This window comes from Ambystoma mexicanum, chromosome 10 (genome assembly GCF_040938575.1).
Source record: "Ambystoma mexicanum isolate Mex_15411 chromosome 10, UKY_AmexF1_1, whole genome shotgun sequence".
Taxonomy (NCBI): Eukaryota; Metazoa; Chordata; class Amphibia; order Caudata; family Ambystomatidae; genus Ambystoma; species Ambystoma mexicanum.
Genome location: NC_090932.1, coordinates 690,169,957 through 690,746,672, shown reverse-complemented (window position 1 = coordinate 690,746,672; position 576,716 = coordinate 690,169,957). Strand labels below are relative to the sequence as shown.

Below are 576,716 nucleotides of genomic sequence, written 5' to 3'. Positions count from 1 at the left end.
CTACCCTGACAAACAATCACCAAGAGTAGCTTTCCCATGCTAGTTTGTACTGCCATGTATAAGTGATCTGTTTGCCTCACAATGTTCTTTTTTTACATGAGAAATCATTTCTCCCAAACAATAAAAACATCTGGAACCAGTGAGGATCACATCTCATGCACAAGGTTATTTGCTCTTCAAAACCACCTAAAGTGCAGGTAAAGGAAAAAAGCATACAAACAGTGATAATTTTCTTCACCCTCATCATCGACTACTGCGCTTCCTGCTCTACTAGTAGGACAAATGTTTGTTCCGCATGGAGGTCTTCATCAGAAATGAAGCTCTGATTACCATCATCACCCATCCTGTGGAACAGTAAGGTGCCGTATACCAGATAATACAAAAGATATTGTGAAGATGATCAGATCATTTCACTAATTCAGCTGTCACACATGAGCCAATAAGAGACTGTGCATGAATTTTATTGGTCCATATTTGATCAAAATCTTGATTTAATAGATAAACTATTGTATGCTCTTTATCATAAACTATTGTATGTTCTTTATCAGGTTGTAGCCTTATGAATAAGAAATCTATTCATCCTCATCGTTAAGTTTATTTTGAAATATTAACATTCACAAAATTTACCAACATTACAAAAGTTGTCAATAAATACAGGTAAGATAAAAGAAAAAGAAAAACATCTGTAATACAAGTTAATATTTCCTAGTGTACATAGTTTTACTTACATGCAACAGGTGGAGTACAAATTTCAACAATAGATAACATCATGCAAAGTGAACAATCAAAGTGCAAGTAAGTATTTCCTCCTATTAATGGCCTGGCCAAGATACGATAGTAGAGACCACCAAATCCTCGGGGTATCTTCACTCAATAAATATAGTAATGCTGGCCAGCACTGAGAAAAGCCTGCATCTCTTAGAATAGTCATCAGAGTGTTCTCCCTCTAACCTTTAAGAAGGTCAGGCAAAAAACATGAAGTGCATTAAATATTCCTCCTTTGCCTGACACAGTAAATATTTTCATCAGCTGGTCTGCCCATAGTGCAGTGACAGATCTAAGATGGAGACAATTAAATCTGGCTCTAGTCACTATGTTTCTCTCTTAAGCATGAATTATCCATATTAGATCGCTTTGAAAGGTGCCAAATGATAGGATAATAACCTTTGATTGAAGGATTTTCCAATTCAATGGCCTCACTGAATGCCTGTGCGAAGGAAAATAGCTCTTCTTTTATTGACTCCGCCATGTGCCGTTTTAAAGTGCTTATGGCACAAAAGTGACTATGTACATGGATTTTCTCAAAAGATGTTTTTACATGCCGAATTTAAGGAATGGAGGATGCTCTAGTTTTACATAACACTGCCCTTAATATAGACTGGGTTCATTCGGCTTTTTGGTTAGAACAGGTATGCAACCAATGCAGGATAGGTTGGAGGAACAGGCCACAAGCTAGTAAATAGAGACCCAGTTCTTGGTGGGCAGAACAATTGGAGGCAGAGTGTGGCAACCCAATAATCATTCTCTTCTGTTTGCAAAGCTGCTATATCTGAGAACCCCCATAACAAGGCCCCATATTTTGAAACTGCACTAGCTTTGCAATTATATACTTTCAGAATCTTAATCAGTGGTTGGGCATTGCTCATCTTCATAAATTGCTCAAAACACCCCCAAGTGCTTGCTTCATCCGTATTGCTTGCTTGGAATTATGACAACCCCCAGATGATCTATGGGAAAAACAAAAATCTAAATAATCAAATCCCCAAATTTGTGGTATAACTTATTATTATTTATTATAGTATTATGATGAGGCACTAAATATGTTTTGGTTGCTAAGTATTATGGGTATGCAAATATCCCAGTAAGTATTGCACTGCTACAATCTCTCATGTTTTACCTCTCATGTTGTGCCCTGTCAACTAGTATTGGAGGCGAGCAAAGGAGCCGGAAAGGGGTATGGCAGAAAGGGCACAGGAGAACACTCCTTGCGGTTGAAGAACAAACAAGTAACTTTTAAAAAACAAGTCCGTTGTTTCGGCAGTACCGTACAGTGTAGAAAATGTTTGTTTGCTGACTGTTGTATCCCCCTGCATCTTGTTTAACTGATAACAGTGCATTTCAGAGGAATCCCTAGTTGCAGAACAAGGCTCTCAAGGTGTTGTACCTCTGAGAATTGATGCTGTTACCCCACAAGGCATAAATATGTGATTTACTTCAACAGGGCTCTATAAGAAAATTCAAAGTCTCTTGTTTCATTTTGTCTAGGCTGTGGTGAAGAACGGTGGGCAAAACTATAGGCTGTATTAGGTGCCCTGTCATTTTACTTCCTACATCAGAGTTACAAGCAAGGCTCTGATAAGAATTTGCTTCCTACTTAGAGTCAAATGATGCTTCAGCGATTAAAAAAAGTAATTGGCTTTAACAGTGATACTTTATGCTTATTAAAAAGATGTTCTTTGCCCTTGTCTTGAGATCACTCTGAAATATTATTAACGTTCCTTCCTATGCCACTGCTCTGCTGGTCACTGATTCGAAAAGATGTCAACTGAGCTTTGTGGGCAGACGCCAGGGGTTGGTTCCTATGTGGTCATTGTTTGCCATTTTTATTGGGCACATTTTTTTGTTTTTAGGGGTTAAACATGGATGATGTATATGACTCTTAGCTGTAAGGCTGGTTTTAGTAATTCACAGGACAACAAAATGTGGATAGTCAGCAGAAGTCAGGGAATTTTGATCATCATATTCTATGATGCAGTTATTCTGATGAAGTTATCATCTTTACACAAATTAGGAGAGGCATGTTCTCCTGGCCCTTTAGATACTTCATTGAAGTGGCTCATGAACTCCTTTTGGCATGTTTTCCGATACATTCCTTTTAGTTGCCTTCATTCCATCTGCCCTTTATTGTATCTGGTCTGATTTTTGATTGCCACATCAGTTATGAAAAGCAATATAAGTTTTATTGTAATACAAATGAGTGTTTTTCCAGTGATATGATATTTTATTTATATCGCGCTGACACACATGTGTTTCAGAGCGCGACCAAGCAAAGGGAGGGGAACAGGGAAGAACAAAATACGATTTTACTAGGCCCAGTGACATTAAGAACGTGCAAGTGCATGGAAAAGGGAAGAGGGGGGAAAGTGCGAGGAGGGGGCATAAAGCACACATTTTTCTCTGCTGAGGAGTACTTTTGTTAGCTGCTGGGGCATATCTTGAGGTCTTGAACTGGTTGATGAGTTTGCTTTATAATCACATATAAAATATCAGTTTTTTTAGCCTATGTGTTTGAAAAAAGTATCATAAAATGCACAGTGTATGCAGATTTGTAAAGAATTGCTATGGTTTGGAAGGGGCATATCCTTTCCAAACTCTCTTCAGAGATGCTAGATCACTCACTACACATGCTCACAAAGTTGCTTACCTCGTTAGTCAGTTGAGCACATGGAAAATAAAGTGTGCACGAAAAGTAACCAGTTCTGCACTTAGAGAAAAATAATTAGAGGGAACATTGGTGCTGGGAAACACTAGAACGCTCACTAGGTTCACAGTTTCTCTTGCTCCACATTGCTTGAGCCTTCCTCTTCTTCCTCTTCCTCATCTCAGTATTTTGTGAATTCTGGGAACAGAAGTCCGTTGTAAATGGTATCTTGTGATTGCAACTAATGCCATTCCATCGAATGTCAGTCCATCTAATTTTTTCCATCTAAAAAATGTGCATCGAAAGCATGTTTTTGGGGGTAAAGGGTTAATTTTTGTTCAGGTGGATTGGAAAGGATAAAAAACAGGGTTTCGGGGAGGGGGGCCTCCAAAGAATGTTTTCGATGGAAAGAATTCCATGCAAATGCATTTAGATGCAAGGAATTCGATGTAATCACCATAAACCATTTTAATTGTTTGACTCATGGAACTTGGATGAGCATTTCCAAACAGCCTTGATGGTAAGTAATCTTTGATAGATTGATGAGTGAATGGAAAAAGGTAATTCCATCAGATTGGCAAGGGTGGTTTACAGATTTACCAAGAGGGTTTTCCCTGTTCTTCATGGGAAAAGGAGTGGAAACATGGTAATAAGCCATGAGGGTCTCAGACACAGGAAGGTTATTCTCAAGGGAAAATGGGGGGTCTCCCCAGAGTCCACCTCCTCCCATGTGACCCTCCCTCAAATTGCCACCCCCAGGTTCAGGATCAGGTAGCAGCTGCTATTCCCATACCCGTTGAGAGGAGGTTACGCCAGGATTTCTATGATTACTTCACCGGATTCATCACAACAGTGTATGGAATGTGAACTTTATGACATATTTCTAATATCATGAACTTACTGTCAACATGAGGCAATCTGTAGATCTTGAATATACCAATGTGTTAGAAAATGCCCACGTCGGAGTGTTGAATGATGGTCCACATAAGGCCTTGCAAACTAGATTAATTTCCAAAATATACCACAAAGGATGTATTGCTTCTTAGGTTATGTTGGATTTATGACAAGGGAATGTAAAGGAGTTTCTTTATTGTATACTTTTGCAGAATATGAGTGATTTAATTATGTAATGATTGCAAATGAGAATATAGTCTATAGATGTTTTGGATAGCCAAGCAATGCCATTAGAATTAAATAGGAAAGCGAAGCCACATCTGCTTGACTCGGAAAAGTTTATTTCACAAATGGCACGGTTAGAATCAACTTTAAAATTTAGTGTCAAATACTGAGTTATGTTAAGACATAACTTAAATTGATAGATTCAACTTGTTATTGGGGCAATAGAAAGAGTAGTTGGTTTTGTGCCTTATTCCCAGAGTATTTCAGTGTACTTTGACCACATTAAAGAACCACAGTTGGTAGCAAGAAGCACTGCGCGATTTCAACTTTTTAACCCCTTAACTGCTTAATCAAGTCTATGGAAAACGTTAAAGACCTGTATTCCATTACTGTTCACAACCATACATGTTAAGTTTAGATTCTGCATTGCTCGTTGTTAGACCCATTGTCTTTAAGGAAGGCATGTTTCATGTGTCATTGTCTCATGTAAGAATGTTTAATGCATTTGAGGGGTCTAAAGTTGCTGATGATGTGGAATGTGTTGTAGAAAATACCCGTCTACATTTAAAGTATGCTCATCAGTTTGGTGCACTGTCAGTACTAGCTGGTGAGCTAGTTTTAAAATAAAGAGGACAAGTGCTGTTACTGAAGGCAAAGGGAGAACATTATCCCTTCTAAAAAAAAGCAAATATTACTGGAGGAACAGAACAGAAGTGTTTGTTTCCATGATTCCACTGAATTTGCATATAGTAAAATGAAAGGTATTGCATGCTATTACAACTCAACATTGACTTTGCAGATTGCAATGTAAATGGAAACTGTAACCAATACACTTTGCGGTCAATTCAATTAACCACTCTCCAAACACTGGTTAAGGCAGCTCCAGAGGGTTCCATGTAATAATGTCGCCACAAAAATCTCGCCATGCAAAAATATCGCTGAAAAATTGCCGTTTTTTTTGTGGCAACATTATTGCATGGAACATGCGGGGGACACCCCCGCAACCCAAAACTTTTTTTTTCATTCTTTATTATTTTTTTTTAATATTTTTTTTTTGCCCCTGTCCCCATATATATGCTCACCCAAATAATATTGCCACAACATTTTCCCGGCAATATTATTTACGGCGACCATATATATGGGGATATTATTACCTGATACCCTCCAGAGGCAGTGCATTGTGCATCTTCAATTCCTCATGTGGTTGCAGCTTGTAGTGGACGTCCCTATTTTGCTGAAACCTCTCAAAAAGATGCATCTGAGTCTCCTATATCCATCTTTGAGGTTTTAGAAAATGAACATGTTCCATTGGATTCTTTTGTTGGTTTGCCATATTAGTGGTAACATGTTCACTCAGATTCTCATCAACAAATTGTGGACCAAGAATCTTTGAAGTGGTTTGTGTACCTGTCACTACCAGAGTGAGACAGAATTTCATGTTGTGATCTGGTTAGCAACGCTTACTGGAACATTGTCTATGGTCTGTCTATGGTCTATGGACAATGTGGTGCTTACTACTACTCGACATTAAGAAATTACTGCTTTTGATGCAATAATAGAGAGAGGATGGTTCAAACATTAATACCAACATTTTGAAGTTTGTACACAGTCAGGTTTCTATGTCACAAAAATACCTTAACCTGGTGTGACTGCAGGATGCTACCTCCAGCCTCTGTGAGGTGGTTCCCTGCAGATTTTGATGACCATTGCAGCTAAGAGCCAAATTTGATCAAACATTTATTTTAGCGCAATGTCTATTGGTTTGAATTTAATGGTGTTTTTTTACTGGTGGTTTTTGTCATCACAGGCCAGACATTGCCCTGATGAAGGACCCTGCGAGATCTGAAATGCATTGGAATCTGCCTGATTTTAAAGTTTGAAAACAATGTCCACCATTATTATTGTCACATCACTTTATTGTGAAAACACTTGGAATACTTCACCAACAAATTACAGATTTATTTCCTTTAAGAGTGCATCCATCACTGGGGGAGCAGTTACATTGTCTATAGTTTACATTCACACGTACCAATCCAGTGTTTTATTGGCTAGCAACTTCAAATTATATTTACTGTAGCAAATATGGTGTATACCTTGCCCACTCCTCCCTAATGTCTCTTCTACATCGCAAAAAACATTTAAAACTGATGGAATTATATTCCTTGAAGTTGTAAGTATTCACAATGGCCATTTTACAAGGTGGCTGTGATGAGATCTTTATTGATTATTTGGTTTCTTACAAGCCTAGATTGTCTAGACATATTAAGAATGCTTGTTTACTTTTACTGAAACTGAAATGTACAATGTTATTTGGGTTTCAAATAAAGATGCATTTAATATATTCAACACCATTGTTTTAAACATTAATCAGTGTTTTTGCATAATCTGTAAGTATTTTTAGATGCTAATGTAATTAGGCAGTTGAAAGTATGCATATGGCCAAACATGGATATACAGTTTAATTTGATTTAAAAATGTAAATAGTTGATAGTTATGACTGTTTTACTATAAATATTGGTAATTGAAATTACTAGAGACCGTAAAAGCATTCTGCAATCTTTGTTTATCGTTTTTATGTAAAACGGGGTCTACAAATCCATATTTGTATTAATGTTTTCTACTGATAAATTGTGGAAAAATATCCTTGCTACATTATCTCTGGTGATACTGCAATTCTTATCATAGCTAACTATTAAGTTGGGGTAGTAGGAAAAGAGGCCAGGGATGATGTTTTTAGATTAAACTGCAATGGGAGTTCAACCTAATGGACACACATGATGGTCATGTTACCTTACATTTTATTGAATGTGACGAATCTGAGGATGTCATCCCTTCTCCTCTAGGGGGAGATCTTTCTCATGGGGCCAGGGTGGTGCATCCACAGTACAAAAGTCCCCCTGGTGGCGGTGCACCGAGGGAGGATCGCCCAGGGAAGGAAGCCCACCATGGCATTGGCAATGACTATTCTTATGGAACGTGGTATGCCCCTGCTTCAATACATCCAATCTCTTTTCGAACACCAAATCCTCCTTACCCCTCTCTAGATAGAGCCAATATGTTCTGTTGTCAAGTCAGTCAACCTAATATACTTGACAAGACTAAAATACCAAAGAACACCAAGTAAGTTGCATCTGGTTTTAAAATAAGTACTGTGAAGAAGATGACAGAGAGTCTGAGGATCACTCTGGTGAACCAGAATGAACGGTCTAGCTTCTCATAGGAGCTGGTTGGCCTGAACGAATACAACAATCCAGTGCAGAAGTTCAAAAGGAACTCATCTGGGATGCTACAGGAGAACTGTCCTCTGAGGAGGAACTACGGTAGCCGTGCACCGAGTGAGAAGACGAGAGCCGAAAGGGAAGCTGTGATCAGAGGAGAAGGAGAAACCTTGGTCCAGGATAGGACTACTCAGGCCACTGCCGACATTTACCTCTGGGCACCCCAGAACCCGGCAAAGCACCTGAGCCTGAGGACATGCAGCCAGGCAGAGTCAGACGTCTGCAGAGCCTCTGCAGACCCTGCCGACAACCTGAACGCTACCGGAGCCTTGAGAAGCAACGCAGCTGCTCGGGAAATGCTGGTGGCTGCAAGAAAGAAAGAAACAGGTATGTGGGTTACCCAAAAGTCATTAGAGGTCAGGGGAAGCAAGGGGGTGAAAGCAGAACCTGGAACAAGAAGGTCTGGGACCCTAGGATGAGATTGCGAGTCTGGGACCCGCACCCCTATGAAAGACTTGGTATAAGAGGGTCTCGGACCCTAAGAACAGCCAAGATAGAGGAAGCGGAATCGTATGTTTGGCAGGAGAGTGAACCAAACAGATATGATAACGGATTGCAAGTCTCGGATCCCTGCACTCATATGAGAAACTGATAATAAGAGGGTCTGAGTCCCAAATTGTAAAAGAAGGAAACAAGGAAGAGTTAAATGCTTGGCAGGGGCGTAAACCAAGTGGATATAATGCTACATTGCAAGTCTGGGTCCCGCACCCACATGAGAGTTTGGGAACTAATGGGTGAAGAACCCTGGAACTTAAAAGGACTAATTAGAAGGATATAATCCTACACTTCCCAAGTTGGTGGGATAAAGAACTGTGAATCTGAGAAGTCTATCCTTGTGAATTGCCAAGTGACATTTACCTAAAAAGCATACAGGGCTCAGAAGCCCAAAGGGAAGGACAGTAGAATAAGAAGAAGTCTAGGGGAAAGGAGCACATCCCTAGCCTTGGAATCCTATATTTATGTACATCGTTTAGTTCATCCGTTTTGATTACCTGAGAGACTGGGAGCTTTTCTGTTGGTTGGAGCCACCATGAACACTTCACTTTGAGAAGAGATCATCCTTGCACAGTTTGTTTAAGTTATAAGTGTTAGGGACAGAGGTAGGCTTTTGAGACACAACATTGACAGACTTTTTGGTTTTGGACATCCTGACAATTTCACTAGTTTTCTTTGAGGCAGGGAAACCCTTCTCAGCTTTAGGGATAGAGAGCATTTTCCAACCCTTTCTTGATTAATAAAGGTCTGTACCCAAAAATATGCCACCATTCTGTCTGTGCCTTACTTCTGCACCCTGACATGAAACACACATTTATAATGGGAGAGACTAGTTTTCAATGTGTGAATGTGGCCCATCTGTTGATGCACACAATAGCAAATCAGTGATTTTGTACCTTTTTATCATTGCACATTTGTGTAGGTGACTCCTTGGTTTGTGAACTTTAATTTGTCAATTAGAGTTCTGTTAGAAAATATAGTGGTAGTGCACGTTCTTTGTTGTCAAATATGTTGCTAGGTTATTGTAGACATGCAAAATATGTACAGTTATATTATTAGCAGTATTATATATTTGTATATAACGCATACTATTTGCTTTTGCATTCTACTATTGGTATTGGGTATTTGCTAGGTAGTTTTATAAAGCTCACTATCACTGTAATGGGTATCTTAGCACAGTCTTTGCAATCCCATATGAGCCAAGCAGAGAAGTTGACTTAAGTAGATTGAACAAGTTTGTTTTCAAAAACATCTGGAAAGTTAATAGATCAGGCTCCATCCGAAGCGGACGGGGTAGAATGTGCTATCTTTTTGCTGCCTGGACTGAAAATGTTCAGCCTCCCATTCGTTCGCTGTGATATTTAGGAACAACTACCAATTTGTTGAGAGCCGATGTTAAAATTCCTACAGGTATATGTAGTTTTGGTTTACTGGAGATAGGGCCTAAAGAGAGCTGCTGGGAGCTCCTGTACACAATACAAAGGCTGTTGCATTTGATAAGTCGATGCAGTGGTAACCAGTGCGATATACGTAATGCAGGGAAAATATAATCAAATCTTTTCTTTTTCAGAAGAATTCTTGCCATTGTGTTCTGAACATGGTCTTGCCGCTGGATAGAGACTTTTGGGAGGCCCTGATAGATACTATTGCCAAAGTCGAGACTCGAGGAGACCAAAGCATTCACCACCATAACCTGAGGTGAGAATGTTAGGTTGGGCAATATAGGTCTCTGTTTCCTTATCACAAATAAGCAGGTGGAGATCGCCTTTGAAATCTGCCTCTCCAATGAGAGTTTATTATTAAAGATGATTCCCAGGTTTTTATCTCTTGTCTGGGGCTTGGACATGTTCCAAAGATATCTGGCCGGCTCAGAGAAGAACAGTGTTGTGTAAATAATTCCAGAAATAAATGTAGTAGGCTGTGTTGGCTATCTAGAATTCCGTAAAAAGTATGACGCAATTTAATTCAAGTGCCAGAGTTTGGATAATGATTAAACAATGTAACTCCTTGCATCTCTAACATTTTCAGGAAATGATTTGTATATAGTACTAAAACAGTTTCTATATTGTTTTTCAAATTAATATTTGAATTTTTATTTTGTCTATGTTTGTACAGTAGTGATTATATCCACATTAATATTGATATAAATATTAAATGTAACAATACTGTATTGAATAATGATGAATAAATATTCAAAATAATACTTAAAGTAGAAATGCATATTACTTTAATAAATTAAAAATAATATTTGCTTTTAATTTAAATTGCAGATTTTGGAGTGAAGAATATACACAAGTGTAATCAATATCTAAGTTATCATGTCACTTTTAAATGCTCTGTTACTTGATGTACCCTGTATTTTACTATATTAATGTATACTCTTTTTTAAAAGTTACTCTTTACTAACAATGTTATGTTAAATATTCACAAATCATTTTAATTAAATTACACATAATGTTACATTATTTGTAGCATGTACATTAAAATATAAAAGATACATTGGTATGTGGAGGTTTTCTACTCTCCATTGAGTTGTTTTTTTCCTCCACTACCCATATGATTATATTACCCAAACTTGGGTGGTTGTACAAGAAACATACTTTCCTTTGTTTCTTTACTGATATGATGGGCAGAAATGGAAAGTCCATGGGGGTCATTACGACCCAGGCGCTAATTGCGCCAACTTTACCACCATGGTGTAAACTATGTTTAAACCATGGTGGATGGCGGATTTACCGCCCCATTCCAAGGTGAGTGGGGCGGTAAATCCCCATTTCCCATTTTCCCTTCCCCATTCCCATTTTTGCCCCATAGGGCATAATGGGAGTGGGGAAGGCGCTAATTACGCCACCGTAAATTACGGTGGCGTAATTAGCATCATGGCAGGTTAGCGCCATCGATTTTAACGGCTGCTAAAAGCAGCCGTTAAAATCAGAATAGGCGTTAAGGGTTAACGATGGCAGTAACCCTTAACGCCTGGGTCGTAATGAGGCCCCATTTATGTTTATATTGGTTACATATTATGTTTTAATATTGATATACTTTTTTGTTGTTTCTTTTCTCAGAAACAATTTTGAATGCCAGTCATTATTTTACTTTCTGAGAAGGGTGAGTAGTGAACTCCCAGAGGTAAGATTTTTCCCCTATCACTGTTTATATGATATATTACCTTGTACTAGAAATGTTGAATATTGAGTTAAAATGACACTTCCAGAAAAAAACGTGTGGCATATCTCAGACACAGAGATTCTAACGTATACAAGGTGGGATTTGTGATGTTAGGCGTAAAAGTATTAGAATTACAAGTACTGGAAGGAATGGCATAACAAAACCCTTGAAATTCAGTGAAAAACTTTAGTTGAAGCACTGTTAAGGTGATTGTAAAGCACTCTGTTACTTCCTGAAGCCAGGTATGTGCTTCAATAGTACTATATCTGATATGAGAACACCCTTGTGGTGTTTCCATGCATGTGATTGGTCAATCTGCGGCAGTGGTCGAAGTGTACGAAAAGAAGTAGTGGAACTATGTTCCCTACTGACCTGCCCCAGCTTCTCAAAAAGCCCATTGCCACGCGCCCTCCCACGCACAATACAAACCCCCAAACACATATACCTGCTGTTTAAGAGAACGTTCAGTGCAGTGCACTGAAAGTACACGTTTCAACTGCTTCCTACACTTGTATTTTAAAACAAATCCATTCCGGAACGGTTTTGTTTTAAAATACATGCATAGGAACAGTAAAACATAATAAAAAGAAGTAGAGGAGCACCGCTCCAACCGCTCCCGCTCACTTTGACCACTGATCTGCGGGCTATACAGAGTGATATAGCCCGCAGATTGAATATGCCCTGAAGATAATTACTTTGCTTACCACCGCCACTGGTGGCAGCCTGGAAAAAAGCTGCCCTGCACTTCTATTCCACCCGCGTCCCATTCAGCACCTGAAACCATTGACCTAATAAGTTGCTCTGCTAACGCAGGAGCGTGCCTCATGTGGCCCCAACCCCTCAAGGAAGCTCTGTGAAGGAAAGCTCATTGCTAGACATTGAAGCTCCTGCAAACAAGTGAAGTGGCATTGCCGTGTGAGCATAAGTAACGTAGTTCATTGGATACACTTTAAACATGATTCATGGATTATTTGCGCCGAAAAAAACGGGATTTGTGCGCCATTCTGCCTGCAAATCCCTGTTTAACAAATGAGGATTTGCGGGAAGAATGGCGCACAAATCCCATTTTTTTCGGCGCAAATAATCCATGAATCAGGGCCTTTATCTGCCGTTTTGCCGTGGGAGTATACACAACATAGCTCAGCACCCTCACGAAAGCTAACAATATTAAAGTTTCCTTATTAACTCAGCCAACATTTTATATACAGCATTGCCATGCCAGCATATTTGACGTGTCCCACCCCCTCAAATAAATTATGTAAAGGAAACCTTTATTTTGCTCTCCAGAACAGTGTAATACAAACGCTGCAAACAAGGAAATGGCAAAATCAGCAAACAAAAGTAAGGAATCATTATGTAGCGCCCACCAACTGAAAGTTAAAAATACATTTGTGTTTGTGGTTGAAATAATTCAATATTATTTTTACTTTTAACACAAGCAACTTTACCCCTGCATTTCCCTGCCTGAGAAAGAAAAAACTCACACCTGCAGTTGCTTTCCATAATTAACCCCCCCCTTAAATGCTAACTCTTTTTCCAATAAAAATGTATTTCTGCAGCAATTATGTGTCATTGGCCTTTTTTCTAATTTAATTAAACACTGAGGGTGTTCTTATAGCTTTGTAGACCTGCAGTGAGGGCCGTACTGGGCGTTATGGTCCCTCATACCTCGTTAAAGGCCCTTGCTTCGCTCAGCCCATTAACTCGGTCTTCAGGGCCATAACACCCGGTACGGCCCTCGCTGCAGGTCTATAAAGCTATAACATTGATAACAAAACAAGAAACTGTTCCTTCTCATGTATTTTGTATTCTTTGCTGGGCTGGTGCAAAGTCATAATTGTACTTCCCAAATGTCTACTTTGCATAGGTGACTGTTTTTGAATGGCGTGCTAAAGGTACTACAGTATCTCATCATGGTAAATTCTCATTCAATATAAAGTAACTCTGGTGTGTCAGAGTACCCTGCTTATAAATGGACAGTATTATAAATACAAATTTCATTCAAGCTTTACCCTTGAATCCACATTTATGTACAGAAACACACTTTCCATATGTTGTATGTATCTTAATTGCACGCGTGATTTGCTGTTCCAGTGGTGACACTGATAATGCCTTAAATGATCTTACAGATGATGACATCAGTGATGTCAACAGTGTGCTTAGGGACTTCACACTGGGAGCCTTACAATCATGGTGGAGTCACTTCCAATACCTCTGAATTTCAGGTTTTTTGTTGAATTAAATCGGCACTTTAACAGCACTTGAACTAAAGCTTTTTGCACTGAATGTCATGGGTTTTGCTGCATCAGATTGTTCCACCTTAACAGTGCTTCGACTAAAGTTTTTCCACTGAATATAATTACATCTAATGATTACACTCCGGCACCCTTCCATCCAATGCATTAGGAAAATGTCTCAGCTGCTTCATTTCCGATCACAAAAAACACTTAAGTGAATACGAGAAGATGCAAATGTGATAAACAACAGTTTATCACATTTATCAGAGCATCTGTCTCTTCATTGTGGTTTATCATCTGACGAATAAAACAGGCTCTGTATCAGAGAGTTCCAGGCTGACAACATATCAACCATGTTCCCTTTCTGCTCATATATTAGTGTGAATAAAGTGCTTGTTTATGCCTTAGCCCATCTTTTCAAGTCTGCCACCCACGGTACTAAATGTAGACGGCTCTTATCTCTCCAAGTCATTCCAATTCTTATTTATTTATTTATTGTTGTGTTTCAAAGCGCCCACATGGCAACAGGGAGGGAACATGGGATTGAAAAACAATGTATATACTAAAGGAAAAACGACGAACCTACTATGCCTTGTGAGTATTCAGAACATGCAAGTGCAGAGAGAGAAGGGGGGAAGAGGGATGGAGGGGGGAAGTGCTGGAGTAACTGTGTAAAGAATACTGAGGTGTTAACTAACAATGCTGTTTGCTTTTGCTTTTGTGACCCTCTTTTTAGTGTTTGAGTTTGTGAGTTGGATCCGAGAGCTTCATAAGAAGCCTTCTTAGTTGTTGTAATGTTTATTTGTGTATGCAAAACCAATAAAATGTTTTATGAAAAAAAACAATCAAGTGTCAGGGCCACAATGATAGACAGTATAGTGGGGCAGTCAAACAATATGGCTCACAATCAGGAAGTTGCAAACCCCCTTAATAATACGGTCTGTGTAAGATTTTCAGGGGTACCATTTGCCGGTTTCTGGCCCAGGTTAGGTCTCGTATTGTGACACTCAGAGAAGCAACTCCTTATCATTATTGTGTTGATATGTATCTCCGAGATCATGAGAAATATTATTACCCAGTTATTCAAAAGAGAGTTTAACAGCAGACTATTGTAAAGAAGGCATGGTATCAAACAATGAAGACCGACACAAGTAATTACAGTTCAAGGGTGTTTATTGAAATTCAAATGGGTTGGTTGAACGCCTATCTAAACCTAAATCTAAGGATCGGAGCAAGCTACGACCATCAAATAATAATAACGCAGTCCTAGTCAAGTCTCTGTCAAATAAATGGGCCTATACTTATAAAGCTATTGCCAATCCTTACTTCTAAATACAAAAGTCTGTGGGACAATGGTGTATGCAAAAAGAAAAGTGTTTAAGAAATAATATGTCAAGACGGTTGAGCAGTTGGCTTCCCTTTCCCACGTTTTCAGCATGGGGCAAGGCGGCACGTTGGAGCTTCGCACTCACTCTGGCTTCTTGGCCACGAGGATACGATTCAAAGCTCAGACATCAAGGCCTTCTGCCAAAGCCTCTTTTCCAATAACAGTCTCTTACTGCAGAGGGTCTGTAGTAGCAATCAAATCTCAAAGTTCCATTCCTATCAGGTTTTTCACATCCACATCGGCTGCTGCTGTTCTTCCCCGCCTTGGTCAGTTACATGGAAGGGCTTTCGGTTTCTCTGTCAGTCTGGTTTCCTGGCCTTATGGTTCCTTCCTCAAAGGTTTCTTGAAAGTAACAGCGTCTTGTCGGAAATGTCAAGGGTAATTTCCTTCTTACGGACCCTTCTTGGTTCGCCGTCTTTCTCCCCTCCTTCAGCTGTCGACTCGAAACTGCTGTTCGTTCGTGTACTTTGCCTCGCTCAGAGTGTGCTCTTGTGCACTGCATTTTATCTGTGTCGGGAAGTTTAATGGAAGTCAGGTGTGAGTGATTGTCAGTAATTGCCTGACCTCGCCTAACCATAGTAGCGGGACATGTCACATACACTACTCTGTTTCTCCCAGAGCGGGCTGTCCGTGTGAAAGTGTTGGAGAAGGGAAAGGGGCAGGGAGTAAGGTTCCCACATGTCCTACCCGATAGGATGGGGTGAAGGTGTTACAGGGTAAGGGATACTGCGTCTTGCCATCCGGCGTCCCACTCCCTGAAGACCCCTCATCAAAGTGATCCTCCCGCACGGGTCCACCGCCAGGGTCTGGATCCAAAGGCAATAGCCGTGCCCCGGCCACCTGAGAGAGAGATCTGCGGGGACTAGCGGGTGAGACACCTTCTAGTTTCTCACACTATGTACATCTGGATCAGGAGTTCCAGCCATTCATGGCTAGAGAGAATATTCAGGATGTATTCAAATGTATTTGAAGGCCTAAGAGTCTACCGAAATTCTCAAACAGCTCAAATATAAATGGGAAGCTTGTCTCAGAATCTTTCAAGTACAAAAGGATGTCATCATCATAGATGGAAATTAGATGCCTTGTTCTCCCAATTGGTAGTGCAGCACATGCTAAATCTTCCCCTCAGTAAACAAACCAGGGGTTCAACCGCCAATGGAAAAAAAGATTCTGGAAAAGGGCCATTCTTGATTTGTCTTGCCTTTGAATTTGTGGCCCTATCAACTGGCTCCTTGTATAATAATTGCATCCCCTGCATAAAGTTATACCTTATTCCAAATGTACACAATGCTGCAAACATCCAGTCCCAATTGATTGAGTCAAATGTTTTAATGGCATCAAGAGATGCAACAGCATATTTATCTGCAGATGTGTGAGTTTGGGATAGAATATGGTGCAACACAGATTATTTAAAGTTCTCCTGCCTGACATTGACATACTTTTCTGAACATGACTTTGCATGAATACTTGACACCCCTCCATGAGCAGTGAAACATGGGTAGATAAAACATGTTAAGACGTGTGCATATTAGATAGAAGAGACAGAAAGGGCAATGGCTTCATTGTAAAAAAGAACATTTTAATGTCTTCCATCAAGTACCGTCACACCACTTACCTGTCCAAATGCGCGGCATCTATGCAGAGTCCCGTCCGGGTGCCTGTACCTGCGCTGGCGGTTTCCTCGCGTTGGTGCCCGGCGGGGTCCCGTCTCTCCGGGCGCTGCCATTGTGTCCTCACTGAGCATGCACGGACGTCCGTGTTTGGCGTTTCGCACATGAGCATTCCTGCGAGCAACACGGTTGCTTCCACTCGCACATCAGGCCTCACTTTCACCCCTTAGCCCGACTTAAGGATCAGAGACGCCTTCTCTAGTGCGTCTCAAAGAGGATTTCGGCTTGTTAGTTTTTGCGCGCCGTCGCTTCTTTGATCCTTTGATCCTTGCTTAGCTACTAGTCCTGTCCTGTCCTGCTCTCTCTCCCTCTGGTGCCTTGTTTCAGGCCTGTCCTTGTTCTCTCCTGCCTTGCATTCCTGTGGGTCAGTTCCTTTGGCCAGCCTTCCTCTGTCCTCCTTCTCCCTGCCTTTCCTCTCCCTGCCAACTCCCTGTTTGAGGACCCTGGTCCTTCCTGACTGCCTGACCTTCATATTACCCTCTGCTCTGTCTCACCTGCCACTGTTTGGAGTCTTGACTACTAACCTACCTGGACTACTACCTTGCTTGGTTTCATCACCTGCCATGATTCCTGTGGAGCCCTTCCTGGTGGTATCCATTTTGTGTTCAGTTCCACCCAGAGACCTTTCGCCAGAACACCATCGGACTCTAAGTGGCCTAACAGGGCGTCTAGGTAATCAGGCAAGTGCCGTCTCGTGGTGTTGGGAGCCAGCCCAACACTGACCCCTGTTTCCAGATCAGAGGCGGCAGTTGGGTTGGTTCCCTGCACTACATCACCACCTCTACAGTTCAATTGATAGTCTGGCTTCGAGAGCCCCGGCGAAAAGCGTGGCGCCCAGTATAACAGGTGCACAGGAAAACATGCAGGAGTGTCACTACTTTGGATCCTTCAATGTAAGAGCACACAAGGTTTACAGAATCAGTTGGCTGGTGGGTAAAACACATGCAGAGGTCATCATTCAAGTCCCTGGTCCAAATAATTCAGATAATTGTCCAGTCAATCGATTCTAGAAAAGTCAAAGCATTGTTTCGAATGACTGAGCATTTCCAGGCAGCATGTGCAGTGGGGTATAGTGGCTACTAATAGACACTCATTTGCAAGGAACCAGCCTATCGGGTGAATGTTCATCGCTTAGGTTTCCTTCATGCACGATTGAAAATATCACCTTACTCTGGTACATATCTGCCCCATGATCAGTGGATCGCACCACTAGTGTTTTGCTCTACAGAAGGCACACAATGGGACAGTTGAAGATCAAAGGTAAGTAGCTCATGTGTTACTGAAGTCTCTGCACTCCCATAACTAGCTGCAGCCTTTGTCAAGTCGAGTTGAGAAGAAGAAGTTCAGCCTATTCCCACTGTAACTTTTTTGTGTGAGTACAGCAGATGGAATGGAAAGGAAGGATAACAAATCTTTAAAGATATGGCAACCCGCCTATTAGCAGAATTGCCTTGTCCTTTTCAACTCCAAGTTGTATTCACTGTTGTGCAGCAGCCATGTTTTCTGTTGTTTTTAGTGTTTAGAGAAATATGATGAAAATCAGGATTACTTTAGCTACAATGATGTACAACAAAGGTGAAATTCCAGTGGCCACTCTTGAACAGCAATCCATGCCAGAGCCTATGTTGAAGACAATGGGCTTCATTACAAGTCTGCCAACAGTTCTAGTGGAAAAGCCATACTAGTAATGAGTCCCTATGTGTGTTGCCCAGTTGCCCAGTTGGCACCTTTTGCAAGAACCAAAGTAATTCCGGACAGGTTTGAGCTTTTAAAGTGTGTTCTCCTGCAATCGTACCATTCGGCTGTGCTTTTTTTTATTTGGCCATGTACATTACCTTGTATGATGTAAAGTGTAATGTCTGACTTGTGCGTGCAATGACTATTTCCAAGTTCTGGATCTATGCCAACCTCAAAGAAAACAGCAGGTTTACTGGTTCAGCATAAAGTGATTGAAGAATGATTCCACAGCATGTAACCAAATGGTGCAGTGACCAGGCTGACCATTTCCACTGGCACACCACCGTGTATAGTATTAAAAGGGATGATATAGAACTCATTGGGTCCCAGGTCAAATCTGCTCATGTAAATTCAAATGCTCACATCACTCTTAATGTAGACTGTAGAATTTAAAGACAATTCGCAGGACTGTATTTTTTAAATCTCTTGGCACTTGCTTGACGAGTGCCGGGCAGTCTTTGGGGTCATACTAGCAGGCAGATAAGATGTCATGGTTTACACAGGCACGTGTGGAAGGGACCTCCTAGGAAGGCTTTAGCACTGTTGTTCCAGCTGGTGTAGGGTATACCAGGATTGCAGAGCTTGTCTGTTTAAAGTTGGTCTACTAGGCACTGGAATGTTAAGGATCCCATGGATTGTCCAGGATTTTACATCTTTATTTCAAGCTGATGGTGAGCAAATGCATTTACTCAACATGTTTAATAGTGTGTATGTATTTTCTGAAAGAACCTGCCTTCGAGCTTGTGTCATTATGTTGCCTTTACCTATAGGCCAGGTCTTTAAATTCAGTCTGGAACCCATTGCGACAATTTATCTAGCAAAGAAGTCACTTTTGAAAATTGGCAGGTGCCCGATGGGCATTTCTAATTATAAAAAAGATGGTTTTGCACAACAAGGCAGTGAAAATTGCTAAATCATTTTATTTTGATTAGAAATCAACATATATGGGTAGAAAATGTGTATATCCTTATTTTATTTCAAGGTCCGCACAATACAAGTGACCCCTGTGCAACAATAGAAGCATGCGACCCTTGCCTCAGCGCTAGAGTGATGATGAGTGGATGCCTTAGTTGGACATGTTACAAACACTGCTGCCCTGGCAAATTCAACAGGATTTCCCACTAGGGCCTTGCAAATACTTAACACCCTCTAAACTATCGGCAGAGAATTTAAATGGAATATTCCTTATTAGGTATACCCCACTGGAGTAACAGTTTTTTCTGATAAGTGTTCTCTTCACATTTCCTTCACATAATATGCAGTAGCAATAAGCATGATTGCATTAGACATTGACTACAAGAAGGTGACCTTATCATACAGTACTTTTTGTTGTGTTCCAAGTCTTGAACATTTCCAAAACTCTGAGTATATTTATTTACATCCTGGAAACTCAGCGCATACCCCATCCGCACCCCGCCAAATCACGTGGAAACTCAGTGCGTACCCCGTCTGCACCCCAGCCAAATCACGTGGAAACTCATCGCGTAGTAGCCCACGATACATGCACAAATCCACTGGAAGCAGATCCCTCCTGACGGGACAGCCACATCCCAACCCCATCACCCGTGACCACATGCTGCAGGCAGCCCACACGACAAGGGACCCCCTATCCCCCATCACCCGTGACCACACCCCTGAGGCATCCCACAGCACATGGGATCCCCTCCATCACACGTGGCCACACCCTGCAGGCAGCCCACACCACATCGGACACCCCCATCACCCGTGACCACACCCCGCAGGCAGCCCCCACCACAAGGGATCACCCGTGACCACACCCCGCAGGCAACTCACACCACAAGGGACCCCCCCATCACCCATGACCACACCCGCAGGCAGCCCACACCACATGGGACCCCCCATCACCTGTGACCACACCCCGCAGGCAGCCCACACCACATAGGACACCCCATCACCTGTGACCACACCCCGCAGGCAGCCCACACCACAAGGGACCCCCCCAGCCCATATCACCCATCACAGCAACCTGCAGGCAGGCCCCATGTCATGGGACAACCCCATCACCCGTCACGCCAACCTGCAGGCAGGCCCTGTATACTGGACACCACCTTTCCTTCAAGGATGATGACATAGTGACACAAGTACACTCCATCGATGGCGTGTCTGTGAACTTGCATGCCGTGTATTGACACCACCCTCAACCTCCTGTCCACAAAACATACAGCAAACAACAAAAAAGCCATACACCTGGCCAACATGCAGCAGTGTCCTAGCTGATCACACGCAATTGCTGACTGCAATCACATCCCAACATACACATCACAAAAGTGTATGCCAAAGAGCGACCCTTCATGCCATGTGACAAAGTAATGTAAAAAAAAACACATGTACAAATACACACACCATGACAGAATTCAAAGCACCCTCGATTTGTGTCACGTTAAGAGAAATGAGCCTCAGTGAGCACACATCACATGGACCTATTACCCCAGAAACACACGAGTGGCCCTCCCATGTGTGAGGGACATGACATGACATCCAATCAAATCACATGTCATTTGCAATGTACATGTACACAAGTGTGCAAAGGGCCAAAGAGTCCCGGGAGGGGGAACTGAGGAAGACAGACACTAGAAATGTGTCTGGGCAGGTGACATTGAGACAGTGCCCGTGCCTGGGAAGTGTTGATAGATGAAATGTGGTTGCGTAGGTGGCAGTTCTGCACATGTGAAGGACACCTCAAGAAAAACACCCAAACGACAACAAAGTTAATCTGGCCAGCTGGTGTCAATTCTGATCCCAAGTGAAAACAGGAGTTGCAAACTTTCGGTAGGTGTCTGTTGGCATACATAAAAACAGTCTAAAGATTGTGCATGCCTGTGAGCTAGTGCCGGTGTGCAAGGGGCGTGCGAGGGGACCTTATGACAAGTTCAGAGGGAACACAGTTGACCATAGCAGATTTCCACACATCCTCATCAGTACCAAAAGCACAAGCACAGAGGAATGACTCAAGTCATGATTGTGGACATGGCAAACATTCCGTTACCTAACAACATATAATACAGCATTGGTCTGTCCGTGTGTCAAACCCTAGCAATAGGAAAATAGGAATAGCAAAGCAGGATGTCCAATTACATGAGATACAATTAAATTAGCACAAAGACATGATTGTGAAGGCACTTACACTGCATCAAGCAAACGTGTTCCAAAAATTTCAAAATTACACACTCCATCACACTGAGGACCGAGACACAAATATGCTGCACTTGTGAAATCAAAGGCCACCACACGGTGCACACTCCGAATCCCATCCACTGGTCATGCACACCAGGACATGCCCCATGCGAATGGATGTCAAACACGACACATGCATGCTTGTGTGCACACACATGAACCACATTGGTCATCATCAGGGACACAGACAAGAGTAAGGAAGCGTCAAACTTGCACAAAATCTGAAACCAAACACCACTAGTAGTAAAAACAAGAAAATATATTAAAACAAATATGAAATTCACAATCATTTCCTGAAAATAAATAAAATGTGCATGAAATCAACCAAAAAAGTAAGCATGTCCTAATGAAAAAACAGAGGTCACAAAAAAATATATGTCAAACTCAAAAATGCAGTCCATGTCCTTAAATGACTCTCGAAATTAAAACCAAAATGAAAAGAAATCCATTCCATCATGGTGAACACAAATGGATCCAAAAGGATGAAAACTATGGACAAGTGTAAGACGTCCATTGTCCCAAATGCATAACAAAAACATCAAAAAACAATCCACAAAATGACACACCAAAAAAACAACTATATACAAAAAGTGGAGCCCAGTCTAATAACTCCAAAAAAAATGAACCAAAAAATGAAACTTACACCTAATTAACTATATAAAATGGCAGTGTGCAAGTCCTTCTCATCATGTTCCCTCATAGTCTCGGCCAGGGCATCATAGAACACTGCGTCCACTTCCCCTAGGCGGGCCTCTGCTTCCCCATCGAGTGCTTGCAGGGACTTCAACATGCTCCTCTCAAACTCCCTGCAAGTCTCCTCAAGGACCTCTGTCTGCCTCTTTGTCCGACGCAGTGAATTCTCTGCCCTAGCCATGGTGAGTCTTGCCTCCCGTGCCAGCCGCCGCTCTGCCTCGATCTGCTGGCCCAAACGCTCCCACATGGAAGACATTCTGCTTGTAAGGTGTACGTTTGCCTCCTGCCTGATGGCCGATACCTGCCTCCCTGCGATTGAATGCCCCGAATCCTGTAGTCTCCTACTCCGAGCCTGCTACTGCCAAATAGCCCGGTGCCTGTGCCTCAAGGACAGCCTCCAGGATGATGAAAACCCCCGGGGCTGTCGTGCACGTGCCCTGCTCCTTGGCGCCTGCTCTTCCTCCATTGCCACAGCTCCTGTCGCCGGCTGGATCTGCATGGTGACCACGTTGGCTGATCCAACTTCGACTCCCGACTCTGGCAGGGACGTGATCTCCACCAGACTGGCTGCCGGGGTTGGGACAGGTACACAGGGGTCCCTGGTGACATCTGGGCTGGAAGACGACAGGGAGGACAACTGGCGCACAGAAGGGGAAGATGAGGAGGGAGGGTCACATAAGTGGCCAGCCCACGCACCCAAATCGAGACCAGGAAATGTGCTAGCCAATTCACGAGACACACAACCTCCTTGTGATTACGTGCAAGCCCCAGATTGGAATCCTGCACATCATCATCACAAATGGTGCCTGTCCGCCTAATGATACCGGCTAGCACTGGTTCCACATGGTCCCGAATGGCAACATCCGCAGGTATTGATGTTTCCGTTTGGGTGGAAACATCCGCCACCTGCGGAAGAGTCCAGTCTGGGGCATACCCGCAGGTGAATACTGGTGCAGTCGCAGACCCAGGGGCAGGATCAGTAACAGGCCCCTCCACGGCGACCTGTACTGCCTCCTGCCCCAGAGTCTGGACTGCACCAGTCACACCCATGGGCTGGGCTGATGCAGCCTCCTCCTCCACCTCCGACAACCTGGATGCTTCCTCACCGTCTTCTGCATCCGATTGCCCCTGTGCTATCTTACTTGTCCCTCCCACTGCCGAGGAGCCCACGACCGACTTCATCCTCTTGGGCCTCCCATCAGCAGCTGCGGCCATTGTGTTGGACGCGGCACCACTCTCCTCGCTCCCTGAAGATGATATGAGCTGGGAGGGTGACTGGGCCTTGCGTCTGTGCCTGGTGGAGGCATCCCTGCTGCCCTGCTCCACAGTGCCTTCTCTGCCCTTTTTCTTCCATCATCGCTGTGGATAGGGAGACATAGAACACAAACATCAGGGTACTGAACATATGTCTGTTTTTCACAAAGCAAATGTACATGAGTGGCACTGTCAAAGGTCACAACCATCATCACCGTCCACAACACACAGGTTAGTGCAATTAACACACATACACAATAATGTCTGGCATTCTCAACAGACAATCACATCCTTGGACAAGGCTCTGTCAGCACCTCAAAATTGTGCATTCACCTCACATGTACCATGGAACATATTGTCACACCTCTCAGAAAGCGCTGGTCTTTGTGGCACCGTTGGATCCGGAGAAGTACGGCGGCCATTTTTACACCCAAGATGGCCGCTGCTACGGTCAGCTGCGGTCTAGCGGCCTGGTTTCAACATGGCCACTCGGCTCCTTCCTCCCGGCCGGGCACTGTATATCAACATCGGAGCACAACAGACGGATGCTTTGCTACTCCTAGCTACCAACGCTGGGTGAGTTCGGATCTAGGGTTTGTTCTTACCTGTCCTTGCCACATCCTGTACTTCTAACTTACCTTCTGTCTCCTTTATTACCAGCTCCCGCTCATTCCCAGGAAATACACAGTCTGCAGTGCGCCTACCTTCCCGCTCAGTGCTCGTTTCCTCTCACTCCCGAGGAAAACAACCAGACCGCCGCGGTAGTTCTTTCACAGTCGTCCTTCAGCCTCAACTGAGGTACCCAGGCCGGACTGACTGTTCCTTATTCTCATTCCACTTATAGGTCATTCTGACGTTGTTTCTCCCTATCTTGCAGACAGTCTTACTCTTCCGTCTATCCACGGAACCTCCGTCTAATCCTCAGTTTAGCGGGCAGACAATTCTTACCTCAGGTACCTCTTGAGCATTCTATCCCGTTTCCCATTTATTCTTTTGAATCTTTACTAACCCCCTTCTCTCATCTTAGAGCTGTCCCCCGAGGTTCCCGAGAAACAGAGACTCCGGCATCTCTTACCTCTATCTCCCAGTTCGCAACAAGGTGCTTACTGATACCTCTTATCTTACTTGTTCTAACACTACCAAACAATATTACTTATTGTTTTCTGTCTACTTCCTTGTAGCCTATGGTAGGAGATAACCTTATCCGGAATCTTCTCCCTCCTCAAGAATTCAGAAGCAGACGATCGACTGAGACGCAGGGTTATCTTCCCCCTGAGGGTTTCCCTGGATTCTCTCTCCGTCCCTGGGGCTTGGCCCCGGGGAGGAAGGGGGGGATCAGTGGAATCTACATCAGCATCGCTACTCCTGATCTCCGGCCTCAAGTGATACTAGCCTCCATCACTGCTGGTGAGTTTGTCCTGGATTCTCTCCCTGTCATTTCCACTGTTTAAACTTATCGAATGGTAATATACATAACACATATAGATCTCCTTCACACACATCAACTGACAGTCATGAAGCAGGGCATGGAACTATCATGTCAGAGTGCACTAGAGATCAATTTGGCAGCATGAGTCAATAACACAATCTAATGCTCAAGTGACACCCCAGAGTGTTGGCCAGTCACACACTCACTCTTCAGACACATGCACATATGCACCATACATATCCATCATGTTTCGCCGAAAGCACCCATGTGTGACACCTCTCACATGGCCAGGTCCAGACACATGAAATCAACCATGGGCACGTCATTACATGCTGCCGCGTATCACACATTGCTACACAAACACTGTTGATGTGACACATTCTTGAATGGACTCACATGCAGCACTGTCTGGGACATGCACACAGACATCTGTACAAGAGGCATATCAGACATAAGGCCAAGGTGCACACTCCAACCATACATCAACATGCACATGCACTATGGTGGACAGGTACACTCATGCCAGCCTTGAGGAAGCACTGGGCCTTGTTGTGGGCCCTGGCTTTGAAGTCCTCCCAGCACTTGTGGACATGGTGGTAGTCGCGGGGTGCCACCCCCTCCGTGTTGATGGCGCCCACAATGTCTGCCTAGATCTTCCTCCATCCTTCCTTGCCGACTTGCGATGGTCCGTGGAAGAGGGCATCATAAAGCACCAGGACTTGCTCCACCAGGATGTCAACTTCCCTGGCTGAGAAGCTGACAGCCCTCTGCTTCGCTGCTGTGGGGTTGGCACTTGCCTCTGATGATGTTGCTTCAGAAATGGCAACCGCAGAGGCAGGTGTGGGTGGGCAAGGTGGTCCTGGTGGTAGGCTGTGGAGCGGTGGACTGGCACGTCAGGAGTCTTCTGGATCAGCACAGGTGGTCACAGGTCCAACAACAGGAGCACTGGCAATGGCTGTACAGCAGGCACCAAAATTGCAGGGTACGTGGGCAGCAGGCACACACAGTGGGCAGGCAGCAGCAGGTGGCTCGTAGGAGGCAGCTCAGGGCACTTGGAGGCAGGTATATTTGCTTGCAGGCAGGAGCCTGGGCAGCCGGAAACAGAGTGACACTGCATGTGTTGAAAGCACACGTCAGCGTGGAATCAGAGGAAAGGGCTTAAGCGTGTAAGTTACGTGACACTGCGTGCAAGCCTCTTGTTTTGGTGGGGGATTGCCTCCGCGCACACGCACATGTACTTTTGAGGCTGATGGTGAGCTGCATATGCATTTTTCATTCTGTGAGTGCCCCTTTGTGACACGTAACCCCTTATTTAACATCACTGTAGCTTACATGTCCTTCGCCTACGTATTTTTTGTGTTGCTGGGTGCCACAGTGTACTGCATTAGGTTTTTCCTTTAAACGTGGGCTGCCAAGGGGTCGCGTACACATATTTTTCATATTTGGGGTGCCTGTGCATTACACGGCCCATTTATTTTTTCCCCAGGGGTTACATTGAGCTTTGCTGGGGCACACTGGTACATTTGACATCATATACACTGCCCCCTCACTCAAATTGCCGAGGACAATCGATAGCTGCACCTCCCATTGCACTTTTCCATCTGTGCCATGACTGGGTGGGCAACTAGTGGGAAGGGGGGCAAAGGTGGCCGGGGTGGCGGAGGTGACCGAGGTGGCAGAGGTGGCTGAGGTGTCCGGGCCCTTGCAGGATGTGGGATGTTTTTACCCACGCATCCAAGCCCTATCACAGAACTGTGGATTACTGGCATTGAAAACATCATGATGGCCAGAAATCACTGGAAAATGCACAGGGAAAACATGAAAAATAGGTTGCCATCCATTTTTGCCTCTGTCAATGTTAATACAAGAGACCATTGCCAGGCCCTATCCTGTGGCTGCACACAGAGCAAAAGCAGTGCAAAGGAATATGGTGCTGTTCAAAATCCGTTTTAATTGATGTTAAAAATTGCTAAAATCATGGGCACAAAATTATTCTATTGCAAAATCCACATCAATACAATGTTAGCAAGGATCATATGCCATCAAGTAAAATCCCCTTTTTGGAAATGCATTAATTCAAGACAGCTGCCAAAAAAATGGGTGCAGTACCGGTGCTTGACACTAACCGGTGCTAGCGATCTAAACTCTGACAGGAGACCGGTATTTCAGGAGCTGAAAAGGAACCTAAGCCAGCTGGGACTTCAAAGCCTTGCTGGTTAATGAGAATTCTTAACACCTACTGTTCCAGGGCCCTATACTAGAAGGCAGTCTGATTTAATTAAAAGTTAAAGAGGCCTTCTGTCCATGGGAAGCCTTCACACCGCAGAACTCCGCACAAGAAGGCAGGAAATCACAGGTTTCGGTTAACCAAATGCAGAGTGGCACCCTGGCCTGATGCCCTGCTAGCAGGAAAAACCAGACAAAGGATGCCTTCAGCTGAATGGGATATGCTGATTTGAAGTGTAATTGTCAACAGTTGCTCTGGGGAAGGCAAGACACATGATCTCTGAGTCAAGCCAAGTTCCCGGGGGCGGGGGCAAACAAATGGGTGTACTGAATTGAGAGCAAATGTATGTTTATTAAATTGCTTATAAAATATTGTATTAAGCTGACAGAAATGTACAATTTGGGGATTCTTAATATGAGAAATGTACCCACAATTTGAGACTAAGCTCAACTCTGTGTGATGTTCTGAGACCGAACCCCGCGATTATTAATGTTACAGACACTGTGGTTATCTCAGAAAATTGAAAACTTATTGTAATGTGCCCAGAGAGGGGATGTACCTCCGGGGAAGATTTGATGCCGAACCGACCAGGGCTAAACCCACTAAAAGTGCAAAATGTTGTCGTTTCTGAAACCAAGCTCACAGGAACATGGGGCTTGTCACAGAGACCTGTCTTAATTCATCTGTGATGTGTATATGTATTATGAACCACGTGTGTATCTGGGAAAGCTGTTTGTTGTGAAAAATTAATTTTCTAAGTGAAACCAAAGGGGTGTTTCTTCAATAGATTGTAAAATGGTAGCATCACTCTGACTCACAACTCAGTTATCCAGTTAAAGGACAGAAAATCCTCTAGCCTATCAGGATCCTTAGTGGGTTGGGCATAGAAAGTTAGCCTTCCCACCCATTTCCAAAAGACATATAAAGAGCCACTGAGACCTAGGTGAGGACTGCTCTTTCCACTTTCTTGCGAAGCACTTTGACGGACGACTTCAAATTCAGGCAATATCCAGAGACCAGAACTTAGAAAATCAGTGTTACTCACCACTCCAAATAGGCCGAAGATGCAGAGAAAATGACTTTGGAGATGTTGGTGGTATAGGATTCCGAATTCAGCCTTCCATCCCAGCTCCCTTGAGTACAAGACTCAGCTTCCTCAAAGAGGGGCTCTTTTCCACAATGTACCTCTCTGCTATTTCAGTTAGAACAGACAGAGATGTCAATTGAATAAAAGAGCGGGGAGAACGCACACCGCCAATACCAATGCTGCAAAAAGAATACCAAGATATTAGACAGAGTTGATATTATACAGGTGATTTGAAAAGTTGAAATGATTGGACAACTACCTAGATAGATATTGGAGTGGAGTTGAGTTTCCCCGGGATGATCTACAAAGAATAACACAAATGAGCGGAATTGAACTAAATCAGTATTGGTTCCCACTGTAGCTATAGAGTTGATAACAACTGACCTGAGTAAAGATAAATGGAGTAAGAGGAGTCCAGGATTATGAAGACAACGACAGAAGAAAATAACAAACAGAGAAGTTAGTATAGGTAAGTAACCCCGAACGGCACGAGGGACGCACTAGTGCCGGGTTGGTGCAGTTCAGGAGAGCGTTCATATGCACTTAAGAGCAATCTCACAGGAAAGTCACTCAATGTCCCAGAATCCAACAGAAGACAATATCCATGGAAGACAATAGGTATGTACTTGAGTACACGAGTATAGTTGAGTAGCTGTTGAGATGATCCGGAATGTAGACAGCAAATTGATGTGCAAAGTGGCAACCAGGAAAGAACCGCAAGACACAGAAGAGAGCTGTATCCAGTAGCGTTCCGAGTCCAACAACCAGACGAGCACGACAAGAATAAAGGAGGGGACGAAGCAATCCAAAAGTCAGGCAAAAGGTCAAAACCAGGAGTTCAGATAAGGATTCGTGTAGGGAGACACGAGTAGGCAGACGGGTCCCATGGATGAAAGGCTTGATCATGGAGATGTGAAAGACTGGATCTATGTGCCATGATAGCGGCAGAGAAAGCTTAACTGCCACAGGATTGATGACATCAGTAATGACATAGGGTCCCACAAATTTGGGCAGAAGCGAGCGTTTGCCTGCAATTCGCAAATTGCGGGACGATAACCACACCTTCATGCCAGTGCGATAGGCTGGAGCAGGTGATCAATGCACATCAGCATACTTCTTGGCACGATCTTGAGCTCGGAGTAAATGGCAGCGTACATCCCGATGAATCTTATCGAGATCTCTGATGCAATCTTTTGCTGCAGGATTAATGGCCGGTAATACCGGATCAAGTGGAAGTGCCCTAGGATGACCACCATACAGGGCAAAAAAGAGAGAAACTCCAGTTGATGTATGCATAGAGTTGTTGTATGCAAATTCTGCATAAGGTAAAGAAGTAAAGCAAGAGTGTTGGTACTGAAGGCATAAACAGCGTAGATACTGTTCGATGGTAGCATTAGTTCTCTCAGTCTGCCCATCCGTTTGAGGATGGTAAACCGAGGAATACCTGTCCTCAATACCCAGAGAAGCTGTAAGAGCCTTCCAGAATCGTGACGTAAATTTTGTGTCACGATCGGAAACAATAACCGAGGGTAAACCAAAGAAATGAAACACATTCATCAAGAACAGTTTCGCCAATTCTGGAGCTGCAGGCAAACCAGAACAAGGTATGAACAATGCATATTTAGTGAAGTAATCAACGATTACCCAAATAGTGTCATAGCCCTGAACATCAGGAAGTTCCACAATGAAATCCATTGACAGCATCTGCCAAGGTTTGTACGGCACAGGAAGAGGTTGTAACAATCCAACTGGTTTGGCTCTGAAAGTTTTACACTGAGTGCATATGGAACAAGTCAAAATGTAATCCTTTACATCACGAACCATCGAAGGCCACCAAGCCCAACGCCGTAAGGCTTCAAGAGTTTTTTGACTTCCTGGATGTGCAGCAATCAAAGAATCGTGAGACCACTGAAGAGCTAAATCTCTAGCTTGACCTGAGGGTATAAAGACGCGCCCTTGAATGAATGGCATACCCTGAATGATTTCCAGATTGAGGTCAGTGATCTCTTTTGGATGTTTTGAAACCCAATCAAGGATGATTGAACGCAAAGAAGGCTGAACCGAACAACCATAAACAACCTTGTTTGGTAGAAGAGGAAGAGCTTCGATCTGTTGAGACTGACCATCCGCATGTAAGCGCGAGAGAGTGTCAGCCGGAACTTGAGCCTTAGCAGGACGGTATGTGATAACTAATTGGTATTGTGAAAAGAATAAATGCCACCGCGCCTGTCTAGCCATAAGACATTTCATAGATTTGAAGGCTAATAGACTGCGGTGATCAGAGTATACAAATACAAGGTGTTTGGTTCCCAAAAGATGATGCCTCCATTCCAAGAATGCGTCTCTGATGGCTAAAAGTTCGCGTTCTGTGATGGAATAATTATTTTCGTAAGCTGTCAATTTACGAGAGAAATAGGCAACAGGATGAATCTCTCCCGAATGCGGACAGATTTGAGACAATACCGCTCCAATGGCATAACCTGAAGCATCAGCTTCAACAAAAAAAGGAAGCCCGGGATCAGGATGTTTGAGGACAGGAGCGGAAGTGAAGGCTGATTTTAATTGATCAAAGGCTCTCTGAGCTTCTGAAGACCATACAAATGGTACTTTGGCACTTGTCAGAGAGGTAAGTGGTGCAGATATTTCAGAAAACCCATTGATGAAGCGTCTATAAAAGTTTGCAAATCCCAGGAATGATTGTAATGATTTGACTGAATTAGGCACAGGCCATTCCAGGATCGCACTCATTTTGGATTGACTCATGCGCACACCATTGTTAGTAAGGTCATATCCCAAAAATTCCACCTCTGAGGCATGAAATATGCACTTTTCGGCTTTAACAAACAATCTATGTTCCCTCAGACGTTGGAGTACTGTCTTGACATGTTTTTCGTGGTCTTCCTGGTTTTGAGAGTAAATCAAAATGTCATCCAGGTAGACAACAACAAATTGATCAAGAATGTCATAAAACAGATCGTTCATGAAACCTTGAAAAGTGACCGGGGCATTACATAACCCAAAAGGCATGACAAGATACTCAAATAGACCGTAACGTGTTTTAAATGCAGTCTTCCATTCGTCCCACTCTCTCATGCGGACGAGATTGTAAGCTCCTCTGAGATCAAGCTTAGTGAATATTTTGGAAGAACCCAATTGATCAAGAAGGACAGAAATCAGAGGAAGAGGATACAGGTTTTTTATGGTTGCTGCATTCAAAGCACGATAATCAATACAAGGACGTAGATCCCCTTCCTTCTTAGGGACAAAGAAAAGTGGTGATGAAATAGGTGATTTGGAAGGACAAATAAATCCCATGGTCAAAGCCTTGTCTATGTAATCTTTAAGAACTTCGTCTTCTTTGAGAGTGAGGGAGTACACTCTGCCGGATGGTATTTTTACTCCCGGAATTAGGTCTATTGGACAATCATAAGCTCTATGTGGGGGTAGAGTCTCCGCCATCCCTTTGTCAAAGACGTCTGTATAATCTGCATATTGAGAAGGTATCACAGAGGTAAGGTTTTTAGAGACAGCTCCGATATGCATCGTAGGTGAAACTAGCGCCTTGACTGGACTATCATGGGTAATACCGAGTAATGTAGTACATCGAGTATTGCACATATTGGAAGGGAACTGAATCTGAGCTGTCGACCAGTCAATGGCAGGATTATGAAGTTTCAACCATGGAATGCCCAGAATGACTTTGTAAGCTGGTGCTTTAATGATATCAAATGATATGTCTTCAGTATGGCCTTCATCAGTACTCATATGTAGTGGAACTGTTTGGTGAGTGACCATTCCTGAGACAAGAAGTGAACCATCCACTGCATTCACTGTTTCAGGTATAGCTTTGCGAACCAGTGGCATTCTTGACATGGTTGCAAAACATTGATCAACATAATTACCTGTTGCACCTGAATCAATCACGGCTGTTGTCTGGAATGAAACACCATGATCTAAAGAAAATGTAACAGGTAGGCAGACTAAATGACTCGGATTCTGTAATGTAGACTCCAAGGGTGAGTTTCCCGACATAGGAACTCTGTCTACTGTCGGGATTTGGCGTTTTCCGCCTTTCTTTTAGGTTTTTTGGTACACTCAGGTAATAAGTGATCAGAGGCCCCACAATACATGCAGAGATTGTGTGATCGACGATATTCACGTTGAGCAGGGTTAAGTGGTCCCCTAACCACCCCAATCTGCATAGGTTCAGGCGCAGGGGATGACGAAGACGAGACCTCTGCTGAAACCATGCTGAACAATGCTGCTTTCTTTTCGCCGCGTCTTTCGGACTTACGAGCATCAATCTGAAGGACTAAATCTAGCAGTTCCCCAAATGCCGCGGGAACTACAGGAACAGTGGAGAGGATGTCCTTTAATTCATCTGAAAGGCCTTGATAGAAGACAGCTGTCTTCTTTTCTTCAGGCCAGTCAGTTTCTGCTGCCAACTGATTGAATCGTGCCAAATAAACCAATAAATAATTGTTTCCTTGTCGATGTTTTAAGAGTTCCAGATCAGTAGCTTGAGTAGTATAACGTGTATCAAATACTTTACTCATCATAGCAAGAAGGGCATCACAATTGTAAAGAACACGACTATTAGATTCCAACAATGGGTTAGCCCATGCAGCTGCAGTGCCTCCCAAATGAGACAAAACAAAAGCCGCTTTGGTTGTAGATGTGGGAAATGAGGCGGGGCGACACAGAAAATGCAATTTGCATTGATTAATGAAGGTTCGGTATTGTTTGGGGTCGCCTAGGAAGCGTTCAGGAGGAGCTAACGGGAACTGGGTTGTAAGCATGATCGGGTTCGGTTCCTGCTGTGGAGGTGGAAACCCTGAACCTGATGCTGTAGCTCCAGCACCAGCCATCTGTGACGCTGGCGTGGTAACCAAAGACTGAATGGCGTCCATGCGTTGGCGCAGTGCTTCTTGTGCATTGGTCAAGTCGGTACGTAGATCCGTGACCATTTGCACGATTTGATTCAAAGCATCACTGGCCTCTGTGGACATTTTTTTTAAGGCTGCTAATTCTGTTACTCACCACTCCGAATAGGCCGAAGATGCAGAGAAAATGACTCTGGAGATGTTGGTGGTACAGGATTCCGAATTCAGCCTTCCATCCCAGCTCCCCTGAGTACAAGACTCAGGCTTCCTCAAAGAGGGGCTCTTTTCCACAATGTACCTCTCTGCTATTTCAGTTAGAACAGACAGAGATGTCAATTGAATTAAAGAGCGGGGAGAACGCACACCGCCAATACCAATGCTGCAAAAAGAATACCAAGATATTAGACAGAGTTGATATTATACAGGTGATTAGAACAGTTGAAATGATTGGACAACTACCTAGATAGATATTGGAGTAGAGTTGAGTTTCCCCCGGGATGATCTAGAAAGAATAACACAAATGAGTGGAATTGAACTAAATCAGTATTGGTTCCCACTATAGCTATAGAGTTGATAACAACTGACCTGAGTAAAGATAAATGGAGTAAGAGGAGTCCAGGATTATGAAGACAACGACAGGAGAAAATAACAAACAGGGAAGTTAGTATAGGTAAGTAACCCTGAACGGCACGAGGGACGCACTAATGCCGGGTTGGTGCAGTTCAGGAGAGCGTTCATATGCACTTAAGAGCAATCTCACAGGAAAGTCATTCAATGTCCCAGAATCCAACAGAAGACAATATCCATGGAAGACAATAGGTATGTACCTGAGTACACGAGCGTAGTTGAGTAGCTGTTGAGATGATCCGGAATGTAGACAGCAAATTGATGTGCAGAGCGGCAACCAGGAAAGAACCGCAAGACACAGAAGAGAGCCGTATCCAGTAGCGTTCCGAGTCCAACAACCAGACGTGCACAACAAGAATAAAGGAGAAGACAAAGCAATCCAAAAGTCAGGCAAAAGGTCAAAACCAGGAGTTCAGATAAGGATTCATGTAGGGAGACACGAAGAGGAAACGGATGAGACCGCGTGTAGCTGGTAACGCTAATTAGCAGCAACGAGCCCCTTGGAAGACGGTGGTTTTATAGTCGTAAGAGGGGCGTGACTTGCTGTATGTCTTCCACGTACAAGACGTGTCAGGTGACCTGGAGTGCGTCAACATTTGTACAGACGCCATGGAATGCGTCGACATTTGTACAGACGCCATGGTAGCTTGTACCTGGACAATAGAGGAGCCTGTAAAGAAGTTGTATTCTGCAAAGATGCCCGCGGGGAAGCCTGAGGTGTAACAACCAGACTCCAGATTCCAGAACTTTGAAGCAGAAGGCCTACTGCAAGCTAAAAGTATTCTCAGCTGGCCTTACAATTTTGCAAACTGATTTACCCCAGACTTCCAAGGGGCACATCAGAATAAAACAGCCAGGCTGTGCTGTTTGAATCTAGCCAAGAACTTTTGCCAGAATCAGACCCAGAGAGCAGTGCTGTATCCAGAACCGCAGACCAGACCGCTGTGCAGTGCCAAGAACCTTTGCCAGAACCAGAGATCCAGACCAGCAGAGCAGAGAGAACCGCAGCTAAACCTGTTGACCAGATCTGTTACAAGGCCCATTCCTTCCAAAGTTAGGAGTGAGTATCCAGCCAGAGCTGTGCAAAACCAATGGGAAGCCTTCACACCTCAGAACTCCACACAAGAAGGCAGGAAATCACAAGTTTCTGTTACCAAATGCAGAGTGGCACCCGGGACTGATGCCCTGCTAGCAGGAAAAACCAGACAAAGGATGCCTTCAGCTGAATGGGATAAGCTGATTTGAGGTGTAATTGTCAACAGTTGCTCTGGGGAAGGCAAGACACATGATCTCTGAGTCAAGCCCAGTTCCCGGGGGCGGGGGCAAACAAATGGGTGTACTGAATTGAGAGCAAATGTATGTTTTATTAAATTGCTTATAAAATATTGTATTAAGCTGACAGAAATATACAATTTGGGGATTCTTAATATGAGAAATGTACCCACAATTTGAGACTAAGCTCAACTCTGTGTGATGTTCTGAGACCGAACCCCACAATTATTAATATTACAGACACTGTGGTTATCTCTGAAAATTGAAAACTTATTGTAATGTGCCCAGAGAGGGGGTGTACCTCCGGGGAAGATTTGATGCCGAACTGACCAGGGCAAAACCCACGAAAAGTGCAAAATGTTGTCGTTTCTGAACCCAAGCTCACAGGAACATGGGGCTTGAGCAGTGCTGTATCCAGAACCGCAGACCAGACCAGACCGCTGTGCAGTGCCAAGAACTTTTGCCAGAACCAGAGATCCAGACCAGCAGAGCAGAGAGAACTGCAGCTAAACCTGTTGACCAGATCTGTGACGAGGCCCATTCCTTCCAAAGTTAGGAGTGAGTATCCAGCCAGAGCTGTGCAAAACCAATCTCTTAGTTTAAAATAACCTAATTCAAACCATTTCCACCTATTTAGAACTGCATAGAAATCGTGTGTCTATTCTGTGATTTCAAACCTGTGAAAGTGTTATTTGTCATTTGAATCTTACTTTATTTCTGAGAATCTACCTCCACTAAATTGTCAGTATATTTTGAACCGCACGTCCTAGAAGCGAGATTTAACTTTCATTTTAAAGCTATGAACCTAAGCTTTCCAACAAGCCCAAGACTTTCTATTCCTTATAGTTATTCCATAATCGCGATCGACGCACCTGGAAAAAGTGCATTTCTCCACCTGTCAAAAAAAGCTGTCTTTTGCTTGAAACTGCTGAAATTCGTTTTCAACCTGACAATCCCTCATGACTCACTGATAGTGTTGACCTGAACCAATCTTAATTAGCTGTCACCTACCCTGAATCCCCTGAATCTCCTAGAGGGGATTAAAATCAGTTTTAGCATATTTTTCACTTCATTGCAAATCACATTTAAAAGTATTTCTGCCTGTTTTAAAGCATACCGGTTGCTCTAAGCTTGCTAGGGGGGGACTGGAATTTGTATTGCATTTGATTGTATTCCTGAAAACTGTGTGCTCTCCTTCCATCTCCTTATATTGCATAGGGGGGAGTGAATTGTCAAAAGAAAAAGTGATCATATTATCTCTTGTTGAAACCATATCAGTTTATTTCTGTGCTGCATTCTTTCCATCATTGATTTTCCTTGAAATCATACAAGTATTCTCTGCTACCTTATCCTTTCTATACTAACTCCTCACTGATTGAAAAGAGTGTGCAATTGTAACATTACCCATTGTTGATCAACATTATATTCATAAGTGTGCTATCAAATATTCATTTATTCATAAAAGTGTGATATATATATATATTGTTTAATTTTTCAAATAAATCTTTTAATTTGCAAAACAAACCTACTTCTTGGCTCAGTGAGGTCAGGGGGATTCAAAGAGAGGGGCGTTATACAAGGGTTTATCATCCAGATCTATGAACTTGTCATAAAAATATATAAATAAGGGCTTCCCTTGTGCATCCCAGACTAGGCATTGACTTAGTTGGAGTGACTTTCTATTCCTTATACTTATTCCGTAATCGTGATCGACGCACTCGGAAAAAACGTTCGAATTTGGTCTACATGCCTACCCAATTCGATGCCACACACGCCAATGAAGTAATCAGAAGATTGCCATAATGTGAAGGGTCAACCAATGAAACTTTTTCGACATCAAAATTTTAGTGTCACCATTTAACGTCCTGAAGACGGGTTCAGCACACATCTAATAGCGGTTTAATTTGGCTATAGAGTGCTTTATAAAAAATGTTGCTAGTTCCCAGGAACACATTTCTCGGTGTCAAAAGAGCCAAGGATAAGTTATAAGAATTAGGGACATATGAAACAGCCAAGTTTCCACCACACACCCTTACTAACCTCACAATATTGTTGGAATATGGGAATTGTGGTAGCTTTGATTCATTGCAATCAGTGACTTTCACAGAATGTTGTTTTATGTGATATCTTGTGTAAACAAAATGCATTTTTGCCTTTTTTATATGGAAATTGTTCCGAGTGTTTTTATATTCATTGATTAAAAAATGTTCATCTCTATTGTTCCTGTCTTGATCCATTGATTGACATGATTGGTAGCACCGTTTGCAACTAGAAACACCTAGTGCGTGTGTAGGTGGGTAGCTGTTCAGTGGCATTTCTTGTTGTATATGCCTGTATTTGGTCCTCAGCCACACAGCCCGCTAAAAAAGAGGAGCCCCTAGCTCTAATTGCTTGTATTTCTTGCAGAAGGAGTACCAAGAAGGTTTGGATTCCCTACTGCAGAGCCAGAAAAAGCTGGAGCAACAACTGGACTTCAATAGGGCATGCGCAGAGCAGGTAGTCACCCTGCAAAGCCACCTAGATAGGGAGAAAGCAGAGAGCAACAAACTGATTCTGAAAGACCTGGATACCCAGACAGAATTTGAGGAAGAGCGCCAGAAAGCTGGTGCCCTTCAAAGGCAGAGGGACTACCTGACGGCACAGAGGTAGGCTCTAAATCAGGAAAGGGACACCTTAGGCCAGGAAGTCTGGCACTTAAAAAGAAAAATGGAAGAAAATCACATGGCCCTCCAGGGACTGGGTGACCTCCAAAAAGAGCATCAAAATTTGTTAGAGCACACCAGGAGGATGGAAGATGCTCTGGCAAGAAAGGAGCAGGCCAGTAGGGATGGGACTCAGGAGGCAACCCTCCTGCAGCAAAGACTAGCCCAGTATTCCAGGACAAACCAGGAAGCACAGAGAGAGAATGAGGCTCTCTGTCAGCACAATGATAGGCACCAGCAACAGGTAGCCATGCAGGAGAGACTGATTGAGTCTAGTAAGGCCTTGGTTGAAGAACTGAAAACACAGGCTCTTGCATTGCAACAGGGAGCAGGGGCTGATAGAGATGAGGTTCGCTCGGAAAGGGAAACACCTGAGCATAACCTCAGGAGCCCTAGTACCAGAGGCCTTCACCTCTCCCAGTCCCTGGACTCTGCCACCCCCATGTCCCCTGGTGCACATGAGCACAGGGCCACAGGGATGGCAGATTACTATCCAGCCAAAAGTATGGGGCTCATAGGCCAGTACCACCCAGGAATGGATGGGCGGGCATCCCGGTATGGGCACCTAAGTACAGTCCAATTAATGGGGAACCCCAGGAGAGTAGGCCCACTAAGGGCATCCTGAAAACCTCTGCCCAGTTAGGTCAGTGGGGGGGTACCCATCAAATCCTGGCAGCAAGGAGGAATCTGAAGACTCCTCTGAACGTCACTGGACACAGGAGACCGGATTCTGCCAGCCATTCCCAGGCTCGCAGAATCCGGGAAAACATGGAAGATCAGACGGGCACCTCTGGGAGCAATGCGTCTGAGTCAGAGGATGAATGGACCAGGGTTGCCGAACCAAAAAGGCCAATAAGGCAAAAAGGGCCTTGCTTAAGGACCCCTTCAAAACAGATTAAGGCAATAAGGAGTGTCATCACCCATTATCACAAGAACGCCAAGTATTCTGTTTGGGAACACTTGGAGCTTTACGAGCAAATGATTGAGACTTTCCATTTGAAAGACAGCAGTAGCTGCATTCAGTACATCAAATGGACATTCTCCCCAGAATGCTCCAGTTTCTTTGTGGGGCTGGAGGACCAAAATCATGCAAGATGGTCCACCTACAGGGAGGCCATCTTAAAGCACTTCTCTGTTCACCGGAATCCCCAAGAGGCTCGCAAGGCAGCCTACAATTTGCAATGTGGGGAGGATCAAGCCCCACAAGAATTTGTGCAGGAATTGAAGCGTGCCTTTGCGCAGACTACCAGAAGGGTGCCCACGGACAGTAAAGAATTTGTTAACACTTTTTTTCCATGCCTTGCCCAAATACATCATGACCCAGCTAGTGAGAGATTTTCATGAGAAAAGGTCACTAGACTGGGTCATTGAACAGGCTACCCTGATCTATGAGGTGCAGAAGCCCACAGAAAATAAAAATAATGCCCAGAAAAGCCCCAAATCAACCAGAACCCCTGCTAAGTTGGCAGAGGTAAAGGTTGCCCCCATTTTAGATTTGGAGATGGGGGGCCCTAAAAACTTGCCTGCGCAGAATAACTCTAAGCTCAGAAGGCCCTCGGGCCAGTCACAAACAGGGAGTCATGGAGGAAGTCCCACAAATGGGATCCCTCATTCCCTTGATTATGTAAGTCCCCGTTACAAGGGAAACCGACCCATCCTGGGTTATGTGTGGACTCCTCCGGCCCAAGGGGGGGGATCCAGCCAAGCACCTAACCCAGGGAACTCCCCTCCTAACTTCCCACAGGAGGGCAGAAATTCACCAAATACTGGGAAGAACTTTTTTCCCAGGTATCCACCCAATTTCCAACCCCAAAATCATCCATCCTTCTTTGCCCAATTCCCTGAGCCCAGACCACTTAATCCAAAGAGGGGAGGCCAAGGGTGGAGGGGTACCCAAATCTTCCCAACCCGGGGTACTACCAGAGAAGGGATAGCTACTCTTCCCGGGATCAGCCCAGGGGAGAAAACCGAACCCCGTATCAGCCTGAGCGGGTTTCACAGTTAGAGCGCCAGGTCCAAAATATGGCACAGGATCTGGGTCACATGCTGAGGGCTCAACAGAACCCTCAGATGAGCATGCCAGCGCAGAATGCGCCAAACTCTGGGCCTGGTGCTCCAGAACAATGACAGGGGCAGCACCCCGATAACCCACCGGTTCCCAAGGGGGGTGTAAAGCCTTGGAGGAAGCTTCCTTCCCCACTTGTAAACAGCCCCTGGAAACCCAGGAACCAGAAACAAAATCTCCTACCCCTGAAAGTCTGCCACCCAAGGAGCAGAGAGGAGGTAGGAGAAACAAAGGACCCAAACAGACCCATTTTGTGGAGGAGGTATAGATCTTCCAATTTGAGGGAGAGGGATCCTCAGAGGATCCTGGGAAAAGGATCTTCTCCTTCAGAGATGGGGGAACTCCTCCCAAAGAAAAATGGGTCCCAAGGGATCCAAATCCAGACTGGGTAGATGTGGGGACTGAGCTAGCGCCGCCCATCATCTCATCCCAGAACCAACAGCATCAAAATCCCCTGGTTCAAAGGGGGGGGGGGGCGGCCCAGAACCGGAACCAGGGGAACCCACAACAGCTCTGATTTCCAGTTGCCAACTTTTTCTTGCAGATTCCCATGACTCTCCACAGAATTCTGCCCAGATCTCTTCTCTCGCAATGTCCAAAACTAAAAGATTAGCCCACCAGTTGTCCAAAAATGTGCATTTTCTGTGCCCCTTTGAGGAGAAGGAGGGGAGATACTATTCCCCGGTACAAGTACAGGGGCAGGGTACAATTTTGGCACTGGTGGACACTGGACCCAAGCTACCCTTTTGTCCAAAAGGGCCTTTGATGAACTAAATGCAGGAAGGGGGGAGAATTACCGTATTCCTCTCACCTCTGTTCCTGGACAATTTCAGAATTTTGACGGGAAGGAAATTCCCGTCGAGGAGACTGCAGATTTGGACATCAAAATTGGGCGACACAAGGTGAAACACCCGGTCATAGTAGTGACTCCCTTGTTTACTAGGGAATGACCTCCTGAGAAGGTTGTCACCCCTAATAAACTGCGTAATTGTTTACGTTAGTCTGGACCCAGACTAGCAGACCAATAAAATTAAAACAGAGTGTCAACCATGTTAGTTTAAACGGCACATGCCACATGGTTGAACAAAAATCTGACCAAGTAGAATTTCACTTCCAGAACAACCAAATTCCAGACGTGACAGTAATAGCAGTAGGACAACAGACTGGTGACGGGGGGTCCTCTCTATTTCAGAAAATCAACCTTCCTTCCAGTTTAAGGTGGTATTCCACACTGGAAGGAAACACTCTGAAATTCTTTACTAATCCACAATCAGACATTCCCACTCCAATAGTCCAGAAAGATGTGAAATCAGCTCAGAGCATGGCTGATATTCAGCAAATTGGAGAGCAGTTGTTCATCTCTGTTCAGTTAAATGATGGGAAGGACTCGGTTCTCGCCCGAGTGTGTGTGAACAACGGTAAGAGCTTCATCAGCGAAGCCATGTTCTGCCAACTCCCAAAAGATCCAGCCATTCCCACATTCAAATTGATAGACAAATGGGAAATGGATCTGGAAACACCCAATTCCAAACATCTCCTGCCAAGCAGGTGTATGCTCAAAATCTCCATTGGCAACAAGAGCATAGTCCATAATTGTTGGGTCGTGCGAGACGTCACTGCCCTTTTACTTAGGCAGTGATTTTACTTAGGTAGTGACATTCTCAATCGCTTTGCCATTAGTTTGGGCCTAATAAACTTCAAAGCGTGGTCCAGATTAGCGGATAATCCTATGGGCTTTGATGATCCAGAAAAAGCATTTAGGTCAGCTCAATTGCTACCTTATGGAGTTGAAATTCAGATTAAAGAGGAAGTCACCATCACAGAAAGGACCCGACAATTCTCCCTGGAAGTGAAAGTTAAAAGAGGACAAAAATTGAAAAACCCTGATGCTTATATTCATCTATATGCTTCTCTCCAACAGCAAGGGTTGGGGGTAAACCCAACAACATTAGTCAACATAGAACATGACACCATTCCAATAGAAGTGGATAACAGCAACTTAAAGAGTATTACTCTAGCCGCAGGCACCATTATTGGAATGGCGGTTGGTGACCAACATTTTTCCATTGATTTAGGAAATTAACTGTTAGGACCAATCCCCAAGGACTGTTTTGACAGTGACAGTGATGTCAATACAACACCAGACAGGATATTTACCCGGCATGGGGGGAACTTCCTGGTGTACACTTCCTGCCCTTATGTTAAGGACAATGTGACTTGTGACTTCAGAAGGGATGAGGTGATTTTCCAGGTCCATGAGGGCTGTCTTTCCCACCTGAAGCCTCCAGTCCAAATCAGCACCCTGACCAGGGACTTCTCCACCCAGCTGGAAGAGGCCGCTGAGATAGCAAAACCAGAAGTCTTTCCAGGCTTCAGGCAGATGGTGGAAGAGAGAGTCAACCTAGCTGATGCCTGCGTGACTCTGGAACAGAAGCAAAAGTTGAAACAAGTTTTCTTGGATTTCCAAGATCTTTTTGCGGTAGACTCATATGACTGTGGTCGCACCGACATCCACACAACAACAATTCCCACGGACCCTGGCATGACTCCAGTGTTTGTGAAGCAATATCGCTTGCCTCTCACATCCACGGAGTCCCTTACTGAATAATTAAGAACCTTGAGTCCCGGGGAATAATCCGTCCAGTACACAGCACCTTCAATAATCGGGTGCTGGGAATATTGAAGCCAAACGGCCAGTGGATACTGTGCGCTGACCTTAGGGAGCTCAACAACGGGTCCATACTTCCCGATGGCCTCTTCCCTACATTGACCAAAGGCTAGCCCAGATCCAGGGGTCACAGGTATTCACTGCAATAGACCTGACCAATGGATACTGGACCGTGCCTGTCAGTAGGGAGGACCAATACAATCTGGCTTTTACCTTTGGGGGCCAGCAGTACACATGGACCCGGACTCCCTTCCGATACCTCAACTTCGGCAATGAATTCAACATTTTCCTACATAAGGCCATGCCCGACTTGGGTGCGAGGGGTAACCTGGCCTATATAGATGATGTCCTCATCAAAAGTTCATCTGTGGAAGAACACATAGCGGGGATCCGTTATGTTCTGACACAGTTAAGGGCCGCCGGAGCAAAACTTTCCTTTCAGAAAGCACAGTGGTGTAGAACCTGTGTTAATTTCTTGGGGCATGTGATTACTCCTCTGGGTCTCTGTCCCCAGGAAAAGAAAGTGGAAGCACTTCAGAAACTAAAAGACCCCACAACTCTGCGGGAACTAAGGAGCTTCCTTGGACTGACTAATTACAGCAGAAAGATCATTGAGGGTTACGCAGAAATCACCAGACCCCTGATTCATCTCTTGAAGGGGGGGTCAAGTGGGAATGGGGTCCAGAACAATCCGAGGCAGTAAGACAGCTCAAAAGAAGCCTCTCACAAGCGCCTTGCCTAGCTTACCCTGTCAGAAACAAGGAGTTTTTCTTGGAGACAGGGTTCTCTAATACATGCTTGCCTGCAGTATTATATCAAAAACATGACAAGGTCAATAAAGTAATCTCCTATGCGAGCAAAACCTTATCCTCTGTGGAGGAAAAATTCAACGATTGTGAGAAGGCACTCCTGGCAACGGTGTGGGCATTGAAGAATTACTGCCCGTTTATCCAGGGGGAACACATCATAGTGGAGACTCCACACCAGCCTCTGCAATATCTCCAAAGTGACAGAATCAGGGCCAGAGATGTGAGTAATTCCCGAATTACTTGCTGGAATCTACGAATGCAAGGCTTTCCTGTGGAGGTCAGATATGGCCAAAACAAGAAGAGTCCCCTCGCAAGGTCTGGCTGACTTGCATGATTGTACCAGAGAAAACTGTCTCGAGGACGAAAGTCTAAAAATCAAGGACAACATGGAGGCATACCTTAATTCCCCACACAAAGTCTTTGAAGAAGACAAGTGTGAGGGAATGCCCACTGTCTATGTGGATGGATGCTCTTACCATGTTGACAACAATGGGGAAAAAGAACTTGTGGCCAGCGTAGGGAATGCATGGGTGAATGAGTCCCCAGAACTCTCCGCTTGGTACAAAATTGGTCCCCGAAGTAGTCAGGTGGCAGAGTTGATGGCTGTGCATCAAGCCATCCTCACTGCTGTCCAACATCAACTCCACAAACTGGTCATAATCACAGATTCAGACTATGTACGGAACGGGTTTGTGGAGCACCTGGTTAATTGGAAAACCAGAGGCATGTTATGTGCTAATAACAAACCCTTGAAAGATGGGAAGTTAATTCAAAACATTGAAGATCTGGTCACCTTGAATGGGATGACCATCTACTGGAAGAAGATCAAGGGTCATTCCAAAGTAGAGGGACCAGACAAAACTGGAAATGACTTAGCTGACCAGCTGGCCAAAACTGGGGCCATCCAAGGGGATCTAATACAGATTGAGTCCCTGTTGTGGGAAATCCAGGTCACTGCTATCACTAGGTCCCACACGAATGCTCACAATGATCTTTCAACTGCACAATGGAGTAAGGAGACCCCAGATGCTGATTTGATTGCGGCTCAGAAAGGGGATCCAATAATAATTTTACCAACACATTGAGGACCCTGAGAACCTTCCCCTGACGGATACTGATTACATTGGGAAAGAGGACCTCACAGCGTTGATTAAATGTCCAAAAATGTTCCGAATCCAAGACAGTTTGTTGGTAAGGAAATCCCAAGCTGGCCATGATCAGTGGTTGGTCCCTACCTCATTCCGAAGCCTGTTGTTAAGTCATGCCCATGATGCGGCCACCGCCGGTCATAGGGGGTTTCATACAACACTTGAGATCTTAAGAGAGGTTGCATACTGGCCACACATAGGGCAGGATCTCGACCAATACTTGAAGGGGTGTCTCGTGTGTGCACAATTTCAGCCAACATCCCTCACACACCGTGCGCCTCTTCAAAAGAGGGGGATGACACTGCCATGGTCAGATTTGCAAGTCAACTACATAGGGCCCGTGATTCGCTCCTCTAGGGGGAATAAGTACATGTTGACGGTGACATGCTTATTTACTAAATGGGTGGAATCTTTCCCGGACCCAAACTGCAAGGCAGAAACAGCAGCTGCCCTGATGATCAACCACATCTTTTCCCGTTTTGGTCTACCCCAAAGGATTGAGTCAGACAATGGTAGCCATTTCACCAGCAAAGTAATGACAAAGATGTGGGCGATACTGAGGGTTAAAAGGAAGCTACACATTGCTTACCGACCGGCTTCTTCTTGGGCAGTAGAATGTTACAACCAAACCATTGTGAGCATCTTAAAAAAGTTTGTGGCAGATTCTGGGCCAAGTTGAGATATCCGTTTGCCTCTTGTCCTAATGGCCATCAGATCTACCCCTTCATCTGCGACTAAAATGTCACAGTTTGAGCTGATGACTGGACGCAGGATGGTGCTTCCCTAGGATTTGCTCTACAGGACCCAAGAGCAAACATTGATCAATGCCTCCACGACTCATGAGATGGTTGAAAGTTTAAGGAAACACCTTCAACATGCTTTTGCCTATGCTCAGCGAAACCTAGAAAGATCAGCGGATAGCATGAAGACTCATTATGATTTGAAGACTACTAGGAAAGAATGGGAGACCGGGTCTATCAATACAATTTCCAAAGGAACCAGGCCAAACAGCGGAAATTTCTGCCTACATGGAAGGGACCTTTTGAAATTGTAGACAAGATCTCACCAGTCGCCTACAAGATCCGCATCCCCAAAGGCAGTTTGGCGGAAGGGGAAGACAAGTGGGTCCGTATTAATCAGCTAAAGTGTTGCCATCCCAGACACACTTTGCTGCAACTGGAGGAATCCTCTGCAATCCCAGAGGGGGCCGCCCCAGATTAATACATTTCCAACTCCAAAATATTCCACATATAGCCTATAAAATTCTATGATTCTTGTATGCAAATGTCTCCTGATGAAAAATGTTTATGTTCGCCCCACCATTAATAGTGGTGGGGAAATGTTTACGAATATGTTTCTGCCGCTTTGCTTTGTCATCTAGGAGAGATAAACCATGGAGACTGACCAAGGAGGATGACCCAGGGACCGGGAGCAAAGATCCGAGGGGCCCGGGGTACCGCCCAATACTCCCATCAGGACCGGCAAGGAGAACCGATCGATCCACCCTGATGGAGGAAAAGATGCGACATTTTGCCATCGGCGGAATCAGAAGAAGATGAGGCGAACATCCCAGATCTTGCGAGTTCCTTCAGTGAAAGATCAGAATGGCCATCGCAAGAGGGGGGGCTTGTGGGATGTTTTTACCCACGCATCCAAGCCCTACCACAGAACTGTGCATTACTGCATTGAAAACATCATGATGGCCAGAAATCACCGGAAAATGCACAGGGAAAACATGAAAAATAGGTTGCCATCCATTTTTGCCTCTGTCAATGTTAATACAAGAGACCATTGCCAGGCCCTATCCTGTGGCTGCACACAGAGCAAAATCAGTGCAAAGGAATATGGTGCTGTTCAAAATCCGTTTTAATTGATGTCAAAAATTGCTAAAATCATGAGCACAAACTTATTCTACTGCAAAATCCACATCAATACAATATTAGCAAGGATCATATGCTATCAAGTAAAATCCCCTTTTTGGAAATGCATTAATTCAAGACAGCTGCCAAAAAAATGGGTGCAGTGCCGGCGTTTACACTAACCGGCGCTAGCGATCTAAACTCTGACAGGAGACCGGTATTTCAGGAGCTGAAAAGGAACCTAAGCCAGCTGGGACTTCAAAGCCTTGCTGGTTAACACTTACTGTTCCCGGGCCCTATACTAGAAGGCAGTCTGATTTAATTAAAAGTTCAAGAGGCCTTCTGTCCATGGGAAGCCTTCACACCTTAGAACTCCACACAAGAAGGCAGGAAATCACAGGTATCTGTTAACCAAATGCAGAGTGGCACCCTGGACTGATGCCCTGCTAGCAGGAAAAACCAGACAAAGGATGCCTTCAGCTGAATGGGATATGCTGATTTGAGGTGTAATTGTCAGCAATTGCTCTGGGGAAGGCAAGACACATGATCTCTGAGTCAAGCCAAGTTCCCGGGGGCGGGGGCAAACAATTGAGTGTACTGAATTGAGAGCAAATGTATGTTTTATTAAATTGCTTATAAAATATTGTATTAAGCTAACAGAAATGTACAATTTGGGGTTTCTTAATATGAGAAATGTACCCACAATTTGAGACTAAGCTCAACTCTGTGTGATGTTCTGAGACCGAACCCCGCGATTATTAATATTACAGACACCGTGGTTATCTCAGAAAATTGAAAAATTATTTTAATGTGCCCAGAGAGGGGGTGTACCTCCGAGGAAGATTTGAAGCCGAACCGACCAGGGCAAAACCCACTAAAAGTGCAAAATGTTGTCGTTTCTGAACCCAAGCTCACAGGAACATGGGGCTTGAACAGACACCTGTCTTAATTCATCTGTGATGTGTATATGTATTATGAACCACGTGTGTATCTGGGAAACCTGGTTGTTGTGAAAAATTCATTTTCTAAGTGAAACCAAAGGGGCGTTTCTTCAATAGATTGTCAAATGTTAGCATCACTCTGACTCACAACTCAGTTATCCAGTTAAAGGACAGAAAATCCTCTAGCCTATCAGGATCCTTAGTGGGTTGGGCATAGAAAGTTAGCCTTCCCACCCATTTCCAAAAGACATAAAAAGAGCCACTGAGACCTAGGTGGGGACTGCTCTTTCCACTTTCTTGCGAAGCACTTTGACGGACGACTTCAAATTCAGGCAATATCCAGAGACCAGAACTTAGAAAACCAGACTCCAGATTCCAGAACTTTGAAGCAGAAGGCCTACTGCAAGCTAAAAGTATTCTCAGCTGGCCTTACAATTTTGCAAACGGATTTACCGCAGACTTCCAAGAGGCACATCAGAATAAAACAGCCGGGGTGTGCTGTTTGATTATAGCCAAGAACTTTTGCCAGAACCAGACCCAGAGAGCAGTGCTGTATCCAGAACCGCAGACCAGACCAGACCGCTGTGCAGTGCCAAGAACTTTTGCCAGAACCAGAGATTCAGACCAGCAGAGCAGAGAGAACCGCAGCTAAACCTGTTGACCAGAATGTGACGAGGCCCATTTCTTCCAAAGTTAGGAGTGAGTATCCAGCCGGAGCTGTGCAAAACCAATCTCTTAGTTTAAAATAATCTAATTCAAACCATTTCCAGCTATTTAGAACTGCATAGAAATCGTGTGTCCATTCTGTGATTTGAAACCTGTGAAAGTGTCATTTGTCATTTGAATCTTACTTTATTTCTGAGAATCTACCTCCACTAAATTGTCCGTATCTTTTGAACCGCACGTCCTAGAAGCGAGATTTAACTTTCATTTTAAAGCTATGAACCTTCTATTCCTTATACTTATTCCATAATCGCGATCGACGCACTCGGAAAAAGTGCAGCAAATTGCAATTTGACTCAATTTCTCCACCTGTCAAAAATAACTGTCTTTTGCTTGCAACTGCTGAAATTTGATTTTAACCTGACAATCCCTCATGAATCACTGATTGTGTTTTGACCTGAACCAATCTAAAGTAGCTATCACTTACCCTGAATCTCCTATAGGGAATTAAAATCATTTTTAGCATATTTTTCACTTCATTGCAAATCACATTTAAAAGTATTTCTGCCTGTTTTAAAGCATACCGGTTGCTCCAAGATTGCTAGAGGGGAACTGGAATTTGTATTGCATTTGATTGTATTCATGAAAACTGTGTGCTCTCCTTCCATCTCCTTATATTGCATAGGGGGGAGTGAATTGTCAGAAGAAAAAGTGATCATATTATCTTTTGTTGAAACCATATCAGTTTATTTCTGTGCTGCATTCTTTCCATCATTGCTTTTCCTTGAAACCATAAAAGTATTTTCTGCTACCTTATCCTTTCTATACTAACTCCTCACTGATTGAAAAGAGTGTGCAATTGTAACATTACCCATTTTTGATCAACATTATATTCATACGTGTGCTATCAAATATTAATTTATTCATAAAAGTGTGATATATATATATTGTTTAATTTTTCAAATAAATCTTTTAATTTGCAAAACAAACCTACTTCTTGGCTCAGTGAGGTCAGGGGGATTCAAAGAGAGGGGCGTTATACAAGGGTTTATCATTCAGATCTATGAACTTGTCATAAAAATATATAAACAAGGGCTTCCCTTGGGCATCCCAGACTAGGCATTGACTTAGTTGGAGTGCTGAATTGAAGTCACTTAACAAAGTGAGTGCTCGATCCAGGACGTCTGGATTAGATCTACCACTTGTGCAGCTTAATACAGTGTGCTAACTGACAGGATACATAAATCCTGTTGGATCACCACGCTGTGTTACACTATAAAAGCACCCCTCAAAAGAAGGACGCTCTAAGGAGACGGTCTGTTTTGCAAAATAAAATACTAACTTCTGTAAGTCAGGAAGGAAAACAATTTCCAGAATGACGACCTTGGTAGATATCAAAATAGCCCGGGAGCACCTCTTACATAAGCTATTTGTGAGAGGTGAATGGACGGAACAGGACCAGGCGGTGTGGTTGCAGGCAATCGCACCCCAGATCACTGCAACAGGGTCAGACATATGCAGAGATCAGGGTCCATTACATGTGGCCCTGAGTGAACTATATATGGCCCCTAAAGCCAAAGATGAGCACGACAAGATTGTCAGGATAGAGGCATATTTATATTTATATATATGGGAGCCATACAGGACAAATGTGCTGAAGGCCAAGATCTGGCAAATAGGTAACAGATGGCATTAGAGAAGGCCCAATCTGACCTGGTCTCTTCTGAGCAGAGGCTGCAGAGGAGCCAGGAGTCAGAAAATGAGAGTAGACAGTATCTCATTAAAATCAAAGAGGATATGGGTATCCTGCAACAGGAAAAGTCTGACCAGGATACCAGATTTCTGGCCTTGCAGAAGGTGTATACAACAAGAAATGCCACTGAACAGCTACCCACCTACACACGCACTAGGTGTGTCTAGTTGCAAACGGTGCTACCAATCATGTCAATCAATTGATCAAGACAGGAACAATAGAGATGAACATTTTTTAATCAATGAGTATAAAAACACTCGGAACAATTTCCATATGAAAAAGACAAAAATGCATTTTGTTTACACAACATATCACATAAAACAACATTCTGTGAAAGTCACTGATTGCAATGAATCAAAGCTACCACAATTCCCATATTCTAACAATATTGTGGGGTTAGTAAGGGTGTGTGGTGGACATTTGGCTGTTTCATATGTCCCTAATTCTTATAACTTGTCCTTGGCTCTGTCGACACAGAGAAATATGTTTCTGGAAACTAGCAACAATTTTTTATAAAGCATTCTATAGCCAACTTAAACCGCTATTAGATGTGTGCTGAACACGTCTTCAGGACGTTAAATGGTGACACCAAAAATTTGATGTCGAAAAAGGTTCATTGGTTGACCCTTCACATTATGGCAATCTTCTGATTACTTCATTGGCGTGTGTGGCATCGAATTGGGTAGGCATGTAGACCAAATTCGAATGTTAAGGCTGTGGATTCTCACAGTCGTTGGAACTTCAGCGAATGGAGATAATTCCTCCGGTGACCTCACTAGCCGCGGAATGCACATGTTGTGCCCAGCATTAGAAAAGATTGCCTTGGATTCGATTTCTTCTTTGTATATCTTTGTTGGTTTGGTTGCCACACTGTCCGTTTTCGCAGTAGTTCCTAATTGAAACAACCGGATATAACTCCACAGATGTGTTGTGAATCTTGACCGGAATCTTAAGTAGCTATCACCTACCCTGAATCTCCTATAGGGAATTAAAATCATTTTTAGCATATTTTTCACTTCATTGTAATTCACATTTAAAAGTATTTCTGCCTGTTTTAAAGCATACCGGTTGCTCTAAGCTTGCTAGGGGGGAACTGGAATGTGTATTGCATTTGATTGTATTCCTGAAAACTGTGTGCTCTCCTTCCATCCCCTTATATTGCATAGGGGGAGTGAATTGGCAAAAGAAAAAGTGATCATATTATCTCTTGTTGAAACCATATCAGTTTATTTCTGTGCTGCATTCTTTCCATCATTGCTTTTCCTTGAAACCATAAAAGTATTCTCTGCTACCTTATCCTTTCTATACTAACTCCTCACTGATTGAAAAGAGTGTGCAATTGTAACATTACCGTTGTTGATCAACATTATATTCATGAGTGTGCTATCGAATATTAATTTATTCATAAAAGTGTGATATATATATATTGTTACATTTTTCTAATAAATCTTTTAATTTGCAAAACAAACCTACTTCTTGTCTCAGTGAGGTCAGGGGGATTCAAAGAGAGGGGCGTTATACAAGGGTTTATCATCCAGATCTATGAACTTGTCATAAAAATATATAATTAAGGACTTCCCTTGGGCATCCCAGACTAGGCATTGACTTAGTTGGAGTGCTGAATTGAAGTCACTTAACAAGGGAGAGCTGTGCCCCTGCCCAATAGGGTCAGGAAGCTGCAGGGGCAGCTGCAGCAACCACCACCCAGCCTCCGGGTCACCCAGCCAGGCCTGTAGTGCTCCCCACCCTGGTCCACAGAGACGCAGGGGCAGATGCTATCCTTGCATCAAAGGGGAAGGGACATGCTGTGCAGCATCCTGGCACCGGCACCCAGGCTCCAGGTGCAGCAATGTCAACTGCTGTACACACCCGCCAGGGTCAGGTAGCTGCAGGGGCAGCTGCAGACCTCACCACCCAGCCTCCGGGTCACCCAGCCAGACGTGTGGTGCTCCCCACCCTGGTCCACAGAGACACAGGGGCAGATGCTATCCGTGCATCAAAGGGGAAAGGACATGCTGTGCAGCATCCTGGCACCGGCACCCAGGTACAGCCACCTGCAAGGGCACCTACTATCAAACCATCAGTGTGTGATGCCACAGCCCAGGCCATCACTGCTCCAGCCCCTACTCACCAAAGTGGTTGCAGCCACTCAGGGTCTGCATGACCTTGCAAGAAGGCAACGTGTGCAGTAGGCAAACAGGCTAAGTCTGAAGGCACGGCACAGGAACCCACACATCAAGGAAGAGGAGCTTTAGTGATCAGGAATTCCAGATCCACGTGGACTACGTGCAGGAACACAAAAACAACATGCTTTTACGCCTTGGGCCATTAGTGGCGCTCAGCTTCTGATGCAATGAAGCATTTGTATGACCTCCTGCGCCGAGCGAAAGATAAGCTGGGTGCCAACTATGCCTCTACTCAGGCGACAGGAGATGGGTCACCACAAGAGGACGAAGAACTCACTCCACATGAGAGGATCATAGGTGTTATGATTGATGTGGAGCAGATCCAAGGCGTGGGAGACATGCCAATTTATGAGGAAATGTCTGCTGAGTGGTGATGTGTGTGTGTATGTTGCATGGATGAAGTGTAATGATTGTCTGGCAGTTTGCCTGCATTTACATGACTGCCATGGGTGAACCATGTCATGGTGGACTGACACGTGCTTGTTGTCCTACAGACTGCAAGCGCACAATATGCTGTACACTGTGACAAACCCCATCAATACCCCTGCTCTCTCCTTCCATGTCACTCTCTGTCTAGACTCTCTTGGCCCTCTTCCTGCTCCAACCTGTGATGGCGGATAGCCTGTGAGAATCTTGCACTCCACACTCGCCTTCTCTCTGCACATCTCTGACGTCTCTGAGAAGTCACCCTTCCAGCTGCACCTCCTCAGGGGCATTTTCCTTTCCTCTCATTCTCCCAGTAGCTCACTGTCTCCAGGCGACTGGTCATACCTATGGTGGGGTACTGCAACTGCCTCTACCAAGATTTCTGTGCCTCTTTTCTCTTCGCTATCCAACTCAACCCAACCTTGGACTGTTGGGATTGTCATTTTCTCTTGGTGCCAGGTATTGTATCTCTCTAGGACTGTGATGAAAGCACTGGCTCCCAGTGGCTACAAAAGTTAATTTCCAATCGCTGTGTCTTGTTCACTGGGCCTTATGGGTCCTGGTGCTGCAGTTCCTTCAACTCCATCTTCCCAATTCTCTTCCTTCTCTTGGTCTTTGATCATCCCTTTTCTACTCCCTCAGGGTCAGTTACTTCTCATAGCAATTAGTTGGTGGTTAATGTCTATCTTTGGCTGGGGCCTCCCTCTGGTACAGTCTCCCTGCCTCAATGGAACTGGAGGTGAACCTTCTCCGGGTCTGGAGGCACTTCTGATGCTTCCTCATGTGTTGTGCTTTCTCAACCTCCTCTCCCCGGCTGGAGTCCTGGAAGTCTGAGAGAATGCACTAGTCACCTGCCCACACTCTGATCTCCATCACAGGCCTCTGAGCCAGCAGCTGTACCCATATACTGCCTCCCTGCCATCCCCAACACTTGGTGGCTGTTTACTGTATCCCTACAACCCTCTAACAGCAATTGACACCTGATGTCAGCACTTACACTTCCACCAGCCCGCCGCATTTCCATTGATGATTATGTAGTTGCATTTAGTTGGTATGCCATTTCCATGTACTGCATTGGCCACTCCCAGGTCTCACCTTCACCATGCCTATTCACTCGCGTAATGTCAATGTGACCTGGCCTCATGCGATGGGTGTGTCTGGCTTCACTCTATTCCACCACCCTTGCATCGTAGCACAGTGTGACACTTGTGTGTATTGAGTTTCTGATGTACATGTCATGTCACATCCATTGTACATGGCTCTGCGACAGTAGTCAGCAAGTTCCATCTCATGCAGTATTACCGTTCAGGCATGGCTATGCTACATGGCATATGTGTTTTTGCATCAGTGATGTTGGTGAATGAACTATGCCAGTCAGGTGCTCATGTGTGTAGCTACATGTACTACATGTTGTATGTAGCCCTTCCACACACGTCCATGGCTGCTTTCATGCTACCCTCCACTTGCATTGACACTGCGTACGTGCAGGAGTTTGTGACATGGCAGGTTGATGTGTTGCATGACTACATTGTGATGCCTATGTGTGTGGGCTATGCTATTTACATGGCTCTTAATGTAATTTTCTGTCCATATGCAGGTGATGGGGCACTGGATGCAGAGGAGGAGGTGGAGTAGGAACAGGATACTGAGCCATGACCAAACACCAGTGGAGGACCTGGTGTGGTAGCCCATGAAGATCCACTGGTGCTACAGGCCATCCTGGCCCTGACTCAGTCTGAGTCCACCTCAGAGGAAGCCTTTGGCTCTGATGGTGAAACGGATATGGATACCACTGTGCTGTCGCAGGTGAGTGCATCGACTGTGGGTGCTGTTGTATCCCAAACATCTGAAGGGGTGGGGGACCCCTCATAGGTCCAGTCAGTGTTGGTACTTCCGTCTGTGGTGGTTATGGCTGCAGGGTCACACTCCACAGTATTGACTCCTGTTCCTGGGACAGCTGCTCAAGGGAGAGATGCAGTCCTGCAGCCACAGACAGCACCACCACATCAAGGGCCAGGTTGCCTTGGCCCACGCAGGCGTGGGGTCTGCCAACACGGTGGCTGTGTGTTAGCTGGAGATACTGTGTGGGAGCAGTCCATGTATGCTGTTGCACAACAACAGGCTGCTTCATATGAGATGTTGGCTCAGTGCATGGATAGGGTGGACAATTTCATGATACCCCAAGCAAGACAGGTTGAGCACCAGCAGCAGGCATTGCGGTACACATGCCGCTCACACAGGCTGAACATGGTGGCCAGCAACAGGAGCTGACGAGCAGAACTGAGGGCTCTGCGCGCATCCATGGCTGCAGAGGGTCAGGCCCACAGGGAAGCCCTGAGGTTAGAGTATAGGTCCCTCAGGACTGCACTGGCTGCAATCGAGGCATCCAGCAGTAGATGGTCTGAACAGCAGATGCAACTAATGACTCGTACCATCACGGAAGAACTGCGTGCATCCCGTGAGGTGTTGCATGGAGACCTCCCAGCCATCATGTTGCAGATGCAAGCATCTCAGTCCTGCATGGCCACTGCCATGGAGGACCAGACCAGGCCTATATGTGGTGATCCTCCCTTACCACTACGATATTGTGATGCAACACCAGAGGGTGGCGACAGCAGCGACAGGTCTCCCGATCCATGATAGCTGTGCGGCCCATTAACCAATGGAGTTTTTTTTTTAACATCCACAATGTGGGTGTTGATGTACACCCTGCACCTCCTCCCTCCTGGGTGGGCCCCCCGGCCCCCATGGGCATTTTTGATTTTTTTAAACTTGTTTTTTGTCTATTGTGCATTTATGTGACAGTGTGTTTCTTTGTGTGGCAGCTGAGGGCATCCACTGTAGCTTCCAGCTGGACCCATGCAGACTTGTCTCGTGTTGGTACCCTCCTTGTTTGTGCCTTAGGGTCCAGACATATATGTCAGTCATGCTTCCCTTTTCCATGGGCTTGCAAAAAGTGCAGCGTGTAAAAGTAACTTACACAGAGGCATTGGGCTTCCATTATATCTGTTGGCAGTCTTAGGTCCGACCTGTGTATACACCCCTAGTGGGATTCATGATTGTTTGTCCAGTGCACAGTTAGCATCTCTTTTTGTTTGTACATTGAGATCCATCCTTTGTTCATGTTCCATTTTCATGCATTGGCTTGACTCCATTATTGTTAGCCTTCCTGCTGTATGCGCTCCCTGCCCCCTTTGGTTAGCAGTGCCACACGAATATGCAAGGGTGCCATGTGCAAGTCACGACACATTGAGGCACATGTGCAATTATGTATGGTCACAGTCAGACAGATTCACTCTTGGGTTCTGTGTTTCTGGTATGTTGTACTGGCCAATTGATGTTCCTGTATACATTATTAGATTGATGAGTGAGAGTGAGTTATTTCTGAACGTGTTCCATTGATTGTTGAGCGCTTTGTGACAGTGGTGTTATGTGTTGGCCATTTGTTTCTCAGTTTGGACATTGCATGCCATGGCATGTCAACCAGGTGACTTGAAGTATGGGAGGGTTTAGGTGACATACCGGCATTTAGATGTGTATGTTGGCATGGTGTTAGTGGCATACTCCATCTTCCATGTGTTCCTTTTGTGCACACATGATTGAGATACTTTTAGTACTAAGCGATGCACACAATGTAGCACTTCCAAGGACACATTCTCAGGGTGTTAAGGTTGGGGCAGATGATTGTCCTTTGTTATCATTGATTGTCACCTGGAATGTTCAGAGGCTGTGTGCACTCCGCAGGGGTTGGATTTTAGGTGAAAAATTGTGCCACAAGGTGGGTACGGGCAGCCTCACCGCATGCCCATTCCCCTCCCATGTGCAGCCGCCGTACATGTGGTTGGGGATAAGGGGGAACCACCATGTCTACCGGTATGCCACGCCGTGTTGCAACGTTGTGCGGGACACATGCTGCCACAATGATCCTGCACACTACTGGTGGTGCATATAGTAGCTCACCACCAGAGTGGTCAAGGGAGCGGAAGCGTGACTTTAACACTCCGAATGTGCGCTCCACTATGGCCCAAGTTGCAATATGGGCTGCGTTGTATTTTACCTGGGGTGGTGTGGTGGGGTTCTGTATTAGCGTCATCAAGTAGGTGCTCAGAGGGTAGGCACTGTCCCCTGAGGAGGTGAGATGTGCTTTCAGTGGTGTGGTTATGTCTGTGTGAGGGCCATTTGTACTCACCAATGAGCCATGTGTTGCTATGCCTCCCAGCTTCCAGGGCCACGTGTAGGGTTCGACATTCTGAATATGAAACTATCATGGGTGGACCCTGGATCGTTTGCATATACAGAGGTAATGATTCCCTTGGCATCACATACAACCTGCAGGTCGATGGAATGCCAGTGCTTGCGTTTGCGATAGATGTGCTCGGTGGCCCTGGGGTGGATGTAGGACCGCATGGGTGCAATCGATGGCACCACGCACTTTAGTGAAGTGCGCCACCCCGTAAAAGTCCTGGACCATGGCCTGCCTTTCTGCGGGTGTTCTGGGCATGTATATGTGCCTGCAGACTGAGGGGCGTGCAGTCATGATTGCCAACACCTGGTGTAGGCTGCGTGACTGCGTGGCCTATTAAATGCTCGTGATTATGGCACTTGTCTGCTGAAATTACCAAGTGGCCAAAAAATGCAGTACATTGAGCAACTTTTCCAAGCGGCTCAGTGCTTAGGAGCACAGGCTGTGTGATGTGTGGTCATCTTCCCACTCCGTGACCAAGTCTAATATGATAAGAGGTGGAAACCTATACCTGCCAGATACCTGGTCATAAAGCATCCCAAAAAGGCTGGTCCTGGGTAATACAATGCGTGCCCTGGCTATCCTCCTCCTACGTTGTCCCACGATCACTGCTACGAAAAATGTGACATTCATCGTAGCTGTATACGTGGATTGATTTTTCGCATGCACTTTTTATGCATTTTTTTAGTGTGCGGTGGCGCTTACGCCTGCTTTCTCGTGGTGGACGTGTTTCCGGATTAGCGCGTCTTTTTCCACGCACCGGTGAGCCCTGTTTGATTCCATGAATACGTGTTGTTACCGCGCGTGTGGGCGTTGTGAGTATTTTAATGCAGTACATCCCACATAACGCCCACATTTACACTTGTTGTTCCCCATTCCACGTGTTCCGCCCCCTTTTTAGGTGACTGCACAAGACGGTATGTGCCTTCGATATGCGTCTCACGCAAGGCGTTCGTGGTGTCGCAGTGATGTGTTGGACCCGCAGGGATTCGGCGCAAGTCGCTGGTAAGCCCTGCGCATTGTGTTCCATGAATTGGCGAGGGGGCGCTTGCGCACATTTTCCATGAATGCGCCCCTTTTTCTGCGCAATTTTATTCTATTAATCGGGCCCTAAGAGTATTTTGTGAGTGACCCAAGTATCTGAAGTATTCTATAGACCTGCGTTTTTATGTAACCAGGGTGGAAAAGAACCCAAGAAGGAAAACTGTACATGTTGTTGGGTTAAAGAGTTTGAGATCTGAGTTCTCCTAAACCAACCGCTGTTTTCAATTTGTGTGAAAAGTGAATTGTCAGGAAAGAAAAGTATTTGGGCCACGGAGTGAGGTTGCGTGTCTTGTGATTTTGTGCAAATATTCATTGTACATATTGATTAATAAATATATATTCTTTCTACACACCGGCCTGGTTCTTGGTTTACCTATTGCTAAAGGGGCGGAATCTACGTTGTATGATATGGTTCATAGACAGGGCTAGATTGAATTATACCAACTGGAATATTGGTGTGGCACTTTTGATTGGGGGAACAAACTCCCTGCATTCATTGTTGCTCTATAAATATACACACTAGGCCGCCTAGTGGTCTCACTACCTTGTCACTTGTGTTCTCAGAAAGCAGAAAGCCACAAAGAAGATACCTTTTAAAATATTTATTTGCAATTTTATATAAAGTGTTAGTATGTTGTTCAAACATAAGTAATCATCATTGCCAAAAATAAAGTGCTAGGGCATTGTCTCAATGTGTCGATCTCCAACATGAAGAAAGATGCAATGGGTTTCCTAATCACAAACTCTAAAGAATACAAGTCGCCACTATTGTGGCAAATGGTGTCTTCATAACCATGTCCCTCAAGCCCAGGGACTGTATCTCTCCACTGTCTCCCGGTGGCTGCAAGGATCAAGTTCAATACCCTCTGGATCATCCACATGGCTTTCTGAGGCCGGAGCCCGCACTACATTCAACACTCTCTTCCTAAATACCTTCCTGCTTGAGCCCTTTGCTTTGCTGCCTCCAACTGTCTGAGGGTCAGATGCTTCTCCATGCAGAGAAAAGAGGGTAGATCACTTTCCTCGGCAGGTGCCTCCCTCTGAAACAGCCTAATTGACCCTCTCAAACTAGAGCGGTACCACCTAAAGTTCCAGAATATGCTCAACACCTTCCTTTAATCCTCTGCTTTCTCTCCCTCCCTCCCCTGCCTCGACCTACCTGTCTGCTGTGCCGACTGGTTGCTTGGTTACCCTCAGAGTCTCACTGGATATCTGGTTCCTCTTGGTTGGTCTCCCCCACACTGCCTCCTAGCCTGTCACACACTAGGGGCTGTAACTGTAACCTTTACAGTCCCCAGCCTCCTTGCACTTACTCAGAGCTGCGTCGTCCTGGCTGCCCCGATTGCACCTTACCCTCCCCCTTACACTTCTCCCCTCCCCTTCCACGGCCCTTGGCATTACTGCACTTGCACGATCTGAATGACCCAAGGCCTAGAAAGATTGTTGTGTCCTCCCTCCGTACCTTCCCTTGTCTTGTCGCACATAGAAACACATGGATACCGCACGTTATAAATGGCTTATCATATCATATCAAGTCGTGTCCAAATGGTCCAACACAAAATCATCAAAGTCTGTAGTAAAAAAATAACAAATTGCAATAAGAATCCTCCAGTATCCAAATAAAAATATTCTACAAAAGTCATTGAAGGATGCCATTCCCTTTTCTGCTCCTGTAGACGGAACCAGGATGGTGTGTGCCTCCAGCTCTCATCTTGCCTCTTGGATTGCTCTCTGCCACTGTCCCATAGCTTTTGTGCAGACTGATGCTTCAGAGGTCTGCCAGACCTTTGCCCCCTAGCTGCTCACCCAGTAACTTGCTCGGGCTATTGCTTGCCAGGAAATCTGCTGGCTCTGGTTAGGTTTCATAGAGAACCATGGCCCTGCGCCTAACTGCCTACTTCATCCCTTGATAACTCCTCACAGGCCTACCTTTCTTCTCCCATCACTTCCTACTCTTTCCTTCCTACTCACCAACCTAATGTTGCTGTCTCAATTCTTTTGCACATACAAAAGTGCCCACAGTCTGTGGGACAGTTGCGTCCCATACACACCTATAACAACTGGATAACAGTCAACACTTCAGTTTCGAAATGAAGAAATTGAATAAGTGTTCCCCAAAAAAAAAGGGAATCCCAAATCTTTCTAACAGTCAATTAAAGTCTATCTTGAAAGCATATTTCATAATGATTTAAAGAATCACACCCACTCTGCTTTAGCAACAGAATGGGGTAAGAGTCTGTTCGCCTTATTACGACTTTGGAGGTAGCCATGGCGCTATTGGCGCCATGGCTGCCTCCAAAATCGGGTCCGGGGTCCCTGAATGGGGTATTACCGGGCCATTCCAAGTTTGGAGGGCCCGTTAATTCCTCCTTCAGGGAACCCGGGCCCGGACCTTCCCCATTCCTTATAGGGCTCAAATGGGAATAGGTGCGGGAGCTAACAACGGGCCGATTACGACTGGCCCGTTGTTAGCTCCCTGGTCCCCTCGCGGGACCCGCTCTGGTCGTCCACATCGGGTCCCACGAGGGAACCTCGTAATATTGCGGAATGGGTTTAACGGGGCAGCCACCATTAGCGGCGCCCGTTAACCCATTGTGCAATACTTATAATGAGGCCCTGTATATTTAATTGCTTATGCAGCATATTAAAGTGTTCAAACATATAGTAACATTGTCACAGACAATAAATCAATGAACATCGTCCAATTCTCAAAAGCTTAATGCATTTCGGGGAGAATCCCCTTCCTTCAGTCATCAATACTCTTCCTATTGTAATAGTATCTGTAAAACATTTTTACATCATATTAGAATCTTTCTTAATTTTTTACCATCAGTGTATTGTGCTATTCATACAGGTATAAAATCTGTCATGATTCGTATGGTACTCATTTACCTGGTGAGGGTCCTGGACTGTAGGTATGTTGGTATTCAATGTATACACCGCTCGAGAAAATCCCATATCGGGGAACTGGTACCCTGCCAAATTTAAAATGGCTGTGATCAAAATCTGACATACATGCCAAAAGGATAAAAGCGTCAAAATCATAACAGGACTGTGACTGGAGTCCACAGAATCCTACCTTATTTTAATCTATGCTGGCATTATCTAAATGGGCACACTTCAGGTATTCAAAGATTCCGGTCAGTAAGGAGCGTTCGCTAGCCTTAATCTTCGAGCACCACGTGGCTCTAAAATGTAATTACATATTGAAGGAGTTTGGTTAGCGCAAAAGACACACTTTGCGTGCAACTAGTTTTGCTTATCTAAAGTTTGCACCAGGACTCATTTTGAGGGTCTCAAGAGTTACCTGCTAGGCGTACTTCTAGCCGTACTGTTAATTCCGTCTGCAGGCGTCATTCGCAAAGCTGCGTGATGGTCGTTTTACTACTCCGGGCACGCACGCTCACCGATGACCTCAATTATAAACAAAGCAGGTTGCCTGCAGTCTCTTGTTGGTACTCTGAAGTAACCCACATGCCGAGCGTAAGCGTTCAGGGATGATCTCATTGGTAAACAATGCATGTAACATTCAAGCATCTTTACTGAAAGGTATCATACACAGATGTATTTGCTTACCACTCAAAGCAAGCAGTATTCACTGGAACTCATATTCTGTCTGACTCTCAGAAATACGTATGGTTGCGTCCTCCTAAGTGGACAAGAGGATTACAAAGTTACAATGGTGTATGGATTTGTAGATGTAACATTAGTTGAGTTTACATCTATGTTGAATACAGATTACGCAATCGTGTTCAGAACATTAATGCACCCGCATCTACAGGGTACATCTATAACATGGTAAGGAGGAGTAACCATACTGTATTTGATGAATCTGAGGATATGACTAAAAAGAGGTTAGCTGACTGATCTACAATTCATAGTATGACATCCATAGTAATTAACCAAAAGTCTAGTGGCTACAGCTAGGATCCCAAGTGGAAATCCTCATTCATTCCATTTGGGGTAAGGCTGTCCAGTTTCTCTGTCCAGCAGAGCTCTCTGGTTTAATTTGATGTTGGCAAGAAATTAAACCAGAGAGAGCTCTCCTGGATAGAGATACTGCAATTGGTTGAACGAATGAGGCTCTCCAGCTGGAATCCCTTTATGTAACTGCTAGACTTTACCGATTACTACTCTGGATGTAATATTATGATCTTTTAGACATTGTTACTGAGCTTTGTGAGTGGACACCACCTATTGCAATTATTCTTCATATAGTACAAGTTCAAACTTGATTTGGTCAAGTTGATTTGTGTTTGTGGGGTGAAGCCCACTATTGGTGACACCGTGCTTGGCACTTGAGATAACTAGAAAGTAGAAGAGACCTAGGCTAATTAACCTTCGGTGTGCTCTGCACACTCTATTTCACACAATGGGTTTGCTTGATGGGATTGAGCTTATGAGAATTGGACTATGTTCATTGATTTATTTGTGTACAATGTCACTATATGTTTAAACACTTCCCCCATGTTGTTGCTAAAGCAGAGTGGGTGTGATTCTTTAAGTCTTTATGAAATATGTTTTCATGATAGACTTTCATTGACTGTTGTTATACAAATTTGGGATTCCCATTTTTAGGGGGGGTCACTTATTCAATTTCTTCATTTAGAAACTGAAGTGTTGACTGGTACCCAGTTGTTATAGGTGTGCATGGTACGCGAGTGTCCCACAGACTGTGGGAACCTTTGTATGTTCATGTTGTGCTCAACCCAGTGCCAGGGTTGTTTTTCCCCCTTGCACCCTTCACCACTTGAAACATCGGACTAACATATCTACTACAGGTGTGCTCTCCACCATTTTGGATTTTGAAGTCTTAATTCTTTTCCCACTTCTTCCCTCTGATGCCGCCTGATTCTCTGTGTGTGCTTTGGTAAAGCCAGTGTGTGTGTTTCTGAAGAGAGGTAGATGTAGTGTCCACAAGAGCGGGGCGCAGGCATCAGTTATGAAAATGACATAGTAATATAAGAGTCACGTGTAGGATGATGTCATGACGCACAAACATTAATCCTAGAGTGCCACATGACAGGGATTAAGGTGCAGCGCAAAGAAATATACGTGCGAAAACACACAATGAAGATGCATAGGTATGAAGGGGTGTGAGAGCACAGTGATTGCGAAGAATAATCAACCGTGTAGCAATAATGGAGTTTTGTTTTCATTTTTTAGAGCATATGTGTGCATGGATTGTTTGCACATGTGCACATAGGGTTTTACTTATTGTTTATTTTATGAGTATAGGTGAAGCATAATTAGGGCTTTTAGTTAGAGGGAATGGTAGCAGTGAAAGTTCTGGGGTTAAGTACCTGCTGAGTCCAGAATCTTCTATCTGGAGAAACTCAGCAGTGTGTTTTAATAATCATACCGTCTCGCGGCCATCTTGGCAATCTGCAGGTATCTGGTGTTTGGGACAAGTGCACAATGTGGTTTCAATGCTCTTGTTTGATTTCCTCAAATTTAAATATAAGTTGTGCATGTCAGTAGATTATCGGTACCGAATCCTCTGCAAGGTGTTCACAGATCTGCTTGAACCTTTAAACGCCTCGTCCCATAGCATCCCTCTGATACTGCAGCTATCAAAGAGTATACCTCTGTCGACTTCTACCCTGTACAAGCCTCTTACGCAGGTGGCCGTGATATACCTTCTGAGCAGAGTAGGGCAACTTGTGCCCTGCATATGGGATCTGAGTTGTCTGAGGAAGTATGGAAAGGAGTCTGTGCAGGACCAGGCAGGTATAAAGTTGACCAATACTTGAGGTTTAGCCAGCAGCGAATTGTGCATTGCATCTATTGGACACCTTCTAAAATGAAGCATTGTAAACTAGTGCAGGATGACACATGTTGGAATTGTAAGTCTGATGTGGGTACAGGATTGAACATGATTTGGTCCTGTGCGAAAGTTAGGACCTTTTGGGATGATGTTCTGCAACGCGTGGCCCTTGTCTTGGATCTGTCGCTCCCCACATCTCTTTGCTATGTGAAATGGGCTTGTTCCCGGTAGATCTTCAGCTTTCTGCGGGTCAGGTTTTTTGGTCTTATAGGGCACTTTTGGTGTCTAAAAAGCAAATCTTGAAATATTGGAAAAAGTAATGCAAGGCCCTCAGTCGATGGTTGGCTGCAGGACTTAGCCATTCTATCAGGTAGTGAGAAAGTTATTTACTAGAGACTGAAAAAATTGACACATATTTATCCATATGTAACGGTTTTAATGAATTGTACAATCGAATAATTTTTCTCTAGTATTGTATTGTTTTATGTATTTGTTGAGTTTAAAAAAAGTATTTTCTTCTCCTTCCCTCTCTTCGCTTCAACTCTTTTTACTCCTCTTTCCTTTCCTTCTTCCCTCTTACTATCTTCTCCTTCTTTTCTTTTCCTAAGTGCTAACCTTTTTCTCTCCTTCTTCTCTAGCTCTTTCTTTCCTTTTTTGTATTAAATGCTGCCTGTAGACGTCGTGTAAATATGCAATTATGTTGTTTATAAGATGTTTATTTGTAGAAATATGATATTGTGGTTTGTCTTTTGTATGTTATAAACATTTCAATAAAGAAATTAAAAAAATAGAAGCATCATTTCTTTTTATTTTTGTATGGTTATAAAATAACATTTAACAAATCACAATATCATCAAATACAATAAACGTAATTCACAATATAACCACATTAAAATCACAATTTTAACATACAGGAATCATTTCATTAAAAAATTACATTCACATACAATCAATGAGGAAATTAACAATTAACCTAAAAGAAAACAGATACTAGACCGATAGCAAGTAATATATCCAAAGTGCCTTGTGCTTCCAATTATGACAAGTTAAATAAAGAAGCATAATAAGGATTAGTGTTTTGAGTATTAATTAAGCAATATGCCCCGAGCGGCGGGGGCATTACTGACTCAGGTAATGCCCCGAGGTCCATAGTTATAGGCCCCGAGCCCAAATAAACTGCGGTGTTTCGGGAAGAAAAACAAAGACGTCAAAGAAAATGGCCACCATGGAAAGGGAAAACGGAGTCCGTTTTCCCTTTCCATGGCGGCCATCGGGAGCAGACGCACTGGAAACAGAAGCGTTTCCAGCGGGTCCGCTCCCGAAAAAAAAGAAGGTAAGTGGGGTTGGGAGGGTGGAAGAGAGGGGAAAGGGAAAAAAAAGAAAAAAACATACCTGGGTCCCCGGCGGGGGAAGATGGAAGTCTCCAGCCGTGTGGAGGCTCGGAGCGGGGATGGCTCCGCTCCGAGTCTTCACACGGCTGGAGGCTTTCATCGTCCCCCGCCGGGGACCAAGGCATAGAAGGTAAGTGGGGTGGGAAGGGCAGGGAGGAGGGAGGGGGGAGGAGGGAGTGAAGGGAAAAAAAAGCCTTACCTCTGTCCCCGGCGGGGGGTGAAGGTAGCCTCTCAGCCTTGGGGAGGCTCGGAGCGGGGATGGCCCTGCTTCGAGCCTCCTCATTGGCTGAGGGGCTGCCACGCCCCCCGCCGGGGACAAAGGCCATGGAATCCCGACGGAGGGATTCCTGGTCTGGTAACGACTCGGCGAGGGCCAATCAGAATGGCTCTTTCATTCTGATTGCGCCCTCGCCGGGTACTAATGAATCATAGTGCATCCATTTTGAAGCAGGCCTAGGGCATACTTGATAGAAGCTATTATTATATTTTAGTTAAGAGACCAGAGCACACAGTAAAATTGAGTTTCTGCTGACACGATGAAACATTGGAGATCAGCTCACCTAGGTCGTGGCACATGGAGTAGCTCATTCATTGTTGCCAACTTTCCTCCTTCCTCTCTGAGTGGGCTGACCTCTCCTCCTCACTCCTGTCCTCTACCACTCAACTCCTCTTTTTTGGTGACTTCAACATCCACCTGGATGCCTCCTGTCCCCCCACTGGACTCTTTTGTGACCTCTGCGACTCTCTCTCACTCTCTATTCTCCCGTCTGGGCCTACTCATTCTGCAGGGCACACTCTTGATGCTCTGATCTCTTCTGACCTTCCCCTCTCTGTCCCTCTCTCCACTCCTCTCTCCTGGAGTGATCACTTTCTCCTATCCTCCCACCTCACCCTCCCTACCCCACAGGCAAAGCCACCCTCATCATTGCCACCCACCTTCTCGGTCATTCGACCCATGAAGTGCGTGTCAGTTGCGGCTTTCGCTGCCACCTTCTCGCCCCCCTCCCCCTTCGGCTGACTCCCACCCTGACACAGCCCTCTCCTTGCTCCACTCTGCTATATCTGATACTCTTGATATCCTTGCCCCTGTCATGAAAATCCGCCTGAAGCCCAAAGCCAAATGTAACTCCTGGTATGATTCAGATCTCGTCACCCTAAAACGCAAGTGCAGGGTGGCAGAGAGGAAATGGCGTGCATCATGTTCATCCTCTGACAAACTGGCCTGCCGCCTGCTCCAAAGGCAACACCGTCTCTCTGTTCTCACCAAGAAGAGAGCCCTTATCCCAGGCCGCATCTCTGCGGCATCTAACAACTCGGCTGAGCTCTTTAAAATCTGCAAGGAGCTTGCCAACCCTGCTGCAGTGTCTACCTCTCCTGTCCCCTCCCAGGCCCTCTGCACTGCACTGGCCTCCCACTTCATCTCTAAAACTCAGGACATCCTGTCCTCACTCTCCTCCTATCACCTCCCCCCCTCTCTTCCCTGCTCCTCCTCTGGCCCTTCTGCAGCCACCCCTCCTCCCTCCTTCTCTGCCTTTCCCCTTTTTTCTGCTGACGAGGTTTCCAGACAAGTCCGATCTATGAAAGTCTCGTCTAAACAGATTCACCCCTGTTCCTCCAAAACTATCAAGGACCACATCGACTCCCTGGCTCCTGCCCTGGCTGACTTTTGCAACCACTCCTTCGCCTCTGGAGTCTTCCCATCCCCCCTCAAGCACTCCCTTGTGCACCCTCTCCTTAAGAAACCCTCTGCCGACCCCGCCTGTCCGGCTAACTATCGCCCAATCTCCATCACTCCCTTCCTGGGCAAGCTCCTGGAGAAACTGGCCATCTCCCAGCTTAACCTCCATGCTGAAGCTGTTGACAGTCTCCATGAGCATCAATCTGGCTTCAGAGCGGCCAGAAGCACGGAAACTGCTCTCCTGAACATCTGTGAGGATCTGCTCTTAAACCTCGACTCCAACACTCCGTGTGTTCTCATTCTGCTCGATCTCTCTTCTGCCTTTGACACTGTCAACCATGCCATCCTGCTCAACCGTCTCCGTGATAACCTGAGTATCACTGGTCAGGCTCTGGCGTGGCTGACCTCTTTCCTTTCCAATCGACCCTCCCAGGTCCAACTTGGGTCCTTCCTCTCTGACATCTTTTTCTCCACCTGTGGCGTTCCCCAGCGATCTAATCTCTCTCCCTGGCTGTTCAACCAGTATCTGGCACTCCTTGCCCACCGCATCGCCGCCCTCTGCCGCAACTTTCAGTGCTATGCGGATGATACCCAGCTCATTTTCAGGCTACCCTCGGCCTCCTCCTCTCCCTCCCTCATCTCTGACTGTCTGTCTGCTATCCAGGATTGGTGTGCTGCCAATGACCTCTGCCTTAATGCTAGTAAGACTGAGATCCTACTCATCGGCACACCCACTCCCTCCTTCCCTGCAGCTCTCTGGCCGGCCTCTCTTGGCCCTCTTCCTGCTCCTACCTGCAAGGCAAAAAACCTCGGGGTCATCTTCGACTCCACACTCTCCTTCTCTCCTCATATATCTGACGTTTCTAAGAAGTCACATTACCAGCTGCACCTCCTCAGAGGTATTCTTCCCTTCCTCTCCTTCCCCCAGAAGCTCACTGTCTCCCGAGCCCTGGTTCTCTCGAAGCTGGACTACTGTAACAGCCTCTATCTTAATCTGCCTGCCTCCACTCTCCGCCCTCTGCAACTCATCCAGAACAGAACTGCGAGACTTGTCCTTGGCCTCAAGCCCAGGGACCGTATCTCTCCAGGACTGAAATCTCTACACTGGCTCCCAGTGGCTGCGAGGATTAAGTTCAAAACCCTCTGCATTGTCCACAAGGCCTTCTGGGGCCTGTGGCCTAAATACCTTCAACTCTCTCTTCCTAAATATCTTCCTTCCCGAGCCCTACGCTCATCCGTCTCCAACTCCTTCAGGGTCAGCCGCTTCTCGAAGCAATGAGCTGGGGGTAGATCTCTCTCCGCGGCAGGTGCCTCCCTCTGGAACAGCCTTCCTGCCTCCCTGAAACTTGAGGAGAACCATCTCCGGTTCCGGAAGCACCTCAAAACCTTCCTCTTCGCTTCTGCTTTCTCTCTCCCTCTCCCCTGCTAAATTCTTCACCAAAACTGCACTGATCCTGCAACTGGGCCACTCTCACCGACCTCGGTCCTGGACCCAGTCACTCTTCACTTGCACTGCCTCCCTGGCAACCCCTGCACTGCGGGACTGTCTCTGTATCACTACAGCCCCCCCACCCCCTCCCCAGCACTTGTCTGCACTTACCTTGCACTTGCCACCAGCTGGCCCTATTTATTTATTATTTTATTTCTATTCTACTATTTGTATTGCACTCCCCCGTCCCCCTTCCCCTTGCATTTTTCCCTTCCCCCTACCCCTGCACTTGCGCGGTCTGAATGACACCTGGCCTAGTAGGATCGTTGTCTGTCTTCCCTTTGTTCCCCCCTCCCTGCCTTGTCGCGCCTTGAAACACTTGTGTATAGGCGCGTTACAAATGCCATATCATATCATATCATATCATAAAGGAAAGGTTTCCCATGGGAGGAGGGCCTCACAGAAGCCTAAGCCAGACACCAGCTGCAGTTTCACACAATACGTTTCAGGAGCTCTGGCAGTGAATGGAATAGCGATTGAGAATAAAATAGCAGGAATTACTTTCCAGCAAGGGTGGTGCATGAGTTTTTTCTAAGCAGAGCTGCCACCAGCTGTGCGTAGGGAGATGAGAGTAGGAGCTTGAAAGAGGAAGGGAACCTATCAGAGAGCTGGGACAAATGTTTTTGACCTTGGCACTGCTCTGTTGGAGCTTGTGTTATCTCCAACCAATAAAATCCAGTTCAAGCTGCAGCTGCACAGCTAGTTTTGTATGAGGACTATGCCAGCCAATTAAAGCAAAGAGTGCTTCTGCTGGTCAGCATATGGTGAGGTCATTGAGGGTTGGGAGATTTCAGGATTGTGATGTCAGAAGTGGGTGGTGTGAGTTTTGTTTCAAGAAATGTCTGTCCAATAGAGGTGCCACGATCTATGGAATGATATAGGGACCAAATAATGTTTCACCAATCCCCTTCTTTTGACTTGCCCTAAAATGTAATGTGGATTATGTTATTGTGTGACTAAATTGTATAAATATTGTAGCCTGTCATGGGCGGTGTTCAAAACCTTTTCAACCAGTTCAGCTGGCAGGGCTGTTTTGAAATCCTGTCTCCCAGCTGTGGCGGTTTAATAAATATGTGTTTATTCCTGCAGTTTCTACTTATTTATGGAGTATTTATCAGGTTATATCTGCTCAAAGCAACCAGAGACAGCTTGGGTGTTATTGCTAAATAACACAGAGGGCACAACCCGATAGTGCACGAAGGAAATGGCTTCCAGCTGCCCTATTTATCAAAACAGCTGCCTGGTATTTTAGCCTTTCAAGACGTGGAGTGGGATGAAGGCCTTTTTATGGGAGAGAGTCAGCTTCATAATATATGTGAGTATGTACCGTGCAGAAAATAAGCAATGTAGATAATGTGTTATTTGTTGTTATGTTGGTTTAAGGTTAAATAAGACATGTGTAAAGAGATTGAATACCTTTGGCAAGGGCCTCAGAAGACGACGTAGTAAGCCTCTTGATGGGGCGGTAGATGAAGAGACTGAATACCTTTGGCAAGGGCCATAAAAGACTACGTAGTTGATTCAGAAGAAAATAATGAGTGAATATACATTATGTAAGCAAACAAAGTTATTTATTTGTATATCTGTTAGCTTTTGTGGAATGTCTACAGCACCTTAGGGAGAAATTAAATGAAGCATTTCAGACATAACACAGCAGTATGGCTTGCATGGCCCTTCCCACAGACAATCTTACTGAGAAATGTTATTGTCCCAATCGATCAGGCATGTGTTTTCGATCGTATATCGATCCATCTTAAGAAAATGTCCTATGCACCTTACCTTAGTTTTCCTCACTTTTATACCACCGAAAACACATGCCTGGACACTGCCATCTTGTGGAAATCGGATCCGTTGATCCATTGCCCTAAGTTAAAGTGCCCTTGCAGCACTAAATCATATCACCCGCCCCTCAAGCTAACATCACTATACGCCCATGTTCACAATACCAATGCATGTCTCATGTGAATGTCCTCTGTGTGCCATCTATTGGCGTGTCTCCATGGAAATGCCAAGAAGCCACTTTCCTCCCAAATGTAAACAAAGTCTTTCTGATCACCCAGGGTTGGAGTTTCTTTCGTGTCCGTGCATTTCTTTTTGGGTCTCCCTGATTTCTTTGAGCTCTGTTCAGCTACCTGCCAAGTACTCGACACGTTTACAGCAGTTACTTATGTTGCCATAAAATAATTAACTCATTATTCACTTTTTATTTAGTCACCTTATATTATGTACAAATTTTTTTACCAAAATATATTTTTATTATACTCTAACATGGCATGTTCTTTACATGTGTCCTTGCAAATTTTTAAATGTTTTCCCGATTAATCTTGTCTTTGCAGAATTTTTCTAACATGGCTGTTTTTTTGCTTGTTTTTCGTTAACATTGAATTTTCATGTGAAACCTCAGTAGGTTTATGTATACAAACCAAAACATTTCTATTTATCTCACTGTTGATTCTGTACTTTTTAAATATTCAGGACCTATGGCCAATATTCGGCCCTACATGTACGAGCTTGAATTTTCAGAGGATGAAGTCAATGAAAGAGAAAAAAGTTGAGACCATGGGGAATCAGATGCCATTTTTAACGGTCAATCACCAGAGCCTGAACCCAGTCGCCTGGAGGATGTTGCTACCTGGTGCCTCCCTCTGGAACAGCTTCGCTGCCTCCCTTAAACTCGAGGAGAAACATCTCCGGTTTCGGAAACACCTCAAAACATTTCTCTTTACCTCTTCTTTCTCTCCTCCTCTCCTATGCTAACCTCGTGGCTGAGAGGGAGAATTGGATACTGCACTGGCTACCTGGACTCCCTCTGATCCCTGGCCCAGATCCCTCTCCCGCCAGCGCAACACACCTGCACTGCCCACCTGGCTACCCCTGCACCTGGGACTGTTCTGTGTCCCTACAGTCCCCCTACCAGACCTCGATAGCCAATGTCCGCACTTACCCATGCACTTACCACTTGCTGGCTGTTACTTATTGTTATTATATATTCCCATGTACTGCACTTTCCCTTCCTCCCTTCCCATGCACTTGCGTGATCTGACTGACACCTGGCCTAGTAGGATCGTTGTCCGTCTCTTTTTCCCCTCCCTTGCCTCGTTGCGCCCTGAAACACTTGTGTATAGGCGCATTATAAATGCCATATCATATGATATCATACCTGGTGTACCTGCTATCGTTGTGAGGTTATGCCAAGTGTGTTGGAAAACTCTTGTTGCTGAGAAAACTCTGTCTGCTTGGCATACATTGCCGAAAAAGACACACCACCACTATGGGTTACCGAGCAGCATGAGTTCAGGGTAGCCTGCCTTACAAGATCCATGTTGCGAATGCTAATGGTCCTTATGCACGAACTTTGATCTACAGTTCGCCCGCGTAATCCAAATAACATGTTTGTTAACTCAATATATGGTGTGTGTTTGATAACCGAGATGGATAACATTTCATGTTGTTCTCCTACATCATTGTAACTTCTACATTTTTTTCTAATCTCAAACCCTAATATTCAGCTTTAACATCTACGTCCAAACAATTACCTTTCTTTCTCTTGGAAGTAAAACAAAATGTGCCACCATGTCCCAAACTGTTTTTATTGAATGGGTGTTCACAATTTCAATTGATTCCAACTTGAGATCCCAGGTGCCATTAGTGCTTTCAACGAAAATGTACTTTTTTCTGGCTTACAATAGCCTAGATTTAAAAAGGTATTTACAACATAATACATGCAATTATTGGGTTCATTCAAGTAAACCTTTTCTGTAGCTCTTTCACAGGTGGTACAGGCTTGTGGCCTACTGTGCATTTACATGGTTGATTCATGGAAGACTGGCATTCCGTGTTCGACGAGTGATACCTGCCTGTGTGGTTTGCGCCATTAGTGAAAAATTCCCTAGTGACTAGGGACAATAATGCGGATATATGCATACAGTACCTAGACCGCAGCAGAACAATTTGTAGTTTGATATTGAAACCACTTTAAAAAACATATAAAAAAAATATAATTAGTCAATATGAAAAGTGGGTGGAAATTATTTGTAAGTGCATAACACGTACAAACATATAAGAGGATCGTGAATGATTGGTGTTCTTCAACAGGTTTACTGGCCTATTGCGCTCCCCTCATCCACATCCATCCCCCCACCGTTATCAACAGCAGTTCACACCTTTGGCAGTGCGCTCGCAAGGGGGCTGGCTGGCTGGGAAGGCTGAAGGTGCTGAATACCATGTACACCTCAAAGGGCTCTTTGGCACAGGGACCATTGACCACATGGCCTCTCCAGACCTGGTGTCTCCAGATGCCCCTTTGAAGACCCCGTCACTGCAGTCAAAATATCTCTGTGTCCTTTCAATGTGTTCCGGTCTATTGTGCTCCCCTCATCCACATCCATCCACCCTCCAGTATCAATGGCAGTTCACACCTTGGCCGTGCGCTCACAAGGAGGCTGGCTTGGTGGGTGGTCTCAAGGTGCTGAATACCATGTACACCTCAAAGGGCTCTACGGCATGGGGACCATTGACTACATGGCCTCCCCAGACCAGGTGTCAACAAACTGTCTTTGAAGACCCTGTCCCTGCAATCAACATATCTCTGTAATTTCAATGTGTTTCGGGCCTATGGCGCTCCCCTCATCCACATCCATCCACCCTCCGGTATCAACGGCAGTTTGCACCTTTGGCTGTGCGCTCACAAGGAGGCTGGCTGGGTGGGAGGGCTCAAGGTGCTGAATACCATGTACACCTCAAAGGGCTCTTTGGCATGGGGACCATTGACTACATGGCCTCCCCAGACCAGGTGTCAACAGACTCCCCTTTGAAGACCGTGTCCCTGCAATCAACATATCTCTGTGTCATTTCAATGTGTTTCGGGCCTATGGCGCTCCCCTCATCCACATCCATCCATCCTCCGGTATCAACAGAAGTTTGCACCTTTGGCCGTAAGCTTGCAAAGGGACTGGCTGGGTCAGAAGGATGAAGATGCTCGTATGGGGGCATCACTGGCGGGGTTTGTGGGGTCCAAATTTATCATAGATGCCCTGTGGGTGTGAACGAACACATCACACATTCACACACACCCACTTCTGGAAGCCTTTGTAAAAACTAGGGAAGTTACCAAGAAAACATCTCTGAAATCGACTAGGGATAGAACCATCTATCCACTTTTTTCATTGCTTGCTGTATCGGCTCATCTTCTCTTCCAACTAATGGTTAGTCAACCTTTAATATTGTTTTCCTTAATATCAAAGGTTATCTGAAACCTTCTATTGCTTTATACTCAATGTACACCATATTCTCAATTTAATATATGCAAAAATTCTACACCATTATTAAACGTCATATATACTTTTTTCTCAGCAACTAGGACATGGGCCACTTCATCTAAAGCTTCACTTCTAACTTTAAGAATTATGCGGATGACACTCAGCTCTCTTTCAGGCAATCCCCTCAGCTTCCCCTCCTCCCTCTCTCATTCCGGAGTGTCTATCCACCATTCAGGATTGTTGCACCTCAAACAATCTCTTCCTTATTACCAGTAAGACTGAGATCCTTTTCATTGCAAACCCTGCTCCCACTTTCCATCTCTCGGTCTGCCCGCCCTGCTTGGGCCCTCTACATTTGCCCTCCTTTGAAGCAAAAAACCTAGGTGTTATCTTCAACTCCACTCTCTCGTTCTATCCACACATGACAGATTGTGCCAAGAAGGGCCACTTTCAGCTGCACCTCCGCAGAGGTATTCTTCCTTTTATCACTTTACCACAGAAGCCCACTATCTCGAGAGTCCTGTTTCTCTCCAGGCTGGACTACTGCACCAGCCTCTTTCTCAATCTGCCTACCTCTACGCTTCGCCCTCTGAAACTAATCCAGAGCAGGACTGGGAGACTTATCCCTTGCCTTAAGCCCAGGCACTGTATCTCTCCGGCCCTGACATTTCTCCGCTGGTTCCTGGTGATTGCAAGAATCAAGACCCTTTGCATCATCCACAAGCATTCATGGGCTATGGCCTGCACTGCATTGAACTCTTTTATTCAATATCTTCCTTCTAGAGCCCCTCGCTCTGCTACCTCCAACTGAGGGCCAGACACTTCTCTAGACAGAGAGTGGGTGTTAGATCTCTCTCCTCTGCAGGTGCCTCTCTCTGGAATGGATTCCTTGCACGTACCCTGAGCAGCTCTGCTTTGGCTGCACTTATTATATGCCATGCTGCCCTGATCCCACTTCCCCCTACTCTCTCCCTCGCAATTCTCCCTCTCCCTTCACCATGCACTTTGCGTTGTCGCACTTGCATGATCCGAATGACACAAGCCCTTGTAGGACCCTTTGTCTCGTCTTCCCCCTATCTTCCCTCTGTTGTCTTGTGACTCCTACAAACACTTGTGTCCATGGACGTTATAATTGACATATCTTATCCTCATATCACATAACATTAATCTAATATTTCGTAGGGCATGTTCTCAGTTTATCTTTGCCATAGTACTCAGGGTCACATTATTTTGACATTGAATGTTTGTTGTTTTTATCAACAGACCATAAGGAGGGATATCAATTTACTAAAAATATGGCTGTCAAACTGCGGCTTTCCAATGTCCGTGATTGAAAGCAGAGGCAACATGTTGGGGCTTACTTGAGGGGCAATAGATTCTGTGTCTGCAGCATGCACTTCTCAGAAGAAATGTACAAACAGTCCAAGTTCGCCAAAAAGGGTCGCCCCGGACTCCATCGCAAATGAATTCCCATTGTTGTTCCTACTGAATTTGAGCACACGCTGAACCCGGTGAGTAGCTTATTGGGGCACAATTATTCTAATGTATTGCACTATTTTGTAAAATGTGTGTATATAATATTGTTTCCAAATGATCATCCAATACATATAAATAGTATGTGAAAGGGTAACATAATGAAAGATTGGTAATTGTTGATGAATACTTCTATTTATATTTTACTACATCCTTGCAGAGTGTTCTGTGGTTTATACATTTATATCTGAAGCTTACTTCGTGTATACCTTGCTTATGGCTACATTAATAGATCGGAGCAATGTGAGCCTTCTCGAAAAAGTGTTGTCTTTTACAAATTGGTCAGTGTGTTAAATGTGTTCATTAGCATCTCTGACTTTGCTTAGACTGCACCAACGGCAGTACAGACCGATACCATGGAGGAAACTATAGACATGCCAAACATCCAAATGGGGAGGTCGATTGACTGGAACATAGACTTACTTTATGCCTTTTCTAGTTGTATCATTCATAATACAAATGTACATTGTCTATTTACAAATGGTATTAATATATGTGTCAACTAAAGGATATACATTGTACATCTACCACTATTGCTGACGCTACAGCCGCCGCACTGCGCATTCAAGTATTTTTGGGAAAAATATACTTCTGATGTGACCATTGCAAATTATTTATTTGTTTCAGTGCATAGCAACCCCGAATTCTGACAAAGTGGCATGTAGGCTTACATTTAAATATTGTCCATCATGATTATTTTAACCCTTTAACTGCCATGGGTATTTCCCCCCAGTGCCAAGGCCTTTTTTGGTGATTTCAGTATGTGGCCATTCAAAGCCGCGTAACTTTTTTGTTACATGAGATATCTCGGCCAAATTTAGCTCCTTTTTTCCCCACAGGAATCCTAGGTTGCTGTAGGGGGATGAGAGAAAATAAGCAAAAAGGGCAAAAATGTTGGGTTTTTCAACAAATGCCAATAAAATGATGTACAAAGAATCCTGTGGTTTTTTCCATGTAAGAGCTAGGAACAAATGGTTTGCTGTGCTGAATTCCCCAATTTCCTGCCTTTCAAGAACAGGGTGAGTGGAAACGAAAATAAATTATTTGGATGTGGGTATCAACTGTTTTGTGAGAGGTAGGTGATTTTGGCCATTTTTGCCAATTGGACATGCATGGACGGAATGGAAGAAAAAGGTAGGAAAGCCGAATTGGAGGACAGAAAGGCATATATTTCTGAAAAGTAGACAAAATTCCAAGTTTCTGAAGGGGCGATTTGCGTAGGTCAGGCAACAACTAGGTAGGGGAAAATGCCATAGATTGGTGGAAAAGCGGGAAAATGACAAAAAAAAAGGTATGTGTTGGACATGGTTGGCTTGTAACGGCAATGGCTTCTATGAATTTTGAGAAAAGCAATGCTCCACTACATTCCCCCGACTCTTGCATTTAGGAAGCACACATTTTTTGTAGTGTTTTACAAAACAAGCAATACCACAAGCCAAACACTGAGCCATGGTACACAGGAGTTTTATACTCACGGCCTGAACAGACGCACTTAGCATGTGTAAATCGGGAAAACCAATGTGGAGAGGAACAGCATGTATACATTTTTTGAAAGAGCACAGGCAGACCTTTTCAAGGGTAGGGGACTTGTGCAAGTTACAAAAGTGTATGGTGCCTAAAGCAGCGACTAAATGTTGTTCATATTTGGGAATTTAAAGGATTGTGTGACAAAGGGCACCAGCAAATGGGTCAAAACGTTATGAAAACCACACAAACACAACAAATGTTATACCTTCCTGCGTTCCCAGATGTGTCCCGATGAAAACAGTACCTCACATGTGTGGGTGCACCTACCTGGGTACCAAGGGGAAAGCCTAAAACACAAGTAACCCCAAGTCTGTTTTCACACCTGAATTTCACACTCTCTGCAGACGGGCACATCATACAGATATGGGCCTCGGGGGTCCAAGCCACCAAGGAAAACAGGGAACCCCATGCATTCCCGAAAAAAGGACACCCGTGGGAATCCGCAGAGGTATGATTTGAGCAAATCAGCCCAGAATGTATTACCCAGACACCCCCGCAAAGTCCGAAATGTGGGAAAAAAATAACATTTTTCACATATTTCACTCGGCTCACCCATCGAAACACACTGCCAACAACACATGGCCTACCGTCCCACGTTCCCACAGGTGTCCAGATGAAAACAGTACCTCACATGTGTGGGTGCACCAACCTGGGCGCCAAGAGGAAAGCCTAAAACACAAGTAACCCCAAGCCTGTTTTCACACCTGAATTGCACACTCTCACATCATACAGATATGGGGCTCGGGTGTCCAAGCCACCAAGGAAAACAGTGAACCCCATGCATTTCTGAAAAAAGGACACCCGTGGAAATCTGCAGAGGTATGATTTGCGCAAATTGGCCCATAATTTATTACCCAGACACCCCTGCAAAATCCGAAATGTGGGAAAGAAAACACATTTTCCGCATATTTCACTCGACTCACCCATCGAAACAGGCCACCAACAACACATGGCCTACTGTCCCGCGTTCCCACAGGTGTCCCGATGAAAACGGTACCTCACATGTGTGGGTGCACCTACCTGGGCGCCAAGGGGAAAGCCTAACACACAAGTAACCCCAAGTCTGTTTTCACACCTGAATTTTACACTCTCTCCAGACAAGCGCAACATACAGATATGGGCCTCGGGTGTCCAAGCCACCAAGGAAAACAGGGAACCCCATGCATTTCTGAAAAGAGGACACCGGTGGGAATCCGCAGAGCTATGATTTGCGCAAATCGGCCCAGAATTTATTACCCAGACACCCCCGCAAAGTCCGAAATGTGGGAAAAAAAACACATTTTCCACATATTTCACTCGGCTCACCCATCGAAACACACCGCCAACAACACATGGCCTACCGTCCTACGTTCCCACAGGTGTCCCGATGAAAACGGTACCTCACATGTGTGGGTGCACCAACCTGGGCGCCAAGGGGAAAGCCTAAAACACAAGTAACCCCAAGTCTGTTTTCACACCTGAATTGCACACTCTCACATCATACCGATATGGGTCTCGGATGTCCAAGCCACCAAGGAAAACAGGAAACCCCATGCATTTCTCAAAAAAGGACACCCGTGGAAATCTGCAGAGGTATGCTTTGCGCAAATTGGCTCATAATTTATTACCCAGACACCCCTGCAAAGTCTGAAATGTGGGGGAAAAAACACATTTTCCGCACATTTAACTCAGCTCACCCATTGAAACACGCCGCCAACAACACATGGCCTACCGTCCCGTGTTCCCACAGGTGTCCCGATGAAAACGGAACCTCACATGTGTGGGTGCACCTACCTGGGCGCCAAGGGGAAAGCCTAAAACACATGTAACTCCAAGTCTGTTTCGACACCTGAATTTGACACTTTCTCCAGACAAGCACAACATACAGATATGGGCCTCGGGTGTCCAAGCCACCAAGGAAAACAGGGAACCCCATGCATTTCTGAAAAGAGGGCACCCGTGGGAATCCGCAGTGGTATGATTTGCACAAATCGGCCCAGAATGTATTACCCAGACACCCCCGCCAAGTCCGAAATGTGGGGAAAAAAACGCATTTTCCGCACATTTCACTCGGCGCAACCATTGAAACACACCGCCAACAACACATAGCCTACCGTCCCGCATTCCCACAGGTGTCTTGATGAAAACGGTACCTCACATGTGTGGGTGCACCTACCTGGGCGCCAAGGGGAAAGCCTAAAACACAGGTAACCCCAAGTCTGTTTCGACACCTGAATTTGACACTTTCTCCAGACAGCCACAACATACACATATGGGCCTCGGGTGTCCAAGCCACCAAGGAAAACAGGGATCCCCATGCATTTCCGAAAAGAGGACACCCGTGGGAATCAGCAGAGCTATGATTTGTGCAAATCGACCCAGAATGTATTACCCAGACACCCCTGCAAAATCCGAAAATGTGGGGGAAAAAATGCATTTTCTGCATATTTCACTCGGCACACCCATTGAAACACGCCGCCAACAACACATGGCCTACTGTCCCGCGTTCCCACAGGTGTCCCGGTGAAGACGGTACCTCACATGTGTGGGTGCACCTACCTGGGCGCCAAGGGGAAAGCCTAAAACACAAGTAACCCTGAGTCTGTTTTCACACCTGAATTTCACACTCTCACATCATACAGATATGGGCCTCGTGTGCCCAAGCCACCAAGGAAAACAGGGAACCCCATGCATTTCCGAAAAGAGGACACCCGTGGGAATCAGCAGAGGTATGATTTGAGCAAATCGGCCCAGAATTTATTACCCAGACACCCCTGCAAAATCCGAAATGTGGGAAAGAAAACACATTTTCCGCATATTTCACTCAGCTCACCCATCGAAACAGGCCGCCAACAACACATGGCCTACTGTCCCACGTTCCCACAGGTGTCCCGATGAAAACGGTACCTCACATGTGTGGGTGCACCTACCTGGGTGCCAAAGGGAAAGCCTAAAACACACGTAACCCCAAGTCTGTTTCGACACCTGAATTTGACACTTTCTCCAGACAAGCACAACATACAGATATGGGCCTCGGGTGTCCAAGCCACCAAGGAAAACAGGGAACCCCATGCATTTCTGAAAAGAGGGCACCCGTGGGAATCCGCAGTGGTATGATTTGCACAAATCAGCCCAGAATTTATTACCAAGACACCGCCGCAAAGTCAGAAATGTGGGGAAAAAAAACGAATTTTCCGCACATTTCACTCGACGCACCCATCGAAACACGCCGCCAACAACACATGGCCGACTGTCCCGCATTCCCACAGGTGTCCCGATAAAAATGGTACCTCACATGTGTGGGTGCACCAACCTGGGCGCCAAGGGGAAAGCCTAAAACACACGTAACCCCAAGTCTGTTTCGACACCTGAATTTGACACTTGCTCCAGACAAGCACAACATACAGATATGGGCCTCGGGTGTCCAAGCCAACAACGAAAACAGGGAACCCCCTCCATTTCCGAAAAGAGGACACCCGCGGGAATCCGCAGAGCTATGATTTGCGCAAATCGGCCCAGAATTTATTACCCAGACACCCCCGCAAAGTCCAAAATGTGGGGGGAAAAACGCATTTTCCGCACATTTCACTCTGCGCAGCCATCGAAACACGCCGGCAACAACACATGTACTACCGTCCCGCGTTCCCACATGCGTTCCAATGAAAATGGTACCTCACATGTGTGGGGGCACCTACCTGGGCGCCAAGATGAAAGCCTAAAACACAGGTAACCCCAAGTCTGTTTCGACACCTGAATTTGACACTTTCTCCAGACAAGCACAACATACAGATATGGGCCTCGGGTGTCGAAGCCACCAAGGAAAACAGGGAACCCCATGCATTTCTGAAAAGAGGGCACCCGTGGGAATCCGCAGTGGTACGATTTGCGCAAATCGGCCCAGAATGTATTACCCAGACACCACTGCCAAGTCCGAAATGTGGGGAAAAAAACGCATTTTCCGCACATTTCACTCAGCGCAACCATTGAAACACACCGCCAACAACACATGACCTACCGTCCCGCATTCCCACAGGTGTCTTGATGAAAACGGTACCTCACATGTGTGGATGCACCTACCTGGGCGCCAAGGGGAAAGCCTAAAACACAGGTAACACCAAGTCTGTTTCGACACCTGAATTTGACACTTTCTCCAGACAAGCACAACATACAGATATGGGCCTCGGGTGTCCAAGCCACCAAGGAAAACAGGGAACCCCATGCATTTCTGAAAAGAGGACACCCGTGGGAATCCGCAGAGCTATGATTTGCACAAATCGGCCCAGAATTTATTACCCAGACACCCCTGCAAAGTCCGATAATGTGGGGGAAAAAACACATTTTCCGCATATTTCACTCGGCACACCCATTGAAACACGCCACAAACAACATATGGCCTACTGTCCTGCGTTCCCACAGGTGTCCCGATGAAGACGGTACCTAACATGTGTGGGTGCACCTACCTGGGCGCCAAGGGGAAAGCCTAAAACACAGGTAACCCCAAGTCTGTTTCGACACCTGAATTTGACACTTTCTCCAGACAAGCACAACATACAGGTATGGGCCTCGGGTGTCCAAGCCACCAAGGAAAACAGGGAACCCCATACATTTCCAAAAAGAGGACACCCGTGGGAATCCGCAGAGGTATGATTTGCGCAAATCGGCCAAGAATTTATTACCCATACATCCCGGCAAAGTCCGAAATGCGGGAAGAAAAACCCATTTTCCGCACATTTCACTTGGCACACCCATTGAAACACGCCGCCAACAACACATGGCCTACTGTCCTGCGTTCCCACAGGTGTCCCGATGAAAACGGTACCTCACATATGTGGGTGCACCTACCTGGGCGCCAAGTGGAAAGCCTAAAACACAGGTAACCCCAAGTCTGTTTCGACACCTGACTTTGACACTTTCTCCAGACAAGCACAACATACAGATATGGGCCTCGGGTGTCCAAGCCACCAAGGAAAACAGGGAACCCCATGCATTTCCGAAAAGAGAACACCCGTGGGAATCCGCAGAGGTATGATTTGCGCAAATCGGCCCAGAATGTATTACCCAGACACCCTGCAAAGTCCGAAATGTGGGGAAAAAAAGCATTTTCCGCACATTTCATTCGGCGCACCCATCGAAACACGCTGCCAACAATGCATGGCCTACCGTCCCGCGTTCCCACAGGTGTCCCAATGAAAATGGTACCTCACAGGTATGGGTGCACATACCTGGGCGCCAAGGGGAAAGCCTAAAACACAGGTAACCCCAAGTCTGTTTCGACACCTGAATTTGACACTTTCTCCAGACAAGCGCAACATACAGATATGGGCCTCGGGTGTCCAAGCCACTAAGGAAAACAGGGTACCCCATGCTTTTCCGAAAAGAGGACACCTCTGGGAATCCGCAGAGGTATGATTTGCGCAAATCGGCCCAAAATTTATTACCCAGACACCCCCACAAAGTCCAAAATGTGGGAATAAAACGCATTTTCCGCACATTTCACTCGGCGCACCCATCGAAACACGCCGCCAACAACGCATGGCCTACCGTCCTGTGTTTCCACAGGTGTCCCAATGAAAACGGTACCTCACATGTGTGGGTGCACCTACCTGGGCACCAAGGGGAAAGCCTAAAACACAGGTAACCCTAAGTCTGTTTCAACACCTGAATTTGACACTTTCTCCAGACAAACACAACATACAGATATGGGCCTCGGGTGTCCAAGCCACCAAGGAAAACAGGGAACCCCATGCATTTCCGAAAAGAGGACACCCGTGGGAATCCGCAGAGGTATGATTTGTGCAAATCGGCCCAGAATGTATTACCCAGACACCCTGCAAAGTCCGAAATGTGGGGAAAAAAACGCATTTTCCGCACATTTCACTCGGCGCACCCATCGAAACACACCGCCAACAACACATGGCCTACCGTCCCACATTCCCACAGCTGTCCCGATGAAAACGGTACCTCACAGGTGTGAGTGCACCTACCTGGGCGCCAAGGGGAAAGCCTAAAACACAGGTAACCCCAAGTCTGTTTCGACACCTGAATTTGACACTTTCTCCAAACAAGCACAACATACAGATATGGGCCTCGGTTCTCCAAGCCACCAAGGAAAACAGGGAACCCCATGCATTTCCGAAAAGAGGACACCCCTGGGAATCCGCAGAGGTATGATTTGCGCAAATCGGCCCAGAATGTATTACCCAGACACCCCGCAAAGTCCGAAATGTGGGAAAAAAACGCATTTTCCGCACATTACACTCGGCGCACCCATCGAAACACGCAGCCAACAACACATGGCCTACCGTCCTGCGTTCCAACAGGTGTTCCGATGAAAACGGTACCTCACATGTCTCGGTGCACCTACCTGGTCGCCAAAAGGAAAGCATAAAACACAGGTAACCCAACTCTGTTTCGACACCTGAATTTGACACTCTCTTAAAACGGGCACATCATATAGATATGGGCCTCGGGGGTCCAAGCCACCATGGAAGACAGGGAACCCCATGCATTTCCGAAAATAGGACACCCGTGGGAATCCGCAGAGGTATGATTTGCGCAAATCGGCCAAGAATATATTACCCAGAGACCCCCACAAAGTCCGAAATGTGGGGAAAAAAACACTTTTTCGGCACATTTCACTCGGCACACCCATCGAAACACGCCGCCAACAACACATGGCCTACCGTCCCAAGTTCCCACAGGTGTCCCGGTTAAAACGGTACCTCACATGTGTGGGTGCACCTGCCTGGGCGCCAAGGGGAAAGCCTAAAACACAGGTAACCCCAAGTCTGTTTCGACACCTGAATTTGACACTTTCTCCAGACAAGCACAACATACAGATATGGGCCTCGGTTCTCCAAGCCAGCAAGGAAAGCAGGAACCCCATGCATTTCCGAAAAGAGGACACCCCTGGGAATCCGCAGAGCTATGATTTGCGCAAATCGGCCAAGAATGTATTACCCAGACACCCCGCAAAGTCCGAAATGTGGGGAAAAAAACGCATTTCCGCACATTTCACTCGGCGCACCCATCGAAACACGCCGCCAACAACACATGGCATACCGTCCCGCGTTCCCACAGGTGTCCCGATGAAAACGGTACCTCACATGTGCGGGTGCACCTACCTGGGCGCCAAGGGGAAAGCCTAAAACACAACTAACCCCAAGTCTGTTTTCACACCTGAATTTCACACTCTCTGCAGACGGGCACATCATACAGATATGGGCCTCGGGTGTCCAAGCCACTAAGGAAAACAGGGAACCCCATGCTTTTCCGAAAAGAGGACACCTCTGGGAATCCGCAGAGGTATGATTTGTGCAAATCGGCCCAGAATGTATTACCCAGACACCCTGCAAAGTCCGAAATGTGGGGAAAAAAACGCATTTTCCGCACATTTCACTCGGCGCACCCATCGAAACACACCGCCAACAACACATGGCCTACCGTCCCACATTCCCACAGCTGTCCCGATGAAAACGGTACCTCACAGGTGTGAGTGCACCTACCTGGGCGCCAAGGGGAAAGCCTAAAACACAGGTAACCCCAAGTCTGTTTCGACACCTGAATTTGACACTTTCTCCAAACAAGCACAACATACAGATATGGGCCTCGGTTCTCCAAGCCACCAAGGAAAACAGGGAACCCCATGCATTTCCGAAAAGAGGACACCCCTGGGAATCCGCAGAGGTATGATTTGCGCAAATCGGCCCAGAATGTATTACCCAGACACCCCGCAAAGTCCGAAATGTGGGAAAAAAACGCATTTTCCGCACATTACACTCGGCGCACCCATCGAAACACGCAGCCAACAACACATGGCCTACCGTCCTGCGTTCCCACAGGTGTTCCGATGAAAACGGTACCTCACATGTCTCGGTGCACCTACCTGGTCGCCAAAAGGAAAGCATAAAACACAGGTAACCCAACTCTGTTTCGACACCTGAATTTGACACTCTCTTAAAACGGGCACATCATATAGATATGGGCCTCGGGGGTCCAAGCCACCATGGAAGACAGGGAACCCCATGCATTTCCGAAAATAGGACACCCGTGGGAATCCGCAGAGGTATGATTTGCGCAAATCGGCCAAGAATATATTACCCAGAGACCCCCACAAAGTCCGAAATGTGGGGAAAAAAACACTTTTTCGGCACATTTCACTCGGCACACCAATCGAAACACGCCGCCAACAACACATGGCCTACCGTCCCAAGTTCCCACAGGTGTCCCGGTTAAAACGGTACCTCACATGTGTGGGTGCACCTGCCTGGGCGCCAAGGGGAAAGCCTAAAACACAGGTAACCCCAAGTCTGTTTCGACACCTGAATTTGACACTTTCTCCAGACAAGCACAACATACAGATATGGGCCTCGGTTCTCCAAGCCAGCAAGGAAAGCAGGAACCCCATGCATTTCCGAAAAGAGGACACCCCTGGGAATCCGCAGAGCTATGATTTGCGCAAATCGGCCAAGAATGTATTACCCAGACACCCCGCAAAGTCCGAAATGTGGGGAAAAAAACGCATTTCCGCACATTTCACTCGGCGCACCCATCGAAACACGCCGCCAACAACACATGGCATACCGTCCCGCGTTCCCACAGGTGTCCCGATGAAAACGGTACCTCACATGTGCGGGTGCACCTACCTGGGCGCCAAGGGGAAAGCCTAAAACACAACTAACCCCAAGTCTGTTTTCACACCTGAATTTCACACTCTCTGCAGACGGGCACATCATACAGATATGGGCCTCGGGGGTCCAAGCCACCAAGGAAAACAGGGAACCCCATGCATTCCCGAAAAAAGGACACCCGTGGGAATCCGCAGAGGTATGATTTGAGCAAATCGGCCCAGAATTTATTACCCATTCACCCCTGCAAAGTCTGAAAAGTCTGAAATTGGCTGGAAATGTAGACAATTCTCAGACATTTCATTCTGGTCACCCATCAAAATAGGCTGCCAACAACACATGTCCTACCTTTCTGCATTCCCACAGGTGTCCCAATGAGAGGCAGACCTCTCAGGCGCGGGTGTCGTTCCTCAGTGACAATGGGAACATCATTTGTACAGTAAGATCTCTTTAGTGCGCTCAGGAAACAGTAAAGTTCTGTCAGTAAGCCATTTCACATGCACCTTTCCCCACACTTCTCATACATACCAGTCACAATGTTATTGCACATGCAAGGTGGGATTTAGCACAAGGATGAACCTCCTTGTGTAGCACAAGGCGGATCGTCGTTGTAAGCAGTGATGCCACGACAAGGCACCCACCGGATCACTGGCCATTCGTACCCCTTTCGTGTCTGCAGTCAGTGGGCATCCATTTCAGCAGTTGCACTTCTACAAAATCACTTGCGCCAGAGCAAGCATATCTACACTTGAGCATATCTACACACTTATAGCATGTGCATTTCTACTCACAATGCAACTGTGTCTCTAGCAATACATTGTACATCATTTGTCAGCAATTGCATAGAAACTGTGTCTGCATTCAATCTCTATGTGCCTGCAATGGTATGTGGACACTGATAGCAAGTGCATATTGGCTCACTTGGCTATCTGCCCTACAGGTACTGTCTCCCACACCAACTTCAAGTATGCCCTTAGCCACTCTGTTCAAACATTCATATGTTCAACCGTACCCACACAAAACACACACCCTGAAACATGGCAATCATTTCTGCAGTGCTGGGAAAGTGCATTGACAGAAATGACATCTGCATGTTCTACCTAGCTTTACCTCATTCACACACCAATCATATCCAATGTATTCCTACAGAAGACATGTCACTTACACCACACATAACATTACTTATAGTAAAATAATAATCAAGGCAGGATGTTACAAGGTATGCAAGACACTGCCACCATACAGTTTGCATCCAAGTACCACTTTCATGACACTTAGACCTCAAGGGAGGGAGCCAAAGTGGTGCGTACTATTTTCAAAAGACACCCCTTGAGTGGAGGGAACCTGAATGGTGTTCCGGTCTTCCCCAACGCACCCCTCGAGTGGAGGGAGCGGGACTGGCGTTTCTTTGCATGCCAAACCTTAGGTGGAAGGAGCCGGAATCGGGTTCCTTTCGAATGTACGCCGGAAGCAAAGGGGGCTTCCCTGACGTTTTATTTTCTACGGTAATCCTGAAGTGCAGCAAGCTGCACTAGCGTGCCTTGCCAAGACACCCCAAAGGGAAGTGACCCAGAGTTCTGTTGCCTCCTTCTCCAAGGCCCGCCTCAAGTGGAGGGAACTGGAGTGCCATTCCTTTCCAAGAAGCACCTGAAGTGGAAGGAGCCTGATTGGCGTTACTTTGCAAGTCACACCTCGCGCAGAGAGAGCTAGACTGACGTTTCCTTCTGAGGCAGAGCTGGAGTGAAAGGTACCGGGATGGAATGCCTTTCCAAGGCAGGCCTCAAGTGAAGGGAGCAGGACTAGCATTGCTTGCCAAAGCACGCCAAAGGGTACTGAGGCAGACCTGGAGTGAAAGGTACCGGGATGGAATGCCTTTCCAAGGCAGGCCTCAGGTGAAGGGAGCAGGACTAGCATTGCTTGCCAAAGCACGCCAAAGGGTACTGAACCAGAGCAGTGTTCCCTTCTTCTCCATGGCACGCCTCAAGTGGAGAGAGCTGAAGTGCCTTTCCTTTCCAAGAGGCGCCTGAAGTGGAAGGAGTCTGAATGGTGTTACTTTGCAAGTCACACCTCGCGCAGAGGGAGCTAGACTGACGTTACCTTCTGAGGCAGACCTGGAGTGAAAGGTACCGGGATGGAATGCCTTTGCAAGGCAGGCCTTAAGTGGAGGGAGCAGGACTAGCATTGCTTGCCAAAGTACACCAAAGGGCACTGAACCAGAGTGGTGTTCCCTTCTTCTCCATGGCACGCCTCAAGTGGAGGGAGCTGAAGTGCCATTCCTTTTCAAGAAGCGCCTGAAATGAAAGGAGCCTGATTGGCATTACTTTGCAAGTCCTACCTCGCGCAAAGGGAGCTAGACTGACGTTTCCTTCTGAGGCAGTCATGGAGTGAAAGGTACCGGGATGGAATGCCTTTCCAAGGCAGGCTTCAAGTAGAGGGAGCAGGACTAGCATTGCTTGCCAAAGCATACCAAAGGGGAATGAACCACAATAGAGTTCCTTTCTTGTTCATGGCACGCCTCGAGTGGAGGGATCCGTAATTAATGTTCTTTGAGAGGCAGGCCTGTAATGGACGGAGCCTGATTTGCGTTCCTTTGCAAGTCACGCCTTGAGTTGAGGGAGCTGGACTGACGTTTATTTCGTAGGCACGGCTCATGGGAAAGCTACGGCAGTGGTGTGCATTTCCAAGGCAGGCCTCAAGTAGAGGGAGCAGGACTAGCAATGCTTGTGAAAGCACGCTAAATCTAGTGAAGTGAGCTGAAATTCTGTTGTATTTTTATTGAGGGTACACCTCCAGTCCAGGGAGCAGGAGTGCCAATCTTTTATAAGACATGCACGATTTCGATGGGCATTTTCGGAAATCAGTCGATCTCCCAATATTTTTCCTTTGTATGATACAGAGGGCTGGGTGGGAAGGGCATTGGGGACAGTACACCCGAGTATCCTTCCTCTTTCCTTGGTTTGTACACAGCTTACATTTTCTGTAAGGGTGTGACTTTGTGGCTGTGGGAGGAACATAATCACCAAAGTGTCGCTCTTGCACTCTGCCCACATCTTCTACCTCTTGAAAGGAGGGAATTTGTACATCGCCCATAGTCAGAAAATTAACAACTTCTGTTTCAAAGTTCAGAAAATAAAGTTTGTTTTGTGGAGTAGCTGCCCGGTACACCACATACGCATTGTACGTTGCGATATGCACAATGCGTGTGGCCATCTTTTTGTACCAGAAGCGCGACTTGCGCTCAGCACGGTACGACTCAAGCACTTGGTCGGTTTTATATACTCCACCCATGTACTTGTTGTAGTCCAGAATGCAGTTGGGCTTCCACTCTTGCCGGGTCTGCCCGCACGGAGTGACTGCTGAAGTACTTTCATCATGAATAGTACTTAGCATGTACACATCCCTTTTGTCACAAAATTTCACTGCTAACAGTTCATCCCGCTGCAATGCCATACATTCTCCCTTGGCCAACTTCTTACACACAAGTTGTCTGGGGAAGCCTTTCCGGTTACTGCGGATTGTACCGCATGACAGTGTGCCCACATTCAACAATTCCTTGAACAGTGGAATTCCAGTGTAGAAATTGTCTACATACAAATGGTGACCCTTGTTGAGCAATGGTGTGAGAAGATCCCAAACTATCTTCTCACATGTCCCTAAATGGGCTGGGCAGCCCGGAGGGTTTAGGGTGGAGTCTTTGCCAGTGTAGACTCTCAGGCTGTTGACATACCCAGTGGTACTTTCACACAACATGTACATTTTGATCCTGTATAATGCTCTTTTGCTAGGAATGTATTGCCTGAACACTAGGCGACCTATGAACAACACCAACGATTCATCAATGGATATGTTCTGGCTAGGAACATACACCTCCGCAAATCGCTGACTGAAGTGCTCCAGAAATGGCTGGAGTTTGAAGAGTCTATCAAAGTTTGGGTCAGTTCTGGGTAATGCTGCTGAGTTGTCATTGAAATGCAACATACGGTGCAGTGCTTGAAACCGATTTCTACTCATTATAGCTGGAAAGAAGGGGCTAGAATGTGCCGCTATAGTAGACCAGTACATTGAGAGAGTCGGCTTCTGAGATATTCCCATGAGCAGGATGAGAGCCCAAAATGTTCTCAACTCAACATCGGTTGTGGGAACCCATGCATGGGCTCTGGACTGGGGTTTTAGAGTGGGGCCCCTTGACCTCAAGAACTGTGCAGCGTATAAATTGGTTTGCTCAACCACATCTGCAATAAACCCATCATCAACAAAAAGGTTGAAAAAATCAATAGGCTGAAACCCATCTGTATTCATTGTGCACCCAAATATACCAGTAAAAGGGGGCACAACAGGCTGAGCCATTGCTGGAGGCACCCACTGCGACTCTCCAGCCATGTCAGGAACTGGCACATTGCATGGATGTCCTGCACGTCCCCTCCCCCTTGCAGATCCCCTGCGTGTGGGAAGTGTGCGCAAAAGTACATGTACTCTGTCATCCTATTCGTCATCAGATGATGATGATGATGAGGAGGAGGAGACGGCGCCGGAACCTTCATCCATTGAAAACTCACTTCTCCAATCACTTTCCTGCTGACCCTCAGAAGCACTATCTGCTTCAGATTGCATATCCACCTCTGTGCCCGAAGCAGACTCCATCACTGCAGCTAAAGCCTCTTCACCAGACATTGATCGACGAAAAGCCATGAGGGCTGTTGCTATGGAACCCTTCACTGCCCAAAGACCAGATGAAGACTGAAACAATAAGTATGTGTGCTTCTCAAAGTATGGAACGTAGTACAGTTAGTGGTATTCAGTGCCACAAACCTACACCACACAAGTACACCAAAAGGTCCAGACTTTGCTCAGAAACTGTAGCAGCCCTCTGCAATATGAGGTACTCTCAACACGCTACAAGAAATGGAGTACTGCTTTGCAAACACTCACGTGAAATGCTAAGGACCAGCTGACTGCTTTCCTACAAGTGGGTCGACAGCTACAACACACCTGCACCTAAAACAAAGACAACAAAAAAGCTACGGACGATGTACTCTTGTGCTATACATTACACAAATACAAGTGTAGGGACGAAGATTGCACCCACACTACCAATGCACAAATAGCCAACGTGCGTTGCACCATGCCCTCCTCCATGGGATGCTGGTGGATGGGAAATGGAGGTGAGAAGCAACTATGCAACATATAAGTGATTGGGTGAGTTGAAAAGCCAGAGGCAATCAAGACACAGACAGGGAAGATGAGAAAATTACATGGCAGGCCCTTCGAGACAATTGCTAGCACACTTTTGACAAAAACACCTGCACATTCACATAGGGTTCTGTGTTGGAAAGGGGAAGGTCACAAAGACAAAATGAATGCAAGGGCAAGCAAGTGGAATTAGGTTGATGAAAGTGATGATGGGTAGCAAAGAAATAAGCAGCATCGACATATACAAAATACATTGACATGCCATGCACAGAAATCAATTGCAAGGAAGTCGGAGTATCGCAGTTACCATACTTACAGACATTTTTAGTCCATCAGTTACTGGCTTCCCCCACGCACAATAGCGTCTGGGCAAAGGTCAAAATGTCTTTAATGAAAAGGTCCATGCCTCTTTTTGAAAGGTGGACTCCATCTCTGTGAAACATCACTTCCCCTTTGATGAAGCCATGGTGTATAGTTCGAATTCTGTCATTCCACTTGGTCAGTCTGGCAAGCTCCCCATTGAGTTTCCTCACCGAGGAGTTGATAGTCCTTGCATTCCCTGGAGTTCTCCAATCCCTCCTGTGAATCATCTGGGACCAGGCCACCACAGTGTTTGTAAACCTCTGTGCGATACATTCCAGTTCCGCCATGAGCTGCTCCCGTACCCCCTTTTGTCCCACAGACGCCAAATCATTTCCTCCCAGGTGCACAATTATAAGGTCGGGTGGGGACATCTCCTTTGGCCTCGACATTGCTGATGGCTCCTCGGAACTGATGAAGGCGCATCCCCCTGACCCCAAACCAATGCACCGCGATGGCATCCCTTCCAGAGCCAGATGTGGTTGGCCCTTGGACAAGTCGTGAGGCCCTTTTGATGAAAGAGTGGCCGAAAATCCACACAATCCTCACTAGGAAATGGAAACAGGAACACCCCCATGAATATGGCCAGACATACAGTTTACCAATTAGCACAACAATTGCGTCAAAACATGGCTCTTGTAACAATCCCAGAAACACACTTCCCCCAATCGGACATGCACCTCTCATGTGAGATAACAGTAGGTCGATAAGTAATTGGCACATTATTTTCAGGGGAAAGAGGTGAAGAAAACAGTATGTCACCTTGTGCCAAAAACACAGTTGTGCTGGCGCAATTGTAATCAGTGAAGGTTTCTACTGCTGTGGGCCACCAACTGCACTGAACGGTGGTAAGGTGACTTGCACATGCTACACCACTATACTTTGGCAGGGTGACTACTCTGCCAGAGGAAGTCCACAGCAAGTGTGCTTTGTACGCTCTCTGAATATAGGTACCCAGACAGAATGTGCCCCATTTACCACAAATGGATGTAACTTTAGACACTTTGATTAGGAGTGCTTCGGCCACAGCTCCAGGACCACTGGTGAACTTGGGGGCACTCAACTACCAAGGCAGAGAGGCAGGCATGGTCACACACATCAACCACCCCCACACTACATCTCTGCCTGGCCAGCACTACAGCTTTCCCCTCCAGGAAGGGATGGGGACCCTGCCGGGGCACCCTGCACCCACTGCTGAATTTGGGGGACAAAATATCCACCTGGGAGACGGACGCCCAAGGCCAATGACATCACCCCCCCAATGTCCTGCCCCTCCAGCTACCCTGCGTTACAGCCTTTCCCCCTGCAAAAGGATGGGGACCCTGGTGGGGCTCACTGGAACCACTGTTAGAATTGAACAACAGAAATGGTGACCGTTGCAGTAAAAGGAATGCGCTATGTACCAAGTGTGCATAGCATGCTAAGAAAAAATTACCATCTGCATAACTACCAGAAACATTTTTGAAAGTTTGCATTCTACTTATGTCAGCCAAACTTTTCCTTCTGAAAATCAGCCACCTTCCTCAAGGCAAGGCACACCCCTCACTGGCCCCCGAACCTCCCCACTACCCTTTCCCACCCATACCACTGACACTGCAGCCACAGTTCCTCCCACAACAGTAGCCCTCCACCCCCACATTACCAAGTAATATATGTAGTACTTACATAAGTCAGCCATAGCTTTTCAGTAGCCGCAACTGCAAAGGAAACATAAAAAAATTACATTTAGTGTTTTGCCTACCAATAACACATCCAAACTGTCTGGCAGCTATCTGTATATTTTTCAGTTCCTTCCACCAGATACATGACACTTCTCAGTCATCTACCACCACGGAAGGCTGGACTGCACACTGATTGGAAATGGAAATAAGACCAGTGGGTGTATGGCATCCCCCAGCACAAAATAAACCTCCTGGAAATCATCTGGGACCAAGCCACCAGGGTTTGGAAGCCTCTGTGCAATCCATTCCAGTTCCTCCATGAGCAGCTCTTGTATCCCTTCCCCTCCCACAGATGCGAAATAATTTCCTCCCAGGTGCACCACTGTAAGGTCAGGGGGGGGGTGCATCTCCTTTTGGCTGGACATCGCTGATGGCTCCTCTGAGCTGGTGAAAGCGCTTCACCCTGACCCCAAACTAATGCACCAGGAGGTCATCCCTTTGAGAGCCAGATGTGTTTGGCCCTCGGAAAAATCATGCAGCCCTTTGGATGAAAGAGTATCCGATTATCTACACAGCCCTCATCCTCACTGGGAAAAGGAAACAAGTAAACCCCCATGAATATGGCCAGACCTACAGTTTACCAAATAGCACAACTATTGCGTCAACAAATGGCCCTTGTAACATTCCCAGACACACACTTCCCCCATTCTGACATGCACCTCTCATGTGAGATAACAGTAGGTCGATACATAAATGGCACATTCTTCTTAGAGGGAACGAGGTGCAGAACACAGTATGTCACCTTGTGCCAATGACACATTTGTACTGGCGCAATTGTCATCACAGAAGGTTCGTGCTCCTGTGGGCCACTGATTGCACTGCACAGTGGTACGGTGACTTGCACATGCGGCACCGTTACACTTCGGCAGGGTAAGTATTCTGACAAAAGAAAAGAACTCCACAGTAAGTGTGCTTTGTATGCTCTCTGAATATAGGCACCCTGACAGAATGTGCGCCATTCACCACAAATGGATGCTATTTTCAACAGTTTCATTGTGAGACCCTCGGCAACAGCTCCAGGACCACTGGTGACCTTGGGGGCACTCAACTAAAAAGGCTGAGAGGCACCCAAGGGCACACATATCAACCACAATCCTCCTATCTCTCTGCCTGGCCAGTGCTGCAGCTTTCCCCTCCAGTAAGGGATGGGGACCCTGCCGGGGCACCCTGCACCTACTGCTGAACCTGGGGGAGAAAACACCCACATGGCAGATGGGCGGCCAAAGCCAGTGACATCACCCCCCCACCCCCAACTGTCCTGCCCCTCTAGCTACCCTGTGTTACTGTTTTGCCCCTCCAAAAGAATGGGGACCCTGGCGGGGCTCACTGGGACCACTGTTGGAATTGGACCACAGAAACGGTGACCGTTGCTAAAAAAGGAATGAGCTCTGTATCAAGCGTGCATTGCATGCTCAGAAGAAATAACCGTCTGCATTACTACCAGACAAAGTTTTTGCAAAATTGTAGCTAATTATGTTTGCAAACTCTTTTTTCTGCAAAGCAGCTACCTTCCTCAATGCAAGGCACACCCATCACTGCCCCCAGGACCTCCCCACTACCCATTTCCACCCACACCACTGACACTGCAGCCACAGATGCTCCCACCACAGTAACCATCCACCCCCACATTACCATAGCTATCCACATAAGTAACATATGCAGTACTTACATAAGCCAGCAAAAGCTTTCCCGTAGCCACAACTGCAAAGGAAACAAAATAGAATTACATTCAGTACTTAGCCTACCAATAACACATTCACACTGTCTGCCGGCTATCTGTAAACTTTTCGATTCCTTCCACCAGATACATAGCATATCCGAGTCATCTACCAGCACGGAAATCTAGACTGCACACTGATAGGAAATGGGAATAAGACCAATGAGCGTATGGCAATCTCCAGCACAAACAAAAGCTAGTACGGATGGCTTAGTGGCAAACTGCCCTCCAAAAGGAACAGCACTGTTCAGCTAGTCTGGGGGGCAATTTGTGCACTACCCCGGCAAGTGTGTCCCTGGCCACCCCAATACCTCCTAGAGCACCCACTCCCGTTCACTCCACCAACGCTACAGGCTCAGTTCCCACCCACCCAGTAGCAATCTGCCCTCCGCATACTATACAATGTTGAAATAACCAAAAGTCCATACGTACGTAACAAGGGAGAAGCTTGAACTGCACAAAACCTGTAAAGGGAAGAACAAAAAAAACATAAATGATCTGTGTCAGCCCAGCCAAATACCAAACCACCCTCCATTGAATTGGGCAGTAGGTTGTAGGCACCCTGGGGCCAGATTGATATGATATGGCATTTATAACGCGCCTATACACAAGTGTTTCAAGGTGTACTGAGCCAAGGGAGGTGGAACAAAGGGAGAACAGACAACAATCCTACTAGGCCAGGTATCATTCAGATGGGCCACTAATGTGCCCATCTGCGTCAAGCGAAGTTTGGTAAACAAAGAAAACAATTGAAAATGGTAGCCTGCACTTTGGGGGGGGCCAAGGGCACCCTACACTGCCAGGTAATTTTGTGATGTAAAGGAGGGTGCCCCTCTCCACCCCCACCCCAATTGGCGGGGCGGCGCATCTCATGTTGCCCTCCCCAGGGGCAGATAAGGGGGGGCTGGACTGCACTCCTCCCAGGGCTCAGGCGTCCATTCCTAGGAGCAGATATCTGGTCCCAGGGAGGGCTGCATGACATGGCACCCACTCCATTGCGGGTGGGGGGAGGGGGTCAACGCCCCATCCCATTAGAAAATTCCCCGACCCTTTAGGGTCCCCCACAGCCCCCCCTAAAAAGCGTTCCACCATTTTCATTTTTTTCCGTTTGGTAACCCAACTCCCCTTAGTGCAGAGAGGCACATTGATGTGCCAATCTGGCCGCGGGGTGCCCAAACCTTACTACCCCACCCACTGGGGGGCGTGTCCCACCATTTTTGGGGGCCCTCTCCCCCCTCACCTCAAATGGGTGGTGGGGGCACCTCATGCAGGCCTCCCTGGGCCTCCTACAAACGGCTGCGTGAAGTACACCCCCCTCCATTTGGGGTTGGGGGGAGAGGGCCCCAAAAATGTATTCTTATTTTGTCCCCTTCCCTGGGGAAGATGATCAGCCATCTGCCCCCAGGGTTTATTAGATATGTGCCCCCATGCTTTAGGGGCCGGGGGGAGAGGGCTGCTTACTGTAAGCAGCCCCCCTCCATGTCACAAACATATACCTGCTGTCTAGTGGCCATTGCTGGTCATGGATCGAGTGCTCTGTGCCGATCCGTGACCAGCAATGCTTCAAAAATGGTGTCTTTGGAAAGGGGAGAATCTCCCCTTTCCAATGACACCATTGTTCCTACAATCCATGGTGGTCTAGTGGGCCCCAGGGCCCCAAACCCCTCCCACCTCCCTTCTAAATATTTTTTTTTATTTTTTTTATTTTCACCCCTGGGGGCAGATGATCACTGCCCCCAGGGGTCTCCACAGCCATAGCACCATGCTTTGGGGGCTGCTTGGGGGAGAGGGGGCTGCTTACCTAGTAAGCAGTCCCCCTCCCCCGCTCCCAAAACAGATCCCTGGTGGTCTAGTGCGCATTGCTGCCCACGGATCGAGCTCTGCGCCCGATCCGTGGAAGCAATGCTGTCACACAAGGTATCGTTGGAAAGTGGAGGATTTCCCCTTTCCAACGATACCTGCCTCGATCTCCGGCTTGAAATACAGCCGGAAATCAAGGCAGAGGGAGAGGAGCTCTTACCTTCTCTCTTCACCGCTTCAGCCGAAAATGGCTGCCGCAGTGAATTTACTTTCAATTTCATGTCGGCGTGCGTCACGCACGCCAATGTGAAATTGAAGATAATCCAACCCCTGGGCCATGAAGAGGGACCTAACCCTCACATAGCCCGGGAGTTGGATTACAGTTTTGTGCGAACCCTGCTTTGCAGGGATCGCACAAAACAGAGTGCCTGAAAGGACGAGCTATCTCGTCCTTGGCAACAGGGAGGTAATCCCAAGGACGAGATAGCTCGTCGTTGGCACTAATGAGGTTAAGTTTAATTTTTGTTTTATATTTTCCTTTTACATCTTTATTATTGCTATTACTTTTATATAGGTGGAGGCTGGAACTTCAACAACGTACTATACTTATGCAGAAACCGTTCTGGAGGATGAGATATGACAAGTGATCATTTATTGTTATTATCTTATTATTTAATTTTTTTATTTGCAATACCATCTGCAAATTGAAAAGCATTAGTTCAACAACCTAGATGTATTTGTCACAGAAACAAAGGCCACAATGAAATTTTAAACAATTATAAAAGTAGATTACTTTATCTATACTGAGGTCATGGATACATTGATAGTTCGGTTCCATGTAAGGCTTTGATTAAAAATGTAGATCATGTCTTTTACAATAAATTCATATTGTTCAATGTGTTCATTAGCATGTCTGTCTTTACGTAAGTGTTATCGACGGAAGTACAGACCGTTACTATGGAGTAAACCACAGACACTTCTAACATCCACATGGTGAGGACGAGTGACTTGCACATGAATCTACATTCTCTCTTTGGATGTGGTGCAGTTTATAATCCAAATGTACATTGTCCATTTAACAATGGTGATATATTATATCAGTATCAATTAAAGGATACAGATTGTACGTGTACCACTATTCTTTAGTCAACATCAATGGCACTCAACATTCAAGTAATGATCTGCTAACAATACTTCAGATGTGACTATTCAAAATATTTAATTGTTTCAGTGTATAGAAATCCTGAATTCTGTCTAAGTAGAATTTCGGCTTCAATTGAAACATTGTCCATCATTATTTTAAGTTTTTTTTTTTTTTAGATTTTACTTTTACATCTTTATTGATATTAATTTAATATAGGGTAAGACTGGAATTTAAACAAAGTAAGATTCTTATAGTGCAACCGTTCTGGAGGATGAGGTATGACAAGGGAAAATTATTTAACTAAATTAAACTTTTATTGTAGGATTTTGCATTACTGTCTGCTAATTGCAAAGCGTTATATCAACTACCTCGACGTAACCCTCAGTAAGTAATGCCACTAGTAAAGGAAACATTCCTAAAAACTTAAGTTGCTACTGAATGATAGCCACTTTCACTTACTATATGAATGGAGTATGTTTTTTCATAAACGTTATTAGCTTTTATATAGATCTAATGGCCATACAATAAATATTAAATGCATGATTTAATGAAAATGTTTTACAGGATTCTCACACACCAATTTGTATCACGTTTACAAGAGTGCAATCTGTTATTTGTACATTTGTATATATGAATCTTGCAGTTCAAAAATCAAAGAAGATGGTTGATACAATTTCTAAATGTTGGTCTTGAGGCCGGCAAATCAGAATCTAATATTCTACAGAAAATACAGAAAACTAGGGTAAATAAATAAAAAATGTTTTCAAAATGAATTGTTTACAATCTATTATTCTGAGTTTACATTTTGATGGTTTAATTGTAATATTATGTATGTCTTGAAAACAGTTAGCATGTTTCTTTTCATCCATTAGAGACCAAGGAATAAGAGGAGCACGAAGATACAGACAACAACCCAAACTAATGAAGTGGCTTGCCAAACCAATGTCAATTGGGAGCAGCTACTTTTTGATGCTCAGCATGCCCCTATCAAAGTTCATAGCCGTGATGTATATGTCCAGTGTCTGGAGTTTGAATGTTATGTCACCAGTGACCCATGTTAAGTAACCATGGATCATTGCTGCAGCAAAATAAGCCAACACAAGGATACAGAAATAACAGACCCTTTTTTTAACTTGCTTGCAGAACCGCTGATACAATCCACACCTGCTAAAAAACAAAAATCTAAGAAAGAGAAAATTATCACTCTTTCACCAATACATTTCAAAATCCTGAAACGTCACAAACCGAAATAAGTCAAGCAACTTTGCAAGTGATCGACGATTGTGCTCTTCATCAGGACTTCACTCTTCTGAGTGTTGATGACGTATCCACCACCATTGAATCACAAAACACCATAGTGCAGGATGATTGGCTGTTGTGGGAGCCAAAATACATTGTATCCGACTGCTGCCTGATTGAGATTATGAAAATGATAAGGTGTGATCATAAATTACATTGCAGGGTTTGTGGAGAGCCATTGGTGACATTTACTCATGTAGTTAAAGGCACAAACGTAAAGATCAAGGGTAGCTGTGTACAAACCCATAACACATTTGCATGGTGCATTCAACCTATAATTGGAAAAGTGCCTGCTGGAAATGTACTTTGTTCAGCTGCTTTGCTGTTAAGCAGATCAGCGTTCAGCAAAATTTAAAGTTTCTTTACATTTGTGGGACTTTCGTTCCTTAAAAGCTATCAGAAGAAATTCTTGTTCCCAGATTTGGAGGGTTCTTTGCTTTGGTCAATGCCCGGAAAGCCCACATCCACCTCCTCACCTGTCTCTGGCATTCTGAGGAGCTCTCTGTAGATATCGTCCTTCTATCTCTCCAGGTTCCTTCTTGCCTTTTTTGCAGAACTTAGGACAAACTCTTCTGGAGGCCACCTTGCCAGTTAGCAATCTGCTTGGCAGTGGAACCTCCAGGGAGTCCGCCCCCAATTCCAGGGAAAAAGGGTAGCTGAAAAAACCCTGGTTCGATGTTTCTCTGTGGTACGATAGAATGCCAGCATAAGCAGACTACAATTCCCAGAAGTCTCTTCCGGTGATCCGGACAATGCGGGATCCAGGAAATCGAAGAAGAGGAGTGAAGTAGAAGGTTGACTCCGGAATGGGAGCAGCAACAGAAGAGGAGCGGAGCCGAAGCAGGTAAGGAAACAGAACGGAGGTAAGAAATGCAGACGTTGAGGTACATGGACGGAAGCCAGACAGTCCAAGGATGTGGCAGCAGGCACGGAGAAAGAAAGCAGGAAGCAGAACAAAAGTAGGGAGGCAGAATAATTAGCAGCGGGATACTCACAAGGAAGGCACATAGGAAGAAGCACATCGTTTAGACCCGAAGCGGAAGCAAGGGTTGCAACGCGTCGGCGTTACGGACGGACGCGGAGATAAGCGTTGGTCCCCTGGGGGCGAGGCAAACAATCCAGACACTAGACTGCAGTAAACAGTTCCATTAGCATTTCTTCCATAGCGTCCACAACTTCCAGGACGGGCGCTTCATGACAGTATGATCTCTTCTCCACTGGACCCCTTTGGGTTTCCCTGGATGGTTTCTATGAAAAAGGCATAGTAGTCTGGGTGCACTGAGATTTCTTGCTGGTTCCCAAGACCTTTCAGTCCAAGGGTATCCTTTCCATAGTATGAGATATTGGAGAACACCATGTCTGTAACAAGAATCCAGGATGCGAGAGACTTCATATTCAGGGGTCTCTTCTAAGCTTGGGATGTTTTTCTTAATCTGTCTCTTATAAGGATCCTTCTTGTATTCCTTGAGAAGGGACACGGGAAATACTGGATGGATCCTTCGTAAGGAGTTGGGTAACTTAAGTCGGAAAGCTACTGTATTGATTTGTTGTTCTATGACATATGGGCCAATATACCTTGGAGTGAATTTTCCTGAATGTATCCGCCTTAGTAAGTATTTTGTGGATAACCAAACTTTTACCCCTGGCTGCCATGTCGGATTCGCTCACCGATTCCTGTCGGCCCATCTTTTATAGGACTGACGGCTGGCTGACAATGTTTCCTGAGCCCTCAAGTGGGTTTGTTTGAGGGTGTCTAGCATTTGATCCACTGTGGTATGTTGGTGGTTGGGATCGCTGACTGTGGAATATGTCGGGGTTCGTAACCGTACGTACACTTGAAAGGGCTCATTCCGATCGCCGAATGCACTGTGTTATTATAGGAGAACTCGGCTATTGGTAGAAGCTGACTCCAGTTATCCTGTATCTGGTTACAGTAACATTGGAGATATTGTTCAAGCGTGGCATTTAGACATTCTGTCTGCCCGTTATTCTCAGAATGGAATCCAGAAGATAAAGGACTTTGGATCTGTAGCTGTTTACACAACAAGGTCCAGAACTTGGAGGTAAATTGAGTCCCTTGATCCGAGACTATTGTGTGCGGTAATCCGTTTAGTTTGACTATGTCTTTCAGGAAAACTTCGGCAGTCTTAGTGGCAGATGGAGTCCCCTGGAGGGGAGAGAAATGAGCGAGCTTACTGAAGGAGTCTACGACTATCATGATGGCTGTGAATCCTTCGGATGGAGGTAATTCCATGATAAAATCCATGGATATATATTGCCAGGGACTTGCGGGTAACCTGTCTTGTTGGAGAAGGCCCAACGGTTTGGCTGTAGTGTATTTGTTTTGTGCACACGTAGGGCAGGAGGATACGTAGGCACAAGCATCTTTGACCATTGTCGGCCACCAAAAGTGTCTCCTCAGTAGATGTAACGTGGCAGACTGACCCTTGTGACCCACTGTAGGTAGGTCGTGACACCAGGCAAGAGCTTGAGACTGAAGTTCGGGGTTTGGTAAATACAACAGATCATCTTTAAACAGGTATTCTCCCTTCTTGATTAAGGGTGGCATATGTGTACTCGAGGACTTTCCTTGGGCTTCCAATACCTGCTGTAAAAAGGTGTTGACAGTTCCTATGAATCTTTTCCCCTGTAGTAACTACTCGTGATCGGAGTACAAACCCGATTCTTCCCCAAAACTCTGAGAGAGGGCATCCGCCAGGTGGTTCTCTTTTCCTGGTAAGTATGTAAGTTCGAAATCATACTGAGAAAAGAAATAGGCCCACTTGGCATGGTGAGAATTATGACATTCCATACTCTTGAGTACACTGAGATTCCTGTGATCTGTGCGAACCTGGAACGGGAAATTAGCTCCTTGTAGAAGGTGTCACCACTCTTCACAGGCCTGTCTGATGGCCAACAACTCCTTTTCTACTACAGAATAATTATTTTCGCTAGGGGTGAGTGTCCTTGAATAATAAGCTATGGGATGCTCCAATTGATCTTCCTTTCTTTGTAGGAGAGCTGCTGCAATGACTCCTTGGGAAGTGTCTGTTTCTACAATGAAGGGTAAGGCTTGATCTGGTTGCCTAAGGATTGGTGCGGAAATGAAAGCTTCCTTGAGATGCTTAAAAGCAAAATCGGACTACTGGTTCCAGCAGAATTGCATTCCTTTCTTCAACAAGGGTGTGATGGGCAGAACTATGTTGGAAAATCCCAGTATGAATTTACGATACAAATTTGCCAGCCCCAAGAACCTTTGTATATCTTTCACTGAGTTGGGAGTTGGCCAGATTTGAATGGCTAAGGTCTTGTTGGGATCCATTTCTACCCGGCCTTCTGACAAGATAAAGCCCAGGTAGGGCACAGTACCTGCCTCAAACAAACATTTTTCAGGTTTGGCCAGCAAATGATGACTTCAGAGTCTCTTGAGTACCTCCAGTGCATGCTGGCAATGTTGTTCTAAGGTCGAGGAGTATATCAAGATGTCATCCAAATAAACTACTACGGAGTTGAACTAAAGGTCGCCAAAAATCTTGTCCATAAATCTCTGGAACTGGGCTGGTGCGTTGACCAGCCCAAAGGGCATCACCTTATACTCGTAATGACCCAACGGAATCCGGAAAGCGGTCTTCCATTTGCCTCCTCTTCGTATTCACAGGAGATGATATGCTCCACTTAGATCCAACTTCGTAAACCACTTGGCTCCTTGCACTGCTTCCATGATATCCTTTATCAAGGGCATTGGGTATCTATCTCTAATGATCAAACCATTGAGACCCCGATCGTCTATACAGGGTCGGAGTTCCTTAGTACCCTTCTTGGGGATGAAAAATAAAGATGCTCCGGGCCGAAGAGGTGGATTCTTATATCAGGCCGTTTTGAATATTGGTTGCCAAGTATTCTCTTAATGCTTCCTTCTCCGGAAGAGACAACGGGAACATGTGTCCGAAAGGAACCACTGCTTCTGGTATAAGGTCAATCTTGCAATCCTCATTGCGATGTGGAGGTAGAGGTCTGGGTTGAATGTCTGCAAATACATCTATAAACTCTTGATAAGGTCTAGGTATGGTATTGATGCTTCCTACTGGTAGAGAAGTCTCTTTAGGACATATTTGTTCTTTGTTGGATAGACAAGATTGAAAACATTGTTCTGAGTGGAATTCCACAACATTGGTTGTCCAGTCAATGCCTGGATTATGCCTTCTTAGCCAAGAGATGCCGAGAATTACCGGGAAATGAGCAGCTCTTATTAAATCGAATACCATTATTTCCTGATGTGATTTCATCTTAACTCCCAGCTCCCGAGTTTCCTGCCTGATCGGACCCGAGGATAAAAGGGGTACCGTCCACACCTTCTACAGGAATCGGAAGAGGTTTCTCTCTTCTTGGAATGGCATGATCTATAGCCCATTGATCGTCCATAAAGTTCCCTGCCGCTCCACAATCCAGCATGGCCTGGCATTCTACAGAGTGGCCTTCTTTCCATTCTAGAACCACTGAAAAAACCATCAGCTGATGAGAAGTATCCGACACTTGGGATGTATAAGTGATACAGGGACCCGCCATTTGAACCCCTTCCATGTCCCTGTTCAGGGTCGGGGTCTTTCGTTTCCCGACCTCCTGGGAGGCACCTCGGGACAATCTCGCAAGAGATGTTTCTCAGAACCACAGTACATACATAGGCTTAAGTCCTTTCGTCGTTTTCTTTCAACTGCGGTCAGAGGACCCCACGCAGTTCCGATTTGCATGGCTTTTTCTGTTGGTTGCGCGGGTCTTTCCAGTGGCGTAGGTGTGTAGGAGGTTGATGAAGGTGGAATTCCAGACTTGTACTTTCTTCTTTCGGTCCGTCGCTCTGCTATGCGATATTCTATCTGAAGGGCTAAAGTAACCAGCTCCTGGAAAGAAGCTGGTCTAGCCACCCTCGAGAGTTCATCTTTGATCTCATCATGTAAACCCCGTCTGAAGAGTGTTTGTTTGGCAGAGTCCGGCCATCCGTTTTCCGCCGCAATCCTTTGAAAGGTTGACACGTACGTCTGTACGTCTTGAGGACCCTGTTTAGTATCCAAGAGATTGTCGTATGAGGTGTATAGAACTTCTGGTCTTTCAAACCTTGTGTGGAATTGTTGAACAAAGGCTCTGTAATCGGTCAGAATAGGGTCAGAGTTGGTTACTAACGGGTTTGCCCAAGCGAAAGCATTACCGCCTAGGTTGGAGATGAGAAATCCGACTCTTGCCTTGTCGGATGCGAACATCTTTGGACGAAAAGTAAAGTAGACCTGACATGCGTCAAGGAGTTCTTTAATTCTTTTAGGATTGCCTTCATACTTGCCACAGGGCAAGGGCATAGGGGGAAGGTCATCCTGTACATCCTCCCTTTGTGTGACTTGTTGGCGTAAGGCAGCATTGTCAGCCTTTAATGCATTGTTCTCGGCCTTTATTGCCTTTAGTTCAGCTGTTATCCCCTGAATGTCATTGACCAGTTCCTGGTACTGCTCCAAGCTGGCCATCGTTTGGTGTTGCAAACTCTCAGATTTGGAGGGTTCTTAGCTTTGGTCAATGCCCGGAACGCCCACCTCCTCCTCCTCACCTGTCTCTGATCCTTCTGAGGAACTCTCTCTAGATATCGTCCTTCTATCTCTCCAGGCTCCTTCTTGCCTTTTTTTACAGAGCTTAGGACAAACTCTTCTGGAGGCCACCTTGCCAGTTAGCAATCTGCTTGGCAGTGGGACCTCCAGGAAGTCCGCCCCCAATTCCAGGGAAAAAGCGTAACTGAAAAAACCCTGGTTCGATGTTTCTCTGTGGTACGATAGAATGCCAGCGGTAGGAGACTACAATTCCTAGACGTCTCTTCCAGTGATCCGGACAATGCGGGATCCAGGAAATCGAAGAAGAGGAGTGAAGTAGAAGGTTTACTCCGGAATGGGAGCAGCAACAGAAGAGGAGCGGAGCCGGAGCAGGTAAGGAAACAGAACGGAGGTAAGCAATGCAGAAGTGGAGGTACATGGACGGAAGCCAGACAGTCCAAGGAGGTGTCAGCAGGCACAGAGAAAGAAAGCAGGAAGCAGAACGAAAGTAGGGAGGCAGAATAATTAGCAGCGGGCTACTCACAAGGAAGGCACGTAGGAAGAAGCACAGCGTTTAGACCCAAAGCGGAAGCAAGGGTTGCAACGCGTCGGCATTACGGACGGACGCGGAGATAAGCGTCGGTCCCCTGGGGGCATGGCAAACAATCCAGACACTAGACTGCAGCAAACAGTTCCATTAGCATTTCTTCCATAGCGTCCACAACTTCCAGGACGACCTGGCTATTAGCCAGGCATGGACACAGGAACTAATATGTTTGGACTATGCTTTCAATAGAAAAAGGCTCAGGCTTGCGGATGATGGACAGTGTGACAGTCCTGGTTTTTTAGCTAAATACTGCACTTACCTCTTCCAAGACCTGCAAACCAAAGAAATTGTGAGTTCAGTAGTGGTGCAAGTGTCTGAATGTAGATCTTCGGTTGCAATGGCAAAATATGTCATTAAATCCATTAAGCTTCTGCAATCCAGAGGGATGCAAATAGCCCATGCGAGAGCAGTTCCCACAAATACAGCATCGGTATGATGAATGGCATGTTGCAAAATCAATATCTTAAAAAGTCACAGCTCCTGTAAAAAAAGGGCTACAGAAAACATTTTAAGTTGACCACATTCTATCAACAACCATCTTTGGTGGAGCTCAAAAACCTGTGGTGGATCAGCAGATATGCCACTCGAAAAATGGCGTTCGTTGATGCACCATTGTTCAAACAAACACTTGTGGGAAGAAAACAAACATTTCCACAAATGTGCACATGGACCATTGAGCGAGGAGCACTCGAGAAGATTGAAACGCTTTCCAGAGACCTGGGGAGACTCACCGAATTCTGACACATGGGAGATTTTCAAGTGTTCCATAACGTGTGCCTAAAAAATGCCTAAAAAGTGCCTAAAGTACAAGCCTAAAAGGTTGTATTTTTCAATAGGCTTATGGAGGCCATAACAAGACTAACTGTACTTGTACATAATGGGAACGGTGGCAGGGAACAATCAAAAACTGCCAGAACATTTGGGGATCTTAGTTTCAACAAGGAGTTTGCGAAAAGAAGCAAAAAGTGGATGGCAAAGATCTGACATTGAATGTGCTGGCCATACAAATGCATGGAATAGCTCCTGATTTTGTTCCCAGGGCCCAGTCTATGCCACAGAACATTGCCAAAGAGGTTTGCTCTCCCAAACTTGAACTTGTTGAAAGGTTGACTCCACGATTTAAATGATGTGTGTTTCTCTTCACAATTCCTTTTTTTAATGTAAATAATGCGTGTTTGAACCGTCTACACATTGTTTGGATTTTATTTTTATTCTACCAAGCTGCACAGAGTTGGGGTCAGGTCTCTCTCCTCGGATGGTGCCTCCCTTTGCAAGCACCTCCCGACCATGATCAGACTTCAGCTACACCTTTTTTAATTTCAGACACTGCTCAAAACTATTCTCTAATCTACCACATTACTTCTTTCCCTTCACTGCATATCAGCTTACTGCCGCTGTGACCAGTGGCCTGACCCCTCGGGAATGCTACATCATCCCAGGCCCTTCCTCCCAGTCAATTCCAGCACTTCTCCACCCACCACTGCAGTGCCCTGTGTTGCCTTGCTTGGTGGATCCACATCCCACCCTTATGAGTCGCCTGTACTTGCGCTTAGCCTGAGGTTCTTCACCTTGGCTCCCGTTAGCTCTTCCATCCCGTGCCTTACTCGAGCATTTGTCCACTACTGTGCTCCTTTTTTCATTCCATATTCCATCCACTGCACTACTCCTAATTGCACTTCCACATCTAAATACAACAAGATCCAGTCATGGCGCACCTCTAATGATCTCTATTTCATTGCTCGCAAGACTGAAATCATTCCCATTGGGACTCCGGTCCCCTGATTCCCCCCTGCGCCTGGGCCACTCTCAATGTTGTTATCCTCTCTCTTCTTTTTCTGAAGGCAGAAGTCTTGGGGTGTTGTTCGACTCTTCTCTTTCCTTCACTCCTCATATCTCGGGCTTGCCAAGAAGGCCCACTTTCATCTTCACCTCATGAGAGGGATTCTGATCTTTCGTCGCCTTCCCCCAGAAGCTCAATGTCTCTATAGCTCTGGTCCTCTCCAGGCTGGACTACTATAACAGCCTATTCCTTAATCTACCATCTAGAACTCTACTCCCCCTCGAACTAATCTGGAAAAGGCCTGCACGACGTATCCTTGGCCTCAAGAATCACTCCAACCCTAAAATGTCTCCACTGTCTTACGGTTACTGCAATGATCCAGTTAATATACCTCTGCATAGTAGCTAAGGCTGTCTGGGGTGTAGGACTTGTGGTCTGGGGACACAATACCTGCTACTGGCTCTTACTAAATACTCTCCCTCTATGTCCCTTGGATCCTCCAACTCCAACTCTCTGGCATTCAAACGCTTCTCCAAGTATAGAGCTGGTGTTAAATCTCTTTCCTCTACTAGCACCCTCCATTGAAACAGCCCCCCTCACCTTCTCCATCTTGAACCAGATCCCCTCAAATGTCACAAGCTTCTCAAGAATATCCTCTTCTCATCTTCTTTCTCTCTCTCCCTCATGAGCTAACGCCCCTCATTTGCTGATATTAGCGACCAGGTACCTTATTAGTCCTACCGGGTCCTGGCCTACTGCCCAATCAACTCCAGCATGCTGCCACCCATGCACTTGCCTTTGGGCCCTCTCCTGACTGTGTAGCTATACCAGGTCGTGTTTTCACTTACTGGTCTAGCGGCTGGCATCCCCTCCCTAGGCTGTCACAGCCTTGCAACTTGCATGTTGTCTCCTAAACAGGCTCCATCGCACTTCCCACATTGGGTTAATCAATTCACCCCAATGTTTATATTTTCCCTTCCTCTATGCACTTGCATGTTACAAATGTTGCGAAGAGTAGCAGGAGCATTGTTGTTTTGTTTTATTGTCAATTTCCTTCATTGTCCTGGTTGTTCCATTGCTACCTTGCCTTATTGACTTCTGGCGCTTTAAAACACTATTGTAGCTATATTAGCGCCTTAAGAATGGCCAATAAATAACTCAATAAATAGTATGACTAAGACTGTATACTTAGAGTCTTTGATATTGTTGTTCCTATTTCCCCTGTTGCCATCCCGTTTGTCCTTGTGGTGCTTTCAGTCACAATTCTGTTGTTTAAATCACCTTACAAATGATAAATAAAATATGAATACAAATATCGATGGTGGTGTAAATCCTATTTTCAGATACAGAGTCTAACTTTGATGGCAAGTAGGAATCTTGCTAAAATGCTGCTGATTGAAACAGAACAAAGGTTTATGTGTCAACTGATGTTCTCCTTCTGTACTCATTTACAGTGCTATGCTGATGACACACAGCTTTCCTTCAATCTTTCCTCTACTACCTCCTCTCCCACCTCTCTCTTTCCTGAATGTAGTTCTGCTTTTTATGCTTGGTGCGCAGCCAATTATCTGTGTCTTGATGCCAGTAAAACCGAGATCCTTCCGATTGGGGACACTGCACCATGTTTGCCTCCAGCACTCTGTCTGCCTAACTTGGGCACTCTATCATCACAATCTAGTGAGGCCAAAAGTCTTTTGGTGATCTAAGGTACCTCTCTCTCATTCACCCCTGACATGTTGGACAATTCCAAGAAGACATCATTTTAAATTTGCCTCCTTCAATGCATTCTCCCTTTCCTCATTTTCCCCCAGAAGGTCAATGTCTTCAGAGCAATGGCCCTTTCCAGGGTGGACTAGTGCAAGAGCCTCTTCCACAATCTTGCTCTTTCCTTCCTTCGCCCCAGTCAACTATTGCATAATAGGAATGTAAGACTTATCCTTGACCTGAAGCCCACGGACCGCATCTCTACCGCTATAAAATCACTCCACTGGCTCTTGGTCATCCACAGCAGCTGTAACTAGCGGCTTGGTGCTTCATGAGTCTTCCAGGCTACCAAGCCCTCTCCCCAGTCGACCCCAGCACCCACCACCATCAACACTAAACCAACCACCCAATCCCACTTCTCCAAAGTCTCTATATTAGAGGTGGAGAAAAACCGTCTAACTGCAAAGGAGACCTTTGCCCAGCACAGCTCATCAAAGATGCTGCACGAGACCTAGCACCATTCATCACAAAGTTGATTAATGCCTCCTTTACCACGGGCACCATCCCGAGCAACCTAAAAGAGTCTTGGGTGCTCCCTCTCCTTAAAAAGGCAACTTTGGACCCGGCTATACCCACTAATTATAGACCGATTACTACCGTACCGTTCCTCTTGAAGATTCTGGATAAGGTGGCATACATCCAAATGCAGAACTTCCTGGAACAAAACCAACTACTAGGCTCCCGCCAATCCGGCTTTCGTCCACTGCACAGCACAGAAACTGCATTGATTGACCTAAAAGCCCAAATAGACAAAGTACGAGAGTCTGGAAAACCAGCACTTCTCCTGCTATTAGACTTATCTGCCGCATTTGACTTAGTGGATCATAAAGTCTTGTGTAACCACTTAGATACAGCAGCACACTTCTCCACTGAGGCTATAGTGTGGAACCAATCATTCCTTAGCGACCGTACCATGAGGGTCTTTTCACCTACAGCATCTGCAGACCCCATCCCCATCACCTGCGGCGTGCCACAGGGATCTTGCGTCTCACCAACGCTATATAACATTTTCACTAAGCCCCTGTTTGATGACTTGGACCATCTGGGTATCACGTATACCAACTACGCTGATGATACCCAGATCCTCCTCCAACTCACAGGGGATTACGAAAAGGATTTAGCTCTAGTGAACAAAATTTACTGCATCGTTCAGGCATGGATGGCAACCCACGGCTTATGCCTGAATGATGATAAAACTGAGCTTCTTATCCTAGGTACCGCTTCCCTCATTAATAAACTAAGTACAAACTACTCCTCCTTCATCATCGATGAAAACTGCATACAAGTAGCCAAAGAAGTAAAAAAGTTAGGTATTTACCTTGACTCCACCTTATCATTCCCCAAACAGGTAAACTCCCTAGCCTCATCAACAGCTTACACATGTAAACTAATTAGAGCAGGAAAACAATTCTTATCACAGCACAGCTGTCTAACATTAGCCAGAGCCTTAATCATCTCCGAATTAGACTACTGTAACGCATTGTACATAGGAGCCACCAAATCCACCATTAACAAAATTCAAATACAGCAAAACAATGCCCTCCGAGCTGCATTGAACATTCCCAAGAGAGAACACATCGCAGAAACAAGAAGGAAACATAAATGGCTCTCCACCCACGAGAAAATCAGACTCAAAACCGCATCCCTCACATACAAATCACTTCATAATAAAGCCTCACATTATTTAAAGGACAGATTCACCAGAACACATTCCACAAGACAAACTAGACTAGACAACACCAACCGCCTCCAAGTACCCCGATTCAAACTTGCCACCATAGGTGGAGCTAGCTTCCCAGTCAAAGCTGCTCAAGTGTGGAATGAATTACCCATCACTGTGAGGCTAGAACAATCTTTTACCAAATTCCGCCAAAATGTGATCAACTGGTTGACAACAACAAATGTTAAATGAATGCATGAACTTGTTCCCACTTGACTGCTACCTGTCACGTGTATTACACGCCTGTAGCCAATGACCTTTGTATCCTGTAACTTGTAACCTTTGCTGTAACCTGTAACCGTGCTCTAAGCTGTACATCTTCTTACCTTTTGCGCCCTTATACTCCAGGGTCTGGTGCGCTGAATAAATACTAAACAAACAAACAAACAAACACTTGCCTCTGGTCCCCCCGCATTACTTCATGGAGGCTGGGCACCGGCGGACAAGCACCTAGCCAGTAGCCTTCTCCCATGGCACACCATGGCACTTACCATACTGGTCTGCCACCAGCACTTGCCCATACATTGGTCCACCACCCTCCACCCACCCCCCTTCCCTCTCTTCTTCACTGTGAACATCGTTTGCACGATATGAATGTGACAGGGGCTAGTGGTACAGTTGCTATTGTTTAGTTACTCCACTTGTTTACCTACCCATCTTGTTTTTGCCGCCACCATTTATTGTATAAGCGCATTCCAAATACTCATCAAATGAAAGTCAAATCGATGCAGAAATGAAGATGATTGCTATAATATATGCACACATAAGCCAAGTAAGCCATTCAAAACTGAACTCACACTACACATGCATTAGTTATATTGATGTAATATATTATTGACTTGCTCATTGCACGTATGGCCCTGGGTGCAACATTCTATACATCCTGGTGCGAAATAGCACATTTGTCCAACCTTTCCCACCCTTTGCACCCACTTACAGTTCCACTGTGTCCTGTCTGCATCTGGACTCAGCGCATCTGTGAAACAATGCGTAATCTGTCAATGTTGTGTCATCATGTGTTTTTTTACCATTAAAATGCTAGTAAATATTTTTGTATGTGGAATACTGGAAATATATCATTGTGTTTCAGCACACAGCTTCCCAGGTATATTTTTTAATTTTTGTGGGATGCATACCCGCATAATCGCTGTAAACACTGCATGAAGGGTCTCATTGCTATTTTGGCCTTCAATCCACCACACTAGCAACTTCAAGGACACAATATTGTGAATATCTGCAAAGAATTGATAGGATTCACTATATTAAAAGCAGACACAGCAAAGTTTGGTTTCTATATCTGAAACCTGTATTTTGAAGCATTTGTCTCCCGTGACTGAGAGAATGGACGCTCAAAGCACAATGTAAGCAATTATGCAAGTAAGGAAGGGAAGTGTGCTGTATGATTAACCATGTCACGTATGAATGTTCAATTTGACACAAAGAATCAACATCGTACTTGTTAACTGAACTTGCCGCTTGACCCTTCACCACCCAAGACCTGTGCTTCCCATCACGTCTCGAACATGCAGCTACCAGACTTTATTCGTGCCCAGAGAACTATCTCCTATGGTCATTATTAGCCTTCACCAACTCTGCTGGTGTAGCCCCCTGTCATATAAGGCCAGGCTTTCCGGTTTATGCTTGTTGACTCATTGCACCACCTTTCCGATGTATCTCGTAAGTGCCCTGCATGTGGGCCAACCACATATGTCTAAGGGCTGCCTACCTCCATCTGGGATCTCTCTGGTCTGTGAAGCCAGCAAACACTTTCCAACGGCTTCAGAGCAAGGCTGTGTTTGGCGCTCGAGTGTCACCATCTCCACTGTCTCTCGGTATTGACCACCTTCTGTTCTGTACTAACCAGGTTAGCCCCTTCCTCTCCACAGATGGCTTCTAGCACTGTACATGAAATCTATTTACAATACCCCTGTTTTGTTGACCTGCTTTACCTACAAATGCATAATTGATGTTGTATTTCACCTACCAGCAATTGCATGCCTGATGTAGCCAGTCTGTGTATCCCCCTTATTCGACTCATATGCCTATCTGCATGCCTGATGAAGCCCAACGTACCATGAGGTGTGACGTTGCCTGTCTTGTACTTCCACCGATTTTGACTCATATGCTTGTCTGCATGCCTGATGCAGCCACCCATTCCATGAGGTGTGGCTTTGCCAGTCCTGTACTTGCACCTATTTTGACTCAAATGCCTGTCTGCATGCCTGATGTAGGCCCCCGTACCATGAGGTGTGGCTTTGTCAGTCTAAGTACTCGCACCTATTCTGTCTGTAACCATATACATACTCATGCACTTCACTAGTGTACTATGCACTTTCTGTAACTAGCAACAAGATGCCTCTGGGCTTTATGCGCTGTAGTAAAAGCAAAAGAATAAATAAAATGAATACATAAAAATAAAGAAATAATTATAACTTGAGATCACATTTAATATATTTATTTACTGTGTATATTATAATAAAAAATGTGCATTGAGATTTTTTTTTATTCTCCATTTTACATGTCCATCGTCCCAATGTGCGCTTCCTGTGGATGGCTTTTTCAATCGGAATTAGACAATACTAGTGAACAATGCATTGTTAATTACAATTATCTGGAATGATCGCCTGACAACAATATGTCCTTTCGCTGTTGTGGTAACACGCAGCAATATGGCAGCCTATAGGTTATGAAAACATGCTGATGTGAAAGTGTTGCATTTCGAACTGAAACCACTACATCCTTCTCACTAAGGTATTGCAATGTATGTCGATTGAAAAGAACTTTCTGCGAACTATAAAAAGACTGTGATTAATCGATCGATGAAGTGAATCGGCGTTGTAAGATGTTTTCGTAGACATAATCTCCTCTTTTCAGCATTTTAACAAAAATAAAAGTACCTGAAACCATTCTGATTATCACAGTTTTATTATAAATATACATTTTTCAACCTTTTAGTGACAAGAAAGACAAGTCTCACCAACTAGGGCGATGTGTCTGTTTATGACGTTGGTAATGACAGGGTACGTTTGGCAGCGCTGACCACCAAAGTAATAAAAAGAGAGGGAGCATATCGTTATGGCAAGTGATGTCAGCTTGAGGGGCGGGTGATATGATTTAGTGCTGCAAGGGCACTTGCACTTAGGGCGATGGATCAACAATAGGATTTCCACAAGATGGTGGTACCCAGTCAGGTGTTTTTGCCGGTATAAAAGTGAGCAACGGTAAGGTGCATAGGAATTTCTTTCAAGATGGATCGATATACGATCGAAAACACATGCCCGATCGATTGGGACAGTAACATTTCTGAGCAAAATACCCCTTTAAGTGCATTGCTAGGCCCTGAAGACCCTCTCGCATGGGAACAAGGCACAATCACCATACACAAACTGATACGACAGACACGAGGTTCAATTCCCAAAATCTAGGGTTTATTGCAAAGAAAATAGTCTCAGTCGGCCGACTGGATCTCACATCTCGCAACATGTGTCACCCGGACCTCGTGAGACGCAAGATAGCGAGCTTTCTACAACAGTGTCATATATACAAAAGGACAATCATTCTATCAGTTTGTGACACTTCAAAACCGCCCATAATGTATCTTCTTGAGCTAGGGTTCGGTGATTGACAATTATGACAAATATGACACCTTCTGAGATGTTTCTTTGTTCATCTGTATTACCTGATTTAGCAACAGTTGCAGTTTGCAAGACACAGACAGGATTTTGTGCTACGGAGAACATAATGCACTTGTTTAGTGAACAAACCGAGTTCGTAGGAGAGACACATTCCAACGCATGCTATCTTCTAGTTTCTATTCGTAAACTAGGGGTGAGTCTGATCTAAGAGGGCCCAATAAGGGGGGGGCATAAGGAGAGTAAAATTCATGCCTTTAACGGCCTGTTTCTACAGTTTCAGCGAGACCAGCTGGCACTTGGCTTGGTGATTAAATGCCTCTCTGCTCACCTACAAGGACTTGAGAGGGAGGAAAACGATGTATTTCTGTACTGCTTTGGCATTTCTGTCTGGGCTGGTCTCTCAACATGTAACTTGTGACCTTGCTTTGTGCAAGAGCGGAACGAAATTAAATACATTTTTGCAAAGCGTTTGAACAGAAAGGCAAGAGAAAGCAAATGGCGGATCCTGCAGGGACAAAATGGACGCTCTATGGTTATGCTGACGATTCTTTAATTGACGATGCTGGGCATATGATGCGCTTGGTTTTCGACCAACATAATATAACATCTATGCTATGGTAGGGTATTTTCTAGACTCACAAACCCTCCTTTTGGCCGTAAGCCAAGAGCATCAACGATACATCGCATCTTCCTTTGACCATGTATCTAATTCTGAATTATAGATACTACTGTAATCGTCATCATCAATTTTAATTGGCATGAACTCTTTCATAGTTTGGGTTTCGTTGTTTGCATTCATATCCACTTTGGGAGCTCTTTTCTCTGTTGCCATATGTATGCATTCCTCAGTTATTTCAGAGCAAATAATTGGCAAATAATTGGCAGGCAGTGTATGCAACAGCAACATGTTGTCAAGATTAGGAGCTGCCTCCCCCTACTCCTCACCTGAACCTTCCGAGGTAGAACCCTTAGGGACGGTCTCGGTCTGCTTACGGTCCTTCCGCGTAGTTGGAGCCTTTTCCTTGGTTGTCCGGATCTTCCTTTCATGTAGGTAGGGTCTGGCCCCTCCGGAGGCAACCTTGGCAGAGAAGAAACCCTGTTCGCAGGGAACCCCAGGGGGCCAGCCCTAAATTCAGGGAAAAAGCACAAAGGCGAAAAAACCCTGTTTCCAGATGGGTTCAAATAGGTGTAAGTTTTTTCTTTGGCAAACCAGAAGACAGTCTATTTTCGGTACAACAAGAGAAAGTCTGTTCACGGCTCTATAGTTCCATAAGAACCAGGACAGGAGTCCGGAGAGTTGTTGGTATGGAAAAACCCAAAGTAATCAAGGCCAATAGAAAAAAAAAGAAACAGGGAAGGGTGAAATACGAAAGGCAAAGAAAGGAGAATAGAAGGAAACAACAGTCAGCGCCAAAAAGGACCGAAAGAACTGGAAGCGCCAAGCAGAGAAAGAGAAGGGAAAGGATGTAAGCACGTAAGATATAACTAGTAAAGCGGAGTAGGCAAGGCAAGATGCTTACAGAGCGGGAGACTGCTCTGTCAGCGAAAATGAGCAACAGGTGCCAGGTTGCCGTAATACGCGAGGCGCCGTAGTACATAAAAAGTTCAGGATAAACGAAGGTAAAGAAGGCAGGAATCTGGAAAGAAACCAAAAGGAGGACACAAGAAGGGTTACAGGCTGAAAGGGAGGACGAGAAGAAGGTTGACACGGAAACGAGGAAGAAGGATAGTCAGGAAGTAGATGTAACAAAAGGCAGAGCCGCCAAAAGGCGAAAGAGGAAAAAACAAGGTTGCACGAAACAAACAAGAAAGCAGAATGCAGAAGATTCCCGGGAAAAACAGCCCGCGGAGGATCACCAGGAGGGCAGAAAAATAGCTGAAGAAGGGAAAAGGCAAGCTGAATGCAAGGACGAAGCTTCCACACGAACCGTAGCGTTGGTAAACAGATACAACGCGTCGGTTTGTGGGAGGAAACAGAATATAAAGAATTGTCCGCCATCTTGGGTGAGGACTGGAACGCGCGTACGGCAATCAATGCCTCCAGCGTTTCCAGACTTTCCAATCCGAGTTCCTGACACATGTCATGAAGATTCGGAGTATTGTTCCTAAAATTGGAACTAGTTTCCATTCCCATTAGGGTAGTAACTCCCAAAACCAGGAACTTACATTCAGTTCCAAACCACCTGTCGGAGGATGAAGGTCAGAACTCAGAATGTGTAATTTCTTTATTGCCTCAAAAATCGTAGGGGAAGAGTCACTTACAAATGCGCAGCACGCTGACCCCACAATTTTGCAAATACCTGCACGGTCGGCCAAAACTATATCAAGAGCCATTCTATTCTGAAGTGTCAATAATCTAATTGCCTTCTCGTGTAGGGTCATATTATACAATATATCGGTCGTTCCATTTATCGTTTTTTCTAAAATTCGGAACAATCTTCTCATATTCCAGGAGTGTATTGCTTGGCCCCAATAGGGTATAAAAGATTTTGCTATGTCTCCCGCAATATATCCTGCTTCATCATCCCGCCGGGGCCTTGATCTGGATAATTTCGATATATCTGATGTTCGGGAAAGGAATACCCCGGGGAAGAGGATCCCTAAGTAACACGCCCCACCCCAATTTCTAGGTAACCAGGGATAAGCTTTTTCTCCACATACAAAATAAAAGGGGTCACCTACATATATTGGTTCTTCTTTTCTCTCAAGTACTGCAATATTCATGCATCTATCGAATTTCCCTACTGAATAGGAACCTTTCTTCTGTAAACAAAATGGAACAGTGCGTGGATTGTAATTTATTGTATACAAGGGGGGCACTACATCCTTATTCCCTACTGGGTTGATGTGAAACGTGATTACAGATGACGTATAAGGAACATACAGTCTGTCTACTGGTTTTATTACTATTGCTTTGTTAAATATGGTACAACCTGCAGGTTTCATTACCACTTTTTCAAACTCATCTATGTGCGTTCTATCTAACTGACCTGTATAACTCATATTCCACTGCCCATAAAAGAGTGCACTTAGTGATGCATAGCATGCAGTATTAAGGGGTAATGGCTATACATACCAACCGATTCCTTTTCCACCATACTGTGGTAAATAGGTGCAGACCCAGCAGTTAGTTTTGTTCAGGATTGAGTGAGTCATATTCATAATTAAAAGCAACGTGTTATTACCATAACCTTCCCTGTGTCTTTCTTCTATTGGAGGGAGAGTATAAGAGAGTACATGGACTGGACTGTCTGTGACAGGTGCTTTTGTGGCTGGCAAAAGAGAACTCAATGGATGCACGCTCTCCAAATACCATAATACTGGGATCATTGTACACAGAATACACAGAAGTGTTGTAATCATCAGCATTAATTTCTTACAGCAACACTTTCTAGAATTTTTTATAGTCTCTATATATATTACATCATCAGCGTTGGTGCAGGAGGGAACAGAAGCAAGTATGGGCATTGTGTGCGATTCTTCTTCTCCAACAATGGTCGTCGTCAATAGTTCTCACAACAGCACCTGTTGAAACACCAATATGTTCGTATAGGTCAGCAAAGTGTTTAGACCAGTTCTCGGCAGCCTGGATTGCTAACCGTGTGGCAAGATTGTCTTGCCTCTGCACATAGCTCAAAGACTCCAGAACAAACTTCACTGGCCTTTGTACCATATGCGCCCCGCTGGTTCGCACATGGATTTTTTTTTTCAAAGATAGCACCGGGAAGCCGCGTTCCAGAGCTCTCAAATTGATGCAGATTGGTACAGCCCCCACGCTCCACTTCCTAGGCCTCCGATTCCCAATTCATCAGTGATGGGAATAGAGGCAAAAACAAAGCATGAAGATCAGATCACTTTTGATTTTTGAGAACGTAGGTTGTACCTTATCGCTCCAGGTACTGTGTGATCAATGAACAGTGCAGATGCACTTCCAGATGCAGGCTCAGTGTCACCCTGTGATGATGCAGATTCAGCTGGGCAAAGTTGGGGCACATTTAGCCCTTTCTCCTCTTTAGCAATCTTTTCAGGCTTTCTCTCAGGCTCAGGCAGAACTTGTGGCAGTGAACTGGCAATCGTGTCTTTATAGTCAAGGGCAGCTGTTTCTTTCTTGTTGTCTCGATCAGGCAGTTCCTTCAATGGCGATGGAATTCTTTTCGTGTGGATGACATGGATCCACGCCTTATGACCATCCACACGGACTGCAGTCTGCGTTGCCAGGAGAATTTGATAAGGGCCCCGCCACCTCGCTGCAAGTGAGGATCTCCTCTCGAAATTCTTAATCAGGATCCATTCACCCAGCTGCAGACAATGCCCCGGGCCTGTGTATCCGACAGGAAGAGCCTCCTGCACCTGCTGATGAATCAAACAGAGTTTCTGGTTAACAAGTCACAATATGTACTTAGCAAAGGGTATTCAACTTCACTCAGGTGCCTAGGCTGTAGTGCGCACCAAACATTTGCTGGTCTCCCCATGACAATCTTGTATGGGGAGAGTCCAGTCCTCGCTTGCACAGACGTGCACATGCACAACAAAGCTAAGGGCAGATCGTCTTTCGAGTCAAGGGCAGCTGTTTCTTTCTTGTTGTCTCGATCAGGCAGTTCTTTCAATGGCGATGGAATTCTTTTCGTGTGGGTGACATGGATCCACGCCTTATGACCATCCACACGGACTGCAGTCTGCGTTGCCAGGAGAATTTGATAAGGGCCCCGCCACCTCGCTGCAAGTGAGGATCTCCTCTCGAAATTCTTAATCAGGATCCATTCACCCAGCTGCAGACAATGCCCCGGGCCTGTGTATCCGACAGGAAGAGCCTCCTGCACCTGCTGATGAATCAAACAGAGTTTCTGGTTAACAAGTCACAATATGTACTTAGCAAAGGGTATTCAACTTCACTCAGGCGCCTAGGCTGTGGTGCGCACCAAACATTTGCTGGTCTCCCCATGACAATCTTGTATGGGGAGAGTCCAGTCCTCGCTTGCAAAGACGTGCACATGCACAACAAAGCTAAGGGCAGATCGTCTGTCTATTTTAATTGACTCCATGAACAGATCTTACTTATCTTATTCTTTAAGATGCCGTTCTGGCGCTCAAAAAGACCGGCACTCATAGGGTGTCTGGCGGAATGGAATCGTTTATCAATCTGGAGGCCTGCACAAATCTGTAATATCACGGCGGTAACAAAATGCGGGCTGTTGTCTGACCATATGACCCGTGGCAGGCCGAACCTAGAGAAATATTCTTTTAGCATCACTTTTGCTGTGCTTATCGCTGTGCAGTCCTTAAGCGGGTATGCTTCCACCTATTTACTGAATGCACATACACCACCAAGATGTATTTTAGGTTCTGACATCTTTCCATTTCTATGAAATCAAAATGGATGACTTCAAAGGGCATACAGGGGGGCCAAAACTACCTGTCGGATTAGCTGTTCCTTTTCCAATATTATGTTGCAAACAAGTCAGACAATTCTGGACTAGTCTCTCAGCAGTTTTTCTAATGTGTGGGTTCTGCCATACTGTAACCAGATGCTGAATCATTTTCTCAGCACATATGTGTGTGGGGCTGTGGGCTATGGTGACCATTGCAGTTACATAGGAGTTGGGCAGCATCCACTTTCTACTCTCTTTTTCCACCCAGCAACCTTCTACGTCTAACTCTGCGGAACCCTCAGCCCACCCTTTTATTTCATCATCAGTTGCTTCCGCTTGCATCTCTTTGATTGTGGCCATCCCATTTTCTATCATGCAGGGCACTTCTTCTGACCTTTCAATCAACATTTTCGTGTGCAAATCAGTGGCAGTTTGTTTTGCAATTTTGTCTGCAATTGCGTTTCCTTTTCCAACGCTACGTTACTTTTTTATGCGCCTCACATTTCATTATTGCTAGCCGCTTTGGACACGCGAGTGCAGACAACAATCGTGCTATCAAAGGGCTATGTTGAATTTTAGTTCCATGTGATGTTAGGAAACCCCTCTCAGCCCAGAGTCGACCAAAATTGTGTACCACCCCAAATGCGTACTGACTGTCAGTATATATGTTTACATTCAAATCTTCAAAAAGTTCACATGCTCTTGTCAATGCTATTATCTCTGCAGCCTGCGCTGAATTGTATGGAATTCTTTTGCTCTCTACAATGCTCTTCAGTGACGTGATGGCATAGGCAGCAGTTGACGTGCCATCGGGCAATTTAAAACAGGAACTTGGATATGTGGCGCAAAAGGACATTTTTCGTATCGAGTCAATCTGGCTGATGTAAGATGTTGTGTCTGCGTTCTATTTAAAAGAATGTCTACTGTGTGAGGCACCATTAAGGTTAAGGCGTGACCCAAAACTATTCCCTCGGTTTGTTTTACTGACGCGGCAGCCGCAGCGGCAGCTCTCAAACAGCGCGGCAAAGCGCATGCAACAGGATCCAGCACGGAAGAAAAATAACCGCATGGTCTGTTTCTTCCTCCTTGTTCCTGAGTCAAAACAGCCAGCGCACAACCATCATGTTCATGCACAAATAACTTTAAATCCTTTTCATAATTTGGTGTGCCCAAAACTGGAGCTGAGCCCAACGAAACTTTGAGCAGATCAAATGCTTTCTGACATTCCTCACCCCATGGTAAAGGCAAAGCAACATCCTTCTTTGTCAATGCCACGAACGGTTTTACAATCATAGCAAAATTGGCTATCCACTGCCTGCAATATGAAGCCATGCCTATTATGGCTCTGACCTCTTTCTGTGTCTTTGGAATAGGCATACCAGAGATACTTTTTACTCTTTCCGGTGTCAGTCTCCTTCCCTCTTTCGAAAGGAGGTAGCCCAAATAGGCCACTTCCTTTCAACAATACTGGAATTTTTTTAATGACGCTTTATGTCCATTTGCTGCCAAATGTCTCAATAACTTAACTTAGCTGTTCTTTTAGTGCTCTGCTATAAACACTCGGGCTCTCAGTGTAACCTTGTGGAATTCATGTGAATGTGAAAGAACACCCTCGTAGTGTGAAATTAAATAAGTATCTGCTATCTGAATGTACTGGGATGCTAAAAAAATGCATTCTTAAGATATACGACACTAAAATGTGAAGCAGAGGCTGGAATCATTGTCAAAATGGTAGTGACATCTGGGACCAATGGAAATTGTGGATCAACTACTTTATTCAATGCGCGCAAATCAATTATGAAACGATACGGTATTTCATTACCTCCTTTCTTATAAACTGGAAGAATCGGGCTGTTGCAAGTGCTACCAGTAATTTCTTCAATCACGTTTCTTTTAACCAAATCAGAAACAATGCATTTTGATGCTCTCTCACCTTCCACCAAAATTTTATACTGAGGGATACGAGGCAATGTGACTCCCTCTTTCAAAATAATTCTCACTGGTTCTATTCTCAAACAACCAACATCGTTGTCATTCATCGCCCATATATAAGTTGGTACCTTGCTTAACTCAGTTGTTAATGGCTTAGACAAAAATTGTGATACTGGCATTTTTTGTGGTGCAATTGTCAAAAACACTCCATCAGGAGAACAATGAATAACCACACTTAATTTTTTCAACAAATTTAACCCCAATCAATTCTCGCTGCAGTTTTGTGTCAAAAGGAACGGGCAAATCTCAGTGAATGGACCTAGTGTTATAGGTACTAACTGTGACACTGAACCAATTACTGGGGTTCTGCGAACCCTACTGAAACATTGTTTTGCCTTGACAGTGGTATCTCTGGAACGAAGTGATGGTCTATTGAGCACTTCTGTGCACCTGTGTCCACTAGAAAAGTGTGATCCTTATTCCCAACTTTCATTTCTACGTAGGGTCCTTTCTGATCAACGGGAATAGACACTGGTTCCGACCCCTGTCTTGGGCTGTCCTAGTGGAACAATACATCATCCGATGTGAAGTCACCAGAATAGTGTGTATTGGACTGAGTGTCAAAAACATTTCCTTCTCCTGCACCATTCTGCTGATGTTGATTTTGGTTCTGATTCTGGTTATTATTCCCTTGATTATTCTGATTCTGTGGCATTCTAGTGTTTCTATTTTGCCCTTGTGTTCCCGGGCGACCTCTATTCTGTCTTCTCGAGGCATTTCCATTTCTATTCTGTAAATGTGGGCACTGTGCTCTCCAATGATCTTCTTCCTTACAGTATGCATATTGATTCAGTCCAATTGGACCTCTGTGCATGTTCGAGTGTATTACATTGTCTGTGTATTACCTCTGCCCCTGTTATTATTTGCTACCTGTTGCAGTAACACTCTTGTTTTTAAATTCACTCTATCCCTCACCTCTTTCTCTTTCTCTGAATTTACTCTATTCTCATAATATTGTGCCATGTGTAATACTTCACTCTGTGACTTTGCTTGCAATGCACTCTCAGACGTCATTATTAAATTTTGAATTTTCGGCACCAACCCTCTCACGTATTTGTCAACAAATAGTCTTTTCCCCGGTTCAGTGCTTAAATCTTGGCCACTGAAACCTGCAAACACTTCTTCAAATCTATTGAAATAGTTGGTAGCCAATTCATCCTTTCCTTGCACGCGTGCAGTTAATTTGTCCCAGATAATTCTCCTTTCAGGTACCAAAATCTTCAATTTCTGTATTATTCGCGCCGGTAATGCTAACATGTTTGACAATGGTTTTTCGCCAGACTTTCTGTCCGTATCCTCTTTTATCAAATGTTCCCATGCATCCCCCATCATTTCGCTATCATCTACATTCCTAATTTGCTTCCATATATCTGCTGGGAGAATTACAGGAAATAATAGGTCAATATCACTCATTGTAAAAATGAACGACTTCAAATATGACTCAATTTCTTTATAGAATCCTGCCGGATTCTTTCTCAAATCAGGGATTGTTTGTTTTATATTATTCACCTCTTGTCTAGAAAAAGGGACATGTACATATTGTGCTGTATAATGTGCTTCTGTTACTTGCGCTGGTTGTCCATTAATACCAGGAATTTCTACTTTTGGTACAAAAGTGGGAGGGACTTCTCTCATGGGAAATATCGCACTGGCCCTTCCTTCTTTCTCTCTGTTATTAAGCACTATAGAAAGATCAAGGGATAGAGCAGTCTTTCCAGTTTCAGTTAAACACGCTCTTTTGTATACTGCCATTAATTCAGAGGGACAGCAATCATTTCTCTCAACATATTTATCTTGCAAATATTCAACCATTACTTGCAATACTTTCCTTTGCATTTCTATCGTATACAGTTCAAACGTATCATACACCTCCATTATAGGAATACTAGCATCCATAATCCATCTAAGCGCCTCCCGTGTACATATTTTTATTTCTTCACTAACAGGTTTTGACGGCGGAAATAATCGCTGCACGACATATGGTGTCATCTCTTGTCTCCCTCTTTTTACCTCTTGGTGCCGAAACCCAGGAATAGAAAATATATCTGAATATAATTCATCAAGTTCATCTTTAAACTCAAATATCCTGTCTATATGCTTTTATTTCTGCCTCTCTTTCCATCATACGTGAGAATGCATTCAGATCTCGCAACTTCTGCGGCGCTACTATGCCAATTAATTGCTTCCATCTATTCATAAGATACTCTCCCATGCATTCCAGCAATACCTGTTTTTCACCGAGCTTCTTGTAGTCATACAATGAACTCAGCGTCAATCCCTTCTCATTGCTTTCAATGTACATTTCTGCCTGTTCTTTCAGTTCTCTCTTCCTCTCTCTGCTAACCGTACTACGAGTTACTCTAGTGCTTCCTCTCTGTGCAGGCCCCGCCTCTGCAGAGGTGCCTTCTCTGATAGCTGCTAATTCAAGCTCTGTAGGTGAATGGGGAAATGGGATCACATGCTCAGGGGGAGATGGTGCAGATGGAACAACTGGAAGGGGGGTGGCAACTGAGGTTGAGCAACGGGCACTGGCGTAATTGTGTCAATTTTACTTTTAGGGCGTTCTTGTCTTTTCTCATTCAAAATCTTATTTGTACATGTAACTCTTGTTGTGGATATATTTTTTGTATTCCTAATTGAATACTCCTATCCGCCCTTCTGATATCCTCATCCCATTGCTCCTCTTCCAGTTCTAGCGCTCTGTCTGCATTAGACTTGTGCCTACGTGCATGTTTCTCTCTACTTCTTAAACTGAGGCTAGATTCCTTCCTCCAGTCTTTAATGATGTCCAATGTCGCAGGGCGTGATTTCTTGCGCAGCAGTACTGATTCCAAACGTTCTATTCGAGACATCTCAAAACTACCATCTTTTGGACATTGCAAATCTTCTACATGTCTGGTTTGCCTATGCCAAATTTCATTAAACATGATCGCTCCTATCCCATACTTCACATACATCTCGAACGCTAGCGACCCTACAGGTGGCGCAGCCTGGCCAGTTTCCAAAGATTGTCTACCGCAGTGGAAAAAACCCACTACACAGGAAGACAAATTTCCCAGGCATGTTTGGTGTTATGCGTACCTTACCCTGGGCGTTTGATCTTGCAAGAGCAACTCTTAACCAATAGCAGGGCTGTTAAGAATCGGGGCACGACTCACCTGATCAATCAGCTCGTCTCTCAAGACGCAATTCATCCGTATACAGACGCAACCAAGGATCGTCATGCCCGATCGATTGGGACAGTAACATTTCTGAGCAAAATACCCCTTTAAGTGCATTGCTAGTGTCAGGTTTATCTAGGTTGGACGAACGATCCCCTCCTTCCTCCTCACCTGAATCGTCTGTGGACCTCTTTTGTAGTTCCGGTCTCTTCCCAGAACGTCTTCGGGTCTGTACTTTATCAATCCTCTTTACTTCTTTCTTTTGACGTAAGTAGGGGCGAGCTCCCTGGGATGCCACACTGTCGGGAAACTAGATAACACGAACAGCGGGAACTCCTGGGAGCCAGCCCCTGAGCAGGGAAAAAGCCCAAAGGGGCAGAAAAAACCCTGCAGGAGATGTTCTGGTGAAGGATAGAGTAGAAAGCGTAGTCCAGGAGAATATTCTTTCCGCGGAGGATGGCTTGATGGGATGGTCAAATGGAGTATCACCAGAAGGCAGACGAGACGCCAAAATATCAATTGTGATAAGTGCACCAATAGAAGCCAGGAGGGCAGCAAGAGCGAGGGAAAAACAGACTGAAAGTCAGAAGGGCAATGGAACGGAGAGAGAGAGAGACCAGTACAGCCGTACGGATCGAGACAGCAACGGGATTCCAAACGGGAGGCCAAAGGGAGACGGGAAACAGGGAAGGAACACAGGAGAAAAAACACACAGAGGAAAAGGTTCACTAGCGTTACCTTCAAGACGCAGAGTAACAGTGAAGGTGCAACGCGAGGAACGCCAGAATGAGCCGGCAGTAGTAAACGCCGGCGGCCATCTTGGAAAAACACTAGAGCGGTGCTCCCAGACGGCCGTCAGACGTGGTGGAACTGTTAATGGCGTCTCCATGAGGAAAAGAAACGCCGCCCGACTGAAGTCATGACAGTATGCCCTCTTCTACACGGGGGGCCCCCGGGCTTGCCTGGATATAGTCTGTGAAACTTTCTAATGAGTCGAGAGGCATGAATGTGTCTCACAGGCTCCCATGTCCGTTCTTCGATGGGATAACCCTTCCAGTGGACCAAATATTGTAGAATACCGTGATGGTAACGGGAATCTACCAGATGTGACACCTCATATTCAGCTGGTTCAGACGACACATCCTGGGATCGTCTCTTGGATCTTCTCTTATAAGGATCCAGAAGATAGGGCTTCAAAAGAGAGGTATGGAACACGGGATGCACCTGTTTAAGAGAGGGAGGTAACTGAAGGCGAAATGCAACAGGATTTATTTTCTTTATGATACGAAACGGTCCAATATATCTTGGTGCGAATTTCCCTATGTGTGTCCAGCGAGGTAGAAATTTAGTGGCCAACCAAACCTTATCCCCTTCCGACCAAGAAGGTGCAGCCTTCCTCTTTTTGTCAGCCCATACCTTATAGGTATGACGACTAGCGTCCAAGGTTTTACTGGCTAGTGCATGAGTGTCATTGAGTTCCTTCAGAAGGTGGTCAAGAGCGGGAATCTTTGAGGGTTGAATCTCTGCCAATGGCAGATGTTTCGGATGATAACCAAAGGTGCAAAAAAAAGGAGACATATTAATGGCTGAATGTTTGGTATTGTTATAAGTGAACTCAGCCATAGGGAGAAAGACATTCCAGTCATCTTGTTTTCTGCTACAGAAACATCGAAGATATTGCTCCAGCGTGTGATTGAGCCTTTCCGTTTGTCCGTTACTTTGAGGATGGAACCCAGATGAAAGGGCTCGTTGAATCCCTATCTGTTTGCAGAGGATACCCCAAAATTGGGAAGTGAATTGAGGACCTCGATCTGACACCACGGTTTCTGGCAGGCCATGAAGTCGCACAATCTCCTTCAGAAAGGTCTTAGCTGTTTCAAGAGCAGTAGGTAATGCTCTCAAGGGAGTGAAGTGAGCCAGTTTGCTTAGAGAATCCACAGTCACCATGATGACGGTGTTCCCTTCAGAATTAGGTAGGTCCACGATAAAGTCTGTAGACACGTGGGTCCATGGTTGTTTGGGTGCTGGTTCCTGTTGCAGAAGACCTAAGGGTTTGGATGAGTGATATTTATTGGTTGCACATATGGCACAGGTAGATACATATGAATGTACGTCTTGGTTCCAACCCGGCCACCAAAACAGTCTGGACACCAGATCCTTGGTGGCACGAATGCCCTTATGACCGGCCATGGGTGAATCATGACACCATGAAAGGGCCAGTCGTTGGTGTTTTTTGTTGGATAGGTACAAGGCTTGACCTTTGAAAAGAATCCCTTTTCTTTCTTCCAATTTAGAGGCTACTTCAGTCTTCATCGGTACACTGTATTGTTCACACTGGACTTCGCGTAAAAAAGTATTTGCCACAGTCCGAATTTCTTTGCCCGCTAACAATAATTCGTGGCTGGAACTTGCCTCATTGTCCGACCCATGACTGCGTGACAGAGCATCCGCTAGAATATTCAGTTTGCCTGGCAGATAGGTAATCACAAAGTCAAACTGAGAGAAAAAATAAGCCCAACGGGCATGTCTAGCATTGCGACATTCCATCTGTTGAAGTATTCGAAGGTTACTGTGGTCGGTACGGACTGTAAACTTATGCATGGCACCTTGAAGAAGATGACGCCATTCTTCAAAGGCGTGTTTGATAGCTAGCAACTCCCTTTCGATGACTGAGTAATTTCTTTCGCTGGGTGTCAGAGTCTTCGAATAATAAGCCACAGGATGTTCAAGTCCGTCCTTCCCTCTTTGCAAGAGAGCGGCTCCTATGGCTCCACCTGAGGCGTCCGTTTCCACAATGAAGGGAAAAAGTTGATCCGGTTGTACCAATATGGGAGCCGAGGTAAATGCTTCCTTTAAAGCTTGGAAAGCAGAATCCGCTTCCTGTGTCCAAATGAAGACAACTCCTTTCTTCAAGAGTGATGTGATAGGAAGAACCCTATTGGAGAAACCTGAGATAAACTGGCGATAGAAATTGGCCAGTCCGAGAAAACGCTGTACTTCCTTAACGTTTCTTGGAGCAGACCAATGGGTGATTGCTTGTATCTTGCAAGGATCCATACGAATACCCTCATGGGAGAGGATAAAACCCAGATAAGACACCGAACAGGCCTCGAAGACACACTTCTCAGGTTTAACCAGTAGCTTGTTTTCCCGTAGACGTTCTAGCACTTGTCTGACGAGTCTTCTATGTTCAGGAAGAGAGGAAGAGTAAATGAGGATGTCATCCAAGTATACCACCACTGAAGAGAATAGGAGATCGGCGAACAATTTATCCATAAAGCGCTGGAATATAGCAGGGGCGTTTACCAAACCAAAAGGCATGACTCGATATTCGAAATGCCCTAGTGGAGTCCTAAATGCCGTCTTCCATTCATCACCCTGTCTTATACGGAGCAGGTGGTACGCACCCCTGAGATCCAATTTTGTGAAGACAGATGCGCCTTGGACAGCTTCTAATATCTCTTTGATTAAGGGCATAGGGTAACGGTCCTTTATGGTAAGGCGATTTAGGCCCCGGTAGTCAATACAAGGACGGAGTTCCGAAGACCCCTTCTTCGGGATGAAGAATAGTGATGCTCCAGCGGGTGATCTGGACTCCTGAATAAGCCCGTTCTGTAGATTACAGTCTAGATATTCCTTAAGAGCTTTCCGCTCGGGTAAGGATAGGGGAAACATCCTTCCAAAAGGAACAGACGCATCTGGTAGGATTTCAATGGTACAGTCTTCTCTTCTGTGAGGAGGAAGGGAGTGGGGTTGCTGGTCCATAAAGACCTCTGCATACTCCTGGTAATGTTCCGGTACTTGATGGAGTGAAGCTGCCAGCATGGAGTCACACTTCTGCATGGAGTCTAGGGAGTATTTATAGTTTAGGCATTCATTAAGACAAAGTTGCGACTGAAACTGGATAGTGTTGTTTGACCAATCGATTTTCGGGTTATGTTTACGCAGCCACGGAATCCCCAGGATGATCGGGAAATGCGCTGCTTTAATGAGGTCGAATGTCATTTCCTCCTGATGTTGGAACAATTCGACCCTAAGAGGTAGGGTCTCTTGAGTAACAGGTCCTGAGGACAGAGGCTGGCCATCCACCCCTTCGACAGGAATGGGTAGATTCTTTGGGACAATGGGCACGTCATTCTCCTGAGCCCAGGATACATCGATGAAATTCCCTGCTGCCCCGCAGTCCAGCATGGCTAAAGCCTCCCAGAAGGTAGAAGAATCCCGGGACAGTTTAACCTGAAATATCATCAGACGATTATCTTCACGGGGAAGGGAAGACAAAGTGTTAGTACAGGGATTCATCTCAGCACCCCCGAACCTATCCCTGTTTAGATTCGGGGTGTATCGTTTCCCGGTCGGCGTGGAGGAACCTCTGGGCAGTTTCGGAGCAAATGTTTGCCAGAACCGCAATACATGCAGAGACCTAGTTCTCTTCTTCTCTTTTTTTCTTCGGCTGTTAAAGGTCCTCGGGTGGTACCTATTTGCATCGGTTCTTCCACAGTAGAAGAGGTTGAATGTTCCCTGGAAGGATTTGGGGAGAAGGTTAGAGGAGAAGGTCGTGGACGTCTTCTTTCTTGTCTTCTTTCTCTCAACCTATACTCAATCTGAAGAGCGAGAGATACAAGTTCCTGAAACGTTTGAGGTCGTGCAATACGTGCCAGTTCATCCTTTATTTCTTCTTGTAAGCCGCGCCGAAACAAAGTCTGTTGAGCAGTCTCGGGCCATCCGGCATCTGTGGCAAGCTGCATGAAGGAGGTAACATAAGACTGTACGTCGTGCGTACCCTGTCTGATATCGATGATTGCTTCATAAGAGGCATACTGTACCTCGGGTCGTTCAAAGCGAGACTTAAAGAGCTGTACAAACTGATCATAATGAGCGATAGCTGGATCAGCCTGTAATACCAACGGTGAAGCCCATGCCAAGGCACTTCCCGTTAAGTTAGACACCAAGAAACCCACCTTAGCCCGGGTGGTCTCATACGTACGAGGGCGGAAGGTGAAATATAACTGACAGGCATCCAAGAATACCTTTAAAGTCTTTGGATCTCCGTTGAATTTCCCGCAAGGTAAAGGGAGGGGAGGAAGATCTCCACGGGCATCCTCACGAGCTGCTACCTGTTGTCGCAGGGACTGATTTTCGGACCGGAGTGATTGCACTTCTACGGTAAGCCCCTGAATGGCTGCCACCAATTCTTGGTACTGCTCGAGAGAAGCCATGGAGGTAGTTGGGCGTTGCACTCTGTCAGGTTTATCTAGGTTGGACGAACGATCCCCTCCTTCCTCCTCACCTGAATCGTCTGTGGACCTCTCTTGTAGTTCCGGTCTCTTCCCAGAACGTCTTCGGGTCTGTACTTTATCAATCCTCTTTACTTCTTTCTTTTGACGTAAGTAGGGGCGAGCTCCCTGGGATGCCACACTGTCGGGAAACTAGATAACACGAACAGCGGGAACTCCTGGGAGCCAGCCCCTGAGCAGGGAAAAAGCCCAAAGGGGCAGAAAAAACCCTGCAGGAGATGTTCTGGTGAAGGATAGAGTAGAAAGCGTAGTCCAGGAGAATATTCTTTCCGCGGAGGATGGCTTGATGGGATGGTCAAATGGAGTATCACCAGAAGGCAGACGAGACGCCAAAATATCAATTGTGATAAGTGCACCAATAGAAGCCAGGAGGGCAGCAAGAGCGAGGGAAAAACAGACTGAAAGTCAGAAGGGCAATGGAACGGAGAGAGAGAGAGACCAGTACAGCCGTACGGATCGAGACAGCAACGGGATTCCAAACGGGAGGCCAAAGGGAGACGGGAAACAGGGAAGGAACACAGGAGAAAAAACACACAGAGGAAAAGGTTCACTAGCGTTACCTTCAAGACGCAGAGTAACAGTGAAGGTGCAACGCGAGGAACGCCAGAATGAGCCGGCAGTAGTAAACGCCGGCGGCCATCTTGGAAAAACACTAGAGCGGTGCTCCCAGACGGCCGTCAGACGTGGTGGAACTGTTAATGGCGTCTCCATGAGGAAAAGAAACGCCGCCCGACTGAAGTCATGACAGCTAGGCCCTGAAGACCCTCTCGCATGGGCACAGGCACAATCACCATACACAAACTGATACGACAGACACGAGGTTCAATTCCCAAAATCTAGGGTTTATTGCAAAGAAAATAGTCTCAGTCGGCCGACTGGATCTCACATCTCGCAACATGTGTCACCCGGACCTCGTGAGACGCAAGATAGCGAGCTTTCTACAACAGTGTCATATATACAAAAGGACAATCATTCTATCAGTTTGTGACACTTCAAAACCGCCCATAATGTATCTTCTTGAGCTAGGGTTCGGTGATTGACAATTATGACAAATATGACACCTTCTGAGATGTTTCTTTGTTCATCTGTATTACTTGATTTAGCAACAGTTGCAGTTTGCAAGACACAGACAGGATTTTGTGTTACGGAGAACATAATGCACTTGTTTAGTGAACAAACCGAGTTCGTAGGAGAGACACATTCCAACGCATGCTATCTTCTAGTTTCTATTCGTAAACTAGGGGTGAGTCTGATCTAAGAGGGCCCAATAAGGGGGGGGCATAAGGAGAGTAAAATTCATGCCTTTAACGGCCTGTTTCTACAGTTTTAGCGAGACCAGCTGGCACTTGGCTTGGTGATTAAATGCCTCTCTGCTCACCTACAAGGACTTGAGAGGGAGGAAAACGATGTATTTCTGTACTGCTTTGGCATTTCTGTCTGGGCTGGTCTCTCAACATGTAACTTGTGGCCTTGCTTTGTGCAAGAGCGGAACGAAATTAAATCGTTTTTTGCAAAGCGTTTGAACAGAAAGGCAAGAGAAAGCAAATGGCGGATCCTGCAGGGACAAAATGGACGCTCTATGGTTATGCTGACGATTCTTTAATTGACGATGCTGGGCATATGATGCGCTTGGTTTTCGACCAACATAATATAACATCTATGCTATGGTAGGGTATTTTCTAGACTCACAAACCCTCCTTTTGGCCGTAAGCCAAGAGCATCAACGATACATCGCATCTTCCTTTGACCATGTATCTAATTCTGAATTATAGATACTACTGTAATCGTCATCATCAATTTTAATTGGCATGAACTCTTTCATAGTTTGGGTTTCGTTGTTTGCATTCATATCCACTTTGGGAGCTCTTTTCTCTGTTGCCATATGTATGCATTCCTCAGTTATTTCAGAGCAAATAATTGGCAAATAATTGGCAGGCAGTGTATGCAACAGCAACATGTTGTCAAGATTAGGAGCTGCCTCCCCCTACTCCTCACCTGAACCTTCCGAGGTAGAACCCTTAGGGACGGTCTCGGTCTGCTTACGGTCCTTCCGCGTAGTTGGAGCCTTTTCCTTGGTTGTCCGGATCTTCCTTTCATGTAGGTAGGGTCTGGCCCCTCCGGAGGCAACCTTGGCAGAGAAGAAACCCTGTCCGCAGGGAACCCCAGGGGGCCAGCCCTAAATTCAGGGAAAAAGCACAAAGGCGAAAAAACCCTGTTTCCAGATGGGTTCAAATAGGTGTAAGTCTTTTCTTTGGCAAACCAGAAGACAGTCTATTTTCGGTACAACAAGAGAAAGTCTGTTCACGGCTCTATAGTTCCATAAGAACCAGGACAGGAGTCCGGAGAGTTGTTGGTATGGAAAAACCCAAAGTAATCAAGGCCAATAGAAAAAAAAAGAAACAGGGAAGGGTGAAATACGAAAGGCAAAGAAAGGAGAATAGAAGGAAACAACAGTCAGCGCCAAAAAGGACGGAAAGAACTGGAAGCGCCAAGCAGAGAAAGAGAAGGGAAAGGATGTAAGCACGTAAGATATAACTAGTAAAGCGGAGTAGGCAAGGCAAGATGCTTACAGAGCGGGAGACTGCTCTGTCAGCGAAAATGAGCAACAGGTGCCAGGTTGCCGTAATACGCGAGGCGCCGTAGTACATAAAAAGTTCAGGATAAACGAAGGTAAAGAAGGCAGGAATCTGGAAAGAAACCAAAAGGAGGACACAAGAAGGGTTACAGGCTGAAAGGGAGGACGAGAAGAAGGTTGACACGGAAACGAGGAAGAAGGATAGTTAGGAAGTAGATGTAACAAAAGGCAGAGCCGCCAAAAGGCGAAAGAGGAAAAAACAAGGTTGCACGAAACAAACAAGAAAGCAGAATGCAGAAGATTCCCGGGAAAAACAGCCTGCGGAGGATCACCAGGAGGGCAGAAAAATAGCTGAAGAAGGGAAAAGGCAAGCTGAATGCAAGGACGAAGCTTCCACACGAACCGTAGCGTTGGTAAACAGATACAACGCGTCGGTTTGTGGGAGGAAACAGAATATAAAGAATTGTCCGCCATCTTGGGTGAGGACTGGAACGCGCGTACGGCAATCAATGCCTCCAGCGTTTCCAGACTTTCCAATCCGAGTTCCTGACACATGTCATGAAGATTCGGAGTATTGTTCCTAAAATTGGAACTAGTTTCCATTCCCATGAGGGTAGTAACTCCCAAAACCAGGAACTTACATTCAGTTCCAAACCACCTGTCGGAGGATGAAGGTCAGAACTCAGAATGTGTAATTTCTTTATTGCCTCAAAAATCGTAGGGGAAGAGTCACTTACAAATGCGCAGCACGCTGACCCCACAATTTTGCAAATACCTGCACGGTCGGCCAAAACTATATCAAGAGCCATTCTATTCTGAAGTGTCAATAATCTAATTGCCTTCTCGTCTAGGGTCATATTATACAATATATCGGTCATTCCATTTATCGTTTTTTCTAAAATTCGGAACAATCTTCTCATATTCCAGGAGTGTATTGCTTGGCCCCAATAGGGTATAAAAGATTTTGCTATGTCTCCCGCAATATATCCTGCTTCATCATCCCGCCGGGGCCTTGATCTGGATAATTTCGATATATCTGATGTTCGGGAAAGGAATACCCCGGGGAAGAGGATCCCTAAGTAACACGCCCCACCCCAATTTCTAGGTAACCAGGGATAAGCTTTTTCTCCACATACAAAATAAAAGGGGTCACCTACATATATTGGTTCTTCTTTTCTCTCAAGTACTGCAATATTCATGCATCTATCGAATTTCCCTACTGAATAGGAACCTTTCTTCTGTAAACAAAATGGAACAGTGCGTGGATTGTAATTTATTGTATACAAGGGGGGCACTACATCCTTATTCCCTACTGGGTTGATGTGAAACGTGATTACAGATGACGTATAAGGAACATACAGTCTGTCTACTGGTTTTATTACTATTGCTTTGTTAAATATGGTACAACCTGCAGGTTTCATTACCACTTTTTCAAACTCATCTATGTGCGTTCTATCTAACTGACCTGTATAACTCATATTCCACTGCCCATAAAAGAGTGCACTTAGTGATGCATAGCATGCAGTATTAAGGGGTAATGGCTATACATACCAACCGATTCCTTTTCCACCATGCTGTGGTAAATAGGTGCAGACCCAGCAGTTAGTTTTGTTCAGGATTGAGTGAGTCATATTCATAATTAAAAGCAACGTGTTATTACCATAACCTTCCCTGTGTCTTTCTTCTATTGGAGGGAGAGTATAAGAGAGTACATGGACTGGACTGTCTGTGACAGGTGCTTTTGTGGCTGGCAAAAGAGAACTCAATGGATGCACGCTCTCCAAATACCATAATACTGGGATCATTGTACACAGAATACACAGAAGTGTTGTAATCATCAGCGTTAATTTCTTACAGCAACACTTTCTAGAATTTTTTATAGTCTCTATATATATTACATCATCAGCGTTGGTGCAGGAGGGAACAGAAGCAAGTATGGGCATTGTGTGCGATTCTTCTTCTCCAACAATGGTCGTCGTCAATAGTTCTCACAACAGCACCTGTTGAAACACCAATATGTTCGTATAGGTCATCAAAGTGTTTAGACCAGTTCTCGGCAGCCTGGATTGCTAACCGTGTGGCAAGATTGTCTTGCCTCTGCACATAGCTCAAAGACTCCAGAACAAACTTCACTGGCCTTTGTACCATATGCGCCCCGCTGGTTCGCACATGGATTTTTTTTTTCAAAGATAGCACCGGGAAGCCGCGTTCCAGAGCTCTCAAATTGATGCAGATTGGTACAGCCCCCATGCTCCACTTCCTAGGCCTCCGATTCCCAATTCATCAGTGATGGGAATAGAGGCAAAAACAAAGCATGAAGATCAGATCACTTTTGATTTTTGAGAACGTAGGTTGTACCTTATCGCTCCAGGTACTGTGTGATCAATGAACAGTGCAGATGCACTTCCAGATGCAGGCTCAGTGTCACCCTGTGATGATGCAGATTCAGCTGGGCAAAGTTGGGGCACATTTAGCCCTTTCTCCTCTTTAGCAATCTTTTCAGGCTTTCTCTCAGGCTCAGGCAGAACTTGTGGCAGTGAACTGGCAATCGTGTCTTTATAGTCAAGGGCAGCTGTTTCTTTCTTGTTGTCTCGATCAGGCAGTTCCTTCAATGGCGATGGAATTCTTTTCGTGTGGGTGACATGGATCCACGCCTTATGACCATCCACACGGACTGCAGTCTGCGTTGCCAGGAGAATTTGATAAGGGCCCCGCCACCTCGCTGCAAGTGAGGATCTCCTCTCGAAATTCTTAATCAGGATCCATTCACCCAGCTGCAGACAATGCCCCGGGCCTGTGTATCCGACAGGAAGAGCCTCCTGCACCTGCTGATGAATCAAACAGAGTTTCTGGTTAACAAGTCACAATATGTACTTAGCAAAGGGTATTCAACTTCACTCAGGTGCCTAGGCTGTAGTGCGCACCAAACATTTGCTGGTCTCCCCATGACAATCTTGTATGGGGAGAGTCCAGTCCTCGCTTGCACAGACGTGCACATGCACAACAAAGCTAAGGGCAGATCGTCTTTCGAGTCAAGGGCAGCTGTTTCTTTCTTGTTGTCTCGATCAGGCAGTTCTTTCAATGGCGATGGAATTCTTTTCGTGTGGGTGACATGGATCCACGCCTTATGACCATCCACACGGACTGCAGTCTGCGTTGCCAGGAGAATTTGATAAGGGCCCGCCACCTCGCTGCAAGTGAGGATCTCCTCTCGAAATTCTTAATCAGGATCCATTCACCCAGCTGCAGACAATGCCCCGGGCCTGTGTATCCGACAGGAAGAGCCTCCTGCACCTGCTGATGAATCAAACAGAGTTTCTGGTTAACAAGTCACAATATGTACTTAGCAAAGGGTATTCAACTTCACTCAGGCGCCTAGGCTGTGGTGCGCACCAAACATTTGCTGGTCTCCCCATGACAATCTTGTATGGGGAGAGTCCAGTCCTCGCTTGCACAGACGTGCACATGCACAACAAAGCTAAGGGCAGATCGTCTGTCTATTTTAATTGACTCCATGAACAGATTTTACTTATCTTATTCTTTAAGATGCCGTTCTGGCGCTCAAAAAGACCGGCACTCATAGGGTGTCTGGCGGAATGGAATCGTTTATCAATCTGGAGGCCTGCACAAATCTGTAATATCACGGCGGTAACAAAATGCGGGCTGTTGTCTGACCATATGACCCGTGGCAGGCCGAACCTAGAGAAATATTCTTTTAGCATCACTTTTGCTGTGCTTATCGCTGTGCAGTCCTTAAGCGGGTATGCTTCCACCTATTTACTGAATGCACATACACCACCAAGATGTATTTTAGGTTCTGACATCTTTCCATTTCTATGAAATCAAAATGGATGACTTCAAAGGGCATACAGGGGGGCCAAAACTACCTGTCGGATTAGCTGTTCCTTTTCCAATATTATGTTGCAAACAAGTCAGACAATTCTGGACTAGTCTCTCAGCAGTTTTTCTAATGTGTGGGTTCTGCCATACTGTAACCAGATGCTGAATCATTTTCTCAGCACATATGTGTGTGGGGCTGTGGGCTATGGTGACCATTGCAGTTACATAGGAGTTGGGCAGCATCCACTTTCTACTCTCTTTTTCCACCCAGCAACCTTCTACGTCTAACTCTGCGGAACCCTCAGCCCACCCTTTTATTTCATCATCAGTTGCTTCTGCTTGCATCTCTTTGATTGTGGCCATCCCATTTTCTATCATGCAGGGCACTTCTTCTGACCTTTCAATCAACATTTTCGTGTGCAAATCAGTGGCAGTTTGTTTTGCAATTTTGTCTGAAATTGCGTTTCCTTTTCCAACGCTACGTTACTTTTTTATGCGCCTCACATTTCATTATTGCTAGCCGCTTTGGACACGCGAGTGCAGACAACAATCGTGCTATCAAAGGGCTATGTTGAATTTTAGTTCCATGTGATGTTAGGAAACCCCTCTCAGCCCAGAGTCGACCAAAATTGTGTACCACCCCAAATGCGTACTGACTGTCAGTATATATGTTTACATTCAAATCTTCAAAAAGTTCACATGCTCTTGTCAATGCTATTATCTCTGCAGCCTGCGCTGAATTGTATGGAACTCCTTTGCTCTCTACAATACTCTTCAGTGACGTGATGGCATAGGCAGCAGTTGACGTGCCATCGGGCAATTTAAAACAGGAACCGTCACAAAACCGTTCTCCGTCTGGCTCTTTCTGTGGGGTGTCTATTAGGTCAATTCTCACTTTCGTTTCTTGTTCAGTAACCATTATACAATCATGGGTTGGCAATTTCTTCTCACCCGTATCTTCATTGGGAGGACGCAATAACTCTGCAGGATTCAAAGCACACCATCTCTGAATTTGGATATGTGGCGCAAAAGGACATTTTTCGTATCGAGTCAATCTGGCTGATGTAAGATGTTGTGTCTGCGTTCTATTTAAAAGAATGTCTACTGTGTGAGGCACCATTAAGGTTAAGGCGTGACCCAAAACTATTCCCTCGGTTTGTTTTACTGACGCGGCAGCCGCAGCGGCAGCTCTCAAACAGCGCGGCAAAGCGCATGCAACAGGATCCAGCACGGAAGAAAAATAACCGCATGGTCTGTTTCTTCCTCCTTGTTCCTGAGTCAAAACAGCCAGCGCACAACCATCATGTTCATGCACAAATAACTTTAAATCCTTTTCATAATTTGGTGTGCCCAAAATTGGAGCTGAGCACAACGAAACTTTGAGCAGATCAAATGCTTTCTGACATTCCTCACCCCATGGTAAAGGCAAAGCAACATCCTTCTTTGTCAATGCCACGAACGGTTTTACAATCATAGCAAAATTGGCTATCCACTGCCTGCAATATGAAGCCATGCCTATTATGGCTCTGACCTCTTTCTGTGTCTTTGGAATAGGCATACCAGAGATACTTTTTACTCTTTCCGGTGTCAGTCTCCTTCCCTCTTTCGAAAGGAGGTAGCCCAAATAGGCCACTTCCTTTCAACAATACTGGAATTTTTTTAATGACGCTTTATGTCCATTTGCTGCCAAATGTCTCAATAACTTAACTTAGCTGTTCTTTTAGTGCTCTGCTATAAACACTCGGGCTCTCAGTGTAACCTTGTGGAATTCATGTGAATGTGAAAGAACACCCTCGTAGTGTGAAATTAAATAAGTATCTGCTATCTGAATGTACTGGGATGCTAAAAAAATGCATTCTTAAGATCTACGACACTAAAATGTGAAGCAGAGGCTGGAATCATTGTCAAAATGGTAGTGACATCTGGGACCAATGGAAATTGTGGATCAACTACTTTATTCAATGCGCGCAAATCAATTATGAAACGATACGGTATTTCATTACCTCCTTTCTTATAAACTGGAAGAATCGGGCTGTTGCAAGTGCTACCAGTAATTTCTTCAATCATGTTTCTTTTAACCAAATCAGAAACAATGCATTTTGATGCTCTCTCACCTTCCACCAAAATTTTATACTGAGGGATACGAGGCAATGTGACTCCCTCTTTCAAAATAATTCTCACTGGTTCTATTCTCAAACAACCAACATCGCTGTCATTCATCGCCCATATATAAGTTGGTACCTTGCTTAACTCAGTTGTTAATGGCTTAGACAAAAATTGTGATACTGGCATTTTTTGTGGTGCAATTGTCAAAAACACTCCATCAGGAGAACAATGAATAACCACACTTAATTTTTTCAACAAATTTAACCCCAATCGATTCTCACTGCAGTTTTGTGTCAAAAGGAACGGGCAAATCTCAGTGAATGGACCTAGTGTTATGGGTACTAACTGTGACACTGAACTAATTACTGGGGTTCTGCGAACCCTACTGAAACATTGTTTTGCCTTGACAGTGGTATCTCTGGAACCAAGTGATGGTCTATTGAGCACTTCTGTGCACCTGTGTCCACTAGAAAAGTGTGATCCTTATTCCCAACTTTCATTTCTACGTAGGGTCCTTTCTGATCAACGGGAATAGACACTGGTTCCGACCCCTGTCTTGGGCTGTCCTAGTGGAACAATACATCATCCGATGTGAAGTCACCAGAATAGTGTGTATTGGACTGAGTGTCAAAAACATTTCCTTCTCCTGCACCATTCTGCTGATGTTGATTTTGGTTCTGATTCTGGTTATTATTCCCTTGATTATTCTGATTCTGTGGCATTCTAGTGTTTCTATTTTGCACTTGTGTTCCCGGGCGACCTCTATTCTGTCTTCTCGAGGCATTTCCATTTCTATTCTGTAAATGTGGGCACTGTGCTCTCCAATGATCTTCTTCCTTACAGTATGCATATTGATTCAGTCCAATTGGACCTCTGTGCATGTTCGAGTGTATTACATTGTCTGTGTATTACCTCTGCCCCTGTTATTATTTGCTACCTGTTGCAGTAACACTCTTGTTTTTAAATTCACTCTATCCCTCACCTCTTTCTCTTTCTCTGAATTTACTCTATTCTCATAATATTGTGCCATGTGCAATACTTCACTCTGTGACTTTGCTTGCAATGCACTCTCAGACGTCATTATTAAATTTTGAATTTTCGGCACCAACCCTCTCACGTATTTGTCAACAAATAGTCTTTTCCCCGGTTCAGTGCTTAAATCTTGGCCACTGAAACCTGCAAACACTTCTTCAAATCTATTGAAATAGTTGGTAGCCAATTCATCCTTTCCTTGCACGCGTGCAGTTAATTTGTCCCAGATAATTCTCCTTTCAGGTACCAAAATCTTCAATTTCTGTATTATTCGCGCCGGTAATGCTAACATGTTTGACAATGGTTTTTCGCCAGACTTTCTGTCCGTATCCTCTTTTATCAAATGTTCCCATGCATCCCCCATCATTTCGCTATCATCTACATTCCTAATTTGCTTCCATATATCTGCTGGGAGAATTACAGGAAATAATAGGTCAATATCACTCATTGTAAAAATGAACGACTTCAAATATGACTCAATTTCTTTATAGAATCCTGCCGGATTCTTTCTCAAATCAGGGATTGTTTGTTTTATATTATTCACCTCTTGTCTAGAAAAAGGGACATGTACATATTGTGCTGTATAATGTGCTTCTGTTACTTGCGCTGGTTGTCCATTAATACCAGGAATTTCTACTTTTGGTACAAAAGTGGGAGGGACTTCTCTCATGGGAAATATCGCACTGGCCCTTCCTTCTTTCTCTCTCTTATTAAGCACTATAGCAAGATCAAGGGATAGAGCAGTCTTTCCAGTTTCAGTTAAACACGCTCTTTTGTATACTGCCATTAATTCAGAGGGACAGCAATCATTTCTCTCAACATATTTATCTTGCAAATATTCAACCATTACTTGCAATACTTTCCTTTGCATTTCTATCGTATACAGTTCAAACGTATCATACACCTCCATTATAGGAATACTAGCATCCATAATCCATCTAAGCGCCTCCCGTGTACATATTTTTATTTCTTCACTAACAGGTTTTGACGGCGGAAATAATCGCTGCACGACATATGGTGTCATCTCTTGTCTCCCTCTTTTTACCTCTTGGTGCCGAAACCCAGGAATAGAAAATATATCTGAATATAATTCATCAAGTTCATCTTTAAACTCAAATATCCTGTCTATATGCTCTTTTATTTCTGCCTCTCTTTCCATCATACGTGAGAATGCATTCAGATCTCGCAACTTCTGCGGCGCTACTATGCCAATTAATTGCTTCCATCTATTCATAAGATACTCTCCCATGCATTCCAGCAATACCTGTTTTTTACCGAGCTTCTTGTAGTCATACAATGAACTCAGCGTCAATCCCTTCTCATTGCTTTCAATGTACATTTCTGCCTGTTCTTTCAGTTCTCTCTTCCTCTCTCTGCTAACCGTACTACGAGTTACTCTAGTGCTTCCTCTCTGTGCAGGCCCCGCCTCTGCAGAGGTGCCTTCTCTGATAGCTGCTAATTCAAGCTCTGTAGGTGAATGGGGAAATGGGATCACATGCTCAGGGGGAGATGGTGCAGATGGAACAACTGGAAGGGGGGTGGCAACTGAGGTTGAGCAACGGGCACTGGCATAATTGTGTCAATTTTACTTTTAGGGCGTTCTTGTCTTTTCTCATTCAAAATCTTATTTGTACATGTAACTCTTGTTGTGGATATATTTTTTGTATTCCTAATTGAATACTCCTATCCGCCCTTCTGATATCCTCATCCCATTGCTCCTCTTCCAGTTCTAGCGCTCTGTCTGCATTAGACTTGTGCCTACGCGCATGTTTCTCTCTACTTCTTAAACTGAGGCTAGATTCCTTCCTCCAGTCTTTAATGATGTCCAATGTCGCAGGGCGTGATTTCTTGCGCAGCAGTACTGATTCCAAACGTTCTATTCGAGACATCTCAAAACTACCATCTTTCGGACATTGCAAATCTTCTACATGTCTGGTTTGCCTATGCCAAATTTCATTAAACATGATCGCTCCTATCCCATACTTCACATACATCTCGAACGCTAGCGACCCTACAGGTGGCGCAGCCTGGCCAGTTTCCAAAGATTGTCTACCGCAGTGGAAAAAACCCACTACAAAGGAAGACAAATTTCCCAGGCATGTTTGGTGTTATGCGTACCTTACCCTGGGCGTTTGATCTTGCAAGAGCAACTCTTAACCAATAGCAGGGCTGTTAAGAATCGGGGCACGACTCACCTGATCAATCAGCTCGTCTCTCAAGACGCAATTCATCCGTATACAGACGCAACCAAGGATCGTCGTGACTGCGTATCTGGCTCAATCTGCCTCGTTTCGGGACACTTGCCTTCTTGTTCTCTGGCCGCTGCGTGTCGATCAGGGACCGGTTGTGTACAGATCTGCAAAGGAGTCTCTCATCACTTTCACAGGGGCGCCCCGAACACCTCTCGATCCCGGCTCGACGGCCTCGTCCTCAATTCATTTTTTTTTCAGCTTCTTCAAATTCAACGTACACGATGGAGCAAATGGGGGAGGGTCCCTATTCGGGCACCATTTTTTGCTAGGCCCTGAAGACCCTCGTGCATGGAAACAAGGCGCAATCACCATACACGAACTGATACGACAGACACAAGGTTCAATTCCCAAAATCTAGGGTTTATTGCAAAGCAAATAGTCTCAGTCGGCCGACTGGATCTCACGTCTCGCAACATGTGTCACCCGGACCTCGTGAGACGCAAGAGAGTGAGCATTCTACAACAGTGTCATAGATACAAAAGGACAATCATTCTATCAGTTTGTGACACATCAAAACCGCCCATAATGTATCTTCTTGAGCTAGGGTTCGGTGTTTGACAATTATGACAAATATGACACTTTCTGAGACATTTCTTTGTTAATCTATATTACTTTATTTAGCAACAGTTGCAGTTTGCAAGACACAGACAGGACTCTTTGTTACGGAGAACATAATGCACTTGTTTAGTGAACAAACCTTGTGTCAAGTTTATCTAGGTTGGACGAACGATCCCCTCCTTCCTCCTCACCTGAATCGTCTGTGGACCTCTCTTGTAGTTCCGGTCTCTTCCCAGAACGTCTTCGGGTCTGTACTTTATCAATCCTCTTTACTTCTTTCTTTTGACGTAAGTAGGGGCGAGCTCCCTGGGATGCCACACTGTCGGGAAACTAGATAACACGAACAGCGGGAACTCCTGGGAGCCAGCCCCTGAGCAGGGAAAAAGCCCAAAGGGGCAGAAAAAACCCTGCAGGAGATGTTCTGGTGAAGGATAGAGTAGAAAGCGTAGTCCAGGAGAATATTCTTTCCGCGGAGGATGGCTTGATGGGATGGTCAAATGGAGTATCACCAGAAGGCAGACGAGACGCCAAAATATCAATTGTGATAAGTGCACCAATAGAAGCCAGGAGGGCAGCAAGAGCGAGGGAAAAACAGACTGAAAGTCAGAAGGGCAATGGAACGGAGAGAGAGAGAGAGACCAGTACAGCCGTACGGATCGAGACAGCAACGGGATTCCAAACGGGAGGCCAAAGGGAGACGGGAAACAGGGAAGGAACACAGGAGAAAAAACACACAGAGGAAAAGGTTCACTAGCGTTACCTTCAAGACGCAGAGTAACAGTGAAGGTGCAACGCGAGGAACGCCAGAATGAGCCGGCAGTAGTAAACGCCGGCGGCCATCTTGGAAAAACACTAGAGCGGTGCTCCCAGACGGCCGTCAGACGTGGTGGAACTGTTAATGGCGTCTCCATGAGGAAAAGAAACGCCGCCCGACTGAAGTCATGACAGTATGCCCTCTTCTACACGGGGGGCCCCCGGGCTTGCCTGGATATAGTCTGTGAAACTTTCTAATGAGTCGAGAGGCATGAATGTGTCTCACAGGCTCCCATGTCCGTTCTTCGATGGGATAACCCTTCCAGTGGACCAAATATTGTAGAATACCGTGATGGTAACGGGAATCTACCAGATGTGACACCTCATATTCAGCTGGTTCAGACGACACATCCTGGGATCGTCTCTTGGATCTTCTCTTATAAGGATCCAGAAGATAGGGCTTCAAAAGAGAGGTATGGAACACGGGATGCACCTGTTTAAGAGAGGGAGGTAACTGAAGGCGAAATGCAACAGGATTTATTTTCTTTATGATACGAAACGGTCCAATATATCTTGGTGCGAATTTCCCTATGTGTGTCCAGCGAGGTAGAAATTTAGTGGCCAACCAAACCTTATCCCCTTCCGACCAAGAAGGTGCAGCCTTCCTCTTTTTGTCAGCCCATACCTTATAGGTATGACGACTAGCGTCCAAGGTTTTACTGGCTAGTGCATGAGTGTCATTGAGTTCCTTCAGAAGGTGGTCAAGAGCGGGAATCTTTGAGGGTTGAATCTCTGCCAATGGCAGATGTTTCGGATGATAACCAAAGGTGCAAAAAAAAGGAGACATATTAATGGCTGAATGTTTGGTATTGTTATAAGTGAACTCAGCCATAGGGAGAAAGACATTCCAGTCATCTTGTTTTCTGCTACAGAAACATCGAAGATATTGCTCCAGCGTGTGATTGAGCCTTTCCGTTTGTCCGTTACTTTGAGGATGGAACCCAGATGAAAGGGCTCGTTGAATCCCTATCTGTTTGCAGAGGATACCCCAAAATTGGGAAGTGAATTGAGGACCTCGATCTGACACCACGGTTTCTGGCAGGCCATGAAGTCGCACAATCTCCTTCAGAAAGGTCTTAGCTGTTTCAAGAGCAGTAGGTAATGCTCTCAAGGGAGTGAAGTGAGCCAGTTTGCTTAGAGAATCCACAGTCACCATGATGACGGTGTTCCCTTCAGAATTAGGTAGGTCCACGATAAAGTCTGTAGACACGTGGGTCCATGGTTGTTTGGGTGCTGGTTCCTGTTGCAGAAGACCTAAGGGTTTGGATGAGTGATATTTATTGGTTGCACATATGGCACAGGTAGATACATATGAATGTACGTCTTGGTTCCAACCCGGCCACCAAAACAGTCTGGACACCAGATCCTTGGTGGCACGAATGCCCTTATGACCGGCCATGGGTGAATCATGACACCATGAAAGGGCCAGTCGTTGGTGTTTTTTGTTGGATAGGTACAAGGCTTGACCTTTGAAAAGAATCCCTTTTCTTTCTTCCAATTTAGAGGCTACTTCAGTCTTCATCGGTACACTGTATTGTTCACACTGGACTTCGCGTAAAAAAGTATTTGCCACAGTCCGAATTTCTTTGCCCGCTAACAATAATTCGTGGCTGGAACTTGCCTCATTGTCCGACCCATGACTGCGTGACAGAGCATCCGCTAAAATATTCAGTTTGCCTGGCAGATAGGTAATCACAAAGTCAAACTGAGAGAAAAAATAAGCCCAACGGGCATGTCTAGCATTGCGACATTCCATCTGTTGAAGTATTCGAAGGTTACTGTGGTCGGTACGGACTGTAAACTTATGCATGGCACCTTGAAGAAGATGACGCCATTCTTCAAAGGCGTGTTTGATAGCTAGCAACTCCCTTTCGATGACTGAGTAATTTCTTTCGCTGGGTGTCAGAGTCTTCGAATAATAAGCCACAGGATGTTCAAGTCCGTCCTTCCCTTTTTGCAAGAGAGCGGCTCCTATGGCTCCACCTGAGGCGTCCGTTTCCACAATGAAGGGAAAAAGTTGATCCGGTTGTACCAATATGGGAGCCGAGGTAAATGCTTCCTTTAAAGCTTGGAAAGCAGAATCCGCTTCCTGTGTCCAAATGAAGACAACTCCTTTCTTCAAGAGTGATGTGATAGGAAGAACCCTATTGGAGAAACCTGAGATAAACTGGCGATAGAAATTGGCCAGTCCGAGAAAACGCTGTACTTCCTTAACGTTTCTTGGAGCAGACCAATGGGTGATTGCTTGTATCTTGCAAGGATCCATACGAATACCCTCATGGGAGAGGATAAAACCCAGATAAGACACCGAACAGGCCTCGAAGACACACTTCTCAGGTTTAACCAGTAGCTTGTTTTCCCGTAGACGTTCTAGCACTTGTCTGACGAGTCTTCTATGTTCAGGAAGAGAGGAAGAGTAAATGAGGATGTCATCCAAGTATACCACCACTGAAGAGAATAGGAGATCGGCGAACAATTTATCCATAAAGCGCTGGAATATAGCAGGGGCGTTTACCAAACCAAAAGGCATGACTCGATATTCGAAATGCCCTAGTGGAGTCCTAAATGCCGTCTTCCATTCATCACCCTGTCTTATACGGAGCAGGTGGTACGCACCCCTGAGATCCAATTTTGTGAAGACAGATGCGCCTTGGACAGCTTCTAATATCTCTTTGATTAAGGGCATAGGGTAACGGTCCTTTATGGTAAGGCGATTTAGGCCCCGGTAGTCAATACAAGGACGGAGTTCCGAAGACCCCTTCTTCGGGATGAAGAATAGTGATGCTCCAGCGGGTGATCTGGACTCCTGAATAAGCCCGTTCTGTAGATTACAGTCTAGATATTCCTTAAGAGCTTTCCGCTCGGGTAAGGATAGGGGAAACATCCTTCCAAAAGGAACAGACGCATCTGGTAGGATTTCAATGGTACAGTCTTCTCTTCTGTGAGGAGGAAGGGAGTGGGGTTGCTGGTCCATAAAGACCTCTGCATACTCCTGGTAATGTTCCGGTACTTGATGGAGTGAAGCTGCCAGCATGGAGTCACACTTCTGCATGGAGTCTAGGGAGTATTTATAGTTTAGGCATTCATTAAGACAAAGTTGCGACTGAAACTGGATAGTGTTGTTTGACCAATCGATTTTCGGGTTATGTTTACGCAGCCACGGAATCCCCAGGATGATCGGGAAATGCGCTGCTTTAATGAGGTCGAATGTCATTTCCTCCTGATGTTGGAACAATTCGACCCTAAGAGGTAGGGTCTCTTGAGTAACAGGTCCTGAGGACAGAGGCTGGCCATCCACCCCTTCGACAGGAATGGGTAGATTCTTTGGGACAATGGGCACGTCATTCTCCTGAGCCCAGGATACATCGATGAAATTCCCTGCTGCCCCGCAGTCCAGCATGGCTAAAGCCTCCCAGAAGGTAGAAGAATCCCGGGACAGTTTAACCTGAAATATCATCAGACGATTATCTTCACGGGGAAGGGAAGACAAAGTGTTAGTACAGGGATTCATCTCAGCACCCCCGAACCTATCCCTGTTTAGATTCGGGGTGTATCGTTTCCCGGTCGGCGTGGAGGAACCTCTGGGCAGTTTCGGAGCAAATGTTTGCCAGAACCGCAATACATGCAGAGACCTAGTTCTCTTCTTCTCTTTTTCTCTTCGGCTGTTAAAGGTCCTCGGGTGGTACCTATTTGCATCGGTTCTTCCACAGTAGAAGAGGTTGAATGTTCCCTGGAAGGATTTGGGGAGAAGGTTAGAGGAGAAGGTCGTGGACGTCTTCTTTCTTGTCTTCTTTCTCTCAACCTATACTCAATCTGAAGAGCGAGAGATACAAGTTCCTGAAACGTTTGAGGTCGTGCAATACGTGCCAGTTCATCCTTTATTTCTTCTTGTAAGCCGCGCCGAAACAAAGTCTGTTGAGCAGTCTCGGGCCATCCGGCATCTGTGGCAAGCTGCATGAAGGAGGTAACATAAGACTGTACGTCGTGCGTACCCTGTCTGATATCGATGATTGCTTCATAAGAGGCATACTGTACCTCGGGTCGTTCAAAGCGAGACTTAAAGAGCTGTACAAACTGATCATAATGAGCGATAGCTGGATCAGCCTGTAATACCAACGGTGAAGCCCATGCCAAGGCACTTCCCGTTAAGTTAGACACCAAGAAACCCACCTTAGCCCGGGTGGTCTCATACGTACGAGGGCGGAAGGTGAAATATAACTGACAGGCATCCAAGAATACCTTTAAAGTCTTTGGATCTCCGTTGAATTTCCCGCAAGGTAAAGGGAGGGGAGGAAGATCTCCACGGGCATCCTCACGAGCTGCTACCTGTTGTCGCAGGGACTGATTTTCGGACCGGAGTGATTGCACTTCTACGGTAAGCCCCTGAATGGCTGCCACCAATTCTTGGTACTGCTCGAGAGAAGCCATGGAGGTAGTTTGGCGTTGCACTCTGTCAAGTTTATCTAGGTTGGACGAACGATCCCCTCCTTCCTCCTCACCTGAATCGTCTGTGGACCTCTCTTGTAGTTCCGGTCTCTTCCCAGAACGTCTTCGGGTCTGTACTTTATCAATCCTCTTTACTTCTTTCTTTTGACGTAAGTAGGGGCGAGCTCCCTGGGATGCCACACTGTCGGGAAACTAGATAACACGAACAGCGGGAACTCCTGGGAGCCAGCCCCTGAGCAGGGAAAAAGCCCAAAGGGGCAGAAAAAACCCTGCAGGAGATGTTCTGGTGAAGGATAGAGTAGAAAGCGTAGTCCAGGAGAATATTCTTTCCGCGGAGGATGGCTTGATGGGATGGTCAAATGGAGTATCACCAGAAGGCAGACGAGACGCCAAAATATCAATTGTGATAAGTGCACCAATAGAAGCCAGGAGGGCAGCAAGAGCGAGGGAAAAACAGACTGAAAGTCAGAAGGGCAATGGAACGGAGAGAGAGAGAGAGACCAGTACAGCCGTACGGATCGAGACAGCAACGGGATTCCAAACGGGAGGCCAAAGGGAGACGGGAAACAGGGAAGGAACACAGGAGAAAAAACACACAGAGGAAAAGGTTCACTAGCGTTACCTTCAAGACGCAGAGTAACAGTGAAGGTGCAACGCGAGGAACGCCAGAATGAGCCGGCAGTAGTAAACGCCGGCGGCCATCTTGGAAAAACACTAGAGCGGTGCTCCCAGACGGCCGTCAGACGTGGTGGAACTGTTAATGGCGTCTCCATGAGGAAAAGAAACGCCGCCCGACTGAAGTCATGACACCTTGTTTGTAGGAGTAGGAGAGACACATTCCAATGCATGCTATCTTCTAGTTTCTATTCGTGAACTAGGGGTCAGTCTGATCTAAGAGGGCCCAAAAAGGGGTGCCGTAAGGAGAGTATAATTCATGCCTTTAACGGCCTGTTTCTATAGTTTCAGCGAGACCAGCTGGCACCTGACTTTGGTGATTAAATGCCTCACTGCTCGCCTTCAAGCACTTGTGAGGGAGGAAAACAATGTATTTCTGTACTGCTTTGGCATTTCTGTCTGGGCTGGTCTCTCAACATGTAACTTGTGGCCTTGCTTTGTGCAAGAGCAGAATGAAATTAAGTACATTTTTGCAAAGGGTTTGAACAGAAAGGCAAGAGAAAGCAAATGGCGGATCCTGTGAAGACAAAATGGACGCTCTATGGTTATACTGACAATTCTGTAATTGGCGATGCTGGGCATATGATGCGCTTGGTTTTCGGCCAACATAATAAAACATCTATGCTATGGTAGGGTATTTTCTAGACTCACAGCATGTGTAGTCCAGATGAAGGTATGTGTTTAGGGTTGTGGCTCGAGGAACACAGTGAGGTAACTTTGTGTTAGATATTACATTGGGATAGTATTACATCCCAATCAAGAAGAAGGAGTGGGTATTGACTAAAGAGAAGGGCACTGACAAGTTTTGTAAAGGTTTCAGTTGGGGCATTTAGAGGGCAGAAGAGCCTTGGTTGGAGTGATTGCCTTAGAGCGGCTGTTAGGGCTGGGATAGTGTCCGTTAAATGTTTGTGGATGGAGGTGGAACAAATAATGGGAAGTGGTTGTGTTTTTATCTGTGGAGAAAGGAAAAGGTTGTTAGTAGTGATAGTGACTTATGGAACTGTGATGCTTGTTTAATTTTGTTCTGTTTGTAAATAATTTGAACTAAAATATAAGGGAGGATATCTCAGCGGCAATATGCTCGCCATGGAAACAAGATGACATGAAGCAACATAGGTTTGATCCCGGGTCCACGCTTAGAAACCTCTGGGTATTTAGTGTGTTATAAATATGCAACTAAGAGACATATTCCTGTAACAGCGCCTCGATGTCCCCTGGCTGTGTTAGCACTTTAAAAATGCAAATAAATAAATAATAAATAATGAGAAAAGGCTGGCATGTTCAAAGAAATATTGTTCTAACGATCCGCTATACATTGAGTAACATTGAAATACAATACAAAAAAGATGCATTTTGTTTTAGTTGGCAGGTAGTGATTGTTAATGCGAATGCAAAAAGAGGAAAAGGATGGGGAGAGTATACTAAGGGATGATGGATCACTTTTTATTATTGGTGTCATCATGGGCACAAGAGGGGTCCATGGGAGGGATTGATATGGGAGACACACAGTGAAAGTAACATTATATGGAGGCATTGGCTGTAGGTTGTGAAGGTAGGGTGGCAGGTTTGAAAGACTAGTGTGGAAGGGACAGTGACGCAGAGGTGGGCTGTTGGAAAGGGTTATATCTTATAGTAGGGATTTAACAAAATATAGAGCAGTTGGCATAAGTGTATTTGTTTATAAGGTGTACCCTGTGGATGGAGAAGAGAAGAGGACTATGGTGAAGGTTGATTATAGAGTATGGATCTCTTTTATTTATGGGTTAATCTTGGGCACAAAGTGAGTACATGATAGAAATAAATTGGGAAGACATGGGATTTTAGAGTAGAGAATTAAGAAATTAGTTAGTTTATGTTTGCCATGTATTTGGTTAGTATACAGTTGGTGAATAATAGGTTTTATATTTTTATATTTATATATAGCAGTTTAAAGCTAAATATTGCATATTTTAGCAGAGTCTTTTTTTAAACTACCTGTATTAGTAGAGAGAGTATAAGGAATGGTTATAATGGTACACATTTATGAACTGATCACCAAAGCAGACCAGATACATTTATCAGAAAGGCACACTAGAGTGTGCATAGGACATTCACACAGATAGATAGGTACCTGATGAACCATTGCTGGAGTTCAGGTACATTGCAGTACAATAATTTTAAAAAGGGGAGGTGCCTTTCACAATGCTTTTTCAACACACACAGTGACACAACAATGACTGGAAGAGCTCTTGGATGTGCCAGCACATTATTATATAGTAAGCAAGGGCCTTGCTCATGATATACAGGCCCAGTTATTAAAGGCGGTAGGGATAGAGGAGAAAAAGGTAGCCTGAAATACAGATGCATATAGTTCATTTTTGCAGAATTGCAGTAGAAGAAGGAAAGAAAGTCAGCAGAAGGCAAAGAGAGAGAAGAGCGCAAAATTGGGGCAACAGAAAATAGCAAAGATTGCAGTGGAAGGGGCAGTTAGGAACAATTTGAGCAAGGATGCCAAAAGACAGGACACATTTTTCCGCTCACCTGGTCTCTGCGGGGACATTGGGGCACGTTTGGAGCCCTCCCTAGATTCGGCTCCCCTGGATCGAGTCTCAACCCCTGCTGCTGCCCAGTACACTGTTCTGGATGCTGATACTGCCCCTGGTTTATAGTGAGGGCGAGCTCTCCGTCCTGCTTCTCATCAGCAGGCGTGCTTCCTGATGACCCAGTTGCTTCACTGGTCCGTTGATGTGGTGGCCCAGACCGGCTGTGACCAAACCACTTTGAAGGTAAGAGTTTTCGTGTTGATTATTGTTCATGTGAGTATTAATTCCATGTCACATGATTTAAGTTTGTACTCTTATAATGTCTCTTTCTCTCCTACAGGTGACGGCGACCCAGCGGAGCCGTTACGCCGGTTCAGGACTTCGAAGTGTTGCCCAAGCGGATGACAAGTTGGAATCTTAAGGTAAGCGCGAGATGCAATGGCACGCAACCTTAAATAATGTCCCTATTAGGTTTCTAACATTATTTCTTCTTTTCTCCTGCAAGGATGGTCTGGCGGCGTCCTGAGAAGAGTTGCAGAGCGCGGACCTGACGGCGGTGAAAGAAGTCTGTGACCGCGATGAAGATGACCGGTGAGTTGGTGCTCAAGTCGAGAGTCAGGTAAGTGCACCCTGGTCGGTCAAGAATGGAGTCACTGCAAGCAGGTAAGAGGAGCTACAGCGATGATTCGGCTGGTTCTGATGGACAAAAAATGGGTAAGTGCGCCTCCGCAATGGTTTTGGTCTCGGCCACGCCCCCTTGCTCTGCCAGATGGTTCCACCCTGCCACTCCCAAATGCATCTGCGCGTGCGGCTTCTTGGATTCCTATGGCCACGCCCGGCCCAGATGGGAGTGGCTGATTGAGATGAAATGGAATAGCACATGCCTGGGAAAAAGGTGTGCAGAGCACACTTTGTTATGAGCCTGGCGCCAAAGGCACCAGGACTGGGTCCAGCTGGACCCTTTAGGGGATGAGGACTGGGGTTCCAATCCAGTGGCCATGACACAAATGGGATATAATACAGGGAGAGGAGAACAGGTATTATCACAAAGGAAGGGGGAACTATCAAAGAGGTTGGGGAAATGGATTTGGGCATATATGTGGAGAAGGATTTGACGGACGGAGACATAGATGTGGTGGTTACAATGTTGGACATGTAGAAAGAGAGGGAATTATCTACAAATATGAAGAAGCAGAGGGGTACCACCTTAGGGTTTTGTCACCTTATGGCCACAGAAGCGGTTTGGGGGGGTGGCAACACATGCTGTGAATATGTATCCCCCCACATTATCAGACAATATTCCTACAATGCATGCCAAATTAAGCAACAGTAACCAAATACAGTGAAGACAACATAACAGCACATGGACAGAGAGCGCATGTCACATTCATAGTGCGTTTGAATATTTTCGAAATTGTAGAGGAGGGGTTGCCAGAAATAAAATAGCACATAGTACAACATGCTATTGCCAGGGACAGAAATGAGGGGCTGTGGGCAAGGCACAGTATACAGGATAAGAGCATATCTGCCAGCACAGGGAACAATGTATGAGAGTAATAAAAGAAATATTTTATACACCAACAGAAATAGTGATTTGTATTATAGATTCCAAAATATTATGATTTTAGATGCACAAGGATTCCAATAGGGTCTTATTTGAGTATACCTTATTAATATAGTTGGAAGGAGACTAACAAGAAAAAGAGCTATTAGGGAAGGTTTAATTTCGCCAATGTCTTCTTGGAAGACAAGAAAGAAAAGTTAAGTATGTGTGGACACAAAGGGGAGGTGTGAGTTCCCCCATTGACATAGATTGGAGGAAAAAAGATGCCGGTAAAGTAATGAGGTCAGTAGAGATATTTTGATGTTAGATTAATAGCATTTTTAGCATATTGTAGCAAGTGTATAGGTGAAGTATGTTATGTCTATGTTTGACCACGTGCCATTTCAGAGGAATTCCTTTCATTTTATTCTGCTGTTTTTATGTTGAAGTATTGAATATAAATGTGTTCAATAGAATGAAAAATGTATTGTGTATTGGTTGTGTTGTAGAAAAGGGACATAACATTACTGTAGTGTAGGAATAAGTGACAGGCAAAAGCAGGTAAACATGTTCTTTTACACCTGCATGCACACAAACAGTACATGCACACAGCATAGCTTCAGGGGTAAGTGCAGAAGAGTACGGATATTTTAGGGAAGTAACAGAAATTCTTAGCTATATTTTGCCAGGACAAACAGCAGGAACGGAACAGATTGTCCTCCAGCGTCAAATGTAGAAGGGCTCCGAAGATAAGCACAGAGAAGATGTACACCAAGGTAGAAGGATGTCAAAGCAGACCTGCCATCCATTCTGCTGACACCAACGGCTCTGCTTCATTAGAGACAATGGATGTTGCACCACAGCCACCACGTACCACTCCAAGCGTAGGAATAATGCTTCACCCAGTAATGGACAAGAGCACAGATGTTACTGGCCCCATCACCTTCAGGAATTGTGCTGGGAAAAGGCAGGCGCCTTCCATGCAGAAGAAGAAAGGTGCTCCTACTAATGGGAAGTATAGGCCGTTATAGCAGTAAACCATGACTTTTTGTTCCCATTTCACCTCTACAGGAGTACAGCAAGTATTCGTCCATGGACATAGCAGGAAGGAATAGCAAGAGTTTCCCAAAAGAAGAAATGTGTTGTTTTTTTTAATTACTGTTTGTATTTTATTGTTGTTTTCCTTTTTTGTTTAAAGAAGTAAGGGGACAGTTTGCCCCCAGTAGTATTAATGGTGTAACAGGTCACAATGATTTGGAGATGGCTTTCAAGCAAGGCACAGTGCAAAGTGGGACAAAGTGTGGTGTGAGTATGTGAAGAAGTTGTGGCAGTAGAGGGCAGAATTACACATGTCACAGGAACACCCAATCACAGTGCAGGGGAACATGTGATAATAAAATAGGCAACAGAGTGCGCCAGAAGACAGGAGCAGCTATTCGCCACAGAGTACATGGTGTTATGTGTAAGAAAAGAGTAGCATGCATTGTCATGATGAACAAAGAGGCTGCAAAGGAGGATTGAAGGTTTAGTGATTAAAACAAAAAGTGGGTGGAAGGGGCCGTTAGAGAAAAAGCAAAAGTGCTAGTAGGGTTGCTGGGGATGTAGCAGTGCTCATGGCCAAATAGGGAAACTGTGGAAGTAATGATGTCAAGGCTCTGACCTGGATTGATGATAATAAGGTACTTTTACGCTTCGAGAAACCCACCCAATTTTGTTTATGTTTTAGATGGAAGGGCACAATCCACCTGGACAACAAGAGAGCATGCACAGTGTGTGACAATGAACCCAATCCTGCGAGCAGCAACTGTGGCCATCATCACAGTATAATAGGGCCTTTTTGTACTCCCGCACCCTCGTGTGCCACACTCTGACATTGTCCCCTTGACTAATGATCCTGCTCTTGAAGATACAACATTTTGAAGTGGGGACTGCACATTTACTAAGATATCCCTGAACTTGCTGCACTGGCCACAAAGCAGCAGAGTAAATAAGGAACAGTGGCATGTGTGAAGACATCATGAATCAGACACACACAACAGGTTCAGGTTCGTTTAACAAAGTTTTATTAACTCAAAAAGGCAGCATGGAGTAATGCCTAACTTGCCCTAAACTAGGAGGGGATGTTCCTACCTAAAGAAAACCAAGGATGGTGTGTATCATGAAGTCCAATGTAAATATCTGTCAGTGTTCAAAACCTATACTTGCCCTCACAACTAACTGCATACAATGTGCAGGGGTGTCAGCATCAAAATGAATAGTGTTCATAATGAAGTTCAGAGCTTCTTCTAGCTCCTGGATTTTAATCAGCTTGACCTTCCCCAAGTTCAGAATAGTTCATAAAGCACAGGGGTTCCCTTCCGCAAGAGTTCAAATCTTCCAGCGTTTCAAAACAATACAGAGGTTTCCTTCCTCAAGAGTTCAAATCTTGCCACTTTCGAAACAACACAATGTCAAAATCACCTAAACAGTTGTTACAAAACACAAACTTCTTTATAGGTGTTTCAGTGGCTTTTCCATTCAGGGGCATCGAGTCTAGGTGCAGTTGTCGGACCAAAAGGTCCACACATTACAGGTCATGCAACCAGTTCCCCTTCTTGACTGCTTTTCCATCAACACCAGTTCACTGTTTCTCCTTAACGGTGATGCTTGCTTCATTCACATGTGTCGCACTCTCCTGACACTGTACCATTGCTTGGCTGGACACCATGCACTTGTTACACTTTCTTATATTTCCTTGGCTCTTGCCAATGCTTGTTTCCTTATAACATAAAGTTCTTTGCCCTCTTTTCGCTTTGGCCAATGCTGAATTTCTCATACAGTACAGTTCTTTTCATTCAAGTGACTTTCCCAGACCTTGTGACATAAACTAAGCCTCCTTCACCAATCAGGAAAACCAGAAGGTAAGTAGTTTACATGTAGGTTTTATTCTCTTAGTTAGTAAGTAGAGAAAGCACTGGGACATCCATCTGGTCCAGTATCTTAGGTCTAACTGCCATCAGTAGAACGTTGCAATGAAACCTACACCAACATTCCACCTGGAGTCCCAGTGACATCCCCACACCAACATTCCACCTAGAATGTCAGTGACATCACCGCCCTTCACCACAACACTAATAACCATAATCAATCCCACACAGATTATGACATATGTCCTTCTCTTCAACCAATACAACACACCTAGCAATAACCCATCCCACACAGATTATGACATATATGTCCCTCTCTAAACCAACCCAATACTAATAGCCATAATCGGGCCCAGAACAGGTCATGACATATGTCTCCCTCCCTTGGACTGACACATCACAACCCCATGACATCACCCACCATGAGGATGGATGAACACCGCCAATAAATGTTCCGAACTAAATGGCTCATAACATCTCCGAACAGCTCCCAGCTGAGCCCTTGTACCACACCACACTTCTAACTTATAATCTGTAAATTTTGACAACACACAGTTGGAACCCAAAAATAAAACTTATGACCAAACATCATCTGGCTGCCCTTTAACCTAGAAACAGGCTCTGGCAGCCCCTTGAATGACCAGACAGCACCTAACTGCCCTTACCCAAAACATAGATATCATCTAAAAACCCCTTAGTACCGCCATAACAATACTAACTATTCCTAACCAGGCCCTATACAGCACCTAAATAAACCTTAAATCAACAACAGCACCTCGCTGCCCACCCGACAACCAACAGCACCTGACTGTCCCTAAAAACAACCAAACAGCACCACACTGCCTGATGGACAGCACCTCACTGCCCCCTCTACACCCAGGCAGCACCTCACTGCCCCTAAAACAACCCACAACACCTCACTATCCCCAAAACACCAGCAGCTCCTCACTGCCCCCGAAAATGACCAGACAGCACCTTACTGCCCCTAAAACAACCAGCAACCAGACAGCACCTCACTGTCCCCAGAAATGACCCAGACAGCACCTCACTGTCCCAAACATACCAACTGCACCCCACAGTCCCTTAAAACACCAGGCTGCACCTCAATAACCTAAAGCCAACACAACACCTCGCTACCCCACCTACCAGCATGTGGACAGCATAAAAAAAAAACACCTCACTGTCCCTACCAGCACTAGACAGCACCTGACTGCCCCTAAAACAACCAGACTGCATCTGACAGTCCCAACAACACCAGACAGCTCCCAACTGCCCCTACAACAACCGGACAGCACCTCACTGCCCCTAAAACAACCAAACAGCACCTGACTGTCCCTAACACACCAGAACACAACCAGACCGCACCTCCCAATCCCAACAAACACCACCTTCAGTACCCTAAAACCACCAAAACACACCAGGCACCAACCAGACAGCACCACACTGTCCCTAAAAAAAAACAAAAACAAACAGCACCTAACTGCCTGATGGACAGCACCTCACTGCCCCCAAAAATGACCCAGACAGCACCTCACTATTACAAAAACCCCCGACAGCACCTAACAGTCCCTACAAACAACCAAACAGCACCTCACTACCCCTGACAACAACCAAACAGCACCTCACTGCCCACTAGACAGCACCTCACTGCCCCCAAACATGACCCAGACAGCACCTCACTGTCCCAAACACACCAACTGCACCTCACAGTCCCTTAAAACACCAGACTGCACCTCAATAACCTAAAGCCAACACAACACCTCGCTACCCCACCTACCAGCATGTGGACAGCACCTCACTGCCCCTAAAACAACCAAACAGCACCTCACTGCCCCTAAAACACCAAACCGCGCCTAACTGCCTAATGGACAGCACCTCACTGCCCCCAACAATGACCCAGACAGCACCTCACTGCCCCAAAAACAACCAGACTGCACCGCCCAGTCCCGAACGACATCAGACAGCTCCCAACTGCCCCTACAAACGACCAGACAGCACCTCACTGCCCCCAAAACAACCAAACAGCACCTGACTGTCCCTAACACACCAGAACACAACCAGACCGCACCTCACGGTCCCAACAAACATCACCTCAGTGCCCTAAAACCCCCAAAACACACCAGGAACCAACCAGACAGCACCTCACTGCCCCCAAGGTGACCTAGGTAACACCTGACTGCCCGCTAAGTGGCACCTGACTGCCCACTAGACAGCACCTCACTGCCCCCCCTAAAATAGCCAGACAGCACGCCACTGCCGCACAAGAGCGACAACCCTCACTGCCCGCTAGACAGCACCACACTGCCCCCAAAATTGACACGGACAGCACCTCACTGCCCGCTAAACAGCACCCCACTGTCCCCAAAAACAACCAAACTCACTACCCCTACAAAGACCAGACAGCACCTCGCTGTCCTTGACAGCACCTAACTACCTTTTAAATAACCAGGCAGCCCCTCACTACCACTTTAAATACCCAGGCAGTACCTCACTACCCCTTAAAAACCCTGAGTCGCACCTCACTACCACTTTAAATTCATTCCAGGCAGCACCTCCCTACCACAAAGATTTCCAGGCAGCACCTCACTGCCCCTAAACACCAGCATCATCCACACATAACCAAGGGATATGCCCCTACAAACAACAACCCAAAAGACGTAATGGCGCCAAAGTTCTTGTCCCGTAGTGGCACCAAAGTTCTTGCACCACCCCCAAAATGTCCATGAATTGCACACATAAAAGCAAATCCTGTGTACCCTAATCCCAGAATGTGCAAGAAGTGAAAACACCTCACTGCCCCTAAAGGTACTGGCATCATCCACATATAACCAAGGGTAATGCCCCTACAAACACGACAAACAAAAACAGCAGGACAACATGTAAAACCCACAGTAAGTAGTAACCAGATCAAGTCCATGGCGCTTAAAACCCTGCGCCAACCCCAACATGTCCCTGAAATGCAAAACTCTAAATGCAAATCCTTGGCGCTGAAGTCCCTGCGCCAATCCCAAAATATCATATAATGCAAGAAAATAATTGCAAAAGTTATTGACCTGGCGCCAAAAAAATCCCTGCACCCATCAGCATACCCATGAAGTGCAGGAAAAATAAAAGCAAAAATTGACATGGCGCAAAAATTTCTGTGCCAACCCCACACCCCCATGTCCACTTCCACCCACCTGGAAGAAAAACATTGTACACATTACAAACTTTGCCAACGAACTCTACCCACAAGTCCATAGATAAAAGCCCATGGAAAATGTCCTAAACAGCAGGCCACGACATAAACACAACAGCAGTACATTAGATCACAGGCCTTACACTGCTAACATCAACCCAGGACCCAAACCACACTGTACTAAACCCAGAGGCCACCACAAAAACACAAACAGCATAAGCATTAAAACCGGCCTCCCCAATCACATACCTCTACTCAGTGACTTGTCAGATCCTTCATCACGTCACTTGTCCCCCACTGATCCGGATCCAGCGCTCTCTTCCTTGCCATCCTTCTTGACAAATCACCTGCTAATGGCATGTTCCGACCCCCAACACACACTTTGTATACGCCCAGAATTTCGGTATCGGCCACCGCACTTGCCATCATCTCCAAGAGTAAACTTCTTGTCGCAGATGTATCCTCCGCGCTCTCCCAAGATGAAAAGATTTCCATCCTGCAGTCCAATACACACGACACACTGGCTCTGTTCCTGCCAACGGCCGCGCACAGCTGCTCCCCCTGGTGGACGCAGGGGCACACGACGCTCTCCCAAGCTGGAAGTCCAATACACACGACACACTGGCTCTGTTCCTGCCAACGGCCGCGCACAGCTGCTCCCCCTGGTGGACGCAGGGGCACACGACGCTCTCCCAAGCTGGAAGTCCAATACACACGACACACTGGCTCTGTTCCTGCCAACGGCCGCGCACAGCTGCTCCCCCTGGTGGACGCAGGGGCACACGACGCTCTCCCAAGCTGGAAGTCCAATACACACGACACACTGGCTCTGTTCCTGCCAACGGCCGCGCACAGCTGCTCCCCCTGGTGGACGCAGGGACACACGACGCTCTCCCAAGCTGGAAGTCCAATCCACAGAACACACAGGCTCTCTTCCTGCCAACGGCCGCGCACAGCAGCTCCCCCTGGTGGACGCAGGGGCACACTCCTAGGAAGAACCAATTGCCGTTCCTGCCAACGGTCACGCACAAAAACCAAAATCCAGCCACGACCCTACTGCCTTACCGGCCCGGCGGAATACCAGCCCAAAGGGAAACTTCTCCCAGTCCGCTCTCCAGTCCTTAGGCTGTTAAGGAGTCACGGCAGCCCCCTCCAAACTTCCATCAAACTCTGGACCGACCACCAAAGTACACAGTGGGTGCGCAGCTCCAGGCAATGGGCCACATCGGCCCCAGCGGCACCTGGACTCTGGACCTTCCAAGGACTGGGCAACCACAGCCCCCCCCCACCGGTACACACAACAGCCTCCCCAGCAGTTGTTCCTCCGCTCCTGGCACGCTAAACTGGGCCACCTACACTCTTCAAAGCCCCAGCCTGGACTTTGAAACCTGGGCCACAGCACCGCCCAGCCCGCCAAACACCTCCGCTTCAATTGGACCTCGACCTGAACCTCCACTGCACCACCCGGCATGCAGCTTGTTCCAGTTTGATGGATATCTCACAGGAAGGCAGCGCTTCTCACCAGCTGCCCCTTCCCGGCAGCACCGATCCCATCCTCGTCGCCAGTGACATAAACTAAGCCTCCTTCACCAATCAGGAAAACCAGAAGGTAAGTAGTTTACATGTAGGTTTTATTCTCTTAGTTAGTAAGTAGAGAAAGCACTGGGACATCCATCTGGTCCAGTATCTTAGGTCTAACTGCCATCAGTAGAACGTTGCAATGAAACCTACACCAACATTCCACCTGGAGTCCCAGTGACATCCCCACACCAACATTCCACCTAGAATGTCAGTGACATCACCGCCCTTCACCACAACACTAATAACCATAATCAATCCCACACAGATTATGACACCTTGCTTCTCAGGTAACACAGGTCCATGTATTTTGGCTATTGCCAATGATTGGTTTTTCATGTAATGCAGTTCTACATTTAAAAAAAAGCACAAACTTCCCTTCAGTAATAGTCAAAATCTTCCTTTCATTTCTCTCAAGAATCAAGTGTGTTCACAACTTGCTCTTGTTTTGTTCGGTATTCAAAATGTCTTATATTAGCTTTCATTCAAATAGCAATGTGTGCTTTTGTTTAATTTAATGTCCATTACTTGCCTTCCATCACTGCCTGCCAGCCCAGTGTTTCCCCTTCATGCCTATTCCAAAAAAGACTAGACCGCTCATAACTAAAGCGGTAGTCCTGCTTTACTCTTGTTGTCCTCCTCCTCGTCTCAGTACCTGGCTGGGGTTGATATGTATCTGCATTGACAAAATGATGATGTGTTGTTATAGTAACCCTTTTCTTCGTCCCAGTAACCAAATGAGGTTGATATATGTTTGCATTAATAAAATAATGATATGTTGTTCTAGTTGTCCTCTTCTTCATCCCATGGATATACTGGTGCGTTTTGGGGAATGTTTAAGGGAAATAACGGGGAAAAGGGCTGACAAAAGCCTATAAAGGAATTAGGCAGGTAGGGTTTGTTGTGAAAGGGAAATGTGGCATACCATGTCTCACCTTCAAACGTCCTCTGCCGCTCCTCAGGTCTCCTCCACCCAGGTGATCCTCCCTCACATATCCACCCCCAGGGTTGGGGATCCAAAAGCGATGGCCTTTCCCTGACCACCCGAGAAGAGAATACCGGGGAAAAAGAAGTGAGGACGCCCTCAGGTTCGTCACACCTGACAGAAGGTCCCTGGACTTGATGCCGAGAAGAATGAGCAGTGGGATGACAGACTTGAAGGTATTATGACAGAGTTTCAGCAAGGTGACCACTGGGGTTGTTCAGCTGGCGAAGAAGATAAAGATAGGGCTAAATGGAGTGTTTCTTGTTTTGGAGGTACTGCTCAATTCCTCTGTTGCCCAGAAACTGAACTTTTCCCGTGCAAGTGTTTCTTCACTTTCCTTTGCTAAGGAGGAGCCAAAGAGTTAAAATCTCTCTCCATGATGCAGAGCATCGTGGAGTGCATGGAGTGTTTCTTGTGTTTCTTTGGGTTGCCTTTTGGAGCCCACGAGTCTAATGGCGGCTGCAGCCCCATAGAAGAACGTTGGGTCTGTTAGAAACATCCTGGAACACAGACGCCAGCTGCAGCCTCTACAAACAAGACAACTTCGGCGTGGAACTTCCACCCTACCTCTAGAGCCGCAGATGGAACCTCGGAGCGGACGACGGGAAGACTATTAAGTTAGAGAAAAACCTGCTTCTCATTCCCCCTCCAGATAACAGCGCACTGATAATAAACATGCAGCAGACTGAGAAATATGTGTCCGGCCATGTGCGCACCTCCTCTTGACCCTACATGTTACAAACACTACATATGGGATCCATAAGGGTAACTAACAGTGAAGTTGGAGATGAGAATGAAGCGTGTAAGAGCATACAATTGCCTACACTCCATTTTGCGGCGCCGTTGTTGGTGGCTGTTGGGGGGCATGTGGAATGTGTCCTGCTTGTAGACATGGAATCAGACTTTCCCGACAGCCCTTCAGCAGTCCCTCAAATGTGCGTACTGGCATGGTGCGCTGTGGACGCACCGGGGAGGGCTCCCCTGATGAACAGTGCACGCAGTAACCAAGATGAGCCCTATAAATCTGCTGCCAAACGTATTTCTAATGTCAGCACACTGTCATTCATGTTCCCAGTGACAATGGTCTCAAGTGTGGTGAAGCTGAGCTCGACATTGCTATCCCTGCTTATCCGGGGCGTAATAACTCAATATCCATACCATTCATACCATCTGTTTCCTTGCCTCAAAGCAAGGAAGAAAAAAAACAAGCATCATGGCATTCAAACAACTGCTGCCAAGTTGTCTCTAAAATAACCCAGGCGATCCCTCCAAGCTTAAGTCCGCATAGCGCAGATGCTGTGCCTTTTCCATCAGAGGCCGCGGTATTGCAGGAAAGCATGCAACAGGGCCCACTGCATGATGTTTTTGGAGATGAACAAACACATCTGTGTGCAAATTCAGTTGCGAAATACAAGGCGAATGATCATCACAGAGATGGAGTCAGCCCCAAACAACGGCAGACCTCATTGGCTGTAGCTGATAAACTCCTCCGCGACTTGACTCAATTGAACAAGGTAAGTATTAAAAGCCGTGATGGTGCCCCAAGAGAGTCACAAGTGGGCCCATCCATGTTTACCACTGAGAACTTTCAATAACTTTCTCTGGGCTTAAACTCTAGTGTTAACAAAGTTAACAGACCCCAAAAACACAGAAGAGTGGACTCTAGTTCCTCTCCCTCCATAAGCTGCTCTCAGCGTAGAACTAATTCAGCCTTCAAAACTGATGCAATCAGACTGAATAGCTCAAACAACAGTTTCAACATTAGAGAAAACTACCACAAAAGTTGTCCATGCACCCAAGGAATACAGGATAATACTGACGACTCCTCTTCTGACTCATCATTGATCGAGTGTGAATATCCAAAAATTAGAAGAACTATTTCCTCTGGTAAGTATGGGCCTCCAATTGTAAGGTCTAATACAAAAGATATCGTAGAGAAAGTGCTTCAAGAATTAAATCCCAAATTCATGTCTGCTTTGACAATTGCAATAAAACCCTTCTTAAAAATGTACGAGCAAATCAATGACAATTATAAATATCATAGCACTCTGATTGCCATGATGACCTCAAAGCTTGTTAACATTGAAGTTGGAATGAATGCAACTAAAGCACAAATAACAGACGAGAACGAAAGATCTGACCTCTCACATAAGTGCTTGATGCAGCACTTAAAAAATAACACTGAGGATAAGAGACTTCTAGCAGTCATGGATCATGGCAACCCGAATGAGAATGACGAACCATCAACTAGACCATCTACCTCGGCTAATGCAGAGGGTTTAATTGGCAATCCAATACGTTTACACACTGAATCACTGGACGTACCCAGCAAAGGTGACGGAAATTATTCGATCTTTTATTCTGGCAAATCACGAGCTGGCAAGGTCGGAGCATGCAAACTGCCGCTAGGGAAAAAGATCAAAAACCAAGCAAAAGGAAAGAGCTGCAATGCCAATAATTCTCAGAAATTCCTACGAAACATCAAGGCCTTGAATGTCACTTTTGAATCGACTAACCCGTCAAAAACATCTTTACTTACATCGAAACTGCAGTTACAACCCAACACAAAAGAGGCATTGCTAACAACTGGAACGTCGATCAACGATACAGAAGATATGTCGTTGCTATTAAATCTTTCAACTTATAACACAGATGAATAAAAGCAAGATGTCCAATCACAAAGAATTCATAGAATCTGAAGAGGAGCCAGAACAACTGTGTAGTGAAGGGTTACCCAGAGTTAATGAGCAACCTCAGCAGCGAATCTGCAAAATCATCCGACAGTCAGGAATCAGGCCCAGTAGCGAGCCTGGAAATATCACCAGCTTAATTGAGAAGCCTAGTTTTTGAACCATTGCTGTAAAGAGGGCTAAAATAGAAGCTCAGAATTGCGCAAATGATACCTTAGTGGAAAAGGGACGAACTTCCCAACTCAGAAGCTGTGCAAATGAACCCGAAGCGCACTTCCCAAGACCTTCAGATCGTGACATTATCCTTCCGCGAAGTGGTGAGTGGCACCAGGAATTTAGAAATAACACTAAGGATCCAAGGTTTGCTCATAACCAAAGAATGCAGCGATCTCTTCATGAAAACATCAGAGGAAAACAAAAAGTTCACACAAATTATTCTCTAATATTGGAGCGTATTTTACCAGCGAAAGATGGACTCATCTTAAACAGAAAAAACGTTCTTCGCTTACAACACCATGTGCCAACTTTAAGAACGATTGAATCAGTTGACATCACAATTGTGGAATTCATGGAAGAACCACTGCATGATCGGGAGCGTTTGCCTATCCACTCGAGAATGATATGCGACATGCTGCTTAGTGCAGTGCCATGTCTCATACCACTAGGGTTCGACATCTTGGAAGTAAACACGGAAACTAGAGTGCATACAAGTCATGACATTCGTAAGCTTGATGATGATCAGCACTTATATGACAATCACAGAAAAGCAAGCTGTCTAAAAGAGTACACAACACTGTCTCCAACAGAAAAGGTGCATCCACCCAAAACAGAGAAGGCATGCGCAAAAAGCATTTCAGACTCCTTTGGTGGAGACCATTTAGGTGAATGGATACGAATGACCATAGCGTGCAGCAACAAAGTGAGCACAGAAAAAAATGCTAAAAAGGATTTAGCCTCTGCAGACGAAAAAGATGATAACGGGAGTTGGATCGCAGGTGCTTTAGGCTGATGTAATCATAGCTAATGGCAACAAGATCCAAAGAAGACCATATATCACATTGGGCACATTGAACACAAGGGGATTCGTGCACCTGTTCAACAATGTATCCCATAGACTTGACTCTTTTGATATACTGTGGTTACAAGAAACCTGGCTCTCTGTAGCTCCAATCGTGGAAGGATATGCGATAGGTATAAACCCTGCCATAAGAAGAAAGAAAGGACGTCCCATGGCCGATCTGCTCACCCTGATCAATGAAACGAGAGGATGCCGTGTTATTAGTACAAATAATCTAACTCCGTACATTCATTTGACTACAATTGAATTGCCGGATTAATTTAGGATCTTTGAAACTAAAATGCATATCTTGAATGTTTATTGGCATCATCAAGCAGCTAGCACCCTTACTTTCATTGATCAGCTGTCTGAACTAATCGACAACATTAAATCTGCAGATTTGTGCCCAAATATTATACTGTGCCCTGATCTTAACATCAAGTGTTTTACCACAACTTGAGCAGGAAAGCATAAAATCGGAAAGGCCGGGCGGCACAATCAAGTGGCAGCTCAATGGTTGGAAGAAATGGAGGCTAGGGATATGTCCTTACTTGATGGTAATACCGCAGGTGACATTCCACCAGAAGCTACTTGGAAAAGGAACACGCAAGAATCAAACCTAGACTACTTTTTTGTATCTGAACGAGTAACGCAAAGTATTGCCACTCTGCAGGTTATCACTATGAATCAAAGCATTCATAATCTTGTGGAAATGGCGCTTATGATATTGAGATCCTTATAAAGAAAAGAGAGCTGAGGAAAGAAATCAAACATATCATGAATTCGTCTAATGAAAAGTATCCAGCCAAGAAAAAAAAGGCCAAACATACAAAAACTGGCTGATCTCACACAGGCACGTACTGGAACACTGCCATGAGCATTATATCACACAAGAATTCAAGAGACGTCTGGAAACTCTTAAATGATACTAGTGCCCCACAATAAGCAATCATGAGCAATATGGCCTCAGAAACACAGTTCCGTAAATCATTATAATGAGTTATACAAGAAGAAAGGTCTCATAGAAGCTCCAACCTTCCCACATCTAAATCACTGGGACATCCGTATCGAGAAAGATGGCATTCTGAAGAACATCACTCAAATTAGCTCTTCTAGTGCACCAGGCCCCGACGGCATCACAAACCTAATGTTGAAGGAAAATCCAGAGGAGTGTGCAGAATTTTGTACATCATTGTTCTCTGTAATAACGGATGAATGTGCAATTCCGGTGTGGTGGAAGCGTACAATCGTGTTGCCAATGTTTAAAAAAGGCATAAGATCGGATCCAAATAACTATCGCCTGATTGCCCTCCTTGACGTCGTGGGAAAGATCTTCGCCACCCAAATTCAACTACAATTGTCAACATGGATCAAAACTATTCTTACTTACGATCCAAGACAAACAGGTTTTGTCAAGGGCATCGGATGTGGGCTAAATGTGATATTAATCAACCTCCTAAAAATGGAAGCGATTCGGCATGGGACGAAGATTTACCTCGCATTAATCGACCTGGCACATGCCTTTGACTGTGTGGACAGGGAGCTTTTATGGACAAAATTGAAAAAATTGAATTGTCGAATAAGCTTGATCTTGGCATTAAAAGAACCGGTTACGGGTACCGAAGTAAGAATCTGCCTTGATCAAGCTGGCACCCTGTCGTCACCAATAAAGACCTTTAGAGGAGTGAAACAGGGGTGTCCATTGGCTTCTATTCTATTCAATCTGTTCATATCAGACATTTGTATGACCTTAGGAAGCGTGCCTGGGGTTCCCACCCAAAATTAATGGGAAACCACTTGCTTGGATGTTATACGCAGACAATTTAGTCCTGCTTGATGTCACCCCGATTGGATTACAATGGAAATTGTTCGCATTGGAAAAGTGTGTGGAAGTGAATGGGTTAAACAGAAACATCTTGAAATCCAAAATATTAACCCTTCAAAATTTGAAAGGAAGAAAAGGATTCTCTAACTAGAAGCCACAGTGGCATCTGGGGAAGGAAACCCTAAATTGCGTTAACCATACCAAATATCCAGGTATGTGGATCAATACTAACATTAATGATGCTCCCTGGGTTGAAAAAACCAAAGCCAAATGTAAACAACTAAAAGTGCAAGGTTCCCTGCCTGATAAACAAAAAATGTGTCAAATTCTCGCTAAAACCAACAATTGACTTCTGTATGCAAAAGGTGGTTCCCGTGCTGATTCATGGAGCAGAGCGTGCATTCGGTTGTCCCCACTCATTATGGGCCTCCTTCGAAAACACCTTTTGGCGAAAAGTGCTTTGGTTACCGAAAGGTGTTCCGACCATTTGTATCAGATATGAGTTGGGCCTCACATCAATAAATGCTAGAGTGGTATGGAACATGCTGTCTCTTAACAGGAAAATGATCATCAAAGACAGTCCAACACAATTTAACATCCTACACAACCCATGTAGTTGTAAGAACGAAACAACTTAACATCAATATGAAAACTCTACAAGTGAATCCCAACTTGGTCCAAAAAAACCTCTGGCTTCAAGATTGGATAGACACTGTAGCTCAGAGACTCCGACATAAACGGATGCAAAATGCTGCTAGTGAGGCCAAAGCCCTGGACAAGCTACCCAGCTACTTGGAGAACTTTCCAAGCAGATACCACAGGTTGCTATACATGAAATTTCGTTTAAACCTATTCCAAGCAGGTTCGTAGCATGTGGAAAAATAGCTTGATACAGGCCTACAAATGCAGATTTTTCAATGGCGTTAAGGAAACATTGAAGCATTTGACCCTTTTCTGCCCTGCCTTTAGATCCCTAAGAACCAAACAGCTGGGATCTCTTATATCAGAAAGATTGTCCATGAGTGGTGAAGAGTGGTGGTCGGTATGCTTCGATGAAACAAACAAAAAACAAACTTTTGCTCTGACGTTCTTCCTGGATCAAGTGGACAGATTGTTAGCAAAGGAAGGCATGGCTAATGAAATGCAGAAAGCAGTTGGCAAACAAAATGTTAGACAATGAAAGGAATAAATCAGCAATTCCATCCTGTGAGTGTGACGAACTTGACATCACACGGAAGAGCCAATTTGTATGACATGTGAGATTAAATTGAATGTATTTTAAAAATTTGTAAAAAACTAATTAAAATTATTTTTTTTAAAATGTTTTGGGGTCGAGTAATGGGCATTTTATTGCAGGTTCGCCACTCTTCAATATTGATGTGACTGTGATAACAGGGAGATACAAAGTCGTTACTAAGAATTTCTTTCAAATTGGTTATGCTTGGTTCCCCTCCTAATATCATTGAAAGGAAGTTCAGATTCTCGTGGTGGCAATAGTCTCTCATTTCGCATGTCAACTGGAGTTTAATTATGTAAGGGGGTGTAAACAAGATTTATTTGTTCCCTTCCTCCTTTCCCCTTGCCTTGAGGCGCTTTGAAACATTGTCTTGTTGTGTAAGCGCCACATAAATAACCAATAAATAAAATAAAAAGATACATATTTAAATTAACCTGGAGGTGGAGTCGATACAGTAGGCCAGCTGTGAGTGGCCATGGCCTGACCTCATGAACATAGTCTTTTTGCAGTTTAAAGAAGATAAAGACCTTAAGGGCAAGAATGCACGGTGTTCTTTTTTGTCAAACTTCCATGCTGATGGCATCTAGAGCAAGCGTCTGGATATGAAAGTGTACCTTACCACAAAGCTTACATCCCACCTCACACTTCTCTCTATATCATCCTCCCATCAATGCCTGCCTACTCAGCTACATTGCACTCCATCTCTGCTACCAACTTCCAGTGTCTTCTCAAGTGGCAAGAAATATAGCTTCAGAGTAAACCCCTTCACTGCCTGCTCTCTTCATGCTAATCCCCATATCCATGTTGCCAACAGATCACACTTGTGCACTCCCCAAAACCAAAGGGGGTTCGAGTTTCAAACTCATTGGAAAAGCAGTAAACCTTCAAATAAAGAAATTCACGGAAGCCATAACATTGTTGATGTTGCCCAGAGAGAAATGTAAATGCTGCAGAGCACTGAAACTAATTGCAGTGTGGAAATAATGTCTGGCCTTCTGAACATAGTTGTGTCACAGTTTGAGGGAAAGGAATACCTTTGGGACCAGAATGCACCGTTATTATTCTGCAAGAAATGGAAATGGCTTCTGGACTGGAGTTGTTTCATGAAGGAGGTTAATCAATGCCAGGATAATATAAGAATTCCATCATTGTTGGATGAAAAGATTTTGACTTCCCCTAGTTCATTCACCTAACAACATGTTCTGTCCTGTCATTTTTTTGTGAAATGTCCTTGCTGATGTCTATCAGAGAAAATCTCAGGACATGAAGGCATATTTTACTACAAAACTACATACCTTCCACTTGCCTCACCCTTCTCCCTGTGTCATTCTGCCATGAATACCTATACACTCATCTACTTTCCACCCCCATTTCTGCTACCCATTTTCATTATCTGCTCAAGCGGCAGGAAGTCTGACTTTCTAGAACCCCCTTTTATGCTCCTTCCTTTAAGGGAATCCCCAAATCCATGTTGCCGACCAATCTTACCATTGTGCTCCTCAATGCCAATGGGGACTCCATATCCAAACTCTGTGAAAGAGTCGTAGACCGGCAATTACTGAAATTCACTGAAGCCAATAACCTTGCATGTCAGGATTTTAAATGATGCAGCACCCTCAACCAACCATAATCGCCACCTTGGATGAGGTTGAGTGGCAGCCTGGCAATGCTGGTTAGCACTGCTGGAGCAGGGGCTCTCATCCCTCTCCACCTCTCTAATGCTTTTGAGGCAGAACACAATTTGACCCATCTTATCTGATTCTCCTGGATGGTCTCCAGGTACTCATGTGGCTCTGTAAGAAAAGTGATTGGTTAATGAGGGAGATAGCGGTAGGATAGAGGTTGTGTTCATCTGTTGATGCATGCAGAACCAGGAGAAACTGGTGTCTGTGTGTGAGCGCTTTTTAAGTGTGCTTTGTTATGTGCACTGGGCTTGTGGCTGTAGGGGTGGCGTCCAGTGTCTGAGTTGTTTGTTGTCTGCAGGTATTGGCTTTGTAGTAGGATTAGAGAGGGCTCTGCGGTTTGTGGTTTTGGTGGGTTGTTTCACTACCCTCTGGGTGTGTGTAATATGTGAGAGGTGTAAGGGTGTGAAAAAGAGAAGGGGCTGGCTAGTTGGTTACAGGTGATCTCTGGGTGTTGAGTAGTTTTATTGTCGGTTTTTCATTCTTTATTGTCCCTTGTTTGCTTTGGTCCAGGTGTTTGGTTTGTAGAGGCGTACGTCTAAATTAAACTTAAAACAACTAAACCAGTACAATTCTAGTGTGGCTAAATTCAAAAACAGTGGATGGCAAATCGGTACAGTTCTAGTGTGGCTAAATGCAAAAGCAGTGGCTGCCAAATCAGTACAGTTTTAGTGTGGGTAAATTCAAAAGCAGCTTTGACTAAATTAGTACAATTCTAGCATGGCCAAATGGCTAAATTCAAAAAGCAGCAGATGCCAAATCAGTATACTACTAGTGTGGCTAAATTAAAAAACAGTATTAACTTCGTACCATTCTAGTTTTGCCAAATAAAAAAGTGTCATTAACTAAATCAGTACAATTCTAGGTGGCTAAATTAAAAAAAACGGCGGGAAAAAACAAGTTAGCACAATTCTAGTGTGGCTATATTTTAAAGAGGTGTTAACTAAATCAGTACAATTCTAGTGTGGTTAAATTCAAACGCTGTGTTATCTAAATCTGTACCAATCTAGTGTGGCTAAATACAAAAGTGGCATTAACTAAATCAGTAAAATTCTAAAGCAGCGGTAAAGCAAGTTTGTACATTTATAGTGTGACTAAATTCTAAAGCAGCTGAGAAAAACCAAGTTAATACAATTCTGATGTGGCTAAATTAAAAAGCGGCGTTAACAATCTCAGTGCAAATCTAGTGTGGCTAAATTCAAAAGCAGCTGAAACCAAATCAGTTACAAATTATATTGTGATGTTCTTTACCTTCCTTTCTGTAGTGCTCTGAATAGGGGAGGCTGCAGGACAGGGCACCAGGTGAACAGGCTAACAGGAATCAGGCTGCCCTGGGAGGGTCCAGTAAGAGTGCTGGCTGTGTCACGCGAGCCACAGCACCACCAATCAGGGTATGGGGGAAGGTTTTGACAAGGTTCTCAGGATGGGGACGGGGACGGGAATCAGCAGTGGGGCCTTTTTTCCTTTTGCAGTCTATTTTTAAAGGGTTACATTTGATAAAGTTACAGAATAAGGGGTTAATTGATTAGGATTAAAGGTAGGGGGCAGTATTAATTAAACGCGGGGATGAGGGATCAGAATGACTTGATAAAATTAAGGGAAGGGGTTGAAAATGTGTCAATTAAATTAAGGGCAACAGGGGTCAGAATTATTTAATTAAAATAAGTGCAGAGGGGGCGGAATTAAATAATTAAATTAAGGGCAGGGGGTCAGTATAAATTAATTAAACTTAAGAGCATGGTTGAGGATAAAATTTAGTTAATGGGATGGGGCTTTGGTGAGGGTAGAAGCCAAAAGACGTGGACTTACCTACTGTTCAGCATGCACGGATCTCCTTGGCAAGGCCACAGGAAGCACAATGACTTCCTCTTGCCTTGTTTGTTCTTTTTTCCCCCTCGTTTTGCTGATAGGGTCACATCAGCCCCCAGCATCACCAATCAGGGGTTGAGGGGAAGTTTTGGGAAGGGCCTTGTGATGGGAATCAGGAGTGGGGTCTTTTTTTATTTTTTCTCTCTTTTTTTAAGGGTTAAATTGAATATAGTTACGGGATAAGGAGTCAATTGATTAAGATAAAGGGTGAGGGGTCACTGCTATTTCAATTAAGGGATGAGGGATTGACATTAATTAATTAAATGAACGGCAGTGGACGGAAATAATTAAATTAAAGTTAGAGAGGTCTGAATTAATTAATTAAATTAAGATCAGGGGGTCGGAATTAATTATATTAAGGGCATAAGGGGGCAGAATTAAATAATGAAATTAAAGACAGGGGGTTTGGGAAAAATGAATTCCTTTTTGAAGGCCTACAAATAATATGTCTTCTATGCTTTTTTACCGTCTCCTGTTCACTCTTTACCTGCAACCTTTTTCCCTCCTAATCTAACCATTCAAGCTGAACTGCTACAAATACACAAATTACACTAAAGTCGTCTTCAAAAGCCGCAATTCCCAATATTTAAACATTCACAACCTCAGCAAGTGGCTGCTCAAAACTGACCACAAACGGCTTCATAACCTAAAACCACAGAAAAATAGAGTGAATTGACTCTATTAGGACTGGTGCTCTCAGTTAGCCCACAAAATTCAGAATGTCCACTCTTGCAATGTATATTCATATTTTCGTGAAGATTCAAATTAGAAACTGTGCATCATTTTCTTAAAAAATATATATTTTTATTTCACATCTAATTGCTGTGAAGTCTTTCTTGAATATTCTACTTCATATTCAATGAGGCCTGGCATAAAGATATTGGCTTGAATTCTATGTACGTTTGCCAATGCATTTCGGTTATTAAAACCTTCGTCAGGGCCGTAGAATTATTTCTTTATGCCTAATCGTTCTCTATTTCAAAACAATGAATCAACATAATCATAAAATAATCAGTTGACAGTTATTCCAAAAACAAACGCATGCAATCACACATACCCCTTCCAAGATGTGTTTTTAAATGTTCCAACTGTGAGGTGGTGAATAGGAAAAACAGAGAAGAGAAATCTTTATTAGGGATCGGTTATGTTACTCGCCTTGCTTTATTCACTTAAACCGTGTGACAATTAGGTAATTAGTTAAAAGTACCTTATAGTTCAAAGGGCTCCAGATCCCGTAGAAGAATTGTCCAATCTGAGTACACCTGTTAATGTTATGTGAAAAGTTATCAGACTGAGGTATATCACTCAGCACATTCAAATGTGGAGCGCGAGACACACTCTTATCGTTACTCAACAAAATCGCTCCGTGCTGGTCAAACGCGTCTGCAGTGGCGCAAGCGCGAATGACGCAAGAAGAATTTATGAGTTGCCATGGGGATCCAAAGGCATTGCGTGCCCACACGTACGCCTTGGCTCCCACCTCTGTGCATGCACAGAAGACGGGACTGTCATCATGACTACGCTGTCCTTATTGAAGTAGTATTCGAATTGTTCCGATTTCCCGTCGGCACGGGATTTTCCAGCACTTTTCTCTGTGGCGCCGCTGGCGTCACGTTGCTAATCTCCAGGTAGTTACTCCCAAGATGGCCGCGGTTTCTCAGAGCGTTGGTCCAGAAGATCGGGAGACGGGAGAACCGACTCCGCCCATCCTCGAACTGAAAGTACTTCTGGCGCTCGACACAGAACGGCTTCGCATTGCTTCTGCTATCAGAGACTGCGCTCCGTGAGTATCGCTCCTAGGGACCTTCAATCCTTACGAACTCGCTATCCTCACAGACACACCTACTTACTTCTTTTTCTCTCTACCCCTCAGGGTTACATCCCACGCGATCGTGAATCTCTCCCCTCTCTCCCAGGATCTACGTTATCCAGCCCATTCACCTGATTCCGCTCTACTAGGTAAACACGGTACAACCCTTGTTCCCTTCCAACTATCTGCCAATCCTTGCACTCATTCAATCTGCTTTCCCTGTCTCTCAGCACTCGCCACGTCGAGTCAATATCGAACTACAACACCCAGGCAACCCTTCTTCCTGGACGCGGATTCCTCTTTCCTTCACGTCTCTCCCGTTGGACATTGAGCAAACCTGTTCGGCCTCCTACTAGCATTCCTGGGTAGAACCTCCCTCTTATTTTCGCATTTAACCTTTTTTGTGATTTCTGTCCCCATTATTAACTGTTACTTCTTGTTCTAACTACAGACTTCTGACACCCCACGGACAACTTAACAGAGAACATCACATCTCATTAGAAGTCCACAGAAGACAGCACACTTCCGATTCTTCATCACCTACATTTCGGGGTTTTCTTCCCCTAGAGGGTTTCCCCGGCATTTTCACACAGTGTCGAGTTCTATCGACGCTGTGAGAGAGCGCCGGGTGGATTACTCATATCACTTGAAAGCGAGAGTTGAAGAACAGGTAGGATTTCACTCTTTATACCTGTGTGCATATTGAGGGGGTGATTGAGACGTATCTTATCCACCAGGGGAATAGTTTTAACACAAATAAAATCATACATTTTTTGGATGTGGAGATAAAAGTTACTAACTGCGAATACCGCACCATGATCTATCACAAGAATACTGATCGCAATAATCTCTTACAAAGATTAAGTTTTCACCAACCCAGCCTGATTAAGAATCTCCCTTACAGCCAAATGCTAAGGGTGAAAAGAATAGGCAGTGACCCTATGGACTGCCAAGAATCATTGAAGGAGATGGGGAACAAATTCTTGGAAAGAGGGTATTCTCAAGAAGAAATAGACATAGCTACTGCTCGCAGAGCCACACAAAACAGAGAACTCTTGAAACCCAAAACAAAAACAGAACAATTGCCCTCACTGGTCTTTGTATCAAAATATTCAAGGCAAAGCAGTCGGATAAAATCCATAATCAAGAAAAATTGGAATACGATAACCTGTGATCAGAGAATAGAACATCTCTTCAAAGAACTCCCTACTTTCGCATATCAACGGAGCCAGAACCTGAAAGATAAGTTGGTTTATATGAAACCAATGCGCAAGAAAAGGGCAACAGAGCGGATAGGCACATTTCCGTGCCTTAACTGCAGTAACTGTAATTACATCATCAAAGGATCGAGCATTAACCACCCACACTCTGGAACTAAGATCAAGTTGAAAGACTATGCCACGAGTGACACACAGAACATTGTGTATGGAATCAAATGCCCCTGTGGGCTATTCTACGTTGGCCAGACACAACGGACTGCTAAAATTCGATGGAATGAACATCGTTCATGTATAAGGAATCACACAGCAACTTCGGCATTGGCCAGGCATTGGCAAAAAAACCACCATAATCTGCCACAGATCAGATTTGTAATCTTAGAAGTGGTCCGCAAATACAACAAATATGAGAATCTTCAAAAAAGACTCGACCAACAAAAAACATTTTGGATTGATCGACTGAGCTCTCTGACACCCAAGGGACTAAATGAAGAAATAAACTATATGTGCTACCTATGAATATCCACTTTTTGGATTAGCATAGTTGTCTTCTTCTAATCCAGTATCACTATCCCGTCATAATTTGACTTTGGCCTAACTGTATCTACAGCCCCCTTTTTTGAGTTGACCCTTACACGTGCCTTTGCAATTTTCCTATCTTGCTTACTGATCATTGACTCCCTCCCATCCTTCCAGACATGGCATCCTTGCCATAACTTCCCATTGGTTTGTAAATTATTGACTCTCTCCCACCCTCCTACACATTGAACTGGCCCCTCATTTGGTTTCAACCTCTGCCCGTATTAATACCTTTGACAACTTGTCCTAACATTGGGTCCTCTTCTAGGACCCTTTTTTTGACACCTGGGTGTAGTAGACACCCCGCTTTTAAGATGAGTATCACTTTAACTACTAAGGACCTGTTTTCACTGCATTCTCGCATTGAGCTATCAAGATGTGTACCTCTTTAACTATGCAGTATCGGTTTTCACTGCATTCTTGCAATGCACAACGTGTCTTTTCAACACACACACAGGCGTTAGACCGCCGATGAACAACATCCAGTACTACTTCAATAAGGACAGGGTAGTCACGGCGACAGTCCCGCCTTCTGTGCATGCACAGAGGTGGGACCCAAGGCGTACGTGTGGCCACGCGACGCCTTTGGATCCCCATGACAACGCATAAATTCTGCTCCCGTCACCACATCCAGTTTTACTCTAATTAGTACAGCATGGTCATGCCGACAGTCCCGCCTACTGTGCTTGCACAGGGGTGGCTCCTAAGGCGTACGTGTTCCCACGTGACGCCTTTGGATCCCCATGACAATGCATAAATTCTTCTTGCGTCATTCGCGCTTGCGCCCCTGCAGACACGTTTGACCAGCACGGAGCGATTTTGCTGAGTAACGGTAAGAGTGTGTCTCGCGCTCCACATTTGAATGTGCTGAGTGATATACCTCAGTCTGATAACTTTTCACATAACATTAACAGGTGTACTCAGATTGGACAATTCTTCTACGGGACCCAGAGCCCTTTTAACCATAAGGTACTTTAACTAATTACCTAATTGTCACACGGTTTAAGTGAATATCGCAAAGCGAGTAACATAACCGATCTCTAATAAAGATTTCTCTTCTCTGTTTTTCCTATTCACCACCTCACTGTTGGAACATTTAAAAACACATCTTGGAACGGGTATGTGTGATTGCATGCGTTTGTTTTTGGAATTACTGTCAAATGATTATTTTATGATTATGTTAATCCATTGTTTTGAAATAGAGAACGATTAGGCATAACGAAATAATTGTATGGCCCTGACGAAGGTTTTAATAACCGAAATGCATTGTCAAACGTACATAGAATTCGAGCCAATATCTTTATGCCAGGCCTCATTAAATATGAAGTGGAATATTCAAGAAAGTCTTCACAGCAATTAGATGTGAAATAAAAATATATATTTTTTTAAGAAAATGATGCACAGTTTCTAATTTAAATCTTCACGAAAAAACGAATATATATTGCAAGAGTGGACATTCCCAATTTTGTGGGCTAACTGAGAGCACCAGTCCTAATAGAGTCAATTCACTCTATTTTTCTGTGGTCATATTTTTGGGTCCTTATGCCATAGGACCTATATAGACTGGTAGCCCCAGGCTAAAACTTCAACAAGTGCAATACGATTGTATAATTAACGCACAGAAACGACACGTAGTGCCCTCCTTCAACTCCTTTGTGTTTTCATAACCTAAAACCACATGAAACTCAGTGCCAGCAAGATAGCGATCATAGCATCTGAAAATTGACTCCTATTTCTCACGCCTCCTAAAAGGGAGGACATTCTGGTAATACTTCTTGACAAAGGACTATTCCTATTACCATTGACCAATTATGTGATAACATTAAATTTCACCTGCTAAAGGTCATGAGGTGCCTCCTCCTCATCTATGCTGTGTTCCACTTCATCCAAGCCACATTTCGTGGTCCTCCCCCACCTTGACTATGCCAAAGGCCTCTACCCAGGCACTGTGTTACACATGTTTCATAAAACACACAGGGTATACTACTGAAGAGTCAGACTGCTTCTACACCGCAATACCTAGGACCACATTTTGCCGCTACTAATTTTCTTCACTGGCTAACTGTTGGCGTCATACACTTCTTCAAGACTCTCTTCCTCACCGTCGTTCACTCCTATGCATTGTCTCCATGCTCCTGCAATTGAAAATATGAGGATAGCAATTTTGGCACATACGTCGTTCTAAATCACAACAATCCCTTGGCTTTCAAAAAGCTGTCTGGGCAGGACCAAAATTGACTGTCGCTGGAATTCCCTCATTAATAGAATCTGTAGCACCAGCACCATTTTGCATTGTGGAACATCCTAAAATGGTGGCCTTGCCTCCAGCTCAACAAAGAAGCACTGCCCCAATGCAATGAGTCACAGTCACTTATAAGTGTAACTTCCGCGTGCTGATAAAGAAGCACTGACAATAAAATGGACTCTTAAAATTGAAAAAGCGTGGGTTGTCTGAAACGCCATTGTTGGCCCTCCACTAGCCAATCACAAAGAATGACACCATGTAATTTTGGGGACTGATGGCTCAGGGAGTCAACAAGCTGAATTGAAGAAATGCATGCGCTCCTCTAGTGAGAACAAATACAGACAAATAACCTTTGGCTCAGAATGCTTAACAGTCAAGTAGGTCTACAACTATATTTTAGCTCAGTGTATGTGGCCCTGCCTTGTGTATCATTGGTGTGGCTGCAGTGCTGTATCTCTATAGCCATAGTTAGCAGGGGTCAACATCTACCCATGATAATTTAGGGTGAGCTTGGTAATGGGGTGTGGCATGACCTTGATAAAAGGGGTTTGGCACAACCTTGATAACAGGGGTGTGGCACGACCTTAATCGCGTCCAATCTTGACGAAGGGGTGGGACTAATGACATATGACCTTCAGCTTTGGTGAAGGACAGACCAAAAGGGGATATGACCACCTTCACTTTATGCAAACCATGCCCCTTTTTGAGTTTGATGGAAGGTATCCCCATATACCACTCTCAGTCCAACCAATTTATTGCCGTATTGTGAGTAGGGCAAAGGAGTCCCATGGGACTCCATGGGGATTTTTGCTGATTTACCATACCAAGTATGCTGCTGTAAATATGCCACGTTTTGGAGATAAAGTGGAGGATTTACCGCCAGCTATATGCTTGAGGTATATCCTCCACTTCACTACCAATGTCAGAATTTGGGGGAGTTGTAAAAATGGTTGCAGTTCTTTAACTTCCCAAAAGTGGCAGTAACGGAATAACTGCTAAACAGTGGTGGAAGTGTCGAGAGACAAATGAATAGGTCATTCATGGTTACTGCCCCTCCCCCGTCTCTATACCGCAAAAGTGAGAAATGCTATGCACTAAGGTAGCCCTATCGGCCTTATCCCAGATCAATATAGGAAGAAGTAGACCTAATGTAACTGAAGAAGGTGAGAACAAGTGACCTCGCTGCTGACTGACATACAAGAGTACAATAGACATGTAGTAGATATACACTCACCATGAAGTAACATGAGCACTAGGTGAAACGTGCATTTAGACATGAAAAATATTGCTTGCACCATATAGACATGAAGAACATAACATAGACAATGTATATGCTGAAATGCCAAACAAACAATATGCACATATAGCTTGCTAAACGCAGAAACGTATCAGTAATGAGTGGTCATCTTGTATAAAATGGATGGCGGAATTGCATTAGAGGGAATGAGAAGCCTTGAGGCTGCAGGGACATTTGATGTGCTGAATTAGCTGAAATACAGATCTGTGCAGGCCAGACAGTGGCTGCGCAGCCCCCTTCCAAGTTTACTGTGAAATAAGGGAGGTCTGCATGGCTCCAAAGAGAACGGAAAATAATAATTCTTAACTCTTTAGCTTCAAATAAGAGATCGCCACTAAAGTTGCCACAAGGCTGCAACAAGTATTTTTCTCAATTTTACAGGAGTGCAATTTAGGCAGAGCCAAGCACACTTAACGACGCAAAATATATTTTCGAACAATGACTCATCAATTTAAATCAAGAACAGAGGAGGGTGAACATCTTTTTTCAAGATCACAACCGTCAACAGTAAACACAAACAATACAAATACATCTTCTTTAAAACAACAATTTGAAAAATTGGAGCATCTGTCAAAAGGAGAAGGCTCCAGCTGGTGGGAGGTTGCAACTTTGGAGAAATACCTTGAGGTAGACAGAATCCCAAGAGGATTGAGGATCTGTATATTCCCATCCTTTGAGGAAGATAAAGTAGAAGCACTAAAGGAATGGGAACAATTGTTAATCAACACCTCCAAAGAGATGATATGTAGGGTCATTGACCAAGCTAAGAAAGCACACAAGGAGGATGCTGTGTTAAAAATCACTAATTGAGGGGTAAAAAAATCTCCATTATAATGTGAAGTAACACTTTATATTTTCGAAACTGAAGACAAAAAATAAATAAATACTCAAGTAAAAAGTGCAGACCAAGTGATCATTCTTTAAATGGATTGCCAACACAAACCACAAACTATTGAGGCGCAAGAATATAGGTGTCTCTAATATTTAGTAATAATTCCCAAGCATAAGACTTATTTCACTTAGATTAAGTAAAGAACAAAAAACCTTTGAATGCCAGGTGCCAACTAATTGAAGGATTCATACTATGTGAAGAACAGATTGACTAAGTCTCCAGTGGCCAAAGAGGGTAGTAACACCCACATTAATATGAGTTAAAATCACAGTAAAAGCTGAGTAAACTAATTCAAAATATGGCCTTCTCGCACATGACCTATCATTGGAAGGCACTGTCCATTCATTAACTCCTGACACATGCGGCTCCTGCCTCGACTCCCCAAACATTCCCAGAACAAGAGAGACAAGGCCAAGTACAAAGCTAGATGCCCTGGCTCGTTGCCTACGAAATAAGGGTAGGTGTCTTATTTAATTGGAAGACACAGTGCCTGAGTTTCTCTCCCCCTTTGTGGGATGTTTTGACCGACTAGGCTCTGCCCTGCGGCATCACTTTGTGCTGGTGGCACCAGAACCAGCAAAATGGCCGTGAAAATCCCATGTGTGCCAAAACCTAAGGAAATTGAGCTCTACCAAGCACAAAAAGATGGCTGCCAAATCTACCATGCATGTTGTCAGTGGTGGAATGGAGACCACACTTCTGAAACATGTCATTGGGCTGTCCAACATGTAAAAATGGAGCACAGATGAAAAGCGGTGCTTGCTGAAAGAAATCCGAAATCTGCTTTTAAATCTTTTCTTGGTTGCTAAAAAATACAGAATGCTGGTCCCAAACACCCGCAAACATGCAATCTTCTTGTTGGGTGTCCCATGCTATGGAATACAAGGAATTATTGTGCATTTGCAATATACAAGAAAGTTGAACTGGTCACAAAAACATCCACAGCCAGTTTGCCTGCCTGGGAAAGCTGTCAAAATCTGGGCGCAGTACCAGCGGCCGCCTGTGACTGTTTCAAAAGCCTGTTTTAAAACTGTAAAAGTGGTACCATTAAGATCTAATGTCTCAAATCTAAGTGACTTGTTATCAAGAGCAAACTAGGTTGTCACTATTTAAACTTCATGGTTTAGAGCCTAGAATCAGTGTTCTAGATGTTTGTTTTAAATTGTAAGTTTATTTTCAACAAAGTAAAATGTAACAAATGTACTTTTAAAGTAAGCCTGATTCGGCCAAAACTACAAAGAAACTTCCCCCACTGGGAAAGACACCTCCCTTCTGCTTCCCACCAAAGGCCAGGAACTCACATTAAGGTGTTGAATAAGAGGGGAGAGGCACTGGAGCTGCTCTGGGAAGAAACAATGGGCCTTCCTGGGTTGAAAAGATATGCAGATTCTATGACAAGAAAGGAGGCTCATATTATGCATTTCAATTTTTACTCTGAAACCACAGCAGCAAAGAAAAAACTTTTACAAACAAAAAAGTTGTAACGAACAGAACTAAATAGAGTTCAATGTCAATGTAAAGGAGCTTCCCAATCCATCATGGAGGACAGGTCATGCCCTGCAGGAGACCAATGAGCAGGGACCCTTCCTTATATAAGTCCATTACTCTAAACCCAATTCCTCTTTCTTTGCTGCTGACACCACAGCTAAGTCACCCCTTTCAGTTGTGTCTTGCATGTTAGTCAGTGGTAGACCTTAATAGTACATTAAGGCCTTAAAATGTATAAATATAAATATGTTTTATGACTATAATATGTAGGTTATCTTTATTATGTGAAAGATGTTTTACTGTTTGAGGGCATTGTATCTGAGAGGCTGCGTGCGGCCTTTAGTTTATTATATGTGGTTTTTGGATAGAATGTGTTCTAACATTGGGTTTATAGGTTGGCTGCTCCCACCTGCAAGTTAAGTTTGTTATAATGGTAACAAACGTTTCAGCAATTTGTTGACATAAAGACTGATATTTGTCACGCCATTGTGCTCTTATTACTGAATATAATATTTGAGGTCTGGGAAATGAATATTGAATGTGCACTACGCTCGCGCTGCTAATTTTTGGGTTATTAGGAGCGTATTAAGTTTAAACCCATGCACGAGCTGAAACCTCTGCTCCAGACACAACGCGCACAGGTTTCTGTTTCTTTCATGTTGAGCCTCGTGATTTATGGGGCAGTTATCCTGAAAGAAGCTGCAAAGCTTCGGGCCGGCACGCAGGGGGGGGTTTGTTTGTTTTCTTTCACCTTTTTATTTCACTTCGTGCACTTTATGAGGCGGAAGTCCTTGGGCCTCCTTGTTTGTTGAATTTGGGAAGTCACTTCCAGGTATTATAGAGGGCTTGCCTGCCCTTTTATTGTTACATGCGCATTGGTCTGACAAAGCTGATAAAGCTTCAGACTCAGCGCCACGGACTTGTGTTTATTTTAGAACGCCTCACTGTGAACAGATGCCTAAGAATTCCAGGGGCTGTTGGCTGGCCTGCTCTTTATGGTCACACACGAGCTCATAGGGCGCAAAAGCTTCTGTTTCACTCCATAAACTGGTTAGCTCAATGATGAAGCTGCATGTTTCTCATGCAGGAGGACCTGGGTTTGTTCCCGTTATATCCAGTACATATTTTTCTTTTTTTTATATACATTTTAAAATATATATTTTAATTCCATATTTTAAACAATGAGGACTTTTAAAATTTTCTTTGACAATAGACTGCAAGAGGCGTTGCCAGTATGCAGTTTCTCTTAGCGCTGCATATGGCATAGGGGATTACCTTCACTATAGGTGGGCCTTAACTTGCTTGGTTTCAGGTGTTGCCTGGGTTCTACTGCGAGGTTCTACCTCATGTACTGCTGGTTGCCACACCCTGCTGGGGTGAGCAGTTTGGGGTGCACTTGCTCAGTGTTTTCCTCCCTTAAATCGGCAGCTTTGTTTAGGTGCTGCATATGGCAGAGGCCATTATCTTCCCTGGAAGGTTGCCGTCACCTGCTCAGTGGCAGGTTTTGCCTGGGTTCTAGTGTGAGGTGTACCCTCGTGTATTATGGGTTGCCACACCCTGCTAGGGTGAACAGTTTGAGGTACACCTGCTCAGTGTATGCCTCGCTTAAAGTCAGCAATTTTGTTTGTGTGCCGCATGTGGCATTGGGGATTACCTCAACTATTTGTGTGCCATAACCTGCTCGGTTTCAGGTTCTGCCTGAGTTCTAATGCGAGGTTACCCCTTGTGTACTGCTGATTATCATGCTCTGCTCGGGCGAGCAGTTGGAGGTACACTTGCCCAGTGTATTCCTCCCTTAAAGTCGGCAACTTTGTTTAGGTGCTGCATGTGGCAGTTGTCATTATCTTCCCTGCAGGTGTGCTGTCATCTGCTCGGTGGCAGGCTTGCCTGTGTTCTTCTGCGAGGTGACCCCCTCGTATACTGCTGGTTCCACACCCCACTAGGGTGAGCAGTTGAGGTGTACTGGCTCAGTGTACTCTTTTGCTAAGCAATAGGTTTAAATGAGGCCTGGAACACAGTTGCGTTTTCAGAATTGTCAGTAGGTATCAGTTTCTATAAGGGCCGGGGTTCAGACCCCTGTGTAACCCCTCTTCCTTGGATATTTTATATATTTTTTATATTATTTTATATTATTTATTTTGTACTTTAAAGAAAAGAGTGTGTGGAGGTAGTGGTAGACAGACCCATGTGGGGAGTTGTACCTTCCTCTCTGGCCATCCCTCTGGTGTTAACCTTCGTTTCAGTAAAATTCTGTCGCCCTTTACCTTAGCTAGTTTCAGGACAACTCAGTCCTTTCCTTAGGTTTTGCTTTCCCCAATAACAATTGCTCCACCCAGTACTCATGCTGATTAAGCTGCAGAATTTTTCTCTCGACATAAGGAGGAAAAAATGATACTTTCTGCCCGTATGGAGGTCTGCAGGGCTTGAGGCTCTCTTTTGTGGGGACGTGTTTTCCCTTACTATTTGTCCCATTTTGACATTCATTATACTATTGGACTATTGGTGGAGACAAGGTCAGCTCGAGGGTAACTGTTCAGTTTGGTTGCATGGAAAGTTGAGCAACCATGTCCTACTTGGATGGAGTGTTGGAAACACTTGCTGGTATCAGATGGACGAGTTGCCAAATAATAACTTTCTGGCGCCTGCCCCATGGTTTTCTTCCCAAAACTTGGCCTGTTGTGCTGTACCCTTAAGAGAGTTGTTTAACCTCTTTCGTTTTATATATATATATATATATATATATATATATATATATATATATATATATATATATATATATATATATATATATATATATATATATATATGTATATGTACATATATATATATATATATATATATTTCTTTTCTTCTACAGTGCAGCGAATTGAGTGCTGGCTTTCACATCCGTGCTGACCCTACTGATGCAGGTTCCTAATTTGGAAAGGTCTAAATCAGTCTTTCATCCTGCTGCAATCGATTAGTGAACACCTCACACCACCCACCGTTGGTAGTAGTGATGAGCAACACTTGTATGCCTGAGGGTTCGTAGCACTATATAAGTGCTATTTTGCTTTGGGCAATGTGCTTAATTTTTTCCTTCCCCTGATTCCTTTAGTGGCCAGTCAGCCTCACACGAATACAGAGATTCAGACCTCAGGGTTTGAGGGGCCAGTGGTCCCAGTATTCTTTCACAACCTTTCATTTACGGGGTACCGTAATTCTCTCATTCTCCTTCCCGCCATCCTTGGGGGAGATTGCATCATAATATTACACCTCTTAGAGTAACACCTGATGGTTTCCGTCTTTCCTTTTACAAGAGTTCTGGCTCGTGACCAGTGCAGACTTGCACTGAGCATTTCCCTCCTGTCAGTTTACTTTCCTTTGCGCTAATTTATGGTATTTCAATAAGTTAAGCAGAGCCCTCCCACGGTCAGGTGGTTGGTTAGAAGTGCAAGAGTGTAATTATTTTAAGGGTGTAAAGCGGGGCTTTAATGTGGCCCTCAGGGTAGCCGTCTTCTGGGTTGCAAGGTTTTCCTTAGATAAGTGGGGGAGGGTTCTCCTTCTTTGGGAAGGCTCAATATCCCTTGGTGGGATAGAGAGGTATGGGAGTGCAACTAACCTCCCTTCCAAGTTATTACGACCCTCTATCACAATGCGTTCCAGCGTCTCTACATTAACTATCAGAAGGTGTCTGTCAATGCGATTCCCAGAGGGCTGGGATATATTTAGTTAATGACTCGATTCTCCTAGTCACTTGCATAGCAGGTGGACCTTTGGGCTTTTCACAGTAGTTTGCTTTTGCAATAAGGTGCCAGCTCAGGGTGCTGTGAGCTTGAAGGTTCTTCCAATTGGCTAAAATAGAGGTTAGTCCTCTTCTGGTGAGCAACTTCAGTTTAACTGTTTAATGATCAGTTCTTTGCAGTTTAGAGTCTTTGTTAAGACTTTGGGATTTAGGGGTCCTCCTTCGGTTAGTTTTTAATCCTCTAGGGGAATTATCAACCATGGAGGAAGGAACAAGGTTCAAGCACAGGGCATATCTACAAGGGGGTTTAGGTATCACTATAATGGTAGCGATTGGATGTAAGATACATTTTTTTCTCCTTGCCAAGTTTGGTCTCTTAAGCGTCAGGTTTTTGTAAATATCTGTCTTTTGTCATGGTAGCAGAGTCCTTCTTCAAGAGCTCGGGAGGTCTGAAGGTCTCCGTGTTGACGGGGTGACAGGTTTAGCTTTTCAGGTGGGGCCCCTCTCTTCCATTCTGCTTCTGCCTCCAGAAGACATACTTTTCCTTAGTATAGGCATATGTCTGAAGGCAATTGTGTGTTAAGTCTATTGCTTTTCAGCTCCGCTCAGGATGGGTCGTCCTATTACAGATTAATAAAATGACCTTTTACTCCCATTTGACCTTTTATGAAGATTTGTCTTTCCCACTTGGTTCTCCAGTGTAGTTATGTGGCATGCCCTGTTTCTAATGCGATATCTTCCTTTAACGCATGGGATGGAACCTACAAAGCTTTCACCCCTAAGGGGTATTTTTTCTTTATCTCCAGGAGAGCTAAGTGCTTATCTTCTTTGGTTTGCGATCTAGGTTCCCAGAGATGGTATGAATTTAAGTGTTTTAAATGTTTTGATTGGACAACGGAGGAGTTTATTGTTCTGATGGTGTTTGCACTAACCTATTAGTATAGGAAAGCTTTGTTCAGTGTTTTCCCCCTCTTTTTAACCAGTTGGCTTTGGTGGCCTGTAAGGGACGCTGGAATTGGCACATCTTCCAGTTGTTTTTTCTTGCAGTGGATTTGGCTATGCCTTATAAGACAGTTATTCGGCCAGCCTAGTCTTGGGCAATTCTCTTGCAGTCAGCTGATTGATCTAATGAAAGCATTGAAAACGTTTTCTTCTCCTATTATTTTATTATATTATTTTATTATATTGTCTCTATTTTATTGATCATGAGCCTCCTGTCTTCTCATAGAATGGCTAATCCCCCACACTAACGTGAGATGGGGGTTTAGATTCTATTAAAGAAAAGGAGGCGATTATTATCCCACCCACCCACCCTTGATATGATATGATATGACAGTTATGACACGCATGTACACAGGTGTTTCAAGAGAGAACATTCTTTGGTTTGTTGTTCTTCCCATCCACCCACCCTTCTTGCTTGTTGTTCTTACAACTACGAGTTGAGGTTCTGATCAGGAGTGTGGCTCGCAGTTACAAGTTATGGAGTGCGTGGTACGAGAGCTTCGCTGGATTTGCCTTCATTGTTTATCATCTGATCTGTGCAGTGGACGTCTGGTTCAAGACAGCTACAGAAAGAGGAATTGGGTTTAGAGTAATGGACTTATATAAGGAAGGGTCCCTGCTCATTGGTCTCCTGCAGGGCATGATGGATTGGGAAGCTCCCTTACATTGACATTGAACTCTATTTAGTTCTGTTCGTTACAACTTTGTTGTTTGTAAAAGTTTTTTCTTTGCTGCTGTGGTTTCAGAGTAAAGATTGAAATGCATAATAATCGCCTCCTTGTATTTAATAGGATCTAAACCCCCATCTCACGTTAGTGTAGGGGATTAGCCGATAAAGTGTCAACAGTGCTCTCTGCCAGAAGGAAGTAGGTGGAGATTGCTGCTGGAGCTGTAAGAGAGCCAAGGGGGTGGGGGGATAGACAGTTTTGTTGATTCACAAATGGACTAAAAGCAGATTTCTAATAAGACTGATAATTTATTGTGGACAATTGTTAAAAATATAGAAACCCCGGACTTCAGAATTTAAAGTTTGGGGGCACATTTTAAGAGGTGCCAGAACTCTGTGCTATATTTGGGGACATAACTGTAGAAATTGTGGTTTTATAGCAAATGCATTGATGTCAGAAATATGAAACTTCACACACTTATGCCCCTATGCCATACGCACATGTGTACCAAGTTTGGATAAAATAGACATTGTATCCCGGACAAAAAATTCGAAAATCTGTCGAATCCCGACCCAAGATCCTACAGACGGGGCTTGGATGAATAATTGCTCCACAAAACATGTGATCTAGATATGCTATTGCTATCAAGTTTGTAAAATTGTAAATACATACATAGAGACAGCTGAGGGCTCACAAGGACACAACATTCACCCACCAACCGATTGCTGGCGGAGCATTTTGCAAGAGATCCATCCATATTCCAGACTCCAGATTCCATAAACTTTGAAAGCAGAAAGGCCCATTTCTAAAGCTGCACCATTCTCAGCTTGGCCTTTAAAAATCCAGAAACCAGATGTTACCCCAGACCTCTATGGGGAACCAAAGAACAGCCTGGCTGTGCTGTAGCTGCTTTCCAGCTAAGAATTATTGCCAGAATCCAAAGATCCAACCCAGTCGTCTGGTGCCGTGCTGTGCAGACCAGAGAGCCATTGGAGATCTTGCCCAGTCCTGCCTTGTGGTGTCCAGAGGGCCTTGCTGATCACTGACCCGTCCAGTCCGGTGTGCCAGCAGTCTGTCCCAGAAATCTTTGACCAGAATCCCTGACGGGTCCATTCAAAACATTGGTAGTGAGTATCTGTAGTATAGGATTGTCACTGGCCTATGTCTGGTCTATAGTCATCCCTATCCAAATCAAAGCTATCTTATATCCAGAACTGTATTGCTAGAAATCATTTTTGTCTTGCCTGAACTCTCTCTCTCTTATCCTATAGTCCTTGTGTAACAATATTGTTAAAATCATCTTTGCGCTGATATATTTTATCTGAAGAAAGGCAAGCGTCTCGGCGGGCAAAAACCTGATTGGTGACATCCTGATCTGGTGCTTGTGCTGTCGTGTAGTTTGTATCCTCATAGTTTATCCCTAGTGTAAAAAAACCTTGTTTGTACTTTTAAAAGTGCATCCTTGTTTTATATTTTGCCTCTATCTAAAAAGACGACCTCCACGAAAACCTCAATAACTTCTTCATACTTTATGCTTGAAATGATATTTAAGTGTCTACTTGAAGCTAACATCCTAGGCTTACCAATGAACCCAAAGCATCACAAGTCCTTATAGTTATTCCGCAATCGCGCTTACCGTAAATTTTCCGTTTGCCTCAAATCTATAACGTGTGAAATAGCTGTTCATTGCACCCAACCTCAAAATTAAGTTTTCTACTTGTTTATTACTCTCTACTCATTGCTACTGTTTGTCTGAAACCATACAAAGTTGCTCCCATGAGAATTTGAACAATTTCAGTAAATTAAAACCATTTTCAGTGTTTTACCCATTCATTCAAGCCAACTTTAAAACCATTTTTGACAAGTTTGCAATCATCCCTGTTTCTCTTTCTGTGTTTGCTGGAGGAAATTGGGATTGATATATCGTATTGATTTCTGCATTCCTGAAACCTGTTCTCTCTCCTTCTATTTCTTTATATTGCATATTGGGGGGATTGAGGGTGTGCAGGGGGAAATATTAACCACATTGCCATTTGATTGAAAACCCACAAAAGTATTATTTCTGTGCTGCATTATTTTTCCCATCATTACTCCTTGTGATTAAAGAGATTGTTTAGTGTGACATCACCCAATTGGTGATCATTGTATAACCATTAAAAATAGTGTGACATATATATATATATTGTGCAATACATAATAAATATTTTAACTTTGCAAACCAGCCTGCTTCCTGGTTCAGTGTGACCGGGGGGGATTCCAAGAGAGGGGTGTGATATAAGTGGTACATCATTCAGAAATAAAATACCTTATAGACACAAATAATTAATTAAGGGTTTCAGTTGTGCATCACAAGCTAGGCATTGACTTAGGTGAAGTGCCGGGTTGAGATCACTTACAAGATTGGGGGCTCGTTGCCGGGATTTCTAAATTAGACATACCACTCGTGACAGCTTAATACAGCGGGCTAACTAACAGGGTACATAAACCCTGTTGGGTTACCACACTGTGTTACACTGTGAAAAGCACCCTTCAATAGGAACGCTCTAAGGAATTGGTCTGGTTTGCAAAAATAAAATAAACTCCTGTAAGTCAGAAAGGAAATTAATATTTCCGGAATGGCGACCTTGGTAGAAATCAATATGGCAAAAGAACACCTACTGCACAAATTATTTGTCAGGGGTGAATGGACAGAGCAGGATCGGAACGTGTGGTTTCAGGGGATTAAGGAACAGGCCACTGCAACAGGATTAAATATATGGCAGGATCAGGATCCATTACATATGGCACTGAGTGAACTGTATATGGCCCCGAAGGTAAAAGAACAGCAAAGTAAGATTGCCAAAGTAGCGGCATATCTGTACCTCCACATTGGAGCAATACAGAACCAATATGCCGAAAACCTAGATCTGGTAAATAAGCAACTACAATCACTAGAAAAGGCCTAAACTGATCTGGACTCTGCAGAGCAAAGGCTACAAAAGAGCCATGAATCAGAAAATGAAACCAGACAGTACCTGTTAAAAATAAAAGAAGATATGGATATCCTGCAGCAGGAGAAGGTAGAGCAGGATACTAAAGTGCTGGCCCTGCAGAAGGAGTGCCAAGAAAGTTTGGACTCTCTACTACAAAGCCAGAAAAAGCTGGAACAGCAAATAAATTTCAATAGAGCATGCGCAGAGCAGATAGTCACCCTGCAAAACTGCCTAGACCAAGAAAAAGAAGAGAATAATAAACTAATCCTGAAAGACCTTGACACCAGACAGAATGTGATGGAGAGTGCCAGAAAGCTGGCTCCAAAGACAGAGGGATGACCTGGCTGCACAGAGGGATACTCTCATTAAGGACAGGGACACCTTAGGCCAGGAGGACAGTTATTTAAAAGATAAAATAGAAGAAAATCACCTGGCCCTCCAGGGACTGGGTGAGCTCCAAAAGGATTACATAAAACTGTTAGAGCACTCCTGGAGGATGGAAGATGCTCTGGCAAAGAGTGACTAGGTCAGTAAGGACAGGACTCAGGAGGTAACCATCCTGCAGCAAAAATTGGCCCAGTACTCTAAAATGACACAGTAAGCACAGATAGACAATGAGGCTCTCTGTGAGAAAAATGACAGGCTCCACAGACAGATAGCTATGCAAGAACAACTGATAGAGACTAGCAAGGCCTTGATAGAGGAACAGAAAGGTCAGGTTCTTGCATGGCAACAGGGAGCAGGGGTTGAGAGAGATGAGGTCCGCTGGGAAAGGGAAACACCTGAGCATAACCTCAGGAACCCTAGAACCAGAGGCTTTCATCTCTTCAACTCCATGCACGCTGCCCCCCCCCATATCCACTGGTGCACATGAGCCAAGGGCCACGGGGATGGCAGACTTCAATCCAATGAGGAATATGGGGCTCATAGATCAGCACCTCCCAGGAATGGATGGGCGGGCATCTGGATATGGGTTCCCAAGTACTAGGGCCATATTCGCTGATCAGTGAGACTCCAATGAGGGGAGGGTCAGAGAAATGGATCCTCAAACATACCATTTACCCAGAGACCAGATGGTAAAATTTAGTGGGGAACTCCATGAGAGTAGGCCCACCAAGGGCATCCTGAAAACCTCTGCCCAGCTAGGACAGTGGGGGTGCGGGGGGTACTCAGCAAATCCTGGGAGCAAGGAGGAATCAGAAGACTCCTCTGAGCGCCACAGGACTCAAGGAACTAGGCCCCCACATTCTGCCAGCCACTCCCGAGCTCGCAGAATCCAGGAGAGCCTAGATGACCAGACAGGCACCTCTGGTAGCAGTCAGAGGATGAGTGGACCAGGGTCGCCCGAACCAAAAAAGCCAACAAGATCAAAAGGGCCTTGCTCAAGGATCCCCTAAAACAAATAAAGGCCATTAGGAGTGTCATCACGCCCTATCACAAGAATGCAAAATATTTGATTTTCGAGCACCTTGAGCTCTTTGAACAAATGATGGAGACTTTCCATTTGAAGGACAGCCAAAGCTGTATTCAATATGTAAAGTGGACCTTCTCTCCCGAGTACTCCAGCTTCTTTGCAGGGCTAGAGGATCAGAATCATTCCAGATGGTCCACCTACAGGGCGGCCATCCTGAAAAACTTTTCTGTGCACAGGAATCCTCAGGAGGCTCGCAAGGCAGCCTATAACTTGCAATGTGGGGAAGATCAGGCCCCACAAGAATTTGTTCAAGATTTAAAGCGTGACTTTGCGCAGACCACCAGAAGGGTGCGCACTGACAGCAAAGAGTTTTTAAATACTTTCTTCCATGCTCTCCCCAAGTACATCATGACCCAGTTAGTGAGAGACTTTCACGAGAAAAGATCACTAGACTGGGTCATTGAACAGGCCACACGCATTTATGAGGTGCAAAAGCCCATGGAAAACAAAAATAATCCAAAAAGCCCCAAAACAACCAACACCCCTGCTACTGCCAAAGTGGCTGAGGTGAAGGTTGCCCCCATTTTAGATTTGGAGATGGGGGCCTAAAAACCTACCTGCACAGAATCAAAGCAACCCCAAGCCCAGAAGGCCCTCGGGCCAATCACAAACAGGGAGCCAGGGAGGCAACCCCACAAATGGGACCCCTAACTCCCCTGACTACATCAGCCCCTGCTACAAGGGCAATAGACCCATCCTGGGTAATGTGTGGACCCCTCCAGCTCAAGGGGGGGGTCCAATCAAACAGCAGCTAGAGGAGGCCAAGGGTGGAGGGGTACCCAAATTTTCCTAACACAGGGTATTTTGGGAGAAGGGATAGCTACCTGTCCCGGGATCAGCCCAGGGGAGACATGAGGGCCCCATACAGAGGCGTTGCTAGGGGGGCTAAGAGGGCTATAGCCCCTGGTCTTTTGGTTGTAGCACCAGATAGAATCTCAGGAGCTACAACCAAAAGGCTAGCTAGCCCCCAGTCCCGACAGTTCCGGCATTAGCTGAGCCCCGGGTCTTTTCCAGACCTAGCAACACCCCTGGCCCCGTACCAGCCTGAGTGCATGTCACAACTAGTGCGCCAGGTCCAAAACATGGCACAGGATCTGGGTCGCATGCTGAGGGCTCAACAGAACCCTCAGATGAGCATGGCGGCGCAGAACGGCGCAGAACGCCTCAAACCCAGGATGTGGTGCTCCAGAGCAATGACGGGGAAGAACCCCGACAACCCACCGGTTCCCAGGGAGGAGGCACAAGGGGAAGGGGGGTGTAAAGCCTTGGAGGAAGCTTCCTTCCCCACTTGTAGAAAGCCCCTAGAAACCCAGGGACCGGAACCAAAATCTCCTGCCCCTGAAAGTCTGCAACCCAAGAGGGGGGGTAGGAGAAATAAAAAGCCCAAAAAGACCCATTTTGAGGAGGCGGTACAAATCTTCCAGTTTGAAGGAGAGGGATCCTCAGAGTATTCTGGGAAAAGGATCTTCTCCTTCAGAGATGGGGGAACTTCTCCCAAAGAAAAATGGGTCCCAAAGGATTCAAATCCAGACTGGGTAGATGTGTGGACTGAGTTAGCACCGCCCATCATCCAACCCCAGAATCATCAGCATGAAAATCTCCTGGCTCAAACCCACCCTGGTGACTGCCTCCAAAAAGGGGGGCAGCCCAGAACCAGAACCAGGGGAACCCAAAACTTCCCCCATCTCTAGCTGTCACCTTTTTCTATTCAGATTCCCAAGACACCAACAGAATCCTGCCCAAATCAACTCTCTATCAGTCTCCAAAACCAAGAAACTAACCCACCAGTTGTCCAAAAATGTACATTATCTTTGCCCCCTTGAGGAAAAGGAGGGAAGATTTTATGCCCCAGTCCAAATACAGGGGCAGTGTGCAATTTTGGCACTGGTGGGCACAGGATCTTAAGCTACCCTTCTGTCAAAAAGGGCCTTTGATCAACTGAATTCGGAAAGGGGGGAGAAATACCAAATTCCTCTCACCCCTTTTCCCTGACAACTTCAGAACTTCGACGGGAAGGAAATTCCCGTCGAGGGGACTGTGGATTTGGACATTAAAATTGGGCGACACAAGGTGAAGCACCCGGTCATAGTTGTGACTCCATAGGGCACACCTTGTTTACTAGGGAATGACATCCTGCGTAGATTGTCACCCCTCATAGATTGTGTAAACAAGGTCTTCTGGACCCAGACTAGCAGACCAATAAAATTGAAACATAGTGTCAACCATGTTAGTTTAAACGGCACATGCCACATGGTTGAACAAAAACCTGACCAAATAGAATTTCACTTCCAGAACAACCAAATCCCAGACGTGACAGTAATGGCAGTAGGACAACAAACTGGTGATGGGGAGTCCTCTCTATTTCTGAAAATCAACCTTCCTTCCAGTCTAAGGTGGCATCCCACACTGGAAGGAAATACTCTGAAATTCTTTACAAATTCACAATCAGAAATTCCCACTCCAATAGTCCAGAAAGAGGAAATGTCAGCTCAAAGCCTGGCTGATATTGAGAAAATTGAAGAGCAGTTGTTCATCCCGATTCAGTTAAATGAAGGGAAGGACTCTGTTCTCGCCTGTGTGTGTGTGAACAACGGTAAGAGCTTCATCAGTGAAGCCATGTTCCACAAACTCCCAAAAGATCCAGCCATTCCCACATTTAAGCTGATAGACAAATGGGAAATGGACCTGGAAACACCCAATTCCAAACATCTCCTGCCTAGCAGGTGTATGCTCAGAATTTCTATAGGCAACAAGAGCACAGTCCATAATTGTTGGGTCGTGAGAGATGTCCTTGCAGCATTTTACTTAGTCAGTGACATTCTCAATCACTTTGCCATTAGTTTGGACCTAATAAACTTTAAAGCTTGGTCCCGATTAGCGGGTAATCCCATGGGCTTTGATGACCCAGAGAAAGCATTTAGGTCAGCTCAACTACTGCCTTATGCAGTTGAAATTCAGATTGGAGAGGAAGTCACCATCCCAGAAAGGACCCAACAATTCTCAATGGAAGTGAAAGTTAAAAGAGGACAGAAACTGAAAAACCCAGACACCTATATTCATCTTAATGCTCATTTGCAACAGCAAGGGTTAGGGGTAAACCCAACACCACTAGTCAACATAGAGCATGACACCATTCCAATAGAGGTGGATAACAGCGACTTAAAGAGTATCACTCTAGCCGCAGGCACCATTATTGGAATGGCGGTTGATGACCGACATTTTTCCATAGATTTAGGTAATGAACTGTTAGGACTAATCCCCAAGGACTGTTTTGACAGTGATAGCAACGATGACACAACACCAGACAGGATCTTCACCCGGCATGGGGGGAATTTCCTGGTGTACACTTCCTGCCCTTATTGTAAGGAAGATGTGACCTGTGACTTGAGGAGGGATGAGGTGATATTCCAAGTCCGCGAGGACTGCCTTCCCCACCTGAAGCCATCAGTCCATATCAGCACTCTGACCAGGGAATTCTCCACCCAGCTGGAGGAGGCCGCTGAGATAGCAAAACCGGAGGTCTTTCCAGGCTTCAGGCAGATGGTTGAAGAGAGAGTCAACCTAGCTGATGCCTGTGAGATTCTGGAGCAAAAGCAAAAATTGAAACAAGTCTTCTTAGATTTTCAGGATCTCTTTGCAGTGGACTCATATGACTGTGGTCGCACCGACATCCACACAACAACAATTCCCATGGACCCTGGCATGACTCAAGGTTTGTGAAGCAATATCGCTTGCCTCTCGCATCAATGGAGTCCCTTACTGAAATAATTAAGAACCTTGAGTCCCGTGGGATAATTCGTCCAGTCCACAGCACCTTCAATAATCCGGTGCTGGGGATTTGGAAGCCAAATGGCCAGTGGAGACTCTGTGCCGACCTTAGGGAGCTCAACAACCAGGTCCATACTTCCCGATGGCCTCTTCCCTACATTGACCAAGGGCTGGCCCAGATCCAGGGTTCACAGGTATTCACTGCAATAGACCTGACCAATGGGTACTGGACTGTACCTGTCAGTAGGGAGGACCAATACAAGCTGGCCTTTACCTTCAGGGGGCAGCAGTACACATGGACCTGGACTCCCTTCAGATACATCAACTCCGGCAATTAATTCAACATTTTTCTACACAAGGCCATGCCGACCTGGGTGAAAGGGGTAACTTGGCCTATGTAGATGATGTTTTAGTCAAAAGCTCAACTTTGGAGGAACACATAGCGGAGATCTGTTATGTTCTGACACAGTTGAGGGCTGTCGGAGCAAAACTCTCCTTTCAAAAGGCACAGTGGTGCAGAACCTGGGTCAATTTCCTGGGGCATGAGATTACTCCTCAGGGTCTCTGTCCCCAGGAAAAGAAAGTGGAAGCACTCCAGAAATTAAAAGACCCCACAACTCTGCGGGAACTAAGGAGCCTCCTTGGACTGACTAATTACAGAAGAAAGTTCATTGAGGACTATGCAAGGAGATCACAAGACCCCTGATCCATCTTTTGAAGGGGGGGTCAAGTGGAAGTGGGGTCCAGAACAAGCCTAGGCAGTATGACAACTCAAAAAAAGCCTCTCACAAGCACCTTGCCTAGCTTACCCTGTCAAAAACAAGGAGTTCTTCTTGGAGACAGGGTTCTCAAAAAAATACTTAACTGCAGTATTATATCAAAAGCATGACAAGGTCAATAAAGTAATCTCCTATGCGAGTAAAACTTTATCCTCTGTGGAGGAAAAATTCAATGATTGTGAGAAGGCACTCCTAGCAACGGTGTGGGCATTGAAGAATTACCGGCCGTTTATCCAGGGGGAACACATCATAGTGGAGACTCCACACCAGCCCCTGCAATATCTCCAAAGTGACAGAATCCAGACTGGAAATGTGAGTAATTCCCGAATTAGTTCCTGGATCCTGTCAATGCAAGGCTTTCCTGTGGAGGTCAGATATGGCCAAAACAAGAAGAGTCCCCTCGCGCAAGGTCTGGCTGACTTGCATGATTGTGCCAGAGAAAACTGTCTCGAGGACGAAAGTCTTAAAATCAAGGACAACATGAAGGCATACCTTAATTCCCCACACAAAGTCTTTGAAGAAGACAAGTGTGAGGGAATGCCCACTGTCTATGTGGATGGATGCTTCTACCATGTTGACAACAACGGGGAAAAATAACTTGTGGCTGGCGTAGGGAATGCATGGGTGAATGATGCCCCAGAACCCTCCGCTGGGTACAAGATTGGCCCCCGAAGTAGTCCAACTCCACGAACTGGTCATAATCACAGATTATGTATGGAACGGGTTCGTGGAGCACCTGGTTAACTGGAAAACCAGAGGCATGCTATGTGCTAATAATAAACCCTTGAAACATGGAAAACGAATCAAAAACATTGATGATCTGGTCACCTCGAATGGGATGACCATCTACTGGAAAAAGATCAAGGGTCATTCTAAAGTAGAGGGACCAGACAAAACTGGATATGACATAGCTGATCAGCTGGCCAAAACCGGAGCCATCCAAGGGGATCTACTTGAGATCGAGTCCCTGTTGGGGAAAATCCAGGTCACCACTATCACTAGGTCCCAGAAAAATGCTCACAATGAACTCTCAAATGCACAATGGAGTAAGGAGACCCCAGGTGCTGAGTTGATTACAGCTCAAAAAGGGGATCCAATAATTGGTAAGTTTTATCAGGACATTGAGGACCCTGAGAACTTTCCCCTGACGGATACCGATTACATTGGGAAAGAGGACCTCAGGGTGTTGATGAAATGTCCAAAAATGTTCCGAATCCTAGACGGTTTGTTGGTAAGGAGATCCCTAGCTGGCCGTGATCAGTGGGTGGTCCCTATCTCATTCCGAAGCCTGATGCTGAGTCACGCCCATGATGCGGCAATAGCCGGTCATCGGGGGTTTCATACAACACTTGAAATCTTAAGAGAGGTTGCATGCTGGCCACCCATGGGGCAGGACCTCAACCAATACTTGAAGGGGTGTCTTGTGTGTGCATAATTTCAGCCAACATCCCTCACATACCGTGCGCCTCTCCAAATGAGGGGGATGACACTGCCTTGGTCAGATTTACAAGTTGATTTTATCGGGCCCATGATTCGCTCCTCTAGGGGGAACAAGTACATGTTGACTGTGACATGCATGTTCACTAAATGGGTGGAATGTCTCCTGGCCCCAAATTGCAAGGCTGAAACAACAGCTGCCCTGATGATCAACCACATCTTCTCGCGTTTTGGACTACCCCAAAGGATCGAGTCAGACCGAGGAAGCCACTTCACTAGCGAAGTGATGACAAAGATGTGGGAGATACTTGGGGTCAAAAGGAAACTACACATTGCCTACCGGCAGTCTCTAGTGGTGCAGTGGAGAGATACAACAAGACAATTGTGAGCATATTAAAAAGGTTTGTGGCAGATTCTGGGCCAAGTTGGGACATCCAACTGCCTCTTGTCCTGATGGCCATCAGATCTACCCCTTCTTCTGCAACAAAAATGTCACCGTTTCAGCTGATGCCTGGACGAAGGATGGTGCTTCCCCAGCATCTGCTCTACAGAACCCAATAGCAGACTTTGATCAATGCCTCCACAACTCATGAGTATGTTGAAAATCTGAGAAAACACCTTCAACATGCTTTTGCCTATGCTCAGCGAAATCTAAAAAGATCTGTAGACAGTATGAAGACCCACTATGACCTTAAGACTACTAGAAAAGAAGACCAAGTAGGAGACCAGGTCTATTTATACAATTTCCAAAGGAACCGGGCCAAACAGCGCAAATTTCTGCCTAGCTGGAGGGGTCCTTTTGAAATTGTAGACAAAATCTCACCAGTCGCCTACAAAATCCATATCCCCAAAGGCAGTTTGGCAGAGGGGGAAGATAAGTGGGTCCATATCAACCAACTGAAGTGTTGCCATCCTAGGCACCTAGCCATATTCTGCAGCAACTAGAAGATTCATCTGGAAACCAAGAGGGGGACCTTCCAGACCTCTAGAATTCCAACTATAATACTATTCCACCTGTTGAAAATGAGTAACAAATTGCGAATAGAAAAGATTGTCTTAGGTGTCAAAATGTATGTATCTGCCCCACTACATGAATAGTGATGGGGAAATGTCTACAAATATGTTCTGTTTTGTCATCCTAGAATTTGAAACCATGGATCCTAAGTACAGAGGAGGACCACTCAGGGACCGGAAGGAAGATCCAAGGGGCCCGGGTTATCGCTCCATACTCTCATCTGGAACCGGCGAGGAGAACCTGTCGATCCACCACTGATGGGAGAAGCAGATTAATTTTGCCATGTGGACCAGAAAGAAAAAAACTGATCATCCCAATCTCGCGACTTCCCCTTGACGGGCGGTCAAAAGTCAAATCGCGAGGCGGGGCTTTGTGGGATGTTTTGACCCACTAGGCTCTGCCCTGCGGCATCACTGTGTGCTGGTGGCACCAGAATCAGCAAAATGGCTGCGAAAATCCCATGTGTGCTAAAACCTAAGGGAATTGCGCTCTACCAAGCACAAAAAGATGGCTGCCAAATCTACCATGCATGTTGTCAGTGGTGGAATGGAGACCGCACTTCTGAAACATGTCATTGGGCTGTCCAACATGTAAAAATGGAGCACAGATGAAAAGCAGTGCTTGCTGAAAGAAATCCGAAATCTGCTTTTAAATCTCTTCTTGGTTGCTAAAAAATACAGAACGCTGGTCCAAAACACCCGCAAACATCCAATCATCTTGTTGGGTGTCCCATGCTATGGAATACAAGGAATTATTGTGCATTTGCAATATCCAGGAAAGTTGAATTGGTCACAAAAACATCCACATCCAGTTTGCCTGCCTGGGAAAGCTGTCAAAATCTGGGCGAAGTACGAGCGGCCACCTGTGACTGTTTCAAAACCCTGTTTTAAAACTGTAAAAGTGGTACCATTAAGATCTAATGTCTCAAATCTAAGTGACTTATTATCAAGAGCAAACTAGGTTGTCACTATTTAAACTTCATGGTTTAGAGCCTAGAATCAGTGTTCTAGATGTTTGTTTTAAATTGTAAGTTTATTTTCAACAAAGAAAAATGTAACAAATTTACTTTTAAAGTAAGCCTGATTCAGCCAAAACTACAAAGAAACTTCCCCCACTGGGAAAGACACCTCCCTTCTGCTTCCCACCAAAAGGCCAGGAACTCACATTCAGGTGTTGATTAAGAGTTGAGGGGCACTGGGAAGAAACAATGGGCCTTCCAGTGTTGAAAGGATATGCAGATTAAAGTGTCAACAGTGCTCTCTGCCAGAAGGAAGTAGGCAGAGATTGCTGCTGGCGCTGTAAGAGAGCCAAGGGGGCGGAGATAGACACTTTTGTTGATTCACAAATGGACAAAAAGCAGATTTCTAATAAGACTGATAATTTATTGTGGACAATTGTTAAAAATATAGAAACCCCGGACTTCTAAATCAAAATTTTGGGGGTACATTTTAAGAGGTGCCAGAACTCTGTGCTATGTTCGGGGACATACCTGTAGAAATTGTGGTTTTATAGCAAATGAATTGATGTCAGAAATATGAAACTTCATACACGTATGCCCCTATGCCATGCGCACATGGGTACCGAGTTTGGACAAAATAGATATTGTATCCTGGACAAAAAGTGCAAAAATCTGTCGAATCCAGACCCAAGATCCTACAGAGACGGGGCTTGGATGAATACTTGCTCCACAAAATATGTGATCTAGGTATGCTATTGCTACCAAGTTTGTAAAATTGTAAATATGTATTATATGAAAAGTAGATTTCATGTGCAAAAACAAAGGGGAGGTTTTTCCTGCCTCATAAACCACCTCATCATGATGACACTCTGTTTTCTTCTCCAATCAAGGGAGAGGAAAGACCCTAGCCAATAGAATACCTAGTGGGTGTGCCTAGCATAATTCAGCATACCCATCCCTTTAGTAAAAACATAAATAGAGACAGCTGAGGGCTCACAAGGACACACACATTCACCCACCAACCGATTGCTGGCGGAGCATTTTGCAAGAGATACATCCATATTCCAGACTCCAGATTCCAGAAACTTTGAAAGCAGAAAGGCCCATTTCCAAAGCTGAACCATTCTCAGCTTGGCCTTTAAAAATCCAAAGAACCAAATAATAGCCTGGCTGTGCTGTAGCTGCTTTCCTGCTAAGAATTATTGCCTGAATCCAAATATCCAACCCAGTCGTCTGGTGCCGTGCTGTGCAGACCAGAGAGTCATTGCAGATCCTGCCCAGTCCTGCTGTCCGGTGTCCAGAGGGCCTTGCTGATCGCTGACCCGTCCAGTCCGGTGTGCCCAGCAGTCTGTCCCAGAAATCTTTGACCAGAATTCCTGACAGGTCCATTCAAAACATTGGTAGTGAGTATCCATAGTATGGGATTGTTACTGGCCTATGGCCGGTCTATAGTCATCCCTATCCAAATCAAATCTATCTTATATCCAGAACTGTATTGCTAGAAATCCTTTTTATCTTGCCTAAACTCTCTCTCTCTCTTATCCTATAGTCCTTCTGTAACAATATTGTTAAAATCATCTTTGCGCTGATATATTTTATCTGAGGAAAGGCAGCGTCTCGGCGGGCAAAAACCTAATTGGTGACATCCTGATCTGGTGCTTATGCTGTCGTGTAGTTTGTATCTTCATAGTTTATCCCTAGTGTAAAGAAACCTTGTTTGTACTTTTAAAAATGCATCCTTGTTTTACATTTTGCCTCTATCTAAAAAAAACGACCTCCACGAAAACCTCCATAACTTCTTCATACTTTATGCTAGAAACATCCTAGGCTAAGCTTTCTAATGAACCCAAAACCGCATCTCAACACCTTATAGTTATTCCGCAATCGGGCTTACCGCACGCGGAAAAGTTTGCCGCAAACTTTTCATTTGGCTCAAATCTATAGCGTGTAGCTGTTCATTGCACCCGCCCTCAAAATTAAGTTTTATACTTGCTTATTACTCTCTACTCATTGCTAGTGTTTGTCTGAAACCATACAAAGTGGCTCCCATGAGAATTTGAACAATTTCAGTGAATTAAACCCATTTTCAGTGTTTTACCCATTCATTCAAGCCAACTTAAAAAAAAAAAAAAACATTTTGACAAGTTGCAATCATTCCTGTTTCTCTCTGTGTGTGGAAATTGGGATTGATATATCGTATTGATTTCTGCATTCCTGAAACCTGTTCTCTCTCCTTCTATTTCTTTATATTGCATATTGGGGGGATTGAGGGGTGTGCAGGGGGAAATATTAACCACATTGCCATTTGATTGAAAACCCACAAAAGTATTATTTCTGTGCTGCATTATTTTTCCCATAATTACTCCTTGTGATTAAATAGATTGTTTAGTGTGACATCACCTCATTGGTGATCATTGTATAACCATTAAAAATAGTGTGATATATATTGTGCAATACATAATAAATATTTTAACTTTGCAAACCAGACTGCTTCCTGGTTCAGTGTGACCGGGGGGGGAGGGGAATTCCAAGAGAGGGGCGTGATATAAGCAGTACATCGTTCAGAAATAAAATAACTTATAGACACAAATAATTAATTGAGGGTTTCAGCTGTGCATCACATGCTAGGCATTGACTTAAGTGAAGTGTCGGGTTGAGATCACTTACACCTACCACTATTTTTGCTCATGTGCTGATGACCTGCAAAGTGCTCAAGGTTGGTAAAACAGATGCCAACCAATTAAAACTCTCAATGTGATGTCACCCAGTAACTTGCATTAGCCAATTACATGTTGCTGAGATGATGTCTTTCTTACCTTTATCGATTTAGGGGTGGTGCAGGTAGGGCCATAATATAGTTATGTCCAATGAAAAGACTAACCCCTATACATTATATGTAGACAATGCCCTTAACCAATCCCTCAACCCTGTAGGTTTTTGCAACTAAGATTGTAATATTACATCAGCGATGATGCATTTTCCATTCATAATTCATTGTCCTGTATTGAAACATTGGAGAGCTCTTGAGGCTTACTGCTGCCCCTGCATTATGTGGATTACTAATAAAGCGGGCTTTGACATTTAATCTATTTCTGTTATTGGGTATAGGATTTACAAGCCTGTCTGTTACACTTACGATAGAGTTTTCTGGTGACCCATTGCCTAAGTGTACAAAAAGAAGTAGTGGAATTATGGTTCCTGCTGGCCTGTACCCGCTCCCAATAAACTCCATAGCCACGGCCCCTCCCACGTGCCATACAAACCCCTAAAGAAATGCGCCTGCTGTTTAAGGGAACGTTCAGTGTTGTGCACCGAAGTGCACCTGTCAACTTCTTCCTACACTTTCTTTTTTAAAACAAAACCATGCTGAAACAGTTTCTTTTTAGAATAAAAGTATAGGAACAGTAAAACTTAATTAAAAAAAAGTAGAGGAGCACTGCTTCTAACCGCTCCCGCCTACTTCGACTAACACTGCTAAATATTTTCACCACTGCCGAACCATCATTGGTCCACAGAGTTTTGAAGATTTGCATTGGACAACTGCCATCTTTTGAGTACAGGGGTAGCTTGTCCGGATACCCTTACTTCCAAGGCTTCTGCTGTGCCGCCCAGTGTATCTGGATGATAGTCTTTATATAATTATTTCCTGCCACATTGAGGGATACAAATACATTTTTTCTCACATAGTAGTGGAAAGAAGGTGTACAAAGTGCCCTGTGCCCTTAGCTGTGTTAATGAGTGCTGAATCAGCAGACATATTGGTTAGGCTACAAGATTTGTGATGCCCAGGGACATCATTTGGGGGTCACCAGAGGTCGCTAGTGCGACCTCTGGGTCTGTGGCTGCGACCTCTGTGGTTCGCTTGCGACCGCTGTATTTGATTTTTTTAAAGCATTTTGTTTTTCTTTTTTTTAACGGAAACTCCAACTCCTTTTCACTGCTGGCTGGAAGTGCCTGTTGCTGCCTTCACTCGGATATTTCAGTGATCACGGCGAAGGGAGGCTGCCCTTTCTTCATCATCGAGAGGAAAAAGGAAGAAAATGCCTATTCTTCCGCGTGGTCATTCTCATTTTTCCAATTTCACAAAAGCTGTGTCTACAAGTGTCGGACTGCGGCTGCCGGGCTGGTGCCACTGAATGAGTAACCATCCCTACCCTTCCGTGACCCTGCAACAATTAAAACTCCTGAGAGGGGAGATGTGAATCTTGGTCTGTGCGCGGCTCATTTAGCTCCTCTGAGTATGTAGCAAGTTAGATATTCACAAAAGGGCCATTTAATCAAGCACGGACGGGACGGACTTGCAATGAATTTCCTTTGCATTAAGAGAGTACATGTGCACATAACGTCCAGGCAGAGCGAGGACACACGGCATGCTGCAGCAGGCATCAATAACTTGCAGACCTTCAGTAAGTACGCTAGACGTTTTATCTTTTAATACTATTAAATCAATATGTGAACTGATGCAAGGTTGTCACATCCAATACAATTGGAGGTTCTTGCGTTTTACAGCCACACGCAGACAAATGCTTCGAAAATGTATGGTATGATATGATATGATATGGCATTTATAAAACGCCTATACACAAGTGTTTCAAGGCGCGTTATAAATATATTTCTATGGATATATAAACACATTGGTGAAATGCCAGTGGCACCAAAGTGGAAGTTAGGGGTAGCAGAAGCTACCCCTTTATAACGTCGATGGTTAGCAATGCCCATTGGGGAAAAAAGGGTTTGCATTGAGTTGCGTGGGAATTTTTATAGGGGTGCAGCGGTGCATTTTTCGAGTTTTATGGAAGGGGTCCCTGCTGGTTAGGTGCAGCGATGTTACTGGTTTGATGGTAGTTGGCTACGCGCTGGCTGAGCACAAGGTAGGGTGTTAGGGGGAACTTGTATTGTTAGGTTAGTGTTCTGGCCGCCGCACCTTAAGTTAAACAGCTTTCCAATGTGGCTTGCCAACTAGTTAAACCTTGAACCGACGCCGGCATTGTTCCACTCACCTGACTGCCACGGTGCTTCAGGGCTTAGCTAGTGTTTGCAAGGTTATGCACAATGTCCGCGTAGGATGTAAGACTATGTCGTTGTTTGTAATGTTGGTGTGTAAGCTAATGGGGCCTGTAGAGAGCATTTGTGCTGGAAAGCAGTCAAGTGGGCGCTCGGGTGCTAGATCACATGTAGATTTTTAACGATGGTCGCATTCTTTGTTTGTAATGTTGGTGTGTAAGCTAATGGGGACTGTAGAGAGCATTCGTGCTGGAACCAGTACAGTGGGCGCTCGGGTGCTAGATTACATGTAGGTTTTTTAACGATGGTCGCATCGGTTTTACTGCAAGATGCCCAATACTGTTACTGCGAGGTCTCAGCTAAACACCACAGATGGAGCTTCAGGAATGAGGTTATTTGCACAGCAAGCAAGGAGAAACCTCTGCACCATCAACCACTAACCCTGCTCTCGGCGTACCATCCGTTGTGTGCCAACCATTGTGACAACACTTGTTCATCAACACATAGTCTACTCTAGTGCCTCGAATGCTGTAAAGTGTGCCTTTCAGGAGCGGGGTGGACAAATGACATCACTTCCTGTGATGTCATTAGAGGTCAAGGGTCGTGTGAGGTCACTTCCACTGCCCTTGGCATTTTGGTGAAATGACGTCCCTGGTGATGCCTGTAGTGATTTTATAATTTATTACATTTTAATTTTGCCATTTTTTATCTCTTATTAAATGTGTCGTTTGCTGCTTATGGGACTGCAGTTAATCGGATTTACCAATGTATTTGATAGGTGCTACATGTTTTGTGTTTTTGATGATGTGCTGGATTATAAAATGTGGTCAGTTGTTGAACACTATAATTTACTCTTTAATGACTTTGCCTCAGAAATTTTTTTTAAATCAACAATTTTTTGGCAAATCCAATAGTTTTTGCATTTCTATAGGCAGATATGTTTCTCCTATTCAGATATTTTTAACATGACACATTCTTTATATTACAATGTCCTACAAACTATCCCAATGAAAGTAATACGTTCTTTATCTTTTATTTACAAAACAAAATGATAAAGTCAAACTTAGTTCTTCCATTGTAAGACCTTTCTCGGTTAGCCGGTCAGATAGCAGAGCGAGTAGAGCACTCGCTTTGATATCTGTGCAGAGTCTGCTGATGCAGGTTCGAATCCCGGTCGATAAATGAGCACCACACACGGTGGGTAATAATAAGTAGTGCTATATAAATGCTAAAATATTATTATTATTCTATTGCTCAAGAAATCAAATAACTGAAGACACACTTGGTTAATACACTGTATTACACCAGGAGCTGCAATTAACCTATTCACTTCCACACAACTGTTTTTGTAAACAAAAACACGTTTTTAAAATCATATTAATGTGACAAGAATGTAGTCAAAACTGAGAATGTGCTACTGGCGTGTGTGTAACCCAGCACAAATGATGTAATAAAAGTGCCAACTACAGATATACTTTCTATACGAATAGCTTTTTCCATGAATGTGGCTATTCTCACCTCCAAGAGCCAACATTAAAATGGGCCACATGGACAATCCATGTATCAGAGAAAAGTGTCTCACAGCAGACCAACCCATAGTTCTGTTGACGTGGACTATAACTGACAAGCATAGAAGTATCCAGCCACTCAAAGGAGATGCACAGCCTTTAATGAATCTTTTATTGCATATGTTTTCATATGCCGCTGGGACAAGGGAAAAACTGCACGATCAGAGCATATCTTTGGCCGTTGGGCATGATATCTAACATTAGGACACAATCAGTCATCAACACACTCAATTACCCAAACACCAGCCTTACCTAACAGCCTTACCTACCAGCCAACATGCACCACAACCAAAAAGCATGAACAAGGTGTTGAACCCACAGGTAATTCTATGTGCTCTTGTTTATGGCACGCGTCTCACACTTTCAGCCCAGAAGAGCCTGAATATGTCACAGCGCCAACTGCACGCACCATGGTCAGATCAAATGTCGTCTTAGTGCACAAACTCTCCTACACCCCAAATAGGATGCACCGTATCCACACACTGGCTCATCCATGTACTACACAAGTCGCTGTTAGAAGACCTCATTACAAGTCCGGCGGTAGCCGTGCCGGAAAAACCGGCAGGCTGTCTCCGGACTCATGATGAATTACTGCCGCCTGATATGCCAGAATAACCGGGGCATTACAGCCCCGGCGGTCCGGTAAGTCAGGCGTTGGCAATTGTTACTCCCCATTCTCATTCGAATCCCAGAGGACTCAATGGGAATGGGGAGGACGGAAGCACTGGCACTGTGCGCAACAGTGCCGGTGCTTCCATCAAAGTCTGCTGGCGGGTGCTGTTCCACCCGCCAGGGTCAGACCTGTCAGGCGAAACGACACCCGCCAGCAGACTCGTAGTTTGCCGATCTGGAAACAACGGTGCTGGTAAGCTTACCGGCAAACGGCAAACTTGTAATGAGGCATGGTAGACGTACACTTTTCAAGTACCAATTAACATGGAAGGCTTAAAAGTCTGATCATTGCTGAGCCAAAGACAGCATTCATGTTCTTAAACACTTTGCACAAGAGCACAAGCCTGGGTTGCTCTCAAACTACTGTCATGGTGATTTGGTGCAGTATAACAATTTGATTTGCTAGCAGAACATAAAGGGCACACAAGAAAGGGCAATTATTTTTAAGGAGTTGTGTACATGGCATATTTTCATTTCGGACATACAACCCCTCCAGAATGTTGATATTAAAAGGATTTCAGGTTTTCTAGCAGAACAGATCAGCGTTTATTTTACCTGTGAGTCCATGTTGGGTCACATTCACTTCTTTTTCACAGCCATTCTCTCAATTTTGAATGGCTGGCTTTGCGGGCCCCCTCAGTGCTGATCTTTGGCGGGCAATGGTGTTCAGGTTTGCTAGCTTGTGACCTGGAAGCTTCTCTCCTTGCGTATCAGTCCTGTGAGGTGGCTTTACTGTGGCATAAAGTGCTTTGCAGAGCTTGTCAGTGCCTCACAGGAAAAACAGTATCAGGAGAGAAGCGTGCCAGTGTGCCACAGTATACATACAGCACAGAGGCTGGGCCCTCGCTCCCTAACTACTCTGTTTGGTCGCACATATACCTCTGCCTTTCATGTAGTATAACGGACACATTCTGCATAGGGAGATCAGGCTATCATTTCTCACTGTAGAAGGCTACATATTGGTATACTTAATAGCCTACTTACAAGTAAGAAAACACCCTGTTTTACTGTGTACTAAAATGAAGTCTAGCGCCTACATGACATGGCCCAAACTCTTAACACTAGCCATTTTGATGTGAAGATGCCAGGCCTTTTAAATTTGAACACTCCATTCCCTTTCTTTCATGCAGTCTATTCTTGGGTATGCCAGACTTGACTCAGGCTTGGCAGTCACAGAATTAACTTTCTGGAGCTTCACCTGGTGTGCAACATATAGAGATGCCTGGGCAAGTAAGCCATCAAACATCCAGGATTGTCCGAGCACACTCTCAGTTCTCTCATGCATCCAATATTGCATTGTTTACTAACTTACAATTCTCAAAATCTGCCTTGGAAGCACAACCCAATCATCACATCACTTTAGGACAGATGTGCTGCCTCCCTTTGCAGAACCATGGCCCACCTAACATGACTGACACCCCCCATGCTACCTAACACATGCTTCCCGTGCTGTATCCCTCCCTCCCTGCACTCCTAGCATCTGTTGCCCACTTTCCTAGATCTGGATACCCTTGATGGGGGCAAAGTGTGCCACTCCACCGACAAGAGTAGGCATTCTGACAGAGCCGGCACGAGGCATGGGCTGTCTGTGCCGTTGCCTGGGGGGCCAAGCTCTTGGGGGCCCTGCTGCTGTGAGTATTAGAAGTAACAAGAACTAGGATGCTTCCAGCCACAGGGCTTTTCTTTGTGCCTGTTTTAGCAAGGCCGTGGTGCCAGCTCCCAACCCTCTGTGCCACGCTCTTCTACAGACAAATACCTCACGCCCACCTACCCAGCAGCCCATCAGACCTGTGTGGCCGCACAGTTAGGCAGTATCACACTCTTTGTTTAAAGTAATGGTCCATTTAAGAAGCTTTATTTTGGACAAGAGGTTGAAAAGGGTCGTTTTATTCTGAAAGCACATACAGAAAAACTAGTTGGTGCCCAAATCTGTCTTAAAAATATGGTAACAAAAAAGAGTTGTGCACTGTATCGATAGGATTCATATGTCCGCATTTGGTGTGCTACATGCATAATTTTCGGGGGGGAGAATGTCACATTTCACTCGCATCATATAAAGCATGCCTCTGTCAAACGATGCAAAAGATTACTATTTCACATTATGTTTTGTTATGATCAAGTCTTGAAAGACAGCCTACAAGCCATTTTTTACAATTTGGTGGAATTACATTCTGGTATTTGTATTCTTCAAGATGGGGTGAAAATAACGCAGCATGTGCACCCTTTTCGTTTAACATATTTCTATAAGGATTCCTATTTTGCTGCAGTACTTTCATTCATAAAACAGTGCATTGTTGAAAGCCAAAAGTCGGGGTGAGGAGAGGAAAAGATCAGAGGGCAAATTTGTTGTGATGATTTACCAGGTCCATGGATGTGGGAAGAGACGTTGCTAGACTAAAGATGTTCTACCTAGCCCTAAGCTGATGCAGGGCTGTTGTGGGGGACACTTGGCTTCCATTTGGTGTGCCCTCGACTCCATCTTTGGACTAGGCCTCATTGCGATAATACGAAAAGGCTTCTCTCCCATCTGCAGCGCAGCTCACTCCGCGCCCATGGCCCCCACCTTTTCTCACTCTGTCTTAAAGCTTCACAGCTCCATTTCTCACAGATGCCCCGGGGACAATTGAAACAAATATACTAATGTAACATCTCACTCGTCCTCTGAGATCACTGTCCTGTGTGTGAATCGGCCCGAACCATGACTTGTAGCTCATCCATCTCAACAAACCTACCCGTGGCCTCTGACTCCTGCTGTTGGAAAATGACTGCCACTGTAACCCTGTGCCCCTTAAGGTATTCCCTTGATGTACCAGAGATGTGATCCTGCTGTGAAGCCCACCCCAGTGGGCCCCCTACTAAACCCAGACCTCTGACACAATATATTGCACCCTAGAACTAACAAATGTCAGCGTGCCCCATAGCTGCTTTGATGTGCACAGGCTCACCCCATGATCGGTGTTATCACACTGACCAAGACCCCTAAGCCCGGTACTCCATATAAGTCCCAATGAGTGATGTTCTGATTATATGTATGCAATTTATAGGCTCAAAAGGATTTACGTAAAGAATATACTAATGATCATTGTTTATTACATGTCTAGTGGTAGTTTTTTATGCTAGCTTAGTTAGTGTCTGCCCTGCCTCACCGAGACCTGACCCTCACCCCTCCTGGACACTGACAGCCGGAACACGTGATGCTCACCCTCCCGCCAACGGAGCAACCAATCCAGATGAAGCAACACCCATAGCTGCATATGTATCATTGTTATTCACCCAATCCCCAGCAATTGTAGTCCCATATAGAGTGATGTCAGTGATTACGCTTTGTCCCTTGATAAGTTCATGTCTTTGTACTGTTTGCCAGAGCGCTCTCCGGGCAGCAAAGTTCTCTGGATGGCAATTCTTTATAAAGAAAAAATAACTCTTGCAACCTGTTCTCTTAATCTCATTCCCCATTGGGGTGTTTCATATTTATTTGGATTTGCATGTGTAAGACGGGGAGTGAGCCTTTACATTTGGTGACCCCCTCAATGTGATTGGGACAGGTTAACCGAGGCCCCGTGCCATGCAGCCAGATCCAGGACGCCCCCAGCAAAACCATTCCCTCCGCGGTTGACCCATTCGCGCGCAAAATGAAAGGTCCCAAGGGTCCCCGTCATCTTTGCAAATACCCAACTAACTGCTCGCCAAGGCGGGTCAAGGCTTGGTTGGGGTGCGGACCAGATTGTGGATAGACTGTGAACAGCGCCTCTCGGAGCACCCTACTGAACACGTGAGTACTGGTTGTGAGACTCTCAGTGGAGAAAAGAAGAAATTGGGAAAGGGGTACAAAAACAAGAGGGACAAAATAGTGGGAAAGTAGAAACTGAGGGTGAGGTTCAGGGCCTGTGTGAATGTGACTGAGACTTTTTCTTATCTATCCTTTATATGGCCATTAGGTTGTTGTGGAAAAAGAGATAAAATGGAATACGGGATCCTAGCTCCGAAGGGGGGTAGAAGGCGGCGGAGCATAGCATTGTATCGACCAGTGCAGGGAACAAGTGGAGATAAAAAGAAAAAAGTAGGAGTCTCATATATTTAGTAGGCTCGGAGTAGTAATTTAGAATATGTTAGGCTGAACAACAAAGGGCTTTTGCCTAACATTATAACAACAGGCAATGGGCTTAAACAAGGGTGCAGACTGGCGGCTACACTCTTCAACCTCTACGTTTCGAAAGCAGGCAAGTCCCTAAATACAAGTGGTTTTATAGGACCCAAGATCGGAGGCATAACGATTAGATGGGTTGCCTATGCTGACAATTTTTTTATTAATGGATTGCACCAAAATAGGCCTTCAGAGATTAATTAATGACTTTGGCATCTTCTTAGAAGAAAGAAAACTGAAAATTATTCCCAACAAAACAATAATCTTTCAAGCGGGTGGTAAAGGTTTGACCCCCATCCTTTTCTTGCTGGAGTTGTAGTGGTGTTAAAATTAAAAGTCAAGCAGTATTACGCTATCTGGGTTATGTTTTTGCTAGCAACTCTTGTGTGCTGTTAAGAAATAATCTTATACAAAAGGCTAAGGTGGCTACAAACCAAATAAAGGCCATAGAAAGAAAATTTGGGAAACTTACATTTGTACCATGTATCCGATTCTATTGGCTAAAGGCTATCCCAAGACTTAACCTACTGGAGTGAATTTTGTTCCAGAAACTATATGACCTCTATTACGTGAACTGGAGGCTATGATCTGGCGGAACATATTATATTATATTCTGAAATGTGTTCCACTCAAACTGATCCGGTATGAACTGGGTCTTCATTCACTTAACAGCATTATGTATAACAAAAAAATGGCTCTTTTGAGAAAATGTTTGGTTGCCAAGAGTAGTTTACTATACTACTATATGAGTGTTGAAAAAAATGAAAATTTCATGTACAAACTGAAAACAGACTGTGAGAAAAAATTGTTTGATTTGGGGTTGTCAATAAAGTCCCTGCTCAGGAACCCAGTAAAGGTTAAGGAGACAGTCAATGCTTATGACTGGCTGGAAAACAATGTAGTCTTGTTGAACTCTAAACTTTCCTATGAAAGTGTGTCCTATTGGAAATTTCTCCCATATCCAGAAGAATATTTGATGAAATACCCATCAAGGGAATTTAGAAATTCATTGTGGGAATCAGGACAGTAGCCAAAGTGGAGCTTTGTAGACCTTTATTACACAATGTCTTAACCAAGGTAGTTGGACTCCAGGTTGACCCCACAGTTACTTCACTGTGAGGGAAAGGCACCAGGAATTCCTCTTCTCTTTAAGTTTCTAGTGCTCTCACGGACCCGGATAGGCCCACCTGTTGCTCTCACTCTCCTCTCCTTCTCCCTGCAAAAAGCAACCAAAACGCCATTAGGCCAGTCCCTTTTATACCTGGTGTTTGGAGGGAAAAAGGACCAATCGGGACTAACTTCCCTCCCCCCCTGTTCGATTGGTGGGGACTCTAGACACCCACCCTCTATAAAAAGTGCTGCCTCCTCCCCACCTCCTCCTTTAGTCTGGCTGCTTGGTTCTGGCTTCCCCTCCCTGTTGTCAGCCACTCCCCCTTCATTGGCCCCGCCCCCCCCATATGGTGTCTCCCTCGAGGACTGCCTCCCGGAGGCCCGTCCTGACTGAGGCGCCATGCTGCTGTTTGGTGTCTGCCCTGCATTAGGTAAGGAGGGGGTTCGGGTTGATTCCCCCTTATGGGTTCTTACCCATCTGTCTGGCGCACCTCCGACGCCGAGCGGTCGGCACGAGTCGGGCCCTCTAGTTCCCGAGCCTCGCCGCCGCTCGCCGCCGGAGGCCGCCGAAGTACACTCCGTTCGCGGGTCTCCCAGCCGCAGCGCCAGTGAACCCGGTCCTCGCGGGCACACGCGGCGCTGCGGCTGTGAGCACCCGCGGCGCAGCGGCTGTAATGCCGGCACTGTCGCGGGACGCCGACAAGGCACTCCCGTCAACAGGGAGACCTTCTCGGCGCCCGCCCCCAGCGTCGCACCCGCCCGCGGCATAGCGGGCTCCCCTGTCCGTGTGTCCCGCTCCAGCCTCACATCCTCACATACCCCCACCACTGATCCAGGCCGGTCGGGCCGGATCGGACATCTGGATAAGTAATCCGCCACCAGCTGAAAGCTGGCAGGTCTATGCAAGGTAACGAAGTCGAAGGGCTGGAGGGACAGGAACCATCGTAGAACTCGTTGGTTGGTGTCCTTGTGTCTCGCCAACCACTGTAGCGGTGCATGGTCGGTATATAACGTAAACTTTCTCCCCAGTAGGTAGTACTGCAATTAATCCACCGCCCATTTAATGGCGAGACATTCCTTTTCGATAGTGGAATACGCCAACTCATGCGGAAGGAGCTTCCGACTGACAAAACAGATCGGTCGCAGGAACCCGTCTACCTCCTGCGTCAGGACCGCCCCCAACCCCATGCCAGAGGCATCCGTCTGCAGAAAAAAATGCTTCCGGAAGTCCGGGCATACCAACACCGGGTGGGATGATATACAGTGCTTCAGCCCCTCAACGGCCAGTATGGCTGCGTGATTGGTTGACAGGTCTGGGGAACCCCCGTTTTTCAACGCCTCTGTCAGTGGCGCAGCCAGGGAAGAAAAACCGGGAATGAAGCGTCTATAGTACCCTATAAACCCCAAGAAGGCCCTAATTTGTTTTCTGTTAGTCGGTACTGGGATCCCCTGAATAGCCTCGATTTTGGACACCTGTGGTCGAATCACGCCGCCACCGACTATATGTCTGAGGTACTTGGTTTCCTGGGTCCCTAGTACCGATTTCACTGGGTTGATGTGGAGTCCGGCCTGGGCCAGGGTGCCGACCACCTTGCGTAGATGGGTTAGATGGTCATTCCATGATGCGCTGTATATCACAATGTTGTCCAGGTAGGCCGCAGCGTATCGGTCGTGGGGCTGTAAGAGGACGTCCATCAGCCTCTGAAAGGTGGCCGGAGCCCCATGCAACCCGAACGGTAGCACTTTATACTGAAAGAGTCCCTGGGGTGTAGCAAATGCGGTTTTTTCTTTGTCAGATTCCCGTAGTGGGATCTGCCAGTATCCCTTGGTGAGGTCCAAGGTACTGAGGTAACGGGCAGCACCCAGCCTTTCCAGCAGTTCATCCATCCTGGCCATGGGATAGGCTTCGTATTGGGATATCAGGTTGAGTTGCCTAAAGTCCATACAAAATCGTACAGCCCCGTCTGGCTTGGGTACGAGTACGATTGGAGAACACCACGCACTGGTTGAGGGTTCAATGATATCCAACCTAATCATCTCTTCGATTTCTTTCTTAATGATCAACCTTCGGGCCTCCGGGATCCTGTAGGGTCTCAGCCGGACTGTCTGTCCGTTTAGGGTTTCGATACGATGTTCCATTAGGTCGGTCCTTCCAGGTAAATGGGAGAAGGTGTTGCGGTATGGTTTGAGTGTCTCCCGTATCTCGTTCTTCATGTGTTCAGTGAGTGTTTTACCCCATTGCACCTCATCCAATTGGCCGGTTGCGTGTAACAACCCCATATCTTGGGTGGCCAGAATATTGACCGGTGCAGGCTCGGTCCATTTCTTTAGTAGGTTTATATGGTAAACCTTATATGATGGGCTTCGGTCAGGTTGGTGTATCCGGTAATTCACTGGTCCCACCACGTCCTTCACCACATAGGGACCTCTCCACCGAGCCAACATTTTGTTCGTACTGGTGGGTAGTAACACCAGTACCTTATCCCCTGGTTCTAGCTTTCTTAGGCGACAGCCCTTGTTGTATGTCTTCTCCTGTCGGTCTTGGGCTATACTCAGATGGGATTCCGCTAGTCCCCTTAAAGTAGATAGATGGTTCTTAAGGTCCTCAGCGTACTCGGTGAGGGATGTTTCCTTAGTGTTTTCCCAATCCTCTTTAACCAGATCTAGGATTGTTCTGGGCTGTCTTCCAAACAGCAGCTCGAATGGGGAGAATCCTGTTGAGGACTGGGGTGTGTCCCTTAATACCATTAGGATCAGGGGTATGACTCTATCCCAATCCTTTCCCTCCGGGCCTGTTTCCCTCTTCATCATTTTCTTGATTGTTTGGTTGTACCTCTCCACTAACCCATCCGTTTGGGGGTGGTAGACTGAGGTACGCAGCCTTCTGATCTGTAGTCTCTCACAGACTTGTCGCATGACAGCTGACATGAAGTTCGTACCCTGATCGGTGAGGATTTCGGTGGGTAGGCCCACACGTGCGAAGTAGGGGATGAGCTGGTCACATATCTGGTTAGCCGACGTCCCCTTTAGGGGGAAGGCCTCAGGGTACCGGGTGGCATAGTCCACAATGACCAGCAGGTATCGATATCCACGACTGACTGGCTCTAGCGGGCCTACCAGATCTATGCCTATTCTTTGAAAGGGTATGGTGATCAAGGGCATCCGCTGCAGAGGCGCTTTGGCTGGCTTTTCCCCACTCGTCAACTGGCAGATTTTGCATTCCTTACAGAATTTCGCCACCTCCCCATAGACCCCCGGCCAGTAGAAACGTTTTAGAATGTTTTGCTGTGTCTTTAGGGAGGCCATGTGGCCGCCACAAGGGTGATTATGTGCCAACTGGAGGACAATGCCCCTGTGTGTTTTGGGTAGGAGTAGTTGTTCCCTCCGTGCACCTCCCTCTTCCTGGAAAACCCGATAGAGTAGGCCCTGTCTAGATGTAAAACCGGCTCCCTTGGTCAGGTCTGGGTCCCCATTAGTGATGGCCCTTTCGCGTGCCAATGTTAAGTTAGGGTCCGTCAGGGTTTCTCCCCGGATGGAATCCTCATGGTCCTCTGGGTTCCAGGCTATCCGTTGGGTGGCATACATGGATGCGCACTGAGCAAGGCGAGCTTCCCTTCTTTTCATAGTGGGTCTCTCTCGTCCCTGGGTGTTCGGGGGGATGGGCTCCCTGGCAAAAGGTGCTTCTTCCCACCATCCCTGCTCTAGGGCTTTGATAGTCTGGTGGAAGTGGGGTAGATCGGTCCCAATCACCACTGGGGCGGGTAAGGAGGGGAGGACGGCAGCTTTCATCTCTGTAATATTAGGGCCCACTTCTACTGTTATGGATTTCATGGGGTAGGTCCTCACATCCCCATGTATACATCGAATGGGGATACTAACATTGGCGAGGTAGGGAGAATCACTTACGGTTGGTAGTACCGCCGTCTGTCGACTTCCACTGTCGAGTAGGGCCCTGGCTTGGTTCCCGTCTACCCGGACGTCTATCTCGTAGAGACCTTGGCACCTTGGTCGTTGCTCTGTCCTCATGAATCCGATCTCCATCGGCTCGGTGCCTCTCTTCCGGGGACAAAACCGGGCTATATGGCCCCACTCGCCACAGTCATAACATTGCGGTTGTCGATATCCCGTGGACAACTGGATAGATCGTGGGTCGGGACCGCTCCTTTTCTCCTCGGATCCAGAAGGGCGTCCTTCCGTTGCTCTCCATTTGGGAAGCCCTCCTCGCAGGCTCTTGGTTGGGAGGGGTTCCAACGATGGCATCGGATTGCGAATGGGAGATCCGCCTCCAAGGGGTTTACCCGCTCCCCCTGCCTTTTGGTAGGCCGACGCTATGTCCACCGCCTCAGATAAGGTGGGCCTGTGATGTTGTCGGACCCATCTTTGCATCGGAGGGGGTAGGGCCTCAATGAACTGCTCGAGGGTGACTAAGACATCTTGGAGGCCTGTTCCCGGTACTTGTAACCATTGTAACCATTTCTCGGTGAGATCTTTAACCCGGTAGAAGAGTTGTCGGGGGGTTCTCCCCCGGCTTGAGTTTAGTGTCGCGCAGCCTCATTCTGTAGGCCTCTTCGTCAAGTCCTAACCGGTCCAATACCGCCTTTTTGATTTCAGCGTAAGGCGTGGTTCCGTTTGGGATAACGGCCTGGTAGGCACCTTGCATGATGCCGGACAAAAGGGGAGCAACATACTGGCCCCAGCGGTCCACCGGCCACTGAGCGTTTCGGGCGATTCTTTCGAAGGTGGTGAAAAAGAAAGCCGGGTCTTCGCCTTCCTTGAATTTTTGCAACACTGCGGAAGGGACCATGGGCAGGTTTCGGGTGCGGTGACAGCATCCGTCAGGTGTTTTATCGTCTCTTGGTGTTTGTCCTGAGAAGTGGACTGCAGGGTACCTTGCAATTGTATTGCCTGCTGAAAGGCTTGGCGATCAGCGGCCGCCTGCTGGGCCTGCAGTTGGAAGAGCTGTTGTAACTGTTGTTGCCCTTCTGATAGTGTCTGTATTATTTTCTCCATCGCGTTCTCTCTATCCTGCCGACTACGCCACTTGTGGGAATCAGGACAGTAGCCAAAGTGGAGCTTTGTAGACCTTTATTACACAATGGTAGTTGGACTCCAGGTTGACCCCACAGTTACTTCACTGTGAGGGAAAGGCATCAGGAATTCCTCTTCTCTTTAAGTTTCTCCTACTCTCACGGACCCGGATAGGCCCACCAGTTGCTCTCACTCTCCTCTCCTTCTCCCTGCAAAAAGCAACCAAAACGCCATTAGGCCAGTCCCTTTTATACCTGGTGTTTGGAGGGAAAAAGGACCAATCGGGACTAACTTCCCTCCCCCCCTGTTCGATTGGTGGGGACTCTAGACACCCACCCTCTATAAAAAGTGCTGCCTCCTCCCCACCTCCTCCTTTAGTCTGGCTGCTTGGTTCTGGCTTCCCCTCCCTGTTGTCAGCCACTCCCCCGTCAACAGGGAGACCTTCCCGGCGCCCGCCCCCAGCGTCGCGCCCGCCCGCGGCATAGCGGGCTCCCCTGTCCGTGTGTCCCGCTCCAGCCTCACATCCTCACATTCATATATGCGTTTTAGATTCAATGTTCTGAATACGCGTGAGATACTGTCCATTCGAGGGTTGAGCACTGTAGGGAATAATGAATGTCGGTTTTGTAAACAAAATGGTGTTATTGAATCTCTGAAACATCTATTATTGGTATGTCCCACGTTATTGGAGAAGAGATTAGAAAGTTTTTCAATGTTTGTAATGAATACAGCTTACGTGGATAGAGACAAACTTTGGCATGAAATGCCTCATGGCTCTTCCAATGCTCTGAAAATGAAAGGGAATGGATTCCTAAAATATACATGATCTCTTGGATGAATATTGCAGTAAGGTGCTTCATGGTATATTCTTGGTAATGCATGTTCAATCTAATCTCTGTACCTAGTTTTTTGCCCATATAACGACGTGGATTTGCGGTAGGCTCCATTTATATCATGAGATAGATGGGAAATTAGATAAAATGGTTGTTGGTTCATGAGTTAGTATTACAACATGATTTTAAAATGTGCCTTACAGAATGTAACAGATGGAAATGTCTTGTAAGGTGAATTCTCATTTTTTTCTCTTTTATACGCCAATGAAACTTATTGTTGCATTGTGATTGTGATTGTGTTTCGTATGTGATTTTGTTATCAAAAATGTTGTAAAGGTTTCAATAAACCAAAACAAATAATTTTTAAAAAAGGAATTTAGAATATTCTTTTTCCGTGTGAGCAGAATTCTTGAAGAGGTAGCCTAAGGGGGTTCAGAGGTGGGGAGTGACTGAGAAGATAAGAACAGGGGTAAAAAAGTAAAGTAATCTGGAGGGGGGAGTAAAAGTGAAAGGTAGTATATGTTACATGTTCACTGTGTTAAAGTTCTCCATGTTGGTTTGTCAAGAAGTACATGTGTGTCTGTGTATTCTCCAAATAAGGTCTGATGAGAAATGTTAGTAAATAATGTGTGAGTCCTGCAAAAGGGTGCAAGTAAAAAAGGTTATTGTTATTTTTTGATGTCTACATTGAAATAAGGTTGAGAAGAGGTGTCAAAGAGGGGAGTTTATTTGATAACTGACATTGTGTAAGTGTACCCAGGGAAAGTGTGACCACTTCTAAGAGCAAGAAATACAGTAACACACCGTTAGCGCATATCTGTCAACACCTCCCTTTGTACAGTGAGAAAATACAAAAATACCACGATCAGTGGCTGACTGAAATAAAAGGAGAGGGTGTGTCGCCAATATAGTCAGAGGGAGGGTCGTTTGAGAAACAGGTATTAGATCTTGTATCAACACATTTGCTAGCGAAATACAGGGGAAAGCAATTGCAAAACAGGAGGGAGGTACTAGACTTATAGCGAATATTTGAGGAAGCAACCCCTAGCGGCGAGGTAAGTAAAGACACATCCATAGAGAAAGAGAAGGCCCCGAAGGGGGGAGATGGTGCTGCAGGGGAGGAATGCACAATAAAAACAAGAGAGAATGACCTCACTAGAATGTACCCGTTATTGACAAGACCCGCAGTGGGATACAGTGAGCCCCTGTATGTGCCGGGACCCACCACACCAAGCACCCCGGCAGCAGCGGCTGCCACAGCCCAGGCTCACCTTGCTGTTCTTGTCTTCTTCTTAGGTGCCGGAGTGCGGCGGTAACATGCAGGAGGATGCGGTGAAATGTGAAGATGCTGCGAAGGCCGGGGAGTTCAGCGTGGCGCTGCAGCAGGCGAGGCGACGCGCATAAAATAATTTCTTTCTTCAAGCTCGAAGGCGCGATGGATCGGGAATTCAGGTAAGGATCAAAGGTATTGCTCTTGTTCTAACCTTTTCTCCTTCTTTCTCCTTTTTTCTAGGAGCTCCAAATTCGAGGCGGGCGTGGAGGAAGACTGGATGCAGACTTGCAGGCACAGTGAGCGTTACGCTGCTGGATGCAGAATAACGCGAAGCGTGTGCTGCTCTTCGGGCGTGGTTTAAATAGCCTCCAAAGTAGTCCCAGGTAAGTATTCCTCCCCAGCCCCACCTGAGTAAAAAAATAGTCCCTAGGTAAAATAGTCCCTAGGTAAAATAGTCCCTTCCAAGCCTCGTTTGGCTTGGAGCTCTTGCAGCATGGTCTGCATCAGGTAAGTTTGCAGCATGGTCTGCATCAGGTAAGTTTGCAGCATGGTCTGCATCAGGTAAGTTTTAATCTATGAGCCTGGGGCCTATGGCGCCAGGACTGACTCTCCATATGAGCCTGGCGCCATAGGCGCCAGGACTGCACCCAAATAGCCCCTAGCGGGGGTTGTTGGGTTTCCTTGGGGTAACTTGATGCCTGCTTCCGGGGTTGCTGGACTTGGTCTGGGTCACCGGGGGTAGGCATCATGACAGCACTCCCCCCCAAGGCCCCTCCTAAAGTCATTCTTCCCTGTGGTTTCGGTTTGTCTGGGAAATTTCGGTGGAATTTTTTCACCAATCGGGGTGCATGAACATGGTCACTAGGTTCCCATGACCTTTCCTGTGGTCCGTAACCTTTCCAGTCGATTAAATAAAAATGTTTTGACTTTATCAGCTTGGAGTCCAGGATGTTCTTAACTTCAAATTCGGGTTCCCTGTCTACAAGGATAGGGTCTGGTGGCTTGGTTAGTCTTGTCCCTGGTTGTACTGGCTTCAAAAGTGACACATGAAAGATGGGATGAATTCACATATTAGCAGGTAAGTCCAACTTGACTGCCACCGGGTTGATAATGGCCTTAATAGAGTAAGGTCCCAAATATCTGGGGTTAAAGGTCTGTGTTCCCTTTAGAGGTATATGTTTTGTGGCTAACCATACTTGGTCCCCTATTTGGTATTGTGGAGAATCACTTCTATGCCGATCAGCATCTTTCTTGTATTTTTCTTTCGCCTGTTTTAAATGTGTAGTTGCTTCCTTAAAGGCTTGTGTAATCGTAGCGTGCAGATGGTCCACTGCGGGTATTTTTAAGTTTTGGGGTGAGTAAAGGTCTGAGGTTCGAAGATGGTGCCCATATAAGGTATAAAAGGGGCTTTGTCCAGTTCCAGAGTGTACTGAATTATGGTATGCATATTCGGGGAGCCAAAGAATGTCTTTCCAATTACTCTCCGTCTGATGTAACATACAACACCGGTATTGTTCGAGAGTCTGGTTGGTCCTCTCCGTTTGACCATCGGTCTGGGGGTGGTGACTGGTTGATAACTTCACATCGATTTGGGCCAATTGACAGCATTTTTTCCAAAAATGTGAAATGAATTGACTGCCCCGGTCAGAGACCAACACGGACGGAAATCCATGTATGCGAACAATGTTTTCGAGGAATTCTTTGGCCAGGATTGAGGCTGAAGGTAGTCTTTTTAAAGGAATAAAGTGGGCCATCTTGGAAAGAAGATCCACAATAACTAGAATGGTGTTAAACCCATTACAAGGAGGTAGATCGGTAATAAAGTCTAACAATAAGGTGTGCCATGGTGTAGGCGGAATGTCTAAAGGTTGTAAGAGTCCAGCTGGTTTTTTCTTTTGACTTTTGTTTTGGGCGCAAATGCCACAAGACATCACAAATGATTTAATATCCTTTCGCCAGGTGGGCCACCAGAATTGTCTTTTAATTTTAGCCTCAGTTTTTGCAATACCTGGGTGCCCCTCCATTAGGGTATCATGATAACGGGAAATGACTAGCTCTTGTAGTTCCTTGTGTGGCAGAAATAGCCGCCCTTGGTAATAAGGCAGATCATTGGTGACAGAGTAGTCCGGGCCTTTCTTTACCCAGTCCTGCAGGGCTGTAGGATCAAACAGTTGCTGGATCTTTACCTGAATGTCCTCTAGTGTCTGATGAGTAGTCATGCCAAGAATCCTTTGTTCGGAAATTATAGGTACTGGTTCTGGGTTCACTTCTGCCTCTCCCATCCCTATTCGGGATAAGGCATCTGCTTTACCATTCTTACAACCTGGTCGATAGGTTATCACGAAATCGAACTCGGCAAAGAACAATGCCCATCGGAGTTGACATGACGATTGGGCCTTGGCTGTTTTTAAATACTGTAAGTTCTGGTGATCGGTGATCACAGTAATGGTATGCCTGGCACCGAGAAGATAGTGACGCCAAGCCTTGAAGGTGGATTTAATGGCTGATAACTCCTTGTCGGTAACCGCATAGTTTAACTCGGGTGTCGAGAACTTTCTGGACCAAAATGCTACTGGGTGAAGCTGGCCAGTTTCAGGATCCTTTTGAGACAGGACAGCTCCCATGGCTAGACTGGATGCATCAGTTTCCACTATGTATGGAAGTTCAGGGCGCGGGTGCTTTAACACAGGTGCAGACGTGAATTTCACTTCCAGCTCTTGGAAGGCATTTTCAGCTTCTTCAGTCCACATAAAGCGTTTATTTTTTCGCAAGAGTGCTGTGATGGGATGTACGACATGTGAAAAATCTGGGATGAATCTGCGGTAGAAATTGGCAAAGACAAGCATGCTTTGTACTCCTTTAACTGAACTTGGTGATGGCCACTTAAGGATTGCGTCCACCTTTCGTGAGTCCATTCGGACTCCCTTTGGGGTCAGGATAAACCCAATGAATTCAATTTCTGTGGCATGAAAAACGCATTCTTCTAGTTTTGCATATAGTTTGTGCTGGCGCAATTTCTCAAGGACTGCTCGGAAGAGGAGTATACTAGAATATCATTGATAAACACGACAACACAAACGTCAATGAGTTCATGAAGGACATTGTTCATGAAGTATTGGAAGGCTGCTGGTGCATTGCACAACCCGAAAGGCATCACCTGGTATTCGAATAACCCATACTTAGTGCGGAAAGCAGTCTTCCATTCGTCACCCTCTTTTACACGTACCAGATGGTATGCCCCCCGGAGTTCTAATTTAGTGTATATACAGGCGTCCTTCACTTGGTCTAGTAGTTCAGGGATCAGAGGCAACGGGTATCGGTTCTAAACAGTTATCTGGTTCAATGCGCGGTAGTCTATGCACGTTCTGAGGTCACCTTCCTTTTTGGGTACGAAGAACAAAGCTGAAGATGTAGGGGACTTGGATGGGCGAATAAAACCATTGGCAAGGTACTGGTCTAAGTATTGTCGTAGGTGAAGGTTCTCAGGTTCCGTAAGGGCATAGATCCTGCTACAAGGGGGTCGTGCACCGGGTATGAGATCAATTTGACAATCGTACGATCTGTGAGGAGGTAAGGTGTTTGCCTGCTCCTTTTGGAAGACATCCTGGAATTCTTGGTATTCTGGAGGTAGTTGCATGACTGCTGTGGTTACTGTGGCCAAGCCTGCGTTCTGATTTTTCTTTGGGTAACAGGTTTGTGCACAATCCGGGAAGGTTATTTTCTTCTCTCGCCAATCAATACAAGGATTATGTGTTTCCAACCAAGGTATCCCCAGTGTTATTTGGAACTGTGGGGCTTTGATTGGATCAAACACAATAGTCTCTCGATGCCCATCCTGACCCAATAGTGTCATGTCTGCGGTGGAATGAGTTACAAGCCCAGAGGCAATTTCAGTTCCATCGACTGTGGTGATGACATCTGAGGTGGTTTTTCGGCAGAGAGGTAGATTCATCCTGGAAGACAATTCGTAGTCCACATAGTTTCCTATGGCCCCGCTATCAATGTATGCCCTTACTGCGTGCATACTCAATGGCTGCCCTGGATCTACGAAGACCATTGGTATGATGAAATGCGAGGTCTGAGTATCCTTCTTCAAACTCGGCAAGCGGAACTCTACGCTTGTCGGGCGTGGTCGTTTCCCGAGTCTGACTCCATATGGCTCTTATCAGCAGCTCCTACCACCTTCTTGGGTGGTTTTACAGGGCAATCCCGTAGAAAATGTCCAGAAGTTCCACAATATAGACACAATTGCATTTGCCGTCTCCTTTCTCTTTCCTTCTGGGTTAAGGGTCCTTTAAACCTCCGATTTGCATGGGTTCTGAAGCATCTGCTCCTTTGGGGTTAGCGTAGGTTTTGACCAACACCCGATTCTCAAACTTGGCTCGATCAGCCTTTCTGTTCTGAAGTCTGTGATTTAACTGGACCACTAAGTCTATATATTCAGCGCAGTCTTGAGGTGGGTTCACGACTTGAGCCAAGACATCCTTGAGTTCTCCTCGAAGCCCTTGATGAAATAACATGATTTGTTTTACCTCAGGCCATCCAGTTTCCACTATTAACCTATTAAAGGTTGCGATGTAGGGTAGAAGGTCCTGGTTACCCTGTAAGTTTGCAGCATGGTCTGCATCAGGTAAGTTTTAATCTATGAGCCTGGGGCCTATGGCGCCAGGACTGACTCTCCATATGAGCCTGGCGCCATAGGCGCCAGGACTGCACCCAAATAGCCCCTAGCGAGGGGTTGCTGGGTTTGCTTGGAGTAACTTGATGCCTGCTTCCGGGGTTGCTGGACTTGGTCTGGGTCCCCAGGGGTAGGCATCATGACACTCTGGGGCTATTTTAAAAGTTCCTTACACAAAAGATCTTGACATAACGGTGGGGGGAAAAACAGTGCGAGCACCTCTACTATATCATGAAGACTCGCCAATAAATTTGTTGGGGAGAGATCTCCTGAGTAAGTTGAATATGACCATCTCATTTACTGAGCGGGGGACAGTGTGTTCCACCCCAGGGGTGTGCCCTGTAAGGGCGATGTTGATGATAATCACTATGACAAAGGAAATTGCCATAAGGGGAGTGCCCATAGACATGGACATGTTCATTTATGGGATAAGGGTGCTCGCCCGGGTGGTACCGTAGATAACACAAAAGGAGTGGAAAGTGCCATCTGATTTTGTCTTCCGCCCAATTGTAAATACAGATGTCGTACCCGGCACATTTTGTCTATTGATCTGGAAGGAGTGCAAGTATCAAGCAAACTTATTGCAGTAATAAGACCGGACACACATGGTTGCGAGTGGAGAACAGTGCTGTGCGTAGACCCAAATATGGCTTTATGTGATTTGACTGATGAGGAATTGTTTACTGACAATGACACTGATGGGGAAATAATAATGGAAATAAGTGTACCATGTGACATCATGATCTAACACAGAGAAATACACAACCCTCTCATGGCTAGTGTTAATGTGCCAACCACTATATTCGAGGAAGATATGGAAAAGGTACTACCAGAATTATGGACCACAGGCCCCCACGACATGGGGCTGTTACAGGAGGTCATGCCCATAAAAATAAAATTGAAACCAGGTGCAATTCCGCCTAGAGTAAAACAGTACCCATTATCAAGAGAAGCAGAGGAAGGGATAAGAGAAACAATAAATGCATTATTACAACAAGGGATAATAGTGCCATCCACATCACCATATAACACTGCAATTTTCCCAATCAAAAAAGCAAGGAGCGGGGCTTAGAGGATGATCCAGAACCTACGCCCACTTAATAACATGATACAGAAAGAATTTCCACTAGTGCCTAATCCTGCAACAATTTTAGGTAGCATACCTAAAGATGCTACTTGCTTTACAGTAGTGAACTTGAAGAATTGTTACGCTCACCTGGCTCCCACAGGGGTGTCGAGCGGAACTGGACAGCCACGGTCTCCACCAACGTGATGCGTAGGTAGTGCAGAGATGACTGACTAGACTGGTCCACCTAGCTTCGTCTTCTTAACCCGTAGAAGAAGCCTCCTTATAGTTTTGTATGATGAGCTCTCCATCCTGCGAAGAATGCAGGGGCGCGTTGATGGCCAGTTACTTCACTGGCTTGAGGGTATTGGAAGAGTTCTGGACAAATCTTGGCTCCAAACCTCCAGGCGGAAGGCCGTAAGTATATAGTTCTAAAGAGTTCAAAATGTCCGAATAATCACTCTTGTCCAATTCCTTGTTTCTTTTGCAGCTTAGACCCAAAAGATGATCGTCTTGTGGCAGCTGAAAGGGTTCAGGTAAGAGTCTGTGTTTTGTAACACTGTCCGGTAAATGATGCCAAGGTTTAACTCACTGCTTTCTCTTTTCTTGCAGGTGCAGCGTAGGAAGATTTGGCGTGCTGGTGGACAATACCTCCTGCGGTAAAATCAGGTAAGCATATGGTGGCAAGAGGTTGTCCTTGTTTTTTCCCTTGGCTCACCTTGTTGTTTTCTTGTCCCCCTTAGGTGCTGGAATGCGGCAACCTGGTGATGGAGACAGCACCGGATCGTAGAGATGCTGAGAGGAACGGTGAGTATGGCACTGCTGCTGGCGATGCAACGTGTTTAAAATGAAGATTGTTTCTGGTTCGAAGATGCGCGGAATCCGAAATCAGGTAAGAAATCCAGTAAAGTTCTTGTTCTAACCTTTCTTCTTCTTTCCCTTCTTTCTAGGCGCTCTGGACTCGAGGCGGGCGTGGCAGGATGCTGGATGCTGACTGCAGACACGGTGAGCGTTACGCTGCTGGATGCAGAATAACGCAAAGCATGTGCTGCTCTTCGGGCGCGGTTTAAATAGCCTTCAAAGTAGTCCCAGGTAAGTATTCCCCCACAACCACACCCGAGTAACAAAATAGTTCCTAAGATAAAATAGTCCTTTCAAGCCTCACATGGGCTTGGATGCTTGGATCCCTTGCAGCATGGTCTGCATCAGGTACGTTTTAACATATGAGCCTGGCGCCTATGGCGCCAGGATTGATGTCCCATATGAGCCTAGCGCCATAGGCGCCAGGACTGTACCCAGATAGCCTCTAACAGGGGTTGCTGGGTTTGCTCCAGGTAACATGATGTCTGCTTCCGGGGTTGATGGACTTGGTCTGGATGCCCGGGGGTAGGCATCATGACAAGAATTCCTTCTTCTCAATACCACTTGACCCGAGTTGCCAGTACCTCACAGCATTCACTTTGGGGGGCAACAGGTACGAGCATTGTAGACTACCACAAGGGTACTGTGAGAGCCCCAGTATCTTTAACAGAATCTTGATTGAGATCTTGGTAACATAAATGTAGATAGCACGATAATTCAGTACGCAGATGACTTGCTTATTTGCAGCTATAGCGAAGAACAGTGCCGGGCTGATTCGATATCATTGCTAAATTTATTAGCCACAAAAGGATACAAGATGGACAAAGGTAAGTTGCAATATTGCCTAGCAGAGGTGCTGTACTTAGGACAACTGATTTCAGAAGATGGCAAAAGGATAATACCAGACAGACCAGCAGCAATACGCCACGGAATGATGCCAACAACAGTAAAAGACATGCATAAATTCCTTGGTATTTGTAATTACTGTCATGCATGGATACTTGACTATGCAGCATACACACACACACTATTACAGGCTTTAAAAGAAGCACAGAAAGACAACATTCCATCAAAATGGACACAAGAGATGACAACACAGTATTTCAAGTTAAAGGACCTCATTGCACATGCACCAGTTTTAGCGAACCCGGACTATGACCGGGAGTTCTATCTATTTTCACACTGCAATGTCATTTTAATGACAGCAGTTTTAACACAAAAGACATCAGTAGGCCACAAGCCATTGGCCTACTACAGCAGTACTCTAGACTCAGTAATGCAAGGCCATTCCACGTGCGAACAAGCTCTCGCCGCAGCGGCCTTCGCCATAGAAAAAGGCGCCACCATCGTGATGGGTTGTTCAGTGACACTCTGCGCAGAACACTTACTGTTTGCCATTTTAAAAAGATACAAAAGCACTCTCACCACACAAAGGGCAACGGCATATGAAATATTAATTTCAAGCCCAAACGTTCACGTAGTAAGGTGCAAAACAGTGAATCCAGCCATATTCATTACTGAACCATGCACAGTAGAAGACATACAGGAACACAAGTGTGCTACATATGAAGGAGAACAAGATGACATTCCAAAAGCAAGTGAAAATGCACTGGAAGAGGGGGAAATATACTTTGTGGATGGGTCAGCATCAATAGACAGTGAGACAGGTGAAAAACATGTTGGGGCGGCAGTGGTAAGAATGGAAGAAGAAGAGTATGAAGTGATTGTACAAAAACTCCTCCCCTCACATTATTCAGTGCAGGTAGCAGAATTGATAGCGCTAATTGAAGAACTACATACAGCCAAAGGGTGTGCTGTGACAATATACTCTGACTCAGCATATGCAACAACAACAGTGCACTCAGGATTGTCACGCTGGTGGCGATGGGGGTTTAGAAGGGCAGATGGTTCACCAGTACAGCATGCAGCACTGTTGAATGAGCTAATAGAAGCATTAGCAGAACCGTCAGTTGTAGCATTGATGAAGTACCAAGCACATACCAATAACACAGACGCGATCTCATTGGGGAACGCGGCAGTGGACGCAGCCGCAAAAGAAGCAGCTTTTTTAATATTCCGCAAGCATTAGAGTGCATTGTAAAAACGCTCAGTACAGATACAGCAGAGGAGGGATACAGCCATACACCAATTGCCCAAATAATTGAGCTCCAAAAACATGCACTCGTGGACGAACAAGAATTGCGGGGAAAAAGAGGATGCAAACAGTCACCAACAGATTTGCTATGGCGACAGGAGCTCACAGGGAAGGTAGTAATGCCCATAGAATTGTTAGAAATAGCATTTCAACAACTGAACTTCCCAAAGCATGTGACTAAACAAGACATTGAAGCTGAAAAACAGGAACACTGGGATGTTCCGAATTTGCAGGAACATTTGTCAAAATTTACAGTAGAATGCACAACTTGCCAAACATACATCTCAGGGAGGACTCTCAGAACACTGCGAGGAACACTACCGCGTACTGTGGGCCTGTTTAGAGAGCTCCACAACGACTACGCGGATATGGGGGAAAGATGCAATGGAGCAAGATATCTGATTGTAATAGTTTGTCCATTATCAAAATGGGTGGAAGCTGGACCATGTCCTCACCCAGACGCGAAGTGCGTTGCCAAGTATTTAGTACGAGAGGTTTTCTCAAGGTAGGCAATATGCGACGTCATAAGATCAGACAACGGCATGCATTTTGTAAATGATCTTTTCAAGGAGGTAACTACATTGTTGGGTGTAAAGCACAAATTATGTTCGATTTATCACCCGCAGGTGAACGGATTTGTAGAAAAAATCAACGGCCTGCTCAAAAGCAAACTGTCCAAATTGTGTAACACCCTCAAGAAAAACTGGGTGTATTGCTTGTCCCTTGCACTTTTCCAACTGCGAACGCAGCCAAGTAAGGACCACCATTTGAGCCTGCACGAAATAGTGACGGGACGGTGCATTCATACGCCACTATCCCCAGTAAGAAGAGCATCTGGCACTCACAGAGCTGCCACAGTGCTGGGGGATGAATTTAAGGAATACATTACCCAACTAACACGTGCAGTGTGCAGCATAGCAAGACAGAACGCACCACCATTTACACAAATCACTGAGACAGATATTACAACGCCAGTGCAGGGCAGCCCAACAGGACAATTAATGCCAGGTGAAAATGTTTACGTGCAAAGTTTTGTACGGAGGTGGAACTGTCTGAGATTTCATGGACCTTACGAGGTTGTATATTGCACGCCAACCGCCGTTAAAGTGAAGGGGTTGAAATATTGGGTGCATCTGTCAGATGTGAGACGAGCACACAATACTACAACCCTTCAATGTGAGCAAAACGAGAGCACCAACGTTGCAAGTGGCTAAAATAAAGGTGTGCAAAATACAACAAATTAAAAATGGCAAATGAAGAAGAGTTTACAAGTAAAATTGCATGATAAGAAAACAAGGGATATAATTAATTGTATATATAAGAAACAGCATACAGCTCTCTCTCTCTCTCTCTCTCTCTCTCTCTCTCTCCCTCTCTCTCTCTCTCTTAGATTTGGGTGTTTAACTAAGTTTTGATTATGGTTCGCAAAAAAAAGTTTATTTTCTGTGTGAAAAAATTGTTACAACAAAATAGAATTGTAGAAATTAAAAGTATAAAGGATTAATAGTTGAAAAAAGAATAATAAATTAATGTAGTAATGATAGAAAAAAAAGAATGTACAAAAGGACGTAAAGTATTTTTTGCAATGTACTTAACAAATTTATATTGCCCCTTCAGGTGGAAAAATGCTGGAAAGGAGGGCCCTCACTAACAACAACACAAATGAAGAGAGTGATAGAGTAGCTAGTAGAGTAAATATGTGGTATAGTTTTGAATGTGGGCTTAAATTTGCAGCAATATTGTTTTCTGTGATGCTATTTTTTGCGGCCTGGTACTGGACAGTGTCTTTCATAATTGGGGATATGAAAGAAGGGCGGGAGTGGGATAAACCTGATACAGGAAGGCTCAATGCTCAAATGGGCTGGAGTTACAATTATGTGGAAACATAATGGCTCTGTAAACAACAATCTTACCACGTTGCATACAAAACCGAACTGCCAAAACTGCACTTTTTCTCTTGCTGATATTCCTGCAAAGATAACGAGACCAATCAGTATGATAGGGACTACTCCTGGGGTAGTGAGCCTGATCTGACAAATACTGATGTGTATATAACCGTAGAACCTACCTCACAAGGCACTGTAATGCACTTTAATCCTGATACTACAATTACACAAGACTCTCCAGCACCACAGTCCTGGCAAGCTGCTAGTGAATTCAGTGACGCAAAATGGACAGATGTCTTCCCCATAAATTACCGGAGAGTGAAAATGATAAATACCAGGGAAGGGGGGAGGAGGAGATGGAAAAGGGGGGTGGGACGGAAAAGATATGATGTTTACCATGGCCTGGGATTTGATGAAATTGAAGACCCCGCCACCCAGATGAGTCAAACGAGTGGTACTCAGACATGAGTGCAACAGCAAAACAAGCCACAAATCAGAGCTGCTATGTCTGCTCTCTTATACTGCATGCTTCAGGCACACCTAAAATACTTATACCTCAAGAAGTGCCCTAGTCGGATGCCCAATGTTTAATTCATCTCGTATTATGTAGGATTCGGAGCACCTTCCAGTCACACACAGTTACAATACAAATGCTGAAGAACGAGAAAACCTGCATGAGTAAGCCACAAGGAGTAATTTGTATTAAAAAAATGTGTTGTTATCAGAAGGACAAGGTTTACAGAAAACAAGTGGCATGACGAGACAATCACATGTAAAGCAGAGGCGCTACAAGGATTAACTGAAGAGAACTTTCAATGGGTCAAAGAAACTTGTACTCCCGTCTGGTCTCAGCACATTGTGTCATGGTTCAATGTTTCAGTCCCTTTTGGACTACGTGGTCCATAAGACACTGCTACATTCCCTCCAAAGTACGTCCAACATGGCCGACGCTAGTGCATCACTACCGCTCTAGTGTTTCCAGGAGTTCGCCAGTTCCTTGAAAGATGACACGCCCCCGCTGCGCTGCGCGTCTCAACACTAACTTTCCAAATTTCGGCAAGTGTGGTCATACTTTCCCTTGTGCTTAGTTCCTCTTCCTTCCAGGTTTTGTTCAAGCCCCCTTTCTCTCCCTTAGCTTACCTCTAGTGCTTCTCCTTCCTGGGACCTTGCCGTCCGTAGCGCTTATCCCTTACAGTCTTTGTATGTTTCCTGGTTCCTTCCTGGCTTCCCTTCTCCCGAGACTCTGCGGAATCTACCTCATCCTTCCTGGAGTTGAACGCATACTTACCTCAGTCGGATTTCACCTGCACGCTGGCGACGGAGGACACGCGACCGTGTCTCTACAAGACCCGAGCCGTCCGGAAGAAGGAAAAACCCCAGACCAAGACATCGAAAGATAAACAGGTGAGATTTCAGGCAAAGTGTGACAGTTTGAGACACCAAGGATTGAATATTGATTCTACTATGGAAGCAGCCATTCAGGACCTCATGAGAGGCATGCAAGAACTGACAACTGAAGTACAGAATTTAAAAGCCGAAAATACAGCATTAAAACAAATTGTGCTCTCCAGGGATTCGGCGTTCCAGGAAAGTGCCATAATAGGGGGTATTGTGGACAAATGTGATGGAACCTGTTACGCTCACCTGACTCCCACGGAGGCGCAGGTCTGGTTTGGAGTGTTGTTGCTTCTTCTATGGTGAAGCGCAGGACCCGGAAGATGGACTGGACCGGACCTTCGAATCTGGCTTGTCTGGCTCGCTGGAATATCTTTCTGTATGTGAAAAGGGAGTATTAACAATCTGCAGGAGAAAGTATAAGCCTCCCGCTCCCTTCTCACCCCTCTACGAAACTCTCCTGTGACCCCCACGTGAAGTCTCACCTTAGGGTTTGAAAGGTTGAGCTCTCCATCCTGCTTCTCATGCAGGGGCACGTTGTATCCAGTTACTTCACTGGGATTTTGATTGTAGAGGGTTCAAGTTTTGTTTTCCCGGTATAGTACCGTAAGGATTCTGTTAATGAGTATGATTCTGCAATAATAATTGTTCATTGTCTCTTATTCAGGTGCGGAAACTATTCCGAGAAGAGCTGTGGAACCGAAGAATGAGACTCTGGTGAGCTTGATGAGAGTTCTCTCAGTGTCCTTGTATCAATGTGCTCACTAACGCTGATGTCTTTTTTCCCCATAGGGGCCGGGGTTTGGAAATGCCTGGATGCGGCACCGACCCGAAATGAAGCTCAATCCAGAAGAAATCAGGTAAGTCTTTAATGGACGTTTGGGCAATGTCTTTTCATGCGCCCACTAACGCTGATGTCTTTTTTCCCCAATGGGGCCGGGGTCCGGAAATGCCTGGATGCGGCACCGACCCGAAACAAAGATCAATCCAGAAGAAATCAGGTAAGTCTTCAATGGGCGTTGGGTAACGTCTTTTCATGCGCCCACTAACGCTGATGTCTCTTTTTCCCCTTAGGGGCCGGGGTCCGGAAATGCCAGGATGCGGCACCGACCCGAAATGAAGTTGGAATAACCCAACAGGTAAGCTTTGTAATGGAAATTAAGGTTTCCTTGTTTTCTTTCCCCTCTCACCTTTATTCTTGTCTTTTTCTCCCTAGGCGCGGTGATGTGGCTGCGAGTCCAGATGTCGCCGTAGAAAGTGGTGGTACCTTGTACAGGTGAGTGAGATGCGGCGCTGCAGCGATCGATGCGATGTGCTTTTAAATGGATGTCTTCCTTTTCAGGACCGTCGGCGAGATGTCTCCGGAATGCGGATTTAGCAGGTAAGGACTGTTCTTTACCCTTTTCTCTTCTCTTCTCTCTTTGCAGGTGTTCCAGGATGCTGGCAGGAGTGGCAGAAGACAGAATGCAGGAGCAAACACGGTGAGCGTCCAGCTGCTAGATGAAGAACAACGCGAAGCGTGAGTTGCTGCTTGGGCGTGGCTTAAATAGCCTTCAAAGTAGTTCCAGGTATGTATCCTTCCTCTCAGGTATGTATCCCTCCCCTGACCACACCCGTGTGGTTAAGTAGTTCCAAAGATAAAGTAGTCCCATTCAGGCCTCAGAAGGCCTGGATGTTGCAGCATGGTCTGCATCAGGTAAGTTAACACTAAGCACCTTTAACACAAAGTCCCCTTTTATGAGCCTGGCGCCTATGGCGCCAGGACTGTGGCCCGATATGAGCCTGGCGCCAAAGGCGCCAGGACTGAGTCCAAAGAGCCCCTACTTGAGGCTGTTGTGACTTCCCTTGAAGACATGATGTCTGCCTCTGGGGTAGCTGGGTCTTGTCTGGCACCTTGGAGGTAGGCATCATGACAGAACCACCAAGGCACTGCGTTCCTTCCTTGACTCATGTTTAGTGCACTTTACCTTCAAACCTTACTATTTCTCAACACCCATGGCCAAGGTAGGATTTATAATCTCCCATCTTTCGGGAAATGCATTGGGCTGGGCAACGCCCTTATTAAATGCAGGGGACCCACTCCTGGACAACTATGAAGGATTTGTGAATGCCTTTAAAACTATGCTTGATCGACCAGAACAGGTATACAGTGCCCAAGAGAAATTATTGGAGTTCCAACAAGGTTCTCAGGATATGTTGTCATACGTCACCCGTTTCAAACAATTGGCCAAGGAGGTTGACTGGGCTCCAGAAGTCTGTTTCACTCTGTTTCGCCGTGATTGAATGATGAGATCAAGGACGAACTCGCCCGGGTACCCGCCCAAGTTCCTTCCAGGCTTTACTGGATTTGTCCTTGCAAATTGATTTCCACATCCAGGAAAGAAAGGCTGAAAAGAAAAAAAACACGTTCCTTGCCAGCAAGAGCCCCCTTGGATTATACCAGTGTCTAATCCTCTGCCGGATCCTGAGCCAATGCAACTTGGCTCCTTACGGGGACCCATTTCTTCACAAGAAAGGGCTCGTAGAATCAATACCGGACTTTGCGTGTATTGTGCACCTGACAAACACCTTGTAAGAAATTGCCCTATAGCTCCACCCAGGCGTTCGGGAAACGCCAGCTCACATTCTTGAACCGAGCCCAGCTTCGGGAGAAAGATACGTGCTCCAAGTCTTCTCCAATCAAAACCAGTCAACCCACAAATAGCCTGGTGATTCTTCAGGTATCTCTGTCAATCACCAATAAAGACATTTTTTCCATCCTGGCCCTGGTAGACTCCGGAGCAATGGGCATATTCCTTTAGCACGATTGGGCACTGAAACACCATATCCCCCGAAAGGCCAAAGACATCATACAGGCAGTCGAAGGTATCGATGGAAACCCATTATCTTCAGGGCCCATAGCTCAACAAACCACGAACTGCTACTAACCATAAACAATCATCAAGAGATGTTGCACTTCGACATTATAAAAGTTGCTCATTACCCGATGGTGCTAGGCATGCCTTGGCTTCAAAGGCACAATCCATATATCAACTGGTCAGCAGGTTCCTTGTTCTTGGGATCGGAATATTGTCTTACACATTGCCTGTTTCAGGGGGCACAACCCCCTCCCTCTGAAAACCTGGAGTCTAAGAAGTCATCCATTAGTGTGTCTAATGTCACCCAGGTACCTGAGTCTTACCAACAATTCTCAGATGTGTTCTCATCAGATATCGTTCAAGCATTACCTCCCCACCGACCTGAAGACTGTGCCATTGAAACCGACGATTCTGCAGTCATACCATTCGGAAGGATGTTCATATTTTCGGAACCTGAGAAGAGAGCCCTACATGAATACTTGGACACTAATCTTTCCAACAGCACTATTCGCCCATCGAAATCCCCTGCAGGGCTGTCCTTATTCTTTGTGCCAAAGAAAGATACCAAGTAACTTTGACCCTGCCTGGACTACCTAGGTCTCAACCAATGTACACGAAAGGACCGTTACCCATTGCCACTCATCTCAGACATCCTGGAAGCAGTCAGCGGAGCTGTTATTTTTACCAAACTTGATCTTCGGGGCCCATACCATCTGATCCGCATAAGAGAAGGTGATGAGTGGAAAACTGCCTTCAGGACACCCTTCAGCCATTTCGAGTACTTAGTGATGCCATTCGGTTTGTCTAATGCTCCAGCAGTGTTTCAACGCTTCATTAACAGAGTATTTTCATGCATGCTGAATCTCGCAATACATCAAGAACATGTGTCTCTGGTCTTAGAACGTTTACGAGAGAATAGCCTACTCGCCAAACCAGAGAAATGCATTTTTCACGTTCGTACTGTTCGCTATCTGGGATTTGTCCTAGGTCCTCAAGGAATTGAAATGGATCCTGCCAAGGTCGACTCAATCCTCTCGTGGCCCACTCCCACATCAGTGAAACAAATACAATCCTTCCTGGGACTTGCAAACTTTTATCGGAAATTCATTCCTACCTTTTCTGCTATTGTACAGCCCATAGCTGCATTACTGAAGAAAGACGTTCCTTTCAACTGGGCGAAAGACAAAGAATCTGCCTTTCACGAGTTAAAACAAAGATTTACTCAAGGCCCATCCTGGCTCAACCTGACATTAACAAACCCTTCCTGGTGGAAACCGATGCCTCAGACTATGCCATAGGGGCTGTCTTAAAACAAGAATCGGAAGATAAAAAAGAACATCCCATAGCTTATCTGTCTCGTACTCTAAATTTCAGTGAAACACATTACTCTGTGTTGGAGAAGGAATTGCTTGCCATCCGTCAGGCTTTTACCGAATGGCGTCATCTGCTCTTGGGTGCCAAATATCCGATTCAAGTCCGGACCGATCACCAGAATTTACAAGTTCTTCAGTCATTGCAGTGTAGAAGCAGTTGTCAGGCCCGCTGGGCCTTTTTTTTGCTCAATACCAGTTTCAGATACACCAGGTTCCAGGAGTAACCAACGTTATTGCTGACGCTTTGTCCAGACGGCCTGACTACGAACAAGAGGAACCCTGTGCTCTTCCAGAGATGTTTCCCGATTCCATCTTTATTGCCCAGGCCAATTCCTTATTGGATAATATCCGCTCAGAAACTCCTCTTTCGGATCTATGGAAGGAATACCTTAATACAAACAGATGGGTACTCTCGGCTAAAGACGGTTACCTTTTTAAGGATAAGAACCTAGTGGTACCTACACAAAAACTAAGATCAAAGATAATAACCCTCTGTCATGATACCTTCCATTCAGGACATTGGGGCATTTCAGCAACTCCTAGACTCATTCAGAGGAACTTTTGGTGACCCAGAATGGCCGAAGACATAAAAATGTACATCCAAACTTGCGCAGTATGTAGTCAGAATAAGTGTGACAATAAGAAACCAGCAGGACTTCTGTACCAACCAGCCTTACCGGACCGACCTTGGGTGACTATTGCTACTGACTTCATCGTGGAACTACCTCCATCCAAGGGCTTCACGACAATAATGGTTACCATTGACCTGTTTTCCCATATGGCCCATTTCACTCCCTTGGAAAAGATACCTACAGCAAAAGAGATAGCAGGGATTTCCGTAAGCCATATCTTCAGACTTCATGGCCTCCCTTCTAAAATAATTTCTGATCGCGGCCCACAGTAAATCTCACAATTCTGGAAGTACCTATGCAAAATTTTGGGCATTCAACGTGCCTTATCTTCAGGGTATCATCACCAAACCAATGGGATTACAGAACGAGTCAACCAAACACTCAAACAATGTCTACAATTTTTTGCTTCCAAAGTACAGGATGATTGGTCTGTCTTGATTCGCGTGGCTGAATTTGCTTACAATAACTCCGACCATGCTGCCATCAAGACCAGTCCATTCTTTTGTTCCCAAGGATTTCATCCATCGGTCTTACCTACAGTTCTGCCTCACACCACCCCGGTTCCGTCAGTCGATTCCTGGATAGAGCATTTGGTCACAGTACACAAGGAAGTGAAAGGACATTTGGAAAAGGCCAGGATGGATGTTAAACGACATGCTGATACCAGGAGAAGACCCGGTCCAAAATACGCCCTTAGTGATAAGGTCTGGCTTTCCTCCAGACTCTTACCTCGACATTTAAGGCCCAACAAGTTGACTCCACGATTCTATGGACCTTTATTGATAAAAGAAATCATCAACCCTGTAGCCTTCAGACTACAATTACCCGGCTAATGGAAAAGGATACATCCTGTTTTTCATACATCCTGCTGAAACCTTATTTACAAACCACTAGGACCTCTCCTCGTCCTACCCCCATGCTCAACAATGAACAAGTTGGATTTGAAGTTTCCAGGATTTGTGACTCCAGATATAGAAGGGGTTGTCTACAATATTTGGTGGAATGGAAGGGGTATCCACCCAGTGAACATACTTGGGAACCAATGTCCAATATTTGTATTTGTATTTGTACTTAGTTTTTGTAGAGCACCGGTAGCCCACGGGCATCAGGGCGCTTAAACATACGCAACAGATACTACGTGACATACAACATTTAAAGGGTCTACTAACCACCAGAAGGCCTCTAAGAGGCATCGTCACCCGATTTCTCATCTGAAAAAGTGAGTCTTGAGCACCTTCCTAAAGGTGGAGTGATTAGTTTCCAACCTCAGGGGTTCAGGGATGCTGTTCCACAATTTGGGAGCCAGTACAAGAAAAGATCTGCCCAGCCCGGTTTTCAGCTTAAACTTGGGCACTATCAATAGGCATTTGCCCCCTGATCGTAGATTTCTCCTGGGATTGTATGGTACTACACTCGTTTTCAGGTAGGCGGGCACTGTGCCATAAAGGCACTTGTGAACCAGGCAGAGAGCCTTGAACTTTATACGTTCTTCTACTCTACTCTACTCTATATGAATGCCCCTCGCTTGCTACGACGGTTCCACTTGACCCATCCGCGCAAACCGGGAGGATCGCAGTTTAAGAGGGGGCATGCTGTCATGATTCAACGTTTCAGTCCCTTTTGGACTGCGTGATCCATAAGACACTGCTACATTTCCTGCAAAGTACATCCAACATGGCCGACGCTAGTGCATCACTACCGCTCTAGTGTTTCCAGGAGTTCGCCAGTTCCTTGAAAGGAGACACGCCCCCGTGGCGCTGCACGTCTCAACGCTAACTTTCCGAACTTCGGCAAGTGTGGTCGTACTTTCCCTTGTGCTTAGTTCCTCTTCCTTCCAGGTTTTGTTCGAGCCCCCTTTCTCTCCCTTAGCTTACCTCGGAGCGGCGGAGGACACGCGACTGTGTCTCTACAAGACCCGAGCTGTCCGGAAGAAGGAAAAACCCCAGACCAAGACTTCGAAAGATAAACAGGTGAGATTTCAGGCAAAGTGTCACACATTGCAAAGCTCACGTGGGTGACTGCACTCGAGAAACCCATCAAAACACGGAAGGAAATTCTGCACAAACTTTGTTTTTATGGCGAAGGGAAGGTACAAATGGGTTCTAATAGACAATGCAACAAAACAATCATCATCCCAGATATGAAAAAAGGCACAGCAGCGCTCATGGACATGTATTGGGTATGTGGCAAGCAAGCCTACCTACATCTACCAACATCATGGAATGGTACGTGCGCCCTGGCCACCCCGCACACTTTGCTAATGGTAATTCCAGAAAGCCATATCCAAGGGGGTAGAGATTCGGCTGACACATCGGCAGCACCCCAACCAGCAACCACAGAGCCTTCCACATACGACATTCTGTCTGAAAACGAACAACGAGACAGAGTGTCCCGCAAAAGGAGGTCATTCAACTACATCTCCAGCGAGTCATCCAACTTCCTCACTGAGATTCCTGATAAATACAAATTGTTCAATTCAGCCGAAACTTTATTTGCCTCCCTCCTGACGCCAGGACTTCAGGCGCGAACAAATGCCAAATGGTTGCAAATCGTCCGCTGGGAACTGATCCAACTGGCCAATGACACTGAAGAGTGATTCAATGTGATCAAAGTGGAACTTCGCGCCTTGTGCCTAATGACAATGCAGAACTGGTACCTCGTAGACCTTCTCACAGCAATGGACGGCAGTGTTTGCCGAAAAATCGGAAGTGCATGCTGTACATTCGTACCTTCTGAAGATGCGGAAAACGGCACCCTCTCCTACGTCATCTCGGCAGTACACAGTCTGGGGGAGAGAATGCTGAAGGAAGGTGGAATAGAGCCGAGCAACTGGTTCGACAACATGTTCAACTGGATACCATCGTGGTTCAGCATTATGATGAAAATGTTTGTTCCAGTCACCGTTTTTCTCTTGTTATTTTTCTGTGTGTGCCAGTTGGGTATACGATGTTGTGCAAAATCTAAGCCTAGTTCAACAATTATGATGGCAAGAATGGGCAAATCAAAAATGGTAGCAACCATGATAGACGCGCAAATATCAACTGGTGAGTCAAACCCACCAAAGTATCGCCTGTCAGCTGTTTATCACCAGCATGGAGAGAGGGTAGACAACCTATACCACACTACAATTAAAGAACCACGGGAGTTGCAATGGTACAGGGAGGTGTGGGTGGACCCAGATGGGGATGGGGGTATATACATGACATGCACACCTGATGAATATGCAAGGAGAGGGCAAAGCCTAAGAGGTGTATGCAGGTCTTGGATGCCAATAAAAAGTACACCGGCATGGGATGAGGCAATACAAGAAGCAGAGTATTATCGGAGGGAGAATAATAAAAAGGATTATTTTGTTACTTTAGATGTAACGAAAGGGGGAACGTGTGGGAGCGAGGGGTTGTTTAGGCCCACCTCATACATTCCGCGCGATGTGGACCACTTGCTCGTACAATAGTGGGGGACGCCTCCATTGCCCGCATGCATGCTAAGAGTAAGCCGATGCGGGACTGCTTGGCTTCGACTCCATCTTTGGACTAGGCCTCACTGCGATAATACGAAAAGGCGCCTCTCCCCTATGCAGTGCCGCACACACCGCGCCAATGGCCCCCACCTTTTCTCACTCTGTCTGAAAGCTTCACAGCTCCATTTCTCATGGATGTACCGGGGACAATTGAAACAAATATACTAATGTAACATCTCACTCTTCCTCTGAGATCACTGTCCTGTGTGTGAATCGGCCCGAACCATGACTTGTAGCTCATCCATCGCCACAAACCTGCCCGTGCCCTCTTACTCCTGCTGTTGGAAAATTACTGCCACTGTAACCCTCTGCCCCTTAAGGTATTCCCTTGATGTACCAGAGGTGTGACCCTGCTGTGAAGCCCACCCCAGTGTGCCCCCTATTAAACCCAGACCTCTGTCACAATATATTGCACCCTACAACTAACAAATGTTAGCATTCCCCATAGCTGCTTTGATGTGCACAGGCCCACCCCATGATCGATGTTATCACACTGACCAAGACCCCTAAACCCGGTACTCCATATAAGTCCCAATGAGTGATGTTCTGATTATATGTATGCAATTTATAGGCTTAAAAGGATTTACGTAAAAAATATACTAATGATCATTGTTTATTACATGTCTAGTGGTCGTTTTTTATGCTAGCTTAGTTAGTGACTGCCCTACCTCACCGAGACCTGACCCTCACCCCTCATGGACACTGGCAGCCGGACCACGTGATGCTCACCCTCACGCCAACGGAGCAACCAATCCGGATGAAGCAGCACCCATAGCTGCATATGTATCAATGTTATTCACCCAATCCCCAGCAATTGTAGTCCCATATAGAGAGATGTCAGTGGTGACGCTTTGTCCCTTGATAAGCTCATGTCTATGTACTGTTTGCCAGAGCGCTCTTCGGGGCAGCAGAGTTCTCTGGATGCCAATTCTTTATAAAGAAAAAATAACTCTTGCAACCTGTTCTCTTAGTCTCATTCCCCATTGGGATGTTTCATATTTATTTGGATTTGCATGTGTAAGACGGGGAGTGAGCCTTTACAATTGTGAAAGGGTGCACACTTAAATGTATAGGTGGCTGCCTGTGCAAATGTATGGTGAAAGGGTGCACACTTAAATGTATGTGTGGGTGCCTGTATGGTGAAAGGGTGCACACTTAAATGTACTGTTGGCTGCCTTGGTGTGCCTGTATGGTGAAAGAGTGCACACTTAAATGTATGGATGGCCGGGTGTGTATATGGTGAATGGTGTGTGCTTGTGTACAGAGGCACAACAAAACCTACATTTTGGGGGCTAACCCTTCAAATGTTGGGAGAGGCGCTAACTTCACGGGCGTTGGGGAGCGGCAACCTTATTTGTGTGGGGGCATCTAACTTCTTTACCCATTTTAATGAGACTATTCTAGTGCAGCTTCAATGTTACAAGCAGTTAACTCTCTCCTTTAAGTCTCCTACTCCCTTTCTACTCTTCCAATCACTCCCCTGGCATGCAAGTACTAGACCCACATCGCAATTTCAATTGCCTAAAAAATGTGGCATTTGAATGCAGGTACTAACAGTGAAATGCTTTACGTTGGTAAATGCTGGGCCCTTATTAACAGCAAAACCAAGGTGCCGTTTAACATCTGTGTCCTGTTCTGTCCGGCAACTAGTCTAAAGGTCATCCAGGTCGAGTCAACATAGCCCAAAATTTAATGGGGGGGTGCTGAAGCCCAGTCAACTTAACGGTATTGCGCCACTACTTGTGTTTAATGCCTTGATTACTCCTATCCTTATTCTTCCCCGTCCCAGTACTTATGTATGAGGCAGTACTTGTGTATGAGGCACTCTGCCTCATACACCAGTACTGGGATGAGGTAGAGGTACATGGAGGTAATGCCTGACTTAGCTACCTGTAATCTCCATTACTCCTAGTCCCACTCTTCTTCATCCTAGTACTTACCTATGATGCAAGGAGCCTCATATGTAAGCACTGGGACAAGGAAGAGGGACGTGAAGGTAATTCTTGGCCAAGGAGCTGATTTAGGAGGTTGGGGTAGGGGCTGGGAGAGGGGATGTGTGGGGGGGCTGGATTGTGCAATAAATCATAATGGTTGTCCATGTCCAGGCTAAGCAGGCATGATATGTGGTGTTAGTGGCTAGAGAGGCATTTTGGTGCAGCCAGTCTAGTCATTCCTCAGTTTGGTGTGACTTTTTTTTAACTGGAAAAAGTGTAATTACCTGGCTAGATTGGCATTTAGGTGCTGCCAGTCTAGCCATTTATTACTGGGCATTGTATATTTTTGTGGGCATCCATGATAAAATTATATGATATGTCATTTATAACGCAAGCGTTTCTATGCGCAACAAGACAAGGGAGGGAAGATAGAGGGAGGACAAGACAAACGATCTCACTAGGCCTTGTGTCATTGCAAGAACGAGAAGTGCAAGGGGAAAGGGAGGGGGAAGTACAAGGGAGAGGGGAAGGGAAAACAAGGCTGCAATCCTCTAAGTGCAGCCAGGGCAGCGCAGCTATGGGTAGTGCAAGGAGAACAAGGGGCTGCAGGGTTACAATTACAGCCCCTAAGTGCATGGTAGGCACGGAGACAGTGCAAGGGTGACCGATCAAGAAAGAGCCTGGACTCAGAGAGACTCTGAGGGTATCCCAGCAATGGTACAACAGACAGGTAGGTCAGCAGGGGAGGGAGGGAGGGAGAGAAAGCAGAGGAGAAAATCTTTTGAGCTGCTTTCGAAACTTCAGATGGTCCGGCTCAAGTTTGAAGGGGCAGGGAGGCCATTCCAGAGGGAGGCACCAGCAGAGGAGAGAGATCTACCCCCACTCTCTGCCTGGAGAAGCGTCTAACCCTTAGAGAGTTGGAGGAAGCTGAGCGAAGGGCTCGAGAAGGAAGGTATTATGGAAGAGAGCGTTGGATATAGTGTAGGACCTGGCCCCAGAAAGCCTTGTGAACAATGCAAAGGGTCTTGAACTTGATCCTTGCAGCCACCGGGAGCCAGTGGAGAGATTTCAGGGCTGGAGAGATACGATCCCTGGGCTTGAGGCCATGGATAAATCTTGCAGTCCTGTTCTGGATTAGTTTCAGATGACGGAGAGTAGTGGAAGGCAGGTTGAGAAAGAGGCTGTTGCAGTAGTCCAGCCTAGAGAGAACCAGGGCTCTGGAGACAGTGAGCTTCTGGTGGAAAGTGAGAAAGGGAAGAGTCCCTTTGAGAAGGAGCAGCTGGTAGTGGAACTTCTTGGCGACATCCGAGATATGAGGAGAGAAAGAGAGAGTGGCATAGAAGATGACACCAAGGTATTTTGCCTCGCAGGAAGACGAATGAAGAGGGCCCAAGGCGGACAGCCAGAGTGAGAAAGGGAAAGCAGGTGCCGGGGTCCCAATGAGAAGGATGTCCGTCGTACTGGCATTAAGGCAGAGATCGTTGGAGGTGCACCAATCCTGATTCGCGTATAGACAGTCAGGAATGAGCGAGAGAGGAGAGGAGGCTGAGGGGAGCCTGAAGGAAAGCTGAGTTATCCACATAGCACTGAAAGTTAGAGGAGAAGGTAGAGATCAGGTGGGCCATATGGGTTAGTAGAGGTTGAAAAACCATGGTGAGAGTATAGAGCCCTCGGGAACGCCACAGGTAGAGAGAGGTGGCAGAGAGAATGGGACCAGGTTGGACCTGGAAGGGGGGGCGGTCCAAGAGGAAGGAGGTCAGTCACTCCAGGGCCTGATCCATGATGCCCAGGTTCTCACAGAGTCGATTGATCAGGATGACATGGTTGACTGTGTTGAAAGCAGAGGAAAGAAGGAAGGTGAGGACAGAAGGAATGCTGGAATCAAGGTTAGAGAGCAGATCTTCACGGGTGTTCAGGAGATCTGTTTCCATGCCTCTGGCAGCTCTGAAGCCAGACTGATGGTCATGGAGACAACCAACAGATTCAGTGTGGAGAGTAAGCTGGGAGATGGCCAGGTTTTCCAAGAGTTTGCCCAGGAAAGGGTGATGGAGATTGGGATATAATTTGCCGAGCAGGTAGGATCAGCAGACGGCTTCTTGAGGAGTGGGTGCACAAGGGAGCGCTTAAGGGGAGAGGGGAACGTTGCAGTGGCTAAAGAGTGATTACAGAAATAAGCCAAGGCTGGAGCGAGGGTGTCAATATGGTGTTTGATGGTTCTGGAGGAGCAGGGGAGCACCTGTTTGGATGACGCTTACATAAATCGGACTTGTCTAGAAACCTCGTCAGGTGTTGTCAGAGAGAAAGAGGAAAAAGTAGGAGGAGAGATAGAGATGGCCAAAGGGGGGCCGAGAGAGGAAGAGGGAGAGGGAGAGGAGATGGGGGACAGGATGTCCTGAATTTTAGTGGAGAAGTGAGAGAACAGAGCCATAGAAAGGGCATGGGAGGGAATAGGAGAGGTAACGACCGTAACAGGATGACCAGTTACTTGCAGATTTTAAAGAGTTTGGCCGTGTTGTTAGAGGCCGTGGAGATGCAGGCTTTAATGTGTGCTCTCTCCTTGATGAGTGATATTGCTTTGTCTGGCGTTTTGGTGCAACCAGTCTAGGTATGTCTAAATGTGGCCTGGCATGCTTTACAGTAATGTTATTACGTGTCTACACTGGTCTACAGTGTGCAACCAGTTGGACATGTTTTCATTGTGGCATGGCATTTTTAATAGCAAAGCATTAATGTCCCTGTGCACTGTTGGTGGCTTGCATGTATTGGATTGGTGTTACCCTACAAAACAAATGCAAACATTGTGGCTTTATGGCCAATTTTTCTCATAAAGTGTGCTGTATATTACATTAAAACACATATTTATATCTTTCACCTAATGCAGTGTGTGGCATACCCCTTCAGCAGCACGTTAGTGCGTATTGCGCAAGCGTGACAATCTAGGCTGGCCCAGAGTGTGGCGCGAGCCGTGATTTGTTGACGAGTGGGGGTGGGGGGGCTCAGCATGGCCCGCAGGGGGGGCCGCCACATTTTGTGTTACGCCACTGCACTCTAATACTACTACGTTGCTGATTTGGTACAGTATAAAAGCATATTACCATCAGGTCACAAATGTATGTAGTTATTGGGAATTTGATTTCGATTAACGTTTATACAACTGCAGTCAGACAGGTTTTTTTGCACACAGATTTGCACGAGACCGGCCTTCCCTATTGGCTAAATAGGGAAGCAGCAAAACTATTAGCCAAGGGCAGAGGGCAGAGCCCAAACACAATCGCATTCTTCCTTTTGACATGAAGTGGACCAACTGAGAGGAGCAATGAAAAGCTTGAAAGGCTGCCTCCACCCACAGATATTGAATAAGCGGATGCACGGGCGACGCCCCTCCTCAGACACCGTTCATCATTCAGTTCCATGGCTCTTTAACGCCGCCGGTCGTGCCAGTAAACACGTGTGACTTCAGCTGACTGGCAGGAAGTGTACACTCTGCGCGCGCGGAGAGTCTCTAGCTCACCCTCTTCCCTCTTTATCTGACCCGACAGCTCCATGGCACGATGACACGAGAGCTGGGGCAGTGCACGCCCGCTGGGACCCGAGCAAACGGGGGCGCAGGAGACGCCGCTGCTGCTTGACACGGAACGGTCCTCGCTGTGCCAACCTGAGAGGTGACCGGAAGTGCGCGGAGACCAATGCCCGTGGCCATGAACAAGGTAATCTCAGCTAGAGATGTTTTCTACTTACATAGAACATTTTTAAAAACACCTGTTTTGCTAGTTTTAAATGAGAATGCCAAGCTACCTACATATTCAGGTGACTACACCATAAGGGCCGTTTGTCCCCTGCTTTGCCCACTTAGAACTTTAAAAACTATAAATTGTGAAATCTGATGATTTTACGGGTTCTGTAATCTTCAATTCCTCTTCACTTTACGATTGTAGTTGCCCTCAATAACTTGTCAAGATACTTTGACGCAAGCACTGACTGTTCATTACTTCGAGCTTGAGTGTATTCCTTTGGAAACTGGTAAAATATCTGAGTGGGTTTGGCGCCTGCAATAGAGGCGTGTGTGCTACCTATCACTGTCAGTTGCCCTTTCTGGTAGCAATGAAACATTCTTTCATCTTGAAGTCGATAAAGTGAGTGCTACTGAGGCGGAGAACAACAACATATATTGTATAAGCGCCAGGATAACATTCAGTTTGTTGTATTTGCTATGTAATTGTCAGCATTATACCGTATTATAATCACAGCACTTGTTGTGGGCATGTATTGTAGTCTGAAAATTCTGTAGCATTGGTTGCAATTGTTGCATAGAGCAGTGGGATGCTTTAACGATGGTTTGGAAAAATGAAAGTGGTACAGGTTGGTTACACTGCAAGCTAAAACTCTAAGTATAAAATGCCTTGCTTTTCTTCAATTTTCAATTCACCTTTTTAGTTTGCAGGATTTGAAAGCATAAACCACGGCCAGATGAGCATCAGAGCACTGTGCACTGAGAATACAAACAATATAGAACTCCCTCAGGGGCTTAGCCAGATAAGCCTGTGATGGAGTTCAGCGAGTCAAGCCTCGTTGCTGAGAAACATTGGCGTGAATCCCTGTCTGAGCCGTTTACCCGTCTGAGATCGGTCAATTGACTGCCATTACATTGGGTAACAATACTTATTAGTACATGGAGATGGTTATTGATCTCCTCGCAGCCAATTAGAATGCTCAGAGGGCAGTCAATAATTACTGGTATTGACTGCATGGTGGACATTCTGTCCTTTCTTTCAACGAGACACTTCCTCATTTGGAGGACTTCTTTTTACTGCAACATCCTGTCTAACACACCAAAGAGAACGCTAAAACATGGTAACATGCTTTCACCTTCTCATAGAGAAACATTTTATTTCTACATGACGCCTAATGCATGCTCATGCTAAACCCACATCAGTTTAACCAGGTTTATAATTAAAATGCTTAAATTATGAAGACAACCACGTTATTTAAATACTACAAAATAAAAACTCATTTAATTTACTAACTCAGTGTTTCTACTTTTACTGATTATTATTGTTAATAAAGAAATGTATTTTACTTCACCACCAAAACTCCAAAACATAGGTTTCTACTACCACTGTGAGATAATAGATGTATAGACCTCTTTAGGGGCCATTATTGCTTGACAGAATGACACTTCTGCAAACATGGCCGTCGTCATTTTACGGCGCTGTGAAATGGCAACACCTGTAGTAGCAGGTGCTTGAGGAATCAATACGTATTATTATTGGCATGATCGACTGGGCAAGCTGTAAACATACCCCCATAACTGCACCATGCAAAACGGCCGTCCACGCACCAGAACACACCACCACAAGGATCCCTTCCATGTTCCCATTCTGTGATATATTAATGCACATACTTCTCAGAAGGGTTGTGTGACGCACCCGGACAGATAACACAAATTCAGCACTATCCATGGCCCGATTCTGAGGCCTACACCGAATAGGGAAAGCGGTGGTCCCTGGTGGAAGAACACTTTTTTATTTGCACATAATTCTTGTAAAAAGCAATTATAGCGCTAGATTGTGCAATATGCCAATTTCGAGACATATGTGGCATCCTCACCGGGCAGCATAGTAATGGCTTTAGCGCCCGTTGCCTTAGCAGCCAAGACTGTGCATATTTTCTGCATTCTGTTCGCGCAACCTCTCAGTGGCCAGATTATCAAACCTGCTTGCCCAGAGGCGTAGCCAGGATTGTCCGACAATTGGAGCCTGAAGCTAATGTAGTTGGGCCCACTGCAGTGACATTACCATCTGTAAATGCCCACACAGCGCTGCAGAGCAGTGGTCGAACTCCCGCCCAGACGCCCACCTGTCCCCCCAAACAAGTGTACTGCCAGGAGTCCGCTCCGTGCAACAGGTCAGACAATGCTGGAGCACAAAGAAATAAACGCAAAACAGGCATTCTCTTGCCGTGCATCAGCCTACTGGAACACTACCCCGTCCCCCAACACTCTTGCAGTTCACAGAAGACTTTAAGACCAGGTATTCAGCAAGTGCCTGGGGAAAACTAGGATCCTAAGCACCTCTCTCCTCCCAGGACTCGATCATGTATGCATGCTAGGACATTACAGTTAGGAAATGCCCACTTTGAGACTGGCTTAGACTTTTGATGTATTCCTTTGTAAAGTGCGCCTTTTCTCCTTAGCTTGGTTTACGCTATATAATCCCAAACACGAAATAAAAATACAAGAGTGTGCTGACAGACACAGGATTGAGGGAGCCAGGAAGCAATGGCTTTAAACAGTCAGCAGAAGGAATGATTCTGCATCGGCCAAACTAGGCCTGAACCCATATCTGAAGTCTCTCCAACGCGTGATTAGAATTAGCATGGCAATTTGTGAAGCACTCACTTAGATATCATGTTAGACACTATTTAGGCATAAGTCAGTGCTTTAGTAGGCACTCTGATCGCTGTTGGCATGTTTAGTTGAGTATCACAAGCTGGGCATGAGTGCTGACTTGAGCCAAACCTTTAGTTTCTTACATCTAACATAGTGCCAGCTAAATTGAAATGGCCATTGTTATACCGCTCAGAAACAATCAGAGTTGGAGTTCCCTGATTCCACCAACTTTAGACGAATATACCACCTTCCCTTTCAAAGCAATTGCCTAGAAGGTGCAGTGACCACTCACCCACAGCAGTACGTTGAGGTCGGCAACATACATAAGTCATTCATTATCCAAATGTGGAATTGCCTGTTCATATGTGTGCTAGATTGCCTTTCTCTGGCAGTGGACGGGGTGATCTCAGAACTGTAATCTCTTTGGACTTACCCTGACATTCGGTACCATCAGCCAGGCCACTATGACATCCTCATTAATTGATCTTCATCTCTTGGCATTTCTGGTCTAACATTTTCTTTACTTCAGCATTCCTTGGCTTGGCTTGCTTGCAGGGCGGGCGTGGCTCTCGCCCCATGTCAATCTAGCGTCCACATACTTTCCTTTAGAGGGTAGAATGCATTTGGACCTTTCAGTTCCAGGTTTTCAGTGATGTTGATGACATCCAGATCCTGAACAAGTGGGACATGATTGCTGCCTAAAGCCTGTGAAGAGCGAGATGTTAAGAGATAGACTAAAAGCTTGACCTGTGGCCTTCAGTGCAACTAAGGGAACTCTGGTTTCGGACATGGGCCTTGTCCAGACCTAGGCTATGTAATTGTAATTGGTTATTTATAACACACTTAATACCCAGAGGTTTCTAAGTGAGGACCCGGGGATTGAACCTGTGTTGCTCCGCGTCATCTCGCTTCCAAGGCGAGCGCGTTGCCCCTGAGCTATCCTCCTGAGATGTACCCAGGAGTTGGGGCCTTATGCTTGTTGCACATGTGCTCATGCCCTTTTGGGCATCTTGAGTGAGGTGAGGCTCACTTTCCTAACCGAGTGGTGTGCCCCCTCCATTTGCCAGGCAAATCCAGGAGGTTATTCACCGGATTCTAAGATTGATGCTAGGATCCCAGTGTCATCACTCTTTCCGGGTGTCCTCCTCCTTTTACAGCAATCACCAGAGTGTTTTACTCTTGGTGGAGTCACTGAGTCAAGGAAGCAAGTCATTTAGGAAGTCCCAAAAGTGGAGAAAGGTCTAGAGAGGGTGTGCGTCCATCCACCGCCTGCATCCTAGAGATGAAAGGACTATTGCCATAATCGCACCATGCTGTTAACAACAAGCCAGCTGGTGTTGGACTTTTAAATGATGGAAAACGAGATTGGCCATCGCTTCTGTTGATACCTCAGAAACATCCCTTGAAGATAAGCTTCTTTATAATTATGCTTTCATACCATTCAGTTTTGAGGATGAAAGGGCACTACTCCCCGATAAAACAGTATAAACAAAATACCAATATAGGTTCACAATGGGGCTTCATTTTAAAATGTAACCCCATCCTGCTTAAGCATAGTTTTGGCCTCAGATGTCATCTTGATCAATATTATACTTTCTCTGACAGTAGCTTTGGTGCTAAAAAGGTCTTGGGTGCCAAGTAATAACCCCATAATATAAACTCACTTTCACCCCAAACAAGTAACTGCCAACTATATAAGCGAAATAGTGCATACAACCTTATAAAATGACACTTTAGACATCACTGAAGTATACTGATGTGGAATAACACTTTTAACAAGTGTGATTTGGTAAAGTTTGAAATTTGCATAAAAGCTGAGTAACATGACATAACATAGCATACATACAACTCTATTAGATACCATTTTGGGGGTTTAGAATTCTTTGCTCACTATCAGCAAAGTATACTGATGTTTTAAGACACCATAGAAGACATTTCTGGCAAAGTTCTACATTTGCATAAAAGCTCAATGACGTAACATAAATAGCACATAAAACTCCAAAAGGTGGCATTTTAGTGGTCCAAAAGTAGTCACTTGCTAACAGCAAAGTATACTAAGGAGGAAGGAGACCTTAAAAGTGTTATTCTGTGAAGTTTAACATTCTTTTAATTTATTTAACAAGGAGGTGCAGTTACTTAAAAATATATTCGCTACCTCCAAATGGGTGAAATACGCTATATTCTTATAAGGAATTTGACACTGAGTCAGATAAACAAAGCACATTCATTTCACAGTAAAATGTCACTGTTCCATGGCAGTCACACCCAGTTCCCAGCAAGTGGCCATGCAGATATGGAACTCCGAGGGACAGTACTCACTCCCTAATCCTCTTCCACTTTTGTGTCGAACGCATTCACCTTGCACCCATTCACTTCTGACCGCTGGCTGGGCAATCCCAGTTGTATTCTGTCTTGCGCCTGACATATTACAGTAACATCCAACAGACAAAGAAATCACCAACCTTTAAGAGTATGCTGGAGCACAACTCCAGCCGCCATAATATTTTATTGTATTTACGATTGCACAGCATTATATGTTTTCATGACCATTATTCTTCAGGGGAGAACCATATATTTATTTATCATTTAACAAATTCTTAAATGCACCTTCTTGTATGGATCTTTTGTTTTCCTTATTGCACAGATTTAGAGGTTCGGATTGCCTATTATTTTAGGGGAGAAACATGGGGCCTCATTAAAGGTCGGGTGGTCCGGAAATAACAGTGGCGGTAAACCCGCCGCCACTGTTAATTCCGGACCGCCCGATCCCGAGTCCTGCAGGCGGGAGGTGGCGCTCCCGCCAGGTCTGACCTGGCGGGTTTACCACCGCCCGCCTGCAGGCGGACGAAGAAACGCCGGCACCATCACGAGATGGTGCTGGTGTTTCCATGATCCCCATTCCCATTGAGTCCTGTAGGACTCAATGGGAATGGGGATTTACACCATATCACCTCCGGAATTCCCGGGACACCGGGGTTGTAATGCCCCGGTAATTCCGGGAATCACAGAGGTGGAATGTTAATACGAGTCTGGCAGTAACCAGGCGGTTTTACCGCCTCGGTTACCGCCGGACTCGTAATGAGGCCCATTGACTTAATTAGGCCGTGCCAAGTGTTCGGGATTAACGAGTCTCACACCAGCTCTTAAATGTATATATTGCCCACATGTGGTTCCGCTATATTGCATAACCTTTTTTCTACTTTTCATGTGTTTCATAACTTATTTGTACTTTGGGCTCAATGGCATATCATTACCCTTATACATCTGTTAGTATAACAAGACTTATATGGGGCATACTTATTAGCTTAACGCATTGAACCTATGGTAGTGGAGTTGAGTTCAAACATTGTCTAAAATATACCTGGTGTAATAAAAATGTCTTAACCAAGAGTGCCATCAGCCTCTTGATTATATCAGTTCCTTGAACTGAGGTCCTGTTCAAAATCAACCATTGATAAAGTCGATCGTTTTTGATTGTGTATAGGTATTGGTATTGCTAGCGTATGCACAGGCAATCTCACTGTTTTCTGGCTGTTGCCATCGGATGGGGTGGTAGTACCATTATGGCAATGCCTGGCAAATCATTGAGACCCACTTGGGTAGGTGTCCTTATAGGCTCTGTTGGCCCCTTCAAGGGGTTCGCTAGCTCCAGACTCAGACCTCTGCTGTTTCCCATTTCTAGTGGAGTAGAGTCAGACCCAAGATAGCGCCTTCCTCTCGCAATGATCACCTCACGTGGCAGACTTCCGCTTCCGGGCCGAGAGCAGCAAAGACGCAAAACCATTTAAGCCACACTTCTGCAATGACACGCCTTAATGAGCGTAAGAGTTAATCCTTACATACAGCGCGTTATTTTCCTCGACTCTTCTCGAACTTTTTCCCTAATGTCTTCCGACGCACCTTCCTTTGTTTGCTCCGGAGAGTCCTGAATTCCACGCCCCCCTTTTCCTACCTGCGGTTTCCTGCCCTTCTCCCCACTCTTGCATCCTTACATGCAAATCTCCGTCTTCAGGGAGAAGGCGGCACAGCAGCATTCCCACAGCTGAGGAGAAAGCTCGCCCCCGGCACAGTGGACTGAAGACCTTGCTCCGACTGACCAGGGACTTTCCCCAACCATGGCTCTGTGTGTAGAGGATTGGCTCCTTCCTTTTGGAGTTACCTGTCTGGTAGAGTCCAGTTCTACTGACAGGATGGCTTTCTTAGAGGGTTGGCCGCCTTTCTCCAAAGACAAGCTGCACAAAAGCCCAAACTACTGCCTTTGCCAAAGCTTGTTATTTCCAATCCCAAGCTTTTGTCCTCACTAATTTGATCTACATTCACCCACTTTACCACAAAACATGTCCCTCGCCAATTTGAACCCTTAATTTCCTTTATCTTTGGCTGCGGCACCCTCTTTCCCATCCCTCTTATTTTCATAAGGTCTGCATACCACAGATGAGAGCACAATACACAGGCCTCCAGGCAAGACTAAGCTCTGTGACAACACACTGGTAGTTATTTGGTACAGTATTAAATCTTTGCAACTTAACATAAAATGACATAGATATGTGGAGACAATTATTGGGCCTCATTCCAAGTCTGCCGGTATCCTGGTGGAAAATCCACCGGGATACCGGCAAGCGCACCTACCGTTTCCGCCGCCTGATATCGCGACAATACCAGGATATTACAGGCAGTGGAAGAACCGGTAAATCCCCATTCCATATGGGGGGATTTGCCGGTATTTTCGGCACCAGTGGCGAAAATACTATATTATGTCGGTGGGGGCCTTAGTTAACTCCAGCTCTTTTTTAGAGGTAAATCAGGTTACCCCCAGGGGCAATCTTGTACTCTGCCGGTCTGGTAAAGGACCGGTTTATGTAAATACCTGCACGTTTTTACCAGACCAGCAGGGTCCTAATGAGGCCCAATGTTTTCTGCTGATGAGGGCATAATGCTCCACATCACTGGCATGACACCTGACAGAGTGCCGGACTTCCCCCCAAAAAAGGGGGAGAAAAATGGTGCATAATGAGAAAAATACCCTCACACAGTCCTGGCTATTAATGTAATGGTTACTAGGGCCATTAACGTGCTGCAGGGCTAGGATGCCACATACTTCTTGAAATTGGTAGATGACGCACTCTCGCCATCTTCATTTATTCTTTAGAATTATGTGAAAATAAAAAAGTTACTTTGCTCTGCAGAACGACACTCTTATTATTTTGCCGGGACCTCAGAATCGTGCCCTGAGGGATTTTGCTGCAACTTGGGAGATTGCTGTAAGGAAGATGACCTGAATAGAGATGATAAAGTGCTTCAGATAAAATGGTAAAGTACTTTACTCCCTATTTTCTTAAGTAGGGAGTACACTTATTTTTCAGGGAGTCAAAAGTAATTTCAGTGTGGGTGGAAGCATGGGGAGAGGCTTCTTTACATCATTTACTAATTTTTTGTCTTTGTTCGTTGGCGTACTTGCCTATTTTTTGAGAGTATGGATGGTATGCGGTTTATGTGTAGGTCTGAGTATGGATTTTGGCACAACATTTTAAGAATACAAAGCATGAAATATCCTCTGCCTAAAAATTGCCCAAAACAACAGCAATTACATTTCACCCATGCATGATATTAAAATATGTTTTAAATTCCTCAGTCATAAATTCAATCATTAAAGAGTCAACAGGAGAAGCAGAGACATTTCCCGTCTCTTATAAAGTGCATTGGGCCATCAGAGCTAGTAACAATGAGCTGTGCCATGCAAGCAGATGTTTCCAGTTCTTGGTAATTAGAGTTCTTGCAACATAGAGGACTTTATATGTGACACATATAGAAGACCTGAGTAGTGTACAATGATACCTTTCCTCATCAAACAAGCCTTGACAGCTTTCCACGCCCCTTCAGGGCGGGATATCCGGTCCCTATGACGTCATATCCTGGGCGTGGCCCCCTGAGGCTTCCCCCGGAAGTTCTGTCTGGGCAAAATCCTGTCCCGGAAGTGATGTAGGTGTGTTTAACAGGCCCTGGGTCCTTAGCGGGGGTGTCCCACCGGATGTGACATCATGGGGGCTATCGGGAAGGTCCCCCCAAGGGTTGGGGCCCCAAGGGGACTTCCTCCGGATGCCCCCCAAAGAACCGGAAGTGTGGAGCGGGGTTTTGAAGGGTGGGGCGTGGCGTGCAGGGTGTATATATACAGATACGTATTGGGGGATGTACAAGCCGTTCCTGAAGCCTTGGAAAAAAAACGAAAACTCAAAAGACCTCAATACCAGGAATTATGAAGCGCTACAGCTACTACTCTAAGGACAATACAGCTGCTGAGGATTTGAAAACCCTTCAAAAATATTACAGCCCTGAAAGTCCGCCGGCACCGGCGCTATCCATCGATGGGGGTCCTGATGACGCAGCGGCTATGGATACATTATGTGAGCATTTTGATATGTTGAATCTTGGGAGTGGGAAACAGCCGGGTGTCATCGACTCCGGTGTGGATGACGCCTACACCGATGCAGACTATGTGGATATGGATGAGGCTGTTAAGGCTCTGGAGGAGACCCCGTATGAAGATCTGAATGTTTTAGAGCAACTGTTTCCAGAGGCCGCAATAACCTCGACGGTAGACACAGCATCCGATGAAGGCAAGCTGTTTATGGACGTTACTAGCTCCTCTATGCTGTAAGATGTTGGTTCTGAAACATTGGCTATGGTAAGTAATGAAGTATGACGATGTGGGTGTTTGTGTGTGTGAACAAAAAAAAAAAAAACCTGTGAAAACACATGCTCAAGAGCTAAACTTCTTTCTTTTTTGAATTGCAGAAAACGCCAGATAACCATAACGGAGCTGTGGGCCTGAACAACTCATTTAACGCCGTCAATTATTATTGCGTGTGCTGTTCAAAAAGGATCGAAAGTTCAGCATTCCCAGTCGGTGGTAAGTGTAAGAAATGCGATACTTTGAAACGTTTTGAAAGTTCTGATGAGGAAGAAGATGATAATATAACCCTTTTGGAGACTGTAACGGCTCAAGCGTTTGCGGCGGCTGTTGTGAAAACGTGTTTGAAGCGGGACTATTACCCATGGTGTGAAGGGCATAAATACGGATACCCGCAACAGGATGCTCATGATTGTTTACTCCCGAATTATCAATCTGTAGCAATACGGGCGATATGTCAGATGTTGAAGTCATATAACGTTTATCAGATGCTTAAAAGGGTTTATAAAACCATGGGTATGCGTGTACATGCGAGTGTGGGGGGCCTGCTAACAAAAACAATCTTGGAAATTCAAACGTGTCGCAAGCCTGAGAAAAAAATGAAATCTTTATGCCTGGCAGGACCTGTGATTTTTAGAAACCATATAACCCGTTTAATACAGAGAGACTTTTCTAACCTGTACAGGTTGAGGAGTAACCCGCAGAGGTGTCCGGTTCCGCAAAAGCTTGTTTTTTAAAAAGATGAAAACACAATAATACTGCTCCTTATATGTGTACCGTTGTTTCTAGGGTAACGTTTCTGGAGGAAAAACCGGATGTGTGGAGAGCTATCTGATGCCTGTACGGCTGTGTGGGGAAAAACTTTTATACGCTATGCGGAAGGCGAGAATAGCGGTAAACACCCCACCCCGGCTGTGGCGTTTTGATGTACCGAGATTTCAAGATGCACGGTTGTGTCAAAGTGTAATTTGTAGCACCATCAAGATGTCTGCGTGTGATGAATACGGTTCTGTATTCCGATACAACTGGGGTTCTTTATACATGGGCCCTAGAACCGTTTTGAGGCACCACGTGGCTGAAATGTATGCAAGATTCCTACGCCTTAAAGGTCTTGTTTTACAGGCCTCTGAACTATCTGAACTATTAAATGCTACAAGTGTCTGGTGTCTACAGAGTTACAGGCGGGGTAACCACGTTGATGTGTATAGCCTGTTATATGATGCGACCAATAAAATATCAGGGGTGGTAACTGTTCGACACCCCATACATGTATACCAAACAGTATAAAGAAAAATTAAATAAAACGCCATACGCCAACCCTGCGTCTGCTTATTTTTTTGTAGTGCATCAATGGCTAACAACACACGTTCAAGATTGCATGAATGCTATTATGATAAATCTGGTGTTGGGAGTTATGGGGGTGTTGATGTGCTTTATCGAAAATTACAGCGTGATAAACACCCCATCACGCGTGGAGCTATTAAGACATGGCTATCCGGCCAGGAGACGTATACCCTTCATAAAAATGCTAGAAAACGTTTTAAAAGAAGAATGACCATGGTCGCGTCGGTAGGTATGCAGTGGCAGGCAGACCTGGCGGATCTTTCTAACCTTGAAAAGCAGAACGATGGTGCGCAGTACATTCTGACGGTGATAGATGTTTTATCAAAATATGCATTTGCAGAGGCCTTGCGGGATAAGAGTGGTTCAAGAGTGGCGGCGGCCTTCAAACATATCTTCAGCAAGGGTCGCGTACCTGTAAAATTACAAACTGATGCCGGTAAGGAATTTCTGAATAGGCCCCTGCAAAACCTTCTAAAGCACCACAGCGTGCATCATTTTATAACCCACACGGAAGTTAAAGCGGCGGTTGTTGAACGTTTTAATAGAACCCTAAAATCTAAACTATGGAGATATTTCACAGCCTATAATACACAACGCTATGTGGATATATTACAGACTTTTATTGATGTGTATAATGACAGCTACCACCGGTCTATTAAAATGCCTCCCCGGGCTGTAACCTCTGAAAACTCATTATCAGCGTGGCGAAACCTGTATGCTGGACGGCTATCGGAGAAGATCAAGAAAGCATCCTTTCGCGTAGGGGACCACGTCCGAGTATCCAAGTTAAAAGGTGTCTTTACAAAAGGCTACCAACAGTCCTTTACTGACGAAATTTTCATAGTGACAAAAGCATCTGTGAAAGAGGGGGTATACATATATCAGCTGAATGATTATGCTGGTGAAGTTGTAAGCGGTAATTTCTACACAGAGGAGTTACAAAAGGTGATCGACGATCTCCAGCGTCTTCATAGGGTTGAGAAAATTATTCAGAGTAAAGGTAAGGGGTCTAAGAAACAGCACCTGGTAAAATGGCACGGATGGCCTGAGAAATTCAACAGTTGGGCCAACGCGGCCTCTCTAGAGGTTCTAAAAAGCAGAGACGATCCCTGAGAAGAAGAAGAAGATGGAAAACACCGGCTTTTATATGACCTTGCCCAGTAACGCCTCTTTAGATATATTCCCCAAAAACGAAATATCGGATTATTCTGTTAAACTGGCTAAACCCGTTAATTTACAAGGTCCGTGGGAAGCGGGGTTGATGGAGATTCAGTACCCCCATACCTGGGACACCCTGGACAAAAGAGATTCCTGGTATACCATCAGACGTGGAGAACCTGCTGAATTGATAAATGTGGGTTTTCCTCACGGCTTCTACCCCACAATACAGGCGCTGCTAGATACTATCAACAAATCAATCGCGAGTCTCAAGCGCTATGCAGATATACTGCTGTTTCTAAATAACTCACGCCGTAAAGTATTTGTAAGATCACCCGATCTTACCGTGGAGTTTATATGTAGCGGGAAACTCTCGATGGTGTTGGGGAACGTTCAGCATATAAAAAATAATACTAAAAATACGGACAAAACACGTGCAGATATTGATGGTGGATTTTACAGCCTCATGATCTACAGCGATATAGTAGAATACCAAAGGGTTGGTGACTCATACGCCCCCCTGATGCGGACCGCACAAGTCAAGGGCGAAAATAACGGCATTGTTAATATACAATACATGAAGCCTGATTATATTCCTGTTTCTAAGTGTCATTTTGATACCATCAACATCCAGATAAGGGACGATCAGGGAGATTTGGTCTCATTTAAATACGGGAAGGTCCTGGTGAAACTACACCTGCGCCCTAGACGCGAGAGAGACAATTAGAACATGGTAATCATGAAGAATTACGGGGAGCCGCACGCTTATAGGGATTATTAGCGCAGACAGGCCGGTTATGGAAATCAGCCCTACTCCCAAGGTGCGCCTTTGATGTATGGTGAGGGGCTAGGAAGTATTTTTAGAAGTCTTTTTCGGAGAGCCATGCCCTTCCTGCGCAAAGGGTTTGAATTAGCCAAGCCGCATATGAAAACAGCTGCTACAAACATTGCTAAGGATGTGGTGTCTACTGCAACAACCTCCATCGCAAATCGTTTCAACCAACCAGCACAAGAGGGCTCTGGTCTGGTTTACGTGGGTAAAAGCCCTGCAAAAAGAAAAAGGCGAGCTTCGCGCCGGCGGGCGCCTCCGAAGCCGCATAAAAAACGAAGAACAACCACCAAAGCCGCTCAGAAGAGAAAGCGCACATCAAAGAACAGACGGGTCAAGCGAAATAAAAACAGACCCGGCATCAATATTTTCTAAAAGATGGCCTTTATCCACTGTGCCTCGGGGGAATGTGTGAAATCGGAACTAGATCTGTTTGTCGTGCCCCCGACACAGACAAGCATCGAAAACAGTTTTTTCATGGAAGTTGCGCCCCTAGCGGCACTATCACCATTAGCCCCCATCGAGTTTTACATATCGGGCTCAACAGAGACGTACCTGGATTTGAATGACACCTTGCTCTACCTAACTTGCAGAATAACAAAAGAGGATGGGACGGCTATCGGTGCAGCGGCGAAGGTGGCCACGATTGCCTATCCGGTGGCCACCCTTTTCAACCAGGTGGACATCACTCTAGGTGATGGCATGATTACACAGAGCGACAATATGTATGCCTATAGAGCGTATATTGAAAGCATTCTGAACTACAGCAATGGCACTTTGGACACCCAGCTTACTGCAGGGCTTTTTTATAAGGACACGGCGGGGCATATGGAGGATTATGCTCTAAATGGAAACAACAAGGGCTTTATAAAGAGATCAGCGTATGCGACAGGTAGCAGAAACTTTGATTTACTAGGGCGTCTACACTCGGATCTGTTTTTCCAGGAGAAGCTGATGGTGAATGGTGTTGATCTGAAAATTAAACTCTCGCGAAATAAAGATGCTTTCTGTTTGAACAGTGATGATGCCGAAGCCTACAAACTGGTAATAGTATCAGCGAGTTTATTCATTAAAAGGGTCAACGTGTCACTGACGGTCAGACTCGCGCATGCTGATGCTCTACAAGTATCTAACTTGAAATACCCTGTGGAGAGGACCTCCTTGAAAATCTTCAGTGTACCAGCGGGCAACCGTGTCGCCAGTCAAGATAACTTATTCTTGGGACAGCTACCTAAAATTTGTGGATAACACCGCTTTTTCAGGGGATTACGCAAGCAATCCTTTTAATTTTAAACATTACAACATTAACTACGCCACCCTTTTTAAGGATGGGGTCGTCATCCCCGCCAAAGCCTACAGCCCTAGTTTTCAACAGAAAAATACAATTAGGGAGTATCTGGGACTAGTCTCCATCAGCGGCAAGCACATGCGCGATAAAGGATTTGTGATACCACGTGACGACTTTGATGGTGGCTACACGTTGCTGGCTTTTGATTTGAGACCCGATAATGCATCATCAGGACATTATAATCTGATTAGGAATGGTAATTTACGACTTGAGGTCCGGTTTGCTGCAAATTTACCAAGTACTGTGAATCTCATTATTATGGCCCTATTTGACTCTGTCATAGAACTCAACAACCAGCGACAGGTGCTGTACGATATGTAATGGATACCTACCAGATCATGCGTTTCCTGCGAAAAGACAAACATGCTGTGAAAACATTTCGAGGTGTGTATCCGTGTGATAACATTCCACGGGGTATACCGGGGAAGCTGCCCATCAGCTTTGTTGTGAACACCGACCCCCAGCATCAGGAAGGAACACATTGGATAGCTATGTTTATAGACGCTGTTGCAATAACTGTTTTTGATAGTCTGGGGTGTTTCCCAAGCCACCCTATATATGACGGCGATCTACTGGACTATGTTAAACATATAGCACCCATAGTACATTATAATAGAGCACAGGTGCAGCATTCTGAAGCCGTGACATGTGGGCAGCATGCTTGCTACTTTGTATCTAAAATGTCTGAGAAACAGGCACTGCGGGCTGTTATGCAAACTTACTCTCTTGATCTCAGGCAGAATGATCGGATGGTGACGGCTTTTGTGAACAAACGTAAATATCGCCGGCCACCTGTAAATGTATATAGTTTTTGCCAGAAATGTAAGTGCGTTAATAATCAGTAGATATGTGTACAGGGCTAAATAAAAACATCTTGTACTTTTAAACAACCGTCTCCTTCTGTCCTTCTTACTTGTGTCATGTTTAATATTTTTTTTTTTTTTTTAAACAAACAAAATGTTGTACTAGCCATGCTTGAAATAATTAGACGCAAAACGTATGGTTGGTATAAATAATAATGTTCTTTTATTACAAACAGAACCTTTGTTTATACAGGCTATAGTGGGTATAGATATAAAGACATTTACATAAACACGTATTTTATTACAAGCAGCGCATTTGTTTAATCAACAGGTGTGCGTATACTTATAAAAAAAAGATACATAAACCATATACATATACATATGACAAAGGTTAAAAACTGTTCTTAAAATTAAGAGAAAACATAGTTACACACTAAACCAGGCCTCGCGTTTGGGTTTATTTTTCTTTCTTCTTCTCTTTACGGAAATATCTAGGGACTCAACATCCTCGGACGTGGTTTTAACACCAGTGTCTTTCAATGTCTCAAGCAGCTCGCGATGCCCCATGTTTCCCACTAAAGTGGCAGGAATGTTTAAGTCCGCAGCAGATTGCATGAACAGATCCCATCCTCTAGGCTTTTTGTGTCTTCCAAAGGCCTGTGGGTTGGTAATGCTGCGAACTAAATCATGGACATTTGAACCTTTGACAGGCGTACCTTTATATACAAACTCCCCCTTTGCGTTCCAGGGTACCAGCCCCTGCTCACCGGTCATCTTGTTCAACAATAATTCCGCATTCTTACGATAACGGGGGTTAATGGTATTCAGGATTTCAGAGACCAGGGGATCAGAAACGGGGTGTCCGGGATTTGTGTTGCCGAGACTCGTAGGCTCTTCAGGGGGCATGTACAATGTTAGTTTGTTCTTCTCATTGGTGGCTTGTCTAAAATGTGTTAAGTATTTCTGGAGAATCGCGGAATAGAGGATAACCTTGTCGTAGTCTGATAAATCATGCCGGCGTAGGACATCTTGCATTTCAGAATCGATTCGGAGGGTTGCTGATTTTCGAATATCAGGTTCTTCCCTGTTATGGGTGCTCAGCCCATCCAGCTGACGCTTGTCAACCAGATACATCTTCTGACTGTGCTCCATTAACCGCCCCCTAGAAGTCTGGTGATCAGAGGCAATGCAAGTCCTAGGAGCGCTCCTATGAAACCTCCGGATTGTTTTAAAAGCTTTCTTTTAACTTTTATGGAGGCACGCTTGTTACCCAGCTTCTTGAGGATTAGCTTCTTCTTTTTTAAGACACCTAGTTAACGGCCGGATAGCGGTACGTTCCCCCTGACGGTATTGAAGGCAATCTCGGCTATAGCCGATACTAGATCATCAGAAGCCGAGCACAGAATGGCCCTGCGTTGCTGGGGCGGTGCCGTTACTAGCATTTTAAGGAGAGCGTAGTTCTCTGGTAGTTCATGATGGTCGGTCGCTGGTACTAATGAGGTCTGCTTTGCACCTCACCGGGTTTTTCTAGAGGGCTTCTGTATGTAGACGACCGGTAAATCGGGATGGAAAATACCCGTGCGCAATCGGTAGTCCTCTAAGGTGTTTGTCTTTAAATCCACCAATAAGTAGCCATAAGGTTTACGGGTAGCGTCTTCAAAGGCCTCCATGAAAAAACGGCTGTTACCCGGATACATCTGGCGTGCTAGCACCGAGAGTTGTTGTTTATCTCTGGGGTTCTTAAACAAAATGATATAACTGGCGTTTAGAGTTATCGAGCGGTTGCCCTTGCCCTTGTAGAATACATTTTGTACAATGTAGCAGATACTAAGGCTCCTGTGATGTGAGTATTGAGTAAAAGCCTTTTCCAACTAGGCGCTCTGACCGCCCTCCATCATGAGATCGTCTACGATAATCATGTTAATAAGGTTTGGGGGTAGCAAACGATCATCATTCAGAGTCTCTGGTAACCCCTCCACAAACTTCAGATGTGGTATTTTAGAGGCCAGTTATAATAAAACCAGATGACATTATCAGGGGGGGCCGACATGGTGGTGCGGGCATTTTCTAGGAGCTGTTTAATAAAATAACTTTTACCGCAGCTATAAGGACCCGCTAGCACGCATGAAAAAGGGTGTTGAAGGCGCGTGTCCATCATACGCGATGCTTCCTTTTCAGTAACCGTAGGGTAATGTTTTGTAGTCGTTTGTGAGCACCCTTTTATCAAACACCACCCTCAGAGTTTTCTGCAATGTCTGGGTGCTGATCTCCCAGCGTTTTTTCTCCCGCACTATGGCTGGCTGCTGCACCACAATAGATTTGATGGTGTTTTCTAAAGTGTACTCTCGCACCAGTTCTTTCAAACTGTCAAAATTGATCTTCAAGCTGTTGCTGACGTTCAAAGTGATACCTTTTACTTTCATACAGACCGCCCCTGAGGATGTACGATAAGAATATGTTTTGGGCCCTGTAGAAACAAACTCTATAATGTGCTCACCAGGAACTAATTCACTTGTTAGATTACCCAGGTTATCACCCAGTGGGGGATTCTCCTGGCCGGGGGCGCTAACAAAAATGACTGAATCAGTGTCGTGGTACAGACACCTCTCCTGGAGAGCATCCATGACTGTATAAAGTTCCAGACGGGCATGAGCGGTTGTGAAACAGGTGATGAATATGTTTATATTGTTGGAACACGTAGGGTACTCCTCAGCGTATTTCCAACAGAGGCATGCCGTTTCCTCATCTATAAACTGAGGGCTTGAAATGTCATAACCTGCGTCAAAAAGATAGGCTGTCAACTTGTCCGGGTCAGTTATAATAGATGTTTTTGGTAAATTTGTTCTCTGAGCAAATTTACCCCATAAGGAATTCAAGCACAGCTTGGCTAGCTGCCGTCTGGAAGGGTTATTCTCGATGAATTCTGGTCTTAAACGGATACCCTGATGTGTGTAATAGTCATCTATGTACTTCTGGCGGGCTGCGGGGTCATCGCAACCCTCAGGGTATCCTGAAGATTCTTGTTTGCTCCGCAGGAACATACGAATGTATTCGCAAAAGAGTTCGACCGTAATGTTCTCAAAGTGCCATATTTCATGAATCTTCCCCAGACGGTACCCTTTCTGCAAGGCCACTTCTAACTCGACGGTACACCAGGTACCCATGATCGAGCGTTCCTCATCGCTATGTGTGCATTTTTCAGTCTGTTTTGACTCTGCACAAGCCATACACAGTGGGAACATGAGCTTACCAGAAATCCTCTGAGGGAGGACCGGAAAATAAAGCTTCTTAGGGGGGTACACTTGGCATTTGATCAGCCCAAAATATTGCCTAATATCCCCAAAATTTTCATAGATGATACGAGGGTGTCCCAAAGGATAGGGTTTTGAATGGTTGACAAAGGGGTAGAGGCTGGTGAAGTCTAAGTAGTGTATCTTCTCACCCGGGGCTGTTTCGTGATAGAGCTTGATGGCATTAGTCCTGCCTCCAAAAAGAGCGTCACGCGGTTCTAGGGGTTCTGGTAAGTTCTTATGCTTGAGAAAAACCTTTAAATCTGAATCTTTTTTCAACATTTCAGTCCACTCATGCTCCCAAAGTGTAATAACGCGCAGACCCCTGGTCTCAAGAAAATTCTTTTTTAAAAGAGTTCTCCTGTAAAGATGATCATACGTACACGCCGTCAGGGTGTTATAGTCATCTTTCTTATAACAGTTTGGACACCCGTGATAAAAACACCCGTTAAACTCATAGGCCAGTTGCACCCCGTTTAAAGACGCATAGCCGTCTAGAAAATAGGGTCCGATCTTTTTCTCTCCTCCCCGCAGGGCATGCTGTATAGGTGTCTTGATGTGTTCAGACATATACATTAGCCACTGGATGGAGGGTGTGGAAAATCATTTCTGAGGGCCATGATACATGTCTGGGGGTATGAGGGCTATTGTTTCAGACTTTAGAAACAGTTGCTTGTATATATGCATACACATGCTAGCCAGGGTGATGAATGTGAAGGGATCTACATATGTAACAAAATGTATCTTTATCTCAGGGTTTTCAGGATCATCCATAGTGTGGACCTGTCGGGTCATGTCTATGATGCCGTCTCGAAAACTGTTGCATGCTGTTCTCAAAATATTGACGTCTTCACGACAGTAGGTTTTTAGTTCTCTCTTAAAATCAAAAACCTGTGTTCGGGCCTCCGTATACCATTTAATAAACGCCTACTTGTCATCAGGCATCATGTATTCCGACCCATAACACTCCATAGGGGGGATGGCTCCCACATAATTCTGATTCTGTACCGTATTAAAGTAATGGGGGAAATACCCTTTGGACCCAGGGAAACCAAAAGCCTTAGGCAGTTTGCTTAATTTCATGGGTAGAAAATTCAAGCTGTCGATAAAGCGGATTTTAAGGGCTGGCACAGCCAAGAGTTTCAACTTTGCACCCTGAGTTATCAGCTTGACATCGACTCTCTCTTTAATCAGTTGTTGTATTATGAAGAAGCCATCGTAGCCCTGACTGTTGTGAGCCAAAAAGCTATACCCCTGGAATTTATTTGTCAGAAATGTGGTTATGAAGCGGCTGACACAGTCAATTCCCGCGAATGACCAGCTGTCGTCATGAGTCAGATGCCTGGCATAGATGTAGTTGGGTATGTGTATGCCGGTCTCTTGCATGCACTCCATATCGAAGATTATGTAATTCTCGGTTTTGGCTATTTCTTTTGGGTGTGTCATATAACACTGGTGTTCGTCCAAGGAGACCACTTCTACATCACAGCGGGGGCATATCCGACCCTTACAATCATGATTGGCCTTTATAAAACGGCCGCAGGAACTGCAGTCTGTTTTAAGATGACATACGACCTTACCTTGAGACGCCTTTTCAACGTGTTGTTGAAGACAGTCTTTGGACCGGGCAAATGTTTTACACCGGGGACATTTAAAACCTGATTCACTGGTCACCACGCAACTGTCTCTCTCACACATGTTGCAGTGTAAGTGGCATCTGTGAGCGGTCTTATTGCTATATATGTGACAACAATGCGGGCATAAATTGCGAGCCCCTAGGAAACTCTGAAGGTTTAAGATTCCATAATAGTGCTGCTCGTGGTGTAAAATATATATAGTGTTCTTATTCACATTGTCACCTGCTGGGAAGTATTTCCAAACCCTGTCCTCATTATACAGGATTTTGATAGGCACGCCAAAGTGATCCTCAAATAAAGGCAGATCATTAAAGCCAACCATAACATCAGGCGGTATACCCAATACGCTGTGAACCTCCATAGCTCTTGCCTGAATGTATCCATCCGTAACGGTTCTAGGCTCTAGCAGGCCTATAATGCTTGCAGCCATACATATGTTCAGGTCCCCGTAATTAAAATCCAAGAGCCAGCGTTTCTTCTTGGAAACCACCATACTGTAAAGGGTTTTCTTCAGGGGTCTGTACACACCGCCCTCTCTAGCCCTGACAACCACCGACACGAGTCTCAAGGGCTCGGTTACGACCAGTTCCGCCTTACTTTGTAGCAGTTTTCCAATGTTTTCTAGAAACTGCAAAACATCAAAGGTCTGCCGAAACGATCGCCTGGTGAAAAGAGGCCTGTTTAAAACAGTACTGTCTAGGCGTATCTGGACAAAATCGTTAGGCCCAACCGTTTCAAGAATCTGAGAGATGAGCCTTTCAGTAGTTTCTGTGATCATTAAGAGAGCTTGACTGGTTGATCTTAACCTATCCAGATTTATAAAGCGGAACACCTCATAGTGTTCAATGCTTTGAAACTTTGGTAGATCTCGCTGGTATGTACCCATACTCTGCGAGAAAACCGTGTCAGTTTCATCCTGAGGGGGTGTGTTTTGGGGTTGCGCCTCTAAATCTTTAAGGGCGCGCTGCATGATTATCATTTTAGCTTTTCTCAGGCGTTTGAGAAACATTTTCCTCTGCCTGAGGGTTTGAAGCCATTTTAAGCGACGTGCCGGTAAATCTTTTAAAGCGGGATCTCGTTTTTTATCAGGGTTTGAGGGGGTGTTTGTGTTTTCCAACACTGGCCGCGGTGTCTCGGGCGCAGCATTTAAGCAGGACTCGGATGTACCCACCCCGGGGTCCACCCCTATGCTTAAAAGCTCTGGGGGTTCTGCAAAACCAGGCCGGGGCTGTATATGCTTTTGTAGCGCCCATTTCTTTTTAAGTTTGTTTTTAAGAGTTGGTGGTGTGTTCTTTTTCATCCTTTTTTTAGCTATGGTGTTCACCCTGTTTTTAGAATCCCTAGCGAAAAGGGCGTGTTTGGCCTTAGACACGCGCTTACGCATGTCTACTAGATGTTTTTTACCAAACAGATGTCTCAAGCGCCAGGCCTGGAGTCATAATCTAGAGCTGTTATGCGGGCCTGATAAGTGTTTTTCCTTTCGCAGTTTTTTTAAACCGGGGGCCCGAAATAACTCTTTTACAACGTGTCCCTTTTTAGAAGCACGGATATTTACAAAACCGTTGGTTATATTGAGATTCACCGGATCGGTGGTATTTAAGGGGTGTATATTAGAATCTGTACAAGGAATGACCGGTGTATGACGTTGTTGGTTTATACCGTTGGGCCCCTGTAGGACAGATCAAGGGGTTTGAGGGAATATCCTGTTTCATGGATGACAGATGCATATCCGCAGTTTTGAGACCCTATTTTTATGGGGGAATCTGAAATTATTATAATAGGCGTCGCCTTTAGGACGACCCGGGTGTTAGGTTGAACAACCACACGTTCTATAGCTTCAGAAGTCGTAATAGATCTCTCGGTGTTAGGGACCGTAGGTGTGTATGCTTGGGGTGTTGTTATATCTCTACAGCCCGGGGGCCACAGGAGCTGATGACCAGAGCCTATGCGGATGGGGATTGCTGGAGAGTACACAGGAGGCGGGGTGATCTCACCCCAAGCCGGGGACCCCTGTGGCGGACTATCTTAGACTATGCGGTTGGGGATCGTTGGGGAGTACAAATGAGGGGGTGGGATCGCACCACAGCTGGGTGTCCACGGACGCGGGTTAACCGGCCCTCTGTCTAAAAGGTTTTCGGAGCCCACTACCGGGAGCCCCGAGCCCTTTGTAATCACACCCCCGATCTGTGTCTCTTGGGGAGATCCAACATTCACAGGTGCCACAGATATGGGTGATTCAAGAGTCTGGGGTATATGATTGTTGGGCACAATAACACATTGGGGGTTAATGGATACTACAATGTTTGCACACCCTTGAGCCACCCGCCCCCGGTTAAGTGATAAACCCTGCTTTTTATTTAAAATGAACTTGTTTGCAGACCCTTGAGACACACGACCCCTTTTAATCGCTAAGTCCTGCTTTTCATTTAAAAGGAGCTTTACTGCCCCATCTAACACATCATTACAAACAGCTGCTTTATACAACAGCGGTGTAGGCGGCTGACCTGCAACTGTAGGGGTTCGAGCTGTCGGGGTCACAGTGGACGGCTGCGCTATAACTTCTTTCTCAACAGCAGCACACGCCCCTAAAATAAAAGAAAAAAAACTGTTTTAGTTTTATATTAAAGACCAAATAATACATTACTGCACATTGTTAAAAAAAACTCAAGGTATACAAGTCCCTTTAAAATATTAAAAGAAACTGGTTGATAAAAAATTAGACCTGTGCAACACTCTAGGATAACATGATCGGGCCGTTATGGGGTTTTACAAAGACACGCTAAAATATTAACAATCCCTGTTAAGGAAAACAAAAACAAACAAAAAAAGAAAGGCGGGGTTCTCCGTGATGCTTTATGCATACTTACATTCTGGACCCTTGGCAGGGTGCTTCCTTTTTAATGACGTGTTAGCCGAAGGTGCTGGGTATCTGGCGTGGGCCCTGGGGGTGGCATCAGAGGCTGATGGTCCAGCGGACGGGGGAACTGACGGGGACAGTGGAGGCGTTGGTCCTACAAGAGGTATATCTGCAATAAAAACCAAAGAAAACATTTACCACCAGGGTCTACATCAAAGAGCCACATGGCAGACATCTGCTTCAAATACATAATCATGTTTTACACTAAAGACTCAATTTGTGGAAAACATCAGGACCCCTATAAAAACAGGGTTCGACCTTTAATGAACATATCTAAAGTGGAAATAATAATTACCTACTACAAGCCCCGCTGCCTCTCGCACATCTGCAGAAGCGGCGCCCGCATGGATCACCGCTAGAAAATAAGGAAACAACATATGTTATTGTAAATACCCAATATTAAATAACTATAAACATCTTATGCTCATGCCATAAAACTACATTATGTATATTAACAACAGTTACTAGTAACATCTGTATTAAAAGTACACACCGGCGGTATCGATAGTAGGAATTCCGTATTCTGCCAAGAGGTCGATAAGTGCTTCGGAATTTAGACATGCGTCTTCCAAGGAGGCATCCCATGCAGCATAGCCATCTGCTGGAAGCAATAAATAAAATAAATAGATAAATAAATAAGCCTCGGGTCTCCCATCCTGCAAATGCCCAAACCTTGGGGGTAGCAGACACCCGCGCGCACAAGAAGCACAAGACCCCCTGCTTGGGGCCCTTATTAACTGTGGACCTTGGGGATCAACTCGATGGGGACCTGGACGGGGAGGCTAATAGTTCTGCCCAGCCTTGATGCATAACATTCTTTAAAATGTACAATATACCACACATTGTATCAAAGAAAAAACCTTATCCCTAGTGTGCGGGTCAAACCGTGTCACAAAAGAAATGAATGGCCATTTTGCAAATGTGGAATACTTTTTTTTTCGTTGGTGCCTGAGACACTCTTATGGCCCAGGCATACCCCAGCCAACCCATAGTTCTGGGTTGGGGCTAGTCGCTTTGACCGGGGTTGATGAATAAATATTATTTAAAAACCCAAAGTGTCCCATTGTGGTGTTTCCTTGTGCTAGCTTTATCAAACAATAACATCAAACATAGTGCAAATGCCTTCCAGAGTTATTTCAAAACAGCTTTCTGAAAGTTAATGGCTTAATTGGAGCAGTAAATATGCTCCTGTTGTAAAATAAAATGCCTAAACCAGGTGTGCCATCAGCCCTTTCATTTATAAAGAACAGAGGTATATACTTCAATGAATGCCTGTAACCCGCGGGTCCTTTAAAGCTTCTGTAAACCTTTATTTATTTATTTATTTATTTATTTATGTCTTAAAAGAACATGCATGTCTTTTAAAAATGAATGCGGTATTCCTCACGTGTGTTTAATAGATACTTTAAACCAGGGCTCAAGTCAGGGTAGATGAGAAACATTGACTGGCCACTTTGAATTTATGAGTTAAAGTCGACCTTGTGTATCAAACATCAGACGGCTTGCCTCCAGACACATCACCAGTGCACTATAGAGCCTGATGAAAAAGAACAAGCAACTAAAAGTTAAAATGTCCCATTTTGGTACTGCAAGATCCAGGGAAAACATTTGTATTCGGCCTTGGATTTTAAAGCATCCCCACATATTAACGTTTTCAGAAACACTATCAGAAGAAATTATCCGCGCTTGGCTGTGTGTGTGTTGATTTTATGAAAGGCAAATGCCATTTGTCCTGTGCAATTTGGCTGGTTATGCAAAGCCAGTATAATGAAATGTGCATAATTCACCCCCCCCTTTATTTATTTTTTTTTGTTGTAAAGTTGGGGCTCTGCAGCGGCTGTTTGCGGCTGCAGCGCCCTTCATTTGCAGGAATGATTTTTTTTTTTTAAATGTCTGGGGAGCTGCGAATTTCCACAGCTCCCCGGCCACTGGAACGCCTGTGGCACACAGGCCCCCAACCCCTACCCATGGATCAGGGAGGGGGCCCATTTTTAAATGAGTCCTGGAGGGGTGAACAGGGATGGCTCGGACCTGTTCACCCCTCCAGGACGAGCACAGTGAACAGCCTCAGCGCTGCATGATGCCAGAGCCCCAGGCAAGCGTGTTTCAATAGATAAGGATTATCTTATCTATTGAAATGCGCTTGCCTGCGGCTCTGGCTTCCTGCTGCGGGGTCTTTGTTCACCAGCCCCACAGCAGCACAACATCAGAGGCAAACCGGGCGCCTCATTCACGTTTTTCGTTTTAAAAAGAAATACATACTTGTATTTGCATTAAGATAACAGCGGTTTGCAGCTGTCATCTTAATGCAAATACAAGTCTGTATTTCTTTCTAAAACGAAAAAACGTGTATCAGCATTGGGATGTCTGCGGCTTGCAGTGGTCATCCGCACCATGTAGATGCTAATGCAGCTACATGGTGCGGATGACCACTGCAAACCACGCTCATCTTAATGTAAATAGCCTGCGATGGTGCGGGCTGCAACTGTGGTGCCTGGGCCACAGTGCTTTAAACGGGCTGGGACCCCAGGACCTCATAAGGATGCCTAGCTCCTGAAAGGGGGATTTCAAGGCGCTACATTTAAGGTGCATTTGGTGTAGCGCCTTGACACCCTCTTTCAAGAGCTATGCCTGCTTTTTATGAAAAGCAGGCATAGCTCTTGAAAGTGGGTGTCTAGGCGCTACACTTAAGGACCATTTGGAGGAGACTGGGGGGTTTAAGTGTTATGTCACAAATAAACCCATATTATAATTCATTCAGCACAGACTAAAATGCTCTTAAATTGTAAGAAATAAATATTTAGAATGTGCGAGATTGTGCATTCCTGCCAATGCCACCTTACTACAGCAACAAGATAAAACAGGGAACACTGCAGTTTCCAATGGGCGCATAATCATGGCAAAGGGGAACCAGAGCCCCAAATACAGACAAAGACACCCGCAAAACCGGGGCCCCCCTCCACCGGGACCCTTGACAATGCATACACAGCACAAAGGAGCCTACTACAACAACAAGATAAAACGGGGAACACTACAGTTTCCAATGGGTGCATAATCTTGACAACGGGGACCAGAGCCCCAAATACAGTCAAAGACACCCACAAAACCGGGGCACCTAATCACACCCATACATGGGGTCCATTGGCAATGCATACACAACACAAAGGGCCACATTATTATTATTTAAAAAATAAAAAAGACATGTCATGCTGTTAATTGTTTTTTAAAAGCTAATACGGTGCAACTACGCAGCTGTCTTTAAAGCACCACACGCTGACCATTGTTTTAAACATAGCGGCCCCCAGCATTTACTCCAGAGTCTAACAAACAAACATATTTTGTACCTATGCACATGTATATATTTTTAAACACAGTGGCATGTCAATAATTAAATATATAAAAATAGTACCTGGGACAGGGATAAAATCTAGCACAGCCCCTAGTGAAAGGGCTGGGAAAAGGTCCTCTAAATAAATTAATAAAAGTTAGCATTTTACATAAAACTAATGGAGGCTGCAACATGTCAGAGATTATAGACCCCTTACCTGATAGTTTGTCTGATCCTGCTCCTGTATGGTAGCTGTAACGAGCACGATGACTTCACACACTGGGTCTGCAGATGGTTAATTCTTAACAGGCGTCGAAAAAGGACTGACAACAGTTAAACCACCCCTCTTTATAATGGTATCTCAAAAGTGGCGGGCTTTGCAGTTATCTGTGAAATTAACTCCAGATGGTCACCAGCTTTTGCCGCTCAAGATAAGGTCCTAGGGCTTTGAGACGAGATCTAAGGGTCTTGGGAGAAGGGGAGGTCTGGGGGATGCATGGCCAGCCGGATACCATCCTCCCGGAAATTCCAAGGGCTCCTCCACCGCCTGGGACTGCCTGGGTGTGGCTGCATCCCCCGGAAATTCAAAGTGATCCATCAGGCCACAGCACTTCCACCCTACACATTCTGCTGAGGGCTGCAAGAACAGGCCATGCGGGCACCGAGGCCATTTCCGGCCTCCCCTGGAATTTCAGAAATGTACTTCAACAGCATGTCTGCTGGGCCTGTTCCTGTTAGATTACAGCTATAACACCACAGGGCTGGGCCCAACATCTGCTTTTAAGCTCTCTCTATATATATATATATAGAAGGCTGGCAGGGGTTTGGGATGAACATGGCTTGCGCAGACCCTTGTGCATGCCATTTTGCAGCCTGAGTGCCTTGAAAAGGACAGAGACCTCCACTGATGGCCCAGGATCCACACACGGACCCTTGCAGAACCACAGGGTCTTGCTTCACAAGATCCATCGCCCCAACATTTATTATGAATATTATAATTCATTAAAAAAAAAATTTGTTTTTTTAAAAAATGTTTCCTACCCAGCATAAGCGATTGGAAAATTATATATTAAAATTAATATTTCATAAAAATATGAAAAAAAAGTTTTCTCCCCAGCATAACCGGCCGAAAAATTATGAAATATTAATTTTTCATAATCATAAAACAATTATTAATTTTAATGATCATAAACATGTATATTTTTTATGCTTATGAAAAATTAATATTTCCTAATTACCCATTTTTTTATATAATTACAAATATATTTTCGATTTTTTTTTTTGGTTGTTGATTTTTTTTCTTTTTCTTTTTCTAATTCTTACCTGTCTTATTATAAGTGTAGACACCCTGCCACACTATACTCAAGACCCGCTTTAACACCGCCACCCCTAGTCAACGCCCTCCTAGCTTCAATCTTGTGTATACCTTACCGCACCTGCTGGTTGCGTTGATGCTGTTTAATCAAAGTTTCAACCCGGTCCTCAAGATGGGCTTAGACCTACAGCCAAAACACTGCTGTATATATATATACACCCTGCACGCCACGCCCCACCCTTCAAAACCCCGCTCCACACTTCCGGTTCTTTGGGGGGCATCCGGAGGAAGTCCCCTTGGGGCCCCAACCCTTGGGGGGACCTTCCCGATAGCCCCCATGATGTCACATCCGGTGGGACACCCCCGCTAAGGACCCAGGGCCTGTTAAACACACCTACATCACTTCCGGGACAGGATTTTGCCCAGACAGAACTTCCGGGGGAAGCCTCAGGGGGCCACGCCCAGGATATGACATCATAGGGACCAGATATCCCGCCCTAAAGGGGCGTGGAAAGCTGTCAAGGCTTGTTTGATGAGGAAAGGTATCATTGTACACTACTGACCTGTATGTTAAGTTGTATCTAATGAAAATGATAGCACTACCATCCAAGATGCCATGACTTGTTATTATTTTCCCCAGTTCAAGGGCTATAGCACACCAATATACAGTTAAAGGTTGACAAATGGATAACACAGGGTCTATACCAGCACCCTCATAATAACATGGTGGGCAAGAAGCATATCCACCTGAGTACTGACCAACTCTTATATTTCTATGGATCATAATACATTTGAAAGACAACTTTATACTGACGTAATTTATAATTAGCAGCAAGGTGATCTGATTAGACATTTTAAGATCAATCATTGCCAAATTCTATTTGGATTGTGTTGGAAAGGTCTCTTGCCATTGGCCGAGAGCCATTTCTTTGGACTGAGCCTTGTATTCATTTAACTATTTTATAGGATTGGGCACAACTGACAGCAATATGTTTGTAGACACAATTTTTCTATGATCAAACGGATATTGCAGAAAAGGGCAATAGAATATTGTGTATCTGTCCATGTTAAATTGGAAATTAACAGGAAGTGACTACTGTTTCTGAAAGTAAATGTCATCAGGGTTTTTGGTCCAACATTATCTGGCCAACTAAACGAATACAGCAAGCTTCCCTTTGTGGGTATCACTATTTGGACACAGTATGGGGAATGATATATTCCCTTAAGGAAACGTGCTCATATGTAGGGGAGTGACATTTAAATTGTGCGCATTTTCAATCCATGTTTTAAAATATGTCATTTAAAAAAAGGGTACAGTTACCCTGAACATTTCGATTGTCAAAAGCAGTGTCATGTGGGTATTTAAAAAGTGCATCACAATCTGTGTATGAAATGAGGTTTTGTAGCCATGAAAGAAGTGTCATCCAATTAAAGAGTGCTGCCCATTTGTGCAGTGGGAGGTCTGACGTTGATACCCTGCCAATTGCAAGGCTCTCTCCTATCCTACACAAGCTTTTCCTCATCAAGCAATTGCACCGTAAAAACAGAGAGAGCAAATAATTGATACTGTAGGGAAGACTCAGTAGATCTACAGTTACTTGGATAAGGATAGTAATCTAGTTATATTTATTGAACCAAATTTGGAGAGTTGAAAAGTTACCCATGATTGGGAGGTTTCTTAAGCTCACTGGTAATCCTGCAAAGATTTGAAGAGCGATTTCACGGGCCCGTGTTCAAGGAAAACTCTTAGATTTGTGGTAGAGGGAACAGTAGTTAGACAGTTTCAGGTTATTCCCTGGGTCTTTATTCCATGAATCTTGGATACAGAAACATTCCCATACCCATATCCATGTGCAAGAGTGATGACCTGAAGGAATGCCATGGCAAGGTCTGAGGTACAGTAAACAATAGCACAGTATCTGCGTAAAGGGCTAGTTTTGGTTGCATTTTGGATCAGATCCTAATTTTGTAGCATAGAGCTCTGTGTACAAAGCAAAAAAAAGGCAAGTGTGGCAGCAAAATAGCTTTCCTAGGAAGTTTCTGAATATCTGAATATCTGAATATCGAGTAAATGAAACCTAATCTTTCCAGAGATGGCCCTCGCATACAGGAAATAGTACAACATGTGTATCGATTGGATAGAGCTTCCTGGAGATGTCATCTCTTGTAATGCAAGTCAGAAGAAATCCCTCTTGACACAATCTGACTTTTCTAAGTATGGAGGAAGATCAGGACAAGCTGGGAGCCTGATTGGATTGATGTGTCAATAATGACTATTGTCAATTTGTATGTTGTTGTCTCCATACCAGGGATTAAACCATACTAGCCTGCTTATACCTAATGTTATATTATGCTATTAAACTTTTGTACTGCACCTATTACCATGATAGTGGTCTTGGCCACTAGTTTGGCACTGTACTCCACATGGAGTAAACCAGGCCATAGTCTTTGGAGGAAATAAAGAAAAAGGGCAAAGTTGCGGAGAAACGAGGAACAGGCATAGAAAGAAAAATAAATAAATTGGGTGGAACCAGGGGTTTGAGGTAGGGGGCATATTATTGTGTTTGTGGATCAAAGAGGCACGCTGATCTAGAAAGAGGGAAATGAAGACATCTCCTTGTAACATGCATTTGATTGTGAGGGAGGTTTTTACTACCTCTCAAGAAAGTACCACAATAAGTGGAAGCAGGGTTGTGCGATGGTACTGAGATGTGCTGAGGAAGTCCTTGCAGTGTGGAGGCCAGGATTGTCAAGTGGCATTTATTTTGTTTAACTGGCCTTTTTGGAAGTCCCTAATTTTGGCATTAGAATTCCAACTAAGTTCCAACTCTATATGTTGGATTATGTTAGGCTCATTGATGTTAGGGGCGTTATCTATAACTAATTTGGTAAGTTCCCACTAGCCACCATGATGGGCCTTTGAGCCACTTATATTAGAAGAAGGTTTACTAAGCAGGGCTGCAACTCGTTGATTAGATAGAATCGGCAGAGGAACAACATCTGAGAAACTTCCATTTCACATCTCATTGATGAGTCTCCTGACTGTAGGCAACATCACAACCTGCCCTGAGAATGCATTCCAATGGATGCTATCACATATTGGAACATGGCCCATGTCATTACATTGGTGCTAACATCATCGCTTTGGCTTAGAAGTGGTTTCCAGGCATCAGGCATGAAGTATAATTTTTGATTTTCTTGTGCAAAATGGGGGAGCCCATCATAGCAGTAAAAAGTAGTTTGCTTTTACTGCGGTCCTTCCCTTTTTTCAATTTAAGTTTCTTGTTCTCTAGCTGGTAGATAATTACCTACTGAAGGAAAATGTGTGTCCTGTTGGGTAATAGTTTGGTCTTTATGGCCTAGAAGAGGTTTTCCACATGGTTATGTTTGTGAGTCTCAAACATGCACTAGGAAAATCAAAACCTGATTCACTGGGCCTCATTATAAGTATGCCGGTCCGGTAACAACAGTACCGGTAAACTTGCTGCTACTGTTGTTACCGGACTGGCAAACTACAAGTTCTGCTTGTGGATGTCTTCTTGCCCACCAGGACTGGCCCGGCAGGTGTACCAGCACCCACGAGCAGAGTATGTCGGATGCACCGGCACCATTCTGAATGGTGCCGGTGCATCCGACCTCCCCATTCCCATTGAGCCCTATATACGGAAACGGGGAGCATTTTTTTCCGGCACCCACGAATGGGCAATTACCGGGTCCGGCGGGGCCGTAATGACGCGGTAATTGGCCATTCGCAGGTGCTGCAAAAAAATTCAAGTCTGGCGGCAGCCTGCCGGTTGTACCGGCAAGGCTACCACTGAACTTGTAATGAGGCCCACTGTCTTAGCTGTGGTTGAGTGTAGGTAATGACCAGTGAGGGTCTTGAGTCTTTGTCCACCCTGGCCTTTTATTACTTCTAGCGCTGGGCAGGGGATTACAGGCCTTGGTCTTTTGTTGCTGTGAAAGACAAATACCTACAGCCATTCTTGTATTTTAATGACTTACAAGTGATATACGAGTGCATTACAAATGTCTACCAAGACCAAATGTGCTCTTTGGGCATCATTACGAGTTTTGAGGTGATTCTGGTGGAATTACTGCCAAACTCAATTAACGCTTCTGCCACTAAGTACCAACGATTTACTATGGGGTTACGAATGTGCTAACGGCAGAGACAGTTCCTATTTTTGGAGTCCACAGTACTTCATGACGATTTTGGAGGAGTTTGCATGAGAGGTAACTATGCAGTAATAAACCTGCACATTTTTGGAGGTTAAGTGGAGAGTTTAACTCCAACTGGAACTTTGGCAGTGCAGTTAAGTGTCGTGGTTAAGTGGCAGTTACAGAATTGCTGCCACTTTACCGCTGTTTTTATCTGCACCCTGAACTCGTAATAAGGCCAAATGTGTCCACCAGTGAATCCAGGAGGATGCCCTAGGGGCAAAGGACCCAGCTTGGGAGCATGAGAATGCTATACAACGTGGGTTTGATGCCCAGTGCTCAGAAGTTGGAGGAGTCCAGCGTGATGTTCTATATAAAGCATTAATAATAATAGACTGATAAAACGTAAAGTTTAACCTCTTGAAGATTGAATCTTTGACGCAGAAGGTTGGTTACCTTTGCACCAGATCTGTATAACAGGCACAATATACCATTTGTATATTTATCTGGAAATGAAATCTGTGACCTGAAAGTCGAAAAACATATTTTACCGGGGAACAAACCAGCAAACATAAGGCTACTCACAGATCTATGTACTGTCATATGATGTAATACGTAGCAGAGTAGTCTCCTGGCACAGATGTGTGTCCTAATATATTCAGTAGACACATCAGCCCTGTATGTGTAATGAAGGTTACAGGTTCTAATTCCAGTAAAATAGCCCATAGATCTCTGAATCTGGCACATGAACCATCTGGGTATTGGTAATGGGATTGTAAGGAACCTGCTTTCTTCAGGGCACACTGTGAGAAACCTGAAGGTGTCTCCCTAACTCGTCCCTGCAGATCTGTCGTCCAGGTGGCCAGGACACGGCCATCGCTATTGGATCCAGTTCCTGAGGGTGGACCAGTGAGGGAGTATCACCAGGGTAAAGTCATCACCCAAAGTTCATTGAGAAAGGAACTGTTTTTGTTGATTTGTTGAATACGATCTCCAAGGGGTCTGCACCCGGAACAGGGCGACGAAGCCATCACCCAGAGTATACGTGAAACAGAACTTTTGTTTGTTGAAAACATGAGGCCTTTGAAGGCAAGATAATTCTCTTAAAAGAGACTTAACCATCGAAGAACCTGATAGCGGATACGGAAGTGTCGGCTCGTGCTGGGAAAGTTCGAGTGTGTGCTGTGTTGAGGAGATCCACTTTGTCTCATGCTCAAAACTTGGGGAAGGGAGACCCCTGGCAATTATATCTTGACTCATTATTTGTGAACACTTTTTCCTTTATTGAAAACCCTATCCCACACTCTTTCTGTAATTAGCTGTAAGTATATAGTTTTTTTTTTAGTATAGGCCTTCTACTTTGACAAGATGCCACAAGGACTGTCTTTTTACTATTTGATGGTCGTAGCTTGCTCCCATATTAGATTTAGGTTTAGATTAGGTGTTTTTCCAACCTACCTTTGCAGTTTAATAAAAACCCTTGAACTGTGATCACTTGTGTCTGTTTTTACTGTTGCCACCCTGAGTTCCTTACAGCACACAGATTTTTACTGTATGTGACTTATCTGACGATGCCATGTTACAGAGATTCATAAGAATAACATTGGCGGTAAGGAGAGGTCTGGTGTGTGGGCTGCAATTTAACTTTAGCGGAGGAGTGTTACAAACCATGTTCAGGTGGAAATGGCTAAATAATTGTTGAATATCTTTGAGAAAAGATTGTTCACCCTCCACCCCCGGTGGCAACAGCTGGTCCATCAAACAAGCCTTCAATAATGAAGTGTGCCAGGATAAATCCAGTTATGCCTTTCCTTGCACCTCCACCCATAATTCCCAAACCAAGTCCAAAGTGTATCCAGTAATATTGTCGCCGAAAAATGACTGTGGTGTGACCCTGTAAAAGTGTTCGCATTATATCACACCAGGAGAGCGGGAGCTGCGGGGGTGTCCCTCGCTCCCTTTGTGCGGTATAATGGGTCCAGGGGTTGCGGGAGCCACACCACAGCCTTTTTTGCCTCCATTTTTTTTAAACTGCCATTTTGCTGCAACTTTATTACATGGAACCGTCCAAAGTAGGTCAAAAGGGTGCATAAGATTTGTCTGCTTTAAAGAACCAATGATGATACAGAGAGCAGGACACGTTAGCCATTGTTTTTGTAAGTCCACACTCTGACGGAGATACTGAAATGAAAGCTAGCTAGATGAACACCGCTCAGTGTGATAGATGCCATGCTGATGACATTGATCCCACGTCTAGTCACTGGTGGCTAATTTACACCCGGAGATGAATCGGCTTCTAATCTATTCGTGGTCAAGAGATCCTAGGTACATCTTGCTGCTGATTAGCAACTAAAGCAGCAGCTCAACAAATAATATCCTCCACGCCTTCACTGAGCCCTCTTCAGTGGCGGAAACGTCAGGACGTATTCACTGAGCTATTGCGTCATTCCACGAACGCTGCGCGTGCAGCAGCCACAGAGGCCATCTATAAATATCACGCCAGCTAGCATAAAGGGCGCCATTATGAAGAAGCATTTATAGGGGATACGGGGGAAAAGTGATGGGGAGAGAAAAGCAAGGATTGGGTTACTGACACAGCACAGGCCGTGACATGCAATCTGCAAATGTCTAAACAAGAGAGAGAGCCGCCAGTAAACAAGCATTGTCAGTGCCAGCAGTTTGGGCTTTTGTGTAGATATAGGAAAGGTATTTCGCCGGCATTGCCTAATGGTGCTAACGGGCCATTAGAGGTGGCAGCTTGAAAATGGCGCAGTACCTGGACCCATGACAGCGGTGCCTGACACATGCCTATCTAATACCCATACACAAGCCAAAACTGCTGGCTTAGCTAATGCTTTTTTTTTAACAGGACTTCAGTGAATGACACGGAGACTGCTTAAAAATCAAGCGGCTAAAGGCAGACCTGGTTAAGATATATTTATGACACCAGTAACCCGTTTAAAGCACTAATTGAACCATTAGCTCTGGGGAGAATGCTTTGAGAAAACCCTGGCCGGCACTTTGAGTGCAAAGTTTGATGCTAAGGCTTGATGAAGCAAGCTCAAAGAGATTGATAGGTTATTATTATTTTTTTTATCATTTATTTTTTTTCTCCCAGGAGAATTTGTTTTGGTTGGAGAGGCGCAGCAAGTGAGTGGGAATGATCATATATTTAAAACAATTTCCTGCTGGTACAGATTTAAGAGCATATTTGGAGATGTGTTCAGCACTATACAAATCGATAAACATACTCATAAATTGATTTCACATAACAAATACAATTACATCAGGAAAAATAAAAAACATAGCCTAACCACTGTTTTATTTTAGAACAAAACTACTGCATATGCGTCCTTTGCACACTGCTCCTTCTAATACTCATGTCTCCTCTGAGGGACTTTATGAGGGCCTAAGAGACAGCTGGTGTATTCGCCCGTAGCAAATAAAAAAGGCAGAGAGGCGTTGCCTAGGGTTTCTCTGTCTCAAACTAAATCGGGAATATCCACCTTCTCTAGTTCTAGATATTTATTAGGAAAGAATAATATACAGAAAGCACTTCCTGTTGTGTTAAAACAAAAGGGGCACTAGAGATTCTGTCCCTCAGTGCCACTCAACCATCTGCCCTTCATAGTATTAATATTTACACAATTAAAGCTTAGGGCCTAATTACAAGTATGGTGGAGCGGGAAAAGATTGGCAGTACCAGAATTACCACCAACATTCCCGCTCTGCCATACTACGAGTATGGCTCTGCAGTTGGAGGATTTACCTCCAGCATCGTGCTGGAGGTAAATCCTCCAGCTCTACGCCAAAAAAGAGTCCTAACCAAGTGGCGATAACAGTAATTCAGTTGGGCAGTATTCTGGCGGATTTACTGCAGGAAAACCGCCCAACTCGTAATGAGGCCCTTAGTCTGGCATTCAAACACCTGTCATATAGATAAGGGCTCTGAGTTGAATAAGGCTGCAGACCTGTCTCCCTTGATGTTGCTGCAACAGCCTGATTAAGAAACGTTTTTAGTTTTATCAACATACAGACATACAATAAAAAGAAGCTTCAATACTAGCACAGGGCAGTAACCTTGCTAGAGGCTGAGTGCATTTGGTTACCGCAGGTTTGAGAGAAACAGAAGCCCAGGAGCGTTGCTAGAGGGTCCCAATATCACAGCCTCATCAAACCATAAGCAAGGTGGGAAAATGCTTGCTGGTAGGAATGTGATCAATTGTGCTGATGCTAGCCCCGGTGGGCGAGCAACGACTAGATTGTGAGACTATCTAGGTTTGCCAATAGCATTTAACAGGGGGAATACATGTTGGATAGTTGGAGGGCCAAAAAACAAACAGGCGCTATAATCTCTAAAACTGTGAGATTACCAAAAATCACACTGGGTACTATAATGCCTGAGGTTGTGAGATTACCAAGAATCACGCTGAGTGCCATAATCCCTGAGGCTTTGAGATTACCAAGAATCACGTTGAGCGCTATAATCCCTGAGGTTTTGAGATTACCAAGAATCACGCTGAGCGCTATAAACCCTGAGGGTGTGAGATTGTCAAGAATCACGCTGGATGCTACAATCCCAGTGACTGGAGATTTCAATGAATCACGCTGGGTGCTATAATCCCTGAGGCTGGGAGATTACCAAGAATCACGCTGGGTGCTATAATCCCTGAGGCTGTGAGATTATCAATAATCACGCTGGGCCTATTATCCCTGAGACTGTGAGATTACCAAGAATCAGTGTGGGCGCTATAATCCCTGAGGCTGTGAGATTACCAATAATCACGCTGGGCGCTATAATCCCTGAGACTGTGAGATTACCAAGAATCACTCTGGGCACTACAATCCCAGAGACTGTGAGATAACCAAGAATCACTCTGGGCACTATAATCCCTGAGACTGTGAGATTACTAAAAATCTTGCTGGACGCTACAATCCCAGAGACTGTGAGATAACCAAGAATCACTCTGGGCACTATAATCCCTGAGACTGTGAGATTACTAAAAATCTCGCTGGACGCTACAATCCCAGAGACTGTGAGATAACCAAGAATCACTCTGGGCACTATAATCCCTGAGGCTGTGAGATTACTAAAAATGCCGCTGGACCCTACAATCCCAGAGACTGTGAGATTACCAAGAATCACAATGGGCGCTATAATTCATGAGACTGTGATATTACAAAGAAGTGAGATGGGGCCTATATCCCTGTGACTATGAGATTGTCATTTACAATACGGGCCCCTATTTTGCTGAGACTTTCGCAAAGCAAGCAGGCTACTGTAATCCTGGAACGCTGCTAAAGTTATTTAGTTAGGAGATCAAGGCACTGATTCTCACAATCCTATTTTGACAAATGATTATACCAAAAATACAAATATTTTGTTGTTGTGGAACGTTAAATAAAGTTAGGCAACACAGAGGATGAAGGAAAGAAAAGTGGGGGGGGGGGTGGTATGAAGGGTGGAATAATGAAAAGATGAAAAGTGAATCAGAACAAAAATCTGCTCATGTTTAGCTAGTGGCCAAATCTGGCAGGTTGCAAAAATGGCATAGAACCTCAAAATTAATCTGTTCTAATATATAAGAACACTTCAAATGTTCTAAAAGCTATCATGCTAACAAAATAGATAAACAATCGTTATGACACATGATACAGCACTGCATGTGTTAATGCTGGCAGTATTTCACAGCACGCTTCAGAATATAATGAAAGGGATATGTTGACTTCTTCTTTTAAGAACTACAAGTCCCACCTTGAAGTGTAATCCAGGAAAGGTGGTGAGTTCATAAATTATGATCCAATTAGGGATGTCTACTACAATTGTCATTTTGGAATCAGGTGTGGTGGCCCTGGTGGGCGCTGAGATTCACCCTATCCCCGGTGTATTTAGTGCTAAAATCAAATTGATTTTAATTAGAACATTTATAAGGAATCTCCTAACCCAAAGGAGTCCTTCACGATAAAATTACATACACGTAAACATGTCATGATCTGAGCCTAGCCGAGTACCAGATGTCACCCCTAGACCTTCTGTCTAAGGGTCCCTTCCACAAGACACTGCATGCTCTGTCTTATAGAGCAGACTCTTGATGGAAGGTGGGATTTATTTATTTCTTTTATTTATTGTGCACTTGTAAGGCACGTATACATCAAGTAAAAATTGTGTTTCAAAGCGCACATAGGGCAACAGGGAGGGAACATGGGAAAGAAAGGCAATTATAACAATGACAGAGAGAGACGGTCCTACTAGGCTTTGTGAACATTCAGAGCGTGCAAGTGCAGAGAGAGGGATGGTGGGGTAAGTGCTAGAAGTAACAAGGAGAGACGTGCTAGGGAGCAAGCTGCAAACTGTTAAGTGACTGGCAGAGATCACTTGGTGAGAGTGGTCAACTGCCAATAAATAAGTGCAGGCCTTTGATAGCACAGGCCAGTGGGCGCCTAAAGCAAGTGCTGGGAGTGGGCGGAGGCTGAAGGCGATTGGGGGTGGGAGGCCAGGACCCAGGTGGACACAAAAGGGCCCTGGTCACCAATCTCAGCGACAGCGGCGTTTAGCAAAGGAGGGGGGGGGGAGGTGAAAAGGAAAGTCTTTAGGAGCTTCTGGAATTTGAGGAGATCCTGTTCAAGATGAAGAGGAATGGGGAGGCTGTTCCATAGGAGGGAGACATCCAAGGAAAGATATTGTCCACCAGCTCGCTGTTTAGGGAATCCCTTGACAAACAGAGAGTTGGTGCTGGAGAAAAGTAAAGATCTGGAGAAAGAGTATTTAGTGAGCAAATTGTAGATAGTGTGGTCCCCTACCCCAGACAGAAAGCCTTATGGATGAGGCAGAGGGATTTGAATCTGATCCTTGCAGAAACTGGGAGCCATTGGAGAGTTTTTAGAGCTGGACTGATGCAGTTACTGGGCTTGAGGCCAAGGATAAGTCTTGCAGCCCTATTCTGGATTAGCTGGAGGAAGAGGATAGATTGAGGAAGAGGCAATTGCCATAGTCAAGTCTAGAGAGTACCAGAGCTCTAGAGACATTGAGCTTCAGGGGAAAAGTGAGGAAAGAAAGGATTCTTTTTAGGAGGTGAAGTTGAAAGTGGGCCTTCTTGGCAAGGTCCTGGATGTGAGGGAGGGAGGAAAGAGAGGAGTCGAAGGTGACTCCGAGGTTTTTGGCTTCAGTTGAAGGAGGAGGGGGAGAGCCAGAGTGAGGCGAAGATTGAGGGAGAAGGAGTCCCAGTGGGAAGGATCTCAGTCTTGCTGGCATTGAGGCAGGGATCACTGGAGGCACAACAGGACTGGATGGCAGATAAGCAGTCAGGAATGATACGGGATGTAAGGAGAGGATCGGAGGGAGGTTTTAAGAAGAGTTGTGTGTCATCTGCATAGCACAGTAAGTGAGGGGAGTAGGTGGAAATTAGGTGTGCAAGCGTGGCAAGACAGATGTTTAAGAGCCATGGAGAAAGTAGGGCTGGGGAAAAGAATTTGAGTAAGGAACAAATTCTCTGTCATGACCAGCCCCAAGGGGAAAACGTTGGGCAAGGATAAGGTGGGAGGGAGGAGCGAGGGAACAACGAGTGAAGAAAGGATCCAGAAATCTGATCACTGTCCGAAAACAACAGAACTAGACCCAAACAGCTACTCAAACCAACTTGCTTCAAGAACTGTTTAATTGTCCCTTGTCAATTTTTACTGCTGCTTTGACCTTTTCCCTGGCCAGTTCCCTTTCTCTTTGTTTTCCAAGCTGGCAGCGATGTTAGAACAGAACATTATACCCTTCCTTTCATGACGCTTCCCTCTTCTCCCATAATTTCCAAGGCCGCCATTTGATCTTGACAACATTGCATAACAACACCCATATTTTGCGAACACATAAAAACAAAACCGTTTCAATAATCACAGCAGCAAAGTGCTAAAACAAAACAAAAAAAGCCTTAAAAACCTAGGCTACAATCTAGGAATCTGAGAATAGGCGACGAAAAACAAGTGGGTTTAAAGTGATTTATGAAAAACCAGAAGGGTAGGTAGAAGACAAATAGAGGAGGCATAGCATTCCAAGCACGGGACGAGGCAACTGAAAAGCCTGGGCAGAATAACAGGCATGTTTTATATAGGGAATAGATCATTTCAAATTAGCCTACATGTGGCCCGCAACACTCTAGAGATATAGAGCTTGGCTGGCAGATAGGCTGGCAGCCCGTAGACTCAGCCTTGTAGGCAATGCAGCAGAATTAGCAAAATGCACAGAAGTTAATTGGAAGACAGTGAAGAGAAATTAAGACTGCGGTCATGTGGTCCAAATGTTCAAGTAACTAAAAGGCAATGAGTTGCAGAGTGTAACAATGTCTGGAGAAGAGCCATAGATGAGGCTGGTAAACTTATTAAATAATTGGATTTCCGCCGCCCAGGCAGGATAGTACAAGAGCCTGGATGGTGGCGCAAAAATCTGAGGATAAAAAAATGAGTAATCTTCTGAAGAAGAGTCAACAAAAAAAAAACGAGCTGGAACAAACGAGGAATATGAGGCATGCACAGGCCTGATTTGGAGATTGGGCCTCATTACAAGTTTGCCAGTCTGGTAACTACGGTACCGATAAGCTTGCTGGTACCGTAGTTACCGGACTGGAAAACTATGAGTTCTGCTTGCTGGTGCCTTTTCGCCCACCAGGTCGGACCTGGCGGGCAGACGGACACTGGTTAGCAGAACATGTCGGATGCACCGGCACCATTCTGACACAGTTCTGTTCTGCTAATACTTTTGTGCAAGCATTTACTCAACGTGTGTGATGGTCTCACACCGTCTATGTAACACACTCCAACGTCATTACAATTAGAACCCAAACTGGAAAATGCACGGTGCAGAACTTGTAGGACATGGCTTGATAAATGTAACCTGCTATGACTAAAGCCTCATTGTGTCAGTTACTGTGTAAGTCAAACTGCTGGAGGGGCCCTATTAAAAGTTCTCCTCTGAAGTAGCTTTTAGTAGAGTTTGATAACCCGGCTAGAGCGCACGCCACACACGCCAATGGATGCTTCATTATAAGTCCTCTGTGAAGGGAGGAGAACAGGGTTGTTTAAGAAGCATATGACTAAAGCTATATCTTTAATGACAGGCTGCAGTGTCATCAAAGCAATGCGTCAATACCCAGAAAGTATCTTTTGTGTGCTTGCTTTCGGAGCTACGTGATCCGACCACGCATGATTTTGCCGCGGCCGGGAAGTTCGCATGAGAAAAGTGCGAACCATCAAAAGTTTGCACCTTTCTCATGCGAAAACACGTATATACCCACACCCCCACCCACACCCACAACACACCCATGACACACCCCCCACCCACACCCTCAACACACCCCCACCCACACCCCCAACATAAATGCACCCCACTTACCTTTTTCTTCACGCTGAGTCCCTGCAGCGTCGGTTCCCTTTCACTTCTGTGATGTGGAACCAGCGCTGCAGGGTCCTTTTCTTTTTTTTTTTCTTTTACTGGGGCTGCAGGGGTTTCCCCCGCAACCCCAGTTCACTGCAAAGCCCTTGTTTCTTTTTTTTTCGCGGGTGTGCTGCGGGGGTGTCCTCCGCACCACACCGCTCACTATACCACACAGAACTTTTGGTGTTCGAACCTTTGGTGGTAGCATTTTTAGAACCTTTTGTTCATGCAAACGTTTAGATACCGTCTTTCTGTACAATACCCTTGCTTTCCCCGATATTGAATCTCCAAGATCACCCTTCTCACTCTTGATCACCGACCAATCACCCTTAACCATGGGCGCGAGGCCCGGATCAATGGAACCAAGTCAATGAAAAGAAATTGCGACCGAGAACCAGCCTTATACCACACCGGAGAGCTAGGATAGCTCATGGCAACATGCTCGCCTTGGAAGCAAGACGTCACAGAGCAACACAGGTTCGATCCCCGGGTCCGCGCTTAGAAACCTCTGGGTAATAAGCTTGTTATAAATAACCAGTTGTAATAATTATAATTATCCTAACGTAGCATTCAACCATTGTAGAAAGGCAGGCGCAGATCCACCTCTTATGTGAACTGGACTCAAATTCCTTCCACCTGAAACACGTGTCCTAACTCGCTCCCAATTCTCGCTATGAATGATACCACACACCTGTCTGCCTTGTAGCACATGCATAAACTCGTGTGCAGTTTTGCATCAACACAAATAACAAACCCCTTCATGATGTCTTTTGGAGCCTGGCACACTGAAATGGCTACATGGTGATAAATTAACACTCGGCAAAGTTCTTAAATTGGCTTTCATACATATTTTCTTACAGGTCGATAGAGGATGTACATTTGTTTGAAGGCTAGCTAATGCTTATTGTCCAATGTGTTTATTGGGTGTGATTCCACTCCTTGCATCTGCCAAATGCTCACAGGTGATTTGGCTATGCAGACATTTTACAGAATTGACCCTGCGGTAAACACATTTCTCCTGGTGATGATCCATGTCCTTGGACCGCTCTGTACTAGTGTAGACAGAGATGAAGCAACCCAACCACTCAGGCTCCTTAACCATGAACTCATAACTACACATGTAGACTGTTACTAAAGTGTGTCTGTGTGTGGGAGCTGCTCACACCCCCTACGTGTACGTGATCACAGAATCCTCGCACTGGTCGGAGGACCACAGAGTTCGCTCTATTGGCTACCATGTGAGGGAGAGGGCCAATTGCCTTATGTGAATGGCAAGCGGAATCTGCCAATGAAGGCCTATATTCCGAGGGAACTAAAGGCTGCTCTGCCGCCTGCCTCTCACTGCAGCTTTCACCCTTCTTGCCCGGCTCCCCCACGTCCACCTCTCATCCCAGCCTGCTGCTTCTTGTCCACCCTCACTTTCCGGCTCACTTACCTGAGGCAACCTCGCACCATAGTCTTCTGACAACGCCAAGTCCCCCCTTAGTCCCCCACCATGGAAATTGGAAATGACCTCGATCTCGAGCACCGCTCTCATTTTTCTATGTCATTTTTCTATGGCAGCCATCTTCACTTGGGCTGTGCTTCCCTTTAATGAAAGGGTGCATAACCCCACATGCCCTTACATCGAAGACATGATGCCAGGGTGCTCATAGTGTTAATGGAGGGAGTGTAACTGCCCTAACCCCATCCCATGCTAGCAGGCCTTTTTGGCAGTGTAAGCCGCACCAGGAGCTATTAACGCTCTATTGCAATATAGCAAGTTGTAAGGTGGGGGATGAAGCCAATTGCAAAGGGGTGGGATTATCCGGAAATGAGACATGTGATCTGCCAATTAATGGAGTTTATCGTGGTTATTGTTTCTAAACTCAATGTGGGCTCGTGGCACATCTGGTTCCTTATCCACCCAATTAACAGAATCACGTTACAAAGTAATGAAAAACATAGGTGCTGGGTTTCATTTCTTTATTTTTTTATTTTTGAAAACGTAACGTTTACATGTGGCATTGTTGAAGTTAATCAAGGACGAGGGTATGTATGCCATATGTTCAAAAGGAACAAAGGAGCGTAACGCTGCGGGCCGCCATTTTGATTCACAATTGTGTTGTGCATTATGGTATGAATCAGTAGAGCTCAGTGCTACATAGAGAAAGTCGCCATAAGCTCTCCGTTAGTGGAAAGGGTGTGTTGCAATTGTCTTCAGTGCCCCCCTCCAAATGAATTCATGTGCACGGTTAAATCAAAGATGCAAAATCACTTGATTTATAATCCGTGACATTTATTGTTTAGCAGTGCGTTCTTTTTATCTGGTTCAGCTAGTTAATCAGTGGTGAATAAATGACTCCACGAGTCACGAGTGTAGTCTGGAATGATCTGGAGACCTAGCTAGATACCAGTAGAACGCAGTAGTGATGGGAGCAAGGTTGCTATGTCAGGGTTTGTGACAAGTGTTGGTGGGAAACATGGACGAATGATATTCTTAAGTGTGTCTATTTCCTAGGCAGAGTTTTATGAGGTCCTCATCTATGTGTTTTTATTTGTTTTATTTATCTTTATTTATTGTGCGTGGGTTATAAATACAACAAACATTTTGCAGTTTATCAACAAAATAATAATACATTGTATTCAATCATTTCTTACTAGACATGTAAACGAATGAGGACACATTCAAATAAATTTGATTAAAATCGGATAAAAACATTTACATATCACATTTCACTAGACTATTAAAAGATAACACTTCATGTATTGTTTAAAAGAAATTGATATGGATGTTCCTCGATACATACATTAAATACAACAACAAAAAAGAGTCCCCCAAAGGGATCCTCAAGTTAGAGCATGATATGCAACCGCTGTATAAACAATTGACTCTGCCCCAAAATTACAGCTCCAAAATTAGTCGGTTTCAATTGAATCAGCACCAGTAGATGGCAAAACTTCAATTTGGGGCACTGTGTAAGGAGATGGCGTGCAGACTCTAGAACCAGATTGCAGAGTCGACATAGCCTCTCATTACGAGGTAGATTTATCGAGCGACCTGTGTGCTCTCTAGTGCTCTCTAGGTGGTAAAATGTTGAAACGTAAATAAATAATAAATCTACGTATTTGTAGTGAGCATGACTTGGTTAAATAGGAGCCAGGTAGATTACGATGAACGCCCTGAGAGCTATATGCTGCATACATGTTCTTTTTTGCGAGTAAATCAATGTTAGTAATAATGTCAAAGTCTCTGTTTTTTAGAATAGCTGGCGCGTTTGGTACCTGTACCAAGTCCTCAAGCGCAATATCGACATCCTCTAAATGACTTGGTGCCGTAGAACGCAGTTGCACCACAAAATTATTACCATATTCCTCAGAGAATTGTCGTGCCAGATAACTAATTAATGTATTCGACGAAGGAGGAGATGAAAGAGTCAGAAAGAGTCAGAAAGAGGTTACACCGCTGGACAAGCCAGAGAGAGCCAATAGATAAGACTCCCAGCAGAGGGCCTCGACTGGTACAGAGCTAGGTACTCCCAAGATAGAATGCGGGAGCTTGCCCTCAAATTTTTTCAACCACGTCATCATAGGTTCCGGCAAGGCAGCAAGTCCGTAAAGTATCCTCAGTACTATAATTTTACAATAAATCGATATGAGGCCCTCGATGCAATAACCACTTTTATTACATATAAAATGCTTGAGCAGCAACCAATCCTTTAATTTTTTAAATCTAATAAAATTGCCCTAGAAATCTCTGCGAGGAGGATAGCAGATGGGTACTCACAGATAGATATATTAATCCACAATTTCTAAGGGAGGATCATTAAATAACCAACGAAAGCTCCATTTATTAGATTTTTATAAAAGAATCACATTTTTTGATTTAGAAACTAACTTTAAGGAATGTTTTATCTGCGTAAGAGGATAGGGCATCTAACAAATGTTGTAGGCCAATCAGAGTTCGGTATAGTAAGATGGTATTGTAAGCAAACCCGCTCTGAGGCACCGCTATATTTCCTATATGTGGTGGGAAATTATGAGCTGACAATAATGGGGCCCATATTGCTGAAATATAAATTATAGCGCAAAGGGCAGCCCTGTTTTAACCCAAGATTGGTAGGAATTTCACGCATGGTCTCTCCAGCCTCGTTATCCGAAGAACCACAGTAGTATCAGAATATAGTATAATAAAACAATATAATTAAGAGGCATCAATTACCCAACTTTCCAGTTTGGCCCAAAGTAGCGGACGGGAAACAGAATCAAATGCCTTGGTGAAATATATGAAGCAGAGGTAGAGTTTACCACTAACTTTACCCCTACAAGCAGAGATAATGATGTGATAATGATGTGTTATTTATAAAGCACCTTAATCCAAAGCGCTTTACAGAGCACATATTTACATACAATATCACCCAAACGAAATTGGTACTCATTTATCGACCTCGGAAGGATGAAAGGCTGAGTTGGCCTTGCCGGGATTCGAACCTGCGGCCTGCAGATCACGCTCAGATTGCAGCAGCGAGTGCTCAACCCGCTGAGCTTTCTTACCGGCTGTTGAGATGAGAAAATGAAGGTCCCTAATATTGTGCAAAATGCTGCTTCCTGTGCGAAAACCTGTTTGAAATGGAGATAGCAACCCTTTGGTCATAGCCCAATGTGAGTTTTTTGTTTTAGCAGTGTAGCAGAGAAGATTTTTTGGCTGATATCCAACGTTGCCACGAGTCTGTAATCTTGGGAATTGGCACGACATCCCTTTTTAAAAACAGGGATCAGTATTTATTTACGCCAAAACACAGGGATGAAACCGCTATTTACATTTTTTTTTAAAAAGCTGCTCTAAAACAATGGCCCAGAACTGAGGATTTTCCCTGAGTACAACATTAGCCAAAGAATCTGGGCTTGCAGCGTGCACGTTTTTGAGGGCATTGATAATCACAAAAAAATCGTTCCTCCCAAAACGAGCTGAAAAATGCGCCAATGGAAGATAAAAGATGTCATTAACAGATGAACAAGCAGAGTCATAAAAAAAGGTCCAAAATAGTCGAGGACCATTCATATTCGTCAATCGGGTTTAATTCCAGCCTAGACTGGCCATTAACAGAATTTTTAGCCATGGCCCAAAACCTGTTTTCATCTTTTCTTTTGAGGACTCCAAAAAGAAATTTTTGATCTGCATTCATGGTGGAAATTGTATGGTTTCCAAGCCAGTTCTTGTTTACTGTAGCAGAATGTACAATCATTTTCTTTTTTTCCCGCCAGATATACATAGGATCATTCTTAACAATGGTACATTGCTTCCGGTAGGACTTTTCGACATGGTGAATAGCAATATTAAAGGGATTCGTTTTATTCATTGGGTCAGCCCTGAACTGGCCTTGAACTCCAGATGCAACAACTTAATTAAGAATTGTATCAGACTAGAGAGATCCCAATGGTTCCTCTCAAGCCACCAGAACACGAAAGCGTGCTTTGTATTTACAAAACTAACAACATCAGAAACATTCTTACCACGCCATATATCGCGATTTCCCTGGACATTGGAAGTGACATATTGGTTAATATAATTAACATTTCTTGGTGATGAAAGCTTAGAGGTCCATGATAGTACGGCATGATCGCTGGGCTTGATGAATCCAACAGATACAATCCCACAGCCTTCCCACAGGTTTCTATCCAAAAAGATGTAATCAAGGCAAGAGGAACTTTTCCCTTTGGTCCAGGTACAGTTTGGCCTTTCCTTATTTCCACTTTTACTGTTCAAGCATAATTAATAATACATATTAATACAATTAGCCCAACCCGAGTCTCCCACAGGTAGAGACAGTTTGTTTACACACATGTCATAGTAAGAATTGTTCGGAGATGACGGGACAGCCACCAGTAAATGAGAAGCATTCAGGTCGCCAGCAACAGTAACGTTACCGCCAGGACCAAATTCATACCAGTTTGAGAGTATATTCTCAATGATATTTAAAATCTCTTTAACAACCGACGCGCCAGGAGGGCTATAGATATTAATAATGAGAGTGTTATTCGGAAAGGAATGGTCATTCAGAATTGCAGACATGACATAATGTGAGATGATTTCATCACCAAAAGATTTTAAGTTTAATGAAGACTGAACTCCAATTGCAAAACCACCAACCAGACGGCCCCTAATTCCTCGAGAAGTGTGGCAGTGTAGAATATTATAGCCATCGATAATAAAAGCTTCAGTAGACCACGTTTCTTCTAAAATAAAAACATCACTAGACTTAGTGTATCCAATGCCCTTAGGGTGTGTAAAAAAGGAATGGAAACCACGAGTGTTCCAGCAAACCCACTTGATTGTCTCAAATTGAATATGTTGTCAATAATTATCCAATTCCAAGGGGTCAGGAACCCAACCGATAATTTCTCTACCACCCATGGGTTTATCGTGGGGGGTGCAATAGCTGTCCGCAGGCTAGTCCGCCCAATAGGATGCTTCACAGAGGGATTTAAAGCCTTATTCATAAGAGTAGGTGAGTAAGAATCAAAATGATCAGGTACCCTAGTGGATTGCTTACGACATACCGTGAGTTTAAGCCCCAATTTTAACAGGGTTCCAGCACAAATGCACAAGGAAGACACAACTGTGGTGGAGGCAAATTCAGTTAAAACCTAGTTTGAGGGGCTGTCCCATTTAGGAAGTTCAATATACAATAAGTCATCACTGCTGATCAAAGAGAGCCAGGGAATGTTTTTCCACAGAGCTAATAAAAAAGAGCGGTTAAGAAATGGGCTGTCAGCTTTTGGCAATAGTTCTTCCAGCTTCACCAGCTTTCTCAGTGATGAAACTGCCTTATGCTCACGAAGGCGAGTGTTCCAAGAGTGCAGAAGGATTCACGGAAGATGGAGCATCATTTGCAGATGCTACATAATTCGAGACTATAGTAATAGGTTGAGAAACAAGCCTAATTGGCAAGTTTGCCTCAAAATCCCTTGAATTAGTACAAGTTTTAAACAAATCAGGTACTGTGTTCAATACAGTTGGGCAGTTGGGGCGTATCCATTTATCCAAGGGCCCCAGCAGCACAGCTTGTCTTGTCGTCCCATCACCCTGGTTTTTGGTAAAAGTAGTTTGCCAAGAGGTGGGTGATAGTGATTTTTGCCCGGTGTGTCGTAAAATCGGCACTCGCTTGTTACACTTAAGGGATTTGCGAGCTAACTGGTGTTTGCAATGATATTTATTGCACACATTTGGAGAACTATTACTCATGGAGATCTCATTGCATAAACGTTCCATCGCATCTTCTTCTGTATCAGTGATTATACTGAGAGAATTTTGTTGCAGTACTGTTAGCCCAAAGACGCAGAACTTAGCTCGTGAGTTTCCCGCACACATACTTGGATTTGCTGAGGATCACTAGATGAATCGATCTGCTTGGAAAAAACGTCATAACTGCCCTCTGGATCAGCAAACTGCTGCATATTGGTGTCAGGATTACAGTTAAGGATAATCTCAGCAATTTTGGCTACAATGAATTTCAATTCACACTGCTCTGCAGCCATATTGGTGCAGAGTATAAGTAATGCATAAATCCATGAAAGGATAGTGTTCATTGAGGAGTAATAAGTCCTGCAAAGGAAGTGTTCTTTGGTGAAACGTCATCTACACTATCACTAGAGGAATCCGAGCTGGACACACACTCTTCATGGTTTGGGTTGGTGACAAGTTCGAGCCAATAACGTTTTTGCAACTAGTTGAATTCGGCCCCAAAGATTTTCATTTCAAATTAAAGCATAAATTAAGTAAGGAGCCATCATTCATTGTCTTTGGAAATCGAGAAACGAGGAGTAATATTATCAGGATTACTAGAAAGTTCGGCCGAAGAAAGTTTCTGCAACCACAGGGAGCATTGTAGCCCTGTCACGAAAACAATTTATTTTAGGTTGCAATGCAGAAACCACGTCAGATTGATCTTTTTTGTATTTTTTTGGACGGGTACCTCATTCGACCTGTTGAGGCATTTAGTGGGACTCCGAGAGCACTTCCGGCTGTTGGACGACCCACTGCGGAGTCCATATTTTCGCAGATTTGTGGATTTCATGCAGGCAAAAAGTGTTGCAAAGGAAGATTGCAAAGTGAAACAAAGACGCTTACTGTAGTGAGGAGCGGGTGAAAAATGCCACGGCACGCAAGGCGATGAGCAAGGAGGATATTACACCCCCTAAGCAGGCCGGTCTCGGAAGCAAACTCAGTGAGTAAGGGGTTAACCTTAGCCAATACACACCAAAACACTAGAACACTCGTTGCACTCTGCGCGCTCTGCATAAAGTGGGGTATTTGTAGTTTATACCCCCCTCCTCCTGCCGGCACAGCAATGAATAGCGAAGAAAGACCGCTTGCTTTTGAAAAGGCAATTCCACAGCAGAGCAGCAGGGCAACCAGACACCAGAACACTCCTTTCACTCTGTGAGCTCCGTGCAGTGAGGTCCTCTTCCTCCTGCCGCAACAACAATGAATAGCGAAGAAAGGCCGCTGGTTTTTGAAAAGGTAATTCCACAGCAGAGCAGCCAGACACCAGAACACTCCTCTTCTTACACCACCCTACCGCCACTTATAATCCTGTGGTAAACACACGGGACCAAGTGGCAGTAACAGTAAACAATGTTAGTATTAATTGAGCAGAATTACCACCAAATTACTGCCAAACTCGTAATGAGGCACAACATTATTCATCCCATATGCAACATCTTGGACTTAATTAAACACATGAATCAGTTACTAATAGGTTGTGGCAGCAAATCTTAATCCCTGCATCCGTTTTCACATTGCAATCACAGACACATCTCATTTCCAGAGTTTCTCAATGTTGCATTTTGAAGTTCATTCACTGTGTTGGTTGTACATCCACATCCTACGTTGATGTCCTTACGGTGCAAACTTGCCAACATTAGAAATGTCAAAAAGCATTATGAGATTTCCATGATCAGTTGTAACATTAGAGGTTGGAATGGGTTTTGCGCTTACTTGCATAGGCTTGTGGCAATGGAGAGTTTACTGATGGGTGCTTACTGAGGCGATATGATGGGTGCTTCACGAGAGTAGCAATGGTGTTACCGAGCGGGTCGGCACGCCGCTGAGGGGTATATCGCCATTAGCACTGATGTAGTTCCCTAAACAGATGCTAATGGTGTCTTTAATTTTAACACAAAAAAAAGAGGCGATGACTGATGTCATCAATATTGAAAATGGACTTCGGAGGAACAAAGGACTATGTAGCGTTGGGCGGTGCAGCAAAGATAAGTTTCTTTCTTTTGGGTGCTTAGAGGTGAGGGTGTAGAGGGAGCGGGGAAGGGAAGGGCACTGGCAACCAAGGCTGCTCGGAAAGAAGGCTTGTCCCATAAAATACAGCCCTCGTTCCGAGCATCCTGAATGGATAGCGCCCTCTTCCAGGGTGCTAATGCCAGTTAGGTCACACCATCAATCTAACTTATGTATTTAGGACAATTATGCTGATTACCACATTTAAGCAGGCCTAGCCTCAATTTCTTTAAAGGTTTTTGTAACCAAAGTTACTTAATATGTTAGTGTCTCATGATAGACCAAGCTCATAGACACAGGGCTCCCGTAGCTTTTGTGTTATAGGACTATTAGAAAAGCTACACATGAAACCCACTGTGTATTAGATGTCATTGTTGGACAAACACTAGCATTGAGAAGCCATCTGAATGGTTCTTTTTTTCAAACTGTACTCATGGCGACTTCATGGACAAAACCTCATATTGAACCATGCGGAAACCAAAACATGTATGAGAACCATCGATGACTATTTGCTATAGAAATTCAATTCTTCTTTGCTGTTTCCGATCATTGAAGTAAGAGTGCCATGTCATGTTGAACGACAAGGAAGGGTTCTCCCTCCTTTGGATTACGAGCAAATACTAGAAGATTAGCAATTAATTTGGGCTGTCTGTTATAATGTACTCACAAGTCAGCATTTCACATGCTTGTCAGGTACCAGAACCCACGGATAACCTACTTCAACTCTGTTTTCTCACTCTGTAGATTTTTAATGACAAAAGACTCTGCTGCAACCAGAGACAAATTTTGGTGGAACATTGGTGCTAGGTTTCTGGCTTTAAATGTACTTTTGATATAGTGGTCAGTTTTGTATGGGATTGAGGAGGGTGCATAGTTGAACGTAGAACATAGATATTAGAGGCGAAAGCTTACGTCATTGAGTTGCATCAGAGATGCAAGAGAAGGAGGCAAAACCTCTATATGTAATTTGTGACCTTTTGTGGACTGTGTTGTGATTATGTGATAACGACATTTTGTTTTTGTTTGTAACTGTAATTGTTTGTTACTGTAATTGTTCCACTGTACAGCGCCTTGGTGTAAAGCGCTTTATAAATCAATAAATCAATCAATCAGTCAAACATCTGAAAGGTAGCTCATTGGTTCAAGATCTCGTCTCTGATGTATATGTTCAGGCTGCCAGCAAGCTCAAATCCTGCTTGGAGGCTGCACATTTTTATAATGCAGCTGAAGAGCTATTAAATAATGCTGGTGCGCACCCGCGGTCCTCATTTGCCCCTCTGATCTTCCGGCTCTATGATGAAGAGGATATGCAGATTCTGCCGCTTTGCCCTCCGACAAGCAATTCAAGCAACCTATCAAAATCAGGCCCCAAGTAGTATAATGAAAATGGCAAGGCCCATGAGCGCCTCACAGCAAAGGGGATCATGTAGGGAATATTATATGGCTGCCCCAATCTTCTTTGGATATCTCAATTAATTTTGTGGCTCAACGACCTGGGACCCAATCCAGATTTATTAATTTCTAAATTTAGGATAGTATTTCCAAAACTGCATGGTCACAACACATGACCAGGTCTCTATGAAACATGGTTTAGTTCCTTTAAGTCCATTATATATCGGATCAATTGGCTGCTTTTCCCTATTCGGTGCATTGCATGGCATACTTCTATGCCACCACAGATTTCTAGAGAGGGATATCAAAAGTCGCTGATGCTGCATTCCCATCTGGGAAACCAGGTTTTCTGATTATTCCCAATCTTTATTTCCAACATATGTGCACCTATTAATTATCCTCCAGAGTTATCGGGAGTAACGAGATAGACTGTTCAGAGGGCTATGTCAACTGACAATGGTATTTCCACCACAAGGGGGTAAGGAAACACAAACACACCCAAGAGATATTGCAAATATGTGAAACAGAGTCAGCATCTGGTGCAGGCTGGTGTGAAATCGCCTTATGTTCTGGAAACTCCTCAAGACTTTCGTCTTCGTCTCCTCCTTCTCTCTCTCGCCCTCTCCCCTGCTAACCACCTCTTTCTGCTCTCTCGCTCTCTCTCCCCTTCTTATGCTCAGTTTCGCTGACTGGCTTGCTGGTGTACCTTCAGAGCCTCACAGGTCCCAAGCTTTCCTCGCCAGTCTTCTGCACTTGCTGCAGCACTAATGCACTTCGGTTATGACCCATGAGAGTGGTATTTCTCTACACTTAACCCATGTTCTGATGGACTGGGCACTCTTGGTCCCTGTTGCCCCCCCCCCTATGCGCTTCCTTTTCTGTTCACCTGCATAATCTGAATGTACCATGCCTAATAAGATTGTTTGTTTTGTCTTCCCTATATCTTCCCCTCCCATGCATGGTTGCACTTTGAAACACTTGTGTACAAGCGCATAATAAATAAATAATCAGTCAAGCAAACAAAGATGTGCGAACTGTATTTTCTACCTTCTTATGTGAACCAGAACCACCCCACCCCCACATACACTTAATATGTATTGTGTCTGTTTGATGGGTTGGGAGCTGCAGGGGACACACTGTAAACTTCAAATACTTCATTGAACTAACAAATGACAGATAGCATGCATACTGGTTACTGAGGAAGTTGCAGTGGGCTCTACTTACTGGAAAATAAGCGTAATAGTACACTTGCATGCTTGTCTGCTGTGTAATTTAATAGATTTCATCATTCTGGTTTCAGTGGGTATATCTTGGAACAAATATTTCTGGTTCCTTCCTGTTCTAGATTCTTGCATAATCATGTGTGTGGCACTTCCCTGCTATTGTGGTGGTGCTGAGAGTGCTGATGTGTTCCCTTGGAAGAAATTGCGTAAATACTGTCGATGGGCGATCCAGGTAGACAATTGCAGATTACCACACATACGATTCTTAGGGCCACTATTGACGAAGCAAACAATAAAAAGAGAATTTGATTCTTTCAGAAATGTATTTTCGTATCAGATATAAACTAAGAAGGGGGTACCACGGGTTTAAAGATAAACTAATATCATTTGAAAATACTGGAGCATTTTGATATTGAATTAAAGTATAAAGATCTCAGGGTAATTTGTACAATTCCCAGAAATGTGATTTTGTGCTACATAGTGGGATGTTCAAGAACAGACAAAATCTTTATTTTGATCAAATGTGCATATGAATGTTTCGTATATAGGTGCTTCTCCAGAGCTACACGTATAAGAGTCAGTGTTTTCAAATATTTTAGCTGCAAGATGAGTAAAGTCAACATCTGTCTGGGCACCAAAGGCTCACTTGATCAAAATAAATATACTTCTTAGTTGGAATCCACACCTCAGAGTACATTATTATACTGCTTTTGAACAGGTAATGAGTAGTAGGGGAACATGTGTTGTTATTTATATTTAAGCTGCTGCAATGTCTGATAATTACCAACTTTTCTTATTAAGGAATTCTGCCAATATCTTATCTACCCAATGGACAACGGGCATACAATCCTAACTCTTAGGTGGGATTAATTCTGGTAACACCATTTTAGATGGTCTCCCTAAACCCTCACTGGCCCTGCAGAAGGCAATACTTCCTGATGCAGCCTGTCATGAAGGTGAGTGGGAGCAACACTCCTCATATATCTGACGTCTCTAAGAAGTCACACTACCAGCTGCACCTCCTCAGAGGTATTCTTCCCTTCCTCTCCTTCCCCCAGAAGCTCACTGTCTCCCGAGCCCTGGTTCTCTCAAGGCTGGACTACTGCAACAGCCTCTATCTTAATCTGCCTGCCTCCACTCTCCGCCCTCTGCAACTTATCCAGAACAGAACTGCGAGACTTGTCCTTGGCCTCAAGCCCAGTGACCGTATCTCTCCAGGACTGAAATCTCTTCACTGGCTCCCAGTGGCTGCGAGGATTAAGTTCAAAACCCTCTGCATTGTCCACAAGGCCTTCTGGGGCCTGGGGCCTAAATACCTTCAACTCTCTCTTCCTAAATATCTTCCTTCACGAGCCCTTCGCTCATCCGTCTCCAACTCCCTCATGGTCAGCCGCTTCTCTAAGCAACGAGCTGGGGGTAGATCTCTCTCCGCAGCAGGGGCCTCCCTCTGGAACAGCCTTCCTGCCTCCCTGAAACTTGAGGAGAACCATCTCCGGTTCCGGAAGCACCTCAAAACCTTCCTCTTCGCTTCTGCCTTCTCTCTCCCTCTCCCCTGCTAAACCTGCTTAACTCCCCACTGAATTCTGCACTAAACTTGCATCTCGGCCACTCTCAGCGACCTCGGTCCAGGACCCAGCCACTCTCCACTTGCACTGCCTCCCTGGCTCCCCCTGCACTGTGGGACTGTCACTGTATCCCTACAGCCCCCTTCCCTGCACTTCCCAGCACTTGCTCTGCACTTACCTCGTACTTGCCACTAGCTGGCCCTTTTTATATATTATTTATTATTTAATATTTATTACACTACTTACCTTGTACTGCACTTTCCCCCCCACCTCCTCCCCCTGCACTTTCTCCTTTTCCCCCTACCTCTGCACTTGCGCGATCTGAATGACACTTGGCCTAGTAGGATCGTTTGTCTGTCTTCCCCTTGTTTTCCCTCCCTCCCTGCCTCGTCGCGCCTTGAAACACCTGTGTATAGGCGCGTTACAAATACCATATCATATCATATCATATCATATCATATCATATCATATCACACAGATGCCAATTTAGAATCTTTGAATGAGTATTTCTTTAGGACGGTCATTTTGTAGTGTTTTAGGAACATACAGAACCGAACCACAAGTCTTTCCCTGGCTCTGGTGGGTTTGTTAATTGAATTGGCCGGGAGCAACAGTAAGTTTAGTGGGGGCCCCAGTGGGGGTGAAGGACAGGTGAGGAACATGTGGGGTGTAAACAGAGAGTCTAGGTGGACTCCCTCAAAAGGACAAGGGTGGGAGTAAGGGGCAGTGTGTGGCACAATATCCTATGACAACATTTGAGGAGACAACAACATTTGAGGGGCACAGGCTTAATGGGCGGCCAGGGGCCATGTATCTAAATCAGATGGGCGAAGAAAAGGTTTCTCATTCAGAAAAAGCCGAAGGAGGTGGCCACCCACTAGGAGACGGATGGCTTTTGTCCTCATTCTGCCTTCTCATCTTGCCACAAGGACTCTTTCATGAATGGGGCATATGGAACAAGAAATGGCAACTTCTGCTGTAATTTCTGGGTTTTTTTCGAACACCAGTGCCCTTTTCTGACTTGGTTTTCTTTTTTTGGTAATGCTAAGCTCTGGCTGACTTCAACCAGATCTAAAAAAACAAGTAATATTAGCTACAATATATCAGAACCCATTCTCCAATCTACGCCATTCACACTCTCACATGCAACATTTACCTCTGATGAACTGGGGAGCTCATTTCATTAGATCTCCTGCTTTTAACTGGCACTTTATCGATGAACTACTTTTAAAGGAATTTTCTTTGGTGCACGTTAGTAAGACCCATAGAAAGAGCGGGTGATTGCTGCAGTTTTTATAACGGCTATAGTGCAAGCAACTTCATACTGTCTAATTCCCGCCCTGTCATAAAGCTATTCTGTTTCTATTCTTTCCAATATTAACTCTTATCCTTTGTCAGGAAATAGGGCAGTGTCAAACATTATGAGACTTACCTTTTGAATAACATGTTCTCAAGTCAAAATGAGCTATAAAGCTCCACAATATTTTTTCTTTGGGTGGAAAAGAACTGGCTGTTTTTGACCTCCATATTTTTATCAATGCTGCCCCCATACAAAATTAAGGACATAGTTTAGAGTTCATAATGTTCTTGTCAGTTCCTCTCTCATGTGCTAGCCCTGCTGAAATTTGATTGGTTATATTAGCTTGTAATTCATTTTCAAATATATGCAACTAAGTCACAACAGATTGGCTGCCCTCAAACCAAAACATTACAAATTCACATTTTAAAATGCACACACTCAGTTATCGGTTTCATTTATTGTGCTATATATGTTTCTATAAAGTTAAGATAAATGAATCCACACGTTATTGCCAAAGCTTTAACTATAAGAAGGGTCAGTTGTGCCAACTAGAAAATAATTGGACAAACAATTGAACTGATACAAGCCCTAATTCATCCAATGAAAGGTTGCCAGCCGATTATAAATTTGTTCAGGGTATTTCTAATTACTATGCGTCTAAAATTACTGAAGCCACAGATCTATAAAACCCCTTTTCTGCAGGTAATGTGCAAATTCAATGTGTTTGCACCCTGTTATTCAATCAGTAAAGAAGTGCAATGCTGGTAACATGTGTTTCACTGTAAACATTGCACTGGTCCTACGGATATTCGAGGTTAGAACGCTGCCTCTGAGCGTCCACATATTCATTCCAGGGTACATTTCTTTACTGTAAGATTGTGCTCATATTTTATGAACTCATGACATTTTGACAATGCTTTGAATCATACATCATGATATGGACCTAAAGATGAAAGGAGACTGTATCCATTTGGGCCTCATTACGGGGTTGCCGGAAAACCCACTGGTAGGCGGCGGGTTTCCGGGAAACCCTGTAACACTGTTTCTGCTGCCTGACGTGCGTTAAGAGCCTAAAAACCCATTAGGTCAGCTGCCGGAGGATCATTGGCACCTACCGGCATCGTTGTAGTATGGCGGTCCTGAAAGGGTTCCAGTATGTTGCTACTGGCATCCTTATGAGGGTGAATGTCTGGTTTTGAATGGATTGTGGTTTGTTTCTTTCCTGGATAAATTGCAGCAATTTCTTCACAGGACAACACATTTGCTGCTAAAGGTTCTTTCAGGTCTCTGCACCATAGTGTGCAATTAACAGTACAACAGCACAAAAATATATAACAAGGTTTCTCCTGTGAGTCGCACTTGCTTTGCTGGATAAATGTGCAAAGATCTGTTGTATAACATCTTTTGAGGGATATGATCACTTGAATAGTTTGGAGACCTTTTAATGTCCAAGCTCGCAGAGGTTTTTGTATCTGTTGGGCCCACGGTGGTGTCTTAAATCTTCATTGCTCGGCTATTGCAAAAATCTATGGGCCTCATCACAAGTTGGGCGGTAACCCAACTGGGATACTGCCCAAATTTATTTGTGCTACCGCCATCCTGTCCGGCGGTATTACTGCCGTATCACGGGTTGGGCAGTACACATTATTCCCCACTCCCCATTGGACCCAATGGGGAATTTTCAGCGTAATTACCGCTGGCGGTATTACCACACAGTAATTGCGCTGTGAATCAGCATTCTTTCCGGCGTGCTTGCCCCCAGCTCTGACCTGGGGGTAAGCATGCCATACTCATGATTGGACAGACCCTTAAATGCTGCGTTAACCCCGTTGCCACTGCATTTAAGTGTTACTGCCCAACTCGTGATGAGCCCTATGTAACTGACGAAAATACCCTCCCTTACCACTTATGAGGTTTGATAAGCATTTTAGCAGTATGTTATTTTTGAATATCAAGTTGTGAAGGGTAGCAGCAGTAATTTGATGCATTTGTGCAATCCTCCAGAGTCTATTTCCCTGTGTTTTAACTAATAGGCACAGATGCAAGATTAAGGGGCATGACTTTCACTCTTTCGTCCTGATGATATGAAACTGATGCTCTGTTTTATAAGACTATTTCCTCCGTAAAAATAAATAAATTAAATATCTTTTTTTTTAAAAAAACCTCCCAGTGAGGTGGGGCTGTTTTCTTTTATAATTAATAGTGGCCGATTCCCCCCGCCCCTCTCTCCCCCTTTAATAAGTGCTCGTTTTGCTTTTGCTGCAACCGGTTATCAGGTCAGGAGATGTACCACACCTGCTCAATCTGATTCATGTTCTTTGGTCACTTTTTGTTGTGTCCGGGTTTCCGGGACAGCCTCTGAAGTGCTCGGAAGTAAATGTGCTGTGAAAGTGACGTAAATCCCTTTAGTTTGTTCCCTACAGAACACTTGAGTAACACAAGAGCACTCAACATTTCAACACCTCCGTACTTGTTTGGGCAAGCTTTACCAGGATAGACAATAGTTTTGCTTTTGTAGGAAAACAGAAAGGCTCTTCAGTTGATCTGAGCATGCTGCGTAGACGACATACTTGCACGACTGACAAGCATTTCGGCTTAGGGGAAAGTTGTGGTGGCACATTAAAGGGCTTCATGAATTTGGGTTACCTGAGAGCGGCCAGACCCTTCTCACCATGATATTTAATTTCGATAGTGAAAAAATGAAAACAGTGCATGAGAAAAAGAAAAATAGTACATTTAACTTTATTGAAGGATAAAGAAAAGTTGTATTCACTGTGTACTCATCAGAAGCACAAATACGAACAGCATGTTCTTCCACGTAACTTTGATGTCACAGATATAAAAACCAATGGAAAAAGGGGAACGGTTTAAGTTCACCATGGGGAAATCACCAGCCTGCATATTGCTTTTGATTTTCTGAGCAATGTATGTGTCCTCCCTTGGATCTCACCTGGAATTTCATCTGATAGTCTTTTTATGGATGATATTTTGGAGGTCTCCAGAGCACGCAATTTTACCCCTTATTTTCCCGTAGAAAAAACGCTTTTTTGACATATATCAGATGAACCTCGAGCTGCGATCTATTCTTTCCAGCGAACTCAGGAATAATTAACAACAGTACATCTCAAAGATTTGCAGAGGAGGATATCCCCGGCTCATTCCCCGCCTGGGCATCAAGAGTAGATCAGTTGTTCAGGGAGCTGAAGGCTCATTCATCGCCTGAGCATCAAGAGTAGATCATTTGTTGAGGTAGCTGAAGGCTCATTTCTTGCCTGGGCATCAAGAGTAGATCATTTGTTGAGGTAGCTGAAGGCTCATTTCTCGCCTGGGCATCAAGAGTAGATCATTTGTTGAGGTAGCTGAAGGCTCATTTCTCGCCTGGGCATCAAGAGTAGATCATTTGTTGAGGTAGCTGAAGGCTCATTTCTCGCCTGGGCATCAAGAGTAGATAAGTTGTTCAGGGAGCTGAGGGCTCATTCATTGCCTGGGCATCAAGAGTAAATCAGTTGTTCGGGTAGCTGAAGAATTATTCCTTACCTGGGCATCAAGAGTAGATCATTTGTTCAGATCAATTGTTCAGGGAGCTGAAGGCTCATTCCTCGCATGGGCATCAAGAGTATATCATTTGTTCAGGGAGCTGAAGGCTCATTCATCGCCTGGGCATCAAGAGTAGATCATTTGTTCATGGAGCTGAAGGCTCATTCATCGCCTGGGCATCAAGAGTAGATCATTTGTTCAGGGAGCTGAAACAGGACATCCACGTATAAATGAGTTCAGGAGCAAAGATGAAGCTCGTCTGGACAAGTGTACTGCAATTATCGAGCAGATGACAATCTTCCTAGTTGGATCAAAGGAGGCTAATATTGCCAGGAATGTAGGCCAGAGTGGGGAAACAAAAATAGTCGATGGAGCATCCCAGACGGTGCCAATGATGAAGTAAAAATCACCAGAAGTAACTGGAGAGCACCATCCTTCAAATGGTCACAAGGCTCCAATTCAACAAGGGAGTGGGAAGAAGGTTATAGCAGGGGAGCCCAAGCATAGAAGCCCACTTATACATGAGAAAGTGGATAAAAAGCACATGTTTCAGCATACATGGCATGTCTGATGCAAAAAAAGTTGTTCTTGCAACAATGTTTTTTGGCATGAAAACTTTGATGAAACTACACCAAATATGGAATGAGTGTTTGAATTTGGCTAAATCAGTGGCCTAACAATTTGGCAAACTTAGATGGCCTTTATTATTCCACTGTGTATCTATCTATCTATCTATCTATCAGTTCTCACTCATGCAAACAAAAAGGCCATTTTCTATTGGGCACATAAATGTTTTTTGAAGGTGGAGAGGAAAAATGTTTTGGGGCTACTGGGGTTGACAATGGTGTATTGCATGATTTCATCATCTCCCGTTAAGAAATGGCTACTCGGTCAATTTATTTAAAAAAAAAACATGTTAGATAGAGTTCCCTTTTTGGCTCACTTTTAAAAAACATTCATTGGGGAGGTTCTCTTTGAAGCCACATTTTAAAAGGTGGCTCAATTGCTGCGCATGCTCGTTCGTTGAATGGTGGGCTTTTCACAGCACCTCCAATTTGGGTGGAATGGAGTCAATTGGTGGGGGTGTGGCTACATGGCCACGTAAAGGACGTGCATCCCGAAGCTCCTGTCGATCCGACGATGATCCGTGGCCTTAAAAGGCAAAATAGTCAAGATATTTATAATATAATAGAAGCTGTGCACGTCTGAATAGCCAGTGCACAGAGTGCTGGGAAGTCTGGGTGAAAACTTGCAGCAGGGACGGAGCCCTGGAAAGAAGAAGGTTGGGCGAGGTGGCGAGCTGGCGCAACAAAATAGTGTCTGCCTAAGAACAAAAGAGAGGAGAAGCCGCATAGTGCTGCAACCGTCAAAGAAGCACCGTTCTGCATGGCAGCCATACCTGAGTGAAGGAGGAGTAGCTGCATAGAGGTTGACGCCTCAGCGAGTCAGCTGCAGCGAAGTGACAGGCGGCAGGCAGGCAGGCGTACCATCCATGAAAGACGGAGGATACATTGTGTCGGCAGACAACAGCTGAGCGAACAAAGAGCGGCCGAAAGGAGAGACACATGGCAGCAGCGCTCACGGAGCAGCTAGGCAAGGAATGGGGCCCTTGTGAAATGGTGCAATCCTGTGTCTATCAGCGGATCGCTGGCGGGGGCGTAGCGGGGCCGAGCGAACAGGTCCACGCAAGAAGCGGTTCAACAGGGCTGAAAGCCAGCTGGTGGGACTCGCACCTGGAAAACAAGAAGGACTGAGGTATTAATGAGCATTTTCCTGGTGAGGTATGCGAACTGAGCGAACAGGAGAACACTGTGGTTCGCATAGAGGAGGCACAGAGGAATGGAGGAGCAGTGAGGCTAAGTGGCCCCCAAAGTGTGCTGGGAAAGCTGGGAGTGCCCGAAGAGGGAAGGGGAGAACTGAACCTTGCCCCAGCCGGAGGAGGACACTGGAGAGGCGTTTGGGAAGGAGGCGAACAGGAGGGGACCCCAGAGCATGTTAGGGAAACACAGAGACAAGGGGACATGACATAAATAATCCAGAAGGGGAAGGTGGAGACCCCGCTTGCACATGGCTGCAGAGGGCTGAGGAAGCATATGCACCTATGGTCAATTGGCAGACACAAGGCACACAGAATTGGGGGCACAGAGTACAAGAGAAACAAAATGGCATCCATCCGGGAGTAAAGAAAAAGACAAAGGCTGATCATAGAAACACAACGGAAGAAAAGGAGCCCTGATCTTCATGGGACAATACACCGGTTCACTAGGAAATGGTTCAGATGCAGCAATAACCACAGCGGCACAGTGACCAATGGACAGATGGCTGCTAGCAGGAGTGCGGAACTCAGTGACTGAGGGACACATTGTATCACTGAGGGAAGGTGAGCGCAACGGCAGCCGGTCACGAGGCGAATACAGTCTAAGCTGGTTGCGGTGAAGCTGAAAAGTAAAACAGCGGGGTAATGACATTCACGAGAGCACAGGAAGTTCTGTGTGCGCTCGGACGTACATGAGGTATGACAAGGGACATGGAAGTGCAAATGTGACGGTCCAAATGAGCGAGTGACTGAAGGGGAAACAGAGCTGCCACCGCAAAAGGACATTACCACTTTGTTGTGCCAGCGTTAACGCGCACACTACCGAACAGCTGGTGCGCGCTTACATGCTGCTGGCAGGAGCGCATCTGCCCCGACGTGCGCATATGAGAACTGTGCTGAACCACCACCACAGGCTAGCTAATATAACGCGCCCTAGCACCCTGAAGAAGGTTTGGTGAAGTACACAGAATGAAACCCTAGAGTAAGAAACTCCCCACCCGGTGGCCTGTGCCATTGTGAGTCTACACGACTGGAAGTGCATCAAAAGGCCTGTGGCCCAGCAAAAGGGGCTGGTGAAGAGAATAGAAATCGTGGCACTGCCAAGACCCTGAAATCTAGAGAAGGAACTGAAGAGAACAATGTCTGTGAGAGGGGGGACGGCGAAGGCCAAACAGCCAACAATGGACATATTCGCTAAATCACAGCAGACCCCGACCACCCCAGGGAACGCCCTGACAAGTACACCTACAGATCCTGTCCCTCTGAGAGATGACCATGCAATCCTTGCGGCTATCACGGAACAAAAATCCTCATGGGGATCAGCGATGGCGGACCTGAAAGCGGCACTGGAAACTAAAATAGACGCAGTGGGAATAGAGGTCAACCTATTGAGACATGAGAGCGTTCTCAGAGAGGACGACTAGCCTCGAAGGTGTTATGAAAAATAATACGGACACCAGTACTAACAATGCTAAGGAGGTCCACATACTAAAGCAACAAGTGTCCAACCTGGAGAATCGAGCGGAAGAGGCCGAAGGGAGAGCAAGATGCAATAACATTCGCGTGGTTGGCCTACCGGAACTGGCTGGATGCCCAGGGCTACTCGGAGTGCGGAGAAGAACAGAGACGAAACGAACATGATAAGTGACACGAAGCCATGCCACAGGTAGCCGGGTATGAGAAAACTGCTTGAGAGACACTCGATAGTAGCATAATGGGTGCAGACTCACATGTTTGTATTAATGGATCATGATGTATAAAAACTGGACATATTGGACTGGAATATAGACAGTGCAGTTAAAGTTAACAACGAGGCACCTAATGCAATGGTCAATACAGGAGACACAGGAGGGACACGATCTACCCCCAGTAGATAGTGGAAGGAGAGGAGCCACTGGGGCGTTTTTCACCCCACTGAGCCCTGAGTACGGGCAATTGCTGTGTATGGGGCTAGATGTGGGGGTGCCTGAGATCCAGGGATGGAGCTGGGCAACAGTTGGGAGGGGCGGGGAGTAGTAGGGGGGTGGAAATTCAGTTGGGGCAAGTTGGGAGAGGGGATGGAGAGGAGGGTGGGAAGGGAGTTGGGGAAGGTGTTGGGGAGTTGGGTGTGATATTGTTAGTTGGGGACCAAGCCTACATGGGCCTATACACAGAAAGGGACATTCTGGACAGAAACTGCGCTTGCAAGAGGGGGAGAGGGACACTACCAGATAATGGGGGACCTTAAAATCATCACGTGGAACGTTAGAGGGCTCAATAGCTACCTGAAGAGGAATAAGGTTATGATGTATTTGCGCAGACAGAAAATAGACATAGCCCTGATACAAGAGACCCACCTCACGCATGATCGATTGGAGGTGACCCGGATGAAATGGAAAGGGACTGTTGTGGGCGCCACATATTCGGCATATGCTAGAGGTGTGATTACCTGGGTTACACCGCATGTCCCGTTCCAGCTGCTGCAATCCACGGTGGAAGCAGATGGGAGGATGGTTATGATAAGAGGGCTGGTGGAAAACAAAGAAATAAGCATTATTAATACATATGGCCCAAATCAAGACACAGCAGCTAATTTCAGATCACTGTACAGTAAACTTAGCAAGTGCTTGGGGGGGGCGGTGATCTGGGGAGGAGACTTTAATTGTGTGATAGATCAGGCAGCAAAATAGATAGGCCCACTCCTGCAGCCAGAGCGTTGCAGACACTACTGATGGATTTTGGGTTTGAGGATGCATGGAGGGCGCGTCACATGCAGGAGAGACAATATTCACATTACTCGGCCCCACAAAATTTGCATACTAGGCTGGATTACATATTTGTTACACAAGAGCTGATGGCGGAAGTAGCGCTAACGGAATACAAAGCGAGGGTCCTATCGTACCACTCACCGCTCGTACCGGAGTGGCAATACCAACCCCCAAGAGCAAGAATACCGACTTGGCGCCTCCGCGCGGAGGCGTTGAAAGATACGATGTTCAGGGAGGGCCTGAGAGACGAAATAATAAGCTACTTTGAGATCAATACTGGCAGTGTTGAGACAGCTGGTATACTATGGAAGGCTTTTAAAGTGGTGGTCAGGGGGATAGCCACCAGGACTACAAGGAGGGATAGTAATCAAACTACAGGAAGCAGAAAAAGAATGAGAAAAAGCGCTGGGAAGGGGAGGCACCACCAAGGAAGAGAATGATACGATACTCAGATTGCAGCAAAAATGCGTTGGATGCTGGGAGAGATTGTGTAATCTGAATTATAAAAAGTATGTAGAGCGGCAGCATGCAGGAGGTGATAAGCCAGGAAGAGCATTGCCATGGTTATATAAAAACGAGACTCCCAGAATCACAATTAGTACAATAGTGAAAGACAACGGGTGCACGGTGGACACCCAAGAAGGTGTTAATCGAGAATTCATAAACTATTAGCAAGCCCTATATGAAGATAAAGAGGGAAGTGATTGCAGGAAAATAAATGAAACGCTAGAAGATATAGGCCTGCCACAAATTAGCACAGAAGAGCGGGAGGAGCTAGATGCCCCGATTACCGTAGAAGAAATAGAGGAGGTAGTAGTGCAACTATCCACCAGCAAGACCCCGGGGGCCGATGGACTCCCGAGTGAATTTTATAAAATGTACAAAAATGAGGTGCTCCCCCCACTTTTAGCGATGTTAAAGGAGGCTTATGAAATGGGAAAGCTGCCAGAGACCCTACGAGAGGCAATAATCATATCGCTCCTGAAACCTAATAAGTCTGTTAAGGATTGTGGATCGTTTAGACCACTGTCAATGCTAAATCAGGTTAGTAAAATACTTACAGCGGTCTTAGCAAACAGGATGAGGAAAGTTATCACCAAACTATTATACCCTGACCAGACCGGGTATGTCCCAAATAGGAACATAACCAACAATCACAGACGACTCCATTGAGTTATTGAACATACAAATGGAGAGGCGAGCGAGATGGCAATTGTATCATTAGACGCAATAAAAGACTTTGACTCAGTCAAATGGCCTTGGCTAATTGCAGCCCTGACCAATTATGGGATAGGGCCTGGGTATCTTAAATGGATCCAACTACTATATAGCGCACCGCTAGCTAGGGTTAAAACGGGAGCAATAATATCAGAGAGATGGCAACTTAGTAGGGGTATTAGGCAGGGATGCCCATGGTCTCCCATGCTTTATATCTTGGCCCTAGAGCCCCTGGCTATATACCTAAGGCAGCAGTACAATGTAATACGAATCACCATAAAAGGGGAGCCCCATCTAATCTCTCTGTATGCAGACGATATACTGTTGTATTTATGTTACCCAGAGGAAAATCTTCAATATGTGCTAGAGGTGATGGAGCAATTTGCGGTGCTTTCCTGTATAGAAGTGAATCCCAAAAAATCATGTATATTTCCGCTGGGTAGATACAAAAGGACCTCGCTAGAACAATTACCTGTTTTACAAATACCATGGGAGGTCAACACATTCAGGTATCTTGGGATAGATATTTACCATACGGTGGAGGCAGAGCACCTGGATAATACTGAGAGAGCGGTCAAGAGCATTCAAAATAGCATGAAGTTCTGGGCAAAGCTCTCCTTGGCGATGATGGGGAGAGGGGCAATGCTGAAAATGGTGGTCCTGCCAAGACTACTGCAGTACTTTAGCAATATACCACACTTGATACCAAGGCGATTTGTCATGAACCGCCGTCTGCGTCCCTTCTGGACTTCGTGGTCCCTGACACATAGGGGATTGAACTCAGTATCTTTCCAACATGGCCGCTTGATGCCGAACGCTGCTTGCCAGTCTCTGCGTTACACGCTCTACGTTCTACAAAACAGACACGCCCCTGCGGCTCTGCGTGTCTCAACGATACTGCTCGTCGTAGCTGAACGTGTGCTGCCGGAGTTCGCTCGGGGCTATTTCCCTGATCTCTTTATTCCCGGTTCCTTGATTCCTCCTCCTTTCCTTTCATCCCTCAAACTTACCGAACTTTCCTGGATTTTCGCCCGCGCTCGTGCCACGGTTTCCGTGCCTCCGCGCGCGGACATTGTTCCTTCCTGGTTCCGTCCTGGACAGTCTGAACGAAGCACGCTGGAATCCGAAGACCCGCGCGCGGGCTTATATAAATCCCAGACCGTGCGGAGGAAGTCACAAAAGAAGGTCGGAAGCAAACAGGAAAGACAGGTGAGAAGGGGAGAGACTTGTGACAGATTCTTTGTTCGATTACACAGCATGTGTAGGGATTTCCTATGGCATGGGACGAGAAATAGAATAGCCCTCTGGAAGCTACAAAATTCACATGATAAAGGGGGGATAAAACTGCCAAACTACAAAATTTACTATCTAGCAAGCCAACTACAATACGTGGCCAAATGGCTATCAGAAGACCCAACCTCGGAATCTAGGCTATTTAGACTGGAATGTGCCCCATTCTTCTTACAAGAAATGATGTGGCTGCCCAAAGCAGATATGAAAGGGTGCCCGAAGATGATGATATTGAGATGGGAAATATGGCACAGGGTCTGTCAGGTAATGAAGAGCTCATCCCCGTGTTCCCCGCAAGTGCCACTAGTTGCGCTGGTGGAAAAAGAAAGGCAACTAATGAGGATGATCAGGAAACATTGGGAACCAGTAGGGATAGCAACTATGGGAGACATATGGTAAGAGGGGAAGATAAAATAATTTGAGAGGCTGGTGGAGGAAACAGGGTTACATGCGGGACAATACATTACGTACCATGGGGTGGTGTGGCGGATCAGAGAGACATGGTCCGAGATAGTACTAGAAGATCAACCGGATGCCACCTTGGATATAATATATGACATAGCAGAAGGAGGGCATGAGATATCTAGAATATATGAGATGGTGATGTCCAAAGTGGGGAAAGAACTGGTACAACTGAGGCAGGACTGGGAAGAAGAGGTGGGTGCCCCTATGACTGATGGGATGTGGGAACGGGCCCAAGGATACCATAAGAAAGTGTCAAGAAATGCAAGGTTGCAACAAATACAATTATATGTAACCCATAGAGCTTATATGACGCCCCAGAGGATAGCTAAATTTAAAAATGCAGGACGACAATCATGCCCTAAATGTGATGAAGAGAACGCCGGAATGGTGCACATGTTTTGGGCGTGCCCAGTAATTGAGAAATTCTGGGGAGAAGTAGCACATAGGCTGGAGGTGAAAGGGGTTAAGATAAAGGTAGAAACAGCGTGGGCGTGCCTGATGGGAGGGTTCCCCAGACCACGTAAACTTAAGCATGTTAGCAAATTAAAAGATCTGGCATACATACTTGCAAAACGTAGAGTCGCTATGGGATGGAAGGCATGCCACAGCCCGATAATAGAAGGGTGGTGGAAAGACCTCCAGAAATGGGCAGAAGCTGAAACTGCAGTATGGCAAGAGACTAGCAACTGTGGTGGGGAGGAGGAAGCACAAACTCTGTCAGTTTGGAAACACTTGCTAGCCACGTTATTTGGGCCCACACAAGACTGGTCGAGTGACCAGGACCCAGTGGAGGACTCGGAAGAAGGACTCCAGTTGCAAGATGAAGAAACAGGATGTTTAGGATAGTAGGCTCAGAAAGGAGGGAGGGTAGAAGGGAAGCAGTAGATATTGTTTAAGTGATGTAAGTTTGAAATTATATAATATGTACTGCAAGTTGTGTGTGTGTTGTTGTTGGAAAATTAAAATTAATAAAAATTGTTTTTAAAAAAAATGGAAGCAATTGGTGACGGGGGCCATTTTGGGGGTAAACATTCCTGTCAATTAGGCCTGCATTTCTGGCTCTGCCCGCTTTGAAATGCACTTGTAGTTTATCTGCATGGGGCTTTTCAATATATTCTTGTTCATTGAAAAGCTAAACATTTCGTTTATTATTAAAAATCTCAAGATTTCCTTTATTTCTCAACGTTGTGAACCACTTGGACTCTGACAGCTCTCTCTTCTGTTTCATTAAAAAAGCAGCATTGAGAAGTCATGAACACCATTTGTAAACCCACTTCTCTTTTCTTACACCCACGGAAACCCCCCTAGTTCCTTTCTGGACGAAGTAGGGAACAGAGAAGCACATGTTTTGTTCCGTTCAAGAATGAAACTGATTGTTAGGCAAAGTTTGTATGCAGTACCCTCTGGGAACGCTACACACAACTCTGACTACAGGTGTAAGCAAACCAACCTTTGGTATAAGTCTGCACTAGACAGTTTTGGTAGCGTGTTGAGCAGCCAGGCTCATCTCAAGAGGGGAATGTGAGCAGTAATGATGTTACACAGAGGTCTACAATCACGGGTGTTCAAATAAACTCTTTCACTCAAGGTTTCTTTGATAAATACTTATTAATTTATTTATCTGTCATTTATAAAACATTCATAAGAAGGAGGCAATTATGTAACACAAATATACTTCAAAACTATTTCAGAATACTTTTCAAGAGGAGTAAAACGTAAAGGTTATTAGAACATGAAAGGTTACAATTATTCTTACAGTGTAGATATTTTGAGTTCACCAGACGAGTCAATTCAATTCAATAGGTTAGGCCAAAGTCAATGGGCTAAAGTCTTAGATAGAATAAAGCAGTTCTGTTAAGTAAACGATAAAATCTCTGCACAAGTTCTCAGAAGTAGTTTGTAAAAAGAAGAATCATATGTTGGGTGGGTCAAAAGCTGATTAGGCCTGTGAGTTGCAAAAGTTTCAAGTACTTTTACCGTAGAGGTAAGTACTCTGTCTTGTTTCACAGTACCTTATAATGAAGAAAAAGATGCAGCTGATGACTTCTGTTCCTGGCAGTTCCTGCAGATCTCGCTGTTCCTGTGCCTCAGTCGTGGGGACAAGAGGGAGGACGTTGAGGGACTCCTGGACTGGACTCAGACTGGTCAAAAAGCTAGCAACTGGTGAACTTCACTTCCGGTGGCTGTAAGTAACGCACACAATCTGGTGTCCCTCTCCCTGGTTATATGGTTTGCTGCAGCACTCTGAGGAAAATGCAACCAGCTCCGAGATAGGTTTCCAGGTGGCTTACTGTTGAGTTGATTGGACCCACCAACTCAAAGGGAGAAGTCGTCCTTTGCAGGGGTTCTCTGCCGAGGTCAACTTGGTGATTCAGACCTGCAGCAGGGCTTGTCCGGGCAAACCAACGGTCCAGGAGTTGCAGCAGCAGTCCTCTTCAAGCTCGTCTTCAGTTCTTTCGTTCCAGTGGTCGACTCTGTCTTTCAAGCCAAGAGACTTGCCTTTTATTCAGTTCTCTCCCATTCATTCCAGCCTAGCTGTCACTCACCCAGCAGGGTGGCTGCCCTTGCCGGACAGTCAGCCAGCCAATCACCACAGAGTGCATTTGGGTCTCCTAGGAGACTAAGCACAGGGAGTTTCGGGCACCTCCCTTACTTCGTGCCCACCCCAGACACTCGGGCACCAGAGGCGGGTTTCACTCCTAGGTTTGGCGCGCAGAGACAAACTCTAGAAGGACCTTTCCACAAAGAAATGGTAAAAAAAGAAGACCGGGAACTGTTTTTACGGAGGGGGCTCAGACGCCATCTTGAAAAACATGGCTCCCACGATTTAACGTTACCGTAGCTATGAAGAGTTTGCGGTCGGGAAAAATCCTGATAGTTCGTTGTAAAACCACTGCCACCAGCCATTCTGAGATGAAAGGGGAGCATTTGACTGCTACATGAGTTTCTAGACACAGGGGATACTAAGCAACCTCTCCAGCACTCTATTGTAAGATTGGGTGTGCTGGGTCTAGGAATTTAAAAGACTAGTAAAGTCAATTTCACTTTACTTACTCTGGGAAACAGTAATTTATCCCAGAGTAGGTATTTAAACCTTGGGAAAGCCTGAAGGCTTCTCTGTGCCACTGCACTGAGGGTGCTTTGTGACACAAATGAAAAGATGATGCCTATGGAGTTGTTTAAACTACATAACCAAAGAAAACACAGAGGTAAAACACATATCAAAATACATGAGAGAGTGGGAAAAAGGCTCACACTCTTTCCAGGTAAAAAAATCAAGTCCTCAAAATCCAGCAAAGTTGCTGGGGGTCTCTAAACTGAAGGGAATTTGCACATTTTTGAGAATTCTCCCTAACACTCCTGTTTAAAGTGTGTCCTGCAACTTTTCCCTAACCCTCCATCTCTTCTGCAATGTCGTCGCTGTGCACAGTGAGGAAGGAATGGTGCGGCCTGCTCCAGTGGCTTATCGTGAACTAAAATTGATTGTAAACTGAGCATTCAAATAAACTAAAAACTTGTTTTCTGCCTGATATTTTCGCTGCGTCAGAGTTATAAAGCACCCAAACAAAGGCGCGGCGCAAAAATATATTTGTATTAATGTGCATGACTGTTCGCCAAACGGTGAAGCCAGGGGATTCTCTGGAGGCGCACGTCCTCACTGGGACCCTGACGCTTCACTGCACGCTGAGTTCAAAGTAATGGGAACTTGGGCGGATCCTGGGTTCTCGTGCCTTGACCACAGCGTGCAGTGAACGAGAAGTGGTGTCCACCATACGTACATGCACGCAGCAAAGATGAGCGAAGGTGGCAGCATTGTCTGCCATCTTTGTCATTGTGCCGCTGCACCTGTTTTTTATCTGGTGAGGAAGTACACCATGATGCTGATACATGGACAGCAGAGTACTGGTGATACCTGTCAAAATAAGTTTCTGCATGGTGCACAAACTCTTCATGGATACTTCTGCACTCTTATTAAAAGAGCATGATTGCAGGGGACAGCTTTTTTCTACCAGAAAAAGAGCTTTAGTGCAGATGTCGCTTAGTAAAGGCCAGTACTCGAAGGCCACACAACATCCATCAAGACAGAAACATGTATGTTACATTACATCAGGGGTCTGCAAACTTTGGCTCCCCAGATGTTTTGGACTCCCATCATCCCTGGCTGGCATAGTCAGCAGCCAGACATCCTGGAAATTGTAGTCCGAAACATCTGGAGAGTGAAAGGTTGCAGACCCCTGCATTACACCCTTGTTTCCAGCACACATTGTTCAAAGACTGGCTGTCTGGATTTTGCAATGTACAGGATGCAACATTTTGTATGTTGTGTTAATACAGGACAGGCCAGGAAGCGTTGTCATTTCAGTCCCTGTCTTCTTTTTGATTTAGGGCAGAGTTCATGGCAGTATTCGTGACATAAGTGCGAAATCTTGCATTGGACCAAAGGCACAGCAGCACTTACCGGGGTGCTTAGATACTTGGTTTGCCCCCTAAGGGGTTCGTTTTCATTGGGAACGATTCACATAGTGTTTTTCAATGGGATTTGGCCATTGGAAAAAAAGGCTTTGTAAACCACGCGCAGTGTCTTCAAAATGATACTTACCAGGGATTAAATAAGTTGCTCTTCTATGTACCATCATTGTTAAGTCAAACTTCACAGTCAATGTAGTTCCTTAATTAATCTCTACAACATCCGATTGATACTGGCTTCCGCAGGCTCGAGGACACAAAGGAGTAAAAGAATATTGAAAAGTTTAAGAAGACATTGAATTGCCAGCAATATAGAATCAACAATGATGATAGCGTGTTCTTTATATCATACATACCGCTTTACTGTTTGTAGTTGCAATGAGGCGTGTTCTGTGCGTACCCATTTGAATAGTTTGCAGTTTGTGACCTGTCGAAGGATAAAAAGCTGACTTGGCCACTTCATGATTCAAAGCTGTGATCTGCAGGTGAAACAACACAGAACTATCTATGGAATCATCAGCCTAGGAGCAGGATCTCCGTTCACCGTGTGAGCTGCTGCAGCAGCTCTCTAGCAGGGTCTGTCTTTGCAGCAGCTTCCTGGTAAGAGACCTGCATCTTTGATCACCCTCGCCAGCAGTTCTGATCATCAGCTCCCATTTTTATTTGAACTACAATTATTATCTATTTAAATGTAACATCTGCGCTGCAAGCACAATATTTTGTGCTTCCTTTACAAGCACAAACCCAGCAGAATCTCAATACTGCAAACTGCATGGTTTACCCTTTCTAAGATGGCCGCCGCCTTCCACCTCGCACCTCTGCCAGCAACAACAACGTTCCTCTGACGTAGGATTGGTCAAGCACACCCTCTTATCCTACCACAGCTGACTGGTAGGTGTGAGCCGGCAGTCGAGCAAGCCAGGAGAATAAGGCTGATCCTGACAGAGCTGACTGAGTGCAACTGGCGCCGGGCGCTGGTACGCTGCCCAGTTGAAACGCACTCTACTCACCACGCCTCCTTCTATACAATGGTAAGCACAGAGCTCATCATTCAGCTGCACTCCCTATTCACACAAAGTTCATGACTCATAGCCCACTCCCACCTACTGTTTGCAGACATACGCGAAGTGCCTACCTGGACATAATTGCACGACTATACCTGTGCACCCGGTCGGTGCTGCTTCTATCATTTTACCCTCAGCGGTGTGCAGTACTACATTAAGCCTGTCATTCCATTTGTCAACGCGGATGCAGCCTCTCTAATACTCGCACCATTTCATTGGACTATACTGTTCTGTGCTCCTTTAATGAGTATTGTCACTTCCTACTAGTCACCTGCATATTACGACACCCTTTACATGACCTGCCCAGCCTTCTATGTTTGCCTGCCGCTGTGCCCTGCATTAATCTCACCTGCGCTGAGCCACGTCTGCACTATTTGTACCATGTGCTAGGTCAAGTCGTATAACCTTGCATCCATCTGTACTAGTTTCTCATTGCCTGCATGTTGAACTGTTGAATACTGCGCCTCCACTTAATCCACCCTGCCTAGCACTCCTGATCCTGACGCCATAACAGCCATCTTAGAGACACTCTTGTGTTGACAATGTACTTGCCAACGATCTACACTATCCTGCTGAGGACTATCATATACTTAGCTAGCCTCTCTAGTCCCACTATGTCGTCCATGCCACCTTCTATAACAACTATCTTACCCACGACCCTCCTCAATAACCCCCTGATTCAGTCGCTCCTGGACACCAGACCATGTAGTCTCCATCAGAGAAACCTTAAGCTCCGAGCTAGGCTCCCCAAAATATACGAACCCACAGCCAAATCCTCCAGCCTATCCTCTCCTAACAACAATAGAACCATGAGAGCACCCTTCAAACACCCCTCACACGAGCAGGTGGTCCACTTGAAAATCCAACCCCCCGACAAACCCTACAAGAACCCCCAACCACTACCAGTAAAAACTTCCCAGTCCAGCATAAGAGGAGCCCTCATAAATGCCCGGTCCATGGTTGCCCACGCTATGGAAATTGCAGACCTACTCCAATCCGAAAATATGGACTTCCTCGCAATTACTGAATCCTGGCTTCACCTAGCAGCCGGCCCTGCAATCATGCTAGCCCTCCCAGAGGACTACACGATCCTTAGACTAGATTGTGACAAATCCCGAGGTGGAGTCCTCGCTATAATCACTAAAACTAGTCTAGATCTGAGACTAACCCCCCCCCCCTCAAAACTATGACTCCTGCGAATCACTTACAGCCAAGCTCCTTATCGCCAATTCCCCAACCCTGACTATTCACCTCTTATACAAACCCCCTGGCCCTTTAGGATCCTTTGATAAAGACCTAACCAACATCCTATCAAAACAATTTGAAAAACACCTCACAATGCCTTCTCCTAGGAGACTTCAACCTAGGGCTCAACGACCCCTCAGACCACAATGCTACAAACATCAACGACTTCCTCGTTGAACTAGGTTTCTCCCAGAAAGTGACAGGCGCAACCCATACTAAAGGTAGTACCCTTGACTGGGTAGCAGATCATAACTGCCAGACTTCCATCACCTCTTTGGCACCTCAGCCCTGGTCCGATCACCACCTGAGTTCCTTCATATTTGAAGCTACTAACTCCTCACCTCCCACCAACAGTATTGCACCGGCCATTTCCACCAGAAATAAACACAATATTATTGCTGAAAAACTATCGCTGTTGATCCTCTCCACCTTGAACTCACTCCCGGAACAGACAGATCCTTTCACTTTGGTAGAGGAATATAACAAAATAATGCCTTCCTCGATGGACATTATAGCACCACTGAAACACAGAAGGAGGAAACCCAAAAAACATGTGAATACTTGGTTCAATCCTCACTTGAAAGCAATCAGAGTAGAAAAACGAAAAAGTGAACAAATCTGGAGACATGCCCCCTCTGTTTCTAACAAAAACAACCTTAGCAAATTAGCCACCTTTTACAAAAAAGATATTATTCTTGCCAAACAATCCTCCTTTAACCTTCACATCTCTCAAGCTAATTCAAGCACCAAAGAATTGTTCACCATCCTTAAGGAGATAGAAACTCCCACCCTTGCCCCCGACACCTGTCTTAAGGATAAGCTATGGTGCACTAGTATTCAGAGTGCCCTATCCAATAAGGTAGCTACACTCCAAGCCAAGATCAATAACAAAAAAGAAACCCTTCGCCTTACACCCAAGCCCAACAACACCCCCGTGCCACTGCCGCACACTATGCCGCCTCCTAATGAACCCATATCCCGCTTCAATTTTAAAAAAAGTATCCATCCTAGAAGTTGAAAAAGTCATCCTCACTCTTGAACCTTCTAATTGCCAAGGCGACCCCTGCCGAGCCCAAATAATAAAGGACGCCGCACACGACCTGTTCCCTTTCATTTATTAACACCTCCTTCTCCACCGGCACCATACCCAACAATCTGAAACAGTCCTGGGTTCACCCACTTCTTAAAAAACAAACTCTTGACCCCTCCATACCGACAAACTACCGCCCCATCACCACAGTTCCCTTCCGGCTTAAATTTCTAGACAAGGTGGCGTACCTCCAAATTCAACAATACTTGGAATGCAACCACCTTCTAGGAGCACGACAATCTGGTTTCAGACCCCAACACAGGACTGAAACGGCGCTAATTGACCTTAAGGCACAAATCGACATACTGAGGGACAATGGAAAGGCAGCACTACTGCTCCTACTTGATCTCTCAGCGACGTTCGATATAGTAGACTATAAAATCCTATGCAAACACCTGGACTCCGCTGCCCACTTCTCACAAGAAGCGATAGGATGGATCCAATCCTACCTCAACAACAGGACTATGCAAGTCTTCTCTCCCTCAGCAGCCGCTGACCCCATACCCATCACGTGTGGTGTGCCCCATGGTTCCTGTGTTTCCCCTACCTTGTACATCATCTTCACAAAGCCCCTTTTTGACGATATAGATGGCCTGGGTATTACCTACACCAACTATGCTGATGATACCCAGATCCTCGTTCCGTTGACGGGGGACTACAACAAGGATTTGGCCTTTGTGAACAGAGTGTACCTCATCATCCAGGCATGGATGGCCTCTCACGATGTATGCCTGAATGATGACAAAGCAGAACTTCTCATCCTTGGCACCCAGGCAAACCTGAATAAATTAGGCCACAACTACTCCAACTTCAGAATAGATGACAATAATATTACAGTAGCCAAGGAAGTTAAAACCCTTGGCTTCTACCTAGACTCTCCACTGACTTTTAAAAAACAAGTCAACTCTATGGCCTCATCAACAGTTTACACCTGCAAACTTATCAGAGCAGCTAAACCCTGTCTTTCGCCCAACAATTGCATTACACTAGCTAGAGCCCTTGTTTTGTCCAAACTGGATTATTGTAATGCCCTATATCTAGGGAGCAATAAATACATTACCAACAAGATCCAGATTCTATAAAACAACCCTTTGAGAGCTGCCTTAAATATCCACAAAAAAGCCCACATTTCTGACATTAGAAGAGCCAATAACTGGCTCTCCACAAGAGATAAAATCCTTTTCCAAACAGCATCATTGACACATAAATGTCTCCACCACACCGCACCTCAGTACCTCATAGCCAGATTCACAAGACAATCCTCTATCCGGCCCACGAGAACTGCCAACAACAACCTCCTAATGGTGCCTGGATTTAAACGCACCAAGTCTGGTGGAAGCAGTTTTACGGTCAAAGCTGCCCAATACTGGAATTCCCTCCCCCCACCCCTGAGGGAAGTTTCACCATTCCTCTGCTTCAGATCCAACCTTATACACTGGATCAAGGAAAGGGACCTCCGACCGTAGACTCTGTATAAGCCCCTTCTCATATGTTCATACTATGTACAGCAACAACTGTGTTTCTGCGTAATTGTGTAACTTACCTGTTTTCTTGTTCTCCTTTTTGTACATACTGGGCCACTTACTACTTGTATCATTGTATATTCCTGTACAGCATTGTAACAACGTTCTTGATGCTTATTGCGCCCTGATACCTCTGGGTCGGGCGCGCATTACAAATATTAAAACAAACAAACAAACCTCAGCATCAAGTGCGTAACCTTCAGGGCTATCTGACCAGTGAGACCTGCTCAAGCTGTACACTTGTGAGACCTGTTTGATCTCGAAGCCACCAATCAAAACTGCAAAACAGCATTCATCCAACATGATCCAGACAAAGAAATGTCTCAACAATGTCAACCAAAATCCTCAAGCTTCTTCCCCACCAACTGTGCCCTAGTCGTGCTGCAAATGCACTCAAATTATGTTTTTCAATTGACACAAAGGTCAAAAAGTGATCCTTCTGCTCCATAACCCTATATTCCACTGTGAACCCAAAACTCGCTCAACATGGGCTGACGCAACCCCTTCACTATCTCTGAAGGAGTTGAAACAATAAGCTCAAACAAAAAGGGTAAGTACAAAAATAAGGCCATGCCTGACATTCTGATACATCCATTGTTTACATTGTTCTGTCCACCATAGCCCCACATCAATAATACCACCTGCTCCCCAAGAACTATCACCAACACCCTCAAATTAGGACTAGCAATCTGCCAACAATTGCCAACTAACCTTTATATGAAACAAATGCTTAACATAAGGAAGTCAGAACCTAAAAAAGACTTTGACGCATTTCATAAAGTCAAAGGGCCCAATTCATGGAATATTTGCCCGGTTCAAAGTGAATTTGCACTGCTGAAAAGTGACTTTTCACTGCCGACACAAACCCTGTATTTTTGCTGTGCAAAGTCTGGGCAAAGTCATTTTGTACTGCAAAAAGGACTATGTGCTGACTTTGCCCGGACTTTGCACTGCAAAAATACACTTTTCAGCAGTAAATATTCTTTTTGAACCGGGCAAATATTGCATGAATCGACCCCAAAGGCAGTAACTCAGCACAATAACAAGCACACAAACAAATCAGAATCAGCTTAAAAAGGCAAACTAAGATAAGCCTTTCCCACCTTCTTCGTAGACAGTGAATACAATATAAACCAAAAAAGAAAGAACAAAAAGAATCCCTTAGAGTTTCACGCATTTTTTACAAATAGCAAGAATTTGATTTTTGGCAAACTTCATGCACTGAAGAAGAAATAAGACGAAACAACATGTGCCTTTTACCGTTAACGGAATAAAACACGGTATAGGGTTATTTTTTTTCTCCGCCAGACAGGGGGGATGCCCCTGTCTTGCTGCTTTGAACATAAGGACTTATGTTCAATTTGAGCTGGCAGGGGGAGCCAGTGGAGCTGCAGAAGAACAGGTACAATGGGGCAGATTCAGAAAAAATAGTGCAAATGATAAGGGAGCAGAGAATGCACCTGTTTCAATTGCGCTATTTTTTAGAAGTGTGCAGGTCTCCTTTTTCTGAAAGGTGACCTGCGCATTTCAGGAGGGACTGGACAGTGCCGCAAAGATGCGCTGTCCAGACCCTTTTCACACGAGTGTCGGGCGCTTTTCACCCAGAGAGGCCGTTAAGGGGCCCGTCTGGGCGAAATGACCACAAAAAAAGCATTTCCTTCCCCAAATGCTAGTGTGACAGCCGCGTCAACCTGCTGCTGTCACTTCACAAATAAATCAGAAATGACCCTGCCATAATTTGCACCTCCCCCAGCGCCTGTTTTAAAAGGCGAAGGTGAATGACCGTAATTTCTGCACACTTTAAAGCGCTTCTCCGTTGGGAATTCGGGGGGGGGGCGCTTTAAAATGCTCACAAATGTGCTGGGGGTGGGAGGGATCTGAATGATGTGCTGTTTCAGAGGGGATCTGAATTACGTGCTGTTTAAAAGGCCCTCTGTGAATTAGACTGCACTCCTCATTCGCGCCCCAAAAAGTTTTGAGAATCTGGCTGCATGTTTTTAAATTTGCATACATCCGTAACCAACCAAGATGTTGAATGCTGAACATGTTTTAAAGTGTGCAGAGAAGTTAGAGGAAGTTCCAACAAAAGTACATTCTCTGTTCCGTATGTTGAAGCAAAACCTTGAATGATACCAATATATTTCAACAGGTGAATCAGGGACGTCATTTAGGGGTCGCCAGAGGTCACAACTGCGACCCCTGAAGTCTCCCTTGCTGCCCCTGTGGTCTCCCTTGCTACCCCAAAAATAAAACTTTAAAAAAGAACGTTTTTTTAATTACTTGAGGCTCTTGAGCTGTGGCCAGCAGCATGTGGCTCTTTGTTTCTGGAGTGACAGGATTTCTGGTAGCTATAGTGGGTAAGATAGCTCAGTGGGTATAGCGCTCACTGCTGCAATGTGTGTGATCTGCAGGTTGCAGGTTCCACTCCCGGCAAGGTCAACTGAGCCTTTCTTTCTTCTGAGGTTGATAAATGAGTACCAACACAGGTTGGGTGATATTGTATGTATATTTGTTCTATATGAAGAGCTCAGGTGTTAAAGCTATATAATAACACATCGTTATCGGTTGGTCTTGGATGTCTGCTTGCATTCACAGTGATTTGGTAATATGGGCCTATACGCACTGATATTAACGATACATATAGTGATCCATTCTTGTATGCAATTTATATCAGTTTACGGTGATACCGTAACCATATTTTTCATTGTGCACTTAGAAACAATGCTATGTGATGCCACTTACTATTTTGTCAAGGGGTGAAAGGTCGTGTTCCATCGCTTCCCGTGATGTCATTTGGTCAGATGACATCACTTCCTGTGATGTCATCATAGGTCAATGCTCGTGTGATGTCACTTCTGCTACACCAGGCCTTTTTGTGAAATGACATCCCTGAGGTGAATCTTGAGGATGTCAGTCTGAACCCATTTAGAAATATATATTTTAAAATTCAGTGCTGAATCATGAATGAAACCACAAATCCACCAACCAACGGGTGATGCCCCAGAGAGTATGTATTGATATCCATTGGCAGTGCCCAAAGGCAGCAGAAGAGAAGGCAAACAGCAGAAACAAAGCTTTGGCTGAGATAAGCTTCCAGTGGGACACAGCGAACCATTCCTCGATATTCCCTAGAGAGAAATTAAGTGACTGCTGAAGATGATTTCTTTATATACCGCTCTGTATTGTCACGTCTGGCCACTGATGTGTGGACATATCCCCATCCCCATCCGTAGAGCGGACCTCAATCTTCCAACATGGTCAAAATGAGGATCCGTTCGAGCTGCCTGGACTATTACAGCTCAAACATTAGCCCATCCAATGTTCAGGAGAGCTATGACAAAACAAGATGCCCACAGGCCGCCCTAGGTGCAGTTCGGAGGCAAACACATTTTCGTCTTTTCGAAGGAATACCACTTCACCGCTCGTTTAACCCCAGCGTGATGAACTCACAACACAGGTCATATACACATTTTCAAAACACATATCCAGCTCAGTTACCCATATCATCAGATGCTCTCTTCCTGAAAATTGGTAAAATCCCTCTGCATTAAACAAAAGCCACCCTTGGTCCTAGGAACCTGTGTAATTGCGGGCCTATCCTTGGCTGACTTGTCTATCTTCATTAGCAAAGAGTTTTTCTGAGGGAGGGGTTGCGTTATCGTCTGTGTGCACATTTAGATCATTGGCATTTTCCTGAGACTCCTTTGCCCAGCTGCCGGCCCAAATGCCCAAACCAGGAAAGCACTGGTGAACCTGCAGAATGACAGCCTCTTATTAAATATATTTTATTGAGTTTATTACAACACTACAACTGCTTAAATATAGCCTCAAAGTAATATTTATTACACCATTTTTATTTTATGAGCATGTATAGCACAAACCAAAAAGTAAATTGTTTCTCTGTGCTGAGCAAGAGGAGAACAAAGGTGGGGGGGGGGGGGGAGGTGGAGGGGTGAAAAGAGAAGGAAGAGATTTCTGGGTCAGCATTAATCCAGGCCTGGATGAAGAGGCTAGTCCTTAAGAGTTTTCGGAATTGTCGTAGCAAGTTGGCATGCAGGATGTTAGAATGGAGAGAGGGCCAGAGAGAAAGAGCTACCACTAAGATTCTTCTGGCCTCCACTGCTGAGGTGTCTAGACGGGGGGACTCTCAGAAAAATATGCGTAATTCACCATGAAATAATTAACAAAATTGATTAAATAGATATGCATTGTGTTCTAAACACCTATGAAACAAGTAGGCTCTAATAGTCTAAAGGTAATAGATATGCCAGCTATACAAATATCTTAAAGTAATGAGGAAACAATATTAAAAATATGTATGAAATAATTGAGAAAATATAGACCACCTTCCTCAGAATTTACACAGCACACAAAAGGGAAAAAAGTGCCATATTAAAGGTAAAGATATGATGAGATAAAACAATCCGACAAGAATGAAAAGCAAGTTATAGGAGCAAAATGTAAGGGAAATTATACCGAATTAGAGCAACTATCTAAGGAAGCTGACTACCCCTCCCTTAAATTATACCGTTAATAATGAACAAGCATTGCAATTTCAAAAATCCACTTGTGATATAAATCACTGTAGGTTTGCCAAACCTGAATCGATTTGTGGTCTTTGTTCAATGGTTAACAGGTAACTCTTTAAGGCTTTTCAGTTACAGAGAGATCACTGAACCTGTTTTTGATGACGGGTTCACTTCTGGATTTCTTCCCTTCGAGACAAATTCTCGAATGGACAGGGCAAACCTTTGATCCCGCTGCACTCTGGCACATTTGATACAGCCTGCCACAGGCTCCTTTTATTGATATAACATTCAGTCTTAGAGGTTATCTCACTAGCTTAATGTAGGGTCACTTTTTCCTTACTGGGAGGCAACAGTTGGTAGCGAAAGGAGAGTATTAGTTTGAACCATGGATTCCCCCTTGGTGGGATTCGCAATAATTCCCCCTCTAACCTCTTCTAGTTAGTGTGTATTCGAGCCCTGATACATCATTTCCCGAGAAGGGATACCTCAGGCATATGGTCCTATACGAATGATACGCAATTGTATCTTACTGTTTACGGGTCTGGGTTTCAGAACAAAAACATAGAGCCTGCACAAATTGGAAGCTCTCTGCATAGATCACTGAGGCAACTAATCTTATATAGGCCATTTATAAATGGACCCCCTCACTCATAACAAGTGTATACGTAAAGCACACATTTACCCAGATGTATCTTGACCCGGACTAACAAAACAACAAATGTTTATTGTTACCAAACGGTAATGTGGTCGAGCAATGCCAAACATGACACCTACAGATTTTTGTTGCACACGTGGCTTTTATTGATCTACAGGTCTAGGTCCTGTATTGGACCAAACCCCTTCATGAACTCAGGAAAGGCCTACAAATAAAAAGGGGCATGTAGAGCTAACCAGTGTCAGGATAGGAGTAACACAACGTGAGGTATCCTTTATATGTCTACCATGTCCAGCGGCTTCTTTTAAAATAATATATATTTTTGTTCCTCTGGGGCTCTCTAATGTATAAAACTATGTCCAAGGAATGTGGTTACCATAAAGTCCAAAATCTATACTTAATGTGTCCTTAGTGGGAGGATCCAGGAATGAGACGCACACACAGAGGAGTCACGTTTGTGGTTACAAACTTGTATTCTATGTAAAATGGGTTTAAAATTGCCTTGCTTTCCATACTTTAGGAGATATTTCCCTACCTCAAATAAAACAAAGTGTCTGTTCAGTGTCAAGAGGTCCAAGATAAATGTACCTCCTGTGTCCAAATTCCTATCCTCGCCCTCACTCTAAAACCTAACTCTATGGTGCAAAGGGAACTGTCTCTGCTTCTTGAAGTGTGCACATGTTCCAATCCAACGCAAAAGTTCAAAATGTTCCTAATGGTCAATGTTCACAGTTTCAGTGGGGATGACTCCCTTTCCCAAGAGTCTTTCCATCCAAAGCATCCAAAGCAAAAGTTCAAAACTAACCAAGTGCTGATCAAGAGGAAAGCTCTCTCATCCTGTACTGCAACTCACTCCAGGGGATATGACTTTGTTCCCAGAATTTCACATTCAAAACAGTTCAATTTAGCATTTATCTTCCTTAGAATTCTCTTTTCATAGAAGCACCATTCGGATGTGAGTCCCAAATTCACCAAACATCTGGCATGCTCCCCTGCCAGGTTTTCTTGTACCACTATTTATAGGTACGAATCCCAGATCCACTCTTCACCTGGTATCCTCTCCTGCCAGTACTTTACAAACAATCTCTCTCTCTAAATGCCATGCAAGTCAAAATCCCTGGGGCATGAGTCTTCCTGGGGATTCTCTTATGCAACTTTACACACACTTTGGTATACTCTCCTGCCAGGGCTTTTTGCATACTTGTAATAGCTTCAGAAAGTTCACGAGGTGAGGGGTTATCCTTCTCTCTCCTTGACCTCTCTCTGGCTTTGCTTCCCTAAGATGCAAGTCACATACTCGTTACTATTGTGTTTTTGCAAAGTTCACAAGGTAAGAGTATCTCCTTCTCTCCCCTTGACCTCACTTGGGCTTTGCTTCCCCAAACTAGTACTGTGGGTCCCCAACCCTTCTTGATCTTACCCAAGTATGTACTGTGGGTCCCAGACCCCAGTCCCACTGTCTAGGGCTTACGTTAAACTGCTCAACAGTGCTTTGGTGTCCCCACCCTTTCCCTGGGGTCACCGGTTTTCTCTTTTTGGCTTCTTGGCATCTTCAGTCTGCGTCTTTACTCTGGATGGCATCCCAGCCTGTGCTGCCTTCAGGAAGTATGACTTGCTACCTCGTGTTCCGCTCTGCTGTCCATGAGTCTCCCCAACGCATGTTGCTCACCGGGCTGTCCTCTCGCATCTTGTAGCTGTTTGGACTCCTGCACCGCTGCCGGTACCTTGCTCTGCCGTGGACTGGAGAACTCCTCCTGCTTTTAGATGCACTTCCCCACTGCTGTTGCCCAGGGGTTCACCCCCTTTTTGGTGGCCCAACTGATTCCTGGGGTTCCCCCAGTGGTCCCCACTTCTCCACCAGCTGTTGGGGTGTAAGGGTTCTACCTTCACTTCTCTGGTATAGCAGTCCAAGGTCCTTTCACCTACACCAAACGATTCCTGAAGCCAGGTCCTACAGGGAGAGCCTATCACATGCTTCCCAAGTCATTCCTTGCTTTTATACTGTCTCTGGCCAATAGGAGTTTGGGGAAAGACTAGACTGCTGACGGTGGTTCTCATAAGGAGTGATCATCATTGCTCCTTGCCCTTTTCTCGTCTCATTTGTTGGGGAAAGAATGGACCGCTGACAATGGTTCTCATTATGAGTGATCATCATTCCTCCATACTTCTCCCTCATCAGAGTACTGGGAAAGTGGTCGTCTTTCAGGATACTCCTATTATTCCTCCTCTCATTTTAGGGGAATGGTAGGAGAAGTACAACCAATGAGTCCATTAGGGAAGGGATGATTCTTAAGGTTTTAAGAAGGGGGTTTAGGGGCCAATGATTGGCGGGGATACTGCATCTCATCCGATGATGTCGTGCCACTCCCTTGAGGGTTGTCTTCACCCATGTGATCCTGCCCAATATAGCCAACCACAGGGTCCGGATCAGGTAGCCGCTACCATCCCCTGGCCCCATTGGGAGAGGTTACCGCCGGCAAAGAAGTGATTACTCCATCTTATTCATCACATTAGCCTCCTGGCAAGCCACTAAGCTAAAACACTAATGTTACAAGTATTGGCCAAACAAAGAGCCAACAAATCTTCTACTACAAAGTGTATCCCTAATCTGAAACACAAAAGAAAGAGCCTTCTCCTGGGAAGGGTCTTCCAGGGTTTACTCATAGTCTGGACCCTACTTGGTCTTCCTGCTTTCACTCTCATTCTGCAAACATCTCCCAAGTCCCTAGATTCTCAGCATTCTAGTAAGGCTCTGCTTTCATTGCTTTACATTCCAGAGTGGATTCTCAGCTTCTCTCGCTGAGTTAGTGGAGTTATCCTCAACCTCTGGTATTCAACCAGATAGCTCTCTTCCACACCATCACCTTTTATATAGGTCTACCAAGTTTCTCAAATTTACTTTTCAGGTCTCACCATGACCTGGATGAACACCATTCAATTGGGCAGGTCTCAATACAACCTTGATTATTAACAGTGACCTGGAAAGGTTTCTCCTCAAACTGGTTTATTAGACACAACTGGACATGCCTTACCACAACCTGGAGTATCAGCATTCACTTGGTTAGGTCTCATCATGACCTGGAGTGTCAGAATTCACTTGAGCAGGTCTCGCCATGACCTGGAGTATCAGCCTTCACTTGCTTAGGTTTCCCTCCCTGTATCAGTGTCTGGGAAGGCAGCTATTGCATCAGAAAAGTCCCCATCCTGTACAAAGTGGAGTTCTTCCTACTCAGGCAAGAAGCAGTGAGGAAAACATCCCCTGATTTCCAGGATGCTATGGACTCAACTCTAGCTGTCGCTGTGCTTGGGCTTTCCCATCCTATTTTATAGTGTGTATAGGGTTTCCTCCTTTGTGTTGGCCTTGCATATTTGTAGGGTTCATCAAAGGTTTGCCTGTTGGCTCGTGATTGGGTCTCTCTGAATTGTAGAAAAAACATATCACGCTTCATGCGGGACTACAGCCTGTAAGCGTGGGACTGTGTATCAAACCTGTGCTAGTCAGTGTAGTCTCATTTGCAAGACTAGCACATTGCTCCTGGGCTATCCTCCCTGCCCAGTTGTTGACATTTCTTTCATTGTGCCTCTTTGTGGTTATCAATTAAGGGATTTCAATAATCTGTCTGTTCTGAGTCTTTATAGGTGGTATTTGATGTTGCCACCATCTTGGAATCTCCCTTGCAAATGTTTGGCTGCTTGTGGCATGCCGTGTTTTTGGGCAATCGAACTGTGACTTTCTGCTGAATCCTCCACTAACCGCATGGATAGTGGTTGCTCCATTCCATGGTTCTCAGCGTTTCGTAAGTTTGGGAACTTCGTTCACCAACTTTCTCAGAGACTGTATTTGAATTAATTATCAAATATTTGTGCACTGCAGGTGAGATCTTGTAGGCACACAGCATGCCTGACTCTTTCTCTGAAAGATTAATTTTGAATTTCTTGCTTTACCTACCCCTGATTTTAGGGAGCTAAGGACTTCTGATGATAAACATTCAGAGTCTTGAGGAGATGGTCTTTTATAAAACTCAGATAAGGGGATGTTAGAGAGTTTGAACAGCCCAAGTGGTAGGGTTCTGAATGTCCCTAACTGGAGATTTTTAAACAGCCCTGATGATCTAATACTGGTCATCAAGAGTTAATCCAACTCACCACACTAACTCAATGGTACTCATTTTACCGTCCATACTGCATGAAGAGCTGAGTTGACAGCTAAGTATTCAAAACCGTGACCATGAGGTCAGAAACAGAACGGGGCAATGAATGCATTAGTCCACTTATCCACTGGCCCCACTCATACAGAGGGGGGAGCCAGATTGGTTATTTCCAAGAAGATTGATGTTACGAAGGTGTTGATTTACCTGTGCTAAAATCGAAGCTTTAAGGGTTTTTACTAAATAAGATAAAGCTCTAATATGCTAGAAAATAAACAAAGTTGGTGTTGGCAAGCTATCTGCTAGATTTCAGGGTACAAAGGGAAGACATTGATGTGAGAATCAACAGTGCATTCCATCTTCATATATTGTGTGGGTCATAGCACCAATTATTTGTTAACCTTTGCAGTTAAACCCATTAGCCCATAGGAAACATCCTCTTTTAGTTTATGACATTGAAGATTCTGTATCTATCTATTTCAGAAATGACTCCATAACAAAAACCTGCATGGCTGGTAGCAGTTATGCATTCCCCTACATAGCACCAAATGCACCACCATCTAATAAGCTTATGAAATCCTGGGCTTACTGGAAAGCAATGCCTCATTCCTCTTAGTCTTGTTGGATCGTACCTCAGCATTCAACACCTCCAACCATGAAACTTTACTCCAGATAATTCACTCTAGCATTGAACTTCCCAACAAATCACATATCCAAATGTATCACTTCACACTGCCTTTCAGAGCTTACGACTGATCAGTCATGTCCCCCATGATTTTATACCATTACTTCAATCTCATGGACAGCTACAGAGCAATCATTACATCCCTTTTTATCAATATACAGACAAAAGTCCCGGGAGGATAGCTTAGCGGCAGCGTGCGCGTCTTGGAAGCAAGACGACACGAAGCAACAACAGGTTCGATCCCCGGGTCCGCGCTTAGAAACCTCTTGGTGTTTAAGCGCGTTATAAATACGTAACTAAGACAAAAAAAAACAACACAATTACACAACTAAGAAAAACAAACAATTCCTGTAACAGCGCCTCGATGCCTGTGGGCTGTGTGAGCGCTTTATAAATGTTAAATAAATTAAATAAATAAATTAAATTAAAAGCCAAACATGCAAAAGCATCTCTTGTAATCGGTGCATACAACATCTAAATTCCTGTGTAGGCGTCTTTGAAGAGGAATAATTCCCTTGGTGCTGCCTAAAACCACAGTAACACCCTTCAAAGACAGGATTCAGAACCATAGATAGGGCCTGAATTAATTCTCTAAATTTGAGAATAATATTGCACTTCACTTATGCATAAGCGCTTTATAAATAAACAATTACAATATGTATTTAACAGTAATTTTTGATAATATTTTTGTTTAATTTAAGAACAAATAAGGTTATTACTGTAGTGATAGTTCCTCATGTCAATAGTTGTCGACGTGTGGGGAAAATAAATCATAAATCTGGTATTTCATGATATGATGCTGACTTCAGAAAAGCTAAAGACCAGTTGAAATTAGCTCTGATAACAGCTTCTTTCATGGGACCTGCTACGAATGGAAGAGGTTCAAATTGAATATTAAAGTCCCCCGTTACCAAAATCATACAATCATAATTTCTAGAATTAGAAAGTGACTATTGTAAAATTACCTTTTTTAATTCCTCCAGGGATCGAAGGTCAAATCTACCCTCAGGCAGTCTTAGATAAACATTACACAGCAAAAGTTGTAAAACATCATCCAGTCTGAAAGAAAAATGTGCAAGATCTGGACTATCCATCATATGGAAATATAGATCAAAATATTGTGAAATTTAAGGATTCTCTGAAAGACTTCCCCTGAAACTTGATGAAATCTACACTAGGGACCTCATTACAGTTTTGCTGGTATCTCGCCGGTAATTCCTTCCACTGTAACCAACTTAATGTTCATCTGTAACAGCGCCACGATGCCCCAGGGCTGATGAGCGCTTTAAATAAATTTGAATAAATAATAAATAAATAAATACCAGCAAAACTGTCTCACCGTTTCCGCCTCCCAATATCCCGGTATTACTGGGATATTACGAGCGGCGTAGGCGACGGTAAATTCCCATTCCCTGGGATGGGATTGCTGGAATTACAGAAAAACTAATGACACCTCAGAGAACCCTGAGATGGTAACCTGGTCACTATAGACGAGGACAAAAATTCCTCTTCAATACAATATCATGACATGTAGGAGATACTTAACAACAATATCCCTTTGTAATTGTAAGGTACAATATTTTTCAAATAATATGATTAGATTTTTCAAAAGAATCTCCTGTTTTACTTAATTGAACACTTCGCAGAGTAAAACAGAGTGTAGAATACACCACGAAACAGTTTTGTTATGACGTAATTAGTTTGAAAATAATATCAATACGTCAGTTTATTTTCATAATTAATTCAAAAAAAGGATTCAAAGCAATATATGTAACACAGTCAAGTAACAGTCCTATGTTGATCTGACAATATTTCCTTCATATTGTTCATCAGCAAATCGATCAACACATCATACGACGCGTTTCGGGAACCTTTGCCCCCTTCTTCAGGTATGGATGTTACTTTATAAATTCCCCTGACTGACAAAAAGAGATAAAGGATTTCAATCAGTAATTTCTCGTGTTAAAACCCAGTCCAAGTCCATGTGCGCATATAGAGAAAATGCCTTCACTGACCTTGTTAAATTTGGGGTAACTCAAAACCAGTGCCAGTGATTCTGCCATTTATCTCCCCACAGGGGCCTGAAGTCCTGGCAGACCAGGTCTGTCGGTAATTCACTGCCCACACCGGCAAACTTGTGTTACCCCGGTCTGGTAAAAACACTGGTGCTGGGTTTACCAGCATTTTTACCATCATTTCTTCCAGATGGGAGAACTCCTAATGAGACCCTAGGTATTAGGGGTATTATGCTAGAACATGTAAGCAAAAAGGAAGCATACATTTGAAAGGCTGAATAGCACATTGAGTATGGCCATGTTTAGCGTGCTATAGCTGTGGTTCATTTCACTATAACACCAAGTATAACATTAATGCTGTGATAAATCCTGCAGAGTCATCACTGACCCCCAGCCTAAAGTCTCCTCCCATGTGGCTAGGGGAAGGCAACCACTACCTGATCCTGACCCTGGGGTATACCACCCCCATACCAAGTTTCTCTATTAGCTGCTAAAAATGGTAATTCAATTGAAAACTGGTAAGAATCGACTTCTTGATTGAATCTTCCCATTTTAAATACACTCCACTGCCTTGTGGGGGAGCAACTGACAGATCGTTTTAAGTGCAGGATTTAACCTTTCCTCAGCGTATCTATTATGTCTTAGATTCTTCTCTTTCAGAGACTATGGCCCTCATTGTGAGTCTGCCGGTAACCTGCCTGTGCTACCAATACCGGCACCCAATATCCCAGTTTAATCGGGATGCTACAGGTGCCGGAAACAGTGAATCACTGGCACCGTTGTGAACAGTGCCAGTGATTCAGTGAATTATCTGCCGGTAGTGGCCTGAACTCCCGGCAGGTCAGGCCTGCTGGCAGTTCACAGCCCCTACTAGCAGACTCAGATTACTGGTATTACCGACCACTTTACCAGCATTGTTACCGTACCGGCATGCTCATAATGACCCCCTATGACTTTCTGGGTAGTACTCCCTAAACTAACACTACCTTGTTTCAGGTAGACTCCTAATCCTATCCCTTTCATAGCCACCAACTTGCAGCATGGAAACCTTGGCAACAACCCTGTATGCAATTTGTTTCCTGCATCCTGTCATCCTGCTGCTGCTTCAGAAGGACTGAATAGAGGACGGCCTTGTTATTCCCCATTTATATCTAGGTTTCCTGAGCAAAGGGCAGACAGAGCTGAGGGAATGAGTAAATATATTTGTACCTTTCTATGGCCCCTGTTAGATTGTGTTTGTCACCAGATGCCACACAAATGACACAAACAAATCATACACTCAAAATACAAATCAAACTGCAATACACATCTTCCCTAAAACAACTGTTTACATATGCATGCATCCTCCTCAACTGCCACTCTGCACCTAAACATGCAAATCATCAGTGACCTCAGAATCTCGTACACCCCAGACATGCTCTCTCTCACACAGGCATGGTTGACACCCCACCGCACGCCGATCATCCCTGACCTTCTCCCCTTACACTACCTCATCCACCACAGGGACAAGCCGCACAAAAAGGTGGTGGCATTGCCATAATTTGCAAAAGATTCACTCAAACTAAGCAAATGTACCCACCGAACATATGCATCCTTTAAAGCCCTCTCTCTCAGCAGATCTCATCCATCACACCCACATTCATTCACCTCGCTGATTGCCCTCCCAACACATAATCACAATGTTGAAAAACAATGATCTGACTTCACTACTAACAAACACAGCTCCCCCTGCACAAACATCTACCTGGGCTCTTTCAATTCTGGTACTTCCCACCCAAGCAACAACCTCATATTGAACAGTATTCTCACTCCACTTTCCACCTACAATCTCACCCAACACATCACCTATCCCACACACATATGTCAAGGTATACCCCCAGTGATTACTGCATACCTGGTGTCTTGTTCTTTCGTTGGTCCAGGGTAGGTCTGGAACCTGGTGTCCAATTCGGCCCTCAATTGTGCAGCAAGAGAAGGAACCCCCTGCACCTAGTCTGTGCCTGCACCAACAGCCAGGAACAGGGAGCCCTTTCCCAACACCACAAGGAAGGAGCTCCCATGAATTAGTGTGGTGCCAGGGAGTGTGCGGCACTGAGCGTGGAAGTCCAAAAAAGCAGACAGAAAGGAAAAAGAAAACAAGTATGAAGAAACATAACGAAAGACTGAGGACTCAAGAAACAGCAGGCTGAAAGAGAGTATATTAAGAGCAGAAAAAACTGAAGAGGGAGCTCCAGGAACGTAAGGCAAACAGCAGGAACCAAGGCAGGGAGCAGCACAAAGCAGGTAGAGCCAAGACAAGATCAAAGTCTAACAGGCAAGAAGTCAGAGCAAAAGCACAACAGCATCACCTCTGAAAAGGTTGCAATGCACCGAAAAGGCCGCCAGTTGCCTTTTTAAGTGGTTGAGGCTGACGTAAGCTGACGTGTTGCCATGGGCAACGGACCAAGCTGTGCACAGTGCGCATGCACCAAAGCCCGCTGCATGTCCTGTGCACAGATCCAGAAAGGAAAAGATGGACCGGGGCCGCAGCACCGGAGAATGCCGCGGCAACCCCCATGGTAGCCAGTCACAGAGACGCCAGCGGGCCCACCACAGAGATGCGTCACAGTGCCACCAGTAAGGTGGAACCATGACAACATAGCTGGCAACCACATTGAATTTCTGATTTCATGCAAAAACATGGTTTCCGTGCAAAATGGAATCTGGGTATCCTGGTCAGACCACTTTGCTAATCCTCTCAGGCTCACTCTGCCTCACAAGATCCCCCACCTGCTGTGAGGGCTAAAGACTTTTATTAAATGAAAAATGGGTTGGGAAAATGCCTATCTGACCCTATGCTAAAGAGGAGTTTCCCTACCTAAAAAAAACAAAACTAAGGATCTGTCTGTGTCAGGATGTCAATAACTGAAAAACTGTCCTTGTGTCAAACATCCTATACTGCCCCTCACACTAATAACACAACAATAAAGGGTGCAAGGAAATGTCTTCAACCTGACATTGGCAAATAAAGTGTTCACAAATGAAAATAAGAAGAGCTCCAACAAAATGTTCTCCAAGGTGAAAGACCTTGGATCCAGAAGGTGTTTCCCTTCCCCTGGTTTCTTAATTAGGATGGTAATTGTCTCTTTTACTAACAGTTCCTTTGTATCTCTCCTTGATTCACAAGGTTTCTGTTTAGGCAAGACGTTCTGTAAGAGTCATTAACACAAGTTTCTCCTCTGTTTAGAAAACACTGTGCTTCTTTATAGTTTCTGGTAGCTTTTCAAATCGCCTGGTATACTCCCCTGCCAGGACACTTTATGCAATTCCAACTTCCTGGTGTACTCTCCTGCCAGGATTCCTCATTCAGTTCTAACTGCCTGGTGTACTCTCCTGCTAGAACTTCACTTGTGACTTCACTGCCTGGTCTACCCCCCTGCTAGAACTTCCTATGTGTTTCAATTGCCTGGTATCTTTTCTTTGCCAGGACTTCTTGTGCGTTTCACAGTTTCTTTGTATCACTAAAATTGTAAGTGTTGTTCTTTATTTGATGTATATGTTTGCGGTAATGTTAGCTCAAGCATTTCCCCACTCGCATTTCATGCATCTGTAGCCCACTGGGGTTTGAATCTGTACTTTGCCTTTTCTACATTCAAACAAACTTCTTATTGGAGTTTGATTCAGTACTTTGTCTTTTCTGCATTCAAACAAACATCTTGTTGGAGTTTTAGCAATGTTATTATATTCAAATTGTTGTTGGCACAGTCTTCGGAATGCCCAGGGGTTCCCACTGGCTTCAGGTTGACTCACCGGTTCTGTCCAGCATCTCTGGTCTGGATCGCACTTCTATGGTGAGGCTGCTACACTCGCTTTCCACTCTCGAGTGCACCGGCGTCCATCCAGCTTCCTTCGCGGCTCAGTGGTCACATGCCTGCTTCCCTTCAGGTCCCGGTATGGAGAACGCTGCCTCTTTGAGCTGGCGAGTATCCAGAAACTCTCTCGCAGTCCCCTGCGTCTCCAGGGAACTTCCTGTTCACGCACTGCGTTTCTCTGTTGAACTTGGCAGTCTCCTCTGCTCTGCCACACCGGTATGTGTTTCTCGTGCTGACAAGCCTCTGCATACGAGTCAATGGGTCTCGTTATGACTCTGGCGGTAGCCATGCCAGTAAATACCGGCAAGGCTGCCGCAAGAGTCTTGAATTTTCCTGCGCCCGGGAATGGGTAATTACCGGGGCAGTACAGCCCCAGCGGACCAAGTAGTTGCCCATCCCGGGCACTGGAAAATATTAGTCCCCATTCCCATTTGAGTCCCATTGAACTCAATGGGAATGGGGAGGCCGGATGCACCGGCCCCATTCATGAAAGGTGCCGGTGCATCCTTCAAGGTCTGTACGTGGGTGCCGTTCCACCCGCCAGGTCAGACCTGGTGGGCTGAAAGTCACTCGCTCGCTGAACTCGTAGTTTGCCGGTCTGGAAACAACGGTACCGGCAAGCTTACCGGTACCGTTGTATCCAGACTGGCAAATTTATAATGAGGCCCAATGCCGTATCCTGCACCTTCACACCCCATAGTGTGGTTACCATCTTTAAATGTCACGCACACAGGTTATTTGGAAAAACAACTAGATTGCATGTTGCACTTCGAGCTCTTGATACCTTCTACAAACTCCTCCTCATCTCAGTACTTGGGTAATTCTGGAAGTTGGAGACAAGGGATGTCTTTGGACACATGGGGGGTCATTCCGAATTTGGAGGAAGCCATGGTGCTATTAGCACCATGGATGCCTCCAAACCGGGTCCGGTCTGACTGAATGGGGACTTACTGGGGACTTACTGGGTCATTCTGACCTTGGAGGACCCGGTAAGTCCCCATTCAATAAACCATTCCCCATTTCCATTTGAGCCCCCATAGGACTCAATGGGAATGGAGAAGGTGCTAATAACGGGCCCGAAAATTGCGGGCCCGTTATTAGCTCCTAGGTCCCTTAACGGGACCCACAGAGAACAGGTGGTCAGAACAGCCATTCCTGCTGGGACCCTCTAAGGGACCTCGGAATAGGGCGGTAAGGGTTTACCGGCACTGGGGGGGCGTGGCTACGAGGGCCATGTAGGAGGACGCGATCTGGAGGAGCTCCCGAGATCCTGAAATGATCCTGGCGAAATAGTGCATAACAACGTGCCTATGACTGCTGAAAACACACATGTTGGTGTGTGAACGGACTGACTGCGCTTGGTGAACTTTTGGAATGCGTGGGAGGAATGGCGGTGGAGTTTTGTGCGAAAAGGATAAGGAGCGCTGGAGAAGGAAGACGAAACAAAATGGCCGATCAACGACCGGAACAAAGGAAGGAACAGGCCGCACGGTGGTCGGGCGACAGGAGCGGACTGTGTGCGTATTTGTAACTGGTGTGGAACGCAGGTCCCCTATGTTGGGATACTAGCGCGAATCGGCCTGTACTTCTAGAGTGTTCTAGGGCATGTGATAGAGGGCTGAGGCCGCACTACGATGCATCGAAGTAGCGAGACACTGTGCATGGAAAGCTCGGCGTGAGAAGCTCACAGAGTTTGTGGACTGTGCGTGCCCCCCTCCACCCCGTGGAGCTGCCAGAGTGGGGCTTATGCGGCTACATGGGAAAGCACAACCCATGGTAGCGGACAGGTATACCTTCGGCAACAATATGACATGACAGGCATCGAGGTAGGGGGAGAGAAACACCTAATATCCCTGTATGCTGACGACTTGCTATTATATTTGAAATATCAGGAGGAAAATCTTCAATATATTCTGGAGGTAATGGAAAGGTATGCGGAATTGTCTGGCATAGCGGTGTACCCCCAAGAATTGAGCATATTCCCATTGGGTAGCTACAGAGGTACCCTTCCGGAGCGGTTGCCAGTGTTGCCGATACCATGGGCGGTTGGTTCCTTCCGCTACCTCGGAATAGATGTGTATCACACGGTAAAGGAGGAACATTTGCATAACACCGAGGTGGCTGTGGGAAAAATCCGTAAAAGCATGAAGTTTTGGGAGAAGTTGCCGTTGGCAATGATGGGACGGGGGCGATGCTTAAAATGGTGGTCCTGCCTAGGCTCTTACATTTTTTCAGCAATATGTATATGATACCTAAGAAGTTTTTTGCTAAGCTGAATAGTATGTGCAGAGACTTCCTATGGCATGGCACCCGGAATAGAGTGGCGCTATGGAAGTTGCAGAATTTCCATGAGAGGTGGGTATTAAACTGCCTAATTTTGAGGCCTATTATGTAGCTGGTCAGTTGCAGTATGTGATGAAATGGCTCTCTGATGAGGCAACTCCCGAATTTAGGCTGTTTGGACAGCACTGCACTCGTTTTACCTGAAGGAAATTATTTGGTTGCCTAGTTCAGAAATGAAGTAGCGCCCGGGAATGATGTTGCTGGGGTGGAAGATGTGGCGTAGAGTATGTCGAATGATGGAGGACCCGTGCCCGTGTTCCCTGCAGGTGCTGTTGGTTGCTTTGGCAGGGGAAGACAAGCAACTAAGGATGATAATCAGGACCTACTGGGAGTCGGTCGGGCTGGTTACATTGGGGGATGTTTGGCAAGAGGGGACCATTAGGGATTTTGAAGGACTAGGGGAAGAGGCGGGCTTGCATAGGGGCCAGTATGTCATGTACCTAAAACTGGTACAGAATATTCGTAAAATCTGTCCTGAGACTGTATTGGCGGAGGAACCAGACGCCACTATGGGGACAATATATGACATATCAGAAGGGGGGCATGAGATCTCTAGATTGTATGAGATGGTGATGACCCGGGTTGGGAACGAGTTGACGCATTTGAGGTTGGATTGGGAAACTGAGGTGGGAGCACAGATGGAGGATGGGATGTGGGAGCATGCTATGGGATACCACAGGAAGGTGTCAAGAAATGCCAGATTACAACAAATACAGTTGTATATAACGCACAGAACTTATATGACCCCGATGAGAATATCTCAGTTCGGGAATGCGGGACGACAAGCGTGCCCAAAATGCGACAAGGAAAATACTGATATGACACACATGTTTTGGTCTTGCCCAGTGATTGAGAGTTTCTGGGGAGAAGTGGCGCAAAAACTAGCGGACAAAGGGGTCACGCTCATTATAGATATGGCCTGGGCCTGCCTGTTGGGAGGGTTTCCCAGACCACGGAAACTTAAACATGTTGGGAAATTGAAGGACTTGGCATATGTGCTCGCAAAACGGAGGATTGCCATGGGATGGAAGCAGTGTCATAAGCCACGGGTGGAGGTATGGTGGCGGGAATTGCAGAAATGGGCGGAGGCTGAAACGGTGGTATGGCAGGAGGCATGTAGCATGAGTGGGGAAGAAGAAGTGGGTACCCTGATGGCATGGAGAGTATTACTAGCAGGACTGTTTGGAACAATAACGGATTCTGCAGACTCAGAAGGAGGTGATATCCTGCCACACGTAGCAGATACGGAAAGTGAAGGACAAACAAGCTCTTGAGGGAGGAGGGATTGGGGGAGCAGTGGCCTTGACTAATTGATGTTCATGTGATTGTTGCAAAAAGTGCTGCCAGTTTGGTTTGTATTGTTTGCTTGTTTTAAAAATTAATAAAAACCGTTTAAAAAAAAAAAGGGTTTACCGGCACTGGCATCCTTACCGGTGCCCGTAAACCCTTACCGTCCAACTCGGAATGACCCTCATGGTGTTCAAATAGTAATTTATATTGATTTTACAGAAATGCACCTTAGAAGCAAAAGTGTTGTGTTGGAGCTTTATGTGTTGAGGTAATAGGTTGGGGTTTGACCAAAGGGATAAGGAGAAGAGGATTATTTACTCCCTATACAAGGGGGAACCAATACCTGACAATATGCCATTAAGGCTTTGGGCATCAGAGGGGCTTCCTCATGGAAAAAGGCTTTGGGTATTAGAGGGTCTTCCTCATGGGAAAGAGGGAGATACTGCATCTTGTCCAATTAAGTCATGTCATCTCCCTGGTAGTTGTCTCCTCCCATGTGATCCTTCCTCATGCAGCTGACCCCAGGGTCAGGGTCACGTAGTCATTTGGCCACATGGGAGGAGGTCACTGCAATGGAATCTGTGATGACTCAATTGGACTCAATTGGATTAATCACACTGCCCACCTGCCAAACATCCCCCTCACCCAAGCCAGACAAATCAAACACATCACAAGCACAGCTTTCACACCATGCATACATCCCACCCACCCCACACCCATCCCACCTCACCTCTGATCAATTACAACACTACAATCACCCAAACGCTCAACCAAATAACCCCATCAAAACACAGAATTCAAGCATCCATCACCAGAAGCCATGGCTTAATGTCTCCCTCCTCACCATCAAAACAAGACACCAGCTATCTAGAAAGTGCCTAGCAAAAGAACCCATGTCCCTCTACCAGAACACCCCTTCAAAGACCACTACATCAAATATAATATGGCCATACAGCACCAAAGCTGGCCACTACTCCCAAGAGCTTAAATCCATCCCCTATCAAACACAGAAACGTTTTCACAACATCAAATCACTCTCCAAACCACCTCCGCCACGTCTACACACCATCCACCTCAGTATTCAGCTCCCTCATGGACTACTTGAACTTCAAAATACAGAGCATCAGACAAGCGCTCCCGTCCAAAGTCCATCTTCTACCCATACTCCCAAACCCTCTGACGAATGGGACACATTCCACCTGATCAACCAAGACACAATTGTCATCTTCCTGATCAACTAAGTCGCAGTGTCGACCAATACTAAACCAGCACACTCCCTAGATCGCACATGCCCAGTCAGGCTACATCTAGCTGCATCACCATCCTGCCTCAACAGTGGGTATGATCTCCCCCTCCTCATCAAACCATCGGTCGACCCCAAAAATTGCTGTCGCCTCACAATCCTGCCATACCTCACCAGAATCATGGAACATTTTGTCACATGCCAAATCAAACAACAATTCACCACATACAACCACCTACAGCCATCCAATCATGTTTACTGCCCCAGCCACAGTACCAAGACTGCCACATTTCACATACTGGATGACCTCTGCAACATCACTGAAAAAGGGCACATAGCCCTTCTAGTCCTCCTTGATCTTTCTGTAGCTTTCTTACACTATCGATCACACCATCCTCCTACACATCCTATCATAAATGATGAAACTATAAGGCACTGTTCTAGACTGGTTTACCTACACCTTGACTGACAGGATAAACCTTTTCTCTATGCCCCCCTACCACCTCTACCAAACACGGGTACCTCAAGGATTCTCCCTATGACCCTTCTCTTCAACCTCGATGTGGAATCACTTGGACAGACTGGTCGCAAACACAACATCCATTTTCACCCCGCCACCGCTGCTGCTCCGTCGTCCTTCTTCTGGTCACCATGGAAATGGAAGACAGTCTTTTCTATGAATGAACGAGACAACACAAGGTATTGCGTTTATTCATTCAAAAGACACTGCTATCAACATGCTGGGTTACTGGATTGGCCACCCAGGTTGCTAATAGCAATAATCGGCCATTCCATGGGTTGGAACAGGTCATAACAGCACCTAGGCCATTATCACTGGTGCCAACTTGTGGAATGTGTGATTATTGCTATAGTATAGATGAATAACCAGAGATGGGTTACAATCCTGAGTTCCATAGCGGTAATGATCACACAACACAAGATTGATGTTTCTGCCCAGGGGAGTCTTCATAACACATATAGTGTTGGTGCTTCTATTAGTCATGTAAATAGTGTGAATTACAATCAATTTCCCTCTCCGGGAGATTCACTTCACTTATTTCATAGAGAGGTCACTGCCCATGGGGTGCTGTGAAGTGCAGCCTATCTAAAAGAGCTAGAAAGATATTCTTAACGCTACTGACTAATTATTTTCATGCTCATTGGGTAACCCAACCGTAATATATTCATAGGATGCAAGCACACAATGGGTGGCATACTGAAGAGACTACTTTTTGTAATTTAAAATGTGTAAGTCACTATCACTATACCTAAGGAAGAACTATGTTGCCCCTATTACGTGTAGGGGTCATTGCCCCTAGGGCATGGGATGGAAAGACGTTCTACTCAACCTTGGTCCCTAACGTTAAAGCCTCTTCATGAGAAGTGGGTCGTTTGGCTTTACATGCATACAGCCTACACCTTTTGACAACATACTAACACTTGAATCCCTAAGCCAACAATGTAAAGCATCCAATAGCTACCTGCCAAGGGCTGCCTACTTCACCCCGGCCCACACCCCTATCTGCAATCATAAGGAGCACTGAGGGTGGATCTGGGTGTTGAGTGTACCTTTAGTCTCCTCTCATACAAGTCTTCCAAGGTAGTGAAAGGGGGTGCACATGGCACCCTCAAGGCTGCCTTACTGCCCTTCTGCAATGCCAGGAACAGGGCGTGAAGAGGGCCCTAGGGATGCAATGGGGGAGAAAGTACCACCCATGTGTCCCGTCCTATTGATCTATAGCTAAACCTATTCATGTACACTCAGTGACACCTTAGTATCCGATGTAGGGTAATGTGTATTATGCACCAAGTAGCATGATGGTCTCCATACTAACCCCAACAATGCTTATTCCTCAATCATGGAGGCTGGACAATTCAAGTGCACCCCCTAGGCAGCTGCAATATGAGCAAGGGTGAGAGTAGTTCTACTTAGGGCAGTGCTTTGACTGTTACTGTACCTCTAAATCTCCTGGCAGCTGCAGACTGCCAAGAAACCACATTACATATATGTTCTTAAGAGGCCCCTCACTCTGCTCCAGTTGGCCATCTCACAGTACATTCCTTTTGGGGGCAAACTCCATTCCTAGTGATGTGCATGCCTCTCCAGGGGCTTCCTCCCAGATGTCCCTGCCGCCCACCACAGGTAGTAATTTTTGGTAGACCAGCAGAAGACGTGCCATCAGGTTTTCAGGGCAGACATGCAGACTCTGCCTCCTCGACACACCTCCTTATGCCAGAGACCCGAGTTTCCAAAGAGAACTCTGGCACCCGCTCCCAAGACCCACCACCTCGTCGGGCTTGGATTGGGCCCACCTCAGCCCCCCCCCTGTCTGGCAGTAACCGAAGCTTGATGCTGAGTCTTCTGCTCAGGCACCCTCTCACACTCCAACTCTGTGGGAAGGCAAAAGGGACCGGCCACCTAGATTGTGTGCTGCCACTGCTCCAGCAAGGCAAGCCCACGGTTTGCCTCTCTTCTCTCTGGGCTCACAACTTCGCCCTTGCTGGGAAGCCATGGCACACCGACCTGGCATAATTAACCTGTTATTTTCACTGGCCATGGAAGGCCACCAAACCATTCAGGCAATCTCATTAGCTCCTGGAAGCTGCCTGAGAATGCAGGATCCCAGGAGATCACATCTAGCTTGCTTTCCCTCTACTTCTCACCATTGGACTTCAACCGTCCTCCAGACAGCCCTCAAGTCCCACAGCCACTGCAGGGTGTGAACAGGTTCCACCGGCCCACCATTCTTAGATCACCTCCAAGGGGAAACATTGGTACAGCCGTAGTGAACCTAAACAGGCAAACCCATTATTGACAGACTCAAGGCAGTAACCCCATCCTAGGCAGGTCCTTTTTGGACCAGGGGTTACACATGCACATCCACCATGGACATAAAGGAAATACTAAAATATGATTTCAGATGTCCCTGAAATAAACATAGTTCATTTAATTTATACCAATATCTTGTCTTCAAACAGATAGTTATAATTACTGAACATTTCAGAAAATGTAGCATATCCAATAATATCTTTCTTGAAATCTGGTGGTATAACCAAGGTCCATCTGTCACTCGTATCCATGGTCTTGTAACCAACTTTTATACAGTGTATATAATTTGTTCAACCTTAAAGAAGCCTCCAGTGATTCCAATCCTCAATTAGCCGCTTGGGGTGCGGTCTTTGCAGTTTGTGCCTTCAGCAGATAGCACCATTTCTTACAATCAGTTATCGAGGACTGAAACGTGTCATGCATTGGCTCTGTGCAGCAATTGTTTAGAAAGCAACGTGGCGTCACTTGTTCTGGCTACAAACGATTTGCAATATCACAACTTTCTAGCAATAAGCAAATCAAATCCATATATGCATTTTTTTACAGTGCACTAAATTTGATCTGGATAATACCTTGCGGTAACATAACTGTCTTATGATATTATAATCCTCTAGCTGTGGCATGCCATCTGGCTTATTATTCTATAATGTCCCCAGTCGTGGCCTAACTTGTTGATTATGTCATATTATGTGATGTCAGTGAACACTTGCAGAGAAGAAGTGGAGATCATGGGAGGTGGCTGCAGAACTCGGTGTCCCATTTACCGCTCCTAAAAAAACTACCTGGGTTCTTGAATTACTGGCAGCCTCTTTCTTATAACAAAGGACAGGTATGGTCGAAACTGCATCATTTTTCTACCTTCAAGGCACACATTGAATGATTTGTAAGGAGAATGAATACCTGTTATTGTTTTGGCATTAAGCAGAATAATATACCCCCATTGAATAACTATAAAGATATTGTAAGTCACCATGGGCGTGTTTTATATTGTAAAAAACTGCCCAGTGACTGATATTACTTTAAGTGCACATATGCAAGGCTACCTTATTTTTTTTTATATATTGAATGGTTTTAGGACACAACATTGCTAAATAGTTTCAATGCTTTATATAGACTCTTAATATCCAGAGATATGCTCGTATGCAGGGTGCTGCGATTTATGATCAAGAATTGTGCCGATGAATGGGCAATGTTAGCTTCTTCTACAGAAACCACCATCCACACATACATTGCTTCTCTGTCTGAGGTTGAAGCATCAATAATGAAAATGCAACAACAGAAGTACTGCCTTGAAATGGGGGACTGAAAGTGTTTAAACAATATGTGAGGAAGTTCACATTCAGCAACAGCTGACATATTTAGGAACAGAAATTGCAATAGAAGGCCACACCGCTGACCGGAGCTGTTTAGGGACATTTTCTAGAACAATGATTAATTCATAACATTGACGAATACTTCCTTTTGTGATTGTTAAGGCCCGCAACAGGGCTATTTTGAGAAACATGCAACTGCATGAAGGAGACCAGAAAAGTGTGCGCGTACATGCTCTGGGGTCCTATGCATGCAAGTTTCACCTTTTGCAAGGGGGAGTGCAATAGTAATACAGGGCGACAGCGCAGTAACTGCAACCTGAAAATTACACTTTGCAGGCAGCGTTAACTAATGGATTCCTATGGAATCCGCCTGCTGATTTGCCAGATGGATTCCATAGGAATAGTTTGTTTTAAAAGTATATGCTCATAAAAGTATATGCTCACACAGGACGGAGGAGGTAAGAGCGCCCCACTTCTCCTGGAGTCAGCAGGAAAATGGGGTGGAGCATAAAATGAAGGTGGAAAAGCATTACGCCTTGCTTTTGCACTTTCATTTCATGCGCCAACCCATTATAAAATGGCCCCCTAAAATGACTGAATGATCTTTGCCCCACAATTATGTGAACAAGGCAGCTTTACAAACTTCAGAGCTTTCTCAGTTTTGACTCAAAATAGTATTTTGTGTGGAGTTAACATGGCAAAACAAAAATTTCTGAGGGGAGGACATTCTAGCGAAGGGCTCTGAATAGAGAAGCAGCGCATTAGGAAGGAGCGATGGGAGGGATGGGGGGAGAAGAATCATATCGTTCTAAAGGGGAGAGTAGAGCAAGATGAAGCCCACAAGGTAAAATAGGGTAAAGCTATAGATGGCTTTGAAGAGGAAGAGTAGGAATGTAAAGAGAGCAATTTTGCATGCACAGCCATCCAGCATGATGATGGTATGTAGAAGAGGGGGAAGATATAGGGAGGTTGTATAGGGTACAAATAGGAAGCTGAGAACTTTCTTCAAGGGAATGAAAGAGTAGAGGCGAAGACCTAGGGTGTTGGCTCAAACAGTGTCCCAGTTTGCTCAGTGTGCATCTTCCATATATCCTCCATATAATGAGAAGCTACATTTCCGTAACATTGACAGTTGTTATGCTGATCTGCAAATGTCTTAAGTCGCTGTCAATGAGAACCGCGAGCTTGTGAGCTTGTGAGTCTAGGGTGATGGAGTGAGAAGTTCAGGAGATGGGAGATGATACACTGGGGTTAGCATTAGAGGCAGGGAGAAGGATGAGGTCTGTGTTGGATGAGTTTAACATCAGGCAGTGAAGATTCATCCAGTGACAGATGCTTGTGAGGTCGCTGGTGATGCATGTAGAGGTAGCAGGGATGAAGGAGGAAAATGAGAAACAGATCTAGGATGTCATCAGCAAAGAGGCGGCAGAGAAAGCCCAGGGTGCAACAAGTGAAAAAGAGTGGGCCAAGGACTGATTCCTGAGGGACTTCCATAGAACAAGTGTAAGAAAGGGGGAGTTTGAATTCTATGAGATGGTCAGAGAGATCGGAGGCCACCTACTTGGGTGCATCAACCTTGATGCCAATGGGGGAGTGGGTATGAAGGTGTGATGGAAGATCCACAGTGTCAAAGGCTGTAGAGAGAGTGGGATGGCGATGGGGGAGAGGGGAGAGTGGTGAGGAGAGGTTAGAAGTTTGAGATGTGTCCTGTAACAATCCCAGTGGAGTGTTTGCTTCATACATCTGATTGGAGGAGTTCACAGTCAGGCATCTTTCAGGTAGTTGATAATACGTTTGAAGTCAACACGCTCAAGAATTTTGGAATGGTATGGGTGGAAAGAGACTGGTCTCTAGTAAAAGGAATTGCTAGGGTCATCAATGAGTTTCATAAGTATGGGGTGGACATTGTCTGTTTTGAAGGAGTCCATGAAAATGCCAGTGGTGAGGGAGAGATTGAAGAGTGAGGAGAAGCGATTGGAGGTTATGGATGCAAGTTCTCTTATTGTTTGTGATTCAAAGGGGTCCGTGGGACCACACAATGTTAGCTGAGTTGACGATAGGTGGAAGGCAAGTGAGATAGTGAAAAAATGGTCAAGGGCCAGGAAGTGGAGAAAAGGAATGTGGAGGTGGGAGACATATGAGGAAGGACTGAGTGCCATGTATTTTTGTTAATTTGGAGCACAGGTAGAAGGCAAAGACATCAGCGGATGGAAAGAGAAAGAAAGGAAGTGCTCTTAAGTGAGAGAGAGCATGGTCCGAGAGGGTCATGGGAAGTTTGCAGGGGTGTGAGTGGCGAAAGGATATCGGATCATTATAATAAAAGGATTTTGGAGAGAATCTTTCTAGGCAGTAAGAAGAGAGGGGAATGATTCTCAGACGAGCAGCGTAGGTAAGGGTTAATATTTTCTTTACCTGTTGAATGCCTGAGAAGATCCATGGTGAGGTGTGAAGGTTGGAGAGGGTGAAGAAGCAAGCAGGAAAGTGAAAGTCAGAGGAGGTAGCCATTAAGAATTTAAACTTGATGATGGCAAGATCAATATCATGGTCACATGGTGGAGAGAGTGTCTAAGGGAGGACCTTACTTGGTCCAGGTAGGAGACCATGGAACCATGTCTGAATTTCTTGGTATTCAGTGAAGGGGGAGTGAGAGGGATGAAGGTGGTGAAGTGAATGGAGGAGTGATCAGAGGGAGCTTGGTCAATGGAGAGAGCAGAGAGGTTTATTGTAGAAGACAGGAAGATGAGATGAAGGGAGTAACTTTGAGTACGAGTTAAAAGATTGGGTAAGTTAACCGGGTAGTAGTCTGAGAGATTGGAGTCTAGCTGTACATGATAGGTCTTAGTCATATTGCAGGTTTTGAGGTCACCCAGTGTGATGATAGGGATATCAGTCGGGAGTGCTTCAAGTAGCAGCTCTTGTGCCAGGTAGGCATAGATGTCGAGGACGGTAGTAGGGTGGAAACAAAATGTTAGACTGAGAGATATTCAAAGGAAGAGAAACCAAAGTCAAAGGTGACAAGCGGGGCTGATGGGGTGTCCCTCCTGATCTTTAGGCCAATACTGCTGCTTTTTCTAGGTAGCTTGAGGGGAATGAAAAAGGCATTGAACATGGTGTGGAGAGCATCCAGAGTGGCAGTGTTGTGGGGGAATTACATTTTCAGTGACCGTCATTATTGGGAGTATTGGTGATGGCTGACAAAGTAGTCAATGATGAAAGGTGTTTTCTTGCAAAGGAATTGGGTATTCAAGAGGGCCAGCATGAGTTCAGTAGGGGGGATGGGGACAACCTGGCTACTGGGGGAGTGTTCTGTGAAAGACAGAGTGGAGTGGGAAAAAAGTGGGATAGAGTGTAGCGACTTGGGTGGCTCTTAGAGGGTGGGTGGAGGATGAGGACAGAGAGAGGACGGGGCATGGGGAACTATGGGACAGAGCATTGGGGTAGAATGAGGCCCCCATGAGCGAGAAGGAGAGAGGACAGTGGGAAGGGCAAATAGGCTAGACAGGAGCATTGTAAGGTTGGGCAATAAAAGTTTAGGAGGAAGAGGTTTGGGGAGGCAGGCCAGGAGAAGGGCAGGGAAGTGCATCTTATTTTGTTGCTCTATTACATTTGGTTGGTTGCATCATTTGTGCATTCTGGACAAATCATCATATCACTGACATTACTGTGCTGTCTTCTGTGAAAGGTTTGCCCTTCTCACAAGCTGGTGGCATTGTTCAGCGCATTGCCTGATCATTCTTTTTATGTAGGCCCTTTGGGTTGAAGGGGTTCTGGACAGAAGAAATTGGATCAGATATCACATGCCTCTGGCAAGCATATTATAATATCTTCTCATTTGACACAAAAAAACAGTTTGCCTTTTTGTACAATACAGAGGTTTTTCTGAATGTTTATAAATACCAATTTCACAAGCCTGTGTTTTGGGCGTATTTATATGTGTGGAGTCAGGAATGAAACTTGGGCAGAAGTTAGCCTTGTTTTTGGTTGAAGACCTTTATTGAAAATAAAAGGGGTGCAAAAAGGCCTCTCTGACCCTGCTCTAAGGGGAATTTCCCTACTGCTGTAGGGGAGGCATGGTATCACAAGTATGACACTGACACAAAAGGCACAATTTGTAAAACCTTTATTAAAGTTTTGGGATTTGGAAAAATTCCTATTGTGCCCTATAAAGTAGTCTCGACCATCAAATAATAAATCAAACAGTCCTATTGAAGTCCGTCAAATCAAAATTGCCTATGCTAACAAAACCTAATGCCTGCCCTATCGCTTGTGCAAAAAGTGTATAAAGGAGATATGTATGTAAAGGAAAATCAGTGTTGAAAAGAATAAATGTGGCTGAATTAGCTCAACACAGAGTAAGGCCTTCCCCGTAGGCAGGACGACACACTCTAGCTCGGGTTTTCAACACACAAGAATAGTTGAAAACGTGGATCAAGGCCTACCTGACCTTCCACGTTAAAGTCTCTTTTTCCTGTCTTTTCAAACAACATTCAACAAAAAGGTTCACGCCGGTCCCCCTCTGTTGGGCTCATACCTCTTCAAAACCAAAGTTCAAGTTGGTCCCCCTCTGTCCGGCTCAGATCTTTCACAAAACACAAGTTCACGTTGGTCCCCCTCTGTCGGGCTCAGACCTTTCACAACAAACGTTCAACAATACTTGCAGGGGGCTCCCTTCCCCAAACTTATTACACTTCGGGGCTCCCTCAGTCGGGCTCAGACTGTTTTCGGATGTCGAAGACTTTTGAATGTGTGTGGTTTTCTTTACAGACCTCCACAGGACCACTTCAACTCAAAGTTCAATGTTCAGCTTTTACTTTCCCCTTCTCTCATGTTGTTGTGCTGCCTTACAATATATTTTAAGATCTTGGGTCATAATAGGAACGTTACTAGGTTCTAGAAAAAAAGGGGATCAGCATGTCTTTACCGGTAAGTCATCCTTACTTCCATAAAGGTTGTCTCCCCCTCCATAACTCCCCTTCATATTCTCACAGTCGGGTTCAGGTCAGAGTGAGTTTGCTTCATCCTGGCCATACCAGGAGGAATTCCCCCATGAAAGATGTGAAGATTTTACCAAATTCATCACATATAGCTTTAAAATACAATAGAATGAATCTAGAATCATTCTCATTTAGCATAATTTGCTTCTATAAAATGTAGTTTTTAAAAAGGATCCTTTTGGGGTATCTGATGTGTGTACTTTCCTATAAAATGGTATTATTTTAGTTCATAGTAAGAACTGGAAAAGAAAGCAGTAAAATGCAGGAATTGCAGAGAGGGTGCAAATCTGAGCATCACCTCCTAAGCAATGTGTGATCCTGGGCATCTCATTTAATCTCATATTGCCTAACTTGTCAAAATTGCCAGTCCCTAAACCTTTGAAAATTGTTGTCCTTCAGAGTGATTTCGTTCTCAGAGTCTGATCTTCAAAATAAACTCACTCATGGTTTCATTGCTTCCTCTATAATAATACTGAGCATTGATATATTGCACCCCACAGCCACTTGTTCCTTTGCTCTCTAATGGCAACACTACTTTAAAACAATGCCCCTCTTCTAATCTCAGTCTGTATGGATATAAACACCTTTGCGGTAGCTTCTAATCTTCGTCTGCTAGCTATGCTATGGTATGGGTAGCTTTCCCCTGGCTTCCAATTGATCTCCTGTATACATGCTTGGGCACTTTTACATTCTGAGAAGCACTTAATCTGAGTCGATTGTCTATTCTGGATCATGTACCTCTTGTTTTATATGATCTGTTTCCTGCATTTATACTTCAGGCTGTATACCTTTCTCATTGCTGCTATTGTTGAAAGGTGACGCGAAGGAGATGAATGGAAGACTGCATTCCGGACTCCCTTTGGGCTCTTCGAATACAGGGTTATGCCCTTTGGCCTGTTAACGCCCCGGCTATATTTCAATGTTTTATGGACCGTTTGTTCTCGGATGTCCTATTCCTCAACACCAAAGTCTATTTGGATGACATCCTGATATTTTCTCGGTCTCCACAAGAACATGACCAGCATCTCAGAACCATTCTACGTCGCTTACAGGCCAACCGCCTCCTTGTGAACCCAGAGAAATGTGTTTTCAAGGCCAGTTCAGTTTCATATCTGGGATATGTTCTTTCGAAAAAAGGAATAACCATGGAACCAAAGACGGTTTCTGCCATCTTAGAATGGCCCACTCGCACCACTTTTAAGGAAGTACAACGATTCCTAGTTTTGGCGAACTTCTACCGGAAATTCATCAACCATTTTTCCCAAACAGTGCTGCCCATCACTGCCCTACTCAAGAAAGAAGCAAAGCCCTTTCTTTGGGATGATCAGGCGAACTACGCATTTGTTCAATTAAAGAAGATGTTTTGTTCTGCTCTAGTTTTATGTCAACCCAATCAAGCCAAACAGTTTGTGGTCGAGGCTGATGCGTCCGCTGAAGCGTTGGGGGCTGTGTTACTCCAAGAATGTCAGGGTAAGGAACACCCCGTAGCCTATCTCTCGAATACTCTGTCTCTGAGTCAAAGGAATTACTCCGTGATCGAAAAGGAATTGCTCGCTCTTAAGACTGCCTGCGAAGAATGGATACACCTACTACAGGGCAGCGCCTTTCCATTCATTTTGCGCACTAATCACAAGAATTTGAAGGTTCTCCGGGGTATGGAATGTGTGAATTCCAGGCAGGCACGGTGGGCGCATTTCTTTAGTCAGTATGACGTTATCATCACGTACATACCGGGTACCCAAAATAGCCTTGCTGACGCTTTGTCCCGACGAGATTCCCCTACTGTGCGGGCCACTCACCTCGCAGAGTACCTTTTTCCCCGTAACAGGATTGTGGGTACGATATCAACTTTTTTGCAAGATGTAAGATCTGCCACCACTGAGGATTTGAAAGACCAGGTCCCTCGCAATAAACGGTGAGATGTACAATGGACTGAGGCATTATTATGGGTTAAACAGCGACTGTTTATTCCCACTCGGGCCCTACAATTGAAGATTCTAGGGTGGTGTCACGATCATGCCACTGCAGGCCACCGAGGGCAAAAAGGTACTTTGGAGTTGGTCACTTGTTCCTTCTTCTGGCCCACCCTGTCGGGAGATGTGAAGAAGTATTGTAAAGCCTGTCCAGTATGTGTACAAAGCAAGGCTTCCATCAGTAAACCCTTAGGCCTTTTGGAACAACCGGAGATACCCACACGACCTTGGTCCCCGATATCAATGGACTTTATTGTAGATTTACCCGTATCCCAAGGTCATACTTGTCTTATGGTTACAGTTGATTCTTTTACCAAGCTAGCCCATTTCTCCCCGTTGCAGGTATCCCTTCTGCTTCTGTACTGGCCGAGGTATTCCTCAAAGATATTTTTAGGTTACATGAACTTCCGGATAAGATTATTTCTGACAGAGGCAGCCAGTTCACTTCCCGATTTTGGACGGCCTTGTGTCAGCGCTTAGGTATTGACAGAGCGTTGTCCTCAGGGTTCCATCCCCAGACCAATGGCCAGACGGAACGGCTCAACGCCACTTTAGAGCAATACCTTAGATGCTACACAAACCGTCACTAAGACAACTGGGTCTCCCTTTTATTAACCGCAGAATTTGCCTATAACAACTCTGTGCACTCTGCTACTAGCCTTAGCCCATTCTTCTGTACATATGGGGTCCATCCACGGGGTATTCTTCCATTAAGTAGATCCCCTCCGAATATTCCCACTATTGAGTCCACTCTGGCAGACATTGCCACCGCCCATAAAACCGCCCAGCTTAGTCTGGTTGCAGCCAAGGAAAGATATAAGGTTCAGGCAGATCTCCATCGTCAGCCCTGTCCCCAGTGGAAGGAGGGTGACCGAGTCTGGTTATCTACTAAGTACTTACCTCATTGGCTGCATCCTACTAAACTTTCTCCCCGTTATGTGGGGCCATTTAAGATCTCTCACAGGATCAACCCAGTGACGTTTAGACTCAGGCTTCCCGAAAATATGAGTCGCATACACCCAGTGTTCCATTCTTCTCTCCTACGCTCGGTTGACGCAAGTACTGCTAAGAACAAGAAACTCAACCTACCTTCTGGTCCTGCTCCCACTCCTGAAGAATATGAAGTATCCCACATTCGGGATTCCAGAGTTAGACGAGGGAGATTGGAATATCTGGTGGTTTGGAAGGGTTATCCCCGTTCAGAAGATTCCTGGGAACCAGAGTCTTTTGTCCATGCTCCTCTCCTTACCCGGAGGTTCCATCGCACCCACCCGGTTAAACCGGGGTGGGCCAGGTATGGAAGGGGGCATACTGTCACACGCCGTAGTCATTGGGGTGTGTGGTCGCGGTGGAAACTGGGCAGCCATTAGCTGGCCCTGTACGTCTCGCCATGTTCCCTGATTGACGGACCATCTTTTCACGGCTTCTGCCGCGAGAACCCTTTTTCCGTCTGTTTCACCCGGAAGCCTGCGTGTTGCATCCCTATCGCGTCAGGCTCCGGGTGAGACGCTTGCAGTTTTCTCCGCTCCGTGTTTCCTTCGTTTTCACCAATTTCTCTTTCCTGGGTTCTCCGTTTCCCTGTCTCTCGGCTCGGTCCTTGCTTTGCTTGGACGTGTTTCGCTCTCTCTTTTCTTCCTCTACATGCTGCTGCCAGCCGCTGCTTGGCTTACCCTCTCATTGTTTTCTCTTCCTTTTTTCCTGTGGGAGGTTTTGGCTTGTTGCATGAACCCTTACCTTTTACTGCTGGTATTATTCTCCTCAGTCTTCTCTCCGGATTGGACAACGTTATCCAGCACTGCTCTACACCAGCCTTGAGGGGTTTTTTTGTGCCGCTTGGCTTTTTCTCCCAATTAGCTTGCTCCGGCAGAGGGGCCCCCTAGACCTCTTTGCACAAGGTCAGGGTGGCTTCCTTCTGGGGTAGACCATTTCCACCTACACAAAAAAGGCCTTGTGGAAGAAGAGACTCGTGCAACCTGAGGAACCTGACACCACAGGTGAGGAGGAGGTTGAGGGGTTGGATCCGGAAGAGGGAAAGACTTCCACAAGCATTGACACATGTATAGCTGCAGCCAGCATGGAAATGAATAAGCGCCCCTCCACCCCCCGGTGTGAACATGTTTTTATAATGACATATATTGTGGGCAAAGGCATCATGAAAATGCATTTGGAAATGCTCCTGTACACTGTTGGTGGCCAATGCCAACTGTTTGGTTTTTTAGCAAATTTTTTACTTAAAGTGTGCTGTCAAATGCACCACCTTTAAACATTATTCAAAAAATTTTCTCTGGGGGAGATTCCATGGGAACCACCCTTGGTTGGTTTGGGCTTGTGAGACACCTTAGGGTCTTCTTACTTCTACTCCCCTGGGATCATCTATGAACGTGGCCAGGGAAAGGCCAGCACTTTTGGATCCTGCCCCTGGGTGCGGACAAGGCGTGGGAGGGTCACCTGGGTAGAGGGTCGTTGGGGTTGGAAGTGAGATATCCATGGGTGAGATGCGGTATTCTCAATCTTCCTTTCCAAAAGATACCCCTATACCAGAGAAGATTATGGGATAATGTTAATTAAGTCCCATAATGTCTGAGAAGGGGAGGGGCCTTTTGGTAAGACATGGTATCCCCCTTATCCTCAGGAAAGCCAATCTAGTCTTGTCCCGACCTTTATGGGTCATCTAAGGTGTTCCACTTCATTCTGCCTTTAAACTGTATGACAATACTGAGACTAAGAAGACACAATAAGGAGTAATTTGGCAGTCGCTCAGGAGGAAGGAGCAAAGCAAAGGAGCTGCCGGAGGAGCTGCAGAGACTGGGTAAGTGTCAGAGACACTAATAATACCCGGGGGTGCTCAAAGGAGGCAGTGCAGCTGCTAACGGTATATGTGTTCATGACCGAAGTGCACACACTGACGGAAAATAACATCCTACACTAAAAGAAAGTAATCCAAGTTACTTCTATTGAATACCGAACTGAAACAAATTAAAATAACCCAAGTTACTCCTATTGAATACCAAACTGAAACAAATGAAAGTAACCTATGTTACTCCTATTGAATACTGCACTGAATGAAAACATGCAAGGTGGCAGTTAACTAAGCAACAATAACCCATATTGAATGTTGAAGTGAAAGAAACAAGGTAAACGGACCACGTTGCTTGCATAGAAAAGTGAATTGAATAAAAACAAGTGAAAATAACTATTATGGAATGCCATAGTGACTGAATTAAATGAAAGTTCATATACTGAACTTGGTTTGGAATACAGCAAGTTAGCTGACCTTTATTTTGAACACAGAACTGAAAAGCAGAACCCAAAAGACATTTGATATTTGAATGTAATGGTATAGAACCAACCTTAATGAACACTGAAGTGAAAATCAAAAGGAAGCTAAATAGAAAGAAAGAAACCAAGGTGTTAAACTTGAAGCTGCACTTTAAGAAACTGGCCATTAAGTCTGACATTGACCTTTGAATGAAACCTGTGTGTTCCTTGTTGTGTAACCTGTAATGGGTGGACTGTATGGTCTGAAACTACGCAAAGACCAGAGAACTACCACTTGTGAACCAAGGATGATGTAAAAGCAAATGTTACGTTCCTGGTTGCGTGACCTGTAATGGGTGGACCATGTGGTCTGAAACTGTGCCTTGACCAGAGAATTCCTATATGTCAACAAGGAAGCTTGTGATGGAGAAAGCAGGACAACAACCTTTGATAAGCTTCAGACTTGGGGAAGGGAACCCTGAGTTGTGTAAGTCCAGCTCAAAGACTCCAAGCTTCAAGATATTTGCTTTTGATATTGACACTAGGCTTGGGGAAGGGAACCCTGAGTTTTGGAGTTTTTAAACTGTGTTACCTTGGAACTGTGTTGAACGTTGGGATGGGTATACTAACCTTTACAAGGAACTGTATTTCCTCTAACGTTCCAAGGAGGAGTGATTGAACTTTGTGGTGAACTTATTGACATTTGGGGTGGGGTGGGGAGCTGATGAGTAAGCTAGAGCTTGAAGTAGCTCAGAACATTTTGTTTGGAACACTATTTTAAGTTGTGGTTGATGTCCCCACACATTGTTTTGTGTTCATTGTGAGGGCAGGTAAAGGTGTTTGGACACAGACAGACACTTCAGTTGAACATTTTGACACAGACTGACCTTAGTTTCATTAGGTAGGGAAAATCCCACCTCAGTATAGGGTAAGTTAGGCCTTTATGCATGCTGACATTTTCTTTAATAGAAGAGTGTTCAACTTCAAATCTGTTGTCTGTGTCTCGTTCCATGATGCCAACCTCACAGGCTTCATCGCAATGCTAGTTTCCTCTGGGATATTTGTGAGAAATATTTACGCTCCTCCATTAAAAAAAACACCACTCCCCACTGAAAAGAGGTGGCAAACAGAGCAGGAAGCACTATCTTCCCTTTCTCCTGGCATGTTAAGCAATACAGGTTCCACGCAAGAACCAAAGACTAGGTGGGTCGTGGCAGGTTGCCTTGCTGTCAGTAACCCAGGCCCTTCTCCGGTGTCTACTGTCTTCTACAGTCTGAAATATACGGTTTAAGGGCCTTTGTGGTGGGTGGCTTGTGGCTTTTGCTCCAGAGAAAGATACAGCCAGATTGCTCAATGTATTGTGGAGAGAAGAAAGCAGAATCCATAAGGAAATATACTTCTATAGACAATAGGCTCGTTTGATTCTGCCTTTATGGCTAGCATGAGCAAGGCACAGTTTTGCAATTTATGTGGCAGGCTATGGTGAGTGTTAAATATGGTCACGATGAAGGGAGACTGACAACATCCAGATGCATTCTTCTGCTCTTCTTCATGAAGCTACCCTGAGGTGGAGAAGAGGGAGGGCAGAGGGGTTGTTGAAACAGATCATAAGAACAGGTAAATCATGTTTTTTGACTGTCTCAATCAGAATTTGGATATGCCCGTAGAAGCGATCTAACCTATTGCCAGCCCTGCTTCTAGTAAATTATTTCACCCAGTTTAACGCGCTGCTGCCTCTATATTGCCAGTCACTCCCAATGTTAAAGAATTGATTCATATGGAAGGGCGGGACCTCGAGAATCTCACCATCATTAGATTAATGGCCAACAGCCTCTAACCTGGACTCCCAAATTACCTAATGAATAGTTTCACAAACACTCTGAAACCCAACAGCTAAGGTTCGTCTGAGAATTCGAGGCAAAAAACACAACCCCCCACCACTCCCAAAACACACAACACTCCACTGCCTCTCGATTAAATGGAGGATTAATTTCATATCAATGCATAGCTCATCAAGGATTACATTCCAGTGGATTGGAATTCACCATAATGAAATCATTCATTACAAGCTATTGAGGATGCTTTAACCCAATAGCGTATCCATAGTTTGAGTGCCAAGCTTCTATTAGAAACCCCACAGAGGATTTCCTTCTTCTTTCTCTCAACTAACCTCTGGCATTCTATGCCCAGATTAGTACATACAGAGGAAAACCAACTGGTCTTCAGAAAATCCCTAAAAACCTGTCTATACAAGTGACCCCAGCACAGCACCAGTAAAATGTAACCTGAATTGCAGTGCTATGAGCCAACCGACCTCAACCAGCAGATGCCCATTAACCGTAAAATAGACCTGACAGAACCCCTTATGCCCAGGAACATGAACATGCCATGGGCCTGCTACAGATCCCGTTAGACAAGGCTTGTGAGATATCTGACAGATCTGAGTCACTCTGCCTTGAAATTGAATCATAATGATACTCTCACAAACATGAAACACGCCCGCACAACACACACCAGGTAAGAAAGGTGGGAGATTGTGCTCATTTAGGCTGGTCTCACAGCACCCTTTAAATAAAAGCTGAATGACAAAACATCAACCAAATACAGCAATGACACTGGATCAATAATCTTGAACCAAAAGGTTCCCTTTTACTAAGTCAACCTGTGAGGTACTCACACAAGCCGGAATACTTGTTCACTATAGGTGTGATTTGTCATGTCCGAATCATATATTGATAGCCCACTATGGGCCTCCTCAAAGAGGGTGACCTTCCCTATGAAATACCACCCTATCCAAGCCAATCGGATACAGACAGGATGGTGGTTCACCTAGAAGAGCAAAAAATACCACCAGGTATTCCCCAGCCTGAAAGGAAATGAAGGTAAGTATTAGTACAGAACTCAAACAAGGTATACGTATGTAGGATAGAGTAATGAATCCCAGACTAACCTGAGATGTAGTGAATAGTGGTCAAAGGGAAGATCATGTATAGGTGGTAAAAAAAACTCTTTATAGCAAATATTCTTTGATAGAATGTCCAGATTAGGGTTGTAGACAAACTTTCAAAAGGTTTCAGGGAGGTAGGGAAAAAGGGGGGCTAGTTAATTTGGTTAGTTGGTAATCTGATAATCGAACGGAATGAGGGTGCGCTAAGAAAAACAAAGAGGCAATGATAAATGCAAGGCATCCGAAGTTCAAAGCGCTCTGAGCAAGTAATGGATAATCTGTAAGAAGCAAATAAACAAGGGGGGTCCTGGGAGTCCCTCTGCCAGACATTAGTCCTGGTTACAAAGACCTTACCCAGATAGATTATTTAGCTCACTATCTTTCACAGTGAAGAAATATCCAAAGCACATCAGTCTTTGTCCTGCCCTGGGGCAGTCCAGCACCGAAATGCTAGGCAATTCTCCTCTGAACAAGAGTACCCACAGTAACCCCAGACACGTGTTTTGGTCTGGTTGGACCTCATCAGTAGGGTGGAGCTGTGCATCTCTAAGAGTATAAAGTCCAAGAAACAGGCAAAGTCAAAAAAACAGGTTAACAGCAAGCATCAGGGAAAAATCCAGTAGCAATCCGCAATACAAAAATAGGTTAAAAAACCAGGTAATCAGCAAATGAGGTAACACCAGAGAAAAGGCGAGAGGAATAACCAGAGCAAGGAGTCACCAGGGCCGGACTCGGAAAACAGCGTGGAGGTAGATCAAGGGAATTCAGCAGGGCCGGACTCAGAGCCCAGCATGGAGCGTAGACCAAGGCAACACGAAACGAAAGAACTTCAATCAGAAGCGCTCGCTTAATGTAAGGTAATCATACTTAAGCATATCAGGCTGCTGCTTTCATGACGTGCGTCATGGCGCAGGTTGCAGAGGGTTGTCTCCGTGTCAACCAATTGTGGGCAGGATGGAGGCGTGACATCTTCCGGGGGCCGGTGTGCTTGAGAGTGCAGCGATCGCAAAGGTGCCATGGCAATCACCAGACGCGTCCTGCGGTCACGTGTTTGCTGTAGGAAAACACACGGTGGCGGCTGCGAACACCCTGCCGGGGAACAGTCACACAATCACCTTTCCCACTGCTACTAACCAACTCACATCTTTATCTCTCTCTTCGTTACGCTACCACACAATCAACCCTTGCGCACAGCAGTGAGCTGCCTACAAGCATAGCATATTAGGGGAGCAATGGCACTGCTCACATCTATAGCCCTATCAAACTCCCCTTTACACTAGTGTCTAACCTGGTCATCACAACACTGAATTCAAGGCATAGGCTCTGTACTCTTTCCTCTGGATGAAGCACACACCCAAGTGTCTCTCCCACAATCCACCTAGTATCACACTCCCTCAGGACTCTGGTACTTCCGGCCTGCAAGCATCAATACCACAGGATGCACACCAGCCTGCCCCTGTATCCCACTATCAAACCTCTCCCTCTTTTCTTTCATGGCCACAAGCAGCCTTTTTTGGAAGACGTGTATAGCCAAGGGAGGACATCTTGTCTAACCATCAATTGGAACGTGGAGGGAGCACTAATTAGATGCTTTGAGCATTCCTTTATTCGGTATGTGCATTTTAGATTGTAGTTGAAGACTTCATCATCCTAACAAATTGAATACAGGAAAGCATGTTCTGTGTTGAACATCTGGCAAAATGAAAATTAAAGCTCCATTTCTGCCTGATTCCTCCTTTCTTGCATTATAGTTAGTACTTTCAGCTTTGTGTCTGGGTCACAGTCAAAGCTACAAGACTCACTCACTCCACGGATAGGAAATCGGGGGCATCACAAAAGGTGAGTTGCCTAAAATATCCCTTTTTCAGCCAAAGGTTGTTTGTTACTGATTGGGAGGGAATGGTAGACCTTGCTTTAAAGGAGAAAGCGTGTGCAGGTCCTAATCATGAAGATCAAAAAGACGGTTCTGGAAATAGTGTAATCCCTGTATCTGGCTAGAAGTCTGTGGGAAAGTACTTGTGGTCTTTTCCAGAAAATGTCCATTATTCTAGTTCCTGTAGAGACCATGGTCTAGGAGCCTATTTTTATTTATTCATACCGCGCAGAAAACCTGCAGGCATCAGGGTGCACAAAAACACCATAGTGCGAACATCCATGACAGGACAAAGAGGACATTTCAGCAGACCTCATGCCAAAGCACCCTTCAGCTGAACAGCAAAGTCTTCAGGGATCCCTTGTCTCTCTGACGCTGAACATCTTGTGGGGTTTTCGACTCAAAATAAATCTGAAGCAATTATGCAAGTACTGTGATGAGGGACCAACAGATCGCACTGGTGCACAAATGTATTACTACACATTTATTCTCAAACATCAGAATGGGATGAATGCTAATGGGACCTAGGATTTCAGCTAAAGCATAAGAGGGATAACTAAACGAAAGGCCTCAGGTTGGTTTTTGCTCAAATGGTGCAAGGGCCCATCAAAGGATCACTGGTCTTTTCAGAAATACCTAAGATAATACACTGTCTCTGGCATATAGTTCCCAGCTCGCTTCTTGACTCAAACCTCACTTCTTGATTTCTCATCACTGAACAATAAATGTCGGGCTGTAATATTTTCACCTCCCATCCATGTGTTACCCTCCTGGGGAAGGTCTTCTAAAGTTTTTCTTTCTCCATTTCTGGCTCTTGCCAGGTTCTGAGATGCAGCCGTCTGCATGCTTTCAGCTTTCTTGATGGCTACTGATTTGGTTTCAGCCAGAGTCTGACAAATAGCTATCAGCATCATTTCAGCTATCTCGCCAGAGTGCTTCCCTTCTCTAACCCGTTCTCTCCCCCTCCTGCTCAGGTCGTGAGCCTGGTCTGTAACACTGCCTGCAGGCCTTTGAATCATTTTATAATACAGATCACTTGCTTGGCTAACTAATAAACCATGGGAATGGTCTTTCCTCAATCGTCTCCCTAACCCATATTATGATTGGATGTACCTCGTTTCTATGAGTGATTTCCCCACTGTGCCATTACTCCTATTATCGTTGTCCAGCTGTTCAATGTTTTTCCCCATTTGAAATTGCCACTGCTCGTTCCCTTCATGGCATCAGCTGATGGTTTCAAACTGCTATCCATCATTTTGAAGTCAATCATAAGTGGCATGGAGGCTGCATGGCTTTGCAAAGCTGGGTGTCTACCCTTCACCAAGTGGGGAACCATGGTGGACTAGTAAGGAAATGGTAGGATGCTGTCTGCAAGGGTTTACATTAACAGGCGTGGATCCCATGCAATGTTCTTTGCAAGGCTGGTATTGTGTATGAGGTGTCTGAGCCTGTATGTAGTGTTGGTGAAAAAGATAATAGGACTCACTCCTCATACAGAGTGAATGTGTAGTGTCATATTTTTTGTCTTAGACCATATAGACGACAGTGCAGGGGTAATAGTCCTCATGATCCTGTATACCTCTCTTGCCTTAGGAAGCATGATCACTCAGAAAACGTGGATGGCCTCTGGGGAACCCCCTTTATCACCTCCAGAATCCACTAACTTGGCAATCCAAGCTCCCAAAGTTTATCTAAGTTCTGTAGGTTGGCCATCCAATGTGACTTCATCACACACTATCAAGGTACATATTTTGAAAATAAAAACAGGTCAGCAGATAATTTCCATTAGTAGGCCGCTTAAATAGCTAGCACCACTGGTCTTGGAGGATACCAATTTCCCTATTTTACGATCTACAAACCGCACAAGAGATTCCTTGCTGTGCAGTTAGTAGTGTTCAATTTCACTTTTGAGTCCTTCCCTTTCTGATTGAAACCAGCCCTGAGGTTTTGCACAAAGGTACAAACTAGTGATAGTGTTACACGACCAGTGTATTTCCATTCACCTTGATTGTGACTAATTATTGATCAACTCTTCATCCATTGAAAAACAATGATTGGCAATTCACTGGTGTGCAACGTCTTTGTCACATAGTTATGTCATCAACCAAGAGAAAGCCAATCTCTTCCTTTCTGTGGATTTCCCTTTTAGAAGGACATAGGTCTGGATAGAGAAGGTAGCAGTATTTCTTCCAATGAAGAAAGCTGTAAAACTTAGACAGAAATTGTCAAATCTGAAGTGCCAGATACCAGAATCAGACTCCTGTGAACAGGGAGACAAGCGGATAATGCCTCTGGCTTCATTAGTAAGGGGTCATATACTTTAGGGTCTGGCAGTTGACAGAGGATTCATGTCTCCCTTGTAGATGGCATCCATCTTTATGGTTCCCAGCTCACAGATGTATTTGGGGCCACTCTCAAACCTCTGCTGTGATAACGATGGCCATACTTCGGGATTTTGGACTTGATTACAGCTGTGGCTTATCTTGACAAACTTTCAGATGGTTGTCCCTCTTTTAGCTCCTACCCTCTTTATTTTGACATACTATATGCTAAGCAGATTTATAAGTGACTGTGGTGTATCTGTCTTGACAGGAGAGGTAGTTAAGGAAGGGGTGTCTTATCTCTTCCAAATCAACAGAGTTATCAGTAATCTTTCTCACCCTGAAGATCTTTGCCCACTTTCTGAGAAACCTGGCCATTGATGTCCTAATAGAGGATAAGATGCTAAAGGCATATCTAAACAAATGGAGCTGGGACTTCATCAAGGATTTTAGCAATTAAGATTTTTCAACTGGGTCTCTGGGCATCAGATAATTTGTTGTACCTCTGCATTGTCCTCAACTGGGAAGGACAAACTGATTCCAATGTGTATGTCCTCCCAAGCATGATAGCTATCCCTGTTGGCATTTGGAGAATAATGCAGCATGTTCTAGACTTACTCCATGGATGTATATGCCAACCAGTACCATGCCATGCTTCCACTCTTCATTTCCTGGTTTCAACGGGAAGGGATCAAGTGTGTACATGCTCTTCTTTGTCCTTAACTAGATTGTGTGCTTTTAGGTCCCAATTCCAATCATATCCATGTTTCTGCAGAGGGTGATAAGAGAAGGGATACTAAGTAATTTTGCTTGTTCTGTGGTGAAGAGGATGTCCTGGTTCCCTCTCCTAAGATAAATGGTGATTGTCCACAAGTCAATATTAAACATCCCATCCTAATTCTCTCCGGGCACACATACTTGCACTTAAATCCTGCCAATGTATTCATGGATTGGGGTTAGTTGGGATTCATCTGTCTATTTCAACTATGTCCTGGGCAGATGAAGGAGAGGTGAAGGTAATGACCAGATTATTTACTTTTAATCCTAATCACTCTGCCTCTTTCTCCTTTGTCCCAGTATTTGCTCCCTCCCACTAACCCTACCCTCCCGCCCCTCAGTTATGGCAATGGCTTTGAGAACTGGATCGTAGGTAATTGCAGGCCAGAAGCACAGGTCCTTTATGTCTCCTCCCCAGGAAGGTGACGGTCCACAGATTGAGATAAGACAGTGTGATAGAGCAGTGGGTGCCTTTGCGGATAGGTGAGCATATGTCCTTTTTTAAAACTACTTAACAAACAAGAGGAAAGGGGTGGCGTGATTAAGATTACTGGTATGCGATGTAGCCAATCTGTGGCCTCTCCGGTTAGAGTGCTTTTAAAAATACAGTAGGCAGCCCCACTAAAATGTGAAGTCGTGTATATGCCACCCCATTGACAGAACAGGACCACTGCTTAGGTCTGGGGGCATTTTTCCTTTAAAAGCATAGCATCCCTTTTAAGAAGTATTGTTACAGTTTTGCTAAAAATGTATCTATACATATAAAACGCTTAGGTATGTTTTCGTACTCTGCTGATGCAATTTCTCAGTGTTAGGTTGCCCCCTGCTGTCCAAATGGCAAAGTGCACCCACTTCAACAACAGCTATCATTTGAATAAACAGAATGAGTATGGTTCTACACGGTCACCTTCAGCTTCCACTACAACAAACATTCAGAAGTTACTTCTTTCCACCACCACTTTTCTCACACAGGGCATGGCAGTTCCAGTGTCAATGAACAGTTAATTACTGGCTCATTGTTTCAGTCTATAAGAGCAAAATGTTGTAGGACAAATGCCTCCTCATGAGCTAAAACTGAAAGTAGGTGCTATAATTATGCTACTATGCAATCTTATGCCATCACAGGGACTATGCAATGGAACAAGATTGACAATTACGCATCTACAAAGACACATCATCGAAGCCTGTGTGATCAATAGAACGTAGATACTGTTGTTATACCACGCATACCTCTCATTCCATCTGATATGTTTAGCCTTTTCAATGACCATTGATAAGTCACATGGACCTACCTATGCCCCCTTCCTGGAACTGATCACAGGTAATCTGATATTTAAGAAGGGTGAAAGAGGTGACCCTATGAATTACCGACTGATATTGACCCTTAAGATATGCTAGAACGGCGTATGTTATTCCTGGAACAGCTAGTATTATTATAGATCTGCTATGATGTAAGGATGCTGTGCCCCTAACAGTCTTGTAGGCCTAATGAGAAGTTTTAGTGCATAGTTGTTTAAATGGGTTAGTGCAGTCCCATTTAAAGTATAGCAGGTATTCAGAGTAGTGCACAGCTCATATTGTTAACAGCTTAGTTCTATCTAACAGAATTATTTTTTCTTGTTTACTGAAGACGTACTATGCTATTTTAAACAGTGGATACTTCTGCATTTTTACCCTCTAGCATTTTCTGTAAACATAATACATCATTGGCCATGTGAGACTATGTCCAATGTTGGAAACTGGATGACCTTGGGGGCTGGAAGCCATCACCCACTCCATGATGCCCCTTGTATGGCACAAGGAGGATCCCCAATCTCTTCAGTTTATCCTCAGCCTTATGGTGGCATTTCCCTTAAAAAGCTTAAGAAACCCTGGCCGACCAGTAGTAGCCATCCTGGGAAGGTGATGAACCAGGAGAAGGGGCCCCAAGACATAACTTGCCAAAGCGTCAAAAGAGCGGATCACAAAGGCTCAGGCTACAGAAAAGTTACAAGCGCAGGTCAATGAGTAGCCTTAGGAGCAATCCAATCACAGTGCACTGTCACCTCAGTTCCACAAGTGAAATTGATCAGGCAATTGGTAGTTCTGAGGGTAATCCCTCCAGAGTATAAATAGAAGAGAGAGACAGAGGGAAGTTTGGGAGTCAGGAGGAGATAAAGAGAGAGAGAAAGAGAGACAAAGGTAAAGGTGGAGGTGAAAATGGGTAATGATGCAGGGAAAGAACAAGAGGGGGGAACATTGGAATGGAGAACACAAGAGGAAGAAGGTCGGTGAGCAGTGTCACAATGCAGCACCACCTAAAACAAGTGTGCAGACACCGGAAGCATCATTTCTGTCAAGTGGCTAGGAGTTATGATATGATATGATGTGGCATTTATAATGCGCCTGTGCATAAGTGTTTTGAGGTGTGACAAGACAAGGAGGGGGAAACAAAGGGAGGACAAAATAACAATCTTACTAGGCCTTCTGTCATTCAGATCGTGCAAGTGCAGGGAAGACGGAAGGGGAGAAGTGCCGGGGGGGGGGGAGGTGGAACTGCAGTTAACGCACAAGTGCAGCCGGCTGGTGGCTCCTAACTGCAGAGAGAAGGGACTGTAGGGTTGCAAATTCAGACCCTTAAGTGCTGGGGAGCCTGGAGGCAGTGCGAGGGCAACTGAACATGTAGGAGCCTGGGCCCGAGTTCAGAGCGTGACCAGGTGACCAGTGCACGGAGCATTCAGGTGCATCAGCAGGGGAGGGGAAGGTCTTGAGTTGCTTCCAGAACCGGAGGTGGTGCTGCTCAAGTTTGAGAGAGGCAGGGAGGGTGTCCCAGAGGGGGACCCAGCCGAGGAGATAGATATGCCCCGAACTCTCTGCTTGGAGAAACGTCTGACCTTCAGAGAGTTGGAGGTGGATGAGCGGAGAGATCAAGAAGGAAGATGCTTTGGAAGAGAAAGTTTGAGGTGGAGTGGTCCCAGGCCCCAGAAAGTGTGGTGGACAATGCAGAGGGTCTTGAACTTGATCCTTGCAGACATGGGGAGCCAGTGAAGAGATTTCAGAGCTGAAGAGATATGATCCCAGAGCTTGAGGCCAAGAACAAGCGTCCCAGTCATGTTCTGGATAAGTTGTAAAATTCGAAGAGTAGAGGCAGGAAGATTTAGAAAGAGGCTGTTGCAATAGTCCAGCCTAGAGAGGACCAGAACTCTGGAGACAGTGAGCTTCTGGGGTAAAGTGAGAAAAGGAAGAATACCTCTGAGGAGGTGCAGCTGATAGTTGGACTTCTTAGAGACTTCAGAGATATGAGGAGAGAAGGAGAGGGTGGAGTCAAAGATGACACCAAGGTTCGCAGCCTCACAAGAAGGAGCCCAGAGTGGGCGGGCAGAGAGGTAGAGAAAAGGAGGTTGCGGGTGTCCCAGTGAGGAGGAGCTCAGCCTTACTGGCATTAAGACAGAGATCATTGGCTGCACACCATTCCTGAATTGCGGCCATACCAGTCCGGTATGAGAGAAGAAGCAGAGGTGGCTGAGGTAAGTCTGAAAGAGAGCTGAGTGTTATCTACATAACATTGAAAATTGGAGCAGAAAGTAGCAATGCGGTGGGCAAGAGGTGCCAGGTAGTGGTTGAAGAGCCATGGAGAGAGGTTAGACCCCAGTTGGACCCGAGAGGGTCGGTCGGTGCGAAAGGAGGTCAACCAGGCCAGGGCCTGATCAGTAATACCAAGGTTGTTGTGGAGGCGATTGAGCAGGATGGCATGGTTGACCGTGTTAAAAGCAGAGGATAGATCGAGAATGAGGACAGAAGGAGGGAGATTAGAGTAAAGATTGCAGAGCAAGCCTTCATGGGTGTTCAGGAGAGCAGTTTCCGTGCTTCGGGCTGCTCTGGAGGCAGACTGGTGGTCATAGAGGCAACCAACAGATTCAGTACGTGGATTAAGCTGGGAGATGGACAGCTTTTCCAAGAGTAAGAGTAATGGAGATCAGCAATAGTTAGCTGGAGAGGAAGGATCGGCCGAGAGCTTCTTTAGAAGGGGTGCATAAGAAAGTGCTTAACGGGAGGGGAAGTTTCAGTGGCAAAGGAGTGATTGCAGAAATTGGCCAAGGCTGGAGCAAGAGTGTTGATGTGGTCCTTGACAAAACAAATAAATACATGTAAAACATGTTTAGAAACAGTCTGACAGCAGCAGTGTATGATAGCAAAGGCACCACCTGCACTAGGTCAAAGCGGCTCTTACTTGAAGCCTACATACAATGTTTCAGAAGCAGTATTACTTGCACCAAGTGTAAACAAAACGTTTAAAAGCAGCGGCAATATCTGCGTGCAGTGCGCGGACACAGCCTCACAGGACCAAGTGTACAGAAATGTAATTAATGTAGAAGCAAATATACCTGCAGGAGATGCGTAGAAACAGTGGGCAAATTCACAAAGATATGTTCTCCACCTACATTTGTACATGGGACACACAAGAGAAGAAAATACCTGCACTCTGCAAAGGGGTGATTCACATATGCGCACATTTATATGTGCACTCAGATCCACTGCTGTGAGCCCCACATCCGGGTTGGCCATGTGCTTCGGGAGTGACTGACACAGATCATGGCACCTCTGGATGTGCTATGATCCGTGCCATTCCTGCACCTCTTTCTCCTGATGCTGTTTTCCTCTCTAAGAAGCCAACCCCAAGGGTTAGCACAAAGCGTACAGAGCACTTTTCAGACCCCTGGCAACACGTCTCTGACCCAAATAGAAACGCTCATGCTTGGCAAGAGTTTTTTATGTATATTTACATTTCCACCTCTCAAACGTAGATGGAAAAGTAAAAATGTATATTATCATGATAAGTTCATGCTCTGTGTCCGTAACACACAAACAACTATATTTGCGACCACAGCATGTGGTTGGTAGCTGTACTTGGCCATATCCACATGCAAATTGGGGTATACAGTGATAATAGAGAATACAATTACAGAGAATGGTATAACTGAGAAACAAAAACAGAGGAAAAAACATCTAACATTTTTCAAAATAGATATGGAGGTGGGGTAAGTGGGTAAAACAGGTGGGTATTGGGTCGAGGTTGGTTTAAGCCCGTAGAGAAACATGATGTTTGGGGTTTGGGGGGGGGGGATTCGTTATTTTTTCACTGTTATTGTTTTCGCTGAAAAAGCATTCCCTGTTGTGTATTTTCTGTAATCACACAGGACCCTAATTGTGCTTGCAGATACCTCTTGATTCAAAAAGTCAGAGCCAGGTCCAGGGTCAGTCCCGGTCTGGAACTTGCACATGGGAAGGCGAACAACGAAAAGAGGATTCTGATACACGTTTCAATCAGTAGATTGGCCAACGCTGGCTTAAATAAGGTTGGAACAGAGGCAATGTCTCCAGTGAGAATAGGAGAAAGTAAGCTGCTCCCCTTTTTGTCTATTCGAATTCTCAACCTACCTTTGTGGGCGTGACCCTCATTTCCACTGCCTCTTCGTAGCTACTCTTCCAGTTAACGTTTTACAAAGGGAGTTTGAGTGTTAAGGGGGGTACACCCTGCGCAATCTGCGCATGTGCAGTGCAGTCATCCGTGCACGTACATTTCATTTGTGAATCTGTCCCAGGTCCTGCCCATGCAAACGGAGTTGACCTCGTACCCACCTTCTGCAGCCACATCACCTTTTCAAATCGCTCGGGCTTTGCAAAGGGAGATATGATATATGATATGGCAATTGTAACACGCCTATACACAAGTGTTTCAAGGCGCGACGAGGCAAGGGGGGGGAAACAAGGGGAGACAGACAACGATCCTACTTGGCCAGGTGTCATTCAGATCGCGCAAGTGCAAGGGTAGAGGGGAAGGGAAAAGTGCATGGGGGAAAAGGAGAGGGGAAAGTGCAGTACAGGGTTATTAGCATACAGAATACAGGATAAATAACAAGGGCCAGCTGGTGGCAAGTGCGAGGTAAGTGCAGACAAGTGCGGGTAAGGGGGGCTGTAGGGATACAGACACAGTCCCGCAGTGCAGGGGTTGCCGGGGAGGCAGTGCAGGGGAGAGTGGCTGGGCCAAGGACCAAGAACGGTGAGTGGCCCAGTTGCAGATTCAGTGCAGTTTCAGTAGTATTAGCAGGGGAGAGGAGGAGAGAAAGCGGAGGCAAAGAGGAAGGTTTTGAGGTGCTTCCGGAACCGAAGATGGTTCTCCTCAAGTTTCAGGGAGGCAGGAAGGCTGTTCCAGAGGGAGGTCCCTGCAGCGGAGAGAGATCTGCCCCCAACTCGTTGTTTGGAGAAGCGGCTGACCCTGAGGGAGTTGGAGGCGGATGAGGGAAGAGCTCGAGAAAAAAGATATTTAGGAAGAGAGAGTTGAAGGTATTTTGGCCCAAGGCCCCAGACGGCCTTGTGGACAATGCAGAGGGTTTTGAACTTGATCTTCGCAGTCACTGGGAGCCAGTGTAGTGATTTCAGTCCTGGAGAGATACGGTTCCTGGGCTTGAGGCCAAGGACAAGTCTCGCAGTCCTGTTCTGGGTGAGTTGCAAAGGGCGGAGAGTAGAGGCGGGCAGATTTAGATAGAGGCTGTTACAATAGTCCAGCTTTGAGAGAACCAGGGATCTAGAGACAGTGAGCTTCTGGGGGAAGGAGAGGAAAGGAAGGATACCGCTGAGGAGGTGTAGCTGGTAGTGTGACTTCTTAGAGACGTCGGATATGTGAGGAGAGAAGGAGAGTGTGGAGTCGAAGATGACCCCGAGATTTTTTGCCTTGCAGGTAGGAGCAGGAAGAGGGCCCAGAGAGGCCGGCCAGAGAGCAGGAGGGAACGAGTGAGTGGGAGTGCCGATGAGTAGAATCTCAGTCTTACTGGCATTAAGGCAGAGGTCGTTGGCGGCACACCATTCCTGGATAGCAGAAAGACAGTCCGAGATGAGGGAAGGAGAAGAGGAGGCAGAGGGTAGCCTGAAAATGAGCTAGGTATCATCCGCATAGCACTGAAAGTAGGGGCAGAGAGCGGCGATGCGGTGGGCGAGAAGTGCCAGATACTGGTTGAACAGCCAGGGAGAGAGGTTAGATCCCTGGGGGACACCACAGGTAGAGAAAAAGATGTCAGAGAGGAAAGACCCCAGTTGGACCTGGGAGGGTCGATTTGAGAGGAAAGAGGTCAGCCACGCCAGAGCCTGACCAGTGATACCCAGGTTATCACGGAGACGGTTGAGCAGGATGGTATGGTTGACAGTATCAAAGGCAGAAGAGAGATCAAGCAAAATGAGAACACATGGAATGTTAGAGTCAAGGTTCGAGAGCAGGTCCTCACGGATGTTCAGGAGAGCAGTTTTCGTGCTTCTGGCAGCTCTGAAGCCAGACTGATGGTCATGAAGATTACCAACAGATTCAGCATGGAGATTAAGCTGGGAGATGGCCAGTTTTTCCAGGAGCTTGCCCAGGAAGGGAGTGATAGAGATTGGGCGATAGTTAGCTGGGCAGGAAGGGTCGGAAGAGGGTTTCTTAAGAAGGGGGTGCACAAGGGAGTGCTTGAGAGGGGATGGGAAGACTCCAGAGGCGAAGGAGTGATTGCAGAAGTCAGCAAGGGCAGGAGCCAAGGAGTCGATGTGGTCCTTGATAGTTTTGGAGGAACAGGGGTGGACCTGTTTCGACGAGACTTTCATAGATCGGACTTGTCTTGAAACCTCGTCAGCAGAAAAAAGGGGAAAGGCAGAGAAGGAGAGAGGAGGGGTGGCTGCGGAAGAGCCAGAGGAAGGGCAGGGAATAGAGGGGGGGAGGTGATAGGAGGAGAGTGAGGACAGGATGTCCTGAGTTTTTGAAATGAAGTGAGAGGCCAGTGCCGTGTAGAGGGCCTGGGAGGGGACAGGAGAGGTAGAGACTGCAGCAGGGTTGGCCAGTTCCTTGCAGATTTTAAAGAGTTCGGAGAGACGTTAAATGCACGCCTTTGCTGAAAATAAGCCGCATGGTTGTGTATTCTTATTCAAATGTGATTTGTGATTATTAATTACGTACAGCTAGAGAAAATGATGCAGGGGATCCGGAGTACAGAGTTGAAGACGGACAACAAGTAAATGCCATGTATATAACTCTCTTAAGATGTCTGTGCATTTGGAACTGAGACGGTGCACAGCAACCTTTGCCCTGACAGCTGGCCAAAATGTTGCATGGTGAAAGGAACATTATCTCCCAATGCCCTTTGGACCGCAAGACATTTCATCCTCATGTCTAAAACCAGAGGCTGTCAGAATCAGTATATACAAACATACTAATGTTAGGGTGGGTGTTGTACTTTGTGGTTCAAGCACTCAAACCTCTTATCACAGATATGTTTGTGAAATATAAAGCTCTGTGGTAATTTTATGTTCCAAAAATGTAGTTTAATTTTATGTAATGAAGGCTGGAAGCCTCAATGGTGCTATTTGTCCCCTTTTGCTTTCTCATGGGATTAGAGTGTTGCAGACTATCCATCTTGGAAGAAATGAGTAGATGACTCTCACCCACATAGAAAAACACAGAGACATAGAGCGAGACAGGGAGACATAGAGAGAGAGAGAGAGAGAGAGAGAGAGAGAGAAAGAAAGCACAGAGAGAAGGGGGCACTAGATTTGCGCATGATACGCTGGGCACAGCTAGTTATCTATGAACCCTATGAATAAATTAAAGGTCTGATCACTTTTCAATCCAACATACCATTCACACAGCACTGCCAAGCACAAAGTTATAACGTGCCAATAATGCAATATATGCAAACATTTCCTTGAAATACAGGCAACAGCAAGAGAACATTCCATATGTATTCATATATATAGATAAGTATTTGTGAAAAAACTTTGTTAAAGGGACGTTATGGTTAAGTTGCACTAATAAAAACCTATCAAATTCAGGGAAAACATTTTGTTAAAGGGACTATGGTTACAAGTAAAATCAAAAAAGGAAATTTGGCAGTTTCTTGTAAGCTATGCAACCATAACTCGCGCCGCCGCCATGCACTGCTAATACTAACACCCAGGACATCAAAGAGGATGTCACAAATGATATCAATGACATCACATATCTGGGGTTGGTTTTTTTCAGTGACATTATTAATTTTAAGCTGAGGACTTCATGTGGTTATACTACATTGAAACCATGGTACACATACTATAAAGGTACTGTGCATGTAGAGCTTGACCTTGTGCTATATTCTGAAGTTCTTCTCCCTAGGGTTTACCCTGAGGTCATCATGCACATTGATAGAACAAGAAGCAGGTCGCATGCAGATAATACATTTCTCAAGAATCTGATATGCTTTGACTTAACATTGTACTACCTAAACATACCATCTTAAGAATACTTTTGTTCTATGATCCATACTGCATTCATTGTTTGTCTTTATGTAATGTTTGATTGCTGTATTCACAAAAAAGTCACTACAAAGTTTATTTTTCAATAAGCAACTTTTAAGTGACATGGAGTAGTTTATTACAAGGCTACTGATCACCTTTGATATGTTGTAAAAGAGACTGTAAGCGGTACCCCTTATACCGATGTTCCATTTGCATTGTCACGCAGTACTAATATCACATGCAATGTCATCAGTGATGTCATCGGTGATGTCATTTGTGATGCAATCTTTGATGTCCTGGGTGTTAGTGTTAGCAGTGCATGGCAGTGGTGTGAGTTATGGTTGCACAGCTTCTTGGGGTTTTCGGTTTCACTTGTAACGATGACGTCCCTTTAACAAAATGTTTTCCCTGAATTTTATAGGTTTTTATTAGTGCAACTTTACAATAGCGTCCCTTTAACGTGTTCTCACTGAATTTCATAGGTTTTTATTAGTGCATCTTAACCATAACGTCCATTTAACAGAGTTTTTTCAGTGAATTTTATAGGTTTCTATGAGTGAAAATGTTTCATGAGGTTACATCACTGTATATAGGTTATTAATAATTCCTCTTTTAACATATATGAAAGAACTATAAACCTCCTTTAACAAACATATCTTTTGCAAAACTTACTGATGTGTGTCGTTATCAGCAGCGCGGCTGGGGATGCAAGTCCTGGTTGAATTGCTTAGGGCATGAGGCTCGACCATGACCTCAGCACCACCAAACCACCCCCGTTATTCACTGCACCTACCCTGCATCCTAGTTCAGTACCCACTATACCCTCATAATGTAACCAATGGCCAGTCTCTACAATCCATGGGTCATGGGCTTCGGCCATGCTGCATTCCCTAATAAGCATATCACAGTAGACATGTGTCCTTGCCGAGGGCCAGCCCACTAACCAGGCAGCAAAGTTATATCACTATTTTTTGTACTTACATATTGAAATACCTTGAAATACAGGCAACAGTAAGGGAACATTCCATATGTATTCATATATATAGATAATTATTCATGAAAAAACTTTGTTAAAGGGACGTTATGGTTAAGTTGCACTAATAAAAACCTATCAAATTCAGGGAAAACATTTTGTTAAAGGGACTTTATGGTTACAAGTAAAATCAAAAAATGAAATTTGGCAGTTTCTTGTAAGCTATGCAACCATAACCCGCGGCGCTGCCATGCACTGCTAATACTAACACCCAGGACATCAAAGAGGATGTCACAAATGACATCGAAGACATCACATATCTGGGGTGTTTTTTTTTCAGTGACAGTATTAATTTTAAGCTGAGGACTTCATGTGGTTATACTACATTGAAACCATGGTACACATACTATAAAGGTACTGTGCATGTAGAGCTTGACCTTGTGCTATATTCTGAAGTTCTTCTCCCTAGGGTTTACCCTGAGGTCATCATGCACATTGATAGAACAAGAAGCAGGTCCCATGCAGATAATACATTTCTCAAGAATCTTTATGCTTCGACTTATCATTGTACTACCTAAACACACCATCTTAAGAATACTTTTGTTCTATGATCCATACTGCATTCATTGTTTGTCTTTATGTAATGTTTGATTGCTGTATTCACAAAAAAGTCACTACAAAGTTTATTTTTCAATAAGCAACTTCTATGTGACGTGGAGTAGTTTATTACAAGGCTACTGATCACCTTTGATATGTTGTAAAAGAGACTGTAAGGGGTACCCCTTATACCGATGTTCCATTTGCAATGTCACGCAGTACTAATATCACATGCAATGTCATCAGTGATGTCATCGATGATGTCATTTGTGATGCAATCTTTGATGTCCTAGGTGTTAGTGTTAGCAGTGCATGGCAGTGGTGCGAGTTATGGTTGCATAGCTTCCCATAACTAGTGAATTTCTTGGGGTTTTCGGTTTCACTTGTAACAATGACGTCCCTTTAACAAAATATTTTCCCTGAATTTTATAGGTTTTTATTAGCGCAACTTAACAATAGCGTCCCTTTAACAACGTGTTCTCACTGAATTTCATAGGTTTTTGGTAGTGCATCTTAACCATAACGTCCCTTTAACAGAGTTTTTTCAGCGAATTTTATAGGTTTCTATGAGTGAAAATGTTTCATGATGTTACATCACTGTATATAAGTTATTAATAATTCCTCTTTTAACATATATGAAAGAACTATAGACCTCCTTTAACAAACATATTTTTTGCAACGCTTACTGATGTGTGTCGTTATGAGCAGCGCGGCTGGGCATGCAAGTCCTGGTTGAATTGCCTAGGGCATGAGGCTCGACCATGACCCCAGCCCCACCAAACCACCCCCGTTATTCACTGCACCCGCCCTGTATCCTAGTTCAGTACCCACTATACCCTCATAATGTAACCAATGGCCACTGCTCATGACTTGCAGCCATGGCCAGTCTGTACAATCCATGGGGCATGGGCTTCGGCCATGCCGCATTCCCCAATAAGCATATCACAGTAGACACGTGTCCTTGCCGAGGGCCAGCCCACTGACCAGGCAGCAAAGTTATCTCACTATTTTTTGTACTTACATATTGACACTTTCGAAAAAGTAAAACAGAGAACAGATTTGCAAAAGCATGCTTTCAGGTCCTTGCTGATGCTCCTCGCGCAAGTTTGCTGCAATCCCGTCCAGCACTTCGGGCTGCAGATAAAATGCAGAATTACATTTCTCATTTAAACCTAGTGCTTTGGCAGTGCTGCATGCCCCAATAGGTAAATCATAGTAGACAGTTCTCCTTGCCAAGGGCCAGGCCCACTGCCCAGACACCAATGTTATAGCACTAGTTTTTGTACTTACATTCTGACACTTTGGGGGGAAAAACACAAGACAAATTTGCAAATGCATGCTTTCTGGTCCTTGCTGATGATCCCTGCACAGGTTTGTTGTAGTCCAGTCCAGCACGTCAGGCTGTACCTGAAAGCAGAATATTTATTCCCATTCAAACCTTCAAGGCTTCGGCCATTTGCATGCCGCAAAAAGCAAATCAGAGTACACATTTGTCCTTGATCAGGACCAGGCCCATTGCCTAGGCACCAAAGTTATATCACTATTTTTTTGTACTTACATTTTGACACTTTGGAAAAAAGAAAACACAGGACAGATTTGCAAAACCATGCTTTGAGGTGCTTGCTGATGCTCATCGCCCATGTTTGCTGTAATCCTGTCCCGCACTTTGGGCTGTAGCAACAAGCAGATTTTTTTTTCCCATTCAAACCTATCCTGATTTCGAAAAACGTTACCACATTGCCAGTCCCTCGTGCTCATGGCCAGTAGCCAGATTGTCCGGGTCATTTGGCCATGACCCAGGCAATCTGGCCACTGGCCATAGCCACAGGCTATACCACAGTTACCAAAGGTATATCACTATTCTTTGTACCTACATTATGACACTTTTCAAAAAATAAAACACGGACACATTTGCGAAACCATGCTTTTGGGTCCTTGCCAATGCTCCTTGCATGAGTTTGCTGCAAATCCGTCCATGTTTTATTTTTTGAAAAGTGTCAAAAGGTACGTAGAATAAATAGTGATATAACTTAGCCCCACTTGACAAAATCCATTCAGACTTTGCACAAACATTCAAGGTTAGGTCTATAATCTTTCTGCAAACATTTGTGCAGATTCGTCAAACTGCAACGAAGTTATAAAACATCTAAAAATGTTGAGACCCCGCTCTAATGTTGCCCCCGCTTGACAATATCCCACCAAACTTTGCAAAAACATTCAAATCGAGGTCTAAAATCGTTTTGCAAACATTTGTGCAGATTCAGCAAACAGCACTACATTTATAAGCCTTGCAAATATGTTGGTACCCCTCCTCTAAATTTGCTCCCTCTTGGTGAAACAGCACCAAACATTGCAGAAACATTCAGGGTTGGGTCTAAAATGATATTGCTAAATTTCATGCAGTTTTATTGAGTTACGCCAAAGTTATAAGCCATCGAAAAACTGCTTTTCATCGACCCTCTAATGCAGAAATATGCATGGATGTACCTGAACATCTGGGATGTTTGCGGACATAGGAGATAAAAAAAAACACCCAATTTTGGGCTTTTTATGGCCATATTCCATCCCATCCTCATCACCCCTTACCTCCCCAGAAATTGTTTCATTTCTTTGACAAGTGCAATATTGTGTTTTTTAATATGTGTTTAACACAATGTTCGCGGACTACGGACACAGTCCGCAAATCCAATATGGCGTCTGTTTCAAAGGTTTTGACGCTCCTCACGTTTTTAATTGACCAACCAGCTGGCGCGTACGATATCTGCAAACATCACGTGGCTCTCTGATTGGTCCAGAGATGTTCGTGTACACCGGATCAAGAAGTGAGTCCGCAGACCGGACGCAGATATCACACATTTTTTTTCCTTCCTTTTTGCCAATTTTTTTTTAAAAAATGACTGTGCGGATTTACACCAAATTTGCAAAAGCACACTTTCGGGACCAGGCCACTGCTCCACACGCAAATTGGGTGCAAATCCGTCCAGTGGTTTAGGCTGTAGGCACGAGCAAAATATTTTTTCCATTATATCTATGGGGATTTTAAAGGTTTTGTGACCCCCCCCCCTATAACTGTGCTCCCTCTTGACGAAACCACACCAAACCTTGGAATCATTTGGAGGTAGCCATATACCTTTTTGCAAAGTTTGGTGAGAATTTGTAAAATGGCGCAAAAGTTATAAGCCTCCCAAAAAGTGTTGTTCCTATGGGTTGAGCATCTTAACCATGACTACACGGCACGCTACTCAAGGCTGTGTAATATATAAATATAACAAGTGCCTCTTTTTGTACAAAGCCTTCTCATGGGCGTCTAAGGCATTAAAATTAGTGAGACACTTTTCAAGCTTTTGAGAAAAGTATGCTATTCTCTGACCTTAAAAACATTCTTTTGACTGCTAAGAAACACAAGGGACAAATAAGTTCCTTGGCACCACATGAAAGTGATGGCGAGAGAACTTCCATGTTTCCGAGAATTATAACTTCTCCAGAGATTAAAATCAGATTACTTGCCTTGAGACCTATTTCCTAAAGTACATTATCCCAAAAAGTTTATACTCAAAACAGTTTTCATTCATCTATGGTGTAAACAGTGAAGATTTCCATCGGCATGATAAAAAGGCCACACATTTACATCATGTCTAGGGCGAGCTTTACACATCCCAGTAGGTGTTCAATATTTCATAGCATAACAACTTGCTCATCTCAGTATCCAATTCCATAGACCAAGAAGACTAGAAGACAACTGTTTAATGAGAGGCTCATGGAAAAGGTTCATCCACTGTGCATCTGGGATTCCATCAGGAACAGAAAGTTAAGCATGAAGCATGCAGGTACTTGGGCGCTTTGAAACAGTATTTACTTCCTGCATAGGCGCCTAACAAGCGAACAATAAATAAATAATATAACTTGAAAAAGAGCACTACAAATAGCAAGTACAGTGAATTGTCTGGGAAGTTTGCAGTTCGCTAATGTACTCAGAACTTAAAACTTTAAATTACTATCCATTCCATTCCTGACCCAAAGTGAGAAGCCTAGGTGCTATGCAGGCTCCTTGAATTTCCACTCCAGAATGGTTAGTGCTAATCCTGACAACAGATAAGAGTGCCTGACATTTGGCTCATCTCAAAGACACTTCTACCAAAGTTGGATTGGTGTATCTGAACAACTAGGGAGGTGGTGGTGGTGCAGCAGCATTGAGTGGAGAGCTGCGCCTCCCTCTCCTGTCCTGGATACCCGGCACATGCAGTGGGAACAGGCCGCAGAGAGGGCACAGACTGGGGATTGAGGCTGCCAAAGACTTGTAGGCACTGGTAGTATTAGTCCATTACTGCACTGAAATCACTGTGAATGTGAAAATGTTGCACTGCTCAAAACAAATTCAGACGAAATTATAGATGGGGTTGGACTATGCAATAAAGTGGGTGGATGTGGGGGTGTTGCGGGAGGTCTCCCCCGCATTTAATTTAGCATAAATTTGTGTTGAGCAGTGCAACATTTTCGTATTTTCTTTAATTGCGGCGCAGTAATCACATAGATACGGCACTGGCCTGGGGCAAAGGTGTTAGAAAGACCGCCATTGCCTGTTTGTGGGGCATACCGCCAACACACCTCCAGGAATGCGACTAAAAGAGGAAGGCAGAGAGTAGGAAAAGGAGCACAGGCTGTGCTGCCATAATGGTCAAAGGACAGCAGCAAAAACAGAAGCTGGAACAATGTCTAGGAGGTAAAGGCGGGCAAGTCAAACGCGCCACTTGCCTGGTCGGCGACCCTCAAGCAACTGCAGCGTCAGATGGCACGACAACTAGTTATTGGAGGTGATCCAAGACTTGCTGTCCTCTCTAGAAAGCAGGATGCAAGCGGTGGGTGTCAAAGTATCCTTGGTCAGAGCAGACCTCAAGAAAGTCTGTGAAAGGGTGACAGAGGTGGAAAGGAGGATGGGCGAGGTAGAAGGCCTGGTTACAGGACTACAGGCCAGAATGAATGCCCTTACACCAGCAACAAGGAGTTTAGAGGAGAGAGAGGAGGACGCAGATGGTCGCTCCCACAGGAACAATGTCAGGATTCTCTGAGCTGTGGAAGGAGAAGAGGGTCCTAGTATGGAATTATTCCTGAAGGTCCTCTTAGTGAACACCCTAAATATTAAAGGTCTAGCGCACAGAGGACGCATTGTGACAAAGCTCATTAATGTTTGTGATAGGGATGCAATCCTGCAGGACGCCAGGAGAAACTCGGCGTGCAGAGTGAATAACTGCAGGCTCATGATTTTCACAGATTTCGCTCACGAAGTGCAGAGGCAATTTAGATCTTATGACGCTGTACGAAGGAAGCTGAGAGAAAGGGGCTACAAGTACATGATGTTCTATCCAGCCAACCTTAAAGTTATGGCAGATGTGTGATCCTTCTTTTTTCAACATCCGCAGGAGACATGGGACTGGCTGGAGACTACGCACCTGAACAGGATGGTGTCATAAATCTCCCCCGTCTCACCTGGGATCGCTTCTTGCTCTGTTCCGCGGGAGGATTCCTCTTGTGGACGGATCGGGTCTTGTATAGACTCGCTTGAGTCTCGTCCGGCTGCAGAGCGCGTTCAGAGTTCCGGGAAGGTCATTGTTCCAGGATGTCCAGGGAAGTAGGTAGCGGTCGCTAAGAATGGAGTTTCCAGGAGTCGAGTAGAAGGAAAGGAAGAAGGAAGGAGGAAGGGAACCAGGATCACGGAGAGAAGAATCGCCGAACAGCACACACACACGTCGAGTCACTACCTATTGATAGCGTTGAGACATGCGGGCCGCGGGGGCGTGGCCAATTTATAGGACATGCCGTATGCATCGTGAAAGCTGGTGTGAGGCTAATCACTTGTTGCGGCCATGTTTGGAGTAACAGGGAATACAAGCCCCGGCGCGACAAGGACCAGGAGGTCCAGAAGGGGCAAGTTCTACGGGTCATGACAGATGAAAGACGGAGATAGGGCCAAGACTGCCAGGATGCAATGAAATGGCTATGCCCGCCAGGGTATCTGCTGGCAGGGTGCTAGTGGGGCTAGTCTTTGGAGGGCTATGTTGCGGAAGGGCCATCATAGGTTGTTCAGGATTGAGGACTCTCTTCCTTGGAACTAATTGAGAGCAGATTTCTGGGAGTGAATAGCGGAATTGAGGTCTTGGGCTGGCCGAGCCTGTGAGCCCTCCTCCTCCCCTCTTTGTGGTGGAAGGGGGAGGCAGTGCTGGGAAGCTGGGGTAGGATAGGACCACCGGGCAAAGCACAGATTGCCAGAACACCAGGTTAGAGGGGCAGAGAATGGTCAGTGGCGGGGTCTTACTATTGTTTAGAGGCAGGAGGATGGGCGAGTCGCTCTGGACCTTTTTCAAGGGGTCCTCCTTTTGTTCATTCCCTGATATAGTTATATGTAGTTAACGGTTAATAGAGGGCGACAGATACATCGAATTCACAGTTTGTACGGGGTGGGGAGGGGGGAATGGTGGGGAATAGTGGTGGGGAATAGAGAAGATTGTTGCAGTTCTGTTTTTGTTTTTCACATCTAAGACACTCAGGTCGGGTCTTACGCAGGGTCGGATTGGCCCCTTGGCCTTTCGGCCCGTGGCCGGGGCGAAATCGTCCCTGGGGAGTGGGGGCCGGTTTCTGGCCATGCCTGGGCTGGTTTGGAAGAAAAAAAAAATAGAATTTTTTTTTTCTTTTTTTTTTCCCAAAAAGCCTTTCATCCATCTTAGGTCGATAAATGAGTACCACCACAGGTTGGGTGATATTGTATGCATATTTCTTCTATAAAAAAAAAAACTTAAGCGTAAGTGCTATACAATAACATTATCATTTGGCCTTGGACGTCTGCTTGGATTCACAGTAATTTAGTGTACTTAGGGACAATGCTATTTGATGCCACTTCCTGTTTTGTCAAGTGGTGAAAGGTTGTGTTTCATCGCTTCCCAGGATGTCACTGTGGGGTCAAAGGACATCACTTCTGGTGATGTCATCAGAGGTCAAGGGTTGTGAGGCGAGGGGTGGGCCACTTTTTTGAGGCAAGGGGTGGGCCACTTTTTTTTGGGTGACCGGGCCTATTACTTGTCCCAGTCCGACCCTGGTCTTACGCCATGCCAAACTCGCAGTCACTCAGCACACATATTCGGCACGCATCTTCCCATAGCCAATGGAATGGATAACACTAATGATCAGAAAATGTCAGAAAATGTCTTGGAACGTTAACACCCTTTGTGAGAAGATCAAGAGGGGGCGGTTTTGCAGGCGCTGAATAGGTACAAACCCACTTTCGCATTTCTTCAAGAGATGCATTTGTTGGAAACGGAATGTATGTTTTTTAAACAATCCATCTACGCACTTCACGTACATCCAGGATTTACAAGGGGGTCCAGAGGAGTAACGGTGTTGTTTTGGAAACACGTGCCTTTTACAATCTCAACCGTGGTCCGAAACACCAAAGGGAGATACATACTGGCCGATTCATGGAATTAATGTGCGCCGAAAATTCCGGCGCAGAGGTGCCAAAACGTGCGATTCGCAGTAAAAGTGCGAAAATCGCAGTGCAACTGCGTAAATCGCAGGGAAACCAGCGCACATCGATTCATGGAAGTCCGTGCGCGAGAAAAATATTGGAGGTGCGCTGAAAAAGTGCGCGGCACACGCCAGCGCACAGGTCATCCAACGGCGTGCGCCACAGCCACTGCGAAATTGCACATAGCGCGGCGCACATTACAAAAGTAGGCGGAACACGGGGCATAACACTCGGAATGGGGAACAACGTGTGAAAATATGGGCGTCACGGGGGAAGTACAGCAGGCAAGTGCGCGGAACGCCCACACACTCGCCTACAACTCGTATTCATGGAATTGAATAGGGCAAACCAGCGCACGGTCAAAGACGCGCACAGGGCCAAACAAGTACGCCACAAGAAAGCAGGCGGTAGCGTCCCTGCGCCTGAAATAAATGTGCGCCAAAATGTGCGCTAACAAAAAGCACCCATATACAGCTATGATGAATGATCCATACTGTGGCCTTCTAAGACAAATGAGGTGCAAAGGGGTACCGACAAACACGGACACCCGCTGTGTGAATAATATCGTGTGCGTGTATTACGGGGTTCACGGGAAGTTCCACACGCGATTGGCCTGGGCACGTGTATTCTGGGGTGCGCAGGCAGTTTCACAAGCAGATTTGCAGGGTACGTGTATTTTGGTGTGCGCGTGAAATTCCACACGCAATTTCAGCAGGGTACGTGTCCTCCGGGTGCGCAGGAAATTCCACACGCAAATCCAGCAGCCTACGTGAATTTCGGGGGTGCTAGGGAGTTCCACACGTGAATTGGCCGTGTGGGTTGTCCCAGCTGTTCCCTCTACACCCTCCACGGCCCCTGCAGGCGGCCCACACCACAGGGGACTAGCCTGCACCCCTGCACATGTCCCGCAGGCAGCCCATCCACCATGGCCATGCCCCCCAGCCAACCCACATGTCACCTTGCACTACTGCCCACTAATGCATGTCTCCCAGCGCCTCCACCCCCCAGCAGTGCAGGGCACCCTCCACCAGGCCACCATTCCTGTCCCCCTGCACCCCCACCCACCAGCAGTCAGGGGCACCCTCCACCAGGCCCCCACTCATGTCCAACTCATGTCCCCCTGCACCCCCACCCCCCAACACTGTAGGGCACCCTCCACCAGGCCCCCATTCCTGTCTCCCTGCACCCCCACCCCCAGCACTGTGGGGCACCCTCCACCAGGCCCCCACTAATGTCTCCCACCCGCCCACCCCCCAGCAGTGCGATTTGCCTGGGTACATGTATTCCAGGGGTGCGCGGGTAGTCTTACACGCGATTTCACCATGGTACATGTATTATGGGTCCGCGTGAACTTCCACACGCGATATCAGCAGGGTACGTGTATTACGGGGTTCGCGGGAAGTTCCACACGCGATCACCCTGGGTACGTGTATTTTGCGGTGCGCGGGAAGTTTCACACGCGAATTTGCAGGGTAGGTGTATTTCGGGTTGCTTGAGTGAAGTTCCACACGCAATTTCAGCAGGGTACGTGTACTCCAAGTGTGCGGGAAATTCCACACGCGAATCCAGCAGCCTACGTGTATTTCGGGGGTGCCGGGGAGTCCCACACGTGAATTGGCCGTGTGGGTCCTCCCAGCTGTTCCCTCTACACCCTCCATGGCCCCTGCAGGCGGCCCACACCACATGGGACTACCCTGCTCCCCTGCACATTTCCCGCAGGCAGCCCATCCACCATGGCCATGCCCCCCAGCCAACCCACATGTCACCTTGCACCACTGCCCACCAACGCAAGTCTCCCAGCATCCACACCCCCCAGCATCCAGGGGCACCCTCCACCAGGCCCCCACTCATGTCCCCCTGCACCCCCACCCCCCTGCATCCAGGGGCACCCTCCACCAGGCCCCCACTCCTGTCTCCCAGCACCCACACCCCCCAGCACTGTAGGGCACCCTCCACCAGGCCCCCACTCCTGTCCCCCTGCACCCCCACCCCCCTGCATCCAGGGGCACCCTCAACCATGCCCCCACTCATGTCCCACTCATGTCCCCCTGCACCTCCACCCCCCAGCACTGTAGGGCACCCTCCACCAGGCCCCCACTCCTGCCTCCCTGCACCCCCACCCCCCTGCATCCAGGGGCACCCTCCACCAGGCCCCCACTCATGTCTCCCATCACCCACACCCCCCAGCACTGTAGGGCACCCTCCACCAGGCCCCCACTCCTGTCTCCCTGCACCCCCACCCCCCTGCATCCAGGGGCTCCCTCCACCATGCCCCCACTCATGTCCAACTCATGTCCCCCTGCACCCCCACCCCCCAGCACTGTAGGGCACCCTCCACCAGGCCCCCACTCCTGTCTCCCTGCACCCCCACCCCCTGCATCCAGGGGCACCCTCCACCAGGCCCCCACTCCTGTCCCCCTGCACCCCCACCCCCCTGCATCCAGGGGCACCCTCCACCATGCCCCCACTCCTGTCTCCCAGCACCCCCACCCCCCAGCAGTGCAGGGCACCCTCCACCAGGCCCCCACTCCTGTCTCCCTGCACCCCCACCCCCCAGCAGTGCAGGGCACCCTCCACCAGGCCCCCACTCCTGTCTCCCTGCACCCCCACCCCCCTGCATCCAGGGGCACCCTCCACCAGGCCCCCACTCATGTCCAACTCATGTCCCCCTGCACCCCCACCCCCCAGCACTGTAGGGCACCATCCACCAGGCCCCCACTCCTGTCTCCCTGCAACCCCACCCCCAGCACTGTGGGGCACCCTCCACCAGGCCCCCACTCCTGTCTCCCAGCATCCACACCCCCCAGCACTGTAGGGCACCCTCCACCAGGCCCCCACTCCTGTCCCCCTGCACCCCCACCCCCCTGCATCCAGGGGCACCCACCACCAGGCCCCCACTCCTGTCTCCCAGCACCCACACCCCCCAGCACTGTAGGGCACCCTCCACCAGGCCCCCACTCCTGTCCCCCTGCACCGCCACCCCCCTGCATCCAGGGGCACCCTCCACCAGGCCCCCACTCCTGTCTCCCAGCACCCACACCCCCCAGCACTGTAGGGCACCCTCCACCAGGCCCCCACTCCTGTCCCCCTGCACCCCCACCCCCCTGCATCCAGGGGCACCCTCCACCATGCCCGCACTCATGTCCAACTCATGTCCCCCTGCACCCCCACCCCTCAGCACTGTAGGGCACCCTCCACCAGGCCCCCACTCCTGTCTCCCCGCACCCCCACCCCCCTGCATACAGGGGCACCCTCCACCAGGCCCCCACTCCTTTCCCCCTGCACCCCCACCCCCCTGCATCCAGGGGCACCCTCCACCATGCCCCCACTCCTGTCTCCCAGCACCCCCACCCCCCAGCACTGTAGGGCACCCTCCACCAGGCCTCCACTCCTGTCTCCCTGCACCCCCACCCCCGTGCATCCAGGGGCACCCTCCACCAGGCCCCCACACATGTCTCCCAGCACCGCCACCCCCCAGCAGTGCAATTTGCCTGGGTACGTGTATTCCAGGGGTGCGCGGGTAGTCTTACACGCGATATCATCAGGGTACATGTATTATGGGTCCGCATGAAGTTCCACACGCGATATCAGCAGGGTATGTGTATTTCAGTGTGCGCGTGAAGTTCCACACGCGACTGGGCCTGTGAGAGTGGGGTACGTGTATTCCAGGGGTGGGCAGGAATATTTACTCACGACTGTGCCTGGGAGAGCGTGTTACGTGTATTCCTGGGGTGGGCGGGAAGATTTACACGGTCGCCTACAACGTGCCAAAAAAAAGGTCCAATCCGGAAACACGTATGCCAGCATGAAGCAGGCGCACGTCCCGCGCAGCATAAAAGAGTGCGCAAACAACAAACAAGCTCAGACGCCAGGATGAATATACCGTTCCTAGCAGCAGTGGCCGTGGGATACCGCAGGAGGAGGAGAAGGATAGTCAGGGCCAGAATCTTCACACCCAGAATCAGCCTATTTGGTATGCCTGATGACCAGGTGCATGGGAGGTACAGGTTTCCACCACACATAATACTCGACCTGGTCAGTGAGTGGGAGGATGACCTCACATCACCCACCCTGTGCTCCCAAGCACTCAGCCCCCTGGAGAAGGTCCTCAATGTACTGCAGTTCTTGGCTACCGGATCATTTCAGCAGACAAGTGCCATAGTGGGGGGGGGGTGTCACAGGCCACGCAGTCATGGTGCCTAGACCAGGTGTTGGCCATCATCACTGCACGCCCATCAGTCCGCAGGCACATATACCTGCCCAGAACACCTGCAGAAAGGCAGGCTGTCAGCAAGGATTTCTACAGGGTGGCACAATTCCCCAAAGTGCTAGGTGCCATTGATTGCACCCATGTGGCTCTACGTCCCCCCAGGGCATCTGAGCACATCTATAGAAACCGCAAGCACTGGCATTCCATCAACGTCCAGGTAGTATGTGATGCCAAGGGAATCATCACCTCAGTATATGCCAACTATCCAGGGTCCACCCACGACAGCTTCATTTACAGGATGTCAACCCTAAACCGGGACATGGAAGCTGGGCGGAATGGCGATGCATGGCTGCTTGGTGAGTATAAATGCCACAGCACACGCATGCATGACAGATACAGAGTAATGTCAATACCCCACTAATGATCCCCATCACCACCTCCCCAGGGGACAGTGCCTACCCTCTGAGCACCCACATGATGACGCCAATTCGGAACCCCATCACGCCTCCCGAGGTAAGATACAACACAGCCCATATTGCAGCCCGGGGCATAGTGGAGCGCACATTCGGAGTGCTCAAGTCACGCTTTCGCTCCCTTGACCGTTCTGGCGGGCAGCTGTTTTACACTCCCCCAGTAGTGTGCAGGATCATAGTGGCAGCATGTGTCCTGCACAATGTTGCAACACGCCGGGGCCTGGCTGTGGACATGGTGGTGCCCCCACATCCACAACCAAATGCACGCCCGCTGCGCATGGGAGGGGAAAGGGCACGGGGTGAGGCAGCCCATACGCAGCTGGTGGCTAATTACTTCACATAGAAATCACACCCCTTTGGAGTGCACACAGCCCTGGCACATACCATCTGACAATCAATGATGACTCAATCTGACAATTATGATGAATTAAGGGACAGTCAACTGTCAGAACCATAGCAGCCTGAGATTGTTCATGTGGAAGTGTCACAATGTGTGCATCCCAACCTACACAAACACCACAAATGCAGTGTCCTCAAAAGACGCACTTCCATGCAGCAAAAATGAATACCCACTTGCAAAATACAACATGAGAACAGTGCCATGTCACCCAACCCCTCCCCGGCACGGCCACACAACACACCATGGCATGTCATGCTATGTGAGAGCAAACAAATTAATCCCCACCACATGACCCAAGTGTCACAAACTACAGTGTCCCTAATGAAACTGGACACACATGAAATGCTCACAGTAATTCAGGACCAACAACACACATTACCAAATACTTACCAATAATACTAATCACCTACACAACCGCCAACCTGCCATAAACATAACAGTACAGACTTAAACAATTGGTAGCCTCAATACCTGATAATGCAAGCACTTCGAACACTTCCAACTGTACAGTGTTAGCGCCACGCAAAAGTGTAGGTGCACTGCTTACAACATGGACTCCATTTCCAAAGTAGACCGCCTTGTGAAGACATGACAAATGGACCTGCAAATTAGGAGGATGAGACGGATGCAGAGGCACATATCAATACACCATGCAGTGTACAATACAACAACAATATGCACTAGGCATGTATACACAGTATTGACTACAGACTGCCCACACATCAAATGGGAGTCCAACGTCACTGTGTCAGTCAATGTTACTTGGGCACACCCTTTGCCAGCCCATGGAAACGGGAAGCAGGAGGGGTGTGTGTCACACAAACCCAAGCATCTGATCCAAATTCAGGACAAGCCTGCATGTGCCCAGCCACAATACAGCGTATGCCCACGGGAGCCACACAAGGCAACACACTGTCCAAAAAATCAAAAATCAAAAAACTAAAATCAAAAATCAAAAATGGCGAATGAATGGGCCCGGGGGGTGGGGGAGGCCACCCAGGAGGTCCGAGGACAGGGTGCACACCAAAACCCACCTGTGTGGATCTTGCGAAAAATAAACACCTCCATGGGCTCATAGCCTGCACGGCTACCCTATTGTGGGAGAATCGCTGCTGTCGTTCTCCTCACCCTCTGCAGCTGCATCAGGAGGTGGTGGCACTATGGGAGGCAGCCCACGCAAAGCCCTAGTCTAGTCCGCCATGGCAGCAAGCATGCGGGTGTGGAAGGTCTGGTTCTGGAGGATAATTGAGCGGAGGTCCCCATGCAACAACTCACGGGATGCCCGGACCTCCTCCCTAGTTGCCTGCATCTCAGCTGAGAGCGTACGTGTGAGCCGCTCCAGCTGCTGTTCTGTCCTCGTGTTAGCTGAAGCCCCAAGCTCAACCAGAGTTACCCTGAGCTGACGGAGTTCCACCCTCAGGGCTTCCTTGTGGCCCTGGGACTCAATAGAAATGGCATCCTGCAGAGTCTCCAGTGCCGCCCGCCTGTCCCTGTTGGACGCCAACATGTCCTCCCTGTGTGACTGGCTAATGGAGTCTGTTGCCTGCTGTAGTTGTTCAATCAGCCTTTCTTGGGGGACAATGGAAGGGGCCACCCTATCCATGGCCTGAGCCATCATCTCAGTTGATGCTGCCTGTTGGTTTCCCATACCATATATGGATTGCTCCCATGCGGTATTGCCAGGTGGCGTACGGCCACCGCGTCGGCGGGCACCACACCTATCTGGGGCAAGGCGAACTGCTCCTTGCTGTGCCGGCACTGCCTGAGGCTGCAGGACTGCATTCCCCCTCTGATCTGCTGGCCCAGGAACAGGATCAGATGTAGCGGAGTGTGACCCTGCATCCATAACCACCAAAGGCGGATCTACCAACACTGACATCCCCATTGAGGGTTCTACCCCATGTGCAGGTGGGTTGGACAGTACAGAATCCCTCCCAGAAACACTTACCTGCGACGGCACATAGGTCTCATCATCCGAATCTACACCTGAATAGAGCTCGGGGGAGGTGCACCCAGAGACACCCCTTGAGATGATGGTCTGCAGCAAGTGTGGGTTCTCACCCACCACCACACCACGTCCCTCACTGGTGCCCGGTCGGGCCTGAGACCCCTCCTGGGTCTGCACCATCTCCACAACCCCAGCAGTATCAAGTGCGTCATCCCCTGCAAAGACATGGAAGAAAAGAAATGGAAACAGGCATTAGCACCATGGCACACAATTAGGGCTGAGAAGCAACAGAAACAGTACTTCATTGACACATGTCCCACATGACTATAACCTTCCCATGCATGCACTGTCACTGCATATGAAGGGGAGGCAAATGGCACACATTGATGACACCAAGATGGAAGACCAACACATTTGATGCATGCTGGCTAGCAGTGCCATCACACATTGGCCTGTGATTGGCATGTCCAATACACATACATGACACATGCCATCACACAGATGGCATGTACCCTAGCCATGTCACACATATGACAATAGGACTGAGAAATGCCTAGTGAAAGTGGTGGAATGCAGACAATCAGCCTGAATGAACACAGAATAATATGCAACTATGTTGTGGCAAGATGACACTTCAAGGGCACCTGGCGTGAGGTTGGGCTGAATGTCTACTGTTGCCAGAAGGGATACTGCAACACCCAAATCCTGGTGCGCAGAATGTATTGGATGAAGCACATGGGTGACCCAAACCACTCAGGCACACACCCCCTCACCTGGCACTCAATCAAAAGCACTCACACACACACCATGCACATGGATGACACACACATGCATGTGCACTCACCGGACAATGCCTCGTAATCTGGCAGGTCTCCCACGCCTTGGATCTGTTCCTCCGTGATGTAGGTCCTAGCAACATACTCATGTGGAGTGGGTTCTATGTCCTCTGCTGGAGACCCACCTCCAGTCACTAGAGTTGCGGCATGACTTGAGGCCAGCTTTTTCTTTGCCCTGCGCTTCAGGTCATTCCAGCGCTTGTAGCAATCATTAGCTGTGCGCCTCACGAATCCAAGGGCACTTATGAGTTCGGCAATGGTCTGCCAGTGTGCCTGACGTTGTGCAGGTGTGGTCTTGCATCCTGCAGTAATCACCATTTCGCTGTCATGTGCGGACACATACTCCACAAGTGCATCAAGTTCGGCCTGATTGAAGCTGGGCTTCCTTGGTGGGCCGGACTGTGTAGCCGTGTCTGGGGCATCAACCTGTACTGGACGAGCACTCTTCCTCTTCCGCTTGGAAGGTGGTGGTGATACTGAGTGTCCTACGCCGCTCTGGAAACCAGGGGCAGGAGCCCCGGTGGACTGTGGACTAGGAGTGTGGGAATGAACGCTCACCATGGGACTTGGTGCAGGCATTAGCTGAAGTGTGATGTAGTCAGGGGGAACGTCAGCAGGATGGACTAGGACCAACACTGTCCTGGCTGGGAGACTCAGAGCTGGGGTGGATGGAGGCGCAGCTGCCCCTGCAGCCTCCCCACCCTGCCTACTCGGGGCAGCAGATGACATAGCTGCCCCTGATCCACGTGGGCTGGTGACACCAATGTGCACCACCACATGTGGCCTAGACCTGCTGACCTGGAAGTCAGCCATGGAGTCACCCTGTGCCAGGTCTGGTGCCACAATGGGCTGGTCCAACAAGGGCTGAGCAGGGATGGTGTCAGCCACGTTACCCTCAACCAGGGGGGGGGTCATGGGTGTCCCTGACTGGTCACCCACACATGGGGGGCTAGGGGCACCCTGCAAGTCCCGGCCACGTCCCCTACCGTATCCACCACGGCCACCTCTTGTGGCTCGCCCACCTTTGCCACCCTTACCGCGTGCTCGCCTCCCAACCATGGCACTGATGTTGTTGTGCGTATGGGAGTTGCAGTAAACTATTGTCCTGGGCAATTGGGGGTCAAAGGAGTAGGGTACTAGATGGAATTCGTACCCTAGCGCTCTAGCAAGGCTGTATGTGACCCCTGGGGGAAAATGACGGGTCACGCAACGCACAGGCACCCCGAAAAAGGGAGATAATGTGCACGCAACACCTCCTAGACCACATGCGTGGAAAAATAAACCTGCACTACGCTGTGGCACCCAGAAACACAAAAATGAACGCATGCGTGTCACAAGCAGCCTAGACTGACCTCTGAAGGGGTAGGCAACGCACGGGACAAGCACAGATGTCAAATACGTGCACGACTCACCGTCTGCAAGGAAATATCGCGTGAAAAATACACGCGTGTGCGCGTTGGCAACACCCCCGCCAAAAGAAGAATTGTATGCTGTCTGAGGAGACAGGACAACAGGAGAAGTGAATGCTGTTTGAGGAAACAGGCCCAGGAAAAAGACAAAAAGAGAAAAAGCTGTCAGAGGTAACAGGGAGTATGAACTTGGAACGCCGTGAAGTAAATCGCGTATGAACCGACGAGAAGTACAGATTTCACCCACTCGCTCTCCACGAAAAGCACATACAAGGAAATGGCGTTCTACACGTACCTTTTAAACATACCCACACATCCAGCGTCACTTCCGCGTGTACGCGCTAAGGCCCTATCCTCCAATTACACAAGCTGACACTCTGACGTGCAGTCATAGGGAAACGCCCGCGCACGCACGTCACAGATGCGCATACGCGCTGAGGCCCTTTCCACCAATTGCACGCTATGACACTCTGACGTGCTTATTTTTTCTACATGCCATGGAAAACGCACGTGCGCGTAACGTCATAGATGCGCCTACACGCTGGGGGCCTTTGGGCCAATGAATTTGCGTACGTGTGCTGACGCACTTACGCGCTAATGCCCTTTCCTCGTATTACACGCGGACATGCTTGATTTTCACGTGCCAAATCACTCTGTATCAAGCTGGGCATGCGTAAGCACACGGAAGACCACGCACCTGCCCAGAAGGCCGAATTATTGCACCCCAGAGACCCGAGCACGCTCCCACCTGCCATCTGCTGCTGCCTGATTGCCTACTACCCACGTGCCCTGCCATTTGCTGCCTGCACATCAGCCAGGGGTGCTGTTGCTGTGACCACCCCTGCTGGAACCGAAGACTCCCGACTGGGATTCCATCGCTCCACAGACCAGCCCCAGGACCCAGTTGCCCACCCACTCCTGCCTCTGGGGTTGTCATGTGGGGCACTGCAACATCTGACACCACTGGCAATCCCCAGCCAGAGAGGCAGAGGGCCACCAGCTTCACTGCCACCGAAGTTGGTGTCCTGGTGGAGCAAGTCCTGGTAGCTCCACTATGCCCCGGGTTGCGGAGGGGGTGGCAGTCCGACTATTCCATCATGTCAAGAAGCGCTGGGAGGACTTCAGGTCCAGGACCCTCAACAAGGCCCGGCGCCTCTTGAAGGCAGTGGATGCTAAGGGGCGCCGGGGCCACTTGTCGGACGATCAGATGAGGGTCCTGGAACGCATATCCCCAGTGCTCCACGTCCATTGCTTGAGAGGCAGACCCGTCTGGAGTCAAGCTGTAAGTGTACATGCATCATGATTGTAAGCTGTGCGTGTGGTGGTGTGCCAGTAGTATGCAGGTTGCACATGTATATTTATGGGGCCAAGTATGGGGGGGTGTACAGGGCCGTGAGGCTAACACATGAGAGGGCCCTCATGTGTGAGACATGGATGGTGCTTGTGTGTGTAGGCTTGCATGCCAAATGCAGATGTGTGGGCACACATGTTTGGTTGAATGTGTATGTAAGTAGGCATGTTCGTGATGTCACACCTGGATGTTGGTTTCAGCTGCATGTATCAGCACTGTGTACATGTGCATGTGTGTGTATTTGACAAGGGGGCAACAGTGATGCAACATGGATGCATGTGACAGCGCGATGTGGAAGCCTGATTGGCAGATGTGACATGGATGCCAATCTGAACACTGCAACAGTTGGCAGAGGCGTACACATGCATGCAAGTGTGGTGGTGTGTGTGCATGTGTAGTGCACTCCCTGTGTTGCATGTGATGTCTGGCTCACCTTTGCCTGCTCATGCTGTTGTATGTGTATGGATGGTGCTGCCTGTTGCAATATGGCTGTGTATGGCTCATGTGTGCGAATTGAAATGACATGTGTGTTGGCGAATGTGATGCCATGTCTGAGGTTTCCAAATGCCACTCATGTACAACTGTCATGTGTGTATGTGTCCATTGTACAGTGCCCTGATGCCTGTGTTTTATTTCTCCCTGTCTGCAGCGTCAACTGATGAAGAGGGCGGAGAAGGTGCTGTGGAGCACAGCGGCAGGGATTGCACCGCCAGCCGGAGACGCAAGGCCCGGCACCCCTCCCAGGTTGTCATCTCGTCGGGGAGTGAGGAGTCCGGTGCTGCGTCCCAGGCCGCAGCTGCCGGGGGGAGGTCCAAGAGGCGGAGGTCGGAGTTGGACTCCTCGGCAGCAGAAGGGGCAGCTGGGACCCCACAGGGCCCAACGGGGGAAGATGGCAAGGAGTCATCCAGGTTGGTGGGGTGTTTGGTGGAGGAGGCCGTGCAAGCGACAGAGACGGGGTCTGGAGGTGGGGATTCCACTGGTGCTAGTGGTGCAGTGCAGGACCAGGGACAGGAGGCACCACAGGCCGCCACGGAGGTGCCTGTGTGCAATCCTGTCCCTGATCCTGTCACTGCATCATCTTGCACCAGCAGGGATGCCTACGTCGAGACCCGTTTTCAGGCAGGGGATGAGCTTACAACAACTGGCCTTCCTCTGCCTGCGGACGTGGCTATCCAGGTACGGGTTGAGCCTGTCCTGACTGGTGTGGCGTTGCGTCAACGGGCCATGCGAGGTGACCTGCAGTCTTTTCATGTGGAGACTGCACGTCATCTTGAATGACTCGTTGACCGCGTCGGCCTACTGGGACAGGTCACCCAGGCCGGATTCCTCGTTCCGACCCCCTCCTCAACTGAACACCCTATGCGCCAGTCGTCCTCCGTGCCATCTTTCCACCCATTTGTCACCTGGGTGCCCTGTGGAGCTGCCTCTGACGGTGCGGCCAGGCTGGTGGAGGACACATCCCTCCCACAGTCGGGAGTCGGACGTCCAGCAGGGGTGGCCATATCAACGACTGCACCCCGGCCGGTGGAGGATGTGCAGGCAGCAGGAGCCAGGGCACGGCACAGGCACAACAGCAGCAGCAACGAGGTGGGAGCCATGATGGCTCGGGGCCTTCGACATCGGAGGGGCAGGCATCGGCCGGAGGGCAGGAGGACCCAGGACGGAAGTGTCTTCCGTGTGGCAGCGGTTGGGCCACGCCATAGATGCGGAGCGGCAGCGGGCGGAAGAGGCATGGCTCATGATGGTCAGGGCGGAGAACTCCATGCGGAGGGCCCTGAGGCGGGCCGAGTGCCTCGAGGCAATCCGCAGGGAGTTGGAGGAGAACATGTCGTCGGCCCTGCGGACCCTCGGGGCCATGGAGGAGGACCGCCTCCGGGACATTGAGCAGGAGTTCGATGATGCCCTGGCCCGGAACATCCAGAAGTGAGCCGTCGGATTAGCCCGCTGCCCTTGTAAATAGTTCTTTAGTGTTAAGTTTCCTTTTGGTTTTGTTTTGTTTTGGGGCGCTTGGACAATGCCCCAACTTCTTGTATATAATTCTTCATTAGGTAGTATTTTATTTTGTAGGTTTCATTTAAAGGATTGGGCACATGGACCCTGGATGTTCACCTTGTACATAGTTTGACAATGGATTTGGAATTTTAAATTATTTTTTTTTTCACATGGATTCATGTTTTTTTCTTATTTTGGAACATTGGATTTATTTTCTCACAATGACACTTTGGAGACTTGCTTTTGGATTGCCTTTCATTTGGATTTCATGCATCTTTTTCATTTATTGGACATGCTTGATTTCATTTATTATTTCCATTTTCCTCTGTTCCATTTCATTGCCTTGCTTTTCTGTTTAATACATTATAATTTTGTACTTCAATGTGTGGTATTCTCTCTTTGGTTTCATGCATGTCACAATGTGTGTTCTATCATTCACATGCTGTCATTGTGTGGGTTTGACGGATATGTGTTGATGTGCAGACTAGCCATTTGGGATGCTTCATGTGCTGGTGATTTCTTTGTCGGGTGGATGTCATACCTGGTGGTGTGTTCGGACTGGGGTGGCGTAGGCAGTGTATTGAGTGCGCATGGGGGCCATGATTATGGATCGTCATGAGGTGTTGGGGGGACATGTATGGGGGCCTGGTGGAGGCTGCCCCACAGTGCTGGGGGGTGGGGGTGCTGGGAGACATGAGTGGGGGCCTGCAGGCAGGTGCCGTGCACTGCTGGGGGGTGGGGGTGCTGGGAGACATGAGTGGGGGCATGGTGGAGGGTGCCCCTGGATGCTGGGGTGTGGGGGTGGTGCAGGGGGACATGAGTGGGGGCCTGCTGGCAGGTGTCCCACAGTGGTGGGGTGTGGGGGTGCTGGGAGACATGTGTTGTTGATCAGTAGTGCAGGTTGACATGTGGCTTGGCTGGGGGGCATGCCCATGGTGGATGGGTTGCCTGCGGGACATGACCAGGGGTGCAGGGTAGTCCCCTGTGGTGTGGGCTGCCTGCAGGGACCGGGGAGGGTGTAGAGGGAACACCTGGGAGGACCCACATGGCCAAATCATGTGTAGTACTCACTGCGCACCCCTGAAATACACGTACCCTGCTTAAATATACGTACCCTGATGGAATCGCATGTGAAACTTCCCGCGCACCCCTGAAATACATGTACCCTGCTGAATTTGCGTGTGAAACTTCCCGCGCACCCCTGAAATACACGTACCCTGCTGAATTTGCGTGTGAAACTTCCCGTGCACCCCTGAAAGACACGTACCCTGCTGAATTTGCGTGTGAAACTTCACTGCGCCCCTGAAATACACATGCCCTGATGGAATCGCGTGTGAAACTTCCCGCGCACCCCTGAAATACACGTACCCTGCTGAATTTGCGTGTGGTACTCCCCGCGCACCCCTGTAATACACGTACCCAGGACAATTGCGTGTGGAACTTCCCGCGCACCCCTGAAAGACACGTAACCTGCTGAATTTGCATGTGAAACTTCCCGCGCACCCCTGAAAGACACGTACCCTGCTGAATTCACGTGTGAAACTTCCCACGCACCCCTAAATGATGTGCAAAGGGGTACGCGACAAACACGGACACCCGCTGTGTGAATAATAGCATGTGCGTGTATTTCGTGGGTGCGCGGGAAGTTTAACACACGATCGGGCATGGGGGAGCGTGGTACGTGTATTTCAGGGGCTCGCAGGTTGTTTAACACGCGATCGGGCATGGGGGAATGTGGTACGTGTATTTCAGGGGCTTGCGGGTTGTTTAACACGCGATCGGGCATTGGGGAGCGTGGTATGTGTATTTCAGGGGCTCGTGGGTTGTTTAACACGCAATCAGGCCTGGGGGAGCAGGGTACCACTCACCGTCTGCCTTGCGTGTACAAGAACGCGTAGCCAACACCCACCCGCTGTGAAGTAATGGCGTATGAACCCCAACACCTGCATAACACACGCACCGCACCCCACGAAAGGCACGTACTGAGCAATGGAAATCCACGTGGGATCTTCAAGCCCTGCCAGGACAACGCCCGTGGGCGATACGTCACAGACGCGCTTACGCGCTAAGGGCCTTCGGTCCAATGGAATCGCGTATGCGTGCTGACGCGCTTACGCGATAAGGGCCTTTCCTCGAATTACACGCTGACGTGCAGAATTTTCATGTGCCAAATCACTCCGTATCAAGCTGGCCACGCGTAAGCACACGGAAGACCACGCTCCTGCCCAAAAGGCCGGATTACTGCCCCCCAGAGCCCCGAGCAGCCTCCTACGAGCCATATGCTGCTGCCTGCCTGCCTGCCTGCTGCCACCGTGCCCTGCCATTTGGTGCCTGCACATCAGCCATCTGCAGGCGTCCAGTTGCTGTGTCCACCCCTGCTGGAACCGAAGACTCCCGACTGGGATACCATCGCTCCACAGCCCAGCCCCAGGACCCAGTTGCCCACCCACGCCTGCCTCGGGGGTCGCCATGTCGGGGCAAACACCAACCGAGACCACTGGCGACCCCCCAGCCAGAGGGGCAGAGGGGCACCAGCGTCAGTCAGAAGGAAGTTGGTGTCCTGGTGGAACTTGTCCTGGGGCATTATGATGCCCTCTTCGGATCATCACGCGCCAACAAGGAAGGACGGACTCGTATCTGGATGGACATCATGACTGCCATCAACGCGGAGGGGGTGGCAGTCCGACTATTCCATCATGTCAAGAAGCGCTGGGAGGACTTCAGGTCCAGGACCCTCAACATGGCCCGGCGCCTCTTGAAGGCAGCGGATGCTAGGGGCGCCGGGGCCACTTGTCGGAAAATCAGATGAGGGTCCTGGAACGCATATCCCCAGCGCTCCACGTCCAGGTCCTTGAGAGGCAGACCCGTCTGGAGTCGAGCGGTAAGTGGCCAAGCATTGGTGTGTGAGACAGGGCATGTTGCAGTGTGCTGGTTGTCTGATACTTGCCTGTATGTGTGACATAGGCCATGTACGCGTGCGTGTGTGCAGGGACATCATGGTCATGCATTTGAGAACAGTAATGTGTGAAGCACACGGTTGGTGTATGTGTTTAAATGCAACATGGGGAACCCTATGCGGAATGGACACATGAGAGCATGCCAGTCTCTGTTCCTGGACATCGGTGGGGGTGAGGGATGGGTGCTGATGCCATGTGCATGTATGGTGTCCATGTCTGTGTGTCTGACCTGCGTGTCTGTGACTTGTGAATGCCATGGATGCATGACACATGTCTGTGACAATGTTCAGAATCACTGATGCAGCCTAGTTATCCTTGCATCCACTGTGTCTGGGGTGTACGAGTCAAGATGGATGAAAGTACGGTGAAGTGTGTGCATGTGATAGGCATGACCCATGATGCATGTGAGTTCATAAACAACATTTTATGTTTCAAGAGTCCCTTGGACATGTTTGCTAATATCCATAGCATGCGCCATGCCTGTTACTGCATGGGTTTTGCCTGCACTGAACCATGTGTTGTGGAGGGACATGATGGAAGGGATCTTTGACAGTGCCACTCATCTGCTATTGCTTCCTGTCTAGGGGACCATTGTACAGTACCCTGATGCTTGTGTTCTATGTCTCCCTCTACACAGCACAAAGTGAAGAAGAGGGCGGAAACGGCGCTGTGGAGCAAAGCGGCGGGGATGCCCCCACGGCTGCAGCGGAAGGGGTGGGTGAGCCCCCACAGGGGCTTGCAACGGCGGAAGACGTGGTGGAGCCATCCAGGTTGGTGGTTTCCACAGAGGAGGAGGAGACCGCTACTGAGCAGCACATGGGGCCTGGTGGGGGCATCCCTGCTGGTGCAAGTGGTGCAGTCCAGAGCCAGGGGCAGGAGGCAGCACAGGTCGCCGTGGAGGTGCCTGTGCATGTCACTGTCCCTGACACTGTGACTGCACCACCATGCACCAGCAGGGATGCCCCGTCCCAGGCCCGTCCGCAGGTAGGGGGGGATGTCCATGTCATCTGACTCCCCTCCACCTGCGGACGAGGGGACCCCTGGCCGTATGGAGAAGGTCCTGATTGGTGTTGCTTTGCGCACGGGTGTCATTCGTGATGAGGTGCGTGCTTCCCGGGGGGAGCACGCACGTCATCACGAAGAGCACCGTGCCAACGTGGCCCAGTTGGGAGTGGCCATGGTCGGGGTTTCATACATGTGTCGGGCACTCTGGCGACCCTCTCCTCCTCTTTGGAGGCTATGCGCCAGTCGTTCTCCATGCCGTCTTCCGGCCCAGATGCCACCAGGGCCCCCTGTGGACCTGCCCCGACCAATGCAGCCAACTCGGTGGGGATCCCATCCCTGCCACAGTCTGGAGTCGGAGGTCCAGCAGGGGTGGACACACCAGCAACTGGACCCCAGCAGATGGAGGATGTGACGGCATCATCGGGCAGGGCACATGCACGACGGCGTCGGTGGATTCCATCAGCCTGGATGCCGTCGTGCTGGCACAGGCAGTTGCGTCAGAGGCAGCGGCAGGCTCGACGTGGGAGGCATCATGGCTCAGGGCCATCAACATCAGGGGTGCAGGCATCGGCCGGAGGGCAGGAGAACCCTGGAATGGGAGTGTCTTCCGTGTGGGAGCGGTTGAGCCAGCAGATAGGTGCGGAGCGGCAGCGGGCAGAGGAGGAACGGCTCACAATGGTCAGGGTGGAGAACTCCATGCGGAGGCCACTGAGGCGGGCTGAGTGCCTCGGGGGTATTCGCAGGGAGTTGGAGCTGGACACTGCATTATCCCTGCGAGACCTCGGGGCCAGGGAACATGCCAGCCTCCAAGCCATTGAACAGGAGTTCGATGATGCCCTGGCCCATGACAACAACCAGTGAGCCGTCGGACTAGCCCACTGCCCTTGTAAATAGTTATGTAGTTGTTGGTAGGTTTCCTTTGCTTTTTTTTTTTTTTTGGACCTTTTGGACAATGGACCGCATTTTTGTATATAGTTTTTTTATTAGGTACTATTATTAGGTAGTTTTCATTTCTTCTGTTGGGATCATGGACCCTGGATTGTTTATCTGTATATAGTTGAGTGTGGAATTTTATTTTTTTATTTGGAATTTACCCATGGAGCAATGGTTTTCGGTTTGGATTTTCAATTGGATTTACTTTTTTGACCTGTGACTTTGGACACCTTTCCTTTGGATTATGATTTGTGGTTTTAATTTATTTTACAGACATGCTGCTTTTGGTTTTTAATTCCCATTGTTGTTTGTTTATTTTTTATTCCATTTATGTTGCTTTTAATACATTTTCTTCATCAAACTTCAGTGTGTATTATCATCTCATTGGTTTCATGCATATCATGATATGTGTTTTGACAGTCACTGACACCCATTGTGTGTATGTGAGAGACATGTGTTCATTTACATACTTGCCATTGTGGTTGTATCATGTAATTGCAATTTCTAAGTGGGTGGATGCAATACTTGGGTGGGTGTTTGGCACGTGGAGGCAGCCCATAAGGGCCAGGGATCTAGATTGTGATGACGTGTTGGCTGGGGCACATGAGTCGGGGCCTGGTGGAGGGTGCCCCTGGATGCTGGGGGTGGGGGTGCAGGGGGACATGAGTTTGACATGAGTGGGGGCCTGGTGGAGGGTGCCCCTGACTGCTGAGGGGTGGGGGTGCAGGGGGACATGAGTGGGGGCCTGGTGGAGGGTGCCCCTGGATGCTGGGGGGTGGGGGTGCAGGGGGACATGAGTGGGGGCCTGGTGGAGGGTGCCCCTGGATGCTTGGGGGTGGGGGTGCAGGGGGACATGAGTAGGGGCCTGGTGGAGGGTGCCCATGGATGCTGGGGGGTGGGGGTGCTGGGAGATATGTGTGGGGGCATGGTGGAGGGTGCCCTGCACTGCTGGGGGGTGGGGGTGCAGGGGGACATGGTTGGGGCCTGGTGGAGGGTGCCCCTGGATGCTGGGGGGTGGGGGTGCTGTGAGACATGTGTGGGGGCATGGTGGAGGGTGCCCTGCACTGCTGGGGGGTGGGGTACTGGGAGACATGAGTGGGGGCCTGGTGGAGGGTGCCCCTGGATGCTGGGGGTGGGGTGCTGGGAGACATGAGTGGGGGCCTGCTGGAGGGTGCCCCTGGATGCTGGGGGGTGGGAGACATGAGTGGGGGCCTGGTGGAGTGTGCCCCTGACTGCTGGGGGGTGGGGGTGCAGGGGGACATGAGTGGGGGCTTGGTGGAGGGTGCCCCTGGATGCTGGGGGGTGGGGGTGCTGGGAGACATGTGTGGGGGCATGGTGGAGGGTGCCCTGCACTTCTGGGGGGTGGGGGTGCTGGGAGACATGAGTGGGGGCCTGGTGGAGGGTGCCCCTGGCTGCTGGGGGGTGGGGGTGCTGGGAGACATGAGTGGGGGCCTGGTGGAGGGTGCCCCTGGATGCTGGGGGGTGGGGGTGCAGGGAGACATGAGTGGGGGCCTGGTGGAGGGTGCCCCTGACTGCTGTGGGTGGGAGACATGAGTGGGGGCCTGGTGGGGGGTGCCCCAGGATGCTGGGGGGTGGGGGTGCAGGGGGACATGTGTGGGGGCATGGTGGAGGGTGCCCTGCACTGCTGGGGGGTGGAGGTGCTGGGCGACATGTGTGGGGGCATGGTGGAGGGTGCTCTGCACTGCTGGGGGGTGGCGGTGCTGGGAGACATGAGTTGGACATGAGTGGGGGCCTGGTGGAGGGTGCCCCTGACTGCTGGGGGGTGGGAGACATGAGTGGGGGCCTGGTGGGGGGTGCCCTTGGATGCTAGGGCGTGGGGGTGCAGGGGGACATGAGTTGGACATGAGTGGGGGCCTGGTGGGGGGTGCCCCTGGATGCTGGGGGTGGGGGTGCAGGGGGACATGAGTTGGACATGAGTGGGGGCCTGGTGGAGGGTGCCCCTGACTGTTGGGGGGTGGGGGTGCAGGGGGACATGAGTGGGGGCCTGGTGGAGGGTGCCCCTGGATGCTGGGGGGTGGGGTGCTGGGAGACATGTGTGGGGGCATGGTGGAGGGTGCCCTGCACTGCTGGGGGTGGGGGTGCTGGGAGACATGTGTGGAGGCATGGTGGAGGGTGCCCTGCACTGCTGGGGGGGTGGCGGTGCTGGGAGACATGTGTGGGGGCCTGGTGGAGGGTGCCCCTGGATGCTGGGGGGTGGGGGTGCTGGGAGACATGTGTGGGGGCATGGTGGAGGGTGCCCTGCACTGCTGGGGGGTGGGGGTGCAGGGAGACATGTGTGGGGGCCTGGTTGAGGGTGCCCCTGAATGCTGGGGGGTGGGGGTGCAGTGGGACATGAGTTGGACATGAGTGGGGGCCTGCTGGTAGGTGCCCCACTAATAGTAATACACGTACCCCACTCGCACAAGGGCCAATCGCGTGTAAAACTGCACGCGCACCCCAGTAATACACGTACCCCGCTCGCACAGGGCCAATCGTGCGTAAAACTTCCCGCGCACCCCAGTAATACACGTACCCCGCTCGCACAAGGGCCAATCGCGTGTGAAACTTCCCGTGCACCCCAGTAATACACGCACCCCGCTCGCACAAGGGCCAATCGCATGTAAAACTTCACGCGCACCCCAGTAATACACGTGCCCCGCTCGCACAGTGCCAATCCCGTGTGAAACTTCCCGCGCACCCCAGTAATACACGTGCCCCGCTCGCACAGTGCCAATCCCGTGTGAAACTTCCCGCGCACCCCAGTAATACACGTAACCCGCTCGCACAAGGGCCAATCGTGTGTGAAACTGCACGCGCACCCCAGTAATACACATACCCCGCTCGCACAGGGCCAATCGCGTGTAAAACTTCCCGCGCACCCCAGTAATACACGTACCCCGCTCGCACAGGGCCAATCGCGTGTAAAACTTCCCGCACACCCCAATAATACACGTACCCCGCTCGCACAAGGGCCAATCGTGTGTGAAACTTCCCGTGCACCCCAGTAATACACGCACCCCGCTCGCACTGGGCCAATCGCGTGTGAAACTTCCCGCGCACCCCAGTAATACACGTACCCCGCTCGCACAGGGCCAATCGCGTGTAAAACTTCCCGCGCACCCCAGTAATACACGTACCCCACTCGCACAAGGGCCAATCGCGTGTGAAACTTCCCGCGCACCCCAGAAATACAGGTACCCCACTCGCACAGGGCCAATCGCGTGTAAAACTTCCTGCGCACCCCAGTAATACACCTACCCCGCTCGCACAAGGGCCAATCGCGTGTGAAACTTCCTGCGCACCCCAGTAATACACGTACCCCGCTCGCACAAGGGCCAATCGCGTGTAAAACTTCACGCGCACCCCAGTAATACACGTGTCCCGCTCGCACAGTGCCAATCCCGTGTGAAACTTCCCGCGCACCCCAGTAATACACGTACCCCGCTCGCACAGGGCCAATCGCGTGTAAAACTTCCCGCACACCCCAGTAATACATGTACCCCGCTCGCACAGGGGCCAATCGCGTGTGAAACTTCCTGCGCACCCCAGTAATACACGTACCCCGCTCGCACAAGGGCCAATCGCGTGTAAAACTGCACGTGCACCCCAGTAATACACGTACCCCGCTCGCACAGGGCCAATCGTGCGTAAAACTTCCCGCGCACCCCAGTAATACACGTACCCCGCTCGCACAGGGCCAATCGCGTGTAAAACTTCCCGCGCACCCCAGTAATACACGTACCCCGCTCGCACAAGGGCCAATCGCGTGTGAAACTTCCCGTGCACCCCAGTAATACACGCACCCCGCTCGCACAAGGGCCAATCGCATGTAAAACTTCACGCGCACCCCAGTAATACACGTGCCCCGCTCGCACAGTGCCAATCCCGTGTGAAACTTCCCGCGCACCCCAGTAATACACGTGCCCCGCTCGCACAGTGCCAATCCCGTGTGAAACTTCCCGCGCACCCCAGTAATACACGTACCCCGCTCGCACAAGGGCCAATCGCGTGTGAAACTTCCCGCGCACCCCAGTAATACACGTACCCCGCTCGCACAGGGCCAATCGCGTGTAAAACTTCCCGCGCACCCCAGTAATACACGTACCCCATTCGCACAAGGGCCAATCGCGTGTGAAACTGCACGCGCACCCCAGTAATACACGTACCCCGCTCGCACAGGGCCAATCGCGTGTAAAACTTCCCGCGCACCCCAGTAATACACGTACCTCGCTCGCACAGGGCCAATCGCGTGTAAAACTTCCCGCACACCCCAATAATACACGTACCCCGCTCGCACAAGGGCCAATCGTGTGTGAAACTTCCCGTGCACCCCAGTAATACACGCACCCCGCTCGCACTGGGCCAATCGCGTGTGAAACTTCCCGCGCACCCCAGTAATACACGTACCCCGCTCGCACAGGGCCAATCGCGTGTAAAACTTCCCGCGCACCCCAGTAATACACGTACCCCACTCGCACAAGGGCCAATCGCGTGTGAAACTTCCCGCGCACCCCAGAAATACACGTACCCCACTCGCACAGGGCCAATCGCGTGTAAAACTTCCTGCGCACCCCAGTAATACACCTACCCCGCTCGCACAAGGGCCAATCGCGTGTGAAACTTCCCGCGCACCCCAGTAATACACGTACCCCGCTCGCACAAGGGCCAATCGCGTGTAAAACTTCACGCGCACCCCAGTAATACACGTGCCCCGCTCGCACAGTGCCAATCCCGTGTGAAACTTCCCGCGCACCCCAGTAATACACGTACCCCGCTCGCACAGGGCCAATCGCGTGTAAAACTTCCCGCACACCCCAGTAATACATGTACCCCGCTCGCACAGGGGCCAATCGCGTGTGAAACTTCCTGCGCACCCCAGTAATACACGTACCCCGCTCGCACAAGGGCCAATCGCATGTAAAACTGCACGCGCACCCCAGTAATACACGTACCCCGCTCGCACAGGGCCAATCGTGCGTAAAACTTCCCGCGCACCCCAGTAATACACGTACCCCGCTCGCACAGGGCCAATCGCGTGTAAAACTTCCCGCACACCCCAGTAATACATGTACCCCGCTCGCACAAGGGCCAATCGCGTGTGAAACTTCCCGTGCACCCCAGTAATACACGCACCCCGCTCGCACAAGGGCCAATCGCATGTAAAACTTCACGCGCACCCCAGTAATACACGTGCCCCGCTCGCACAGTGCCAATCCCGTGTGAAACTTCCCGCGCACCCCAGTAATACACGTGCCCCGCTCGCACAGTGCCAATCCCGTGTGAAACTTCCCGCGCACCCCAGTAATACACGTACCCCGTTCGCACAAGGGCCAATCGCGTGTGAAACTTCCCGCGCACCCCAGTAATACACGTACCCCGCTCGCACAGGGCCAATCGCGTGTAAAACTTCCCGCGCACCCCATTAATACACGTACCCCGTTCGCACAAGGGCCAATCGCGTGTGAAACTGCACGCGCACCCCAGTAATACACGTACCCCGCTCGCACAGGGCCAATCGCGTGTAAAACTTCCCGCGCACCCCAGTAATACACGTACCCCGCTCGCACAGGGCCAATCGCGTGTAAAACCTCCCGCACACCCCTGTAATACACGTACCCCGCTCGCACAAGGGCCAATCGTGTGTGAAACTTCCTGTGCACCCCAGTAATACACGCACCCCGCTCGCACTGGGCCAATCGCGTGTGAAACTTCCCGCATACCCCAGTAATACACGTACCCCGCTCGCACAGGGCCAATCGCGTGTAAAACTTCCTGCGCACTCCTGTAATACACGTACCCCACTCGCACAAGGGCCAATCGCGTGTGAAACTTCCCGCGCACCCCAGAAATACACGTACCCCACTCGCACAGGGCCAATCGCGTGTAAAACTTCCTGCGCACCCCAGTAATACACCTACCCCGCTCGCACAAGGGCCAATCGCGTGTGAAACTTCCCGCGCACCCCAGTAATACACGTACCCCGCACGCACAGGGCCAATCGCGTGTAAAACTTCCCGCGCACCCCAGTAATACACTTACCCCGCTCGCACAAGGGCCAATCGCGTGTGAAACTTCACGCGCACCCCAGTAATACACGTACCCCGCTTGCACAAGGGCCAATCGCGTGTAAAACTTCCCGCGCACCCCAGTAATACACGTACCCCGCTCGCACAAGGGCCAATCGCGTGTGAAACTGCACGCGCACCCCAGTAATACACGTACCCCGCTCGCACAGGGCCAATCGCGTGTAAAACTTCCCGCGCACCCCAGTAATACACGTACCCCGCTCGCACAGGGCCAATCGCGTGTAAAACTTCCCGCACACCCCTGTAATACACGTACCCCGCTCGCACAAGGGCCAATCCTGTGTGAAACTTCCCGTGCACCCCAGTAATACACGCACCCCGCTCGCACTGGGCCAATCGCGTGTGAAACTTCCCGCATACCCCAGTAATACACGTACCCCGCTCGCACAGGGCCAATCGCGTGTAAAACTTCCTGCGCACTCCTGTAATACACGTACCCCACTCGCACAAGGGCCAATCGCGTGTGAAACTTCCCGCGCACCCCAGAAATACACGTACCCCACTCACACAGGGCCAATCGCGTGTAAAACTTCCTGCGCACCCCAGTAATACACCTACCCCGCTCGCACAAGGGCCAATCGCGTGTGAAACTTCCCGCGCACCCCAGTAATACACGTACCCCGCACGCACAGGGCCAATCGCGTGTAAAACTTCCCGCGCACCCCAGTAATACACTTACCCCGCTCGCACAAGGGCCAATCGCGTGTGAAACTTCACGCGCACCCCAGTAATACACGTACCCCGCTCGCACAGGGCCAATCGCGTGTAAAACTTCCCGCGCACCCAGTAATACACGTACCCCGCTCGCACAAGGGCCAATCGCGTGTGAAACCTCCTGCGCACCCCAGTAATACAAGTACCCCGCTTGCACAAGGGCCAATCGCGTGTGAAACCTCCTGCGCACCCCAGTAATACAAGTACCCCGCTTGCACAAGGGCCAATCGCGTGTAAAACTTCCCGCGCACCCCAGTAATACACGTACCCCGCTCGCACAAGGGCCAATCGCGTGCGGAACTTCCCGCGCAGCCCAATACACGGACCCCGCTTGCCGTTTGCTGTTTGGCAGCCCTGTAAACTGGTCCAGGGTTAGCGCAGACATTTACGATGATTTGGGGATTTTGATGGATTTTCCTTGCGCGAGGGCGTTCTTGGGGGCGTAACTGGCGCTGCTGCAGGGTCGCTGCGCCACTCTGCGCCACGGCTGGTTTTGGGGGCTAAAATCCATGAATAAGCTGTGCGATGAAATGGATTTTATCGCACGCGGCTGGCGCAGTGTATCGCACGGGGACACTGTGCGCCAGCCGCGTGCGCCACTTTTGTGCGAAATTCTATGAATTACCATCATTGTGTTAACAGGGTCACTCAGAGGGAAGAACCCGGGGCTGCTTAATGTGCATGCCCTGCCGCCACTGACTATGGAGCTTCTTCACCAGCTCCAGGGGCTGTTCCTACAATATCAGGTAGATCGTTAGCTCAAGGGCGGAGACTTTAAAGATGTGATGGATAATGATTGGGACAGGTTTTGAGGCCCGAAAGGGAGAAGTCAGAGGCGGACCAAACTCGGTGAATTTGTGAATGCAAATGGTATGCTGAATGTGTGGCGTAACATGCATCCGCAAGCACAGGGCTACTTCTTCCATTCGGGGGTGCATCTCTCCCTCTCAAGAATTGACTACTTCTTTGTGCCTCACTCAGATGCGCATAGGGTCATGGATGTCAAGCTTCTACCAAGAGGCATCTCTGACCACTCTCTGTTGCTGGTTTCATTGGGCATGGCTTCAGGGGGAGACCGCTCTGCCTGGTGACTGAATGCATATTTTTCGGGTTTCCCCAAGGTGTATAGGTTGCAGGACAAAAAGTCAGAATATTTTTAATCAAACATGGCGTCAGTGAGGAGTCCCGGGACTCTCTGGGATGGTTATAAAACATTCATACGAGGGGAGGCAATCTGTGTGTTCGCTGCTAGGGAAAAGCAGAGGATGGAAAAGACAGCGGAGGCTGAAATACGGTTGATGCAACTTGAGCAACTATTTCTTTTAGATCAAACCCAGGGCAAGTAGCATCAGCTACTGCAGGCTAGAGCTGTCTACCGCACCTTGCAACTGATACTGCTAGACAAGCCCATCTGGCATCCCGGGCAAGAGTATACAAGGCAGAGATAAAGCAGGGAAATTACTGGCATGGCTGGAACAGTGGGACTCACCACGCAGACACGTGCACAGAATCAATAAGGGGGAGGCAGTTACAGAAGACGAGATCTGTGAGGTGTTTAAAAATTATTATAAATGTTTATATGCGGTCACAAAGACACACTGTACTTCAACTTGCACAGACCTGTTAGAGGAAATTCCCTTGCCGTAAATGACAGCTATGCAAAAAGAGGTTTTGGAATCCGAGATCACGCAAGAGGAACTAGCAGCGCATGTTATCGCTTCAGTCGGGGAGGACGCCAGGACCTAATCACTTTCCAGCGGATCTATGGAAGAGGCTCATCGACTCCGTATCTGGCCAATGTTATAAATGTTTCAGAATAGCAGGAGCGAGGCAGCACTGCCCCCAGATCTGCAGTAAGCGACTGTCATAGGTATACCTTTAAAAAGATAAGCCACCAGACAAATAAATGTGCTTCTTATCGGCCCATTTTGCTCCTCAAAATGGTAGCAAAAATACTGGCCAAAATCATAGCTACAAGGTTGAGTACGATCCTGCCTGTTTTGATCCATCTGGATCAAAACGGTTTCCAGCTGCATAAGGCAACCTGAATGAATATTCATAGACTTCATGTGACCCTCGATATGGCTGACCACATCCCGGAACCGCTTGGAGTGGTGGCCATTGATTTTGAGAAAGCTTTCGACTCAGTATAGTGGGAGATTATCTGGGCCCTGCTGCCGGATACGGGTTCTGGGCCGGTCTTCTTACAGTGGACTAGGTTATTTTATGATCGCCCGATGGCGAATGTTCCATTTAATGGGTGACATATAGATAATTCCATCTAGAGAGAGGCACGAAACAGGGTTGCCCACTTTCCCCCAGCACTTTTCAACCTGGCTATTGAACCCCTGGATATTTGGTTTAGTGGGCCCCCCCTCATAAAGTGTTTTGTGTGGCCAGTCACGAAGACTGCATCTCTCTATATGCAGACGACCTGCTGTTGTATGTCGGGGAGCCTCAAAGATCGATCCCAGAACATACTATAGCCGAGAAATGTTGTTTTGCTAGGGCCTGGTGCCAGATTCCAACTGTTTACAGTGTTATGTTACTCAGGGGAAGTTTTACCATGCCATATGGTTGTGTCCGAAGATCCAGAAATTATGCAGTAAGATCATCAATAAGATATCCGCAATGGTGTCTGAACCGGTACCTGAGGAAACAAAGTTAACACTGCTGGGAATTTGGGGAGAAACAGCTTACATGAGAAATTGTTTATTTATAATGCTTTGATAGTGGCCAAAAGGAATATTGCAATGCGATGGAGGGTTGGGGGGTGGGAGGAGGGGCCCGGTTCTCCAAGTTGGATATGGACAAATGCAGGGCAATGGATGAGCGAATATATAGATCCAGAGGCTGCTCCACCACATTTGGAAAGGTTTAGAATAGGTAGGGAAACGCAGTGTGACCCCCCAACAAAGCAAGGATATGCATGCCATGACCCAATTGGATTTAATGTGTCAAGCCACACTGTAATACTGTGAATGTCTTTGCCATTGACTACGTGTTTTGTACCGTAAAACGTGCTACTGCTTATTTGGCCTTTAAGATTCGATTATGTTCACTACTGTGCTGTGATTATTGTTTTGGTTATGTTGTCACTCTAAAAATCAATAAACAGAAACATAAAAAAGGATTTTTTTTTTTTTTTAATAAGGTGCGATGCCCTGGACCGAAACCGCTGGGACATTTCAAGAATTGCCTTCGCGGGTTGGGTGACTGCATTTCTTTCTTTCAACATACTCTGGGGCCGCCTTTCTTGCAAACCTTATATATTCCATGACTTGGAATCGAAGAAATGCGTTTCAGAGGCCTTACGGGTTTCAGTTAGCAATGCATAACCCCATTAGTGTAATGTTGTGTAAGTAAAAAGAAAGAATGAAATAGTGAACTTCGAACAAACGGGCTACTGTGGAAACACATACAGTGCGTGGCTATCAGCCCCTTTGATCCGTGATGTCATCTAAGTCTTGTGATGGCCTGGCGGCTGTGGTATTTAAACGTTGTCCATCTGATTATGTGAAGAATTACACGGTGTACAATGCTTGCTCTTTTCATGAAAGGAAGGATGTCTCGTGTCTTCAAAAGTTTAAACATGTTTGCAATTAAAACACGAATTCATCAGCTCCAACTTCCAAAAGGTACTTTCGGCGTGTGCATTAAGCTGTGTTAACGTGTGAAATGAAGACTCACTTATCACCGGTCTGCTATCATTATATTATTATTATTATTATTATGATATCGTGATAGGATTCCCTTTGACTTGTTCAAACATCATGTATAACTGTGGGGCCCATGCCTAATGACAGTCTTCAACCTCTGTGGCCTGTTCATAGAATGGCCACTCTCTCGGAAGCAAACAACAATTATTCCAATCTATAATAAGCACTGGCAAAGCCAGCAGTATTGTTTTTTTGTGTAAGGCTAGGATACGATTTGCCACACACTGTCATAATGGTACTAGCCGGCAATTAGATGGCAACAGCTGGGAACAGATATGAAAGCCTCGACCTATGTTTTATTTATTTATTTATTGAGCATTTCTAGGGTGCCTATTCATCAAAAAGTGTTTCCAGGCGCGACAAGACAAGGGGGTTACAGGGGAGAAAATAACAGTAACGGTCCTACTAGGCCTTGTGACATTCGGTTCGTGCAAGTGCAATAACAGGGAGTGCAGAGAGAGGGGAAGAGGAAAAGTGCAAGGGGGAGGGGGCCAAGGGGCTAGGCAAGTGCTAAGGGAGGACCAGGAGCACAAGTGCTCAGACACGGGGATAGGGGTCAACCAGTGCGAAGGAGGGGAGGTAGACCAGACTCAATTGGCTAGTCGGGGAAGGGAGGCCGAGGGCAAGTGCTGGTAAGAGGTAAGGGGGAGACTGGTCAAAGGAGGGCCTGCCACAATAAGGCTCATGAGGGGTACAGGTCACCAGACATAGAGGCAGGTGGAACTATCAGGGGAGGGGGAGCGGGAAGGAGGAGGAGAAAAGGAAGATCTTGAGAAGCTTCTGGAATTTAAGGAGATCCGGCTCAAGACGGAGAGGGGCAGGGAGGCCATTGCAGAGGGAGGCTCCTGCCGAAGAAAGAGATCTACCCCCCACTCTTTGCTTAGAGAAGCATCTGACTTGCAGAGAGTTTGAGCTAGAGGACCGCACAATTCTAGCAGTGAGGTATTTAGGGAAAGTTGGATGTAGTGACATATGATGTCAGAGCCAGGCAACATCCTACAGACAAACCAAAACTGTTTGCTTTGCCAATGATGGTTTTTAAAATGGCCTCAGTGCAAAGAATATGCGAGGACACACTTATCACCTATAAATCAAGTGGCTGAAGGCACACATGTTTAAGCATTTCATTTTTTGTACCAGCTGCTAATTTACAGCTTTAATGAACTTGCAGAGGGTAGCTAAGAAATAACACTGGCAGACCCCATACAGCAAAATGCTTGATTTGACATTATGATAGAGCTGGCACAAAAAGATTCCAGGAGGGTGGGTGCGTTTTGTTTGGGGAGGAGCATGTTGCGGTTGGGAATGGCCATAGAAATTAGCAGGATATGATATGATATGGCATTTTTTTTATTTTTATTTTTTATTGCATAAATCAGTTTTCAGAAAAACTTTAAATGCAAATACAAACTCAAACACAAGAAAAGAATAAATGTAAAATGCAACAACTATATATGGAGGAAAGGAAGATCAGAGAATTCAACATGTCCAACATCAAAAAACTCTCTCTGACAAAGTTCAGTAAGGCCAAGGTTAAAGATACCTTTCCTCCCCATCTTAAAATGGACCACCTCTCCTCAGGAGGTTTAAGGTCAAGATTCTCAAAGTGCTTCCCCAGCCATTTTTCTCTGTAGACTGAAAGGGCTGCACAATTCATTACCAAATGCTGGAGAGTCTCTACCTCCTGGCCACAGCAGCGACACACGACAATCCGATCTTCTCTCTTTTTGATCCTTCTTCCCAATACCTCCCTCGTGGGAAGGAGGGTTAGGCGGAATCTCAGAAAAAACTGTCTTTCCATGTGGGAGGGGAATTTATCTAAGTATGGAAGCACTGTACCTCGGCTATTATGTTCCTCCTTACCCACAGGTATAGACAGAAGAGCACTAAGCCTATCCATAGTGGCAATCCAGTCCCAATCTAGAAGTTTTTTATTTACCTTGAGTGGGTGTTGCATTAAACTGTCTGTGCTTTGAGCAATCATGTCCAAAATGCCTTTACAGGTTGTCTGCCATGCGTTTAAGGCTGGAATCAATCCACCAGACAGGGCTTCATTTATGGCCCGAAATCCACTTCTTTACGGAGGGTCCAGGCATTTGCTGTAAAGAGTTAGAGATTTCCAAACCATTGCAATGTAAAGTGAGGTTAACCCCAGTTCTTTTCTCACGCATTCAATGGGAAGGGATGAAGGTAATCTCAATACTCTTTTCCAAAAAAGGCTTTCCAACAAGCGCCAAACCTCTGGAGCAAGAAAAAAATTGGCCTCAACCGCATAGGTCAGGACAGGGGATACTTTTAGTTTGTAGAAGTCCATAATTGGTCGAAGTGAAAAAGGACAATAGCGTTGCTTGATTAGACGTGCTTGAGAAGCCAAGTTCTGAACTTTGCTTCTCAACCTAGCGACTCCTGGCTCGTCACGGATACTGACGTTTAGGGTGATTCCCAGATAGACCATTGAAGAGACCACAGGAACAACTTCACCTGTTAAATACCATCTAAATTTCTTCGCTTTTTTCGATGTACCCAGGCCCAAAATGTTCGATTTTTTAGGCATTGATTCTGAGGCCGTTCTCTTGGACATACAGGTGAAGTGCTTTCAACTGTCTCTGCAGACCTATCGCAGTCTGGTCCAGTAAAAGAAGATCGTCGGCGAACAACAACCTGCCCACTGGAGTCCCCGCAATCGTAGGTGGAAAACCTCTTACTGCTCCAAAGGCTTCCTGCATATCAGATATGAATAGGCAAAACACAGCAGGAGCCAAACGGCACCCCTGTTTCAACCAATTGTTAGAGAGGACACAGTTCGAGAGAGTTCCTTTTCTGTCCAATCTAATTCTGAGGGTTGTTCCACTGTGAAGGGCCTCCAAGGGTTCTCTCAGATTGTTAGGACATCCCCATTTCCTCAATTTAGACGACAACAGGCTACGGTCAAGGGAATCAAACGCCTGTTCAAGGTCTATGGACGCAATATAGATGGTTTTGTATTTTCTTTCCTTGATCATGCATTTAAGTATGTTTATGAGTAAGATGTTCAAGGATGTTCCAATACCTTTGGGAAAGCCCGACTGCCAAGGATCTTGGTGAAGAGTCAGCCGACTCCAGTCATTCAAATGTCTCAGGACCACCGCAGCAAATATTTTTCCCACGACGTCCAAGAGTGCGATCGGTCTATAGTTTGCAGGGTTGGACCTATCGCTCTACTTGAAGATCGGTACGATTATTGACTAGGTCCGAGATTGGGGTATCTTTTTGAGAGACTTTATATCGTTGAACAGGGTTGTCATGAATAGTGCCCATTTCTCCGGGTCACTCTTGAGGATGTCATTTGTAAGACCATCAGGCCCAGCGGCCCTTGAGGAATTTGAGCTGTTGATAAGATCTACAATGTCCTGTTTTTCAAATTTGAGGTCCCAAGGTTTATCAGAAGATAGATGTTTTTGTGATTCACAGGTTATCCCCATAGAGTAGAGTTTCAGGAAGTGATCCTCCCAGACCGTTGCAGGTATTGGATTACCAGTTTTTGACTCGACAGGCGTGGATATGTCATTTACCAATTTCCAAATACCTGAGATGTTTTTAGTGGTGACTAAATGTATCATCTTCTGGCTGTCTTGTTGCGCCAACAGGTGTTTGTGTTGGGAGAGCCAATTTCTGTAGGTGTTTCTGATTTTCTTATACAGAGTTAAGTTTTCTGGTGACTTTGAAGTTTTAAATCGCCTCCTAGCCCTACGAACATTCCTTTTTTTAGCCACAACTTGGTGGTCGTAGGTGTGTCTGATGGTTGAAAAACCACCATTTGCAGCCTCCTTCGTGCGGAATACCTTTAATACATCATTGTAATCAATGAGATTTGTGGTGAGATGTTGGTGGTCCGAGTTTAACTTCATTAGAGTGTCCAGTACCAGGCCTAGGTCTTTTCTTTTAATTCTAAGCCTGTTGCCGCCCAGAACCAATTCCAGGTGGTGATCTGGTAAGTGTATATCTGGTAAAACATGATGAGTGTCCCAGTCCTCACTTACAAGTTCCAAGATGTTGTGGTCACTCTGTTCTGTTTGAACCACTGTCAACGATGTTAACTTTCCCATCAGTTGCTCTGTAGCAAAAAAAGTAGTCCAACGTACTGCATTGGTTAGCACGTTTCCAAGTTGGAGCTGCGGGTTGGTCACCCCGCAGACTGCCATTGATCATCAGGATATTTCTATTTATAAGCTCTTTTCGAGGTCTACCTCTCTTAACATGTTCTTCGTGTGTAACAATGGGAGGATCTCAATTTTACTCCCCATTTTGTCGAAGCATTCCATGTTGAAATCACCACAGAGGAGGACCTCAAGTTTGGATCACTTGATCCTGGCGTCATCGATGGCTTTAAGGAGCATTTCCTTGAAGTTATCCTATAATCTTTCTGAGGGTCTCCAATAGACATTGCATACAAGCCGCTTCTGTTCCGGTGATGCATCCAAACCCTTGGAGGATATCTGGACAGTGGTCAGTTGTATCCACGAGTTTTGGTCTATGGATGAAAGCACTTTTAAGCCACTTGATCGCTTTATGCCCAATAATAGGCCCGAACTTGGTCTTCCTTTAGGACCCTTTACAGCAGGATTTAGAAAAAGTTCAAACCCATCAAGGAGAGGTAGATCACACAACCATGTTTCTTGGAGGCAAAATAAATCGTATATGGTTAAGTCCACTGCTTGGTTCCCTAACAAGTGTGCAAACCCCCTAGTGTTCCAACTCATTATGATTTTTTCTTGCCCTTTTGGGAGAGTAGTTTGTTGGACACTAGGCGGGTCTAGCTGGCATTATGATTTAGCAGCAAGGAACCCCGCCAGCCAACTCCAGTCCTCCTGACTGTTCCCAGAGGACTCCTCAGATTTTTCAAGAAAGTACATGTTGAGGCCCCACGAGTGTCAACTTGTGTGTCACCCTGGGCCCTTTGCGTAGTCTGCACTACGCGAACCAGATCAGGTTCAGGTGTAGGGTTCCTTACACTTCTTACAACCTGATCCCTGTCGTTGGTGCCTTCTTGCTTAGTACGCTGGGCCTCCTCCTACTGCCTGAGCAGGAACCCACAAAGATTGAGTTTAGGGCCGAGATTTAGGAGTGCACATCTAGTCTTCCATTTGCCCATGTGCAGGATCACACTGTCATGGCGCTGATCATTGTGAAACTCGATCCATTCAATGTCCTTAGATTTTAGTTGATCGGGTGAGTTGAGGGAGTACAGAAGTCTCATGACATTTGCCCGATTCATGGTCAGGTTATCTTCATAGCCCAATGTTCTCTCCAATAACAGTTTAAAGGGACCCGTAGAGATCTTTATCTCAGACCCCTTATCAAAGTGTTCGTCTTTGGGCTCGGATGGTGTCTCCATGTTAGGGTTTTGTGCCCAAGTCACTGTTCTTCTCATACCTTTTAGCAGCACACTTTGAGAGCTACTACTTTTTCCATTGTCATTGTTCTTCAGTGCCAATAAGTTTCTCCTGCTTTCTAGGGTTTTGAAGTCCAAATTCCCAGTAGGACCCCCATCCACCCTATCCTGATCCAGTGAGAGGTCCAAAATTTCTCTTGGGTTATGGACTCTAGATTTCCACAGAGATTTCTTATTTGTGGCCACTCCTGGTATGGTCGAGTTTACTCGTGGAGGGATAATGGGGACCGCCAAAACAACCCCACAATCTTTGGACTTCTGTTTGACCCCAACCGATTTTTGGTCAACTTCATTTGGCTTGATGTTTTCTAATGAATCGTCTTCCTCGGCAGAGTTTATGGTTACAGATGAGGCTGTCCCCACTTCCTCAGCACAGGAATCAACTGTGTCTGTGTAGATGGATAAGTCCATGAGTGAGTTGTCACCATTATCACTCGACCTCTCGTTGTCTGAATTGCCCTCCATTCCTTCTGTTGGCGCCTTAGTTAATTTCGTCGGAACTCCACCTGGGTTCTTAAAGTTCCTCTGATGAATTAACGATTTTTCGGGTAGAACCAAATTTCTAGGTAGTGTGAGCCGAATCGCGGCTCTGGTGCGAATCAAAGCTTTCTGTGAATTAGAATTCTCAAGCGACAAAGTTTTTTTTTGCACAGGAATGGTTTTTCCATAGTTTTTCCCTCCTTTTTTATTGACTTCTAGTTTATCACCCTCCCGCGTAGCCTGGCTCTTCTTAGGTTTATTGAACAGATCATACAGTTTGATCGTTGAATTTGCCGCGCTGATGGCACAGTTCTAGCCGCTGGCACGGTTTGCCTTGCGTCTTTAACAGAGCTGCCCCCCACCACCACTGTGGGGGCAACTAACAGCAGGGTTTGATCGGTGTTAGTTGATTTATCCGTGTAACTAAGTGAAGTTGGAGTTGGTTCAAGACCCTTACCAGCAGGAACAGATCTTGGGTTTGAAGACCTTGCTGGAATACCCAAAACAACCGGGACACACTCCACTCCCATTGTTGAGGGGATTGGCCGGACCTTCTTGTTTCTTTTTCCTTTATGATTGGTTCAATGATACTCTTTAGTATTTGAACAGTCTGGTCAGCAAGTCGTCCAATTTAGACTGTATCGCAGAAACAAACCCTTCTACGAAGATCATTTTCGAATATAGCGTTGCTATTGTGGTGGTATGATCCCGGAGCTGTTCATTTTGTGACTCTATTAATTTCATAAAAGGAGCCATGACGAGGGCAAAAGCTGTAATCATTGCAGAGTCAATTTGGGGGTCCTTTTTAGAGGGTTCCTCCACGAGTTGTTGCCAACACCGTCAGAAGATCTTCGTCCGTGGGAGAAAGTTGCCGTCTAAATCGTTTACTGGGAAAGGGGGCTTGCTGTGGAAAGACCCCTTTGTGTGGTCTTGGGGAGAGGTCCCTAAATTGAGAATTGTTTGTTGGAGGGGGTTTCTCCCCCTTTTGGTGATTTAAATCGCCATTAGTTCCCGAGACTAGCCGTCTGTGGTCCATTTGATCGGAGGGCAGCCACGGCGTTGTAAAACCGGTAATATCCGACTGTATGTGATCCTTTTTAGAGTGGAGATCTTTATTCACATCCAGTTTGGTGTGGCTAGATTGGATAGTAATGCCATATGGCATTTATAATGCGCCTATACTCAAGTGTTTCAAGGCGCGACGAGGCAAGGAAAGGGGAACAGAGGGAAAACAGAGACAACGATCTTACTAGGCCAGGTGACATTGAGATCACCCAAGGGGAGGGGGGAAGGGGAGAAGTGCAGGGGGAAAGGGGGAGAGGGCAGTGCAGTACATGGGATCAACAGTAAAATAAATAGAATAAATAAAAAGCAATAAGTAAAAAGTGCGGTCAGATGGTGGCAAGTGCAAGTGCAGACATCAGGTGTCAAGTGCAGGTAGGGGACTGTAGGGATACAGAAAACAGTCCGCAAGTGCAGGGGTTGTCAGGGAGGCAGTGCAGGAGTGCAACTGGCGAGAGGGGACATGGGCCTGAGATCAGGGGGTAGCCAGGTGACCAGTGCAGGTACAGATTCAGCCGGGAGTTTAGCAGGGGAAAGGAGGAGAGAAAGCAGAGGCAGAAGAAGGTTTTGAGGTGCTTCTGGAACCGGAGATGGTTCTCCTCATGTTAATGAGTGGTCAATGGGTGAGTAAAAAGCCAAACAACATCAACAAACTGTATGTCCTCTCATCCCATCTCCCTCCTATCTGAACTCCAATGCAATAGTTTTGGTTTATAGGTGGTGCTAAACTGACACCTAATAACCAAAACTTAAAAGGGGGACAGGTCTTAACCTAAATCTTACCGCCCTCAATAACTGCATTGCTGTTTCCAAATATATGCAGAGTCGTGGATGCTAAATCTAGATCTATCAATCTATAAAGACGCCCTACACATGTGCACTTCCTTTGACTGTGTGGATAGAGCCATGGTTTGGGTGGCTATTTTGGATCTAGGTACACCAAGTGGGAATAGTTTCAATCCTAATGGAACTGCCTGGAGATAATTCTGCAAGAGTATGGTACGGCTGTGGAGGTGAACTATCACCCTCCTTCTCTAACAAAGAGTGCACCAAGGATGCGTGCAGGCACTGTTACTCTTCTCACTATATGCAAATTCCTTTAACGCCAAACTCAGAGGCTGCACACCCTGATGTTCCTCACTTAGGTCAATGAAGGCTTCCTGTGTTGCTTTACACCAAATGTGTGGTGCTGATGGCAAGGTCAGTCAGAGCGTTGCAGACATTTATACTGGCATATGCGGAGTATATGGGGGAATGGGGCATTCACATTCATCCATCCAAGAACTCAAATATGTATCTGGACAGGTTTACTCATCATTTTGGTAGACAGCAGACTGGTGCTGAAATGGTAGATAAGGATGCCCAACATGACTACTTGGGAATAAAATTCTCTAGCAAGCTTGGGGGTTCTCAAATACTGTTAAGACAATCACAGCACATGGTGCAGGCCAACATAACCATATTGAGATGCACTAGTAGACTCAGATACATTGGTACAATCACTCACTGCAATCTATGCACCAAAATCTATATTGCGTTGGTAATTCATGGAGCGACAGTGTGGGGGACCGTCCCGTTGAGGACACTTCGAGTAGTAGAGAAAATCTAATTTACATGTTTTTTAGAGTTCCCGCTGAACTCTGTCCTATATTAATCACAGTGAATTGAACCTACCCTATGTATCCAATATTATTGCAAGTAAGGCCCTAGAATTGTGGATATTCATTTTGTCCAAGTGTGTCTCTTTCCACCCCTCTAAGGTTGCATTGATTGTCCACCTGCTATGACCTACCTGCGCTTTGTAAGGTTGCTCCTGGGTTGAGGCTGAGCACTACTAACAATGCTGGTGAAAATTGCTGCCTCTTTGCCCTGGTCCAGCATTGGTGTCCATTTGGGAAGGGATTGGCTGCCCTGCCCACAGGGTCCATGCCGAACATGTGACCCCAGGAAGAGCTTCAGCATCTGCAATACAATTTGGGCTTCCTTCTTTCTATTAACTCCTTTTCCCATCTGAAGATGCATCTAAGATTTGAGGCGAATAGTGCAGCCTCTTTACCCTGTTCTTCCTCCTCAGTTCGCCTGGGAGGTAATCGGTTGCACTGACTGCTGGGCTGAACACCCATCTCCAGGAATTGCTTTTGCATCTGCAATACAAATTGAACTGCCTCCTCTCTATTAACTCTTGTTTCCCCTCTGCAGCCTCCTCTTTTTGACATCACTTCAGGGTTGAGCTCATCATGTTTCCGATGGTCTTCCCTTCCATTATGGTTGCCGACACAACTCACATCTGCAGCCAACATCACAACTTCATTGCCCTGGTCTGCCACCTTTTCCATCGAAGAGATCATTGGCTTCCTGACCATGGGGGCCAGCCCTTAAGCCTGAAAAGGTTTAGGACTAGCACTGATTCACCCAGTGGCTCAGCAAAGGGAAGCTTACCAAAGGGTAAAGTCTCATAGCCATTTTGCTGAGCTCGACCTCCGACTTATACTTCATCATGGCCTGGTTCACAATGTAAGCACCTACTCTTCACTCATCCTACTCTTTAACTCTTGTTGCCTCCGCACCCCCAAAAGTCTACTCCCCATCACTTCTAATTACCCCTCAACCCCCCGGAACTCTAACAATTGTGCTGGTATTCTTTTGTTGAATTCAATATTCTCTAACTTCTTGGCCTGACTCTGTCCTTACACACCACTCCTTACTCGTCCTCACTGCTCTCCACCCTTCTGTAGCTGTGTACAGTTGTGTTACCTTTCTCACAAACATTGACTTGCCTGCTAACGGCTTCTTGACCTTTTTAGACTGACCTCCTCCATTAGTTATTCTTCTTCACTCTATTTTCTTTGTTTTGACCTTCCAGGGTCTTTTTTGACCCTTTCATCCTCTGTCCTTATACGCTGCTCTCCCCTCCCTCCTGCTGCCTCTTTCACATGTCACATTTTGAATCTCCACCTCCTTTCGTTCGATATGATCAAAACTTTCTACACTCCCATCCATCTCATGTGACTCTTGATTTTACCTTCGGCCACTTGACCTCACCTACCTTCCACTTTCCCTTACCTCCTCCCTCCTCTCTGTTTGTTTTTTGTGCTTCTTCGGCATCTGGGCTTCTCCTTTCCTTGCTAATCTAGTCCAAACTCTTTCATTGTCATAGGACTGCCCAGGCTCGGCTTCCTTCTGCTCTCATCTTTCACTCCCATCTTTCTGAAGAGGGAGACCTAAACAAGGCACTAGTTGCACCTATCCCACTCTCATCTCGGCGACAAAGAAACAAAAGGTGTACATCGTTCCTAAATCCCTCCTCCCTATCATTGATGTATGACAGGTGTAAGAAACGCTATTCACTCAGACAGCCATTTAAACCTTATGACGTTGTTGAAGAGATGAGCTTGCAATCAATGGAGCAAGTCGACTGACTATAACCTCGAAGAAAGCTGGTGATGTCATGACTGACACCATGACATAGATGCAGTAGACATGAAGCACATAGGCATCCCTGCACGAAGTTACACAGACACGTAGATTAATAGCTTACAAATACGACAAACATGCTTATGACTCATGTAGACAGAGGACAGACACATTCATGCTATGCAGAAACCACAAGTCACACAAGAATACATATGAACTGCTTGCTGATGCTTAAATGCAACCAACATGGGCAGCTATGTAAATCAAGATGAAAGCCACTATTACATTGGAGTGAATGGAAGGAGCTGAAAGGACTCGAGAATACAGAAAGAAGCTGACAGGCTGACTTGCTGAGATGTGAAGAATTGGCTTCCAGTACAGCCACTGTGCACAGCCTTGCCAAGGACACTGAGAGGCAACGTTGCATGTTAACAGAAAAGATAGGTAGGACACCTGCGTGTGTAATAAGCTGAAAATCCTCATAAATGCAAGCAGGAGAAGATCAAGTTTGTGGTCCCTGCACACGTAATATGAACCTAGGAGACAGAGCCTATTCATTTGAGTCAGGCTAAGGTAACTGTTCCCATCCAACCGAAGGCTGGGTGATACAAAGGCAATACCACATTCAAAGCCGAAAGTTATGTCTCAAGGCCTTGGGGATCTGGTAACTTGTTGAGAACATGCAGCATCTTCAGGGCCATTCTCACCACCTTGAATAGTTTTGGTTGGCATTGTTACTTTCCAAAGCTCCAAGGCTGAGAAGGCCCTCTATGCCCAATCCCTACTCACCTTTCACGTCAAGCTCAAATTTTGTTGCATCACCCAATTGCAGCACAGTAAACTGAAACGTCTTCGTTGCAACATTTAGGAGGTGGTCGCAGGAGAAGCCGCCAGATATGTTTTATCCAATTGATGTACTAGCCCCCTATATAATGACTCCTATATAATGTATATGTAGTCTGCCTTACTAACCAATCCTGATCCCCGTTAGTTTTCTGGCTCTATCTTTATTTTTGTGATGTCGTGCAGCATCAAAACTGGATGACAGGCTCAAGATCACACATAGAGTCCTGGAGAATGTTCCATTGTTCATGTCTCAATCCAGTTAATTATTTTTGAATAAACAGTCAACTTTTTGTCATATGGCTGGACTCTTCCATCTTTGGTGCAGGGGATTTCCTCGGCCCAGTTCCTCTTGCTTGTAGTGGGGAGATTGATAATAATTCCTCTGCTTTACTTCAGGTGATAGCAGAGGACGGTTGCTAAGATCCCTAGCAATTTATGCCATTTATTCCCGCTGCATGCCGAAAGGATGTCTTGCGACCTGCGAGGACTGGATTGGAAATCATCCGTGGAAAAAGAGGAGGTCATCAGAAGCCGCCTTGGAGAAATACCTGCCCGCTCCATGTGGAACGCAAAGCACACCAGACAGCAGAGTGGCAGATTGGGGGAGAGACAGTGCCCGAGGGCTTCAGCGGATCCACAGTGTATAAGGAAAGATCCAGTCATCTGACAAATATTGAGGAGGGAAACTGTTGTTTCGTTATTTGTTTTGTGTTATTTATGAAGTATATCTGTTTCCAGGTGTTAGCTAGTTTACGGATGAATTTTGTATGGATACCTATTTCTAGGCGGTGAGCTTACTTTACGGATGAAGAGATGTATACCTGTGTCCAGGTGCTAGCTTAGGTTGCAGAAGGTGCTTTCTTAGTATATCTTTATAGATGTATTCCTATGCTCGGGTGTACAAGAAGGACCACATGTTTTTAAGAGTTGGTGTCCCCTGTGATTTGGAAAGAAGGGAGACGGCCGTGGGTTATTTGTGTTGCGTCTTGGGATACTGTGGGCTTTGAGAGTGCACTCAAAGTATTAAGGTTTTGCATTAGGGCTGGCAACGTCACATAAAAGATTGTTAATAGGACATAACGCATTGATGCAAGGGTGAAGGCCTGCAATGTGGCACAGAATTGCCAATGGAAAAAAAAGATTAAGCATGGAAAAGATGGTGGTTTTCAACTATACAAGGTGATAATGAAGCTGTAAGGGAGTGTTGTACCATTTGGGTTGGGCTCGGGAGCACATGGAAGAATTGTGGCTTGACCTTCGAGGGTGGAGAATAGAGTGTGGGCGGTGAAGTAAATTTAGAGATGTTGTGGTTTTGGAGAAATTGATTACGAATTGACAATAAATTGTGACAGTTAAATTGACAATTGTTGAAAAGTGAAAAAAATCCCAACTTGAAATCAAGTAGGTATCAGCAGTCAGAAAGTGACGTGCCACCATGGGAGATACACCTCTTAAGCACCTGTGCAAGTCCCTTCCGCGGTATCAGGACAAAATATGCAAGGATAGCAGGGAATGGACTTGTGATACAGAGGGCAAAATGGCAAAGCCATGGCCCCCGGAGGGCAGTCTTTCCAGATCTGTGCTGCAACACATGACCACGTATTTACATGCTGCATATAAAGGGAAAACATTGAGTAAACTATTAGCTATATTGGAATTATTGAAAATGTTTGAGGACAAGGAAGAGTACCCAACCAAGAGAGAGTGGATGCTTAACTAGCATGGGGGGGTGAAGCACCAACAGCTCTCCTCATCCTCCTCATCCTCCTAAAACCACAGACCCTCGGACAGAAGGCCAGGGATTTTACCCCTTGAAAGAATTAAAAGCAGCAGCAGGGTACACCAACCCTGTTTATGCACCACTAGCGTATAATAGCGAAGACACACACAGTGGCGCTCAAAGGCGCTAAACTGGCCAATAAACGGGGACTATAATTGATGAACGCAAAGAGTGCAGCCACCTGCCAGTGAAGTTCATGGGTGGCGACAAGGTGGCTACGGGACACAATGGGGACAATGGGGACATTGAGGCGACAGTCCCACCAAACAAGTGGGTGCGAGGACAGATGCCGCTCAAACTAGACGGAAGGACTACAGTAGATCATAGAAACGTTGAGGAGGAAGTTCAAAGACAAAAGGGGAAAGAGGAAGAGGACAGAGAATGGTCAGAGATAATGGAGGAAGTGAGGAGAAAAGAGAGGGAAGAGGAACAGGAACAGGAACGATTGAGAAGGAAGGCAGAGAACATAGAAGAGTAGGAGAGAGAGGAAAAAGAGAAAAGAAGGCAGAAGGAAATAGAGGAGAAGGTGATGAGAAAGGCTGCATAAGAAGAGGAGAGGCAGTTGCAAGTGAAGAGAGAGAAGATGAAATGGGAATGGAAAGATTTGTTAAAGAACGTCAGGGTAAAGCGGAAAGAGAAAGAAGGTGGGAATGGGAACGACAGAGTAGAGAGGGACGACTTTAGGAGGTAGAGGACATTATCGCAGGACCAAAGCATCGGAATGACGTTGAGAAAGAGGGAATATGAAGGAGAATAGGGATACTGTATAGGAGCAGATGGGATAGTGCCTCAGCCCCTAAGGAAAGCATGAGTATAGCAGGGTTCCCATTGAGGGGGAGAACGACTCACTGGACAGAACATTGGGGAAACCACAGGGGAAACGCATGTTGAAGAGGCTTAATTTTGACGACAAAGAGAGTGAGAACAGTGATGCCCCCATGGGAACCATGGGATCAAACGGGGACCTAGGGGAAAGTGATGACGACGAAGGGAGGAGGCTATGCCACCTCTAGAGAGAAGTAAGCCCAGAGCGGGCGACATTATGGGGTGGAGAGGAGGATATTGAAAGGAGAAAGCTAGAACCCGAGGGACGCCTAAGCCAAGGGTTACCAGAGCCGGTATAGAAGCAGTTAAAAAGATTAGTGGGGATGGAGGCGGAGCCATGGTCGGACATTTAGTTGACTATAGTACATAATTGCAGATTCATTCAGGAAAACGCAAGAAAGAAACTTGAAGAAAAAAAGCAGGAAGAAGGGAATTTATTTCTGAAAAAAACAGTCAAAGTATACAATGGAAGGGGCGATGTTGAGGATCGGAGAGGGAGTGGTTACTTAGAACACGTAAATATATCGCGGAATGGACGCGAAGCACAAAGGGCAAGCTGCCTAAGCCATGGCAAAAAGGAGGGAGCTTCTCCAAATGTGTGTAGCAACCATTACACGCACATATACATGAGGCTTACATGGGGAAGAAGTTGAGCAAACAAATGTCTATATTTGAGATGTGGAAGGTGTTTCAGGACTACTCACTGGATGCTGAGCCAACAAGAGATCGGTGGAGAAAAGACTTCAGCCCCTACTCCTCTTCCTCCTGAACACAAAAGCAAAGGCGCAACAGCGGGGGCCCAGGGATTATATCCAGTGAGGGAATAAGAGCAGCGGCAGGGTATATCAATCCCATATTTGCACCTTCAGCATATAGTAAGAGGGAGGGGCAAGACAAGACTGGACTAGTGGCTAAGGGAGCACGAAGCGCAGGTGGCAAAAACAGGTGGCGCAGCGAGATTCAGACACAACTAAAGTAGAATGACATGGGTACAGAGGGAAGAATGGAGGGACTGGAGCACATAGTTGCGAACGAGGGGGTAAGCAGACAAATATTGGTTAAACTAGATGGGAAGGTAGGAGAGAGACGGGAAGCCCTAACCAAGAAGCCGTGTGTTACAAGGATGTAGATGAAACAAGAGAATGGACAGTGGTAATGGAAGAAGTAGAGAGATGAGAGAAAGAGGAGAAGAAAGAGAACAAAAGAGTATGCAGGGAGAAACAGAAGGCAGAAGCATGATAACGCGGGGAGCGGGAAGAGCAGAGACAAAGAGAGCTTGAGGACATGGCAGGAAGGAGGGCAGAAGGAAAGAGGGAAAGGCAAATGCAAATTACAAAAGACAAGAGGAAGTTGGAAGTGGAGCGGCTCCTTAAAGAGCGGCGGCGCAGGGAAGGTGAGAGCGAGATCGAGGCTGGAAACAGCAGTGCTGCCCCGTGAATAGACAAAGATGACATTGCTTTTTCCATGAGGGGGGAGTCCGGAAGTACGAGTAACCTAGAAGAGAGGCAGTTGGAAGGCGCAGTGTTGAGGAGGCTCAGTGAGGAGACACAGCTTCCAGGAGACCTTTGACAGTGCTGATGGGGATACAGGGTCCGATGATGACTAAGTGGGGAGTGAGGACGTGGGGGTTTGTGGTCCTTCCATCGTTCTCAAGGAAAGAGCCCGGACTGAGATACAATGTGGGGAGACGATAAGGGCACAGACGGACTAAGAGGGTACTGAGGGGACAGAAAAGAGAATTCTATGGATATATCGCGCAGCGCAGACAGTGTTACACCATACACGCAAAGGCTCAGAGATCTTCCAGCACGAAGGAGGGGAGAATTGGCGGGGTGTTCACTGCCACTAAAGACATGGGGGGACAGGGTGGAAAGGCAGGACTGACACAATACCCACTATTAGAGAAGGGAGGGGGCGACCTCAATACATGCCATGGCAACAGATTGATAAGGATAACTTGAGGTGTAAGTTACCTTCGTTGACCGCGGGAGCTCGGAAATGGATATATGAGATAGAAAGGTTGACAGCAGGGATGACATTAGCATTCGGTGACTTGGAAAAACAACTTTTTGGCCATTCTCTGGGAGGTTGCTGATGATGTATGGAAAAGGGCCGGCTACTCAGGAGTAACCGCACAGAATACAGCACACAACGGTTCGCCATTTAACAACTGCTGAGCGTCCGTGCAGCATGCTCTAAGGATGTAGTAAGTACCCAGACACTTTGGACATCGGCACAATTATGGCATGCAAAATGGGGGGAAGACGAAGGCCCCCTTCAGTATATTCAGGCTTTTCAAGAGAAATGGAAACTTGACACACAGGAACTGTGGGATAAAACTGTGGGGTTGTTCTATCATATATTATGTCAAGGATTACCTGAGCAGGTGCAAAAACAGCTCAAGAGGTTAGTTGGGATGGGGGCTAAACCGTGGTCTGAAATCCAACTCACTATAGTACACTATTGTAGGCTAATGCAAGAAAACGCGTGAAAGAAGTGTAAGGAAAGAAAGCAGGAAGAGGTTAAGTTAGCACAAAAGAAATTGTCAAAATATACTATGGAAGGGCCGATGTTAACAAGCACAGAAGGACCAGGTACACTGCATGTGCAGTACAGACCGCCACCCGCAGGAGGAGGTTTCAAGGGGGGGAGCGACATGCACCATGGGTTTAGAGGAAGAGGGGGGGGCCGCATAGAGGAAGGTGTAATGTATGTCAGATGCAGCAAGGTCAAGAGAGGTTGTCAGGGGGCTATCAGAGACCAATGGGAGGACCACCACAGTGTTGGGTGTGTGGACAGATAGGGCATATTTCTCGATTGTGCAGAAGCAGGGAAGGGATGCAACAGAATGGGGGAATGCAATACCATCCCATATATCAGGGAGAACAGACTGAATATTATTCACAAGACCAAACACAGCGACAAGTGCAAACCCCAGACGCACACGCACAGGCATACCAGCCTATGGTGCAGACACCCCAGTTGCAAGTTCCCGCACATTCATATTCACTGGCACCACCAGCACTGCAGATGAAGAGTAACATGCACGCGACACTGCAGAATGACAGGGCAGATTCAATGGGAGTAGCTCCCATTCGGAAGTTGGGAGGGGTGACTGTGGTGGGAGACAACCCATTCAACGGAATGGAATGTCATTGTACCCACAATAGGACAGCACACATATGGACCTGATGTGTTCTATCCTAGCGATTACACCCAACTCCATAGAGGAACCACGTATAGAGGTGACGATAGGTTATGTTGTGTTATGTTACTTGACATTTATATAGCGCCTTATGTATCATTGGTATGACTTCAAAGAGCTGGTAGGTTGAATGCCCTCGGGAACCGTGACAAGACTTTCTCCTTCCTTGTAGACATAGGGCGACTAGGTCCTCTATCAGGGAGGGAAGGTATCCAATGTCAGGCAATGCCATGAATGTGCAGAGATTTTCTGGGGTGATGGATTTGGTTCCTTTTACAGACAATCTTAGGGGAGCACGACTTACCTCTACCATTATTGTATTCCCGACAGACACCAGTGAACATAATGGGAAGGGACATCATGAGTAAACTTAACATGACCATCTCATTCACAGACCAAGGGATAGCTTGTTCCACACCTTGGATTCAGCTTATTTCAGGGTGCACGGTAGAGGGGGTGCCAGCAGATATTGAGCTATTCCAATATGGAGTAGAAGTGATAATAGCATGGCTCCTGGGGATTCAGGGAAAACTATGGCATCTTCCCAATGACCATTCAATTAATATTAAGACCAGAACTACCATTAGATGAGCCAGAAGGGACGGTGGTCTCGCTACAACTAGAGGCAGTGATAGGGGGAGAATCTAGAATAACATTGCATGGGACAGATGACACCGGACGAGCTTGGAGGACAGTAATTGCAGTGGGAGAAGGTTACAGGATGACTACTGTGACCAATGAAGACCTGTTTCAGGACAGTTGTTCAGATCACAAAATTGTATTCAACATTAGCATCACATACTGGGTGAAGATACACTACAGGGAGGTACCACAGAGAATGGCAATGATGCTGCAAGCACCGCCCCCATTTATCAAGGAAGACTTGGCAAAGGTCCCCAGTGTCTTATGGACCACAAGTCCCTAGGACGTGGGGCTCTTGAAGGGGCAGTGAAGATAAAGCTCAAACCAGGAGCTATTTTACTGAGAGCAAGGCAATATCCCCTGTCGAGGGAGGCAGATGAGGTTATCTATGAGACAATTGTGGCACGAGTTAAACAAGACATTCTGTACCATCAGAATCACAGTACAATACTGCAGTGTACCCTGTAATAAACGCAACAGGGATTGTGGTGTTTTATACAGGATTTACATCCTTTGAACCACATTGTCAAGGCATAATTTCCCTTAGTTCCAAATACGACAACAATTTTGTGTAGCATTCCCACGGAAGCTACCCACTTCATGGTTATAGATTTGAAGAATGCCTTCTTCTCTATACCACTCCACCTAGACTCACAAGATTTTACTTCATTTCTATGCAAAAAATAAGAAGTGAAAACATACTCGGCTCCCACAAGGATACTGTGAGTACCCTTCAGTATTCAACATGGTCCTCCAAATGTACTTAGGCAATGTACAATTAGAAAACGCCATCATACAGTACATGGACAACATTTTGATCTGCAGCAAATCGGAAAAGCAGTGCAAAAATGACTCAGTGCACATGTTGATCGTCCTGGTAGAAAAGGAGTAAAAGGTAGACACAGCAATAGTACAGTACTGCCAGAATTAAGTGTTATACATTGGACAGTTGATATCACAGGAGGGGAGAAAAGTGACACCAGAAAGGGCAGAGGCAATTCGTAAGATACCAAAACCCATGACAATAAGACAAATGCAGCAGTTTATAGGTCTCTGTAATTAATGCAGATAATTGGCATTCAGTTACAGCACATACACAAGGCCTTTGTTAAGCACACTGAAGGAAGCATAAAGAGGGGAGGGCACATTACAGTGGACAGAAGAAATGACTGGTGCATTTGAGGAGCTGAAGACAGCAATATGCATAGCTCCAGTGTTAGGGATCCCAGACTATCAAGACAAATGTTATTTGTGCTCACACTCCAATGGAGTAGTAATGACCACAGTGCTCTCACAGAAAACCATGATGGGTCACAAACCATTGGCTTACTACAGCAGAAAACTAGATCCACTAAAGAGAGTGCACTACCCTTGTGAGCTGCCGCATTTGCAATTGAGAAGTCAGCCAGTATTACCATGGGATGCAGCACCACCCTCTTTGCAATACTAAAATGGCCCGGGAGCACACTGACTACACAAAGGGCTTCAAGGTACGTGATACTATTATCCAATCCAGCTATAAAAATAGTGAGATGCCGAGCTGTGAACCCGGTGCCATTCATCGAGGAGCCCATAGAGGATGGAAACTATGTGCACGATTGTACCACAAACATAGAAAGCTGCAACAATATTACGAGAGTAAGGGAGTAGCCACTTGAGGGGGAGAAGTACTTTATATTGACGGTTCATCAACAATAGACCAGAACACAGGAGAAAGACATACTGGGAAGGGAGTGGTAAGGCCAAAAGTGGATGGGACAAGTGAGGTGGTAGTAAGCGCACGCTTACCATCACATTTTTCAGCACAGGCTGCAGAACTAGTGGCTCTTATCCTGGCATTGAAGCAGAGCACAAATCGGGAAGTGACAGTGTAGTCAGATTCAGCCTACGTGACATCTACAGTACACTCTGGACTGGCACGTTGGCTGAGGAGGGGCTTCCGACGTGCTGACGGCACGCCAGTGCAGCATGCACTCTTATTGGGCAGACTGATAGAGGTGCTTTGATTCCCAATAGGCATAGCGGCCGCGAAGTGCCAGGTCCACACAAGGGGGGAGGATCCCGTTTCCAGGGACAAAGGAAGCACAGATGTTGAAGCAAAGCAAGTAGCATATTTTGAGGACCTAGATATGGATACCCCTACCGAGTGCGTAATTATGTACAAACTATGGTACTGAAGGAAGGGTACAACGCATTACGAGTGACACAAATAATGGAATTGCAAGTGAATGCACCAAAGGAGGAAAAGGAGTTATGGGTGAAAAGGGGGTGTTCTATATTCCCCTCAGACGACCTGTGGCGACAGGAAAACATGGGTAAAGTAGTGATGCCATTATCATTGTTACACACAGCACTGACACAACTACACCATCCTACCCATATGGGGAAGGATGTACTTGCTGCCCACATTGGAGATGATTTGTTTTGTCCCAAACTGGCAGAACATGAGGCAGAGTTTATGACCAATTGCATTGTCTGCAGGAGCTTCGCAGCAAGCCATACATTGAGGGTAGTGAGAGGAGTCATACCTCGCCCACTGGATCCATTCCAACACCCTCATGTTGACTAGGTTGACATGCTCCAAGTATACCAGGGCTACCACTACATGATAGTGGTCGTGTGCCTGTTTTCCCGATGGATGGAAGCCGGTCCCTGTTCCCATCCCGCTGCCCTAAGAGCGGCAAAATTCCTGGTTAGAGAAATGTTCCCAAAATGGGGCATGTGAGGGCCTGAGGTCTGACAACAGCCCTCACTTCGCCAACGAGATGTTTCAACATATTGCAACCTTGCTAGGGATTCAACACAAATTCACCTGTGCGTATCACCCGCAAGTCAACGGGGTGTGTGGGTACCTCAATGGGCTGCTTAAGGAAACAATTGCCAAAATAAAACTAACCCTGAATAAAAGTTGGCTCCACTGTTTGCCTTTAGCTCTGTTTCTGTCTTGTGTGACAAACCAGGGTCCAACCACCACTTAACCTCACACGAGGTGGTAACCGGGTGGTGCATGTGACTGCCTCTGGCTCCTCCCACTAGGGCTTTCCTGGATGCAGAATCTGTATCTAATGTATTGGGGAAGGAAATGTATGATTTCACTGCTGCCTTGATGGCTTGTGCGTCTTTATTTTCTTGACAGTTGCAGGCACGACGGGAGAGGTCTAAGAGAAACGAGGAGGATAACAATACAGAGATCAGGGAAAATTGTCTCAACCCACCACAATTTTACCCAGGAGACTTTATCACGTAACTTGTACAAACCCAGGTTCAAGGGACCCCAGAGCATCGAACAAGTAACTGATAGGGCAGAAAACATTTGAGGGAAAAAGGCCTGGAACTTCCTTGGGGACGTGAAGGCCTATCGAGCAGCGGCCTTTCCTAGCAGTGACAAGGATGGGGCCAACATTGTGCAAAAAGAACAAGAAGATCAGCAAACATTATAAAAGCCCAGCAGGGACCAACCAATGATTACACGCTCTTGAGCGAAGAAGATAGGGAAAGCACTTCCTACAAATCCAGAGTGAGGGCACACTGTGCATTTTTTACACATAGGTATTCTTCGTGAAAGTAGTGACTGGGATTTCTTTCATGTCCCATGATTCCCCAGGACCCTCACCCAATGACATATCAGGGATAATTGGTCCATTTTGTTAGAAGGTCCGAACAAGCAAGAAGACCACCTCCTAGTTTATTCTTTTGTGCTTTCCTGATCCACTTGGCGCAAACATACCCACAACTTTGATGAGGAAATCCCTCAGTAATTCAGATACCCTGTGGCCCAAGCGTGCGTATTGTGTTGGAACAAATATTCTTCATCACGCTGACACAAAATTATGACCGCAGAGCTTGAGCTAATAAATATTAACAACATAATGCATTTCTAGCATATTCCAGGCGGTTCATCATTACATCTGCGCTACACAAGATTCTGAAGCAGAGTAAGTTATGAATGCCATTATTAAAAGTGTGGTAATGAGGATTTGTGTTCTTTTTTCTCTCTCCATCTTTACCCTCATTTTTTGACGAATGTCATTTGTTGTAGAAGAACACGCTCTGACCCCTACTAATGCAACACTATTTCCAGCAGGTATGGCTACCATGTCAGGTCAGGCGATAAGCACTGCCAAAGTAGTAAAGAGAGGTAGGCACAGTGCTGATGTAGATGTAGGAGGGGTTGATTCCTATCTAACTGAGACAGGCGAGTATCTAATAACATTTGGTAGAAGCACATGAATAAAGTAGCCAAACAAACCACTGGAGAGAGCTGCTATGTCTGCTCTCTCATCCCCTATGCCATGAGTGCCTCCAGAACGTTTGTGGCAACTGAAATCCCAGCATCACGAGTGAAGTGCCTTATGTACCTATCAATGTGTAACACAAGAGAAAGGTTCCAAGGGAAGACGGCAACCTTAAGGTAGATGTCAAAGATGACTTTCCCCTATGAAGACAGCTATATAAACACACTTTGTCTCGGGAGGATAGCTCAGGGGCAACGTGCTCTCCGTAAAAGCAAGACGACACAGAGCACCAGAGGTTCTATCCCCGGGTCCGCGCTTAGAAACCTCTGGGTATTAAGCGTGTTATAAATAACCAATCATATCATATCATAGACATGATGGACAGTTACTGTAAAAAGGACCAGGCTATAGAATACATAACTGAACGCCCTCAAAAGGGAGAGACAAGAACCATACCATTAAAGGAATTGCCCTGTCCCAAGAAGGGACCAGCAGAAATAGGGGAAGAACCAGGATGCTAGGAAAGACCGGAGATGTTTGTGTATGGTAAAGTGTACACAGCTGAAGGATGGAAAGAAGGAGTGGTGAGGAGCAAGGCACATACACTCCTAACAGTTCCAATTCGTACAATACAAGAAGAGAATGACATATGCCTAAAATAATGGGGAGCAAGTGCAAAACTACTAAGATGGGTAGAGAATGATGCTGGGCCATTCCCATAGTACCACTCAAAGGAGCAGCATTGTGTTTTGTGAGGGAAGCATGGTATCACAAGAAGACACTGACACAAGAGCTGTAAGTTTTAAAACATTTATTGATGGTTTAAAAGGGGTTGAAAAACTCCTAAAACTCCTAGATTGCCCTATAACTAAGATGGGATTATTCTTGACCATCAAACAAAATGAAAATACAGTCCTAGTCAGTCCTTAGTCAAAATAAAATGGACTATTCTAATGAACCTAATGCCTGCCCTCTTTCTAATACAATAAATGTGTAAAAGGAATGTGTAATGCAAAAAAGGTATCAGGAATGTGTAATGCAAAAAAGGTATCAGGTAATGTCCCCATACATAATGTCGCCGGGAAAAGGCATTGGCAACATTATATATGGTGACATTATGTATGGGGACGGGTTGCAGGGATGTCCCCTGCTCCCCTTGTAAATGTAATAATGTCTCCGCAAAGAACAGCGACTTTTTTGTCAGGAGACATAAGAAAAGAAATGTCAGTAGGGCTGAGAAAACTCCATTCCCTATTTTTTGTAGCATGGGGTATGGTGGCACACTTGGACTTTGTGACACTCTCTGCATTCAGAAACAAAGATGCAGTTAGTTTTCGTGGACCAGGGCCCACTTGGCCTTCCACGAAAAGTCACTTGTTTATTGCTGGACCTCTCTGCTTTCTCTCGCTCCAGCCCAGGTCACCTTTTAATTTGTAATACAGTTCAACAAAAAGTTTGTTTCCTTCTGGTTAACACAATTCAGTATAGGTTTACGTTCTCTGGGCTCAAACCTTTCAATCACAATGTGTGGGGTTCCCTTCCTCAAGCTTCAATCACACCTTCATAGGCTTCCCTCTGTCAGGCTCAAGCCTCCTTTCACTTTCCTTCCGCTGTCGAAGTCTTTCGAAACTGCAAGGCTTTTGTTCTTACCTCCGCATGACCACTTCAATCTCAAATGTCACTTTTTCTCTTCATACACCAAGGCCTCTTGGTAAATGTAGTTTTGAGCACAGTACTCATTTCAAAGTTCATAGATAACTCTCACATCCACATTTCCCTCTGCCGGGATCAAACCTAGCAGTTCAAAGACATCTCTCACATCCAGGTTTCCCTCTGCCAGCATCAAACCTAACAGTTCAAAGACATCTCTCACATCCAGGTGTTCCATCTGCCGCGATCAAACCTAATACAGTTGGAGTTGTTATTTACGTTTGGTTCCCCTTTGGCTGCTTTTCTTTGTATTGTAGCCGGACAGCTCTCAGGGACGGCGAGGGTGTTTTCGAATTTACGAAAAAAGGCTCTAGAGGCATGTGATGTTTGTGTTTTGTCTGGCACAATGTTATTATTATTATTATTTTTTTGCAATGGTGCCTCACACACTGATTTAATAGTGTTTTTTTTACCAAAAATCGGAAATTTTTCCTTGGTGCATTTTACGTTGCCACTATGATCTGATGGTTCAATAGTCTCACATGTTGTAGGTTGTACAGCAAAGATATCCAACTCTTGGTCATTTACTTTCTCTGTTGGTTTTGTTTCTCTTACCTCAATGTTCTCTATTGGGCCCACTTCTCTTGCCTTAATATCCATTTAGGGAGCTTTAGAGTTACCCCTCATATGTGTTTTATTTGGGATTATATTTTTCCAGGGGCTACACCATTTCTCATTTTTTCTTGGGGCTGAGTATGGGCCTCATTAGAGATCCATGTTGCATTGCTCAACGCGTTCCAGAATTTTTCCATGTGGATTCACAGTTCTCTCTGCTTGTTTTTGAGGCTTGTCTGAATTGTACATTACTCGCATCCATTTCTGCGATTCCGGAATAGCCTCCATCATCGCACTTTTGTCAGTAAGTTCTTCCCTTGCTATATCACTTAGGCGATTTTGCCATTGACTTGATTGTTTAGCTTCCCTGTCCAATCTGGCTTGGACCATGGCTATGAATGACTCTAGGAAGATCAACTTTGAATGTACCATTGCCAAAAGGATTGCTTGGTCTTTGTAGTTTTCATTGACTGATTTATACAATTTAATAAAAGGGGCCAGCGAGATTGTAAGGGCTGACATTATCATGCTTTGAATATGATCTGTCAAAATGGTCGATCCCGGAGCTTCCCACTGGGATGTATTCAGCGAGAATACAGACTCATTTAGGCTGGTAGCAGTAGATGCTGAAGATGGGGTTGAGGAAAAGACGGAGGGCTGCCTCTTATATTTCAAAAAACGTTCCCATGATAAAAGGGTCGGAAAGACATTTGAGGCTTTTGCCATCCCCCCTGCCCCTCCTGTAGTAGTTCCCCTTCTCTAATGGGGTTAGTTGGTGTGGCATATAGGCTCTTTGTATGGAGGCCAGGTGGGTTGTCTATTTCCAAGACGCTCAATGCGCAAGTAGAATTTGTCTTTCTTAGTGCTTTCTCGTCCAGAGAAGCTTGGATGACAGCGATATCCTGTGATAGTCACTTTGCCAGTACTGAAGTCGATATCAGACTAGCATCGACGGTCTTCAGGTTTGAAGTTTCAGACAGCAGCTTTACCCCCAAATGTCCCTCGCTGGGTCTTCTCCTTCCAAGGGTACAAAATTGGAGACATTCTCCAGTGTCAACTCCAGCAGGGTAGCGTCACTCTCTTTGTCCACAGCAGTGTTTTTAATGGGGGAGTGCTATTTGATTGTTTCCTCTTCTCTAATACATACTTCAACATCTCGCCGTCAGTCACGTCTAGAGATGGTAATGTATCCCGCTTTGTATTTTCAGAAGATATACATTTAGCATGTAAGGGTGGGGAAAGGGTGGACAGAGTGGACAAACTAAACTAAACAGTCTCACCTCAGTGTCAGGATCTGCTTCAGGTCTTCGGTGTGGATGCGACGCCTTGTAGTTTCAACTGCCGCTGAGTATGTGCAACCATTTGCTTTGCTTGTTCCATCCTAGGCAGAGTCTCCCACAGTGTTTGAGTTTGTTTAGGCTTATTGCAAGTGTCTTTGCTCCAGCCGTGGGCGCGCCACACAGCGGCCGAGAGCAGACCACTTCTTTCTCATCTTCTGTCAGGGGATTGGCCGCTGGCAGGCAGGGAAGCAAAATAACTTGTAACCTACACAACTGCCTGCATCACCAGTGCTGCTGTGGGAACTTATGAAAACTGAAGTCGCAACATGTCCACTCCCCGCCACAAACTGCCAACAACTGCAGCTTGATTCTGCAGATGACTCTGTGGCGATCCAAGCTGAAAGCAGGTATTTGTTCACGGCTCCTCCTCACAATGAAAAACAGTGAAAGCAGACTGCACACAGGCCAGTAATCCTCCTCTAACAACTGCAGCTTGACTCTGCAGCTGACTCTGTGGCGCTCTGCGTTGAAAGCAGGTATTTGTGCCTGGCTCCTCCTCACAACGAAAAACAGTGAAAGCAGACTGCACACAGGCCAGTGATCCTCCTCCAAGTACTGCAGCTTGACTCTTCCACTGCCTTGTTCTTGGGCATTGCCCCTGGCCTCCTCTCCCCACGAGCCAATCCTCCGTTCCCTACCTGTCATCTCTTGCTCTGGTTTTACGGCACCATGAAAAAACCTAAGATTCCGCTATGCAATCTGGCTAGTCACACCACAGTCCTCCTCGCGGCCTGTCCCACCTGGACCTCATACATCCAGACCCTTTTGAAACATAGTGACTCTAAAGCTCTAGCGCTTCACCCATCATGGTCACATTCTGAGCACAGCTGGCCATACCACCTACCTGCACTTAAAAATGTCTAATGTTCATTGTCCTTAATCTATGTATGTCTACTTGTGTATTGTCCCCTGTGACTGTTCCATTTACTCCCCTCCACAACATGGTCAGAATCTCCCTCAAACTCATCCGATTGTAAGAAGCTCATCGCTTTCCATCAAAACTGATTTCCTATTGATTGTACGTTCTTTTGTGATCAAAAGAGCATTGTTACTCTTGTAGATAAATAAAGATTCAAAATAATTAAATAATGCACCCTGTGTTGGCAAACATGCTGCAAAGTGTCCTTATTTGTTAGAAGATTTTGAAATTGATTTTCTAGCACCTTCGCATAGGCTAATTTCACTACGCTGGGCACTGACTGACACCCTGCTTCTTTCTAGATACAAAATTCAGGTCTGCAGCAGAGTGTCTACAACTAGGAGTCATGTGGCCATGGTTTTCCACTCTTCTATTTGCACCAAATGTATATGCACTACTGCCCTACCGCCTTTGAACCCCTTGTTTTTATAAATGCCTCGTCAACCTGTGCACCTGCATCGCATTTTATAGATGCCAATGGTGATCATGCCTCCTTTCTACATAAATGGGTGCATTTCATTGCTAATGTGCATCTCCTTTTTTAACCTCTAGGATTCTCCTGCGCTTACAATTCGGCTGTCTAACTACATCGTACATAGTACAGTAAAGCCTTTTTCCTGGGAAGACAATCATCTATTACGGTCATGGCTGGCCAAAAATGATAACATGCACCATGCCTTATCCCAGGCCTTGGGTTCTATATTCCTGAAACAAATCATAAGGAGGGTTCCCAGCCCACTTCAATAAAACCTATATTCACCCCCCTCTCTGTTCAGGACCACCAGACTCTCTATCCAACATCTAGCAGGAACTAAAAATAATGTTGGATGTATTGGCCCTTGTTATCAAAAAGAATCTCATGAAACCTACGAAAAACAACCTGTGGTTTGACTTTGAAGATTATCTGCTAATACATGAAATTATAGCCTTGAAACCTAGGTGGTTCAAAACCAATAATTGTACTGACTTCTTACTTCATCAGTAGGTATATCACATCCCCTTCCTACAGTGAAAGGAAACCTTTCTCCACTAGAGTCTATGCCAAGCCTCCAATATGTCTTTTGTGTTCTTTTGGATTTACAAGGAGCTACATTCCGCTAACAAGTGTGCCTCATCACCGACTCCGTCTCAGGCTATGGCTGACTCACTATCTTCCATCTCCAATGAAAAAATGTTGTCCATCTATTTATCAATCCCCGGTCACGCCAGATCATCTGTTCCTCCTGTCCATGACTGCTGACATGCTTCGTTATGAACAAGAGATGGAATAGCAGACATTGGGTAGACCAGACTGAGTCACTATGGTGTTCCTAGCATGGCAGATTGTGCCGGCAGCCTTGCACAAGGGAAATTCGCTACATCATTAATGATGGGCTTGAAGAGCGGACTGCAGAGTTACTTGAAGGCTGTTGGTTCAGAACTAAATGTGCCATGTACGTCACACTCCACATGGAAGCTGTGAACTTTGTTTAGACCATGGCTTCACATGCCTGAAGAAGAGATTACGCTTTGTGGGTGTTGAACTAATTGATCATCCTCTATTTGTCACGCTGATGAAGACATAGCACTAATTTGCCATACACGTTGAAACTGGTTGGTGGTCTTGGTGGTGAAGAATAACATTAGAGCGGTCTTGATGGTGAAAAATAACAGTACAAAAAATAGAAAAAACAGCCTTGGTGGTCTTGTGGAATTCGATGATATATGAGTGCATATAATTATACATATATGAAATTTGACTGTAAATTGATATATGAATGAGCACGAATGTGACATGGTTTTCACAATATGATCTTTTATATGAATGTGTATAAACATGAAAAGTGACATGGCTTTCGTAACATGAATTTTGGGTGAAGGAATTGTGCATATTGTATATAGATGAAATTTACATTTCACCAAAAATGTTGGTTAGGATTTTAGGTATTATTGTGTAGAAATGTGTAAGTAAGGTATTCAGTGATTCAATATATAAATAAAATGATCTGTTCTTATCATTTAAATAATGTTATAATGTAAATAATTGATTTTCTCATGTGTAGCAATATTCTGTATGCAACCTCCTGTCCATGATGCCAGAACATCTACCTCCTTCCCTGCCTTCTCACCTGTCACTCATGCTGATATCGCTACTATGCTAAACAAAATCAGGGCCTTCTCTATACAGGTTGACCCATGGCCAGCAAAACTCTGAAGCGTAATTGGGCGCATTACGAGCATAGCCGTGTGGTAAAAATGTGTCAGTAACAGAATTACCAAACCTTTTACTGCACCGACATATGACGAATTTGATAGCATTTCCTCCAGATTAGCACCAAAAACTGGAGGAATTAGCGCTGCATAATTACCAGCTGCAGACATTTCCCCCGAATTTCCATCAAGTCTTATGGATTCTGAAAATGCCACAATTGGATGAATTTGGTCCGATTAAAAGTGGTGGTAGCAGTAACCAAGTTTTGCACCAAACTCTTAATGACACCCAATATCCTTAACCTTGCACATACACTTAGTACCCTGGTCAACAACAATATGTGCACCGGAACCTTTCCACATCTTATGAAAACCTGCATATTCCTGTCATCAAAAAACCTAATAAAGACCCATGAATTCTTGCTAACTACTATCCGATTACCAATACACTCTTTGTTGGAAAAATCACTGAAAAAGGTATGACTCAGCGGCTGCTCCATTATAGAGAATCAGAGAACCTCCTCCACCATCACCCACATAGAGTAGGGCCAGCCAGTGGACCAGAATCTGCTGCACTCTTTATCAGAGATGAAACCCTGAGGTTCCTGAATGCCCACAAATTATCTATTCTCATTCTTCTAGGGCTTTTGGCCACTCTATTCACCCCCCTTCAATAGGCTTTTGGCATCTCTGGTATGGTCTGGCAGCTGATCTCCTAAATTCTCGCAGACAGGAAACTTATACCAGTCCCTTTTCTTTCATTGTAGCGTAGCTTGCTTCCTCTGGAACTGCTATAGAAATCATGTAGTTGCTCATGGCCTGTGATGTAGGAGAGTTTGCGTGGCAGCTCTTCCCTGAAACCTTCCTCCCCACTTTGGTCACATGCTGGTACTATATATCGTTAGTGGTGTGGGCCAAGTTGGTCATACAAGCATTGATGATTTTAAAGCCTTGGCAACCAAATCTAAAACAATGAAATTTAAATGTAATCTAACCAAGTCGCAACAATCGGCAATGGAAGATTTACAGGTCGACAGGTCAAGTGTGATCATCTGATAAAGGTGGCAATGTCGTAGTGTTAAACACCAAAGACTACCAGAGGGAAGCAATGAGACAATTAAGAGATACTCTCAGCTATGTAAAACAATCTTGTGATCCATATCCTCAATATAAGGTGGAATAGATGACAAACTAATGACATGGTATGAACAAGGTTTTATCAACATCAACGAAAAGAAGTATTTGACCAAAGATCATCCAACTATTCCGATTATACATTTTATCCCTAAAATCCACAAATCTATGTCCCGACCACCAGGACCGCCGATAGTGGCGTCGATTGACTCACTATTGGAAAATACATCTAAATACGTGGACACTTTTTTGTTCCCTTTTGTGGAAACACTACCATCTTATACAAAGGATACCACAGCCTTTCTCAACCAGATTGCCCACATCCCTTGACGTCAAGATTTAGATGTGGTCTCCCTATATACTTGTATCTCACATTTGCAGGGACTTGCAGCAGTCAAAAAGGTTTTTGTCAACCAGATCCCTCAGCTATCGGGAACACTCGCAGATGCTGCTGGATATGCTTTCCTTCATCCTGACCCACAATACATTTATGTTTGTTCACGTCTTTTACAATCAAATGTGTGGAACCGCCAATGGACACGGCAGTAACCTCAATGTTTGCCAATTTGTATATGGGCGCGTGGGAAGAAGCCCTATTCTCAAATGAAGATCAAAAGAGACACACTGACAAGGTCGACATGTGGCAAAGGTACATTGACGACCTATTGTTATATGGGACTGGACGGAGACTGACTGGATGATGTTTTTTGACAGTTTAAATCAGGAACACTTCAATCTCAAATTTACTGAATATCATCATCGGTCAGAAGTGGTCTATCTAGATATCAAAGTGAAAATAATCAATGATATCATTACTACGAAATTGCATCGAAAAGACACCAGTACCAACGCTGTTTTACATGCAACTAGTGCACATCCTATTTGTCTCAAAAACAGTATCCCACGTGGCAGTTCCTTTGAATTAAGAGAAATTGCAGTGAGAAATCACTCTGGGAAATTAACGCCAAAAGGGCAGCAGCAATATTCTTGGCGAGAGGATATCGAAAGTGTACCATAAGTAAAGCATATGACCAGGGTCACGATGCTTGCAAAGGAAAATTCTCAAATGAAACATACACAAGAAAAAGGAGACAATACCATCATATGTATTACCACTTATAATTCAGATGCAAAAAAAACAAAGCAAATTTTAATAAACATTGGCACCTGCTCAAAAGAGATAAGGATAACAGCCATCATTTGCCATCAAATGCTACAGTTACTTACAGAAAGCCTCCTTCCATACAGACAAGATTGTCACCTAGCATGTTTTAACCAACGAATACACAAACAACAACTGGTTGGCTAACTAAACGTATACCTGGTTTCTTCACATGTGCAAAGTGTAAAGGATACTGTTTTGGAACTAACACACAAAATATTTACATCCTCGGGACTAAGATTGAGGTCATAATCAAAAAGGAAATCAAATGCATTACACAGTTTGCAATTTATGTCATTACATGTAAGTGTAACTTGTAGTACATAGGTAGCACAAAATTAGAAGTAAGGCTACGTGTCCTGCAGCAACTGCGAGCAATAAAAAAATCAGGACATATCCTATCCCCTTGCCAAAAACTTTGAAGAAATACATCAGGGCAATATCAGCTCTTTTAAATATTTTGCTATCGACACTGCGAAGGCACATCCAAGAGGAGGGGACAGATGGGAAACTTAGACAAATGGAATCCCGATTTTTTATATATAATATATATATATATAAAAAATATAGGGATTCCATTTGTCTAAGTTTCCCTATATATGGGATACATTACTCCCCGCCGACATCTATTGGAAGCTGCGGAGTGTTACAGTTTGTTTTTCGAAACTTGAAAATGGGCGTCGACCTAGGGCGTGCCAGTAATACTAACCCTAGTGTGACGTCCACTCTACCCATGATCCCTCACGCGTGTAGGACCCTCAGATTGTATTTTTTCTGACATGAGGTAGCATGAGGAGTAGCGTGAGTAGTGAGTATCCAAGCAGATATAAAGATAAGACTACAAGCATCCATGCGCCTTCTCTCAGAGGGGAGGAAGGGTGGGCGCATGTGAATCTAAGCACATACAAGCATCAGAAATACTATTACAGTGAGTTATGTATCCCTTCTGAGGCTTGTGGAATCTGCTTAGATCACATGCTGTAGAAGAAGGAGGTGGGATGTGAGAAGGGTCATGAGCAAATAAATGTCTTAGAACCGCTTGTCCCACTTGAGTATCTGTCTTGGAATGAGTGTCAATGCAGTAGTGCTGAGTAAAGGTGGGAATAGAGCTCCATGTAGCTGCTTTGCAAATGGTGTCAAGGGGTACATTTGCAATGAAAGCCAGAGTGGCCCCATTGCCTCTTGTAGAGTGGGTCCTTGGCGTAAAAGGCAGAGTCTTATCTGAAATGGAGTAACACAGCTGGATACATTTGACTATCCATTTCGAGATGGCACCTTTAGAGACGTGATCTCCTTCTCTGCCTGTTGCTACGGAGACAAACAGTTTATCTGTCTTTCTTAGCGGTCTGGTCTTGTCTACGTAGTAGAGGACCGCTCTTCGCACATCTAGTGTGTGTAGTTTCACCTCAGCAGAGCTCTTGGGTTCTTGGAAGAAGGCCGGTAACTCAATGGACTGGTTAACATGGAATTTTGAAATTAACTTAGGTGAGAACCTAAGGTGAGTTCGTAGAACCAGTTTATCCTTATGAACAGTAAAGAAAGGATCCTGCACTGACAGAGCCTGAATTTCACTGACCCTTCTTATGAATGTAATGGCTACTAAGAAGGCAGTTTTATAGGTCAGGTGTTTGAGACTAGCTTTATGCATGAGTCCATGAGTTTAGCAAGCACCACTTTAAGGTCCCATCCTGGTGGTGGGTTCGAAATTGGAGGGTGAAGTCTCTTTACCCCTTCCATAAAGGCCTTAGCCACTGGTACTTTCCACCACAACACCTTGTTATGGGAGGTGGTGTAGGCTGACAGCGCCGCCAGGTGTACCTTGAGTGCATTAAATACCAACCCTGCGTCCAGCAGGTGGAGCATGTAGGTGACAATATTGGAAGGAGTGCAATCAACCGGGTTGATTTGTTTATTCTGGCACCAAATAACGAATCTCTTCCATTTATCAAAGTAACAGTCTCGCATTGTCTGTTTTCGCTTGTGGCGAATAGGTCTATAGTGGGGAAACCCCACTGTGAGAAGAGGTCTCCTACGACTTCTTTGTGTAGACACCATTCGTGTTCTTCCAGGAGGGGGTCTCTGCTCAAAGCGCCTGCTAGTGAATTGAGATCCCCTGGAACATGTTGAGATGACAGGTAAATGTTCCGTCTGAGTGCCCATATCCACATTTTCTGGGCAAGCTTGGACAGATTTGGCGAACGAGTGCCCCCCTGTTTGTTTATGTAAAACATTGCTGTCGTGCTGTCCGTTAGGATCTGCACTGACAGGTTCGATAGTTGGGGTTCGAACGTTCAAAGCGCTGTGAAGACTGCCAGAAGCTCTAGCAGGTTGATGTGATTTTTGGCCACTGTGAGACCAGAGGCCCTGCGCTGTGTGGTGAAGGAGGTGTGCTCCCCATCCTGAGAGGGACGCGTCTGTAGTGACTACAGTCTGTATTTCTGGATTGTAAAAGGGTTTCCCCTTTGAAAGATTCTCCCTTGTCCACCAGCGAAGACTCTGTACTAGTGTTGGCGAAACGGCCACTAGATCGTCCCACTGACCACTTGCCTGAGACCACTGTTTCGCCAACCATTCCTGCATGGGTCGCATGCGAAGACGCGCGTGGGGAACCAGGTAAATACATGTCGCCATCATGCCTAGCAAACACATCGCTTTGCGAACCCTTATCTGACGACCGGACTGATATTGAGGAATTTGCAGTAATAGATTCCGAATTCTTTCCTCTGATGGAAATGAAGTGGGAGAATGGGAGAAAAGACTCCCCCCAATCTCCTCGCGCCCCTGGCCTAGAGGATCGAGACACAGACACCCGCCACGAGATGAATTTGCTTATCTACCAGACGACCAAATACCGTGGTACAGGAACATACGGATGTGCCCACCAGCCTGCCCACCAGCCTGCCCTGCTCAAACGGACACCTGCGGCATGGATGGACTCGACTAAGCCCTTCAACAATAAGGAAATACATCGTTAGAGATGCCATGACGACCTAGCCAACTGTCAAGACCACCCATACAACCATGCACACTGGACACCCCCGCACCAATCCACACAAAGAACATACTCAGTGCTATGACGTAGATGACGGACACACCCACTGACGCGCATCTTTATTATTTTTCACATAGGTTCTCCGAAATGCAGAAACGCAAGACGCACAAAGCACTCGTTTACATGCTTGCTGACGCTTCTCCCGACCCTTGCATTGTAATGAAAATACAACCAAGACATGATACTGCCTGTGAAGCAATGTGACACCGCAACTTAAGTGCCATGCATTAAACATCCCCACCTATGCGCCAGGCCCTAGTAGGCCGCAAGCAAGAGCCTCCATGAACACTGGGTGAGCAAGAGTACAATTGCTGACCCTGCAGAACGAGCCCAGCGAGAACTGATAGCCAAGGGAGCGATGTTGCAACTCGTATGCTACCAGCCGACGCCAAGGTCACACCTGTAAGCAAAGCCAGACACGCAGAGGCAAATACAACTTTAAATGTGCAGAATTCTGCCTCAGCCACGGTCTCTCCTCACGTGACCAAGCCAAACCTGACAGGGTGCCAGACCCACGAGGGAGAAGTCGCGTGGGTCCCATGTCTGGGACACAAGCTGCAACAATGAAATGACCCAATGGACACCTACAGCGATGGGAATGGTCTGCTCTCAGGCATATGAGCAAATCCACGCATTGTCTGCACGAACACATAGTTACATATTGTTGCAAATGACAGGTACACCGCGAGCTGGGAACAACGATGGTCCCAGGCTGGGGGGCTCCTGAGTGGACCAATCAGAACATGGGGCACTCATCACTGACGCCACTAACATTAGCCAATCATTAGGGGTCTTCGTGTAACAATTTTCAAGTATCTAATAGAAGGGACAACCCAAGCGTACCACCTGACTGACCCTTAACCACTAACAGCGTTCTCTATACGTATGCTATACTAACCCTACCACTCGAGGATCCAATCCAGAGTGGCGATAAGTTTTTTTGCTAACTTTCCCAGGTGACGCAAGTAGCGCGTCATACTGAGGCAAAAAGGGGCCTGCGAGCCCCACGAATTTCGAGAGTCTGGACGGACGCGTACGATCCTAGACCCATCCCTGCCGTTATTCAATAAACAGCAGAACCACCTTGCTTCTTGTGTGTGTCTCATACTCATTTTTGGGATACGCGGGAGGAGTTGGGGCCTCCCAGCCCGGAGGTCCGCGGAAGGCCCAGCCAACCCCGGGAGAAACTCCCCGACAAGTTGGAGGCACTGCTGAGATCTGTTTTAGATCTACGTTTTATTTTATTTTTCCGAGTACTCTCGTTCCGAGGAGGCCCGGCGGCGCGGCCCCCTCTGCAGCTGGCCCCTTTTTTGAGGACTACAGGACCATCGCGGAACTGCGAGAAGACCGGACAGCGCAATCCGGATATTGGCCCTCGGGAGCCGGTTGAGAGGTATCCCGCCCGCGGTTGGCGAGTGTCCAGACGTGGTCCAGACGAGGGGAGGTGGCGAGCCGCTTGGAGGGGTGCACGCAGTCGAGCGGCCCCGCATCAAGAGAACTTGGTGAGTATGCCACACCCAACAAGCAATGTGAAGTTGTGAGGGAGGGGGGAGGAATGGAATAAGGGAGGTGGGAGGTGTTACCAAGGTGCGTGGCGAAGATTCGATAAATTAGTGTTGACGGTGAAGTGAATGGTAGCTGGACAAGTGCAAGAGCAGTCCGCTACGCTACGAAGAAGAGTGGGCGGAGCACGAAAATATCACGTGCGGTCGCTCGTAGACACTGATTGGCCTAGGTCGCGACCACCTGTAAGGGTGTGTGTGTGTGTGTGTGTGTGTGCGGTTTCCTACGAATTGGCGATTATTGATCAATGAGTAGATGAGGATCCCTATTGATCGAGCAGAGAAACTCGATAGATAGATGACGTTTTCCTGTAGGCGGTAGCTAACTGGTTGCCTAATACGGAAGATAATTGGCTGGTTAAGCCCTCCTGTTGAGGGGCGTATCACACGCGAGGAGATGCAGCATGCGCAGTCGGATTATATTATTGGTTACCTTGTTCCAGGCGTGACAAGAGGACAGCAGTGGGGTTAACGGGGATAACTAGCAAAACATATTTCGAACTTTCTGAAATGTGAAAAGAGCTTACCGGTAGTTTTGGAAGAGGTCGGTGATGTCACCTGTAGGGCTTTCATAGGATACCTCGAGCACACAGCATTGTTGAAGAAGTGGGGAAGCAAATGGTGGTAAGGGAGTGGGCACGGAGGTGAACGGCAACGATTATATCGGGGCAAGGTGGAGAGGGGGACGTGACCGCGCACGAAGAACGCCGGCCACGACGAGTGAGGAAAGAGGAGGAGGGGTGAAGAAAAGTGGGACGGCTGTATAAGCACGTCACACAGGGCACGCAGCCGCAGGGGGTTACGTGCGCCTTGGCCTTAGGGGACCATAACGGTGTTAGGTGAGAGAAACAAAGACAAAAAAGAATACATAATTGCAAATGTTATATTTCATTACTTTCTTTTAGCGGACAATCGCAAGTCCCCAAAACTACGGGGCCAGGTAAAACATCTGAAATTGTTTAAGAGTTCATCATTAGCCAGGTAACCACTACTATATCAAGGGAGGCTAACAACACACTGCTACCATGTCATACGGGATAGGATCGGGAGGGTGGGGGAACACCCTCACTACCCCGCTACAGCATATATGTAAAACACTGTCACCCCATAGGGAGAAACTGATTAAATACAGCATAGAATGGACACAGGGGACGGACAACAAAATGACGACAGCCTGGCGGCTTAACGGCAGTTTCGACCCAAATGTCCAGCACTCACTATTGACCCATCTACATAACACATAGAAGGGGAAGAAGTTGACGCACCATGTGGAGGTGTTTAACTTATGGAGGATGTTCCAAGGGTCCCGACCAGGACCGACCGGAATGTTCACTGTGGGGGAAACAAAGGAGGAGAAGAAGATTAAGGAGGAAGAAGAGAATGGGGAAAAAGAGAGTGAAAGCACACAGTCCACGGAGAAAGGACAAGAGGGAGGAGAAAAACCTAGCAACATAAATGAAACAGAAATAAAAAAGGAACAGGGCGACGACATCCCCTTAGCGAAAGCAGTGAAAAAGGAGGAAGGGGGTTATATCCCATAACGGAACTACGAGAAGTAGTGAGACAACAGTTAAGGGCGGCTGAGGGGTATTCGAACCCAGCATACAGCCCGCCACCATATACAGCTACAGGTGGCTCCACGGGGGAGGGGGAGAGGCGACAAGTACGGTAGGATCAACCTATACGAAGATGCCAGCAGGGGAAGGGAAGACTAGCGAAGAACAAATTGCAGCCATAGGACACGACGAGTGGGTGGCTGCGCAGGTGTTATTAAAATTGCGAGGTTCATTAACAGGAGAAGAGAAGGAGGTAGTAAGAAAAATGAACGAGGACAATGAGAGTAAGAGCGAGATAAAAGGGGAAAGGGGGAAAAGGAAGGAAGGGGAGCTGTTACGAGAAGAGGAAGAGATTTTGGAGGAATGATTAGCGGCGTTAAGGAATGAGCGAAACGCCCTGATCAAACAGCTTGAGAGGGAGGAAAGAGAGAGAAGAGAAAGGAAAGAAAGTAAGAATGAGTTGGAAAAAATGAGGGAACGAACTGAAGAACGAAAGAGGGAAGCTGAAAGGGTGAAGGCAGCAGCAGAAAGAGTATCTCGAGCAGCACAGCGCGACAAGAAAAGGGAGGAAGAAGAGAAAGAAAAGGAAATGGAAATATGGAAAAGGAAAATACTATCAGAAACCACAAAGAAATACGAAGAAGGGAGGGTGATAGAAAGCATATTAGAACGGGAAAGAGAGAGATGGGAAAGGAGGAGAGAGGAAGAAAGGATATTGGAAAAGATGAGTAGTGAAGTAATGGAGGAATTAAAAAAGAAAAGAGAGGAAATAGGTGGAGAAATAGAGAAAAAAGAAGGGGAAAGAGGAGATAGGAGGGGGGAGAGTGCAATAAGGAAATATGTACGCAGGGACAGAGAAGTAGCAACAACATCAGCGCAAAGGGGAAAAATTGGTAAAGAAGAAATGGGAGGAACGGATTTAATAGATTTAAAAACAGTGACGATTAGGGGGAAAAAGACAGATTGGGGGTTGTCGCTCCTGGATGATTTTTGCAGCGAGGAAGAAGAAGGAATGGGGAGAGAGGGAAGAAACCGGGAAAGGGAAAGCTTAGATAAATTGTACATCACCCGGACCAACAGGGAATCACCATGGGCCTGCAGAAGGAAGGAAGAACTGGGGGGAAGTAAGGAAGAAGAGCAAGGAATGGCGGGACGGCACACACGTGCAGCTACACCCTCATTATCCCGTCCAACATGTTCCACCACCCCGCACTCATCCCGTTCAACATGTCCACCTACACCCGCACCCGCCCCTCACGAACAAACACCCTACGCTGGCAGGCTTAGAGATCTCCCTGGACGCAGGCAGAAATAACGAACACACACGCCGACATCAAATAAAGGAAATGATAAACGGAGGGGAAGAGATGGAGAGGAAACGGCTATGAGCGGGGGAAATATGGACATAACAGATGATGTAGACGACACGGAAGAAGAAGAGGGGTATACGGACCCAACACCGCGACACCCGGGGGGTCAGATAGGACACAACCTAATGCCACTTTTGGAGAGATGGGGGGTTAGACCACAATACGTCCCTTGGAAGCATGCATACAAAGAAAATATAAAGTGTAGGCTCCCATCACTAAGTGGAGGAGCGGGGAAATGGATATATGAGATGAAAAAACACACTGCAGGACAGAAACTGGCAGTAGGAGACGTGAAGGGCCTACTAATATCAATATTACGGGATGCAGCAGATGACATCTGGAAGAGAGCGGGCTTCCCCGGGGTCACAATAACAAACACATCACACGACGGGGCGCCATTTGCAAACTGCAGACATGCATTATGGCAAGCACTAAGGGTACAATACCCAGACACCTGAGACATAGGAGCAATTACATCGCGCAAGGTGCGTGAGAACCAATATCCTGTTGATTATATCCAGGAAATTCAAGAGAAGTGGCGTATGGAAACTAGAGAGCAGTGGGACAAGACACCAGCAATATTTTATCATATACTAATACAAAGGCTCCCGGAGGCAGTGCAGAAACAATTGAAGAAAGTAGTGGGGATGGAAGCAAAGGCTTGGCCGGAAATACAACTGACGATGGTACTTCATTGTAGGACGTGGCAAGAAAAGATGAAACAAAAGGAAGAAGATAGGAAAGCGGAAGAGGCTGAATTAGTGCAGAAAATACTGACTAAGTACACGATGGAAGGTGTACTAATAACTACACCTACAACAATGACACCAAACCCCACGCAAGTAGTGGCCGCACAAGATCCCTCCCAAATACAATCACCACAAATTATAGCACAACAGCTGCCACCACCCCCACCATACACGGCTAATATGGGAGGAGGATACTCGACCTCAGGAGCGGGATATTATAATTACAACAGGGGAAGGGGAGGAATGATGAGAGGGAGGGGATATGGCTATAACGCACAACAGCAGGGGGGAGGATTCAGAAGCTTCTACCCCACTGGGCAACCAGTATACCAGGACAATTCAGGAAGTTTCCCATGGCAGACCAGGGAACCACCTGTATGTTGGATTTGTGGATTGTTAGGTCACATGTCACGCACATGTAGAATGAGACCCTCCACACTGCGTGTTGGGAACAGGGACAACAAGGGCCTACAAGAGAACAGCAGGGTTACCAACAACAGCAGGGACTGCCACAGGGCAGCACGCAGCAACAGTTAGTAACACAACAACAGCCACAGACATATTCACTACCGCAACAACAGGTAGCGATATCACAACAACACCGAGTGGAACAAGTACAGCAGCCCACTCAAATACAGGACCATAAGGTAACCTCGACCAATACACAGCTACAGCAAACACAACTGGGAAGGGTGACTGTCCTGGGACACAACCCTTACACAGGAAGTGGTCAATCATTATACCCACAATAGGACAGCCCACAGACGTCCTTGGTGTGTCCCATCCTGTCGGTAACACCTACCACGCATTGAGGTACGATAGGTGACAAAAAATTATCTTTCCTTGTTGATACTGCGTCAACCCGGTCTTGCATAAGGGAAGGTAAATTTAAGATGTCAGGTGAGGCCATGAACACCCAAGGATTCTCTAGGGCTAGGGGGTTGGTTCCCTTTACTGATAACATCTCCTTATCAATAGAGGATTATGACATGTCCGTCCCGCTCCTGTATTCAAGGGAGTCGCCAGTAAACATACTTGGGAGAGATATAATGAGCAGGTTGAAAATGACAATCTCCTTCACGGAGGACGGCATAATTTGTTCCACCCCAGGAATAAACATGCTCAATGCACGGCAAATTATGCAAGCATACTGTGGGCAGACAGTGACTCGGGCTGAGCCAGTAGATGGCAAACTGTTCCAGTACGGAACAGACATGGCATTCGCATGGATGCCAGGAATAGAAGGGAAGATCTGGAGGAGGCCAGCAGCCTATTTGTTCAGACCTGAGACACCAGCCAATGAACCAGAAGGAAAGGTGATTTCAGTGAGCATCGAGAGCATTATAGCGACTGCTGATTATATCGCAGTACAGGCCCAAGACCAGGAAGGAACAGCATGGAGGGCAGTGATAGCGCTGGCTGAGGGATGCAGGCTCACCCAGGTGTCCGATGAGGAGCTCTTTTCAGAAGACAAGGAAGAGGGTGAAATGGTATTTATGATGAGTGTAGATATATGGCTAAGAGTGACATACAAGCAAGTGGCACAGAAAATTGCAATGGCACTTGAAGCACCCGCATCTACCCCAGTTCCCTTTTATGAGGAAGATATGGCAAAAGTTCCAACATCACTGTGGACCACTAGTCCCTATGACGTGGGCTGCATAAAGAGTATCGGGGGAGTAAGAATAAAACTGAAAAAGGGTGCAATACTCCCTAGAGTGAAGCAGTACCCACTATCAAAAGAGGCAGATGAGGGCATATATGAAACAATAACAGCCCTAATAAATAACGGCATACTGGTACCATCAGAATCACCATGTAACACGGCCGTGTACCCAGTGCGCAAAGCTAAAGGAGAGTCTTGGCGTTTCATCCAGGACCTCAGGCCCTTGAACAACATTGTGGAGGCAGAATACCCCATAGCAGCAAACCCGGCCACAATATTATGTGGAATTCCAGCAGAGGCCTCACGGTTTACAGTGATTGACCTCAAAAATGCCTTTTTCTCAATACCCCTGCACCCAGATTCACAAGACCTGACAAGCTTCACGTACAGAAACACAAAATGGAAACACACCAGGTTACCACAAGGGTACTGCGAGTCACCCTCAATTTTCAACAGAGTAATACAGATGGACTTGGGAAACGTTGAATTGGAAAGTACGGTGCTGCAATATGTTGACGACATAATAATTTGCAGCACAAGCGAAAAAACGTGCAGGGAGGACTCATTGAAAATGCTGACAATATTGGCTGAAAAAAGTTACAAGGTAGACAAAGAAAAGTTACAGTACTGTCAGGAACAGGTATTATACATTGGTCAACTAATATCCCAACACGGAAGAAAGATTGCACCACAAAGGGCACAGGCTATATCAAACACGCCACTGCCACAAACAGTGAGGGAGCTGCAGCAGTTCCTGGGATTGTGCAACTACTGTAGAGCATGGGTTTTTGATTACAGCTCATACATAGGAGCCCTACTTGAAGCATTGAGAGAAGCAAACAAAGGGGAGAAAAAATTGGGGTGGACAAGGGAAATGATGGAAGCATTTGACGAGTTGAAAACAGCAATATCAACTGTTCCGGTACTGGCCACCCCAGATTATGACTGACAGTTCCTTATCTTTTCACGTTGCGATTCAGCAGTAATGAAAGCAGTGTTGGCTCAGAAAACAAGCATGGGATACAAGCCAATAGCGTTCTACAGCGGTCACTTGGACCCTGTTATGTTAGGTCATTTCCCTTGTGAACAAGGTCTTGCCGCAGCTGCCTTCGCGGTAGAGAAATCATCATCTATTACAATGGGGTGCCCAACCACACTATTCGTGGAGCATGCACTATTTGCAATATTGAACAAGCCTAAGTCCACACTAACCATGCAGAGGGCGTCAGGTTATGAGATCATCTTATCTAGACCAGAACTATCTATTGTTAGATGCAGTACAGTTAACCCTGCAAGGTTTATAGCGGAAGTTATTGAGGAAGGTGACTATGTTCACGACTGTACGCAGACTACTGAAATGTACTCATGTAGTAGAAAAGTTGAAGAGTATGCGCTCAATGGAGGAGAGCTCTTGTTCATTGATGGGTCATCAACAATAGACCAGAGTGATGGGATAAGGAGAACTGGGGCAGCAGTTGTAAAAATGACAGAAGAATTGGTGTGTGTCCCGGTGAAATGTGTTCAGTTACCACAGCATTATTCGGCTCAAGCAGCAGAATTGGTTGCACTGATTTTGGCGTTGAAGGAAAGCTTTGACAAAAGAGTTACTATATATTCTGATAGCGCATATGTCACGTCAACTGTCCACTCGGGGTTGACAAAATGGCGGAGAAGGGGGTTTAGGAGAGCTGACGGCACTCCAGTACAACATGATCTCTTGTTAGCTGAATTAATTGAGGTAATCAATAATCCCCAAGAAATAGCTTTGGTCAAATGCCCCGCACACACTAATGGGGAAGATCATATCTCAAAAGGGAATGAAACAGCAGACGCACATGCCAAACATGCGGCGTATTTTGGTGAACTATGGAACCCCCCAGAGTCAGAGAGAGGGAGAGGGAGGGGGATAGCTAAACAGATGTTGATAAAAGAAGGGTACACCCATCTCCCAGCCACACAGATAATGGAATTACAGGCGGCAGCACCAATGGCGGAAAAGGAACTATGAGTAAAAAGAGGATGTACAATGTCGCCAACTGACGCACTATGGGGTCAGGGTAACACTGGAAAGATGGTCATGCCATTGGCACTATTGAACACCGCCCTGGGCCAGCTCCATCACCCAGCTCATACAGGGAAGGAAGTTATTGCAGCACGAATCAGGGAAGACTGGTTCTGCCCCGAGTTAAATTCTCATGTAACAAATTTTATCAGCAATTTACGGCCGGTCACACGCTGCAAGTGATAAAAGGTACTATACCCCGGTCAGAGGGACCCTTCCTGCACATTCATATTGATTACGTTGATATGATCAATGTATGTCAAGGAAATAGGTATATGATTGTAGTGGTATGCCCATTCTCCAGGTGGATTGAGGCAGGACCCTACTCACATGCAGATGCTTTCAGAGCAGCTAAATTTCTAGTGAGGGAGGTTTCCCCAGGTGGGGAGTGTGTGAAGCACTGCGGTCAGATAACGGCCCGCACTTCGCTAATGAAATGTTTCAGCACATCACGTCCTTACTGGGCATTAAGCATAAATTTGCTTGTGCATATCACCCGCAGGCCAATGGTGTATGTGAACGCCTGAATGGCCTATTGAAAGAGGAAATAGCAAAGATACAGCAAACAACAAAGAAGAGTTGGTTGTATTGTCTTCCACTAGCTCTATTTGAGCTAAGGAATAGGCCAGGGTCTGACCACCACCTCACTCCTCACGAGGTGGTGACCGGACGTCAAATGCGCCTTCCTCTAATGCCTACATCAAGAGCATTCACAGATTATGAAAACACTGCAACTGTTCTTGGTGGTGAAATGTACCAATATGTGTCTTCTTTGATTACTAGTGTAGCGTTTGTATCTCAACGGCTCGAGCGCACGCGGGGCGGGTCTAAGAGTTATCAACAAGAAGACGCCGACAAAGAATTGGAAAAGGAAGGACTCAGCAAAATTGCCAAAGGTGACCACGTGCTACTCCACAACTTCAATAGAAAGTGGAACAGCCCACGCTTTACTGGTCCTCACTTGGTAGAGGAGGTAGCTACGAGAGCGGTGAAGTTGCAGGATAAGCGTGCTTGGAATCACCTACACGACGTGAAGATCTACAAACTCCAGACCCGCCCTAGCGTTACCGACAGGGCCATTGGAAGAACAACGACAGCATCACCCACAGAGAAGGAGACGTCGACCACAGCTGACGACGTTAGTGTCACTACACCCTATCACCCCCCAGAGTCCCAGAGACAAGTACTGAAATAAACACTGGACACTTGCCCACAGCCCATCCCATGGTCACGAGATTGAAAAGTAAACAGACTTCCGTCAATTGAGCCCCAAACACCCGGCCCACTAAGGTCACCCCAGTTGAAGGACATTATTTTGCGCACATACACATGTAAACACTTGTATGTTTTCTCTTTTTCTTCTCTCGCACATGCAGGTACCGTGTGTAATTGTATTGTTAAGAAAATAAGTAACTAACAGCATACCTTGCCCAGGAGTAGATGCCAGCCGCGGACAATAACTACCCTGAAGCCCTATGACACCAATTTGTATATCATATAAGAAGGCCAAAGTACCTAAAAAGAAGGAGGGTACGCGTCTATTACACCACATTTATTTTGGCCATAGAACAATCAATGCCCCATCTTCACCAGCACTTACCTGCTCTAAGAGATAGATCACTTAGGTTGGAGTGGGAACAGCTCTTCGCCTGGGCACTGAACGACTACCTGATAGGGAGGGCTTGATAACGACAACTAACCATATTTACAAGCATATTGAGAATTTTCAGGCGGGCAACTTTAACGTCGCAAGAATAAGCTGCCGGACTGCAGCAAGGTAAGAGCAAATGCCGGTGAGACTAGCTTTTGTAATAAAAATGATAGGAGTACTGGTCATCACTGGTCTATTGGCTGCCTCTGTATGGCAGAAAAGTTATGCTATCAATATTATGGCTGCACCCAAACCTAACATACCCCCTCCCACGGCTGCAACAGGTGTTACGTCAGGTGGTACTAGCAACCCTCCGCATAAGGGAAGTAGAGTTAAACGTAGCACATACTCAGATAATAAGGGTATTGATAATTACATAACAGATTCAGCACACGTCACGAACAACATGTGGTACCAGCACATGACCCAAATAGGTAAGCAGACAACAGAATACAGCTGTTATGTCTGCTCATTGATCCCATACGCTATGAGCGCTTCTCGAACATTCGTCGCCACAGAAATAGAAGAGAAGACGCCACGATGTATAATATATCTGGCACTATTCCAAACGAGAGGGCGATTTCAAGGAACGGTGGTGAGAATGGTGTGGAAAACGCGAGACACATATCCATACGAAAACAATTTCCTCAAGTCATATTTGAGTTACCATAAGAGCAGTTTGCATGCTGAAGCGTTCAGGTACATGACAAGTGGCCCTGAAAAGGGAGAAACGAAGAAAGTAACACTACAATACCTACCATGTGATTGGTACGCCACTGAAGTTCCTGGCACACAAGGCTGTTGGGAAAGACCACTGGTAACAATAACAGGGAAGGTATACATGAACAATGAATGGGACATAGGTGTGGTCGGTAGCAACATGGTAACAAGAGAAAATATTACCACCATAAAGGAACACAATGACAGATGTTGGACGATATGGGGCAAGTACGTACCCATGCTGACATGGATGGAGAAGGATGAAGACCCAATGAGCATACTACCGTTGACCGCACCCAAGTTATGCTACCAACACAGAGGAGATGTGGAGGTGGGGTACAACACCAACTGTGCAAGCGTGTTAGAGTTACCAGAGGGGGGTGCAGGAACAGCAGTGTTAATGGATCACTACTGGGCCTGCGGAGATAAGGCATATCACACCCTGCCCCCGTTGTGGAATGGTATATACACAATGGTACACATTAATGTACCATCACTAGTGGTGCCCCAAAAACATGTGAACATGGCCAACTTCCCCAAAATGGATGAAGGGAACAAGAGGAAGAAGAGATCGGTACAACCACAGAGGGGTTCGGACAACGACAACAACAACAATAATGTCCTGAACAGGAAAAAGAGACAAGGAGAACCTCTGACAGGAAACTACCTGTGGAGAAGGTCGGAAACAGCACTCACTTCTATCCCACCAGAACACAGATTATTTAGCAGAGCCGCAATGTTCTTCTCATCAATAATACACCCTGGACTACAAGCTTATGCAAACGCTAAATGGCTCCAGATAACCGGATGGGAGCTGATGATGACCATTAATTCAACGGTAAACAGATTCAACGCAATAAAAGAGGAACTACGAGCGATGAGGATGGTAGCGCTACAGAACAGATATGTATTGGATCTCCTTACAGCGATGGAGGGAGGAGTTTGCGCAAAGATAGGACAATCATGCTGCACATTTATTCCTGCTAACGATGCTGACAATGGTACACTCACCGAAGCAGTATCACAACTGGCCCAGATGCACTCCAAAATGATGGAAGAAAGTAAAGGAGTGAAGAAGGATGACAGCTGGTTTTCATTGGAAAGCACGCACTACAGACGAAATGATCGAAATGGTTGGTATGCACCCCTTGATGCCAACTGATGATGACCAGCACACAGACACCATAATAAAGGAAAGAGAGAAACTGCGCAAACAGATCATCACCAACCATCTGGACCCGCCATCTGTAAAGCTCGAAAACCCAAGAAACCCGAGGATTTACATTGGGAGATGGGTATACTGCAAACCGGGAGGAAGCTGTGTATATATGTATTGGTCATTTGAGGACCATGTAAACCACTATGGACACCTGGGAGGAGTAACTAAAATATGGAGAGTAAGAGGAGATAAAGAAAAGGATTTGTTTGTGGTCGACAAGTCGACCAGAGGGGGGACTGAAGTGGGAGAATGGGAGAAAAGACTCCCCCCAATCTCCTCGCGCCCCTGGCCTAGAGGATCGAGACCCAGACACCCGCCACGAGATGAATTTGCCTATCTACCAGACGACCAAATACCGTGGTACAGGAACATACGGATGTGCCCACCAGCCTGCCCACCAGCCTGCCCTGCTCAAACCGACACCTGCGGCATGGATGGACTCGACTAAGCCCTTCAACAATAAGGAAATACATTGTTAGAGATGCCATGACGACCTAGCCAACTGTCAAGACCACCCGTACAACCATGCACACTGGACACCCCCACACCAATCCACACGAAGAACATACTCAGTGCTATAACGTAGGTGAACTGACGCGCATCTTTATTATTTTTCACATAGGTTCTCCGAAATGCAGAAACGCAAGACGCACAAAGCACTCGTTTACATGCTCACTGACGCTTCTCCCGACCCTTGCATTGTAATGAAAATACAACGAAGACATGATACTGCCTGTGAAGCAATGTGACACCGCAACTTAAGTGCCATGCATTAAACATCCCCACCTACGCGCCAGGCCCTAGTAGGCCGCAAGCAAGAGCCTCCATGAACACTGGGTGAGCAAGAGTACAATTGCTGACCCTGCAGAATGAGCCCAGCGAGAACTGATAGCCAAGGGAGCGATGTTGCAACTCGTATGCTACCAGCCGACGCCAAGGTCGCACCTGTAAGCAAAGCCAGACACACAGAGGCAAATACAACTTTAAATGTGCAGAATTCTGCCTCAGCCATGGTCTCTCCTCACATGACCAAGCCAAACCTGACAGGGTGCCAGACCCACGAGGGAGAAGTCGCATGGGTCCCACGTCTGGGACACAGGCTGCAACAATGAAATGACCCAATGGACACCTACAGCGATGGGAATGGTCTGCTCTCAGGCATATGAGCAAATCCACGCATTGTCTGCACGAACACATAGTTACATATTGTTGCAAATGACAGGTACACCGTGAGCTGGGAACAACGATGGTCCCAGGCTGGGGGGCTCGCGAGTGGACCAATCAGAACACGGGGCACTCATCACTGACGCCACTAACATTAGCCAATCATTAGGGGTCTTTGTGTAACAATTTTCAAGTATCTAATAGAAGGGACAACCCAAGCGTGCCACCTGACTGACCCTTAACCACTAACAGCATTCTCTATACGTATGCTATACTAACCCTACCACTCGAGGATCCAATCCAGAGTGGCGATAGGTTTTTTTGCTAACTTTCCCAGGTGACGCAAGTAGGGCGTCATAATGAGGCAAAAAGGGGCCTGCGAGCCCCACGAATTTCGAGAGTCTGGACGGACGCGTACGATCCTAGACCCATCCCTGCCGTTAGTTATTCAATAAACAGCAGAACCACCTTGCTTCTTGTGTGTGTCTCATACTCATTTTTGGGATACGCGGGAGGAGTTGGGGCCTCCCAGCCCGGAGGTCCGCGGAAGGCCCAGCCGACCCCTGGAGAAACTCCCCGACAGAAAGGACAACCCCCCTTGAGTGTTTAGGACAGCTCCTACGAACTGTTTGGAGGTGCTTGGCACCAGGCTTGATTTTTTCTCGTTGATTGAGAAGCCCAATTCGAAGAGGAGGTTGATCGTTCTTTGGTTGTTGGATCTGCAAATTACTGGGGTCTCCCCCGTGATGAGCCAGTCGTCCAGGTAAGGGTACACTGGGATTGCCTCCCTGCGTAGGTGCGCTGCCACCACCGCCAGTACCTTGGTGAATACCCTTGGAGCCGAGGCTATACCGAAGGGCAGCAACTTAAACTGGTAGTGCTAACTGTCCACCTTGAAGCGCAATAATCTTCTGTGCGCTGGGAACACGGAAATATGAAAATAGGCATCTTTCATGTCCAATGTTGCCATGTAATCTACCTTTTTTAGTAGGGGATTACTTCTTGGAGGGTAATCATGCGAAATTTTTGAGGCTTGACATACTTGTTTGCAGGGCGTAAGTCTAATGCTGGGCGCATTGTTAGATCTCTTTTTGGCACAAGGAAGTAATTTGAATAAATAACCTTGTTAACCTGGTTGCCTGGGACGAGTTCTATCGCGTCCTTTGCAAGAAGAATGACAATCTCCCCGAGGAGTATTCTTTGGTGCTCCAAGGAGTGTATTCTCTGTCTTGGAAGATGGTCGCGGGGGCGCTCCAACAGTTTGATGCAGTATCTCGCTGACACTCTGGACAGCACCCATCTGTCCGATGTGATCACCTCCCATGCGTGGCAGTAGCTAGAAATGCGCCCCCCTACTGGGGATGCATGGGAAGGGACCCTGAGCGGAGAGTCACTGTTTGTTGGGAGGCGTACCGCCTCTACCTGGGCTGCCTCTCCCTCTACCACAGCCACTTCTTTGACCTCTGGTGAAATTCTGGGTACCCTGTTGGTTACTTCCCCACGATGTACCTTGCCCTTGGGAGTAATTGAACCCTCTTTGGGAATTATGGCCGCGGGAGCGACGAAAATTATTATTCCCTCGTTGGTTCGTGGGTTTATTGGTTAGCTGACCAAGGGACTTTAGGGTCTCATATTCATCTTTTGCTGTTTTGAGTGCCTCTTCCACCGCTTTCCCAAACAAGACATTTGGTTCCACCAGCATGTCGATTAGAGTGGCTTGTCTCGGGTTTGAACCCTGACTGCCTTAGCCAAGCGTGTCTCTTGATGACTGTGCTCTCTGCGATGAGCCGGCCTGCATTGTCTGCCGCGTCAAAAGTCGCCTTGAGAATGCATCCGGACACCGATCTTCCTTCTGACGCAATCTGGGCCAACTGGCCCTTTAGAGGTTCAGGTGTGGGGGCAATGAGGGCAGCTACCTGCTCCCATTGGTGACAATTGTAACTTGCCAGCAGAGTGATGGTATTAGCAATTCTTGCCTGGTTAGCGGAGGTGGAAGCCCCTTTCCTTCCTAGCCCATATATCCTCTTGCTCTCCTTGTCTGGGGGAGCTTCGGAGGATGCTAGAGGTGTACCTGCCCTCTTTCTGGTAGTTGTGCCCACCAAAGTGTTGGGTTTAAGCTGACCCCTTATATAAAATGTTTCTATTCTTGGGTTGACTGCCTGGGTAAGGTTAGGGGTGAGGAGGGAGACATCAATTCTGCGTTGAATGGATTTCAAAATTGGCATGGCTTGGGCAATGGATTTCCTATCCCCCATAATTTCCTCTGCAAAGTCCCTCTCTTCTTGAGCCCCTTGATTGTCTATCTGAAAGTGCTCTGCAGCTTTAGCTAAGACCTCATTTAGTAATGGCTGATTATCCACAGGTGAGTCGAGACTATAGTCCTCTGCCTCGTCTTCCTCCTCCTCATCCTGGTCCTCATCGTCCCCATAATATTCGACCCCTGCCTGGTGGTCCAGTATTTGTATGTCTGGATCTTCAGCATACTGATGGTAAGGTTTAATAGTGAGTGGCTCTGAAATCAGGCCCTGAATTGGAGTCTCAGTGCGAGGTCTCTTACTAGGAGGCTGAGGGTCTTTGGATCTGAAAGGAGTAGAGGTAGCAGGAGTATTCTGATAGCTCAGAAAGAAATTAGGATTTTTCTCATAAAAATTTGCTATAAAAGACATTTGCCTCATCACCCTGTCGATGTCTTCAGCGCTCCCTTCCTTAGAACTGGAAACGGTCACCTCTTGTTGAGGTTCATCTTCCATTCCCATATCCTCTGGCCTGGGAGGGACAACTTTAGGCCTAGTGACAGAGTCAGGGGTCTTGGTCTTTTCAGAAGATCTATGTTTGTCCTTCTGAACCTGGTGTTCATATGTTTTTTTCTGTTGTTTATCCCCTTTTCCATGTGTGGAGGCATGTTTCCCTGACTCCTTGGACTTCCCTGAATCTTTCGACTCCTGGCGTTGAGATTCGGAGGTGGGTTCCGTAGGGTCTAAAGATTTAGAGGGGGGACTTCGAGACTCGGAGGCAGACGTAGAACGAACTGCCGGAGTCGACTTTGAACGTGCTGCTTAGGGGTGGAGGTCGGTTTCGTCTTCTGACGACCAAACCTCTGTGACTTTAGGAAGCGTGGCACCCTTAGCAATCGTAGACGGTTGCTGTGTGTCATGAGGCGATCGAGACCTGGAACGCCCAGAGGACACCGATTCTGCAGACTGCTCTCTTTGTGCCTTTTTCTGCCGATCGCTTAACACGCGTGTCGAGTATCGGGAGGGGTTAGTGTGTTTCGATGTAAGTGTATGGGTAGCGCTCATGCCGCCGGGTATGGTCCTCATAACTGCCCTGCCGGCCAGTCCTCCGAGGTCAGGGGCGCACGCTTGGGTGTCTAACGACACTCCAGTGCCCTCATGGTCCAAACCGCAGCGTTGCTGCCATCACTGAAGGAACCCACAGCGTCCATGGCCTTGAGTTGCCTGGCGTAATGGGCCCAACGTTTGGTGGAGCGGTCCTTAAGTGTTTTAGCTTTAAAGATCTTACACGGTCTGCAATTGGCTTCGGGATGGTCCCTAGGCAAACAGAGATTACAGGTGTTATGCTTATCCACCCAAGGGAACCTACAGTTGCACTTGGGGCAGAATTTAAAAGGAGTACTGTCCATATGTTAATATATTGCAGCAGGCGAGTGTATGTAGGAAATAAAAGAGTGTGAGTATGTCCACCCTCCACTCTCCCTACTTGCGGGGCCGAGGCTAGAGGCCTTCTGAGGCCCGGGCCGAGGCCAGAGGCCTTCCAAGGCCCAAAGCCCGTCATGCAGTCGTGCAGTCTCGACGGCTGTTCATTCTTCAGTACCGGTGTCGATCTTCGGAGTCTCGATGTGGGATAAGAGGAACAGGGAATTTATGAATAATTAATCACAAATGGCTGAAAGCCAGGGAACTCCGCAACTATGCTTCCGACAAGTATGGCAGAAAAAGACAATCTGATGGTCCTACACGCAAGAGGGATCATGGGTACAGTGGAGGTCACACTAGGGGATAGTATTACTGGCACGCCCTAGGTCGACGCCCATTTTTGAGTTTCGAAAAACAAACTGTAATACTACGCAGCTTCCACTAGATGTCGGCCTATGCACAGCATGTGATCTAAGCAGATTCCACAAGCCTCAGAAAAAAAAAAAATTATATATATATATATATATATATATTGGACTACACTAACAGGCCGATTCATGGAAATAATGTGCGCAGAAAAACCGGCGCACGCGTGCGAAAACGTGCGATTCGCAGTGGCACAGAAAAAATCGCAGAAAATCGCACAGAAAACAGCGCACATCCATTCATGGAAGCACGGGCACGCGCGAAATGTGGGATGTGCGCTGAGAAAGTGTGCGGCGCACGCTGGCGCACAGGTCATCGAACGCCGTGCGATAAGGCCACAGCGAATTCGCACATAGCGCGGCGCACAGAACAAAAGTAGGCGTAACACGGGGCGTCACACGCAGAATGGGGAACAACTCGTGAAAATGTGGGCGTCACGGGGGAAGTACAGGAGGCAAGTGCGCAGAACGCCCACACGCTCGCCTACAACACGTATTCATGGAATCGAATAGGGAAAAACAGCGCACGGCCAAAGACGCGCACAGGCCCATACATGTCCGTCACACGAAAGCAGGCGGTAGCGTCCCTGCGCAGGAAAAAAATGTGCGCCAAAGTCCTACACGCGCGAGAAGGCCCACACGCGATGGGGCCTGGGGGAGCGTGTGCGTGTATTTCAGGGGTGCGCGTGAAGTTCCACACGTGATTGTCCTGGGCGCGTGTATCTCAGGGGTGCGCGAGAAGATTCACACGCGATCGGGCCTGGGGGAGCGTGTGCGTGTATTTCAGGGGCTCGCGGGTGTTTTCACACGCGATTGTCCTGGGCGCGTGTATTCCAGGGGTGCGCGAGAAGTTCTACACGCGTATTGGCTGGGTGCGTGTATTCCAGGGGTGCGCGAGAAGTTCTACACGCGTTTTGGCTGGGTGCGTGTATATCAGGGGTGCGCAAGAAGTTTCACACGCGTTTTGGCTGGGTGCGTGTATATCAGGGGTGCGCGAGAAGTTCCACACGCGTTTTGGCTGGGTGCGTGTATATCAGGGGAGCGCGAGAAGTTCCACACGCGTTTTGGCTGGGTGCGTGTATATCAGGGGAGCGCGAGAAGTTTCACACGCGTTTTGGCTGGGTGCGTGTATATCAGGGGAGCGCGAGAAGTTTCACACGCGTTTTGGCTGGGTGCGTGTATATCAGGGGTGCGCAAGAAGTTTCACACGCAATGGGGCCTGGGGGAGCGGGGTGCGTGTATTCCAGGGGCCTGCGGGTGGTTTCACACGCGATGGGTCCTGGGGGAGCGGGGTACGTGTATTTCAGGGGCCTGCGGGTGGTTTCACACGCGATGGGGCATGGGGGAGCGGGGTGCGTGTATTCCAGGGGCCTGCGGGTGGTTTCACACGCGATGGGGCCTTGGGGAGCGGGGTGCGTGTATTCCAGGGGCCTGTGGGTGGTTTCACACGCGATGGGGCCTGGGGGAGCGGGGTGCGTGTATTTCAGGGGCCTGCGGGTGGTTTCACACGCGATGGGGCCTGGGGGAGCGGGGTGCGTGTATTTCAGGGGCCTGCGGGTGGTTTCACACGTGATGGGGCCTGGGGGGGGAGCGGGGTACCACTCACCGTCTGCCTTGCATGTAGAAGAACGCGTAGCCAACACCCGCTGCGAAGTAATAGCGAGTGAACCCCAAGGGATGGAAAACAAACGCACCGCACGAAAAGCACGTACAGAGAAGCCCTGCCAGGGCAACGCCCGTGCGCGAAACTGCATAGACCCTCTTACGCTGTAAGGGCCTTTGGTCCAATGAAATCGCGTACGCGTGCTGACGCGCTTACGCGCTAGGGCCCTTTCCTCGAATTTCACGCTGACGTGCAGGATTTTCATGTGCCAAATCACTCCGTATCAAGCTGGCCACGCGAAAACACACGGAAGACCACGCTCCTTCCCAGAAGGCCGAATCACTGCCCCCCAGTGCCCCGAGCAGCCTCCCACGTGCCATCTGCTGCTGCCTGCCTGCCTGCCTGCTGCCACCGTGCCCTGCCATTTGGTGCCTGCACATCAGCTATCTGCAGGGGTCCAGTTGCTGTGTCCACCCCTGCTGGAACAGAAGACTCCCGACTCAGATAACATCGCTCCACAGCCCAGCCCCAGGACCCAGTTGCCCACCCACTCCTGCCCCTGGGGTTGCCATGTCGGGCACATCAACATCTGACACCAGTGGCAACCCCCGGCCAGAGGGGCAGAGGGGCACCAGCTTCACTGCCACCGAAGTTGGTGTCCTGGTGGAGCAAGTCCTGGGGCAGTATGATGCCCTATTCGGATCGTCCCGCGCCAGCAGGGAAGGATGGGAGAGGATCTGGGCCGACTGTGTGGTTGCCATCAACGCGGAGGGGGTGGCAACCCGCACCATCCAGAAGGTCAAGAAGCGCTGGGAGGACTTGAGGTCCAGGACCCTCATAAAGGCCCGGCGCCTCGTGGAGGGGGGCCGGGGCCGCATGAGTTCCATCCAGATGGGGGTCCTGGAACGCGTACACCCAGCGCTCCACGCCCAGGTCCTTGAGAGGGAGACCCGTCTGGAGTTGAGCGGTAAGTGGCCAAGCATTGCTGTGTGAGACAGGGCATGTTGCAGTGTGCTGGTTGCCTGATACTTGCCTGCATGTGTGACATAGGCCATGTACGCATGTATGTGTGCAGGGTCATCATGGTAATGCATGTGCGACCAGTAATGTGTGAACCGCACGGTTGTTGCATGTGTCCAAATGCGACATGGGGAGCCCTGTGCAGATTGCACACATGAGAGCATGGCAGTCTCTGTTCCTGGACATGGGTGGGGGTGAGGGATGGGTGCTGATGCCAGGTACATATATGGTATCCATGTCTGTGTGCCTGTCCTGCGTACCTATGACTTGTGAATGCCATGGATGCATGACACATGTCCGTGACAATTTACAGATTGACTGATGCAGCCTAGTCATCCTTGTATGCACTGTGATTGGGGTGTACGGGGCCAGATGGATGTGACTGAGGTGAAGTGTGTGCATGTGATAGGCATGACCCATGATGAATGTGAGTACCATTACATTGTCTGATTCGAGAGTCCATTGGACATGTATGGAAATGTCCATGGCATGCACCATGCCTGTCACTGTGTGTGTTTTGCCTGGACTGACACATGCGTTGTGGAGGGACATGATGGAAGTGTACTTTGACAGTGGTACTCATCTGCTATTGCTTCCTGTCTAGGGGACCATTGTACAGTACCCTGATGCTTGTGTTTCATGTCTCCCTCTACGCAGCGGCTAGTGAAGAAGAGGGCGGAGACGGCGCTGTGGAGCAAGGCGGCGGGGATGCCCCCATGGCTGCAGCGGAAGGGGTGGTGAGCCCCCACAGGGGCCTGCTACGGCGGTAGACGGCGAGGAGCCATCCAGGTTGGTGGTTTCCACAGAGGAGGAGGAGGCCGCCACTGAGGCGCACATGGGGCCTGGTGGGGGCATCCCTGCTGGTGCAAGTGGTGCAGTCCAGGTGCAGGAGGCAGCACAGGTCACCGTGGAGGGGCCTGTGCATGTCGCTGCCCCTGACCCTGTGGGTGCACCACCATGCACCAGCAGGGATGCCCCGTCCCAGGCCCGTCCGCAGGTAGAGGGGATGTCCATGTCATCTGACTCCCCTCCACCTGCGGACGAGGGGACCCCTGGCCGTATGGAGACGGTCCTGATTGGGGTCGCAATGCGCACGGCTGTGATTCGTGATGCTGTGCGTGCTTCCCAGGAGGAGCACGCACGTCATCACGAAGAGCACCGTGCCGACGTGGCCCAATTGGGATCGGCCATGTTCGGGGGTTTCCTGCATGTGTCGGCCAATCTGGCGGCCCTCTCCTCCTCTGTGGAGACTATACGCCAGTCGTTCTCCTTGCCGTCTTCCGGCCCAGATGCCACCAGGGCCCCCTGTGGACCTGCCCTGACCAATGCAGCCAGCTCGGTGGGGATCCCATCCCTGCCACAGTCGGGAGTCAGAGGTCCAGCAGGGGTGGACACCACAGCAACTGGACCCCAGCAGATGGAGGATGTGTCGGCATCATCGGGCAGGGCACGTGCACGACGGCGTCGGTGGTTTCCATCAGCCTGGATGCCGTCGTGCTGGCACAGGCAGTTGCGTCCGAGGCAGCAGCAGGCTCAACGTGGGAGGCATCATGGCTTGGGGCCATCAACATCAGGGGTGCAGGCATCGGCCGGAGGGCAGGAGAACCCTGGAATGGGAGTGGCTTCCGTGTGGGAACGGTTGTGCCAGCGGATAGGTGCGGAGCGGCAGCGGGCAGAGGAGGAACGGCTCACGATGGTCAGGGCGGAGGACTCCATGCGGAGGGCGCTGAGGCGGGCTGAGTGCCTCGAGGGTCTTCGCAGGGAGTTTGAGCTTGACACTGCGTTATCCCTGCGGGACCTCGGGGCCAGGGAACATGCCCGCCTCCAAGCCATTGACCAGGAGTTCGATGATGCCCTGGCCCATGACAACAACCAGTGAGCCGTCCGAATAGCCCGCTGCCTTTGTATATAGTTGTATAGTTAGGGTTAGGTTTCCTTTGTTTTTTTGATTTTTTTTTGGTTGCGATTGGACAATGCACCACTTTTTTGTATATAGTTCAGTTTTTAGTTAGTAGTCATAGTTAGGTTTAATTTGGTTGGGCTCATGGACCCAGGATGATCTTCTTCATGGTTCTTCATTGGCTTATTTTAATTTTTCAGATTATTTTCTTGGACATTCATCTTGTTTTGTTTGATTTGCTTTGTGTTTTTTCTTATTTCATTTCCATTCTACTTGCTGTTCAATACATATTTTTTTTAATTCTTCAATGTGTCGTATCATCTCATTGCTTTCAGGCATGTCATGTTGGGTGTTTTGTCATTCACTTGCAGCCATTGTGTGTGACAGACATGTGTTCAATTGCATTATTTAAATTGGGGGTGTAACATGTAATTGCCTTTGATATGTGGGTGGGTGTGATAGTTGGTTGGGCCTTTTGGCAGGGGAGGATGGGCATTACGGACATGATTGGGGATTGTTGGGACCCAGGTGCAGGGGGGCATGGATTGGACATGGGTGGGGGCCTGCTGGCAGGTGCCCCACAGTGCTGCGGGGGTGGGGGTGGTGGGAGACATGGGTGGGGGCCTGGTGGAGGCTGCCCCTGGAGACTGGGGGGGTGGGGGTGCTGGGAGACATGGGTGGGGCCTGGTGGAGGCTGCCCCTGGTGACTGGGGGGGTGGGGGTGGTGGGAGACATGGGTGGGGGCCTGGTGGAGGCTGCCCCTGGTGACTGAGGGGGTGGGGCTGGGAGACATGGGTGGGGGCCTGGTGGTGGGTGCCCCTGCACTGCTGAGGGGTGGGGGTGGTGGGGAACATGAGTTGGTGATTATTTGTGCAAGGAGACATGTGCCTTTGCTGGGGGGCATGCCCATGTTGGGTGGGCTGCCTGCGGGACATGACCAGGGATGCAGGGTAGTCCCCTGTGGTGTGGGCTGCCTGCAGGGGCCGTGGAGGGTGTACAGGGAACACCTGGGAGGACCCACACTGGCAAATCACATGTAGGACTCCCCGGCACCCCTGCAATACACGTACCCTGCTGAAATCGCGTGTAAAACTTTCTGCGCACCCCTGGTATACACGCACACGCTCCCCCAGGCCAATCGCGTGTGAAACCACCCGCGAGCCCCTGGAATACACGCGCCCAGGCCAATCGCGTGTGGAACTTCTCGCGCACCCCTGAATTACACGCACACGCTCCCCCCAGGCCCGATCGCATGTGGAAGCACCCGCGAGCCCCTGAAATGCACGCGCCCAGGCCTAACGCGTGTGTAACTTCTCGCGCACCCCTGAATTACACGCTGTCAGGAAAGGAAGAAGGCGATGGATATGGCAGGGGAAATGTGCACAAAATACACAGTAAACAACCTTGAATATAACAACGTGCATTCAATACCCAAGACTCGTGTATACCACTATAAGAAAAGGAATGTAGGGTAAGCACTTAGAACCTCCTTATGACTGAAAGGAAAGTCGGTAAACTCCTTACCCACTATGCTATTACAGATACTGACAGCGCTAAGCCCACGTAGAGGGCAAGCAGGGACAGAATCTGTAAACTGACACTCTAGACAGTACTGGATAAGGAATTTGGAAACAGTACTCACAAGGACCGGAATGACCACATGAATGCCAGTACTCACGAAGACCGGAAAGACCACTTGGATGTCCGTATTCACGAGGACCGGAAAGACCACTCAAAAGTCAGTACTAACCCACAACCCTGTAAATCAAACAAGAACCCAGAAGGCAGTAAAGGCAAAGAGTGAGGATGACTAAATACCTAAACCCAAGTCAAGAGGCAAGAAGGAATAATACAGTGTGGAAAACAAAAGATAATCACACAGGAGCTAGTTACAACTGCTTCCCACACCTAATAATAAAATAGGAAATAAATGTAAAAGTCTAAAGGAAAACATGGCATGGATCCCAATAGAAGGCAAGGATCAGGAGCAGTGAAAACGATATCAAAAGGGAAACTTTCCCACCCATCCAAGGTGAAAAGGCAGGAAACTAAACCTGTAAAGGAAAGATTAATGCAACAAGTCTTTCAGTAGCAAAGGACAATTTCTAGGAAACAGTGAACACAGGCAATTGGGCTACAGCAAAAGGAAAGCTCAGAGAAAGGCTGCCTGCAGACAGAGAAAGGGAGAAAGGGATTTCCAAAAGGCAGAAATCAATTAGGCATACAAATACGAATTCCAGGACAAGGAACAAGAAGCACTAACTAGAACTGGGCACAAAAACTAGGAACCTGGAACAAGGGACCAGTCACGACAGGAACGCTGCAACAATGACCAGCGCTGGACTGAAGCAGACTGAGGCTTTTTAAAGCTGCTTAACGAGCACACCCCTCAGGCGTGTTGCCTGCTGCACCTGCAGCCACAGGTGTTGCCTATCCTCCACCCAGCCTTGTCCTGCAAGGGAGGAGGTGAGGCAGTGAGCCAGGCATTCTGGGAAGCATAGTCATTTGATTATAGTAGCAGTAGCATGCTGGCTGCCAAAAACCTGGGATGGATCCGGAAGGGAAGTAATTTGGGAAATAAGGTTTTAGCGCTCCCAATTCATCAGGACACTGTAGCATAAGGTTCGGAGGAAATGTCCAGTAGGGAAGAAACCCCAAAACATGCCCCCAAGTGGCAGGAACGGGAGCGAAGGGAGCGAGCCGTGACACTATACCCCCTTCCACGGCCGACTCCAGGCGGCCGTTACTCGCACAAAACATCCTCTTTCCATGACAGGAGCGCTTTGTCTTCAGAAGTGGCACTGACGGAAACGATGACCCACGGGCAGAAGCAGAAGGACTGGAATGAATAGAAGCAGGCCGCAGTCTACCAGAGCCATAGGTGGGTTTTCGGTGAGGAAGAGACTCATGGGTCGAAGAAAGGCATGAAGGACTTGCAGGCCCCGAAGCAGAGTTGGAAGGTCCAGGAAGCTTAGTCACTGGAAGAGGATATGCATACATCCTTGAGGAGAGAGGCAGGCTGGTGCTACATGCCTTAGACAACGGTAGAAGTTCTGTTAGCCTCACTGCCGAGAGTGGACACACAGGAGGTGAGGAAACAGCAGGTTTCAGGAAATGTTTATGTTCGGAAGAGGAAGGTGGCGGCTGAGGTAGAGGTTCGGATACTCTGTCATCCATCTGGGTAAAGGTTTGTGGTTGAAAGTGACAAAGATTCGCCTGCATAAGTTCCTTGCCTTGGAGGTCTGGAGATCCGATGGGTTGTACGAGGCTGGCACTCCCATTGACAGTCATGTAGCCAGTCAAGTAGCCACCTTGTTGCACGTGGGATACAACCGCAGGAACGTTTGGCATACTGATAGGAGTGTTAGACACAGTACTCGGAACATCAGGCATACTAGCAGCGGGAGCAAAAACAGGCACATCTTGAACTGCAGCAGACATTCCCCTCCTTTGGCTACTAGCACCCAACTGGCGCTGCAGCTGGAGGGCCGTGCCCGTCCCTTCCCTCAGACTCATGTGGGATCCGGCAACAAAAGGGTTGTCAAGCGGTTGATCCAAACCGGACTCCAAACGCGGACCGTCCAGCCCGCTATCCTGGTCGGCTACTCGTTCGGTGACTGGGCCGTGGTGGATGGCATCCGTTTCTCTCTCGTAATACTCCAGGCAAGTCCAGCGGCCTCGCATGTAAGGCCCTCCCGAGTCGTGAGCCGGCTTGATGTTTCTGAAGAGAGAGCTGGCAGAAGTCTCAGGCTCAGATGTTGCATATTCGGGAGGCGCTGATGCTACAGTCAAGTAGTTGGGAGAATTGTTTTGTGTACAAGGCAGACATTCTGGTGATCCCCCTGAAGCATAAGAAGGGCAAGATGAACGTTCATCACTAAATGGTTGGGATTCAGGAGGAATCTCTGGAGCAGAGGAATATGCAGCAGGATCTGACAGTGTAGACAGGTACACCTCCGATATTGGCAGCGAGGCTGAGCAGGACACAGGTCTCTCATGAACTGAAGCCAAACTAGCAGTAGGCTCTGGGACCGAAGACATGCACCTAGAATGTACTACCGGAGGCTCCATGGCTGAAGGATAATCTGCTGGATGAGTCACTGTAACCGAAGACAAACATGCCAGAGGAAATTCCGAGGCTGAGGGCATGCAAGCTGGAGCCGTCTTGTTAGCTGAAGACAAACTTGTCAAGGTCTTTGGCTCTGACTGCGTACATGGTGAAGGCTCTTGGGTGACTGGCAGACATAGCACTCCTTTATTGATCGAAGATATGTGTGCCAACGATGACTGCAGAGCTGTGGACAGGATTATTGAAGAGTCAATGGTAGTAGGAGGACAGTCTGAAGTCCCAGAAGTCGGCAGACACACTTGTGGTTCAGAAATAGAAAGCCCCTTTAAGGCAGTTGACCCCTTGGCGCCAGTAACCAAAGTCTGAGCTGTACCCCTGCCGTCCCTCTCCTTAGTGGATGACACAGAGTCTCTTCCTTTGTAGAAGTCAAAATCAACCAGAGGAATCACCATAGTAAAGTCTCTGTTAATCAGGATTTCGTCAATTGACCATTCCTCTGTTTTAGCTTCTGAAAGTGGCTGATTAACAATCAACAGTTCAGGGATCGCCTGCCGGGTTTTTGGTTCAGTAATCTGTGGAATGAGTCCATCAAAACATGTATTCTGCACTGTCTTTGACTGCTCGTAGTGACCGAAATTGGCAGAAGGAAGAGCGAACACAGAGGCAGCATCGTTTTCCACATCAGCTTGAATGTCTACTTCAGTCTCAGCAGCTAGATCAAGGGCAGAACCTAAGCCTACAGTTGTGACTGATTCTGTGTATGCCACCATTGTGGATTGTGTTTGGAAATCAGAAGCATGTATGTGTTCAAGCTCAGAGTTATGACAAACTGCTACACAGGAAGCTTCAGGTAAAGGAGTGGCTTGTGAATCCTCAACTAACAGCAATTCCTGACAAACGGTAGGGCAGTTGTCAGAACCTGTGCCCTGAATAAGTGCTGTGCTTGAAAAAAGACCTTCACTCCCAATAGATCTTACATATTGACAAGTATCATGATTTACAAAAGTCTCCGCACTCAGGGACTGAACAGTATTCACTTCATCAACGGATAAAGTTGGAGGTGTATTCAGAAAAGACTGTAACATCTTATTCTCCTCTTTTAAGGAAATGTATTCTTGTTTTAACTCCTCAAATTCTGCTTTTAGCATGTCCCGCATTAACTGTACATCCCTATCAGTAGGCACAGGGGAAGGCATGGTGGCATCAGGGCTGGACCCAGCCCTAGCCATCTGGAAGTGCATTGATTGTATATTGTCATCTACTGCTTGCAGGTCTTGTGATCTATACTCTCTCTTACCGACGTGGTCTGTGTTTCTTTTAAGCAGACTATTGGCATCAGACCCCTTGGCATTAGTGACCACAGTAAGAATCTGTGCAGAGGAGTAAGCTGTAGACTGAGGGCAGAAAACAGAAGATATGCAAGGAACCCCTCCATTCTTCATGCTTGAATCATGAAACTGTTCAATCTGAGGTAAAGCACAACCGGAGTCATGGGGTTCAATAACAGAGGTACTTGTGTGTATAAATTCTTGCAGTGTGTTGTTTTCCACTGCTAAGGCTTGTGCGGACATAGACTCTGGATCAGAATTAAAGACAGAGCTAGGATCAGGCAATGTACGATGGGCCACCCAATGGGAAACATACTTTGCACGTAAATACCCATTCGTGTCAAGGAGTTCATTTAAGTCAGGAGCAGAGATTCGATTTTCACGGGTAATTGTAAGGGAAGCTTTCTGTATAGACTTGTTAGAGGCCTTGCTGCCTTTCCTTCGTAATCTGGCCATGTTCAAACGGGAACAACGGCTGGTCATTCTGTCAGGAAAGGAAGAAGGCGATGGATATGGCAGGGGAAATGTGCACAAAATACACAGTAAACAACCTTGAATATAACAACGTGCATTCAATACCCAAGACTCGTGTATACCACTATAAGAAAAGGAATGTAGGGTAAGCACTTAGAACCTCCTTATGACTGAAAGGAAAGTCGGTAAACTCCTTACCCACTATGCTATTACAGATACTGACAGCGCTAAGCCCACGTAGAGGGCAAGCAGGGACAGAATCTGTAAACTGACACTCTAGACAGTACTGGATAAGGAATTTGGAAACAGTACTCACAAGGACCGGAATGACCACATGAATGCCAGTACTCACGAAGACCGGAAAGACCACTTGGATGTCCGTATTCACGAGGACCGGAAAGACCACTCAAAAGTCAGTACTAACCCACAACCCTGTAAATCAAACAAGAACCCAGAAGGCAGTAAAGGCAAAGAGTGAGGATTACTAAATACCTAAACCCAAGTCAAGAGGCAAGAAGGAATAATACAGTGTGGAAAACAAAAGATAATCACACAGGAGCTAGTTACAACAGCTTCCCACACCTAATAATAAAATAGGAAATAAATGTAAAAGTCTAAAGGAAAACATGGCATGGATCCTAATAGAAGGCAAGGATCAGGAGCAGTGAAAACGATATCAAAAGGGAAACTTTCCCACCCATCCAAGGAGAAAAGGCAGGAAACTAAACCTGTAAAGGAAAGATTAATGCAACAAGTCTTTCAGTAGCAAAGGACAATTTCTAGGAAACAGTGAACACAGGCAATTGGGCTACAGCAAAAGGAAAGCTCAGAGAAAGGCTGCCTGCAGACAGAGAAAGGGAGAAAGGGATTTCCAAAAGGCAGAAATCAATTAGGCATACAAATACGAATTCCAGGACAAGGAACAAGAAGCACTAACTAGAACTGGGCACAAAAACTAGGAACCTGGAACAAGGGACCAGTCACGACAGGAACGCTGCAACAATGACCAGCGCTGGACTGAAGCAGACTGAGGCTTTTTAAAGCTGCTTAACGAGCACACCCCTCAGGCGTGTTGCCTGCTGCACCTGCAGCCACAGGTGTTGCCTATCCTCCACCCAGCCTTGTCCTGCAAGGGAGGAGGTGAGGCAGTGAGCCAGGCATTCTGGGAAGCATAGTCATTTGATTATAGTAGCAGTAGCATGCTGGCTGCCAAAAACCTGGGATGGATCCGGAAGGGAAGTAATTTGGGAAATAAGGTTTTAGCGCTCCCAATTCATCAGGACACTGTAGCATAAGGTTCGGAGGAAATGTCCAGTAGGGAAGAAACCCCAAAACATGCCCCCAAGTGGCAGGAACGGGAGCGAAGGGAGCGAGCCGTGACACACGCACACGCTCCCCCCAGGCCCGATCGCGTGTGGAAGCACCCGCGAGCCCCTGAAATGCACGCGCCCAGGCCTAACGCATGTGTAACTTCTCGCGCACCCCTGGTATACACGCACACGCTCCCCCAGGCCAATCGCGTGTGAAACCACCCGCGAGCCCCTGGAATACACGCGCCCAGGCCAATCGCGTGTGGAACTTCTCGCGCACCCCTGAATTACACGCACACGCTCCCCCCAGGCCCGATCGCGTGTGGAAGCACCCGCGAGCCCCTGAAATGCACGCGCCCAGGCCTAACGCGTGTGTAACTTCTCGCGCACCCCTGAATTACACGCACACGCTCCCTCCAGGCCCAATCGCGTGTGGAAGCACCCGCGAGCCCCTGAAATGCACGCGCCCAGGCCTAACGCATGTGTAACTTCTCGCGCACCCCTGAATTACACGCACACGCTCCCCCCAGGCCCGATCGCGTGTGGTAGCACCCGCGAGCCCCTGAAATACACGCGCCCAGGCCAATCGCGTGTGGAACTTCTCGCGCACCCCTGAATTACACGCACACGCTCCCCCAGGTCGCGTGTGTTACTTCTCGCACTGGTACAGGGTTGGCGCAGCCCTTTGCGATGGTTTTGCGATCTTGATGGCTTTTCCTTGCGCGAGGGCGTTCTTGGGGGCGTAACTGGCGCTGCTGCAGGGTCGCTGCGATACTCTGCACCACGGCTTGTTTTGGAGGATTAATCCATGAATACGATGTGCGCTGAAATGGATTTTATCGCACGCGGCTGGCGCAGACATTCGCACGGGAACACTCTGCGCCAGCCGCGTGCGATACTTTTGACTGTATTTCCATGAATCGGCCTCTAAGTTTCCTCCAGAACACAACCAAGACGAACAACTTTATGTCTTTGTGGGAGACTAACATTTTTGACTGAATGTTATAAGACTCTGAGAAAAACAGATATATTTGGAGACATTTCGGGACTATTTTCCAGTATTGACAAACCGTGGTTTTTAAACAACATATTTCTCTAATATCTTTCTAATATTTTTCTTACGTTTTTTCAAATATTTTTGCTAATGATTTTTAATGCTTTTATTGTTTTTGCACCCTGTTAGCATATTTCTTGTGCATTTTGACTGTCATGTGCACAAACCTTTAGAATATAAGCGGATCTGGTACAATGTTTGGCCACACATGCTACGTACAAAGTGGGAGATGCAAGCATTAGTTCGCTAGGAGGTTTAAAAGCACATTGCACTTTAAATAGATAACTTGCACTTATAAGGCGGTAAATAGTTTACAAAGCACGTTGCACTTTATGAACCACAATAGGTATTGACACCTGCACAGATTCATTGGCTGACTAAGATCTTTTTAACACAATAGTTTTCGTTATCTGGGGTCTTTTAGATGAATATTCTGCTTTTTATATTTAGCCCATTCGGGATCATTTTTACTTGTCTCCCTAGTACCTTGCACTTCAATTGACAAATAAGGCACTGGCACCTGCAAGGGTTTACTGCCAGTGACCCGTAGCAGGCTTTTATATATACCCGCCACAATTCATTTGTCAGTTGTTATTGTTAAATGTGCGTATAGTGTCTTGCAAAGTCTTTTTGATTAGCATATAGCTGCATGAATAATGCCCACTTGGGATGTGTGCCTATAGTCTTTATAGAACGTTTGCATGTTCATATACACATAGGATCCTGGCCCCCGCATGGGTTAACTGTCAGAGTTTCATTGCAGATATGATTCATAGTCCAATGATAACGATCCGTAACAGGACAAAAGAATATAGTGTATATATTAAACAATCACTGAATGTGTAGACAAGAGGGCCATATGCACCTGCAAGGGTTTTTACTGCCTATGGTTCCCTGCACTATCCTTGCAATATGTGTTTTAATAACATCTACACATTGCACTTTATATACTATGAAGGCAAGCACATATTTAAGAAACCTGCATGCATGAGGAATTAAGAGACATGTACGTCACCCACTAGGGAGCAGCCTTTGAGCCAATGAGAAATGTTAACTTTTATACATTGAGCGCTGATTATCATGAAGCAACATCTGTAACATATTGGAGAATATTTCTGGATTCTGTGTTCTATATACTTACATTTTTTGTGAATGGCTATATTTATTACAACGTGTTTTTACATCTCTTGTATTCCTCCTATGCTTAGTGATTAATGCCTAATTGGAATCCTTAATGGGTGATGTGTTCTATTTTTCACTTTGTGTACATTTATACTGCCAGGACATTGACATAGATGTAACTTAGTACATTCCAAAATGGCGGCGCGTGTACCTGAAGGCTCTCTCACTTAGCATACTAGTGGCCATGATTCAAAAACAGCAATGAAGAACCACAATGTTAAATGTTTCCTATAAATGTTCAGTCCTCTTTCTTTCACTTGTATACCAGACGAGGCCCGTGTAGGGTGAAACGCGTCATTCCTGTGCTTTTGCTGCTGCCCTCTTTGTCCAAACTTATATGTCAATAAAAGACCATTTTTGTACAGCAGTCAGGCCTGGGATATGAATTGAACTTTTTTAGTTTTTTGCCTGAGTGCCACTACGCCTGGGACTGTGTTACAGTACACCCTCTCTTTTCTCTTATACATAAATACATATATATTTTTTTTCTCCTTTTTTCTCTTTTAAATCAATAACAATGTTCTATTAAAGCTACTTCATTTCTTCATGTGACTGGTAAGTGGTAAAGTCACTACTTTTCATTCAAATACCGAAAATACGTATGTTAATCTTTTCTTGTTACTGTCCAACAGAAGTAGAGACAGCAGAGTACAAAACCATCAGAGCCACAATCTTTTCCAGTGGTGCAATTCCACAGGTTGCAAATGTGTAATCTTCCTAGCTACCCAAAATTGTATTTATTCGATGCACAACAGGTGAGTGACCCTTGCGGTAGGAGCGAGGGAGGCCCCTTAAGTGATGCTCCAGCATTCCCAATGGGACCCATCATTCCATTTGTAATTTTTAAAAAAACTCTCTTTTCCTTTTAATAGTTGCCACCCCCAAATTCACTTTTTTCTCTCCCCAGAGTTCTTTCTTGTGTTCCCATCCCCTTTGTCCTTTGCTTGGGCACCATTTATACTACGAACTGCACCATGTCTAAGAACCTTAAGGCCACATTCCTGGTAGTAAGACAGTCACTGCATGGGGAGAATGCTAATGATAGGAGGGAACACAGTGGTTGAGTGACACACAATCAGAGAGCTTTTCTTATGGCCGAGCTTGTGACATCTGGGCATTAGGCTGGGTCCCACAGGCCCTCCTGGCGATAGGCCTTATTTGTTTTTTCATGGGCTCAGTTCCGTTGGTCACCTGCTGGGCATCACTCTGGTATGCAGTTGAAAATTCCTTTGTGCCTAAAACAGAGAAAAACGGATGAGTTTCTCGAAATGTATATACATTTTCTTTATCACATCCTATCATTGCCTAAATGCTTGCAACTATTTCCTTTTATTTATCTATTCCTTTCATCTACTTCACATCTTCCATGCCTACCACCCACTCCATTTCTATTCCAGATGTCATTCATTATGTTGGCGCTCTCCTAATTTCTCTAGAGCATTAACTGTCCCATTTTTTCATTCTTAACCGAGAGATAGAGAGAGAGAGAGAGAGAGAGACACACACACACACAAAAAACACAACAAAAGACAATAACATAGTCCATTTCCAACCATTGCCACTTCTGCTCTTCTTCTCTAGGGCACATCCTTTGGTTGAATTAAACTGTCCTGTAGAAACCAAATGGGGACTAAAAGTCATAATAAAGTAAAGGGCAGAGCGGTACTCCTCTTTTGATGAGCTCTCTCTTTTCTCCTGCACGTGGTCCCTTGGCCTTGCTGCTGTGTTATTCTTTCATGTGAGGTGTTGGCAATTTCTGAGCCCTGGCCCATTGTGATGGTGATTTCCTTCTTGCAGTGTCCAAGATGCTTTCCTGTTTCCATTATGCTGAACTTGTCTTTGGGATTGCTGTTTGTTGGCAGGCCTGCATGAGCTGTCTCTTTCTTGGTTTTTCTTCCCTTGTCCAACTTCCTTGTGCTGTGGCATTGCTGCAAACCCTTGCTGCTAGCTGTCATGCGCCGCGTGAGCTGGCGCTTGTGGGATCACTGGCACTCTGACAGCCATTAATTGTTCCACCATGTTTTCGATCCGTCTGGTGCCGCGGTCTAGTGGTTTACCAACATGGCTGCCGCCGGGAGGCTTATCTGTTCCCTCCTCCCGGCAGTCTGCGTGTTGCAACCCCACTACTGAGGTAGTTTTCTTTGGGTCCAAGCACTAGTTTTTCTCTTCTGTCTGTGTCATTGAACGGCGTGCCTTTGTTTTTCCCTGTCTCACCGCGGTGCTTCGCCTTTCATCCTCTGCTGCGTCCCTTTGCCGTGCTCTCTCGTTTCCTCTCTCATGCTCCCAGGCACTGCTGCTTACACTCCCTGCCCTGTCCTGGAGTACTCGCCTTTGCTAATCTCTTCCTCCTCGCTTGCCTGTTCTCCCCTTTCCGGCCTTCGCTCTCTCTCTCACTGGTCTTCCTCTTCAGTATCCTGTTCCTTTCCTTTACGCTCCTCCTCCCTTCAACGTGCTCCGCTAGAGTCCTGCTCTCCGCCTGGTCTCTGCGGCTCTCCCTTCGGTCTTACCTTTCTTGGACACCTTACACCGACTACTAGCATACCAGAACCCATATTTCACCAGACAGGAGCTGATAAAAAATATTGCAAGAAATAATAGAGCAGGTAAAGAATGCCTAACAGCAGAAAAAATATTGAAATAAAGAAAACAAAATGTAATGATAAGGGTGGGTTGTAGGTGTAAAGTAAAAAAATAAATATACAGATGTAGGTTAAAATTGGGATAGAGGGGAGGGAGACTGGGAGAGTTTAGGAGTATGAGAGGTAAGGGGGGTTCTGGGGTCCCCCAACCCCCAAAATTAGGTATTTTTACAATGTGCACTGTAAAAGCATTTCAATATTTTCTCTTACAATATTTTTTGCACTCTGTAATTGTATGTCTCTGTTATTTCTGCAATGAAATCACATTGAGCCTTTAAGGCCACCTTCCAGGTGCCATGCTTCATCTGTGCTTCTTATCCTGTAAAAAAAAGTTTCTTTCCACTGAAAACCTACATCTCCCTCACCTTCTACCTGTTACTAACCTTTTCCACCTTCTCCTCCCCTCGAAAGCAATATGAGACCTCCCACATTCCTTTCACCTCCCCCAATACGTACCTGCCATCTATATCCAATTTCCCTTTCACAAGTGCCTACCGCAAGTGTTGCATCTTCTCTTTACGTTGCTACTTTACCCCAATGATGTAATCCCAAACCCATTAAAGCATGAGGACTTCATTCATAGTATACAAATTGTGTTATTTACCTTAATACGTCGATTCCTTACTGGCTGGGCACCACATTGTGCTTCCCTCTGTAGCCCTTCCCTCCTGGCCTTTATCTTGTGCCCAGTTAAAAACCTTATTTCCTTTATTTGATCTGTTATTATGCTCTTGTTGGAATAATATTCTCTGACTTAGTTGCCCCCTTTCCCACTGAGCCAAAAAGAAAACTTGACAGGAAAAATAAAACCATGAAACACTGCTCTGGTCCCTTTTTGCAGTACACTATGCCTCCAAACTGGTTCCCTTTAATGTGTAACTATCGTGCCCCTTCATCAAGAGCTGTCTCTCTTCTCCACTTCACCTCCTCATCCTTATCTTGTGTGAGTGAAGTCACTCTGCCCCCTCGCCATCCCACCTCTGCAGCTCCCTTGTAGCTGTTTGTCAATTTCTCCCTCTGTGTGTGTGCCCTTTCTTTCACTAAACTGATGTAAGTATCATGATAATGTGCCCTTAATTTCTGCCAATCATATTTGCTGTGTGTGCTTTTCATGTGGAACCATCTCCCATTGTAATGGCACACTCTTGTGTCTAGTATAGCTATAAAATGCTGACATAAATGATGTAAATAAAAATCACTATGCTCCCCTGAAATGGGTCCCCCTTCAACGTGATCCCTCCCCCTATATTTATGTGTGTATGTCTGCATTGCCTTGGTGCCTTATTTGTTTGCAATGTGTATTAAATTTGCGGCGCATGCGCCAGATACTGTGATCTGGCGCCTAGTGTTCATGTGGTTAGGCACTGTACTGTGAAGGGTGTGTCCCACCCCCTCCCAAGTCTTGCAAACTTCCCCTTGTCTTTTGTGGTCTTTCCTCCCTGCATGCTTGAAAAATGTGTCATAATCTTCCTCCCACATTTCGCTCCCGTGCGCAGCTAAAATATGTCCGTTTTATATCTGTGGCTTCGTAATTCCCATAATTATTCCTTTCTGTGTCATTGCACCCCTATCTTGTCCCTTGAAAATTCCTGCGTCACTTCGTACGTGTGCAAACATTCCTTTGCCAGCCCATGGTCGTGAAATGCATTTGAAACTTCCAGTGTTATCCCTTCCCATAAATCACAATGCATTACTCCCTTTTGCTTCGTGTGCCTGCCTTATATACCTTAAAGTATTCCACTTATTGCTAATTAAAAGCGCTTGCAGGCTGTCCATTTAAAGATAGAAAACGGCATATCTTAGGCTGCCGCGGCAAAAGAGAGAACGTGAGAAAGAAAGAAAAAAACAGCGCACACAGTTACAATATTTCTAAACACATAACACACACTATGTTATGCATTCCTTCCCACACACTACATATTCAACTGCACTCACACCCCAAAAATGCAATAAGCACACCCACCACTTGTTATAATGCCCTCAACATGCACACCCCACAAACCACTTTCACTTTTACCTCCACCCTATACCAGTCCATCATTCTTTCAAATGCTTCTCAAATTCACCCATATAATGTCACAATTTGCAAAGCTTGAAAACCTCAATGTTTTGTCCACCAAATCCGTGCTCCATTATGGATCACAATGCATTTTTCAATTAGCCTAAATGTTAACCCACTTCTCCCAGAATAAAAGCAGCCTTCCTAGGTCTTCGCCTGCCCTCTTTGTGTTCTCTGCCCCCAAGGGCCAATATACAATTCTGGCATGTACTCCTCCACCCAATTGAAGCACCACTTCACCAAGATAGAATCTGCCACCTTCTAAGCGCTTTAAGTCCTATTCAATAACCTAATTTGTGACATCACAAACCCTACAGCAAAAAAAAAGAAATAAGTGAACAGCTTCTCCTTCAATACAAGTCTGCTTTAAACACTTTTCCAAACACACTGACAAACTTAACAGTACATACATACAACAAATCTGTGTCCACTTTCCTGTCTACCTAACAGGGAATTCCAATAATTCTCCAATAGTTCTTGTGGTCCTCTTTTATCTACTACGTCGCCTGTAGAGGTCTACCTCCGTGAGTCAAAAACAAGGAACTCCCCTTCCATGATACGAGCTAGCTATTTCTGCCAACCCTACTCACAGGTAACCCTCATCAATGAAACAAGCTAAAACACTTATCTCACAGGTCTAAGCTCACTTTCCAAACTGATCACCTAAGACCAAATGTTCCCTAACCAAAACAAAACTGTAACAACATTCCATATGAAACCAAAACCTCAATACAAACATCAAGCTGACCCTTTCTATACCCTCCCCTGTTTGCCATATAGCTTACTTATATTCCATAATCTGCATAGAACAACTGACAAAAACATAGCTATTCCCCCAGTTCATATTTGTCAGATTCCTGGACTCATACTTACACCAGCTCCACAGGTCTGCTGCAGCTTTGGGACTTGCTGTAACTCCTCCAGCCTGCCACCCACACCTTCTGATCTCTGGAGCAGGCAGGAATGCAGAAGAGAGATAGCATTTGTTGCCGAAGGCATGAGCAGCCATCTCTCTGCTACCACTTGAAATGTAGTTAGTCTGGCTAGAGGGAAATTCCCTCATAGCCAGAAATTGAGGAGTCCAGACATGTGACAAATTGCTGCTTTATTAATCCAAGCAGGGATACGCACACAGATTCTACAGCTCCAAGTGCACTCTCAGCTCATTCCAAGCAGGCAGCGAGATTTTAAACATGTGTGACATCACACCCAAAAGTTACATTCCTGGGCTCTAAGCAAGATTAGATTTGGATGGGTGAACAGTATAAGCATAATTACAGTATATAGGGGACAAATAATATGATTTGTCTAGCCAGATCTGGTAGCTCCACCTGGCACCACCCCTAGGAGTTCAGTGCAAGCATTGTCAGTTTAGGAAATTTACCAGCATGTGAGCATAAAATTATGGGAGGGGAAGGTGATCTCAGAGCACCGCCTGTCTTCCCCCAAATGTTTCTACTTCCAACTTCTCAAGCCCGGAACAAGGACACTTTCTCCATCTTCTGTCTCCAGTTTAATGGGGCAAAACAAAAAGAGGTGATGGCTGGAAGATTTAGAATGAATTTTAACCTCTGGCATTGTTCTGGGCAACCCTCCAGACCATCGTTCTTCGCCTGCCAACCCATTACAAAAGGGGAAAGACCATATGCAAATCAAGGCTTGGTCCCACCCCAAAATGGGCAGTCCATCCTGAACTTCTTGGCCACATCCCTTCTGCACGAGACCACAAGCATCCCAGACATGTTTCAGCATTGTTGGGCTTATCTGTCTGAATGGGCCTTGGTCCCCAGCTGCAGGTCCCGTTTTCAGGGACCATAAAAATTATTTTGTCAGCCTGCATTTATGAGGGATTTTGGTCTTCTGTTCTTTTAGGTGCTGTATCTTTTCTGCTGACTCAAACTCTGTCATGGGGTCCTTGCCAGGGCTGGACATGCTGCCTGCTCTGCCAGATCCGCTTTGGGTTTCAGTTTTAAGCTTTTTCCAAATTAGTTTCAATGCAGCTGTGGTTTCCATTTTGCTTTCGTGACTGTTCATGGTAATGGCTTTTTCGGTGTCAGCATGCAGTTCGTGTGTGTTGTTTTGCATCTGGCTGTCTCTGCGGGTGTGTTCAGCCATGTCGCCTTTTCATGATTACTTTGGTGATGTCATCCGGTTATGGTCTGTGGGGCTGCTTCAGTGGGTGGCATCCATCATCTTGGGGTGGGGGGTATGCTTGGGTGCTGGAGGTTTGAGACCCCCTCAAGACTATGATTTTATTTGCTGTTTTATGGGGTACTTTGGTCCTTCAAAATAAATGTATTTGATTATATTTTTATACCCTATGTCACTCAGGTCAAGTGATAGTTTATTTCAGAATTCTGAAAGTATTCCAAAAAACATTACAAAACAAAAACAACAATTCATAAATTCTAATTACTGAAAACATATTTATGAAAATCTGCTATTAAAAGGCTCCTGAAACATAACAATGTGCGATAGTCAAACATGTTTTAAGTTGTTCCAGAAACAACACATATGAAATTGTGTGGGCTATCTATGGATCGACATAATCCTAATTTTAGAAATATTCTTGACAGCCACATAGATGTGTGTAAAACAAGCTTTAAATGTTTGTGTAAATACATAAAAAATACTTTTCCAAAAATGTAAAAATAAATTCACGTCAGCAGTAGTTAATTGATTGATTGCAAACTTATCTTTTTGATACAAGAGCTTGAGAAATTAATGTTTTTGTTACATAACATTTCTGATGGTTATTAAAGTAGAACTTGTTTATAACAATTGGGGATACATTGTCAGAGTTCTTTTTTTGTAGCATTGGTAAGGAGTGCTTGTCTGAGAATTTAGCATAAAACGGGAAAACCGTATAAAGTACATCAGGGGGTCATTTATGGAGCGATGGTGATTATATGCAATACATGAATTACAATCTATGACTTAGAATAAATGTTTGGTTAAATGGAAGTTTTAAGATTATGATGAATTTTGCAATATTCGTTTTGATGCTGAGACCCTATGTTTAATAATAATCCAAATTAACTAACAGATTAATATGTCTAATATAATTTCACTTTAACTGATATCCACTGACGAGTGGAAAATGGCATCAATAGATGAAATAATCATCTTGTGGGGGCTCTAAGTGGGGTGTTCATTATGAATCAATTGATCTAACTAACCATCAAAATAATTGTGAACAGGGATTAATGAGGTAAGCAATTGAATATTAATGAAGTAAAACCATTGAAAAGTGGGTGTTTGTCACATTTGTTAACAATGGCGAAGGTGTACACAAAAGGTGTCTGGTGGTGTTTTCAATGGCAGCTGCATGGATTGATTTCTGTTTTAACTGAATGAAGAAGAAAGGTTTTGGGGATAGGTGTAGACCTTCTGGTCATAAAAATGTGAAGCCACAGTGATTTCCTCAAGGGGCACACATTGATACCCACGTGTGAAATTATTTATTTTATTTTTACATTTGTACAGCGCACACAAACCCTCAGGCATCAGGGTGCATGTGGATACCAGTTACATGTGGCCCGGAGACAGTGTGGGTACATATTCAAAAAGCATAGCATTACATAGGTCAAGTACAGTGCATAGGTTAATAGAAGGGTCTTACAACATGGTTGGGTTGTATGCAAACAGCCAAGATTTGAGGGCTCTGCGAAAGGGCCAATAGGATTCTTCCGCTCTCATTGCTGGACCAAATAAGGCGAGCGGATTTTGAGATGCACCTGTGTGTGTGATGGTGAGTGTTTTGAATAGAATGCTTTTCACGGATGGGGAGCCAATGTACTGCTCTTCGGGCAGCAGATATATGTTCTGACCTGCGGAAATTCATGACAGCTTGTAGGGCATTGTTTTGGATAGTTTGGAGTTTTCGTAAGTTGTGGGTAGATGTGCCAACAAAGAGGGCATTGCAGTAGTTCAACCTTGCACCTCCTACTGCCCGAGCGATCGTTAGGCAGCCATCTATTGAGAGATAGGGTCTGGTGACATTGAGGAGTTTGGTGGAGTATGCCGCTGAGATCTCATCTATCTAGTTCTTAAGGACTAGGAGTGCTGACTCTGTGCTATGGCCATGGTGGAAGCCGGAATGACCGACTCCTAAAATGTGGTTAGACTCTAGATGACGTTGAATTTGACGTACGCCGCTCTGTCGAGTATTTTTAGTAGGGAGGGGACTGTGGTGATGGGCCTGTAGTTGTTGGGTAGGGTTGGGTCAAGGGAGGGCTTTTTTAGGAGGGGTAGAGCCCAGGCTTCTTGAAGGCTGGATGGTACAATGCCATTTGAAAAAGAGGAGTTGATGAAGGCATTGATGAACGGAGCCAGAGCTTTTGCACAGTCTTTGATGAGGGGAGGCTGGGCAAACATCCCCTTTGCACCTTGAGGGCTTAAGGCTTTTTAGGATATGCAGGGTATCCTGAAAGGAGATTTTGCTGACGCTAAACAATGGGGTATCAGAGATGTTGGAAATAGGTGAATGGTTGGCTAAGGTATCCTGGCAGGAGTGTTCAAGGGTAATTTGTTTGGCGAGTATTTTGTTCTGCAGCATGTCAATTTTTATCAACATGGCATTCATTATGCTGGTGCACCAGCCAAAGTCTTTATTCTGGGTGGAAGCCTGAGGAACTGGAGCTTCCAGCTCTCTCAGGATCGCAAATAGTGCTCTAATGTCTGAGTTGGCATTGGCTATTCCGGTGTTGAAGGTGGTGGCTTTGGCCCTGATGATGGCTTGTTTGTATTGTTTAGACAGGTTGGTCAACTTCTGTTTAAGGGCAGCGGTGGGGGTGTTTTTCCAGCTAGATTCCGCAAATCTTTTTTTAGTTCTGAGGTCCGAGAGATCCTAGGTGTGCCAAAAGTTGGCGTGAGCTACAGGTTTCGATTTTATTTTGGGCTAGAGGGGCAATAGAGTCAACAGCATCAGTTAGTGTATTGGTGTAGAGATCGGATAAGATCTGCATTTCTGATGCGTTCAGGAATTCAGGGTTGAGGACATCAAGGAATGGTAGGAGATTCTGTTTGGTTAGTTTCTTAGAACTGCAAGCCAGTGACGGCGGTAGCCGCTTGGCAGGGGGTTTGGTGTGCATGTCAAGAGGGATCGAGAAGGTGATGATATGGTGATCTGACCACGGACAGGGAGTGTTAGACTTAATTGAAATATGGCAATTGAGGTCTGCTAGCCAATCCAGGGCACACCCTTTAATGTGCGTAGGGTTACTAATGCATTGACTGAAGCCTAGGGCGGTTAGTGAATTTGGTAGTGAGGTGGCATGTAAGTTGTTATGGTCGTTAAGGCCGAGATTGAGATCTCCCAAGAGAGTCACTTGTGAGGAGGGCTCTAAGTTGCGATCTAGTGTCTGGAGTAGGCCTTCCTCGAAGATATGGATGGCACCAGGTGGGCGATAGACAACATAGACTGTGATGGTGTTGGTGGGGATGATGGGCAGTTTTAGAGACAGGATGTCGCAAGTTTCATTGAGCGAGGTTTTGAGTTGCCTAATGCGTATGTGGTTTTTAGCTATGAGGGTGGCTCCCCATCCTCTTGAGTTAAGCCTATCACTACTGAAGATGGTGTAGCCTGTGTGTAGCCAAGTTTCTGTGATGGCAAGGATATCAAGATTATTTACTGTCAAAAGGTTGTGAATGTCAAGGGCATGGGCGGGGAGTGAGCGGGCACTGATCAAGGATTGGTTGAGAGAAAGTTTAGCAGGTTTGCCAGTCCCTTTGTCTATTTTGAGAGAGGCCAAATTAATAGGGGCATTGGAATTGGGGATCAGATTAGTAGCTGCAAAGGCTTTGTTCAGACGGTATACCTTTGGCATGGTTGCATCATAAGGGGTGGTGTCTATGCAAGTTGGGACTGATTTCCTATATGTAGTAGTTTAGTTCGCATTTTTGAATGGGGAAGCGTGGGGCATAGCTGTAGTAGCTGTGGCATTGGTGGCTGAGCTGTTGCCAATAGGGGTGGTAACATGAAGGGTAGCGGGAGCAATAGTTCATATATCAGCATTTGTGGCAGTATCATACTGAGGATGGGGAGCAGCCGCACACATATCAGCAATGGTGGCATGAATTGTGACATAAAATGCTACTTACCGTAATGTGACTATGAGGCAGTACAAGCATTTGTGACGATTGCTGACACATTTCTTTGTTTTTGTTTCCTTAGGGCTGAAGATATATCTGGAGGTCATGAACTCATCTGTCCCTCAGCTCGATACATCCAACTTGGAACTCTTGGTGGAGACAGTCAAGGCATCTGTTAGTTTGCTAGATTTCATTATCTGCTCTCTGTTCAGTGTGCTTATAATTAGGACAGTGAGGAAAAGCTCTGAAATGAGGAAAGAAGTGCGCTACTTTCTTCTTTCTCATCATCTTTCCTGTTTGACCGTATTCTTCGGTATTGGGGCCGTTTTCAGCGGCATACGGGCCTTAAAACTCAATGCACCAAGGCTCCTCTGTTGGATTATATTTGCAATGATGATAACAGCGGGAAGGGGGATTATGTTAACCTTGGCTTTGATGTCCCTTAACGCTTGCGTCGCCATTTGTTGGCCATTGAAGTATCTGTCAATTGTGAACTTGGTGAAATTCAAACTGACCGTGTGTGTCTGGGTTTTTGCAATGCTGGATCCTCTCATCTCTTTAATATACGAATCTACGACTAGTCCACCTGGAGAAATACTCCAGCTGGATCCATCTTGTCCAACAAGTTTGAATGGAATACCTGCAAGAATCGCCGGGATCGTTTTTATTTTGCTTCTGATGGTTCTCATAATATTGAGCTACGTCCTGATATACAGGGAAGCAAAGCGTGCAGGACATTTCAACAGCACAAACACGGCTGCTCGCAACACCATCATTATTCATGGATTCCAGATCACGTTACACATCATTCCTACTTTAATTGCGATCGGCATAGGCAGGAGCACTGAATTGCTTGCACTGAATTTGGCGAACTTCATAATTTTCTCTTTTGCCCAGTGCTTCAGTCCTGTTGTGTATGGTCTGCGGTGCAAAGAGCTACAATGCAAACTCTTAGCCCTTTACAGAAATGGCTGCTGTTTTCCAGAGATAACCAGCAGTAATGTGCAGCTGCAGTTAACACCGAGGAATTCAACTGAGTGATGGACAATGGTTTCATCAGATTGGAAGAAGGCCTCAACAAAATGGCAGCAGGCGATCTATAATTAAAATAATACATTTGTCTTTCTAGTGCCCTTTATCACATTCAGAGGATGGACAATTCTTAATGGACTTCGTGCATGGATGTGGCATTGTTATGACTTCATTATCTACTGGAGTGTATCAGAAACTCATTACTGTTATATTGTATTATTCTGTGAATAATAATATGTATTTTGAATTTTTCAAAATGTTGAATGTACTTTATACATGCTATTTATTAATAGTGCACTTCACTTCATAAATCAATAAAATGTGTATATTCAAGGAGAATCCTTGATTCTATTGCCCGTGAACAATCTAGGACAATAAAGAATAACCCAGTATAGTATAATTTTGAGCATTAGTGGTCAAAGAGACAAGCACTGGGCAACCCTCACGAGCCCCGCAGTAATGAGGATTCAAAAAGTGGCAGGGAGACAGCTGTCAGCCCAGGATTACAGTTCAAGTTCATGGCACCCATGCCATAAAGATAATGGAGGGCAACATAGTTGTTGATGGTCCTGAAGGGCACAGATAAGCCAAAAATATTAATTGGCATAGGACTGCTGCCATCTAACCCCAGTCTTAGTTCAACAATTACCAATTTTACAATGGATTTTATTTTGCATCTCTGAATCCAACCTGAAACTCATCCAAAAGTTAATTAGCCTCAACAAAAAGTAGTGGTGATTGAGTGTCAGCTTTAGTAAAAAGCGATCAAATAAAGACTGGATGGTTGAGATTCAGGCTCGGCTCTCTAGCTGTATTACAACATCTGCTTTGTTTAGAGATGAAGGTACCACTCCCGAGGACAGACAAGGATTGCCACTTGGACCAGGGCAATCCAATAAATAATCAAATGGAGTCACATTCTCAAGATATATCCACAATAATTATGTGCCAGAACCAGGCATGTACAATGAGATTTTGCTAAGGTTATTTATTGAATTGTTGGAGATATTGTTATTCAGTCGGTGGACAAGTCAAACCCCAGGTTTGCTCATCAGATGGCGGAGTTCTTCAATTCGTGCAGGTGTACATGCATTGTCCATGGAAATGGGCCAGTTACTGATAGAAAATAAATAAATCAAACGCCTAGGTAGTATTACAAAGTACAAGAGCTGAACAACTGTGAGTGCTATGGAGCTGGGGACAGTACCATGTAGTTAGGATATATGACTATAATTGGGTATCTTTAAAAGCAATCAAAGTGGAAATGTACTGGCAAAGTTCAAGTAAGGGGTGCAATTACAAGCTGAGGCTATTAAGTATTTAACTCGATTTAAATTGTTCATTAGATGCATGTTAATGCTCAGCCTTCCCAGGATTTAAAGTTTCAGTTGACTGTTTGGTAAATGTGAGATTGGCCAGATGTGTTGACTTAGTCTACCGACAAGTCTGATATCCCCATGTTTCAATTGCAAACCATTAGCTGGCAAAACTCAATCAATGGTATGGAAGAGTGTGCAGAGCTGCTTTGGCATTGAGATAATTGGTTATTTTATTATGAAAAAACTGTAAATTGGTTTCTGGATTGCATGTGTAAGAAAACCAGCAGACGGCAAAAGTAAATGAGGACAATGTGTGAGTGTCAGATATTTATAGGGGTAAGTGGTAGGCAAGATTAGCGAGGCAAGACCAGTGAGTATTGGCCCATCAACAGGTAAGTGGGAAAATATAGGCCAACTAAAGTCAAGGCAAGAAGTTGGGTTCAAAGGGACCTGAGCTTGAAAGTAGACTAGTTTTTGTTTTATGCTTCAATGTATCATTGGTAAACAAGGGCCACTCTGTTTCCTCACTTATCATGGCAGCTCAGCATTGAGATTTTGTAATTGGCCATTAGCCAATCAGAGAAAGAAAAGGTAAGAGCCACTGACCAATCAAAATATGGCAGTGCAGGAACAATTAAAATGATGATTGAAGATAAGAGCATAGCTGAAGAATCTGTTTCAGAGCATTAAACATGAGTACGAGGGCACAGGTTTTTGGATAGCCAGCATATGAATCGACTAAGTGTGCACAGTAGGCATCCTTCAATGTCACAAAAGACTGATTTTGAAAGGGATTTACAGGAAAAGCAGAGCAAATGTTGCTTAAAATGTGCTCCGTGTGGTAAAGAAAGGGTAAAAGTGACATAGAAACCACATCCATCAAACAATATGCTCTAACTGCTTCAGCAGTAACAGGGCATACAAATTAAAACTCCCGCTATTTCATTCTTATTATGTAATTTATTTTAAATCAATAATGAATGCCACACCATAACAACAAAGTACATGAGACACTGTCAGAAATGTTATAAAGAGACAACCAAAACCTCCATTACATCATAGTTTACATTAACAAAAACATTGCATTATATCAATTCTTAAACGTTTTTAATTGTATTCAAATCAATCATCCTGCAAACCCCCCTAAATTAATCAGGTGTGTGTTGCTTTAGTCCAGACATGTTGCCACCTGTTTTAGTCGAAAGGGAATTTCTCTGGACCTTGTTCAGGGGAGATACCATTATTGTGGAGATGATAGATTACACATCTGTGATGACTATGGTACAGTGCCATTAGCATTTTAGTTAGTAAAAACTGCACATTGTTTCTTAAAAGAGGGTACTACAAATATACCAATCTTACCTCTTTGTGAACAAGTAGTTGATTCACTGAAGTAATTAATTGACCTATCATCGTATCCCTATTTATAGGGAAATAGACCTATGGATAGATAACTAGGGGGTGCAATCAGTGCTGAGTGCCATGCACCATTGCTGCCATTATTGCAATGCAATCTAGAGCATATTGGATGATGGAGGGGGTAGCTATGTCTGTCTTTGCAGTTGAATCACCCAGTATACCCCACATCCATATAATCTGGATCACTCGTATGGGTGTTTGTTTTGTAATAAAAGGGCCCCGGACAGCTGGGTGAAGCAGGGCAAAAATGAACAGGGAATCTGGCATAGGACGTAGACCAGTTCCATGCCTGCAGACTACTGCATATACAAATGCTTATATCAGCCCAGAGAATGACTGAGATAACGCGTGCCAGGCATGTTAAGCAGGAAGGAGGTCTGGCTGCAAGAGGGGTAATGGGAATTAGCAAGGGGAAATGTGAAAAAAAATCAAAAGGAAAATTATGTTAATTGTTAGGTGCTAAGGTCGAAGCACAAGAAAATTAACAGAAATATGTAGAAAACATTTAGAGCAAAGGGCTGGTTAAAGATCTCTTTAGATTAGATCCCAGGTACTGCAGGGCCAATTTCGGACAATATGCATTGGCTCTCTGCTTCAATCTGAGCTTTGCACTATTTTTCTTATATTCGTGGAGGGATACATACACAACAGAAAGATGACCAGAACCAAATTCTCTGTTATCGTAAAGTTCAGCAAAATGTTCTTGTTAAGAACAAAAGTAAATCACACACCTCAAATCTTTATCAATAAAATATCTCTTGCACAACATAGTGCTGTTCTATTTCATCCCAATCTAAGTATAATAACGCAAAAAAGATTCAGATATTTGTTATACAAACACTTACTGATCTCAAATGTGTGTGCTCCCGTGTTCATTCTTCTTAGTGGACTTGTCTATTTCTACAACCAGCTTCTTCTGAATACTGTAGATGAAACTAGGAGCCATTTTAGTAGTTCAAGTAAGACAAGTCTTGTAAGAAGAAAGAGCGCGGGGAGCAAATACATTTCAGATCAGTAAGTGCTTAGTATATATATACATTTCCAAGAATATTTTTTATTATTTATTTATTTATTGTGTGATTTAGCTTTGTCCAACAAACCTTTACACGCATATATTCATCAGAGATATTACACATTATAGAACAATACACATTGCAGAAATTAAAATCAGAGTTACACAAAATAACACAATAAGTCATCATATCAAACAAGACTAAAACAGATCTTTTTAAAAATTCATTATAGAGATCACTAAATGATCATTTGGGTCAACAAGTAAAGTAATTCTATAGTTATGTGTTTCAAAGTTTCCTTTGCATTAGAGCAATACCGGCAAAATCGATCAGGCTTAGCTAATTTGCTGCGCGTACCTAATACATCCTTGGTCAGGAGGAGATTTGGCTTCAAACGTACACAGAAAGACGTCGAGTTATTAGCAGGATGTCTGAGAAGGCAATTCTGAGTTGTGTTAAACGCTTTAATATCAAATACAAAATGTTCAAAGATTGTATATGTTTCTAACCGGGTTCTGTTTGTTATCCAATCATTTTCATAAATGTTCCTCTTAATAGGGATATATTCCAAGTCGGCTAGTAGCAAGTCATTTGTCATAAGAATTTTCATGGACCCCTTCATCCGTGGAGTTAAAATGCTACAGTCGTCACAGGAGACAGAGATATTTAACTGTTTAAACAGTGTACCGGCCGTAAGAAATAAAATACTGCGTAGAAGCTGTAATTTACTCCAAGAGATCATGGCTTCCAGTGAAATGAGGCCCAAGATATGTGGAATTGCGGCCGATGGAACACACGATGGGAGATTTAGAACCTGCTTCCAAATAGTAGCTTCAACTTTTGCCCACACCAAACCCTCTTCTCGCACCTCGGCTCCATAGATCAATCTCGGGACCAGGATTTGATTATGCATTTTTATTACTAGAGCAAGAGAGAATCAACCATTTTTATTATCCAGAGCCCAAAGTTGAGAAGCGGCCGAAAGGGCTTTGAGCTCAAGGGCCTGATTTGCCAATCGCAATGATCTCTTGGAGTTAAAGGATATGCCCAGATATTTAAATGCTGTCACTTCCTACAGTTTATGGCCATCAATAAACCAAGAAAAATGACTTCTGCCCGACAACGACTTTTGCCGATTCATGACTTGGACCTCAGATTTGGGGACGTTAATGTGCAGCCCCAAATCCTTAAGATAGTAATCAATGGCCGTCAGGTAAGTTTGCAATCCCACTGCGGTATAGTCAAGTAGGACTGTATCAGCCGCATAAAGCAAATATTGCAGTTTAGTTGAACCCAATTTTGGAGGGTTTGTGATGGTAGCAGTCAGAGCCGCACCTATCCCTAGAATATATAGATAGGACCGGAGCTAACAAGCAGCCCTGCCGAAAACCACATGTTGCATAGATCCATTTAGTGAAATTTCCCTTTTAGTCCAACTTAACCTTTAGGCGGATGTCCATGTGCAAGTGTTCCAAAATACTGACCAGATACTTGGGGCAGCCGCAGTCCCTCAGCATCTTCCATAAACTGACTAGGTCTACACAGTCAAATGCCTTTGTAATGTCAAAAAAGGCAACATACAGGGTATGCTGTGATAAAACTCCTTGCTTCATTAGTAAGTGAATAATAAAGCAGTTAAGTGATGTATTAGCACCTTTTCTAAAACCAGATTGGTTAATATCAAATGTCCCAGACTCCTCCACCCAGTGCTCAAGGTCTTGCAAAGACTATGATCATTCCAGTATGTCTCCGGCCAGTGACTAATATTGAATGTTTATAATATAAAATTGTACCTTTAATCCCCAAACTCGTATATAAGGGCAAAATGCTAGAGCTTTTCACCTGTGGTCTATCATCTCTCTCCTGCAGGGATCCAGAATGATGCCGGACTTGAAAGCTATAGCCATACTGCATAGCAGAAGTAGGAAAAAAACTATTGACACTCTTTTCTAAACATGGTCAAATTATAACCTTATGAAACCAAAGAATCAAAACATTCAAGTTCTCTGTATGGCTACTCTTTTCATAGAGTTGTTTTGTTAATTGCTCACCTCCCCTTCATGTAGCATGAATTCCTGAATGCAGATTACACACTTGGAACTGTGGTTAACACTAGCGTGTTTATCACTTATAGTTCTTAAACCACTACATTCTCTCATAAAATGTAAGGCCTTACAAAGTAAATGTCTCAAACTTCAGTTTCCTTCAGCAGTGGCGACCTGTGTGATTGGTCACAGGGATGCCGCCCCTCTGATTTTTTGCCAGGTGAATAATGTATGTTTTGATTCAAAAGATCACATTTCCCTTAAAGTAGCTGCCCAGCATCGATAGGCAGCATGTCACACTTGTTAATGAGGTATGTACATGTGTGTGGCCTGGCACCGGAGTGGGAGGATGGTGTGTCGTGCACTGCATGTTCCATGACAGGAAGTCTTTCTCTTTTTTATGCAGGGAGCCCAAAGTTCCAGATGGTGTTAGTGTTGTATAATAATGACCACAAAATGATTAGAGTTACAGGGTAAGGCTTAATCGCTCTGTAACAGGTAATAGAATGTTCAGTTAACAACACAGGTGAGTGTGATCACACAGGCAGTTTCAGCATATTGTTCTTAAGTGCTGCAGTAGATCTCATGCTTATGAGTGTATATAGAGGAGCGGCAGGCCACTCATCTTGCACCGGCTATCTCCCGCTGCAGTCTGTGCGCGCTCCCCAACTCGAGCTCCCATCCCGCGCTGTCTCGCAAGATCCCGTTGGTGAAGGGCTCTCGCGAGACTCGCTCGCCACATAATCCTTTTTTTGAGTAGTGTTGTCCCAATCCATGACATAATCTGCATACTTGGCTGGTCTGCTTCTACCGGTAGGGGCGAGTCTCCTGGTTCTCTCTACCTGGAGATTTAGCAGCTGTTGTACTCTTGCTCACTTTTCTCGGTTCCACCTGGTTCTCCTCTCTGTGTTCTTCATCTTCTGGGGCAAATTCTCATAGTAATTCTGGGTTGGTGCTGCTTGGTGCATGGTCGCTGCACGCTCCCTGCACCCAGAGCTCCCTTGGCTGGTGTTCTCCAGACACTTCTGATGTCTTTTGGTACACTGCAACCTTTTCTAAGTTCCATCATTTGTGTCCTGAGTACATTTGTGATTCGATCCCTTCTGCACTACTTGACTTGGTCTACTGAATCTCGAACCAGTGTCTTCGTCTGTGTGGGGCAGTCGGCTTTTGACCATGTCTCCCACCCAAACTTCCGTTCTCTGAGCAGATCTTCTCTCATCACTTCTTTTCTTCATGGTTGCCTTGCTCTTTCTGATTCTCCATATCACTTCCTCCATGTCTACTGCCTCATCTTTCTTCTCTTACCGTGTTTAACCATGTGGGCACCTGTGTGGCCGCCGCCCTCCTGCCCCTTAGCATGTGAAAAGGAGACACATTTGTGGTCCCATTGTGAGTGAGGTGATGAGACGCAATGGCCTCTTTTACAGTTTTATACAGGCCCATATGTGAAGCCCTGGCCAGTTGCAGCGCACCCTTGATGAGCCTATTGGTTCTCTCAACCAAACCATTTGCTCAAGGGTGATATAGAGAGGCCTTGGCCAGAGGCGTAGCCAGGATAGTCTAACAACTGGGGCATGAAGCTTATGTAGCTGGTCCCAGCGCATTGAGATTAACACCTGTAAATGGCCCACACAGAGTTGTTGAGTGGGCATTTACATGTTTTGGATGGGCCCTGCCCGCACAGGCCCTACTCTCTCTGCGCCTCTGGCCTTGGCTTGTTTGATATTGTTTTCCATCAGAAACCTCTCCAGATCCCTGTATAGTAGGTGGACCCCATTGTCTGTGACGATCTGCTTGGGCAATTCTTCCCTTTGGAACACTGCAGTCAATACTTCGATGACCCTTGTTGTGGTACTGTCTGCCACAAACTCGGATTCCACCCATTTTCATAAGTAGTCAATCATTACTATCCCGTATCTATGCTCCAGCCCCATTGCTTCCAGTGGGCCTATGAAATCTAATCCCAACGTATGCCACACCCCTTCAGGTATCTCAGTTGGAATCACAGGTGCTTGTCGGACCTTAAGTCGTTTGTCGCTGTTTATGCACTTGTGGCACCGGTCCATCATTAGTCGGTTGTCGTTATCCATGAGTCAGTATGCATCCCTGACGCAGTGGTGTGTTATACTGGTCCTGAGCGAGCCCTGCATAAGATTATCTTCCTCGTGTCTGCTGTCGGTATGATTTGATCTCCTCTAAAGAGCAATCCATCTGCTTTGTATATTTTATCTGCTACTTTCCAGAATGGTTTCAGGCCTTCTGGGATTGTTCACTCATCGGGTCCTCCTTTGCGAACCCAGTCGGTTATTACACTTGTCGCAGGATCTTTACTGCCTCATCTCTCCAAGGATTTTCCCCCTATCTCCATGTACATCCAGCAGTTCAGATCTCCCACCGATGCCACTTCACTCTCATCTTTCAGGAAGGGCGATGCTGGACCATCTGACTCCAGCAGTCTAGACATGCAGTTCGCCTGTGAGTTCCTCCTTCCTGCTATGTGTAAAATGTTGTATGTGTACTGTTGTAGCTTCGCAGCTATGCATGCTAACCTGGGGATGGATGTTTTGGTACCGCCTGGGCTCAGCATGTGTATAAGTGGTTTGTGGTCGGTAAGGAGAGTGAACCTGGTGCCCCACACATACGTCCTAAAGTATTCGACAGCCCAAGTGCACACCAACACTTCTTTGTCAATCGTCTAATAATCCTCTTCATCATCCAACAGCACTTTTGACGCAAAAGCTACCACTTGTTCAGCCTTACCCCACTGCTGGGTGAGGGTCGCACCTCACCCATATGCACTGCCATCCGCGGTGATGACTGTATTCCATTGGGGATTGAATGGTCGTAGGCACGGTGCGCTTAATATTCTGTCTTTCACTTCTTTGAACGCCCTTTCTTGGGTCGGGTTCCACTTGTACTCTGCCACTTTTTCTACCAGTTCTCTGCAGGGTGCTGTTTATTCTGAGAACCTGGGCACAAACTTCACATAATCTTCTGCAAGGCCTAAAAATGATCTCAGCTCTTCCTTATTGGTTGGTGCAGGAGCTTTTACTATGGCTTTCAGTAAGTTCATTTTAGGACTAATTCCCTCTTTGGATATGGTGTAGCCTAAGTTTTCCACTTCCTCAACATTGAATGCACCCTTTTCATATCAAAGCCGCACACCTGCATCTTGTAACTTGTGGAGTACTTCCCTTAACACCTTGTTGTGCGTCTTTGTGTTTTCTGCATATATAAGAATGTAATCTTGGAAGTAGGTTAAATTCCTCGTGTTTTTCAGTAAGGAGTCCATCATCCATTGAAAGGCGGATGCAGCGGAGGACAATCCAAATGTATTCTTGTGTAATGGAACGTACCGAACGGGGTGGTGAATGCCGCTGCAGTCTTGACTCAATGTGTAGCATGATTTGGTGGTACGCATCGCGCATGTCCAGCTTTGAAAAGACGTTTGCCTCCTTCATCATTAAAATTAACTCATTGATGCTGGGAACTGGGTAACTGTCCATGATGACTTCTAGGTTTAGACTGCAAGTTTATGCATACTCTCCTAACATTTCAGCCTTTCTTCTTTATGAGCACCACTGGTCTTAACCATTCTGACGACTCTATGGTCTCTAACGTGCCCTCATTGACCATCTTCTCCAATTGCTGTTTTAGCGCTTGCCTTGCCATGGCCGGTACTGGCCTGACTTTGTGTTTGACCTGGATGGCATTCCTGCATAGCCTGATTTTGTGCACAAAGTTTTTAACTCTGCCCAATCCCTTTGAGAATAACTCAATCCTCTTCCAATACCGCAGCTCCTCCACTTGTCACTCTTAGTACCTGATCTCTTGTGCTGGGGTTAAGCATTATTTCTAACTTTACTTCATCATCCCACCCAAGCACGGCAGGGCCAGTCTCAGTGAAGTATACTTTGGTATATGTCTTCCTTCCTTTGAACTCTACTGTGCCTTTGATGTGCCGAAGCAGAATAACGGATGCACCTCCAAACACCGTGGGTTTGTGTTTGGTCTTCAAGACTTCCACCTTGTCCTAGACCATCATATCTTTGTACTTGCGTATTGGCAGAGTGGTCAAGTACGAACCAGAGTCAGACACGACTCTGGTTTCCATTCCATCAACCCTGATCATGCAGTGTGGCTCTCTCTTCTTGCTATGATGCTATTGACCATGGTGACGGTTGGCTTGTCCTCATCTGACGATTCTTCGCTTCTTGCACCGCTATCCACGTTCTCTGAAGTAATTTTCTTGCCCTTCCATTTGCAAGTAACTGCTATGTGTCCAAACCTGTGGTAGTTTGAATACTCTTTGTTCCTGGCTGGACACTCCCTATCGTTGGCTAAGCAGCGGGTGCTGGTCCACCTATGGCATTTCAATGGTACTCTTCTGCTGGCTCAGTCATCTTTGTAACCCACCTGGATTTCTCTTTGTGGCTGCTGTTAAGATGGATTTCTGAACTCTGACCTGGTGGGCAGAGGTTCAGAAGGCCAGCCTACTTTCTTGGAACAAAGTAACCTTCTGGACAAGCCAGACCTATCAAGGTAGTATTGGCGGCTGTCAAGACTAGGTCTCAGGAGGGGTGATGGTGATCGAAAGCCCACAATGAGCACACACGGTAAACGGCACTACAAATTACTCTCAGTCAGGTGTATATCAAAAATATATATACATTTATTAAAGGCTTTTTAAATCAAACACAAAGCAAATATCAGCAGTAAATCCTAAACCAATACAACAGTACTATAACACATATATACAGTTACAAATGGCCTAAAGGAATGGCACACAGTACAGGTCCACAACCTTTAAGGAAAGGGAACAAACAGTGTGAATATGCTTTAGGCAGTCCTTCACCTATCAAACCCTATCTAAGAGGCAGTCCAATCCCTAAGAGTGGAGCCTTGCGCTCAAATCTACTTTCGGTGTAGACACATGCGACTGTGCGGTAGAGCGAAAACTGGGTCTCTTGCAGGGACTGTAGCGACTCAGGAACGTGGCTGAGGCAGTGAAGAATAAGTTTGCACTATTCAAGGAGGGTCTCCCCAAGAGGACAGTACAGGATCCAAGAGTTGGGTATAAGACGGTAGCGCAGGCTACCTCTAAAAAAAAGAAGAGTGGCCCTCAGGGGAAAAATGTGCATAAAAATGGATGCACCAGGGGCCACTGGTAAGGGTTGCAAGTACTCACCGACCCAAGGCACACGCCGGACCAAACTCTGGCAGTCGAGTCCACTTTGGTTGCGTGCTCAAATGCAGCAATTGTGCGGTTCTGCTGCTTTCAGCGGCTTAATTCCAGGGATGATTCCGTGGCGGGACACTGGCGATTTCTCATCTCTTGATGAAAGGATCAGCTCGATTTCACTGCAGCTCGTCTCAGGGCACAGGGTGGCACAGCAGCAGTGCATCCTTGAAATGCCTCAACACAGCTGGGCGACACAGTGACCGCGTTCACTCGGTTTCAGGCGTACTCTCCTAATTCCAGACCAAGGGTGCCTAGGCGTACGAAACTTAGCTGGAGGGTGCCTTATACCCAGTGCATACAATCTCCAAAGTCTCAGGTGTCAACTCAAGATGGCGGCGGTTCCAGGGCAAACGTCCGGTCACTGGTTGGCCCAGGGACACTTCCGAAAAGGCTTGCTTTCAGGTTAAGGTGCAGGTGCCTTTGCAGACCTTCTAAGTTCAATCAGAAGCAGGGAGTCCTGTGGGACAACAGTGGGCTCTTAGTGCCATTTGTACTTCTACCGAAAAATCCTTTGAGGGTGTTTAGGACCAGGGCCTTAAAAATGAAAGGAAGATCCCAGCGCACTGTGCTGTAAGATACTTTGTGCACTGGTAACATGTTGCTAAGAAAAAACGATCAACAAAGTTAAAGACTAAGGGAAACAAAGTCTCTCAATACTGAATTTCTTTAAGGGCATGTCAGTTTCCCCATAACAAAGTGAGCGAAGACCTACCAGAGTGCAGCAGAAGGCTGTGCTCCACTGGCAAAAATTCAGGCTAGGATGGTCAGACAACAGCAAAATGTTGGGGGGTTCACAACTGGAGGGAAAATGACACATACATGGAAATCTTTCCTAACAGCTGCGTTACTGCATGGCATGCACTTCCAGGTTTGGAGCGCTTCCCGACATTTCTTTGTGCCTGATGGAGGGGTCCTCAACATATCTGGCAATCTGAATCACTTTATCGAGCGTCAACACTTTTTTCACAATTAATTTGTCCTGGACCTTTCCCGAGTTGGTGTGAACCACAAGCATGTCACAGAACATGTTCTCTGTGTTGTTGCCAAAATCACAAAAAGCCACTAACTCTCTCATCCGTGTAACATAATCGTCCACCGGCTCCGAAACCTCTTCTTTCCGGTTGTAGAACTTAATCCGGTGTAGGACGATGTTCTCTTTATTGAAGAAACGCTTTACTATGTGTCTGATGGCTTCTTTAAAGACTCCATCATCGTCATCCTCCACCAGCTCGGAGTTTAAGCCCGCAAATATCCTCTGCCATTCCACCCCGGTAGCATAGTATGGTGGTAGTCTGTGCCTCCCACCGCATCCAGGTAGGTGGTGAAAAGGGGTTCCCACTGAGGCCACGTAATGGCAGGCCAGCCCAGCACCGAAATGCCAGGCAATTCTCTTCTGAACTAGAGTACCAACAGCAACCCCAGACACTTGTTTCAGCCTGGTTGGGCCTTGTCAGTGAGGTGGAGCGGTGCCTCTCTAAGAACAGTGAGCAAGGGTTCCACATCTGGATTACAAAAATTAAATGAGTGCTGTGTGGGGGTGGCACACTTTAACGTTTGTTTGTCTGGAGCCTGGCCACTTTACAAAGTGTCGGCACAGAGGACTCAGAAAAAGAGCCACTGCCAGGGTTCGGAGGAGGAAGGAAGTGAGTCGCCATGTTTCCACTGCCCCGGTGCCAACTCATCAAGACTCCAACGTGAGCCTCAGGCAGAGCCATTTGGTGCAGACAGACGTCTGCAGGGCTGATAATCCAAACAAACATTTCTGCCACTAGTGCACAACGGCCCTGGTACATTTTGTGCAAGTTTCACCCTGCAGCCTGCGTCTTTCAACTGAACATGGAGCAGCCAATATCACCAGGGCCTTGGGTGTAAGGGAGGGATTAAAAAAGTAAATGGATTCATTGTATATGTTTAAAAGTGCATGACAAATTCCAAACATCTAGGCATATACAAAGTCTGAATGGATAGCGGACATCATCACTTGATTACAGATTTTTAATCCAAATTCATATACAAAAGAGCAAAGATCACGGTAACCGGCAATTCCTGACTTAAAACACTGCATCCTATGGAAGATTCCAAATACAGTAAATGTGGTAATGTCATTTGAGTCCGCCAAACCCTTTTAAAACCGATGCGCGTTTCAATATGTAGGAGGTGATAAAATACAATCATGCCCAAAATGTGCATGCCAATCCTGTTTCCAGTATGATTACAGAAATTCTGGAACGAAAGAAGATTGCCAAATGAATCCCTGTCCTCAATCTACTCAAATATATGTTTTCTTCTTTACATACACATATCTGTGTTGATATTGCTTATCCCTACTCCAAACAAAATCATTGGAACCATTCCCTAAACTTAATGACTAGGCATCATGGTACCTTCTTATATTGCCTCTAATGAAACACATACTTGATGATTCATCAATTCAATTCATATCAGATCATTACTGCTTTTAACATTACCAATTGATGAAACTTGATCATCATTGCAGTACATGCCACACCAAATGGGTCCAAACAAAAGCTAAACACATTTTGAAAAATCAAATACTCTCATTTTATACCAAAATAAACAATGTCTTAGTAACTTGTAACTGTGCACCCAGGATCACACAATTAGTTAGAATAATACTCAAGAATGGAGGAATCCGGTGCATGTCAAAACCCAGCTTTATTCAAACAACAAATCCAAGCTGGGACGACATACAAGCATCTTTGTTCTCATAGCCCTCAACTCTTTCCATGATATCATGCAAGCTTTGTGCCCCAACTGCATCAACAATTATATCATATTACATCATCAGTTTACAAAACCTATGGGGAAACTGAGTTAATGGCCCAAGCTACAATTAGAATGTACAAGGGCTAGTCACTCCATTGGTTCGTATCTCTCTGATGACTGTGCTTTGAGCCATCCTACTACTGATAATATTTCTAATAAATCATTACGGGGACAGATAATTGGTTGGCGTTATCCATCATAGGTGGTGTGGAAAAGGGGCTTTTCATTGGTTGGCATCTAGCTTTCCAACCTTGGACATTTTGACAAAGGGTCAAGATATGTGTGAGACACAAGTGGGGGAATCCAACTCCAATGTCTGCCATAATTACAATTAAAGAATATTTCCTAGTCATCCCAAGGCAATGATGCCTCCCCTCTCCTTTGAGCTCGACCTTGTGTGCTGTTGGTGTATGCATGTGCTCTGAGGGAGTTCTACAGGTGTCTTATCAGTGTTTGGCTTGCAATGAATAGCTAGTGTTTTTTTACATCTGGATCACGTGTTAGGGTACAGTGTTTGAGGGTGGATTTCTTTCTATTTATTGAGATTATTTTTATCTAATTCTAACATACATGCTGTGTTCTTCATGGCCACTGGAGAAACCCTTTCTTTATTCTCTATAGAGTGTCTTGGTATAGTATTCCCTTGCACCTGGACATCAAGGACTAGTTGTTTCTATTAATTCAATTAACTTGGAAGGCTACTGCTTCGTCTCCTGTGGATTGTTAACTTGCCTTTGTGCTTGCTCTGCACGTCTACTATTCCCTTATATGTTTAAACTTGACACATGCTATGGCTGTTGTTAAGAGCAACTTCACAGCTTCTCAAATAAATGTGATTTTGCAAGTTCAGCACTTGTCTGAAGCCCTGTTGCTTCTGGGCCTACTGTGGCCTCTGTGCTAGGAAAATGCTGCACATTGGTTCATTCTCTGTCATGTTGTGCTTTGCCATTTCTTGCAAGTGGAGGTTCTTTGGGCTATCTATATAAATATATATGTTCTTTGTGTCTGAGTACAAATGTGTTTTTCATGTTTTCGTGCATGTGTATGTTTTTCATGTCTATGAGTGAATATTATTCATGTCTATGCATACCACGCATACTTCGTGTTTATGCATGTAGCCACCTAGATATTCTTTATCTACGTATATAGTCACAACTACCTGTATCTCTAACTATCATACCATCTGTTCTATATTCATAGTGCCACCTTCATGATCTTAGATTGATTCATCTTCTACCCCAAGACTATTGGGGTAGTAGGGCTGTCTCAGCTTGTAACGTTACTCCCCTGGACGATGCTGGCGAGGGGCGGCGATGGGAAACGGTAATTGCATACTCATCTGAGTCGAGCAGTAGGTGTTACCTGAATGTTTGCCTGCCCCATTACAAACTCAACAGTGTCATACTATTGTGACCCATTTCTCTAGCCAACATTCTGAAGAATTCATTAAGACTTGTAAATTGTAACATAGCCAATGACTCACCATCAATGTACTGTTCTGATAATGAACACACTCCTTTTTCTGCACTGGGTTCTTTAATTAGGTGTGTCTATTGGAAACCATTTCAAATAATGAAAGTGCACATACAACAAGCTCTCGTGTGACTGCCACACTAAAATCACACCATTTTCAACAGAGGTTCAGTAATAATGATATGGGGGCTAGTAATTCAACTTGCCTAATTATCAGGGTAGATATTCCGAATATGGACTTCAAAAGGTTTTATTTCTCTTTTGTTCATTATTGCTTTAAGAATCCACATAATCCAATTGATTCTCTGCAAATGAAGCAAGAGAGAAGAAAGAATATCTCTTGCTCTATATTAATAATAAAATTGTCAGTCTGAGCATTCCTCAGTATGCCATGAGAGTATTGACCTAAACATGGCTTTACTTGTATCTGGGTCCTGCATCTGGCATCCTCGTGGTTCCTATTGTATGTACCATTTAGAATTCTGTGTCCTCATATCAAGGCAGGTTAAGATGTGTAACGTACGAGTTCATGATGTTCTGGCATAATGGCTATTACTGAGTGCCAGTAGCATCCACCTTGTAATATACACCAAAAACAACCCTCCTTGTGGTACTAATGTAAATTGATGTTTAATGGAAAATGATAGAAGTATATTATATCTTCTTCCTATTGTAATTAGCCACAGATGTAATTTTAAATGCAATTGATATAATTTAGTAACCATGTCGAAATTATTTATGGAGGGGGAAAAACAATATCCCCATTAATGCTATTATAATTTATGGCAAGCCATTGCATGGCATGATAAACATTGTCCGCAGGGGCAATGTCCTCTACAAATCTTTCAATGTAGTGTTATGTGGCTCTAAGTAAGCCTTAACTAATTGCCCTCTTACCAGTATGGAAACATTTCAGTCATTTCTTAAGAGCGTCCTCCAGCATCCACCATTCTTATCACCATTTCTGGTGGAAAGAGCACACATGCTTAGGATGTACAATGTGAGAACTCAACAATTTCCCAGACTTTACTACAGCAGTCCACATGGCACATCCCAATTTCACTGCAGTTTACACCAAGCTTCATGAAATAGGCCTGAAGTACACAATGCTGTTTCCTGTAATGATCTGTATCATATCTATGGACTAGACAAACATAATTTCCACTTCTGGTGATGCTCTAGAAGTTTTAGATAGGCTGCCCTTTGGTTCCTGTGACAGGTCAGAAATAGGACGCGGACTACCAAACATTGGTCTCATGGTTCTTTATTTTCATGTAACGAAAAAATACTTATCGTCCCCTAAACTCAATCTCTATTATGTAAAAATTTAAAAAAAAGAAATGTCACAACGGTGCTTGTCAGGAGGTCAAAACAATATAACAGTCCTCTGTCAGGAATCCTACTCTAACTAAACTTCAAAAGAAAAACAACAGGGGCGTGGCTTGGGGTACCATCGATGTGGCAGCTCCACTAAAAGCCTCCATGCGGAGCAGGCACTAAAGCAGTATTTCGCCAGCATACTAATGATGTGGGAGCTGATGGCATGCGAGTCCCTGGGGGAGATGCCCAGGAGCAGTTTCATGTAGGCGTGTTGGCAGAGAGCCCCAGATCTGGTCCTTTTGAAGCTCCGGCAGGAGAGGCCGGCAGGGCGAGCCAAGATGGAGGCTCCCGACCCACGTCAGTGACTCTCCGCAGCAGTGAGGGTGGTTCAGCCCAGCAGTGAGATAGACGGCCCAGGGTAGCACATCATCTGTCACATGCTCCAGTGGCACATCAAGCATCTCACCGCGAGCACGCCCTGAAGGATGGGGCGGCTTGGCAGTAAGACCCGGGGAGCTCCCACTTTAAGTCAGCCGGAGTCCGACCACCAGGGAACCAACGGCGAACTCCAACGATGAGCATTGGTGAGGAGGCAGTGCAGGAAATCCTCTATCTGGCTTCCTGTGTAGCAGCGGGAGGAGAGCTCCGAGTCTTAGTCGGCATGGAGTCAATCAGGCTGTTGCAAGGCTGCAGCGTGAGAAGAAACATCTTGCACTACCTAGGCCTTAACAATTGCATCGATGCACAGGAGAGCAGATGTTAGCCTTAAAGGTGTCACAGTGAGCCATCTCTCAGATCTCCCACACAAAAAGCACAAGTTGGGCCTGATCTGCCTACTCCAATGGGAGGATCCATGCATTACGAAGGTGTCTTCGGGGGGGGGGGGTGTAGCTACAAATCCATTCCCTCCCCCAGTGTGTAAGCAAGTTGGCAACCTGTGTGTGGAGGGGGCAAACGTACCACACTGCAGCAATTTGGACCTCTGGTTGCCCCTCCCTCCCTCCCTTTCTCCCTCCCTCCCAGGCAGCAGAAGTGAATGCACCTGTGTCGAAGCAGCAGAAGACTCTGGCCTAAAAAAAGAAAGTAAAAGCTCTGCACAGTGTGGGTTTCCAGCAGCTCACCCTAATTTCTCTTTGTCATCCTAAGGCCCTAAAGTACAAGTCACAAAACATAAAGTGTCCTCAATTGGTGGACACTCGCGTCCCCTGCACACCATACAAGCTGGTAATGGTACCAGTTAAGATTTATTAAGTTAATATTAGATTGCAGACAGCAAATTCCATCATCTACAAGATGAGATATCTCGAGTAAAAAGATTAATTCAATAGATTCAATTTGATGCGTTTTAATAAGAAAATGTGTTGCACAGTGCAAACAAAACAATTTCACAAAACATACAAAGTACATATATTAAAACGAGCTCAACACGTTTCAGGAATGACTATCCCTTCATCAGGAGCAAAAACAATTAAAGTTCAGTGATTTGTTAAGTCTTCAATGTCCAATTTCATCTACAAAGCAAATTAAAGACTAGTTTCTGCATAGTAATTCAGTGTATATGTTTCCTATCAAGTATCTGTCGAGCAAAAGGCAACTAGCCATCTTCATTGGAATAATAAACATATCACCTTAGTTGGATATCTGGAGTATTATGTCCAGAGCTTGAAGATCACAATGAGACTTGTGGTCTATTCTCTGAGTGTGGTTCTGGCGTCTTGTATCAAGCACAACAGGGTCTGTCAAATCAGATAGTATAATTGTACAACCATTCTGTGTCTAATTCAAATGTATATCTGCAATATATTGATTGATTGTTTCTTTATTTATTATGCGCTTATAAACAAGTGTTTCAAAGCGCAACCATGCATGGGAGGGGAAGACATAGGGAAGACAAGACAAACGATCTTACTACGCATGGTACATTTAGATGTATATAAAGGTATATACACTAGAGATTATGGGAAGAAGCAAATAGCCTACCTCTGCGGTCCTACATATGCATAAAATGGTGCTTAAATGCTGCAATAAGCTATCTTCTAATTCGACTGTGGTCGGAATCTTGAGGTGCCTCGTTTCCCAAAAATCTGTGAGACATAGATAAAAAGTGTAAACCATGGTAAGTCTCCTGTGCAGGATTAATCTGATGTGACTAATGTGCGAGTATACAGAGTCTGATCTTCCCCACAACAAATGCCTGTGTTGATTAGGATGAGGTGTCATGTCTCTGCTGCGCGTTGTTAAGGATTCTAATCGGGTGTCATACACCAGACAAGGTCTCTCGCCACTAGCCTAGGATGCAGCACACAATTAAAACACTTTTACTTAATTTCCTAGAATTCGGACTGAGCTGGCACCCAACCCGCTTCACACCCCCTTTTACAAATATCCCGGGTCACAAAGGACCATGAACCAGGCCGGTGGGTGGTAATACAATATTTTTTTATTTTAAATTCAAAGAAAATCACGCAAATTTAATATTGGGCAGCAATCACCAATGGAGTTATAATTACAAGGTAAATTGATGAAGTACACTTAGTTTGACCTTCTACTATAACATATCCAAAGCACAAATGAATGGGAGCAATTTTACTGTTCGGGTAGATAGCACCTGAGTTAGGATTTTCCCCTGCAATGCTCACCCAAACCCTTATTAATCGAATTTTGAGTTGATAGAAAGGAGCAGCAAGGAGTCAGGTATACAATGCAGCAAACAGAATTAGAATCTGTAAAATTTTAAAACCTTTGCAATTGCATAAAATAGCAGTCAGAATTACTAAATATTTAATTTAAATGTGCAGTTGAATGAATGAGGTAAATATAAGTTATAACAGTATCAGGGATGTAAGAAAACTAGCAACTACAAGGCAAGGTACCAACAACAGGCATACAGTTAAAAAATCAACTTTGAAGTGACAACACAGAGCAGCCAAATCACACGCATAGAAATTGCATTTGCTAATTTACACAGGGTTAAAGGTCAAAACGGTTTGAAAAACGGGTGAAATAGACAGAATCGGAATGCGTTTTTTATGCTGAATGACAGATGCACATCACAGGGATGATATGCAAGTGAAAGAGTGACTCTAAATTAATGACAGCATGAGATTCTCGATGGGAAAGGAAATTCGGTTTTAAAAATCAAAGCAGTTGACAAAGAAAATTGTTTTAAAAAGGAAAGGACAAGTTTTACAGAAACTATATTTTAGTGGCTAGAAAAGAGAGACCCTGCTCGCGACACAGGTTACTTTGCAAGTGTAACCCCTTTGTGCCGCGTGGCTCTTTATGTGGGAATTAACTAGTTTAATCAAAATAGTACTAAGGACTTACACAAGACAGAAATGAGTGGAAGAATGGTGCTAACACCTGGAGATCAAGGACAGGATGCATAGAGAATTTTGACAGTTTTAAGGATTTCGGCTAAGGCAGTTATTGGATTTCTATGGGGTGGAACCTAATACAAGATACAGAGCAACGGATAGAGCCTGTGGTTGTTTGGGGAGGGGAATACTCACAACAAGAACTTGAATAGGGTATTTGGAAAGCGCACCGGGTTTCTGGACAGCAAGGCAATATCTGGTCACTGGTCACAGCGGCAAGCTCTCCCAGAAGAAAACAGCTGGGCAATGATCTGGTCACTGCACAGCGGCACCTCAGCTGGATAGAGCGGATACCAGGGCAAGCAGGCAGCACTGGATAATCCCACTGAGGATTCAGACACCTTTCCCCCTAAGTTATTGGGATTTCTTTTTTTGTGGGGTTTTTCTGGATCAATGGTCCTGCCTGGATAGGGTCAGCTATGCTGGCAGTGGAATCTGGAATCTTAAAGAGTGAAGATGGTATATCTTGATGCGCAGGAGCTGTAAACATTTTTGTGTACGGCTGAAGTGAAGTTCTTTGTTATTTCACAGATCTTGCCTGGCACAGCCTGTCATTCAATGAGACATGTCCCCTTTTTGCTGAAACACAACCTCAATATGGAGGGACCTAGCTGGGTCTCACTGGATCAGAACTGTGTACTATTGAACAGATGAAAAGGAGCATCAGGGCACAGTCATTTTAAAAGGCAGCATATTTTCTTTCTCAGTGAAAAGGTTTTGAGCTGGCAGCATAGCAGCGCTGCCTTTGAATTCTTTTCTTTGGTGCAATTGAAGAAATACTGGCAGCAATTCTCAGGGTGTTCTGTGTTTCATCTTGCCCCATGTGTGGCTGGTAAAATGGCACAGCCATTATTTTGGAAACTGCAAAGCGCAGTTTTAATGCAAGGCCATAGTGCTTAACAGAGCCAGTGCAGCTATTCTGCCGATGACGGCTGAGATGTAGTTTGGTGAGGTTGGGGAGTTCTGCTGGGCTGGTCAATGTACCCCACATATCCCCCCCCTTCTTCCCCGAGACTTCTTGTTGAGGGAAAGTAGGGCAAAGTGAGGGTTTATTGGGCAGAGTTCTTTTTTTCCATCAGGGAGCGGTACGCCACGATCCTCCCTTTGTCTTTTGTTGGAGTGTGGAGTGACACCCCCTTTTCGTGTCCCTTTGTCTTTCGTTGGAGTGTGGAGCGACACCCCCTTTTTGGGTCCCTTTGTCTTTTGTTGGAGTGTGGAGCGACACCCCCTTTCCAGGTCCCCGGGGAAGTCCTCCTTTGTCTATGAAGGATGGAATTGGAACTAACTAGTGGATAGATAAAGACAGATTACAACACTTTCCCACTGACGGTCTTCCCGGAAGGTTGACATCAGTGGGACAAACAGAAATTACATTAATTAACTTAAACACATCAACAAATAATTCCTTAACAAGGCAAAAATAACTATCCACATTTACCCCATGTTTTGTGATCCCTTTTTGCAATGGTAGTGAAGAAAAGTACTCCCTGTTAGATAGATATACCTATGTACCTACATATTCCCTTCTGCTGTTACTTTCTCCGGTTTCTTATTCTCCAGGTGTCTCTATTTGACTTTCCCTTAGCTCCTCATCCAGCTGCAAAGTATGCCTGGGATGACAACTCTAACTGATTAACGTGGACCCGTTTCGCTTCTGTCAGCTCTCCTTTGGGGATGCGGATTCTGTATGCGACAGGTGAAATTTTATCTACAATTTCAAACGGACCTCGCCAGGAAGGGAGAAATTTCAGCTCCTTGGTCTGGTTCCTTTGGAAATTGTACAAGTAGACCCTATCTCCTACTTGGTATTCCTTTTTGGTTGTTTTTAAGTCATTTTGAGTCTTCATCTCCTCTGCTGATCTTTCCAGATTCCGCTGAGCGTACACAAAAGCATGCTGAAGGTGTTTTCTTAGATTCTCAACATATTCATGTGTTGTAGAGGCATTTATCAGTTTCTGCTCTTGTGTTCTATAGAGCAGATGCTGAGTTAGCACCATCCTTCGCCCAGTCATTAGCTCAAATGGAGACATTTTGGTCGCAGAAGATGGTGTAGATCTGATGGCCAAGCGGTAATCGGATGTCCCAACTTCACCCAGAATCTGCCACCATTGTTTTTTGAATGCTCACAATTGTTTTAGTGTACCTTTCAACTCCCCCACTAGAGGACAGCGGTGTGCAATATGAAGATTCCTTTTTACCCCAAGTATCTCCCACATCTTTGTCATCATTTCGCTGGTGAAGTGGCTTCCTCGGTCTGACTCAATCCTTTGGGGTAGGCCAAAACGCAAGAAGATGTGGTTGATCATCAGGGCATCTGCTGTTTCTGCCTTGCAATTTGGGACCAGGAGACATTCCACTCATTTGGTAAATGACCATGTTACTGTTAACATGTACTTGTTCCCCCTAGAGGAGCGAATCACGGGCCCGATGAAATCTACTTGTAAATCTGACTATGGCAGGGTCATTCCCCTCTTGTGGAGGGGAGCTCGATGTGTGAGTGAACTTGGCTGAAATTGTGCACACACAAGACACCCCTTCAAATATTGGTCGAGGTCCTGCCCAATGTGTGGTCAGTATCAAGCTTCTGCAAGATTTCTAAAGTAGTATGAAACCCCCGATGACCGTCTGTGGCCGTGTCATGGGCGTGACTTAGCATCAGGCTCCGGAATGAGGGAGTTACCACCCACTGGTTACATCCAGAGATGGATCTCCTTACCAACAGACCTTGGATTTGGAATATTTTGGGACACTTCATCAACACCCTGAGGTCCTCTTTCCCAATGTAATCGGTATCCATCATAGGAAAGTTCTCAGGGTCATCAATGTATTGATAAAATTTCCCAATGATCGGATCCCCTTTTTGTACTGTGATTAAATCAGCATCTGGGGTCTCCTTACTCCACTGGGCAGTTGAGAGTTTTACCAGGTTACTCACCCTAGTGACCACCTTACTCCTAGCCCATAGTCCCCTTTCCTCCATAGTTGTGGGACATCTCTCCGTCCTGTGGGACGGGACCGGAGCACTTTGTAAAAAGCATCCAAATTGTTTTCCAAAAATGTGTCCCTCCTCTCTTTCCTGCGCGGTGCCCGGCACGCGGCCGTAACCCCGCCCACTTTGGCTCCGCCCCGTGCATCGCCCATCAGTCCTTTTCTATCGCCAGATCAAAGACCCATTAGCAATAACAGAGGAACCTTATTAGAGGGGACGGCGGGCGGGCGTATGGAGGAAAGGGGACTATAGACTAGGAGTAAGGTGGTCACTACGGTGAGTAACCTGGTAATACTCCTACGTCCCGTCCCCTTTCCTCCATACTTGTGGGAGATTCCCAAGCACTCGTTACAGGAACTACGGGTGGATGGAAATACCCCTTACTGAAACAGGTTCTTCAGCACAGCCTGACCAAACTGAGCATCAGCTCTTGAGCTCATGTCGAGACAGTAATGCTTACAGAAAGCAGATGGGGAGGCCCAAGTAGCTGCCCTAGCGATGGACTCCCAGGGGACATATTTCTGAAAAGCAACCGCGGCTGCCTTGCCCCGCACCAGGTGTGCATGGATACCCTTAGGAGATTTCAGCCCTTGGACGGTGAAAGACTCCATGATGCAGGCGGCGATCCACCTAGAAATAGTTGCCTTAGACGCTGGCTTGCCCTGAGGGTTACCGAAGGTCAGAAAAAGCTGAGAAGAACTCCTAAGCTCACACGTGGGGCGGAACCAAAGTGGGCAGGGTTACGGCCACTTTCCACGCAGGAAAGAGAGGAGGGACACATTTTTGGGAAAAAATTTGGATGCTTTTTACAAAGTGCTCCGGTCCCGTCCCACAGGATGGAGAGATGTCCCACAAGTATGGAGGAAAGGGGACGGGACGTAGGAGTAAATTGTGAGCATTTGTCTGGGACCTAGTCACAGCCGTGACCTGGATTTCCCCCAACAGGGACTCGATCTCAAGGAGATCCCCCTGGATGGCTCTGGTTTTGGCCAGCTGATCAGCCAGGTTGTTTCCAGTTTTGTCTGGCCCCTCTATTCTGGAATGACCCTTGATCTTCTTAGAGATGACCAGATCATCAATATTTTGTATTAGCTTGCAATGTTTAAGCGGTTTGTTTTAGCACACAGCATGCCTATGGTTTTCCAATTTACCAGGTGCTCCACAAACCCGTTCCGGATATAATCTGAATCAGTGATTATGACCAGTTTGTGGAGTTGGTATTGGATGGCAGTGAGGATGGCCTGATGAACTACCATGAACTCTGCCGCCTGACTACTGTGGGGACCGATTTTGTACTCAGCAGAGCGTTCCGGGGCATCTTTCACCCAGGCATTTCAAACGCCGGCCACCAGTTCCTTTTCCCCGTTGTTGTCAACATGGTAGGAGCACCCGTCCACATAGACTGTGGGCATTCCCTCGCACTTGTCTTCTTCATAGACTTTATGCAGGGAATTCAGGTACGCCTCCATGTTGTCCTGGGTTTTGAGACTTTCGTCCTCGATGCAGTTTTCTCTGGCACAATCATGCAAGTCAGCCAGACCTTGCGCAAGGGGACTCTTCTTGTTTTGGCCATATCTGCCCTCCACAGGAAAGCCTTGCATTGACAGAATCCAGGAAGTAATTCTGGAATTACATTTCCAGCCCGGATTCTGTCACTTTGGAGGTATTGCTAAGGCTGGTGTGGAGTCTGCACTATGATGTGTTCGTGTGAACGGGCAGTAATTTTTCAATGCCCACGTCGTTGCCAGGAGTGCCTTCTCAAAATCGTAGAATTTTTCCTCCACAGAGTATAAAGTCTTGCTTGCATAGGAGATGTCTTTATTGACCTTGTCATGCTTTTGTTATAATAGTGCTGTCAAGCATGTATTCGAGAACCCTGTCTCCAAGATGAACTCCTTGTTTTTAACAGGGTAAGCTAGACAAGGCGCTTGTGAGAGACTTCTTTTGAGTTGCTTTACTGCCTCGGCTTGGTCTGTACCCCCCTACCACTTGACCCCCCTTCAACAGATGGATCAGGGGTCTTGTGACCTCTGCGTAATCCTCAATGAACTTCCTACTGTAAATAGTCAGTCCAAGGAGGCTTCTTAGCTCACACAGAGTTGTGGGGTATTTTGGTTTTAGTAGTGCTTCAACTTTCTTCTCCTGGGGACAAAGACCCTCAGGAGTTATTTCATGTCCCAAGAAGTTGACACGGGTCCTGCACCACTGTGCCTTCTGGAAGGACAGTTTTGCTCCGGCAACCCTCAACTGGGTCAGAACATAACAGATTTCCGCTATGTGTTCCTCCACAGTTGAGCTTTTAATCAAGACATCATCCACATAGGCTAGGTTACCCCTTTCACCCAAGTCGGGCATGGCCTCATGTAAGAAGATGTTGAATTTGTTGCCAGAGGTTATGTATCCGAAGGGAGTCCGGGTCCACGTGTACTGCTGCCCCCCGAAGGTAAAGGCCAGCTTGTATTGGTTCGCCCCAATGACGGGCCCGGTCCAGTATCCATTTGTCAGGTCAATAGCAGTGTATACCTTGGACCCCTGGATCTGGGCCAGCCCTGTCATGCCACTTGCCCAGGATCACAGGAGCTGCACCATCAGGTTGTGGGAGCAAGGGGTAGCATGGTTCACACACGTCCCTTTGGGATGTTTATACACAGGGGGCCCGGTTGAACTCAGTCCTGGCGCCTTTGGCACCAGGCTCATGGAGAAACATAAGCAAGACTCTTTATTATGGGCAGGAGTGCTTTTCAGGACCTTTCCACGTGTATGCAGTCAGTCCGGGTGTGGCTTTCCATCTTGAGATGCACGTGCAACTTTCCATCTATAAGCTGCACGTGCAACTTCAAGAAGTGGCAGGGTGTGGCAGGCAGAACAGAACTAGTGGGCGTGGCCTTAAGAGCTCAGCTATAAAAGCCAACCCAACCCCAAGGCGCAACGCTTCGCGTTAATCTGCATTTGCATGCAGTGTAACGATCACCGCCACCTGGGATAAAGCAGCACTTACCTTTGGGAATCCAGTCTCCTGCCCATAGGCTTACATCCTGGAGTCAGCATTCACCTGCATTCTTCAACGCTGAGCCTGGCGTCCCTTCTTCATCCTCAGGAACGCAGGACTTCAGCTATGGGCACTGCAGCACGACATCTTCTTCATCCACGAAGGCGGACCCTGTAAAAGGACAAAAGGCAAGGTTAGACATTACAAACTTTCAGTTTGAGGTTGCGCTTGCAAAATTCTTTGCGCTTATCCTTAAAAGCTCACTTACCTGCTGCCGGACCACCCCGGGATCCTGCGCTCCTCATCTGGAGCCACCTCGTGCTCTGTAGCTCTGCTGGGCCGCAATCACACCTATTTGGGAGAAAGATAGACATTATTACAGAGCTGACAACAGGCTGTGAGAAAGACAATACAAATACTTCAAGACAAAGAGAAAACTGAAAGACACTTACCAGAAGGCGTGGAATAGTCGCAGCTGGACTGGACACCATGTACGAAGGAACAGTGAAGGAACTCGGTGCTCATCCTAAATGCGCCCCTGCCAGAAGTAGCAGGACGGAGAGCTCACAATTAATAATCTACAGGTGAGCCTTAATGGGTCTATGCATGCTCACAGAAAACATGCTATGGGAAGAAGGGTTTGAGAGGGAATTCACTCACATGCCAGAAAACGTACGTCCTCTCATATCTATGTAGGAACAGTGTTCCAATTCATCGCAGCAGCCCACAGCCTATTTGCAGCGGGAGAAAGCATACAGGGGGGGTTCTACTTCCTGGGAGGGCCGCAACCGTGCCCCAACGTCCCCGCAGAGACCAGGTGAGTGTAACAGCCCTTGGTCAATGTAGGGAAGAGGCCATCGGGACATGTGGACCCGTTTATTTAGCTCCCTAAGGTCTGCGCAAAGCCTCCATTGGCCATTTGGTTTTAAAATCCCCAGCACCGGATTATTAAAGGTGCTGTGGACTGGACCAATTATCCAACAGGACTCAAGGTTTTTGATGATTTCCGTTAGGGACTCCATAGATGCGAGAGCGAAGCGATATTGCTTCACAAAAACAGAAGTCATTCCAGGGTCCGTGTGAATGGTGGTAGTATGGATCACGGTGCGACCACAGTTGTACGAGTCCACGGCAAAGAGATCTTGAAAATCTAAGAACACCTGTTTCAACTTTTGCTTTTGCTCCTCAGTCTCACAGGCATCAGCTAGGTTGACCCGTTCTTCAACCATTTACCTGAAGCCTGGGAAGACTTCGGGTTTTGCTATCTCAGCGGGCTCCTCCAATTGTGTGCAGAGGTCTCTGGTTAAAGGATTGACCTGGACAGAGGGTTTCAGGTAGGAGAGGCAGTCATTATGTACCTGGAAGATCACCTCATCCTCATCCTTCCTGATGTCACAGGTCACCTCTTCCTCCCCGTAAGGGCAGGAAGAGTACGCCAGGAAATTCTCACATTGCCAGGTGAATATCCTGTCTGGTGGTATGTCATCGTCATTATCATAGCAGTCATTGGGGATTGGTCCTATCAGTTTGTTTCCTAGATCAATGGAAAAATGTTGATCATCAACCGCCATTCCAATAATGGTGCCTGCGCCCAGGGTGATACTCCTAGGGTCGCTGTTATCCATTCAATATTGGAATGGTGTTGTGTTCTACCCTGACTAATGGTGTTGGGTTTAACCCCAACCCCTGCTGTTGGAGATGGGCATTGAGATGTACATAGGTGTCAGAATTTAGCAGTTTCTGTCCTCTTTTAATTTTTAATTCAATGGTTCTGTCCTCGGAGGGTGCCCTCTTCTCCAATTTGAACTTCAACCACATACGGCAGCAATTGGGCTGACCAAAATGCTTTTTCAGAATCATCAAAGCCCATGGGATTGCCCCCTAGTTGGGATCAGGCCTTGTAATTTATAAGGTCCAAATTAATTGCAAACCGCTTGAGAATGTCACTGCCTAAATAGAATGCAGGAGGGACATCTTGCACGACCCAAGAATTATGTTCTATCCTTTTGTCACTGTGAGAGTGTGGTGGACAGCAGTGCAGGAGTCAGCCCACTTAAGAATGCGGGTTGGAGGCGGACCCTGACACCAAGTACGCCAGGCATGGCAGACTCTGGGCGAAACTCCCTTTTGCCACGGCCGCTGCAAACGGCTGCGCAAGATACGGCAACAGCGTGGCATGACTCTCTCTTGCCGCGGCGAACGGCTAGGGGAGGACCACCGTCCTACTCAGGTAGTGTCCGGTGGCATGCAGGGAAAACAATGCCCCATACGCTGCCCGCCGGACCAGCGTCAGAGGGAGAGCAGTCCCTCGAGTCATATACCCACTGCAAACCCCATGCGTACGTTACTCACCAGCTAATCCAACAGACACGGCCTCCATGGCCGCCGCAGCTCCAGGGGAGAAGCCCATTGGCAGGGGCGGAGCCGGAGGCATGTCAGAAGCAGAGGGGAGAGGCTATCTGCGCCACACAGCGCTCCATGACAGGGAACGTGAGTGGGAAGGAGCTGCAGGGACCCCATTGCCAGAATGGACACAGGATTGGAGGGGGAGGTTCCGGCCATCTAACTGGTACAGCTGGGGAGGGGGTGGGGACGGCAACTCACCTTATAATGATGATGGGATCCTCTAGACAGCAGCCTATCAGGGTGGGGAAGCCAGGAACCACTTTTGATTGGTGGGGACCTAAGCCTATCACAGGGTATATAAGGAGTCACGTGAATTCTCCTTTGTGTGTTGTTTTCAGACCCCAGGAGAGGAGAGAGGAGGTGAATGGTGGGCCTATCCGGGCTCATGTGAATAGAAGGAGACTACAGAGGAACAGACTAACCCCGAGGCTTCGAGAGTAGTGAAGAAACTACCTCCAAGCAAGTTATTGTCTGTTACGAAAAGAACAAGGACTCTTTGAGCGTTAAGGAAATAAAATATTGTTTGAGCATCAATACCGTCTCCTGTCGTGTTTCCTACAAGTGGCGTAGTCGGCAGGATTTCACGACCTCGCAGTGGAGACCCTCATAAAAACATTAATGGAGGGACAACAGCAGTTGCAGCAGGTGTTACAAATGCAATCACAACAGGCTGTTGCAGACCGCCAGGCCTTCCAACAGGAGATACAAATGCAGGGAACCCTGCAGACGGCCGCACAGGATAAACAACATGAGACGGTTCTTCACCTAACTGATGCGGTAGCAATTTCCCGCAATCAACCACTGGTTCCCTCCGCTATCCTACAAAAATTCAAAGAGGGGGAAGACCCGGCATTCTTCTTCACCGGCTTTGAAAGGATAGCCTGGAACGCACAATGGCCAATGGACCGATGGAGACAATATGTGGCTCCCTTCTTATTGGGGATAATGCAAGGGGCCTACCAGGCCGTGCACCACAACGGCAACACACCCTATGCTGAGATAAAGAAAGCTGTGTTGGATAGACTGGGTCTAGACGAAGAGACCTACCGTATGCAACTGAGGGACACAAAACTAAAGCCTGGTGAAAGTCCCTGACAGCTGTTTTACAGAGTCAAGGACCTTGTAGAAAAATGGCTTCAGCCTCCTAGCCCAGCCATACAAGACATCCTGGATAAAGTTATGTTGGAACAGTTCGTTGAGGCCCTCCCTCCTCCCATGCAGAGGTGGGTGCGTCAGCATCACTGGCCCTCACTGGCAGAGCCCGTGGACATTGCCTCGGCTTACCAGAAAGCTGGGGTGAACAGACCGTTCATAACAGGCCCCTCCATCAGAACCTTGTTACCCCTCAATGAACCCCACCAGCCTAAAGGTACTCGAGTCCTAATGCCCAGATGGAGATCTTCTGAGGAACGCATCCCTCGACCTGAAGAAGATAGAAGAACCAGTACGGAAGTAAAAATCCCTGTTTCAGCAAGCGGGTTCCGCCAGCCTCAATGCTATGACTGCGGCACTTGGGGCCATATCGCCAGGTTTTGCCCCAAAAGAAGAGGAGTAGAGCCCATGGAGATCGGGTATATGAAAGCAGACCCAAGACCTCCGTTCTCAGGGCCATATACCATGGACATACGTGTGGATGGGATCCCCGCTCGAGCATTACTAGACAGCGGGAGCAGACAGACCGCCAATTCGCCAACTGTAAGTAACGCACCTTACTTACCTTATATACGTGTACCTATTTGTTCCATACATGGGGACGTAAAAACCTATCCTATGAAAGACATAAAAGTAGAAATAGGCCATGACACTGCTAAACTACGGGCTGCCGACCTACCCTCCTTACCCGCCCCGGTTGTTATTGGGACAGACCTACCCCTCTTCCATCAAACCATGAAAACCCTGGACCCAACTTGGTGGTCTGAAGCCCATTTTGTCCAAGACAGTGTTGTAGCAGGTACAAAGGGCCCACAGAAAATAGAGTGGGAGGAGAGGGAACCGATTAGCATACTGCAGTTCCATGTATGCCACCCAACAAATAGAATGGAACCCTGAGGATCACGAAGAATCAATTCGGAGGGAAACCTTGGCCGATCCCACCCTTAGGGTAGCCAGAGAACTGGCCTTACTAGAACCAAACCCCAACCTAAATAAAGGTCCTGGCTTTATATCCCGAGATGGCCTACTATACCGAATTTATAAAGTGGAAGACGGGACCCAGAAGGAACAACTACTTCTACCAAAGACCCATAGGATGATCATCCTGCAGTTAGCCCACAATCATCCCTGTGGAGGCCACATGGCCTCTCTAAAAACACAGCAAAACATATTGAAAAGATTCTATTGGCCAGGAATTTATGGGGATGTTGCCAAATTCTGCAAGGAATGTACAACGTGTCAGTTGACAAGTGGCGAGAAACCCGCCAAGGTACCTCTACAGCGCATGCCTTTGATCACCGCTCCTTTCCAGCGCATCGGGATGGATCTAGTGGGACCATTGGAACCTGCTTGCAGGGGGTCTAAATACTCGTTAGTCATAGTGTACTATGCAACAAGATATCCAGAAGCCTTTCCGTTGAAGGGGACATCAGCGAAGCAGATATGTGACCAACTCATTCCATTCTTTTCCAGGGTAGGAATACCCTTGGAAGTCCTCACGGATCAAGGGACAAGTTTTATGTCCACATTCATGCGCCAAGTGTGTGATCGCCTATGGATAAAACAGCTCCGGACCTCGGTCTATCATCTTCAAACCAATGGACTGGGGGAGCGGTGCAATAAGACCATTAAAAAGATGTTAAGGGTCACAGGACCGGAGGGGAAGGATTGGGATAGAGTTATACCCCTAATCCTAATGGTACTGAGGGACACACCACAATCCTCAACTGGGTTTTCTCCCTTCGAATTACTCTTCGGAAGAAAACCCCTGACGATTTTGGACGTAGTGTAGAAAGATTGGGAAAACATCCAGGACACCTCATTGACAGAATATTCTGTGGATCTAATAACACACCTGACTGCCATACGGGCCCTGGCAGAAGCCAACCTAGGACAAGCCCAAGCAAACCAAGAAAGGGCATATAACAAAGGAAGCCGCATGAGGAGTTTCCAACCAGGGGAACTAGTGCTAGTGTTACTGCCCACTAACACTAACAAACTACTAGCACAAGGAGAGGCCCATATATAGTAAAGGAGGTCCTAGAACCAGTTAACTATAAAATTCACCAGCCTGACCGGAACCCACCGACGAAGGTTTACCACATCAACCTCCTAAAAAAATGGACGGAACCCACACCCATGGCAGTATTGACCCCTGTTTGGTTAGAAGGAGAGGACTCTCTGTACTGGGACACAACCATGCCTCCTGGGAGAAGTACAATGGAGACAAACATTAACAACCGAGATGAAGAGAGAGATATCCGAAACCCTTGCTGAACACCGGCTCACCTTCTCACCCTATACGGGAAGAACACGTTTTGATGCAGTGTTCCATTAAATAACACCAGGACAGACTATACGTCTGCATCCATACAGGATCCCGAAAGCCCGAAGACAGGTCATCAAGAATGAGATAGAGGAAATGTTACGTTTAGACATCATCGAACCCTCCACTAGCGCCTGGTGCTGCCCTATAGTACTGGTACCAAAACCGGATGGGTCGGTAAGGTTTTGCATGGATTACAGGCAGCTGAACTCCATCTTGCAATACAAAGCCTACGCCATGCCTAGGATGGATGAACTTTTAGAAGGGCTTGGGTCAGCCCGGTACCTCAGCACACTGGACCTAACAAAAGGATACTGGCAGATCCCATTGAGAAAATCAGATGGAGAGAAGACAGCCTTTGCCACACCCCAGGGATTGTTCCACTTTAAGGTACTACCTTTCGGATTACATGGAGTCCCTGCCACGTTCCAGCGGTTGATGGATGTGCTTTTCCAACCACACGGAGGCTGCGCAGCAGCATATTTGGACGACATTGTGATATACAGTAACACATGGGAGGAACCCAAAGCCCATTTGGAGGAGGTGGTCCGGACCTTAAGACGTTCCGGCCTACACATCAACCCGAAGAAGACAGTGCTCGGAGCCCAGGAAACTAAATACTTGGGTCACTTGGTAGGGAGGGGAACTATACGTCCTCAGGTCTCCAAACTTGAAGCTATCCAGAACATACCTATACCATCCACAAGGAAACAGATAAGAGCCTTCTTGGGCTTCGTTGGCTATTGCAGGCGCTTCATCCCCGATTTCTCAACAATAGCGGCCCCTTTGACGGACGCCTTGAGGCCCGGGGAATCGCCCAATCTATCCTCCAACGATGCGGCCCTGCAGGCCATCGAATCCCTCAAACAATGTATCATCTCATACCCGGTACTGCAATGCCCGGACTTCAGTCGACACTTCTTTCTACAGACAGACGCTTCAGGGCAGGGTCTGGGAGCAGTCCTTTCTCAGGAATACGATGGGGTCCTCCACCCAATCTGCTTCATAAGCTGCAAACTCCTGTCTGACAAAGTCATATACTCAACAATTGAGAAGGAATGCTTGGCGACCAAGTGGGCCGTGGAGTCCCTGCGTTATTACCTGCTGGGGAGAAGGTTCACGTTGTACACCGATCACGCGCCCTTACCGTGGCTGGCTAAACACAAGGACACCAACCAGAGGGTGCTGCATTGGTTTTTGTCCTTACAGCCCTTTGACTTTCTTACCTTACATCGTCCTGCTGGGTTCCAGTTGGTTGCGGACTTCCTTTCCCGGTGCTCAACCATGCCCGATCGGCCTGGGTCTGTGGTGGGGGTATGTGAGAGTGTAGTGGACAGTGCAGGAGTCGCCCCACTTAAGGATGCGGGTTGGAGGCAGACCCTGACACCAAGTACGCCAGGCGCGGCAGACTCAGGGCAAACCTCCCTTTTGCCACGGCCGCTTCAAACGGCTACGCCAGATACGGCAACGGCATGGCATGACTCGCTCTTGCCACGGCGAACAGCTAGGGGTGGACCACCCTCCTACTCAGGTGGTGTCTGGCGGTATGCATGGAGAAACAATGCCCCATACGCTGCCTGCCAGAGCAACGTCGGAGGGAGAGCAATCCCTCGAGTCATATACCCGTCGTAAACCCCATGCCTACGTTACTCACCAGCTAATCTAGCAGACACGGCCTCCATGGCTGCCGCAGCTCCAGGGGAGAAGCCCTATGGCAGGGGGCGGAGCCAGAGACACGTCAGAAGGGGGGGAGGAGGCTATCTGCGGTACACAGCGCTCCATGACAGGGAACGGGAGCGGGAAGGAGCTGCAGGGACCCCATTGCCAGGATGGACACGGGATTGGAGGTGGAGGTTCCGGCCATCTAACTGGTACAGCTGGGGAGGAGGTGGGGACGGAAACTCACCTTATAATGATGGGATCCTCTAGACAGCAGCCTATCAGGGTGGGGAAGCCAGGAACCACTTTTGATTGGTGGGGACCTAAGCCTATCACAGGGTATATAAGGAGTCACTTGAATTCTCCTTTGTGTGTTGTTTTCAGACCCCAGGAGAGGAGAGAGGAGGTGAATGGTGGGCCTATCCGGGCTCATGTGAATAGAAGGAGACTACAGAGGGACAGACTAACCCCGAGGCTTTGAGAGTATTGAAGAAACTACCTCCAAGCAAGTTACTGTTTGTTACGAAAAAGAACAAGGACTCTTTGAGCGTTAAGGAAATAAAGTATTGTTTGAGCATCAATACCGTCTCCTGTTGTGTTTCCTACAGTCACCTATAGACATTTTGAGCATTCACCTGCTAGGCAGGAGATGTTTGGAATTGGGAGTTTCCAGACCCATTTCCCACTTATCGATCAATTTAAATGTGGGAATGGTTGAATCTTTTGGGAGCTTTTTGAACATGGCTTCGCTGATGAAGCTTTTCTGTTGTTCAGGCACACTCTGGCGAGAACAGACTCCTTCCCCACATAGGGAGGAACAGCTGATCCCTAATTTTCTGAATGTCAGCTAAACTTTGAGCTGGTTTTTCATCACTTTTGACTATAGAGTTTGGATTTTCAGATTGTGAATTGGTATACAATTTCTAAGTATTTCCTTCCAGTGTGGAATGCCACTTGAAACTGGAAGGAAGGTTGATTTTCAGGAATGGAGAGGAGTTCCCATCACCAGTTTGTCGTCCTACAGCAATTACTGTAATGTCAGGTGTTTGATTATTTTGGAAATTAAACTAAATATAATCCGACTTTTGTTCAACCATGTGGCATGTGCCACTCAAACTAACATGGTTGACACTCTGTTTTAATTTTATTGGCCGTTTAGTCTGAGTCCAGAGGACCTTGTTCACATAGTCTATTGGGGAGACAACCTGCAAAGGATGTCATTCCCTAACAGAGAGGGGGTTCACTCTGGAGTCACGACTATGACCGGGTGTGTCACATTATGTTGCCCTATTTTATTTCCAAATCCGCAGTGACCTCGACAGGAATTTCATTCCTGTCGAAGTTCTGGAGTTGTCCAGGAAGAGGGGTGAGAGGGATCTGGTGTCTCCCCCTCCCCCTCCCTGAAATTAGCTGCTCAAAGGCCCTTTTTGAAAGAAGAGTGGCTTGGGATCCAGTATCCACCAGTGCGGAAAATGCACATTGCCCTTGCACTCGAACGGGGGCATAGAATCTTCCCTCCTTCTCCTCAAGCAGGCAAAGGTAATGGGCATTTTGGGACAGCTGGGTGGTCAATTTCTTTATTTTGGACTCTGACATGGTGGGGTTTGGACATTTTTCTGCGCCGAAGTCTGGGAATCTGTAACAAAAATGTGGCATCCTGAAATAGGTGGGATTTTGGAATCCCATGTTTCCCTTAGCTCTGTGCTGCCCCCTCTTACCTGGTGGCAGTCACTAGAACCAATTTGTGGGGAGTATCCCTCTATTACTATTTTTTTCTCAGAATGACCCTTCTGGGGTTCAGGGATGGGTGACTCTGAATCAGTCCCCACACCCACCCATTCTTCATTCAGATCTCTTGGGACCTATTTTTCTTTGGAAGGAAGTACCCCGTCCCTGAAGGAAAAAAATTTCTTCCCAGAATCCTCTAAGGATTCTTTCCCTTCTAACTGTAGGACACTAACTTCCTCCACAAAATGGGCCTTTTTAATGTCTTTATTTCTCCTACCCACCCTCTGTTCCCTGGGTTGCAGATTTCTTGGGGTAGGAGACTTTAGTTCCGGTTCCGGGGTGTCCCGGGGCTTTTCACGGGTGAGGAAGGAAGCTTCCTCTAGGGCTTTACACCCCCCTTCCCCCAGTGCCTCCTCCTCTGGAACCAGCGATTTGTTTGGGCTCTCTCCCCGTCATTGTTCTGGGGTGCCAGACCCTTGGTTTGAGGGGCTCTGAGCCGTCATGTTCATCTGAGGGTTCTGCTGAGCCTTAACATGCAACTCAGATCCTGCGTGAGGTTCTGGAACTGGCGCTCCAGTTGGGACACCCGTTCTGGCCGTTACAGGGGTCTTTGTTCATACCTAGGTGGGGCGCAGGAAGGGTAACTATCCCTTCTCCTGGAGTACCCTGGGTATTGGGGACTTTGGTAACCCTCCACCCTTGGCCTCCCCTCTCCCGGATTGGGTGGTCTGGACTCCTGAAACCGGGGAAAGAAAGGAGGGTTGTCCTGCAGGTTGGGGTTCGGTAGGTACCGGGGAAAGAAACGTAACCCTGGATTTGGGGGATTACTGCCCTCCTGAGGGAAGTTAGGGGGGGAGTTTCCTGGGGCAGTACTCACCTGGTTGGATCCCCCCCTTGGGCTGGGGGAGTCCATACATACCCCAAGATAGGTTGGTTGCCCTTGTATCTGGGATTTATGTAATAAGGTTAGCTAGTGGTCCGATTGCTGGGGTTACCACCCTGACTGCTACCGTTAGTGATTGATCAGATGGCCTTCTTTGCCTCTGATTTGGCTAATTTTGGGGCAGGTGGTTTTTAGCCTCCTCCCCACCATTTCTAGGTCTAAAATGGGGGCAACCTTCACCTCTGCCACCTTAGCAGCAGCTGGGGGTGTTGGTTGGTTTGGTTTTTTTTTCTGGTTTTTATTTTCTGCAGGTTTTTGGACCTCATAGATCCGGGTAGCCTTCTCTATTACCCAATCCAGGGTCCTTTTATCATGAAAATCCCTCACCAACTGGGTCATTATGTAGTTTGGGAGCGCATGAAAATAGGTAGTTAAACTCTCTACTATCCGTGCGCACCCTCCTGGTAGTTTGTGCAAAGGTGCGTTTTAGCTCCTGCACAAATTCCCTTGGAGCCTGATCTTCTACGCATTGAAAATTGTAGGCCGCTTTGCAAGCCTCCTGGGGGTTTCTGTGGGCGGAAAAGTGCTTCAAGATGGGCCACCTTGTAGGTGGACCATCTTGAATGGTTTTGGTCTTCCAGCCCAGCAAAGAAGCTGGAGTACTCCGGTTAGAACATCCATTTGGCATAGTATATGCAGTTCTGGCTATATTTAATATGACAAGTGTCCATCATTTGTTCATATAGTTCCAGATGCTCCCAGGCAGAATAGTTTGCGTTTTTGTGGTACAGTGTTATGAAATTCCTAATGGCCTTGATCTGCCTAATGGGGTCTTTCACCAGAACTCTCCTGTTTCTTTGCCTTTCTTTGCCGCCTCACCTGCGTCCACTCGCCCTCAGACTCAGACCCGCTACTGTTTGAGGTCCCCTCATGATCTTCTAGGCACTGTAACGCTCACCTGGTTCCCACGGAGGCGCGGCGTCGAAGGCGCAGAACTCTGAAGATGGACAGGAAGGGCCACTCTATTCTGGCTTCCCTGGCTCGTTGGATACCCTCCTGTGCGTGAAAAGGGAGTATTACCAACTGTGGAACAATGCTCAAGCCTCCCACTCCCTTCCAACCCTCCACGATACCTCCTCCACGATTCCCCGTGAAGCCTCACCTTAGGCTTTGGAAGGATGAGCTCTCCATCCTGCTTCTGATGCAGGGGCGCGTTGAAACCCAGTTACTTCACTGGATTGAGGATTGATGGGAGTTCAGGTAAGCTTGACTGTTCAGGTAAGGCGCTGTAAAAGTTCTGTTCAAAAGTTCAAGCTTAATAATAATGTTCGTTGTCTAATTGCAGCAAGCGCTAATGCTTATGTCTTTTTCCCCTTAGGGGCCGGGGTTCGGAGTGCCGGAGATATCGCGCCGACCCGAAGTGAAACAGTTCTGGATGAGCGCTCAGGTAATGTCTTTGCATTCGCTCATTCAATGTCTTTGTCTTTTTTCCCCATAGGGGCTGGGGTCCGGAGATGCCAGGAAGCGGCAGGACCCGAAATGCAGTGGGAATAATCCAACAGGTAAGACTTAAAAGGAAACTGAGCTTTCCTTATTCCTTTTCTCCCTCTCACCTTTGTTCTTGTCTTTTTTCCTCTAGGCGCAGGGGCGTAGCTGAATCCGGAAGATCGCTGCTGAAGATGGAAGCGCCTTGCAAAGGTGAGTAAAATGCAGCGCTGCAGCGATCGAAACAAAATGTCTTTAAAATGATGTCTTCCTTTTCAGGGCCGTTGGAGAAATGACTCCGGGATGCAGATTTAGCAGGTAAGGGCTTTTCTTCTCCTATTCTCTTCCTTTCTCCCCTTGCAGGTGTTCCAGGGTGCTGGCAGGCGTGGCTGAAGTCAGGATGCAGGAGCTGACACGGTGAGCGTCCAGCTGCTAGGTGCAGAACAACACGAAGCACGTGTGGCTGTTCGGGTGGGGTTTAAATAGCCTTGGAAGAAGTTCCTGGTATGTATCCTTCCACCAATCAGGTATGTATCCTTCCCCGACCACACCCGGGTGGTGAAGTAGTCCTACAGGTAAAGTAGTCCCATTCAGGCCTCAAGAGGGCCTGGATGAAGCAGCAAGGTCTGCATCAGGTAAGTGTGCACCCAAGCACTTAAACACATATCCTCTTCTATGAGCCTGGCGCCTAAGGCGCCAGGACTGAGTCCAAAGGGCCCCGACTTGGGCCCGCTGAGACTTCCCTGGGGAAAATGATGTCTGCCTCTGGGGTTGCTGGGCCCGGCCTGGCTCCTTGGAGGTAGGCATCATGACAGGCACTCCCTGATTCTGTGAGCTTGTGAGGGGCTCGCAGAATGGTGGGGCCTCGTTTTTTCTCCCCTGTGGTGCACAGGAGAGTAGCCTTCTGACTCCTCCCTGCTTCCCGGGTTGGTGGACGATCCCCCCCCACTGCCCTGATTGGGTGGAGGTTTTCAGAATGCTCTTTTGGGGCCTCATTTCATGCTGTTTTTTCTGCAAATCGAACCAAATGGTCCCTTTGGAGACAGTGCTTCTGCAGATCTAATTCCCTGACTTTCCCCCTCATAGGAGGCTTCCTGGTCAAAGACATCAGCCATAATAGTTTTGTATTTATACAGGGACGCCCGTCCATCAGTCTCTGATGGGTGGTGGCCTACCTGTTCAAACATGCTAGGCCTATTTAAGTCTGGCTGCCCCATGACACCCAGTTCTTGTGAACCGGCGGACATGCATTCAGCAGTGCCTGTACATACAAATTGGTAAGTAGGTTTGAAGCCCTTAGTACAGAGGGCATCACACTGTGATCAGGGGTTGTCCTATTCCTCTCTACTTGTTCGGGGTCCCTCCAGTTTGGGTTTAATCTAGCGCATTCTTTTTCTAACCTCCCTAGTTTCTCCTTCTCAGCCCCTACCTCTTGATAGTAGGCAAAAGGTCTGAGCCTTTTGCTCTGCTATCAGGGCTTGACTGGCCTCTGTCCCATTAATTTTTCACATTCTTTTGTGCCAGTCAGTCCCTGAAGGTCTGACTCCCTTCTCTCCCGATTGGTTTTTAAATTGCACATTTCCTGGTATAGGGCCCCTTTCTCCTGATACAGAGCGCTCCTTTGTTCAGCCAGGTCATCCCTCTGTTGTGTTATTGTGCCTAACTTCTAGCGCTCTTCATCAAATTCTGATTGAAAGTGGGGTTCTTTCATAATTAATTTATTATTTTCCTCTTCCAATTTTTTTATCTGATTCTGTAAAGTGACCATTTGCTCTGCGCTGACGTTATTGTATCTCACTTGTTGTTTTAATTTCAGTTGACTCTCTTCCAAAGAGTCAACCTTTTCTTGACACTCCACTCTTAATACATTTAATTGGGTCTCTTGGTCTGAATTATTTTGCTGTTGTAGAGCCAAGTCCTCTTTAAGCTGTTAAATAAAATTTCCAATCCTACCTCAGAATCTTGTCTCTTTTGCAATTTTTCTTCCACTAATTTTAATTCAGTTTGGATTTGGTTTAAGATCCCGGACTGGTTTTGCGCGAGGGTTCTGTTTTGTTCATGTTTTGCCTGCATCACTCCCATATGGAGATACATGTAGGCTGTGATTCTGACAATTTTAATCTGCTCCTCTTTAATTTTCATTTAAGAGTCATGTACAACTCGCTCAAAGCTTGATGCAATAGGCCACCGTCCTGCCACGTATCCATGTCTATGGGGGTGACCTGTTGCATCATTTCTTCTAGCCAGACCGCCTCATCTTGCTGTACCCATTCCCCTCTGACAAAGAACTTGTGCAGAAGGTGCTGCCTAGCCATGTTCTCTACTGTGGGCATTTTGGAAAGTGTTCCTTCTTTATTAATGTATTTATATAAGTGTAACCTGTATTCTGTTCCTTTTTGTCTAGTTTGGGGTTGATTTTGCTTTAGTTTTACACACAGGCCTGGTACTTAGGGTCTATGTTTTGGGGAGGCGCTTTCTACAGCATAACACAGCTTTCTACCCCACAAAGTATCACTACCTTGAGGGTTATCCTGCTGTGTTAAGCTGCCACGGGTGAAAACACAATCACAATCCCCAGCACGAACCCCCAATCTGTTAAGTATTCTAATAGGGCTTCACACACCAGACCAGGACTCTTGCCACTAGCCTAGGATGCAGCGCACAATTAAAACACTTTTACTTAATTTCCTAGAATTCGCATTGAGCTGGCAGCCAACCCGTCTCACACCTCCTTTTACAAATACCCCGGGTCACAATGGACCATGAACCAGGCTGGTGGGTGGTAATACAATATTTATTTATTTTAAATTCAAAGAAAATCACACAAATGTAATATTGGGCAGCAATCACCAATGGCGTGATAGTTACAAGGTAAATTGATGAAATACACTTAGTTTGACCTTGTACTGTAACATATCCAAAGCACAAATGAATGGGAGCAATTTTACTGTTCGGGTAGATTGCACCCGAGTTAAGATTATCTCCTGCAATGCTCCCCCAAACCCTTACTAATCGAATTTTGAGTGGATAGAAAGGAGCAGCAAGGAGTCGGGTATACTATGCAGCAAACAGAATTAAAATCCAACCTCTTTTTTTGCAATTGCATGAAATAGCACTCGGAATTACTACATATTTAATTTAAATGTGCGGTTGGATGAATGAGGTAAATATGAGTTATAACAGTATCAGGGATGTAAGAACACTAGCAACTACAAGGCAAGGTACCAACAACAAGCATACAGCTCAAAAATCAACTATGAAGTGACAACACAGGGCAGCCAAATCACACGCATATAAATTGCATTCGCTAATTTACACAGGTTTAAAAGTCAAAACGGTTTGAAAAACAGGTGAAATAGACAGTATCGGAACGCGGTTTTTATGCTGAAATGACAGATGCACATCACAGGGATAATATGCAAGTGAAAGAGTGACTAAATTAATGACAGGATGAGATTCTCAATGGGAAAGGAAATTTGGTTTTAAAAATAAAAGCAGTTGACAGAGAAAATCGGTTTAAAAAGGAAAGGACGAGTTTTACAGAAACTATATTTTAGTGGCTAGAAAAGAGAGAAGCCGCCCGTGACACAGGTAAATTTGCAAGTGTAACCCCTTCGTGCTGTGTGACTCTTTATGTGGGAATTAACTAGTTTAATCAAAATAGCACTAAGGACTTACACAAGATAGAAATGAGTGGAAGAATGGCGCTAACACTTGGAGGTCAAGGACAGGATGCACATACATTCTGACAGTTTCAAGGATTTCAGCAAAGGCAGCTATGGGATTTCTATGGGGTGGAACCTAATACAAGGTACAGAGCAAGGGATGCAGTGTGTGGTTGTTGGGGGAGGGAAATACTCACAACAAGCACTTGAATAGGATATTTGGACTGCGCACCGGGTTTCGGGACAGCAAGGCAATATCTGGTCACTGGCCACAGCGGCAAGCTCTCCCAGAAGAAAACAGCTGCGCAATGGTCTGGTCAATGCACAGGGGCACTGCAGCTGGATAGAGCGGATAGCAGGACAAGCAGGCAGCACTGGATAATCCCACTGAGGATTCAGCCAACTTTCCCCTCTCTCCCTAAGTTATTGGTATTTTTTTGTGGAGATTTTCTGGATCAATGGTCCTGCCTGGATAGGGTCAGCTTTGTTTTGGCCTGGCAGTGGAATCTGGAATCTTGCAGAGTGAAGATGGAATATCTGGATGCGCAGGAGCTGGAAAATTCAGAAGAGAGAGTCCTTTGTCTCTCTGAGTCTCCCCCTTTTATAAGGCAGGTGACATCACAGGATTTACCATGGGGGCAGGCCTTTGGCTTGACATGCCTCTAACAACTGGATTGGTCAGGGTTTACTGTTACCGCCTTCTTGTCAAACGGTTGGGTTTCAAGGACATGACATCAGTTTTATGGTGTGAGCTTAAATTGCCCATGCCCTACCACAGTAATTTTTGCCAAAAATCAGTTATGACATAAATTGCCCTTTTTACAGTTGTAACATTTTTGAAAATCACATCGGCGAATGACACATTTCATATAGAGCATGGCATTCCAACTCCCAAGTCTGTACTTTGTCATTTCGCCCTCCTAATAATCTTTCGCACTTTGCAGTGGGGAATATTTCACCTAAAATTCTTCCATTTTATATATGTGTACCTATTATCACAGAGCATGTTTGGATCAAATTTTAAAGTTGCACCAAGTATACTTTTACCACAATTTACATTTTTCTGCCGTTTGCATCTCCTACATGCTAGGGAAAGCCACAATATCTTGTTTTAATGCCACAAAAATTACATTTAAACTGTTAAACCTTTGCATTCCTGTGTTACCCGGCTGCAGAAATAAAAGCCTTAAAGTTTATTAATTCAGAACAGTCTTTTGCCCCGAATGGTTAGCATTGTCTTCCAAATAAGGGCATTTTTTCAACCCATAGCTGTCAGGCACTAGCCCTGTGTGTCATGGATTTGTCTTTGAAGCGCCCCAGTTTAAGTTGAGGGGAGGTGCTGCTTAAAAAGTCACAACTACGCGTCCCAGAAATCCACTGTACCCGGCTGGAGCACTGCCACAGAGTTTGATGAGGGCGTGAAATGCTTCACGCCTGCCTATTCATAGGCCCCAGATGCTGGTATACTTGGGGGAAGGTAGATCCTATAGTCATTCCTTTGAAGCCACAGCCTAAAAATCTGTCCTTCTGGTTTCAGAGTAACTTTATTTATTTATTTATTTTCTTTCCTGAACCCGAAAGCAAGACTGTTGGCATTAAACATCCTATATATGTTTTATCACAGCCCCCATCACCTTTCTATGCAAGCACAGGGCCTTCATTCAATATTTCACTTTTAAACAGATCTTTTCTTGTTAGTAAAAAGCACCAATTTACACATGGTTCATTTTTCCTTTGCTGTCACTTTCAAATGTGGTTTTTCCTGGTATCTTTATTCTGAGCATTACCATGCCCATAGTCAATTTCTACTACACAGGAATCTGTTCAAAGCAAGGGCCCAATGAAACTGACATGAGCAAAGAGAGAGAAAGCTTCTTATGAAGGGTTTATCTGTGCTATTTTGTTGCAGCGGTAAAACGTTTTTGCATAGGGCTGAAGTGAAGTTCTTTGTTATTTCCCAGATCTTGCCTGGCACAGCCTGTCATTCAATGAGAAATGCCCCATTTTTGCTGGAACACAACCTAAATATGGAGGGACCTAGCTGGGTCTCACTCGATCAGAACGGTGTACTGTTGAACAGATGAAAAGGAGCATCAGGGTGCAGTCATTTTAAAAGGCAGCATATTTTCTTTCTCAGTGAAAAAGTTTTGAGCTGGCAGCATAGCAGTGCTGCCTTTGAATTCTTTTCTTTGGTGCAATTGAAGAAATTCTGGCAGCAATTCTCGGGGTGTTCTGTGTTTCATCTTGCCACATGTGTGGCTGGTAAGACAGTGCAGCCATTATTTTGGAGACAGCAAAGCACAGTTTTTATGCAAGGCGATAGTGCCAATAGAGCCAGCGCAGCCATTCTGCTGGTGACTGCTGAGATATAGTTTTGTGAGGTAGGGGAGTTCTGCTGGGCTGGTCAATGTACCCCACAGTGTGTTGCCGCGTAACAAACAATGAGATCTGTTGGCAAAGGACTACCGTTAGGATTCTGCGTTGGGCCTGAAGGACAAGGCATATACCCTCAAGCTGTTGCATATGAGATTGTTGCTTATTTACTGTCAATTGGAAATTGTAAACCACTTGTTTGATATTTTACCTCAAGATTCCAACCAAGTCTCATCGTGATCTTCAAGCTCTGGACATACTACTCCAGATAGCCAACTAAGGTGATATTTTTATTATTCCACTGAAGATGGCTAGTTGCCTTTTCTAGATAGATACTTGATTAGGAAACATATACACGGAATTACTATGCATTCACACTAGTCTTTCATTTGCTTTGTAGATGAAATTGGAGATTGAAGACTGAACAAATCACTGAACTTTAATTATTTTTGCTCCCGATGAAGGGATGGTCATTAACAAAACGTGTTGAGCTTGTTTTTTTTTTTTTAATATGTACTTTGTATGCTTCAGTGAATTGTTTTGTTTGCAATAATAGCAATAGCACTCTGTACAACTAAGGTTTGATTAAAACACATCACATTGAATCTATTGAATGAATCCTTTTACTGGAGATATCTCATCTTGTGGATGATAGAATTTGTCATAGGCAATCTATTATTAACTTAACAAATCTTGACTAGTTCCATTACCAGCTTAGAGGGTGTGCAGGGGATGGGAGTGTCCACCAATTGAGGATACTTCATGTTTTGTGAGCCACTTTTTCTCCCCTTCTCTCCTGCACCTTTAAACACATTTGTAGATACTTTTGAATGTTCATTACCTAATGCATAACAAGGTGTGCGTTACCTTTATCAGTTTTACTCTTTGCCCTAAGGCACTGTGCCAGCGAACTGCATGGTCCAAGGTGGCGCACACAAGATAGGAGCCCCCCCAGCAGCAGCCTCTACCTCTACACTACATGTGGGGACTCCCTGGCTAAACAGCAGAAGAACAGCAAAGTCACTGATATTGCTACCAAGCTGAAATCTCAGGAGAAGGAGCGGAAGATGGACATGATGAGAGCCATCATCCACTACCCCGAGAGTCCCCAATACCCCCAGGGCAGCTAGCCATGAAGGAGGACATCCAGGTCTTCATGACAGACACTAATGCGGAATTCCGAAACTACATGTTGGAGCTAACATCAAAGCTGGAGCGCCTAGATGGTTGCGTAGTGGAAACGGAACAGAGGCTGGGAGGGTGGAGGACCGGCCTTTGGAGCAGGCAGGGGTGCTGGCTGACTTGCAGCATAGGATCCAGGCTCTTGAGAGGGAGAGTGCAGCCAAGGCACTGAAGCAGGAGGACATGGAGAATAGAGCATCGAGAAATAGCTTGCGCATCAAAGGGGTCCCATCATCGATTCCAGACCAGGCCCTGGGGGAATATGTGAGCAACATCTTCCAGAAGCTACTCCTGTATCATGAGAAAGCTGCCCTGCTGTTGGACCTCAAGCATACACTGCGGGCAAGGCAAAGCCGGGGATCTTCGGACCCCCCGGCGGATGTCATCACAAGAGTCAATTTTTACACCACTAATCAGGATATTATGGCTGTGGCGCACTCGCGGGGGTTATAATGTACCAGGAGGTGTCCCTGCAGGTCTTCCAGGACTTGGTGATGGCGACCTTGCAGAAAAGAAGGGCCCAGAGGCTGCTGACCACCCTTCTTCAAGATAATAAAATAAGCTACTGCTGGATTTTCCCGGCGACCCTCCAGTTTTCCATTGCAGACACCACGCGAACATTCAGTTTTCTCGAGACGGCGGAAGATCGTGGGGAAATGTTCAGCAGGGGGCTTACGATGACGCCTCTCCAAAGAGCTTGACGACCCCGAAGGGGGAAGACCCAAAGCCCCAGTGCACTCCATGGTCGGTGGCAGGGAAGCCCTGCAAACCTGGAACTCATTTGAAGCGCAAATGACCCCATACTCGATGCCTACTTAACTATACTCCACCTTCCGATCGATGCCCCAGGATCGGCATAGTAGCCTCTTCAGAGTTAGCATGGCCTAGGCTCTGCATGGTCATGACCAGACCTCTGAGCAATGTCGCTCGCTGGTCACATGGGCGGGGAGCCCAACTCAGTTAGTGCACGGTTGGCACTGGTTCACTTTCAGTTTCTTATGGTTAAAACATTTCGGTTGCACCAATTGCGCATGGGGGCTGCAGTCACAGATGATGGATGAACCCCACCCAGATCCTACCTTCATAAAAGAGGACTCTATATCGCATCAGAGACCTCCACCCACTGTAAGTTGAAATTCACAACTCTTAACGTCAAGGGCCTGAACTCTCCGTCTAAGCACAGTTCCATTCTGCAGCATCTAGTGGACCTCGATAGTCCTATAGTATTTCTTCAAGAGACCCATCTGGTCCCCCGAGACTTTCCCAGCATATGCAGTAAGCATTTTCCGAAGCAGTTTTTGGCATCCAGTGGCACCAAGAAAGGGGGTAACGCAATCCTCCTTGCAAGAAGAGTTCCATTTGTGGAACTGGAAACCCAACAAGCCCTGAAAGGTAGATATCTGGGAGTTAAAGGCTTGCTGTTTAGACAGTTACACACCCTGGTGGCTGACTATTGCCCAAACAAGAGACAGGAAGCATTCTTGCAGGAGCTGTAGGCAGAGTTGGCTCCCTTTGTAGACGGCCAAGTAATAATAAGACAGTACTTCAATCGGGCGACGGACCAGCTGGTAGACAGTAACTATAAAATTGCACTGGGGCTGCTGCATCTGTTCAAGAGCCGGGTAGTGGGCACTTGGAGGTTGTGGCACGGGGAGGCACTAGACTATTCATTTTTCTCTCACGTCCACTGCACCTCCTCCCACATAGACTTACTCCTAGCGAGCCCATAGATGATGCCATTAGTGGAGGAAGTTGCAATCGGGACAAGGACCATATCGGACGATGATCCACAACCTGGCCCGACGCTCAAGCCTTCGTAGAGGCTATACGGCCCGATCCTTAGCGACATGTCCATCCGGGATGGAATAGCATGAGCCATTAGCAACTACTTCCGGTTCGAATGTAGAAAGGCCCAGCCAGATCATGATATTGTGGGAAGCCATGAAAGCGGTCATCATGGGGGAGCTTATCGCCCATGGAGCGGCCTCCCATAAGCATCACGCAGAAATAAAAGCCTGGCTAAAGGGGGAGGTCGTGGAGGCAGAATATAGGCACAAGAAGGGATGGTCCCCAAAGGCGCACAGAGCACTACAGACAGCCCGCAATACATTAGATGAGCACCTTGTGGTGGATATGGCTCAGGCCCTCGTCAAGATGAAGCAGGGTTGCTATGCAAAGGGCAACAAGGCTAATAAATTCCTGGTCAGAAAGCTGGCCAGCGTAAGGCAGCAGAACAGGGTATTGGGATTCCAGGACCCTGAAGGCACAATACGCAGAGGAGGCTAAATTGCAGCTAGAAGAGACGCACCTGATAGACACAATGTCAGCCGCCCCCGATCTCTGGCAGAGCAGACGCAATATATTGCAGATGCAGCTCTCCCCCAGCTTACTGGGACGGATCGGGAGGACCTAGATAGGCCTATCACTGCGGAGGAGGAGCCCTGGCCCAGATGCCTTTACGCCTCTATTTTATCAAATATTCTGGGTGCAACTCCTGACCCCCTTAACAAAGCTGTCAACTCCTTAAGGCAGACCAGGGTTACCCCAGCATTCATGCAGGAATCGTCCACCATCCTCGGTGCACCATCCTCAGTTATTCTCAGTGGCAAGGGAATAAGAAGGATGTTGTGGAAAAGGGTGCATGGGACTTGTCACGAGAGGCATCAGTACACAAAGGGGAGGTGTTAAGCTTCACCAACAGGTCAGAGTGCTGGTCTGTTAGAAAAGGTATGTGTTGGGATGGCAAATGAGGCTGGGCGGGGCTGGGTTATGGTCCGCAAAGTGGATGCCACCAGCGAGAGGTGAATGAGAGGGTGTAGCGGGTGGAGAAGAGGAGTAGCATGCCTGGTGATGAATTTGGTGAAGGAGACAGTTGCAAAGCTGGGCAGTAGGATCCTCTAGAGAGCGGTCTCAGAGCAGAAGGGGAAAGGGGTGGGGGAGAAGTTGTGAAGTGGATAGGGATGAAGGGGTGAATGGGGAGAAATGATCTTGGTTTAAAAAGTGTATGGCACAGAGGAGCATGAAAAATGTAGAGGATTGTGAGGGTGGGAAAATCGGAGTGGGCACCACAAAGGTGTGTTTGATGGCAACCGATGCCAGTCGCGGAGGACGCGGTAACAGACACGCAAGCACAGACCGACATCGTGCTTAGATCTAGTAAATACGCGGACGCGCTGAGGTTCTCTTGGCCTCGTGAATTGACAGGAGACTTGCCCTCCCTTACTGTTCTACAATGCATGGACAGAGCGAAAACGCGCAAGGACTACGGCCCTGATAACTGACATGAGAATTGCCCTCCTTTACTTTTCAACCGTGCAAGGACGGACTTAAACCCACAAGGATTGCGGCTGCAACCCTAGACCCACTGAGAAAAGGGAAACCACAGAGGTGGGTGGAAGTCTCTACCAACCAATGTATACCTGAAGGCCCTATCTCCATAGTAACCGCAAAAGCGAAGCTGCCGACGACATATACGTGAGGCATAGCGAAGGACCTGCTCTAGTCCTGACTACCACTAATTGCAATGGTTTCGCCCTGAAGAATACCAATGCAGGTTAAGAAAAAGTATTAGAATACCCACGTATAAACCACCGCAAGCACCACAGCGTATTTCACACTCTTAACTGCTGGGTTATTTACTCCTGATGAATGTTCTACAATTATTGTACCTCTGAACTAAAACAGGTTGAGAATACTAACTGTTAAATGAATGTACAGTGTACAAATGTCTAAAAAGAACACTAAGGTTCATGTAAGATTTCTGGTTCTTTCCTTATAATTCTAACCAGAAGCTAACAGTGTTAACAAGTCAACTTACATTCCTTGTATGTAAAGGTACCCATGACACTTCTGTAGAAAACTGTAATTGTACAGGACCAGTGAACATTTCCTGATACGTTAGTTTTGTTTTTAAGAAATCTTGTTTTATAAGATATTGTGTTTTTGATTTGTGTATAAATTATTGGTTTGATGATTAAAATTGTTTTTATGAGACTGAAAGATTCAGTTGTGAAATCCTTCAGTGTTCTAACCTGATTAGAACAGTCTCTATCTCACGATTGTTTATGGTTACCCCCTCCCGGAAACAGAAAGAGACTGCACTCAGTTATTTGTTTTATGAGTGCACCCCCGGGGTTCCTCCTTTATCTCCGAGAGCAGGGGTGGACACAAATGGTGCTGGGGTGATGGGGCTTGCCTGGTCGCTTGTAGGCAGCATAGACAGGCATAAAATGTCGATTGACAGACAATAGAAGGAAGGGATGGAAACAGATGGACTTAAAGTACACCTGTATGAGGGGACTGGTAGTGGGGACGATAAAGCACTGCCAAACGACACCAAACTCTCCTAGATATGGATAGCAAAGCCACCAGGAGCACATTTGGCAAGGACAAGTAAAGAGAGGCTATGGAATGGGGCGTGTAATGAATCCCAGAATGTCGTCAATGCTTCCATAGGGGGAGCCCTTTCCCATGAGGCCAGGCAGGTGAGGACGCTACCAAATAGTCCCCCTGGGGGTGGTACTCAGCAGGAGGATTGCATGCGGTGGGAAAACCCCTTTGTGACCAGTTACAACTATCTAGGGAGAACGTGGTATCCACACAACGCACACCCCTCTCCTTCACTTCCACTCTCTCAATCCTTAACATCCACTGCCAGCCTTTGTAGGACTACTCCAATGGAAGAAACTGTGATGAGGAAGAGCAAGGATAATTTAAGGGATGCAGTATCCGAAACCACTGTGGCCAGGAAGATACGCGGAACTATGAAGAGTCATCTGCAAAGTCACACTCAGTCACACTCAGTCACACTCAGCATACTAGCCTAGGTGAGATGCTGAGTATAAAGAGAGAAGAAGGACTACCCAGAGGAAGAGACCCTCCCTGGAGGCACCGCAAGTCGGCGGAAAGTCATGCTTTGCAGAGGAGATGGACCGCTGCCTGGGGTGTGAAGTAGGAGGTTCGGGCGTCCATGTCCGGTTTGCCATGGAGAGGCAGACAGAGCCGAATGGAGGAAGCAGAAGTAGCTGCAAGCCGCTGCAAGCAACGCACTGGGAAAGAGGCATACCGGGCTCATTGGAGAGAATGCTGTGGAGCTGCAGTTTATGAGCGAGAGAGCTACGGGAAGCAGCCAAACACCTCCAAAGACCCAGAGACCGGCAGAGAAGGTACATGGGCTGCCAGGGTCTTGGAGTGTGATAATAGACATTGGGCCTCATTACACGGTAGGCGGTAACGGTTTACCGGTACCGGCACTGGCGTAACAGGGGCACCCGCAGCCCCTGCGGTGCGGGGGGGCCCGTGGTGTGGGGGGCCCCACCAGCACATGGCTGGGAGGGGGCCCCAGTAAAAAAAAAAAAAGATTTCTAAAAAAAAAAAAGTTTCTTTTGAAATTCACTCTGCATTCATAAAGAACATTTCTGTAACAGAAATAATTTCTTTATGAAGGCAGAGTGACTACAAAAAGAAACTTTCTTTTTGAAGTCTGAGGGCCCCCGTAACCCATGACATGGAAGGCCCTAGGCTGGAGGCCTCCATGTCATGGGGTGGGGGGGGTGGGGAACCCTATGCCTTCAAAAAGAAATTGTTTGTTTTTGAAGCCACTCAGCCATCATAAAGAAATTATTTTGATTATGGTTCGGTCCTTAACTGAAATAATTTCTTAATGAAGTTATAGTGACTTAAAAAAGAAACAATGGGGCTCATTCTGACCATGCTGGTCCGGAAACAACGGTGCTGGTAAGCTTACAGGCACTGTTGTTTCCGGACCGGCATATTACAGGTCTGCCTGGTGGGGCTGCCGTGCCCGACAGGTCTGACCCTGCCAGGCACAGCAGCCACGGTAGGCAGACCTGTCACGGAAGCACCGGCACCGTTAACAATGGTGCAGGTGCTTCTGTGTCCCCATTCCCGTGGAGTCTGGGGTTTAACGAAATTACCGGCACCTGATTTCCCAGCCGCCGGACTTGAAATAGCACGGTGGCACCGGGAAGTAAGGCCATAGTAATTTTTTATGGGTCTGGCGATTTCAATCGCCTAAACAATGTGGAATTTGAATGCAGGTACTAACAGTGAAATGCTTTACGTTGGTAATTGCTGGCTTCTTGTTAACAGCAAAAACCAGGTGCCGTTTAAAATCTGTGTCCTGTTCGGTCTGGCAACTGCTCTAAAGGTTAGCCAAGTTGAGTCAATATAGCCCAAAATGTCAGGGGGGGTAGTGCTGAAGCCCAGTCAACTCAATGGTGTTGCGCTACTACTTGTGTTTAATGCCTTGCTTACTCCTAGCCCTATTCTTCCTCGTCCCAGTACTTATATACGAGGCAGTACGTGTGTTTGAGGCACTCTGCCTCATACAAAAGTACTGGGAAGAGGTAGAGGTACATGGAGGTAATGCCCGATTTAGCTACCTGTAATCTTTATCACTCCTAGTCCCACTGTTCCTCATCCCAGTACTTACCTATGAGGCAAGGAGCCTCATACGAAAGCTCTGGGACAAGGAAGAGGGACGCAGAGGTAATTCTGGGCTAAGGAGCTGATTGTGGAGGTTGGGGTGGTGGGTGGGAGGGAGAGTGGATGTGTGGGTGGGCAGGATTGTGTGATAAATCATAATGGTTGTCCATGTCCAGGCTAAGCAGGCATGATATGTGGTATTAGTGGCTAGAGAGGCATTTTGATTTAGCCAGTCTAGTCATTCCTCAGTTTGGTATGACTTTCTTTTAACTGGACATTTCTGATAAAGTAGTCCTGCTAACTTTAATTACCTGGCTAGATTGGCATTTGGGTGCTGCCAGTCTAGCCATTTCTTACTGCGGCATTGTATATTTTTCTGGGCATCTGTGATAAAATGATATGATGTGATTCAAGTCATTTATAATGCGCCTGTACACAAGTGTACACAGGGAGGGATGATAGAGGGAAGACAAGACAAACGATCTCACTAGGCCTTGTGTCATTGTGAGAACGAGAAGTGCAAGGGAAAAGGGAGCAGGGAAGTGCAAGTGAGAGGGGAGGGGAAAACAGGGCAGCAATGCTCTCAGTAAGTGCAGCCAGGGCAGAGCAGCTATTGGTTGTGCAAGGAGAACAATGGACTGCAGGGTTACAGTTACAGCCCCTAAGTGCATGGTAGGCCCGGAGGCAGTGCAAGGGTGACCAATCAAGAAAGAGCCTGGACTCAGAGAGACTTTGAGGGTAGCCAAGCAGCCAGTCAGTACAGCAGACAGGTAGGTCAGGTAGGTCAGCAGGGGGGGAGAGAGAGCGAAAGCAGCAGAGAAGAGGAAAGCTTTTAGCTGCTTCCGAAACTTCAGGTTGTCCGCCTCAAGTTTGAGAGGGGCAGGGAGGCCATTCCAGTTGGAGGCACCAGCAGAGGAGAGAGGTCTACCCCCACTCTCTGCCTGGAGAAATGTCTAAGCCTTAGAGAGTTGGAGGTAGCTGAGTGAAGGGTTAGAGAAAGAAGGTATTTTGGAAGAGAGCATTGGATTTAGTGTTGGCACTGGCCCCAGAAAGCCTTGTGGGCAATGCAAAGGTTCTTGAACTTGATCTTTGCAGCCAGTGGAGAGATTTCAGGGCTGGAGAAATACAATCCCAGGGCTTGAGGCCAAGGCTAAGTCTTGCAGTCCTGTTCTGGAATATTTGCAGATGACGGAGACTAGAGGAAGACAGATTGAAAAAGTGGCTGTTGCAGTAGTCCAGCTTAGAGACAGTGAGCTTCTGGTGGAGAGTGAGAAAGGGAAGAGTCCCTTTGAGGAGGAGCAGCTGGTAGAGGGACTTCTTGGTGATGTCCGAGATGTTAGGAGAGAAAGAGAGTGTGGCGTTGAAGATGACACCAAGGTTTTTTGCCTCGCAGGAAGGCAAAGAAAGAGGGCCCAAGGTGGTCTGCTATAGTGAGAGAGGAAACACAGTGGCAAGGGTCCCAATGAGAAGGATCTCTGTCTTACTGGCATTAAGGCAGAGATTGTTGGAGGCGCACCAATCCTGAATCGTGGATAGACAGTCAGGAATGAGCAAGAGAGGAGAGGAGGATGAGGGGAGCCTGAAGGAAAGCTGAGTCCTCCGCACAACACTGAAAGTTAGAGGATAAGGTAGAGATCAGGGAGGCCAAAGTGGCCAAGTAGAGGTTGAAAAACCAGCGTGAGAGGATAGAGCCCTGGGGAATGCCACAGGTAGAGAGAGGTGGCGGAGAGAATGGGACCACGATCGACCTGGGAGCGCAGTGGCGGTCCAAGTGGAAGTAGGCCAGTCACTCTAGGGTCTGATCTGTGATGCCCAGGTTCTCACAGAGTCGATTGATCAGGATGGCGATGTTGACCCTGTCAAAAGCAGAGGAAAGATGAAGGATGAGAATAGAAGGAATGCTGGAATCAAGGTTAGAGAGCAGCACAGGTGTTAAGGAGAGCGGTTTCCATGCCTCTGGCAGCTCTGAAGCCAGACTGATGGTCATGGAGACAACCAACAGATTCAGTGTGGAGAGTAAGCTGGGAGATGGCAAGCTTTTCCAAGAGTTTGCTCAGGAAAGGTGGAGATTGAGCGATAGTTTTCCAGCAGGTAGGATCAGCAGACTGCTTCTTGAGGAGTGGGTGCACAAGGGAGTGCTCAAAGGGAGAGGGGAACATTGCAGTGGCGAAAGAGTGATTACAGAAATCGGCCAAGGCTGGAGCGAGGGTGTCAATATGGGCTTTGATGGTTCTGGAGGAGCAGCGGAGCACCTGTTTGGACGACACTTTCATAGATCGGACTTGTCTAGAAACCTCGTCAGGTGTTGTCAGAGAGAAAGAGGAAAAAGGAGGAGGAGAGAAGAGATAGCCAAAATGGGCCGAGAGAGGAAGAGGACATAGAAGACAGGATGTCCTGAGATTTAGCAGAGAAATGAGAGGCCAGAGCTGTACAGAGGGCATGGGAGGGAACAGAAGAGGTATAGACCACAACAGGATTGACCAGTTCCTTGCAGATTTTAAAGAGTTTGGCCGTGTTGTTCGAGGCCATGGAGACACATGCTTTATTGTGTGCTCTCTTCTTGATGAGTGTTATTGCTTTGACTGGCATTTTGCTGAAAACAGTCTAGGTATGTCTAAATGTGGCCTGGCATTCTGTACTATAATGTTATTACGTGTTTACACTGGTCTACATTGTGCAGCCAGTTGGAAGCATTAATGTTCCTGTGCACTGTTGGTGACTTGCATGTATTGGATTGTGTTACCCTACAAAACAATTGCAAACACTCTGGCTTTATAGCCAATTTATCTCAGAAAGTGTGCTGTATATTGCATTAAAACACATATTTATATCTTTTTCCTAGTGCAGTGTGCGGCATACCCCTTCAGCAGCACGTTCATGCGTATTGTGCAAGCGTGACAGTCTAGGCCGGCCCAGAGTGTGGCGCAACCCGTGATTTGTTGCCGGGTTGGGGGGCCCCCTCAGCATGGCTCGCAGGGGGGCCCCCACATTTTGTGTTACGCCACTGGGTACCGGTGTTTTACCGGTACCGGTAAACCCTTACCGCCTTACTACGAGGTCCCTTTGCGGGTTGGAGAATTTAACGCCTGCTTTTTGCAGGCGTTAAAAACCAACCCGCAAAGGGACCAGGGAGCTAATTACGGTAACGCAATTTGCGGTGCCGTAATTAGCACCTTCCCCATTCCCATTATGCCCTATGGGGCAAAAATGGGAATGGGGAAGGGCAATGGGGGAAGGGGGAATTACCGCCCCACCAACCTTGGAATAGGGCGGTAATTCCCCTTTCCACCAAGGCGGTGCCGGTATTTTACCGGCATGGACCAAGGTGCTAATAGCACCTTGGTCCACTGCCGTCCGTGTAATGAGGCCCATTGTCCTGAAAGAGATCTGGGGCCCTCAGAACCCAAATCCTTACCTGGCCAAATACCAAGCTGGACAAACCAAGAAAGTCAATGAGAGAAAGAAACAGGGTCGGAACTGTCACACCACTTACCTGGACGGCGGGACGGGTCGTCAGGTCCGGTGGACCGGACCCAGCCATGGAGGGTCTACCCTCGGTACCGTCTGTGGAGGCCGCGTATTCTCACGACCTCCATTTCCTCGGGTACCTCTGCATTCACGGACCCACGCATGCGCGGTTCGTTTGACACTGAGCAACACAAGCTTGCGTTGCAAGCCTTGTTATGGTCACAGTCCCTCATTAGGGCTCTGATCACGGAAGCAAGCCGCGTCTCAATGCTGTTTGCTTCCTGATCGCTCGTTTCGCTCCAAGCTCTCCTAGCTTGATCCTGTTCCTGCCAATTCCTTGTGATCCTTGCTCGTGCCTCCCTGGGTGGCCCCGTGGCTCTCTGGTTCCTGGGCGCACCAGCCTTCTTGGTTCTCTGACCTCCCAGCCACCTTGGTTTCTTTGGGTTTTCTGGCTCTCTGGGTTCTCTAGGTCTTCCTGGCTACCTAGTCCTTTGGCCTCCCAGCTACTTGGGGTTCCTTCGCCTCTCTGTCTTTCTGCGTTCCTTTGGTCTTCCCGGTTCCCTGTTCCTCTGGCTGCCCTGGGTTCCCTGATTTCCTTGGTTTCTCAGGCTTTCTTGTGATATCCTGTCCAGCATTCCCTAGCCTGGTAATTCTGTCTCTTGATTTGTTCGGGATTACTCTTGCCCTGCCTCCGGTCTCTGCCTGGGTACCTTGCCTCCGAAGACCATTGTCTGCCATTCAAGCTTCACTCTACAGCTCCTGATACTTGTAACAGACTAGGGAGTCCACCGTACGAAGTCCATCAAGAAGTTGGCCTTCCCTGCCAGTGCATGCACTGTCCTGATGCCACACCAATCAGGGAAGCGCCCATTCGTGGTGTTGGGAGCCAGTCCACCTCCGACCTAGTGTTTCTACGGGTGGGTGTTGGACTGGTTCCTTGCGTTACCCCTCTAAAATGGGAGAAAAGGAGAAAAGCCTCCTTGCTGCCTCATACTTGTGTCAATGCTAGGGTGGTTAGTGAACCTGGTCTGACAATCAAGAACCCTGAGATAGGCCTGGGGAAGGGAGACATTCCCTCAACAGTTGCGACATTGCCTGAGAAGCCTGAGATAGGCCTGTGGAAGGGAGACTTTCCCCCAACAATTGTTGCTCTGCATTAAAAGCCTAAGAAAGGACAAGGTAAGGGAGACACTCCCCCACCAGTTGTGCAGCTGATAAAGAAACCTGAGAAAGTCCAGGGGAAGGGAGACATTCCCCCACCAATGGTTGAACTGACAAAGAAGCCTGGGGAAGGGAGAGATTCCCCATTGCCACTTGTTGAACTGCATAAGAAGGGCCAAATAGCAAAAAGGAACCCAACAGTGAAAACAACTATGGGCGATAAGGAATGTTGCTGTTTTGAATTGCAACTTTTTTTGTGAAATATGAAACCTGGAACTCTGTGTTTTAATCTGAAGAAGATTGTGACCTGGGGAAAGGGAGTCATTCCCTCAGGATACAGTACTACTTTGGAACTTTAATCCACTGTCCGGAAGAGGGGAGTCATTCTTCCTGACCAAGGAGACTCACTACTTATTTAGTTTAGTTATAAGTGTAAGGGAAGGAAATAGGCTTCTGACACAGGACTGTGGACTCTTTGTTTTGGACATCCTAGCAGACCTCGGAGTATTTTTAGTTGAGGCAGGAAACCCCCTCTAAGAACTAGGGCAAGTTAGGTTTTTCCTTTTCTTTTCTCACTTAAATAAAAGTCTTTGTCAAACACCATGACCACACTGTGTCAGACTCATACTTCTGCACCCTTACAGGAGTTTATAGACATTTTAAAATTATTGCACAGGGAAGTGCAATGCAAAGAGGAGGCAATGGAACCGTTGAGGCAGCCTAGAGTGTGGACAACAGTTAATAATTGGATGGGTGCCTTTCTGATATATGCCACTTTTAAAATTCCTATAGTGGAGCATCGCTTTGTTCAAAAATATGAATGTAATAACGAAATCTCAAGTGAATTTTGAAGGCTTTGCATGGTTGACGTATGACAATGACTCAAGGTTAGGGGACGAAGAGTCTGCGGCGTGGGGCGAACTGAACCCTGAATTGTGGGTACAGTGGACAGCGCAGACGCAGCCAGTGGTGGGCAGGAATTCTGTGAGTGGCCTGCCGATCCCATGCACAATATTTCAAGAACAATCCACCCAGAGATAGGTGGGTGGACAAGGGCCAATGGAGTATAACTGGGAGTTGTGCATAAGAGCAGCATGCCAATCTAAACACAAGTGCACAAAGTGTGGAGGTCGACACCCGGTGGTCAAATGCTATGGTTAGGAGAACAAAAACAGGGGCAGGTGGAGTGCCACTTGAAGGCAACTGTTAGGAAAGGGCTCATACAATGGCGAAGTGGAGAGATTGATTGAGAGAGTGGCTGGAATAGTACATAGATAGGGAGGCAGCTAAATTGTTGACCGATGGATTCAGAGACGATTTTTTAATTCCCTATGATGGCCCGACAGTAAGGAGGTGGACGGACAGCTTACAGTCACTGATAGAATACAGTGAACTAGAGGAAGGAAGTGGAAGACGGTGGGATAGCAGGCTACTTCAGGGAGGCCCGACCTCTGAATTGTTGGCGTCACTTTGGAGGATAGTCCCAAAGAACGAAGAGGGCAATCCGTCAATGATTGCATTCATTCGAGGGTGTGTGCTATGACGTAATCTGGTGTGAATGAGGCGATCATGATGGTGCGTGCTTTGGGGCAAGGAGCAGAAATAGCTAAGTGCAACATTAAGTCAGCCTTCGGTCTTTCGATTTTGGATGATTTTCAGTGATTGTGGATTTCTGCATTTGCCCATGGGGCGCTCTGTGGAGTGTGTTTTTTGGGATGTTTTCGCATGTTTCTTCAGTGAGCGTTTATGAAATGGGTGGGTTTGAGGCAAATGATCCATTACTTTAACAATTTCGTGATGGTCGGCAGAAATGCGCTGAAGGGGAAGTGTGCTATATTACTGAAGAATTTTTAGGGGCTATGAGGTGACTTGGGCGAACCCTTGCCTCTATGAATATGAAAGGTCCAGCAATGGCATTGTGCGTAGTGAGTCAGCAGAGTGTTTTGTGTCGAAGAAGGCTGCACCTCGAGTTCTCTCTCCTGCTGGGACTTTGACTCCTGTTTTCTTCAACTACGCTAGTGGCCCTTTAATCAACATAAGGAGTTTAAAAGCCCCACAAGGCAGCGCGAAGCCTCGGTATCCAAAAAATCACCGCTGATGGATAAAAATCTATCAGCAAGAATAAGAACAAGCGGCGAAGCGTGTTGCGCAGAGTGAGTCAGCGAAACATTTGGTGTGGGGGCTGCCAGCTGCCTCTCAGTCCCTATATGGGTCTACATCAAGGTAACTGTCCATATCAGGCACTACTTTGCCTTTGAACGTTTATCTGGGTCAGTCCATCGAACACGTTGTTACTGTTCTTTCCCGTGAAGTTCCAGCATTGGACTCTCTGCCCCTGGGCCTGTTTGATTAAACTCCTGTATCGCTGCCTATTACAGCCAAATTCCCCTTCCCCTCTCCGTTTCTTTTTCCACCTCCCCGCTCCTCCCCTTCTCCCTCTTCCCCGTCCTCCTAGACCTTTGTAGTGCAGGTACACGTTCTTGGATATGCAGCTTCCAATATGCAGAATGCAAAACCACGCTTGAGGAAACTCTACTGCAGAGTAGTCACCAGAGCTGAATCACGGAAGAAAACTTTGTCGACTCAGACGGGTCTTCCAACTGAACAAAATGACGTGATATCCGTGGATATTCATGTCGCCCCACCGCTGAGGCAAACCTCACATATTACTACCATTTGCTGGAGGGGTGCACTCAAACCAGTGTGTCCGGAATACAAACATGGATATTAAACCCCTCAACCACTCAAAATCCGATGATGGCGACATAGACAATAACTCGCTGCTAGGGTTATGCTATACATTACAGAGTGCCAGGGAGATTAATAGGGGGTTTTCAGAGGCACCTACGGAAATAGAGAGCCAGGACTCAAATAACGTGCCTCTATCCAGATTTCCACTAACACTCTTCCCTCCACTTCAAACCCACGACTTTCAGCCTCCCCTAATCTGTTTCCAAATACGCTAAACGGGGAATGTAATGAAAGTGCCTCACAAAACAGTGTTGGCGGCAAATCTTTGGATACAACAATGAGCATTCTGATGCGGTTCACTTTGCAATTAAGATCCTTTTAAAACGTTGTGGTCTCACACAGAATGAAGTACAAAAGCTGGGCACACCGGTTTCCACACTGGATGTTGAGCTTTTAGCCATGGCCTCAACATAAGGCACCTCCTAATGGACCTGTGATTGATCTCCAGCAGCAGCAGTCTCTTTCCAATGCAGGGGATAATGGGCCTCCCCTACCCCTAGCAGGTCTGAAACTAGTGTACTGGATGCTACCATTTACGTGACTGGTAAAGAAAGGCGCTTAGCCAAGCGGGCCAAAGCCCACCAGCAGGCCGCATCTTCATCAGTACAACTTATCTCCACAAAATCACAGACAACGGATCATTTAAACTCGACTATTTTACTATTTACAGAGGATAAAAATAAGAAGGAAAAGAAGAAGGCTATGAGGAAAAAGAGGCACAAATCGGCAGGCACCCTAACCAGTTGGTTGATGGGTGACGTAGTCCGCCCTCAACCACAAATATCAGAAGGAGACCTAACCTCAACCCCTTCGGCTCTGCAATCTTGTTTACCACGGCATATGGATCCCCTGAAAGATACTATTTTGCCAGGTCCCGCCACCTCTGTGCAAACGAAACAATCTATGCCCCTGGTTATCTTAAACCATCCAGCGACTGCTACATTGGGGCCAGACAATGCTGCCATGACCCATAAGTATTTACGTTTGGCAGCAGGGGCATAGAGCTTTTCTGATAAAGCCACCAATAGATCGGACGTTGTACTTGTCAGCAAAAGAGGAAAGGAAGGTTATCTTCACATCTGGGCATGCACCTAAAAAACAAGTGTACTACTAAACAGTTTGTCTAAAGCAGGCCCGGCTCTAGCAGGGGAGCCAGCCCCCCTCCCAAGGCCACCCCTTGCCCCCCCTAGAAAGGGGGCAATGCCAGTGGTGGTAAACAGCACTGGAATCCCGAGGGAGTATGGGCCTGAGGGGTGGATTTCACTCTACACATGCAGCAGCAACCAGGGTCGAACTGGGGCATAACATTGTCTCGGGCACCAATGAAAAAGTGGCCCACAGTAGAAAATGGGAATTCATTCCTTTTGTGACACTGTTTTGAGTAGTACCCAAGGTTTCTTTTTGTTGATAAAATGTGATGCAAATTGTGCATTTAAAAGAATATTTATTCAGCAACACTGGTCAAAACTACTAACCGCATAGTGAAGTAACTCATCAAACTGGCCCACATTGGGCCAAAAACAGGCCCACTTTGACCCAAAAAAACTGCCCCACGCAAGCATTTTGCGTTTTTGGTTTGGCCATGGGCCTATTGCCCTATAGGCCAGTCTGAGCCTTGCACCAATTTCAGAGACATCATTCTGAGAGGCTGAACTGCAGGAGGCCCGGCCAGGATTTTGTTTGCCCTAGACAATGATTTATGCTCCACAGCATGAAAGCACAAATGACCAGGGCCATTCACAACTTTAAGTGGGGTAGCACACTTATTCAAGCATGCTGCCTACTATTTTCTCAAAACTAAAATCACAATTTCAGTTTCTGTAATTTAAAGTAAGTTTCTCTTTTGTGGGTATATAGCATCTTTTCACATCGTGCTTAATAATATGGTTAACCATCTCAAACAATCAATGACAGGTGATGTTGCCTGAACACAGATTTCTGCAGAAGGTGCATCATCTTTTTTTTGTTATTTTTTTATTTTTTTTATTTGGTTTATTTAAACCTTTGAAAAGTGAAAGAAAACGAATAAGATTAGGCTTGTTACACTCAGACACTTCGCGTCATCTGTTAGAATTAACAACATATTAACTTTCAGTTCAGTTTCTGACCAGGCGCGCACGTTGGTGACTAAGTTCAGAGTCTTGTTCAATTGTCGTCAAGACATTCCTTCAAGGCCTGCAAGAAGACAACCAGTGCAAACATCAGTTTTCTGTCTGCCCCGTCAAACATGGCTTGCCACCAGTCGTCAGCATTCAATGTATGGTGCCTACTGATTACTGGACCCAAGATTTGTGTTCTCAGGTTCCGAAACTTTGGACAAAACAGCGTTAGATGCTTCAGAGTCTCCTTGTGTAGATTGCAGAAGCGACACGTCGGGTCCAGTTTGGCATAAAGGGCCCATGTGCTTAGGCGTTCTTTGGTTGTCAACACGTTAAGCCTGAACTGCATATACAGAGATCTCGATTTTTTCTCGGGAAATCGAGATAAAGTAGGCTTGCAGCTCCCGATATGCTCTTGCTTTTCTGCAGACCTTATTCAGTCTTGATGTTCGCCTTGAGTCACATGCTTGGCGCCAGTCAGATCTCCATAGCTTCTTCTTGGCCAAATCCGGGTTGTCAATAAGGGGTTTTAAGGCAATGTCATGTTCTTTCAGGACTTCAAGACATTGCTTGTTCCACATTGATAACACGGTGTACACTTTATCATTACCAGGGTTATGCAGTATTTTTACTTGAGATACTGGTGTTGTTCCCATCGTTTTCCTGAATAAGTTTAGTAAGTTACAGCATACTCTTGCATGGATTGAGATGAGACCCAATTCGTAACGTATGCAAACAGTCGAAGTTCCTTTAGGTAATTGTAGGACCCTGACCCAGAAGATGTTTTCCAGTGTGTTCCATGAGTCGTGTGAACACCCAAATGCATTTTCCACACCATAGATTAGGGCCGGCACTGCCTTTTGTTGTTAAAAGGCAATGGTTGGCCTTAGAGAACATTTTCCATATTGTTTAATTATCATGGAAGCTTCACATGTCAGCTGCCGACACTTGCTTTTAGCGGAAGGTGCATCATCTAACTGGAGGCCCTTACAAATTACATTCAAAGCATATATTCTGCTGCATTAACTACTTGAGTATAAGTGAAAAGATAAAGTTGGTAGTAATAAAAATGTAATTCAGGAGGGGAGAGTGTAGCAAAATCAAAGAGTGATAGATGCAAGGCTTTGGATTCAAAATTACCACTACCGTTGCACAACATTCCATGCCATTATCTGTAGTATTTCTGTGCCATTACAGAAGGGGACAAGCCATTAGCAAATGACTCCTGGTGCTGCCACCAAAAGGTGCAGTCCAATCTCAATTGCTAGGCCATGTCCCCTCTGCACTGGAACACAAGCCACATGCATGTGTAGGCCTTGTGGTCTAGCAGTTTGGTATTAGTTACATGGCCAAGGATGATTTGAAAACAATGGTATGGGTGGCTGGCCAGAACAATGCCAGTGGTTATAATTGATTCAGAGATATTTGCCTACTAGGTACAAGCCAGAACTCATGCAGTGGAACACATATAGGATGGAGATAAAATGTCTGGAGAAAGACACATCCCATGAGTGAGTTTGGTCACTTACTCACCCAATGACTAGCCAGGTCTATATTAATGCCTATGGCATTACCTCCAACTGCCTGCCCCTCGCCACCAAAACGTACCCTTTCTGGAACTCATTGAGCAAGCTCCATTACAAAGTAACACAACACGTGTTGCTGTATAGTGCCGTCCACTGTTATAGCAAAGCATTATTTTGAGTGTTTTTAATTACTTAATTGCCTCTGTAAATGAGCTCCTGGTGTAGTAAAAATCGATTAATGTGTGTCTTTAGCCAGTTGATTTTATAAGCAATATCTTTGTCAATGCCTGTATTCCTTGCACTGAAGTCCTGTCTAAAACAAGCAACCACAAAGGCAATAGTTTTGGCTTGCAGATAGGTATTAGACCGACATTTGCCAAGCAATGCCATTATATGCCCTGGTACCAGCCGTTTTCCAGCTTTTCCCATCCTATGGCCAGGCAGTACTTGTGATGATTCACAGGTTCTCATCACATCTCCCCTGAGGGTACCCCTCCCCTATGAGGGTAGGGAGGTGATACCCCAACCCACTGGCCCCTCTAGGGGTGGTAAAAAGTGGGAGGACCTCATATGGGGAGACTCTGCTCATGGGGATGAGGACTCCCGTCCGTAAAAGGCCACCCTTGTTCCCTGGAGCCATGGCCCTATTACCTCCTTCTTCCTCCCAACCTGAAGCTACTAATGTGTGTTATTGTTAAGTCTCTACTATTGCATCTGTAAGGCCAGACAGGACTGAGACGAGGAAGAGCCAAAGAAACATTCAGAACAACAGTAGAAGAAATTACCAAAGAACCGTGATGAGGTGGCCACTGTTAGGCTTGAAGGTAACTTCAAAGGCATTTATGACAAACATTGCCGCTACGCTGCGGCAGGCTCAGCAATATAGAGTAAAGACCAAGAAAGGACTAAGTGTGTTCGGGAGCAGGAAGAGTAGTAAGCGACCCTGGTGTCCATAGTGCAGGGTCTGGGAAATTCAAACCCACTCTGCCCGAAGCGCTGAGAGACAGTTGGTCTCTGAAGAGCAAGCTGAAAGGAATACATGAGCCGGAGCAAACCCGACTTGCTGCTGAAGCAGGAAGAATTCAGCAGTGGTGTGGCCTGGACATGGACTGTGTGGTCCATAAAACACATCGACAATGCCACAATAACAGCTCAGCGGAGCCATCCAGACCAAAGAGGAGCAAAGCAGGAAGACGCACTGAACACATGTTGAACCGACATTGACCTGAGACCCTGCGAAGAACCGGTTACGGTCCCCATGAAGATACAGGTAACAGGAGCGAGAAAGCTGGGTGGGGTCCAGGGAGCGCAAAGAGTCAAGTATTCCTCAGGAGTGACTTCTATCACAGTAGTGATACCGAAAGCACCAAGAGACAAGTATGCCTCTGGAGTGATCTCCTTCGTCACACTGGTGACAGAAGACAGCATAAATCTCAAGAGTGCCTCAGGAATGAACTCCCACTCCCTCACCACAGTGGGCAACTCAACACATGTGAAAGGTACCAAAAGGATCAAGAACTTGCAAGGAGTAATCTCCCCAATAGTCAAGATATAAAAATTCCTGACAAAGTGCCAGCAATAAGAAGAAGAGTTGATAAAGTCTTAACTCTGTTGTTCACCAATTATTGGGAGTAAGTAAATAGACATCTAAAGACTTGTACACAGAAATATCAAGGAACAGTCTCCAAGGCTCTTCCAGATAGACCAAGAAAAGTCATTTTACTGGTCTAGGTATATTTAGTAAATCAGACCTTGATATAAGAGACTGCGTTTAAGTTAACCTAAGTTCATTGAACCCTTTTCTTCTTGGTTTATTTGTTAGTATCGGGGATAGAGTAGGTGGTTTGGACAGAGAACAGTATTATGGTTTCTTTTGACTTACATCCTGACGAGCACTCAAGTTATTTTGTGTTTGAGGTAGGGAAAACCCCTCTTCAAATAGGGAGAGACAGGTTCTTTTCTTTATTTGAATACAAGTCTATAGCCAAAATGATACAACCTTGTCCATCTCCGTACTCCATCACACCACATACCCTTATGGCAATGCCTGGCAAATGCCTATCCATGCCTAATCAAATCCCAAAGCTGTTCGCTTCACCAATACATGTTGTCTTCAGTTTGTTTCCCTAAGTGAACGTGTATATGCCCAGATGCGGGTGCCTTGCTTGCTACACCTAGGAAATCAAGCTGCGCCTCACTGAGTTGGTCCAACAAGACTCTGCCTGAAAATGACAAGGCTAGCATGGCAAGTATGGACTAGTTTCAGATCTTCTCATGATTAATTTTCAGTGGGGGTCTGACCTAAATAGAATGTATCTTGGTCTGTGTGGAAGCCTAGTCTACTCTGCAGAAATGTTTCATGATTCAAGCTGACTTGATAACCTCATACTGTTTTACTAACTTACAAGTTTGCATTCAAACAGAATACATTTATGGATTTAACATTTGGACAATGCCCATGCCCCCCTGCTTTGCCTTTCTCCCCTCAAATACAAACAGCCAAGGGTGCACAGGCCCACCCAGTGAGGTGTTATCTTTTTAACGTGTATCAGAGGCAGATTATTTACAACAGGAAGTGATTGGAGATGATAAAAGGTAAAAGGCAGTGGCCATTGCTGTGGCAGTTTTTTTATTTAAATTATATAGGGTTTTATCAAGCTATTTAAGTGTGATTGTTGGGTGATTAGAAACTAAGGAGACAAAGAACAAGCTGTGTGAAACAACAACCTTGTAATGCATTTCATTGTGTCTGTATGAGATGTTTTCTATGTTCTCATTGATTTCTATGCTGCAGCTTGTAGGCTTCCATTCAGGATAGGGAAAATAAAGCTACAATCATGGGGGTCATTTTCCAAGTCAAGCGGAGTGGATGTATTTATCACCACTTGTTATGAGCTGCAGGATTTTGTATGATTTGGCAGGTGAAGTTGGAGAGAAGATGGGAGTTAACAAGGCCCCCCTACCAAATCCGATTGGCTTTCCACCAGCATGTATTTTTAAGTTGGCGGAAAACCAATGGATTCCTATGGGATCTGCCTGACTTTTACAACTGGTAAAAGCAGGCAGATTCCAAAGGAATTCATTGTGGATGACTCCCACAATCGTTAATTGTGGAAGTGATTTACACTTTTTCAGACACATGGTGGAAAGGTGAAGAGCAAAGGCGATTTTCACCTGTGTTTTACTCTTTACTTTTCCAGTACTTGGTGGAAACATGAACATTAATGAATGGTCCCTTTTGAAAAAAAACGAAACAGGAATGGTCCCTTCCTGTACAATTTAAGATTCAAAATAAAATGCCCCCTTACTCTTTTCATCAACACGTTCCTACAATGATATGATATGATATGATATGGCATTTGTAACGCGCCTATACACAGGTGTTTCAAGGCGCGACGAGGCAGGGAGGGGAGGAACAAGGGGAGACAGACAACGATCCTACTAGGCCAGGTGTCATTCAGATTGCGCAAGTGCAGGGGTGGGGGAGGGGGAAAAGTGCAAGGGGAAGGGGAGGGGGGAAGTGCAGTACAAGGTAAGTGGCGTAAAGTAATAAATAGGGCCAGCTGGTGGCAAGTGCAAGGTAAGTGCAGAACAAGTGCTGGGAAAGGGGGGGGCTGTAGGGATACAGAGACAGTCCCGCAGTGCAGAGGGGTTCCAAGGCATCAGTGCAAGTGGAGAGTGGCTGGGCCCAGGACCGAGGCCGTTAAGAGTGGTCCAGTTGCAGAATCAGTGCAGTTTCAGTGAGGACTATTAGCTATTCAGCAGGGGAGAGGGAGAGAGAAAGCAGAAGCAAAGAGGAAGGTTTTGAGGTGCTTCCGGAACCGGAGATGGTTCTCCTCAAGTTTCAGGGAGGCAGGAAGGCTGTTCCAGAGGGAGGCCCCTGCCGCGGAGAGAGATCTATCCCCAGCTTGTTGCTTCGAGAAGCGGCTGACCCTGAGGGAGTTGGAGGCGGATGAGCGAAGGGCTCGGGAAGGAAGATATTTGGGAAGAGAGAGTTGAAGGTATTTAGGACCCAGGCCCCAGAAGGCCTTGTGGACAATGCAGAGGGTTTTGAACTTTATCCTCGCAGCCACTGGGAGCCAGTGTAGAGATTTCAGTCCTGGAGAGATACGGTCCCTGGGCTTGAGGCCAAGGACAAGTCTCGCAGTTCTGTTCTGGATGAGTTGCAGAGGGCGGAGAGTGGAGGCAGGCAGATTAAGATAGAGGCTGTTACAGTAATCCAGCTTCGAGAGATGAATACATTGTCAGGTTGATTTATCAAGTGACTTGTGCATGTTTTAAGTAATCTGTATCAAATTGAGTAAAATAATAATAATAATAATTTTGCATTAATATAGCGCTACGAACCCTCAGGTATCTGAGTGCTGCTTATTATTACCCACGGTGTGTGGTGCTCATTTATCGACCTCGGAAGGATGAAAGGCTGAATTTGGCCCTGCCGGGATTCGAACCTGCGTTAGCAAGCTCTACACGGATGTCAAAGCGAGCGCTCTACTCGCTAGTATTATTTTAGGCATTCAAAACCAAACTTCAACACATATTTGTACAAACTTGAGCTTGGAAGATGTGTGGTTAAGAATCTAAATTTCAGGCTAGGCTCAAATTCTGGCTTTACCATTTAACCAAAGTGTGTGATCCTGGACAAATTATTTAATTTTACTATGCCTTGCCTGCTAAAAATAGGTGGCCCTAGAAGTGATTCAGTTCGCATTATAAGCTATTCCAAAAAGTCTTGCTAAAGGTTTAATAGATGGGCAGCACAGGCATTAGGACCCACCAACAACACACATCCACATCTTTCTTTGAAAATATCAGGCGAACTGTATTGAACAAAATGGTGTAATTCAATAACAAATCAAAGTAAACACATCAAACAAAAAGTCATCATGGAAAATTGCATATTATAAACAGTATTTATATAGTATGTACCAGACAATGATGTACAGAGGCATGTCAGGTGAGCAAGGCAGACTCCTCCCTGCCACACCCCACCAGGAGCAATACCAAGAGGCTGGAAACACCTCAACCTGCATCGTCTGCCTCCTGATGCAGCTCTCCAAGCCCTAGCATTCTATCCTACATGCCATCACTCCCTCGCACCCTCAACTTAATTAAAATGTGCTGCAAAAATGCAACAACATATAAGATGTTATGTTTAAAATGTCATTTTGTAAGAAACAAAATCTCCTATTCCTTGCTTCAGTATTCTGGAGGGGGGAGGGTCAATCTTTCACAACAAGATGGAGGTAGCACAAACACCTCCTCCTGGGCCTGCTGGGAGTAGCCACTGTGTTGAGAAAGGCATTGTTGGGTGAACACCATCTGAGATGGTACAAAGACTGGGGGCCTCACTGCTCCGCCCTTTAAGAGGGGGAGGAGGAGGCATCACCCTCGATTTTCCCCAGCCAGGTCAAGAAAGGCATGCTGGGGGCTGGTGGGAGTAGGGGGGAGTGGAGGTAAATGGGAATGGTGGTTAGCGGAGCTGAAGGAAGGTGACATGGGGTGAAAGGTCAAGGAGGATTGGATATAATAGAAAGGGAAGAGCAGATGTGAAGGGAAGATAGGTAGCTTGATGTTGCAACACTATGTTCCTTGCTGCTCTTTTTGCTCTGTACTGTTTTTTATAGAGGGGTGCAAATGCATTTTTCCAGACTTGGAAATACATTTTTTGCTGGGTCAAGGATGTGGGAAATCTGGTTCAACGCCAGCACTTTATTTAGGGAACTCCTAGACCCACACCCATTGAAATCTGGGCCCACCTGGTCACAAACCTGGCCCACCCAGTTAAAAGTTCCTGGAGCCGGGCCTGGTCTAAAGGGTCATTTATTCCTTGGTAGGTATTTAGCCCTCTGTGATTACACGTGTTTCGGCAACAGTTTGCCTTTTTCAAATCAGGGCAAGTCAAAATGCTCTTGTATTGGTTTCAGTCTTTGTATTCAGAAAGTTTGTCACGGGTTAAATCCCTCCTGAAAACTGTTCTCCAGGACGCGGACGCCAAACAAACGTGCAGGAAAGGACAGTTTCCAGGAGGGATTTAACGTGTGACAAACTTTCTGAATACAAAGACTGAAACCAATACAAGAGCATTTTGACTTGCCCTGATTTGAAAAAGGCAAACTGTTGCCGAAACACGTGTAATCACAGAGGGCTAAATACCTACAAAGGAATAAATTACACTTTAGACAAACTGAGTAGTACACTTGTTTTTTTTGGCGCATGCCCAGATGTGAAGATAACCTTCTTTTGATTGCACCAGACGGAGCAGAGGAACCAATGTCTCCTGTCTTACTCTTCACACGCATGCAACTTCCCTATGGGATTTTTTGACTAAGGGCGCGGAAATACAGAGTTGGTGTCCCACAAGCTGTTCCTCAAACCCCTGTCTGCAAAAGTGTACTGGCCCTACGTGTGCTCTCTTCCTCCGACTTCAGTTTTGTGGAGCCTGTTAAAACACGGGGGCAATTTTGTGAAGGTGCATTGTGTGACCCCGGAAGTTACTGCTCTTGTGAGAACTCATCAGGCCGAAATTGATAATGTGGGATATGTAGTTGACAGTCCAACACATGTCAGTCTTAAACAACAGGCTGATGAATTGGCAGCCATTCTATTGGCAAGTAGGGTCCTGACAACTTCTACAACTGGAGTCCAGGGCACCGGCCATTCCACTCCATCATTGCCTGAAGATGCTATGGGATGGGATTGGCTTAGAAAATCCTTGCAGAGACACCTATTACAGCCAAATTGATTGCTAAAGGTGGCATCTTGGAACCCTCCTGGTGTCAAGACTTGAATCAGAATCGTCCAACCCGCTTCCCACCTCCGTCTCCTCACCTGACGAACTTGAATCCATAGAATAGCTGGATGACTCCCGGTAAGTATGCGCAGCAGGTGAAGAGAACCTTCCGCGGTGGGAAGCCACAACGGCCCCAAGAAACTGTGGCCGCTGCGGCCCAGTCACAGCAGAAAGGCGTTTGGGGAAAAAGCCACAGGCGTAAAAAAACCCTTGAAGAAATCTGAAAGTTTCTTGGAAGGATGCGTCCAGATGGAATTGTGAGTAGTGAAGTAAATGGAGATCCGTTCAGCAGAATACTGTGTCCTCCGTACAGACTGCGTGGGATGAAGCTGAAGGATGCACGGGGAGACAGGTAAGGAGTAGGAGAAAGGTAGACCAGGAGAAATGGCGGGGAAGGTGAAAAGCCCCACAGGTCTGCGAAATGCGAAAAGAAGGCTGCCGAGGCGGCAGAGATAAGCACTAGAAAAATAGCAACAGAAACTGAGAAGATAGAAAAATCACAGCGTACAGCAACAAGACAGCGAAAGTCACTAAGGCGTTGCAACGCGCCGACAGTCCGGAAACCCGGAAGTAAATACTTCCCGGCTGTCAACAGTCACAACTAGAACGTGAAAAAGACTAGACCGATACCCAAGAATAGCACCCTGCGTGGTGGAACGTCTAATGGCCGCTCATTCGAAACCGCTGCCATAAACTCCATGCGTTCGGACGCATGAAACCTGGCCAGAGCCACTTTGTGAGCCCTAAACTATTTGTTTCCTGCAGGAGTGTTATGTTATCTTACTGCAAGAGACTTGGCTGATTAAGAAAATCTATTTTTCAGTCTATTGCCACGAAAGGGTTATACGGCCACCCATCGGGGGGGCTTATTGCAGGGGTCAAGCAGACCCTTCCTGTCTATAGCCAATGTTTTGGCAATTGAGGTTGGCCTGGATAGTGCAGGCAGAGATCCTATGAAACTATTGTTGATTATTGTATATACACCACTTACTCTGTCCAATTTAGATGATATACAAGAATGTATCGATAACATATGTGCTGGCTGGCTAATGACTGAGTGCCATGATTTCCTCCTGCTCGGAGGTGATTTGAATGCCAGCTGTGTTGACATAGAAATGGGTGGAGGATATGGTTCTGTGGCCCCTTCTAGTGTTATGCTGAAGAACCGCGGAAACTCTAAGTGGGTCTCCTTTTTAAAGGAGTGGGGCCTTATAATGTAACGGTCGAACCCCTGGTGACATACCCGGCCATTATACCTGGCAGATGGCTAATAGGCTCTTTACCTTAGACTACTTCTTTGCCAGTAATACATGTGCCAAGAGGGTAGAATCCTTGGCGATTCAGGGAACAGTATATAGTGACCACCGTCTTCTGGTCCTATCGCTACGTTTGCCAAATCTGAAAAAAAAGTGTTGGAGCTGGTGGGGTTGACATTAACCATGCTGGGAATAGGTTAAGTTAGATACCCAGAAATATAGATAAGGCATCTAGTGCAGTAAATAGGCTCTTAAAGTTCGAATCCTGTAGGTTTGAATCCCTGTTTGTAAAAGAAATGGCTGTACGCATACACTGACTTGTGTTGGAAACAGGGACCCTGGGCAATAAAACTACCAGTATACGCTCCTTTTAACATAAACATGCCTTTGATATTGAGATCAGAAATGCCAAACAACAAATGTGTTGCCACATTAGAGAAGCTGTACATATGGGGGGATGATATGTGAGGTGGAAGCTAGGACATTGAGGATCAAAATAATTACAGAAACTGGATTAAAAGAAGGAGGGCATCTCACTCTACCCTGGGGTGGCAACAGATGTTTGCCACGTTATGTGGCAAAAACTCTAGGTCAATTTGGCAGTTGCTATCAAACGTGAAAGAGGATACAAAACGTCAGATCGTTAACCCTATCCCTGCTGATAAATGGTCGAATTTTCTCAGAGCATAATTTGTGCAGGCACCTACTACCACAGGAGAAAATGTGGGGGGTGGCCCTTACCTCTTGAAAGGCTTTGACGAAATCTGCAAGGCCATTATTAAATTAAAGAGTTCAAGAGCACGGGGCCCTAACAGTCTGTCAAATTCTGTCCTTAAGGGAAACCCGGTCGTCTGGGCTAAGATTCTCAAGCTACTATTTGAGAAAGTTTGTAATGAGGGAGTGGTCCAAGACCTATGGCGTCAGGCAATTTGACTTGTCGTATGCAAAAAAAGGGGACAGAGAGAAGCCTGAAAATTATAGGCTCCTCTCTCTCTTTGATGTTAACAGGAAGCTGTTTGCTACTTTTGTTTTGGCTGCCCTACAAAACTGGGTTACGAACCATAATATATTACACCCTACACAGACAGGCTTAAGACCAGGATCTAGCACCATGCATAACATCAGGGTTATAGACACATTGATCCAGGAAGCAGCAACGAGAGATAATCCAGCTATATACCTCATATTTGTTGATTTCAGCGCAGCCTTCGATTCAGTAAACCGGGAAATACTGTGGCATAGGTTGAGAACCCTGGGCTGCCCCATTTGGATTGTGAATCTACCCATTTCCCTGCACACTGATACTGGCGTCCAAGTGCAGCTGGATGATGCTGGAACAGTCTCCCAGAGGACATGAACATGGAGTTCAAGCAAGGCTCTGCCTTGGCCCCCTTGTTGTTGACCTGTATTTGGCAGACCTTCCCTCTATACTGGTTGCTGATGGCGGCTGTTCTGCCAAAATAGGAGATTCTACTATACCCAGCATTTTATATGCCGATGATCTTGCAGTGATGGATCGCACCATAGCAGGGCTCAAATCCAAATTCAAAGCCCTGAATGACGACGCTAGAAAAAATGTGCTGGGAATCAATATGAATAAGACCCAAATGATTGTAGTTTCAGGGGGAAAGGTACACAGGGTCCGACTGGAAACGGAATTGGGACCCATTGAATATGTTGAGAGCTATGTTTATCTAGGTGTGGAGCTATCTGCTGGGGGTAGCTATTATAATGCTATCGAACTAAAAAAGTGTAAGGCCTGCCAGTTGGCAGATGCCATAAATCATTTTTCAAAAACCACTGCAAGCATTTCCCTCAAAGGAATTATCAAATTACACAATTAGTGTTTTGCCCTTGCCATATTATATGGCCTTGAGGCTTTGGCCATGAGGGACCTAAAGTGGCTTGATGTCCTCGAGGGAAACTTCTGGAGGAAAATATTGGCACTTCCCCAGTTCACCCCGACTCGAACACAGACTGACTTCCTTGAGAATGCAGTCTGTGACTCATCGTAGACTGTTATATATAATAAAATCAAGGTCTAACCCAAATGTCCTTTGTTGAGTATACTTGGGTTTGGCTCTTTATCAAAACATAGGGTTAAAACAGGAACCCCAAATTACCAGCGCCTTAATGAAGAATGTTTTTGTGAAATTGACTGGGTTCCTGATTTTGAACGTGGCAGTGGTTTTCTAATGCTAAAAAACATATTTAAGAGGAAGATGGAACAAAACAACTGGCTAAACAACTACTTATATTTGGAAGCGCTTCACAATCACATATTCATGATGGGAATTGCCCATACATTTTTAGAAGCAGAGCATTATCTCGATTAAGTGCCCTGACCCACGTGTACGTAGATTTATTCTGCGCCTTAGAACAAACCACCTCCCTCTGCTTGTGACTCGGGCGCCTATACAAAAAAGCCCATAGAATCCCGAATTTGTTGTATCTGTAAAAGACCAGAAAAACTGGAAAGCCCACAGCATGTTCTAACCCTATGCGAGAAACTAGTGCCGAGATATATGTGCTTATTGGGACAGTTTGTAGGTGAATATGACACCATCAAGTCTGATCATTTTTGGCATTATTGCCTAAACACAAACTCTGATGCTGTTCATATTACATTGTTCAATTTATAGACACAGATAAGTCCTTTAATTGCGGACTGATTGTAATTTGCAAGCAACCATGGGCCCAGGTTAATTAAATAATTTCTGTATGCATTATATTACCATGCAATTGTCAAACTCTACTGGATCTATTTTGAGTCTATTCTGTGTGTATTGTGGTGAAACCAACTAACCAATTATTTTCCTCATGGTACCTTGTGCCATTGGCTGATGAGATATGACCTATGAGATAAGAGTCACTGGAGTCCATTGACGCACTCTGCAGATATAAAAACCTTTGATTAATATTAATTATTGTATTTTTTAATGTACTAATTCAATAATTTATTACTTTCATTGTATTTTTATTTCTATGATCTTACCACTCTTTGCATCCTCTGCTTAACATTTTAAGTCTTTAAAGGCCTAATTCACAGAAGTGTTTTATAATGGCAAACCCCCACTGGAAAATGCTCTGTGAATAAGGGCAGTAGTCTTTAAATATTTTACCAAATTTGTTGTATATAGATAAAATGATTTGCCTTTCAAACTTTGTAAGTATGCTATTGTGTATGTATATTTGTTTGTAAAAGTTAATTTATGAGCTAAAAACAAATACAGATTATTATTATTATTATTATTATTATTATTATTATTATTATGTTAACGTTTGTTGGATCGAGCTTTATTCTGTATCAATTCAATCATGGCGGCCAAAAGACAAAGGGGTGAGAGAGATAATTGAAGAAGTTGTCAAGGTGCAAAAAGTGTGAAATGATGAAGACTCAGCAGCTATTAGGACAACTTAACTTTGCATGCTGGTGGTAATACAGGGGAAAATGTATTGTAGGCAGATGGCATTGGCAATACTGTGAGGGAAGAGGCCACATCACAGGATCAGATTGACTGAACACATACAGGAAGATCTCACATATTGTAAGACATTCTTAAAGGGCTACACCAGTGTTGATAGATCCCAGTAGATCCTGAACTATGGTCAATGGAGGTTTTTTCTGATGCTGCTGGAGAGGCCAGGCTGGGGATTTGTTAAGAAGGAAAGTGGAGTCCAGAAAGGTAGATGGAAGAGTGGCATGCTCAGCGACGTGGCATTGCATTTTTGGAACTCCTCCCAGTATTGGTGGCACGAAGGTTGTGAAGTAGGGAATGGGAAAACAAGAGAGTTGCCTTTGGGGTGGACAGCAAGAGCATGGGTGCCATATCCAGTAAGGACAAGTGGGTGTTAATGTTGTTGAAGAGGGTGATAATTTTGTGTTTAAAATGGACTGTTATGATTCGGGCAAAACATATTCTCGGAGTGAGTAGCTGTATTGCTGATCCGTTTTCTCCTTCACAGTGGATGAAATTCTTTGAGCTTGCTTCTGCAGCAGAACTGTGGCAACACTGATAGCAGAGGAATTGCTGAACCTGGGTGTGCAACGCTACTAGAATTGATTGAAGGATCCTTGGCAGAATCCGCAAGGATGGTTTCCAGAACAGCATGAGAAGAAATTCAGGATCGTCATGTTAGGGAAAACAGTAGGGTTTGGTATGGAAAGTGTAGAGGCTACAAATCAGGGATCCAGTGAGATATATTGAGAGGGTTTTGTCACCAAGCTACGATTGCAGCAAAACTGGCAGGGGTTTCATGTTATGGGAAGTATTTCTGGGGCTATCACTCCACAGCAGGGAAAATGGGAAGCAGAATGGAAGAAGCATGGGTCAGGAAGAAGGAAGAGTGAAAAGACAAACACAGACACATTTCGGTTGATATACTAAGGGAGCTGTTGGATCGCATGGGTTTGGTTTGTTGGTCTCCACATGCCTTGGAGTGCATGTGTTTAGGTCTCTGTTTGCAGTTTTGTTTTTCAGGGCCTTCAGAGTGTCTGAACTGTTGGGTAGTGGAGGTTCGTCGGGCCTTAAGACAGGCCATGTGTAGTGGTGCACAGAAGGGGTGTATTTGGATGTAGAGGAGGAAGACAGACCAGAGAGACAGAGGTAATGTGGTGTAACAGGGCTGGCTGGGGAAGACATGGGTTTGCACGGTTATAGCATTGGGGCAGTTTTGGGGGGTGTCACACAATGTTGGGTATGAATGCTTCTTTCATCATGAAGATGGCACAGCTGTTCAGGGTAAACAAATGCTGGCAGTTATATACGAAAATGACTGAAGGCAGGGTTTGATAGTGCCCATGCACAATTGATTCCGGCTCTTACCTCAGAGTTGGAAGATCACTCCCTACTGGTGACTTTGTGGCACCTCCATTTGAAGTCCCTTTCTCCCACCAGCGAAGCCACTGACATCTCTGCCTTTTCCTTGCATAAGGGCCACCATATTGCAGCTAACATGTAGATATGGGTTCCTCTGTATGGGTCCACACCAGAATAAAACTCAGCGTGTAGTTTGTTGCCAAAGAAACAAGGTAAGTGGGACAGAGTCTCATAGCCATACTGGTACAGAGTAAATTTACTGGACATCTGGTCCACTGCGTGTCACAACCTTTCTTCTTGCCAGCTGGGTGAGAGTTTATGCTGTTCTTGTTTCTTGTTGTTCCTTACCCTCTTCTTGTTTGGCCTCCTTTCCTCCTGGCCCTGCCTGCCTGGTCCTGTTTCTTGTGCTAGCACTTCCTTGAATGCAGCCTATTCCTCGCTCTATGTTTCTACCCTTATTATTCTGGCCTTCCATTGCCTCCCAACCACATTCAGTGTTCATACTGTCCTGACACCATGTAAATCAGGGGTGGGCCTCAGTTCCATAACATTGGGATATTTGCCCCCATTTTGGCTTGGGTTATTCTGTTGTGGATTACTACCATCTTGTGTGCATAAAGTCTGCCCATGAATGGACAACCAACCACCTTCAGAACACAGTTAAGGCATTAAAGAAATAGGGTAGTGCCCTTTGGCCTGTGCAATGCTCCAGCAAAATTCCAACGGATCATGAATTCCATAATTTCGGACCTGTTGGTTGTACAAGTCTGGGTGTATCTTGACAATATCTTAATCTTCTCACCATCATGGGAAAAACATTTCATACATGTGCCGGAAGTACTGAATTGTCTACAGCATAACCATCTGTACACAAAATTGGAGAAATGCAAATTCCATACTTCCCAAATTGAGTTCCTGGGAAATGTCATTATCACCGAAGGCGTCCACATACACCCAAAGAAGATATAGGCTATTCTGGAATCGGTAGCGGCTCATCAACTCGAATTGGCTCAACAGTTCCTAGGCTTTGCAAATTATGACTGCTGCTTTATTTCCAACTATGCCTGCTTGTCTTTGGTTATTTTGTGGATCTTGCACTGAACATCCGAAGTTCATCTGGTACAGCAAGGCTGAAGAAGGATTTTGAACACTCAAGCAAGAATTCGTTTCCGCACCTGTCCTTGAACACCCAGAAAATATTCAGCCTTTTATTGACAAAGCCGATGCCTCCGACCGTGCTAATGGTGCGTTTCTTCTAAAGTTCCAACAGGCCACCCAGCAGAAACATCCTGTTGCCTATTATTCCCAGAAGCTGACTCCCTGCAAACTAAAGTATTCTGTAACAGAGTAAGAACTGTTGGCTATCAAAACAGCATATGATGAATGTTGGCAGCATCTGCAAGAAGTTCTTTAAAAGGTAAATGTCATACTTATCACTGCAATCTCAAGGATTCACAATCCTTACAGTGTCAAAACAGTCAACAAACTCAATGGGACTTTTTCTTTATGTATTATAATTTCTTCATCACATACCAACCTGGAAAGCAGAATAAGAAGGTGTGAATAAGAAGGTGTATGTCTTGTTACGATCATTCGAATGCAAGGACGAATTTGTTGTCATCTTATCTCCTGCTAAGCATTTTTTTGTAAGCCATCCTGCCCCTCCTGGACCAAGTTAGACAATGCACTGGCATTGACCCAGCTCTCCCCCACCTATTGCAGATGCCTAACACCAGGCTTGAACAGGGCCTTCAGTTTTGTGAAGACATACTTTAATTTTTACATTTTTTATTTAAGTGCATATTGTTAATTAACCTTTCACACTACATATACAATCATTAATTAAATAAAAACATATTAAAATACATATATAAACATATAAAATGTCACTTCCAAACAATTCATTGTGTGCAATGTAGGAATTCCCTATCTAAGAAAACACATAGACCCTTCGTTCAGTCACATAATCTAGTTTTCACATTGCTCCAAATATGGTATGCCCCAGCAGTAATAACAAGGGATTCAGCCACGTACAGTAGGCTCCAAAATTGATCAGATGTTGCATTTTTATACTTAACATATCCCTTGTCATACATCAACTGTAATCTAGTACATTGGGTCAGGATGTGTCATGGGGTCTCAATTGCTTCTCCACTTAGCCTACATTTCTCATCTCTCTAGGCATTCTGACCCAAGCCCCGGTGTAGGCCAACACCGGTAGAATATCAAACCTTAGGTAGAGTATAAAGTGTATCAACCCGGGAGAACAATATTTGGTGAGATAAATACAGGGAATGTCCCCAGGCAAGCCTTGCACATACTATATGTCCTCTCTGCTGACCTACAGACCATTATCCTATACAACGTCCATGATTAGCGGGACATCGAGGGATAAGTGCCACCTCCAAAGAGGCCGTTTTGGTGGCCAGAAGTAATTTCTCATGTCAAGTAATAGTCAGTTCTATCCGTCATGTAGCCAAACGAAGTTAGAACGAGAAGGCTGGAGGGTCTCTTACAACCCTATCCTTACGGGGGAAATAACTACTGCGTTGCAGGAGTACAGGGACAAATGATGGTGAAATCACCTACTCAGGCCCACAGTAGTACTAAACCTGCAGAGATCCAAATCATTATGGTGAAACATGTACAGCCCGACAGGTATACTTAATTTGCCTCTTTTGGGAACGTGGCCCGAGGGCAGGCTATACGCTTTACCTGGGGTGTGAGCTGTAAACAGTAGTAACCCAAATAGCAATATTACAAATATTCCAAATTAAAAGAATGTCTAATCAAGTTCGGAGGGTGGAGAAGCAGAGACTGGCATTTGGTGGCTATTGGGCTCAACTGGCTGAACACAGTGTCAGAGTACTGCAGTAGCATTCGCCAGAAGCTTGAAGAAGCTGGAGACCTGGCAGTGATGTTGAGTTGGGGATGTAAGACCGAGTAGGTCTCAGATACAGAGACAGCAGAGCTTTGGTTTCAGCATCAAGCGAACTCAGAGATGCAACAGTTGTTGGCATCAAGGTTGAAGGGGGCTGGATGGTTGCCATGCAGCAGCTTAGATAGCACAGAAGGTGCTGGACCCTTCGAGATGGTATGGTATGGTATGCAACTGCAAGGGGAGGCAGGGGTAATTTCTGTTGTTTCTATGGCTGCTCGGTGTCCCAATCCAGTGGCTCCAGGGCAAGGTTAGTCCTTGTATTCCGTACTCCCACTCCAGAGAGTCTGGCTGGCAGCTACAGGGGATATGTCACCTCCAGTGCAGGTTCCTGCTTCTAGTGCAGTCAACAGGGCTTTGGTCCAGCAGCAGTCATGCCCAGTGTTCACTGGGGATGGTTAGGGGACAGAGTTTGACTCTTCCATGGATACCTCCTGTCTTCTTTGAAGTAGCCAGTACATTCAACAGAGGTCCAGTGAATCGTTCTTGTCCTTGTAGTACAACGATGAATCTTAGAATTAGGGTGTGCCCCTCACTTTTTAAAGGCAAAATGACACAGCGGATTGGTCCTAAGCAAGCCTACGTTAAGGGGTCCATTTTCTGTTGTTATAACAAGTGCCCTTTGCCTTATAACATCACTCGTTGCCCTGCAAGGGATGATGGTGACAGCCCTTACATAATCGAGATTGGTGACCCTTCTCCAGGCGGTATACACGCATTTCACCGCAGTATTTTTCATCGCATGTTTTTTCATCTTTTTTTGGGGGGGGGGTTAAAAAATAAAATATATGGTTGTGGGTGTAAGGGAATTAAAAAAAAATTAAAAAGGGGGGGCTTGGCCAGGTAACCCCCCACCCCCCAAAAAAAAGTGTTTTTCGAGAAAAAAAAGGCGATGAAAAAACCCACGATGAAAAATACCGCGGTGAAATAACGTAGAACCCTCCAGGCCTACCGTTCCTCTTTGGCTAGTCTACCTCTGTCCCATTCCCATGCTTGCTAGCTTCAAATTGACTCCACTGATCAGCACTGTGGTGTGAGGGAGGCTTTTTCTATGTCAATGATGCCTTTGAGACATGGTTCATTGGGGACCCCCTTGTGCACATTTCTGTGTCCTGAGAGGAGGGCTGTGCCCTTTCTACTAGTGAATCAAATCCTGGTTATTGTTCCACAGGGCTGCTGTGGTGTCAGTCAGCCCAGAAATCAATATACAACAGTCCTGAAATAGTTGGGCCCTACACACAGAGTTTACAATGCTGTAATAGCAAATGGCTGTGGCTGTATAATTGTGTGTTTTTAGCAGTCACAATGCCACAACGAGGCATGGTTAATTGTTAAAGATGTATGTGCCATCAGACTTGTTAAGGCATACAATTATTATATATTAGATCAGAGGTGTAAGAGTTTATAAAACCACCTCTGCCTGCAGGGGCTTTGTGCCCCAGCAGCTGTTAAGAATGTGCATGTATCCTTTGAAACGGCTCGGTGCCACTATATAGCTGTAGCTGGTGGTGCCTGCAGGCTGTTTCAGCAAAGACACATCTGTGTGCTATAATTGTGGCATGGAGCATTTCTGAAAGGGGCCTCTGGTAAGCAGACATTCAGAATTACACATGTTTATCTAGTTTACTGAAAATAAAAAAAAGCACAAGCTAGCCCACCCTCACCAAATGGCCATTCTGTCGCACCCTGGCATACCATCACCACTGATTTCATTATGGAACTCCAAACATCACGTGGATACAGTTGCGTCATGGTTGTGGTGTACTGTTTCAGTAAGTTGGCCCATTTTATACTGATGCCTTGCCTTTCTTCTGGAAGTAAGATGGTAGCCTTTTTTCATCATGTTTGCAAAATGTATAGACTATCTGAAAAGATCATATCTGTTCGAAGTGCACAATATATTTCAGGATTAGGACCACATTTTGCACTCACATCGTCACACAAAAAGCTCTCAGCTCAGGGTACCATCCACAGAGCAATGGCCCAACCCTGCACACTAACCAGACCCTGAAGCAGTACCTACACTGTCACACCAACACTTTGAAATCGAACTGTAGCAACTTTCTGATAACTGTAGAATTGGCCTATAATAAAAGAGTTAATTCAACTACTGGTTCCAGTTTGTTCCAATGTACCTATGGTAAACCCCCTAAGCTCCTACCACCCAGTTCCCAGTATCCTCCAAAACCTGCTATAATCTTCAGGACGTCCATAAGAAAACCCCACACAGTTGCTCTTTACTAAAGAAATGGTCAAGAGGGCTGCAGATAAGAAGAGGACTCCAGAATCAGTCTATGAAATTGGTGATAAAGTTTGGTTATCGATGCCCGTTGCTGCCTACCTGGCGCATCCATCCAGTGTTGCATGTCTCCCTGCTGAAACCATTCCATCATGATAATTTTCACCGCTCAGTGCCTAATCCAGAGCCTCTCATGGTTTCTGGTGTGTCTGAATAGGAAGTGAAAGATATCGGCGACTAACAGTCCTGAGGAGGGTATCCAGAATTTCTGGTTATTTGGAAGGGCTATGCTGCATGTAACTGTACCTGGAAAATGGCATACAATGTCCATCCACTTCAGCTTGTACAGCACCTCTTCCTCAGGTTTCCCTGGAAGCCCAGTGCTCAGTTTGGTCCTGGGGGTGGGCAGTCTGACATGGTGGCTGGGCACAATCGGCGCCGGCGCCTGTTTTGCAGTTGGCACATTTATTCCCGCTTGGCATTTACCCTGCATGGTGATTGCCATTTTGCAGCTGAGACACACACTCGGGAGACCTCTTTGTTCCCTGCATGCGCAATACAATGGTGATCTGAGTTGTAGTTGGTGCTGTCAGCGTGTGTTCTGCGTCTTTCTACGCTTTCTTTGACACTTGCTGCCTGGAGGAGGAGCCAATTCATAAAAAACCCTGCAATACTGCGGAGCTGTGAGCTGAGTTGCAGTCGGTGCAGTCAGCGTGTGTGTTCTGTGTCTTTCTATGCTTTCTTTGACACTTGCTGCTTGGAGGTGGAGCCAGTTCATAAAAACCCCAGCGATTCCGCGGAGCAGAGTTGTGAGCTGAGTTGCAGTCGATGCAGTCACCATGTGTGTTCTGTTTTTCTACGCTTTCTTTGACACTTTCTGCTTGGAGGAGGAGCCAATTCATAAAAACCCCTGCAATACTGGGGAGCGGAGTTGTGAGCTGAGTTGCAGTCCATGCAGTCACCATGTGTGTTCTGTGTCTTTCTACGCTTTCTTTGACACTTTCTGCTTGGAGGAGGAGCCAATTCATAAGAACCCCTGCAATACCGGGGAGCGGAGTTGTGAGCTGAGTTGCAGTCAGTGTAGTCTGTGCTGCGGTACTGCGATTGCGGGCTATGTGTTTTTTAAAATATCTGGCCCTTGAAACTATAGCTGCCCGACCCCTCGGACTTCTAAAGAGGCGCGCTCCGCTGATTGCACCTAGCGGTAGAACCACTTCAGGGATAAGCACTCCAGCTCTCTTTGATCTCTTGAGCCGTAATAAAATTGTGTCTGGTCGTCGGGAGTGTGGGTCTGTTGTCTCCTCCCAGCCCCATAGCCCGCGGCTGGATGGCTCTGTCTAGCGCTAAAGCGAGCCGCTGACCTGAAAGTGCTAAGAAAAGAAAAAAATAATACAATGGTGGCTTTATGTCATAGCAACAAGGGAATAGAGGCAGAGTCTTGTTTGCGTGCCGGTACAGAGTAAATCCACAGCTATCCAGACCACTGCACTTAACAACCTTTCTCCTTTCTCCTTGCCTTCCCGGAGAGAGGTCATGCTGTTCTTGTTTCTGGATGCTACTTGGCCCTCTTCTTCTTGTTGGACCTCCTTTCCTTTTGTCCCTGCCTGCGTTGTTCTTTTTCTTCTAATTTGTCCTGACCATTCCTTGTATTCCTTCTTCCCTTCCTTGCTCTATGGTTCTACCCTTTTCTGGACTTCCATCTTTTGTCACCCACACCCAGTCTTCCCAGTGTCTGACTCCTGACCATGTACGTTGTGTGTGGACCTCAGTTCTGTTGTGTTGGGAGATTTGCCCCACCTCTTGGCTTGGGCCATTTTTCTTAGAACCCAATCTGAGGTGTTGTGGGTTTCCAACACTGCCCATCTTCTGGACCAGGCAGGGACATTCCCTTTCGAAGTGGATGCCCTGGAATGCCTACTAGCTCGCCTAACGGATATAAAAGCGAAGCAAGAAACGCATCTTAACACAGGGGATTGGTCCTGTCTAAGTTTGGGGCACACTCATTGTCCATTATGGAAGCATCTGAAGGGGCCAAGCATGGCATATCATGAATTAAGGCACTGGGCAGGTGGAAATCAACTAGTTATCGGGGATATGTGAGGCAGGCGGTGTTGCAAGTTGCTTGGGGATGTTTACACACGTTTGTTTGTTTTAGCACCTGCGCGGCAAAAGGAGATATGCATATGTAGACAATCCACTGTTCAGCTGACCGTTCCCTATGCTTTTATGTTTGGGAGGAAAGATAATGAGGCAGACATGATCAGCATTCACTATAGGTGAGAATGACCTGGTGCTGTCGACAGGTCTCGGGTGATAAAATGAATGAAAAGGGAATTGGGGATTATCCAGCATTTGTGGCAGAGTCATGGTGGACTCAGCTGCTTCCTCATAAAGTGTGGAGAGGTGTAAAAATGCCGGCAGCAATTGACAGAGCTATACACGAGATCAGCAGGTGTCATGTTTGTGCAGAATCTTGGGCTGGTGCTTCATGAGATAATTGGGTTTGATGTATCTTCTTTTTTCTTCAGGGTGTGGGGTCAATCTGTCCTTCCTGAAGATTGAGATTTACTTGATGAAATTAATGGACGTAGTTGAGGAGTTCACGAAGGTGCAGTGGTAGGCAGTGGCGTCGCTAAAGGGGGGGCCTCGGAGGGCCCGTGCACCCCCTCTGAAACCTTGTGCCCCCCATACCTAAGGCGAGCAGTGACCGTGTTCTCTGTACTGGTGTTATTTGTGACACTCACTAAGGCAAATACTCTGCTTTTGTCTCAAAGCCAGCAGTGATCTTGGTATCCATTCTGGCATCAGTATGAACATGAGCACGAGCCACTTCTCAGGTGTTCCTGCCCGGCGTCTGCACAGAGACCTCCATAGTATGCAGAGCAGCTTGCAGCCCGCTCCAATCAGAATCTAGCCACAAGACTGCTAATGATGGGCCATTAATCACTGAATGGTTTCGTGCTTGCATTCTGATGGGAGGGGTGCTGCCGTGGGGTGTGGATAGTTGGTGTGCACAAAAGCCACTCTGCAGGAGTGCTTGTGACGCCACATATTACCTTTCATAGGCGGCCCCCCTAAATTTGATTCCTGGCGACGCCTCTGGTGGTAGGTAGGGAGTAAGCAAAAACACCATCTTGTGAGAGCTATACTGAGTGCCGGGGAGAAACAGTTAAGAGAAGTTGGGGAAGGGAATGTAAATGCTTCAGGACAGCTTGGGATTGTGAAGTTGGGGAACAACGTGGAAGAAGGAAGGCACCTTGTCGTAGAGAGGGCAGATGCACCTAAAAAGAAAAAAAGAAAAGGAAAGAAGTGCGCAGGAGGGTGTACTAGGTTGGAAGAAACCGCAGGGATAAGGGAGGAGACTACGTACTTCGGGGGGAATGAACTGACAGGGGTTAAACAATGGGAGAAAGAGAACTGTGAAAAAAGGCCACAAGAGGAAGGTTATATGCCATGAATGTTTACAACAAAAACCCACCCGCCTTTCGTCAAACAAAAATCAAGTGTCATGGGATTACTTGTGCCATACCTCCCAAGGAAGGGCCAAGGCGCGCACACACACGGCACCTCCGCCGTCCCCGACCCGTGGTGCCCAAACTCTAAGTGGCAAAAATTAGTAGCAGCTCGCAAGCGCAGCACGTGCACACAGTGACAGAAAAAGCGCATGGGCTTGGGAACAGGTCCTATTCACCGGTAATATAGCTCAGCAGTTTGAGCGCTTCTTGTTATGATACGTGTTTGGTCTGCTGGTCGCAGGTTCATACCCCGGCAGAATCAGCTCATCCTTTGAACCTTCCAAGGTGGACAAAGTGAGTATCAACTTTAGGTAATAATGTAAGTGCCTAGGTTTTATGTGAAGCACTATATATATATATATATATAACAAGTTATTATTATTATTCTTTAATGGGGTGCTCTGCACTAGTCTCACCTCACATTAGGGTTTTTAGTAATATGGCTTCAAAAGGAGTTATTTAAATGGAAGCACACGAGAAGAGAAGGGGTATGAGAAAGGAAACCAAATACCCTCAAATAAAAATGACTGTGCAAAGAGCACACATGTCTCGGAAAAAAAAGAGGTTAAGTAAAAAATGCACTTTGATGTATAGCTGACATACTATTCATTTAGGAGCACAATATGTTTGATTTGTGGTATTTGGCATTACATTGTATCTGAACGTAAAAACAATGAGGCAGTCTGCTCTTAATTATTTCTGTTTTTGCATTCTTATCAACGTTTGCTGCTATTGATGCCAGGTTGTACCATGCAATGTGTTTTAAACGAATTGATTGATATCTGGATAATGTATGTTTGTTAATTATACCAATATAATGCATTTATGAAAACAAAAAAACGCAAAAGATGCATTAGATTTCCCTTCAATGATTAGTAAGAGGTACAGCACACCCGATCACACAGATATATAGATTCACTTTCAGATGAAACTTGTAAAATAATGTAGAGAATTGTAAATATAAAAAAGAAATGGCTATCAGACGACATTTCTAATATTCGTACTGAGCAAAATAATCAAACACATCGGTTATCACTGCACTATTGTTACACCCTTTTTCTGCTGCCTTCATACAATTGGATATATTACTGCTGTGAACCAGCAGGCCACAAGAGGGTAGGCTAACATCACAAAAGTGATCATCTACACTTTAAGCTTTCTGAACATTGTAGTGTAGCTCGTATATTCTAGGCATCATATTGAAGAAAATGAAAAGAGGTCAGTTTTCAGAAAGAGATAATGCTGTTAAGGCTTCCAAAAATGGTATGCCTGCCCGATCTGCTCCCACGGTTAGGCTGTGTTGTAGGCCCGGAGAGCTCCAGGCCAAGGATGCACACGGCACCAGCGCCGTTATAACAGATGCCCACCCTGGAAGAAGCGGTGGACTATACATCACGTCCGCCCCATGTTACAGAACATAGGTGCGCACAGCATCACATCCCTTACCAACATCAAAATGAACAACATCGAACATCGCCGGCATCCTCCTGTGTTCTCTTCTAGGGTACCTCCTCAGCTGGCACCGATCATCTCCCTCGCATATCACCTCAACAGCTTCCGATCCTAGATTATCCTTACCACGTGTTGTACTGTGCCGTGATGCTCATCAACACCCCGTGTGCCCCCCCCCTAAACCCCCCAGCCAACAGAGCAAACTGAATGCACCGCTTCTTGTCCAGGCTCCACAGCCACTGCGCTCACATGCCCCCTTTATTAACCCACACACGGCGGAGTTACTTCACTCTCCTTAAAGGTACAGACACCACACTCCTTTTTCATGACAACAAAACACAACAGGAGGTATGAAAAGGTATAACCATATAACCGTAATAACATTTCACTGCAAACCATTACCCCCCCCCCCCCCCACCCATTTCATTATTCAACATGCACCCATGTTCCCACTCGGTCCAGTGAACAAGCTGTGCAAGTTCAGCGGTCCAATATATAGTCATGGAGGTGGGCAGGCTTTCCCCTTCCCACTCTCTGGGGATATCTCCTGCCCCCCTTCCCGGCTCGGACTCTCCTCACCTGTGTCCTCTTGACCAAGGGAACTTGGCAGGTGGCCACAGCCACCACCCTCATCGGGTACCTTGTCACAGTCTCTCCTCAGGTCATGGGCGTAATTATAGGGGGGGACAGGGAGTTGTGTCCCCCCCAACTTCTGTGGCATGCCTTTTTGTCCCCCCCCATCTTTTGGAGGGAGGGCAGGGGGGCTGCAATCATCAATTATGTAATTGGGCAGTGCGAGCCCGGCTGGGGTGCTCAGCAAGGCTTGCGCTTTCTCATTTTATAATGCAGAGATGCCTGGCAGCCATGCTGCAACACATTCAGGGCTGGGATGCCCTGCGTGGCTCAGTCCCTCATCCTGGCTGGCCTGGCTCAAAGTCAGCAGCCAGGGTGCTGAACTGGGTGTTGCAGGGCCTGGCGCCTGTGCTGTCATGCTAGCAGCAGCACTTCTGGGAGCCAGCGGCACAGAGCATCGCTTTCCAGGTTCGTGTTCGTGCGACACACAGACAGGAACTAGGAAGCTCATTCAGCTTCCTGGTTTCTGTCTGGAGGTGCGTGAGTTCGAAGAGGTTAGGTCAGTGTAACATGAGATATGGCCAGGGCAGCATTTGAAAGCAGAGCAGAGGTACTTTTCTTTTTTTAAAATAATTTTTCATTGTGTTTGTTTGTTGGGGAGCTATGTCCAAGCCCCATGAGGCAAAATACGTGCAACTTCCTAATTAGCATATGGATTGCACCAACAGAAGTGACTTCATAGAAAGGGACATTGGAAGGCACATCATCAGTCTTTTATACTTGGAGGCACCATGGAAGTGACTTTAGCATAAATTGCCATAAATAATCCAAGTGACAAATAACTTTGTGGTTCAAAATACCTAAATTGCACTATTGTTATATGTGGAGCAACTCTATAGTCATTAGCCTTTTCCATTATAATACCATGGTACATGAACATAAGCTTTGAAGTGAATTAGAATCGCTTACAGAGCTGCAGATAAGGCACAATGTGATTAAATAATTTGCTCAGGATCACACACTTGGTTAAATGGTGAAACTGGGATGTGGACAATTTAAGCAACCGTGCACATCTTTCCAGGCTTAGTTGATATAGATATTTATTAAGGTTTTGCTTTACATTTCATGTGCTTATTATTTATAATATATATAACATATAATTATTTATAGCAATGCATTGGTAGCAAACCACATTACATAATAAACTAGCCTTTCATAGCAAACTAACCATACACTATATACATTGTCATAGAAATATGTTGAGCAATGGGAGTATGGCTTTAGTTTCATTCTCCCCATTCTGCATGCAAAGTCACAATAGCATCATGCAGATTAATGTGAGCCTAACAAATCCCCCTTGGGTTTTAAAGCCATAGTAATTTCATAAAGCATGCAACATTATGCACCATTCTCACTTCTGATCACTCCATCCCATTCACATTTCTAAAGGGACAAAAGTCCCTGCTAATTGTACCCCCCTCCCATCAGTTCCTAATCGGTCACACTCTAATGCTCTGTTGATACAGAGCAATGTGAGGACCCTCTGCTGTCCGGAGCTCCTTGGGACATTCTCCTGGCAGCGGGACACCTCTACCATTCGGAACAGGTAAGGTGTGCTGCTGCCAGGACAATGAGCGTGCTGAGCAGGAATTGTCCTGCCAGCGGGACACTTTTGCCATTGGGCAACCTCTTTGAGGTGCCGAATGGAAGAGGTGTCCCAATGACAAATGTCCCAGTGTGGCTCTTAAAAGAGCTATGGGCGGGCAGCTTGACCACCCCCTTTGGTCTCTCCCGCTCGGTACTCCACTACTTGGAGCCATTTGAACACAGGAAAACATACCTTAATTTTAATCGGTCAGAATCTTGTAGAAAATATCATCAGCACATAGACATATAAGGTGCTGTGCAGAACCCAAGTTTGGAGATATATAGCATTTAAACATCTATACCAATTATATTTGGTCACCCACTGCACTGCATTAACCAATGGTTTCTGCCTTTGAATGAAAGGAAAAATCAGGGAAATTGCTGACATTCCAGTGAATCTGGTCCTTTCGGCCATGGCTTTATAGTTCAACTAGGTCAAGTCAGCATAGCCCAAAATGTCAGGTATCAAAGGGTGATAAAGTCTGGTCTGCTCAATGGACGTTGCACCACTGTTTCCATGTGTTATTGTAAATGTACATATAAATGTTGTGTGCACACAGTGTATGTCAGTGGAGGTGCTGGGCAGTGGTTGAAGTGTACGAAAAGAAGTAGTGGAACTATGTTCCCTGATAGCCTCCACCCACTCCCCACAGACCCCATTAACACACCGCCTCCCACACACAATACAAAGCCCCCCAAAAATGCACCTGCTGTTTAAGGGAACATTCAGTGCACTGCACTGAAAGTGCAAGTTTCAACTTCTTCCTACACTGTTATTTTCAAACGAAACCGTTTGAGAACGGTTTCTTTTTAAAATAAAAGTATAGGAGCAGTAAGACTTAATTGTAAAAAGTAGAGGAGCACCGCTCCCGCTCACTTCGACCTCTGGTGCTGGGTGCATTTGTGTGAGAGTGTGCAAGCATGTGTGTGTTGACCTTTATGTCTGAATGAATGATAAATAATGCATTGTTTGTATGTTCTAGTTGAATTAGTTTTGTGAATGTTATGTTGTGACACTGGGTGCATGCAGGCCGGCTGAAGATGTGTGGGGGTCCAATTGAATTTTAAAGATACGTCACCAGTCTTATGAAAGTTATAACAGAGCGTCAGCAATGGACTCTTGTGGTGTAGTAGTTTAGTGCTATCCCTCAGGGATTTAGGTTGTGTGACCGACGTACAAAAATAACAGCGGAATTAACCATAGTCATTTTCGATGGAACATTCCTCCGTCCTGTGGGACGGGACCGGAGCACTTTGTAATAAGCATCACATTTTTCAAAAATGTGTCCTTCCTCTCTCTTTACGCACGGTACCACACGCAGCCGTAACCCCACCCTCCTTAGCTCTGCCCAGCGCATCGCCCTTCAATCCTTTTCTATCGGCAGGTCTGAGACCTTTAAGCAATAACAGAGGAAACATTTTAGAGGGGACGGCTGGCGGGCGTGCGTATGGAGGAAAGGGGGACTATGGACTAGGAGTAAGGTAACTTTATTATACTCCTCCATCCCGTCCCCTTTCCCCCATACTTATAGGAGATTCCCAAGCACTCCTCGCAGGAATTACAGGTGGATGGAAACTCCTTTCTGAAACAGGTTCCCAAGCACAGCTTGACCGAACTGAGCATCTGCCCTGGAGCTCAGGTCTAGACAGTAATGCTCACAAAAAGCCGATGGGGAGGCCCACATAGCCGCTTTCGATATGGTCTCCCAAGGAACATATTTTTTTAAGGCAACGGTGGCCGCCTTGCCCCGCACAAGATGAGGATGAATTCCCTTTGGGGCCTGAAGACCCTGAATGGTATACGCCTCAGAAATACAAGCAGCGATCCATCGAGAGATGGTTGCTTTCGAGGCCGGCTTTCCTTGCGGATTACCGAAGGTCTCAAAAAGCTGCAAAGAGTTCCTAAGCTCAGATGTTCTGTCCAGATAGAACTTAAGGGCTTTTCTAACGTCCGGGCAGTGCAGAACCGTTTCGGCCTCTGAGGCCGGGTCTGGAAAGAAGACAAGCAATGAAATTGACTGATTCAAATGAAAATCAGAAACCACCTTCGGAATAAAGGAGGGATTCATCCAAAGGACAACCTTATCCTTATGAAAAGTAAGGAATGGATGCTCTACCGATAAGGCCTGAAGCTCACTTACACACCTTGCCAAAGTCACAGAAATCAAAAAGGACACTTTCCATGAAAGGTACTTAAAATCAACAGTAGCCATGGGCTCAAAAGGCTTATGACACAAGGCTGTAAGGACCACATTCAAATCCCACCTTGGATGCAGGTTGTGAATAGGAGGATAAAGATGCATCAGGCCCGCAAAGTGTCTTTTAATGACTGGATTAGACAGTGGCCAAATAAGCGGCAACAGCTGATAAATAAGTCCTGCAGGTCAAGACATGAATGCCAGACTGTGCCAGATGTGAGACAAAAGACAGGACCATGTCGATAGTAGCCTCCCCGGGGTCCAGCTGCTTAGCCAAATATCAGTGGCAGAACCGTAGCCATTTACTTCTATAATGAGATCTTGTAGAGGGTTTCCTGGCCGCCTGAATAATGTGCATGTTATCCGCAGACAAATTGAAACGCTCTAAAGATCTGAACTCATGCACCAGGCCGCCAAACTGAACGATTGTGGGGAGGGGT

At 46.0% G+C, this 576,716-nt stretch overlaps 1 protein-coding gene and 1 long non-coding RNA gene across 2 annotated transcripts; one reads left to right on the top strand and one right to left on the bottom strand.

Moving 5' to 3' along the window:
- The first annotated feature begins 243,019 nt into the window (after window positions 1-243,019).
- LOC138491654 (odorant receptor 131-2-like) lies at window positions 243,020-486,897 on the top strand. The gene is made up of 2 exons (XM_069618291.1): window positions 243,020-243,446; window positions 485,609-486,897. The coding sequence occupies exon 2, from the start codon at window positions 485,632-485,634 to the stop codon at window positions 486,565-486,567; it is 936 nt and encodes a 311-aa protein (XP_069474392.1). The 5' UTR covers window positions 243,020-243,446; window positions 485,609-485,631; the 3' UTR covers window positions 486,568-486,897.
- LOC138491655 (uncharacterized) lies at window positions 473,645-572,064 on the bottom strand. Its single transcript, XR_011276055.1, has 3 exons — window positions 571,853-572,064; window positions 505,160-505,263; window positions 473,645-475,970 (listed from the first exon to the last, which is right to left on the bottom strand). It is a non-coding gene; the product is annotated as an uncharacterized lncRNA (long non-coding RNA).
- Between the last annotated feature and the right edge of the window lie 4,652 nt (window positions 572,065-576,716).

Bases quoted from the DNA above. Each gene is read 5' to 3' on its own strand.
- LOC138491654 (XM_069618291.1), top strand. From the start codon at position 485,632: ATGAACTCATCTGTCCCTCAGCTCGATACATCCAACTTGGAACTCTTG.